Below are 462157 nucleotides of genomic sequence, written 5' to 3' on the forward strand. Positions count from 1 at the left end.
AGGAATGATGTAATTCCTTGCTACTCAAAATTTGGTCCACAGATAGCAGCATCGGCGTCACCTTAAAGTTGATTAGGAATCAGATTCTCAGGTGCCATCCTGGGCCCACTGAATCACAAAGTGCAGATTTAAAATATCCCCAGGTAATTTGAATATACCTTAAAATTCAAGAGACACTGCCGTAGAACAATGATTCATAACCTTGGCTGCACATTACAATGACTTGAAGAACTTAAAAAAATACTGCGGCTTAAGCCTATCCTTGGACCAATTAGATCAGATTCTCCAGGGGTGGAGATCTGGCCATCATTGTTTTTTTAAAGCTCCTCAGAGGATTTTAATCAATAGGGAGAAAATCAATTTTAGAGACAGGAATGGCACCACAAATGACCAATATATCCCTGAGAAAATGTATCACCTAGGGATAAATGAGCATTATCTAATTGGTAATGCTATATGGAGAAATACATAGTCTTCAAAAGGAAAGGAATTTTTATAGAAGGAGGGGGTTCTAATTCTACACTTGATCTTAGCCAAAAGGCCGAGAAGCGATTCTAATTCTAATTAGAATTGTTAACCTTGCCCTAGGCTGTTTAGTGCTTTTCAGTTCTACCAAATGAACTCTGATTCCTAAAGTCTGTGAGTATGACTGATTTCAGGAATTCCGTAATTAACAATGGGGAACATCTAATCTGATTAAGCATCTGTGATTTAACATTTCTACCACTAGGGAGCAGTGTAACTCAGGAAAATTAATTTGACTGGTAAATTGTGTATATTGTATATGGAATGGGCAAAAGTAGGTTTACAGTTGTGAGTACACGAAACGGTTTGTTATTTATTAATTGTTGTATTTTTTATTTGTATTAAAACTGTAAATCTACTTTTCCCCACCCCTGTATAGAAAAGATTCACCTTCTCGTCAAGATGAAGATGATCTGCAAAGAATTCAGTTCGTGTTGTTGTTTTCAGTAGTGATCATCTATCTATATTGCTTTACTTAGTTTCCTTCACAAGTAACAACCTGACTCTGGAAATTAGTCATGAAACAGATGAGAGCAGGAGCCTACAATTTTTTTTTTTTTTAAATAAAGGACCAGATAGTAAATATTTTACTCTTTGTGGGCCATATGGTCAGTTTCTGTCTTCATTACTCGACACTGTGCCATTATAGCATGAAAACAGTGATACATAAATGAATAGACATGTCTGAATTCTAATTATACTTTACTTATAACGACGGGGTGGGAAAAGCAAAACAATTTTTATATTTCAAAAATATCTCAACTCAAACAACTTCTTAAAAAGCAAAACAAACAAACAAACAAACAGGTTTGCTGAACCCTGAACTAGAGGGGTAGTTTTTGAAAATGGGTAATTTTCAGGGAGCTTGTTGAATATTTAGAGTCTTGGACCACACATCAAATCTACTGAAGTAAAATATCTGTGGATGGGGCCCAGACATCTGCATTTTTAAAGTCCCCACATTGATTCTAAAGCAAATACTAATTTAGTAACCATTATGCCAAAATAAAATTAACTGCCCCTTTTAAGGAACTGCAAGGTCCTCCTTGGCCTATTATAATATTTTCAGTATATGAGTATCTATCCATGGTATCAAAGATGTAACTGTAAAGCTTAGGCTCAGATTGTCTCCATAGGTACCCTTCAAGCCCATCAATGAAGGCCTCATTCCTATGTAAATGTTTATGTAAAGCCACTGTTATGGGAGTTGTCTTGTACCACAGCGCATCCTAATCTGTCCTGACTAATACAGGGACATACTGAATTAGTTTGAACGGAGAAGGGGAGGAAATCAAAGAAAATGGTACAAAGAGAAGGAAGAGTTTAGAGAGATGGAGGAATGTTGTGCAGTATCTCCCCGAAATATCCCACATCTTCAATAAATGCACAACTTCACAAAATTTGCTGTGATTGGATTTTTAATTTCTTTTTCTTCTTTTTTCTTTTTGCAGATATTGGTGAAGGGGAGGAGTTTATGGCCGAGGCACTTGAGTACACAGGTGAAGAAACAGGCAACAAACACACAGGGATATAGAGAGGAAGGAAGTTGGGTAAGAATATTTTAAATATGAAGTATCCATTCCTCATGAAGTGTTCTTTAAAGATAGAGTTTCCTTGGTATGTTTCACCTTGAGTCCAGTAAATGTATATATATTTAGAAAGCCATGCTTTATTTGTTTGTTTGTTTACTTATTTATTATATTTCTTTATTGATTTCAGAGAGGAAGGGAGAAGGAGAGAGAGATAGAAGCATCAATGATGAGAGAGAATCATTAAACGGCTGCCTCCTGCACACCCCCTACTGGGGGTCGAGCTCGCAACCCAGGCATGTGCCCTTGGCCGCAATCGAACCTGGGACCCTTCAGTCTGCAGGCCAGTCCGCAGGCCAACGCTCTATCCACTGAGCCAAGCCAGCTAGGGCAGAAAGCCATGCTTTAAAAAGAGCTGCAATGGGTTTGGGTAAGAATGTGATAGCATATACAGTATATTTACTTGTGGTCCTAAAGCATACTGCATATTTTGGACGTTTGTTTAACAAATAAGGCAGTTTTAATTTTCTGGGGCAGAGGCAGCCTCTGGAAAGCAAGAAGCCATTTATTTCCTGCTTGCTGAGGAATGTCCTTTTGTTTCTCAAGTCCAGAGCTCTTCTCTTCCCTCCACTGACATTCATTTGTGAAGTTGACTGTGACCTTAATTCTTCTGTGGAACCACCCATTCCAAGTCTGGTAGCCAGTGTCCACTTCAGGGTGTCAATAGTGACTGTCACTTCTTACCCACATGGTAGGAAGCCGGCAAGGAGCCAGATTGAATCAACTCCCACGGAGGAGAAACGAAGTCTTCTTCACTATTGTACACATGTGAGAAAGGATGTGCTTTTCTGACCTAAGTCAAACACTGAGGAAAAAATTAGCTGAGATCTGTAGTTAAGGAAAAAAACAAACCTACGTCTCTTCACAAATGATATATGGATAAATGGCAGGTTTTAACTTTCAGAGTTTAAAACATAGAAGAGTTTTTCTTTTAGATAAAATGTGTTCATGGTTATAAAATTTTACTAATTTTTATTATAACACTAATAGTTTTTATATACAAGTTATAGTCTCAATCCGTAAGTGAGTTGTATTCCATTGACTAAATTAATAATCTGATATTTAGATTTGAAGCATACTTTCTCAAGAAACAATGTTAGGCAAGGTGGTTATTGTTTCAGTTCAGCACACAGAGTACTATTTATGCTAAGTGCAGAATAAAACCAATTTAAACCCCATTTTAATATGTATTCTATGGAACCATGCATTTAGCATATTCACTCAGATTATTTAGGAATGCATTCATCCTTGGGTTGTGAAATCTTAGATATTACTTCTGCTCATGTTTATGACCGGCTAGACACCATGAAGGGGATATCTATAGCCCGGCCAGTGTGGCTCAGTGATTGAGCATCATATGAACCAGGAGGTCACGGTTTGATTCCTGGTCAGGGCACATGCCCGGGTTGTGGGGTCAACCCCCTAGTGGGGGGTGTGCAGGAGGCAGCAATCAATGATTCTTTCTCATCATTGATGTTTTTATCGTTCTCTCCCTCTCCCTTCCTCTCTGAAATAAATAAAAATGCATTTTTTTAAAAAGAGGATAATCTACAGACGGAAATAAATAGAACAGAAATAAATGAAATGGAGACTAGGAAAACAATAGAAAAGATAAAGCTAAGGCGTTTTGTTTTTTTTTGTTTTTTTGTAAGATAAAAAAAATCAACAGACCTTTAGCTAGAAAAAAACAAGACTCAAAGTAAACAGGGAGCCCTAGTCGGTTTGGCTCAGTGGATAGAGTGTCTGGCTGGGAACCAAAGGGACCCAGGTTCGATCTTGGTCAAGGGCACCTACCTTGGTAGCAGGCTCCTCGGGCCCTGGCCCTGGTCAGAGGCAACCAATTGATGTGTTTCTCTCACATTGATGTTTCTCTCTGTCTTTCCCTCTCTTTTCCACTCTCCCTAAAAATCAATGGAAAAATATCCTTGGGTGAGGATTAGCAAAAACAACAACAAAAAGAAAACGGGAAAAGCTCTTTGGCATTGGTTTGGCAGTGATTTTTTTTTTTGGATATGACAGCAAAAGTATAAGCAACAAAAGTAAAAATAAACAAGTGGGGTTATATCTAATTAAAAAGCTTCAGTATAGCAAAAACAACCAACTAACAAACAAACAACAAAATAATCAACAAAATGAAAAAGACTGGGAAAAAATATTTGCAAAGCTTATATCAAATAAGGGCTTAGTAATATCCAAAATATATAAGAAACTTGTATAACTTAATAGCAAAAAAACAAATAACCAATTAAAAATGGGCACAGAACTTGAATAGACATTTTCCCAAAGAAGACCTACAAATGGCCAACAGGTACATGACACGGTATTCAACATCACTAATTACCAGGGAAATACATATCAAAACCACAATGAGATATCACCTCACACCTTTTAGAATGGCTCTTATCAAAAAGAAAAAAAGATAATAGCTGTTGGTGACAGTGTAGAGAAAAGGGAAATCTTTGGTGGGAATGTAAATTTGTACAATTGTTATTGATTTTTTTTTTTAAGAGAAAAGAAGGGAGAGGAAGAGAGAAAAACATCAGTTGCCTCTCATACCTGCCCCAACCGGGATTGAACCTGCAACCTGAGTTTGTGCCTGGACTGCGAATCAAATCAGTGACCAGTTAAATGATTCTCAAACAACTGAACCACACCAACTGTTCTTTTTCTTAATGTTGTCTTTTGATGAGCACAAGTTTTATAAAATTTATGAAATTTAATTTTCTTCTATGATTACCACTCCCTACATTCTGCCTAAGAAATCTTTGTCCATTCTCAGGTTATAAAAACAATCTCCTATGTTTTCTGTGAAAGGCTTTATGGTTTTATGTTTATATCTATGATCTATCAAATAATAACACACTTGAGGTCTCACTGTATATACAGCTTTGTAACTTGCTCCCCTCTCTATTTTACCAACCTTTTCATATGTCACTGAAAATATTTCATGAATAATAGTAGGGGCTGTATAACTTTCTATGCTATGGATGTGCCATAATTTATTTAACTATTTTTTAATTTTTAACAGTTAGGTTGTTCTCTCTTTTTAAAAAATATTTGTTATTGATTTTTAAGAGAGAGGAGAAGGGAGAGGGAGAAAGAGAGAAAAACATCGATGTGAGAGTGAAACATCACTTGGCTGCCTCCTGCACGTCCCCCACCAGGGATAGTGCCCACAACCCAGGCATGTGCCTTGACCCGAATCAAACCGGCAACCTTTAGATGCATGGGGGCGATACCCAACCTACTGAGCTATACAGCCAGGGCTCTCATTTATTCTATGTAAATAATATTTGCAGTAAAAAAAACTTTTTTTTTTTTTGCATAAACATGTGCATTTTAGATTATTTCTTTTGGTGCATTCCTGGAAGGGGAATTACTGGGCTCAACAGTATGGAACTTCTTTAAGGCTCTGAATATACAGTATATTCCTAAATTGCTTTCTAGAAGAGAATGTGACAACGTAAATTCTCCCTCTAATGGTTTAGCTATCTTATCATATTATCCTTTCTAAACACTTTTTTTCATTTGACATGTTAAAGAAGATATTTATCTTGCAGTGTCAATTTGTATTTTTTATTATTAATGAGTTTGAAGTTTTAAAATAGTTTTATTAAATTTGTTTTTCTCATTATTGAATAGTCAGTTGATGTACTCTGCTCACTTGTTCATGACTTATCTATAGGGGTCCTACCTTCATTTCATATTAGTTTGGTCCAGAAATATGTATATTAAAGATAGTACTCTTTTATTTTATACTCATAAAATTCTCAGTGTTTGCTTGTGATTTTTGCTTATGATTTTTAAAATAAATTTTAGAGAGAGGAAGGGGAGAGAGAGAAAAATACTTGTTGTTCCACTTATTTATGTGTTTACTGGTTGGTTCTGGTATGTGCCCTGATGAGGGAATTGAGCCTGAAACCTTGGCATATCAGGATGACAGTTTAGCCAACTGAGCTACCTGGCCAGGGCTGCTTATGATTTTTGATGCTGTTAGTAGTTCTAGTAAAAATTTTTGTCAGTGCTATAAAGATGTTTATAAATATACCAATTATGAAATTTTAGAGGCAGGGAGAAATAGTAGTGGTGAGCTAAGCATAATGGCTTTCTCTGGGATGGTACAGTAGGGATTTTCATCTTTGACCTGCTCAGAGGTACTATGTATTCCTAAGTAGGTTCTATGTTATCCTCTGTCTGTTTCCCTATGAGTAAGATACAGCTAACCCTGCATACCTGTGGATAAATATTAAAAGTGTATGTGACTCCTGGATGTGCTTATAAGCTATTTTAGCTTACATATCGTGTGCTAGGTACAGACCTTCTTTTCCTTATTTCCATAGATTTGTAGAAGATAAAAAATGTAATAAATGTAATGATGCATGCATCATTTTACTTTAATGATAAAAGTAAATTTATTATATTTAAGATAATTCCCTAAAAAAAAAGGTAGGTCATTGGAAGCAGATTCAATTGCCATTGTATGTAATGCCCGAGGAAAACTGAGGAAGAAAGAGAACTCTTAATTAATGAAGAGGATGCATTCTAAAGATACCTTTTACTATCAGACACAGCTATGCTTTCTGAAACCTGGCCATAGAAAGCTACTCCTGTTGGTAGTGAATACCAGAATTAACTAATATCCCTTATGGGCTCAAACCATCATGCTTATATCAAATTGCCTCCTTTAGATTATGAAACTGTAGACTCATAGAGTTGTCGGCCTGGAAGATTGGAAGACTATCTGGTCTAGTTTTATTGTTGTGAAAACAGAGACCCAAAGAATTTCATTATTTTCTCAAAAACTAACATTTCCTAAAAACTAATGCTGAGGTCCCAGACCAGACCTGAAATCTCTTACCTTCTACTCTGGAGTTTTTTTCATAACCCTACATTGAGTAAAGGAAATTAGTAAGTATATTTTAAAAAGCTTAGGTACCTCAAAATTAAAACGAGGCATTTGTACTTTTTTTAAGCATAAAATGCATTAGTCCAAGAGCAATGTTCAAAAGCAATGACTTTATTGTGTTTCTAATACACAAGGAAGAAACCACCAACTCTAGTGGAACATTGTGTGTTTAAAAGAGGTGTAAATTATGATGCTCAGAGTTTGTCATTTGCTTATATGAGGATCCTGCTTTGCAAGGCTTTCTACCAGATGTCAGAAAGCAACATTTTTGGAGATATTTTCCATTTGCTACTTAAGAAAAAATATATACATCTGAAAACCTCTTTTAAAGTTACTTCAAAGGAAAACTATCTGTTGCAAGACTCTTCAGCTTATTTGTGAAAAATGAATTATCATAGAACAAGGTAAACAAAGCCATAAAAAGCATTGCTCAGAACTGTCAGGGATGCATACATCTTTTAAATCAGAAGGGAAGCTCACTGCTGCATTTTAACCCAGTGCTTTGTTATGGCAAACTAAGTCAGTCATTGAAATGCTGAATTTAAAAAACACACCATTTTAGAGTTACAGGGATAAACATACTATGTTCACTCATGGTAACTACTGTGGAGTGTGACAAATGGGACCATGCCGCTGAACTTTGTGGAATAAACTCATTTCTGCAGGCTGTGTAGGAAGCTTGTTATTACCTAGATTTATTTTAAGTTAGATGGACTGTTATTTGGTCAAAATATAGTTCTAGTAATTATCATTAAAAAATGACCCAACTAAATGCTATTTATTGTTACTTCCTCTGAAAACATATTTTATCCATAGCTAAGTGTCCATATAGACATGTTGGAAGATAAAGGAATCTGAAGCTTTTTGAGAATCTTTCTGAAAATTATTCAGGAAGTAAAATATTAAATACAGCATTTTAAAATTATAGTCAATATATTTAACTCAGCGAGCCTAGCTTAGCTAAGTTGCCCATTTATTCTCCATCACATTCTCCTACAAAATGTTAAAATACTCTAATTACTTTCTCACAGAATAAACCATAGTGCCATACTGGCAATTGCCATTTATATTTTATTGAATTAAGTGTCTATTGTTTGATTTTTGAAAACTTGGACCAATAAGTATTTGTGCAGTTATTGTAAGTGAGTTGGTGTAGGCTTTTTACTATGGACCCATTTCAGAGGTGAATAAACTCAGCTGTGGAGGGAGAGTATCTATGAGTTCTTTAGGAAGTTGAAAGGGCCAATGGCAGAGTGCTCAACATTTAGAATTCATCTTCTGGCACCTGGTCCAGAGCTCCCTCTGTGACCTCATGCTAAGAATGAGTTACATCTGTAGAGGCAAAGGTAAAACTTGGTGATTTCATTTTGTCACATTTTTTCTTAATAAAAGTAGAAATAGAGATGTTAAATAACTAAATTTACGAAACAGTTCTTTTTTTGGGAGTTAAGTCAGCAGGAAACTATTATACTTTCCCCTTTCTAGGTCAAGGGATAAATATTCCAAGAGTGCTCAGGGGATTCTGAAGTATATATCACAGCTCCCAAAAAAGAATTATAAAATCAGAAATATGATTGCTTAACTAATGATGAGAGTGAAGAAATGCAGAGTCTATTCTAAAATTCTAGTGCATAAGCCAGTCTAGCTCTGACATTAACTTGACATGTGTGTCAGTTTAGTAGAGAGGATGCCACGGAATTATTTTTTGGCAACATGCTGTATGACGCTTAGAGAAAAGAATGATGTTGACTGTGTCAAGAGGAGCGTCAAGGGTCTTGCTGGCACGGAGCAGTAGAGTGGAATGAGGACACACATGTTCTACAGGGATAAAGATGATCCCTGATGAATATTGAAACCATGTGACCTCTCCATGGTAAATACTTTGCAAATTTTGCCCCTGAATGGGCTATTTGTTAAATCAGGAAAGACAAAACTTCCACACATGAGACTGTTTAAGAATTAAACTAAAACTCCAGTGAGACATAGAAACGCAAACAGGATGACAGCGATCATTCAGAGTGGTGACCATCGCCCAATTTCCTGATGATTATGTCTATTTTATGTTGAACTTTAGATTGTGCCTCTTGAAACTCAGCAACCAGGAAAGACCACTCTACTGGAACCAACTCATTATTTCCAGAACATTAATCAGAGACTAAGTCAACATTTATTCCCAGCAAACTATTAATTGATATTTCCTACAGGGTTATTTTGAATTGTAATTATATGAGTGAGAGAAATGGAACTCTTTATTTGGGATGGAAAGGATGATGTATTAATCAGCATCTTGTTTGTTCTGTAGTGGTTTCCTTCTGCCAGTAGTTTAGGTCACCTTGAATATGTGGGCATGGGAAAGCCAAACCCTCAGCAACTCTTCTAAAATCAATCAACAATGAACAATTTAGTTTGTTCATGTATTAATTGTTCCATTTCAGACTAATGTTTTATTTAACCAAGGTTATTACTCTTAATGGATATGACCTTGAGCAATTTGTTTAACGCTTCTAAGCTTCAGTAGTTTATCAGAATTATAAAAAGCATGATAAATGGGAACAGAAATATGTAATCTGCTTCACCAAGTTGTAGTGGGTGGAAGGAGATAATATTCATGAAGTACTCATCACAAGGCTGGCACATAGAAACTCAATGAATGAGTTATGTTAGTCTTACTAATGACATATTAAAACTGTGAGGATGTATATATTTGTATGTATGTGTTTTGCATATAAAAGCATGTTTATTTAATTTTCAATAGGTTTAGTGTTTTAAAAGAAAACCTTCTGAAATTTCCAAAAACATGTAAGAGCAGATTTCATTCAACAAACACTGGCGTTAGAACCAAAGTAGTATGAAAGTATATTATAAATATTTATTGTGGATTATTTGAAAATAATATATGAGGACTTTGATAGAAAAATAGAGGGTCTTGGTCTGAAACATGTGATTAGAGTGAATTAAAGCAACCAGAACATATGATTCGTCACTTGTTCTATCTTTTATGAGTTGCTAATATGGAAACCTTTGAAAGACGGTTTCTTCTCCATCAGGAAATACATGTAGATATTACATTTGATTAAAGATTCTTTTTCTAAAAATGATTCTTCTAGATTATATTATTCAAAGGTCTTTTAAAATACCTTTTCTCTTTCAATTCTAGCCTACAGCAATAAACATTATTATGAGATTATTTCCCCATTGTCCTAGATTTCACAATTTTTATATTCAACACATTTAAAACATGACCTGCCATTAAAATTGCTCTTACATTAATGGTAAAAAATTTTTTATTTCATCAATGAGACCTAAAGATTCTGGATTGATGGTGCCCTAAGCCCTGTCTTTTAATTGAATTATAACCAGGGACCTCACCCTGCACCAGTCAAATCTTAGGCCATTCACCAAGGAGTTTCTGGGCTAGGGGAACACTTTGTGACAAAGTGTACAATTATTCCTGGTCACACATAAAGGAGACCAGAAAGAGAAAGACAGACACAGAGATGGTCTCCGAGTCTTTCTGGCTCCCATCTCTGTGCCATTCATTCATTTAGCTTTCAACAATGCTTGGATTGCCGAAACCGGTTTGGCTCAGTGGGTAGAGCGTCGGCCTGTGGACTGAAAGGTCCCAGGTTCGATTCCGGTCAAGGGCACGTACCTTGGTTGCGGGCACATCCCCAGTGGGGGGTGTGCAAGAGGCAGCTGATCGATGTTTCTCTCTCATCGATGTTTCTAACTCTCTATCCCTCTCTCTTCCTCTCTGTAAAAAAATCAATAAAATATATTAAAAAACAAAAGAAAACAAAAAACAACAACACAATGCTTGGATTGTTTGCTATTTTCTTAGAGGTCGAGGTCCAGTGGCAAGAACAAAAAAATAGACCCTTACCTTGTACTCATGGAACTTAGAGGATCTAGGGAGAATACTAATAGTATTAAAAACAGTTTGTGTGAATGAATGTAAAATTGTAGCTGTGAGAAGAGCTCTGTGGGAGAGATTCCCAGCATAAGAAGAACCCAGAAAAGGGAGACTCAACCTGTCCAGGGAGGTCAGGAAAGGCTTTCCTGGGGAGGAGTTTGAACTCAAGTCTGAAAGGATGAATTAGAATTCCTAGATGTAAAGGACCTTTGGCAAGATGGAATTTAGTTAGTGCAAAGGGCTTGAAAGAAGGATAGAAAGGCCAGAACAGATTGCTGCTGGACAGTGTGGAGCTGGAAGAGGCTAGAGAGGTGGGCAGGAGCCAGAGCATTCTAGGCTTTGTGGACTGTGTTAAGGAGTTCCCTCCGTTGTTCCCAAAGCAGTGAGAAGTCTTTGAAGGGTTTTGACCAGTGGTATGACATCATCAGATTTGCATTTTGGAAAGATGCCCAAACAGGCTGCAGGCAGAGAACGTATGATAGGGAACAAACGTGGTTCAAGGGATATTCCTTAGGAGACTACTTCTAAATCCACACAATGATAGAGGCTTGAACTAGTATTGTGGTGGAGATAGAGAGAAATGGTCAGATTTGAGAAGAATTGGATACGGAGGATGGGGAAAAGAGGAGCAGGGATGAGACCTAGCTTTCTGAGCTAAAAGACAAGAAGAATGGGCGTGCCATTTGCTGAATTAGGGAGCAATAAAAGTTGACAGACCTGGTTTTCAGGAACCAATCATGAGGTTTTGTTTCTAATATGTAGAGTTTGAAGTTTATTTGAGAGCCCTTAGAGTAGCTATGAAGTAAGCTTTTGGGTATTGGAGTAGATCTAGATCTTTACCCCACTGGGCTACCACTGTGTCTGGCCTATGGGATATATATTTTTCAATTCCCCTAACAACCTTTTAATAGGAACCTACCTTGGATTTAGATGTTGGAGCTGAATTCTTTGGCCCTGGCCTGCTCTAAATTTCCTGCTTGAAGTTCCACTGTTCCTCTGTGTTCTGTTGTAACAGGACTGCCCACTCCTCCCCACTCAGAGCTGCCTTGAACTTCAGCTGGGTGTTGTAGTGTCTCCTTTATTCTTCCTTGGGCTACAGGTGGAGGTGACTCTTGAAAGCCCTGTCCTCACTTCTGTCCATTTCTTTCCATCTATCAAGCCTGTCTGAACCTTAGCTACCAGCAGGCTGTTAGGTCTGGCTCTATGTATCTTTTCACCTGTGGGTGTGAGCCTAATCACTTGAGGGGACTTTAATGGTGACCCCCCTATCCCAAGGACCTTATCAGTTTCCTGTTGGTTCTTAGCTGCCTCCAGCATAGACTTCCTTGTGTCATTCTATTTGAGCTGGAGCTACTTATTAAACCTTATAGTAAATTCCTGTTTCTTTCTTTCTATTTTTTAAAAATTGATTTCAAAAAGGAAGGGAAGGAGGAGAGATATACAAACATCAATGATGAGATAGAATCATTACTTGGCTGCCTCCTACACTCCTCACACTGGGGATCAAGCCTGCAACCTGGGCATATGCCCTGACCAGGAATTGAACCATGACCCCCTGGTTCATAAGTTTGTGCTGGGCCAGGCAATTCCTGTTTCTTGTCAGGAATTTCTATAGTTCTCTGCATAGGAGTAGAACTGAGAACACTGATAGGGCTTGAGTTTACTTATATCCCGAGTCCTGTTTGATGTCTTGTCCCTTGGGTAACTATTTCAAAGTGAATTGCTAGAATCCTGTTTAATAACTTCAATTTTAGAACAGAAAAACACTCGACAAATACAGTAATAATTGCAGATCATTCCTTCCCAAAAGAGCAGGCTCACTTTCAATACATAAATGTCGATTTTCAACCATTGATTGATTTTTCATGTACTGATTCATTTATTTGACACATATCCCCGGCCCTTTACTCATGAACTGAATTTGAGGGAAGAATTCCTTCTACTTGTTTCACTTAGGAATTGACCAGGGAAATTTCTGCTGTCCAGTTAACACAGGGAAAAATAAGAGGGTCAGAGGCTCCTGGCAGCAACAAAGTTAATTTTGACCTGATTTTTTAAAAAACGTAATTCTCAAAAAAAAGGGAGGTGGGCTTATCTGCTTGCTAGAAACACTTTACTGGTTTATTTCTCAACATCCCACTCCTGGTACATCAAAAATGCTGACCGAAATGTTTAAAACCCTTAAGCTTCATTCACAATTCTGTGTGAATCTACTTTGTCATAAGATTTTTATTTTTGCCTACTTTAAATTTAGGCTGTAGAGATAAATTAGCTCATTGTGTCATCTTTTAATGATCATAAATATAAGTGTCTAGGACATATGCTTTAATTTACTTGCATTTAATCTCAAATGTAGCTGTAGTAATAGAATGGGATATTTCTCAGTGTTTCCTAACTATCACCCTGTGAATTATATAATAAACAAGGGGCACGATTTTGTTTGATAGATGGGGAAACTAAGTCACAAAGCAGTGAAATGTCTATCAAAGGTCATCTACTGTCTGTGGCTACAGACACTACTAACTTCTCTGGTAGGAAATAAAATGGTGCAAATGGATACAGCTACCTCCAATCAACCTCCATGAGATGAGCTCTTCTGTGATGATTCTATTATACATTTTCCTCATTTGGAGTTTCTTCACACACTGAAAATCATGGTCATTCTCTTACTGTTTATTTTTGTTCAAATTTTGCTTATAACTGTTTAAATTTATTGTCATCTCTGTGTGGTTTTGATTATAGATTGTGGCTGCTAAAGAGTAAATCTCACAACTTTATTTAGTTTATCTCTTTAGTGCGTAGGGTACACAGATAAGCATATATAGGGGTCAGTGGATGTTTAGCCGATTTGCCATCTCATATTGTTTTGAGTGAAAAGTTCCTAAGGAAACTCCGCTGATTGGTGGTCAGTGAAGTAACCCAAGGCCAGAGAAGTTTCCTGCCTGAGTCGTACACCCCACCATTTCTGTGGGCAGATATTATGAAGAGAGAAAAAAAATAGCTTAGGCTGAGCATTTGAAAAACTTGTCATGTAAAGATTTAGCCTGTGTGTCAGAACTTAATGCTGGTATTATGACTTCAAACTCCACACTTTGTCTCTCTGTTTACTTACTCCTTATAAAACATAGCATTTTAGATATTGGGTCAAATTCCCTCCAGCTATGGAAATGAATAGTGTGTATAGAAACATTTTCTAACATTAAAATCAAGAAACAGGGAGGCAAATACTTCTTATCCAACTAAAATGTTCTTATAGTAATTCATGAACTTAAAAGGCAATTGGATGTTGATATATTCTAATAGTGGTAACTGAAAAATCCCCACACAGTTCAAAACTTTGATTTAAAAAAATTCTTGCCATTTTGGAAATTTTCTATTTTTATTTCTGCATGTATTTCCGTTTATGTCCCAGTTTCTGCGCAGCCAGTTGTTGAAATATTAGTCCTAAGTCAAAGTCAAATATCTCACACAAAGAATAACATTTCTCTAAAGTGCAATACTTCTGTGCAACTCGAGTGTGCATTTCATGAGCAGAACTCATTTGATTTGATTCTATCATATTCACAAAACACGGGCTCAGTCTGAAGTGATAGCGATAATGCTGTCTAACAAGTATGATCCACTTCTTTAGATATCCCCTCGTTTGGCCCTCATCATGGCTCTATTAGTTGGGTAGAAGAGTCATTATGATTATTAACATGCCTATTGGAAACTGATAATCTCAAAGTTGTGGTCAAGCACATTACTGTCCAAGGCATAAGATGATATGTAGTGTGGGTGTGGGTGTGTGTTGGGGGGCATTTCATTAAGTGCTTATTATGTATTAGAATGACCAACAGGCATTAATTTTTTATATTAGATTATATAAGATGAAGGTTAAGAACATGGGTTTTATCACTTACTAATTCTATGATGTTTGGCAAATATAAACTTTCTCAGTATCATCATCTTAAAAATGGAGAAAATAATTCACTTACTAGAAAATTAAATAAGTTAAGGGATATAAAGTTCTTAGCACAGGATCTGCAACATACTAATCATTCAACAAATAAAACTTTTAGTATTAATCCAGCTAAATCTCATCACACACACATACACACATATATATATACATAGATCACCAACCCTATGAGCAGAGCAACATTTATGTATTCTTTTTTTTTAATGATCACTCCTTGGATGATCTCATCTAGTTTTATGATTCTGAATACTATTTATTCATTGACGACTTCCAAATGTATATCTTCAATCTATACCTCTTCCCTGAACTTGTATATTCAACTGTCCACTTGACATCTCCTTCGGGATGTCTCCTAGCATCTAAAATGTAAAGTGCCCCCGAAATGAGCTCATCCAACACCTCCTGCAACTTTCCCTACCACCTCGGTTTGGGGAAAAGAAATGGAAGAGGTTAGAATTATTAAAACTTGGAAACGCAGAGGCTGGCCCTGGGAGCTGGGACCCAGACCTCTGAGGAGGTGGCCCAGGTTGCCTGGTGCAGGTGTCTCTGAAGCTAGTTTCACAAACATCAGAGAAACTCTGGCTATGGGAAGAACCTGCTCATGTTGGAGTGAAGAGGCATTTCTGGGGTGATGCTGAGAGGAACAGGATACAAACAGGAAAAAGCATGCCCTTTCTCCCTCCAGCACCCTTGCAGTCTCCCTGTAGTACCCCAGATCGGCATTGCCTAACAATGAGCAGCTGGAAAAACCAAAATGTAATTTGCAGAGTCCAAGCTCCAGAACCATAAAGCAGGATGTGTGTAAGGGAGATGTATGTAAAGAAGCTGGTGGGAGTGGGGGGCAGTTTGAAGTTAAGATTGGGCCTCAAACTATTTTGCATTTAAATCTTGGCTTTGCCACTCATTCGTTCTGTGACCTTGGGCAAGTTAGTTAAGCTCTGTGAGCTCCACCTTATAAGCTTGTGGTAGTAAGCCTTCAATAAATGGACTTAGATTTCAATCCTGGGAAGAAAGAAATTAAGGAGCCATCCTATCATCCAATTCTTTCTTGTTACCAGGAGGACACCCTGGAAGACAGAGAAAGCAAGTGGTCCAATATAATCCTATCTAATAAAGAGGGAATATGCTAATTGACTGTCACAAAGATGGCAGTGCTCACAGCAATAAAGAGAAAATATGCTAATTGACTGCCACACCCTCAAAGATGGTGGTGCCTACAGCCACAAGAAGGCGGCGCCCAGTCCCCTCAGTCCCACTGGGGCGCCTACCTCCAGAGTCCCCTAGTCCCTTCAGCCCCCCAGCTGCCCAGGGCTGGCCCAAGGTGCAGGCAAGCCTTGGATGGTGGCTGTCCAGCCACCCTAGGGCTGCCCAAGGCTCAGGTAACCAGGGCCGACTGAGGCAGAGCTTCTGGCAGTGGCAGGAGAAGAGGTGTGAATGGGGCATAGTCTTCCCCTGATCACTGGGTCACCTCCTGCCCCTGAGGGCTCCCGGACTGTGAGAGGGGGCAGGCTGGGCTGAGGGACCCCCCCTCCAGTGCATGAATTTTCATGCACCGGTCCTCTAGTCTCCTTATAAACATGCTGATAATTTGGCCTCTTGGTAAATAAACTGATGATATTGACTAGATGGAGAGTCCTCACCTATGGACATTTGGCAAGAATGACCCTGAATTAGGATTGCTTATGGAATACTAATTTAGAGTCTGTGGATTTATGAAGCATGGCTCCCTGGAAGATCTCATTTAAGTCTTATAATGATTTGGATATAAAATGAAGATGATTCATAACCTGAAGTCTTCCTGCTGTGAAATAACTCACAGATCTCTTTGGAGACCTCATCATTGCTCTGGTCCTACCTTTGCCACAAATGGACTATGTAACCTTGGTTAGAACCCTTAACTTTTCTGAACCTCAGTTTTCTCAACTGTACAATGGGGGGGGGCAGGGAGGGGAGCACACTGCCTCCTTCATGAAGATGCCATGAAATCAAATGAAAATGTAGGAAAATGCTAAATAACTATAAAAACACAGTCATATTTCTACTAGAGGTGTTATCCTTTATGTGTCTACAAATACACATTCAAATATAATGCCTTTGATTTAAAGAAGCAACACTTTCCATCTCTTCCAGTGCTTTTACTAATACTTTCTTAAATATATAGTAAGAAAGTCCGATTTATCTTACTTTTACTAATACTTACAGATCCCCAATGCATCTCTGTTTTCTAAAAATGTATTTTACTGAGATATATTTTATGTAAAGTGAAACACAGAACTTAGGTACACAGTTCATTCAATTTTGACAAATGCATATATCTGTGTAACCTATCCTTCAATCAAGATATAGAACATTTCCAACACCCAGAAAGATCCCATGTGCCCCCTCTAGTCCATACACCCTTCAGAAACAACCATTGTTCTGATTTCTATTGCTGTATGTTAGTTTTGCCTGTTCTAGAACTTCATGCTTTCTTGTGTTTAGCTTACATTTTCATGAACATAGAGTTTTTATAAATTTCTGCTTCTTAAAGCTCCCCCTCCCTCCCTCAAATGTTAACAATTATACAAAGAGCAGTCTGTAAAGATACAATTTTGTTTAGTCTGATGTGCTAGATTACAATTAACTAGCAGTAATCAACAACTATTTATGGACTCACATTTTAAAGATTTTGTTTTACTATAACAGGCAGTTAAATAGAACACAAATTCTTGCTAGCTCTTAACGTCTCAAAATACCATTTGGCCCAGATTTCTAAAATACCCTCATCTATCCACAGTCCATTCTGTAATGAAAACCATGTCCTCTGTGCCTGTGCTATTAGGAAAGGAAATTTACATTCCTGATTTGATTAAAGAAAAATTAGTCATGGAGACTTTCACAGTGAATATCTTTTGGTCCACCTGAAGCCCGAGCAGATAAAACAGCTGTGGATAATTGCACAGACATTCAGCATGGTCTGGACGGCCCAGTTTATGATTGTGATTGGCCCCATCATTGTTGTCTTTTAGAATTTTGCTTCTTAGGTTGTTTATTTTCATGGGAATAACTTTGCAAAGGTTCTCAAAGCACCGTTTGTGTGTGCGTGTCTGTGTGTATGTATGTAAAACTTAAAAAGCCAGTGAGCTTCAGATGACATACAGGGTTTTTTTGTGTTTTTTTTTTGCACACCCTTCATGTTCACTTTTAGAATGCACACTGAATGAATTCAGGATTAAAGAAAGAATTGAGAAATGTTTTCTCAATCTGTGGATGTCCTGTTTATGCCCAATTCAAAGCATGCCATTAATTTGCAATGGTCATTTCCAGTATAATAATAAAAAAAAGAGCCAGTTTCTAGCATTTATCTCTATAAATGCTTTTTTTTTTAGGAGTCTGGTTTGAAGAAAAGTAACATTGAATTATGTGTTGGCCAGTCTACACTGCATCCAATATATTGCTTGAGTATTGAAATAAAGAATGAGGTACAGGCACTTCATTCCAGACTATCATAGTCATGGAGGCATTAGTGTAGTATTTCACTGATGGTCATTTGAATGCCTAGAGAAGAAATGGAGCAGGGGAGAAAGTTCTGACATGCTTTTATTTTTTTGTAACAGATATATTGAGATATAATTCACATACCATGCAGCTCGCCCATTTAAAAGTGTACAATTCAGTAGTTTGTAGTATATTCACAGAGCTGTGCAGCCATCACTACAATCAATTTCAGAATATTTCTCAAAAGAAACCTTCTATCCTTTAACAGTCCCTCCTGCCCTCATTTTCCCTTGGCCTTTCCAGCCCTAGATGGCCATGAATCTACCTTCTATATCTATCGATTTTTATGTATTTGCCTATTCTGGAAACTTCACATTAATTGGATCATTCAATATGTTGTCTTTTATGACTGTTTTCTTTCAATTAATATTTTTATGTTCACCCATATTTTGACAGGTTGTTTACTTTATTTCTTTTTTTTTACTTTATTTCTTTTTATATGGGGAGAATATTTTATTGTATGGATATACCACATTTTATTTATCCAGTTGTCATTGATGGATGCTTGGATTGTTTCCACTTTTTGGCTATTGGGAATGATGCTGCTATGAACATTTGTGTACAACTTTTTGCATAGACATATGTTTTTAATTCTCTTGGCATTTATACCTAGGAGTAGAATTGCTGGGTCAAATGGGAAATCTAAGTTTAACTTTTTGAGGAGCTGCTAAACTATTTTCCAAAGCAGCTGCATCGTTTTACATTCCCACCAGCACTGTATCAATGTTCCAATTTCTCTTCTTCCGAGCCAACAGTTGCTATCATCAGTCATTTTTATTATAGGCATTCTAATGTGCGTGTAAGGTGATATCTCATTGTGATTTTGAGTTGCATTTTCCTGTTGGCTGATTATGTTGAGCATCTTTTTCATGTGCTTATTGGCCATGTGTATATCTTCTTTAGAGAGATGTATATTCACTTTTTAATTGGGTTGTATTCTTATTATTGAGTTGTAAGAGTTTTGATATGCTTTTGAGTAACAGCATGAAATGGGAAAAAATGGTAAAATTTGTATCTCCAAAATATTAATAATATAGATATTGAATGAGATGCTTAGGAATCACATAACTTAAGAGCTGGAAGGCACCATAAAGAAGCCCAAGGTAAAGCCCTTCTTGTATAGATGAAGAAACAAATTCTTGTAGAGATTAAATGATTTCCTAAGAAGCAACAGGCAGGAGGTTAAAGAGCAGGAACTTAAATCCAAGTGTTTTCATGCAGAATTTGCTACTCTAGTTGATGCACTTCATTTCTTGGAAAAAAGATCTGTGCTGCCAAGAATTCTTAGATCTTTGTTTGCCTCTTGTTCTTTAAAGATGAGCTCAATATTGCTATTTATTGCTGTGGATTATATCAGATTTCTCTTTAGGGCATGACTAATGGATAATGAGTTAGAGTAATGACTCTCCGACTTGAGCATGCATCAGAATTGCCCAGAGATCTTGTGAAAACACAATTGTGTCCAACATAATATGTAATGTCATGTAAATATGTATTTTAAATCATGGTACATGATGCACCAGGGCCATTGACAAAGGTTAAATAATGTATACCATTTATTATTTGACCATAAATACACATTTATTAACTAGAAATTTAAAAATATAGTTTAATGTGTAACCTTACATCCATGGGCCCCACCCCCAGAGTTTCTGACTTAGGAGGAGGGACCCAATACTTTGCATTTCTAACAAGTTCCCAGGTGCTGTTGATACTTACTGGTCCAGGGACCACACTGTGAGAATCACTACCCCAGAGGAAAGAAAGCATTTCAATGCCTAGGGTGAGGATAATGTGGTAGAGGGCAGGCCTAAATTATAATGTAATGCCATATACAAATGGAAAATCTTTCCAGATGTCCTTAATTTTAATCCTTTTCAGCATACCCTTTGAAATACACGACTTGCTTTTCTTATGCTGGCTAGAAAAGGAGATAGTAGCAAAAGGGCCAGTCCTTTTTGTTTCCCGAAACATAAATGGCGGAATTTATACCATCCAAGCATTAGACATAAATTATATATTACATATTATATTTATGTATGAAAACACTTGACAAGGATATTTGGCTTCACTTTTTTTAAAAATAATAAATCTTTATTGTTCAGATTATTACAGGTGTTCCTCTTTTTTTCCCCCCATAGCTCCCCTCCACCTGATTCCCCACCCCACCCCACCCCATACCCTAACCCCCCCCCCCGCCACTGTCTTCATCCATAGGTGTAAGATTTTTGTCCAATCTCTTCCTGCACCCCTCAGTCTCCCTTCCCCCTGAGAATTGTCAGTCCACTCCCTTTCTATGTCCCTGATTCTATTATATTCAACAGTCCATTCTGCTCTTCAGATTTTTTATTCACTTGTTTTTTAGATTCACTTGTTGGTAGGAATGTATTTAATGTCCTTTTGTTGTTCATAATTTTTAGCTTTACCTTTTTCTTCTTTTTCCTCTTCTTAAAGAATACCCTTCAGCATTTCATGTAATCCTGGTTTGGTGGTGATGAACTCCTTTAGCTTTTTCTTGTCTGTGAAGCTCTTTATCTGGCCTTCAATTCTGAATGATAGCTTTGCTGGGTAGAGTAATCTTGGTTGTAGGTTCTTGCTGTTCATCACTTTGAATATTTCTTGCCACTCCCTTCTGGCCTGCATAGTTTCTGTTGAGAAATCAGCTGACAGTCGTATGGGTACTCCCTTGTAGGTAACTAACTGTTTTTCTCTTGCTACTTTCAAGATTCTCTCTTTGTATTTTGCCCTTGGCATTTTAATTATGATGTGTCTTGGTGTGGTCCTCTTTGGATTCCTTTTGTTTGGGGTTCTGTGTGCTTCCTGAACTTGTAAATTTATTTATTTCACCAGGTAGGGAAAGTTTTCTGTCATTATTTCTTCCAATAGGCCTTCAATATCCTGCTCTATCTCTTCTTCTGGCACCCCAAAAATCTGGATGTTGGTACACTTAAAGCCGTCCCAGAGGCTCCTTACACTATCCTCATACTTTTGGATTCTTCTTTCTTTCTGCCTCTCTGGTTGGGTGTTTTTTGCTTCCTCATATTCCAGATCTTTGGTTTGACTCTTGGGGTACGTTGATCTACAGTTGAGTTTCTGTATATTCTTTATTTCAGATAGTGTATGCTTAATTTCTGACTGGTCCTTTTCCATTTTTTTGGCATTCTCATTAAGGTCCTTGAAGGTCTCTTCAAGTTTCTCAGCGGTTTTTAGAAGATTCTTGAGTAACCTTATAAATGTGGTTCTGAACACTGTGTCGTCCAGTAGTTTACTTTGCTCCATCTCTTCCATTTGTGACATGCTTCTGTGTCTCCGCATTTTGGCTGCCTCCCTGTGGTGATGGAGTGGCTTTGTGTGGTAGGTGAACTATAGGGGCCAGTAGCTCAGATTCCCCAATCGCCCGAGGAGGTCGCTCTTGGTACACCCTTTTGTGGGCTGAGTGCAAAGTCTTGGTGTAGTTAAGCCTTGATTGCTGTTGGTACACTGGGAGGATTTGACCTCTAGGCCAATTGGCTGTGAGGACCCGCTATGTGTATAATGGAAGAACTGCTGCGCTGGAGACACACTTATGGCATAGGCCTGTTTCAGAGGGGCTTTGGTGCTCATTGAGACCGCCTCCCGAATGTGTCACTTATGGATGTGAGGAGTTGAAATCTGGTGTCTCACACTGACCACTAGGTACACTGGCTCTGGATCTCCAATGGGGTGCAGGTCAGCTACTGTCTGAGGCCGCCCTGCAGGAGCTACCACGAGAACCACATTCCTCCTTCCTGCTTGGAGCTTGGAGGCTTTGGAGCTGTCTTCACTGGGTTGCGAGCTTACTATGTTAAACTGCAATAGAGAAGGCCATTCATATGCAAAAGCCACTGCGTGGAGCTTGGGTATGTTTGTAGATTGTGCGGGGCGGAGTCTCAGGGCGTCACTAGGCTAGGGCGTGGCAAACAGCGATGGCTGGCAGTGAGCCCTCTCTGCCTCTCCGACTGCGTCCCCTTGTCTCGCACCCCAGCACAGCGAACAATTATTCTTGCACGCAGCTCTGCAAGCAAGCCACCCTCACTTTCCGACCCGATGGCAGTTGTCTGAAACTGGATTTCAGAGAGATTGGGAGCTTGTCTCTCTTTGGGTTGAAGAAAGCAACGCCCGCCGCCAGCTCATATCGCGCGCGCACACCCCCGTACCTCAGTTTTTCAGCGGCTTTGCCCTGAATGCTCCCCCTTCTTTCTGTCTAGTTGTAGAGCTTCCACTCAGCCAGCTTTCCCGTGGTTCTGGGTGATAGACATTTTGTCTTTTAGTTGTAGTTTTGAAATTGTTGTGCACGGCAGTAGTTTAGATGTTTACCTATGCTGCCATCTTGGATCTCCAAAATCTTGGCTTCACTTTTTACATAGAATGGTTGCTTGTTCTAAAACAAAGTAGCCAGAAGATATCATTTTGATGCAGCTGGAAAGCTGATCAAATTTCTCTGAAGAGCTAAGTCATGGCCTGGGTGCTCATGGTACTTAACACCAATCCTTGCATACTATAAGTGCTCTGTAAATATTTGTTCAATGGATGAATGCCTTATCTGCCATGGGTTTTATTTTGGCTCAGTCATTAAAACCTTCAAGTTGAAGAACAAGACTGATGAATTTTAGCTATATTTTTCAGACTTCCATATCATTAAGTCTTTCTGAATTTTTATCTTTTTCTAATGGAGCTTCTGAACCAATATCTGTACTTAACCATTAGGCTTTGGGTGTTCAAATATATTTAAAAATGAATAGCACACATCTGACACAAATTATGCTACTCAACTATTTTTGAATTCTAAAAGAATTCTAAGATGAAGCATTTGGAAGTTATCTAGTGAATCAGCCTAGATAGAGTATGTTTTAAGTATTTAGCTTACTTATTTATTGTTTTGGTTGAATTTAGTTTAAGAAGCAAGGAAATTTTGTGGATAACCTTAGAAATGGTGTTAATCATAAAAAACACAAAATATCCAAGGTTGTGTTATCTTCATAAAACTTGGAAAATTCTCATGATGTAAGACACCATGGTCTTATTTCCAGAAACAGAATGCAAGTTATGTTCTTTTTACCATTTTTCTAAAAATTAGTAACCAACTGGCTGATTGCCTGTTGGGAAAGCACATAGAAGCATGACCAAAGTTTATAAAATTAAGTAAGGATAGTTTGAATTGGTCTTATTCATCAAATCTTGTCTATTAGAACTGGGAGCTTCTTTGAAGATTGAAACTAGAAGAATTAAGTTAATAAAAAATAGGAATTGTTTTACTTTCCATAGAAAGTCAACAAAAAAAAAATCAATATTCCAAAAAGAAGTGAAGACTGAAAACATAAATTGGTTGAAGTTGATTTAAATCATTCCTTCACAGTAGACTCAGATTAGGGGAGTTTTGTGGGTGTTTGGGTACATCCTCACCTCATAATTTTAAGTTATAAAGAAGAACTCTGCCTTCCCACAAAGTTCCCCTCAGGGCCTCTCTCTGCCAGAGTCTCAGATGGACTGGCTGGCACAGCGTGGCATTCCTTAGATTCTCGTGCTGGTGCTAGCACAGCATACCACGCTGTGAGCAGCTCTGCTGCCAACAGCATCAGTGAGAAAGAAGCAGACCATATGCTAAGACGTGACCTCTGTAAGTGTCCTTAAATTCACAGTGATGAACAAGCAGGTGCTTAATAGCCATATTTTAAAATTATGTCACAATTTGGGTTTTGGAAGAGCATCAATTCCTCCTGTATTCACAAGCAGAAGAATTGCAGATTGCCCTTGAGTTGGTTGCTCTTGAAAGTTTTCTTATGTGAGGACCCTCAGAATGAAAGAGTGGGGACTCACTTGCTCTGAGTTCTAGTTCTGGGGCATCAGAGACATACAGGGAGGAACTGAGTAGTTAGTGGCATCAAGGCAAATGCTGGAGGGGCAGTCTTCTCTCAGACAGAAGTGCTGGTACAGCCCATTGTTCCTTTTCTTGGCCCTTCCCCCACAGAGCTGGTAGGGTGACGCATTATCCGAGTCTCCATCAATCTGGCTAACACGGTTTTGCTCCACACCAGTGACTTCCTGAGACTCCGCCCCCTTCAACTTCTGGGTCCACCCAAGCCATTTTCAGTGGCTTTTCCATACAAATAGCCAGTCTTGGCTCATGCTATGGACTTTCCTAAAATCTCTCAAACAAGCAGCATCTGGCTTTGGTGTGTACCATACCACTTGCTAAGTGGCTCCAGGCTTGGTACTAGTGACAACCAACCTTTGCTTGCAGCTTGGCCTCTCCTGGATACCTCCCAACCCAGCACAATTAGCAGTCATCTGCAGATCACTTCGTAGCTCATGACAGGTGGCCACAGGTAGGGTACAGGTGGTGGCTAACCTTGGCCTACATCTTCTGGGAGGCTCCTGAGCATCCAGTGGACAGCTTCAGACCACAATGAAGCACCACCCAACCTCCTCCAAAAGGGACACTCTCAAAGGGCTGACTCAGAGGGCACCAGAGCCCCACTGAAGTAAATCCTGCTCTGTGGAGTTGGCCCCTATATAGCTAGTCCTCCACAGTGATTGCAGCCGGTTCTCTCAGCCAATTGCCCTGGGGGCAACGCCCTTCCACTGAGGTGTCAACAGTAATCAAGGCTCAATTGCAACAGGAGGGTGTGCAGCCAACATAGGAGGCACACCCAGGATTCTAACCCATCTCTCCTCCTTACTCCCACTGCTTTTTTGTTTTCTTAGCTAGCCTTTCCCAATGTTGTGTAATATTTCAACTCAACCTGAGAAATGTATTGAACAGTTACTGTGCACGCTGGACTGTGCTGGTCCCTGGGAATAAACACATAACTAAAATTTAATCCTTGCACTTAAGGAGCTCACAGTTTAGTGGTTTGAGAGATTATAAATCACCAATTATAATTCAGGGTAATAAGTGCTTCAGGGATGAGTAGTGGATGCTGAGATAGAAGAAAGAGGCCAGGTCAATATGCCTAGAGGAAGACTTAAAAGAGTTGTCATTCCAGCCAGGTAAAGAATTGAATGAAGATGTTCCAGAAAAGAAAAGAGCAGTAGGTTTCATGTAGGGCCTGAGAATTTGCATTTCTAACAAGTTTCCAGCTGTTGATCTAGGGGCACAACTATGAGAACTACTACTATATATATACTAACCTCTTTTTACTCACTATCAGAGATGCTGTATAGAGTCTCCTCTCCTTTCTTTATTAGACTGTTAATTCTTGTAGGTCTCCTTCTCCTTTGTATTCTCAGAGTTTAGCAGTGTGTCTGCCCAAATAGATGTTTCACGAATGTCTGTTGATCCCTGTGTAGTTCTGCCTCTCTTCTATCCCCTAAAAGTGAAGGACCTATCGCCTTTCAGCAAAAATGTCTATTGCACAAAGCATTCTTTAAGATGAGGAATTGTTTACAACCCCTGAAAATTTCACTGAGATATGAGCATGGGCACTATTTCCAATGAATTGTGTATAATCCACTTTTTTTAAAAATATGTGTGGAAAGCTAAGCTAATTATCTTTTGATTCTTGGCAACTTCTCAATAAGAGATCTATCAAGTGTAATACTATCACAAGACATTTGGTGACATAAAGGAGAAATTATACAAGAAGAATAAACATTTCCCCCCACTGGCGTCAGAAAAAGGGGTGAGGAGACGAAAACCACATTGGTAATTAAAAATGCTCTTTTTTTATGAGAGCATCCAGGAACAAGGACGTTAGTTTATACCAGTTCACACTGGGTTCCCAGAGACGATGTAATTCTGTTTTAATGCAGCCTTTCTCTGACAGCTCAAAGCTTGGCTTCATCCCAGAGCCATTTTCTAGCCTGATGTGACTCCCCAGTTGAGCTCTAAAGAGAAGAGGCTCCCAATGTAAGTTTTTAATCTTTCATAATGATTTTAGAATTCTTGTGTTAAGGGGTCTAGAGACCTTCATATACCAGATTCTTCAAATAATGTTCCTTCTAGTTAGTTGGTCTAAAGAACATAGCCTGACATTAGAATATGAATATGTTATCCTATAAAATCATAAAGTATGATTACAAATTTCTTTTGTTATTCTAAATTGGATGCAATCCAGAGTGATTTATCTTTAAAATAAGGACACATGTATATAAGGCACTCATTTTATGTTAAGACAGCCAGGGGAGAGAGGTTTAATTTCAGCATTGACTTTCCTTTAAATAGGATCTATATGTACATCTTGGAGGCATTCAGAACTTGTACTTGTACAGAGGTGGCAAATACATGACTGACCAGACTGCACCCACTTGCCTTTGCCCCACTGAGCCCAAACTCATCTTCAGAATCCTTCTCAACACATTAGGTTATATGGGTAGAAACCTGGAATCTGGAGTCAGGATGGAGCTGAGTTTGAATATAAGATTCTGTCCTTACTAGAGATGGCCTCGGATAAGGTACTAAGCCTTAGTGTTAGCAAACAAGGGTAATACAGTAGTCCCGCACTTGACATCATAGTTAATAGGTTCTGCTATGTTAAGTGGAACAATGTATAACTAAACCAATTTTACCACAGGCTAATTGATGTGAACAAGAGTTACATTCTAAGGTATCTCATCAACATGATAACAAAACGACATGGAAGGGAACAGTATTGCTGGAGGAACTGCTGTAATAATAGTACTTACCTCACAGAGCCCCAATGAACGTAAGAACGTGTTCACCTTCCTTAGCGCAGAGTATGGCACAAAGATTCCCATAATGTTAGCTATTCTTCTTCTAACTATTATTATCGATAGCTATTGAGAATAGGCAAAGGATGAAATTATTTGAGTACCACCCTTCTTCCATGGGGCTTAGATCATGTCTGGATAGGGTCCTTATTTGTTAGGTTTTGAAGTTGCTTAACTAATCAGGTTCTGTCCCTTCTGGCATGGCAACACATTTGAGTGAGCACACCATCACCTACCCAATTGGACGACAACCTTCTGACTCCAAGCCCCGCTTTCCTGGCAACCTCTAATCTTCTCCAAACCACATGCTCCAAGGATGGTGGTTCAGATATAGGAGAAGCTGCTGTTACTGTTGTTTGCCATATCCTCTCAACCTTAGGGTTCAGCTTAGGACTTATTACCTGCTCCCATCTCTCACTAGGGTTTAAAGATAACAAACCCAGGAGCTGCTATTCCATTTAATTTACCAAGCATGCCTTAAATCCATCTGTTTCCATATCCATGTTGCCACTCCTCTAATTCAGCATACCATTATCTCTTGCCCACTCTTCTGAAATAGCCTCTACATGGCTCTCTCCTTCCAATTTTTGACTCCCTCCCAACCAGTCTCCATCTTGACCAGTTTGATACCGTAAAAATGCAATCCTTACCTTGATCCCTGCTTCAGATTCTTCCTAGGCTCTTGTAATAAAATGTAAAATCAAGAACCTGGCCTGTGTGGGTAGTATGAATTTGCCTCTGCCTATTTATTCATCCCCATCTCATATCCTTTTCCTCCTCTCCCTACATCACAGCTCTACTGGCATCTCTCAGACACTCAATTGAGGTAACCTCTTTCCTTTCTCAGAGCTTTTACACATCCTGTTCCTTTTGCCTGGAATGCTATCCCCCCAAATCTTAATCTCCTTGACTCTGATGCGCTCTTTAGGTTTCAGTTCAACTATTCCTTCCTCTGAAGCCTTCATTCAGTCCCACTTCCTAATATGAGTCATATCTCCACTTGTTATTTTCCCCAGACTATTTCTATTTTTCCTCCATAGAGCTCAGCATAATTTGCAATTCTACTTACAACTCTACATTTACTTGTTTCATATTTTTCTACCTTTATATACCATGTGATGCTCATGTTTTTAATCACTTTCCTAGCTTTAGAAAAACCTTAAGGAGGTTCTGTTTAGCTTCACAGGTATAAGAGTAGGAACTTCCTCTCCCTTACCATCATACCACCATGGAAGATTGTGAGGGCCCCACCTTCCTTTGGGAGGTGCTCACTGTGTCCTGGTATTTTGCAGTGGGGTGTTTGTCCTTATGAGCAAGTTGGATAAGAAGTAAACTTAAGTCCAGGAACAGAAAATTGCTACAGAATATTTTTCAGAGTAGTTTAACATTTCTGTAACAAACTGCAATATTTTAGTGGCTTGACATAATAAAAATTAACTTCTGTTCACAAATGCTAAAGTTTCTGGTCAGAGCGGGACCAGAAACTCAGGGACTTCCAAGCAGGGACTCAGGGATCCAGGCTCCTTCCATCTTTTGGCTCTGCCATTCCCTAGGTCAGTGATGGCGAACCTATGACATGCGTGTCAGCACTGACACGTGTAGCCATTTCTGATGACATGCGGCTGCATGCCGAGGATGAAACATTTGCTGCTCCTGAGGATGAAACATTTGCAACTAGAGTCTTGGAGTTAGTTTTTTCCTCAAAGTGACACACTACCCGAGTTATGCTCAGTTTTTTGGCGAAGTTTGACACACCAAGCTCAAAAGGTTGCCCATCACTGCCCTAGGTCCTTAGAGCCTGTCATTTGTATCTGGCAGAATAGGAAAGAGGAAGGAGTGTGGAGGATTGCATTGGAAGTATTTATGGACAGGGTAGGAAGTGGTGCTTATCACTTCCTCCCACAATTGCACTGGTTCATATCATGGCTCTATTTCTAACTGCAAGGGAGTCTGGGAAATAGAATCTAACTGTGTGCCCAGGAAGAAGAGGCAAGCATGGAATGTGGATGCCTGGGGAAAGGAAGGTTGGTATAGGCCCAGGTGTGGGTGATAGGTTTTGCTGGCAGATACACCCTTGGCTATCATCTGGTCCTGGCTACACACACAGTCTCTTCACTAGGGTCTTTGGTAGAGATTCAACTTGAACTCATTCATGGCCCCTTCACGTCTGGTGGCTCTCTCCTCTCCCCAGTCAGCTGTATGCGAATCCCTTTCTCTCTGTCTCTCTTCCGTCTTTCAGCTTAGAGGAATCTTTCTGATCTATCAGAGTGTGTGGGGTGAAGCCCTGTTTGTGCTAGCATTTTGCCTATGTCTATTGTAGTTTCTATTGCTCTACAACAGGAAGTTTGCCTTTTTCCTCTGCTTTCTGTTTATTCTGTCCCCCGAGGCACTAAACACAGCCTAGCTATTTGAGTGGGAGCAGGGAAAGAAAAAAGTGAACAATTGGGAGAAATAGCACTAGTTAATATTCCAAAAACATAATATAAGCTCAATGAGGGCAGAGACCATGTCTGTATGTTCACCACAGTATCTCCAGAATCTAGCAAATGGACTCAGTAAATATTTATTGAATAAATAAATGCGCGAATAAGTACATGAATGTTGTAAGAAGCAGCTTAATGTTTTTCATCCTGATTTTTTACACCCGGGTTCTCTTTCTCAGGGGAGTGTGAGCAGTGTTCTCTGGCAGGGAGACCAGAGAGAGCTGTGGTTCTGGTGCCCAGGACTTTGCAGGTTTGACATATTGTTATATACTTTTACACACACACACACACACACACACACACACACACACACGGAGAGAAAAATACTTCAAGAAAACAGGACAGGGAAAAATCATAAAGGGAAGAGAAATAAAAGCACGCAGTGCCTGGCACATAGGAGCCCTTTAAATGTTTGTTGAATGAGAGAAAAGAAGAATTGCCCAGTTTTCACCATTCAGGGACTGAAATGGGCAATTCATAAACATGCATTGAATTCCACTATTTTTTTTGGGGGGGGGATTTATTAAAGAGAGCTATGTTGTGGCCTCATCATAATGTCACTCTTGTCCTTAAGTAATAGGCTAGGTTTGTTTTTCTAGATGGTCCCTCTGATTCCCAAGGACTGTGTGAGTTCTGTGGAACGCTGGGGAGAGTTAATTCTCAAGACAGGGAGAGGCAGAGCAGGAGACACTGAGCTGGTTCCCATCCAACATTGAGAAGGCTTAAGATGGGTTCTTTATCACTGGTTCCTCTGCTGAGTTTAATTGGGAGGGGGCAGGATTTAATGATGAGCTTGTATTTTATTTTTGTTTTGGTAGTCTTTCCTCAACATTCGTGGTAGACACCAGAGGTTGGCACTCCCAATTCTCATATCGAACCTCCTTCTTCCTGGCCAATGTCTTTTCTTCAGGCTGAAAAACAAAACTGCATCTCTTATAGCCAAAGGAGGCCATTTGACACAATTCTGGACAAAGAGACATGTTACCCTTCCCCCATTTCTGCTTTTTCCCCCCTATCATTTTGTGACCAGGAGGGAGAGGTAAGAGACCTACAGAGATGTTGGCCCTGACTTTGTTGAGCTGCTGAACCAAAGCGAGCAGACACCTGTCTCCAGGCTTTCTCTTATGTGGGGAAAATAACCTCTTAGTTTAAGGCACTGAAATGAAGGATTCTGTCACTTGCAGCCCAAAGTATTCCTTACAGGCAGATTGTCTTTTTATTTTTTTCCAGATAAAAGTAAATGAACCAGCTATATTTAATGAATATGAAAAAAAGTCCACAAAATATTCAAATAATATTTTAAAATATGGAGTGGCAGAGTAGGCAAAACAATTTCAAAAAAAGAGTAAAGTTGGAGGATTCACACTGCCTGATTTTGAGACTTATTGTAAAACTAAGTCTTTATAAAGTCTTTATAAATCAAGATAGTGTGTTGCTGGCATAAGGATAGACACAGAGATCAATGGAACACAATTCGGAGTTCAGAAAAGATGGGGTTGCCAAATATTCATCACCGTGGTTTATTTCCACACAGAGGAAATATCCAACAACCCAAATTACCTCTTCTACTTAGAGATTCAAGTCAGCCCAATCCCAGTGACTTAGCCTGAGATTAATTGTAATAATAACAAATATGTTTAACAGTAACTTCTACTTTAGCCTTTCCTTGGCGAGGCTGCACTTCTCCAATTTCAGGTTTTCTTGCTATCGCCCTCTGATTTCTCTGGAGTTTTAGGAAAACGTTCCCTTCAGGTGAGCCAGTCCCTGCCCTGTTAGTTCTCGACACCACCTACTAGTAAGCCACCTCTAGTCTGGAGCAGGTACAAGAATTGTTTTTTTTCCAGAATCCCACTTTTCCTGCCTTTGCTAATGTTCCCTCCAACCACATCATCCATCCTCTTCCCTCTACAGTTTCATTCTTTCTCTACAGTGTGAATCAGATTGTGTCATCCCTTGTTTAAAACCTCCGATGTTCCTTTTCATGGGATTTGTTTCTTCAACACAGCAGAGGCCTCGGGGTCTTTGTTCTTGTTGGTCATCTGTCAGGAGCACTCTATCCCCACATCTTGGCATGCTCAACCCTGTCTGGAGCTTCTGGTCTCTAGCCAAATGTCTTCCCCTCACACAGGCCTTCCTGACCAATCTACCTCTTCACCCTGCATCACTTCACCCAGTTTTTAAATTTTCTTCAGGGCTTTATCAGTCTCCAATGATCTTATTCATTATTTTGTTTACTTTCTTATCTTCTATTTTCCTTTGCCTCAACTCCACGAGAGCAAGGACTTGACATCATAGTTGATAGGTTCTGCTATGTTAAGTGGAACGATGTATAATTAAACCAATTTTACCATAGGCTAATTGACATGAACAAGAGTTACATTCTAAGGTATCTCATCAACATGAGATGACATTTGCCTTTGGCCTATAAGAAAATTAGTTAACCTGAGGGGGTAGGTCCACAAGTAGGGTGGCCAAGTTTCCCCAGTCCAGGTAATTTCCATGTCATTAGTAACACTCTTAAAAGTGTGCTCTTTGGAGCGAGAATACCTTTCTCTGGGTCCTTGCTTAGGTTCCAACTGCTAAGAATTACGTTTCGGTGGTCAATGCTCTTCCTAACCATGCCTTCCTGACGTAATGATGGCCTCAACCTCTATATAGATTTGATGTAGAGCAGGGAATGGATGTGGTGTAAACAAACAATCTGTGGCTGATGGCCACTTCAGGTAACACAAAATTATTTCTCTGCTATAAAGGTATGCTTGGCTATTTTTGGTAATTGCAGATTATTCCAGCAAAGGGATGACTGATAATTTAACGAATCCCTTATTAACAAGCATTTCAGTTGTTTCCATTTTCCTCCCTGTTAGCTATGTTGTGAGAATGAGCATTATTGTATATTTATTTTTGTGTACATGTTCAAATTTTCACCGGGATAAATTTCTATAAGTAAAATTTCTGGCTTGAACTGTATGTACATTTACAATGCTAATGATTATTGTGAAAGACAATTTTAAGCAGGAAATTAATATGGCAGTTATCTGCCACTAAAGCAAGCATGTGTTTCAGTTTCAATATCAGGCTAACACACTTTTATCTTATACATACATACAAATGTGCCCTCTATAGGAATAATTTTTAAATATTCAAACTATATAATTAACTTCTGCATTCCGAGCTTTCATTTAATGATCTCTAATGAATGCATATGGGGAGAATTCATGGATCGTTAGTAAGTAATGTGCCTTCTGTGTTGATTTTAGGCTATTTAATGGGCATAGATGGATCCCTAGTTTATACATTTTATTAGACAAGAGTCCCACTGTCTGCCAGCTTAAGGATATAGCTATGTGTTAAACTCGGAATTAAAGTCGGTCTTTGGGTTTCATTTAGAATCATACATCAAACCCACAGTATATTAGAGCTGCGAGGAATCTTAGAGCTCTGTACTGAGTGCCCCAATTTATAATTTGGGATGTGAAGAAGGCACCACTCGGATGGGTCCCAAAGTGGGACATGTGAGCCCTGTCATGCCCAGTAAACAGGAAAGAGTGCCCTTCCCTGGGAGCCCCTTTTCCTGATATGCCTGGGCCCATCCTGGTCACTTCCATTTCCACTTCTGGAGTCCCCACTCAGAGGGGCTCTCTCAAGACCAGGGAACTATGTCACCCCACAGAGGCTGGTGGCTCCAGAAGAAGCTGCTAGAGTAGACCCTTGCTAGGGCCACTGCTCTTATTCAGTGGGCCAGAGAGGAGATCCCCGCCCTCAGGGGTAAGTTCAGCTAAGGGTGGCCTCCATGCAAACCTGACGTGAACTCCCATCATTATAGCTCCTCATATTCATTCACACAGCCACTTCTCCAGGACTCAGACCCACATGCCTGGGTTGTGGGCTTGATCCCCAGTGTGGGGAGTGCAGGAGGCAGCCGATCAATGATTCTTTCTCATCATTGATGTTTCTCTCTCTCTCTCACTTCCTTTCTCTCTGAAACCAATAAAAATATATTTAAAAGTAAAATCAGCTGCTGTTTTGGAAAACCCACTTCCTATTCCCCTTCATTAGGATGGAATGTGCTGCATCTCTGTGACCCAGTGATAAGATTCCATTTTTTATGGAAGAGTAATTTTTTGTGGCAGCCCAACATTTGGTTCATGTTTCCGGACTCTGCATTGGGTCATATCTTTTTGAGGTGTTTCTGGTTTTATTTCATCCTAAACATTTGTCACTTGATAGACAGCTTAGGGGAGCAACTGGAAAGCAATTATAGAGGTAAGAAACCCACATGGAAAGCATCTAAATCCACTGTGTCTTGGTTCTTGAGCTCCAGGGCTGGAATTCTTACCTGTGGTCTAGGCAGCGGTCACCAACTGGTGGTCTGTAGGTCCAAAAGGTTGGTGACCGCTGGTTTAAGGAAACCTTTGGAGCAGTGGTCGCCAACTGGTGGTCAATGGACCACTAGTGGTCTGTGAGGTTCGAAAGGTTGGCGACCGCTGGTTTAGAGTATGGGTGTGGGTCATTTTTCAGGCTGATGCTAGCTTTGGGTGGGATGTGCAGGTTGAGAACAGACAGGCCATGGCATGGGGGAAAGGAAGAGTAATAGGCATGTTCACACTTAGAAGTCCTTTTCCTGAGGAATTCTATTAAGAAAGCCCAGAGTTCTGGTATGTGTTGGCTGAATTCGAGTCGTTGACCTGCCTAATATTGGGTCAGTCTGCCAATCAGCATGTCATCAGAACGCCTTCTACAAAGACAGCCTCCAAAACACTCTGAAAAAGGCCTTTTAAGGAATCATCTTTCCATATTGCTTTATCTTTGATAGTTAACATGCAACAAAGACTGAATTCTCTAGGTTTGTACCCATAAATTTTGCTAAAATGTTGAAATCCCACTCTCTGTTATCCACATTGGCTCCTATGTCTCTGGGGAGATTCTTGGCCCTGGCAGCACATTGAATCATCTGGGGAAATTTTAGAAATCCCAGTGCTCTGGCCACACCCCAGAGAAATTAAATCAGAACCACTGTGGGTAGGACCTGGGCATCAGTACTTTTTATTTATTTATTTTTAAATATGTTTTTATTGATTTTTTTAGAGAGAGAAAAAGGGAGAGGGATAGAGATAGAAACATCGATGAGAGAGGAACATCATTGATTGGCTGCCTCCTGCACGCCCCCTACTGGGGATGGAGTCTGCAACCCAGGCATGTATTCTGATTGAGAATCAAACCGATGACCTCCTGGTTCCTGGGTCAACACTCAAATGTTGAGCCACACCGGCGGGCAGCATCAGTACTTTTTAAAACTCTCAGATGATTCTGGTGTGCTGTTTAGGTTAAGAACCACCCTAAAAATTGCTACCTGCAGGCAATAACTTAACTGAATGCTGAACTCTGAGCTTTGTGAGGGCAGAAACTGTTAATATACAATATCATAGTCATTTCAGGTGCACAACCCAGTGATTAGACCTTATATAACTTACTAAGTGATCACCTCAATAAGTCTAGTAACTACCTGGCACTATACATAGTTATTGCACTATTATTGATTATATTTCCTATGCTGTACTTTATATCCCTGTGACAGTTTTGTAACTACCATTTTTGTACCTCTCAATCCCTTCACTTTTTTCACCAGTCCCCCAAACCTCCACCTCTCTGGCAACCATCAGTCTGTTCTCTGTATCTATGACTCTGTTTCTGTTTTATTTCTTTGTTTATATTGTCTTTTAGATTCCACATATAAGTGAAATCATGTGGCCATTGTCTTTCTCTGACTGACTTATTTTACTTAAAATAATACCCTCTAGGTCTTTCTATGCTATCACAAATGATAAGATTTTATTTTTTATGACAGAGTAATATTCCATTGTATATATGTACTACAACTTTTTGTTGTTGTTAATCTTCCCCTAAGTATATTTTCCCATTGGTTTTTAGAGAGAATGGAAAGGAGGGAGGGAGAGAGACACATTGATTGGTTGCCTCCCTCAAGTGCCCCAACCGGGGCTGGGGTATACAACTTGCAACCCAGGTATGTGCTCTTGACTGGGAATCAAACCTATGACCCTTTGGTGTGTGGATTGATACTCTAAGCACTGAACAACACTGCCCAGAGCTGTACCATATCTTATTTTTTTATGCACTGGACTATACATGGGTTTATGGGTTACTTCTAAATCTTGGCTATCTATATACACTGAATGGCCAGATTATTATGACCACCCCATCAGTACTTCGTTGGGCCACCTTTTGCCTTCAATACTGTGGCAATTCTTCTTGGCATTCACCCCACGAGATGTTGAAAGTTGATGCGAGGAATCTGACATCATGCCTGATGAATAGCACTGTCCAGTTCTGTGAGATTTGATGGTTGTGGAACCAGCTGCCTGATGGCTCTTTTAACTTCGTCCCACAAATGCTCAATTGGATTGAGATCTGGTGATTGAGGGGGCCACCTAAGCAAGGTAAAGTCTCCCTCATGTTCTTGAAACCACTCCTGCACAATACGAGCACCATGGCATGGCACATTGTCTTGTTGGAAGAAGCCATTTCCATTGGGATATGCCATCAATATGATAGGATGAACTTGATCAGCAACGATACTTAGGTATGTTGTACTATTCAGATGTTGTTCCACACGAATTAAAGGGCCCAAATCATGCCAGGAAAACATGCCCCAAACTATAACATTGCCCCCACCAGCTTAAAGGGTTGTATTCATGCATGTGGGTTGCATGCTTTCATGCTCTTTCTGCGAAATTCTCACTCTGCCATCTGCATGATGCAACTGGAAACGTGATTCATCAGACCACATGACTTTTTTCCAGTGCTTGACTGTCCAATGCTTCTGTTCCTGTGCGAATTGGAGACGTTTTATCTTGGTAACTGCAGACAGCAAAGGTGTCCAAACAGGCCTTCGGCTTCTATATCCCATACAATGCAGTGTACGGCTAATTTGCCTACAAACATCAGGTGGTCATAATAATCTGGCCACTCAGTGTATATAAAAGCCTAAGTGACTGGTTGACCATTCGACCGGTTGCTATGACATGCACTGGCCACCAGGGGGCAGACACTCAACACAGGAGCTGCCCCCGGTGGTCAGTGTGCTCCCATAGCGGGAGCACCACTCAGCTGACGGACAGGCACCAGAATCAGGGCTCATGGCTGGCAAGCGTAGCTGCAGTGGTGCTAGCCTCTCCCGATTGAGACTAACTGTGCTTGAGCCTGCGGCAGGTGCAGTGGGGCCAGGATGAGCGGGAGTGGCAGGCAGGAGCGGCAGGTGGTGTTAGACTCCTGGATTCAGTCCGATCCCCGCAGGCCATACGGAGGGACCCCACCGGTGCATGAACCCATGCACTGGGCCTCTAGTCCATAATAACAAAAGTGTAATATGCTAATTAGACCGGAGAGCCAAACGACCTTCCAGATGTCATTCTGGATGTCCTTCATGATGAAGCCGTGGTGGTGGGGGTGAGGCAGAGGTGGTTAGGGGCGATCAGGCAGGCAGGCGAGCAGTTAGGGGCGATTAGGCAGGCAGACAAAGGAGTTAGTGGTGAATATTCAGGCAGGCTAGTGCTTAGGGGTGATCAGGCAGGCAGGCAGTTAGGGGTGATCAGGCAGGCAGGCGAGTGGTTAGGGGCAATGAGGCAGGCAGGCAAGTGGTTAGGGGTGATGAGGCAGGCAGAGTGGTTAGGGGCGATCAGGCAGGCAGGCAGGCGAGTGGTTAGGAGCCAGCGGTCCCAGATTGCAAGAGGGTGCAGGCCGGGCTAAGGGACCCCCCAACCCCTGTGCATGAATTTTGTGCACTGGGCCTCTAGTTTTTAATAATATTGCAATGAACATAGGGGTGCATATATTCTTTCAAATTAGTGTTTTGGGTTTCTTCAGATGTATACCCAGAAGTGGAATCACTTCTGGGCAATAAGGCAGTTCTGTTTTTAATTATTTGTCTAAAAAAAATACTGTTTTCCATATTGGCTGCACCAATCTGCATTCCCACCAACAGTGCACTACTGTTGCCTTTTCTCCACATTCTCACCAGAACTTGTTTGTTCATTTATTGAAGGTAGCCATTCTGACAGGTGTGAGGTAATACCTCATTGTGGTTTTAGTTCTTTCCATATGTCTATTGGCCATCTCTATGTCCTTTTTGGAGAAGTGTCTATTCAGGTCCTTTGCCCATTTTTAAATTGGGTTGATTTTGTGTGCTGAGTTGTATGAATTCTTTATAAATTTTGGATATTAACCCCTTATCAGATATACCACTGGTGAATATGTTCTCCCGTTCAGTGGGTTGTCTTTTCATTTTGTTTCTGGTTTCCTTCGCTGTGCAGATACTTTTTGGTTTGATGTAGTCTCATTTGTTTATTTTTTTCTTTTGTTTCCCCTGCCAGAGGAGATATATCAGAAAAAAATATTACTAAGAGAAAGGTTTGAGATTTTACTGCCTATATTTTCTTCCAGGGGTTTTATGGTTTCGAGTCTTATGTTTAAGTCTCCTGAATTCTTAAGTTACAAGATCATGGAAGGTTTTTGGTCCTGGGGGAGAGACCTGGCTGGCCAGGGCTGTGGGGGCCACTTGGGGGGTGGTGGTCAGCACAATGGCTATTTACCAACTGGAATGAAAGCATTTTAATATTTTAACAACAGGTCCTGCTGTACTTGTGTATAAGTAGGCCACAATAGTTTAGGTTTTGGCCCTTTCACTGTTTCCAGGGATTTCCTACTCTCAAAGGCTGTTTGTGGTCTGGTGCTGTCCTCTCTCTGACTTCATCTCCTATTGCTCCCAGTCCCTTCTCCCTGCACTCCAGCCACACTAGCCTTCTCTGTGTTTCTTGAACACTGTCAAGCTCCTTTTGCTTTAGGGTCTTTGCACTTGCTGTTCAGTCTGCTGGAACTTTCCTTTGAAGGATGGGCTGCAAAGTCATGATGCAAAGGGCGTGGATACAAAGAGGTTGATGACAGCAGCCAGCTTGGCAAATCTACCATGTGGACCCTTTAGGTAACTATTCAGCCTCTTAGATAAAATGCTCAGCACTTCAAATTTCTTTCTCCTCCCCGGCCTTCCTTCCCTTCCTCTCTCCTTAACAACATTCTATGTTGACTGCCAGAATCTGAATATTAAATATTTTCTTTGTTTCTGTAATCTCCTAATGGTCTTTCATCCACTTTCTACTCCATACTTCCTGTCCACCCCCTTCCTCAGATTAATGCTTTATACTAGCTATGGAGATGCTTCATATGAAAAAACAAAGGAGAAGTACACATTTATGTGGTTTAAGATATTATCCTAGTTACACTTATAATAGTTACTCATAATAGGTTCAGGCAAGGGGCTGAGTACTATATACACATTGTCCCATGTAATCTTCACAAGAGCTCACCTTACTCATGAGAAAACTAAGACCTTAAGTGACTGATGAAACTGCTTCAGAAAAATTTTTGAATTAAATAGTAGAGCGGGATTTGAACTCAGGGCTGCCTGATTCCATGGCCCATGCTCCTAACCCATACTCTCTCTGTGCCTCTCTGTAAGATCATCATCAATGAAGTCCCCTGTACAAAGCTTTAAAATCCCTTCATGCTGCCTGTTGTTTGCAGCTCGCTTACTGTCCCAAGTATACACTAGCTGCAAACTGCAGGGCTAAAACTTAAAAGAAGGCAACAAAAAGAAGCATGACACAGAGAGTGATTGTCATGGCAAACAAATAACAGAATACTAACAGGAAAGTCTCCATGCAGAAGGCTTTTTCTAAGCCAGGGAAGTGGCAGTGATATTTCATCATGAAGCACAATCTAGCAGGAATGGACCACCAGGCTGAATTATGTTTGAATTTCTTCATGTTGGGCCCATAAGCATTGGTACATATTATATGCATGATTATTTTCCTTTGGGTTAAAGCACGTCATTGATGCAATAAATTTCTCTTGGTGCGTAGTATCCCAATAGGCTCCTTAAAAACGTGTGGCTTCCTAGTCCTAAATTCAATATGGCTGGGGAAAAAATATTTCTTTATGGCTTCTATCATTTCTACTTCATCCTAAATTATTCATAATTTCAATTTATTCCTAAGAAGTTACTATTTGACTTTATAATTATTCAAGGAGGAAGGAGTGAGTGAAAAAAATTTCAGCACTTGTATTCTTTTTTCTTGCACCATGGTGTTAAAAAATAATGACAAAATGTGGCCCATAGACCAGCAGCATGCACATTACCTGAGAAACTTGTTTGAAATGCAAATTCTTGGGCTTACCCCAGACCATATGTGGTCTCCTAGAAGCTGTATGGTTTCAACTTTTGCATTTAAGTTTATAATTCATTTTTCCATATACGGTTATACCAGCACCATTTATGTAAAAGACTTTTCTTCCTCCAATTGAATTGCCTTAGTTTTTTTTGTCCAAAATCAGTTGACTATAAATGTGTGGTCTATTTCTGGACTCTTTAATCTGTTCACTAGTTTATTTATCTTTAAAAAATCTCACACTGTCGTGATTACTATACATTTGTAATGTCTTGAAATCAGGTAGGACGAGTCTCCAGCATTGTTTTTCTTTCTCCATTTATTTAGATCTTTAATTTCTCTCAGCATTGTTTTTTGGTTTTTGATGTATGGGACTTGCATATATTTTGCTAAATTTATTCCTACACTTTATATAGATGTCTTAGGAATATATATATGTAATGCTCCTGCTAACAGTATTTTAATTTTTAAAAATTATGGTAATTATATATATATCACACAGTTTTATCGTTTAAACCACTTTTAATTGTGCAGTTCAGTGGTATTAGTACATTCTCACATTCTCACTGTTGTGCAACCATCACTACCATCCATCTCCAGAACTCCTTTTATCTTGCCAAAGTAAAACTTGGTACTCATTAAGCAACAACTTCCCAGTTCTCTTCCCTCAGTTCCTGGCAATAATTCTACTTTCTGTCTCTATGAATTTGACTACTCTAGGTACCTCATATAAGTAGAATCATACAGTATTTGTCCTTTTATGATTGGCTAATTTCACTTCTCATGTCTTTAAGGTTTATCTATGTTGTAACATGTATCAGAATTTCATTCCTTTTTAAGGCTGAGTAACATCCTATTGTATGTATATACTATATTTTGTTATCTATTCACCCATCCTATCTAATAAAAGAGTAATATGCAAATTGACTGTCACTCCAAGACAAAAGATGGCTGCCCCCATGTGGTCAAAGATGGCTGCCCCCATGTGGACAAAAGATGGCCACCACAAGATGGCCTGCAGGGGAGGGCAGTTGTGGGCAGTTAGGGGTGACCAGGCCAGCAGAGGAGGGCAGTTGGGGGTGACCAGGCCGGCAGAGGAGGGCAGTTGGGGGAGACCAGGCCAGCAAGGGAGGGCAGTTGGGGGGGACCCAAGCCTGCAGGGGAGGGCAGTTAGGGGTGACCAGGCCGGCTGGGGAGGGCAATTAGGGGCAATCTGGCTGGCCGGGGAACAGTTAGGCGTTGATCAGGCTAGGAGGGGAGTGGTTAGGGGGTGATCAGGCTGGCAGGCAGAAGCAGTTAGGGGCAATCAGGCAGAGGCAGGCAAGCAGTTGGGAGCCAGCAGTCCTGGATTGTGAGAGGGATGTCCGACCGCCCATTTAGGCCCGATCCCACCAGGATTGGGCCTAAACGGGTGGTTGGACATCCCTCAAGGGGTCCCAGATTTGAGAGGGTGCAGGCTGGGCTGAAGGGCACCCCCAAATATTGTGCACCGGGCCTCTAGTCAATAGATACTTGAGTTGCTTCCACATTTTTGTCTATTGTGAATAATGCTGCTATTAACATGGGTATGCAAGTATTTGTTTGAATTCTTGCTTTCAATACTTTTGAGTATATATTTTAAGTGGTATTTTAAGACTATTTTCTAAATGTTGCCAAAATTTAGAAATACAATCCATTTTTGTATATTGATCTTGTATCCCATGACTTTACTAAATTTATTAGTTCTACCACTTCAGTAGATTCTTGAAAATATTGTATGCATATAATCTTGTTGACAGTGAGTAAAGACAGTTTTACTTCTTTCTCCCAGACTTGATGCCTTTTATTTGTTTTTCTTGCTTTAAAGCATGACTGGGACCTTAAGCACAATGTCCAGTGTAAGTGGTAAGAGCAGACATCCTTGTCTTGCTCCCAATCTCGGGGTGAAGTGTTCAGTATTCCTACATTAGGGAAAACATTAGTTGCATGTCTTTTGCTGATGCCTTTTCTCAGATGGAGGAAACTTCTTTCTATTCCTACTTCTATAAGAGTTGTGTGTTTTTTTAAATTAGTTTCATTGAGATAGAGTGATATACAAAAAACTGCACATGTTTAATGTATATAATTTGATGAGTTTAAATGTATGCATATACCTGTGAAACCACAATCAAGGTAATAAACATATCCCCACTTTCAAAAGTTATTCTCTATCATGCAGGTGCATTGAATTTTGTCAAAGCCTTTTCTGTGTCTATTAAAAAATCACCAGCAAAGGGCAATGAATTTTATATATCAATAATCATTCAATTTCTTAGGTAAGGTGAATGACCCAACTTCTGTATGCATTTTGTTGCCTTAACAAAAGTAAGATTTTATAAACTAATAAAGAAGAAAAAAATGGTTTCTGGGGTGGCATCCAAAAATGATGTCATTATAAGCCCTCTCAGCTCAGTTTTGGCATTTTGTGAAGCTTCTATTACAAGTAAATTAATAGAATTACTTGTACATTTGACATCTTGTTTCACCTATCCATCTTGCTCATGGCAGTCCAACCTGTCCCCTTCAAATACAGATCTGACCAAGCTACAGCTTTGTTGAAAAAATCTGCTGGCTGCTTATCACTGCAAAACACAGTATCCGATGTCTTTCTGGATTTGGCTCCATGTTGTCTTTTTAGGAGTATCTTTCAGCGCACCCCTTTCTGCTGTTGTCACACAACATTTTCCCTTCCTCTGACATGCTGAGCATTCCTGTGTCTGTTATTGCTGATAATGCCTTTGCCCCGCTGTGTACTCCACAATCTACTCATCTTTCAAGACCAGCTCAGAGCCACCCCTTCCATGATGCCATCCATAATATTTCTAGTTGCAGTTGATCTCTATGCTCTCAGTTCATACTGCATCTATAATGCTTTCTTATAGGATATTTATTGACAGATATGTTTGGATTATGTTTTTCTCGCCTATGAATCCCCACATTGCCTCACATAGGGATGGCAGGTAGACAACAGAGAAGCCACAAGTCCCTGTTTGTGAGCCTGTGGAAGTATCACTAAATGATTACAGCATGATTTCCCACAAAGCCTAGATGTACTTCAGGACACCTCGGGACATTATTAATTTATTATTAACTGCTCTAGGCAGTTATTATTAGTGGATTAAACGAAATCTGCATTCCATCTCTAGCTATATTTCTGACCTTGTACATAACAAAAGCTTAGTGCTTTTGTTAGTTGAAATGAATTTCATTGCCACAGACTCCACAGGTGATTCCCCCAAGAGCTAGATTTATTTGAAAGAGGGCAGAAGGCTAGAGGATTATAGTAAATTATTATGCTATAGCATTATAGCATGTGGAGGAGCTGACCACACAGAAGAAATTTGTTAGTAAGAGTGACAAGCTCTTGCAGAAGAGAGGCCAGGCTGTCAGGCCTATTTTATTTTCTTCTCAAGGAGCCCACCAAGAGATGTTGTTATTTTTTGGTTTAGAATCCAAGAATCCGATAAAGGTCTACATCAACTGTGTGTTAGGCCATGCCCTGGGAATCTCATGGGCCAAGGGGAGGAATGAGAGTGTTTCCAAATGTCACAATCCATTTCATTACCATGGGGCAAACTTTTATTAGACAAAGCTGTAAGTTCCCCCTGGGAACAGCAGGTGTCAACAACAAATAGAATTCTTTAAACCAGCGGTCGCCAACCGGTGGTCCACAGACCACTGGTGGTCCATGAGGTCCAAAAGGTTAGTGACCACTACTTTAAACCACACAGACATGTCTGACTAACCTTCAGAAGTCAGTCTGGGAAATGACAATCATCAGGGGTTTCTTTGAAGATAAGGTCAATTTCAAATGTTTGTCTCTTTCTAAGGATATACTGTCCAATTCAATGGCCATTAGTCACATTTCGGTTATTTAAATTAATTAAACTTAAGTAAGATTAAAACTTTAGTTCCTCATTAACATTAGCCACATTAAACTTTTTTTTATTGATTTCAGAGAGGAAGGGAGAGGGAGAGAGAGATAGAAACATCAATGATGATAGAGAATTATTGATTGGCTGCCTGCTGCATTCCCCCTACTGGGGATTGAGCACACAACCCAAGCATGTGCCCTTGACCGGCATTGAACCCGGAACCCTTCAGTCAGCAGGCCGACGCTCTATCCACTGAACCAACCCAGCTAGGGCAACATTAGCCACATTTTAAGTGCTCACCTAGCCACATGTAGCTAGAGCTACCACACTGGACAGAGTGTGGTTAGTGGCTACCACACTGGACAGATCAGAGATAGAACATTTCTATCATTGCAGAAAGTCCTAGTAGACAGCACTGTTGCAAGGCCTTCTGTACAAGACCTCAACTCCTTTGCACTGTAGTTTAGATTTTTGCAGAAGTTTTGGCTTGCCTGTACCAAAAATTCTTTGGTATTAACATTATTTATATCATGCAACTTTTTAAATTTTTTCTTTATTGATTAAGGTATTACATATGTGTCCTTATCCCCCTATTGCCCCCCCACCACCACCACTCCCCACTCCTGCTCATGCCCTCACCCCCCTGGTGTCTGTGTCCATTAGCTAGGCTTATATGCATGCATACAAGTCCTTTGGTTGTTCTCTCCCCTTTACCCCCACCCTCCCCTACTTTCCCTCTGAGATTTGATGGTCTGATCGATGCTTCTCTGTCTCTGGATCTGTTTTTGTTTATCAGTTTATATTGTTCATTATATTCCACAACTGAGTGAGATCATGTGATAGTTATCTTTCTCTGACTGACTTATTTCGCTTAGCATGTAACTTTTTTTATTGGTGTTTCTTTCACCCAAATAAATGCTTTTCTCTTCCAAGGCCTTTCTGTTCAATGTCTCATTTGAGAAAAATATCAAGGAAATATTCATTCCCCATAGTTAGAGACCTGTGTGGTAAGCAAGATTCTATTATTTATTTTTCATGGTTCCTTTAAAGTGGCTAATATCTTCCCCAATCCTTATGATTTCCTTTGTGCAACCCTCGACTGCTAAGTCGGCTATGTCCTGCATGGTTGTTCAAATTTAAATTACCTACCATTTTGCCTTACTAAGGAAGATGTAGTGAATTCAATCACTAAAGGAAGGGACTATTGGGAAATAAGGCTTCTATCTATTCTGTGACATTTGTATTCTTGACTCTTCTCCCACATTAAATAAAAGCTATTGTATATAGGGAGATGCATTAAAAATAGACCACACAATATAAGGTGGCTAAAGCTTCCATACTAGTTTTAGATGGGGTTTATTTGAAATGACTTCAATCTTGGTTATGGTGGCTATTCAATACAATGTTCATTCAGTGTTACAATTCAAAGTCATATATTTACTTCATTTATTCCTATGAAGATAAGATTAAATGTTTTTTTAAACATTTTAAGTAAGGTGAAATAAAATGGATTGTGGCATAGAAGACAAAATCTAATCTTTATTTCTATCCCTACAGTTCCACAGATTATCATCATTCTTTGTAATTTCCTGCTAAGTCACCTCTTTGAATAAGGTCTGGATTGGCTACTTAGTATTCATATATTCTCTTTATCCACCTTAGTATATATATTTGGGGGAAAATGAACAAAAATTTCCTTTTCCCAGCTTCATTACTGTCATGACAAACCCTCTTCAAAGTCAAATGCTGTGGGGGTAGTTCATGACATAACTGTTCTGAATCCCAGCTCCCCTGTTCCTGGCTGTGTGGACCACAGAAGTTACTTAATATTGTGTACTTCAGCTTCTTCATCTTGAAGATGAGTTTGAGTTTCGAATCTACATTATTAGATTTTCCTGAGGCTTAATAAAAGCCCTTAAAACAGTGTCATTATTTTTCACTTGGGTTTCAAACCTAAAAATCATTTTCCTATGATTTTAATTTTTAAAATTGAAATGCAATTACTATGGTCTGGATGATTGTGTCCTCCTAAAATTCATATGTTGAAATTCTAATGCCCAGTGGGATGGTATTAGGAGGTGGGGCCTTTGGGAGGTGATTAGGTCATGAATGAGACTAATGTCCTTGTAAAGGAGATCCCAGAGAGAACTCCCTTGTCCCTTCCATTTTATGTTTATTTACCCCTTTATAATTTACAGAACATTGCTTCCATATGTTAGCTCATTTAATCTTTATTGCATCTCTTAAAAAAATAGCTGATATTATATTTATTTTACAGATAAGGAAACCAAAACTCAATGTGGGGTTAAGTAACTTGTCCAGAATCATTCCAATAGTTAGTAGACTTTAAAACCAGATGGCTAGCACTTCAGCTTATACTTTTCATGGAGCAATGCTGCGTCCCTAGGGACAGAGACCAGACTAACCTAAGACCTTCATTACTCTGCACCCAGGAGCTGGCCAGGCTAGTGTGTGCATTCTGCAAAGCTCTCCACAGGTCTTTTGCCTTCAGCACAGGTGGTGCTTGGCTGTGAATTGATGATAGTCCAATGATGCCTTTGTTTGTTCATTCATTCATCAGCAGGTGTATGCTATTCTGGCCATTTGTGTGACTATGTGCCAGAAGCTATTCTGGCCACTGGAAATTCAGCAATATGCAAAACAGACCAAAGAAAATTCCTTACATTCTAAAAGGGGATAGATGGACTATAAGTGAATAACAGACATGCCTGTTTACTTATTTAATTGTGGAAAGTAAAGAGTTCTTTGAAGAAAAATAAAACAGGGGATAGGAACCAGGGTATGGGACTTGTTGTTCTAAACAGGGTGGTGAGAGAAGGCCTTGCTGATTGAAGGAGGTGGGGAATAAGCCACACAGATAAGGGGTAAGGTGGAGGGTAGAAGGTGTTTCTGGCAAAGAGAAGAGCAAGTCCAAATGTGTGAAGGCAGGAGTCTGCTTGGCATCTTTTCTGAACAGCCAAGAAGCCAGTGAGCCCAGAGCAGAGTGAGCCAAATAATAGAGGAGAAATAGGGAGCTACTCATGGCAGGCCTTTTTTTTTGCCATCTTAAGGATTTGGGTTTTTACTACAAGTGAGCTACAAAGCCATTAAAGGATTTGGGGCAGAGGAAGCACTTGATTTGACTTATATTTCTAAAGGATCTTTCTGGCATTTGGGGTAAGAGCAGCCCACAGGAAGGTAAGGGTGGGAGCAGAGAGACTAGTTAGGAGGCCATTACAACAATCTAGATAAGAGATGAGGTAGTGGTGGAAGTCATGAGAAATGGTTAGATTCTGGATATGATTTGAGGCTACAGCCAATAGCATTTGCTGATGGATGGGCTGTGTTTTGTGAAAGCGAGGTCAAGGTGATGTTAGGGTTTTTTGTCCTGAGGCAGTGGAAGGAGAGAAATTCTATCACTTGAATGGAGAAGGCAGGAAGAGGAACAGGTTTGGGAAGGAACATCAGGATTCCGTTTTGGAGAAGTTAAGTTTGAAATGCCTGTTAGACATCAAGTAGTGTTGGATAGCAGATGGATATATGAGTCTAGAGTTTAGAGACAAGGTCTGGGCTAAAAATACATATTTGGAAGTTCTCAGAAAAGATGGGAGATTCAAAGCTAGAAGCTGGATAAGTACGTCAAGGGTGTGGGAGCATAGATAGAAAAGTGGGAACTAGACTTATCGGTGGATCCTTTGTAAATTACATAAAAGTCAAAACACTATACTGTATACCTGAAACTACTATAAAATAATATTGAATGTCAACTGTAATTGAAAAAAAGAGAAGTTCAGTTAGAGTCTCTTTGGAACTAACGAAAATGTGAGTTAAAATGAAAACTGTCTTTCAATTACAGAAAGGTTATTGGAGAGGTTTCATCTCTTATTACTATTTAATATTTTTATGACATTTCTCTCTCACTTATTCCTCACCTACTCTTTCTTACTAAAGAGATTCTTACTAATTTTATCTTTGGGATGAAAACCAGCCCTGCAGACCATTTATTCTGGATCCTTCTCAGATTAATGTGCCCTGATGTTACTACCAGTCTCTTTTTGAAACTGCTCTTTTCAACTCTTTAGAAAATAAGAGGAAGCTAAGTAGGCACACACACACACACACACACACACACACACACACACACACACACAAAGAAACTTACCTTGTGTGGGCTCAATGACCTTATCAATGTGAGGTACAGAGTTTTAGTTCAACAGTTCCATTTTCCTATAAAAAGTAAAGACAAGAAACATTCCAACTGTTTTGTTTTAATCTGTGAGCTTGATAACTGCCTTCATTTTACAGAGAAGCAAAATCCTCTTTTGTTGAAATGTGGACAGGCAGAAATAATCCTCCTACTACTCTAGATGTTATAATATAACCTTTAGGTTGTTTGAAAAAGTCGCTCTGAGAGTAATCTAAAGGTGAAATGAGAAAGGAAATACTGGAAAGATTCTGTTCCAGTTACTATGGCTGCTATTAACAAATTATCCCACAAGTTAGTGGAATGAAACAGACATAATTGTAGGGTAATTTATTATACTCTCAAATTCTATGGGCAATGCATTTGGACAGGACACAGCAGGGATTGCCTGTCCTGCCCCACAAGGTTGGGGACATCAAATAGAAGATGTGAAGCTGGGAGGAGGAATCATCTGAAGGCTCATGCACTCAACTAGCAGTTGCTACTAGGTGCCACTTGGGGCCACAGTTCCTTTCCACATGGGCTCCTCCATGCAGTCTCTCTGCATGGACTAGTTTGGGCTTATTTGCAGCATCGTGGCTGAGTTCCAATGGTGAGTGTCCTGAAAGAGAGAACCAGGGGGACACTATCTCCTTTGCCTGATAACCTCAGAATTCTTTGGTAGGGGCAGTCTTGAGCTCACCCAGGTTCAGTGGAAAGAATATAGGTCCTGCCTCTGAGGGTGGGGAATGTCAATCATGTTGTAAGAGAAGCATATGGGATAAGATACATACAGTGGGGTGTATCCATCTTTGGGATGATACAATCTGCCAAAGATTTAGTGACTATCAGGAGCATAAGCTATTAGATTCAAAGAATTTTTGACTTGAGAAGTAGAGCAGAGGTAAACACCTCTGAGAAGAGATTGAAGATTGAGGTAAGAGCTTTCATTGCTAATTTTAGGAATGTTTTGTTCCATTTTTTTCTTCCTGTTTTGCAGACTGTGAAAATGTTGCTTCAGGAGGAGGTCTGTCTATATCTGTGTCTCAGGTTCACATTCTCATGAGGATAATATTTGTACAGTTTGCTGGATGACAAGGCTCTCAGAAGGACATGGGAACTGACCTATGGTGGAGATACAAACAATTACTGAAGGCTCTTGGGAGTTTGCAGGGATCACTCATGAGAGATAAGAGAAAAGCTTTCCTATGAAGCTGTTTCCCTGACAAGAGAACAGTGAATTCCCTAACATACCCTGTGCTTAATTTCCATCTTTTCCCTTCCAGACATGTGCAAAGAGAATCAGGCAAGTCATACCTATTACCTGTGGTTTAGATCTAGGGGGAAAGTTCTTCCTAACCACATTCAAAGTCAGTACCATAGACTCACTTTTAGAAGAGATTGGTGGCTAGGTCCAGGTTAGAGGATAGATTAAAAGACTCACAAGCTCTAGATAAAGTATGAGAGGGAAATGACTAAAACCCTTGGTGTTAGGAAGGCTCAGAGTAAAGTGAATGCAAATATGCAAATCAAATTTGGGGAGTTTTGGGGGATTATTGAAAATTCCCAAAACAGTGCATGTGCTATGGGGGCTAACATCAGGGTGATATTTTCGGGCTTTGCCCATATACAGTCCAATCAAAGGAAGTTCTAGCCTCCATATCAGCTCTCCTGAACAAGGAGACACAAATCAGGAAGAAAACTATTAAAAAATTTCAAAACTACCTAGGTCATAAAATATTAGAATTGATCTAAAATCTTAATGCAGTTTAAATGGACCAGATTTTTGCAATTTTCAAAGTATCGGACAGCTGAGGCTGCACTTTATTGAGTGGCTCTATTTTAACCAGCCTTTGCCTATTGGGACCTTAAAATGTTGGACTATCAAGTTTTTTACAAATGTTGGCATTTGGCTGCTATGGTGGGCACTGTGAGAGCAATGAGGGCAGGTTGGCTTGGTAAAGGCTGGGAAGTGTGTAGCCCTCAAGGGAAAATGAAGGAACCAAGAATAGAGAAGTTAGTTTCCCTAGGAATAGTAATTTCACAGAGGCACAGTGGAAAGGATTTGGAAAGGAGGAAGTAGTAGGAGATTGGGTTAGGCCGTTAGGGATGAAGAAGCCCAGACCAGTTTTGAGATAAGTTTGAGAAAGAAAAGATGACCTGCCCGACCGGTGTTGCTCAGTGGTTGAGTGTCAACCTATGAACCAGGAGGTCATGGTTCAATTCCCTGTCAGGACACATGCCTAGGTTTCAGGCTCGATCCCCGTGGTGTGGGGCGTGCTGGAAGCAGCCGATCAATGATTCTCTTTCATCATTGATGTTTCTATCTCTCTCTTCCTCTCCCTTTCTCTCTGACATCAATAAAAATATACTTTTTTAAAAAAAGAAAAGATGACCTGGATGGGTGGGGTATTTACATTTTGGGTTCTGGTAGATTTTAGGTAATTCAAACATTCAAAGAGAATTGTAATAATTTATGTAGTAAAATAAGTCTCTGCCTTATGTGCTAGAAACTTAATGCTAACTCTGTCCTGTTTGTCTCCCTTCCTGGTCCATTGGAGGTTACTCTTGTCCATGGTATCTTGTCCATGTTACATGGTTTAGATAGGGCCATGTAACTGTCCTGGGCTGTGGGCAGAAGTGACATGAGAACAATAGTATTTAATTACTGCTGTGAAACCCTCCAATTCCCATGTGTTCCATCAGAACCTGAAATGTTGCAGGGATTGAGCTTTCACTAATCTGGGTTCTGGAGTGAGGGCAACATGGACTAGAGACTAATTGCACTCATAGCCCCAGGAATGTAAAATGGACATGTCACATGAGCAAGGAATAAATGTGTTAAACTATTGAGATTTGGGAGCTATTACCTCAGCATAACCTAATCTCTCCGGAATGACAACTTGGTTGTGCAAATTCATTAACTTCTTTCACTTTGCTGTCAAGACCACATCTTGCTGAAGGCTGACAAGGGGACTTAAATGTGCCAATTAATGATTATAGTCTCATTTAAATATATATCCTATATAATAAAAGCCTAATATGCAAATCGACCAAATGGCAGAATGACCGGTGGAACGACTGGTCACTATGACATGCACTGACCACCAGGGGGCAGACACTCATTGCAGGCGCTTCCCCCAGCCCACAGGCCCCAGGTCTGCCAAGGCGAGTGCCAGTGGGGGCCCCTCAATTGCCCCGCTGGTCACCCTGCAGAGGGAGGTGACTGGTGGTGGCAGGGCAATCAGATGGCAGGGCTGGCCGTGAGCGGGCCGGCACCACCCCCTAATCGCCCCACTGGTCGCCTCCTGCAGAGGGAGGTGACCGGAGGCGGTGGTGGTGGGTGGGGCCAGCCAGTGGGCGGTACCAGGCCAGCCAAGGCGGGTGCAGTGGGGGCCCCCCTGATCACCCCACCAGTCACCCCACAGGTAGGCCCTGATCACCAGCCAGGCCTAGGGACCCTACCTATGCACGGATTTTGTGCACCGGGCCTCTAGTATATATATTTGTGTGTTTTTCTCCAGCCAACATGGTATCTAAGTATAGAGGGCAGCCCATTTGTCCTTGTGGCAGAGGATAGGACAAGGATTGATCCTCTTCCTGGTCCTGGACACCCTGCTGACTTATTGCAGAAATTTATGGCTAAGACTTCTGCTGATTCAATCCTACCTATGTTTTCTAGGCCCCACAGGTCCTCACATCTCAGGTCTTGGCTAAGTCCCATTCAGTAGCCTTGCTTGGGGTGTCCATCCCTGGCCCAGCCTCCACTTCAGGCAGTCCTCGGGTTACGTCAGACTCGATTTATGTCGTTTCATGGTTAGGTCGCCATCTCCCATTTATTTATAAAAAAAGTTCCGTCATTTTGACGTATGTACATATGTGCTTTATGTTTTTTATTATTTATTAACCACAAGTAAAGATCAGGAATTGTTACCTTTCTTTTAAGTTTTTTTTACTGTTTCACTTCATTACTGCTGTGTGTGAGCTCCATGTGAGTGACGTAGGTGCTTATGAAGGTGGGTTCCGACTTAGGCGAAAATCGCGTTACCTCTCGCCATAGGAACGGATCTCCGAAGTAACCCAAGGACCTACTGTATAGAGTTACCTTTCCATGGCAGCACCATGCAAGCTTGACAGTCTTTATCTTCAGCTACTTTTTTTCATCTACCCGCCCCCCTTGACCTATAGGCCTGTCTGAATCATTGCTTATTGCTTCCTCTCCATCTGCCTTAGATTCCTATCCTTTTACTGTCTGCTCCCACTGCCTGAGCTAAGGATCAGAAAGATAGGAGTGCTGGGCCCATATGGGGCCAGACAAACTTCCTCCTACACTCTCCCTCCCCCCAGTGTTTTCTTTCCCTTTCAGATAGGGAATGACCTGCCCTTTCTGTATGGTGGAAACTTCCTCTATGTCACTTCCTCTCTTGTTCATCTGCAGACATCTTTGTCTTCCTTCTTGCCCTCGTGGCTTGGCCTTCGTGGTGAATAAAATTTGTGGGAGAATAAAACAAAAACTCAGGTTCACATTTTCTAAGATATTACATTAGCATTTATAAAATACGTTCTCCCTGTATTCTGCTGACTCACATGATATTATTATTTGCTGATTCACTTGGTTGAGAGTCCAGCAGCCTCCAGTGTATGGTGAGCCCTTTGAGGGGTGTGGACAGCCCTTGTGTCTACCCTTGTGGTTCAGGTTGGTGGATTGACCCAGGAAGCTTCTTACACTCTGGGGAACACTATATATAAAATATTTTCCTGCAGCAAAATAAACTCAGAGTTCAACCTCCAATTTCCATGGAAACCCTAGGGGAAATACAATCCTTCCTTTTTATATCTGCCAGCTGCCTTGTTTTCCTAAACACCGTGGCCTCATTTCCTTTATGGTTTTCTCACAGTCATGGTTTATTTCAAGACTGACAAGGATCAAATGATTAAATGCAAAGACTTTACTTTTTAAATTTTTATTTCCCCCCCCAGATCTTTAGATTGCACATCGATTGAGGCCTTGGGGGAATTTTGTCTTATTAAGAGAAATCCTCATTTTTGTACAGAGTATCTTGTCTAAATTTGCACCTCTCCTATGAGATGGCCACATAAATATGATGTCCATAGATCATTTTTAAGCTACACTCCAGGGAGTCTTGATGCTTTTAAACCTTGAGAATGGTTTGACATGGAGACTCCTAGTTGCTCTTTTGAAAAATAATGATTACTCAAGAGCTTCTTAATACTTTTTAAAATTTGCTGCTGAATATTTTTAGCTGTGCATGATCTTGTTTTTGTTGAGCTCATGATACTCTGTCTTTTATCTCCCCACCAAACAATCAAGCCATCCTTTAGGAATATGCCATCTGTCTTTCTGACTCTCAGCTGCTGAAAGTGTGCTAGACAGAGCTGTTACACTTCTTTTTGGTGGCAGGGACAAACAGAGGAAACTCTCCTCCCCTTTTCAGTTAACATGATGATGGGAGCATGTTCATGAGCAGATGCATTTTTGACCAAAAAATAAATAAAAATTCATTCCTAAAAGTTTCTTTGAATGTGAATCTCCTTAATTCAAATCCTATGACCTTATTTATTTGATTGGACAGCTTTTGTGTATTACTTAGAATATTTATCAGGTCACCCTCTTACTTGAGCTACTTCTGTGGAAGCCAGTTCCTGGCAGATTTTAATCTGCTTCATCCAGGGTCAATTAGACTGAAACTTGCTATGGGCTCATACCATGTCTGTACCTCTAATTTCTTACCCTATGGCTTCTCTGATATCACATCATGGGATACTGCTTTGTACTCACAGATATGCACCTCAGAAATTTACTAGAGTTATCCTTGACCATTGGGGTAGAGGAGCAGATGGATAAATGTTCTTCTTTTGTCCACAGGTTGGACACTTCTGAGATACAATACAGAAAGCTCCTTGAAAGGTCCTGGTAGATCAAGCTTTGGAGAAGGGGATCCCTAAAATTTTGCCACCTAAAAGAGATGCTGATATTGGGGTTCCAGTCACTTGAGAACATGCTTTAAATGATTTTATCCTACCATACCATATGGTTCTATCTTTTTGCCAGGACAGGCAAAAATTAGAGAAAATCTGGAATCAACCCTTTTCTTGTAGTTGCATTATGTGGGTAATTAGTCATCATGGAATTCCTTCAATCTTCTGTTCAACTGTGATAATTTTATTGCCTTTGATGACTCATAAGCAATTAGCATTACAAATATGTTCCCTTTTGAAATCTTTCAGTAATATAGCAGTTGGATAAATAATTTTAGAAGTTGATTGTATTAAAAAGGACTATTTTGGCTGCAAATGACAGTGAAGTTACAGTATTTGAAGCAAGGATGCTGTGTGTCACAGATCTCAAGGGCAGGACTGCTTTAACGTATGAGACCTGGTTGATTTCCCTGATCTATAATAACATTCTCTCCTACTCTGTATTGTTTTGCCAGAGTTACCATAACCACAGACTGCTGGGGCTTAAACAATAGAACTCTAAGATCCAGGTGTCAGCTGGTTTGCTTTCTCCTGAGGCCTCTCTCCTAGCCTTGCAGACAGCCACCTTCATGTCCCTTTGTTCTCACATGGTTGTCCCTCTGTGTGTCCCTGGTTTCTCCCTATGTGTCCGAACCTCTTCTTCTTATAAACTGGTCTGATTGGTTTAGGACTCATATTAATGGCCTCATTTTAACTTAATCACCTCTTTAACCCTTTGCACTCGCTTGCTTTTTTCTCGATTCCTTTATTCTAATGCTAACCGTGTCGAGTCACACTCGACATCCAAGTGCAAAAGGTTAATGGCCCTATCCAGCTAAATAAAGTCACATTTTGAGTTATTGGAGGTTAGGACTTCAACATGTGAGTGTTGGAGGTGACTCAGTTTAACCCAGACATACCATATTCTTCAACTATTTATCCTTCAAGTCCAGTTTCCTGGGAAGCTTTCCCTGGATCCTCTAGTTACTAACTCCTTGAAGCCCACAGCACTTGGTACTCACCTCAGTTATCACACTAACTGTACAGCATTGTAATAATTGATGTCCTAGGTTCACAAACTTTTTCTTGAAGGATCAGGTATAAATATTTTAGGCTTTCCAGTTCAGTCTCTGTCACAACTACTCAACCTTGTATAGTGGTAAAGGAAGGTCCTAGCTCTTGTGCGCAGGTGCCAGTCTATGGGGCCATCATAAGCCCTCAGTATGAGAATTTTTCTTTCAATTTTAATTTGAGTTTAAAGATACTAAACTATAAGAAAACATATTCTTTTTCTATGTGTTGATTCATTTCTCATAACAATCTAATGCAGCTTGCAGAGTATTAGCACAAATACATTTTACCCCAGGTGCCATTGGCCTCCTATGTTACAGTCTAAGCAACTTCCCTAGCTATGGCATTTCCTTGGAAGCAAGTTCTTAATTTTATTTTGAAAACCAAACGTTTACTTTATTCATTGTTTTAGCAGATTCCTAATTTAAAAAATAAACAATTGGACAGAAAATATTTTCAGTGGGGGAGCAATTGGCATTTTGCTCAACCCACAGTTACAGGACAAGTCTTCCATGTGCAAGAGTGTCCTGCACATTGCAGATGCTTACAGTCTCTGGCCTCTGACCAGGAGCACCTCCTAGTCTTCATGGCAACACCAAATGTCCCTAAATATTTCCAAACAATCTGAGTTTTGAATACTTTGCCTAATCTTCAATGTCTCTTCCAATTCTAGAATTCTATGACTCTTGTAATTTTTTGACAGTTAAATACATGGCAAGTGCCTCTTTATCTGAAATCCAAGCTAATCAGAAAGCTCAGATAACCAGTTTTTGTTTTGTATGGGTTCAGGGAGAGGACGTTGTGTATTCTTACTTTATTTTTACATTTTGATGGGTAAATAACTTGTGTTAATTCTTTAATGTTGCATGCAAGACACGTCATTGGGTTACCTCAGATTCGACCCAATCTCTGACCCTTACACAACTTCCAAAATGATAGCCACTAGCCCCATGTAGCTATTTAAGTTTAAATTAAGTAAAATTAAATGTTTGGTATCTCAGTTGAGGTAACCACATTTTGCTACCCATGTGGCTACACTGTGGCTAATGGCTACCATTTTATTTATTTATTAAATATATTTTATTGACTTTTTACAGAGAAGAAGGGAGAGGTAAGGAGAGTTAGAAACATCGATCAGCTGCCTCCTGCACACCCCCCACTGGGGATGTGCCCTCAACGAAGGTACATGCCCTTGATCGGAATCGAACCTGGAACCCTTCACTCCGCAGGCCGACGCTCTATCCACCAAGCCAAACCGGTGAGGGCTTGGCTACCATTTTAGATAGCAAAGATATAGGACACTTTGTCAACGCAGAAGGTTCTAACAGAAGTTCTTACCATCCTAGGCTAAGCAGTTATAATCTGTCATGCAACACTTTATTTTATTCAGCTAATTTTTAAAACTGAGAATGTTATTGTATTCTAATTTATTTAGCAATTCTGACATGAAAACCTTTTCCCCATCCATTTAGGAATGCTGAAAGTTTATTACAATCAGTAAAATGTACATTTGGCAATTAAATATTTAAATTTTTTTATGTGAAGGATCAGAATCTAGAAGAACTGGCAGCTCAGATTTTTTATGTATGGAGGCCTAGTAAGACATACTTCTCTGTTTCCAGGAGCTTTGCAAGTGTAGGCATTTTCACAGCCATCTATCTCTTCCTTCTTATATACATGTGGGGGTCATTAGAAACAAAAATAGTCACTCTGATTTGGCACAAGTCTTTTGCTTGTGTGAGTTCACCTGCTTAAGAAGGCTTGCTTGCTGCCTTGATGTCAGGATTAAAGAGTTTATGTCTGAAGGGTCTCTCTCACTTGTTTGTTCCTTCCTGGAACATCACAGGCCTGCATCCTGTCCCAGAAGGCAGGGCTAGGCTTGAAACTGCAGAGTAGATGAGGCAAGTGTGAGATCACAGGTAGGTTGATGAGTCCCTCATGACCACATGTGCTATGTTTTAATTAGTGGAGCTTTTCTTATCTTCTTGACTGTATTTTAATTGCCCACGGGGCAGCCTCACTTCCTAGATGAAGGCTCACAGAGTCCCTCAAAGACCAAAGAATGATTCACTGCTGCTTATCCAAAGGTTCCAGATGGTTTTCTGCTTCTGCAGCTTTAACTCAACTCATAGTTATAGGTTAGAGACCTACGGTGAGAGGCTGATCTGATTGTCAGGCCCTTTTACCAGCTTCTGTTAGAATCCAGTCCTCTTCAGATAGCCCTTTACATGGGTAAATAATCTCTTGTATTTCTGCAATAATCACAGCTGCCGCTGATGGAATGCTTACATTGTACCAGGCAGTGGGCTGAGATTTTTACATATAGATTTCACTTATTTTTCCCAACTGGATGAAGAGCATTCTGTTATTAGCCCTGGTCTCAGAGGTGTTAAGTAACCCACTGAAGGTCACACAGCTAAGAAGGTGTAGGGCTGAGATTTGACCCCGAGCAGTCTGACTTCAGAGTATATGTGTGTACACACACACACACACACACACACACACACACACACAATTCTATTAGATGCTTGACTATTTTTCTACTCCATCTTCTTCCTAATCCTTGAGGTATAAAAGGGCCCCAAATAAAGCCAAAGAAACAGACAGAGACCTCAACACCAGAGAAGTTAAATTTCAAAGCTCCTAAACAAAAGGAACTTGTCCTCAGACAAGACCATGGCCATAACATACGAGGACAGCTCCACATAGAGAATGAGTACAACTGGGAAAAGGAGAGGACACAGAGGCACAGTTTCTGAGCATAAGCAAGAATTTGCTATATGACAGACTCCTGCCAATGAGACTACTCTCTTGTTCAAGAGTAGTGCAGACTCCGGTAACTCAGAAATGGGATAGTTATTCTGAAGTACATTTGGGACAGAGATGGATGAGGACTTTCATGCAAATCCATCCAGTGGGTTTGGTCTTCTAAAGCCAGAAGGTGGAGAGGGACTGGGATCTGAGGCAGGTCAAGATGTTTCAGGAATCCAACCTTTTGACTCCACTATCAGTACCAGTTCCTCTAGTCTAGTGCATCCACTCCATCAAGGATGCCACACACATCTGCCTCACACCACCCATTGCCTTATTCTTTCCCTATTTCCAATTCCAGTAATGAGAGAGGGAATCTGATTGGCAGAGCAAATATCCATCATCTCTTTGGGCAGAACCCCAGACCAAAAGGACTTGGGATAGGCAGGTGATTGGCTATCTTTGTGGTCAGGTGCCCATCCAGGCCCAATCAGCTGGACTGGAAAGGTGGGTGGGGCAAAATAAATGGGAACTCTTGGTCATCTGGACAAAACCTTTTTTTTTTTCTCTCTCTTTTTTTTTTCTTTCCAATTTTTTTATTAAGGTATTATATGTGTACATATCTTACCATTGCCCCCCCACCCCACTCCCATATATGCCCTCACCCCCCAGAGTTTTGCGTCCATTGGTTATGCTTATATGCATGCATACAAGTCCTTTGATTGATCTCTTATCTCCCCCACCTCTCCCAAACCTTCCCCCTGCAATTTGACAGTCTGTTTGATGCTTTACTGTCTCTGTATCTATCTTTTTGTTCAATTTTATAATGTTCTTTATTATCCATAAATGAGTGAGATCATGTGGTATTTTTCTTTCATTGACTGACTTATTTCACTTAACATAATGTTCTCCAATTCCATCCAGGTTGCTGCAAATGATGAGAATTCCTTCTTTTTTATGGCAGCATAGTATTCCATTGTGTAGATGTACCACAGTTTTCTGATCCAGTCATCTGCCGACGGGCACCTAGGCTGTTTCCAAATCTTAGCTATGGTGAATTGTGCTGCTATGAACATAGGGGTGCATATATCCTTTCTAATTGGTGTTTCTAGTTTCTTCGGATATATTCCCAGGAGTGGGATTACTTGGTCAAATGGGAGTTCCATTTTCAGTTTTTTGAGGAAACTCCATACTGTTCTCCACAGTGGCTGCACCAATCTGCATTCCCACCAGCAGTGCACGAGGGTTTCTTTTTCTCCGCATCCTCGCCAACACTTGTCGTTTGTTGATTTGTTGATGATAGCCATTCTGACAGGTGTGAGATGGTACCGCATTGTTGTTTTGTTTTGCATCTCTCGGATAATTAGTGACGTTGAGCATGTTTTCATGTGTCTCTTGGCCTTCCTTCTGTCTTCTTTTGAAAAGATTCTATTTAGGTCTGTTGCCCATTTTTTTATTGGATCATTTATCTTCCTTTTATTAAGTTGCATAAGCTGCCTGTAGATGTTGGAGATTAAACCTTTATCAGTGATGCCATTTGCAAATATGTTCTCCCATGCAGTGGGCCTTCTTGTTGTTTTGTTGATGGTTTCTTTTGCTGTGAAAAAGCTTTTTATTTTTATGTAGTCCCATTTGTTAATTTTCTCTTTAGCTTCCATTGCCCTAGGAGCAGTGTCAGTGAAGAATTTCTTTTGGCATATGTCTGAGATTTTGCTGCCTGTGGATTGCTCTAGTATTTTTATGGTTTCCCATCTTATGTTTAAGTCCTGTATCCATTTTGAGTTTATTTTTGTGTATGGCGTAAGTTGGTGATCAAGCTTCATTTTTTTGCATGTATCTGTCCAATTTTCCCAACACCATTTATTGAAGAGACTGTCTTTATTCCATTGTATGTTCATGCCTCCTTTGTCAAATATTAATTGAGCATAGTGGTTTGGGTCGATATCTGGATTCTCTATTCTGTTCCATTGATCTATATGTCTGTTCTTGTGCCAGTACCAGGCTGTTTTGAGAACAGTGGCTTTGTAATACAGCTTGAAATCTGGTATTGAGATCCCTCCTACTTTATTCTTCTTTCTCAGGATTGCTGTGGCTATTCGGGGTCTTTTTTTATTCCAGATGAATTTTTGGAGAGTTCTTTCAAGGTCTGTGAAATATGCCGTTGGTATTTTAATGGGGAGTGCATTGAATCTATAGATTGCTTTGGGTAGTATGGACATTTTAATGATGTTGATTCTACCAATCCATGAACATGGTATGTTCTTCCATCTGTTTACGTCTTCCTCTATCTCTTTTTTCAGTGTCCTGTAGTTTTCCGTGTATAGGTCTTTTACCTCTTTAGTTAAGTTTATTCCTAGATATCTTAATTTTTTTGGCGCGATGGTAAATGGGATTGCCTTTTTAGTCTCTCTGTGGGTAAGTTCATTATTGGTGTATAGAAAGGCCATAGATTTCTTGGCGTTAATTTTGTATCCTGCTACATTGCCGAATTCCTTTATTAAGTCTATTAGTTTTTTGACGGAGTCTTTTGGATTTTTTATGTACAATATCATGTCGTCTGCAAATAAAGACAGCTTTACTTGTTCTTTTCCAATTTGGATGCCTTTTATTTCTTCTTCTTGTCTAATTGCAATGGCTAATACTTCCAGTACTATGTCAAACAGGAGTGGTGAGAGTGGGCATCCCTGTCTTGTTCCTGTTCTTAGGGGAAATGTTTTTAGTTTTTGTCCATTGAGTATGATGTTTGCTGTGGGTTTATCATATATAGCTTGTATTATGTTGAGGTATGAGCCTTTTATTCCCATCTTGTTGAGAGTTTTTATCAAGAAAGGGTGTTGGATTTTGTCAAATGCTTTTTCTGCATCAATTGATATGACTATGTGATTTTTATCTTTCAATTTGTTTATGTGATGTATCACGTTTATTGATTTGCGGATATTGTACCATCCTTGCATTCCTGGGATAAATCCTACTTGGTCATGGTGTATGATCTTTCTGATGTACTGCTGGAGCCGATTTGCTAGAATTTTGTTGAGGATTTTGGCATCTATGTTCATGAGGGATATTGGTCTGTAATTCTCTTTCATTGTGTTGTCTTTATCTGGTTTTGGTATTAGGGTGATGCTGGCTTCATAGAAGGAGCTTGGAAGTGTTCCTTCCACTTGAATTTTTTGGAATAGTCTGAGGAGGATAGGTTTTAGTTCTTCCTTGAATGTTTGGTAAAACTCTCCTGTGAAGCCATCAGGCCCCGGGCTTTTGTTTGCCGGAAGCTTTTTGATGACTGCTTCAATTTCGTCCATAGTTATTGGCCTATTGAGCTGTTTAGATTCTTCTTGATTGATTTTTGGAAGGTTATATTTTTCTAGGAATATGTCCATTTCCTCCAGGTTGTCCAGTTTGTTGGAATAGAGTTGTTCGTAATATTTTGTAACAATCCTTTGTATCTCAGCAGGGTCTGTTGTTATTTCACCTCTTTCATTTCTGATTTTGTTTATTTGGGTCCTCTCTCTTTGCTTCTTGGTGAGCCTGGCTAGAGGTCCATCAATCTTGTTTATCCTTTCAAAGAACCAGCTCTTGGTTTTGTTGATCTTATGTATTGTTTCTTTGGTCTCTATGTCATTTATCTCCGCTCTGATCTTTGTTATTTCCTTCCTTCTGGTTACACTGGGCTTTTCTTGCTGCTCTTTTTCTAGCTCTTTGAGTTGTAGGGTTAAGTAATTTATTACCATTGTTTCTTGTTTTTTGCAATAGGCTTGTAGAGCTATGAACTTCCCTCTCAAGACTGCTTTCGCTGTGTCCCATAGATTTTGGATTGTTGTGTTTTCATTGTCATTTGTTGCCATGATGTTTTTTATTTCTTCCTTGATCTCTCTGGTGACCCAGTCCTTGTTTAATAGCATGCTGTTTAGTCTCCATGTGTTTGATTTCTTTGGATTGTATTTATTGTAGTTGATTTCCAGTTTTATGCCACTGTGATCTGAGAAGATGCTTGATATAATTTCTATCTTCTTGAATTTGAAGAGACTTTGCCTGTGACCCAGCATATGGTCTATCTTTGAAAATGACCCATGTGCACTTGAGAAGAATGTATATTCTGTGGCTTTGGGGTGAAATGTTCTGAAGATGTCAATTAATTCCATCTGGTCTAGTGAGTCATTTAAGATTGCTGTTTCTTTGCTGATTTTTTGTTTAGAGGATTTGTCCAGTGGTGATAGTGGGGTATTAAAGTCTCCTACTATGATTGTATTGCTATTAATCTCTCCCTTGATATCCTCCAGGAGTTTTTTTATGTATTTGGGTGCTCCTATATTGGGAGCGTATATGTTTACCAGAATTATTTCTTCTTGTTGGATTTCTCCCTTTAGTATTATGAAGTGGCCTTCCTTATCTCTTGTTATGGCATTTACTTTGAGGTCTATTTTGTCAGATATAAGTATTGCTACCCCAGCTTTTTTTTCATTTCCATTTGCCTGAAAGATATTTTTCCATCCCTTCACTTTCAATCTGTGTGAGTCTCTTGTTCTGAGGTGGGTCTCTTGTAGACAGCATATACATGGGTCATGTTTTTTTATCCATTCAGCTACTCGATGTCTTTTGATTGGAGCATTTAGTCCGTTTACATTTAAAGTTATTACTGAAAGGTATTTGTTTGCAGTCATATCTATTTTTGTGTCTGTATTCCTTCTTACCTGTTTATTTCTTCTTTTTACAGTATTCCCTTTAGCAATTCTTGCATTGCTGGTTTGGTGGTGATAAACTCCCTGAGGCTTTTTTTGTCTGCAAAGCTCCTGATTTCCCCTTCAATTTTGATTGATAGTCTTGCTGGATATAGTATTCTTGGATTCAGTCCTTTGCTTTGCAACACTTTGTATACCTCCTTCCATTCACTTCTAGCTTGTTGTGTTTCTGATGAGTAATCATTTGACAATCTGATGGTTGTTCCTTTGTAGGTAACTCTCTGTCTCTCTCTTGCCGCCTTTAGGATTCTCTCTTTATCATTTATATTTGCCATTGAAATTATGACATGTCTTGGTGTGGGTCTTTTGGGGTTGATCCTGCTTGGGACTCTCCGTACTTGCGTAACTTTTATCTTTCCCATATCCGGGAAGTTTTCTGTCATTATTTCTTCGAATAGATTTTCTAATCCCTGCTGCTCTTCTTGTCCTTCTGGCAGCCCTATTATACGCATGTTACTTCGTTTCATGTTGTTCCGAAGCTCCCTTAGGCTTTCCTCCTGCTTTTTAATTTTTTTCTCCAATTGCTGTTCAGATTGAGCTTGTTTCTGTACCTGATCTTCTAACTCACTAATTCGGTCCTCTGCTTCTTGTAGTCTACTGTTGAAACTTTCCATGGTGTTTTTGATTGTAGCTATATCACTTTTCATTTCTTCCTGATTCTTGCATAAGTTGTTGATTTTCTCATCCATCCGATGTATAAATTCCACGACCATTACTCTGAACTCCTTTTCGGTCATGTTGCAAGCTTCAGTTTCACTAATTTCCTTTCTTGGCGACTCCACATTTTCTTTCCTCTGTGAGTTATTTCGTTTCCCCATTCTGGCTATTACCGGAAAGCTCAAGCTTCCGTTTGCGTGGACCTGGGCCGTGTGCTGTGGGAACTTCGCTCCACCCAAGTTTCACTGAAGTGCTCTGACACTAGGACGTGTGGCTGCCTTTGGTTGGTGGGAACCAGACTTGCCCAGGGTCAGTGTCCCCAGTGTTCGTGTGGTCTCGTGTACACACTTGGAATCAGGGGCCCTGTCTGCACCACACTGTTGGTATGCGCCGAAAATGAGATCCTTAGGATGTGCCAGGAGTCAGAGTTTCCCTGTGTCTGCACCAAGACTCGAGTGTCAAAGTCTCTGTTGCCTTGTGTGGTTTCTCGTTGAGAATCAGGGTCCCTGTGTGTGCATGCACCAACAATTGGGGTCGCTGGCTCTTAGTTTGAATGCGCTGTGAATCAGGGATCCCAGGCAGCTGTTTCCGGTGTGCCAAATTCCCTGAAGTGGGGCTGCGTCCTGTGTGTGCTCTCTCTACTGAGCCAAACCGGCTAGAGCGCACATTCTTAAAATCCTGAAGGTGAGCTGGCTCAGTGAACTCTCCCAAAGTCCCGGAAGGGGGGCGGAGTCTGTCCTGCGCACCAACTTCCCCAAAGGGAAGCCCTTCTGTGCACGCTCTAAGATTCCCAGAAGGGGGAGCTGTGACCCGCAAGCCAAATTCCCCGAAGGGGAGCCCTCTGTGCGCACTGACAGATTTCCCCGACGGGGAGCTGCTTCTGTCCCGCGCGCCAAATTCCCTAGGGGGGAGCGTGTCCCTGAGCAAAGCTCGGCAGCTTGTCGAGGGGCGGGTCTATCAGTTACTATGGCGCTCTCCACGCGCCTGTGAGCGCTCAGCAGCTTGGGGGAGGGGCGGGTCTATCAGTTACTATGGCGCTCTCCGCGCGCCTGCTGGGAGTGGGGTAGGCTCTTTGACTCACGGAATTCTGCTGAGAAGTCTGGATTCTTGTTGTCTGTTGGTCTGAAGCTGTGATAGCAGTTCTCTGTGCCCAGTGGTTGCAGGGTCCTGGTTTGTGTCAGAAGCCAGGATCCGCGTCTCAGGCAGCTCTGTTTCCCAAGATGGCGTGGTCTCCGCGTCCGCACCAGCCGCTGAGAAGTGTCCGCTTTGTGCGCGGGGCTGCGCCGTCTAGGACTGCCCAGTTAGGGAGCCCCTTGGGAGCCGTGCAGAATCTAACTGACCCTAGCTCATACACACACACATACCACACACGTCTACACTCTCCTCTATGGGTTCCTCACTCACACTCTCTCCCTACCTTCCTGCCGGTCGCCATCTTTTCCACTGATGGTATCTCTGGACAAAACCTTCTGCAGAGTTGTTTCCCTCAGAAGCAGCTGGGGTTTGGAGGCACGGACATTAGTGTATATTTTACAGAGAAAAAATAATGCACTTGTGTATAAATAGATGAAAATTTACTCCTGTCTATTGGGTGTGTATATTTCAGGAGGTGATATATCAGTTTTCTCCAGGTTACCTAATTCCACAGCTACCCAATCCAAAGTGTTCATTCACTCACCACGTTCTCTTGCTAATTAGATTTAAGTAAAATTTCTATGCTATTTTTTTCAACTGGAAACATCTAAAATTCTAAATTACCCCCAAATAGGACACCCATTTCTGAAGGCCCCATTCGGGATTTTTATTGAGACTCTGACAGCTTGAATTCTATTCTTTATTTTCTTCTCCACCGCATAATCATTTTCACATAAATTCTTTTTTTATTAAAATATATTTTATTGATTTTTTACAGAGAGGAAGAGAGAGGGATAGAGAGTTAGAAACATCGATGAGAGAGAAACATCGATCAGCTGCCTCCTGCACACCCCCCACTGGGGATGTGCCCGCAACCAAGGTACATGCCCTTGACCGGAATCGAACCTGGGACCTTTCAGTCTGCAGGCCGACGCTCTATCCACTGAGCCAAACCGGTTTCGGCTATTTTCACATAAATTCTTGTGAGTTACTAATGTTTATTGATGGCATTTATTTACCCTACCTAGTGGTTCTCATCTTTGGCTACACAGTGGATCACTTGTGGAACTTCAAAACAATACTTCAGCCTGTGGCATACCTCTGAAAATTATGATTTAATTGTTTTGTGAAGGCCTAGAAATTTGTAAAAAGCTCCCCAGGTGATGTTAATGTATTTCCAGGGTCCATAACCACAGTATGTGGTTAGTATAGCAGTATCCATAGCATCAAGAAACTTAATAGAAATTCAAACTTTTGGGCCTTACCCAGATCTGCTGATTTAGAAACTGGGGCGGGGAGGGAAGGGTGGGTTGGCATTCAGCAATCGGAGTTTGAACAAGCCTTCCAGGTTTCAGAACCATTGGTCTACAGGGAGCTGTTTAATTTATTGTAACTCTTCATAGTACCGTATCTCATGCCTTTGAACTAAGCTCTCTGGAGGTGGCCTTTTGAATTACATTTGCTACACATCCTAAGAGATGTGTTGGGCTGTCTTATGGCTTGGCAGAAGGTTAATCATTTTGATTATTTTGGCATCTTCAGCTCATTAATTTATGATTATTAATGACCAAAATAAAATACCTCAGTTAGTCCTCTCAATGGGCTCCCGTTATTAATTCTTTTTTAACGTGATTGTTTTCTTGATTATTTCAGACAGTCATTCTTCTCCCCACACCTGTTCCATGACATGATAAATTAACCAGGTATTAAAGTGGCTGTTCTATCTTCAGCTGCCATGATAAGATTTTCCAGTTTTGTTTTGTTTGGGGCGCGGGGGGGAGACCCAACACTTATTTACCAAGATTTTTGATGCTAAATAATTTTAACAAACAAATAGCATATAATATGTTGTTGTTTTTCTAAATATTTATACGAAGGTAGAGTTTTTGTTTCAAAGAAAACTTTTCCAGTTTATTTTTGTCATCCTTAGATTTCTCATATATAGGTAAAGATTCTAACACAGTTATCTATAAACTAGAGGCCCAGTGCACAAATTTGTGCACGAGTGGGGTCCCTCTGGGTGGCCTGCAAGGATCGGGCTGAAACCCACAGTCCAACGCCACCTGGAGCTCCTACCTGTTGCTCCCGCTCATCCTGGCCCCACTGTGCCTGCCACGGGCTCATGCCCAATCAGTCCCAATTGGGAGAGGCTCACGCTGCTGCAGCAGTGCTCGCCAGCCATGAGCCCTGTGTCTGGCACCCTCCCAAAGGGAGTGGCCTGCAGGATCTGGCTGAAACCAGCTCTCTGAGATCCCCTGAGGGGTCCTAGATTGTAAGAGGGCACAGGCCAGGCTGAGGGACCCCACCAGTGCACTATCGGGCTGGGGAAGGACCGCAGGAGGGCTCCAGGGCATGTCTGGCCCATCTTGCTCAGTCCTAATCGGCCAGACCCCAGCAGCAAGCTAACCTATTGGTCGGAGCATCTGCTCCTGGTGGTCAGTACACGTCATAGTGAGTGGTTGAGCACCTTTAGCATATCATTAGCATATTACACTTTAATTGGTTGTTCTGCCGTTCAGTCTATTTGCATATTACCCTTTTATTATATAGGATATAGAAACCACTACCTTCCTATTTCTCTTTTTGAGGTCTTTGTCCACTGTCATTTCCCTTTTTACTTTTGTATCCTGGAGGGATAAAAGAACACTTTCAAAATAATTGCAACTTGTATTCAAAATTTTAATGCAGAACACAACTCTGGGTATTTCTCAAGACATATGATTCTGGCTTCAGGCTTTTTCAAGATGCCAAAATAACAACATCTTGAATATTCATAACAACAATATGAACATTTTGGTACTTAAAGATTGTAAGATACACTGGACACCAGAATACTAAAAACAGGTTTGCAATCAATTCTCATATGTCATTTCCTTAAAAAATTCTCTTTCCTCACTCCTCAAAATAGATTAAATCTCAGTGTTACAATCCAGAGATCTGAAAACTGTGACCCTTGGACCAAATCCAGCCAGCTTCCTGTTTTTGTAAATAAAGTTTTATTGGAATGCGACCACAATGTTCATTTACATATTGCTGTTTCTGCAGTACAATGTCAGATCAGGGTTGAGTAGTTGCAACAGAGACTGTACAGTCCACAAGCCTAAAGTATTTACTCTTTGATTTTGTACTGGAGAAGTTTGCCAATCATTAGCTCCATCTACCTTTTCTTCAAAACCCTAATATAAATTGTAATGATATATCATGTGAATATTTTATTGATGTTACCTCTTACATTGCTTTCTAAGCTCCATGATGGCAAAAATCATGTTGATTATATTCACTATTACATTCCTAGAACCTAGACTAGTATTGACACATAACAGTTGCTTAATAAATGCTCATCAATTAAATAAGTAGATAATAATTTGGGAGCAAATACTGTTATCTGGAGTAAATCTGCATTTCTGTTTAAACTTGTGAGATATAATGGTGTAGCCTACATGGGATATAACATACAAAGTGCTAGATCATGAAATGTGATGAATAAATGATAAGTCTTATTAAGTAAGATCCTCCAAATCTTTATCCTAAAAAACCCTGTGGAGCCTTTGTTACCAGAGAATAGCCTTATAAATGCCCCAAAATATTAGGAAATGCATTCATTCTAGGACACACTTTTATTTTAAAAAGTATTAAGTGGCTGCTCCATGCTTGGCAAAGCCACTTTTCTTATTTCACGGCTTCTGGGTTTTACCACTCTGTCTATTTTTTATAAGCCCTTACCAGTGATCTGTCTTGTAAAAAGAGGACCAGTGGAGCAGTGAGCAGCCTTACCAAGGGTCGTGTCAGTTCTTCATTTGTCTGACTGCTGACCGGGGCTGTGCATTGGAATTGCCTGGAGAAATATTTGAAGATACTGATGTCAGGGATCCCTTCCCAGAGGTTCTGGTTTCATCCATCCAGGGTGGTGCCTTTAAAGCTTTCCAGGAGATTCTAATGTGCAGCCAGGAGTGAGACTGTCAGTTTCATCAGTTACAAGCTATTCAATGAATGTTTGTTCTGTGAGACTGAATACACAAATAGATAATGGCCAAGCCATATATAACAAAAGAACTCTGACCCACAACCTCTGCAGTAACTGACTGAGGATCAGGACTCAGTCAGTAATTGTCAGCTTCCCTATTTTTTTTATCCCCTCCACCTCCCATCCCGGGACCAACTACAGAAAGTCAAACATACTCCCAAACAAATCAGATAGGATGCACTGCTTCTAGTTAGCACACCTCCAGTGTCTCATGCTAACAACCTCCAAACAGGGCATACCTGAAGTCTTCCCTTTTTTTACTGTAAAGCTTTCCTAGTCCACTGCTTGCCTTTGAGTTTCTGCCAAATGCAAGTGATGGTGGCCGATTCCCTTCCTATGCCAGACTCTGAACAAATAGCCTCTCCTTGTTCTCATGTGGGTAGTCTTCATTTACTTCCACAGTGCTGTTGTTCTTGACTTGTAACTAATATATAAACAACATACTTTGCCTTCTTTTATAACTAGGAGAATAGCAGAATCCCACTGGGATTAGCCCAGGTGAAAACCGGAATGAATATAAAACTCAGACAACCCAAGGGCAGGGGCCAGTTGGGTGGCAAGAACTCAGGAATGGAAGGCTGTTGGGAACCAGGAAATTTTCCCACTGTGTCTCTTGCCTCCATTTTGCTCGGTGCATCTGCTTAATTCTTTCTTCTTGGTCCAAACCACCTGTCTCTGTTTTCCAGTCCACATGGCAGAATAACCACTGCCAACAACTCCCAGGTTTGCATCTCCTCAATTAAAGACAGAAGAGCTAGACCAGCTGGAATCTCTCATTCCACTTCCACATCTCCAGGGGAGGATCTCCCTGGCCCAAGTTGGGGAAGTTCTTTTACTGCTGCCCCACATGGATTTCTGGGAGGTGGTCCTTCCCACAGGAAATGGGGAGTGTGGCTGAGGAACACAGCTTAGCAATAAAACCTTAATAATTTTTTTTTTAAAAAGCAGTTTCGCCGAAACCGGTTTGGCTCAGTGGATAGAGCGTCGGTCTGCGGACTGAAAGGTCCCAGGTTCGATTCCGGTCAAGGGCATATACATTGGTTGCGGGCACATCCCTGGTAGGGGATGTGCAAGAGGCAGCTGGTCGATGTTTCTCTCTCATCGATGTTTCTAGCTCTCTGTCCCTCTCCTTTCCTCTCTGTAAAAAGTCAATAAAATATATATTTTTTAAAAAAGCAGTTTCATTTAAATTCTAAACTTCACTGAAACCTGTGTTCAACTCCCTGGTGGTTTTGGTCTTCTTTGGTAAGGCTGACTTTGCATAACTTGCACCTGCAGCTCCATTCTCAGGCATCCTGCGGTCATTTGAACATTTTAAGGAAAATTGTCCTTGAGACCATGGTGTCTCAGGGACCCTTATGGGTGCCTCTCTACTTTAAAAGCTTATGTGTCCACAGAAGTGTTCCAGCTATGCCCATGTCCGCACCATCTCCATCTCCCAGTGTCCTTTGGAAGTATATTTTACCAATTACTTGATGAGGGGTATTCATGCCCAAACAACTGCTGTGACCCATGCTGTCCTTTTGGGGGGCGGTTTATGTCCTTGGATTTTCTTGCCCAGGAGACCTGGATTTGAGACAACTGGTTGGGGCACCCCCAACTTTCCACTCATCCACAAAGATGCTGTTCTCCCTCATTTGCCCCTCCATCCATGAACCCTCAGGGATGCAGCATCAGCAGGAAGGTACAAGGAATGGAGTAAGAGAGACTTTCTTGAAGTGGAATGAGCTCAGCGCCATCTCCTTCTAATCAACTTAGGCACTAAATTCTGGGCAACACAAGGAGGCAATTAAGCATAAGTGTATGTCATTTGCTTTGTAGGTGAATGTAAATTGCAGAGACTGGAGTTTTTGATACACTGTTCAAGTCAAAACTAGGGCAAACTGTGCTTCTCCCATCAAATCACATAACCAGTTCAGAGGAGCCCATAGGGCTAAGTCCAGAATTGATACTTTCAAAGGAAGCTGGGAGAAAATGCTGCTTCAGATGTTCCAGCCACTATAACCGTGGAGCTCTGCACGGAGTCTTGATATCAAAGATTTATTGAAGACCTGACACATTTGCCATTATGCAAATGACCTATTCTTTCTTTTTTCAACTGTAAAGTTCAATTAACGGTTTATTATGTGAAGGCAAACAGGAGCCTACTCCTTAAACTTCAGGCTTCAAACAAGAGACAGTGTTGTCAGTCTGCTTTCACTTCTTATCGCTAAGCAGAGAAAACAAGAACAAAGACATCCAGGGGTTCTGCATTGGTTATGTAATTGCGGAGTTCACAGTCTCTGCCCTTTTCAAGGTCTTGGACTATCTGATTTGACATTTCCAGACCAGATATTTGAGAAAAGCTTGTGGAAGATAATATCTCCCTTTCATTTTCTCCCCCCTCCTGAAATATTTTATGTGTTTGCAGTGCATCTGACTCTGGGAAGGATTCATTAGGCCCTTAGAGCCCGAGGGCATTGTGACCCAGCTGGGAGGGATTGAGCTTCCATTCCTCTGCTTACACATGTAGGCTGTAGCAACATATGTTTTTGAGCCTTGATTTCATCATCAGTCAAATGGGAATAATGTGGAAAGCAATCAATGCATGCTCTGTCTACCTCATAGGGAATCAAATAATAATCAAAAGAGATTCTGTTGTGGAAGTGCTAAAATCAATTCTTGAACACCTACTGTATGTCATGTACTCTACCAGGGCCTGGGGATGCAATGACAGAGCAGGGATAGGCATAATTTCTTCCCATATGGGTTTATTTGAGTCTACTGGGGAAATCAGATACTAAGTTTTGTTTTTGTTTTGTTGTTTCTGCTTTCTTTGTTGTTGTTGTTAATCCTCACCCAAGGATATATTTCCATTAATTTTTTAGGGAGAGTGGAAAAATGAGGGAAAGACAGAGAGAAACATCGATGTGAGAGAAATACATCAATTGGTTGCCTTCTGCATGAGCCCTGACCAGAGCCCAGGCCGGGGAGGAGCCTGCAACCAAGGTACGTGCCCTTGACCAGAATCCAACCCAGGACCCTTTGGTCCGCAGGCCAACGCTCTATCCACTGAGCCAAACCGGCTATGGTGATACTAAATTTTAAGTCACATAAGCAAATGTAAACTTTCACTGTGATAAAAGTCCCAAGGCAGAGGTCCATGGTATTATGCAAGCCTTTATTCCGGAGATCTGATCTAGGTTGGAGGTCAGAGAAGCCTTCCCTGCTGAAGTGATAATAGAGCTATAATCTGAAGGGAAGATAGGAGATAACTAGGGGAAAAGACAGAGACCATCCCAGACAGTGAGAACAGCATGTACAAAGGCACCATAAAGGAGAAATACAGTGTATACAAGGGTATGAAAGATTATGTGGAAAGACCACTGGCACCTTGCCCTGCTACCTTAAGGATACACAGTGCATACACAGTCAGAGGGGAAAATAAAAGCAACTTTCCATCAGGGGATGACCACAGAAATTTAAAAAATCAGAAACATACTGTTGAAAATCCTACTTTTCAAAATAAATAAAACTTGGTGCCTCTTCCTGTGCTTTTATAACTATGGTGTCTTCAGATATATAATGATCCTTGCAGATATGGTCATCAGGTGAAGAACTCTTTTTGAGCAATGAAAATAATAATCAAGGTGATTATAGCTTCATAGTATTTTTCTTTAAATACCCACGTGATCCTTTATCCAGGTGTCCCATTCTTCTGAAGGTTGGACTGTCTTACAAACATTGCAAGGAACATTGCTTTTTCAAAAAATTTGTCTTTATTGTTGAAAGTTCTACAGATGTACCTTTTCTTTCCCCATTAACCCCTGCCTTGAGTCACTTGTCCATTGAGACTGGTCTTTTCTTGCTCTTGCGTGTTCCTATAGGATGGGAGTTGTACCCATGGCCAGCAATGCCTCCTAGTTCTCTCTGAGACCAACCTCTGTGGAAGGATGGCCTGATTTCATATCTTCTGTTATTGTTATTGAGTTCCTTCTGGAGAGGAAATATGTGTTGCTCTCTGATCAGCTGTCCAGCCATAGTCCAGCTGCCTACATTGACAAATTTTGCTTACTTTTTGTCCATTCCCATATCTCTTGAGACTGTATTTCACTTGCCTGCCTGGAGCATTCTCTCCTACCTACCACCACTATCTCTTGTATCTTGTCTAGTATGCAAGTGCCTGCAGCTCCTGGCAGGTGTCACCTGTTCCCATCACTCAGCCATCCCCTGGTCTGATCAGGTATGTTCTATCGCAAACTTCCCGAGCCCTGGAGGGCTCTCTTCCTGATATACTCAGAAGCCATTTCTGTCATCATTGACAGAGTTGGTCAGATGCTAATGAACAGTGACAATAGTTTCTTCTGCAGGCTAGTAAGCTTCACCTGTGACTGAAATGTCAAGCAGAAGCTGAGCTGAAAGAGGAACAAGAAAATTCTCCTCTGCTCTTTGTTGCCCTCTAGGATTAAATGAAGAGTCCAAGGCTTTTTGAAATCCCTGTGCAAAGACATTTCAACCTCACTGTTTATAAAATCATAGAAAGTAAAATTCTTTTCAATCTTACTAAACTTACTGAGAACTAGGAATGGTGGAAATTTTTAGTAAATTATAGATTTACATGACCAGACAAAAATGAAACCTACCCAAATGCCCATCTTCAATAGAATGGTAATTCAACTGTGGCATATTTATATAACAGAATACTATAGCAATGAGAATGAAAGACCTACAACCACATGGATGAGTTTTAAAACAGAATTCTGGGTTAAAGAAGTTGTTGCATTCATACCGGATGATTCTTTTTATTTTAAGTTTAAAAACAACAGTCCCAGTATTTCCATTTTGTACTGGTTCCCACAGATTATGTAGCCAGTCCTGAGTATAAATATTGTTTTGTGCAATATAGGCAGTGTGAAGGTCAAGCACTTATAATCAAAATTTATTTTAAATAAATTAGGTAATTTGATATTTAAAGGTAAATCCTCTGCAACAACAAATCATGTCTATACAAAGAATAATTTTCTAATTTATATTTTTACTGCTAAATTTCTGTACCACCAGTTGACTTAAAAAAAGAAACCAAATGGAAAGTGAAATAATAAATACGAATCTTGGCATAGTCTTATTTAAAAGCTGGAAAGAAACCTTAAATTTAATCTTGATTCACCAGTTTTATTTTTGCAAATGGAGAAAAATTAGGTCTAAGTGATTTGCGCCCTGGTGGATGTGGTTCACTTGGTTGGGCATCAGCCAGTGCACTGAAAGGTTGTGGGTTCGATTATCAATCAGGTCAGGGCACATGTCCCAGTGTTGGACTCAATCCCTGGAAAGGATCATGCAGGTGGCAGCTGATCCATGTTATGCTCTCACATCAATGTTTCTCTCTCTCCCGCTCCTTTCTTCTCTCTCTAAAAATCAATACATAAACTATTCTTTTAAAAAAAGAATGGAGTGATTTGCAAAGAAATTGAGTCAACTGTGTAAATAGAAGTCAGTGAAAATTGATCAGCATAGTGCAATATTTGAAGACTCAGTGATATTTGGAAATTTCTGGCAAGGATTCTGGAGCACTTCTTTTTCCATGCCAGAAAAAGCCTCTTAGCCAGGCCAAAATAATAAACTTTGTTTTATACAGAATAATTTTCTGGAGAGAAAGTATACAGGCAAATTGATTACACTTTGCATGAAATAATTATCTTAATGTAGCATCTGCCATATGCAATTTTCATTTGGAAACAGAAATGGCTGTCAGAATGGCTCTGCCACAAATAGTTGGTTAGCATCAACTTGACCCAACTCAGTGTCTGCCATATACAGATACCAGTGCCCAACAAAGACCATGGCATCTAAGACACTGGGCTTGCACTTCAACCTACCTCCATTTGGCTTTACTGAACAGATTTAGGTAGCTGGGTCATGGCTGTGTTCTGCTTTAGATCAATGACATTTCTGGACCCAGAGAAAATATGGATGAATTAAAATTTTTAAGTAGCTCAGATGGGCCAAAGTGTTCTGCTGGGTGACAGGGATGGAACACTCCTCTGTTCCCAGGAAGTCCACAGCCTGGTTAGGGAAGCAGGCAGTTACAACTCCAGGTAGTGAGTGAAATAGTGCAATAGTATAAAGGGTAGTGGGGATAGTGGAGTTACTTGGTACAGCCTCGCAGGAGAGTGTAGAGCAATTACATGCTTCCTGAGTCTTAAAGCAGCAGTCGCCAACCTTTCGGACCTCACACACCACCAGTGGTCCACAGACCACCGGTTGGCGACCGCTGCTCCAAAGGTTTCCTTAAACCAGCGGTTGCCAACCTTTCGGACTTCATGGACCACCAGTGGTCTGCGGACCACCGGTTGGTGACTGCTGTCTTAAAGGATGAGTGGAAGTTAGCCCAGGAGGGGGATGACATGGCACATAGGGCATAGAACTACAGGGGAGAATGTGAGCAAAGCCAGTGAATGGTTGTGAACAGGGAAATGAGTGGTGACTCAGAAAGATTACTATGGCAGCAGCATGGACAATGGATCGTGGATGTTGCAGGGCCAAATGACGGCAGGACATGGTCTAGGTAAGAAAGATGAGAGTCTAAGCTATGAGTGTCCCTTACCCCTTTTCAGAGAAGGTGTCTGAAAAAAGGAAAGGTGACATTATTAGACCTGATCATCTATGAGTGTGGAGGTTAAGAAAAAAGACAAAGGTTTGGTTTTATAGCCACAGTGATACAGGCACAATGGTGCCATCAGCTGACACAGGCTTTGCAGGAGAAGTTGATTTGAGTGGAAGAATGATGAATTCTTAGAGATGCTGAATTAGAGGTGCCTGCAGAACATCTAGATCAAGCATGTCAAACTCGCAGCCCACAGGCTGCATGCAGCCCACACAAATATTTCTGCAGCCCAGCCAATATAACGGTATGTAAGAAACATTTTAATAAAAATGTCATAACTTAATTTTTACAATATCCTGTTATATATAATTATTAATACTGAACTACAACATTCGCTAATGACTGATTGCTATAATCATGCTGCATTCATTTCCCTTACGCGCCTTACTCACAGGCGCACTGTTTCTCTCCACTAATACTAGCAGCGAATATTTTCGTAGCCGATTGCCACGTCATTAGTCTTGGACTAATTTGTGTGCGCAACAGGAAATATTTTGCTTCCGGAGAACAAGAAAACTAGGTTTATTTGCATTACACTTATTAACTTGTGCAGTTATTCAGTGTCTAGTAAATTAATGTTCAAGAAAAAATATTGATTTTTATTAAAATGTTCTATTTTATGTTATCGATTACTCATTTATTTCAGCCCTTTGTATTCAGCATGTCTCTATCGAAATAAACCTATGTTTCTATGAAAATTGAAGCTTTTGGTTTTTTATGGCCCACATAAACTTAAACCTTGTTTATTTGGCCCATGTTAGCCTTTGAGTTTGACATGCTTGATTTACTGAATGGCCTCAAGCCCTCTGGAAGCTCCAGGAACCAATCCTGGACTTGAAACCAGACTTCCCAATATCAGAGACAGGAAAAGAAGTAATTTACATTCTGCTTCATGGGCCAACCAAAGGCCTAGGCCCAGAATCTTGCCTTATTGGTACACAGTCTTCTTTTTGCCGTAACCAAGTTCTTTGAATTTCTGCCTGGAGGGACCTGCTGGCAGAACTCACACCTGAAGGAGGTGAAATGGCTCTCCCTCCCGAGTAAACAGTAAGTCCTGATTTGTTTTGGACCACATTCTTTGTTTCTTACTATCCAACAAGCACCTATTTTTTATTTAAAATATGCAGCCTGTCTGTATATTTGCAGCAGAATTGGGATGGGGTTGGTTTACACATCTGCTAAGTCTGCCACCAAGTCCAGAAGTTCAGCTACATTCTGGAGCATTTACAATGTTGGCTCACATTGTATTAAGTCCACAAAGGCCCTCAAGGTCAAGGAACTATGGACAAAAGTAACCAAACAAGGAGGGAATGACAAAAGTGTCTTTCTCCTGCTGTGGAAGGGCTCTCAGCTGCTGCGGCCAAGGGTATGGCTTGCTCTGCAACCCAAAGTTGCCGAGGCACAAGGGCCACTTTCTGTGTGGTCAGGAATCTGCGTTCTCACCAGCAGCAGCCATATGGGTTAGGGAACATTCGTCAGTTAGAGAACTCGCTGATCTAGAAAGAGATACTTTTCAAAGGACAGCCCAAAATATTTTTGTAAACTTATAAAAAACTGTGGTGGCTGTCTTCATGTGCCAGCTGCTGACAAGCATTTTTATTTAAAGATAAACCAGGTGGAAAAACAGTAGAGCATCTCAAGGAGCATTGCAGTGCATGAGGGTTGCTGTTCCAGGGGTCACTTGAAAGAAAAGTCACCTTCAGAGAAACTAACAAAGTCAGCATGGAATGTGAGCACTTCAAGCTGAATTCTGACTTGAGGTTTCTCTTAAGGTGACTTACAGCATGTGTTTTGGGGCTCAGATGTTGATTGGATCTGTACACTCTGGGTAATCTTGACACCTCTGTGTCTCAATTGCCACATCTGTAAAATGGAGGAGAAAATTGTACCTACCTATAGAGCAATATGGGATTAAGGTGATTTAATGCAGGGAAGGGATTCAAAACAGTAACTGACATAACAGATATGACATAAACTTAGCTATTATTATAATATACTAGTAGTCCTGTGCACGAATCCGTGTGCCAGTAACTCACCAGTAGCTTGCTGCCGCCCTCATGTAGCTCTCTGCCCCATCCTCCTGTAGTTCCCTCCACCCCCTTTGCCCCCCCAACCCTCATAGCTTGCTGCCCTGCCCCCTCCTGTAGCTCTCTGCTGCCCGCTTATAGCTCGCTGCCTCACCCTCCTGCTGAGCCATGATCCAATCATTACGCTTCATGGCATAACGACCATTTGCATATTACATCTTTATTATATAGGAGGATAATAGGATGTTACAATCTCAGAAGTCTGTTTAGCTGAGGCCACTGAGCTGAAAACAGTAGGTGTCAGATACTCCCTCTGTCCAGTGTGAGTCACTAAACCAGCTAGACCTTGTGTGGAGATCATCTATGTTACAAAGGGAGTGGCTAGAGTCTGGTTCTACCAGAGTCAGGGAGGTTGAAGATTACATGGAAGAGAATAATTATTCCTTTAGAGAGAGTTGTTGGAGAACTGTGGAGTTGCCACTTTCCAGGGAATAGAAGTACTTCTCTATCACTTTAAGCTGAGTGTGGAGAATGTGTCAAGCAAACCACCCAGAGAGCTCGGCCTGCATCTCCTAGAATTTAGGGATATGAAGAAAGGTCCCTGACACACATCTTGGAAAATCTACAGGGGATAAGTTATAGCTAAAGAGGCCAGAGCAGAAAAATAGAGAGAGGCATAGGGAGGGAGAGGACCTGCAAAGATATGGATGGACCCTTTGGAAGGGATCTGCTACAAGTTGTCTTGAGAAGGATACTTCCCAAGGGAGTATCTTTCCTGGGGTGTGGTGACCTGGGCAGAAAGGCTGCTACATGTAGAGACTGAGGGTGGTTGGGAAGTCAAAAATGGCCAGCAGGAAGGAGCATCATCACACCAGAAAATTGCAGTGGAAGGCAAGAGAGAGAAGGAGAGAGGAAGAAAGGAGAGAGAGAGAGAGAGAGAAAGAGAGAGAGAGAGAGAGAGAGAGAGAGAGAATAAGTGTGTGTGTGTGTGTGTGTGTGTGTGTGTGTGTGTGTGTCTGTCTGTCTGTGTATGTGTTGGAAGGGGTGAAGGGATGGAGTGTCTTGGGGAACTCAAAAAAATGTCCTAGAGGAAAATGAACTAGCATTTGGACATATATCTCACCAGGGGGCAGCCAACCCTACCCCGTCTTCCTTCCACATTGCAGGATTTCAAGCTTGTTAGACCTCATTTCAAATTAGATGAGAGTTTAAAGTTAGCAAAGTGGGTTTGCAGAAGCAGACATGAAAGATACTAGTTTTCAGTCCTAGCACCTTAACGAATTCAATGGTTTTAGATCCCTTTTCCTAGAAGCAGAGCATGAGACAGGTATTCAGATCCCGGAATTTATTGAGAGAGTGCTCTCAGGAGAAACCTATAGGGGATGGAGTGAATAAAGATAAGACAGGAGAAGAAATTAAGCAAAGATGTGGTCTCAGGTAAAGTCAACCTTGGTGTAGTCCATATGATCAGTGGATCATCACTAACACCACAAAGATGTCCTATCTTGAACGAAAGGGACTGGCATTAGTCAATTGTGGGAGATTGGAGAGGTAACCTCCTGGATGAATTGGCTCCTGTCAGCCAAGGGCAATTCTTCCGAGAAGAGGGCAAGCTTTGAACTAAACAGCCAACACTTGGACTAGCTGAGAGGTGGGTGTTCCAGTCCATTAAAAGGGAACTAGGTGAGCACAACAGTGACTATCATACCTCACTCCAGCACCTATTCCAGGTAGTCTTTTCTTTCCAGGAACTCTAGCAGTCGCCTCCTTAAAATGTTATGTGCTGTTGACATCTACATTAGAGTCTTAGTCTTGAAAAATGTTCTGTCTATGAAATATGCATTGAGGCAAAGCAAGTTTCTCTATCCAATTTGTGCTACTAGATTGAGCCTGAAATATAGCACCCTTCTGTTTGGAATTCATGTTTTCATTTCAATAATAACAATGCAACGTAGCATACACATATGTTTTTCTCTGTCCAAGAATAAGAAACTATGTAAACTAAGGCCTCGTGCACCCCTAACATTTGTGGGAGTCAATGCAAGAGCACAAATGGAGTTCTACATACACCTATATGGTATCAATCAAGCTAACAAACTGTAAAATAAAATTAGTTGTATTGATATTGTTTGTTTCACTACCTTGGTATTTCCTAGGGAATGATGATATATACAAAAGAGGAACTTGGAGGACTGACCAGGTATTTGAGATTAGGAATTTTTTTAAATAAAAACTGTGGCTAAAGAGCCCTTTAATGGGTGTACATAAGCAAACTAAAATGTAATGAGACCATTTACTAGTATTTGCTTGATTGTGTGAGCACACAAAAATGTACACATTTTGAAATAGTCACAGTGGAAGGAGATCTGCTTAAGCCAATGATGCTGTCTGTCACTTTTCAAAAATGCCTAAGACGCTTCTCTTTCAGAATTGTCCACGAAGCTGGATTATAAGCTTCCTGTGAAACCAAACTCATCCGTCAAACTGAGACTTGGTTTGAGACCCAGACAGCATTTCCCAGCTTGATCGCCCAACCTACTCTCTGAAGGTCTCAGAACTGTTTCTAAAACTCACGTCCCCCCTCTGAGGATACGTGCTGTCAGAGTTATCTCTCTAAAACACATCTCAGATCATGTGCTTCACTGGCTCTCAACTGCATAGAGAATTAAGCCCCAACTTCTCAGTCAGATTTGCAAAACTTTCGGTAAAATGAAACCCCCACCTAGCCTTCCAGTTCTGTCATCCCAGAGCACACAGTACCTTTTCTACTTACCAACGATGAGAACCATTTACTGAGGCCCTATTATGTGCCCCTTACTGTGCTAAGAGCTTTACATAACCTATGATTTTGTAAGGCAAATGTTATCAGTATAGTGTAGAAAACAATATAACAGTTGATCACTAACACTTTCTATAATCCTTTCAATGTGCTAAGCCACTGTGCTGAGCCATCTATGTAATTTTAAATTTTCTAATTGCCACATTAAAAAAATAAACAGGTGAAATTGGTTTTAATAAAATGTCTTATCAGTGAGTATGTAGTCAATATAAAAACTTATTAATCATATATTTCACATTCTATTTGTGTATGTATTAAGTCTTCAAAATCCACTGTGTATTTTACACCTACACCACATAACATCTCAATTTGGATACTAAATTTTCATTGGAAATAGTTTATCTGAATTTAGATTGCATAAAAAGCACAGTGGGGAAAAATAGATGTACATATATACCCAAGTTGTTCCAAACACACTTGGAAGATTTCCAATACCTAAATCAAGTACCAAGAAAAGTCTTTCTTTTCCTATGCTCATCCATATTGACAAAGCTGCTGCAATTAAATTTTTTAATTTCAATCAATTAAAATTGAATAAAATGAAAAAAATTAGTTTCTCAGTTGCACTAGCCACATACCATGTGCTTAATGGCCACATGTGGTTAGTGGCTCCCATGGTGGAACTCTGAGCACTTCACTACTATCAGTACAAACACAGGAGGTAGGTGTTGTAATTATCTTCATTTTACAGAGAGGTAGTAACTTGCACTAGTGCATATAGCTAATAAGCTGAAGCTCAGAATGGTCGATTTGCCCAATGTGACTTAGCTAATAAAGGTTGGAGTCAGGATTTGAATTTAGGATTATTTATAGCCAAAGCCTAAGTTTTTATCCACTATGCTAATCTGCTTTATACACTTAGGTGCTCATGCTTCTAAAATCCTCACTTTCTTGTTTGTGGACTTTTTTTTTTTTTAAATCAGACTGTTCCCTCTGTCTGAAATGTATGGCAAGGTTCATTTTGAGAGTCATTCATTCTGTCATATAGTCATTCAGTCAATCACTTTTTCTACAACTATTGCCAGTCACATTTCAAATATCTGTCATGTAGGATAAAGTAGTGATGAAGACAGATGTAACCTGTGCCCTCACAGAGTGTATAATCTAGAACAACATTTCTCAAATATCATTCTCAGGATCCTGCAACACTCTAAAACTTATTGAGGACCCCAGAAGGCTTTTGATTGTATGGGTTATAGCTGTCAATATTTATCTATATATATAAAAGCCTAAGCAACCATTATGACCAGTCCTCCCAATGACTGGTCGACCAGTCACTATGCCGCGCACTGACCATCTGGGGACAGACGCTCAATGCAGGAGCTGTCCCCTGGTGGTTAGTGCGCTCCCACATCCAACCTCCTGCTGCCGGCCCACCTCCTGCAGTCCGCCCCCCTGTTCCCCTCACTCCCCCCCCCCCCCCCGCCCACAGGGACTGGGTGAGACAGCCCCAATTAGCCCTGATCGCTGGCCAGGCCAAGGGACCCCACCCATGCACGAATTCATGCACCAGGTCTCTAGTTGTGTTATAAATTAAAACTAAGACAATTTAAAAATACTTATTTAAAAATAACAATGAACCTATTATATGTGAGCATAAATAATGAAAAGCTATGAAAAGAGACCTATATTTTTCAAAACAAAAAAATTAACGAGTGCCATTGTTTTATAATTTTGCTAATATCTTTAATATGTGACTTGATAAAAGATAGCAGGATTCTCATCTCTGTTTCTGTCTTTAATCTGTTGGAGTATGTTGTTCTGGTTGATGTATATAAGGAAAATCTGGCCTCAGATATGTAAATGGAAAACAAGAGTATTTTAAATGTCTTTTCAGATAATTGTGGAAATTCCTCTTTGCTACTATACCAAAAATCAACAAGTGGTCATTTCTTAATGTTAGCTACAATGTAGAATCTGAAACCATACCAATGGTAAATATTTAAAATAAATTTTTCATTAAAATTTGTTAGTCCATCTTGCATTTTCAATGGGTCATACATGTGATTTTGTAACAATATGCATTGTTCATTTGGAAACATTGATTCACTGAGTTATACCACTTTTTCCAATATTGCTACATTTCATTATATAATAAGCAAAAATCATACTCATTAATGTTAGTATTATTTAATGTTAGCACTCATTAATGTGATCACATCAGAAATGTCTTTAATGTTGGAAAGCTGTCAGGTTTGAGGTGACAAATATAATGTTTCCAAAATTCTAATTTTTATTGGAATTCTTGAATTTTACCATTGGCAACATGTACTGTGAGTTGTTTTAACTTGGTTCTTTTTGAGAAAATGTCTGCCAAACACTCAGGTCTAAATAACCATAGTTTAACTGCCTGTTGTTCTTTCAAATAAGAATGATGCTTCATGACAAAAACATCTGGCTCAGCTTACAATCCAGGCACACAAGTGCTTTTCCTTGAGATGGCTCTTGGACTTGAGCGTACAACAGAAGTGCTTGACACATACTTCCCATTTGCCATGCAGAATATTAAACAGACATATTCAAGGGTTGCAATATAATAAAATTAATCATATTTTACTGCTTAATCAAGGACATTCTTAAGTATAAGTAGCTTGTTTTTTTTTGTGTGTGTGTGTGTGTGAATGGATGGGTGAAGAATACAATGACTAATGGGTACAGTTCGTTGCCACTGACTTGATTTACCCTAAGGCACCAGCAGCTTTGCCCACCATTGCTTTTGTGCCATCCCTGCAAATGTCAATACAGTGAAAAAGGTAAACAACATCTTCATATTATCATGAAAATCACTTTGACCTTGTGCACTTGGTGAAATGGCCTCAGGATCCCAGGGCTCTGAGGACTACACTTTGAAGACCAATGTTGTAGAACGAAAGATATTTACACAAGTACCTGTGTAAGCTGGCCAATTCCAAGGGGTCAAGGAGGACCTCATGGATCTGTAAGATTAGACTAGTGACCCAGGTGAATGAAGGGCAGGTAAAGGGAGAGAGTGTCAGGCAGAGGCAATTAAGAAATGACCTCTTGTTGATTTTTGGTATACTAGTATTGGCAAAGAGGCAGGCTGAAGGAACTACAGAAAGTTCATTTGGCTGGAACCCGAAAGATCACAGGGAGAGGAGTTAAATGAGGAGGCCAGAGAGATGGGTAGAAGAAGTCTGTGACTGGCCTGGCAAATGCCTTGAGGGCATCGTATCGCCTCTGCTTATTCCTGAAGATACTTAACCTGAATCTAATCTTGAGGAGACAACCAGACAAATCCTATTTAAGTACATTCTGCCAAACAATCTGCTTGGACTTTTACAAAATTCAAGGTATTGAAAGAATAAGGGTAGGGAATTGTTCTAAGTGAAAGGAGACTAAAGAGATATGACAATTAAAAGCATTACACAATCCTTTATTTATTTTGAGAGAGAGAGAGAGGAGCATCGATTTGTTGTTCTACTTATTTATGCATTCATTCATTGTTTCTTGTATGGTCTCTGATTGGAGATTGAACCCACAATCTTGTTGTATCACGACGACATTCTAACCAACTGAGTTGCTGGCCAGGACCTATATAATCCTTGTTTCAATCTTGGATAAAAGAATCAACAATAACTATAAAGGACATTATTGAGACATTTACAAAAATTTGAATGCAGACTGTGTAGATAATATTGTATCAAGGTTAAAAAAATTTTAATGTGACCCTTGTATTGTGGTTATGTAGGAAATTGTCTTTGTTCTAAGGGTATTTAGGGATGAAGTATGATGTCTTTGACTAATTTAATTATCAGATGATTCATCAAAAACTATTTGTATGTATATAGAAAAAGAGAGAGAGATATGAGCAATGCAGCAGAATGTTAACCGTTGAGTCCAGGTGCAGGGTATATAGGCATTCATTTTACCATTCTTGCAAGTTTTTAGTAGGTTTGAAGAATTTTCAAATTAAAATGTTGGAATATACAGAGTTAAGGCTTTATCCTAGAATCAATGGGATCCATGGAAAGATGTTAGACAAGGGAGTAAATTAATTAGGATTCTTGGGTTGCAATGGATCAAAACACGATTTGAACAGGAAATGTATTGGCTCATATGATCAAATATGATGAATGTTGCTGGTCTCCAAATTTCAGAATCCAGATCTCCTCAGGCCCTACCACTCCACTTCCAAACCTTTGTCTCCCTCTTGTTTCTCTGGAAAGCTTGGCCTCATTCCTTCCAACTGCAGAAAGGGTTCCTCTGCCAGGGGGCACGGCCTTAGGCAAGTGTGGGTTTATTATCTTACTGCCACGGAATCCCCTCCCCCCACCTGTGTGTGGTTGACTAATCCCCAGGAAAGCATCCTGATGGGTCCTATGGGAACCAAAGGATCGCCTCTTTGACCAATCACTGAAACCAGTGATGTGAATGATGATGTGAATGATGATGATTGGTTCCCCCTGATCCTGCATTTGCCCCTATGAGTCAACTTCTCTTAGAAGCAGATGCCAAGACAGGATTAGATTTCCAAGAGATTTATTGAGGAAAATGCAAGTAAACACTAAACTGGAAGAGAGTAGGAGTAGTCTGTGATGCAGACCCGATGCCTATGAAAGGAGAGAAGGAAAGATGGGTAAGTAGGAAGGGCCTTTGGACACAGCACAGTTCTAAGAAAGTATCCACCAAGCTAAGAGAACATTCCCAAGAAAAGAATTATCCACTGGGAAAGTGCTACAGCGTGCAGGGATGTCCCAGCCCTAGAAGCCCATCATGCTCACTCATTGGCTGGGAGTAACCTAGGGGAAGCATGGTCTTGATATGAACACCAAGGTGGGTCCCAAGGTGCAGTAGCTGGAGCCTGGTCAGTCACTTATGCCCCCACCACCTGAGCAGGTTCTTTAGAAGGTGGTCTGCACTGTAAACCTCGTGGTTGCCACTTCCTGTTTGTCAGAAAGCAAATGGGGAGAATGGAGGGAGAGGTCCTGGGCAGAAAAAGGATAAATGCAGCCGCTGTTACACTATATTTCTCCAAGAGAGAAAGAACCCTACTTTTCTTTGATTTTTATCACTCAGTTCTTTGAATCTTTACATTCTTACACAGCAGTGGATGTGTAATAATTAGATTCTGGAGATGATTACAAAGAAAGAGGTATAAAACAGATTTTATGCATAACAGTGTGATCTGACTCAGTGCAGCTGGAGTGATTCCTTTGAGGATAAAAACATGCATTTGATGTGTCAAGTCTGGTGTGTTAAAAAAAATTGGTTCCTTATTACTCTAACTTCCTGAGTTTTCTAATTAAACTTAAGGATGCCTGTGAAGGTTCTTGTTTCTTATGTAATAGTTGTATGAGGTAGTGGCAGAACTAGAAACAGAAACTAGGTGTCCTCCGTGTTCAACGCTTGTTCCTGGCTTCAGTCACATCACACAGATAACCAGGGCTGGGACACAAAGGCTGGATTGTCACCCAAAGATGGGTTAGGTGTTGAGATGAAAGACCCACGTTTGGTTCAGAATAGAAAACTATTAAAATGAAATGGGATGTTAGAGTAGCAATGGAAGAAACTATGGCATTCCTCAAAAAATTAAACATAGAACTACTTCATGATCCATCAATTCCACTTCTAGATACAAACCCAAAAGAACTGAAAGTAGAGACTCACAGATATCTGTGCACCCTGATCATAGCAGCATTATCCACAATAACCAAAAGGTGGAAACAGTCCAATGTTCATTGACTAATGAATGGATAAAGAAAATGTGGCATATACACTCAATGGGATATTATTAAGCCTTAAAAAGGAAGGAAATTCTGGCAGATGCTACCACACTTCACGAACCATAAAGACATTCTGCCAAATGAAATAAGCCAGTCACTAAAGAACATATATTGTATGATTCCATTTATACAAAGTACCTAGCGGAGTCATATTCACAGAGACAGAAGCAGAATTCTAGTAGCCAAGAGCTATTAGGGGATAATTTTTTTTAAAGGGAACTACTTTGGAAAGCTATCTGGCAGTATCAACTAAAGAGAAATTAAAGTATATTGTGGAACCCAGCAATTCCACTCATTGTTATATGCCAAAGGTAACCAAGTGCATGTGTCCACTAAAAGGCAGGTGTATGAATGTTTATTTATAGCAGCATTAACTACATGTGGCCACAAACATTCAAATGTTCACCTGTTGGAGGATGGGTTTATACATTGTGGTGTAATCATATAACAAAATACTATACAGCAAAGGAAATGAACAAACTACTACTACACACAGTGTGAATGAATCTCACAAGCATGAAGTTGAGTGATTCCATTATAAAATTTTACAGTATAAAGGAGAAACTAATCTCCATAGTTAAAAGTCAGAATAATGGTTCCTTTATTCTGGAGAGGGAGGACTGACTGGAGGGAGCAGGTGGTGACTGCTGGGGTGCTGTTAGTGACCTATTTTTTTTTAATCTGGATCATAGTTGCGTGGGTGTGTTCACTTTGTGAAATGTCATTCAACTTCGCATGTATCATTTAGACACTTTTCTGCATGTACATCTCAATTTTTAAATGTATTAAAATAATAAATAGGAGTAATTAGGATTCTAGAGTCACCGTAGAGTTTGAAATTAGTCTTTACATAATTAATATTCAGAATTGATATGGTGGATAGTTTAGGGCCCAGCTGTGGGAAGTTGGAGACCTTGCCTGCATTCAGCAGGTATCAGTTGTGTGATACGTAGGAGTTAGTGGCAGACCATTAGCACTTTAAAAATATGCTTCAGGTTTTAAAAACCCTTTCATGTACATATACTGACATGTGCTCTTCCCAACAACCCTGAGAGTTCCTAAAGTAAAGAAGTCATCTATTATCTTAGCATGTTAATTTGCCACCATAGCCCCTTCCAGGTGAGAAAACCAACACTCCGAAAATCCAGGGATTTCTGAAGGCGTCTCAGCTAGTTAGTGATGGATTCAGAAGTGAAACCCTGGTAGGCTGGCCCCAAAGCTTGTGTTAGCTCCTCCTCCCACTCTGCCTCCACGTATCTTTTAGTATCTGGCTGCTTCCTCTCATTTACATGATATTGTGCCTAAGTAGTGTGGTTCTGGTTATATAATCTATACTAGAGGCCCAGTGCATGATTGAATCATGCATGTGTAGGGTCCCCTACACGCTTTCCCTTTCGATCACGGGGAGCTGGGTGCCTGTCCGCTGGTGCACCAGTCGCCAGAGGCTTCTGAAAGGCCTGGTACCTGAGCGGAAAGGCATCCAGCTCCCACGCTTTTGCTTTCGATCGCTGGTGCACCAGGCCTTTCAGAAGCCTCTGGCGTGGCGGAGGCTTCTGAAAGGCCTGCTGCCTGAGCGGACAGGCACCCAGCTCCCACGCTTTCCTTTCGATCGCTGGTGCACCAGGCCTTTCAGAAGCCTCCAGCATGGTGGAGGCTTCTGAAAGGCCTGCTGCCTGAGTGGACAGGCACCCAGCTCCCATGCTTTTGCTTTCGATCGCTGGTGCACCAGGCCTTTCAGAAGCCTCCGGCGTGGCGGAGGCTTCTGAAAGGCCTGCTGCCTGAGTGGACAGGCACCCAGCTCCCACACTTTTGCTTTCGATTGCGGGGGAGCTGAGTGCCTGCTGCCTGAGCGGACAAGCACTCAGCTCCCCCGCTTTTGATGGTCCACGCGGCGGGACGTCAGCTTGCTGCCCCAGAGGCCCCTTCTGTGCCGCAGCACAGCCATGGTGCAGACGCTGAGCTCGTGCTGCTGCTGGCGACGCAGCTCAGCGTCCCGCTGGCCCAATCAGCTACCCCGGCCACCCTGAGTCCCGCCCCCCCGCGCCTCCTGGCCAATCATGGGCATAGCGAAGGTACGGTCAATTTGCATATTTGTCTATTATTAGGTAGGATATTGCTATTGTAGAGAAAGAATTTTATAATTTTTCTTGGTGCTTACTCTGTTTACCAATTAGATTTAAGTTTTTATTGTTTTAATTTTTAATTCAGTGCTTTATTAGAATTTTAATACATTAAAGAGTTCTTTTTACTTAGGCTTTTGCATTATAAAAGAGGTATAGAGATATTAAAGGAAATTGAGAAATTAAAAGTCATCTATTATCTCACCATCTTAATCTAATTACTATTTAAAATATAGTATACCTTCTAGATCTACCCTCCTGTGTTTATTTTTCCCACCTTTTTTACTTAACAGTACATATCCTAGAGTCTTTCAAGCTTGATTTTTATAAATAGCTATTTTGTATAAAGAGAGTAAAACATTATTATTTAAAAATTGCAAACTGAAGAAATCTGAAGGAAAAAAAGGAAAATTATCTTAATTGTGCAACTGAGTAAGAACCAGTACTAATAGCTTATTATGTTTATTTCTAGTGCTTTTCAACTATGAATACATAGTATTTATTTAGAAATTGGAATCACACTATATATCTAAATTGTATCTTGCTTTATTTTTCACTTAAGTTCTTCCAGGCTACCTATATTCTTTGAAACCATAATTTCAATGGCCACACCACAGCTATTGGATATTTATATTTAAAAGAAAATTTTCCTACACAACTTTTTAATTCTTAACAATCTAGTGTATCCTATATAATAAAAGGCTAATATGCAAATCGACCAAACGGCAGAATGACCAGTTGCTATGATGTGCACTAACCACCAGGGGGCAGACTCTCAATGCAGGAGCTGCCCCCTGGTGGTCAGTGCATTCCCACAGGGCTCACCGCTGGTGAGTGGAGCGGCAGTGGTGGGAGCCTCTCCCACCTCCCTGGCAGTCGGACATCCCCAGAGAGGCTCCTGGACTTAAAGAGGGCACAGGCTGGGCTGAGGGACCCCCCGAGTGCACTAATTTCATGCACCAGGCCTCTAGTATACTCATATAAACATAGTTTTAAACACAATTTCAAAGCTTGTAAGCTTCTTAAGGGCAGGATGCATGTGGAATAAAGTACAGAGTCTAGCCTTGAATCAAAATGACAACTCACCAAAGTGTTGCCTAAAGTGGGGAATGGCCCAGTGAAAGTTTTGGGTTGTGGGTATCTATTATTTATGGGTCAAACAAAATGTGGAAAATGGTATCTTAATATTTACTTATAAAGATAAAAAAAATCCTCACATAGGCAAATAGTTTTTGGCTAATGATAGCAAATAATAATATATATTTGAAAATACCATAAATATCTTCAGTTTTATATATATGCACCCACTGGCCTACTTGCCAGAAATTTATCCACCACCGTGTCATTGTGGCATTCCCGTGATGCCCCCTCCTCTGTGTCGGAGGACCTGGCATAGTTCCTGGGTAGCCACAGGCAACAGCAGAATTCTCCTAGCTCCCGGCCTCACCCCTCCACTGTAACCATTTTCCCCAAGGTTCTGGGTCAAGGCCAAAGAGATTAGGAATTCCCTATCTTTCCCATTCCAGACTGTCAAGTCTCCTCCTGTAAGCTTTCCTTTATCCCAGGACTAGTGACAGGAGAAACAACTATTCTCTTTAGGGAAAAACCCTTAAAACCTCTCACTCAGGGGAAATTTTGTTCTCTTGGCCCCCAGAAAATGAGAGAAAATTCATTTATTTTGGCCTGTCTCCCATTGTCTGATCCATTCTTTCTTATCCAGGATTTTTAGAGTGACAGATGCCCCATAAGTATGAAAGGGTCAACGTGATCTGACCTAAAATTAAAAAAGCACACACATGTGTTGGAACAAGGGCCACAGTAGGTGCTACAGTCAGCTTCAGGCTGCTCATTTGGGAATGCAGAAGAATAGAGGGAGACAAAAGTTGTAAAATTGGATAACTGCACGGTGTACAAATGACAACCTTCTTGCAAATCTCCACTCCTTTAAATTCATCAGAATGAGGAACTTGAAAGCAAAGATTCAGTTCAAATGGCTAGCTGTAAGTACTGTTATTTTTCCAAACAGGTATGTTTGAGAAATGATTGAGAGGATTTGGGTTTAGCTGCATGGCTATTTATTATTGTTCTGAATGATGCAACATGAAGACCCTGGGCGGTGTGTTGTGCATTCAGTCCCACATTGAGCAAATTATGGATGTTCTATATGTTGTGAGTATAGTAGTTAAATGTGTCCTGATCTAAAACTGCATTTTGTCAATGGCACCAGTGGAAATAAACAAAATTCATTTTAAACTCAAATATCATCTTTGGCATTGTTAGTATAAATGAGGTTGTTAGAATTGGATACCCCTGAGGTTGTGCCTTTCTGTAAAAGTCACCCAGCATCTGATGCCTTCGGAGATTATTCTACACTTGCCACGTTTACCTGGGAGTAAAGAAAAGAAACTTTAATTATGGGAATAAACCCTATTGGGAATGGAGAGAACTCTGTGTGCTTTCAGCTACCCATGGTATTTTTATTTCTGCCCCCATTTCTCCCTCCTCTCCTCACTCTCAATATTTATAAAACCCTGGGATCCGGATCCATTATTTCATGGGTGCAGACTAGAACTACATGCTCTGTGAATATCTACCCAGCAGGGGAGGAAGGAGAGCTGGAGGAAGATACCAGGAATGTTAATGAACATTTTGATGGAGGTAAAATAAGCATGTTCCACAGAAATTAACATGTGATACAAAGGAGAAGCCTATTCAATGATGTTTAAAAGTCATAGAGCCTAATTTAATTTAAAAGGTATTAGGATCATTGCTCAGATAGCCACATGCCTGTATTATAGATATCTTCAAATGAAAAAGGATAAGTGGTTAGCTTTCTTTCTGGGTCAAGTATAATTTCTGATGAAACTCTCCAACAAGGTCTGATCAGAAAAGAAGCACAGTAAATTTGGTGTTTGGCTGCATTCAAAATCTGATTTTAAGATTCATTTATACTTAGAGATGTTGTGTTGTTATTTCTCTTTCCTTTTTTTAAAAAAATATGTTTTTTATTGAGTTCACAAAGGAAGGGAGAGGGAGATAGAAACATCAATGATGAGAGAGAATCATTGATTGGCTGGCTCTTGCTCGCCCCACACTGGGGGGTTGAGCCCGCAACCCAGGCATGGGCCTTGACTGGGAATTGAACCATGACCTCCCGGTTCATAAGTCGACACTCAACCACTGAGTCATGCCGACCGGGTTCTCTATTCTGATTTCAAACACAGTAACAACTGTGAACTAAAACTAATGGTAGAAGTAACAATGAAGTTATAAAAATAAAGTGTCCCTCTTAAGGACCAAGGAAATCCCCAAATATTTGAATAGAATATAAATTATTTCAGAGTAATAGAGCCAATATAATCTCTTTTTAATAACTAAATCAGTTGCCAAAATTCTCAGATGAAAGCTTTCTTGAGATAGAGGCCTAAGCCTTTGAAATATCTGTTCTCATTATTTATCTATTAGAAGCCTAGTCACCTGTTTCTATGTCTTGTAAATGTCCTTCCCCATCATCCAAGTAAAGGCACAGTCATAGTTGATTAGACGGGGCATCTTATCCAAACAGGAACTTGGAACTAAGACGGAGCAAGCAAGATTAAGGATGCTAAAACTAGTAACATGTCAACTCAGAAGCCATTAGCAGTGGTTATTAAGTCATGTGGACTACCAAACAGAAAAACATGGAAACAGAATGGGAGAAAATCTGGGGGCTTCACCAGAACATTCTAGAATAGTCTTGGGTTCCAGTGTGTCCCTGAAATCAGCTACATTTTTGCCTTTGGGTTCCATGATGACCACTGCAATCTTTATAATGCACCCCCTTTTCAGCATTCAGGAGGTTTCTGTTACTTCCAACCAGGAAAAGCCCTAGACAATACTTTTGGAAACTGCCTTTTATAATAGTTTATTTAAAGCTAAAACCATTCCTATTTTAAATGCTAAGTTCAGACAAGCCTGATATGAGCAGTACTATTAATTTTGATGTTTTAAAAAGATGATAGAAAAATTTTAAAAAACCATTTTGTTATTTATGTTCCTCCTCAAAAAAATAAAACAACAAGCTGGTTGAAAATAGAGAAGAAAAATTTATGCCTTTCTTTAGAGAATCATTCATGATGTAATGACACATACTTTTAGGGAAAATTTTACCTTTATACATCTTTCCTAACATCCTCAAGCAACCTGGCCAGTTTCTACTTGTGTAGCAAAGCGTATTGTTTATGACTCTATCATAAATGTATCACAATATGCATAGCTGTTAGTTATTATTCTCTGAAATTTATTGCAGCTTTACTGTGTGCCAGACATTGGGAATATAAGTTTCAATTGCCTGCACGCTCAGTCCACAAAGGAAGACAAACAGACATAACACCATGTCGAGGGGGACTGTCTTTGTTGCTCAATGTGCCTACATATTCTAGTGAGGGACAAGGACACCTCCACAGGAATTGCTAAGAGATAGCAAAGTCAAGCCTGTGACTCCTAGCCCTTCATCTAAATTCAGCCTATTAAAGAGAAGCCTAGATAGTTAAGAAAAAAATGTTTTCTTTGAAGGTAATTCATAGGAATGGAGAGCTTAGCCTTACGGTGATTCCACTTCATTCCCCATTAGGGAGAAGAGGGAGAGAACTACTGTCTCCCTAGAAGACATGTTGGAGCTGCAGGGCACCTGGACTTCAACGAATATAGAGACTGCTCTGGGTCTCGTTGAGAGGCTGCTGGAGGAAATAGCAAAGTCCTTGCAAAGGAAATGGTTGTAAAAGGAATGGCCCACACTTCCAGAGTTTGCGAGAGCAGGGGAGGGGGGTTACAGAAGAATACAGCAGGCTGTGTAGAAAGATAGCCAAGCTGGAATCATTGTGCAAGCATCCAGTTTAAGAGGGCTGACCCCCAGGCTGAGGGAACCCTGAGGTGTTCTGCTGACAGGCAGAAGCTGAAGAGTGAACAGGTTTACAGATCAGTCTAGTCAGTGAGATCATCCCCACGAAGTTCACTTAAGAATCTAGCAATGTGCCCAGGGGAGAGCCAGCCTTTGGGTGTGGGCATTCAACAGCCGAAGGAGAGCTGCAAACAGTACTCGTTAAGTAAATAGATCTTTTTCCCCTTCCCTCTCATCACTCTCCCTGACCTTAGCCTTGGAGGTACCACAAGCAGAAACCGAGAATTGGATGTCAGATGGAAATATTGATACTGAATCGGACTGCATTTCTTAATATCTGAAAGTAAGACCATTCTATAATACCGGAAGATATTTTAGAACAATGAGAAATGCCCCTGATGTTACCAGAAAGAAGGGAGACCTGCCAGTGTTTGACAGCATGGGTGGGAGAAAACAAAGCCAAATTCAAATTATTAAATAGACCAGTGAAACAAGTACACAGATAATTATAAAAGAAAGGCGTAAGTATTGATATACAGATGAGTATTGGCTGACATGAAGAAAGCATGGGGCACTTGAATTCTCAAGTGAGCAGGGAATGCTTCCCAGAATCAGTGTGTTCAAATAGCAGTAGGAGTTGTCCAGGTAAAAGGAGTGACAATTAGAGAGGAAAGGCTGCTGGGCAAAAAAGTGGGGGCAGTGCAAATTTCTAGAGGCAGGAGAAACAATGGCCAGTCTGGAAAATCACTGTCAAGTATGTTTTAAATTTAGGTTCTGATCAAGGGGCAGTGCCAAGTAATGAAATATATAGTAGTAACGAATTTGAATGTAATCTTGGAGTCTATAGGAATCCATTAAACAGCGTTTTTAAATCAGAGAAGTAGTATTGTGAAAGACAGTCTAGGTGCTATGTTCCAAGACACCTGGAGTTGGGCAGACCTGTTAAAGTGCTGTCACAATAATCAAGGTGAGGGATGCAGGTCCTTCCAACTAGAATTAAGATAATGGTGAGAAGGTGGCAGATATGAGAGCTCTTCAGGAAGTATCATCTAAAAAAGACTTGGTGGTGGACTGAATGAAGTGGTAAGTCAAAGAAAGAATTAAGGATGTATGCTTACATGTTTCCAGCATGGACAACCAGATTCATTTAATCATTTAGCATTTTTTTCAGCACTTTCCAAAGGCCAAGAACTCTTAGGAGTGTTGGATATATATTTTGTAGTAACTGGCAAGATTATTGGATTGGATGGGAAACTAAAGAGTGAGTGTACACAGCTCTTCTTAAAATAATTTGATGGTCTGGGGTGTGGGCAGGGGGTGGGGTGGAGAGGATAGTAAGTAGAAAGAGGTGAAAGTTTGGAACAGGCTTTAGTTTTTATAAGATAAAAGAAGATGGTCAAACTAGTGAGATCTGGCCTGAAGAAGGGTGTGTCTGTTATAGTAAGATGAAATTTATGAGGAGTTAATCATGCCACTTTAAAAAATTTAGGGCCATTGTGTATTTTGAATATTCTGGCTATTTCTATCTAAGGGTCTAGAGTTTTCTGAAATACTAGCATTGTCTCTTGTTCAGATTCAAGTTGGCTCTATTAAATTTACTTTGAAATTACTTCCTTCTGTGTAAATAAAACAAAATGGCATAAAGGGAGGGCTGTATGAACTGAAAACATGCACATGCACGTGTACACACACACACACACACACACACACACAGAGTCTATGTGCTATAGCCTGAGGCAGACCTGGACACCTGATCACAGAGGAAGTTTGTCATGAGTATCCCGTTTGCTTCAACTTGGGGAAATTTCTCAAGGAGTTACAGATTGATTTGTTGTCTTGATTAGCTGGAATGCTCACAAGTGCATATATTGGGTATTTGAAAAGAAGACATTATACCGTCTAGCTGAAAAAGAAAAGAGAAGGATCATCACTGTACAAGAAAAGTAAATCAGTGTAGGAAATACATTTGGAGCAGCAGCTTCAACACATGATTGCACAAAATGGCAGGTGGCAAAAGTGAGCCACAAATGCCCAGACCAATTTTGTTTCTATTATTCTGTGTAGACCGACTGAATGGGGTCCAACCTGAGAACTCTGGCTATCCAGGCATCATAATAGGACTGGGTCAAAACATTTTCCATCAGATCTCTGCAAATTCCCAGAATTGAATATACCCAAGAAAATATAAGCTTTATGTCCTTATGTGTACATATACCCATACCCACAATCTATTAGTCAAATAGGTGTTCTATAGACTTTTATGGGGTGCTTATGTGGTGGTGTGTGAATAAAAATTAAATATGCATGTGTTTTTATTATATGGGCCCTAAACTTGACTAAATAATCAAGCCTTCACTGATTGAGCCATGATGTTGTCCTTCTGTTGTTCTGCTCTGTGATGCTTAGATTTTGGATTGCCAACCAGTGAGAGGCAATTTTCAATATAGAAAATGTTTACTTCTAGATACAGTGGTGTTGTCAGGAGGGAGATAATTGCAGAAAAAAATAAAATGAAAGACAATGGGACTTGAGGCTTAGGATGTGATTGGCTGAGAGGAAAAGGCATCTAGAGGCAGATTGAACAGTGGATAAATGTTCACGGGTGATGGCAGGCATAGATAAATAACATCAGAAATACATCTTGGACATTACCTTGTGAAAGACTGAATTGGGATAGAATACATATTAATTCGATACTTAACTTTAAGTGCTCTATATTTTTCTCCTAGGGCATACATATATGTATGTACTATAGCTTGTAATTTGATTTCTGAGAGTAACTGAGATACAGTCCCCCCTTTCCCTTTGCAATTCATGAATAGCATGGACTGTGAATCATGTCTGGGGCTCTTAGAATGGCTTCACCAAGTAATGATGTGTCAACTTCAACTTGGGTTTTTATGGTAGATTTTATGGATAAGAAAATAATAACTGTGTTTATTGAACTGACAGTGACTAGAATGATCATTGACTGTGTATCTTGAAACAGAAACACTGCCATCACTTTAACATGTGTAATTTGTCCATGATTCTTTTGTCTTGATACGATAAAGATTATTTGTCTTTATAATGTATTCAGGTTCTGGTGAATCCAAAGGGTGTGATGCAGCATCCCGCCTGAGTACAGTCTCAGTCTAGGGCCACTGGACATAAGGCCAAAGTAGGATTTACCACAGAATCCAGTCTGTTCTTGAATGTTTTCTTAAAGCCATATATAAGAAGAGTAGAAAGGATATAGAGAAAGGGGGAAGGAAGAAACTGATATTTAATGTTTGGTCAGTGCAACCAAAGCTGTCCTTAAAGTCAGTGTAGTGACATCCACCACACTGGGTAGATTGCCACGAGTAAGAGAAAAACAAGAGATTGTCTCTGTGTGTCTAGAAGGGTTGGAAACACCCAAAATACCAATCACAGTTATCCAGCAGTCGGCTCAAGGTGCTAAGAGTTCAAAGTGATTGGATATTTCCAAGCAGAAATTACTTCCATTTTATACCCTGCACATAAATGAGATGGGGTGAACAGAAAGAGCTTTTAGAAAAGGAGAGTGAGAAGCCAGCATTGTCAGGACACATGGAAGCACCATCCAACAAGAAGTAGACCTGCCAGATCACAAAGGCCTTGTTGAAGAGAGGAGCAGAGCTCTTGGCTAAGTGTCCCTGAGCTGTGCTGCTTCCAGAGCAAGAGTATGCTCACAATGAGTCTGCTAAACACACAGCTGTGCCACCCTGCTCCTTCAGGTCTATCTACCTCCACTGCAGAGAGCTGCCAGCCCAAAGTCTCGCCTCTCTAGGGGCAGCCCATACTCAGTGACCAAGTGAGGCAGGAATGCAAAGGCCTGCGTTTCTCGACCCAACACTAGATAACTCTGATGGGTAGGACTTACTCCAAGATCTCTGCTGGGTGGGCCACAGCTTTGCTAGGTCTGCCTCATAGTTCACTTTCTGCTTTTACCCCATCCTGCTTTCTCCCTCTTCCTTTCAGAGATTTGATCTCAAACAAATACAGTCACCTCAACCTGTCTCAGCATTTGCTTTCTGAGAACCCAACCTGCAACAGCAACCGTGTCTCAAATTGCTTACTGGAGAGACACCACTCAGGATGTGTCAACACACAAAGCACATGTTATTTGGAACATAATAATATCTCTCAGATAATAACTTCAGTCTGAGTTCATGCTCACAAGTAAATCTTCTACTACTTGATGTCCATGTGGTTTGCCTAAAAAGAAAGAATGTGCTGGTCAGGCCATCTTGTAAGCATCTTGTTCTCCTGACAGTTGTATTTTTCATTATAAATGAGTTAAATTAGCCTTTTGAGAGACTCAATCTCTGCAAACATTAATAAGATGAGTCTGTTCCTGGGACATGGACTCATTCTTAGAGCGCCCATAAAATCAGTGTCCTGAGCCTGTAAGGTCTGGGACCAATATCTGACCATGGCAAGATCAGTGTTGCAGTACCGGACATCTGTTATTTTGTCTGTCCAGCATCCCATCCTCTGAGGAACAATTCTGCTTTCTGTTCTTCAGGAATTTTGGGGTCTCTCAATCATGACAACCATCACCACCACCACCACCACCGCCGCCACCACCACCACCACCACCATCACCACAGCTAGGCCTGTGCCCCAAGCTGGACCGAAGTTCCCTCTTCTGGTCCAGTTTTAAACATTTTTTCCCTAAAAAATACTGTAAACAAATGAACTTGAGGTTTTGACAATTGGCTCTTCATTCTCATTCCCTAGAACTCAATGAGGTTTTCTACCTTATTCATATGGCACATGTATGTTCAGTTTAGCATGTATGTTAGATTTGTCAGCTAGATTTATCTGTCCAGTGGAGATACACGTGGGCAGAAGGTAGTTGGAGCTGAGTCATATGATGGCAGCACTCAAGAGATTGTCCTTGAAACTGCATTTTCTAAAATGGTCCTAGCCCCTGCACTCCCAAGCCTTGTTTGCTATCTCTTTCCTCAATGTGTAAATGACTCCAGCACTCTTGATATTAAAACGCCTTTTACCTTCTCAAGTGAGTCAATGTATTAGTCAGGTCTAACTGGCAAAACTGAAGCTACTGAAGTGTTTTGGACCAGATGCAAGGGATTGTTAAAAGGTGAAAGACCTCTGAAGCCAACCTGAACCTGGGAAACAGCCCAGAGTTTAGCTATAGCAGGAGGCCACTCTCACTCTTAGGCTGGACAGGGGAGGTGGTTTATCAGAGCCCAGGGGCCAGAGCTACCTGGAAGAAGATGGAACCTCAGTAGACCTGTCCAGCATGAAGGAGAGCAATGAAGGAGACCCAGCTGTGTTGGTGCAGCTGCTAGAGAGAGCAGAAGGGGAGATATACCCTGGCTTCTCCCTTCTTGCTGCCCTCCAAGCCCCCACCAGTGCCTCTTGTTAGCCAGAGCCTATTGCCTGGGAGCCTGGGAAGTGAAATGTGCCAGGTCAGCGCCGCTGCCATACAGAGCCCAGGACCAGCACTGCCAGGCCACGTTTCAGTCACTTCCCATGAAAAACCTCAAAAATGATACAGCCATTTGGGGGATTTTCAGGGGCAGGCAGCCTGTATTCTTTAGATGATTGTTTCTACCGTGAATTGTGCATATTATTGGAATGGTAATTATATGAACCAAGCACTGTTTACATTTATTCTTATAGGGCAGATCTAAATACCCAATATACATCCACTTAACCCCAGGGAATTGACATTAAGAGGCACTGATTGGAAATCACATCCATTCAGGACTCTTCATTTACCACCCAATAAAAGGTGAATTTAACCCCTTTCTCATAATAATGCCAAACTGAACATACATGTGCCATATGAATAAGTTAGAAAACCTTGTTGCGTTCTGGGGAATGAGAATGAAGAGCCAATTGTCAAAACCTCAGGGACTCCATTTGTCTACAGTATTTTTAGGGAAAAGCATTTAAAGCTGGAAATTTACTGAATAAACAACAATTTGCTAATAGTATGTTTTTAAAATTGTAAATTACTCTGCACAAATCCACCCAGAAAATGAATTAGAGTCCTATTTTCATTGTTGTTGTTTTACTTCTAATGCATGTTTCCTTTGTGTTTTCATGAATAGAGGCTGTCTCACTGTGTTGTGTGTTTACTTATTTTTATAAATATCCAGCAGAAAAATTATACATTTTATGTAAAAAAATGTAGCAGGTGTTCCAAAGGAAGTTGCTTGTGATGTTGTCTCCCTGGCACGGTGGCAAAATAACTATGCAATATTAAAGATGGCTAAGGCTATAGATTTTCAATTCCATTCTTACTTATGGAAAATTACAAAGGAAAACAGATACTTTAAAAAGAAAAACAAGCCCACTCACCACTTTTGATTTGTGGCTAAAACAATTAGAGTAAATCATTTAGCAGTAACAGGAATTTAAAATGTGCTCTAAGGGAAACTGGGTTCAAATGTCAACTTTCTTTGATTCAAAACTGTCAAAACTGTTAAAGTGCAAATAACTTAAGAGTACTATGGCATAACACCCAGACTATACTGAGAACTAAATAAACATGACTTGTTACTGATAATGTATAAGAAGTGATAAGATATAGCTCAGATGCAATGATAAAAATGATCTATCTAATAGCCAAGCACTTGTCAAGTCTCTGCTTGTGTCAAGTTTGCTATTATTCCATTGGCCAAAGCAGGTCACACAGCTTAGTCATTGTGCATGAAGGCTTTGCATGGAGAGGAATTAGTTATGTTCACTTTGACAAAAACAAACAAACAAACAAACAAAAAAAAACCACAAAAAACCCTCCCTTAAATATATTATTATTGTTTTGTGTTTTTAATTTACATATTTGGAAGCATAAATCAATTTCTTCTTGCTGTGTTCTTTTGTCACTCAAAACTCTTTTCATGCTTTCACCATATTGATTCATTGAACCAGAAAATTCTTTTTTTTGTGTGTGAGAGGCTAACCAGTGCATTGTCGTATATTTAGTAGCATCCTGGCCTCTACTCAGTAGATGCCAGTAACAAGCCTCCAGTAGTGACAACCCAAAATGCCTCCAGACATGGCCCAGGTTTACCAGGGGGACAAAACTGCCCTTGTTGAGAACCACTATAATCTAATGGTGTAGTGGTTCTCAACTTCTAATATATCTAGAAGTTGAAATTCCCAGGTCATTGGGTAGGTACATCTTCCAATTTACTAAATACTATGGACTAATGTTTGTGTTCCCCCCAAATTCAGGTGTTGAGACCTAATCCCCAATGTGATGGTATTTGGAGGTTTGGCCCTTGGGATATAATTAGATCATGAGGATAGAGCCCTCAAGAATGAGATTAGTGCCCTTAGGAAAAAGACTTCAAAGAGCTTCCTCACCCCTTTTGTCATGTGAGGACACAGCAAGAAGACAGCTATCTATGATTCAGGGGCAATTGCCAGACACTGAATCTGTCAGCACCTTGATCTTGGACTTCCCAGCCTCCAGAACTACGAGAAATAAATGTTTGTTGTTTAAGCCATCTAGTCTATGGGCTTTTTTGTTATAGCAGCCAAGCGGACTATGACACTAGATCTTACTAAATTGCTTTCCAAAGGGCTATGATAATTCACACTCCCAGAATCAGTGTGTGAGAGTTCATTTCTGGCCACTACTTGATTATACCAGATTTGCAAACTTTTATAAATCTGATGGGCATTAAATTGCTTCTTATTGTTTTGTTTTGCATTCCCTGATTTCATAATGAATTCAAGCATCTTTATTTATGGGCAATTCAAGTTTCTCTCACTGTGAATTGCCTTTTTAATTTTTCTTACCCTTTCCCACTTTTCAGTTACATTATTTTTATTTTATTAGCTTACAATTCTTGATATATTTTGTGTGAAAATAGTTTTTTAATTATGTGCATTGCAGATGTCTTCTCTCTGTCTATGGTTTAACAGTCAAATTGATCAATGTATCTACTCTCCTCCTGAACACTTTAGAACATCTTAATTCTAATCAGTAATGTCACTGAGGTCCTGTATTTTAGTTGAATTTTTATTTTAACCACCATTATTGTTTATTACTTTACCAGTCAACACTTACTTATTTTGACTCAGATGTCTACCAGTGTCTTTGCTCTCCATCTTTTCTAGCATTCTACTTCTCCCTTTTTTATATTCTTTAAAAGAACTTTTAGCAAGGACTTTTCACCTTTAGTATTAAGGGCTAGTTTACTTGAGTTCAGAATTCTGGGTTAACAGTAAATTTCCCTCTTCTATGAGAAATCTGTTGTTAGTCTGCCTATTCCTTTGTATGTAATTTCTCTTCTCTTGGTGATTATTTTTAAGAATTGCTTTGTCTTTGATATTCTACATTTTTATTATGATGCATCTAGGTGGCATTTATAAATATTTAAACTTAGCTTTGTTCAGGTATAGTATGCTTCCTTATTCTGAGAACTTGAGTCTTTTTCAGTTGTAATTTTTATAGTTCTTTAATACTTTTTTTAAATTAGGAGATCTCCAAAAGTACCTATGAAGGGATATCTGGCAAAGACTAGATTATAGCATCACATGACTTGGAGACTTGAGCTGTGATTTGTGCACTTACAGCCCAGTGAAGAATCAGGAAAGGAGAACCACCTTTCTGACTAATGCTGACTCACAAAGCCAGATATGAATGAGGCCAAAATCTGGAGAAAAACACCAGGGCCAAGGGCATTAATTTCAATAGAGAGAGGGGGAGGGAGAGAGAGAGAGAGAGAGAGAGAGAGAGAGAGAGAGAGAGAGAGAGAGAATGCATGAGTATGCATATTTGTGCATGAATGTGCACATATGTGCATGTGTGTGCATATGTGTGTGTGTGTCTATTTGTCTATCTGTCTGGTTTTGGAAGACACAGTCAACACTCTCAAAATAGCAGGCAAAAGAAATAAGATAAGGTTTATACATATCTGTTAGATTTGGCAACTAGATTTATCTACTCCTGCATGAATGGTTGGACGAGATAGCTAAGATCATCTCCCCTGAAATTATTTGATTCTAAAGCTTCCATGGATCACTGTCTTTTTGATTCATGTCGTAGAGCTCTTCTCTCTTTTATACTGCGCTGTGCCTTAGGGGAAGAACGAATTTTATTGTCTATGTTCTAGAAACAGTGTAACCTACTTGCTTTTATCAGATTGATATTCTTGATCCTAATTCAGATACCATGTTAGTATATGTGTTCCTATACTTCCTTCCCATCAGCCCTTGCAAAGTGACTGAATACATAAATAAATTGATTATTCCCAAATTGAACCTAAGTTTTGCATATTTGTGGTAGTGCTTTTGGACAAGGCATCTGAGATGTCAGCTCTTTATCCACAGACCCACTCAATAGCAATAACTAACCCTGATCTAGCACTGCAGGAGCTGGTGACTGCTCTAAGTCTTTACAAATATTAGGCAGTTTAATCCTCACGGCACACCTTGAGAAGGATACTGTTATTACCCCCATTTTACAAATGAGAAAACTGAAGAGCCAGAGATTAATTTACATAACCAAAGTTTAAGCATTTCAAATGTTAATGTTATTGCAGGCTGGGCTATCCAGAAAGCAAATCTAAAGATGGAGTTTAGTGTGCAGGGATTATAATAAGAAATATTCTCAGGACAAATACCTGTACAAGGGAAGAGAAGAAAGTGGCAGAAAAGGAACTTGAACAGGATGCAGTCTTAGAAACAGTGTTCGTCAACACACCATCTGAAGCTGCAGAGTGGTTCCAAGTAGGATGAACAGGCCAAGACTTCCACATTGACCAGTCATCAGATAAAGGCTGCCTTTAGGAAATGGGGCATGACCTTGGTGCAGCAGCTCTGTCTAGCCAAAAACATTTTCCAGGGAAGGACAGCATCCTCAGCCACTGGGAAATAAAGTGTCTCAGTCCTGAAGGGGGAACTGAGTAGTAGGGCATCCATATCCATTACATACGTGCCTATGAATCATTCAAGGATCCTAAAAAGCAGATTCTGACTCAGTAGATCTGGGCTGGGGCTGAGTGTAGGCATTTCTAACAAGCTCCCAAGTGATGCCAAGGCTGCTGGTTTGTGACAGCAAGATCCTGGCCACGCCACTTCAATACTGCAAAGTTATAAATAGAACCTGGGCTGTCTGGTTATGAGTCTGTGGTCTTACCCTCTGTTGTGCTACTACTTAAAGAAATTCTTGAAGGTCAATGGGGGAAAAAAAGGAGATATATGTACTAATATATGTAATATTTTAAACAATAAAAAATAAATAAAAAAAAGAAATTCTTGGCCATGGCTGGGTAGCTCAGTTGGTTAGGGTATCAACCTGTATACCAAGGTTGTGGGTTCGATCCCCAGTCAGGGCACATACAACAATCAACCAATGAATGCATAATTAGTAGAACAACAAAAATGGAAGTTTTTCTCTCTCTCTTTCTCTTTCCCTCTCTCTAAAATCATACAATAAAAATAAATGAAATTTTCTACTAAGATTTTAATTCTAAAGAACTAACTTGATAAATTGGGCCAGACTGACCAGCTTTAAAGCATTTGCAGGTCTCCTGGCTTACCAGAGACACAAGAGTGTCTTTAGTGGACGTGCTATCCCAAGCACTGGATTATTGCTGCAGTTTATCATTGCTGGCTTTCATAGTGATGCTTTAGTCCAGGAAATTCTTTTCAGCTAGCCTGACAGTTTCCCCTACCCCCACCCCACCAACCTTTAATCAAGTAGATCAAATATGAGAGTGACTCTAACTAGTTAGTATTCATAATTTGTAGTACACATTGCCTATTCTTATTTTTATCAGAAAATTACCATTTTTCTATCTAAAGAGTTTATTATATTCTTGGGTATTGAGTTTGTTATGTCTTAAAGCCAATTCGATTCCCCAAAGGAGCCTATCTTTAATTTTGTAATAAAAACCAGTAAGACACTTGTGAAAATGTGAGCTGTTTAAATCCCATGCTTGTAACATCATTGTACTATATTATCAATCAATAGGTACTTTGTGGAAAACATTTAAATCTGCCATTTGTCACTGGACCAGTAGTGTCAGCAATAAACTTCATTTTCTCTCAAACACCGCCCCCTCCACCCCCTGCCCAGAAACCAGTAGAGAATTGGATTTGACGTCCAGGTTCATTTATGCTCAGTTTTTTAGAAGCATCTCTATTTTATAAAATCAAACCTATACTAAGAATTTTCTGTGTTATAATATCCTGTTAATTGCATGATGATACTTTTCTCACTATGTACTCTCCACAAGCACAGAGAGAAGAAGATAAAATACTATGCAACTTTATAATATCCACACAAAGGACAAATCTGAGGATCAGTAACATATGTGTGTCCACTCTTACCTTGCTTTAAATTCCCATAAAATAATTTAACTACATTACACTTTATTATTTTTAAAAGAACTATGTGATAAGATTACACACACAAACACACACCTATATAGAGACTGGGTAGCAGAGACATGGAAAAGAAAAGTGACCTGCTTGAAGATATTTATTGGCTTGTAGGAAACAAGCTTGCACTGGGCAACATTCTGGTTACACACATATTAGGCACACATTTATGGACTCAAAATATTTAAAACATTCCTTTGAAGGAACTCTTACTCAAACAGTTGTGTCAGAAGCAAATTCCTAACTGCAGAGGATTGAATTAGAATAATCTCAAAGTTCCTTTCAAAGCCTTTTTCTAGGTCTAAACTCTAAAAGCTACAAATTGCCTGGGCAGCCTTGGCAGTAAAGAAACCACCACCATTGAATTTCATTTCAAGCAATATCTGGAAGAGCAGTCAGCAGCAGGAGGCATCTTTCAGGAGGAAAAAAGACATCTTTATTCTTTAAATAGAGTAGAAAATGACTCCCATCGGATGGTTGAAAGCAGCTTTCCCAGTGAGGCAGAGCTGTAGTTTGCAGGGCTCACTCCTCTGCCTGCTGCGTGGAGAAAAGGTCGGGGAAGATAAGCGCTGTGAAAAGGAGAGCAGATTCTGTGTTTTGTGCTGGGCTTTTCTTCTTTTTGCTAGTTGATATTGGGAAGATAGCTGTCAGATCAGTAACCACCAGTTGAGAAGAAAAGACTAGACCCTCATTTTCAAAACCGTACAAAAAGAATAGTGAACTCATAGCCAATAGCTAAGAAAGAAGTTAGACAGTTCCAGTGGCATACTATCCAAAATCTTGCAGTATCCATTCCAGACCTAGATATAATTGAGTATATTCTAGTCAGTTAAAAATAAGAAAGAAAGAAAAAGAAAAGTATATGTAGTAAGATCTAAAGACAAACGCAAAGTTGGATTAAGCTTTAATTTACATATTAAGACTTGCTGTAACAAGAGCTATATAGGTTTTTAAAATATGTTTTTCAGCTAACATTTATTGAGTGTCCTCTATTAAGCACTGGCATACAAAATCTCTGTACAAATATTTAAATATTTTACTTAAATACAGTGTTTTTCAAGCAGCTTTGTTCATTTGTTCTAACAATTACACAGGGTGGGACATCGTCACTTTCCAGCTTGGTGTCCTAATGCAAACTGACAGTCAATCTGATGCCTCTTAGTTCAAATTCAAGTGATATATTCTAGCCAAACCCCACCTGAGTTTCTGATTTAGTAGGTCTGAGGCAGGCCCTGAGAATTTACATTTCTGACAGTTTACCAGGTATGCCGCTGCTGCTCCAGGGACCACACTTTGAGAACCACTGCTCACTGCAGATGCCCATTAGCTCTCATGCTAATCGGGGATCAGGATTAAGAACCCACACATTTCTGTCTGATTATGATGTAGACTCCTGTTTCTAAAGAACTGGAATTTCCCTCTTCTTCTCTATCATGCAGATGTCAAGGACAATATATAAGTAGTTTGCCTGATCGAGTTGCTGCATAGCCAGGCTGTGTGACCATTTCACAACAACCAGAAAGAGTTGCCATAGTGATTCTGTCTTACTCAAGAGATATATTTGTACAGGACTTGCGATTAGAATTGAAGTGGAATCGATCCAAAATGAATAATCACAATGGTTTCTTCTGATCTGGTTTCATTGATGAGGGCTATGAACCAGACACAGTGATCAGCACCAAAGATAGAGAAACGTCACTTCCTGGTTTTCTCCATCCCATCAGCATGTTTGTTCCTTCGTGGTCCTCACTGAATTTTGTAATCATTTAATTTTTTGTTTGCTTATTTATTTTCTGGCTCTGCTACTTGATTTTAAGCTCCACAAAGGCTTGGATCAACTGTGCCTTATTTATAAGTTTTTAATATTTTAAAATAAATTTAGTTATAATTTTTTCCCCAGCCTTACTATGATTGAATAAATGAATCCTACATAATAAAATGGTAATATGCAAATTGACCGTACCTCCGCCATGCCCGCGATTGCGCCAGGAGGCACAGGGGGGCGGGACTTGGGGTGGCCGGGATAGCCGATTGGGCCGGTGGGAGGAGCGGGGGGCGGGGACTTGCGATCGGCCGCCGCACTGCTGAGCAGGGACCAAATGGGGCTGGCAGGACACTGAGCTCGTGTCACCAGCGGCGGCGCGAGCTCAGTGTCTGTGCCATGGCTGTGCTGCGGCCCAGCGGGCCGTGCGGCGGGAGTTAAAGGGCCCCCAGCGCCGCGCACACGCGCCCCCGCCCCGGCCAGCCGTGCAGCGGGAGTGAACGGGCCTTTGGGGCCCAGAGCTCAGCATCCGCGTGGCAGGGGAGGAACCAGAAAAATGGATCTTTCCAGTTCCTGATGCTGACAGCCCTATGGGTGCCGGGGTCCTCCACCTGCAGCCCCCAGTCGCAGCCCATCAGCCCCAGTCATAGACTAGAAGCCCCCTGCCAGCAGTCCAGACGGGACCAGTGTGGCGCCGCGGTGGTGGGTGTCAGCGGGCATGCTACAGACATCAAATCACTGCCACCGAGGCCATCCCCCACACACACTCGCAAGTAGTATGGTCCAAGGGGGTGACTCCTAAGGCAAGGCTCCCATGGCAGCTGATGCTCACCGTGCCAGATGAGGAAGCCAGACCTGAAAGCCCAAGCCCCCAAGTACCCGAACTGCAGGGCGTCGTGGGCCAGGGCCCTGAGGAGGCCCCAGGACAAGCATCTTCCCAGAGGCTGTGCAGAAGGAGGGGAGGAACCTCTGGCTAGAGGCCGGGGTGAGGGATGCTGGTGTCTTTGCAGGCCAAGACAGGGCTGAGGGCCACCCCCCCCTGCACCCCTGTGTACGAATTTCGTGCACTGGGCCTCTAGTGTATTATAAGAAAGATACATCCTTGTCTTCAAAGAGCTTATAGTCTGATAGATATGTAATTGCATCACAATGTAATAAGTAGTTTAATAGCTGAATATTGAAAGAGCCATGGGATACAGGAGAAGGAGGAAGTAATTCTGCTTCAAGAAGGTCAGAGACAGTTTCACTGAGAAGAGGATATCTGAGATGAGGGATTGCAGGATAAGTAGGAGTTTAGAAAGTAGACAGAGGTGTTGTGGACTGACATTCAAGAGGAGATGTATGTGAAAGCATTGCTCTAGGATAGAACATGGCCTGTGGGAGTAGTTGACATGATTGGAGCACAAAGGATGGTAGAAGGGGTGCCCTGACATGAGTCTAGAAAAGCATCCTGGGACCAGGGTGTGAAGGGTCTTGGATGACGTGCCATGGGTTTGAACCTTACCCCACACATAGATGGCGAACCACTTAGAGGCATGAGAATGATGTCATTAGATTGTAGGAAGATGTCCTTGGTGGTTAGTAGGAGTGGAGAGGAATGTAATCATCCAGGTAAGAAGTGATGAGATTCTGAACCAAACCATAACCCCAGGAGTCAGAAGAAGAGGACAGATTTGGAAGGCCTTTAGAAAGTAAAATCAGAGATCTGGTAATAAATAAGAAGTATGATGGATTTGTGTGAGGGTGGAATGAAGATTTATTTTATATAGCACTTATTATGTGCCACATAAGTATTGGTTAAATTCTGTTCTCAGTACTTTATAGGCATTAATTCATTTAACCTTAGCAACCTGTGTGGTAGGTACTATTACCAGCACAATTTTACAGATGGGGAAATCTAAGTACAAAGATGTTCAGTAACTTGCTCAATGTCACCCAGTTATGAAGTGGTAGAACCATGATTTGAACCAAGAGACTCTGGCTACAGGTCCATGCTCCTAAACACTAAAATGAGCAAACTCACAAGGACAAGGAATCTAAGAACAATGGAGGTGCATAAAAGGGGTAGGTTCAGTTCCTGATGATTTTGTTCATCCTTTGTCTTTGAAACACCGACAAAATACTCTCCCGTTTCCAATATTAATGAATTCAGTGACTTTTTGAATGGAATCAAATGGGGCTGAAAAGAGAGACCATTAGTTCTGAACAGAAGCCAAAGGATAGAGTTAGAGCTTGGTGGCTCCATGAGAGGTGGTGGTCGAGTTCCACAGAAAAACCCTGAGTCTGAGGAAAGACACAGTTGTACTTGTGATGGATGGGGCCTCTGATAACGACTAAAACCTGTAAAGATCATCTTCTTTGCGTGCCAGGAATCTATTAAACATATACAGTGAGTTGTTTTTTGGTAGTTCTTAGAAAAAAAAACTTTTCTTATATAAAATGCAATGCAGTTTATGTACTTTGATGAATCTAGAAGTTAAGTAATAATGTCCATGTTAAAATGGACATGGAGCCAACTTTCACATTTACATGCTCTTGGAAGAAAAAAAATACAACTTTCTAGGTAATAGCCCCCAAGTGACTTTTCCAGTCTTTCATCCACACATTCCCCTTCAATCTTGGCCCAAATTCTCAAAACCAGGACCAGGGAATGTGGTCCTGGCCCTGTGGGTCAGACGCAAAGTTACCAGGAAGTACAATAGTTAGGGGAGATGGTTCTGAGACCCATTTGGGTGCTGGCAAGCAAGTAATCACTGAGTCTTTGTTGTGTCCCTTCAGTGTCCAGTCCCACTGATAGAATGTGAATCTTGGTGCATTCTTGGTTCTGTAATGCTGGCAGAGTTTTTAAATAAGTCTGTGAATAGAAATTATGTATTAGCACTTCCAGGAACTACTAATAGAATCACTGCTTATGTCGGGTAATTTGAAATGGAAATCTCTAATTCTCTTATACTGATAAAAATGCATTAGTTAAACATTAGAGTTTCATAATGAGAGTAAAACAAAATTTGGCAACGTATCGTTGATATGCAATTGAGCACCAATTACAATGTTCCCTCTATAGTGTGATGCCATTTTAGGCTCAATCATGTTGGAGGGGGATGACTGACTTTGTAAAACCTAAATTTACTGATATCATTGACAAGGGATTACAAAATTATTGCACCCACATTTTTCTAATGCTTGTTACTTTTTATTGCAATGTAATTGAGAAATGACTACTTTTTTCCATGTAAAATTTGTTGGTTTTGTTGTTGTTGTTGTTGTTAATCCTCACCCAAGGATATTTTTTCATTGATTTTTGGAAAGGTGGAAGGGAATGGGGAGAGAAGGAGAGAGAAATATGGATGTGAGAAAGACACATCAATTGGTTGTCTCCTGCATGTGCCTGGACCAGACCAGGGATTGAACTTGCAACCGAGTTATGTGCCCTTGACTGGAATAAACCTGAGACCCTCCAGTCCATGGGTGATGCTCTATCCACTGAGCCAAACCGGCTAGGGCTAAAATTTGTTTTGCATTGTTGTAAGGGAGGGCTATTGCCTTATTATCACTTATATGTCTATGTGGATGTCAAGAGTAATACATGATGTTAAGAAAGGAAAAATGAATATTAATTTTTAAAGTTATATAAGTATATAATATAAAATTGACCATCTTAATAGTTTTTAAGCATACATTTCAGTAGTATTAAGTGCACTTGCATTATTGTGCAACCATCATCACCATCCATCTTCAGAACTTCAATATTCTAATAAATAACCATGTCACATATAGTTATCCATTCATTTATATTAAAAGGGTCCTTGGTGGCCCTAGCTGGTTTGGCTCAATGGATAGAGCATCGGCCTGCAGACTGAAGGGTCCCGAGTTCGATTCTGGTCAAGGGCACATGCCTGGGTTGTGGGCTTGATCCCCAGTAGGGGGCATGCGGGAGGCAACCAATCAATGATTCTCTCTCATCATTGATGTTTCTATCTCTCTCTCCCTCTCCCTTCCTCTCTGAAATCAATAAAAATATATTATTTTTTTAAAAAAGGTCCTTGGGGGAGAATGTAAGTCATTCACTAGCCTCCCTATATTAGAAAGCCTCACCATCCCTATTTTGGCATTCTAGCACAGAATAGGCAGGTTGTAAATTTGAATGAATGAAGAAATGAATAAATCTCACCAGCATTTTCATCCCTTCTCTACTGAGAAAGAGTGGATGGTGCCTATAGTGCATTTCATTTGGTCCTAATGATGGGCTTCTTAGTCTTTAGAACTCACAGTGTTCCGGTTTAACCATCAGCTATAGGTGGCAAGGTTTATTGGACTTAGTCACCTACAAATGACGTTCAACTTCGGGTCTCCTGTTAACAGTGAGTCTTCAGTATTTGTTTACATACTCCCCTTGGTCCGTGGCTCATAGGAATAGAAATACAAAAAATATGAACTTACTGTATTTTCTCTCTGTCTGCCTAGGGTTTTGCTATTTTTAGTTAGACCTGGACCAACATCATTTGTCAGTAACTCTGGGTTTTGAAATTGGCCTTCTGTATTCCCTAGGACAGTACCTCAGCCTACCCACTTCTAGATGAGTGAAGACATGAGAACTTAATGAGAATAATCATCATCATCCCATATATTGACCACACTGTATGCCAGGCTCTGTAATATGTGTCTTCCATGTGTCATTTGAAATTCCCCAGATCACCCTCTAAAATAATGGTGAGAGCCCTGGTCTGTGTTACTTGGTTGGTTGAGTGTCGTCTCACGCACTGTAAGGTTGCTAATTCAATTCCTGGTCAGGGCATGTATCCAGGTTCCAGGTTTGATTCCGGTTGGGGTGCATACAGAAGGCAACTGATAGATGTTTCTCTCTCACATTGATGTTTCTCTCTCTCTCTTCCTCTCCCTTCCACTTTCTCTACAAAAAAAAACCCAAAAACATTTAAAAATTTTGAAAAATAAAATGAGGGTGCAGTTTCTATTTACAATAGTTATGTGTCTGCCTGTGCTACAGATGCCATCTCACTTAACCCGTAAAGCCAGTTTGTTCTATGCCTCATTTCACTAATGAAGAGACTGAGGTTGAGAGAGGTTAGAGATCTTTGCTGGTTACTTAACTATAAGTGATAAGGCTGGGATTCAAATCCAGGTCTGTCGGACTCCGAAGTCTACATTATTTCTCTCAACTCTTTTTAGATTTCCCCTTTGAGTCATCTGAATTTAATTCCTGCTTATACAGCTGTTCTTTTGCAGGTTTCTCTTTTTTTGTTTTTATACATCTTGGCTCTTTCTTACCATCCATTAGTCATGAAGATGGTGAATCAGATATTCAGAGTTCTGGGTCTTTCGGGGAGGATTGGACAGATAATTTGCTTCTGAGAGAAACAGTCTTGTCAAAGCATGTGGCTATTTAAAAAAAAACCCTCCACACTCTGTAATTATAAAAGGCCTTACATCAAGACCAGGTATTGGCCAAATGGACTTGAACATATAAATCAACCTTCATTAACACCACTTGAGAAGAGACAGTGAAGGCTGGCAGCAGGGAAAATTAATCCCTCAAACTCTCCCTGAAGTACTCTTGCATCGTAAATGAACATAAGGAGTCCAGGCACGACATAGCTGTGGTTGTTTTCTTTCATTAAAAAATCAATAATTGATTTTTAGTAACTGGTTTTTGCAAGTCTCTATATTTGAGATTTCAATAGACGTTACCAAAATAATTCCATAGTCCTATCTTTTTCTTGTTTTACCCCCTCATTACAAAAGTATCTACTTTCATTCTAGAAAAAATTGTAAAACATAAAAGAGTAAAAGAAGAAAATGAAAAAATACTCCTTTGTTGACCTCCTTTCTTGATGTCACAGGAGAAAAGACCTTTCTTCGCCATTCATTATAGAATGCCCTGCGCCTTGGCTTTCTCCCTCTGGTTTAAGTATAGAGATCCAAAAAATCAAGCCAAGAACGGACTTAGGTCATATAAAAGATTGAATATACTTTGTTAATATACTTATGTTAGGAAAGCTAAGACCTCTTGATCATTTGCATCTAGTTTCTAGTTTGTGATTTTTTCTCTATATATATCTTAAGGATAATTAGGCACAGAAAAAAATTAGTAAGCTTCTTGTTGAAATTCTATTTGTATTCATCCTTGAAAGTTGATTTTGAAATTACATGGAACTGGAATGTGTCCATTATGGCTCATTTGAAAAAATACACATTTTTTTTCCTTCCTGGTAGAATTGAGCTACTTCTATGGCATGTTTTCACTAAATTACGGGGTTGAAAACACTGCATCTTTGGGACAAGGAGGTGGCATACAAGAAAGTGCCTGGCAGTCTTGCACACGATAGGTGCTTGGTGCACATCAATGATGTACATATCACATTCAAGCATTACTTATGCTGCTGGTGATTTTTCTCTTGTGCTGTTGGGGCTGAAAAGACTTTAGTAGGAATCACAATTCATCACCCTCCCTCTGTCCATTGCATGATCTTTAAATTTGTGCTGCTTTGCAGGGCTCCTAAGGGCAGAAAGCACATGACTTTTTAACAGTAGATCAAGAGGGATGATTTAATAAGGCAAGAACTGTTAAGCTGTAAGGTTTGTGCAAGAAGTAAATTCACAAGAATAATTTTCAGTGTTTTCGCTCATGTGGTTCTGTCTGCCTGAATGCCGTTTATGAATTTTCAGGTGTCTCCAACTGGCTATTCTATAGCACTGTAATCCCAACAGGTAAAAAAAATAAAATAAAATGATTTCTGTTCATTGTTCTATCCCCAGAGCTTAAAACAGGGCCTGACATGGTGGTCACACAATAATTTAACCTACACCTCTCTCCATTTTCTTAATGGATTCATATGTAGTATAAACATTCATATTTAGAATAAATATGCTACTACCCAACAATTTCTGCTTATAGTTTTTAAAAAAATGAGATTTGATGTTCTCAATTCTAAGAATATAAATTAAGAGATTTTAAATATATATGTATAATTTGAATATAAATTAAGAAAATTTAAAAACATTTCTCACTTTACAAAAAATTCTTTAATCAAAAATCCATTATGCTTTCATGATTAATTAATTTTGGAGAGGAGGGTAACAGAGACACTTTAAGGGTCAACTGAAAATTAGTGAAAATTAATATAAAATATTGCTAAGTGATGACAATGAGAAGAAATTGCTTTTATTACTTTTTTTTTAATATACACAACTTTTTGGGAAAACATCTGTTCTGTAGAAAGGAAAACCTGTGCTGCCTGGATGTTTATAAATCTTGTTTTTAACTAACAGTCAATACTATTATTCTGGTTGAAATGCAGCCTCCTCACGGTAGACGTTGTAGCAACATGGTTTCCAAGGACAGACAGGGTATTTAAATGCTTCCACTCATATCCCACATTGTCATAGCTTGTCTCTTGCTTGGTTTTGCTTGACCTCTAAGATTAAGCGACCTTGTCTTCCTCTCATGCTCTGTCCAAGGTGAGCCAGTTCATGGGTCCCATGATCTTCAGAAGGGCGTTCCCCTTTGTCATTCATTTCACATGGTTGTCTTGCAACCTCACTTCTCTTATGGGCTCAAGATTAGTTAGAATTTTGTAGCTTTTCTCATTGTTAAGGAGGGAGTGACATTTTCTGGCAGCTTTCTCTACCCTCAGAGAAGGTGGCCCCTGGCAATACATTTTATATCACAACCAGTGCCTTATTCAATACATGAAACTAAAACAAGTTTCCAAAAACAATACTTATTCTGATTTTTTTTCTTTATTGATTAAGGTATTACATATGTGTCCTTATCTCCCCATTGCCCCCCAGCCGCCCAATCATGCCCTCACCCTCACCCCCTGTTGTCTGCGTCCATTGGTTATGCTTATATGCATGCATACAGTCCTTTGGTTGATCTCTCCCTCTTACCCCCACCCTCCCCTACCTTCCCTCTGAGGTTTGAACATTTGATTGATGCTTCTCTGTTTCTGGATCTGTTTCCTTTTATTTTTTTATAATATTCTATTATATTTCATTTTAAGAAATGATGGTGGTGAGTCACTAAATTGATCTCACCATCCACTAATTGGGTCAGGAAGTACAGTTTTAAAAACACTAATCTGATGTGGGAGGCAGATGCATAAATGTATCATTACAATATAATGTGTTCATTTCTATAACACTACCTATATATGACACATGTTATATAAATAGTATTTTTATTTGAAAGCAATAGAACCCAACTCTGAGTAACTTAAGCAATAAAATAATGCAATAGGGTATAACTTAACTAAGATTCAACAGAAAGTTTAAAGGACCAGCTTCAAAGATGTGGAGGATCCATTAGATGCATAGTGGCTGAGGGTATTCCTAAGACCACACCATCATAGGAAAATGCTGGTTGGGACACTGTCATTGGCAAAATTGCCAATCCAATTGTTGGACTTTCACCATTACAAATGAGTTCTCAACAGTCCCTACATCTTTGTGTCAAGCTATAAAGAGTTCAAGTCCTCTAGACTCAGAAGGCTGAGTTTGGTCTTTACCTGCTCCCTAAACTTCTAGGGGTGGATAGGTGGAATACCTAATCCCATGGGTTTCCATGCAGGGATAATTTTCCTCAAAATGAAAAGGTTGCCAAAAATGTTCACTACACTATAATCACTTCATATTCTTTTTAAGAAAATTCCTTGATCTCCATTGCTTTAATTACCACTTACATATGTTTGACTCCTGAATTAATATCGTAGCCCAAAGTTTTCCTCTGAGCTCCAAGCCTGGAATATACAACTGCTCAACTTGCATTTCCATTTGGACGTCTCAGAAGCTCCTCTAATTGAGTACCTCATTATGTCCATGGATGACCTCATGATGCCCCCCACAAAATTCCCATGTCCATATCCCAGTGACTAGCACTTCCATCTACCTATTCACAAGAGCCAGGAATCTTAGAGTCGTTCTTGAAACTATTTCTTCTTCCACAACATATCTAACTTATCAAATCTATGGATTTCTATTTCTTGAGTATCTCTGGAATCTACGTGCCTTTCTCCATTTTCACCATCACCTTTCTCAAACCCACCTACTAGACTCTATCAGCCTTAACACATCCACTGACACCTGTTCTAGTCTTTCTCTTCAATGTTATCCACATAAATCTTCTTAAAAGACAAAGATGACCATGTCATTCTCATTGCTTAAATCATTTAGTGTCATCTAAGAACTCCTGACTGGAATCATAGAAACTTTTTCTATTTAGAGATTTCAGTATAGATTCTATTATATATTTTCAAAGCAGAGGAGTACAAGAGGAAAAAAACACATCATCTAGGATCTGACATGCCTTTGAACAAAGAGTTGATTGCAGTTTAAGGATGCTTTTTCAGTGGCTTTTGTGGAGGATAGAATGGGAGACTCTCCCAGAACACAGACAGATCAGTGGTCACCAATGCATTTAACACCCTCAGGGAATTACAATGACTTCACTCATGATAAAACTTTTTCCGTAAGTATGGACTTAATATTTTCATTCTCAGAGCAGTCTAGACTTATTTATAAGTTCCATGAAGTCAGGGACAGTCTGTTTCATTCCTGCAGTTGGTAGGAATTCAATAAGGGAGGAAAGGCATTCTGAGTAGAAGTAGGTAATTTGGCAGTGTAGATGCATGCTTCATAGAACTCTCCAATCACAAAACCCTTCAGAAGTATCTTGTGGTGGTTTGGTACTTTGTCAGCCTAACTAAGCTGGAATTTCATTTCCCTAAATTCCCTTTCCTATACGGCTCTGGGTTAGGGTTGGCCACAAGAGAAATGTGCATAAGATTTCTGCTGCCTCACCTTGTTGGAAGGGTTCACAGCCAGCTCTGCAGCTCCTCCGGCTCCACCAGGTCCCCTCCCTCAGCTTCTCCAAGTCCTGAGCCAGGTGCATGCACAGCAACATAGCAGAGGGTGCCAGCATTTCCTGAAGTTCACTGTCATCAGGGGTGGAGGATGTAAGAGACAGATGTGGATTCCAGCTTGTCCTTCTCCCCTGCTTCTCTCCACTTTTTCTTCCCTGCTATTGGCCCCACTGATCTGCAGATGTTTCAGGCCCACCAAAACCTGCAAAGGCAGAAGCCTTTGAAAGATTTCTTACCAAATTCCACGATTGTGTACGTCCAAATTCCTATAATGAATCCCATACCCCACATCATGAAGAGTGGTTCTGCTTCCCTGATTGAACCCGCACTGATGCATTTTCTACATAACATTGTTCAAGGATTCTTTAAAAGGACTCATTTTAATGGACAATCCTACCCAGGGGCAAACTGCTAATTCACTGCCCTCGAGAGAGGTTTGTTCCAGAGGTGAGGTCACATAGAAAGCAGTACAGAACAGCTTTAGTTGAGAGCGCAGCCTCAAATGTCAAGAAGATCCGGGTTGAAATCCAACTACTTCCTGGCACACTTGGGCCTGTTCCTCAACTTCCCCAGGCTTAGTTCTCTCATTTGTAAAGTAGACACAATAGCACATATCTTACAAGGTTGTTTATAAGATATTAAGTGAACTCAAGGTACATTAACCACTTATAAGGGGCACAAAGTACTAGGTGTACCAGTTAATGCGAATTTTTTCCAATAGATGGAGTTACACATGTTGATATATATGCGATTTGATATGTATGCTATTTGTTGTATTGACAACAAGCTTCAAAACTTCATATGTCACATTTTCTGAAGGTGTTAACATCATAGATATTTTTACGCTTAAAAATGTCAAATTTCATGCCAAAAAAAGAGCATTTGTGGGAAGTTTTAATTCATTACTTTATTTTGAAGAAAAAGTTATATAGTTCGGGAAGCTTATGGTGAACATGCTCCATCTCAAGATATTTGTGAACGCTGGATTAAATGCTTTAAAAGTGATGATTTCGATGTGAAAGACAAAGTATGACCAGGTCAACTGAAAAAGTTTGAAGACCAACAATTACAAGCATTATTGGATGAAGATGCATGTCAAACTTAAAAACAACTTAGAGAAAGATTAAACGTTGCTCAACAAACAATTTCTGATCGTTTACAAGCAATGGGAAAAATTTTAATGGGAGGAAAATGGGTGCCACATCAACTAAATGAAAGACAAATGGAAAACCGAAAAGTCATCAGTAAAATGTTGCTTCAACGGCACGAAAGAAAGTCTTTTTTGTATTGAATTGTGCCTGGCGATGAAAAGTGGATTTATTTTGAGAATCTCAAATGCACAAAATCATGGGTTGATCCAGGTCAACCATCAACATCGACTGCAAGGCCAAATCTCTTCAGAAAGAAGACAATGCTCAGCATTTGGTGGGATCAGGAAGGTGTGGTGTATTATGAGCTTCTAAAACCAGGTGAAACCGTTAATACTGATCGCTACCGACAACAAATAATCAATTTGAACCACGCTTTGATCATAAAACCACCAGAACGGGCCAGAAGACACGGCAAAGTAATTTTGCTTCATGATAACGCACCATTACACACTTCAAAACCAGTTAAAGACGCGTTAATAGATCTTGCCTGGGAAGTATTAACCCACCTGCAATATTCACCAGACCTTGCTCCTTCAGATTACCATGTGTTCCGATTGATGGCACACGCACTTTCTGAGCAGCACTTCAAAACGTACGAAGAAGTGGAAAATTGGGTCTCTGAATGGTCTGCCTCAAAACAAGAAAAGTTCTATTGGGACGGTATCCACAAATTACTTGAAAGATGGGGGAAATATGTAGCTGGACATTACTTCGAATAAAGCACTTTTGATGTCTCTTGAAATTATCGTGTTTTCTTTGATTACAAAATCTGCCATTATTAACCAGTACACCTAGGAAATAAATTATAACTATTAAAGCAGAAACACATCAATGTAGTCATTTTTCCATCTGGGAATAAAGTGATATATTTTGTTGGGTAGTAAATGAGAAACATTAGCCAAGTCTTCCATAATATGTCTCTTTAAAAAAATTCCTTAAAGTATCATAAGAACCAAGTAACTTTTTTTTTCAGGCTTATCACTTAAGAACATCTCTACATTTAAGAAACCATATGGAGAGGGAGATGAGGAGACTGTGCAGAGCAGAGGAGGTAAGGAGCTAAAGAGATTGTTTTCAATGGGCAAAAATATGGTTGATGAAATGGCACCCAAATTCATAGTCGTGTATAGTTGCCATCACCCATACAAGTTCTTATCCGGTCACATGCCAGATGAGGCTGAGCAATCAGACTTCATGAAAGATGAATGCCTTTGAGTTATTTGATTTGTTGAGCTCAGTGGGGAAAATTTTCTTCATGCTTGCATGTTTCATTTGTTTGGTTGGTTGTTTACTTGTGCCATGTTGTTTGTTTGTTTGTTTGTTTGTTTTGGCTCTTGTCCTGTAGGATGCTGTCTGTCCTGATCCTAGCTGCTAATTGGTTATTAAAGGTATACAGAGTAGGAGGTCTCTCCATGTGGGACTCACCAACCTAACCCTCAGAGTTCTCATTAGTGTCAGGAGAAAGCTGCTCCATGACAATGCATTGCCCTGACATTTGGTTGAAGGACATTTGTGGTTCTGTAGAACACTCAACAGTGCTATTGTGCTGCATAGAGATGAAGCTGAGTGTGTGTGTGTGTGTGTGTGTGTGTGTGTGTGTGTGTGTGTGTGTTTTGTGTGTGTGTTTGTTTTTTTTTTCAGAAACAGGGTGAAGAGGGAATTTTAGGCGAAGTTTAGGCTTAGGTACAAATAAATTAAAAAGTAACCATAAAGGAAGAGAGGATGGAATCCTAATCAGTGACTATGCAGGACTCAACCTCTTTAATTATATCTCAATGTGACTGGTTCTCTAGAAGAAAATCATATTTAATAGTTTAAATATCATGAAATTTTGTCAAATACTTGTGCATTTTATGTATGAAGAAAATCATTTTCAATAGTATATTTTAATGATAGAATTAAATTGTTCTGACTCTAAAATTCAATAGCCTTAGGTTATCATAAGGAAATGATAAAATATTCATTTCCTTGTAATTATTCTGAGTTAGAGATAAAATGAGAAAAAGGCCTGTAGCTTTGAAGTACTGGTTTGAGAAGGATTCTTTCCATGAAAGTAGGGAAGTAAATGGCACTGTGTTTAATAAAGACCAGAAGGTCATAAAACATGGCTACTTCGCTAATCTGCTGTCCAAGTTTCAATTTATCTGCAAGCAAATATCACCAATTTGTGCCCACACTGTTTAATCACATGTTTTATTATCATCTCATGTTTATTTAAATTTTACATAGCCTGCAGTTCAAAGGCAGAAATTCTTTGGAGCCTAACATTTCCTCCCACTCCCTGCAAAAAAATTATGGGGAATTTGAGATGATGGCTCAGTTGGTAACATCCACTGTAGTGGTAAAATTCTTTATGTTTCTGAGTCATGAACCCCTTTGAGAATTTGATAAAAGATTTGGATCTCTTCTCTAGAGAAAAAAACCTCCACACATTTGCTGACTCACTCTAAATTTGCATAGAATACCCAGGGGTTCATGGACTCCTCAGAGCACGGCTTTAGATTCCAGCATGAGAGCTACTGATTCAAAAAAGTGGATGATTATATACACATTGGAATGGATACAAGGAGTTGAGTAGAGAGTCAAGATGAGGGAGAAATCAAATGACTTAATGACTTTTCTAGATTTAAGTATTCACAGGTTGATTTTAAAATGATTTTCAGGATACTAAACATATCCATATCCCAATATACTTTTTTTCAATTTTTTTTATTGATTAAGGTATTACATATGTGTCCATATTCCTCTATTGCCGCCCCCCCCCCCAGCATATCTCTGAAGGGAAAATTGGTGATATGTATCAATAGCCCTAACAAGGTTCATAGATTTTGACACAGTCATTCCAATTTCAGTAATCTATCCTAAGAAAATATTCAGAGATGTAGACAAAGATCTCTATGTCCAAGGAAGTTTATCACAGTGTTATTTACTAGAGGCCCGGTGCACAAAATTCATGCATGGGTAGGGTCCCTAGGCCTGGCTGGTGATCAGGGCCGATTGGGGCCTTCCAACTGCCGGCCAGGGCCTTCCTTCGTTCCGTGCCACCCCCTGGTGATCAGCACACGTCATAGCGAGTGATTGAACTCCCGGTATCCTGGTCGAACTCCTGAGGGGACACTTTGCATATTAACCTTTTATATATATAGATGATAACAAGAATTTGGAAACAAATTAGATGTTTAATAAATGGGCAGTCTGACATCCCTCTCACAATCCGGGACTGCTTGCTCCCAACCGCTCGTATGCCTGCCTGCCTGATTGCCCCTAACCTCTTCTGCCTGCCAGCCTGATCACCCCCTAACCACTCCCCTGCTAGCCTGATCAACGCTTAACTGCTCACCTGCCGGCCCAATCGCCCCCAACTTCCCTCCCCTGCCGGCCCAATCGCCCCCAACTTCCCTCCCCTGCCGGCCTGGTCACCCCTAACTCCCCTCCCATGCAGGCCTGGTCACCCCCAACTGTCCTCCCCCACAGGCCTGGTCCCCCCTAACTGCCCTCGCCAGCTGGCCTGGTCGCCCCCAACTGCCCTCCCCTGCTGGCCTGGTCACCCCCAACTGCCCTCCCCTGCTGGCCTGTTTTCCCCCAACTGCCCTCCCCTGCTGGCCATCTTGTGACCACATGGTGGTGGCCATCTTTGTGCAAGGGCGTGATGGTCAATTTGCATATTACCTCTTTATTATAGAGGATTTATTTATTTATTTATTTATTTATTTATTTATTTATTTATTTATCTATTGCCTGTGTTTCCTATCTAGAATATCTGTTTTGCTCACTGTTGAATCCTCAGTGCATAGAATAATGTCTGGCACATAGTGTCATTACAATAAAACACTATAAGCAAAGTCAACTAATAAATAATAGATGTGGAACAAATATTTGCAACAAGAGAATAGACAAAGGGTTGATATTTCTAATGCAGAAGAGTGAAAATCTAATAAGAAGGTACATGAAACTCATAGTAAAATAGGAGGCTCCATTATCTAAGGAATATATGAAAATATTCTCAAGCTAATACATAGTGTTACCACTTCAGACTGGCAGAAATTTAAAAGATTGGCAACCTCTATTGCCAATAGGAAAGCGGGGGCAAGAGTGCTACCGTACATAGCTGGCGAGAAGATGAATTGTCTTAGCTAGTGTTGGAATGCATCCTGATACTATCAGTTAAAATTTTAAATGCATATATGATTTGACCCACAAATGCTCCTCCTGGGCATCTGTTCCATGGAAATGAAAGCATAAATATATAGCATGTATACAAGAATGTTTATTGCAGCATTATTTTAGAGACAAACAATAGGAACTCTTGCCCATCAAAAGGACAATGATTGAATAAATCATGACACATTACAGTGTAAAATGTTATGTAGCCATTAGAAAATAATTATTGTTGAGAAAATGCAAGCTTCAAATATATGTGTTCCATTTTGCAAAGTAATGACAAAACCTCTCTATATGTATGTGTGTGTATATGTACATTATGAATATGTATGTACACTATGTGCAGTCATTTATTTATGAATACATGAGCACAAAGAATAATATAAAAGCATATACAGTAGGCTGTGTCTATGGGGAGATACTGTAGATTGAGAGAGGAGTACAGATATATGGGAGAGGAAAAGCTAAACCAACATAAAAACTGCATTTAAAATAGTATGTATGATTTGCTCACACATATTGAATTTATGTAAAATTACATGTGACTGTTTACATTTATAAATATTGTAAGAGAAAAAAAATAACAAAAGAACAAGGGAAATGAGTTTTTCTGAGGCCATGGCCATTTCCGTGCAGCCTGCATGTCGTGGTGTGGCCAGGAACGACACTGTAATATGACATTGGAAATGGAAAATGAGGCAGGACTGTCATGTCCAATATGAGGAGAGATGGAGAAGGATGCCCCATCAGATAAATCAAAATGAGTTAAGTAAGCCCAAAGAACCTGCTCCTGCAGCCCATAAAAACAGTCAGAAGGCAATTACTAGTAGAAAACAAAGAAATAATAAGAAACCACCACTATGAAGCACATTTGTTAGAGGCCTGATTCAAGACTAGTTAAACTCCATGGCAGACAGAGGCTATAAAGAGAAGCATAAGACCTGAAAGCATAAGATTTCAAAGTTACATTCAGGCACTGAAGTCCACTACTGTAGAATGCAATGAGGATGATCTAACATTCAGGATTCCAAACAACCATAGAATTTTGGAGCTGGATGAGCCTTGGAGGATTGTCTACTAGTGAGTCCAATGGATTTTTTTATTTACATTTTTTATTGTGATAAAAGTGTATGTAACATAAAATTTATCATTTTAACTATTTTTAAGCATACAATTCAGTGGAATGAAGTATATTCACATTGTTGTGCCAAACGTTTTTTTAAGGGGCCCATTGGGGGAAACTCATGAAGGTAGACAGGACCTCTCTGTATTGTCTTTTCAATTTCCTTTGAATTTATAATTTCAAAATATTTAAAGGCTTTTTAAAAAGGGGGTACCTGTGTGTGCTTTGGGAAGTTCCCTGCAGGTACAGGAGAGGCAGCATGAGCAAACTTTCAGGTGTGGCCTCTTTACCCACCTTCACTCAGAGAAGCCTCACTTTATCCCTTCACCTGTGCTTCTTTAGGCGATTTCTGAAATTTCAGGTAAGAAACAGTTCCACCATAAAAAAAAAAATAGGTTTGAAAACTACTGACTCTACTCCTTTATTTTACTGATGGAAAGAGATGAATTTAATTTTCCAAGATTGCTAAGCTAATAATTGGCAGGGTGAGGTGACAAATTCAGGTCTGTAGACTCCCAGTCTGGTCCTCCCTGCACAATAACTATTGCCTTCATTGAAATAGAAAGATTTTTGTTCCTGTTACTGGCTCTGCCATCAGTTCCTGTAACCTAAAATGAGCATCTTTAGATAGCAGCACAGGTCATTTGTGCATTATAGACAGGGAGGAAACTGTAGATGGGAACAAATCTAGAGACTCATGAACCTAGGATTTCGAATTCCAACGTCTCCAAGTTTGTAACCTTGATCAGGTACGTGTGTATGCATATGCCTTTGTCTTCTGAAAGGATGTACAATGAAAGATCACATAACTGCCCTGGGTCTCAGAAATATTTAAGAGAAAAATATATGCATGCTTCTCAATTCTTTTAGCAAATATTTAATGAGTATCTGTTAAGTGCCAGGAATTTTGATAGACACTGAGGATACAATGGTAAACAAAGTAAGACATGGCCTTTGCTCTCAGGAGCTCACTGCCTGGGAAGTTGAAATACATAATTATTATTTTTAAAATATATCTCTATTGATTTCAGAGAGGAAGGGAGAGGGAGAAGGAGATAGAAACATCAATGATGAGAGAGAATCATTGATCGGCTGCCTCTTGCACGCCCCCTACTGGGCAATTGAACCCAAAACCCAGGCATGTGCCCTTGATCGGAACTGAACCCCGGGACCCTTCAGTCCACAGGCCAACACTCTATCCACTGAGCCAAACCAGCTAGGGCGAAATACATAGTTATTAATCTTATATTCAAACTAATGAGTAGATATTTCAGCTGATCAGAGGGGATAAAGTGTTGCAACCTAGTACAATGAGGTTATAGAACAGAAAATGACCTAAAAACAGTCAGAGCAAGCTTCCCTAAAAAAATCATGCTTGAGCTGATCCATAGGACAAGTAAGAGTTAACTGGATGTGTTTGTGGAAGGATATTTATTAAAAAATTATAGTTTGATTGTTCTGGAGGGGGGCTTTACTGAAAAGATAACTTTTGTAGAGAAGGCATTATTGTTTAGGTTCTTGATAAACTTCCTTCTTACTGTCATGCTCCCTATCACTCAGCCATCCAGACATCACCAGTCAATTATAGCACTCTTTTCTGGTAAATCCTGATACACCTTCTCAATAGAGGTTCCAGGCAGCCCTTTCCAATCACATTGCACTCAAAATGAAATGTATTTGCCGTCTTGGGTACAGTAAAAAAAGATCTCTGGCTTCAAATTTAGAAGGTCTGAGTTGTAGCTGCATGGCTATAAGTAATGATATAAGGGAACTGGCCAACTTTGGGGAAGTTCACTTCAGTCCTTGTGATGATTAATTTTATGTGTCAACTTGACTGGGCTAAGCAATGCCTCGCTGGCTGGTAAAATATTTTTGGGTGTGTATGTAAGGGTGACTCCTGAATAGATTAGTATTTGAGCCTGTAGACTAAATAAGGAAGATAACCTTCACCAATATGGGTGGGCATCATCCAACTTACCTAAAGCCCCAATGGAACAAAAAGGTAAAGGAAGGGCGAATTCACTCGCTCAGCTTGAGCTCAGACATCCATCTCCCCTTGCCCTTGAATATCAGCATTCCTGGTTCTTGGATTCAGACTGGGACTTATACCACCAGCCCCCTAATTCTTACATGTTTGAACCCAAATTGAATTATATCACCAGCTTTCTTGGTTCTCTAGTTTGCAGACAGCAGATTGTAGGACTTCTTGACTTCCATGATTATGTGAGCCAATTCCTGTATATCCTATGTATTTTATTGGTTCTATTTCTTTGAAGAACCTTGATTAATACAGTCCCAAAAGAAGACAACAAATCCTGCTACCCCATCCTATAAATCACATGAGAGAGTCTATGGGATGAGGCCTCTATGTGTTCCAGCCCTCAATTTATGGAAAGGAGAGTTAGCCCAGAAAATATGTCCTTGGGCAGTATCAGAATTTGTGAATTTGCCTAGGGGTTACAAAAGTATTTTGCTGAGACTTGCAAAATTAAAACTAAGAAGAATGTGAGTACTAAAGGCATATAATTTCAAGCCAGAAGGGCTGCTATTAAAACTTTACAGAGATGTTGCATGCACGTAACTTCAAATTTGTGGCACTCCTGTCTCTTCAGGGCACAGAGCCATGGTCATGTTCTCCAAACAGTAAAGAACTAATTACACCACAAATTATGGTTGATGTGGAACATGGCTACTTTCTAGAACTTCTGTTCATTTTGAGCTTAAAGATGCATATAAAGCCTTAGCTGGTTTGGCTCAGTGGATAGAGCATTGGCCTGTGGACCAAAGGGTCCCAGGTTTGATTCTGGTCAAGGGCACATGCCCCGGTTGTGGGCTTGATCTCCAGTAGAGAGCGTGCAGGAGGCAGCTGATCAATGATTCTCTCTCATCATTGATGTTTCTATTTCTCTCCCTCTCCCGCTTTCCTCTCTAAAATCAACTAAAACATATTGTTTTTAAAGAATGCATATTAATACCATTTTTATGGTTTTTCTCTTAACCTCTACTTTCTATAAGAACCTGTGATTGCTGGCTGAAGTTTTGCCAATCACAATACCCTAGCAGCTGGCAAAGGATTACTGAATTTCAAAAGATATTTTTCTTTGTAAAATTTTTTTTTATCTCAACACATGCTAATACCTTTCACACTGACTTATGTTGTGCCATTGAAAAAGATGTTCTGCATATTCAATGCTCTGTGCAGAGCCACTGGGGTATCCTATCACCTTAATACCTTTGTTGCCATCAGTGGCATCCTCCGAAGATGGACCATAGGCTCTAGAGTGAACTTGTTCTCACAATGTCTAATCAAAGAGACAGACACTTGATTCAGGATGTAATTTTCATGCTTTTTACTTCTCTCATTTTATGATGGATAGTTAGCATTATGCTAATAATAATGATTATCTTTAGCATTTGATTACATATCTTACCCAGCGACACTTTCTTTGACTGCAGTTTTTCATATCCGTGCCAAATTGCATGGGAGTTACAGAGATTTCAATGTAATAAGTGGAAAGGATGCTAATCTTAATTCCACTATATAAGTGTGTTGGCAAATGAGTCAAAATGACACAAGTAACTCTGGGTGTCGGCAGAGTTCCATTTACTTCGAAGAAAAACGAGGGCTGGGTCTTCTGCTTAACTATTGTCATTTTCTCTATCTTCCTCTCCTCCCTCCAGCTCTCAGTGTGAGAGGGGTTTAGAGGGGCTGGATGGCAAACATTACATGGTGGTGCTCATCAGTGTTTAGGATGTGAACAGAACATCCCTTTGGGTATGTATATGGAGAGTGCCAAGTCACAGAGGCTTAGAAAGCTGTGTTTTCATATTGTGTGTGTGTGTGTGTGTGTGTGTGTGTGTGTGTGTGTGTGTGTGTGTGTCCGGTATGAGGTGTTCTATGATCTGAGCGCTCCTGCTCCATCTGTCAGGTATTTGTCACTTTGTTGTAACTTCCCTACAGAGTTTTCTTTTTTGTTCATTGCTGCTCCCTTCTTGACTGACAGTCAAATCTTAGGAAAGGCAAAACATGCATTCCCAGGGTGTTCTCAGCTCCCTGTAATAAAGTGCTGAAATGCAAGTCTTAATGCAATTGAAACCCCAGACAGCCATGGACCTGTGAGGGGCAGTCCTCCTGAGTCCGCTGGAGTCTTTATATAAACTGTCCCACTTCCCTTGCAGTTCTAGTTGGGACTCAGGAGGACTTCTCTGAGTGAGGTGAAATAGTACATATAACATACTAAGCACAGTACGTAGCACACCACACGTGGCCAATAAATAGTAGCCATTATGACTTATATTGTTGTAGTTGTTGCAGATGTTGTTGGTTGCCTACCCCAAATCCATTGCTTCCTTCAATCTTCCTGGCAGTTCCCTCATTGTATTCCCCTCCCACTTCACTACACCAATGATAGATTTAGGTGGGCAGCTGACCCAGCTCTGACCAATAGCACATGGAGGAAGTTCTACTGAGGGCCACAGAAAAGATTTGGTGGAAAGATTTGCATGAAAGGAGCATGTTTCTTTGGTTCGATGTTATGGTGTTTGGATGTGACAATTGGGACATGTCAGGGGAAACAGTGATAAGTACTGTCCCCTTCCCCTTTACTTTTCCATACAGCTGGAGGAGTAGGTGGGAATGGACCTGTCTCTGTGGGACAGCTATGACTATCTATCTTTCTTGCATGTTGAAGAGGGATCATCCGTAAATAGACAACGGTATGCAGCCAGCCAGAAAGTATTAAGGTCCCAGGATTTAATTTTAAGTTGGGAGAAAGTAAGATGTCCCTCTTCAGCCTGGCGCCTCAGTCAAGTGGTCCAAATAGCTCCTAGCAGGACTCCACTCTGGGTCATGGGCTCACTAACAAACCAAGTAGAACTATGATTCTTTTTAAAAAACATTTTCTTATTGAATTTATTGAGATGATGTTGGTTAATAAGATTATATAGGTTTCAGGTGTACAATTCCATAATATATCATCTGTACATTATATTATTGTATTGTGTGTTTACCACCCCAAGTCAAGTCTCCTTCCTTCACCATTTCTCCCCATTTTACCCTCTCCTACTTCCACATACCCTCTATTCCCTCTGGTAATCACCATACTATTATTGTCTGTGTCTATGAGCTTTGTTGTTCTTTTTTCTTAATCCAAACTTTGATTCTTAATAGCTCTTCCTCAGATGTGTAGCTCTCTGAACAAAGGTGTTTCAGGACCTTGGCCGTAACACCAACAAAATAACATCAACTCCCCTGTCTACTCCCTATCAGACTCGACATAATCTGTTTATTCAATCTTATTAGGGAGATGAGGTATGACATACAGATGTGGAGAATCCATGTAACTGAAGCTGAACCCTCTGTTCAAGCCTTTAATTTTAATACATTTTTTTTGTAGAAATACTAAAAAAAATAATTTTTATTATTTTACATTCTCTCAAGGGCTAAATGTATTTCAAACTGTTCCCTATGACCTTTAGGACCCAGCTCTGATTTCCATGTGTGGCTGTCTGCAGCCTCTCCTGCTTTCATACTCTGAGCTCACTGAGCATGCTCATGATGGGAAAAGTATTGGGCCAGGACTCAGGGTGCATCTTGTTTATAAATATTAGATCCTCTTGCTGGGGGGGATGATGGGCTTGTCAGAAGGCAGGAGCTGGATGAAAGGGAAGTGGGGTCATTAGAATCTCCCTGAGGTGGGGATTTCAGAGAACCAGGAGGAGAACGTCCGTGGATGGAGGCACCCAAGGAAAGCCCTGGGAGGGCTGAGTGGGACCGGGCTGTGTGACCCTCTGAGATCAGGTTGCTGGGGATGGAGAGTCAAAAGACAAGTGGTAGAAGGTGCCAGGTTCTTTCTGATGTTTCTTCTCCTTGTGTCCCCTTTCTTCCATCCTCCTTCCTAGAACCTTCTAACAAATGAACTTTGAACCTCTTCCCAGTCTTGGGACCCCGTTTCTGCCCCCATCTCCAGCCTGCCCCCACATTCTTGACACTCGCTCCCTCTTCCTCATCTCTTATCTGAGTCCTCCTTCTGCAGAGCTGGGTGGGAAGATCTGGGTCTGAGCCTGCCAGGCATAAGGCTGCTGAAAGCCGCTTGGTTATATATAGGATAAATACTTCAATATTTCACAAAATAGAGTGGCTGCTTTATAAACTTTAAAGAAGAGGAAGCTAAGTCTATAAGGAATAGGAAAATTTTGTTTCTACTGTGGATTGACATAGGAATCTCTCCATTCTAGTAATTAAAAATAGTTTTTAAAACTGCATGTCACTACACCATTAGTACTTTGTAAAATCAATTGTTAAGCAACCAGACATTTTAGAATAGAATAGAATAGAATAGAATAGAATAGAATAGAATAGAATAGAATAGAATAGAATAGAATGTATCAGGTGTGTCACACATAGTAATAAAAAGTATTGTTGAAGGAAAAATGTAATTCAGTTAAATATATACAAAGGTATGAGTACTAGTATAGGAACAAAAATGCAAGGTTGAATGTGTTTTTTACGTAGATGGTGAGCAAAACATTTGAGAACTGCTGAATTCTAATAATTACACCTGAAAGTCAACTTGGAACCAGATATGGGCCTCCCTCCCCTTGGTCCTGGGAAGGTATCTGAAGTGTCCACATAAATGTTCCCTCTTGATAGAATGTATTGCTGCACGGAGGCCAAGGTTAGTCTTTGGGATCACGAATGGAATCCTCTACCTCCCTCAGTGAAATACTCACCTATGAGTTTGGATATTTCTACAAGTCAATTTGGGACTGGACAGAGGCCTCTCTCCCGTGGGTAAATGGAGTAATTGCAGAAATAGCCAACCTTCCTTTAGGTGGATCCTCCTGCACCATCTTCCACTTCTGTAAATGAGGCTGTGGGTGTGGCTTTACCTGGCCTTAGGTGGGTCATATGCTCTCCATCTGTCTCTAATCTAGACTGTGTTCCAGTTTCATTCAAAGATAATGGTCTCAAGAAGACTTCTCTTATGTATGCTCATGGATGGTGTGGTTAAATTTGGTGGGAAAAATCCCCGAACATCTGGAGATATATATCTAGAAGTTCTGTCACCTCATAGCCAGTTTTTAAATTTTATTTTATATTTTATTGATTTTTTTTACAGGGAAGAAGGGAGAGGGATAGAGAGTTAGAAACATCAATGAGAGAGAAACATCAATCAGCTGCCTCCTGCACACTCCCTACTGGGTATGTGCCCACAACCAAGGTACATGCCCTTGACCGGAATCGAACCTGGGACCCTTCAGTCTGCAGGCCGACGCTCTAGCCACTGTGCCAAACCGGTTAGGGCTCATGGCTCGTTTTTACCCATCTCTTCAACCACCAGTCCTACACTTTCTTTTGCCCCTTCATCCTTCTCTGTCTTCATAGCCAGGCTGAAAATATATACTTACTGAGAACCTAGATATAACTTCTAAACTTTGATATATATCATGCCTCCTAGGCTGCTGATTTCCCATCCCAAGACCAACAAAGTCCATTGCCAAGACCTTGATGGCATTGAGCCTCTAAAGATGACGTACCCCTGCTATTCCAGGAAGTGGGAAGGATTCTTCACTGGGCTCCATACGGTGATCATTTAGAATATTTTATTTGCTCCAAAATCCAATATAAATTTTACTTTGATTATAAGCTTATCGATTTTCAGAACTTTGCTGTTCAAGCTGCTCTGGTATTAAACCTTTTGGAGCCAAACCATTGAATTCTGAGATATGTATTGAGAATAGATTTATGTTTGCCATTAATAAAGACCCACTTTTTAAGCTGTAGCCTTCTTTAGCTTTTGACATGAGAGTCAAAAATTCCTGCTTACTTTAGTTTTTGTTAATGTGTCTCAATAGAAAAAATGACCAGTGAAATGGAAGCTGACAAGCTCAGATCCATATGAGACCAAACCATACATTGATCCAGATTAGCAGGGAAAAATTCAGGACACCACTAGCAGTATGAGTGTTAGGTTAATTGCTGTAAGTGGTAAGATCTATTTTCTAGGCAGCACCTACATAGGCCAAGATATATTTTAGGTGCTGGATAACTGAGAGTTTTGGTATTTTATTTCCTTTTGTTATTCTCATCACCCCTGACCAGGCATACTTCAGAATAATGGTTTTTGTTATAAGAGGGAATTACGTGCATGGATGGTTCAGTACAAAAATCTAACCCATTTAAGAAATAAATACCTCAATCTGTGCTTACTCCTCTTCAGTCATCAATGCCATTACTTAAAAATGTACAGTGCATATTATCCAATAAGAAGGAATGGTTTTAAAACAGGACTCAGATAGTTAACTGCTCCCAACTCCCCCTCCACCCTCAAAGTCCTATGGGACTCCTGATTCTCTGGGGAACATTCAGCAAATTTACTGTTTCAGAGCCAGGCTTGTATCTCAGTGAACTGATTGTATTTCGGCAGTTTCCCCTGTAGGCAAGTCTCCTCACAATCTTTTCAATAGAACATACCAGCAATAGTCTTATTTATTTCTCTCTTTCTCACATATTCAGACTTCTACATTCACAACTTCTGGTTCCTCACCTCCTGTGTTGGGGCACAGGCTAAGTAAGCTGCAGTGGCGAAGAACTCGGAGCTATGTGTCTTAGATTCAATCCCGGTTTATATGAGTTAGGACTTCTTTCTCATCATGTAACATTCGAGAGGTAGATAGTCCAGCCTTGCTGGGCAGCTGTGGTCCACTCAGGAATGCAGGTTCCTTTTATCATATGGCTCCACCAGGCTCTATCTAGAATGTTGTCTTCAACTGAGTGATGAGGACAAGGTTGACTCCACGGATCTGAACAACGCGGGGAATGGAGTGGCCGTTAGCTGAAATAGGAAGACGACAGGAGGAAAGATGTAGGGAGCAGAGATGAGGAGCTCACTGATAGTCATGATAAGTTCATACATTAAATTGGGAATATAAGTAGGTAGTTGGATAAACAGATCGGGAGTCCAGAGGAGAGGGCCAGGCTGTAGAAGTGATTGGAGGAGTCAGCTGTCATGGACCTTGATGAAATCAGCAAGGGAATAGTGTCTATTAAAAAAGAGAAAAGGATTAAAGACTGAGCCCTGGGTCACTAAAATGAGTGGAGGTTGGGAATGTGAAAAAGAATCAGCCAATGAATGAAAAGCAACAACTAGTAAGATAGTGGCATCCTTGAAGCCAAGAGAATACTTGTCAAGGAGAAGGGAGTGATCAACTTGTCAAACGCTACTTGCGAGTTAAGTAAGGTGAGAACTGATTGAATTTAGCTTCAAGAGGCACGCACAGATCTGCAGAGCAGAGGTGAAACTAAGCGATAAGAAGGGCTCCTGTTTTATTGATTCATTTATTTTTTCATTCATCACTTCAGGAAATATTGACTACATACAATGCATCCTACATTCATGACATATGCCTTTAGGAAGATAATCGAAAAAGACTGTTCCTGCATTGAGCTGTGTGTTTTAGATCAATCCTGTAAATAGTGCTGTTTCTCTCCAGAGAGCCCCTATACTCTCTCCTTCAGAATCAGTTCACTTCATTTACTGTATACACCAGCTGCTTTGGTGACCAAAAATGGCCACCCCATAAGAAGAAGACCCTAAAGATAAACTATAGGATAAAACAATCAGACAAGACACAAACCAGCAAAGAACTCTGACTGAGGGTTGAGTAGGGAAGATGCACAAAACTCTGGGAAGAGCTGGGCTGCCATGAAAGTCCTCTCCAGTTTCACGGGTCAGAGACTGCCAAGAGGATTTCATTGCAATGAGTGTACACAGGCGGTCCATGCTGATGATTCATTTTAATGAAGTGGAACAATGGCATAAATTAGCCAAATCAGCTCTGAAATCACTACATGCTTATGTTTGTATTAAAATGAGCTCGCTTATCTGAACACACATCAGCACGGAGGGTGGGCCTGCAGCCAGGAGGATGTCAGGGAGATGGTAACAAGGCAGGACATGAACGTCCACCAGAGAAAACTCACAAGGCAGAAGATAAAGAAGTGGGTGTAATCATCCAACTGGTATTAGACAGGCTGCTCTGAGGCAAACAGGTTCCCACCAACAAGGGGCCAAAGCCTCTGGTTCTGGCGAAATCTCAGGCATGAGCTGTGTGACCTCCAGTACCAGGGTTCCCTTTCTGGACCTTCTACAGCAAAATGAGGGAGTTGGACAAGGTGACTTTTGAGGTCTTTTCCACCTCTTATGTTTCAAAACTAAAGTCTCCCAAATGTGCAAGAAGGTTCACTTTGTTGATAATTAGTAAGTGCTTTTTTCACCCCACTGTTAGTTTTGACCCAGATGTGGGCTTTACTAAAAGTGTCAATGATTTTATTCTTGTAAGATGCCACATGCACACAACAACCTTTGGGGCCTAATAATGTGTGGTTATTTCCTGCCTCTAACCCACACACTCAGGATTTGTCCCCTATATGCCTGGCCAGGGCAAGTCAGTGGGGTGGCTGTTGGTAGGAATTGAACATTCTGTACTCTAACCCTCCCCTCCCCTCCCTTTTGCTCCCCTCCTCTTCCCTCCCTCTACAATGGTCTGTTTTCTTAGCCAGGCTTTCCCCCATGTAGCATTAAAGATGGCTCCAGGCTGACACTGAACTCACAGCTAGTGACTCCTGCAAAAAGTACCCCACGGGAATTCCTTTTATTTTATAGCATATACAACAGCTCCTGAAAAATATATATAAATTTGACTCATTGGGAACCTGCCAACCCCTTGGACTAATCAGTGTGTTTAAAGGGTGAGGTAGTCTGACTGGTCACATGCGAATTCCTGACATAGGGAAGGTGGAACCATGTTATTGACAGTTCCATCTGGTAGCAAAGGGTATTTTCCCAAAGGAAAAGTATACAGAAGGGAAGGATTCTAGGCTGGCAAAGCAAAGGATGACTACTAAAATACCCCTTCTATTTAACATATGTTCAGCTTTTTGTTGATTTAGAAGAGCTCTTTATATATTAAGAATATTAACCTTCCATTTGTACTATACAAATTGTATATGTTATTTCAGTTTGTCTTTTCACTTTTTAATGGTATATTACTTCCTCTTAAAGTAATTTAAAATTTTTATGTAAGCCCCTAGAGTTCGGTGAGCTTCCTTAGAGCTACTACTTAAGGAGTGCCTCCCCAGGTCTCAGGGCTATCCAACACCTCACCCCACAGACCTGAACAGCTAAATGTGCTAAAGCTTTAGTTCCCTACCTTCCTCAATGATTTCAGGCATCAATTAATTTCCCCATCTGTAAAGTAGGTATTGTAAGGGTATACAGTTATATAACAGGATGTCCTTATTTTTTGGATATGCATACTAAACTATCAGGAAACCTATGGCTTATTTAAATCCATGGTTTGTTACTGGTTCCTCCAAAAAATTAAAGAATGAGAATTAAGTAGGGTTTAATAATGTAAAACATTAACAATGTTGAGTCTGGGTGGTGGGTAAGTGTATGATCATTATACTAATATTTCTACTCTTCCTTATTTGAAGTTTTTCCTAATTAAATAGTTTAAAAAGGAAGTGAAAAGAGAATCACTGGACAGTTGTGGAGCATCTGAGTTCCTTACTGTACCTGTCTCCCCCTCTCTCAATGGCCAGGTGGGGGTTTGGGTTCCAATGCAACCCTATGGAGTGCACGCTGCAGGAACTGCCCCTGGCAGAGCTGTTGCTGCTGAAGGTGGATTTTGGGGGTCTTGATACTGTGGAGGGGCTGTGAGCCTCCATGGAGCCTTGTTTCAGGCTAATCCCCAGCAAGCTGTGCAAGGCAGGGGCCACGCTGCCTAAAGACCTGCCTGAACTTCCACTTCTACAGCTTCTTGTGGCTCAAGTCTCATATTTGTTCAGAAAATTTAGGTTGAATAAGAGCCAGCTTTTTATGAAAAGGGAGGAAAAACACTTGCCCCAGAGCTTGCTAACATTGATTCAGAAAAAGATGTGAATTCCTCGACAGGCTTAGCCCTGTTGAAAAGGAATATGAAAAACTGGAGTCACCTTTGAGGAATACTAGCTTAGAGAAGAAGTAATCAGAAATGGGAGGAAACTGAAAAGTTTAAGGATGAAATCAGTTCCTGAGAATAAGACTTGAATGGAGAAAGCTTTCTGCACAGAACAAGAGTAGTTGGCGGCTGAAATGATAACAATGATCCACTCACTGGAAAAAGAATTGAGTCATCACATCAAAGCAGCTTTTCCAACAGAATGTCAGGCCAACAGCCAGTCTCCATGTGGTCCCTCCGAACACGTGGACCTTCATGTTGAAAACAGAGCTCTCCTCTCCTCCACTTGGGTCTCACCTGGGCTACATTCACCCATGTCTTCCTCCTATCTGAATTCTTTTTGTTGTTGTTAATCCTCACTCAAGGATATTTTTTCCATTGATTTTTAGAGAGAGTGGAAGGAAGGGAGGGAGGGAGTGAAGGGTGAAAGAGAGAGAGAAACATCGATGTGAGAGAGACACATCAATTGGTTGCCTCTTGCACGCACCCTGACTGGGCCCAGGATCAAACCTGCAACTCAAGTACGTGTCCTCTTGACCAAGAATTGAACCCGCAACCCCTTGGTGCATGGACTGATGCTCTAACTGCTTAGCTTCACTGGCCAGGGCTGAATTTATTTTTGCCAGTGGATCCAAGGGGACAATTTCTGCAAGTGGTTCTTTTTCTCTTCCTCTGTCTCCCTCTCCTCTTCTAGATTCCCCACTATTGCCACCCTTGCATCCTGAAAATAGAAGTGAATTAACAAACAAACAAAATATTCCATAACTATTCTGAGAACTTCCAGACCATATTGAAAAACTTGGGACCTCCTTTTATCTCTTTTTGAAATAAAAAAAAAAAGCTTTGGAATGATTTCTCTTTCATTATTGGTTGAAAAAATTAATGCTACTTAAGAGACTATATACTTGTGCTCAAATTGAGTTTGAGGGGATTTGGTTCTCAATGTTTTGGAAATAATATTTATAGAACAACTTATGAGTAATATTTTCATTTATTTTATAGTTAGTATAAATACTATATTTTAATTTCCATTATTATAATCTCAACAATAATAGGAATAATATGTGTGTGATTCAGTTATAGTTATTTTAAACTGCAGAAAAAACTTTTTGTTTGCATAGGGATGTACTTACTGTAGTTATAAAGCAAATGTAAAAGTTAATTTTTATCTAACATCTGCACTCTCTTGTTCTTTGCAGCATGATTCACAATAGCCAATATATGGTTACAACCTAAACGTCATCAATGGATGAATAGATAAGGAAAATGTGACTTATACAGAATGGATAACAACATGTGTTATGTACAAACAATGGAATATTATTCAGCTTCCTCCACAGAAGAAAATCTGCCATTTGCAACAACATGGATGAACCTGGAAAACGGTATGTTTAATGAAATAAGCCAGTCACAGAAGGACAAATACCACATTATTCCATTTCTCTGAGGTATCTAAAATAGTCAAACTCATTGAAACAGAAAGTAGGAAGATAGTTGCCAGGCACTGGGGGCAGGGTGAAACGGGGCATTGCTATCGTGCAGGTAGATGGATATGTTCCACAGGTCTGCTGTATAACACTGTCATATGTTCAAAGTCAGATAAAAATGGAAATCCTGAGCCCTTTTTTGCTCTGGTATTATTTTCATTTAGGCCAGAAGCTTCACGTCGTCTGCCTCCTTTCCAGAAAAGTAAATCTGCCCGGGGGGGATGCACTCTGAGGGGTGGAGATTCCCCACACAGCTCCGAACTCCAGCACACACTTAAGACATTTTTAAATTTCCTCAGGTGAGACAGGAAATGAATGGGGGCTAGTAACCGTTGCTGATATTCAAGTGCTGTTCTTTGCGAGACTTGCATTTAGCATCTGTCATCGAAGGGCCTTAAAACTCCTTCCAGCCAGCAGTCTGCTGGGTTATGGTCCATGAAAGCTTTGACCTGGCTGAGGAGGAATGACGCAGAGGCACATGTGGGTCAGCAATCTGGGGCTTTACAGAGGCTCACGTCACATGCATCTGACACTATTTTTAGGAATTTCAGCCTTCACACCATTGTTCCACATATGATAGCCATCTCTGTGTCTGCGCATATTCCTCTGATGTGAATGACAAGTCTAAAATTAAATCCATTTTCTTTTGGATTTACTGTTCTTCTGATGCCACCACCGCTGCTGCTGCTGCAAAACAAACAAACAAAAATATGTTACACAGATTTATTTTTAATAATTTCCTTAAGAGAGAGGTCAAAGGAGCTTTTCTGAGCTATTCCTTGAGAGCTGATTCTGGGGGTAATTTATCTGTCTCAGGTGATGCCAGCAACGTAGATGCTGCTCTGTCACATTTTGTGGAATGAATGGTTGTCCCCATTCCAGAGTATCTGTAATGGGAACAGATCCCCATCTGTCAAAAGTGATTGGATGCCATTCAGCAGAAAGACAATTTGATTCAAGCCCTTTTTTTCTCTCTCTATACTAACCAGCACCTCCCTCTAATTCTGAGAAATGTCATGGTGTATGGAGAGATCATGAACTTTTTAGTCAGCAAATTGCAATTTGAATCTTGAAATTGCCACCCATTATCTGTGGCCACTTAGGAGAACCCACTCAATTTTTCTGAACTTCCCTGTTGCATCATAAAATAGGGTTGCTGGGAGAATGAAGTGAGAGAATGTACATTGTGTAGATGGTAGGGACTTGGTCAAGTATGTTCTCTCCCTACTCGTTAGCCCAAAATTTAAGAAGTGCTGAGTGACAATGTCAATGTAAGTGGTGGAACAACAAAACCCAGCTGATAACTTGCACATTAATTCACTGAATCATTCATTCAGTTAGTACACATTGATTGAGTGTTTTCTTAGTACTGTCCTGAGAGCTGGGAAATAGACATGGGCAGGACTTGGATCCTGATACCCCATTCCCAGCCCCTGCCCTGGAGAAAGCAAAGGGCAGATGCTGCTCAGCCGTCAGGCTCAGAGGTGTAAGTGCTGAGCAAATTCAAAGTCAAAATAGCACTGATGTCCCGAGGCCATTTGAGCTGGTCAGCATCCTCAGAGCCAGCCCTGCCCAGGCCCCGCAGTCTCCTGGTGACGACATAGGACCATTTTTTTGCTGACGGACAGACATAGGGTTCCTAAGATGAAAGCGACTTAAAGCTGCCCTGGCTTACTGAGTGGAGTGTGGAAAAGACTGATACTTCCTTCTCTTTTCAAAAGTTTTTGAGGGCAGATGAGATGACCTCAGACTAAAGCCAGAAGACCTGCTGGGTCTACATGAAATACGTGTGTCTTCTTTGGCAGGCTGGGACTCAGTGGAGAGAGGTGTGTGTGCGGCGTGTGCCTTCACCTGTGACAGAGCAAATGTGTACTTTGGAGTGTACTCACAGAAAAAGCAAGAATGCCCTCTTACTCTGGATGCTGCCATTTATACATTCTGTAGGCTGTCTGGTTTTAGAATCGTAATTTTTATTTCAGACCAATTAAAATGTAAGTAGAAGAAAATAATATCATGAGTTGGTTTATAAAGGAAAAGCTTACCGAGTAAGGAGAGCAGTAGTTTCTGAATGCTTCCTTATCTCTTCATCCCTTCTCTTCATTATTTACCTTGATCCTCCATGCGCCTGTACGAGGTTGATATGACAATCTTTGTTTTGCATAGAGGTAAACTTGGATTTGAGAGGCAAATAATTTGCCCAAGGTTACACAGCTGGTAAATGGCAAAGCCAGGTCTGTCTGACTCTGAAGCTCACAAGCTCCACGGTGCTTTCTGCATGGCACCAGCTCTGTATAATATAAGTAAAATGTGTGCGATATGATTTATAATATGAGCATGTGCAAAGTGCCACAGGAACCCCACCCTTGGAACAAACCCTTCTCCTAGGGAGGCCATAAAATGTTTCACAAGACAGCCGTCTCATTTTAGAGGCAAAAGTAATGCAGTGAAACTCAGAGAGGCGGTGACTTGCCTGAGGTGGCAAAGTGGCAGCAGTAAAACAGAACCAAAGGCTTAAACAGTGCTTTTCCTATACATAAGAACATGCTGTCTTATGATGCCCAAAGTGTTGGGGCTTCACAGCAGCTAAAAAGAATTTTTAGGCCAACCAGAAAGTAGAAGACCGAAGTTTAATGGTGCTGGGAGGAAATTGGTCCCCACGCCATTTGGTTTAGCCAAGACTGGTTGCTCCCAAGTGGTAGTTTCTCTCTGCCTTCCAGCAGGTGTCAAGGTGGAAGCTGAATATGGCTGTGAGTGGAACATAGTCTGACAGACAATCTTGAGTCCACACATGAAGTCCCTTTCTCCTCAATCAGTGTGAATCCTTGGTCCCACCCAGTTACTGACCCAAGTGCTGGGTATGTGGAGAATAAATCATGCCAATCTTGAGACATGTCTAGCTTGTATCATTGAGCCTGTGGAAGCTTACCCTTGTATGAAGGCATTTGTGGGTGTGTTGTGTTTTTTTTTTTTTTTGCTTGTTTGAGGAGATATTAATAAAAATAAAGCCAGCAAAAGCAACATGATTGTAATTAATGCTAATAAAGGGAAGAACCAGATTGCTGAGTGCATCTGTTCAATCTGGCTTTTTGAGCAGTTGGCAGGGATTTCATTTTTGGTAAATGGGAGATAGTGCATCAGGGCTATTACCCATTTCTAATACCATTACACTCGGATAATGATGGCACAGTTTCTGTTTCCAGACTTGGGCAGCTGCCCAGTAGGTTTTGTGTAAAAATGGGATCAAGTGTAATCTGCGTGAGAAAATTGTTCTTGATGTTCTGTACCGCCAGTACCCCTACTTGGAGCCTGTGTTTTGGTTATCTACGGTCATGTGACAAGCTTGCTGAACTTAGGTACTGAAACACAGTTTGCTCTCTTCATGGGATTTTGGGGTCAGGAAATCAGAAGGGCACAGTGGAAATGCTTGTCTCTTCTCCATGATGTTTAGGTCTTTGTTTTTGTCTTCTCCTGACATTTAATTCTTTGTTCATCACATCATTCTCCATTGAATCTAGGGGACATCTAAGGGTAGCATGCCATTCTCTGGGAATTGGGAGGAGGCATCGGGAAGAGAGAGGAAGGAAGCCATGGAATCAGTGTAAACCTGAGCAAAATAAAATAAACACTACAGTGAATTGTTTCATGAAAGGAACAATATTGGCCATCAATTTCTAACATTTGGTGGAATTGTAGGTGGGGGTGTTGACTAATGGCTGGGAGAGAGGCTTCTAGGCCACTACAAATGCTACTCACTGATCTCAGTTGTGTGTCCTGTGAAATTCCATCTGCCTCTCAGTGATGATTTGTCTTTTTATTTATTTATTATTTTTTTCTCACTTGTGATTTGTACACTTCTCTAATGTTATGCTTTAATCTAAAAGTTCACCCCAAAATTTCAACCTAGAGTGTGTGTGAGTGTGTGTGGTCTTTCTGTAAATAATTATTAAGGAGAATTTAGACATTTTATCTGTCTAATAATCTAGATAAAAATGAGAGAAAAAATAATGATTCCAGTGGTAGGAATTGGCAGGGGGGGAGGGGATTGTTAGTTTTATGCCAGGGGAAAAAATTATGATGATGAACCTCAAAGTGGTTGAAATTTGATGCAGGGGAACTTTTAAGTATGGATTCTTTTCCTCTCAATTTTCCTCGGCCTCTCTGCGCCCTCTATCTCTTCAGAGGACTGAAGGTGGGATGCTTCTGGAATTCCCGGTAAACTACTGGGCTCACTCTTGTTCTAATCTCCCATCAACTCCGGGAGGTGCTTTCACATAGTCTATTTCTGTGACTCTTTTGATGTGTCAAAAACCTTCAAGACTCTGAAAGGCCATTTGAAAAGTAAGAGAGGAAGACGTACAAATGGCCCAGGAGAGAGGCCACATTCCTTTCAGAAGTCCCACAAGAAGAAAATTACAGCTAGTCTTTTGAAACGCTTGTCCAGGCAGGGTTTGGTGACTAAGAGTGGGGTATTTGAAGAAGATGACTTGATTTCCCACTGTGAGGCACTCTGAAAAAAATAAATAAAAACAAATATTTTGAGCTCAGGTCTGACATTCTACACTTCATCTATTATCTCTGGTCAAGTGAAAGCCCTTTTACAACGTTCCCAAGTATAGGAGCTAATTGCAGTAGTTCCCCCACACCTTTTTTTTTTTATGATTGAAACTTAAACAGCACAGTGTGTTTGATATACTGATAATCAAATAGTAGTTGGTCTGCTTTATAAATCTATTCTTTCATACTCAAAGTCATTCATGTTATTCAGTAAGATGCCTCACCCTAATTCTCACAGCTCATCTTTGATACTTTTGTCTTTAAGATTTTTATTGCCTAGATATTGTATTAATTACTTATTGCTATGCAACAGCTCCCACCCACCCCCCCCCCAATTATTTATTTTGCTCACAAATCTGAAATTTGGGCAGAGGTTGGCAGGTATAGCTCATCAGCTGGAGCAACTTGACTGGAGGCTGGATCATATACTTTCAAGATGGCCCACTCCGATGACAGGCAAGTTGATGCTGACATTTTTATGATCTAGCATTGGAAGTCATAGTGTCACTTCTGTCATACTCTATTGGTTGAGGTAGCCAAAAGAATAGATCTACCCAGATTCAAGAAGAAGAGACTTACATTCTATCTCTTGATGAAGGAATGACAAGGTTCTAAAAGAGCCTTGAGAAATGGGAGATATCATTCTGGCCATCTTTGGAAAATACAATGTGCCACATACCATATGATGAAATACTGACTATCCCAGAGGATTGACAAGATGCTCATCAAACAAGAGTGCATCTTTCCACATACTTTCATGAGAGAATTCCCATGCCAACTACTAGAAGGAGGAAGCATCAAAGGACTACTTATGATCTCTCACTCTTTTGAGGATACCTCATCCTTTCCTCTCCAAGGAACAAAGTATGGCTAATTTCCAGCCATTGCATTGAAACTCAGACCTGGCTGAGTTTTCCTCCCATGAAAGGAAGGCTGAGGCAAATACGTACAATAGGTCATTGGAGCTTGTGCTTCTTGTCTTCACATTGAAAGAAAACTGAGTGAAGCCTGTATTAGTAGGCTATCTTTCAAATTCCCTGTCTATCTAGATTGTAACAGGGAAGGGAGAGAGAAGGATTTACCATATTTTTTTTTCATACAACCTTATGAGTATTAAGGCAGATATTATTCAGTGCTTCTTGAATCCTTGCTATTATTTAACAATCGATTAAGAACCCAGGCCACATAGAGGGTGTAATTAGCATCCTTAAACTTCCAAAATGTATATAACTAAAGTTCAAGCTATGGCTCAAAATTACTCACTCACTTAAAGGCGATAGAATGTGGAATAGACTTCAAAGCAAGGATTGTACTGTTGAGCGTGTGTTGAAGAGCAGGAGGAGGTCATGTTAGAAAAAAAGATTACAGATTTTATCTGGAGATTTTTAGGAAATTGATCAGTTTGAGCCTTTCTCCTAGCCCCATCCCATCTATTGGCAAGGAGGTCCGAGACACCTTCAGACTGCTGTCACCCTTTCCCAGGAGCCCCACAGGTTTCCTGAGCTAGATGTCCACAGTGCTAGCCCCATTGTTGGCTACATGACTCTCCTACTCCACAATCTAAGATTGAAGATCCCAGGAATTCAGCCTACCTTTCTGCTCCCTTTTATTTGGGACATTTGGGCATCAAAGTTGTTTCCAACTTCTCCCACTGAGGCTGTGGCTCTTGGAGGATGCCTGTTTTATACCCACTTGGCATTCACCCATCTATTCAGTCAGTCATCACTATGTATTATATGCCAACTGCACCAGGCATTGTGCATGATGCTGGGTATAGGATTGTGATAAATCAGACCTAGTCCTTGGCTTCATAAAATTTAAAAATATAATAGAGGAAGAAGACAATAAACCATAAATAATATATAGACCCCCAAAAAACTGAATAATATATAATTCAAATTGTGTTAAGTTCTCTGAAAGACTAAACAGGGTGCAGAGAGACAGGGTCAAGGTGAGGCATCAACTTAAATAAGCCCAGCATCTTGTCTTATTCCTAAGTTTTTTGGTGGAGCTACATTCCTATTTTGTCTGTGCCCTATACTGAATAATAACAGCAACAGTAGAACCACTAATAATAATAATCCTTAATACTTATATAGCACTGACTATGGCCCAGGCACTTTTGTAAATAATTTTCATATGCTAACTCATTTAACATGGCATTGGTTAATGGCCTAGATAGCACCAGAATTTAAGGTCTGCTGTCGCCTGTATGTTATGGTCTTGTTCTTCTCCTCCCATCACAAACACACACAGACCCCCACCCTCCTCTCCAGCAGCTTCTTCCTGCAGCCTGAGAGGAGTCTGAATGAAGAATGAAGCAGTATATCCATTTGGTCTGTAGTTGTGATGGCCTCTTTTTGGGGCACTGCTTCCACCCTGGTATGTGTCCTGCACAATTCCGCCACTCCCTGTTTCTTTCTCCTTGCGCGGTGTTCCCAGAGAAGTGCACAGACGCAGCACTGATCCACCTCTCAAGGAGCCAATGTCATCAGTATGTAGCTGGAAAGGAAGATAATCATTGCAAAGACATGGAACATGAAGTTGGAACATTTGGGTATCAAAATTTGGAAATCTCACAGGAGAGATCAACTTGGGCATACTAGTTTTCTAACACATTTTTAGAAGATGAATTATTTTTAAATAAAATATTATTTGGAAACTAAAGGCCTGGTGCACGAAATTCATGCATGGGGGGGCGTCCCCCTCAGCCCAGCCTGCACCCTCTCCAATCTGGTACACCTCGGGGGATGTCCGACTGCTGGTTTAGGCCCGATCCCTGAGATCAGGCCTAAACTGGCAGTTGGACATCCCTCTCACAATACTGGACCGCTGGCTCCTAATCACTCATCTGCCTGCCTGCCTGGTCGCCCCTAACTGTCCCCCCTGCTGACCTGGTCACCCCTAACTGCCCCCTGCTGCCAGCCTGGTTGCCCCCAACTGCAGCCCCCTGCTGGCCTGGTCACCCCCAACTTCCTCCCCCCCGCCCCCCCGCTGGCCTAGTCGCCCCTCACTGCCCCCCCTGCCAGCCTAATCACCCCCATCTGCCCCCCCTGCCAGCCTGGTCACCCCCAACTGCACCCTCCACCAACCTGGTCACCCCTAACTATCCCCCCCACCAGCCTGGTTGCCTCTTACTGCCCCCCCTGCTGGCCTGGCCACCCCTCATAGCCTCCCCCCACTGGCCTGGTCACCCCACATAGCCTGCTGTTCAGTCATTTGGTCGTCCCTCACTAACCCCCCTGCCGGCCTGGTCGTAAGCAGTCATCTTGTGAGGGCATGATGGTCAAGTTGCATATTACCTCTTTATTATATAGGATTCCAATACATAAGACAGGTAGAGTGTGAGTGTGGAGACCCATGGTCCAGCTCTACCTTTCTCATCCTTAGATCATCCAAGTCAGCTACAGGGAACTCAGTGGCTGTGTAGAACTGAATTTTCAAACACTGCACTTGGCAATAAAGAGCAATTATAAGTAATTGAGTAGAGGATTGACATTTTTTTTAAAGTGTATTTTAGGAAATTAGTTTGGCAGTAATATACAGAGATAATTGAATGGGGAAAAATGAAGTTGAAGCGACTCCAACAGACTGTTGCTAATCTACTGATTTGAGGTGATAATATTAATACCTTGTATGATCTGATAATTAGAAATCTATCATGTACATTACCTATTCTCCCCTACATCACTGCCATGTGTTATGTAAGAGGAATGTCACTATCTCCACTTTATATTTTAAGAAGATTCATTCATGAGGACCATATGAAAATATATAACTGAGAACTATAGTTTGAGAACCCTAATAGTTCTCAGTTTGTAAGACAAGTTCCTTCTCATACTTCCACGGTAATAGCTCTCAGGTGTGGACCTGAAAGAATGGAACACAGGACAGACCTATTTCAATAGAAAAAGGAGAATAGTTGATCCAAAGCATTATTTCCCAAGATGTGTTCTTGGGGTGTTTATAGATATAATCATGGGTGTTATTTAGAGAAACTGAATCTTCTTCAAACGAGGTTGCAAAACACTGGATCCAATTTATGTTTTTTAACCATAGTGTTGATCAGAGATTTAATAAGCAAATGTGCATTAGCTCTAAGTGGGGCATAGAACATAAAGAATCACCCACATTTTCCACAGTTTTTGTTTGTTTGTTTGTTTGTTTTTTGACATGGGACTGTCTTTAGGGATATCTCACAGAGTTTTGTAAGGTTCTAGGAAATGAATTTTGGGAAACAGTGGTCTAGACCAGGGTTTACAAACCTTTTTTAAATGACTTGATACTAAATATTTTAGGCTTTGCAGGCCATATGGTCTCTGTCTCAAATACTCAACTCTGCCATTGTAGCAGGGAAGTAGCCATCAACAGTGGGCAAACAAGTAGCTGTGTTCCATTAGGGATACTGAAATTTGCATTTCACATAACTTTCATGTGTCATAAAATATTATTTTTCTTTGGAATGTTTTCAACTGTTTAAAAGAGTAAACTCTATTCTTAGCTCTTGGGCTATATAAAAGAGCCAGCAGGCTGGATTCTAGGACTTTGGGCACAACACAGGAAGGACTGGATGCAGGGTGGGAGGATGTATGCAAAGATAGGTATGAGGTCGAAGGTATATGTGGTTTGGGCAGGTGTGGGGATGGTGATGAAGGCTGGCCTTCTTGCCCTCAGAATGCTGCCTAGTGCTTGACACTGTTGTAAAGGGTAACTCTGTGAGAACTCCAGCTCATCTCAGCTCCTTGTTTAGCCTGGGCGATTTACCTGTGGCAGCAACATTTAGGGTAAATTCAACACTCTCAGTCAAAATCAATGACCAAAACAACAGTAGCAAGGTGGCTCATTGACTCTTGTCTGAAAAAAAATTTGTTGGCCATTGTTTGCCATCTAGCTCCTTGGTGAAACCTAATGTTATTTTCAAATCCCCTTCTTAACAGCAGGCCAAAAATTGTATTTTGGCCCTCACTTAAGGATCTTGGTGTTATCACTCTATTATATAACACCCATTTATCTCAAGGCAGTGTGTGAAATGAAGTGAGTCATTTGTTAGTCATACTTTCTAGTCCTTCCAACCTAATAGTTGCAAAAACCTGGACATACACAATGAATTTTCAATTGAAACAACAACTTTTACTCTCTCATTTTTCTCACCTCGGCCTCATTTGCCAAAGTACAGGCTGAAAAGGATTGAGGACAGAAAAGGCAGAGAGAAACATTTTGCCACCCTACCTCTCCCAAACTTGCTTCTATTCAAAAGGCAAACAGTTTAAACAGTATTCTCCCCAAAAGATCAGTAGGCATTTGTCCTTTAAAAATATTTTTTCTTATTACAAAACTAGAGGCCCAGTGCATGAAATTTGTGCATGGGTAGGATCCCTAGTTGCTGCCCGCTGCTGGCCAGGGCCTCCCTTTGCACCTGCCTTGGCCTGGCACCGCCCACTCACCTGCTTCACCATCCCGCTGTGGTCCTGCTCTCATTGGGGCCCATTGGGGCCGGCAGCGCCTCCACTGCTGCCGGCTGCCAGTGCCATGTCGCTGATGCCCGCCAAGTTCCGCGCCTCCCCCTGGTGGTCAGCGCATGTCTAACTCCCAGTTGGTCGAACTCCCACCCATAGGGAGAATTTGCATATTAGCCTTTTATTATATAGGGTAAATAAATGTTCATGTCAAAGACTTTCAAAGGAACAGAGAAGGAGAGAGATTGAGAAGAAAATCCACTTTAACCCACCACCCAGCTATAACAGCAGCTGGTTTGTTATTCTTTTTTTTTTTTTTTTTTTTCAATTTTTTTATTAAGGTATTATATGTGTACATATCTTACCATTGCCCTCCCCAAACCCCCCTCCCATATATGCCCCCACCCCCCAGAGTTTTGCATCCATTGGTTATGCTTATATGCATGCATACAAGTCCTTTGATTGATCTCTTATCTCCCCCACCTCTCCCTAACCTTCCCCTTGTAATTTGACAGTCTGTTTGATGCTTTACTGTCTCTGTATCTATCTTTTTGTTCAAGATTATAATGTTCTTTATTATCCATAAATGAGTGAGATCATGTGGTATTTTTCTTTCATTGACTGACTTATTTCACTTAACATAATGTTCTCCAATTCCTCCCAGGTTGCTGCAAATGATGAGAATTCCTTCTTTTTTATGGCAGCATAGTATTCCATTGTGTAGATGTACCACAGTTTTCTGATCCAGTCATCTGCTGACGGGCACCTAGGCTGTTTCCAAATCTTAGCTATGGTGAATTGTGCTGCTATGAACATAGGGGTGCATATATCCTTTCTAATTGGTGTTTCTAGTTTCTTCGGATATATTCCCAGGAGTGGGATTACTGGGTCAAATGGGAGTTCCATTTTCAGTTTTTTGAGGAAACTCCATACTGTTCTCCACAGTGGCTGCACCAGTCTGCAATCCCACCAGCAGTGCACGAGGGTTCCTTTTTCTCCGCATCCTCGCCAACACTTGTCGTTTGTTGATTTGTTGATGATAGCCATTCTGACAGGTGTGAGATGGTACCGCATTGTTGTTTTGATTTGCATCTCTCGGATAATTAGTGACATTGAGCATGTTTTCATGTGTCTCTTGGCCTTCCTTCTGTCTTCTTTGGAAAAGATTCTATTTAGGTCTGTTGCCCATTTTTTTATTGGATCATTTATCTTCCTTTTATTAAGTTGTATAAGCTGCCTGTAGATGTTGGAGATTAAACCTTTATCAGTGATGCCATTTGCAAATATGTTCTCCCATGCAGTGGGCCTTCTTGTTGTTTTGTTGATGGTTTCTTTTGCTGTGAAAAAGCTTTTTATTTTGATGTAGTCCCATTTGTTAATTTTCTCTTTAGCTTCCATTGCCCTAGGGGCAGTGTCAGTGAAGAATTTCTTTTGGCATATGTCTGACATTTTGCTGCCTGTGGATTGCTCTAGTATTTTTATGGTTTCCCGTCTTATGTTTAAGTCCTGTATCCATTTTGAGTTTATTTTTGTGTATGGCGTAAGTTGGTGATCAAGCTTCATTTTTTTGCATGTATCTGTCCAATTTTCCCAACACCATTTATTGAAGAGACTGTCTTTATTCCATTGTATGTTCATGCCTCCTTTGTCAAATATTAATTGAGCATAGTGGTTTGGGTCAATATCTGGATTCTCTATTCTGTTCCATTGATCTATATGTCTGTTCTTGTGCCAGTACCAGGCTGTTTTGAGAACAGTGGCTTTGTAATACAGCTTGAAATCTGGTATTGAGATCCCTCCTACTTTATTCTTCTTTCTCAGGATTGCTGTGGCTATTCGGGGTCTTTTTTTATTCCAGATGAATTTTTGGAGAGTTCTTTCAAGGTCTGTGAAATATGCCGTTGGTATTTTAATGGGGAGTGCATTGAATCTATAGATTGCTTTGGGTAGTATGGACATTTTAATGATGTTGATTCTACCAATCCATGAACATGGTATGTTCTTCCATCTGTTTACGTCTTCCTCTATCTCTTTTTTCAGTGTCCTGTAGTTTTCTGTGTATAGGTCTTTTACCTCCTTAGTTAAGTTTATTCCTAGGTATCTTAATTTTTTTGGTGCGATGGTAAATGGGATTGCCTTTTTAGTCTCTCTGTCTGTAAGTTCACTATTGGTGTATAGAAAGGCCATAGATTTCTTGGCGTTAATTTTGTATCCTGCTACATTGCCGAATTCATTTATTAAGTCTATTAGTTTTTTGACGGAGTCTTTCGGATTTTTTATGTACAATATCATGTCGTCTGCAAATAAAGACAGCTTTACTTGTTCTTTTCCAATTTGGATGCCTTTTATTTCTTCTTCTTGTCTAATTGCAATGGCTAATACTTCCAGTACTATGTCAAACAGGAGTGGTGAGAGTGGGCATCCCTGTCTTGTTCCTGTTCTTAGGGGAAATGTTTTTAGTTTTTGTCCATTGAGTATGATGTTTGCTGTGGGTTTATCATATATAGCTTTTATTATGTTGAGGTATGAGCCATCTATTCCCACCTTGTTGAGAGTTTTTATCAAGAAAGGGTGTTGGATTTTGTCAAATGCTTTTTCTGCATCAATTGATATGACTATGTGATTTTTATCTTTCAATTTGTTTATGTGATGTATCACGTTTATTGATTTGCGGATATTGTACCATCCTTGCATTCCTGGGATAAATCCTACTTGGTCATGGTGTATGATCTTTCTGATGTACTGCTGGAGCCGATTTGCTAGAATTTTGTTGAGGATTTTGGCATCTATGTTCATGAGGGATATTGGTCTGTAATTCTCTTTCATTGTGTTGTCTTTATCTGGTTTTGGTATTAGGGTGATGCTGGCTTCATAGAAGGAGCTTGGAAGTGTTCCTTCCACTTGAATTTTTTGGAATAGTCTGAGGAGGATAGGTTTTAGTTCTTCCTTGAATGTTTGGTAAAACTCTCCTGTGAAGCCATCAGGCCCCGGGGCTTTTGTTTGCCGGAAGCTTTTTGATGACTGCTTCAATTTCGTCCATAGTTATTGGCCTATTGAGCTGTTTAGATTCTTCTTGATTGATTTTTGGAAGGTTGTATTTGTCTAGGAATATGTCCATTTCCTCCAGGTTGTCCCGTTTGTTGGAATAGAGTTGTTCGTAGTATTTTGTAACAATCCTTTGTATCTCAGCGGGGTCTGTTGTTATTTCACCTCTTTCATTTCTGATTTTGTTTATTTGGGTCCTCTCTCTTTGCTTCTTGGTGAGCCTGGCTAGAGGCCCATCAATCTTGTTTATCCTTTCAAAGAACCAGCTCTTGGTTTTGTTGATCTTATGTATTGTTTCTTTGGTCTCTATGTCATTTATCTCCGCTCTGATCTTTGTTATTTCCTTCCTTCTGGTTACACTGGGCTTTTCTTGCTGCTCTTTTTCTAGCTCTTTGAGTTGTAGGGTTAAGTAATTTATTACCATTGTTTCTTGTTTTTTGCAATAGGCCTGTAGAGCTATGAACTTCCCTCTCAAGACTGCTTTCGCTGTGTCCCATAGATTTTGGATTGTTGTGTTTTCATTGTCATTTGTTGCCATGATGTTTTTTATTTCTTCCTTGATCTCTCTGGTGACCCAGTCCTTGTTTAATAGCATGCTGTTTAGTCTCCATGTGTTTGATTTCTTTGGATTGTATTTATTGTAGTTGATTTCCAGTTTTATGCCACTGTGATCTGAGAAGATGCTTGATATAATTTCTATCTTCTTGAATTTGAAGAGACTTTGCCTGTGACCCAGCATATGGTCTATCTTTGAAAATGACCCATGTGCACTTGAGAAGAATGTATATTCTGTGGCTTTGGGGTGAAATGTTCTGAAGATGTCAATTAATTCCATCTGGTCTAGTGAGTCATTTAGGATTGCTGTTTCTTTGCTGATTTTTTGTTTAGAGGATTTGTCCAGTGGTGATAGTGGGGTATTAAAGTCTCCTACTATGATTGTGTTGCTATTAATCTCTCCCTTGATATCCTCCAGGAGTTTTTTTATGTATTTGGGTGCTCCTATATTGGGAGCGTATATGTTTACCAGAATTATTTCTTCTTGTTGGATTTCTCCCTTTAGTATTATGAAGTGGCCTTCCTTATCTCTTGTTATGGCATTTACTTTGAGGTCTATTTTGTCAGATATAAGTATTGCTACCCCAGCTTTTTTTTCATTTCCATTTGCCTGAAAGATATTTTTCCATCCCTTCACTTTCAATCTGTGTGAGTCTCTTGTTCTGAGGTGGGTCTCTTGTAGACAGCATATATATGGGTCGTGTTTTTTTATCCATTCAGCTACTCGATGTCTTTTGATTGGAGCATTTAGTCCGTTTACATTTAAAGTTATTACTGAAAGGTATTTGTTTGCAGTCATATCTATTTTTGTGTCTGTATTCCTTCTTACCTGTTTATTTCTTCTTTTTACAGTATTCCCTTTAGCAATTCTTGCATTGCTGGTTTGGTGGTGATAAACTCCCTGAGGCTTTTTTTGTCTGCAAAGCTCCTGATTTCCCCTTCAATTTTGATTGATAGTCTTGCTGGATATAGTATTCTTGGATTCAGTCCTTTGCTTTGCAACACTTTGTATACCTCCTTCCATTCACTTCTAGCTTGTTGTGTTTCTGATGAGTAATCATTTGACAATCTGATGGGTGTTCCTTTGTAGGTAACTCTCTGTCTCTCTCTTGCCGCCTTTAGGATTCTCTCTTTATCATTTATATTTGCCATTGAAATTATGACATGTCTTGGTGTGGGTCTTTTGGGGTTGATCCTGCTTGTGACTCTCTTTACTTGCGTAACTTTTATCTTTCCCATATCCGGGAAGTTTTCTGTCATTATTTCTTCAAATAGATTTTCTAATCCCTGCTGCTCTTCTTGTCCTTCTGGCAGCCCTATTATACGCATGTTACTTCGTTTCATGTTGTCCCGAAGCTCCCTTAGGCTTTCCTCCTGCTTTTTAATTTTTTTCTCCAATTGCTGTTCAGCTTGAGCTTGTTTCTGTACCTGATCTTCTAACTCACTAATTCGGTCCTCTGCTTCTTGTAGTCTACTGTTGAAACTTTCCATGGTGTTTTTGATTGTAGCTATATCACTTTTCATTTCTTCCTGATTCTTGCATAAGTTGTTGATTTTCTCATCCATCCGATGTATAAATTCCATGACCATTACTCTGAATTCCTTTTCGGTCATGTTGCAAGCTTCATTTTCACTAATTTCCTTTCTTGGCGACTCCACATTTTCTTTCCTCTGTGAGTTATTTCGTTTCCCCATTCTGGCTATTACCAGAAAGCTCAAGCTTCTGTTTGCGTGGACCTGGGCCGTGTGCTGTGGGGACTTCGCTCCGCCCTAGTTTCACTGAAGTGCTCTGACACTAGGACGTGTGGCTATCTTTGGTTGGTGGGAACCAGACTTGCCCAGGATCAGTGTCCCCAGTGTTCTGTGTGGTCTCGTGTGCACATTTAGAATCAGGGGCCCTGTCTGCACCACACTGTTGGTATGTGCCGAGAATGAGATCCTTAGCATGTGCCAGGAGTCAGAGTTTCCCTGTGTCTGCACCAAGACTCGAGTGTCAAAGTCTCTGTTGCCTTGTGCGGTTTCTCGTTGAGAATCAGGGTCCCTGTGTGTGCACGCACCAACAATTGGGGTCGCTGACTCTTAGTGTGAATGCGCTGTGAGTCAGGGATCCCAGGCAGCTGTGTCCGGCGTGCCAAATTCCCTGAAGTGGAGCTGCGTCCTGTGTGTGCTCTCTCTGCTGAGCCAAACCGGCTAGAGCGCACTTTCTTAAAAACCTGAAGGTGAGCCGGCTCAGTGCACTCTCCCAAAGTCCCAGAAGGGGGGCGGAGTCCGTCCTGCGCGCCAAATTCCCCAAAGGGAAGCCCCTCTGTGCAGGCTCTTAAGAATCTCCGAAGGGGGAGCTGTGACCCGCGAGCCAAATTCCCCCAAATTCCCCGAAGGGGAGCCCTCTGTGCGCACTGACAGATTTCCCCGACGGGGAGCTGCTTCTGTCCCGTGCGCGAGCGCGCGCCAAGTTCCCTAAGAGGGAGCGCGTCCCTGCGCAAAGCTCGGCAGCTTGGGCCGGGGGCGGGTCTATCAGTTACTATGGCGCTGTCTGTGCGTGCTCCTGTGAGCAGCTAGGGCGAAGGGCGCGTCTATCAGTTACTATGGCGCTTTCCGCGCGCTGTGGGCGCTCAGAAGCTTGGGGGAGGGGCAGGTCTATCAGTTACTATGGCGCTATCAGCGCCTGCGAGGAGGGGGATAGGCTCTTTGACTCACGGAAATCTGCCGGGAAGTCTGGATTCTTGTTGTTTGTTTGTCTGAAGCTGTGATAGCAGTTCTCTGTCCCCGGTGGCTGCAGGGTCCTGGTTTGTGTCAGAAGCCAGGATCTGAGTCTCAGGCAGCTCTGTTTCTCAAGATGGCGTGGTCTCTGCGTCCGCACCAGCCGCCGAGAAGTGTCCGCTTTGTGCGCGGGGCTCCGCCGTCTAGGGCTGCCCTGTTCGGGAGCCCCTTGGAAGACCTGCAGAATCTAACTGACCCTATCTCATACACACACACACACCACACACATCTACACTCTCCTCTATGGGTTCCTCACTCACACTCTCTCTCTCCCTACCTTCCTGCCGGTCGCCATCTTTTTTTCTCCCTGGTTTGTTATTCTTTATCTTCAAAGGTTTTTGAAGAACATTTAATAAAAATGAGACTATTCTGTACATACTGCTTCAAAATAGAATTTTTTTTCACTAAATGAAGCAATTTTCCAATGATGGGTTATAAGCATCTTGGCCTAAGTTGGTACTTCTCAAAGTTTCTTCCACAGAGTACTATTTCCTTGGGCAATCAATATATAATTAGAAAATGGAAGGGAGGTTATGGTCAAGTGCATTTGGGAAATGGGAAATGCTAAGTTAAATACAGTGAAACGGGCTTCTTTACCTCAGGGCTTCCAAGTATCTTTAATATGTTGGTGAGTGTTATAAATAAATTCTCAGAATGAGGACTAGAGTGTGTAGTGTTTCCCAACTCATTGAACCACGAAACTCTTTTCCCCTCTAAGAGTCTCATAAAACTCTTTTCTGCTGCATTCTGGGAAATGCTGGCCAAAATCATTAGGAGCTAAAATAAAACCATCTCATTTCTCATGGATATTTAAAGCATAATTTTCCCATTTCTAAAGAACTTTATAAAGTTCGTTGCAAATAACTTACTTGGAAAAAATCTAACTGAACTTCCTTGTAGTAACTCTTCATATTGTTTTGCCTTTCTCAGTATAATCCAACAGATAACATTTAACTTTAAAGTAAACCAGTGGTAATATATTATGGGTTGAGAATAGATGGTCTACTGGGAAAAATAACAATGTGAATATTTATTAAAGTTATTTTGTTTTGCTTTATTTTTTACAGACTTTTTAAGAACAATTGTAGATTGACAGCAAAATTGAGAGGAAGAGATTTCCCATATACTCCCTGCCCCCACACCTGCCCAGCCTCCCCCTTGTCAACATTCCCCACCAGAATGGTACATTTGGTACAACTGATGGACCTACATTGATACATTTTAATCACCAAAGTAAGGTTTTAAGATATTTCAACAAAGCTTGCTTAACATTTTAGTTCTTTTCAGCAAAAAGGTCTATTCTGTGTAGCACTGATAGGCACAGAAGTCCACGGTCAGAATATTCTATCCCAGTGGTTTTCAACCTTTTCCATCTCATGGCACACACAAACTAATTACTAAAATTCTGCAGTACACCAAAAAAAAAATTGCCGATCTGACAAAAAAAATAGATATAATATTTATTCATTCACATCAGATGGCTATTGCAGTGTTATCTGTTGTCATTTTTTATTTGACAATCTAAGGGAAAGGAGGTCAGTGCCCCTGACTAAATAGTCAGGTATTGCATATTTTAAAAACCCTTAAGGCACACCCGTTGAAAATTGCTGTTCTCTCCATGTGATGAATTCTATTCTCAAACTTACCATTGACTCATCGCTGGCACGGAGTGACCCATGTGCAACAGAGTTTTATTTTCATATTGTATGAAACTGCCTCCAAGTCCTAGCTCAATAGGTATAAACTTGGCATTATATTCATATAGTGTCATGAGGTCTTTGGGGAAAAGGGTAGACAGGCCCAACTTCAGAAGGCTGGCCGTGGTCAGTCCTTTTCTGAGACACTTCTTCCAAGTCAAAGGTAGTCAGAGCTCATTAGCAAAGGGGAGAGAATCTGACCCTAAGAGAGCCCATCTTCGGGAGACAGTAATCCTCTGAAGCAATCAGATTTGGAGACATGGACTGTAATTCAGAGAGTCCGTGAGTTGATTATAAGAATGGACTCACAGAGCAAAATGTGGTAGAACAGGTAGCAGAGTCACGCAAACAGGTGCACACACCAAGATAAAAATATAGGAACTCATGTTTGGAGCCTCTCTGAGGCCTAAGTGACCTCCAGGGCTCCAATCCATGAATGAGTCCCCATGGCCAGGTCACCAGGAGGCTTGGCTGTGCAGTTTTTCCTGAGTGAGGCCGGCCACAGGGGTGAGGTTCTTGTTTTGCTAATTTCCTCAGGTATTTTCCCAATGAATTCACCTTGAGTGATAATGAGTAAGGCTGTTCCTTACCATAAAAAGAGCCCAGTTCACAGAGCTGGAAAACACAGCTGGAAAAATGGTGACTGCTCTTCCGTTTCCTGCTGCCTTAATAAGACACCTGTTCCAATTGCTCAGAGCTTCTGATCTCCCCATCTTATCAGCTGGAGCACCTGAGGCATTATTCTAGCGCTTCAGATCTTTAGCCCACGAGTTGCAGTGGGTGGATGGGCTTCAGCATATCTGTGAATTATCTGACAGTATATGTCATATTTTTTGCCATTCACAACTTTCTGTAGACCCTCCAAGGTGTCTATTACTCAAAAATAGATGTAGATAGAAAGGAAAATCCAGGCCTGTTTGTTTTTGATCCCTGAGCTTTTTCTATAGATCAAACAGCTTGACTCTGTATATGAAGGTATTGAGAATTCTTATAATTTCTCTGAATCCATTCTGCATAATTAACTTTTCTTTTCCTTGGATCTCTGCCAGCTTGACATTGCTACTTTTATCTTGAAAAGAAAAAAACACACACAGTAAAGTGTCTTCGTCTGATGCATACATAATAGCACTGAAAAAAAATGTATAGGGAGTCAAATGTCATTTTAAGTTGTAAAGTGACATCTTTTCTTGGCCTCATCGTGTCTCATGCTCAACCTTTCACGTTGAAAGTACATCCGAATAGAAATCCGTCTGCATCTTTGTGCTTGTTCTGCCTCCTCCCCTCTTGTTCAGATGGAAACTCTCTTGTTTTCTCTCTCACCCATCAAATATAATTCCAAATTGCAGAGGACCTAGGGAGAAAAGGAGAGAGCCAGTGAAGTCAGTTTTTAAAATGGAAATCCTTCAAAACGCTCCAAACACAAGGGCTGAAAAATAAAAACGTTTCTCATGAATGTGTTAAATCTACCCATAAACATAGACATTTTTTAATTGAAATTAATTTCTTTGGTCTTGAAACAATAATTCCATATTCTGAGATAGCAAAGCACACTAAGTAGGTTATGACCTCAATTTAATGAAGAGAAAAGTGAAACATGGAATCAGTGTTGCCCATGGATACTCAGTAGAGGGCAGCCCTGCTAGGGTCTGGGACTCAGAGTGTCGCTCTCTCAGGCCTCTGGTTAGATCACTGACCCATGCACTCTTCAGGCGTGGTGTCCCTTAGAAGAAGGTCAGTAATGGAGGAAGTGATTTGACATGGATGGTCAATTAAAAGGCAAAGGGCACACGGGAGCGTTCATGGTCGCACAGGCTGGTCCCTGTTGTGAGGTCTAGAAAATGTAAATCCTTGGGCAGCTTTCAAGTGATAGCTTCCAAACATTACTTTTCTTCCTCCCCCTAATTTAGATAAAAGACTGTGATAGTTTTCATTTTTTAAACGATTTCCATGTTATAATGCCATTAACTTTTGTTTGACAAATGTAATCACTTTGTTTAGTGAACAGGACTAACTAGATATTTTCAGGGAGAATTTTTTTTTTAAATCCTCACCGGAGGATATTTTTTCCCTGTTGATTTTTAGAGAGAGTAGAAGAAAGGGAGAGAGAGAGAGAGAGAGAGAGAGAGAGAGAGGGAGAGAGAGAGAGAGAAACATCACGATGTGAGAGAGACACATTGATTGGTTGTCTCCTGCACATGCCCTGACCGGGGCCAGGGATCTAGCCTACAGCCAAGGTACGTGCCCTTGATTGGAACTGAACCCAGGATCCTTCAGTCTGCAGGCCGATGCTCTAACCATTGAGCAAAACTGGCTAGGGCTCAAGGAGAATTTTTAAAGTGGGTAACGGTTCCCCTGGCTGGTGTGATTCAGTTGGTTGAGTGTTGCCCCAGGCACCAAGATATTACTGGTTCCAGGTTAGGGTACTTGCCTGGGTTTCAGGCTTGGTCCCCAGTAGGGGGTGTGCAAGAGGCAGCCAATCTATGTTTCTCTCTAATGGATGTTTCTATCTCTCTCTCCCTCTTCCTTCCTCTCTCTCTAAAATCAATAAAAACTGTTCTTTTAAAAGTGGGTAATGGTTCAACTTTAAAACACACACCATAGATATACAATAGTAGGATTTGCTGCTAAATTCTCTTGACATGTTCAGGGCAAAAATTATCTTGTCAACGATCCCAAAATATATTATTCCCATTTTTCATCCTTAAACAAAAATTTTTATATATAACAAGCATACCTAAAATATCGTTGTGTGGTATTCCATTATGAGATTATACCACAATTTATTTATCCATTTTCCTGCGAATGGACATTGGGCTCTTTCCACAAAGGCTATTACAGTACAAAGAATGCTGCTGTGAATATTCTTAGATGTCTTTTGGTGCCACCTAAGCAAACATTTCTGTAGGGTATGTACCTGGAAATGGAATGGCTGAGTCATTAAGGTATATGTATCTTCAGCCTTATTAAACACTGCCAGACTTTTTCCAAGGAGGTTACACTATGCTTGGGCTTTTCTATTTTTAATTATTATAATGGTGTGCCCAAGTCACGAGGTTAGGTCTGCACCTGGTCTTCCTGGCAAGGATAGGTGGGTAAATTGGTATGGGGATCATTCTGTTTGCCAACTCCTGTTTTCCTTGATTAAATGTCCTCCTGTGATACACCTCTTCAGACATTATTTTTCTTGTCTTGGCCCTGACAGTACAGTCATTTTTAATAAACCTTTGACCTTTATCAATATAACTATATGCAAGTTGGGATTAGGGGGCCTAGAAGAAAGCCAGTATCAGGGAAGTGATTTGCATAGGACATACTTTCCCTTGGGCTTAAAGTATCTATATTAAAACTTCTGTGATGTGTAGTACAATCTGTTTTTTTTTTAAATTCTTTTTTTAAGGCTATCTAAGTGATGCCAATGTAACAGAATGACTTAACACAGTTAAATGCCAAACTGGGATTTAAAATACCGATGTTTTCTTCTTTAAAGTTAAATCCCTCTAGGATATTATGAGGATGCAAGCATCTTTGAGGCAGTCTGTCACCTTGTGGCTCCAGAAATTGAAAGCTCATCATGTTCATGGATCGGCACTATTTCTACTTATTAATATTTTTAGTGTCTGCCCATAAATCAGGCACAAAGTGAAGGGCTTTTAAAAATAGCCTACAACATCTATTCAGACTTGATCCACTCTGCTAAAAGGAATTGTTGAAATCAGCAGGTCCCTCCTTTTCCTTCCCCCTTTCTGGCCTTTCCCTGGATATGGGATACACCTGGGTTTGTTCCAGGCCCATCAAGGACTCCAAAGATTTACCATTACTGGCCTTTGCTTCTGCAAAACTCTTATGATAATCATCATCTTATTCTTTCATCCAAGAAGAGGCTGCAATAATTCAGTGAGGAGGTAGAATGTGGCTTGTGGCTAAGTTTGGGTCCAGTTACCTAAGCACTGGGCAATAAAGAGATCTCACATTAAGGGAAGTAAAACATTTGCATGCTCAAGGTGAAGTCAAGATTGTCTGGTCAGTGACCATTGTGGCAGTGGCATAGTATTAAGGGTTTGGGGGAATACACAGGCATCCATTTATTTTGCAAGTTTGTCCTTTTACAATGTAGCAGGATACAAAATTAACGCCAAGAAGTCTATGGCCTTTCTATACACCAATAGTGAACTTACAGACAGAGAGACTAAAAAGGCAATCCCATTTACCATCGCACCAAAAGAATTAAGATACCTAGGAATAAACTTAACTAAGGAGGTAAAAGACCTATACACGGAAAACTACAGGACACTGAAAAAAGAGATAGAGGAAGACGTAAACAAATGGAAGAACATGCCATGTTCATGGATTGGTAGAATCAACATCATTAAAATGTCCATACTACCCAAAGCAATCTATAGATTCAATGCACTCCCCATTAAAATACCAACGGCATATTTCACAGACCTTGAAAGAACTCTCCAAAAATTCATCTGGAATAAAAAAAGACCCCGAATAGCCACAGCAATCCTGAGAAAGAAGAATAAAGTAGGAGGGATCTCAATACCAGATTTCAAGCTGTATTACAAAGCCACTATTCTCAAAACAGCCTGGTACTGGCACAAGAACAGACATGTAGATCAATGGAACAGAATAGAGAATCCAGATATCGACCCAAACCACTATGCTCAATTAATATTTGACAAAGGAGGCATGAACATACAATGGAATAAAAACAGTCTCTTCAATAAATGGTGTTGGGAAAATTGGACAGATACATGCGAAAAAATGAAGCTAGATCACCAACTTACGCCATACACAAAAATAAACTCAAAATGGATACAGGACTTAAACATAAGACGGGAAACCATAAAAATACTAGAGGGATCCACAGGCAGCAAAATCTCAGACATATGCCAAAAGAACTTCTTCACCGATACTGCCCCTAGGGCAATGGAAGCTAAAGAGAAAATAAACAAATGGGACTGCATCAAAATAAAAAGCTTTTTTACAGCAAAAGAAACTATCAACAAAACAACAAGAAAGCCCACTGCATGGGAGAACATATTTGCAAATGGCATCACTGATAAAGGTTTAATCTCCAACATCTACAGGCAGCTTATACAACTTAATAAAAGGAAGATAAATGATCCAATAAAAAAATGGGCAACGGACCTAAATAGAATCTTTTCCAAAGAAGACAGAAGGAAGGCCAAGAGACACATGAAAACATGCTCAACGTCACTAATTATCCGAGAGATGCAAATCAAAACAACAATGCGGTACCATCTCACACCTGTCAGAATGGCTATCATCAACAAATCAACAAACGACAAGTGTTGGCGAGGATGCGGAGAAAAAGGAACCCTCGTGCACTGCTGGTGGGAATGCAGACTGGTGCAGCCACTGTGGAGAACAATATGGAGTTTCCTCAAAAAACTGAAAATGGAACTCCCATTTGACCCAGTAATCCCACTCCTAGGAATATATCCTAAGAAACTGGGAACACCAATAAGAAAGGATATATGCACCCCTAAGTTCATAGCAGCACAATTTACAATAGCTAAGATCTGGAAACAGCCTAGGTGCCCATCAGCAGATGACTGGATCAGAAAACTATGGTACATCTACACAATGGAATATTATGCTGCCATAAAAAGAAGGAATTCTTACCATTTGCAGCAACCTGGATGGAATTGGAGAACATTATGTTGAGTGAAATAAGCCAGTCAATGAAAGAAAAATACCACATGATCTCACTCATTTATGGATAATAAAGAACATTATAAACTTGAACAAAAAGATAGATACAGAGGCAGTAAAGCATCAAACAGTCTGTCAAATTACAGCAGGAAGGTTAGGGAGAGGTGGGGAAGATAAGAGATCAATCAAAGGATTTGTATTCATGCATATAAACATAACCAATGGACGCAAAACTCTGGGGGGTGAGGGCATGTATGGGAGTAGGGTGGGGGGGCAATGGTAAGATATGTACACATATAATACCTTAATAAAAAAATTGGAAAAAAAAAGTTTGTCCTTTTATACTTATACCAGAGGCCTGGTGTATGAAAATTTGTGCACTCGGGGGTGGGGCATCCCTCTGGCAGCCTGGGAGCCCTCAGGGGATGTCCACCTGCCGGCTTAGGCCTGCTCCCTGGAGGATCGGGCCTAAGCTGGCAGTCAGACATCCATCTGGCAGCCCAGGAGCCCTCGGGGGATGTCCACCTGTCGGCCATCAGTCAGACATCCTTAGTGCTGCCACGGAGGCAGGAGAGGCTCCTGCCACCGCCACTGCACTCACAGCTGTCAGCCTGGCTTGTGGCTGAGTGGAGCTCCCCCTGTGGGACCACACTGACAACCAGGGAGCAGCTCCTGCATTGAGCATCTGCCCCCTGGTGGTCAGTGCGTGTCATAGCAACCAGTCATTCCCAGTCCGCTGTTAGGGTCAATTTGTATATTACCCTTTTATTATATAGGACTAGTGCTCCGGTGCACAAAATTCATGCACATTAAAAGGGAATTAATTAGAGGTAATATTTTAATATTGCTATTTGCTCTTTCTCTATAATAGAAGTGTCACAGGTGAAAGAAATTAGTAAAATGTATATGAAAATCTTCCTCCTGTCAGAGTCTGGGGCGTGCCACGGGACCCAGAGTCAAGTCCCCGCCCACCACCCGCGTGTGCCTCAAAATCACACAAGACCCAGACCCGACCAGCCCCACCCCCATCAAGCCCCGCCGAGTGGGGGGCACAGCCTCAGGTCCCCTGGCCTGGCACCAGGTGGGGGGCGCAGCCTCAGGTTCCCCACCCCGGCCCGGCACCACACAGCCTCAGGTCCCTACTGATCACTCGTTACGGGAACCCCGCCTCTGCTGTGGGCACAGCTATCTTGTGACAGCGTGAGGGCTAATTTGCATATTACCTCTTTATTATATAGGATAATAAAGTAAATGATACAGTCTCTGGCCTTGGGGAGACTGAAATATAATTCAGGAGATTATACATACATGTGGAAATAACTAAAGAGCAAGTGCTAGGACACACAGCACAGGATAACAGGACGTTAGGTATTCAGCGGAGGACTAAGTCCACAAATTCAGGGCCTGAAGTGAGGACCGGAAGAGGGTTTGAAGGAACTTGCACAGGCAAAGAAAGAGCAGGGTTGGGAAAAGCACCCATGAGATGTGATGACAGCACATGGGAGGGCAGAGAAGCTGGGCTGATACAGCCCCATCGTTGGCTACATAGTGTGTGGAAGTGGCAAGGACAGGCCTCTGAGTATCCTTAACCATGACAGAATAATGATGGGAATGACTTCTAGAAAGATGAGCCCATCAGGATTTATATCAGGGGATGGACAGGCAAGGGAAATATTCTGTCCTCATTTGAAGAAAACTACTTACGGACTTACATTGCCACATGCAGTTGAGCAGATGGTGCATCATGATACAAATGGCACCCAGTAGAGTCGTGCGTGTACAACCTGAAAGATGTTTTGTTTAGGGATGAAGAGGACTTGGGGACATCTCATCTGCCATGGGAAATCATAGTATTCGAGTTTTATAAAATGCTCCCCAAATCAACTAAACAATATATGTGCATAAGAACTTCAACTACATATACACTAATGCTAACATCTTGTCTGTTTTATTTCCACACTAACACTTGTACAAGACTGTTAATAAAACATTACTCATAATAGCCCAATATTGGACACAACCCAAAAGCCCATCATCAGATGAATGGATCACAAACTAGATGGCGTACATCCATATAATGGAATAGTATGCTGCAATAGAAAGGAGTGAATGACTGATACATGCAGCAACCTGGGCATATTTCCCAGACATTATGCTGAGCAAAAGAAGAGCCACACTAAATGAGTCCACACTATATGATCACGTTCATATAAAAGTAAAATGCATGCTTGTCAATAAACATGGAAAGCAGGTCAGAAATTACCTGGAGGCCAAGGATAGAAGGAGGGACTGCAAAAATGATGGAAAAGTTCTTTATAGTGATTGTGGTGGTTTCAGGAGTCTGTCTGTTAAAAACTCATTGAATTATATACTTTAAATGTGTAGTTTACTGTACATAAATCATAGCACAATTCCATTAAAGAGAGAAGCTAAAACTCCAACTATTTTTTTAAATTATATTATTAGAATTGGGTTATTAATTAGTGGTGACTTCTTAGTTTTAAATTCTTCAATATATTTTAAAAGATTTCAGTGTTCTAATTCCTGCCCATTAGCAACTTTTGCTTGAAAATGTAATCTAATTTCTTTAGAGAACACGAAAAAAAAAAAGATATTAGCATGAATCAGGAAATCAAAAGCCATTGAATTATAAGAATTCAAAAATTGTTTTCCCACTCACATTACCTTATTTTGTATTTTAAAATGCAAATACATTCAGACATCTTACAAGAAGTTATTGTTATTTTTTATCTGATTTTTTAAAAATATATTTTTATTGATTTTTTACAGAGAGAAAGGGAGAGAGAGAGAGTTAAAAACATCGATGAGAGAGAAACATCGATCAGCTGCTTCCTGCACACCCCCTACTGGGGATGTGCTCGCAACCAAGGTACATGCCCTTGACCGGAATCGAACCTGGGACCCTTCAGTCCGCAGGTCGATTCTCTATCCACTGAGCCAAACCAGCTAGGGCAACTTTATCTGATCTTTTCTTGAAATAATAGAAAATTCAAAATAAATCAGTACACTGGATCATTTCCCCAGCGAGTTTTTCTCCTATGTGGTGTTTGCTGAGTTGGCAGAAAATCTATCATGGTTTAGCTCCAGCAAATGAAATGACAGCATGTGACACACTTGTCACAGGAACCAGGGAAGCTGCAGAATGACAGGAAAACTTTAAAGGGCCTCCTTCGCGTGGGGTTGTGATGGCTTTCCTTCTCTATGCTAATCTTCTTTTTTTTCTCCACTGGAGGATGAGCTAATTACAGCCATAGCTCAACAGGAAGGGGCTTTTACACCTTTGATCATAAAGATATTAATCACCATTCTGCCAGTGATTCTCTGTGGTTTGGTCCTATCAATTATTAATTTCTAGAGCATGAATTTGTCATTTCTTACTGGAATACTGGCTGCACAGATGGGAATAGATGACGATAGTAGCTGAGCAAGGGGGCTATCACTTCACCATTATGAATGCATCAGACCCTTGTTTGGAAAAAAAAAATCGCAGCTTACAAAATGTTTCACTTTTATTCATTCAGCTGGTACCATCCGAGACTTGAGCCTTAACCCTTCCCAATATACTATTTGTAGCGTCCATTATAGTGCATTTAGAGCAGTGGTTCTCCACCTAGCCTGCGCTTATAAAATCACCTGAGGAGCCTTTGAAAGATGTCAAGGCTGGGTCCTACCCCCAGAGATTCTGACTTAATTGGTCTGGGGTTAGGTCCAGGCAAAAATATTTTTAGAAAACACATCTCAAATGTGCAGCAAGATGGAGCACTACTGATTTAGAAGCAGGACAGTGGTGTTTAAGTGCTCTAAATAAATGCAATGCATAGAATTCCTTAATAGTCCACATTCATTCAAAAAGACTTTGAGATGGGTTCTAAAATATATACAGCCAAAGATTTTTTTTTAAACTCTGAAACTTTAATTAAATAAATGGAAATGAAAACAAGAGTGAGGCACCATTCTCCCCCACGGACAAAAATTTAGAAGATTGGTGATATCTAGTGGTGATGAGAGTATGTGGAAAGGGTAATGCTGCTACGGCAGAGGCAGAAGTGAAAATCGGTGCCATTTTCATGGAGGGCAATTTAGCAACATCAGTATCTTCAAGTCTTATATCAACCAGCCTGGCAATTTATTTGCAAAATTTTACCAAGATATACATTTAGAAATATTCATCACAAAATTTTTTGTAATTCTGAAAAGAAAAAAAATGGAGAAAAACAAAGGGTGCATCCTTCAGGGGACCATTAAGTGAATGTGGCTACATTAGTAAGATGGAATAATGTGGACATATTTAAAAGAAGTGTTCCCTCTGTATATGCTGATAGCAAAAGATCGCCAAGATATATTATTTGGTACCCAAAAAAAGGTGCAAAAAATTATATAAGGTATGATCTCTTTTGTGTACATTTAAATACTATAGACCCAGCAATCCCACTTCTGGGTATCTATCTGAAGAAATCAAAAACACTAATTTAAAAAGACATATGCACCCCTATTTTTATTGCAGCATTATTTACAATGCCGAAGCCATGAAAATAAACGTAATCCTATGTAATAAATAGCTAATATGCTAATTAGACCGAAGATCTGAATGACCATCCGGATGAAGCCAGGGCTGCAAGGACTGGCTGAGGCTGCGCGGGGCTGCGAGGGCCGAGCCCCTTGCATGAATTTTGTGCATCAGGCCTCTAGTTTAAAATAAATGCTTACAGATGCATGCGTTTTTCCTAAAAGGAAATGTTGTTATCTTTGGGAAAATGAACTTTAGGAGAAGTGGGAAACTTTTGGGTTTTTTTGTACCTTTTATCACAGGTCGATTTATTACATATATTGAGGTAATAACTTCATACATGTGCATATATTATATACAGTGAGTTATCTGGGTGGTGGGATAATATTTCATTTTTTTCTTTACTGTATACTTTTTAAAGTGAGGAATAAGGGTTTTGAAAAAGTAGAAAAATTAGATGATGGCATGAGTAATTTGGAATACAAATTACATGTCTTACAGTCTACAAGACTGCCGATATTGGGACACACATTTGGCCTAATCTTGCTAACAGCCAAAATATAAGGGAAACACCATCAAATAAATTATGACTCATGATGTCTGTAAGAATAAAAATGCATCTATATGGGAAGTCCAGCAAATAATAAGACTTGAGTGCAATTTTTAGATGGATCTTCAAAAAGATAATATTCTGTGTGATACAGGGAGAAACACCTCAACAGGTTGGAACCTTTGATCCATTTTACAGAAGAGAAAACTATCATAGAGGCTCAGTTAGTGGCCCTTTCTGCTGAGATAGTGTGCTTAGCTGCAACCAACGATCCCTCTTCAGCTACCGTTGCTACTGCTCACAGACATGTAGACGCATCGCTGTGGTGCCATCATAGCACTGCCCCCAAAAGCCAGATGCCTCCACTGCGGTCCTCCCCAGAAAATGGATCTCCTTTGTTCTGTTATAAACCAGTCTCCTGCGTGGCATCTTATTGGTGGATCTGAGGTCATGTGACTACTGCAGCTGCAAAGAAACTTGGGAAAACAGGACAAGTCTTGTAATTTGGTATGTTGCCTCCAATGCGGGCAGGATATTCACAAGATGCCAGTTGGATAGAAAAAGGACAAACGCCCACCAAGATTCCAAAGCAGATCCAGGATAAGGGTCCAACACCGCTCAGTAGCTATGTTTCTATTGTGCATTATACCTCTTGCTTTGGTACCAGAAAGTTATACTTAGGTTCTTTCTCAACTCTAATATCTTTACTAGTTCCAACACAGACCATACAAACAGGTAAACTAATATGAGCTAAATATAACCCTCTTCCTATATCCCCAGAAGCTGATAGGCCTTGAAACAAAAACTGAAATTAAAATTCAATGCATGATAAAACCTGGAAACAGCCCAATTACCTTTCAACTGGGGAATGGATAAATGAACTATATGGTACAATATAGAGTGGTATTCAGAAATGAGCTACTGATACATGCATCAACATAGAAGAACCTCGGAAACATTATGCTAAGTAAAATAAGCCAGACTCAAAAGGCTGCCTATTGTATGACTCCATTTATATGACACTAGAGGCCCGTTGCACGAAGATTCATGCAATAGGCCTTACTTCCTCTGGCTGCCGGCACTGATTTTTCTCCGGCACCCGGGACCCAGGTCTTCGCTCCGGCCGCAGCAGAGATGCCAAGCTTCTTCAGTCTTCAGTCTTCAGTCGTCTTCAGTCTTCAGTCTTCAGTCTTCAGTCTTCAGTCTTCAGTCTTTGCTCAGGTCGGAGCCTTCAGTCTTCGCTCCGTGCCTGCATATGCAAATTAACCCATCATCTTTATTGGGCTAATTTGCATATTCACTCCTGATTGGCTTGTGGGCATCGCGGAGGTATGGTACATTTGCATATTTCTCTTTTATTAGTGTAGATTCTTGCAGAGGAAAACCTAGAAGGACAGAAAACAGATTGGTAGTTGTGGGTCCTGACCATGGGGGAAGGACTTGATGACAGAGGGACATGGGAGAATTTGTGGGGTGACAGAATTGTTCTATATCTTGATTGTTGTGGAAGTAGCATCACTGTAAACACTTCTCAATACTCTCAGGACTGTACACCAAAAAGGGTAAATTTTACTGCATGTAAATTATACCTTAATTTTTTTAAATGGGGGAAAAATCAATAAACAATACCTGTATTCACCTTTTCAACAAATATTTACTAATTACCTACTATATTCCAGACACTTTTAACTGACCATATATTTACTCAAACTAAGCCCAGTATATATAATGCATTGGAAATCATCTAAATTACTCTACCAATTCCTTAAACTTGATTTACAGCCAAGACAATGCTTGAAGGACGTTGGCAGTGATGGGAAATGATGGCAAGTAGTTTCTTTAATCCACAACTGATAAAAGTCTGGTGTGAAGACATATTGCAGCCAATGGATCTTACACCTTCTGAGCACCAATATAGAAAATCATTTTTAGGTGATAATTGGCTGTGTGAAAGTCACGTTTTGGTGTGAGGAGGCCTAGAATTTTTTGGTGGAAAGAACTGGAGAAGGGGAATGGTGAGGAAGGTTAGGGCAGCCTGAAGTACTGAGGTGGAGAATGCAGACCACTGGCCCAGGAGGACTGGGGATCTCATTAGCCCTGTGCCTAACTCGGTCAAGGTCGCTTTGCCTTTTTGGACTCAGTTTCCTTGCCCATAAAATGAATGACTTGGAAGAGTGGGTAAAGCACTGACTACACAATGCAGAGCTCTCCTACTGATCACCTGTGTGACCTTGGACAAGTCAGCTGGCCTTCCTGGGCTTTGGTTTTTACTATTATCAAATGAGAGGTTTAATGGTTGCACAGCAGTGTTATTACCACTGGCTATAACACTTAAAAACAGTTATAATGGTAACTTGTATGTTATATACATTTTACTACAATAAAAAATATTTTTAATTAAAAAAGAGATTTAGACACAATTATCTTTTAGGTAATGTAGTTTCCTCTTTCCTCTTACTCTTGGGATAAAGTCCAAATTCCTTAACAAAGCCACCCATAGGGTGTACAGACCCTGGGCAAATATTTTTTGTGGGTCCCCTGTCTATAGAAACACCAAAATCAGCTTGTGAGCACCATGCTGGCAGCCTAATCTCATGTGATCCCCCCACAAAAAAAATACTGCAGCTGCCAGCAGGAGTGATCTTCTCGTCAGACTGTCAGTTTGGAACCAGGGCCTGGCTCTAAGGCCCCAACACAACCCAACAGTATGAATCCTGGAGCATCTGGTTGACTCCACACATGGGATAGAAGATTAAGAGCATCCTGAAGAGAGAAACAGAGAGTCTGGGCAGGCTCCCATCTGGGCCCTGGGTGCCCCATCCAAATGGTACTGTCATACCCAACTGTTCCAAACATCAGAGGGGGACTTAGAAAATTTCAAAAAAAAAAAAAAGAGTCCTTCAAAGTATGGGCCCCTTGAGGCCTGAGCCCAGTCTGGGGGCAGGGGTGTGGGGATAGGGCTGGGGGTATTGGGGGTGTTTAGGAAACTTGTCCATGCCTAAGGGTGGTACTTCTTAATTTGGTTTACTCTGTCTAATTTGTCCTAAATGTGCCAAGATGTCTCTCACCCTTGGACTGTGGCACCTACATGTAGTTTTTCTACTCAGACATGGCTTTCTCCTCTGGCCCCAACACTCATTATTCCATTGACTTAACTAATTCTTATTCATCTGGGATGTCTTCGAAAACACTTTCTCCTAGAAGTCTCTTTTGGGTCATGACCCTGATAAACTGTTTTAAAGATGAATCTTAGATCTTAGAATCTGACTTCTTTCCTAGGAGAAGAATACAGATTCTAAATATACTTCTTTCTAGAGGCTTAGGAGGAAAGGAATCATTCTGCATTGACTTCTCAGGGGAGAAGCCTGCAACCGGAAGAGGGAAGGTTGATGTTATTCCCCACCCATGATATCTTAGCTTGTTCCTTGTGGTATTATCCAGCTCTGGGTCAATCATTAATTCATTCATCCATCCTTCATTCAATAATTCAACAAACATTTATGGCTTCCTACTGTATTCATGGCACTAAACTAGATCAGAGGTAGGGGGGGGTCAAGTAAGATGTGGTTCCTTTAAAATGCTTATAGTATATTGGACATAACCCACTTAGGAATATAGTTAATGGTGCTGTGCCAGGGACCCTTGAGAATCCTGCAAGTGTGTCTGGGGGTTTTCCTGACAGTTTGCCAAGGTAGAGTGAGTGTGTCATTTATGAACACACGAATTCAGAACACCGTTGTCAGGAGAGCACAATGCTTCAATAGTTAGACCATGCCATTGTCCTAGGAACAGAAAGGGAGAATGAAGCATGGGGTATGCTGCTTTCTTACATCAGGTTCCAAGATTGCTTCTATGCTTGCTACTTTGTGGCATTTCCTATAAGAGAACAGAAGACCAAATGAGAAGCAAAAGGTTATATAATAGGAGGTCTTCACTGCCAAGCAGCATCCATGGACACAACACTTAAGGGAGGAAATAATGACAAGATCATGTCGACAGGACTTGACCACAGACACACCTCTTAATCTGTCCCCTCCAAAGACACGGAGTTGAGAAGGGAGTGTGGTGGCCTCTAATATCTATTCTACCCTTTGAAATAGCTCAACAGTTAAAAGGAGAGAAACCTCACCCACCAAGGTGCTGAGAAAACAGTGTGGGTGATTTCTGAGAGGCTTTGCTGAAACAACTGACGAATGCCCGACTCTGTAGTTGATTTTGGACTGATAAAGAAGAGGAAGATTCTCCTCATATTTGTGCCAAATTTCCCTAGGAGTTCTAAAGCATTTGTTCCATGACTGATTTTTCTAACTGTGTCTTCATATAAATTAACCAAGAAAGATTCCTAGGCTGCCTGGTGTGTTCTCAGTGCCCTCTGTCTGGGAAGGAACTATTTTGAGTTTGTAACTTCTTTTAAAATGGGATGAAAGCTATGGGCCTCCTCCCAGGAAAATGCACATATGTCCATATACACAAAATTTCCCATACAATTTCAGTGGATTCAGAGACCCACTTGAAACTTATCCACATACCCTAGGGGGTGGGTCTGTGCTCTAGGATATATTAAAAATGTAATTGTTGCTGAAAAATAGTTTTAGCCACATTGATTGATGAGTCTCTGGAAATATTGGACAGTGGTGCTCAGGCTAGAGGTTTGTGGGATAGTTCCAAGGGAAGGGTGAAGTCAGTAACTATAGAAATGGGCAGGATCTAACTCTGTGCCAGTGATGCTAGTTCTTCTAGTTAGGGTGGCTGGATAAAATACATGATACCAAGTTCAATTTGAATTTCAGATCCACAAATATATTTTTAAGATCAGTATGTCCCATTAAATATTTGAGATATAGTCTTAGTCTGTTTGGGCTGCTCTAGCAGAATATCATAGAGTAGGTGGCTTAAACAACAGAAAATTTTCAGAGTTCTGGAGGCTGCAAAGTCCAAGATCAAGACACTGGTGGGTGCAGTGTCTGGTGAGGGCCCACTTCTTGGTTCATGGATGGACATCCTTTCACTGTAACCCCACATGGCAAAAGAGGCAAAGGAGCTCTCTGGGGTCCGTGTCAAAAGGGCACTAACTCCATTTATGAGGGCTTCACCCTCATGCCCTAATCACCTCCAAAGTCCCCACCTCCTAATACCATCACATGGGTCCTTAGGATTTAACATATACTTTTAGGTGGACACAAACATTCAGTACATTGCTAATCTTCTAAGAATTATTCATTGTTTATCTGAAATTCAAATTTAACTAGATGTCCTCTATTTTGATTTGCTAAATCTGGCAACCCTACTCTTGGTCAAGTCTTCTTTGGTAGGATTCCCCATCTCAGATTTATTATACATCTATTCTCTGTGCTCCTCTTGACAGTGGTCAGTCTTCTCCCTTATCTCTAGGTGTCCTTAGTTGATCCAGCACAAACCAGAACCTAATGATGATTATCATCACTCTCTCTCTCTCCACAGCACAGTAGTAGTGAAACTGTGTGTCTGTGTATGTGCATGTGTGGGGGAGAGAAAGAGCAAGAGAGAGAAGTGATGATTCATTCAGAAAGAAGTTTAAGAATTACTATTTTGAGCTACACATGACTATTGGAAAATGAAATCTAACCTCCAGTGACTGCAGAGGAGGTAGTAGTATAACTAGTACACAATTAAGATAGACAAGTAACTTCTTATAACCAGATAGGACAAAATCCTTGAGGTTTATAGTCACTAACTCTTTGCCAATGAGAGTTAATTCTTCTTGAAAATCAGATGACTGGGGAGAACTGCTAGTTGCTAATGCCAATATCCATTCTCTTCTTTAAAAAAAAAAATCCTAACCTCTGAGTTGGGTCAAGGCAGCAATGAGTCTGGTTAAAGCACACATTTTCAAGCATCTTTTGCAGCTATCGTAGCCACACGACAAGCCGTGGCCTATGAGACCTAATGGAAGATTGTGGGACATTTCTGGGAAATAGTTGCTTTCCTGATATAAGTGCTACCTTTTCCTCCACGTTGCTTCCTTCTTGTTCATGTCCAGAGTGCGGATATAAAGCTGGGGGTGGAACAGTCATCTTGACATCATAAGGCAAGCATGAAAGCCACGTTGCTTAGATCAGAAAGGAAAAAGGAGTCTGGGACATTGACCATCGTGGTGTGCCTGTGCTATACCTGCCTAAATCAGCTTCAGGACTGACGTCTTTCATCCCCACTGCTGAGACTGTAGATAGCTGATACTCAATGATCAGCCCTCACTGGGAATTGTCCTCAGCTGAAGACAGACACCCCCACCCCAGGTCACACCTTCATGGTGGGCAGCCTGCATTCAATGTCTGGCTGACGAGAGGGTATAAAGAAAGGCCTGCTTTCTTGCCCCAACACAGAACTTTGAGGGCCCAGCTTCAGAGCATCCCATGTGATTGGATAAGGCCTTATGGTGACTGCACCACAGCCCAACTTCTTCCTGTTACCAAATCCCGCGGCCTTTCCTTATCCCACAGGTGCTGATCCCAAGAGCACTCCTCAGTAAAGTTCCTGCATGTGGTCTCCATCGCAGTTCGCTTTCCAGAAGAAAACGCGACTTGCAACAATGATCTTACACAGCTACTACACCAGCCTACCTCTGGACTTCTTGTTACATGAAAGGACATTTTAAAGCCATAGCATCTTGAACTGTGGGTTTACAAGTCTGAATGAAGGATTGACTCACAAGACTTAGTGTGGGTTGCTGCAGGCAAATGTCATATAAGCGAAACTTCTGGATTGACAAGGAAAAAAATAGTTCTCATCTGATTCCTGCTTTGGAATATAAGGATGAGGAAGAGCCATTCCCTAAAGCTGCAGGAAAAGGCAAGGCCTTGACATTTCTCACTGGAAGCGTAGTGAAGGATGAACTTCAGAGACTTGGCTAGATTGAAATATAAATAGTGGCTCCATGAAAGCTGGCAGCTTTCAATGAAAATAGATGACAGTGTAGGAAGAGTCAGTCAGCGTGGCCCAGAGTAAACAATTCCAGCACTGAGGATTTAATGCTCAAAGGTGGATTTGTGTTGCTATTGACAAACTCCAAATTCCTTAGACATCATTAGCTCTAGAAAATCTTGATAACTAGAGATGTTAAATCAAGAACACTTCATCATAGCCCGGCCGGTGTGGTTCAGTGGTTGAACTTCGACCTATGAACCAAGAGGTCACAGTTCAATTCCCGGTCAGGGCACATGCCCAGGTTGTGGGCTCCATCCCCAATGTGGGGCATGCAGGAAGCAGCTGATCCATGATTCTATCTCATGTTTCTATCTCTCTCTCCCTCTCCCTTCCTCTTTGAAATAAAAAAAAAGAACACTTCATCATAGGTAAAAACACCCCCCCCCCACAAAGTTAAAAAGCAAACAAAACAAAACCTAGAAATGAATAAAAAGTAAAATGGTGGCAAATGATTTCATTTTCTTCCCAGTGGATGAAATATGATCAATCCTAAAGGCTTAATTAATCCTCACCCATGGCCATTGCATCATTACTGGAAGATGATTGCCTTCCCTTTCTGAGTTTTAAAATTAGTACAATTGACTCTTCAAATAAGACAGCCATTGACATGAAAATGAGAAATGTGTACTTGGTTCATTCAGCTTTTGACTGCAAGGATATTTCCTAAAGTAATTTAAGTCTAATGATTTTTAACACATTTACTTGTCTTGAGACTGAGGCAATGACAGGAGAAGTATATCTGTCATATTATAAAAGCCTTAGCAAAAGCAGGGACTCAAGTTGTAATTTGTGCACCTGGAATTCCCAGCATCTTTTTCCCCCATTTGTCTGTTTTACACAGACCTTTACTATATTTAAAATGACCACATTTGGCACAATTATTGCAATGTAGTTCTATAATAAAACAGTATAAGTCACATTATACTCAGGCTAATGGATTGATCTAGAGACTTCCAAGGATCATTCAAGAGCAGGGTGAAAGGATGTTGCTGAGAAGGTGAATGTTTGTGGAATTCTCTTAGATCTAGTGTTGCAAAACATGGGACATCTTTCCTCTTTAGCAGTCCATTGCTAATATACTAGGAATTATTAGTATGTTACTAATTCCTAGTATATTAGGTTTTATTCATGGCAGCAATGCACCCTACTAGAAAACTACACTTCCCAGCTTTCCTTGCACCTAGCAGTGATCACATGACACAGTTAAGAGGAGTTTGGGAGATTTTAGGATGGGGAATTGATCCTTTTAAACAAGGGATCCGTATATCTGTAGCCCATATCTTATCTGATTTGCAGATAGGATTTGCTTGGCTCAAGGATATTTCTTTGAAATGAAACTGGATCTTAAGAAATAATGAGATGTGATCCATCTTGCATTCTCACATTGCACTAATAGGTTACAACTCAGTAATAAAACTTCTTCCTATTGTCTTATCCTTTGCTGTACTCTTTTCTTCTCCTGTCTCACCCTGCAAGCCTTTGTTTTATATAGTTTGCTTAAACCATAGCTGTGTTTTTCTCACCCATTTTCCCCTTCTGTGTCTTATGCCATGTTTTATCTGCCTGTGCCTTAGCCTTGGGTGACAGATGTGTCCCAAAACTCAGTTATCAGGAATGCCTAAACTGCTATGCCCAGGGAGGGATTTATCAAAGCTGGAGCATGTGTGAGTAAATGAATGGGATTATTATTTACTCATTGCAATATTTTTAGTTATTGGTCCTGAGCTTGGACCGAAAACCATATTTCTTTTATTTTTTAAAAATTTTATTTTTAATTACAGTTGCATACATTATATTAGTTATATATATATATATATATACATTATACAACATAGTGATTAGACATTTATGTACCTTATGAAGTGACCACCCAGAATAAGTATAGTTCCCATCTGGCACCACATATAGTTATTATAATATTATTGTCTATATTCCCTATGCCGTACTTTACTAGTACATCCCTGTGACTATTTTTATAACTGGCAATTTGTACTTCTTAATCCTTCACCTTTATCAGCAGGCCATATTTCAAGGTGAAGTGAACCACATGAAATTTAAAGGTTTCATATTGCTCATCTGATCTGAAGGGTTAGCACTGCATTACAAGGCAAAACTCAATGAGTATTTATCATATTCTCTTACCAAAGGCAGCCTCAGGGGACATGTGATAAGGAACTAAATGGTCCTACCTTTTCTGCGAACCACAAAAAGCTAATAATATATGGTTTTATAATTCATCTACTTGACAAAATATATTTTGCCTATATTTATTTTCCTTACATCATTCTCAGGGGTTATGAGTACCACAAATTACACCCACTGAATGAAGTAGTACTTTCTTCCTAAACCTTTCTAAACTCAGGTTTCAAAGAACCCTCTGCATTGCAGGATTTCAGAATAGGGTGATCAATCTACCTGTACTGCTGTGTTGTTAGAGGTTTTTATTGTCCCATTTCTTAGCTTTCGCCAATCTAAAATATAAGAAAAAACATATCTCCCACTTTCTTTTCTTTGGCATTATAACACAGCCTTCTGGCAGTGGAATCAGCCTACCTGTGCTTCCTCGTACTGTTTCCAGGGCCGTGGTAGCTTTCTTGAATTTCAGTAACTAGAGGTACACAAAGTTTTATTAAAAAGAAATTATATATATATGTGTGTATATATATATACATATACATATATATATGTATATGTATATGTGTATATATATGTACATATATATATATATATATATATATATATATATATATATATATATGGCTGATCATTTTCGCGATAGTGCCACACTGGATTGACATCCTGGAATGATGTTACTCCTTTGGTCATAATCATAGAAAGCAATAGATTTTGAGTGTTTATTGATTACTTTTTCTTATATTTTTTTTGAGTTTGTCATTTAATGGCTCAGTATAGTGATTCTAAAGTGTGGTCTTTGGGCAAAAGCATCAATGTCACTTAAGACCTTGTTAAAAATATATATGCTCAGCCCTCTCCCAGACCTACTGAATCAGACTCTAGGGGTAAGGCCCAACAATTTTGTTTTGACAGGTCCTCCAGGTGTTTCTGATACATTCAAGCCTGAAACCCATTGACATAGTGTTTTGTAAGCAAATGAGATATAATGATAGGAAAATTCATAGGAAAGGTTATTTCTTCTTAGAATTAGAAAAACTGAACTGTAAAGGATTCGAATATCAACAATACTTTTTTGCTCGTTAGGATTTGGACAACACAAAGAAGGTGTCGATGTTCATATGTGAAGTACTATCTAGGTTTGATGATCTTACTAAAATTAGCAAGGGGAAAGGGAGAAATGTGAGAATGGAGAAAATAATTTAATCTGAGAGGAATTTAAATATTTATACATGCACCCATTAGAGCGAGAACACAGAGCCGAGAAAGGAAAAGAAACATAAAGGAATATTAATGATAGACCCTACTAGTGGGTAGTGACAATTTTCCAGTTCAGAGTGGACTCAGCAGAGATGCCCACAGAGGGAGGATTCTGAGAATAAGAGCTTCCCTTCATTTAACAAATGGTCATTGAGTACCTACTCTACACCAGGTATTGTGTTAGGTGCCATTGTTCTTGTCTGATGAAGGACACGATAGAAATGGCCCTTCCCCTCACGGCACTTAGTCCAGTGAGGGTAATGAATCATTGAACAGCCCATTGTAATACAGTGTGATAAAAGACTTGTTAGGGACTGTGCTAGGTGGTGGTGGGAGCTCAGAGGAGAGGTGCTAAACCCAGGTGTGGGACATGGAAGCATCGGTAATGGCCACTATGATGTTTAGAACAGAGACGTTTGCAGGAGTAAACTGAAGGAAACTAGTAAAGTACGTCTCTGAAACTCATCTCTAATGGTCTCTCTGAGGTGGGAAGCATTAGTCTCAATGTGGGGTTTTAATAGGAAATGTGTGTATGAGGACTTGTGACAGAAGGGAGAGATCTTGGATTATGGAAATCAACATCCTTGGCAGAAGCACAGCACCGGGTCCAGAGCGCTCTCTGAAACCATTTGTAACCACAGGCAATTGTAACATTGGGGAGAGGGCTCAAGTCAAGAGAAAACGAATCTTTTTTTAAATGTTTGAAAACAGAAGAATTGACTACTCTCCCTAGTGGGGACTAGTGGCGGATATGGCTTTAGCTATTCCGAGATCCTCTCAGGAGCAATTATAGCTATAAGAGCTCTTCAGCATAAATAGCTGTATGACTATATGAGGGCCATGTTTTTGGGTCCCTTGTTCGTAGGAACTTTTGTCAGAGAACTATTGCTGATATAGCAGGAGATGGCTGATGGAATTCCAGTGGGAACCCAGTACAAAAAAAAAAAAAAAAAAGAAAGAAAGAAAAAGAAAAGAGGGAACAGAGTCTGGGATTTATTTTATTTCAATATTTAATTCTATTTATTTACTGAAAAAAATCAATTTTAAAGGAAGTAGCATTTATTGAATGCTTATTATATTCCAGGCTTTCAGTTTGTCTTGAACCTGTAACTTTAAATGCAATTGGCCAATACATTCACAAGTGGTCATTAGTGTCAAGAGAGATAAGAAACAATAGAAATAATATGGACACATACCAGTATAATTCTTATCAGGTCTAGTACAATAGCCATTTCAGTTAGTTAAGTCAAGGCAAAGACATGGAGCCTATAATAGAGTTTTAAAAGTGTTGACTGTTGACTGTTTAAACAAAAATAATCTTTGGGATTATCTTTTTTTCAAATCTCTTTTGAATCCCTTTACATGAAAGAGTGACAGGTGCACATTTGTATATACAAGTCACCCATCTCAGTCAGCAGATTCTCCATCTCTCAGTCCTGATGGTTTTTCCACATTGATTATTTTTTCTAATCCTCACCCGAGGATATTTTTTTCCATCCATTGATTTTCAGAGAGAGAGTGGAAGGGAGGGAGGGAGAGAGAAGAGAGAGGGAGAGAGAGAGGGAAAGAGAGAGAGAGAGAGAGAGAGAGAGAGAGAGAGAGAGAGAGAGGAACATCGATGTGAGACATATGATTGGTTGCCTCCCACACACGCCAGAAGCGGGGTGGGAGAGAACCCTCAACCCAGGTATGTGCCCTTGACTGGAAATCGAACTTGGAGACCCTTTGGTGCAAAGCTGATGCTCTAACCACTTAGTAACACCAGCCAGGGCTCCACATTGATTTTGTTCATCTTTCCAAAGTATCCTGAGTACATGGTCACTGTTACAATCAAGTAATTATAACTAGTCCATCTTTGTGGATATCATAGGAAAGGAAGTCTCAGTATTATTCTTTCAGTATCTTGATTTTTGGCAAGTAATTCAGCCTGTGAAATATGCCCCTTTCCATTCCTGAGTAAATCCCACCAAGATCAAAGGATTCCACTTCTTCTTTGAGTGACTTTCTCCCTTTGACATGTTAAAATAATCTCCTTCCATGGGTTTCAGAGACACTGGCAATATGCTCTTCAAAGTGTTTTTGTTATAGTTGTTATTCTCCTCATGTATAATTAATCAGGTTTCTTAATTTTCTTCACGTGAACTCCCTTACCAATTTTGGGGGAAATGCCCTCTTTTTTTCTCTGACAGTTTACATGACTCTAGCATTGTCTTTCTAGCTCCTACCTCTAATGCTTGTTATTTTCATTCTTTGGTATATGTTTTTTAATGGAAAGCCAACAACAGCGAAATGGTGTACATAGACTTTTTTTTTTGTGGGTTATTGAATTTTTTAAGTCCTTCCTTTCAGTTGTCTTCTAAATGGAGCCTATGGTTATCATATTTCCCTTTTTAAAAATCTAATGTGTATGGGGTGGGTTTCTTGATTTTCCCCTCTCCCACCAGGATGTAGAATATAATTATGTTATTAATTTTTACTTAGTGGCTCACCCACAGCAATCTCTTGGGTCCATTTCTGAACCTGTTTAGGATGAAAGTTCTCTCTATTGCCCTTCTGTGTGGGATTTAGAAAGCCATCCTCAATTTATTAACATCCAGCCCAAGGCTCCCACCCCCACCTGACAGCTCTCATCCTGATTGAGCAATTGCTTACTAGTACTTTGTGCTTTGATCATAAAAGCCTTCCATTATTATTATGTGGACAAGTGTTGTCAGCTTTCCATTTAACATTTAACATTTCTGTCTCATCATTTCACGTGGGAATATTTATAATATACATTTTTCTATATGGAGGAGTTTTAACATGAATTGTTTTTATAATTGAAAAGTTTTTAAGTAAGAAGCCATCACACAGACGTATTCTGTGAAGTTTATTCAACAAATACTTTTTTATGTACCAGTTCTACACACTGGGGGTAAGCATGAACTAGAATCAAAGTTCATGGACTTAAATTCTAGTGAGGGGTGGGGTGGGGAGACAACAAAGAAATAATTTTTTGTATGTTGATAAGAGCGAAGGAAAAATCATGTAGGGTGATAGAGCAGCCCTTCTTTACCAGTTCTACCAGAGAATTACGCTCCAATGCCCTACAGCACTCTTTTTATACAGTGAATTAACTTCTCTTCAATGCAGCTAGAATGATATCAGCTGTGTACCATCCTTGAGCAATGGGAGAAAACAGCCATGGATATCATTTTCTGTAGTAGGCCTTAATACTCTTATGGACCCCAGGTTGAAAAGTCTGGGTTAGAGAGGAACAGTATAGGAGGGAGTACAACTTTGGATCATTTGACCTGGGAAGTTCTTTTTGACAGTAAGTCCTTTGAGCACAGACCTGAATTCAGTGAGGTCGGGAGGGCCCTGCAGATGCAAGGTAGGGGTGGGTTTGGAAGTGGGGCAGAGTATGTCAGCCAGAGGCAAGAGTGGGCTTGGTATATTTGAGGAACAGTTAAGAAGGCCAGCGTGTCTGGAGCTGAGTTATCCAGGGACAGAGAGCTGGGGATAAGATCGGAGAAGTGGCTCCTAAGGGGTAGAGATGACAATGACGTGGTGAGACATGCCAGAGATGTTTCTTTGTGCTTTCTTATGGTGGTGTGGGCCCTCTTGTAATATAACACTTTTTACTTTGAATTGATGGCTTACTCAACTTAAAATGAGCTAAAAGACAGGACTCCTGTAGTGTTTTTATTGAATGAATGAGGCCTCATTCCTCACCTTATCTCTGCTCCAAACTACTTGTGTTGTCTTCTAAAAGTTACCTGCACCAGAGTTGCACCACATGAAATTCCCAGTTCTGTTATCTTTTTCTTATATCAGTTTAGAACTTCCAAACATTTTATATAGTAAGAATTTTGCTCATTTACATTTATGTTTTCTAGTATACCCATACAATATGTTGTTCCATTCCATAAACTATTCTCTCTCCTTTGTAGCTAAGCTTGCTAAGTGTGATATCTTCATCTAAAAAAATCAAATTGTTCAAGGGGTACCTGGAAACTTTGACTATAATAATAATGGTTTATTTCTTAAGTCAGGGGAGGTATAGAGGGGCATATAATATTGTTATATACACATGTTTAAAGTCTGAAATATATTATAAAATATAAAAGAATATGTTCTTTATAGACAATACTAGTGGCCCAGTGCACAGATTTGTGCACATTGAAAGGAAATTAATTAGAAAAAAAATACTTTAATATCACTATTTGCCCTTTATAATAGAAGTGTTAATCAAATTCACATCGACAATGACAGATCGATAAACACATGCAATTGGCGCAAGCAAGAGCTTTATATGTATCGCGCGTGCATGAGTCATTTTAGCTTTTTATATATATATAGAATAAACTTGCTTAATTAGACCTGCTTTTTGATTTAGCAAAACTTTTTCCAGCCAAGTGAAGCACCCCAACTTCTCTTTCAGGTAACTGTCAGCAACACAGCAGTAAATATCAACACGAAGCAGATTATTATTATAGATCACTCAGGGAGAACAAAGAGTAAAATATTTAACTGCAGCAGTGTTTGACTATATTTTGTGCAGTGAGAAAACCTGAAGTCATTTTCAAGTTCCACCATTTCTTATTTCTTTTCAGTCGGGTTAAGTTTCTAAGCTTTCTAAATCTCTGTTTTCCGGCGAATGTAAAGAAAACTGGATTCCACCAAGTCTCCTATCTACCTACTCCAGGATTTCTGTGAGGATCAAATGAGATGAGGCATGGGAAAACGCTTCACAGACATTTGGTTAAAGTGTAAAGGTTTCCACCTGGCTATAAAGTAAGTCGTGTTCCTGGGCTGAAGAAACTCCAAGGAGGCTAGTCGCTAGGTTAGAGGAAGCTGGGCGTTGCTACATGATGTCATTACCTGGCACCCACAGCCACCATTTCAGGGCTGGGCTGGGCTGTGGGCCGCATTTTGTGCCATGGGGGTCTCGGCAGTGTTGGCTGTGTTTTGGTGGGCTGTTGCTCCAGGGTGGTGGCGGGGCCTGTGTCCCACTTGGGGGAAGCGGAGTGTTACTTTGTCAGCACCAGGTCCACACTGCCGTTTCTCTGTAAATGGCCAGTACACATCACAGCAGCTCCTGTGTTGAGCATCTGCCCCCTGGTGGTCAGTGCACGTCATAGCAACCGGTTGGACAGGTGGAGGGACACTTAGCATATTAGCCTTTTATATATATAGATAAAGAATGTAAGGATTAAAAACATATCTTTAAAATGTCAAATGTGTTGGGATAAATCTGTACACAGATATACTAAATGGAAAAGAAGGTACCAGTTATTAAAACACAGGTACATAGATTTAAAATGTTATCCTGGCTGGATTTATATGTCAGATGAAGACTAGAATCTTGGATAATCTGTGAGTCTTTATGAATAAAATAAATTAAATTTAGGGAAGCTATTTATTGCTAGAGAGATAAAAACATAATTAGCAATTATAAAGCAGTCTATGAGGGTTCTGATTCTAATGGAGCAATGGGTGAATTTCTGGAGACTCAGCAGTATATATCTTCTCTCTCTTTTCAAATATACCTAATCTTGTCAAGCAATTTCTAGGGAGTAATGGGGCGGGGGGTGGGGGGGGAGGGGGGCGAGGAGGAGGCGGGGGAGAGGGACTGCTTAAGCTAAGTCATGATTTTCATCAGACATTAACATATCCATTTCCTGAGATAGGATAGCCAGGTTATGTATGAGGCAAACAGACTAAGAAACAAAATGATGGCCTGGATGTTTTTTTTAAACTCCTCAAGCAAAAATCTCTTTGTTTCCTGTTGCCTCTTTTTGTAATGATGACACTCACAAAGAGAAACATAAGTGCTTTTTCTTTTTTTCCTCATTGAAAATTTAAATTGCTTGCCCTGGCTGGTGTGGCTAAGTTGGTTGAGTGTCATTCATGTACCAGAAGGTCACCGGTTTGATTCCCAGTCAGGGTACATGTCCAGATGTGTACCAGAGACAACTGATCAATGTTTCTCTCTCACATTAATGTTTCTCTCTAAAATCAATAAAACATATTTTTAAAATGTTAATTGCTCCTGCTACTTATTTTACCCAGTAGATAAAGCTACAAGTTTACAAGGTGAGAAAAATGTATCCCTCATTTCAATGCTAGTTTTTGAGCCAGAGGAAAGCTAGTTTTTAGGCTCACACATAGGGCTTCCATATTTTGGATGTGGCAAATAAAGTTACTTTCTAGAAAGACGGCTATTGTTGGCAGAGAGGTCAGAGGGGACCTCACTAATTCAGTGAAAAACTAGGCCATACTCCATTACAGCAATTATCACTAAATAGAAAAATTTTGAGCAAAAACAGTTTTCCAAGATCCAGGCATTGATCACTTTCTTTCACAAAATAACAAAATTTGGTAAAACCCCAATAAAGAGAATTGAGACTTTCTTCAACTTCTTTAAAATAGACTCCCTTTATTTAGCTAGCATAATAAGCTGAACGAATAGCACAGCTATTTTACTTGAGATTTTGCCTACCGTATCCAGATGTTCTGTATCACGAGGTACAACTTGGACTCAACTTTAACCAGTATTGGCTTTGAACTTTTTTCAGGAGAGGTTAGAGGAGGTTTGGGAGGGGGTGGGGAGAAGAGGGCATCTGGGAATCTGCATTTTAACAAGTACTCCAGGTGATTCTGTTACACAGTTTGGGAAGTAGAGAATAACTCTACAATCTCAAATAGAAATTGGCTTTTAGTTAAGAAAGGTTTTAAAACAAGTGACGCTATAACCAGAGAGTTGATCAGTTTGGTATGGTTAACAAAAGGTAACAGGTGATCAGTTTGGTATGGTTAACAAAAGGTAACAGGTTCTTTTTGAAATATTTATTTAATCAACTAGAATTAAACCTGGCTTTTCAATTTGTTCCACTGAATAGTCTTTGGAGTATTTATTACCTCTGCATTATTTTTGGCCTTTAAAAAATATATATATTCTCACAAGTTATGTGGACACTTTCCTCTGTTTTCAGAGTCTTCATGGCATTAGTGATTTGTGCTGTGGAAGTGATTTTCCCTTGTTAAAGAATGAGCCCATGTATCCAGCAGCTTATGCAGGTGTTCTCAAGCGTGGCTGTCTACAAATCACCTGTGGAACGTTTTAAACCGATAGTTGCCCAGGCTCCACGGTTCACCCTAATTGGAATCTCCTGGCACAGGGCCCCCAAATCTCTTTCCTTAAAAGCTTGACTAGTCCGGCTGGGGAACCACCGGTTTAATGACAGCAAAAGAAGCTTTCTTTGAGACTTTCTAACATATTTTTCTTGACTAGACATTTCTTTTTTGTTGTTGTTGTTTTGTTAATCTTCACCCAAGAATTTTTCCCCATTGATTTTTAGAGGGAAAGGGAAGAAGGGGCAGAGAGAGAGAGAGAGAGAGAGAGAAAGCCATGTGAGAGAGACACATTGATCAGCTGCCCCTCCCACTCCGCACATGCCAGGACTGGGGCTGAGGATCCAACTTGCAACCCAGGTACAGGTCCTTGACCGGGAATTGAACCCACAACCCTTTGGTGTATGCGGGCCAATGCTCTAACCATTGAGGCACGCAGGCCAGGGCTAGAAATTTCTTTACTCCTGTTATAGCCAGAACCATTGGGATGCCACATTCAAGGTGTTCCCCGAAGCTCTGATTTTTGTGCTTTGCCACCTCTGATAGAGATGTGGTGAACAATGTCTCCATTGCTGAGTGGGCTTTACTTCCGGGGCTGGTAAGGCAGAGAGACCCAAGACACGCTGAAAGGGTGACGTTTTCTCCAAGTGGCAGTTTGATCACCTTTATAAATAGTGTGAGAAAACGGCTAGCAGCAGTGTCCTACCACCTGGTCTGAAGAGGTTTTGGAGAATTTAGCACTTAGACCTTTGAGCCACTGTGGCACACTATTGGGGGGCAATAAAGAGCTTGACTATGCTGGACAACAAAGTTTCTAGCTGGCCAGTCTGAAATAGTTTAGGTCAAGTGTGAGAGATGGCAGAGACACTGGGCTTCCTGACTTCCAGACTCTGGAATTACTAACGAGGATATCTGGGCAAGTCTTAAGATCCCTAAAATAGATTAATTTACAACTTCTCTGGCTTATGCCTGAATCGTCCTAGATGCTGAGAGCATTCGCTTTTTGCATGTGTTTCCTATATGCTTCTTTCTGAGTTTGCCAGTGTAGTTCTACAACAGACTGTAAGTTTCCAGAAACCACTTCTGTTGCTTCTCTCTGGCCAAGAGTATATATAGCACAGTGGCACTCAGATGCACATGCTCCATGCTTTGGGGTGACCTCGTGTTCTCTAGGAGGAGCATGCAGTCCCCGCTTCTAGTTTCCACACTCCAAGCCCCATAGACTAAAGGTGGGTAGGTGTGGAAATTAAACACACCTTCCCTCGGCTGATGCCCAAACTATGAGCGTCACCAAAGCACCCCATGTTTAGTTAGTCACTGGAATGCAGTCCATCACACAAGGAAGGAAGAAAAAAAAATCTGGAAACTTTGAGATAACAGGGAGCAGGGGCTATCACCATCATTTTCTGGCAGGTGCCCTTAAAATCTTGCTGTTCAAAAGGTGGTCCTCAGACCAGGAGCATCATCTAACTGTGAGCAAGTCCCATCCCAGACTTACTGGATCAGAATCCTCCTTGGAACAAGATATCCAGGTAAGTCCCGTTCACATCTAGAATTTGACATATCAGTTGATCTAGTAATTGATCCATCCGGCGCCACTCAGCCCCCCCAAAACAGAGACTCAACCCTTTGTGCCTGCCTCGCACCGGCTCCACTGGGTAGCAACCCAACCTCCAGGGACATCGGAGAGGCTGCTGCCGAGGACATTTGGTGATTGGCTGCACCGACCACGTGACCGGCGCTGGGCCTCCCGCGCTACCGGATTGGCTCTTGCAGACGCTGACGGACAGGGCTGGTCTCCGGGGCGCGCGCGGGGGCGTGAAGGCGCGAGAACGCGAGTGCGCGTGCGCGTGCGGCGGGCTTTCTCCAGAGCCGTCGGAGGAGCTGGAGCGCTTGTCCCGAGGTGAGCGCTGCCGCGGGGCGGCCCCCAGCCTGTTCGAGGCCGGATGCTGGCGAGCGGGACGGGTAGGGCTGGGCTGGCGGGGGGGCGATCTGGGGTCCGCCCGCCCGAGGAGCACCGCTAGGGGAAGATGCAGACCCCGGCTCAGCCACCACCTCCCCCCCTCGGTGCCTCGGTTTCCCTTTTCCTACCCTCTAATGCACCTCCCCATTCTGCTCTCCGCGGGGACTGGTCCGCCGTGGGTAGCTGCCCACCTGGCAGTCTCTCCTCCGCCTTTGTTCCCCGCCCGGAGGGATGCTGGTATCGGCTCCCTCCCCAGGTACAGGGTGAAGGTGTTGGGGCGGGAGCGTCCCGGGCGCGGGACCAGGGATGGGGCCGGGAGCAGATGGCTTTCCTGCAGTGGGACCTGCCACACGTGCGAGCGGAGAGACAGAGAGAGAGAAAAAAAAAAACACACACACACACAAAAAAACACGTAGTGTCACTTTGGCCAAGCCGCGGGACTCGAACTAATCCGGCGGCGAGCGAAGCCGAATCCCTAACGCAGCTGTGCGGGCGAACTGGGGGCAGGACCGGTGCTCCGAGCCCGGGCTGCCGCTCCAAAGGCTTCTCTGGACCTGCACGCGAGCTCTCACCCCGGAGTTGCAGGGAAACCGAAGGCTTGAAACCTGCCGGAGGAATCCAGATATTCGCTAAGAGGAGGAAAAAAGAAAAAAAAAATTTAAGCAGTTGGGTACTACTGATAGAGCAAGTGTATATGAGAGGCTACAAAAAGGAATTACAGTTACAGTGGCACTGATGATTGGGGAATTGTATGGAGGGAAATGCCTGCAGTGAACTGCAGACCAGCCCGTCACATGGAGATTCTTCAAGAAGACAGGGGTTTGCGGGGGCGGGGGGAGGGGGGTGAGTTCGGGCAAGGGGTGGTAATCTCTGTAAACTGAGGTTTTTCTGGGGCTGGCCAAGCGAGTAATTATTTTCAGTGTTAATGGCCTGTAGGGAGAAGGGAAGGCAGGGTCTAAATGACACGTATTCAGACCTCCTTCATTCTTTGAAAAGTGCGTGTTTAAAGACCATTTGGGTGCCAAAAGCGGTGTGCGTGCTGTGGGGTGGGGATGTCTTTCTAAAAGTCATACTTTCAAAAGGGAGGGTGTGTGCAAGGCATCCCCTTGCCTCACTCGCCTCTTTTCCCCCAGATCTGCAGTAGCAAGGGCATGCTGTGCGTCTTACAGTGGAATATAAAGAGTTCATTCCCTTTTCTACTGGTTAACTAATGTGTTAATTTAGTCGATGTACCTAGTAGTCTATTCGGTAAGAAATGGTTCAACTAACTGTCATTCGGAAGATTTTCCTGTGTTCTAGAGTTTCACTGTAATCCACTTAGAACTTAGTCTGGTATAGATGGACAAGAATCTTTTTACCTGATTTCTCCAAGACACCCCTATACTGTTTCAAAGCCCTTTTATTACTTACTCTTACCTTCCCTGCACAAAGTTTGGTGTTTTTAGGAAACAATGCGATTTTTCATACATCTAAGACACTCATGCCGGTGAAATGTCTACACATGCTGAGAAATTAATTTACTTGGCAAGTTAACACAAATTGAAGAGGGAATAGTTAAATCTGTTAGGGGGGCGGGAATCAGACCTAGCATTTATCAGTTACAGCAAATCAACTTTTGGTGATTTTTTCTGAGGTGAATGAAAGTAGGAGAAGTTGCTGCAAAGCTTGTCGGGAATATAACAAATAACCCTAGTGAAGTATATATTGATAGATTGGAGCATAAAGCAAATTAATGGAGATGCTTTAAAAATTTGTCAGTGATTTGTTTTTTAGCTGGTAGGTGATGGAGGGGGGAGGAAGGAATTCTGAATGTGGGGTAGGTGATATAGCTTGAAAGGTATGCTTCCATGTTTTTCTTAAATGTCATCTTTGTTCATATAAACTACACAGAGGGCATGCAGTATTTATGTTTAGCCTGTGGAAGGGAGGCAGGGGTTTGGAAAAGGTTGAGGAACACTTATTAGGTTACCCAGGGGAAAACCGGGAGATTGGCAGGCTTAGTTCATTCTGAAGGAAGCAACGCGCCTCGGTGACCTACAGGACAAGGTTTTAGTCTCTGATTCAATAAAAGCCCACTAGTGTTGCTTTCAAAAGCAGCAACAAGATCATTTCCTCTCCGTCGTTTCTGTCCCCTGGGTCAGGGACGGGGAGGATGGAGAGTGAATGAGAGAGATTAGAGCCCGACCTGCATGCCTAAGCAGTAGTGTCCTTTGAGCAGGATCTGTGTCACATTGTGTGACTATAAGAGCCTTCACGTTGAGAAGCGTCTGAGCGCCTTCCCTGGGACACATGCTGTAAGATAGAGCTGAAGAACACTGCCACAGGTGGGGCCTGGGTGAGATCATCTGATAGTGAGCACTGGGGGCAAAGGAGAGCCGGGAAATGTTTAATTCAGTGAGGCTCTGCTGCTTGCCTTTGGAGCAAGGAGGCATTTCCAGGCAGAGCTGCCTCATTTATTGGCCAGCCCGGCTGGGCTTTCGATGGCTTCCAGAAGACCTGCCTTTCACGAACGAGTCTCCTGCGGAGGTTCTGTGGCTCAGGTCATAAGCATCAGTTATGCTTGTAATGTGCTCTGGAAAAGAAAGGCTCACAAAGACAAGAATCTAGGCTGCCATTCTTTCAGGTCCTTGGCTCCTGTCACCCAAGGGCTTCCAGAAAACAAGTTGTGCCGTCCCTACCAGCAGGTGGCACTGCTGCCTCCGGGAATTCCTGGAGGAGATGAAATACGGAGCTGGCAAACCAGCAGTGTGTAGCCTCCAGTCTAGAAGGTTTTGAAGGGCTGTGTCAGCTCTTAGTCAAAGAGAATCTTAAAAAAAAAAAAGTTCTGAAATTTCGAACTATTTATATAAGGTAGGAATAATGTCTGTTGTGGGGAATTGAGGGGTGGGTGTGATTACTTTGCTGGTTGTATGTGTGTGTCCTCGGAGAGAAGGCAAAGGGTAAACTGACGAGCATTCAATGTAGTACCGGTTTTAAAAGCATGTGGCAGATATCTCTGTGGTTAATTGAATGAGGTTGAAATCATAATTAGATCAGAATTTCCAACAATTTCATAGTTAGTAATTCTTCACATGTAAAACTAGTCAACACTCTTGGACTGTGGTGAGGGAATTAGTAAAAATAATGCTGGTTAAGTAGTTACTATTCTTCGTGGCTGTCCACAGAAGGTAGGTCAAAATTATTCGGACTCCGTTTCTTCTTAAAATACTTGTTAGGAATTTTTAAGTTTTAGATATTCTTAACTAATGTTGTCCTTTCAAGATTGTATTAACAATCCAAATCTTGAACTTTGGTTTTATTGACCTCATTAGCCAGAGTTCATTCACCCATTCCCCTCTTTTGAAAAAGTTATTCTTTATTCTTCGTAATTGATTGTTCTTTGAAATGGACTTTGCGGCCATGGTACTTGAGGGAGGTGCGTGAGGTTGCCAGTGATGTTACAGTGTATACGAGAGCCTCAGCTTTGACCCCGTCCGAGCGATAGGGCACTGCTGCTGAGTATCATCACCCCAGTCACCTGCTCCCTCGTGCAGTTCTCCCATAGCTCAGCTTATTTGAGGTTTATTTCTGTCTCTCTTCAAGTGAACTGATGAGCTGGTTTGTACTACCAACGCCTAATCCTAAAATGCTGCCCGGGCTAAATGGCAGTAGTCACAACAGTCTGTTCGCATTGCCTCATTATGTGACCTCAAGTCAATCTTCTTGCCTCTCTGAACCTCAGTTTTCTCACCTGCTCACTGGGATTGGTGAAGTGCCACATGGCTCTTAAAATTTCTTCCAAGTCTAAAATTCTATGGCGAGGTGATTCTCATAAGGTATTTCTGAAGCCTCTGAAAAATTCTCATCTAGAATGTATTTTCGTACTGTGAACATAGGACAAAAAAAGAAATCTCACTAATATTTCTCCTCAGAGAAATTATTGTGCATTGTCTTAGAGCCTTAATAATTCAGAGTTTTAAGAAGTCCTAGAGATGGTTTAACTCCACCTTCTCATTTTTTAGACAGGGACTTTCAACTCAGAGCTGAGTGACTTGACCAAGCTAATAGAGCTAGTTAATGGCAGAGAACTAGTTAGAGAATTAGGACCAAGCAAGGATTCGCCTGTCTTCCCTTCTCCAATGCTGCCTTTCTTCACCTGCCATCAGTACACAGAATATACTGTGTGTACAGGGCTGGAGGCAAAAAAAAAAAATCCTGAGTAAATACTTAGTGTAGGATTTTAAAGCCACAGCACAAATAGTGTTGAGTTTGGGTAGAAATTCAAGGTCAGTCTTCTCTGTGCAGCTCATTCTTTTCTTCACTGACTGATCCTGAGCAGGATTCTTTACTATGCATCTTCGGGTTTTTTAAACTTCTCTGCATAAAATTTCCTATAAGAAAAAACTTTCATCATCCTGGAAGAGTTATTCCCTGATCAGATGTTCTTATGTGGGGTCCTTGGACCTCTGAAGGCTGTGTGGATAGAAGAGTATTTCCGTATAATTGACTTCCTTTGTAATCATACATATTTTCTCCATACATTTAACACATCGTTTTGAGGAGGTCCTTAGGCTTCCACAGGTTGCCAAAGGGGACTGTGGCACAAAAAAATGAGGTAAAAATTCTACGGTAGACTCTGGAAAATTGCCAGGATGGGAGAATTTTTGAGGTGCTGAAGAAATTAAGGTGGAAGAGGGTTTGGGGTTGGCGTCCAGAAGTAAGCTGTCAAACTTCTTAGAACATTTTACCTTTATTAAAATGTTTAAAATTGCTCACTAAATGAGGATGCTAGCAATAGCACTTCACCCATCTTAAATTGATAATGGATATGTAAGTATTGATTTCCATTTATCATCCCTTGCTCAATAACTAATTCCTCCTCATTTCCCAAAATACTTTCAAATTCACATTGCTTTATTAGAGATGACATGCCTGCTAAGAGCCTCCCTTCTCCCCCAATCTGGTTTGATTTCCAGGTAAATCAATGCCTTTCTGACTTATGACTTAAGAGTTTCTGAGTCCTCTCTTTCACTTCTGAGGCCCTAATATTTCACTTTCTAGGACTCACCATGATCTCAGAGATGCAAAATGATTTACATGCCAGGGATAAAACATCTCGGGGTTCCTTTATTTACCCCTAGGGTTGGCCACAGAAACCACTGCTCCTGCTTGACTAATTATTTTATTTCCCTTTCCATTTGATCCCCAGGTTCTCTCTTTTTCGAATTGTTCCCAAATAGGAGTGACTCAGAATTTGTATATGTTGAAAATAAAAATTGTTGTTTTTTCCCGAAGGTATACAGAAGTCAATTTTTGTTCAAGTCACCTTTTGGACAAGTGAGGCATAACTTTGGATATCACTACATTTTGAAGATCACTTTCCTGAACATCTCTTGATGTCTGTCCTGTGACAGGTTGCTGACATTTGGTACCATGGTGACCCAAGTTGGTGAATGCTACCTTCTGGTACCGTTTTGGATATGGGCCAGAGTAGTATTTGTTCTTGATTTAGAAGAAGAATAAAAATTACCCTTTTTTCTTCAGAAGATTGTTGCCAGTTGAGTTTATATAATCACAGAAAGATGTCAAGTTTATGAATTCTGGTCCCAGTTCACTGAGTTATTGTGAGATTTGGGAGGCATCATTGACTTCTCTGAGTTTGCTTCCTTGTCTGGAAAAATATAAGAAAAGAGCAGTGACCACTGAAATTCTTTGAAGTTCTAAATCCTGTGACTGTGAAATTCTCCTTGGAACCTAGACTAAACATGTCTTAAACATGCTGGCTGGTTGGGAATTCATTTATAATCACAGCCGGTGCCAGGATAATCATTCTTTATATCTGAAAATCACTTTGTGGTTTAGAAAAATGTTCTCTAGTTCTTCCTCTCTTTTCTACTTAAAGTGTGGTCCGAGAGCAGCACTGGTATCTGGGAGCTTGTTAGAAATGCAGAATCTCAGGCTTCACCCAGGACCTACTGAATCGGAATCTGCATTTTATCCAAAGGCCAGGTGCTCTGCCTGCTTATTGTAGTCTGAAGGGTGCTAGGTCTCATTTTTGAGTCTCATACTGACCCCTTGGGAAGCAGGGGATTTTACAGATAAGGAAATCAGGAAACAAAGACTCTTTTGTTAAATAACCAGTCAGGGCTACCGTGCTAGTGTCTCACCCAGAACTCTGTACTTTAAACCTGAGGTCACAGGCTGGAGTGGAAAGGACCCTAGGGCAAACTTGGAAATCATGTTTTAACGATGGGTGGACTTTTGTCAGCCTGGGTGCCTAGATCACTGAACAGGGAGGCTCACTCCATTGACTGGCCTGTTTACCTGTCCAGTATGTAAAGAAGAACTAAGAATAAAGTTTTTTGTTTTTTTTTAAATTTGAGCCATTGCATGTTTTGGAGTCTATGTTAAGCACTCAGCCTACTTTAACAAATTCACTTGAGCAGTGGCTTGGGACCTGAAGTTATTGGTCTTTTGGTCTAATGCATTCATTCATTTTTGTCGTTGGCAGTTGGTGATTAATCAGTTGCAGTCCAACATGCAGAAGTGAGTGGTGAAAAGCAGCAGAACTGATGGGTCATGAGGATGTAAGTGTGTTTGAAGGCTCTCACACCCTCTACTCCAGGGTAAGTCAAAGGCATTCTCTGCCACTGTTTCTCTGGTTTTACTGTCTCAACAGTTAGTTGGAGTCAGTGCAGTGGGGTGTCCTGCTGTGGAAGGTTCTCAAAACCTTTATTGATTCAATTCATGGACACAGTGAAAAATCAACAATTATGAAGATAAAACCAGGATCAGGGTGATTGGATGGGATCTGTGCATAGAAATATCTCAACACACAAATTTTAGTGAGTTTGTATGGGCTGGGATGTACATGTGTGGGGAGGTGTGTTGGGCCCTTCCTGAGAAGGAAACTAGGCCTGACTGTCTTTCGTTGTCTCATAGTGTTAACTCTGCTGGCGCGCGTTCTCCTCTCTCAGCATCCTCCTTCATGGATCACTTTGCTTGATTTTTCCTTCATCAATCACTTTTTCCAGGAGGAAAGACAGCTTACCAGAGAGTTGATGATTCCAAGTTTGGTAGATAATGGCAATAGCCAAGCACGTGGTTCTGTCCATTCTATTATATCTTACCCAGTGTTACTGGAAGTCACATGTCCATTCATTCCTCTTCTATTTGCAGTCCCTAGGGCAATGGATGTGGGCATTGGGAGCCCTATAACTAAAGCTAGATTGGGGGTTTCATTTGTGCTGAAGATTTTCAGAGTCTAGGTGGAAGTCCGGGATGGAGAGGTGGAAAGATATCACATCCTTTCTGAGCTCTCTACCTTCTGGTGCTTAAATTAAAACTAGAATCCTTAAAGAGAAAAGTATAATTAATACAAATCTAAGCAGATGTAAGGATGGTTGGGAAGGAGGGACAGGGGTTAAATAGAAATACTCAGTTGAAAAACTGGATGGAGGGTTATTTAAGCAGCTTAGTTCAATACCGTGGAGCCCTTGTCAGATAATGTCCCATTACCCAGACTCAGACAGAGGGCTGCCAGAAAGGCTCTTGTCCATTGGTGCCTCGCGTGGCTCAGTAATGAGTACAATTTACTGAACAAAATAGACAATTAGGGGCGGTAGCTCTCTGGAGATTCCCATAAGCATACCGTTACTGCTCTGGAGTGATGCACGTGCTCAAAGATAAGCAAAGCAGAGAAAAGGCAGCTGCAGAATCCGTCAGCAACTGAAGAATCTAGGTGAGCAGCCAGATACAGACTATAGCTCAGGGCCTGGAGGTTGCTAAGGAAAGGACCTGGTCTTTTCTAGGTTTTCTCCTGAACGGAAAGGAGCTGGACTTTGCTATCTTTCCTCATTTCCTCTGTGGCTCCCATGTGCAGTCATTCCTCAGTATCTGGAGGGGATTGTTCCAGGACCCCCTCAGATATCCAAATCTATGAATGCTCAAGTCCCTTATATAGGTAGCATAGTATTTGCATATGACCTATATTTGCATATAGGCTACAGCAAGATATGTCTAGCACTTTATTCCTGTGGAATCAAAGTAGTGCTCAGTGCATGGCAAATTTAAGTTTGTTTGTTTTTTATATTTGTGGAAATTTTTAAATCTGAATATTTTCAATCCATGGTTGATTGGATATGGAACCCATGGATATGGAGAGCTGACTGTATCTTCTATTTTAAAAGTAACTAAAAAATATAGCATTCCAAAATAGCACTTAACTGGCCTGTTTCTGGGTAAATACTGTACAAGGATCAAATTGTAGATGGAGCCATTCATTAACTATTGATTTGTGGGCCAAAGAAAATACCACTGTTAGAGATGCCAGAGAGTCAGGTGTTCCCATTCTCAGCACTGTTGACATTCTGAGCTAGGCAGTGTGTTGTGGGGGGCTGTCCTGTGCATTGTAACATGTTTAGCAGCATCCGTGGCCTCTACCCACTAGATGCCAGTAGTGCCTCCTGCACAATCATGACAATCACAAATGTCCTCAGATGTTGCCAAAAGTCCCTTGAGGGGAAAAAATGGCCCCGGTTGAGAACCACTGCTGCAATAACCCAGCAATTTAATCTTGCTCTACGTTTCCCTGGGACTGTATTTTGATCATTTAGCCTCATTTTTCTACAGCTTCCCTTACCTGTAAAATAGACACAGTATTAAAACTCAATAGCCAAAGAAAGTGATATGCAAAGATCACTGTGTGACTACTTGGGAGCTCTATAAATACATAGAAATAATACCTGACTCCCCAAATTTCCAGGACCCAAGGATCCCTCTTATTCCTTGTGGAGGCAGCATGGAGTCTGAAGAAGGCCAAAGGTTTAGTGCCTTGGGAGAGGATGCACAGTCCTGGATTCTGATTTTTATTTGAAGGCTTCATGTCCTAGTTTATTACAACAATATTTTCTGATGGAAGGTTTTCTTTTGGAAAGTTATAAATGGGAGAGTGGAGGAGGCAGAAAGAAGGCTATTCAGAAGATCAGTCAAGGAAATTACTTTTGATAGGTGGTCTTTTAGTGTTTAAGAGATTCATATATAATTAGACCAAAGGCCATAAAGAAGTAACCCCCAAAAGAAAAAGATCCTCCCGAATGATTACTGATCCTAGAATAGGTTTTGCAGGTAATATAATAAAGACCAGAGAATGTGTGGAGAAATCTGTTTTTATTCTAGAACTTCTTTACATTTGTTTCTTCTCTTCTTTGGAAATATGGAAAGGGGTATCTTCAACATGTGCCCTTTCAATGATAAATAACATGCTTTAATGTGACATGTGTTCTTTTGATACTCTTATATTACTCAGTGTTGGGATGGTGAAAGAGGGCATAACCCTGATCGAGACCTGAAGCATCATGTTAATGTAATAGACTCAGTTGGACTCTAAAACAGGGCCAGTGCAGGGATTAGATGTAAGCTGTCCTGGAGGGTTTCTGAGCCTTTCTGAGTTTCTGGTCCCTATAATTACTAGACACACTCACAAAATTTACAACAAATGCTCTCTGTGGTGGATCTACTATGTGGAGTCTTGTTTATTTACAATCTGTCATACATTTAGTGTCATAGGTTTTAAGCAAACCTTGTAAGAATGTTTGAGAAGGATTCCGTGTACCTTGGACAAAGAGGCACTTCAGTATAGCAGAAGGGTGACAAGGGAAGGAAGCTTCATTTTGATAGAGGTAGGCTGGTGTTTGAATGTTAACGTTTTTATCCTAGTGCTACTCAGAGTGTGGCCCTGGACCATCAGAATCACCTGGGTACATGTTTGAAATGTTTAGACCTACTGAATCAGAATCTGGGAGCGAGCCTAATAATCAGTGTTTTAACCCTTTGTGCGCCATAAGCATCTATAGACGCAAGGATGGTTTTCGTTTTGGAAGGCCTGGCAGTTAACAAGACCCCCAGGTTATTCTGATGGGTACATAAAGTTGAGAAGCACTGCTCTTGTGGTTTCTGATGTTTGTGATGGGGAGGGTACTGAGAAAGTACTTTTCTGGGCAGTCAGACGATATGTACCTTTTTTTTTTTTTTTTATGATAGCCTCTTAGATCATTTTCCCAAACCATGGTCTAAGCCTTTTCCTGCATTGTCCAAGACAGGAGTCACTAACCACGTGGATCTGTTTTTATTTAAATTAATTAATATTAAATAAAATTAGAAATTCAGTTCTTCATGTGCACTATCCACTTTTCAGGTGCTCCATAGCCACATGTGGTTAGTGGTACCACATGGGACAGCAGAGACACAGAGCATGTCCATATTCAGAGGAAGATCTGTTGGACAGCATAGCGTTAGTCTGTAAGGACCTTATTTCATGGAATCCCGCATCTGTGGTGATAGTGTGCTCTTGTTATAACAAGACCTCAACTCATTTTAAACAGAATTGCGTTTTGGACAGCTCCATCCTGGGGAGCCTTTCCGTCTGTATGTCTTGCTGAACCTTTTACCTTGCTCTGCGGCATCTGTTCGTTACGGAAAGTGCCATGAGCCTGTCTCTCTGACATAATCGAGTGTGGTGCTTCTAAAACATTTGCCCTTTAATCCAAGGCTGCTGAGCTGTCTCTTTCCATTTGGTCTCTCCATGCCCTGACCCTTGGTGGTGAAGCTTGTTTGTGCAGTATGTCTCTCCCGATACTGCCTAGAGCTTAGCAAAGAGTCTGGGAGGTGGCAAGAGAATTTTCACTCCCCCTTCTTCCAAGTCCCAGCATGCTCAAAACAGTGTTTCATAAGAGGGTATTAATTCAGCAGAATAATCTCTGAAGAATTATCCCCTAAGGAATTAGTCTCTAAAGCAAATTTTCCATATTACAGCACAGATTTAGTAATTAAGCCCTTGAGCAACATGGAACAATTTTTAGTTGATATTATCTATTATTATTATTACCAATATTAGTTGCTCAGAAACTGTCATAATTAGAACAGATGAAAAGATGTGGAAATAAAGACAATTTTTAAAAGATGTAATTTAAATCTGAGTCCAAGATTGTTTTGTGTAGTAGAGGGAATGAGAATAAGGAGTTTGTGTGCCATGAGTATTATCACTGGAGGTGAGGGGCCGGAATTGGATGGGGGCTGAGACTAATCTTTGGATAACCTTTACTTGATGACCTCACTTCTGTTGGGGTGCATTGCCTGTCCTCTTACTGCCCTCCTCTCTTCAGTTTTCCTTTCTTTCCTGCTTTTGTCTTCCCCAAATGAGGGGGCTCAGTGTTTCTCAGGGGAGGTGCTATTAGCATTTTGATAGAATGGTTCATCATTTGATAGACTGACTCATCATTGTGTGGAACTTTCCTGTCCATTCTAGTGTGCTTAGCATCCCTAGTCGCTAAATGCCCATATTACTCTAACTGAGTCATGAGTCAACCAACTTGTCTCCCCTCCCCCATATTTCCAAATACCTCCTATTGAGAATCACTGGCTGCTAGAAAAATGAGTGGTGTCTTTTTTGGGGAGGGAGAAGTAATTAGAATTGGAGAAGGTTCAGGTGTTTCAAGGGGCTGCCTCATTAATTTCTGATATGACCTGACCTTTTCCAAAGCTGGAAGCCAATTTTATTCTATAGGGACCAGAATAATCAGGTTTCTCCAATGCAAATATTGGCTCCTGAGCCTTGAAATCAACCCAGAAGCCACAGGGGAATCTGTCAGCGACACAGAGGGTAGAAAAACTACTAACGCTCCCATAGGATGCTGGGTTTTCTTGGGTCTCCATGGATAAATCTTTTGCATCTACTCAAAGTAAATTGTGGTCCGCCTGTGGCAGTGATCTACTGAGAGAAAAAATGCAACAGGGCAATTTAAAGACAATCCAAGAGAGATAGGGCTTGCCAGCCATTTCTTTTCTTTCTCTGTGATTGCAAATGTTGGCCAATTAGCCCCTAAATGTATGAAGTTATGTATAGGCTATATGATGGGAGATCTAAGATTGTTTAACTAGTAAAGAGAAGAGGAACACTTTCTGACATTATGTTCTAGGGGCCATAGAAATGCCTTTTATCACAAGAACAGAAACTCATTCAAGTTACCTTAAGCAAGGATGCATGAGAAAATAAAACCAAATGTCAGACATGTGGCAAGTTGGGAAGAATCCCAGGGGCATTTTCAGAGCATTTTCTGGCCAGACCCCATGGAGATGGAACTAACTCAGGAAGACTGTTGCTGCTCCGTTGTAACTCGGATGTGTCTGCACCAACAGTGGTTGGTCAATCCGTGTTCTACTTCTCAACCATTCACATGACTCAGCATTTCCACTTTGGCTCCTTTCCTCATGTCCCCTTCCTGCTTCCACTTCTTGTCCCTACAGCCTGACTGATGATCTGTGTACGAACCAAGAAGAAGAGGAATACAGTAGCTCTATACTAAGTATCATCCCTACTGGTCTCATATCAGGCAATCTTAGGGGTGCTGATGCCCCTTTGTGGTCCAAACAGCTATACCCTAGGGTTGCTTGCTTTAGTAAGGACTGCCATCCTGGCAGTTTCTCTAGAAGGGAGCAATGGTGGGGTAGACTGATGGGACATGAGACCTCTGTAGTGTAAGGACCCTGACTTCTTAACCCCTGGGATCAACATAAACAGTATTTGTTGGTCATGTGTATCATAAAGAATTGGAGGATTATTTGCAAAGCCTACATGTTCGGTAGCAATTGTGAAAAAGCCTGCATCTATTCTTTGAAAATCCTGGCTGCATCCCAGTGCAGAGTGGTAGGGAAATTGCTGGGCTAGATGATTGGGAAATGCGAAGTTGTATTTTTTTCTATAGCTGTCTTATATTTTGTGTCTGTCAAATGCGATTCTCTCCGCCACCCATGTATCCCACGGGAATAATGGCTTAGGTGGCTGTCTAAATGTTGAAAGACGTTTTGACATCTCCGACAGGTGTTATTCAACAGCTGGGTTTATAAGAGTCCAGTTCTGACAAAGGAAAATAACTTGGCTTATTACTCCAAAATAAATTCCACATAGATGTTGTCATTTGAGGGATTACTGTCTTATAAAATAGACTTAAAGATGTTTTGTGGTATAGTGTGTTTTGTACATTTACCCCTGATCTTGGAGAGTTTGTTTCATTTGAACCAATGATTGTGGCTTTATAAGCAAATGCATTCTCATATTGCAGAAGGCTCTGTCCTTATTTACGAGTCTGTGTCAGGGTGAGAATGATGGTCCCGCTCCAGGGACCCGCACAGCTGTGAATGGTATGATCTGTGGCAGCACAGACAGCCCATCTGTTCACCAAGTTCATTTAAGGCTCTCATATTTATCAAGTAAATGGTGCCACATACAGAGAATCAGTATTTCCTTAGCGAGATGCAGCTTTTGTTGAAAGAGGCAGAAGAGGCATGGATTTGTGTTTCTCCTGAACAGGAAGATTTGTATGTATATAGAGAACCACATATTGCCAGATTAAAATCTTCAATTTTAATTTTAAAGAAGGACTTATCTTACAGTATAAACTGAAGCTAAAATAACTCAAATTTGTACATATGGATTTTTTTTTTTACAAAAATAAAGTGATTTGTTCCCATAGAACCAGGAATTAATTTGCAGTGCCTTCATGAAGATTCTGTAGCAACAGTAAAGACCATTGCTCTCTCCAGGGTATAAAGAGATTCTAGGAGATGGCTGAGAGCCCAGGGTCCTGAATCCTGGGATTGTGTCCTGTCACAGGCCGCTCCCTGTTAGGTTCCTGGGGAATAAATGTGCAGGGGGGCAGAGGGGAGCAGGGGACAAGGATTATGGATGCAGATGCTTGAGGGCAGGGCTGAAGCCTCCAACCATGGTGAACTGCTCTGTCCCTCCCCTGAGCCACAGGGAAGGGGTGATCAGTCCTTCCCAGCCCTTTCCGTCCCAAGCCCATCATTGAATCTTGACCTTCACCTTTCCAAGAAATGAAGCTGTGGCTGATGTCATATCCTCAAATGTGACCATTCCTTAACACAGCCCCTTAAAGGAGGCTTCATGGACAAGGAGGAGGGCAGCCAGGCATCTGCTTCCCTTTGCTGGTAAAAGTTGTCTCTTGTCTGTTGGAAAGAACGTGTATTGGATCACTTCTGAATTTATAAGTTGTCATTGACATTAGTAAAATATTTCCCAAGCATTGAACAATAGGGCATTATTTAGAGACCCCCAACATAGAAAATAATACTTTTACTTTGAGAGACCAAAATCCTATGTTAGAACAGTACTTGACTTTAACTTTTTGTTCCTTCTGGTGTTTTTCCAAATGCCTTTCCATATTTCCCCTCTGTCTATTAACTCTGTTAGCTTGCTTAGATCCTTTGCCCCCTTTCTTACATCTTTGCCTTATTTCCAAACTTCTGTCCTTCCCAGCTGACTGCAGGACAAGGTGCTCCTTAACTAGGCATAAAGGCTGTCTACAGTCTGACTCCAACTTCCTTTCTGGCGTTCTGTGCACGAGATCATCCCGACTCAAACTGGTCCTTGGTGCCATTCTCTCCTCTCTGCATAGAATGCCCCTTTCTCTCTTTTCAGTGACCATTTGCTTTGGTAGCATTGATAGATCGTTGGCCTACCAGCAACGTCTGCCTTCGTCCTATCTCTGTCAATATTTAGAAATGTGACTTTGAGTAAATATTTAATTTCTCTAAGCCTCAATGGGATTCATAATACCCACTTATGAACATGACACTGGGGTGCTTTCCAGCCCATGTCCACTTTTCTGCCTGTCCAGCACAGAGCTCTGCGTGCAGGCTCATCACACATTCTTGCTGATGCAGTGGTCGAACATCAGAATTGCAGAGCTGGTCTGCATCACAGTTCTTGATTCACCATCCTCTGCCTGCTGCTTCGTATCTTCTCTAACCATATCTTTCTTTGATAAAACCCTAATACCACTAATCTTATCAGTAAACACCTGTGATTGTGAAACTCATATTCATGGACACTCATGGTATCCTGGTATATCTGCCCACCGCAGACACTGACAGCAATTTCAAGGTCACCCTATACAACCCTGAGCACCAATTCATTCTCTTGGCATTTTTTTTTCTCTCATGTAAAGTGAGGTTTATCTTGGCAATTGAATGCTATGATTATAGCTGTCATTATAAGGTATACCTCTCTATAACAAAGTTTTCCAAGGCCCAACAAGCAGGCTTTTTTATTCCAAACATGATTTAATAAAATGCAGTGTGGCATTAACAGCATTTCTTAGACAAACCCTTTTGAGTCAGACTCTGCCCCATATTGATTCGCAATTATAATGTGTTTAGCATGAATGAACCTGCCAGTGTTCTCAAACAATGGGATGCTCTCCTAGCAGCTCTGCCCCTCTCTGGCCATGTAGCTGAGAGGGTATCTGTGCTTCTTGTGTTCATTCTGTTTAAATCATGGTTTTCTGCCCCTTCCTCAGATGATTTAAGCCATATGTTAGTCTATAAATTTTGGTTTCTTAAAACTTAACCCCTCCTGCCCCTTCTCACTCTTTCTGCCTTTTCTCCATTTTCTTTATTGTCTCATGCACAAAATATGGCTTTAAATTTTTTTTCTACTCAAGGAAAGAATAACTTAAAATGCTTGTATTTCTTTACTAGTTTGATGTTTGTTTTGTTTTTTAGTTTTTAACATGGGTGTAATTTCCTATTATGTGTGGTTCTCAATGAATTAATTTTGTCTCTCTTTTTGCTCATGAATTTATTGGTCAGAGACATAAGTACAACTGTTTGGATTCTTTCTGCATTTTGTGGTTATTCATGTATATTGCTAATTGTACCCTTACCAGTTGTCCAAATTTTGTGGTTCCTCTCTTTTTACCTGTGGCTTTAGAGGGAAATATATACAAAGACATGAGATTATTTGTGGTACAAAAAGATCTATCACAGCATTTTGTTCTTCCCAGATTCCTCTTTTGGAGAAGAGTTAAGATAGATTTATATTTTTCTTTGCTCATAATCAGAAAGATTATCTAGTACAACTTCTTTGGATGGAGAGATGTTATGGTAGGCAGCAGGAACCTCTCCGCCTTTCCCTCTGTGAGCTCTGATGGAGGGAGTGCCGTGTCTGAGTGTGTTTTCAGTTGGACAAAGGGAGGGCCGTGATGGTGAACTGTGATACCCACGGTGCACTGAGTTGCTTGTTAGTCCTTCTGAAGAGGAAACACCAGTGCCTCAGCCATATCTCCTTTCTCACAGAGTTACTCAGAGTTGGAAAAAGCAAGAAATACAGCCCCTGGTCAAGTTGGATTAAAAAAAAACCTGTTAATTTTGAGGTATATTTTTAATTTTTGTTTGTTTGTTTTACTATAGTCACCAGGAAAATAAAAAGAATGGAAGGAGAGATGTATAGCATCTCATATATGTGGTTGCTTTGTTGACTTCAATTAGGTAGGATATCCTACTGCATCTTCATCTATAAAACCTAAGTGACCATTATGGTGGAACGACCAGAACGACTAATCACTATGACATGCACTGACCACCAGGGGGCAGACACTCAACACAGCAGCTGCACCTAGTGGTCAGTATGCTCCCACAGGGGAAGCGCCGCTCAGCCAGAAGCCGGGCTCATGGCTGGCGAGTGCAGCAGTGGTGGCAGGAGCCTCTCCTGCCTCCGCAGCAGCACTAAGGAGCAGTGAGCAGGGGGGCAGTAAGGAGCGAGGGGTCCCGGACTGCAAGGGGGATGTCCGACTCCCAGCTTAGGACATTCCCCAAAGGCTCCCGGACTGTGAGAGGGCACAGGCTGAGCTGAGGGGACTCCCGACCCCCAGCATGAGTTTCGTCCACAGGGCCTCTAGTTTTCAAATAATCCTTCATTTCCTGCCCTGGAAGCTCTCCCCTGTTTCTTCAGAATTTAGGAAGAGAAGCTGTGGGGATTGGGCCCTGCCTGGGAAGGATTGGCAGCCCCTCTGCGGGTTTGCTCCTGGGGAAGGAAAAAGGACTCACATCTGCCTTCTTCAAACCTCACCTGCTCAGCCCTCAGAATCCTGCTGCAGCCAGATGTGCTCTCTCTGCCACATCTTGTCTGTCTGGGGTTCCCTTCCTGTCTTTGTTAGGCTAAAGGGCAGGGCGCCACGTGTGGCTCCTCTCTCATGCCTGCTAGCCCTCTTCACCAGAGTGGAAAAGGTGGGAGAGCAATGCTCCTGAGGGGTGAGAGGGGCAACAAGAAGAGGCCCAGAGGTGCCAAGAGCAAAGCCCTAGTTCACAGTTCTGCTGCAGGCCTCCCTGCTTACCTAGCTTTGCTTCTTTGGGTGTATAGTTTGAGGCCACATTTGGGACTAGGAGACTTTGTTACTATTGGAATTTTCCCCCTCAATTACTTATTTCTCTCCATAATTAGACAGTGAGGCCTCTAGGAGGGTGGGCCATGCCATGAACTTCTCTTGCACTCTTTGCATTGCTTGTACTGTGGGAGGCCCATGGTAGGAGCTCAGAATATGAAGTCTTCATTGCATCAATGGTTTCTCTTTGTGGTCTGTCTTACTCATTCCCCTTACCTTCACTTGCTTACCATTCTTGTATTTTTATTCAGTAACCACTTGCTTGCTTCTCCCAGAGTAGCGTGTATTTTTCTGGATGGGTGCAAATTCTTCATGCCTCCAAAGCAGTCTGCAGTGGGATTGATTTGGCCATATCTGACTTTATCTGTTGAGCTGAATCTTTCCTCTGCAGTTAACACTGGGAAGAGCCCACAGTCTCAGGAGCATGAGTTCCACTTTTGAGCTTTCCCTTCACTACCAGGACATGGAAGGGACTTAGGTTCTTTAACATCAGATCTCACTTACATTGGCTGTGTGGCTGCAGAGGAGTCAGTACGCCTCTCTGTGTAGTATTCTCTCAGAAATGAGAGTCTTTCAAGTCCTCTTACTTGGATTGCTCACTCTGTTACTTAGGTTCTCCATCACACTGGTGAAGTCATTGCTTTCATTAAAGTTGTCCTAGTTGTTTAATGCAATTTTTTCCCTAGCCAGACCCATTTCTTTGAAGGGCAGGGACAAGACCTAATTCTCATGTATCCTTGGCCACCCTTTTTCTCCCTGTAGACCGTGCATGTGACGCCATTCAATTTAGGTGATCCATAAATGTTTTAACCTAATTAAACCCCAGCATTTATAGAATTCAATAGGAAGAAATGATCTTAATACATTAGCATCTAAGCACACCCTGAAGTTCATCTGGTTTATCATATTTAAAAATAAATAAATTCCTTGATTCAATTATTTCATCATTCATCATCCCTCTCTCACACTGTTTTGTGCCAGGCACTGTGTAAGGAGCAGGGGAGCTGAGGTGAATCTACACATGGAGCTTATTATCAAATGGAGAGGATAGACATTGAACAAGTAATTAAAATCTTACGAGAGCCATAAGTACCTAAAGCTACAGACACCCATCATGGGGAACTGCCATAGTGTCCAAGGAGGCGCTTGTGATGTTTAAGCTGAGGATTATCAACCAGAGAAGGGAAGTGACTTGCCCAAGGCCAGTCAGTAGCTCATGTGTAGCTTGGCCTGTAATCCAAATTTCTACCTTGCCCTGGGTTCATTCCTCCAGATTTCATGAGAAAACTGTAAAAATACTCGTTGTTAAGAATACTTTGATCTTCTGCATTTCATTGGGTCATATGGTTTAGCTATTGAATAGGTTACATTTTTATAATATACTTTCTACTTATATTTTTATAATGAGAAAATCTGATGTATGTTTTCCTTCCGTGTTACTTATGAAGCAGTATACAATGTTTTAGTACCTCACCTCTGATTCCCTTTCTGTTTGCTTCTCTCAATTCTGTGTTAGTTCATGTTCTTCATAAGTTTTAAGTTTTATTTAAATTCCTCCTAGTTCATTAGGGTTTTATTTAAAACTCTGTCCTATAGGAAGGTAAAAATTAAAGATTCAGGGTTTATAGAAATTAAGAATGGCCAAAAGATAAATGATAAGGAAGTAAGAACTTTATTAAAAAATTTTTAATTTCAGAATAAACTTAAGAGAGTCTCTGAGATGAGCCTCAAGGGTAGAGAATGAAAAGGAATCTTTTTGCTATTTTTTTCTAATTCCTCAAACCTCTTTACATACGTGGGTTCAGCCAGAGATGCCAACTGGCAGAAAGTGAAGAGAACTCCCCTTCACATGTTTACTCACAAATGATTCATACAATCTGCATGGGAAGAGGAGCAAGGCAGTGGGGATGGAGTCTTCAAGAAGGGAGATACTAGAAGGAGCCATCTTAGCCTGTCGGCACAGAGGGTATTCTGCATCATGCTTGTATTGATAGGGAAACACTTTTTCATTCTACATTAGTTTGCGGAGGAACAAATATAGAAAATAGTTTCACATTTGTACAATGAGCATGTCTCATTCTTTAAAATCATAACTATTGAAAACATGCTTGGCTCTACTGATCAAGTATTTGTAGCATCAGCTAAACAAGGCAGCACATTAAATGGGTGGAAAGGACTGGACATTGTTTTTGTATAACTTCTATTAAAATTCAACTGTATATACACTATGACACAAGGTGATAGGACTACAGAGGAGTGTTTTTGGTTCCTAGGAGCTTAAAAGTTTAGAATAATTTCAAGGCAATGTGATATCAAGTAGGCGTACAGTTCTGTGGCGTGGTCTATGTATTTGCCCAGGGGAGCTTTTATGCTGACTTGTGTATTCAAATGTATTGTTTTATCTTGAGTGTTTACCCAAATATGAAAGGAAAATCAATGAGTGCTTCGGATTGAAGGGAGTTATCTTGGCACAATTTTATGGACTTCCAGAACCATTTAACTGAGTGTTGCTACCATTTGGGGGACTTATTTTTAAAAGGAACTAGCAATCTATTTCATTGGCAAATTCATTAGGTATCCTAGGTATCCTAAACACCTGCAATTTAAATCTGGTAGCTTGAACAGTGCTGGAAAGTCAGAGAATGCAAATTCCAGAAGAAAAGGTCATAATTAGCTTTAAAAATAAAATGAGTGCTTAGTCACTCCTTAATCTAGTTTTTCTTTTTCTGATGTGACTGTTTTCCTCTAGCATCATCATATTATTTTTTTGACATTGGAAAATCATAACCCGAATCACACAAAAATAGCTATCAAACATTTTAGAGTTTTTGAGAATTTTATTCTCCATTAACATCTCACTACTCAAAATAGTCTTAATTTTCCATAGGTTTAGAGCAGGGGTCCTCAAACTACGGCCCGCGGGCCACATGCAGCCCGCTGAGGACATTTATCCGGCCTGCCGGGTGTTTTTGTTGCCGCTGCCTGTCCTGCTTAGCAGCCGACTTAGTAGTGTGATAGGAATTTGTTCAAAGATTTTTTTTTAAACTATAGTCCGGCCCTCCAACGGTCTGAGGGACAGTGAACTGGCCCCCTGTTTAAAAAGTTTGAGGACCCCTGGTTTAGAGAATCAAAACATCAGTCTGCAGCTAAAGGACATTCCTTCAGGCCAGAAGGGTAGGAGCCTGTGGGCATAAAGAATCTCAGGGTAGATTTAAAGGATGTTGGTAAGTGAGCTTAAATCTTTAATGTAATGATGTCATCCATTCTCTTTAGTTTTGTAAGAATTTGTGCTAAGAGGAGTATTTTGTTTTGTTTTTTAAAAATATATATTTTTATTGATTTCAGAGAGGAAGGGAGAGGGAGAGAGAGAAACATCAATGATGAGAGAGAATCTTTGACTGGCTGCCTCCTGCACGCCCCCTACTTGGGATCGAGCCCGCAACCTGGGCATATGAACCCGGGACCCTTCAGTCCACAGGCCATTGCTCTATCCACTGAGCAAAACTGGCTAGGGCTAAGGGGAGTATTTAGAAACGTATTCTAACTCAGGACATACAGTATATACCACCTTAGAATTTGAAGTAAATCTCATATAAAATTTATTTCCACAGAATTGTTTGTTTCGGTCTAATATTTGGTGACATTATTCAATGTCAGTTCATTTTTACAAAGATTTACCAAGTCCCTTTGGGTTCAAGAGACAATGGAAGGAGAAAGATTGGAGACAACATTATTGAGGACTTATGCCATTGCATAGAGAATGCTAAGGACTCACTGGAAGTCACATATTTAGAATGAGAGCATTCAGTGTGTCTTTCCTCTCTGGGCCCGAATATGAATGAGTTCAGTGATAAGTTAGCCAGGTTGGGGTTTTGTCAGGTGAGCAGGTCCACGTGAGAGTGGGAAGGGAGTGGTTATGACAGTTGAACGTGGAATTTAAGTTGGTTAAGAAGGAGGTGAGGCCAGACAATGAGGAGGCTGAGAAAAAGTGAAAAGTGGTGGGATCAATGACTGGCAGGTCTCACTGGGGTCACTGAAGTTGCTCTCATTGAAGATGGTGAGTAACATGGAGGGACTTTAGTTAAGAACTGGTGTGTGACCTTGGAATTAGGATGGAAGACAAGGACTGAGAAGCCAGAATATGGGGAGGATCATCTGTATATGCACTGTGAATACTGGATTCACCTAGAATGACGGCCACAATAGTGATGGAGGATGACAGGGAGCCAGAAGCCCACATCTTCCCAGAATGAGGGGGATTGGGTGATACAGTTTGATTTTGTGTGATTCTAAGCTCAGAATTTTACACAAGAGGAAAGGAGGGACAATGGACTGGATGTGAGAAAAAGAAGCAATAAGGACACTCACCCCACCTGTGAACTCTATGGTTCAAGGAATGTGGGGGAAAAACAGCCACCTCATGAGAGGCCTGAGGGGATGAGAGGTGGTATCTTAGAGAACAACCAGGGTAAGTTAGAGAAGGAATATGGAGAGAGCAATCAGACATAAGGTCAAGGATATAGGGGATCCTGCTTATGGCTGCCTGTGAGTTCCAGGGAGCACAGAAAAAGGGCTTCAGGCTCCAGGAAGGGGTGGGAGATAGGGTCAAGAAAAGGAATGAAAGAAGCCATATGGCTATAAAAGTAGGAATGAGAAAGACCTGGGCTTCTCATTGTGTGGGTTGTTAACAGGAATGAAAGCTGTGACAAAATTCATCCTGCTTTTCCCAAGGCTATGAGTATGGGAAGTGGGATGGGAGGCAGGCATGGTGGACATTGCAGCACCCAAGGTTCTGGGTCTCCAAACCGACTTGTGTTTGGCAGGTAGTCTGAGTGCATAGGGCTCCCATTTAACTGCAGCTAGAGGAGGGGCTGTCTTCACTCCAAGCACTTGGAGCTCATCCTTACCCAGCCTAGGGAAGTGTAAAGAGCAGTAGAGGGTCATGGGAGGCTTCCCACTTTGTTCATCTTTGTGAATCATTTCACATTTCACCATATACACGGCATACTCTTGGATTGTGCCGTATTTCTGCTGATTTCTTTGCGCCTGATAAAGCGCCCTCCTTCATTTCTTCTTTCCTGCCTCTTTACCCACCTGAAGTACTTGTGTCTGGACAGACGGAAGCTGCAGCCTGTGCCAGTCTGAGGGCAGAGTAACTGTGATGTGTCCTATAGGGCTCTGCAGGAAGGCATTTGGTCGAAAGCCAGGGGTCACTTCTACCAACCTACAGGCATTCATTCATTTCTATCTTCTCAGCAATGCAAAGGAAACTAAATATGTGAACTGACCTTTAAGTGATCTATTTTGGGGAAATTAATTTGTGTTTAGTTCTGTGAGCACTGGATGTAAAATTCAAACTGAATTCCTTGATAAGTCTGTGCTGTTTCCCGTGGACAGATGCTAGTGTCTTTATTCTCTGTCACAGTCTGTTGAGCCCTAAACACACTTGTATAAAGAGGCCCAGGAAAGATTTGTCAGAAGGACCTAATTTTAATTCTGATTCCTTTTTCTGGAATCCTGCTACCTTTACAGAACTGACATTTCATGGAACATTTGAATTGTTTTAACATTTCACTCTTAAAGGCCTACTTTGTGTGTAAGGGAACTTCTCTGATATGAATCATAATTTTCAAAACAAAGGAAGGGAACAGATGTGAACATAAAGGTCAGAGAAGGAAACCCGTTTTTCTTGTGGAAAATTATAGCATGTGGTAGAGGTTTCAGGGATGGACTGAAACAGGAATTTTAAAGGAACCCCTTCCTTCCTTACAGAGAAACCCTTCCTTACAGATCACTTACACACTGTGTAAATAACAAGCAGGCAAAGTTGATTCACTGGGCTTTCCCTCTAACTTTGCATAGACACCTCCCCACATCTGAAGTGTAGTCATGATCACAGGACAGTCCCTGCAGGATCCACAAGTCCTGAGACAGCAGAGGTAAGCCAGACCCCTGCCGGGCTGCACACTTTCGGAAGGCAGGACCAGGCCTTTGATGTCCTACTCCGTGGCTTTGGGGAAATGATCTCACCCTGGGGACATCCTAGGTGCCAAAGCCACAGTAGCATGATCTTTGAAAGAAATGTATTCAGTGTATATATACTGACAAATTAAATGGTGGTCAGTGTATTTTCTTTCAGTACTGCGGATTCTTCTCTAATTCTGTGGGTGGTAGCAGCCCAAATGCTTGGGTGTGTTTAAGGCTATGACCAAGTACACACGTATACAGTAACACACACACACACACACACACACACACACACACACACACACAAGTATTTTCTGTAATGGGTAAATACTTGGGTTGGGTATACAGAGAGACACCCTTTTAGCTAACATAATTTTCAATTAGTCAGAATGTTCCATTTCCCAGCTGTGGTACCTGCAGTAAGTTTACTGTAGATGAGGTTGTATTTTGCTAGTTTTTAATTTTTTAAATTTTTTTTTTTGCCTCATAGATGAAACAGCCGTGTTTAGAAAAGCCATGTCTAAGGAAATCAAAATCAGATAGCTCAGGAAAGCGAAGTGGCATCTCCTGCTGGCTTAAGCCTAAGCTCTCCACCTCTGACGTGGTTTTGACATTTGTAAACCCTAGTTAGTACAGAAGACAACCAATTGTTCCATAAACAGGTCACTTTTTTCTGGGAAAAAAAAAGAAAGGACCTCAACATAGGGTGCCTATTCCTTAATTAAGATCTTCATGATACAGTTAATTGATAGCTCCTCAATTTTATTGCTAGCAAGTTGTTTTATTCATAACTGGACCAGTTTTAAAATGAGAGGGTTTTTTGTCCATATGGCTTTCATGTGGTTATGAGTATTTATACTAGGAGTACAAATAGTACAAAGAGTATAGCACTCTAGGAATAAAAATGTAATTTTAAAATGAAAATTGCAGTACCAGCAAGTGTCTTTTTTTCTGCATAGTTCAGCTGCTTTCAAGGCTTAAAGTGGGTGGGATCACACTCTGAATTTTTCAGTGTAACTGTGGGGTTATTAATGCTAGGCAATTTTGGTTCTATAAACAAGGAAATAGACTGTTCTTGAGGTTTTCTGTAATGGGTAATATATTCTCTGTGTTAAGTGTACTGATTCAAAACAACCATCATAGCTTTGAAAAGCTGCTCATTTTTGCTTCATTAGCGTCGTTTCTGTTTTTACTGTGATTCCAATTCTTCACATGTACTTATCCTCCAATTACCACGCTATGTTTGGCAGGCCAAGCATGACATTCCTCACTATATTCTCACTGATTTACTTATCTTTTCTGTGAAATAAGGACTTTCCTGGAGCTTGAAATTTAATTGGTATTGTGTGTTTCCATCTAGTACAAGCCCCTTTAATGTGTTGTGTGCCTGATCACAGGATGATACCTTCAGTCCATTCTGTGCTTCCATATTATTTCCAATGGGTATCTCATTGATTGTGCGTTAGAAATAAGATGAGCCCCCAAATTCAGGGGTCCTGGTAGAACACAAAGCATACTCGGGAGCCAGGCAGCAGGCAGATACCTTCATTTCTGCAGAAGGGTGCACATGCACGTGGTCTGGGAGCACACGCACACTGAGCGCCAGTCCGCTCGGCTTTCTAATCCTGATGCATGTGACCTGTCCCTTACTCTTGATTGGCGCTCAGGCTCACAGTCTTTCACGATTGGCTAATTTAAAGGAAGGGGGTTGACCTTTGCCGTTTCAAGATGGCAGCCCCCGGGGGAGCTGCAAGTCATGCAGCCAACATGGCGGCTGCCTAAACTGTTCTTTGACAGAAAAGATTACTTGTTTATTCTCTCATTGTATACCACATCTTGTTCTTGAAATGACTTAGAATGGTATACAAAGATAGAACAAATTCAATTTTAAGAGTGAAAATGAAAGAAAAAAAGGTAAGATAATAAAAATAGAACCTGGAATGAAGCTAAGAAAATTGGAGGTTATAGGCACTGATAGTCTTGCTTTTGAGCAGACACTTACAGGGCTTTGAGCTTTATAGCAGCCCTTTTGAGGGATCTCTGCTCCATGACACAGTGTCCTTAGTTTAAGAACAAACCATTTACTTTACCCCTTCTGGAGTTTGATCAGTGAAGAACAGACGAAGGAAGCCTGTTAGAGAACCACAACATTATAAACATTTGGGGCACCTGTTATCTGTCAAGATAAAACTGTGGTCCTTACCCTCCAGAAGTCTTTTATTATAATTACTAGTGACCCGGTGCACGAAATTTATGCACATTAAAAGGGGATTAATTAGAGGAAATAATTTAATATTGCTATTTTCCCTTTCTCTATAATAGAAGTGTCAGAGATGAAAGAAAATTAGTAAAATGTATATGAAAACCTTCTTCCTGTCAGAGTCTGAGGCTCACCATGGGACCCAGAGTCAAGTCCTTGCCCACCTACATGCGCCTCAAAATCACGTGAGACCCAGACCCAGCTGCCCCCACCCCCCAATTGGGCTAGATCCAGACCCGGCCAGTCCCACCCTTGTCAAGCCCTGCCGGGCAGGGGTCGTAGCCTCAGGTCCCCTGGCCTGGTGCCAGGATGGGGGGCATGTCCTGAGGTCCCCCAGCCCAGACTGGGGCGGGGGACATGTCTTGAGGTCCTCCATCAAGTCCCACCAGGTGGGGGGCATGGCCTGAGATCCCCCGTCAAGCCCTGTAAGGCGGAGAGGGGGGGTGCAGCCTCAGGTCCCCCGGCCCAGTACCGGCAGGGGGCACAGCCTCAGGTCCCCCATCAAGCTCCACTGGGTGGGGGCGGGCCTGAGTTCCCCTGACCCAGCACTTGGGGTGCACCTTGAGGTCCCCCATCAAGCCCTGCCAGGTGGGGGATGCAGCCTGAGGTCCCCTGTCAAACCCCATGGGGGTGGAGGAGGGTGTAGCCTCAGGTCCCTGCTGATTGCTCGTTAAGGTTCCTTATGGGAACTTGGCCTCAGCTGTGGGTGCAGCCATCTTTGTGATGGAGTGATGGTCAATTAGCATATTCCCTCTTTATTAGATAGGATTTGGCTGGTAAAACACATAAGACAATTGATAGTTCTAACTGCCTGGTCTGCTGTACAAAGAAGACATGCCTTAGACCTGTGGTCAGTAAACTGCGGCTCTTTGGCCCCTTGAGTGTGGCTCTTCCACAAAATACCATGGCCTGGGCGAGTCTATTTTGAAGAAGTGGCATTAGAAGAAGTTTAAGTTTAAAAAATTTGGCTCTCAAAAGAAATTTCAATTGTTGTACTGTTGATATTTGGCTCTGTTGACTAATGAGTTTGCCGACCACTGCCTTAGACCAAGTATGTCAAACTTGTGGGCTGCATGCAGCCCACAACAAATATTTTTGCGGCCCAGTGAATATAACAGTATGTAAGAAACGTTAATAAAAACGTCATAACTTGCCCTGACCGGTTTGGCTCAGTAGATAGAGCATCGGCCTGTGGACTCAAGGGTCCCAGGTTTGATTCTGGTCAAGGGCATGTACCTTGGTTGCGGGCACATCCCCAGTATGGGGTGTGCAAGAGGCAGCTGATCGATGTTTCTCTATCATCGATGTTTCTAACTCTCTATCCCTCTCCCTTCCTCTCTGTAAAAAATCAATAAAATATATTTTTAAAAAAACAAAAAAAGTCATAACTTAATTTTTACAATACCCTGTTATACATAATTATTAATACTGAACTACAACATTCGCTAATGACTGATTACTATAATCGTGCTCATACATTTTCATTACGCACCTTACCCGCAGGCGCGCCGTTTCTCTCCACTCATACTAGCAGCGAATATTTTAGCAGCCGATTGCCACGTCATTAGTCTTGGACTGACTTGTTTGGTGTGTGCCACAGGAAATATTTTGCTTTCGGAGAACAAGAAAAATGGGTTTATTTGAGTTAATGCTTATTAGTTTGTGCAGTTATTCAGTGTCTGGTAAGTTAATGTTCAAGAAAAAATATTAATTTTTATTAAAATGTTCTATTATTTTATGTTAACGATGACTCATTTATTTCAGCCCTTTGTATCCAGCATGTCTCTGTTGAAATAAACTTACTTTCTATGAAAATTGAAGCTTTTGTTTTTTTGCGGCCCATGCAAACTTACTAGTAAACCTTGTGGTCCATGTTAGCTTTTGAGTTTACATGCTTGCCCTAGAGGTTCTGAAAGGGAGAAAGCATTGTGTCGTCAGGAAAGGCTTCTTGGGGCAGATTCAATATGGACCTGGAAGGGTGAGTGGAAGTTAAGTAGCAGAGAACAGGGAAGGCATTCCAAGCCGAACAAAATGGTGGAGGCCTCCAGTTGGATAGAACGGAGGAGGGCTGGGAGGTGCGTTTAGAGGGAGGGAAGGCTGTCGCAGATTTATGAGAGACCTCAGATGACCTCCCTTCCCTACAGATGGCACATGCTTCACATCTCCATGAGCTGCAGCCAGTGGCTCTAGGTTAGAAGACGTCACGAGGACATTGAATGTTTATATAAGCTAGGTAAAGCTGAGTGGCTTCTGGTTGGTCACTGCCATTTCGTATCAAAGGAAACAGCCTGACATCCAAAACATGCCGTGAAAAATGGTTTAAATCTCCCCTGAAGTCTCTTAAACAAGAACCAGAGGGAATCCTCACCACCGTGCACAGCAGCACCACTTACCCAGTCCTCCCTGTCTGCCTGTCTTCCTCTGGCTCACATGTCACGTCTAGCCAACTGCTCCCTTGCCTTCCCTCTCATGATTCAGGCTTGCTTGTCCTCTCTCTCTGCCCATCTTCTTACCTGGAGCTCCTCTTTCCTCCCAAGAGTTACCTTCTCTCCTTTCTAATATAAATTTCTAATGTGAATTGTTAAAGAAGTTCAGTTCTGGATACATTGTCCTTTGTGAAGGCCTGGGCCCTCACCCTCCTTTCAGGAGCAGACAATTCAGAAACTCAGCAGTGGAGTGCTGAGTTAGCAAGACAACAAATGCTTGTGCGTTGCTTCCTCTTTTTTTTTTTTTTCTCCAAGAAGCAATGAGCAATTTTATTAAAATCTATCCAAATGTTGATTTTTCATTAGGTAAATATAGTGCTGCTATAGTCCTATATAATAAAAGCCTAATATGCAAATTGAACAAACGGTAGAATGACCGGTGGAATGACCGGTGGCTGTGATGTGTACTGATCACCAGGGGGCAGACGCTCAATGCAAGAGCTGCCCTCAGCCCGCAGGCCCCAGGCCAGCCAAGGCAGATGCCAGCAGGGGGCCCCTGACTGCCCCACCGGTCACCCAGTAGAGGGAGGCAACCAGCAGTGGCAGCGGGGGGCCAGGGCTGGCTGGCGAGCAAGCTGGTGCCACCCCTGACCGCCCTGCCAGTCACTTCCCTCTGTAGGAGGTGACCTGTGGCAGCAGCAGGGGCGGGGCAGGGCTAACGAGCGGGCAGTGCCAGGCTGGCCAAGGCAGGTGCCAGCGGTGGGGGGGGGGCCCTGATTGCCCCACCGGTCGCCCCACAGATCGGCCTTGATCGCCAGCCAGGCCTAGGGACCCTACCTGTGCACGAATTTCGTGTACCAGGCCTCTAGTAGTTTAATAAACAGGCAACAACTATTGCTGGAATATTTTTCTAACATACATGTCATTGTCAAAGTTTAAGAATAGGTTTCATAGCCATAAAAAAATGCTAATTTTGAATCTACTCTTTTACTGTGAAGGATTTAGTTACTTTCTTACAGGAATGTGTCACATGTGGCTAGTGCTACCAGTTAGCCATGAAAATATTTAAAGTTTTTTTTTTTTTCTCTGGCTTTTTTCAAGATTTTCTCTTTGTCTTTGATTTTCTGCTGTTTAAATATGATTTGCTTAGATATAGTTTTGGGGCATTTATCCTGCTACCAATCTGTACTTCTCAATCCCTTCACCTTTTTATCTACCCGCCAACCCCCCTCTCCTCTGGCAACCATCCTTCTGTTCTCTCTATCTGCGAGTCTGTCTCTGTTTTGTGTGTTTGTTTATATTGTTCTTTAGATTCCCCACTTATTCTGTATTGCCAGACACATACTTTCTAAACATATCAGATTGCTAGGTGGATCTTGATGACATTTAGAAACGATCCCAGGAAATGGCACCTAGTGATACACAAAAATAAGGCCAATGGGGTAAAATGATTACTGAGGTCAGATCATTAAAATTAAGACATATTTATTTGAATTTCACACTGCTAAAATATGTCAAGAAAATCTATTAAAACCTCAGAATTAGAGAATGGGTTTAGTTAAGAGAATTCTGTTTACTTCAGAATTAAGTAAACAGTTCAGTTTCAAACCTTAATCAAAATTAACCTTAAAGGATTAAAGATCTCACAAGACCGAAGGATTGTAATTCTCCAAATCAATGGCCATGTCAAATATAGAAAGGGAGAAGACAAAATATACACACCAAAGGATACCCCATCAAAGGTGTTTGCTCTTGCTTTTTATTACCAAATACCTGATGTATATTTTATTTCTTTTTTATATGCTTACTTTAAAAAATAATAGCCTTATTAAGATATAATTCACATATCAAATGATTCATTCTTTTTAAATATGCAATTCAGTAATTTTAAGTATGTGCAAGAATTGTACAACCATCACCTCTATATAATTTCGGCACGTTTTTATCATCCCTGAAAGAAATCTCATTAGCAATCAACTGTACTCTCCTCCCCCACCAGTCCCTGCCAACCACTAAGTTCTTTCTTTTTCTATGGATTTGCCTGTTCTGGACATTCACATAAATGGATTTACTAAATATATGGCCTTTCACGTCTGGCTTTGTTTACTTAACATAACGTTTTAAAGGTTCACTCATGTTGTAGCATGTTTGGGACTTCACTCCTTTTTATGGTCCTATATTCCGCTGTTTGGATGTACCACATTTTGTTATCCATCATCAGTGGATGGACATTGGGGTTGTTCTCACTTTTTTTGGATTTTATGAATAATGTTATTATGAACATTTATGTACAAGATCTTGTGTGGATACATGTTTTTATTTATCTTGAGTGTATGCCTAGAAGTGGAATTGCTGGGTTATATGGTAACTGTGCGTTTAATAATTTGAGGGATGGTCAGACTATTTTCCACAGTGGCCATACAATTGTACATTCCCACCAGCAGTGTGTGGAGATTGCAGTTTTCCCACATCATTGCCAACACTTGTTATTATTAGACTTTTTTATTCTAGCCATCCTAGTGGGTTTGGTTTTTATTTGCATTTCCTTAATGATTAATAATGTTGCTTTATGTTGTTCTTGTCACACATAGACACATAAGTTCAGAACTTTGAGAGCATAGCAGAAGCAGCAATTAATTTTGACTGGGCTATCAGGAAGGTTTAAAAGGTGAGAGAGATGATTTTGAATTGTGATGCCATTGGACAGTATTAGTGCTTCGCCCATCCTCACTCCTTACCGTCTCATTGCACAGCGAACACTCATCCTGAGTGCTGTTCAGAATTAAGTTTGAGAGTTCATAAACAAATCACCCTCAGCCCTCTCCTCTGGGAGCTCACATATCAACAGCCGAAATCAAATCACCCTTATAAAATGGCACATGAACGACGAGTCAAGACAGAGTGTGTATGTTTCCTCTTGCCTTTAGTTCTGTCTCATGTTTTCTATTACTTTTCATTTACTATGTCACGCATCACTTGATTAGCTGTTACCTCTCTAGATGATGTGGAAGGATCTAGAACTTTGCTGTCCAACATGGTAACCATTAGCTACAGGTGCCTATTTAAATCAAATCAAATAAATTCAGTTCTTCAGCTGCATTAGTCACATTTCAAGTGCTCAGTAGCCACATGTGGCTGGTGTCTACCATGTCAGGAGTATTTCATCTTTTTAAAAAGTTCTGTTGGACAGTCCCCGGGATCCAGGATTGTGCTGCTCTAGAGGAAAACTAACATTGGTTAAACATGTGCTGTGTTTCAGGTGCATATTCATTCTTAATCCTCTCAAAATTCTTTATAATAAAAATCAAGTCTTTAATATTATCAGTGAGTGTGCTGCATTTCTTAGACATTAATTAATTCCAAGTTATGTAATTAGAGGGTGGCAGAGTTGTCTTTTCAAGTTCTGTGTACCTGTCTTCCAAAGTTGTGGGAGTATATAAAAATATAGATGTTTATTTCCTTTTATCCCCACACCTTATTCTGATTCCCTCCCCCCTCCCACAAAGAATCATTTTAATTTGTTTAGTGTGTGTGTGTGTGTGTGTGTGTGTGTGTATATATATATATATATATATATATATATATATATATATATAATTTTATTGATTTTTACAGAGAGGAAGGGAGAGGGATTGAGAGTTAGAAACATCGATGAGAGAGAAACATCGATCAGCTGCCTCCTGCACACCTCCCACTGGGGATGTGCCCACAACTAAGGTACATGCCCTTGACTGGAATCGAACCTGGGACCTTTCAGTCCGCAGGCCGACGCTCTATCCACTGCGCCCAACCGGTTAGGGCTAATGTATATTTTTTTATTTAAGTGTATTATAAAATTCAGATTGTTTTGTATTCACGTATTATAACAAAACTTGTTTAATGTCTTTTTCTTTCGCGCTACGAAGCACTGCATTTTTAGGATCTGTTCATGTTGCTCTATGTGCAGCTAACCTGCTGCTGCTTTTTGCTGTGCTTCTCCATGGAACATCTGCCACATTTACCTCCCCACCAACAATACAAAAGCCTCTTTTGTGTGTATGAACATTCCTTTGGGGTGTATATGCCCACAGGAGTAGAATTGCTGAGTCATGTTTAGTTTTACTAAGTATCGTTTGATTGTTCTCCAGAATGGCTATATCAGACTATCCTATCCCTCCACCATCACTTTTTAGGGTTCATGTTTCCCTAAGTTCCACCAGTGCTTGGCATTATCCCACTTTCTAATTTTTGTCAGGCTAGTATGTATAAAGTGAAATCTCATTTTGTTTTACATTTCTTTATTGAATAGCAGTCTTAACCCTCAAAGAGTCTACCTCATCACAATTCTGTTGTCATCCTTCCCTTCATCACCCCTCCCCCCCTTATCCCCCATAGTTTTAACTTCTCCTCTGCCTGCAATGCTCTCTCCCCTATACCTTATTCTTTGTGAGGTGGTGGAAAAGACAGAACATTATTTAGTGTACCCTGTATTTGTTGCTGTGGGAAACAAGGAGATTTCTACTGCTTTGTACCAGCTGTGAGTCACAGAGGAAGTAACAGATGGTTTGAAGGGGAGAACAAAGGCACAAAGCCACATGGGAATCATGCTCCTTTAAAAACCAGTATTCATGGGGAAGCAAGTAAAGGAGGCTGAAAGAGTGAGGAAGCATGAGACAGGTTGCTAGAAAAGGGGTCCGGTGGCATCTGGAGACCCAAGGTCTACAGGAAGGAAGAGATGACCCAGAAAGCAATGTGGCTCTGGGTGATGTGGGGCTAAAGAAAGAGGGATACTCATTGAGATTTGTGGAGGAAAGCAAGCAGAGAGAAGATTAAAGACTCTAGATTTTTTTCATGCATGTACTTTTTAATACAATGTATGCAATACAATACGTGTATTTTTTTATACATGTACTTGACCTTGTGGTGTGTAAAATGTATTCTATAAAATGAAGCCAAAAGTCATAGTATCAGTTCCCAGACGACTTAGGGTCTATCAAACAAGCCTTTAGTTTATTTCATTGGGGAAGATACTGATAGACACTTTTACAACATGTACTAAAGTTGTGGTAATACTCGAATTCAGTGATTTGCAACTTCTGTCCCGCCCACTGAGCAGAGGACTCTGAAACACTCTGATCAGTAACAGTGACTAATGGGCGTTAGATGAGTTCTCAAAGTGGTGGAGGATGGGATGGAGGAGGAGAAGAGGAGGTTGAGTTGATCACATTTCCAAAAGAATGAGAAAAGAGGTCAGAGATGGTGAAATATAAGAAACCAGTCAAAGAGAGAAGCAGCAGCTGTCTGCTTCCTTATTTTAGAGATTCCATTGCAATATCAATACTTCACTGTCACATTTTTGTTTGTTTTTTTGCCCTCCCCATGATATGCGGATTTTAATGATACCTGATCCACTTTATCTTTCAGTCTGGGTCCTCTGGAAACAGCTGCTTTCTGAATCACTACCCCCTGGTTTCTGAGATCAGCAATGGCATTTGCTTGGACTAACGGGCCAGGGAAGAAGGAAAACACCAGGGGGATATGTTAGGCCCTTGGTCGGCAAACTGCGGCTCGCGAGCCACATGCGGCTCTTTGGCCCCTTGAGTGTGGCTCTTCCACAAAATACCACGGCCTGGGCGAGTCTATTTTGAAGAAGTGGCATTAGAAGAAGTTTAAGTTTAAAAAATTTGGCTCTCAAAAGAAATTTCAATCGTTGTACTGTTGATATTTGGCTCTGTTGACTAATGAGTTTGAGGACCACTGTTAGGCGAAATGCAGTGACTTGACAAGGGGGTGAGGAGCAGTTCATTAGGCATTTAGCATATTTCTCTAGGAGACAGCTCTGGTTTTGGCTAGCATCCTCTATCTTGCACCTTCTACACCTGGGATTCCCAATCTTTTGAGTCTAGAAATCTCAGTCATTTAAGAGCTACATTGAGAAGCAACAGTGAAGGTTAAGATGGACAGCAGATTAAAATCAGTGAAGGGACAGAAGTAATTCCTGTGGATAGGAAGCAGAGGGAAGGATTAGGTAAGTCACTGATAGAATTGTAAAAGCTAAAAGGAAAAAGGACTTTTTCAGAAAGGCAGGAAGTGGTGCTAATAGTAACAATGATCCCTTTGCTGTGTTTATTATTTTATACTTTGGCATTCTTTTCACACTTTGAGGAGTGAAGGGTGTGACTGCTATCATTATGCAGAGGGCCAGGCTGAGTTATTGGTAGGGGGAGGGATTGCCTCAAGGTCTCCCAGAAGCTGACACTGGACCTAGGGTTCTGAGTAGTTTATTGCTTATTTCTGCAACAAATGCTGGAGATTGAGGGGGGAGTGCCTGGAATAAGCAGTGGACTGTAAACAGAACACAAAAGGGGAGGAGGTAAAAGGAACAGAAAAGTTGCAGAAGCAGGAGTGTACAATAAAAATTAAACTACTCTACCCTTCAAGTTTATGTCCTGTAACCTTCCACTTTAATTTGTTCCCTCGGATTTTTTTCTAGAATAAGAATGTCAGAGCTGATTACCTTTTTGGTATTCTACTCCATCTTCATTTGAAGGCCAAAAGACAGTTTCCAGGTGGAAATTTAGGGGTCCTTGGCCGGGGGTGGAACCTAAATTGCCCAATCCTTGCAAAGGAGAAGGGCTTGGCCTCTTTCCACTACATCACCTTTCCAGGGCTACCTGGCATCTAGCTCAAGTCAGAAATAGAGATCCGGATCTAGGGAGAAGCTGATGGAAGAAATAGAAATCATGGCCAAGGCCAATAAATCAGAGTCAGGTTACCACACCAAAGAAGGGAATGGCAGCATTCTGAGATGGGAGGGCTGGGGGCATGCCTTGGTCCTGCATATCAGATGGTCCTGCCCATAGAGGTACTGACCCGCAGCACAGACCAGGGCAAGCAGGATTGGCAACTAGTGTTTTATAAATAAAAAAATTAAAAAAGAATAAGTTCTTCGACTTTATTTTTGCATAGAGAAAAACTGCCTATTTAAGTGTGCTTTGTGTTTCTCATATTCTTTACCCCCCCTTGTTCATTATAGTGATTGCGGTTGTGTTTAGAGACCAGCCAGCCACACGAGGGAGGGCTGCTGCCCGGAGGAGGTGCTGGGCAGCAGGGAGTGCGGCAGGGTGCACAGGCCACAGGGTGCCCCAAGGGCACAGCACAGGAGTGCTCCAATGAGATGGCTGGCCCGGAAGCTCGCCACTCTGTTCTCCCAGTTCCTCCTTGGAGGGAAGGATGGGTCTTGTGAAATTTTGAAGAAAAATGATGTTTGAGTCACATTTCCTCTCTGAGGACAAACGTTTTCTAAATGATAAGGCCGAAATAAAAATACTTCAAACCTCCCTCCTCCTCCCCACCAAGTCCCCACACTTCCAGTCTTCCTGTGACCAGGTGGATTCCTGCTTCAAGCCATCTTCCCTTGCCTGCACCTTAGAGTACAGGAGAGATGGTCTATTCAGAGAAGGCCTTGGATCCTTGTCTTCTCTGTAAGGATAGAACCTGACCAGGTTCCTGAGCTCTTGATCCCAGACTGCTTCTGTCCTGAAGATGCAGGTGGTATGCGTCCTCCCAGGGCAGCCCTGGGGACATCCAGAGGAATTACCCCGGAGGCTGCCAGCTTTCTTTTGTGTGTCTTTTAATCTAAGACTTTTACACAAGCTAAAATTAGCCTTGAGGTAAAAGAGCTCCTAATCTGAAACATCAAGCGGAAATGGGCACAGCAGTTTCACCCGCTGACCTTGGCTAAAAAGGATGGTGCTCATGTGTGTCCATATCTCGGGCCACGCACAGATGTGCCCGCAGTCACTTCTTGTGGATGGCAGGGCACATACCCCCTTCTCAACCCTTTGGGACATTCACTCACTCAATATCACCCAGGGATAGCTCCAACCTTCCTCCCAGCTCTTAAGTATAAAACAAGACAGGTTACCCCCAAATAGGCCAATGTCTGAACCCCTTGTGGAAATGGAGTGATGCTCTGCAAAACTTCTCTGAATTGCTGAGCTCAGGGTCTAAGATTAGATTGATCATGGGTTGGAGCCGCAGTTAGAAGACTGTCACCCTCTGAGGAGCCATGGAATTACTAGTGATATTTTCCATTTTTAAGTGTTGATAGTGACTCCATAATTGAAGTGAATAATTATCTGAAATATAAATACAACTTAGCAGGAAGTAATTAGAAATTAGAAATATATTCAACTAGAGGAGTTTTAAGATTGGCATTTATTTAGTCAGAATCATTGCTCTAAATAAGACTATATTATTCATTCACCAAGTGTGAAATGTCTCCCCTCTCTCTCTCTCTCTCTACACACACACACACACACACACACACACACACACACACAGCGCGTGCACGCATTTTATTTTCTCACCTGGATCTTGTAGGAAAAAACAGGAAGGAACTGATAGTTTTCAAAGACTCCAAACGGTATTCATTTATCCAAGGAATAGATATTTAAATTTTATTTTGTGTGTGGCTCTCTTCAAAACTATGAGGGGCCAGGCCAGCGGAGATGCTTAAGAAATGGTTCTTGCCTTTCAGAACTTCTCAGTTAATTTGGGAAGAGAAGACAAACTTGAAAGATGTTATGAAAATATTTGAGTTATGTAATGGTCAAAGACAACCAGCAGTACCAGTGACATGTCATTAGAGCCTAGAAGTGACACAGAGCTGCGACTTAAAAGGGGAAAGAGATCCTTGGTAGGTACATTTTACCCAGTCATTCCTTTCCTCCCGGATTTGTTTCCCATGTGTAAAGGAGCCTTTACGCTTGGTCTGCTGCCCACTCCCAGTCACATTCATCCATTGTTGTAGATTAAGTAAGTAGGAATAAGCATCTGAAGGTGATTTCAGATTCTTTGGTTTGTAATTAATTTCCAGGGGCTTCTAAATAACTGATTTATGCAGATTGTGGTACTAAAACTAAGAAACTCTTTTGCATCTTTGTCTTACCTTCTTCAGGCCTCCAAGGACATTGGTGGGTCACCTTGGTACTTGACAGTAACTTCAGGGAAGCAAGGCTTTATTTAATACTTGCTTCTTTCTCAAAGCCCAACCCAAACACTTTTGACCTATAATCCTTCCCAAAGCTCTAGTCAAAATAAGGTCTTATGTATCTTCCTGTAGCTCTTTGTTCATATCTCTTATGACCACATATTTGGTTATTCATATGTACATCTGTCTCCTCATTGGATTTTAAGTTCCTTAGGGACAGATTCCATATAGTGATTTTTTTTTTTACACTTTGAAGCTAGAAATAGTAGACACTCAGTGCTATATGGTAGCTCAGAAAGGTCTATACAGAGAAAATCCAGTACAGTTCAGTATTGTCATTGACAGCAAAGCACTGTCATCTCTATACATGTAGATATTTTCTCAAATTTTGTAAAAATACTAACACCTAATGCTTATGAGGATGTATGTTTTTTACCCAGGCAGACTTCAAGTGAGGTTTCATCATACATGAAATAACTCACCATGTTCCTCTTTAGCTCCGTAAAGTTTCTCTGGGTTCCTTAATCTGGGAGGCAGAGTGGTCTGGTGAAAGGGGCCTGGGTGACTTGGGTGGCTTCTCTGCTTCGCCCTGCACCCATTTCCTCAGCTGTAAAGTGGCGATGGTGGCAGTTCTCTGGCATATGGTTGGCACAAGCGGTTAGGCTTTGTCACTGCTCATGCCTTCATCCATCCCCTCATCATTTCTCACCTGGATGTTTCACTGGAAGATGATGGTGCTGGTCTATCAGTCCGTTCTCCACACTGGTATATCTATGGGGCATAGATATATCATCACTTTCCTATAGCTCAGTACTTCTTTACCACCTCCAGAATAAAAGTCAAATTTCTTAGCATCATACTGGAGGCTCTGACTCCTGTTTCATGCTTCAGCACTGTATCTTTCCGCTTTCATGTTGGTCAAGTCCTCCAGAAGCCAATACCAACATGGAATACATTATAGTGTTGATGGAAAACAATCCTCATGTAAGTGGACCTGTGCAGTTCAAGGGTCAGCTGTACCTCTTACCAGTTTTACACTGTGAAAAGTGAGGCAGAGAGAGGTTAAATAATTGGATCAAGGTCGGAGAGCCAGTGGTGCTGGGATTTGAACCCATGCACTCCAGCCCTGGGCTCGTGCTCTCAACCACCAGGCTGTTTTGCCTCTCACAGGCTTTTCCTGGGAAGGCCTTCTAATGCCTTGCTCGACCCCTCAGCCCGGCGGCTGTTTCCTCTGAGAGGCCTTCATACCCTGGATGTGCCTCTGTGATGGCACATGTGAGGGTGCTGGAGCCTCTCACACGTGTGGAGAGCTCAGTGAGTCTGTTGAATGACTGGATCTAGACAGAGGAGAGAGTCGTTGATGTGTGCCACATGGGCTGTTAAGCTGGAACAGGCCCGTAGGTGAGTAATTTTGTTCTTTTTTAGGTGTTTCCCCCCTTATCCAACCTTCAGAGGTTATTTACCTTCTCCTCCTGGCTTGAAAAGAGCCCTGCTGTTCCCCAGACCTATGCAACTATGAGACAGGACTGATAAGGAACGTCTTTGAAAGAAGTGTATTCCATAGTTCTTTGTTTTCTTTGTTTCGTTTAATTCTCCTTGTCACATTCTTCGGCCAATTTGTATTTCTTTTCAATGTCCCTGAAGTAATGTTTTATTTTTAGATAGCTGTAACCCACAGGGCACTTCAAAGTCAGTATTTCTGGGTTTGTTATAAAGAAATATGTAATTTTTAAAAATTACACATCTGCAGTTTGCCAAAGGACTTTCAAAGGGATAGGACAGTAGGGCTTTTTTTCACCTTGACTCTATTGCTTTTCCTTCTCTCCTTCCATAGGGGCTATTCCTGAGGTAATGTTAAAGGGGGCGTATAGTAATTCCTTCTGAAAACTTCCCATTCCTTTTGTGTTCATGGTAAGACCTTCCTAGATAAATAAAATGGAAGATGGAAGATGAAGCTCTTGGCCTGGTCATAGGGAGCAGAGAAAGGGCATCCAGGGGGTTACTCTTCAGCCAGGAAGCTTCCGGTCAACTGCGCAGTGCATTCCCCAGTATCATGGAGGATACGAGTTTATTTTCAACCATTAGATTTAAAAAATTTCACAGATTAAAACATTTCGTAGGGATTTTCATCTGATAAAAACTAAAGAGAACAGTATCATGAACCACAAGAACGCCTCATCATTCGTCTACATTCTACCAACCTTCTAACCAGACTTGCCTATGCGAGTCATGAATGCTAGGCTCTCTGGTCAACTGGTTTTTCTTCCAATGCTTGGTTTCCCTTTGGTTAGACTCCTTTTACTCTCACTGAAAAAAAATCAGTCTGTTAGACGTATTCCAGCCACTCTTCCCATTCCTCCCCACTCCAGAGAGGAATGGCCTTACATCATGATTTGGCTCAGGAAGCTGTGAGGTTATCTCATCCTAAAACGGTATAGACACCAGGAGCTATCAAAAGACACAGTGTCATAGGAAAACAAGGGCGGCAGATGGTGGCAATTCCTGCCAGAATGATGAAGGCATCAGAGCTGGTCTTTGAAGCATTATTAGCTTTTGGAGAAGCTTTTGGATGGATGACGGAAGAAACAATAATTGCAATTTTTATTACTATGACAACAATAGCTAACATTTTCGGCATGCTTACTACGTGCCAGGCCCTGTTCCAAGTACTTTTACATATATTATTTCATTACTTCTCATAGCAACTAAGTTAGGTACAGGAACTACTAAATCCATTTTACCCATGAGAAGCCTGAGGCCCAGGGGAGTTTATTCACCCAAGGACACACAGCACAGGGAGATAGACATTCAGGCACTCAGGGGATCATAGAGTGGGAGTGAAGGTCATGGAGACCAACTCCTTTGTTAAGGAAGCCATCGAGCCAGGGGTAAAGGGGCTTTTCCAGGATTCATAGCTAGTGGGTGGCAGGGCTGAGACCTGTTCCACAGCCTTGACGTGAGCTGTTCTATCAGCAGCTGTCTCCATTGCCAGGGCATTTCAGGAGGCCTCATGATATCAGTTCTCTACCTTTCAGCTTTTGTTATGATTGACATTTCTCTTACTATTGCTTCCTTCCAGAAATATAGCTTGCTTTTTTTTTGGTAACTGAAATTACTAAACTTTGCAAACATTTAGAGAATACAACTGCTCAAGACATGCAAAGTCAATGTAGACTTGAGGGAAGAGTCTCCTGCCTCCTTATGTGAAACTCTAAATACAAATGGTTTTCATTCCTTTGTTGCATTTCCTCTACCTTATGGCTTCAAAAAGTGATTGATGCCTGAAGGATAATTCCTTTCTCTACCACCAAAGGCATTGCTCACTGTGGCGCTTATTCACTTTATTTTATGGGTTTAATGGAAAAGGCTACACAAAGCAAAGTTTCACAATGAAAGGAAACTGAAACCCATCACTGCTTCTCAGATCAGAGGCTGCGGTAGAAGGTGGGAATATGATTGAGTTTTAAGGCTTTCCCTATTCACTTTTTATTTTTTAATGTATGTTAACTGTATACTCATGAGTTTTTATATATTTTCTATTTTACAATCCATTACAGTAATTACTGTTTGACCAAGTTTGGCCACTGAAAACCTCTTTAATCTGGTTCCTGTGTCTTTTTGCCACAACTCTATTAATCTTTGAGTCTTTTCTTGTGATAATACAATGTCCCAATAAGAAGTTATGTTATATGTTATATTTTGCTAGATTTTGGGGGGTAAAATTTTAACTTTGTTGTGGAAGAACAGGAGTGGTTTAGATTATGTGGATTTTAGAACTCCTTGAAAGATTTTGATGGCCATTAGTTAGATCAATGTGCCGTTTGTGATAAAAAATAAAAGTATTTCAGCCTTCATGAGCAATATCTTTAGAGTGAACCCTTATTTTGGAAATGGAATTTATAAGTTTTCTAAATCAAGGGTTTCCATTTTTTACTAATTTTATGTTTTCTTTTTTTTTTAATTCTTCCATTCATTTATTTTTTAAAATATATTTTTATTAATTTCAGAGAGAAAGGGAGAGGGAGAGAGAGACAGAAACATCAATGATGAGAGAGAATCATTGATTGGCTGCCTCCTGCACACACACACACACACACACACACACACACACACACACACACTCCCTTGGGGATTGAGCCCACAACCCAGGCGTGCCTGGGATCTAACCCTGGCCCCTTCAATCCACAGTCTGACGCTCTATCCACTGAGCAAGACCAGCTAGGGCCCATTCATTTCTCTCTTTGCTGAGCCACATTTTTAAAAGAGAGAAAGAAGAAAGAATAGAAAGAACACACTGATAATTGCTTTCTAAGGCAATGTCACATGAAAAGAAATAGAAAGGATTCTTGGATAGTGATCCTGTCCAGAGAGTGGTGAAAAGCATGGCGTGCCCAAATGCTTGCTGCCCTCCGTGCCCTTCTCTGTTCCCTGTGTCTGAGGTTCTCCCTGTTCCCCTGAGCCCCTCTGCCCTCTCCAGCATTGGCTAGAATTAAAAGCATCTTTCTTCAGAGCCAGATATGCTGATGTCATATTTTCTCTCTTCCTATTTAATCTCTGGAGCATTTGAGTTTTCTTTTTCCATCTGTAAAGTGAAGCCAAACCATCCTTTAAAGTTGGCGGTGAGGATTAAATAATAAATTTTACACCGTATAACTCCAGGACCTGAGCACAGCAAAGGTTCAGTAGTTATTGAATTCCTTCTACTTTGTATCATGTTTACTTAATACCTGCAGGATATGTATCTGCCTCATTTCTCTAACAGTCTTATTGTTACATATAATACAACTACAAAAACTGCATAAATAATTACAGTTTAATGAACTGTTGTAGGATGAGCATTCTTTTAAACATGTGAAACAGGTCTCATCTTCCTCCTTTGGGCGAGGTACTGTCTTGTACTGACGGCCAGAGGTCAGACATGGGAAGGAGAGATAGCATTTCCTTTAGGTAAATTAAGTTAGCCCAAATCCAGTGAAGACCTTGTTAGCAAAAGGGAGAGCTCTTTGACCAGGACTATAGGGTTTCAGCATTGCTGTGGATTAGCCACGCAATCCCACGTCCCACGTCCACCGCTATGGAAAGACTGGCCTGCTTTGCATTTTTTAAATCACAAAACGACTGGGGAAAAAGCAGATACTGAGAAATCCTTCTACTCACCCCAGAAATCTTAAACTCCCACTTGTAAAAGTAAATTCAGAATGTCAGGAATCCCTGAGGAGAAACATTGAACTTGAGGACCTTGTTTCTGCTCAACTTTCACTCAGTGCCAGTCAGCAACAGTAGCCTACCCTCATACCTGATTCACCCTGTCCTCCTCTTCTCTGGGCTCCTCCCTCTTTATAGTCTTAGGCTGTAACTCTGCTGTTTATCTCCTTGACCTGCTCCCAGATGAGGAAAGCTTCTGTCAGTAAGACTGGTTGTGCCAGGCCATTCTGTGCACCCCCTTGCACTCTCCTTGGACTCTTGGCATTGTGGTTAGCTTGCGTTGGCCTTGTCTCTCTAACAAGACAGCGGATATCTTGAGAGTAAGGACCATGGCCAGGTTTCTTGACATCTGAGCACTTAGTGTTGACATCCATCTACCATGTGTGGTGGTGGTCAGAGAAGAGCCTTGGGTTTGCCATTTGTTTTTCCTAGCCTTCATTTAGCAGCTGAGGTCATTGCTAATTGTGTCATTAGAGTCAAGGTCCAACTATCTGATGCCTTTGAGAGCTACAGTCACGTGCCATTTAACAATGGGAATATGTCCTGAGAACGCTGTTAGGTGATTTCATCCTTGTGCTTACACAAACCTACATGGTATAGCCTACTACACACCTAGGCCATATGGTATAGCCTATTGCTCTTACGCTACAAACCTGTACTGCATGTTACTGTATAAAACAACATGAGGTTAAGTCAAGCACAAGATACAATGATGCAATCACAAGATGTGTTGAACACCAGATGTATAAGGCTGTTGCTGGGCATAACATGGCATATTGTTTTACAGCAAACTTTTTTTTTTTAATAGCAAAGCTTGAGCTACTGTGTGTTTCCCTCTTAATTGATTCCAATTCATTTTTATGAATCCATGTTAGCAGTTAATCACACGAAGAAATTTTGCATGATTCATGGTGCCAAGTGGTACATTTACACTTTGTTTGAATATTTGCATTGGAATAAATATTGACATTAACTGTTTCTTTAAAGGACATTTCTGATTGATAATAGACATTTTAATAGGAGCTTACCAGATTGATATCAAGAATCATGAAGCGACGGTATTTAATGACAGCCCTTGACGTTGCTATAGGATCAGTGAGGGAAGCTTACTCTGACATGAAGACTGGCTGTGCTGTGGCCACAAATGCCATGTGCAGCCATCTAATGTGTACAGCCCTGGTCACCATCGTAATGATGTCAGTTGTCTAGTCAATTTGCCAGTTTATTTTCAATACCTTTTTTATAATTTTAAATTATTATATTTTGAATCTTTATTTTAAAAAATTTGTGATTTTTTTTTTATTTTTATTTTTTGCCCTGACTGGTTTGGCTCAGTGGACAGAGCGTCGGCCTGTGGACTGAAGGGTCCCAGGTTCGATTCCAATCCAGGGCATGTGCCTTGGTTGCAGGCACATCCCCAGTAGGGGGTGTGCAGGAGGCAGCTCATCAATGTTTCTCTCTCATTGACGTTTCTAACTCTCTATCCCTCTCCCTTCCTCTCTGTAAAAAAAAAGTAATAAAATATATTTTTAAAAGATTTGTTTTTCTTTTAAAGAAAAATGCATATGAGTGTTATATTTTTGCTGTAATCCATTGTGGGTAGCTTTCTTTTGTTCACATTAATCTGAATGTGCTTCATGTACATCTATGGCACTCTACGGTCAAGTAAGTTAGGTGACACTAATGTAGATTGTCACTTCATATGTATAATGACTGAGTAGGCAGTGAACTTGACAAGTAAGGAGAGGAGAGAAGAGGTTCAGGAGCTGCAGGGAGGCTGGCTTAATGAATATCTAATTTCACTAATCCTGGATTTGTACCAGACGGTGTGGTTCAGAGGTGCAAGCTAGCTCTCATTTCCTAGCTCTTAGGAAAAAATGCTAATGTCCTGGTTGGAAATCTTATTCATTCATAAGTTGACCTGCTGAAAATAGGTCTGACTAAGTTGACTAGACGGAAAACAGGTTTGTTGGCTGTCTGTATTCCAGCATTTGGTAAACATCCCAAGTTCAATCAAATGTCAGATTAGCATGTGTTCAATATGTAGAATTCTTGAACCCAACTACACAAAAATGAAAAGCTCAACTAATGGAATTGAAAGGCAAGTTCATACTCTGCCAACTTTATAGGTGAGCATAAGCACAGATTAAAATGAGACCAGCAAAGATGAAAAACATGGGTAGGGCTCAAAGAAGATCTTACAGGCATGTTAGTAAAACTCTAGAGAACTTGGGGCAAGGGTCTAATTACAAAAGGAAACATTTTTTAACTCAGAGAGATAATTGCTTTTAGAGCATGTAGATTTTCACCCTGGAATCTGTAGTCGTTTCCAAGGAAAAAATAAAACAAAATTAAAAACTTCCCTAAAGTCCTTCATATAAAACACCTGGAGCCAGGCAAAAGGTTGTCAGTGAGCATTTCTGAACTCTCTAGCATCTCAAGGCAGTGATGTAATCCTCATTGCTTGATAAATATAACAATTTTTCAGGATAATGTTTTCCCCTAACTTAATTTAAAAAGGAAATATCACATAGTACTGTTTTGTTGGGGTCCAGTACATAGGGATTTGAGGTCCATGTATCATTGAAGCCTTTCCATCTCAGCTGTGGGCAGAATGACTTTGGGACAAAGCCATCAGTATGCATCAATAAGTCATTTCCTACCCATTATAAAGCTGTTTTATACTTTACCAGATAAGCTTGAGAAGTTAAAGTACTACCATTTTCATATTGATTCTGTAAGAAATTCCAAAGTTTCATTGTAAGGATGAGACAAGGTGCCCTGGCCAGTGTGCTCAGTTGGTTGGAGTGTTGTCCTGTATAACAAAAGGTTGTGAGTTTGATTCCTTCCCTCCCTCCCTCCTTCTCTCTCCCACCTTTTCCTCTCTCCCTCTCCCTCTCCCTTTCTGTCTCTCTAAAATCAATTTTAAAAAGTTTAAATAGATCTTAAAAAACATCATGGTATCATAAGAACATGAATGTGCCATGATTGTTTTGAGTCTCTCTGAAAATATGCATTACTTGGTACCACCTTCTATTGCTCAGTTCCAACTGGTCTGTTCCTGTCTAATGGAATGCTGAGTCTATAAAATCTATGTAGGTGACTTCCACAGTACCTTCAGTTTCAAAATTGCAAGGCATGTGTTGGGAGGAAACTGCAGCCTTTTCCTTTGGTACCAAACTGAGGCTCTCCTCTCTGATAACTGTTGAAATGGTAGGGAGGGTGGTCAGGAGGAAACAGTCCATCATTTCTAATTCTGTAGTACTCACTGAAGCTATATTTTTATTACAATACATCCATTCCTAGAAGCATCAAATATTTAAAAGTGAAAGGGGGGATTACCCAGAAAGAAGCAGCACAAAGCTGTGTAAGTATCTAACAAAGTTCACTTAGACATATCTGAAAAATTTACTCTGTCATATCAGTAGGCCCAGGAGGAAAAAAGATAATCTCACTTTTAATATTTGATATTTGTAGTCAAAGATTTGAAAGGTTAGAATGGAGTTTCACTTGGGGTGGCGAGCTAGGACTGTCACTGTATTTTGGTGAGGGACTAAAATCTTCCCCTGCTTGGCCAGGAAAACAGCAAGAAAGCTTGCTCCTCAACCCTGGGTGGGCAAAGTTTGGAGGCAGGAGACCTGAGACTGGTTCTCCATCTTTATTATGTGTATTAGCTTGCCTTGGCCAAGTCACTTTACTTCTGTGCAAATAGAGTCAGCTCAGATGTCGAAGACACTTGCCAACATTCTCTAATTCCGTGATTGGTAAACATTGTTTCTGCTCAACTCTGCTCCAAGTGGCCTGGAATTATGTGAAATTAATATGACTTACTGGGTGGAGGAAACTTAATTCTGATAGAGGCAGAAATTTCCCAGAACAGATGGATAGAAGGCCCAATGCAACTTGCTTCAGAAGTTTTTGTCTTTTCTGGCATTTCCTGTTTACTGAAATATGAGGGTGATAGAGATGCTGTCAATTCATTGAAAACTCAAGTGTGGATGGTTGTGACTCCGTTTATGCTGGTTACTTTTTATGCTGCCGAGAAGTCAATTCTTGGCCATCCATGAACCTGTCATTTGCATTTATAACAAGAGTGCTAACAGTGAGGGGAGCTGATGTGTGAAGCAGGCGCCTGAGTATCTAAGAAGGTCTTAGAAGCTTGAGTTGTATCATAGACCAGCTATTGTGCAGATGGCAAATATTGTAGCCCAGGTTTTCAGTTCAGTCCTTGTTTCCAGCAGAAACTTCTCTCATGATGTGAAAATACTCAGGTCTGTGTTTCTTAACCCTCATAACCCATGCCCCTCCTCATTAACCCTCAGAATCAATCATTCTCTCTTCCTCCTCCCACCTTTTGCATACACACACACACACACACACACACACACACACACACACTCTCTCTCTCTCTCTCTCTCTCTCTCTCTCTCTCCCTCTCTCACACACACACACACACACACACTCACACACGTACTGCTGGCCAAGTTGATAACCCTTGGTACAAATAGAAATAATACTATAGATTCATTCATTTCAGAGCAACTCAGTTATAGTTTTAGATCAACTGCTTATTAGCTCTGTGACCTTGGATAATTTATCAAACCCCTCTGTAAAAGGAGGGCTTTGGCTGGAGAACCTCCACAAGACCCACACAATTGTACTTTCAGAAGAGTAAGGCCTGAGACATAAATAAATGCAGGGCTGGCCCCAGGCACGTTGGTAAAACAAGACATGCTGTGTGTTTCCGGAATTCCCTCCCCCCTTTCTATACACCTCATCATTTACTTCCCTTCCTTCCACTCTCCCAAGCAGCTGGCACTCAGTACACTCCTGCTGCCTCCTGCTGGCTGGTCCCTTTCAGCAATAGGTTGGCAGTTTCATGCCATTTTCTCCGCCATCTCTCCCACATGGCATGTTCATGTGCCAGTCGTCCTTCACCACTCAGGTGAAATGCCTTCTCTTTGAAGCTATATTGATCCCCTCATGTAGCATTAATCTCTCCTATCTACTAACTTCCATAGTACATATCTCATTTTTTAAATTCACGGTATTTATTGCTGCTTTGTAGATACAAATATTATTTTTCTTCTACTGGATTGTAGTCCCTTGAGGGCACAATTTCTCTTCCAATTCCTGGTATAGCTGTTGAATGAATGAATGAATGAATGAATGAACTAATGAGAGAGAATGTTAATGAGTGAATTAATTCATCACTGCATCCCCATTTGGTACTATACTGTTCAATAGTAGACCCTCAGCAAATGTTGATAAATGAATAATTCTGATTTTCCCATCATTCCTTTAGGCCCTTTATAGATAATTTCTGATTAATTAATGAAGAGGTTTTTAATAACTGATAGACTGATATGTTGCTGCTCAGAAAGGAATTTATGTTTTAATAGTAGACTCTTTAATGGTGTACATTTCAGATAATGAACTAGAAGTGGTTTATGGGATGTATGAGCTCATGTAGTCAGGGGCAGGAGGTGGTTCCATCTACTCTGCAGGTGACTGTCTCTCAACCTCTGTATTTGTATGTATTGCACTTTTAATTTATTATGCAAACAGAAATTCTCCATAGAACACTTAATTGTGGCAAAGCTGACAGCTGCTATTTTGTTCCCTTATAAATATTCCTCTCTTTTTTTTTTTTGAGAATTGACATTTTTCAAAATGTGGCAAACATCTTAATTTGTACATGAGAAAAGGAAGTGTTCAAATGGGTATGCATTTCAAGTTATTGCAGGTTATTTGTGAGAGAATTTCTATAGATAAAACATGTTTTAAGTTTAACCAACAACAGCCTGTCAGTGTACTTAGAATCATGACAAAAAATTTTCTCTCTGGTCATGTTGTCTGTGACAAACTACTATGTTTGGGGAAGATGTCAATACAGCATAAATCCATGGCATTTGGTTTTCTTCTAAAGATTAAAGCTGTTTTTCTTGGGATAAATGCAGCAGCAAAACACAAACCAATTGATTTAAAAAATAAAAAAGCACTTCTGTCATACTCCAATAATTTTCAGGACACATCAACCAACAGTAGTTTTGTCATTCCCATTTCATTTAAGAATTGCTTCTCTGCACTGTTGCCTTAAGTATGCCTGTAAAAGCTTTTTCTCTGTTAAGCCAGTTGACTGACTACAGCCTGGTTGAGAGAATCTAGTTGATTGGTCCATTTATCAAGTGCAGCTTATTGGGCACACCCTTCATCCAATGAGGAGAGGAGTTGGTTGGCTTGATTGGTTCAGCCAGGAACAGGCTTATCCAATAGGCACTGCACTAGCAAGCTCTCCACATCAGCTACATCTATGTTTAACTCCTTAGAAATAAGAGGACTATGTATTCTTGTGTAAGGCTTAATTTTATGAGCACTTGTGTTCTGGTGTTTCACAAAAGCTCTTCAATGTGTTCCCTTATGAAAGGGTCATCCATGATGTTGCTGTGATTTGTTTTCAGAATCTTTTCAAATTCAGTGATGCAATTATTCTGATAGGCACTTACTAAATTCGTCATTTTGAGAATTTCTGGATCAGTTTTGTATGGTTTGGCCTACTGTGAGTCAAATTGATTTATTCCCCATTTCATTAGCATATTTCCTAGAACCAAATATTTTAAGCAAGTGGTTCATCTTGGACTTCCTGATTCATCATAATCCTTGAAGGCTTCAAAAAACACACCACACAGTGTGTGCCTTTCAAATTCACCTTCCCTCAAGTCCATATTGCCACCACGTTCTCTAATGACTCTTGTGATCAGTGGGTAAGGGACGGCAGACTGGATGTGAAGTGACTGTTCATAGAGGGCTTTAAGTTTTTTATTATTTTTCTGTGCATGTACATTTGAATTTCCAAAGCACATATTTCTAATAACTGTGCACCCTTCTTCAGGTCATCTTCTCCATCACAAGTGTGGCAGGATTGATATAACTGGCATAAAATTTTTGAAGCTTTCCATATTTCTTCTGTTCTAAATACAATTTTCCAAGCTTTGTGTTTGTTTTAAATCACAGTCCATCATTCTTAGCTTCTTTTAAAGCTTCCAGTGTTGTTTCATAGAATCCCTGTACTAAATCCATCTGTTTAGAAGTAGAAATATAATAAAAAAATAGAATTAATGGATTTTTCAGAATAATTTCTTGTGACTACACTTCGAATATCTATAATAATAAAAGCGTAATATGCTAATTTGACCAGACAGCGGAACTACCTTCCGGACGAAGCCACAGTGGCAGGGGGCCGAGGCAGAGGCAGTTAGGGGTGATCAGGCAGGCAGGTTAGCAGTTAGGGGCAATCAGGCAGGCTGGCAGAGTGGTTAGGGGTAATCAGGCAGACAGGCAGAGTAGTTAGGGGTGATCAGGCAGGCAGGCAGAGTGGTTAGTGGTGATCAGGCAGGCAGGCAGGCGAGTGGTTAGGAGCCAGTGGTACTGGGTGCAGGCCAGGCTGAGGGACCACCCCTCTCCCCCCCCATGTAGGAATTTCATGCACCAGGCCTCTAGTAGGTCAATAGTTGTTTATATCTGTTCATCATTTCTGGAAAGTTTGTCAACTTGAAATTAATCTTAACCATTTGTTTCAGTTCTTTAAATCCCATTCCCCCTTTTCACCTTCACGTTCCAAAACCTTCTGGAAACTGCTTAATGCTGTTTGTGGGTTATTTTCTTTGAACACTTTGGATTTACAGTACTGATTTTTCAAATCCACATTTGGCTCGGAGTTATTGTCTTCAGAGTATTCCAGGTCATAGTCCTCCTCCTTATCACACATGAAATCATCTTCTATGTCAGACATCTTGGCCAGGAAGCGGGCAGGGGGAATATTCTTTTTATTCATCTGCAGTGTTTCTGCTTTTGCCATCTTGGCTGTCAATCTGAAAGCTACCATACACTGAAGGAAGACTGTCTGAGGTTATCCCAAAGGAGATGTAGTCTTATTAACCTTTCCCACAGTATCTTCATGGAGTACACAAAGCCATGTTCACTTACCTTTACTGTGAAGGATGCAGCAGGTGGCATCTTTCAATGCTACTAGGAGATGAGGGAGGCTCTTAGAATGACTCCACTAGTGAACAGCACAGACTTATCTCTTTAGATGATATCTAAATGGCCTCACCTCATCCAAACATACAATTTTGATGGCTGTGCCTCAGGCACCACCATGCTCCATGTCTTATAACATGTCAAAACAGATGATAGTTGGTAAAGAGCAGTGCAAATTCTCAAGGCCTGCTTATTTTGTGACCATTTGTTCTTCTTTAATTCAGTCACTACAGTTTTCTGTGGATTGTATTTCTCAGATTCTAGAAGATCAAGTGTGTGTAAATATCTTGGTGTGTAGGAGAGACCACGAGTGAACTGACACCTAGTAAATGACTAGTGATGAGAGAAAGGAGGTTTGCAAATATGACAGCTATGAAACCAGGGAAAAATTCTACTTACCTTGTGCAATTGGCCCAGGAAGAAACATCTATGTGTCTCAGTGGAGAAGATGCCATTTGTCTGTGTTTGTACTGCAGGTACCTTCCCCTTCCTTTCTCCATCAGTTCAGCTGCGTGTTAGAAACATGGTATATAACTGGGGGTAAAAATTAAAGCTTTGTTTAATTGGCTATTCCAAACAATGTTGTTGAAGTTATGGAGGGGCCATGACCATGGGTCATTGTGGGAGCAAGACACAGCCTTTGATCTGTCTCCAGAAGGCAGTGTGTTTAGAAAAGCAATCACTCTAGGTTAATAGCTCTGCATCTGTAGTGTTTGGTATTTAAAGAATCAATTTAAACGTCTTTTACTCAAAGAAAAGCCTTGACAGTGTTCCGTGGTTAATGCATTCCAAATATACTTGAGATTTAAGGAGTAGACAAAAAATAAAAGAAGCTGATTTCTCATAGGTTAGACTGCTGATGGTGAAAACATAACCACTTTGTAAATTTTGTAATGTTCTTCCTGTGGTGATTCCAGAATGGTTCTGAGCTATAAGTATAGGTACAAAGGAGTTGTTGATAATAACCCAACCTGGGTGCTTTTACCAGGCCTATGAGTTGATTTTCAGTTGCAGACTCTCCGCATATTTGTAATCCTCCCACCTCTCAATCTATCAATTTTGAAAAAGTTAGAAAAATAACATTGGTGGTCTTTTAAAAGATAAAATTAGAAAACACTGTATACTTAATAGAGTTTTTTAACCTATGAAGTGGCATGATATCTTCATCATAAGAGCCAAATGTGCCACAGTCTATGAAGCCACTTTGTAAATTATAAACAGCCTTATAAATGTATTATAAAATTCTAATTACAAAATAAAAATATCTTTTCATGTCCAGTTCTCATCACTTTGCCTTTCTGTCTACCTAGTAATCATATATGCATACAGGTGGCACTGAGGTTGCTTTCAAATGATCTATTGCTTTATTAATATCTATCATACATATTATTACCTATTTTGTTATTCTATTGTTATCTGGATGTTAGACCTCTATGTGGAATTCATCTGTAGTTTGGCATCATTGACGTTATTATCTAGAAAGACAGACATGTGGTTTACTGTTACTTTTTAGGACCCTCTCCATTAGTGAAGGGAGCTATGCCATCATATCCATTACTGAGTACCAATGCTCCAGTTAGCTCCTCCATGACTTTATAAATAACTAGCAGTGGGATGCCAAATGTAGGGACACTTGCTTTAGGTTTCCTACTTCAATCTTCTGGTTTCAGTTTGATTCAATCTATGGGAGACCAAGTAAGTGGGGGGACAGAGAAGGGCTGTTTTGTGAGGATGGGTTGAAAACACACACACGCACGCACGCACGCACGCACAAGAATTCTTCAGCCTGAATAGATATTTACCAATAGGATACATGCTCTAAATTATGCATGTCAAACTCACGGCCCATGGGCCACATGCCTCGTTTATTTGGCCCATGTTAGCCTTTGAGTTTGACATGCTTGCTCTAAATCAATAAAATAGTGAAAAGTTAGTATTTGTTCAGTACCCCTGAAAGAGTAAATAAACATTAGGACTTAAATTCCACTTTCAAAGCTGAAACCTGGACATAATTTTTTTCTTAACACTCTTCTGATTAGAAAAGTGATATCTTAATTTTAGAAAATCCAGAAAATGTAGTTGAGCACTGTAAAGAAAATTAAAAAAACAACAAAAACAAAACACATGCTGTTGTAGTAGTTGAGCATCGAACTATGAACCAGGAGGTCACGGTTCGATTCCAGATCAGGGCACATGGCTGGGTTGAGGGCTTGATCCAGGAGGCAGCCGATGAATGATTCTCTTTCATCTCTCTCTCCCTCTCCTTTGCTCTCTGAAACCAATAAAAATGCATTTTAAAAACACACCCTATAATCCTACATCATAGATATCATTGTTAATCAATGGTTATGATTATGGTTAAATTAATCACTGAGAATAGTCTTTCAGCTTTATGTGTGCTTATATCTAGACATCTATACCCAGTTGTGTGTATAATTTTTTATTTTCAAAATGGAAATATTGTTTTTATTACCTCAATTAAAAACATTTCTTCATTGTCATATGCACATATGTGAAATATCCATTATTTGGATAGACCATCATTTATCTGTTCCCTATTTTTGGACATTTAAGTTGTCTCTAGTGTTTGCTCTCAGATGTAGTGAGTAATGAAAAGAGCCTTGTATGTAACAGATTGGGTGAAAATTGCTAGTTATTTTATTATTATGGACACTGCCTAAAAATGGAGTAGCTGGGTCAGAGGTACTTATCATTCTAAGGATTTTTGAAACATACTGCCAGATTGTCCTCCAGAAAAGTGCATTAAGAGCTCCCATTGTCATTCCATTGTCTTATCAGCAACCTAGTACTGTTTACTGTAGGCACTGACTCAACATTATGCTTCCCTCACTCTTCCAGCCTTAGTTAAAGCCTCATCATTTCTTTATTGGTTTACATAAACAGTTTCTAGTCTTGACTCTCTCCAAACATTCGCTACGTTTCTCAGACAAGAATTATACAACACGAGTGTCTCCTCTGTGGTCTTTATAGGAACCCACATATCTTACCATGTATGCAGAACTTGGGAGAAATTGAGCATTCCTAACCTCTCCACCCTCATCTATAGACATTTGCCCACTTATAATCTGGACTTCAGTCCTCTTAAGTTATGGTAGAAACCATCTGATCTGAGGCATGATTTTTTAAACTTAAAACATTGGTTAAAGTAGGAAGACATAACATAATATATCTTTAAAAATTTTATTTTAACTTAAGACATATATCTGGACATTTGTTTAGCAGTCTCTTAATGTAGGGCCAAGACCTTTCCCTGAGTGTGGTCCCCTTTGTCAGAGTCCTTCACCATTTTTCTTATGTGACCACACCCAATCCTCAGCCCTGTCTCTAACTCTGTGCTCTTAGACAAGTCAGGTCCTCATTTTTCTCAACTATAAAATGGAGAAAGTCCTAATTCTTAAATGATCTATAAAAAAAACATTTAGAGCTGGCTGGCACATAGTATGCCTTCAATATGTGATTGCAGTTGCTATTGCAATTATTGTGAAACTAAAGTCTTCATAAAAGTGATCCTATAAATAGTATAATCATAGAAGGATTCATAAAAATTCTTTTTTTTAATAGTATCATCTCTGCTGCATACTCATTGCAAAGAATTCAAAGAGGAAGTGGTAGGTGGGTAGCTTTTGAATTCCGGAATCTACCATTTGCCAGCTATAACAGTCTGGACTATTTTCTTAACATCTCTTAGCCTTGATTTCTCTATCTGTAAATTGGAAATAATGACAATACAAAATTCAGAGGGTTACTATAAGTATTATAGGATGCATATAAAGTATGGCTCCTGGGAGATAATAACTGCTCAGTAAATGTTATCTATGTTTGGTAGTTATAATTCACAGACTTGGCATGCAAAATAGAGCTTTATTTGTCTATAACTTTTCTCTCCTCTCCTTTTCTCCATTGGCAGAAGACGGAATCTTGCCTATTTGTGATAAATTCAGGCACATCCAGGCTTTTTTCCTCAGCCTATAGTTTGAGTAAATACTCTGTTGAGTTGGGATTCTTTCCTTATCCCTTCTGCTTTCTTTCTCCCGTAGGGTGAGGTTCAGGGGACTAGGTGCTATTCTGATGTCTGTGACTGTTTCACTCAGGTGGAGGGTTCCTGGTCTGCTGAGTGCACAACTGAAAACTATCATTCCCTTCTGCCTCCTGAGCTCCAGATCCTGCAAGTGCCTCTGGTTCCCTGGAGCCTGGTCCACCTGCTTCCTCTCTGATAAGTTGGGGGAAATTCTTGGTGTTCTCTGGCACCTCACTGGAAAGTCCAGAACCTGTGGGGTGGCCTCCATCCACTCCCGTGCTCACTCTGTGCTGCCATGGGTCTCCTATCTCTCTCGACCTGCTGGATGCTGAGCTTCCTTCCGAGCTTCTGAATTTACCTGGAGACTCTGTTGACTTATCCCCATTCACCTGGACTTGGCTGAGAGTACAGATCAGAAGAGAAGAGCTCTACTTCCTTCTCACAAACCCACAACAGCATTTAACTCTTATTCTTTGTGTTAGTTTTCTGTTGTTGCATTAACAAGTCACTCTACATTAGCAGCTCAAGCACCACAAGTTTATTATCTCATAGTTCAGAAGTCGGATTGGCTTGGCTGACTCCTGACTGTGTCACAAGGCTGAAATTAAGGTCCACTTCAAGCTTATCAGGTTATTGGCAGAATCCAGTTTCTTGTCTTTGTAGGCTTGAGATCCTTATTTTCTTGCTGGTTGTCATCCTGGGGGGGTGGGGGAGGAGGGCTTGTTCTCAGCTTCTAGAGACCACCCACGTTTCTTGGCTCTTGGATCCCTTCTTCCACCTTCAGAGCCAGCAATGGTAGGTTGAATCCTCTTTACATTTTTAATCTCTTTGACCCCCCTTCTGTCTCAACCTCCCTGCCTCCCCTTTTCCTTGCATCTCTCTGACTCTCCTGCTTTTCAGGTTCATGTGATTACATTAGGCTCACCCAGATCATCTCTGTCTTAAGGTTGGCGAATAAATAACTAATTCCATCTGCAATGTCCCTTTATCTCAGGTCCTAGATTAGTGATGTTTGAACACCCAGGGAACAGGAAACTTGGGGGGGCAGGGGAGTAGTAACATCTTTAGAATTCTGGCTGTAGCATTCTTACCCCAACCTCCCTTGACTTTCTCTCTTGTGCAAGTGGAAGGATCAACTGGATAGGAATGTGTTCCTCAAAAACCATGGATTATCCTAGGACTCAGGTTTTGATACCCAAGAAATATTCAAAAGTGCCAAACTAATTTTTCTACCATGGGCCTCAAGATGCTCTGGACATCTAGAACTAAAGTCAACCTTTTTCTCTGTTATATCATGTGTACCCATGGACAATGTGTACATAAAGCCCTCCTGGTCTCTGTGGATGGTTGTTAAAGGGGAAAGGACTTTCTGAAGGCATGCTAGTTCAGTTAATTAAACATTTATTGACTGTTCTGCAGAAAATGTCATGGGAAATTCTGACCTGAAGGAATTTATAACCCAGTAAGGGTGAATTTCACTTACAGTAAATGCACAATGTGAAAAGACTGTAGTAATACACACAGTGCTGTCAGAACCCAGAGGAGGAGGCTGGGACCTCCAGCTGAAAGAGGTGAAGGTCTAAAAAAAAAATGGCATACAGGCAGTCCTTGAAGAAATGTGGTGGTTAAGAAATAATTTTACGCCCTAGCTGGTTTGGCTCAGTGGATAGAACGGCAGCCTGCGGACTAAAAGGTCCCAGGTTCAATTCCAGCCAAGGGCACATGCCTGAGTTGCAAGCTTGATCCCCCCCAGTAGGGGGTGTGCAGGAGGCAGCCAATCAATGATTCTCTCTCATCATTGATGTTTCTATCTCTATATCCCTCTCCCTCCCTCTCTGAAATCAATAAAAAGAAAGAATTTTACATATTTGCAATCTCCAGAGTACTTTTCTATATGTACTGGATTTCTTTAGTGCCCACAGTTCCTTTTTGCAGCAGGGATTATAACATTTGTGTTACGGATATGGGAGCTAAGGCCGAGAGACTTGCTCTTATCAGATTGCAGTGTTTGACTGCGATTGAACCAGTTTCACCAACTCTAGATGGTGTGCTTTTTTACTTTACCACATTAAGACAAGCAGAAGGAAGAGAGCAAACCATGTGGAGAGAACTGCATAAGCAATGTCAGTGATGTGGGCTAGTATAGTGTGTATAAAAGCTAGCCTCCAGTACCCTCCTGTGATCCCCACCTACTGGGATTCACACCTTGTGGAATTCCCCAATTGGATAGGGCTGGCCTGTGTAGCAACATGATATTACAGAAATCATGACATGTGATTCCGCGACTAGCTCAAAGCAGACATTGTGGCTTGCAGTTGGCATTCCTCTCTCTTGCTCTGAGGGGAAGCAGCTGCCATGTCCTAAGAAACGAGCATCTCTTTGGGGTGGTCCGTGTTGCAAGCCCACGTGAACCTGTCTTGGCAGCAGATCCTGCTGTCCCACCCCCAGTCAAGCCTTCAGATGACTGCAGCCTTGGATAGCATCACGACTGGAACCCCAAAGGAGTCTCTGAGCTAGCATCATCCGTGTAAGCTGCTCTCAGATTCCTGACCCACAGAAACTGTGAGATTTTTATTGTTGTTTTTAGCCGCTAAATTTTAGGCTAACTTATTTCTCAGTAATAGGTAACTAATGCAGCTTGGGTTTTAAAAGAGTGAGTAATTAATCTTATTTAAATGGTGTTGAACAGATTGTAAAAAAAAAATTGCCCTGGAATCTAAGTACCTAATTTTTTATTCTGTAAGCATGAGGGAGACACTGAAGGGCTTTGAGCAGCAGAGTGCTTGGAAAAATAGACTGTTGTTGGAGAGTCTCTTGCATATGGAGTATTTACAAATTAACTGAATTCCATGCCATTTGGACCTGCAAAGCAGTCACTAAGAGATTAAATGCCCTCCAAATACATCTGTCTCATCTTATTTTGAGTCTGAAAATCTTAAGATCTGTGTCTGACTCTTTTTGCAATCCTAGGAATTGTATTTTTATATTTCTAATTAGTATAGCACCTCATACTTCCAGCATTCCTACAGGGCTAGCATGAACTCTTGAAAGACAAAATGGCTTGTCCAAAGTGTGTGCTATAGGCAGATCAGTAGGTTACCACCAGAAGCAAGTGTATGTGGTGCCAAACACAAGCATAGGGAAAAGTGTGTAGGGGGAAAACCCTTCTCTGAAGCTTCTATTCTCTGGCCTTTTGGTGGAGTCAAATTATGAACGGGATTAAATTGCCAGCAAAACCTTGACATCAAATCATAGCAACTGTGAAAGAGTGATTGCTTGTGATTCACCAGGATACGTAGGAAGAATCAGGTGTCACATCCTGCATCTTTGAGAGCTTACAGGCTTGGAAGCCCTCTACATTAACTCTGTCAGTGAATAGCCATGACCTCCAAGCTACAGCTTCTTGGGAGAGGGACGTTGGTGGAGTGAATGCTTTACTTTTAAGTGAAGTGAAATCCAGGTGTAGAAGATGTGGCCTGACGTGACCCCATATCTTAGGATTTTGCTTGAACACTGTAAGGGCTAATAGGTCTCCTATGGAGAACTTGTCTCTGAAGATGACCTATCTGTAACATGGGTGCAGGTGCATGCAGGTGATTTCAGAGACGTTATCCATGGTTGATTCTACTTGACGCTCAGAGGCCAAATGATACAGTGGAAAGAGCAGCAGGCTGGAGGGTTAGGAGATGGAAGTGCTAGTTCTCACTGTGCTGCTCACTAGTGTGATCTTGGGCAAATGTTGAATCTCCCTGGGTCTCAATTTCCTTGCCCATAAAATGAGGGAGGTTTGGATTAGATGATTCCCAAGGTTCCTTCTAACTACAACATCCCATGACTTGTGATTCCTCGTATGGAATCTCTCCATCAAAATTGAGTTACCATGTATCTCTGGGGAGAGTTTAGACTGATAAGGTGACTCTATTTCTAAAGGGAATAAGACAAATATTATACCCAAAAATGTTGCTTGGAAACTTTATACAGTTATTAGACCAGTGCTTATCCATTTGCTTAGTTTTCTGTGTAACATGAGTATTCCTTTGTAATTATAAGAATTATTTCATTTCTAAAATTCATAAAGGTTATGGTGGGAAGAATTAGAAAGGCTGCCTACCATTGCATGCATTAATAATGCATGAGTAAGCAAGTGAGTCTGTGCCATAGATACTGTTCAGTGTGTTTTATATTCTGTTTAATAATTGCAGATTTAATCAAGTAGTATGATTTACAGCATCTTTTTAATACCTTGCAGGAGGTACAGCTCCTGCCTACTAATCAGACTGATCTTAGTTTGGGTGCAGCATTAGTATTTAACTAGAGGCCCGGTGCACGAAATTCGTGCACGGGGGGGGGGGGGTGTCCCTCAGCCCAGCCTGAACCCTCTCCAATCTGGGACCCCTCGAGGGATGTCCGACCGCCCGGTGGGATCGGGCCTAAACAGGCAGTCGGACATCCCTCTCACAATCCAGGACTGCTGGCTCCCAATCGCTTGCCTGCCTGCCTGCCTGTCTGATTGCCCCTAACCGCTTCTGCCTGCCAGCCTAATCACCCTTTAACCACTCCCCTTCCAGCCTGATTGGCGCCTAACTGCTCCTCTGCTGGCCCGATTGCCCCTAACTGCCCTCCCCGGCCTGGTCGCCCCTAACTGTCCTCCCCTGCAGGCCTGGTCCCTCCCAACTGCCCTCCCCTGCCGGCTATCTTGTGGCGGCCATCTTGTGTCCACATGGGGGCGGCCTCTTTGGCCACATGGGGGCAGGCATCTTGTGTGTTGGAGTGACAGTCAATTTGCATATTACTCTCTTATTAGATAGGATAGGACCGTGGTCAGCAAACTGCGGCTTGCAAGCTACATGCAGCTCTTTGGCCCCTTGAGTGTGGCTCTCCCACAAAATACCACGGCCTGGGTGAGTCTATTTTGAAGAAGTGGCGTTAGAAGTTTAAGTTTAAAAAATTGGGCTCTCAAAAGAAATTTCAATCGTTGTACTGTTGATATTTGGCTCTGTTGACTAATGAGTTTGCTGACCACAGGGATAGGACACTTGGGAATTGTGATGTGTAGCTATTATATTTGCTATTATATATATATTTTTTTAGGATTGGTATGTGGAGGCAGGGACCCTGACAGAACCCCACAGGATAACTGAAATCCACTAATTAATCACAAATCCTATATTTTAGCTTACACTGTGATTGCAACTCTTCTTCACCAAGCCTGACTATTTTGCCTACTTTTTTCCCCCCTTTTCTGCTCATGCATTCCTTGGAGGATTGGTGAAAATGCAATCAGATGAGCAAGGAGAGAAATGGAAAAAAAAAAAAGGAAATTAAGGGGGCAAGATGTTGCAAGAGCTACATACAATCAAACTCTGGTGACTCTGCAGTTGACTTGAGTGTGGTGAGCAACTCGCCCAGTTGAGCATGCAGTCACAGCTAAAGACACTGAGCAGACAGGATGACAAGTAGAAATAAGTAGATGGTGCTGTGTATGTGAAAGGAAGTATTTCTATATCAGTCCTTCCACTGTGGATCCTATTTACACACTCCAATAAGTTGTTTTTCTTTTTTTTCTAAGCTCCTTGCATTCTAAGGGGATTACATCCTCCATTGATTTCTGTCCGCAAACCCTCCAGTGCCATTTGATCAGCATGTTTGTGACATTTGATCAGCATGTTTGTGACATTTCGGGCCGGATCAGGATTTGATCAAACTCTAATGGTCTGAGGAAGTGGTGAGCATTGATGGGTGACCAGCAGTCTGCTCTCACAGAACCAGAGGGTAGTGTGTATCCCTTGCTAAGTTATAGAGCAGGGGCAGAGGGATGCTAGGATTCTATCAGACCTTTTCCAAACTAACTTGAAACAAATGCAAACTCTTAAACCTACTGAAGCAAAACTCTGTCTCCTAAGGCTGTGGTTCTTAAACTTGAGTGTGCGTCAGAATCTTGGGGGAGGGGGGGGTGTTAAAATCCAGTTGTTGTGCCCCACCCTCAGAGTTTTTGATTCAGTAAGTATGAGATAAAGCCCAATCATTTGTGTTTCTAACAAGTTCCCAGGCAATGTGGATGCCACTGGTCCAGGCACAACATTTCCCGAACCACTGTCCAACCTGGAGCCATCTAAAATCAGACTCGAGTTCCTCTTTTCTTAATCCTGTCACGCCTTTGAGCCAGCTTGGCTCTGATCACTGCTCCTTGGGTCTATGTGTGCTTATATATCCTGCCTTTCAAATCCATAGTGTCCCAGACACCGGAGACTGTGTCTGAACTCTGGGATACCCAAACAATCTGAATTCCTGAACTCAGGATAAAACCAGAGATTTAGAGCAGAATTAGGATATCCTATGACCTTAGGAACACTGACATTTAATCTGGAAAATAACACTTGTATGTGGGGAGAATTCTCTCTTTTATCTATGAGGAATTTAAACTCAAATTTTAAATTACATGCTTAAGAAGTAAATGACAGCTGGTATCTCAACCCAAGGCTCTGGCTTCAGTGCTTGATTTTCTTTCAGGAAATCTCTTTCTCCAGGTTCCATTTTGAGAGTTTTCACTACCCTCTTCCCTTGTTTTTATGTAGCCAAGATTATAAGACTCTCTTTAATTAGGGTTTGAATTATGACTTACATATACATATGTGTGGATTCATTTAAATATGAACATATATACACACAAATGCTCCTTTGTTTTATTTTTATTATTTTGCATATATTTTTATCATTCTGTATAATATACTAGTACATCTTTGTAAGTTGCCCTAAAGCAGTTTAAGAACAAGGCAAAGAATACATAATACCCCCAGGTATAGTAAACGTGCACACACATTAGTCACCCACACACGGCCTGGCCTTTTCTCCACACCTCACACTAAGTCTAAGAAAATGTGTGTCTTTGGAAGCCATAGATTTACATTAGGTTCCTGCCATGCCGTTGACTGCCATTGGTAAATAAAGTGGAAACTGCCCTTGCTGCCCTGCCCTCCTCCCCTTGTCCCCAGTACCTCTCCATAAAGGAGACTGGGGCGTCCTTTAGTTCTGGTGGGAGACAGCTGGCAGGTCTGCATTGACATATTCACTCTATTAGGAAATAGGAACAGCCCTGAGGGCTTTGAGAGTGTGTCTGCACTGAGTTTACCTACTTTGCCCACATTAACAGCAGTGTAGTGGGGTTGTTTTTTCCCCTTTACTAAAGAAAAGAATTCTTTGTCCACTGGGGGGAGGGCGGGCAAAAAAACAAAGATGCTAGCATCTGCTGTTGAAGGCTATAGTGACACATGGAGCTGGATTGCAGAAGGAGTGGTGATAAGAAGCGGCGGGGGTGGGGGGAAGTAATCATAGGTACCCTCAGGAACAAAATGACTCTAGAGTCATGTGCACGTATGTGCATACCCTTTGGCTCAGCTGTGTGAAGTTTTCTGCAGTCACCTAGTGTTTTTCGTGGATGAAATTGCTCATAAGCCCATATAAAATTTGCACTTTGCTCAAATTGTTTCCTAATATATTGATTGTATGAAACAAATTTGTCTTTTCAAAATAAGCATTGTAGCATCACCAACTTTACAAGTCAGTTCTCAGAGGATCCCACCTTCCCTTGTATTTATAACATTTGATTGCCATATGTGAGATGAGGGGGCATATGAGGATGGCTCTTTTTTTAAAATCTTCACCGAAAGATATGTTTATTGATTTTTAGAGACGGGGGAGAGAGAAAGACACATCTATGTGAGAAACATTGATTGGTTGCCTCCTGTACGCACCCTGAGTAGGGATTGAACCTGCAACCTAGGTATGTGCCATGACTGGGAATCTAACCCACAGCCTTTTGGTGTACAGGACACTGAACCAAACAAATGAGCCACCTGGCCAGGGTCAGGATGGCTCTTTTACATATATTTATTTCCCATATTTTGTAATATTTCAGATAATGTTTATAAACATAAAGTAATGAGTAAAAATTTCCCATGTATCAAGATGGCCTTGTCAGGATGGCATGTTCTCACCCCATCGCACCGCACCCCTACCTTTGAGCCAAGCCAAGTGGGTTGAGTCACAGATGACTGGATGCTGCTCATCTTCACCCTGATTATTTTCCTTGACACTAGTCCTAGGAGGGACTTGGAGTAGCTCTGTGTAGTTTGGTGAGGTATATGCATATACTCATTTGTTGTGGATATCAGGGAAGTTCCCAGGGTCTCCTTGGTTGATTTTAGGATATGGCTGTGTGTACTTGACACTTCTCAGCAAATCCTGCATGCAGAATATTTGTGATGGTTAATTTTGGGGTATTTTACCCTTTTTAGGCCCACCTTGGAAAAGAGGAGAAAATCTACATGGAGAAAGTAGCTCTACATCTTTGAGCCTGTATTTGCAGGCGAGCCATGGCTGGGAAAAGCATAGTTAAAATTATGTCCTTGGAAGGAGCAACTGGTTATTTTCTACAGGTTGAATCCCTGTCTTCCAATTAGACATGGCAGCTGGATTCTCATGTGTGCATTGAATTACAGAGAGATGAACATTGCATCACTAATATAATTGCTCGGGTAGGTAGTATGCATATAAACATGTAGGAATTTTTAAATATAGATAGAGGAATAAATTATACAGCCCTGGGATTTGGGGCTGGAAGGAAATATGGAGAAAGAGGATATTTGTTCCATGCCTCACCTTATAACAAACTAGCGGCCTGATGCACAAAATTCGTGCAAGAGGCTCGGTCCCCGCCGCAGTGGTGACTGCCTCTGCCTCGGCTCCCGCTGCCACAGCTTCGTCCGGAAGGTCGTCTGGAAGATCGTCTGGTCTAATTAGTATATTACACTTTTATTATTATAGATATGGAATCAAGCCTACAGAAGCAGCACTAGCTGGACAGCCTGGCTACTTATAACAGAACCAGATGTAAACACCAGGGCTCCAGGCTGTTCTCTTCCCACCATAGTACTGCTTTTTGTAATTCAGGGAGTTCTGACCACTTAGGAATCCAGGCAGCCCTCATTTTGTTGCTGTTGCTCCCTGAACCTCTGGCGTTTGCCACACCTGCTTGATTTGATCCCCCTGGCTGCCACTTCCATTTTGTTTTATTTTTAAAGCTGAGAAAAATGAGGGTGACTTGTATACAGGCCATGGTTACCCCTAGTTAACTTATTTCTGTAGTGACATTCTTTTTTACTTCCATGGATGAATATGTGAATAAGAATAATTCTGGTATAAACAAAAGTGCTGGCTTGCTTCATATGGAGGGAGGCCCATTCCCAGTGAAGTTTTCAGACGTGTTACTGGAGATGCGAGGACCTGGGGGAACACACCTCAAAAAATGTTAGGGGAAAAATGAAAAACTCCTCAAGGTATTTTTTTTAAAACAAATGGGGAAAAAATGTCTTACGGAAAATGTTTAGAGTGAAATACAGTATATAAGATATAAAGTATTCACATGCTGCCATGTGGCCTTTGACTCTTCAAAATGATTTCTAAAAACCATGTGATTGGAGGGTGTTAGTGTGAAATACTGTTTACAGTGTCAATTTAGTACAATCTATATCCCAAAGACAAGTGGAATCCTATATAATAAAAAGCTAATATGCAAATAGACAGAATGGCGGAACAACTGGAACAACCAAACAACCGGTCACTATGATGTGCGCTGACCACCAGGGGGGGTGTGCAGAACATGGCAGGTGTTGGCCACGGTGAGATGGTGGAGCAGGTGAGTGGGGGCACCAGACCAAGGTGGGGCACTGGTCACTGTCATCAGGGCGAGCCTCTGGTGGTTACTGGAAGTTCTTTGCTCCCGCGTGCTGCGGTCCTGCCCAGCACTCACACCTGCTGCTGGTGTCTGCCCCACTTGCACCCACTACCAGTGCTGGCCCCACTCACACCCGCAGCCAGCACTGGAGCCGCTGTTCGCACCCGGCACTGGTCCCGATCACTCGGTGCCATCAACGAGTGCAAGCGGCAGCTGCTGGCCCTGATCGCCCCTGAGGGCTTCTCCACCTCCCCCTGCTCCTGAGGGGCAATCGGGGCAGCAGCTGCCACTTGCACCCGCTGATGGTGCCAGCCCCGCTCACACCCGATGCTGGCACCGACCTCAATCGCTCTGCATCATCAGTGGGTGCGCGCGGGGCCAGCGCCGTCAGCGCATGGGATTGATGGCAGCGGGAGTGGGGCTGCCGGCAGACGGGGACCAGGGGCCGTGGCGGGAGGAGCTGGGCGAGGGCACAGAGGATGGGCCGAGACCTGCCCTTGTGCCTACCGCAGCTTCACAGCCCACAGTTCCTTTCAAGGTGCATGAATTTGTGCACTGGGCCCCTAGTAATAATAATAATAACAACAACAATAGCAGCAGCAGCAACAGCAGCTAACACTCTGTGCACTTATGAGGTGCCAGGAACTATTCTGCATGGCTTGTAAGGAATCATTCATTTAATACTCAGTACAACCCTATGAGGAAAATGCCATTATTATTACTTCATTTGGTGGGGGGAACCTGAGGTTCAAAGAGGTGGCTTTACTTGCCCAAATACCACCCATTTAATAAGTTGAGGAGCTGGGATGCAAATCGAGAGCTGACTGCTTTCTAGCTTACTCTCCTGGTAGAAATGAAGGGAAAAGCTAGACACACCTGCCTCAGTCATGCCTCTCTCTTGAGGGAGCTCACAGCATCCCTCCAAGCAGTTTTGTTATCCAGTAAAGGGGAATAAAAATAATACATGATTTTCTTTCTCACAGATTTGTTGTTATAATCTAAGAAGACAGGGAAGGGAAGTAGTGTTCAATGCACTATCTATGATGAGCCAGGGATTATAGCAGATATATTTCACATAGCATCACTAGTTTTTGCTGTCCCTGCTCTTAAAATTATTTGAGAATTATTGTGTAATTCTCAAAATCACTGTTGCCACAGAGCCACTGCCATTTTCAGAAGATGGGTTAACTGCCATCTGTTCTCATGTGTGGGTTATTCTTGTTTTCTCTATTGCTTGACTTGTTCAACTGATTTCAGTGCAGGGGGTGGGAGATTATTTTTAAGTAATACATGTTATTTGTAGAAAATTTGGGTAAAGGGTTTGAAAAGGTAGTTTACGAGGTGGAAACTCAAAAGGCCATCAAGCATTGGAAAAGATACTCCAAGTCACTAGTAATAAGAGAAATGAAATAATGATATATTATGTATAGCATTTTAGAGAACTCAGTTACATCAAGTGTTTCAGGGACTGTGAGGACTGTCATGCGTTGCAAATAGAAGCAAAACTGACCTACCATTTTGAAGGGGCATTTGGCACATTAGTTCAAATTAGGGTACTCATACACCCAGGACCCAGCTGTACATTCTTGGCGTTGTATAGGATATATAAAACAAATATCCGTAAGACATTTTCCCCCCAATTGTTTTATATATCCTATATAATAAAAGCCTAATGTGCTAAGTGTTCAGTCGTCTGGTGGGCTGTTCATCCAACCAAAGTGTAATATGCTAATGATATGCTAAGGTCGCTCAACCGCTTGCTATGACGTGCACTGACCACCATGGGGCAGACACTCCAACCGGTAGGTTAGCTTGCTGCTGGGGTCCGACCGATCGGGACTGAATGAGACAGGCCAGACATGCCTTGGAGCCCTCCTGCGGTCCCTCCTGGGCTGGTCAACCTCCCGTGTCCCTCCCCGGCCCCAACCATGAACTAGTGGGGTCCCTCAGCCTGGCCTGCACCCTCTTGCAATCCAGGACCCCTTGGGGGGATGTCGGAGAGCCGGTTTCGACCCAACGGCAGAACAACCGGTTGCTATGATGTGCACTGACCACCAGGAGGCAGACGCTCAATGCAGGAGCTGCCCCCTGGTGGTCAGTGCGCTACCACAGGGGGAGGCCGCTCAACCAGAAGCCAAACTTACAGCTGGTGAGCTTAGCGGTGGTGGCTGGAGCCTCTCCCACCTCCTTGGCAGTGCTGAGGATGTCGGGAGCAGGCCTAAGCCGTCAGTCAGACATCCCCCCGAGAGCTCCCAGACTGCGAGAGGGCACAGGCTTGGCTGAGGGACCCCCCGAGTGTACGAATTTCGTGCACTGGGCCTCTAGTATTCATATATATGTATATATATACACACATGTTTCCATAAATACATATGTTTGTATGTATGTATGTACTACTACTACTAATAGTAATAATAAAAATAGCAACAGCAGCGGCAACAGCTAACACTCACTGGGTACTTACCAGATGCCAGGCACTATTCTGTATTGCTTATAGGGAATCATTTATTTATTCCTCAGTACATTAATATTATTAATATAAAACACACCATAATAGTACATAAGTGGATATTCACACAGGATTATTGCAGTGATAAGAGGGAGTTTCACAGGCTGGTAGATTACTCTAAGAATGGATCAGAGCATTGGGTATTGGTCCCAAATGGAACAAGTGAAGTTGGAACTTGGTCTCTTATACCAGGGAACCATCCCATGTGAGGGAGTGAATGGCTTTTAATAGGCCAGAGCTGAGCAGTTTCTGATGATTATTCAAAAACAAGTAAATCAGTGAATGATAGAGTTCTGAACCTTTATCCCTTGTTTTGTATCTGGACTGTGAACAATCTTTAAGAAAGAGTGCATTCCTTTCTGCCAGAGACAAAAAAAGAGCTTCCCGATGGAAGACAGCAAGTCTATCTAGGCCTCTTACAAAAGCCAAACTTCCCAAGGGAAACGCAGGTCTCAAATCGTTGCACTTGGAGCTGAAAATGACAGCATGCTATTGGCTGTTGTTACCATGGTAATCATTGCTGACCTCACAGGTCCTCCCTAATGATTTTCTCAACCTGTTCACTTGTACTGCATAGGCTGTGTGTGTGTGTGTGTGTGTGTGTGTGTGTGTGTGTGTGTGTGTGCAGATCTGTTTGTTTGCTTGGGGCTGGCTAAGTTGTCATGTTTTACTCTGAATCCAGAGTCAGAAGGCACCAATGCCTTGAAGACTGGTGGGGTTGGATTGGGTCCACTGGGTTTGGAAAAAAATCAAAGGCATGAGGAATTCTACAAATCTCTGCAGCTCTCAAAATGTAGCCCTTGAAACCCCTGTTGCTGGCTACTTTGTCTCTTCAGCAGCTCCAGCTGCTCTTTAGAGTAATCAGCCAGTGAGTGATGTTTGCAACTCTCCAACCCACCAAACCCCACCAGCTGGTCAGGAGGGGGTAGCTATTTTAAACTACCCTTCTTTAGGGTTTATTATTAAGCTTTTCTGGAGGAGGGAGCAGCATGGACTTGACTCACCAGGTTGTCTGGTCTCTGGGCGTTGGTTGATCAGTGGTTCTCACACTCAGCTGAATATAAGCCCCTGTTTGGGATTCTGATACCTGTTGTCCAGGTGTGGGAATCACTCAATGGTATAATTTCAAAACTGTCTTAAGACTTTCCAATCCTGAGATTTCCCCAAACCTAAACTGATATTAAAATTTTATCAGATTTTTGCTATGTCTCTAATGAAAACAGTCTCCCCTACATTAATGTATTACTTATGGTCATAGAATGTCATGAGCCTTTACATGGGATTATTCTTCCCAAAAAGAAGGTAAAGAGAACATCTAAAGTTTTGGAGTTAATTTAGGTAAGCATTTATATTAAGTTTTGTGTTTGCAAAATACTTTTTAGTTGCCTCTCATTTATCCTTATAAGTCTAGCCACTCCTTCTCCCAATGCGCACCTCAAATTTGCTGAGAAATAAGAATTCAGACCAATAGGTGATCTTCCTTGGGCATTGCGCCCAAACCATGTTTTTCACTAGTAGAAGAGCTGATACAGATAAGAGGTATTTTACATCTGAAAAGCAGCTCTTCCAGAACCCACTATGTTCCTTGTGAAATTATAGTGAGACTCCTCCATCCAGGGGCCTGCTTCCCACGGATACAATGGACCGGATGCCAGGGGTTGTCAACTCACCTTAGGGGTGTTTAAAAAGCCTTGTTATGTACTGAGGCAGTACGGTGTGAGGACATCTCCACGGACCACGAGTGGGAGGATTGGACTCAGTGCTGGCTCTATCATTTCCTAACAGTGGCCTTGATCATGCCCGTAACCTTTCGGGTAAAATGAAGACACCTGCCGTCCCGTCTCACAGGTGGCTGTATTAAAGGGTAGCATTGATCATTCTTTGCAGCTTCTGAAGGCTTTGGAAATGTGCTAGCTTTATTCACTAAAGTCTGGAGATCCTTCATAGGCTGGAAAAATTGTGTGCATGTGTGTTTTTCCTGAGTCTAGGTGGTCAGGTGTTTCTTTCTCAGACTTCTCAGTCTGAACAAGCTGTCAGTGTGTATCCCAGAATACCAGATAAGAGGAAAAAGAAAAAATAACATAGAAAAGGAAGGCGGGGGAAAGGCAGGTACTCCGCTCCACCTACTCTCCTGCTCCATTCAGCACACTGACTTCATTCAGCAGTTCTTTCCTGCTTTGTATGCAGGGACAGAGCCTCCTGTGATAATGCGCATGAGCAGTGGAGTAAGTATAACTTAAAATAAATTCAGATGTAGTTGGCTGCAGCTGTCTGACAGAGCCCTGGATTTCTCTTCAGCAATGCCATCCATTAGTACCCCATTAATTTATGGTCCTTAATAATTTCTTCAGGGTAAACCTGAAGTTTACTTAGTTTTATCTATGAAGAAAGGACCCACAGAGCAGATGAATAGTGTAAATATGTTTGCTAGGAAACATATCAACCTGCTTGGCATGCATCTATTTGCATCCTAACTACATACCGATTATGAGTGATTCTAGTCATTAAGTAGTCCTACAGGGATTTCCACTTGGTAATATTTTATTATTATTTAATTTGAATTACTTTAACAAAATTCCACTTCTTAAAAGCGTGTCCATAATTCAATATGTGACACATCTCTTCCTTCCATCAGTATGAATTTGTTGTAAGGTATTATTGTAATTAATTACATACCTTACATCCCTTGGATACCATCTGGTATTGTTATATCCTTTGAACAAGACTTTTTAAAAATATATGTATTTTTATTGATTTCAGAGAGGAAGGGAGAGGGGGAGAGAGAGATAGAAACATCAATGATGAGAGAGAATCATTGATTGGCTGCCTCCTACATGTTCCACCCTGTGGATCGAGCCCACAACCTGGGTTTGTGCCCTGACCGGAACTCGAACCGTGGCTTCATGGTTCATGGGGTGACGCTCAATCACTGAGCCACACCAGCTGGGCATGACTTTTAATTTTCCCTTGGTTTCTTAAGATTAAAAATATCTTGATACTTAAATGGTATCTCTAAGATTCAGATGCAGAGAAGATGTGCCTGTAAGAAGCCAACTAGGGAAGTAGGTAATTCATTATCTTCTCTATGACTAGATTCCAGTCCAAGGCAGAGGCCAACTTCTTCCCCTGAAACAGTGATGGCGAACCTATGACACGCGTGTCAGCACTGACACGCGTAGCCATTTCTGATGACACGCAGCCGCTGAGGTGGCCGCATGCCGAGGATGAAACATTTGCTGCTCCTGAGGTTGAAACATTTGCGAAATAATGTTTTTTCCTCAAAGTGACACACTACCCGAGTTATGCTCAGTTTTTTGGCCAAGTTTGACACACCAAGCTTAAAAGGTTGCCCATCACTGCCCTAAAAACTTGCTTATATTTCTAAAATTGCACCAACAAACCTTTATTCATAAAACTTCTGCACTGTGCTTGACCTATAGTGAACATTGATTATATAGTGAACTTAATGAATGTAGGTATGGGAGTACACACACCTTTGGGATTTTCCCTTGTCTTCCATATATACTGTCTTTTAATATGGAGAAGTCTGTATTATGATAGGAACTCTGCAAGAGGATTGTGTTGAAAGCACTACCTATGTTCATCCCATCCATCTACCTGCCCATCTTTCAAATATTTTGGGGAAACCTATTCCAGACATAGAGAAGAGACAGACCGAGTCCTTGCCACTATGCATGTCCTATTTAGTGTACAGCCACTCAACTTTTAGTAGCGCGATTGGTACAGCCGTTTGCCTCTCACTATACTCAGAGTAGCTAAGTGTTTGGTCTAAGCCCTATCCCAGGCATACTCCTGTGGTTATTACTTTGTGCCTGATTGGGCCACTAGTTACAACAAGGCAGGTGCTGTGGGCATAGCTGATCCCTGCTTTATGTTCCTGTCTTTGGTTTTTCACTTTATGCTACAATTGTGCAACAACGGGGGACTCTCCATTAATAGGGATCCACAGTTAACAGTAAATAAAGTAGCTTTGTACTAAACGTAATAGCTAATATTTTTGAGCATTTGCTCTGTTCATGCCAGACACTCTTCTAAGAACATTTCATATATTCTCTTATTTAATCCTTACAGTATCCATGGAGTGAGTGTTATTATTATTTCCATTTTACAGATAAGGAAACTGAGTCACACAGGAATACATTTGCATAAGATAAGTTCACAAAAGCAACCTCTTACTCTTCTTAACAGTAAGGCCATTTGGCATCCCATTTTTTTTCAAGTTGTTTCCATATATTATTTTACTAAATCTGACACAGCCATGTCCATTTGTTTACATGGGAGAAGTGAGGCAAATGAGAGTGAGTCTTTGCTTTCGATGGCTCCGCAGGTTAAGGGCTATACAGTCCTTGAACCCAGGCTTCTAAATGCTGGCCCATGACTCTTCCTCCAGAAACATACTGCCTTCTTCCTGCTCATCTGACTAGATCTCTGCTGAAGACTGAGCTGCTCAGTCAGTCTGAGAGACTTGGAATGTGGTGACTTTCAGCAGTTATTGGAAGAACATTAGAAATGTACAGGTTTCATATTCCATTTAGTCTGAGATGTAGAGTATTCTCAGTAAGCACCAACTCTTAACTTTTTCTTTCTGCTCCTTTGTTGGATTAATATCTGGAATCTGCCCTTAACGGCTCTAGAGTGAAAAGCCAGTTCTTTGAACAAAGAATAGGTACTAATTGCAAAATAAATCACATGGTTTTCTATAACTAAACGGGAAAAGCTCCCATAAATTTATGTGTCATTTTGATTCATTCTTTCTCCCTTTACAGTACATTTTCAAGGTCTCAGAGACGCTCCTGTCTGTGAAGGTGCTCATAGAATCATCTTGTTTTACATACAATGAAAATGGAGAGAGCACTTCTTTTGACAGGAAATTTCACTTCTTGTTACTGAAAACCGTGACAACAGTCATTACGTCTGGCTTTTGGAGGTTTCCTGGAGTTAGGGGAACAATAGACAGTTAAAATGGCAATGTCAAGAGAATTCTGGGGTTTTATAATGAATAACATGGGAAATTTTTTTTCTTTAGTTTGTAACAAAAAACTAAGAATATTTGAGAGGCCAAAAATAATGAGGCAATGAACTTTAATGCTTTTAAAAATGGAGGGTTCTTTCTAATCTTTGGAAGTTGAAAAAATTTAATTTTATGCCATAGTTCCCATTTTCTTGTTACTGAATTAAAAAGGACTAAGGGAAATTTCTCTTCAGCTGCCCCTGCCTGCATGTCAAGTAATGTACCCCAAGAGACACATTCACCGTTTTCTGTATTTTTAGTTGATTAAATATCATTTCCAGTTCTTGGATCCAGTTTATTGTTTTAATTATTTTATGTGTATGGGGCTTCTGAGGCTTGTGATTTCTAGTTTAGCAGCAATAGTTATTTCTCTGCTTCCTCCACCTCCCAAACCCCCCCCCCCAAAAAAAAAAAAAACTCAAGCATTAGGAAGAGGTGTTTATTTTCTGTATATTGAAAAGTGTGTTTTCACATTTTTAATCTTAATTTATAGGCTCGAATATTATTTCTTAATTTCTAATAAAATTTTGATATCTTTACCGTGTCCAGCCTATTAAAAGTACAAGCTTTATAAAGAATGGGTGTGGCTTGATTATGTTGTCAGCTGATTTTAGGAGCTAGCATTCGCTGTTGGTCTCTGTTCTGAAGGGGCACGAGGCAAGCATGGAATCCTATCAGAAGAAAAGCCCCAGGGCTGAAAAAACTCAGTTTATTCATTGGTCAAGCCCCTCCACCTCTGTGGATTTTCAGACAAAGTGTTTCATTTTAGGGCACCCAAATTATATTATAGATATTATGAGTATTTATTTAGAAATTTTTAAGGAGGTAAAAATGTGGATAGCAGCATCATTCATTCAGGACCATGTTGGTTCTTGATACAAAAATTACCTAAATGAGTAGGACTGTAAGTTAACATATCTGGTTCCTAGCCTGTTCAATAAATCAGTAAATCAATAGGAGGATCCTAAATACACAGCATAATGGATGGGTAAACCTGATTTTCTGAATGAAGGTAGATATACTGATAATTGGACTCTTATAGGTGAGGATGAATGAGATATGAGGTTCTCTAGGAATTGTAATTTTCCTTGAGTTAACCCAGAATGAGTACCTTAGAGCTGTCCACCCTTGGGTCATTGTCTTGAACCAGGGATATATATATATTTTTTACCTTGGGCAAGAAGAGGCTTCAGTTTGCCCAATAGCTGTGCATGCTACATGCCAGTGTCCTGGGAGGCTGACTTGGCAGCTGCCCTTTTCACAGCCAGCCAGCTCCTGGGTGTGCTTTAAAAGATAAAGCGAAAAAAGCTTAGCCCCTTTAGAGGGGCTGGAACAGGTAGTCGTTGCTAGGCAAGTTAAAGTAATTCAGTGTCCTTGCCAGACTGTCTGCCGTGCAAACAGGGAACTTTCAGGGAAGGGGCGTGAGATGGTGGTGAATGTTGGTTGCCATAGAAATGTCTCCCTGATTGGAACAAGACCACAGAGTGGAGAAAGAAAAACGGCTGCATCTGTGGTTCTTTCTGCTTGGCAAAGGGAGCCCAGAATGGGCGGTGGAGCAGAGGTAAGCCATGGGGAGGAAGAATCGAATCCCAAGGTTCTCTCTAGCTTGTGAATTCTCTGAAGGGAGGAAGGGACTCAGCAGATGAGATCCTGGATGCCCTTGAAACTAACTGTTTCTGAAGCTAAAACGGAAGAAAGACTAGGTTAACTCAGGAAAGTTACCTGATGAACTCTCATGCTATTCAGAAGACCTAGGATTTGTTGGAGAAATTACAATCCAGAGTTAAGTCAGGGAGAATTCCAATTAGACTCTGAAATAAACCCAAATTGAAATTAGATGGAGATTTAAAACAGTGACATTTAGTGGGAAAAGATTCTTAATTTGAAGGTGAGCATTTTTTAATGTAAATATGTGCTAAATTATGGCTATTTTAATTCATAAAACAAAGATAGTGATTAAAGATTTGTTAATGGATTATACTGCTGCATTATCGAGTTCTGTTTTTATAAGGAAAAGAAAACACAGTTGACCAACTGCGTGCTGCCAGTATCAAACCTTGGAGACCCTCTGAGCTGGGCTTACTGCCCCATTAATAAGCACCTTACACGTCTGGTGGCAGCTTGCAGAAGGACAGCTCAGGGCCCAAGCAGAAATAAGCAGCTGTTAGCAAATGTTAAACCTTGGGTGTGCTGTTGAACTTCTCTATGATTAATCGATTCCAAGCTCCTAAGATGGAGGTGATAGCTAACTCTTGCCTCTCTGGGATGGTGTGACCATGGATGCTGCCCTCACTATATATAATTCCTGGGGTGGTATCAAATCCCAAGGTACCTGTGATGACAATGACAGGCTTAGTTTGTCTTCCAGTAGTGATGTAGGTCAAAGGTTTCTGCTTGTCAAGTTACAATCTGAAGAGGAACTTTCTTTAGCTGATAGAGTTTTACTTGTACATGTGAAGTATATATAACTTTATTATCATTTGCCATAAATTCGATACAGGTCAAAGTTTATTTCCAGTTGTTTCTTCTTTAGAGCATATACGTATATTTATATTTACTTATATTTGGACTACAGGTAACTGCTTCTTTACTTTACATGTGGTTTCTTTTTATGGTTCATGTAAAAGAAGACTACCAGAATGTGATATTTATTCTCAAATATTCGAATTCTAGTGACACATTAATACAAAGGATGCCACAGGACCCAGATTAGGGGTCACTGTGTTCTATTTCAGGGCTCACTCTCATGGTCAGTTTCTTTGGTCTAGAACTTCAGTATCATTTTTACTTTAGAACTGATGTTGGGTTGTTGACACAATGAACAGATCTGAGGCAAATTTGTCAACCAAATGCCAAATTTTAATTTATTAGAAGAGTGTAATTAGAAAGACTGTTTGGACTCTTCAGATGGTATACTTTCCCTAGTTTGATTTTGACAGAGAAGCCAAAATATATACTACCTATAATGTTCTTTTTAAAAAAAGTGATATTCTTATCTAGATTTCTAGAATCTATAGTAGTGCTGTTCATTGAAAATGTTGTGTGAACCTAAAAGATGAGCCTTGAATGTAATTTTAAATTTTGTAGTAGCCACTTAAAAAAGTAAAAGGAAATAGGGGAAATTAATTTTAATATATTTTATTTAACCCAATATCTAAAAAATTATCATTTTAACAGTAATATAACTACTTATTGAGATTTTGCATTCTTTTTCCTATTAAGATTTGAAATCCAGTGTAACTTTTACATTTATGGCGCATCTCAGTTTGGGCACTAAGTTTTCACAAAAAAACACATAATCTGTATTTAGATTAAAATTTACAGTTGAAAAAATTGATTTATATACCTGAGTTGTTCCAAACATGCATATCCGTTTTTCAATAACTGAATCAGTGTCTATTTCTAAATTTAAATTTAACTGTAACTAAAGTTAAATAAAAGTTAAAATAAGATAAGACTCAGTTCCTCAGTCATACTAGCCATGTTTCAAACACTCAGGAACCACATCGGCTAGTAGTGGCTTCCATATTGGGCAGCATAGAGAGGCCTGCTTTTCTCTGGCTTCTTTCCTTCACTTCCACAAACCTTAGATTGGGAGAGCTTCCTGCTAAATCTAAGGGGGAGACGATCTCGCTTTATAAGCCTGGAATTATAAGTTTACACTCTTAAGAGGAAATTTCCATTCGAGCTGTGTTAGAGCCTGCCTGGAAAGGAGTTATCTATCTGGTTGACGGTACTGTCTCCACCCTTGCTCCCAACCACACCCCCTCATTGTCTTCCCAGCAGATAGAAACAGGCCTACACTGACATTTGCCTCCCTGGGCTCCTCCAGTCCCTGCTCCAGGCTGGTTCATTTCCATTACATCAGTGCATTTCCTGGCTGTAGGGCCCCTTTTATCTTTCTCATTGTTTCATTTTCCACATTGGCTCTAACTTCGGTTTTACCACAGTGAGGGATTCAAATGTCCACATTCCACTTTAGTTCTCAATTAAGGTCATCTTATCAAGTTCCATGTGGTTGATTTATGTTAATTTGAATAACAAAATTTTCCTCCTTTGCCCCTTGACTCCAGATTTGTAGAGCTGGCAGGTCTAGGAAACCTCACTCTCCCCTTTGCCCGTGGAAGTTTCTTTTTTGTGGGTAAATCAGGGTTCTTAAATATAGTCATGTGTGGTTAGGACTGTTAACCTTAAAGAACCTCTCTTTATCTAGAATAGAAGGAATTAAGAAATACTTGGGTAGGTAGGCACATGGGTAAAGAATCCTCTTAGCCTTGCCAGAATGTTTTTTGCCCTGCACCTTGCTTTGGTCTGAAACTTGTTTGGTGCATAGTATAATAGAGACTCCATCACCAGGAGATTATAAGACAGAAGTTCATCAGTTCCAGTTGGGTAGCTGCCACTTTTGAGGTTCATCACCAATGAGAGTGTTGAAATTTACTCTTCATGTTGGAACAGATGAAGTGAAAAAAAGAACTTTTCCAGGCCTAGAGAATGGTATGTTATCCAAGACAGTAACAAGTCCTCCTTTGGGGGGGGGGGGGGGGAAAGCTAGTTTGGAAATTAGGAAACATTCCACCTGTTGAATCATTTTAAGGGAATCTGGTTAAGAATACATATTGTGCCCCTTCCCTCATTGCCATGAGAATCAGGTCATTTTGAATAGGGCTCTGTGGAATGAGTATCTGTGACAGGTGGAAAACCCTGGATGCCAATTCCTGTTCTATCAGTTGTGAGGACTGTGACATCAGAAAGCCATCAAATTGCTCTGGGCCTCACGTCCTACCTATCAAGTGAGAGTGCTACACCAGGTGGTCTCGAAGCCCCTCTCAGTCATCATATGTTTTGGTCATCTAGTCTGATCCCACGGCTTCTCAGATGAAGAATTCAGAGCCTGCAAAGTCACTTCCTGAGATCACGTAGCAAGCAGGAGGCGGGTCTCTGGTTCTCACAGTCATGTGCTTTGTCCACCCCAAGGAGCGTCATCATGCACTTAGAGGCTGAGCTTGAACCAAATGAAGATATCCAGAACAAGGGCTGGTAATTTTTCCCTCCATAACATTCTTCATTTTTGTCTGTTCCAATTTGGCGTTGCTGGCCAGGACCTCTAAAAACTCTGAGTTACCTGTTTTTTGCCTCCTTCATATAACTGGTCAGTAATTCAGCTCAGACAGCTCTATGGCATAAAATCCCCAATGACATCTAAATGGAGAGGGATATATGTATATATTAGAGGCCCAGGGCGCGAAATCATGTGAGACCCAGTGTCCTGCTGTGCTGTGGGACCCAGAGTCCCTCCCGCCACCGCCTCGGGAACCAGAGTCCCTCCCGCCGCTGCCACGGGACCCATCAGTGTACTTCCTGGTGACCAGTTGTTTGATCGTTCCAGCGTTCTGGCTACTGGCTTTTTATTATATACTAGAGGCCCGGTGCATGAAATTCGTGTCCCCCAGCCTGCCCTGTGCCCTCTCACAGTACGGGAGCCCTGTGATGGATCGCCCCAAAGAGGTAGACCAGAGCCTGGGGTCCCACCTCCGCGGCAGGCGCGCAGGTGTGCGGAGCCATTTTGTGACAACATGAGGGCATCACATGTGAGGGTGTGACGACTATTTAGCCTTTTATTAGTAAGGATATCACCAATGACAGTGTTGAAATATATATATCCTACCTAATAAAAGAGTAATATGCTAATTGACCATACCTTCGCTATGCCCACAGCCAATCAGGGTGCTATGCAAATTAACCCAGCAAAGATGGCGGCCCCCACACGCTGCCCCGCCCCCAATCGCGCGAGTCCCGCCCCCCGCGCCTCTCGCCGGCCGGATCGGCCGCTGCTGAGGGGGGACCGATCGGGCCAGCGGGTGGTGCGGGCGGCGGGACTCGCGAATCCTGCCACCCGCGCCTCCCACCGCTCCGATCAGCGGGTGGCCAGAGCCAAGGCCTGGGTCCCCGGTGCCGGAGGAAAACTGGTGCCAGCAGCCAGGTGAAGGAAGGTCTATTGCACGAATCTTCGTGCAACGGGCCTCTAGTATATATATATATATTACATATGGGTATATATGGCAATTCTTTGCTGCTGAAAGTGCATGATAACAAAGGAAAAAGTAGAATATAGAATTAAATTTGTTCAAATATTTACCATTTAAACAAAAAACAAAGCAAAGAGAACCGAGGGTCCCTGTGGGCTCTTATTGAAGCTTCCAGTGTTGGAGGCCCACTTCCACGTGTTGGAGCAGCACTACAGGAAGCTGAGCCTGACTGTCTCTGCAGGGCCTCTTTCAGCCGGGCAAACCCAGCGGCCCTTCATAATCCTTTCGCCTGTCATTCAACTAAAAAAATCACAACACAGAGGTGCCAAGGAAAGGAAACATATATATACTTATTTATTTCTATAACCACTGTGCGAGGTAGATAGGTATTCTTTCCATCTTGCAGATCAATAAAAGTGCTCAGCAAAGTTATGTAGCTTGCCTTGAGTCACATAGTAAGTGAGCAGGGATTTTATTTGGCTTTAAAATATGATTACTGTCTATTAATATCCAATAGCAGATGGACATATGTAAACCTCAGTGATTTCATTTTGGTTCCACTGAATTTGAGGAGGACACCTGATATCACACATAAAATAAAGGTAGATGCAATAATGGAGTAAATTTTATTTATAAGCAGAGGTTGTTAATCTGTATCTCTGGGGTCCTTTGAAGATATTAAAAGCAAAACCGTAAAGTATTTTTGGCAAATAATATGTTTATAAACATACCCAGTAATCAGCATCATTGATAGTGGCAAAAGGTGTAAAGAATCTTAAATCAAATTTAACCTTCAGGAGTAGTACTTGCTGCCTTTTGGGTGACATAGAGTATCATCATCTTGTTTTTTTAAGAAACGATGTTTTTTGGTTTGGTGGTTCTCAGTCTTTTATTTTTGGGGTATAGGAGAGGATGACATTTGCATTTAATGTCCTTCTCATAGATATGACAACTGTTCCAGACACCTACTGCTGCACAAGAAACTTAGTGTCTTACAGTAATAACCATATTTGTTTTGCTCACAATTCTGTAATTTGGGCAGGACTCAATGGTGACAGTTCATCTCTGTTCTACTCAGCATCAGCTTGGTTGGCTTGGAGGCTGGGGGCTGTAACCTGAAGCTCGCTCACCCACACATCTGGAGCCTGACTAAACAGCTGGGCTCCTCAGGCATCTGGTTTCTTTGTGGTCTCTCCAGCATGACAACTTCAGGGTAGCCAGACTTCTATGCTCCTCTGTGCTCTCAAAGCACATGACGCAAGAGAGAGAAAGTCAGGCAGGAATCTTATCTTTTCTGTCCCACCCTAGGAAATTACATAGCATCCCTACACCACATTCTGTTTATTGAAGCAGTTACAAAGGCCACTTTGGTTCAATAGCAGTGGAAATAGATTCCATCTCTTGATAGGGAAGTGGAAAGTTTCTGGAAGAGCATGTGGGCTGGAAATATTGCACTGACCACTTTTGGGACATACAATCTGCTTCACAGATGAGTCAGACTACGGATTCTGGTACTCACGCCAGATGTATCTCTGGGCACTTCTCTTTCACACAAGGAAACATATTGGCATGCAAATGAGATGTAATTTATTTCCTTATAATTTAACCCACCATAATTTACACCTTTCAAAAAAGTAAATTATCTGCAAATTTTTGGCCATCTACCATTAGAAACAAATCATTTGTGAAACACTAGTGGATTAGTCCAATGAGGGAGATAGTTGAGACTCTCCCTAAATTTCCCACCATTGTTGAGCTGAAGCCTGTTTAATGTTCCTGAATTGTCCTCTTACCGCTGCTTTTCTACCTTATGTGCAGAGGTAAACAGCTGAATATTTATGTAAACAGATATGCATAGAAACCTTTCCATTTGAAACTAAAAGTGAAGATAATTGCACTTAAAATTGAATGTTTCCTAAAGGGGTTTGTTCTAGCATTTTACAGCAGCTGCCGCCTCCTCTTTTGAAAATGAAATTATTATTCAAGACAGATCTCTCAAAGTTTACAAAATTAGTATCTTCTCTCAAGCTCTGCGTGTAAAATGTGGGAATCCTGTGGCATGGTACACAAAAGACCTATGTACTTAAAAAAACTGTAAAACATTTCATTCATATAAAAGAATATAAAACCCAAAGTACAGTTGAAAGCATTAAAAACATTAATATTCATGTACATACCATCCAAGTTAAGAAGTTACCATCGCCTTCACTATCCCTAGAGGTCAAATACTACCATCTATACAGTAAAATCCTTCATTTGTTTGGATCTTCCATATAATTTTTTTCATTTCAATTAAAAATACTTTACATAAAGGACTTGTACATTTTTGTTAGATTTTTCCTGGGTACTTTATATTTGTATTGCTGTTGTTAATGATGTCATTCTGGTTGTTGCTGAATATAACATTCAGTCAATTTCTGCATATTGGTTTTGTGAAAATCAGATTTACTAAATCTTACGAATGATAATTTATTTTTTCATTCTTTTGGGATTTCAACATAAACATCATAACATTTTTTAGCTTCCTGTCTAATTTTCAAATCTTTTGTTTATTTTTCTTATCTTTTTGCCGTCTTCAATAGGGATGATAATAACTGGCACCTGGCCTTTGTTTCTGATTTTTAAAAGAATTTTTTTATTATTTTCATTATGAAGTTTTTAATATTTATTATGGGTTTTGATTGTGGGTGTTGTTTTTTGGTATGTATCCTTTATCAGATTAAGGAATTGTTTTCTGTTCTTAGTTTGATGAGTTTTAAAAATTGTGAATGAATATTGAATTTTATTCATTTTTCTGTAGCTAATGATTTGATCATATGCTTTTTCTCCTTTACATTGTCATTGGGATGGATGACATTAACCAGGTTTCTAATAATTAATCAGCTTTGCATTCCTGTGATAAACCCAATTTGGTCATCATCAGTTTTGTTTACTAGTAATTTTTTTTTTTTTACAACTTTTCACCTTGGTGAAATTGAGCTATAGTGCTTTTTTCTCATTCTATTTCTATCATAGTTTAGAATCAAGATTATGAGTTGGGGAATGTTCCCTCTTTTCCTATCCTCTGGAAGATTGGAAGAGTAAGATTGGAGTTATTGTTTTATGAATGTCTCATAGAACTTAATCTGGTAAAGAAGCTGTCTGAGCCTAGTGGTTTCTTTGCTGGAAGATTTTTAATTACCAGTTCAATTTATTCAAAGGTTATATAGAATTATTCAAGTTTTCTACTTTTTAAGCCCTGTTTGGCAAGTTGTATTTTTCAATAGATTTGTCTACTTAACCTAAGTTTTCAAGTGTATTGGGTTAAAGTTATTTAGAATATCTTTCTGTTTATTAGTTATAGCATTTATGGTTATCTTTTTCTTTTCAGCACTAGGATTATTTATGTATTCCTTCTGGGTGTTTTTCCCCTCCTTGATTAATCATGCCAGAGGCTTCTCTGTTTTCTTAGTTTTTACCTAAACCCAATATTTGAATTTGTTGATAGTTACTGTACTTCTTGTATTTTTCATTAATTTCTTATTATACTTATTTTCTTCTTTACCTTCTTAAGCTGGATGCCTCCCACATTAATTTTGAGCTTTACTTCTTTTCTAATATAAGGTTATAAACTCCCCTGTAAGTATTGATTTGTCTCCATTCCTTAAGTTTTGATATGACAGCTTACAAAGAATTTTTTAGTTTCCACTTTAATTTCTTTGGTTGTGAGTTGTTTAGAAATAATGTTTTTGAGGAATTTTCTAGTTATTTTTTAAATATATTTCTAATATTTAATTGCATTAGAGTAAAAAAATCTTGAAATTTATTGAAGCTATCATTATAACTTAGTCAATTTTTAGAATTGTTGAATATATCACTAATTATTGCACTCAACATTCTCTATATGTTCTATATTATTAAAAAGCTTCTACTTATGCTGTTTAAATCTTCTCTTTCCTTACTGATTTTTTATCTGCTAAAGCTGTCAATTACTAGCAGAGTTATATTACAATTTCTCCCTGTTAATGGGTTTATCCATTTCTTCTATTACCAAATCAATATTTGCTTTGCATATTTTGAAGTAATATTAATAGGTACATACAGATTATAATTCTTGCATGTGTGTCTTGTTCCAAGTTTTAGATGTATCTTTTACAAGCAAAACATATGGCTAGTTTTTTGCTTATTCATTCGAAAAATATTTACCTTTAATTGGAAAATTGAGTCCATTTGCATTTATTACAATTAATGATATATTTACTTTTATTTCTATCACTGTTTTATGTATTTTTATTTATGAATGTTTTCTCTTTTACCCCCCTCTCATCTTGCCTTCTTTTGAATTGATAATTCTTTTTTTCATCCCAATTTCATCCCAAGTTACATAAGCTTTATGTCTACTCCCTTAGTAGCTGTTCTTGCTGTTTTAACAGGCATACTTCAAAGAGTTTCTATTTAATGAGTATATTACCACTCATGCTCCAAAATTTAAAGACTTTTATCAACTTCTCTATTTTTCCTCCACAAATTACACATTTTCCTTTTAGTTTTAAATAATGTTTGCTTAGTTTCATCCATCTATTTACCAATATTTTCCCTCGTTACTTTCTTCCATTTCAGGGTTTCCAATTATTTTCCTTCTTTCTGAAGTATATCCTTCAGAATTTCTTTGAATGAGTCTTTTTAATAGCAAACTTTATACTCCATATCAGTGATAGAGATGACTAAGATAGATACCCTCCATATATGGATACCCTCCATATAATTGCAGTGTAAAATAAGTACGGAATCAGAGATCAGGACAAAGTGCTGAGAGCACAGAGAGGAAAGGCTCAGTGTAGGGAGCGTGGAGGGGCATCTCGGGAGGGGCTGTAAGTGTGTGAGATGGGAAGTTATGGAGGGCATGGGTGTGTTCGTGGAACATTCATCAGCTTGGCGGGCTGGAGTTGGTGCCAGATGGAGAGGTTAGCTAAGCTGCTAGCTAGTGGGTTGTGAAGAGTCTTAGATGCCAAACTGAAGGCAATGGAGAGTTGGGGGAGGTTTAAAACAGTGGAATGACATGGATTAGATGCATATTTAGGAGTGAAGTACGTGACTGCAAGGAGGGCCGTGAGTTGTAATAGTCACCCGGGAGGACTGTGTGACTAAATCAAGGCACAGCAAAGGTAAGGAAGAGATGAGATGAAATTTTAAAAGATATAGACAAGGTAAAATCTTAATAGCAGATTTAAAGCAGAGCGGATTGGCGAATGTACTCCAAGGACTCTAATTTATAGGTCTGGCATATTGAGAGCAGAAGAGGGGTGGTGTGCGTGTTTGGGGTTGGGGGGAAGGTGCCATTGGGGAAAGAGAATGAGTTCAGTTTGTTACATAAACCCTTGGGCGAATTTTTTAGGACAAATAGTGGGTTGGTTTTAGAAGAATCAATATTTAAGGTATTAGGAATATGTGTGTGCTGAGAACTCAACAACATTTTCTGATCATATCTGGCTGTCTTGTTTTTCCTTCTTTTGCTTTCTGAGTTAAAATATAGATCTCTGCTTTAGGAATCCAAGGGTCTGATTTCACCAATAACTAAAGTATTAATTAACAGTTGGATTTCAATTACATTTTAGGTCAGTAATTTGAAATGTAGAACCGTCTTCACTGCTCTTTGTAAAATTGTTACTACTGCGCCACGATTGCTCTTGGCTGGTGGGACCTCTTGTTTTGGGTCTATTTTGATCTTGTTTCGGGTCTGTTCACAGGCTCGCAGATGTGACACGGTGTCTAAGAGCATCTGGTAAGACAGGAGAGAAAGAAGACAGAAGCAGAGCAAGGGAGGAGAGGAGGGGGGAAATCCTCCACTTAATTAAAAAAGTATTTGCAGGGCTTATGCTTCCTACCTGCTGTTTTAGCTAGGAAGATCAGGTTCTCCCCTGGAGGTTGCCGCCTGGCCTCCAAACCCAGGTCAGGGCTCTCTTTTTCATGTGAGTCATCCTGGTGATTCAAAGACGTGTCACTCATGTAGTAATTGCAGCGGGCACTGCTGAGAGGAGCTTCTCCCTGCCAGGGCGTGAAGTGGCTCTGACAGCAGGTGTGGTATGTCAGCCTGAAACCCGAGCAGCTCTCATCTTCTGCCAGGGGCCATCACGGCGTACGCTAGACTCGGGCATGCAGAGGGCCCCATCACATCCAGGCAATTCTTGACAGAGGAAGGAATTGGCCAGGGAGTTTTGGGGGAAACATTTATGCACTATGTTTTCTTTGGGGAGTTGTCCTCTATCTGGCAGACTCATGATCTAAAACAATCCTTGCCTTTCTGTGTTGTTGTTAGTGGCTGACCCAGGGGATCCTGCTGTGTGGGTCAGCTGCTATTAAAATATCTTATCTTTTAGAAGTGATTCAGTAGGAAAAGTACCAAGTAAAAGTCAGTAATTTCATCCTGGCCCCAAAAAAATTATAAGAAGAAACTTTGAGTTGTTACATTTCAGAATGAGTCCTATAATTTTTGTTGTTGCCTGAAATACAATCATGACAAGAAAATGCATTGCTGTATCTGCAAAGATAGGTTTGTCACTCTGAGCACCTACCTCTGGGTGGCTTTGATAAGGCAGAAAATGAGGGGTGGCTAGTGACACATATGAGAGTATCTGAACAGGGTTGGGAGTTTTATACCTACGTTATCTCATTTAGTCAATTGTGCCAATATGGAAATTCCGAGAAGCTCAGAGAGCTGTCTGTGGTTATTGAGCAGGTACATGGTGGCCACAGTTTAAATCCAGGTATAGTTGGTGGCAAAATTCATACCACACTGTCTCCAGGCATATTTTTGTATTTTTTTCTCAATTAACAGAACAGATGTGGTTTCTATGAATTAGTCTCAACCCAGCGTTTTCCCTTGATAGAGACACCACCCTTCCATGCCTGCCCCAGGTTCCAGCCTTCTATCCCCAAATGCAGTCTTCAAGTAACAAACAAAAATTTTAAATAAATGAAACCTGAAGAAGGGGCTCACTCCAATGTGCAGCAGCCAGTCCTACTCCATTCCTTGCTTTGTCCTCTTTCCTGAATGCTGGTTAGGCTGTACGTCAGTGATGTTTTTTAAGCTATTAAAATTTCTGCTGTTCTTCTCACAAAGACAGATTATACAAGATTCTGCGCAGCAAATATGTCAGCTGTATAAATAGAGGGATTTGTCCCTTATTTTTTCCTAGCGATTTAAAATCGACTAAATGCCAAGGATGAGCCAAATGTCAAGCCATCAAGGAAGGCAGGAACATATGAAGGTTGTCTTGGGAGCAGGTTTCCTTGGTACCAACCTGAAGTAGCTTTTGCATTGTACTAATCTTAGAGAAAACAGCCTTCAATTCACATGGAATATTCTGTTGCCTTCAAGAGTAGTTATAATTACTTGCTTGAACAAGCAGAATTTATAACAATGGGGCTTGAAGACATGCATGGGTAGCCTTTTATTATGGAAAGAAGCTGTGTTGTAAAGGTGAAAATGTTAATACTTAATAGTTTTTAATAGCAATTGGAACTGGAGCATATATCTATGTCATGGTCATTTTCCCTGGGAATTATAGATACCCAATCAAAAGACTAGAGTATTTTTAGCATAAGTTGTCACCCACAAAGCACATAAAGTGAAGAGCTAGAACCAGAAGTTAGAAGTTATGAAAAAACGAAACAGAAGGTAAGAGGATCACTTAAAAGCAATGACTGTAACATAGCTGTCATTCTTGGGACAGGTGTGATCCCCTCTCCAGTGTAGTATATCACCTATTTGAGAACCCATAAGGAGTGACTTCCTGAAGAGCCCTTATTATTTTCCCGTCCTTCAACAAAATTCCCAGGAGGGAAGAGGAAAATAGAGGGAAGGGGGAGAATAAATGTGGGACCAAGATTGAGGAAGATCTTTTTGTACATTTGGTATAGGTAGTCCAAACTTTCCTGACCAGTTTTTGTTAATTCTTATGCCACCTTGTTGCAGGTCAATGAATTTTTGCAAAGCCCTGAGACCCATTTGTACTAACTTCTAATGGTTTTCTACTAACTTTTTAGAAATGTATGTTCTTAAATTACTCAGGGGCTTTGATTTCCCACCTGTGTAATAAAAGAGGCAGTGTAGGCTGTCTGTTATGTTGTATGATCTGTGACTACAGCAGGTAGGTATAAATGCATTTTATTATCATTTTATGTGCTAGACACACAATGACTCAGGGAGAATCAGCCAAGGACAGTAGCAAGTAGCTCATTAGAGCTCTGTCTGATCTCTGCTGAGCATGCACAGCCTTCAGAAATAAGGGGGATCTTAGCCAGATTCTCTAGTTGTTTCCTTCCCTGATCTCCCTATTAAATTTCTGGCTGGTCTGCCTTTTTGTGCTTGTCTCAACGAGTATCAACATGTCAGGCTACCCACGATGTTAGCCTTTCCTGATGGTTTGCCACTGAGATTACTATTGTTTCTTGCAGTGCTCAGGCAGGAATTTTTCCATGCTCTGCTCCAAATACAGTCAGCCCCCTGCAGCAGGGAAGCAGAACTGCCAGTTCTCACATCCCTCCCCATCTGCTGAGGCTGGGGTAGAATTTCCAGGTGATGGAGCTGAGGTGAAAGGGGCTCAGGGATGGGGGCAACTCTGGCTAAAATGTCACAGACTCCCACTGTTCTTATTGAGATCCAGTAGGTTTTCTTGAATAAACCCTCAATTTGTTATATGCCTTCGGTCAATATCCAGAATCTTCAGATGTCTTTTCATTTTTTTTTTCTTTATTGAGATATAACATTGTAGTAATTGCAGGTGTTCAACATAAAGATTTGATATAAATATATATCATGAAATGATCACAACAAATTTAGATAGAATCTATCACCACACATAGTTACAATTTTTTTCTTGAAATAAGAACTTTTAATAATTTTCTTTGTTATTTTCAAATATACAATACAGTTCCATTGATCTTGTGTCTGTTAACTATAGTTGTTATGCTGTGCATTATATCCCCAGGATGACTTATGTTATAACTGGAAGTTTGTACCTTTTTAAATTTTGTCCATCACCCACCACCACCACCAGCCTCATCACCGCCTGCCCCTGGTAACCACAAATCTGTTCTCTGTATCTATGAGTTTGGTGTGTGTGTGTGTGTGTGTGTGTGTGTGTTTAGATTTGTCTTTCTCCGTTTGACTTATTTCACTTAGCATACTGCCCTCAAGGTCCATCCCTGTTGTGACAATTAGCAAGATTTCCTTCTTTTTTATGGCTGAGTTATATTTATACACACCACATTTTCTTTATCCATTCATTCATTCATTGGTGTATGCTTAGATTGTTTCCAGGTCTTGGCTATTTATAAGTAGTGCTGCAGTGAACATGGGGGTGCAGATATGTTTTCAAGATAGTAATTTCATTTTCTTTGGATAAACACCCAGAAGTGGAATTGTTCTATTGTATGGTTGTTCTATTTTTAATTTTTTGAGGAAGCTCCATACTCTTTTTCCATAATGGCTGCACCAATTTACATTCCCACCATCAGTGCATGAGTGTTCCCTTTTCTCCACATTCTTGCCAACATTTGTTATTTCTTGTCCTTTTTATATAATAGCCATTCTGACAAGTGTGAGCTGATATTCATTGTGGTTTTGATTTCCATTTTCCTGATCAGTAGTAATGTTGAGCATCTTTCATGTACCTGTGGCCATTTCTATGTCTTTTTTGAAAAATTTATATTCAGATCTTTTGCCCCTTTTAAAATAAGATTATTTGGTGTGGGGTTTTTTTTTGTTTTTTGTTTTTTTGCTATTCAGTTGTGAGTTCTTTATATATTCTGTACATTAACCCCTAATTAGATAAATTATATCTAATATTTTTTTTTCCATTCTCTAGGTTACCTTTTCATTTTGCTGATCCTTTGCTGTGCAGACGCCTTTTGGTTTGATGTAGTCCCACTTTTGCTTTTGTTGTCTTTGCTTTTGCTATTAAATTTAAAAAATCATTGCCAAGACTGATGTCTAGGAACTTACCCACCTATGTTTTCTTCTAGGAGTTTTATGGTTTCAGGTTTTACATTTAAATCTTTAGGCCATTTTGAGTTGATTTTTATGATGATATAAGATGGTGATCCAGTTTCATTCTTTTGCATGTGGCTGTGTAGTTTTCCCAGCACCATTTATCCAAGAGTCTGTTCGTCACTGTTTATTTTTGGCTTCTTTGTCAGAATTAATTGACCATATAGGCATGGGTTTATTTCTGGGCTCTCTATTCTGTTCCATTGATCTTTGTGTCTGTTTCTAGGCCAATGCCATATTGTTTTGATTACTACAGCTTTGTAATATAGTTTAAAATTAGGAAGTGTTATGCCTCCAGCTTTGTTGTTCTTTCCCAAAATTGCTTTGACCAATAAGAGTCTTTTGGTGTTTCATTCCAATTTTAAGATTATTCTATTTCTGTGAAAAATGCCATTGGAATTTTTATAGGGGTTGCGTTGTTCCTGTAGATTGTTTTGGGTAGTATGGACATTTTAACAATATTCTTTCAATACATGAATATGGACTGTCTTTTCATTTATTTGTGTCTTCAATGTCATAGTTTTTGATATAAAGGTCAATTACCTTAATAAATTTATTCTTAGTTCATTTTTGATGCAAAGTAAATGGGATTAATTTCTCTTTCTGATAGTTATTAGTATACTAGAGGCCCAGTGCATGAGATTCGTACACTCAGAGGGCAGGGGTCCCTCAGTCCGGCCTGCATCCTCTGGTAGTCCAGGAGCCCTCGGGGGATGTACGACTGACAGCTGTCATAGGGAGCAGGCCTAAGCTGTCAGTTGGACATCCTTAGCGCTGCTATGGAGGTGGGAGAGGCTCCTGCCACCACACAGGCTTCTGGCTGAGCAGCACTCCTCCTGTGGGACCACACTGACCACCAGGAGGCAGCTCCTGCATTAAGCGTCTGCCCCCTGGTGGTCAGTGCGCATCATAGCGACCAGACATTCCACCGTTTGGTCGATTTGCATATTAGCCTTTTATTATATAGGATAGAAACACAACTGATATTTTAGTATTGATTTTTGTATCCTATAACTTTACTGAATTTGTTTATTAGCTCCCACAGTTTTTTGTTTGAGACTTTAGGGATTTCTGTATGTAATATATTATCTGCAAATAGAGATGGTTTTACTTTTTTCTTTCTTATTTGAATGTCTTTATTTCTTTTTCTTGCCTGTTTGCTCTGACTAGGACTTCCAATATTATGTTGAATAAAAGTGGCAAGAGTGGACATCCTTGTGTTGTTCCTGATCTTACAAGGAAAAGCTTTCAACTTTTCACCTTTGAGTATTTTGTTAGCTGTGGGCTTGTTGTATAGTGCCTTTGTTATGTTAAGTTAGTCTCCCTCTATACCCACTTTGTTAAGAGTTTTTTTTATCATGAATGGATATTGAATTCATCAAATGCTTTTTCTGCAGCTATTGAGGTGATCATACAATTTTTATTCATTTGTTAATGTAGTGTATCACATTGATTGATTGTGGATATTGAGTTATCCTTCTATCCCTGGAATAAATGCCACTTGAACATGGTTTATGATCCATTAAATGTGTTGTTGAATTTGGTTTGCTAATATTTGGTGAGGAGTTTTTAATCTATATTCATCAGAAATATAGGCCTGTAATTTTCTTTTCTTATAGGGTCCTTGTCTGGCTTGGCATCAGGGTAATGCTGGCCTCATAAAATGAATTTGGATTTGTTTCCTCCTCTTTCATTTTTTGGAATAGTTTGAGGATTGGTATTAATAGTTAATACCAATTAATTAATCTTCTTTAAATGTTTGGTAGAATTCACCAGAAAATCCATCTGGTTTGTTGTGATACTTGCATTATTGCAGTGGTCTGGAACTGAAACCACAATATCTCTGAGGTATGCCTGAATCATTTTCCAATAAAATGACCCAGTATCCCTTGGAGAAATGGCTGAGTCTAGGGCTGGGAAAGGAAAATACCCAATGAGCCTAGAGAATCTTTTAGTGCCAGAAAGTAATGAACTGCTCAAGGAAAAAAAAAAAGAAAACATGTTAAAAAGACACAGAAGCTAATCTACAAAAACCTTCAGTGGCCAAAGCTGGAGCAATTTTAGCAACAAAATAAATCAGTATAGTATTATCCAAAAAAATATCAATGATACCATATTGGTGATTACCAGAGGGAAAGGGGGGGTGATGGGAGGTAGAAGAGGGTAAAGGGGGAATAAATGGTGATGGAAGGAGACTTGGGGTAGTAAACACACAATACTTGGGGTAGTAAACACACAGATGATGTATTTTAGAATTGTCACTTGAAACCTATGTAATTTTATTAACCAATGTCACCCCTAATAAAGTCAATAAAAGTATTAAAAATGATATCATACTAATATAAATAAATGGTCACAAGGAATAAATATTTCTTACAAAAAATTCCAATTATTAAATATAGAAGAGACAAGGGAAATAGAAAATCATCATTAGAAGACCACAGTAAATTGTTGTAGGCAAGATTCATCAATGAATTCTAAAATCAGGGCAAAACTTTGAGAAGTGGTATGTTGGCATAGATTCAAAATATTTCTCCCAAAATAGTTATTACTATGATAACTGTTGACAAATTCTTTGAGACTTCTTCCTCTAGTTAGTGAAGCTTAATTCCTCTCCCCTTGAATGTAGGTTGGATTTAGTGACTCACTTCAAATGAATAGAGAATGGAAAGGCAACATTAGTAAATTTACAGTGGTGAAACCTTACAGACACCACCTTAACCAAGTGATCCAGGTGAATATCACCAGTAAAAAGCCATGCTGACCTCATGTACACCCTGATACAGTGTGATGAGAAGAATACTTCACCTCTGTGGTCTTCTTTCCTAAAATTCACAACTCCAAATCAAGGGGCGTTCTACAAAATGTCTGACCAGTATTCTTCAAAAGTATCAAGGTCATAAAAGAGTGAGACAAGGAAACACCAAGAAACTGTAAAATGATAGATGGAGACAACTAAATGCAACGTGGGATCCTGGACTTGAGCCAGGAACAGAAAAAGGATGTAGGAGAGGAAAACTTATCCTTTACTGTCTTAAGATCTCTGGCTGGGCTTAAGAATTACACTGACATAAGACTATTAACAAAAGAAAAGCATTTGAGTTTTATTGAATTTCTGGGGATATTTTGGGTGCCTTCATAAGAGAGAGAAGACCTGAAGAAGTGACCAGAGCCAAAAGCATTTAGACTTCTTAGACAAAGAACTGATAGATTTGTGAAGAAATGACAAGACAGAGGGCTTTGGGCTGGGGGCAATAAATTGTGGGGGAGTAACTAGGAGACATATGGGGTGGGAGAGAAACTCGTAGAAGATAAGGCTTATTTTAGGAAGTTGTTTGTACAGACCCATTTAAGCATCGATTCCCAGTCTCCAGTGATAAAGATGTTCTCTTCCTGGTACAGGGAGGACACCTTCTCCTGGGAGATTTTATGGCCTGTTTTTAGGTGGAAAAGGGGAAGTCAGCCTTTCCTGCATCTGCTGTTTCCCAAGTGCCCTCAGCTCAACATAATCCATAGGCCAAAGTAGCATATTTTGGGGTGGCATGTTCTGAACTCCTTCAGGAACATTTGTGGGGGAAATGAGGAAATTCAAATGAAGTTGTAGTTTAGATAATATCATCCCAATGTTAATTTCTTAGTTTATAATTACACCATGGTTATATAAAATGTTAGCATTGGGGAAGCTGGGTGAAGAGTATACAAGATCTCCATACTGTCTTTGCAACGCTTTTGTAAATCTAAAATTATCTCAAAACTAGGGGCCAGGGCATGAATTCGTTCACCTTGAAAGGAACTGTGGGCCATGAGGCTGCAGTGGGCACAGGGGTGGGTCTTGGCCCATCCTCTGCGCTCCTGCCCAGCCCTCCCACAGCGGCCCCTGGTCCCCTGTCTGCAGGCAGCCCCACGCCCGCTGCCGCCACTCCCACACACTGACGGTGCTGGCCCCGCTCGCACCCGCTGATGGTGCAGAGTGAGTGGGGCCAACTCCGGCAGCGGGTGTGAGAGGCGGCTGCTGGCCCCCATCCCCCTCAGGAGCAGGGCAAGGTGGAGAAGCCCTGAGGGGCAATCGGGGCCGGCAGCCACCTCTCACACCCGCTGACAGCACCAAGAGATCGGGGCTGGTGCCAGGAGCCGGCAGTGGGTGTGAGTGCGGTGCATGGGAGCAAAGAGTTTTCAGTAACCACCAGAGGCTTGCCCCAATGACAGCGACCAGCACCCAGCCTTGGTCTGGCGCCCCCGCTCACCTGCTCCACCATGTTCCGTGCTCTGCCGCCTGCTGCCGACACCAGCCATGTTCCACACATGCCCCCTTGTGGTCAGTGCATATCATAGTGACTGGTTGTTTGGTTGTTCCGCTGTTCGATCTACTTGCATATTAGGGTTTTATGTATATAGATAATTTTAACAGCTTTTCTCCTGCATTTTTCTTGCTTTACATTTTTCAGTACTTGCATTTACAGATTTCACAAGGCCACAATGCACCTACTTATAATCTTAGTTAGGAATTATGGTTTTTCAAATATATATGCTGCCCCAGTTATTATGTAAGCATTACAAAAAAAATTAACTTTTTTTGTAACCTCCTTGGTTCCATATATAATTCTCTTAAAATGTATTCCTTTTTAATGAAAAGATAAGCTAATAGAAATTGATTGAGAAAATGAAAATTATTGAAATATACCTGGTAAATATTCAGTACATGCAGGTTTGTTAGGTTTTTCTTAAGATATTTTTCAACTGTATCTTCCTTTGAGGGTGAGCTAGGCTCTTTAGTAAATGATTTTTAAGGCAATACAGCACCATTTTCTCAACTATGCTCATATGGTAAACTGTAGAACAATGCCCTCAAGGACTGGATTTTAGAAAGATATGTGCCATAGTTTATATGTATTACTACAGATAAAAATAAGATTGAACATTTGCCTATGTTTTCTAATTTTAAAAATATTTAGGGTTTTTAAGTTAGCAGAAGCCATTACATGGCTGCTTGAATTCCCAGCCAACTGCTTCCCAGGTTATAAAGCTCAACCTCCTATGCTGTAATTAAATTGTGATGGTAGGACGTACATTACCTGAAAAGTTTATGGTTACTACTTTAGTTTTCAGGGAATCCTTAAAAGCAGAATTAAAGTCTGTATAATAGCTGTTTTTCTAGACACAGTTGGGAAATGTGTAGGATAACTTTGGAGCCAGAGAGCCCATTTTTGTTGAGGTTGTGATATTATTGTCTTTTTGTTTCTTGGGATATTTTTTTAAATTATCCTCAATGAGGATACTGTTTAAATCATTATGATTATGCCTTTATTTAGATGATGCTAAGACTAGAAAAAGCCCTGAGGTTTCATTTAAAAGTCTTCTATGCACTCGGAATATAAGTCTACATTATGAACAGGGTTCCATTATAGTATTTCTTATATTACATTCCTGATGGAGATCAGGAGAGCTCCTTAGCTTTCAAATATACTGGTAAGTTAAAAAAAAATCATTTTACCCAGCATATATGATAAGAGAAGAAAAATGTCTAAATCAAATTAGATTTCACTCTCCGATATTGCTACAGAGAGGAATGACCAACAGGAACATGGGTTTTAGGCCTTTCTTAGTCTTCAGCACCCAAAGGCCCTCAGGAAAAATAGTTCACCTTTCTTAATCTTGGTTTCTTTACCCGAAAAGTGAGAGGAGTTAGAATATATGACCTTTAAAGTACCTTCTAGATCAAGAACATGATCAACTGTTAGCTTAGCTTTTTTATTTTAACAAAGTTGTTATTTTATACAAAAAAAGAGTCACTCCGTGGCTATGAAATGTCTGTAATAGTTTTTAAAGTGGGATGGGGTCGAGTGGTATTATCTATGAGAAGAGGTGGTCTGATGGCACAGACTGTCATCACTCCAACCGGTACTGAGATGGCAGGAGGCCACAGTCCAGGAACATTCCCACCTTCCTCTCTAAAGCTTTAATGCCTCCCCTGTATTCCTACAATAAAGCCAAACACCTTCACTTGGCTTTTACAGCCTTTCATAATCTGGCCCCGGTTTGCCTCTTTAGACCTCATTATTCCAAACCAACTGTATCAACAGCGAATTTCTCTCCATTTCCTTCACTTGCCGTGTCCTTTCTCTTCCTGGTCTGTGTACCTGATACTCCTTCTTCCCAGAATGCTTTTCTACTGCTTCTTTACCTCTTCTATTTCATTGCCATTTTCCCCAAGATAGTCTTTCTTGAATCCCCTGTGGATCTAGGTAAGGGTACCTTGCTAGATGCTCCTTTAGCATTGATCCTCCTCTAGCATTAGCACTTGACATGCTGCATTGCACGTGGCTGCTAATTTTCTGTCGCCCTCTTGGGACTATAAGCCTGAGGGCAATGGACACTTTTATTTTGCTCACATCCCTAGTACCTAAGACAGTTCCTGGCACCTAGATGCTCAGTAAACACTGGTTGAATGAATGAATGATGAATTGAATGAATGAATTGAGTAATATTAAAGCTGAACTAGGTTACTGAGGAGACTTTCCAAAAACCACTACATAGATGTTCAGTGGGAAAACCACCATGGAAATCAAATTATAATCCACCTTTGAAGCATAAATGTGCTTTGTAGGATCATTTTATCACTTATATTCCAAGAAGAGTCTAATAGAAACTTGGCGGGAGGAAGGATCATTGCCATTAAACCCAGGATTTTAATCAGTGGAAATAAATATTAGCAACAAAGAACCTATTGTACTGCAGTAAAATTAGTCATAATTTGACTAATTTAATGAAGTTAGTTGAGTGACAGATCTTTCTTTTGTATTTATGTTTGAATAGCAATAGAGCAACATAGCAGTTCCTAAATATTTTTTAATTGCAGACTGTCATTAAATGTTGTTAACCAAAGCAGTCTCTGATTTCTCAACTTTGTCAGTTGAGTAATTCCAAGATGCCATTAGAGCATTCATTTTAATTAGAGTCTCAAGTTACAGTTCAGATACAAGAGACTGAAGAAGGTACTTAGCTTACTTGGCCATTCACAGAGCCTTGGTTGAAGGACAGCATTGATTGCTAAGGAACAGCAGTATGATATTCTCATGCAAGCAATTGGTTTGCTGGGAATTCACATTACTCTTCAATCAGATTCTCTCCCCAGAAGGAGCCAGTCCCTCTTTTTTGTTTCCCAATGTAATGACAACATACTGACTTTAGTTTACTTCATCTACTTTGGTTCAGAGTTATCTCAAGCGAACCTTCTTAGGGGCAGAAGAGAAGCTAGGATGGCACACCAGCTTTGATCTTGGAAAGAAAGAATAAAAAGAGGACATCCACCTTTGCAGTTGTTTTGGAAATTGCCACCACCTATTTGGGCAATGCCTTTGTCACACCGTTCCTCTATATCTCCCCTCAGTTACAAGGGTCATGATTTCTATTTCACAGACAAAGAATTGTAATAGCTTACTTGGGAGGAATGAGAATTTTCTTTTTTAGGGGCTGGAAACTTGCAGGAATTTCCAGACTCTCATTACCTAGGAAAACACTTTGAAGCTGTTTTCTGAAATGCCCTTCTCTCAACCTTTAAAAGAGTACCACTTCGAATTATTTCACTATAAAGTGCATGGGGAACACAGCAAGCATTTCCGTTAGCTCTTAAAATTCGTGCAGTGTAGCAGTGAAGGGTAACTTAATTAAAAAACAACTGACAGTGCCATTAAGCTGGTGAGCAAACTAGAACTAATTTCACATGAGTCCTACCTCCAGGCTGCAGAGAACTTCGATTTAATATTTGGTCTTGTTACCTTTTGTACCCAGGACAGAATTTAACAGTGATGAGGGTTTATAGTGTTGTTTGTACTTAAGTAATAGGTGGAATTTCAGAAGAAATTAAAACTAACCAAAGTTTGATTCATGCGGGATCAAGTAAACAACTTCTTCACTGTGTCAAGCACCATTCCAAACAAGATGTTCAACTAGACATAAAATTACAGTCAGGCGATCCAGATTCTACCATGACTCCATCATAAACTATGTGATCCCAGGTCATGCTCTTCCGTTTCTCTGGAGCAGGTGGATCCCAAAGTCCCTTCTAGTCCTACATTTCATTATATGTTAATATCTGAGCTCAACTGGCTCAAGTAGAAGCATTTGGCAAAATTCACAGGAAAGCAATAACATTAAGTGATTGCCCACCGTGTTTTAAGCATGTTCTAAGTGGGGTTTTTTTCATTATCTCATTTAATCCCCACAACAACCCGATATAGTAAGTACCATTATTATGTATATTATTTAACTTTTACAAATGAAGAAATTGAAGAAAGTTAAGTAGCATGTCCTCGGTGAGTTCAGTCTGTGGTTATATTCAGGCAAATTAGACAAGCTATTAGAGAACTGCTTCCGCCACTGTCACCTCTACTTTTTATTCAGACTCGGGTGCTAAACAAGCACTTGCTTTTTGAGTCTTATAATCTTGCCCTTTTGCCGGAGCACTGCATTCATTCCAGTGTTTTCAGAGGGAACTCTGCCTCTGGCGGTCTATGGAAATGACAATATCATGGCAAAATGGCTTTTAGTGACTTCACAAAGAGAGGAACTTTCAGTGTTGAAACAAAGGCAAATGGAAGTCTGAACCAATGTGTGGAGGCTATTGGAAGATTGATGCATTGCCATTGGTGTGTGGTGTGATTTGATTTGACGAAAAAGGGGAGCACGGGCATGTCAAGCCTCACACCTGTGAAACATTGCATCTCCAAACGGAGCAGCCTTCAGTTCTCCTTAACAATAAAGTAGTTGATTTAATTTATCTACTTGGCTTCTCTCTCCTGAGATGTTCAAAGCACAGCCTTGGCGTTCAAAAATAGTGATTTCTAAAACGTTATTACAACAAAATAATACCTGAGTCTTATTTAAGGCAAAGTAAACTCTTACTCGGATTTTAAGTCCTTACTCTACTGGACATACTTTTCCACTTGGTGAAAGAAAATTGGACCCATATTAGACCATGTGACTGTGAGCCTGTGCTAGAGACCCATGCAAATAATGGCATTTGAATAAAAGTAAAACTTCAGGATGGCAAGTCCTCTTGGATGGTGCCTAAGAAAGAACTGGTTGATGTTGAACTTACTTTCTTTTCATTAAGGAATGCAGGTGTATGTGAGTCAGGTGAATGAGGCCCCCTCTTTGTTCTAGGATGAACGATTAGCCCATCCCTGGGCAGTGGGAGTCTGCTGGAAGGGTGGACAGTGCCAGCGCTAGAGGCAGTGACATGGACCTTTAGAATGTGTAGTCTCTTTAGACTGAGCAGATGAATCCATCTTTGGGGAGCAAATCCTACAATGCCATATGCCAGATACTGGCACTTTCAAACGAGCTTTTTCCTTTAATCCTCTTAACACTTCCTTTATAGATTACAACAGGAAAAGAACAGAGGTGAGTTCCGCCCTCCACATTTATCTCTGTTGAACTTCATATATCTTAGAGATTGGTTAGATGTGAAGTAGGTTGGCCTAAGGAAGCAATCTTTTTAGTTCTTTGTTTAACATCAAAAGGTGCCACATTTTTCATACATAACTTGAAAAATGCTGAAGAGTCGATAGGAGAGAAATTGCCAATAATTCAACCATGCATGGGTGAACCAGTGCTGATGCTTAAGCAAGCCATCCTCTTCCTAAGCCTAAGCGTGTCCTGGAAGGAAATGTGAGAGCACTGTCCCTCTTCCAGCAGTACTTGGAGAACTGAGTTCTCTAGAACGAGGGGCAGGAAAATTAACTCAGTAAATAGGCAGTCGTGAGAGAGGCTATCAGAGTCTGGTGTCCCTGGTTACTGTCTGCTGTTGACCTTTCTGCCAGCTCATAATATCAGCCAGCTACTAATCAAGGCTGGTGAAAAGTTGGCTAACACGCAGAGTAGAGCTCAGCCTGTAGGTGTATTTATCAGGCTGTGAACATGGCCAGCCTCACCAGTACAGGGAGAGTGTTGTGGTCATACTGTATCTGGTGGAGTAAGTGATGAGTCACCTGGAAAAGCAAAGCAACAATGCAGGCTTCTAGTGCACTGCTGGTGGGATGCAGACTGGTGCAGCCTCTATGGAAAACAGTATGGAGTTCCCTCAAAAAATTAAAAATGGAATTTCCATTTGACCCAGCAATCCTACTTCTGGAAATATATCCTAAAAACCCCAAAACAGCAATCAGAAAGAATAAATGTACCCCTATGTTCATAGCAGCATAATTTACAATAGCTAAGATTTGGAAACAGCCCAAATGCCCATGAGTGGAACATTTACACTATGGAATACTATGCAGCTGTAAAAAAGAGGGCTCTCTTACCCTATGGGTCAGTAGGGATGAACTTGAAAAATATTATGCTAAGTGAAAGAACTATTTTTTGTCAATCTGAGAAAGACAAATATCACATGATCTCACTTATTTGTGGAATCTACTGAACAAAATGAATTTACCAACAAAATAAGACCCAAAGCATAGAGGCATGGAACATAGAAGAGATAAACCAAAGAACTTATATACTGACCTTGAGAGTGGGTGGGGGCTGGGAGGAAGGTGATAAAGGCGGGGGGAGGGATGGGCGATATCTGTAATACTATCAACAATAAAAAATAAAATAAATAATAAATAAATAAATAAATCATCAAGATACAAAAAAAAGATGCAGACTTGCCATACACAAAGGCAGGACATTCATTTCTCCCAGATTGCATTCATCTCCTCCCCAGATCATCACTGTGACACCCCGTTGTTCCTGATAGATTGTCTTCTGTGATTTTCTCGATCTAAACCAGGTGGTAAGGTGTTCTGCATGTCACTTACTGTACCAGCTGACAATGATGAGTTTTCTTAATTAAGTTAGATAAATCCCCACAGCCCATTTCCTGGAATTTAGATATTCTAGAGCATTTATACACCTGTGCAATTCTCTCAGTTCTCCTCGGCTGCATTTATCCATGCTCTAAATAACTGTCTTATTTTCCTCCAACTGCTCAAGGGGACCCACCCCTTTGACTACTTAATCTTTGAGGGTCCTTGTACCTTCCTTAGTATAATTCTTCCCAAGAGTAGAACCATAGGTTTACATTCAGTTTTAAGAAACCCACAATGATAATGATGAACACCTACATAGCTCTAACTCTGGGCCAGACACAATTCCACATGTTCTTGTTAACATTCTCAACGGCCCTATGAGTGGGTGCTATCTCTATTCCCATTTTAAAGATGAGGGAACTGAGTCACAGAGAGTTTAAATAATTTACCCAAAATCAAAAAGCTAAAATTGGCACAGCTGGGGTTCAGACTTAGGCAGTATGTCTCTAGGGCCTCTTTCCTTTAACTACTACTCTGGACCCTTTCATTCTGCTTCCACGTATCCCTTTCTTCTGAATTCATCCTCAATCCGTGTGAGGCCTCTTTCTGTTCTATTTAATTTAAGAGGATCCAATGAAGACACAGAGAGAATGCAATGGTTTTGCTCCTGATATCACTGCAAGTAAGAATACATGTTGAGAAGCCTGGGGAGGGCCAGGAATGAAGCAGGAAATTCCTGATTCACAGTCACCTGCTTTGTTGGTAGCTGCCCAGGACAGCAGTGATCTCCTAGGGTACTCTTATGAGCAGGGCTGGCTGCTCCCTGGCCATCCTGAGGCCGAAGGCACCCTCCCCGGCAGGTGGGCTTGCCTTAGGGCCCACTTCACCAAGGGTGGGTCACTCGGCTTCAGGTTCAAGTCCTCAACCTCATGAGGATCTAACACGCAGGTTAGGAGTTCCCAGCACTCCCTGGTGAAGGAGAAGCTGGTTCTGGAAGTGGAGCTGGTGTGAGAAGAAGAACTGGCCCCATTCAGTGGACTCATATGAAACAGCTACGTTTGCATGGTTAGTGGGTCTGGGCACGAAACTGTGTAAGCGTGTGTGATTCTAGTTCTGAAACCATAGCCAACACCTGAGAGTTGGACTTGGGTTCAGAACAATATTCCATTTTTATTCTAGATTGTTTCTATATCTTAGCAAACAAGAAAGCATTTTTGCTAAGTGGTTTAGTATCTTTTCATTTCCATTATTTAAATCCCTGGTACTTGTAGGGCAAGAGGGTGTAGGTACTGACCAACTTGCAGTGCATGTGGACTTGCAGGTTCCATCCCTGGCCCTGGTTGGGGCACATTTGGGAGGCAACCAATCGATATGTCTCTCTCACGTCAATGTCTCTCTCTCTCTCCCCCCCAACTTCCTCTCCCCCTCCCTGCCTTCCTTCCACTCTCTCTAAAATCAATGAAAAAAATATCCTCGGGTGAGGATTAACAGAAAAATAATCTATATATATAAAAGCCTAAGTGACTGAATGACCAGTTGACTGGTCGCTGTGATGCACACTGACCACCAGGGGGCAGACATTCAACACAAGAGCTGCGGCCTGGTGGTCAGTGCGTTCCCACAGCCAACCTCCCACAGTCCCTCCCTCGGGCCAGCTGGCCCCAATCGGCCCCGATCACCAGCCAGGCCGAGGGACCCCCACCTGTGCACAAATTCATGCACCGGGCCTCTAGTAATAAAATAAAATCCTCCAGTGACTTCTCGATTTTCACACACTGAATAAAATGCAGGCTTCTCCCCCATACCTGCTTAGCCCTGCATGGTCTTGTCCTGGCCTCTGCTTGGTGTCATTTTGTGCAGTTTTGCTGTTCTGATTGAACCACACTGACCTTTTTCCTTTTTGAGCACTCAGAGTGTCTGCTGCCATTGACACTTGCATACAAGCTTTTTCTGCTTCCCAAAATGCTCGTCCACTGATCTTCACTTGACTGGCTCCTTCTCATCGTCAGATCCCAAAGTCACATCCGCAGGGAGGCATTCTTTCATTGCCCGGGCTAAAGTGGCCACTGTATGTCTCTCGTTCATTTATTTGTTCATTATCTCTCTGCTCTCAGCTTCGTGAAGACACAGACCATTTATGTCCTGTTCTTGGTTGTTTCTTCAGTGCCTAAATAGTGCCTAGAACATAATAGGTGTTCAGTTAATATTTCTTGAATAAATGAATGACACATGGTAAGTGCTCAATAAATGTTAGCTGTTAATTAATTTTAATATAAGAGAAAAACAAGAAGGTGAAACCTTAATATAACAGGAATTCCATTTGATCCCTATACTGTGACATATTCAGAGAAATAGCTGTCCAGCAGAAAAATAAGACTGAAAATAACTAAAATCTTTATTCCCTCAAAATAATGCCTAAGGTGGAGGGTGTATTTTTCACCTATAACAGAATTTGTTAAAATCTTGTCTTGCCATCTTTCTCTCTCTCACAATAGCCAGCACGCATGGCAGCCAGTCCACCAATTTCATCTTCCTGCCTCCCTGCCAACTCCCATCCTAAGAACTCTCCTCCAATACCTGAGGCCTGCTGGGCTCCTCCAGGTGTTGGACCCATTTTCTTAATCAGCGTAACAAAGGTCGGGAGCCAAGCACGCACACTTAGAACCTGGGGTGGGGGTGAGATTGGGGATACTCTTAGGTTAACAGCTTTGTACCTACTACATATACAGCAAAAAAAGGGAAACTGGGTGACCATTTTAGTGAATTCTAAGCAGAATGGTATTTCAGAAAGGCTGAACTTACTAGCTCTACTTGGGAACTTTTTATTAGAAACCATACACACAAAAGTAAATCTCTTCGTTGTTGGTTTCCTGCTACAGAGCCGTGACCCAGAACAGGAGGAAATGTCCACCATCATGGAGTTCCTCCTCGCTTAGAACCATATGGACTCTGATAAGATGTAGTTTTAACTGGCTTTGTTATTTTGTTTTTAACTAGTGTGGGTTAGAGGCCAAACCTAGAAGGGAGCTGTTCGAGGCAGAGAAAAGAATGAGAAACCAGACAACCTGACGCTGTAAGGAGACCAACGTGAAGAATGACCTCACTACACAGCCATAACAATGACCCTGATCCCTAAGGTGGGAGTCAGGTCCCGTTTTGTCCCTGATTTTTTTCTCCACTAGTTGGTCTGGCTTATAAAGCCATCTATGCTCTCCTCCATTAGGCTCCGTACGTCTATCACGTGTTGGCAAGACAGACCCTGAGGACACTGGATGTGTCTGGGGGTGCAGGGCAGCGCTCTGCAGCGTGGCCTGTCTGCCAGAGCAGCTCTCCTGAGCCCTTGGCTTCCTTAACACGCGGCTCCAACCACCTGACCTCAGCTGACTCATCAGGTTATAAGAGGAGTTGGGAATAGAGATTGTTTCCCTGGGGGGAATCCCGGCTGTATAATAGCTATCATTTGTATGCAGTTAGATGATTTGCACAGCTCAGAGCTCCCAGCTGCATTCCATCTATTTCTGGAAGCGTCTGAAACAGTTTGCTGGGAATGCAGTTACCAAAAGGTGATGTGAGCATTTCAGTAACATCTGGGGCTGGGGTTTTCTCCCACCCCATCTAGATTTTGGTTGGAACTGTGCATTCAGGGAACCTAGGTATAACGGCCACTGCCCATTTACTGATCACGTGCCCGTGGATTCTCCCGTTTCTGCCTTCCACAGAATTGAGCCTCTCAGCTGCCATTCCCCAGAGAGTGCCAAGGAAAGGGGTTATGCATGAACAGTCAAGAGAGAAAGAGACTCAGAAGGCAGAGGTCGGGAACCCTTTTTCCGAAATGGGCTGCTGGCTGCTTGCCTTGCTTTCCTTTTCCCCCCACCCATCCTCTTAGGATACGTTGACCTGTAATGTGGCCCTTACCTTCTCCATCCAGTGGGGGAGAGGCAGGACAGCATGGAAGGCAGCAGGCAGGAGAGTGTGGGAACCACATGTGATTCCCTAGGTTGGCATGTGTTTCCCAGCCCAGCTTTTACCGATAATGGGTAAATTGCCCCCCAAATTCCTCATACACTCCAGGAGTCAAGGATGTGGGATAAGGAGAACAGAGAATTACACATAGTGATGGGTGTCGTGGGTGACCGGGAGGGGTGAGGGAAGGAAAGGCTATTCTGTTTGCCCTAGCCAGACCATCAGGGTCTCTGTCCTGGGGACAGACACTGCCACCTCCTGTGATCTCCCCCAAAATTTTCCCCCAAAACCAGAAAAATCTGATTAAAAGGAATGGCAGCTGCAGACTTGAAAGCTGTAGAGAGGGAGGATATTCCAGACCTTTGCCTCCCTGAGAGGTGGGAGGGGTGATGTTCAGTGCCCGGATCTGTGAGTCTTTGGAGAATTTTGCCATCAACTCTCACCTCTCTCCTCCCTGTGAGTCAGATTAGCCTGGCCACCTGGTCTGCAAAGCTCGGGTTGCTAAAGGCCCTACTCTGTTCCACACCCAGGATTTTTTCTCTGACCGCTGTGTGTTTGTCAAAGTTCCTGATTTTCAATATCCTCATTATTCCAGGTTAGGATCTTGCCTGTTTCTAGTTACTCTTACCTAGGTTTCATCTTGTAACTTCCAATCAGAGATGCAGTTTATCTGTTCATAGTGCTCTTTTTCCTCTCCTTGCATTAGACTTCGTCTTTTAAATCAGATTGATTTATAGAGAAGATATTGCAGCCATCTTTATGTGTCTGCTTTTGCAAGAACTCTATTTTCTACTGTGTGGCAAGAACAATTTTATTAATCTCTGCAGACAATACCAAATGTCAAGTCACAGCAAGGACAGTGGGAGCCAGGGTTTCTCCCTGACTTGACCTAGCACCTGAAGTTCTTTTGGCTCCTCTAAAGGCTAGTTTTGCAGGTCATGGACCACACCAATGATTTAACACAGCCCTTAGCCCAGCCAGACTCATGAGTCACGTATGGAAAGCCTAACACCTTGAACAACTGGATGAATCCCTAAGAGAAACAGTGCAGACCCATTGGTGAGAATGAATGAAAAGCTTTGTCTTGGAGCTTAAGAGGCCAGCAGGAGGCAGCGGAAGGAACACTGAACTTGTAGTGAGAGCCCTGGGTTTGGGAGCATCCTCACTCTGCCAACTTCTTGGCCACATGATGTGGTTAAGACCTTTTCCTGATATTGTTCAGGTGCCAGTGACTGCTCTGAACCAGCACTATGCTTGGCATTGCTGATACAGTCGCAAATGGTGGTTTTGCAGGTGTATGTGACAGCCCTGGCTATGTTAGGGGGTTTTTGTGAGAGTCCCTTCTTTTGTTAACTTTAAGAGTTATTTGCACAAGTATTAGTTGCAACGAAAATAAAGTTAGTAACAAATATGTTTTAAAGTCCACATGGGAGAACATTAATGTACCCAACCAGGGTGCCATGTTGAAGAAAAGAACACAGAGCAGTGTGGTAGGGAGCACACATTAACCTGTGGAAAAGATTTTTTTATGTATTTATATCCATGTAATAGCAAAGCGTACAGGCACTACTGCCACTGATACTAGAGATACAAGGTGTGTATTAAGAATAAATTTTGTGACACTCCACTTGATTCTCTTAAAAGCCACTTTGTCTGTGTTCTCATTAAGCCCCTGGGGGGACTACAGGCTTATAAAGTCTCGGTTCACATAGCATATTTCCATATCAGTCCTACAGGGGTCAGAAGCAGCGGAACAGAGTGGTTTGAAGGGATGGGTTGAGATCTGTCTTTAGGTCACCCTTTCATAGAGACGAAGAGGCTTTATGCAGGTTTATTTGCTCATTTGGAACTTGAAAGATAGCCCTTGGGAGTCCTCCTGAGAGGAGAAATACCAAAGGGGAATTAGACCAGGGCAGACTTAGACGCAGTACACATTGGATGATTCAGAGCAACTGAGAAGAACATTTAAAAATCATTAGCTATAGAGAGAGTTTACAAATCAATAAAAAGACAATGTCCATTAAAAGCTCTTTATGTCATATTGATAAGTGAAAAAATAAAAAGACTATAGTTCGTCTAGTACGTATAATCTTCCTTTTGGGAAAAAGAAGCATTTGTGAGTGTATGTATAGAATGTTAATTGTGGTTATCATTGGATGATATCATTCTGGGCTTATCTTTTTACCCAGAAAAATAATGATTATAAACAAAACCCTAAAATATCTATGCAGGGAAGGTTCTGTGTGCTGCTCACTATTTTTACCCCAATGTCTGGACTGTACGTCAGAATCTCCCAAGAGAATTTATGAGTTATACAGTTTTCTGAGCCTCGCCCCTGGAGATGCTGACTCAGCTGAACTGGTAGGAGACGAGGCTACCAAGGACGGTGGAAGCAGATTCTGACGAAGTCATACTAAAGAGTGTAATCAAAACCATCATTTCCTATATAAACTCCAGGTTCCTTGTATCATGGGGCAAAAATCTGTACTCCAGTTGAAAATTATCCCTCCAAACCTTCCTCCGGGCTCGGCTCAAGTAGTTGCTCTATCTGGGAAGGGTGTATTTAGTTCAGTTTCCCCTAGATGCCTCAGGGGCTCCTGGGACTTGGAAAAGGCAATTATCTATCAAATGCCAGATGGCTGCGTGTATTAGCCCTGATGAGTAAAAACACAGGGATGAGAACAAAAGCTGTGATTAGCTGGCTGAATAACAACAGGCCATCTCAGCACAGATGTACTGGAAACAGGAGTGGGATACTGGTGGTTGTATTTTCTTGGGTTCATTAACAATGCATTCATTATTTCTGAGGAGACATGGACAGAGGGCTAACATACACCACAGCATTCTCATTTTTATTAAAAATAATTCTTAAAATTTCATGGGAAGAGATGTCAATGCTGTTTTCCATCCACTTGTAAAGACTGGTAATATGTGTTTCCTGTTTTTTTAAGAATTTCAAACTAATTTTAAACTCCGTTTATGACTGCTATGAAAAACTAATATTCACACTGCCCACCTGTGAATATTAGGGCTATGTGATATAAAAAAGAAAAAGAAGCGAAGGCCCCCCAAATGTTTTAGGCCACCATTCCATTATTGCTTAGTTAAAGCAGACAAACTGAAAGTTTCTAAAAGGCTGCCTGTTGAAACCCTGCCATAGACTCCAGGATATCCTGGCTGTCAGTTAACTAAGGTATAAAGTGGGCGAGGAGAGATCGCAGATAAGTTAAAGCATGATAAAACCAAAACTAGTCAAAATGTGGTACCAAAATTTTAACTGTAAACATACTTAGTTCAAAATGTATCCAATATTCAGGAACACATTAAGATTTTAAAACATCATCCAAAAGCATAAATAATTTAGCTATTGATGGTGTGCAAGCAACTAAACATCATTTTACTTCCTCAATAAGAAAATGGTAAAAATATTAAAATCATAGGGTTTTAAAAGATTGTCTTTTAAAATATACTACTGGTTTGGGGGTTTTATGTTTGTTTTTATGGAAAGATGAGATCCCCAAGATATGATAAGGGATAATACCTATCTACTAAAATATATTTCCAATAATAAACATTCAAAGATATAGATATTCATGCTGAATTGTGGTGATTTTATTTTTTTGACAAATGCATTGTCTGTGCATACCTTTTAGGCATGGTTAGGTTAATCTTCAGGCTAATTTATCCACTTCAGATAATCAACAGGTAAACCTGGCTCATGTCCCTAACATTTAGGTAAGTGATAAAGATTAGGCAACTAAAAGAAGTGGTGTTATTAGCAAGTTGCAGCTCTGTGAGGTGAGTTGGTCACCAATTAATATTTTTTTCATTATTTCACTCCTTTGTGAGCCTAAGGTTCTGACTTTCTCCCTTCTTGGGCATCTAGGTAATTCACCACCAGATAGTAGGCAATGGTGATAGCTGGCTTTCCATTAATCTGTGCCTTCACTTATAATCTGTACACACTTACTAGGTACATGAAGGAAGTTAGCAAAGCTTTGAACAGATACATGTGATGTGCTTTTAGAGAGTAACAATTTTATTTGAGGATGTTGGGGGGGGGAAATAATGTAAACCCTTATTAATGGTCAATTTAAAAATTATTTTTATATTTAAGTGTTATGTTTCATGAAATATAAAGCTAAGTGTGCATGGTGTTTAAAGACAAAACTAGAGATTTCGAGGAAATTTCTTGCATAAAGAGGCCACTTTCCATTATACCCAGAAAGTGGGATTGGGGTCGGGTAGGGGTAGTATACTCACTCTAATTTTCTATTAGATGTTCTGTGATGAGATTGATAAGCAATGCATGGGGACACAAGAAAAATAGCATGGAATTCAATTAAGTAGATGCACTTTTAGTGATAGTTATGAAGGAACTCCATTCAATTATACTTTTTCTGAAAAAGCCTTAAGTGAGCCAAGCATAATTATTAAACTAATTATCCTGTTTTTGAGGACTCAATGTGAGAATAGTGTAAAGAAAATCAAATGGCTAGATACTCACAATTTCCTGATAGAGAACCATTAGTTTTCTCACTTACCTAGTTTAGTGTCTCATTTACCACTTGGGTGTCAAAAGTTTCCATGACTGAGGCAAACTTGGAATCTTCTGCTAAAGGTGCTCTACAGACTTTGATGATAATGATGATGATGTTGATGATGACGATGATAACATAGTGTTTACTGTATGCCAGGCAGTGCTCTAAGTGCTTGCATTTAACCCTCACAACAATCCTGTATGATGTAATTATCCCCATTTTCCCATTTTACAGATGAGGAAACTGAGGCACAGAGAGTTCAGTAATTTTCCAAGAGCGTGTGGCTTAGAAATGGCAGTACCAAGATTGGACCCTGGGCCATCTGGTTCCAGAGTCCTGCTTTTACACCTTACTTTTTCCAGCTTCTCGTCATAAAAATTATTAAACATTTGCTGTTTACAGGGTTAGAATTCATGAAGTTGTTGGCAGTAATATTGCAGAACTGCTTGGATCACATGAATGGCATTAACAAACGAGGATCTGATAGAATTAGACAACCAGCTACTGTAGGTACTTCCAAAGAGAATTATTTGGTGAACAAAGAAAATAAAATGAAGCCCTGAAATAGAATATTTTATAATTACTTTCATTTTAATTGTGCTATGAATGTCCTGTGTGAAATAAAGCATGTTGTATGGTACTATTGGGCAGTTCTTTCCCCAAAAAAACAATGCACTCAAAAAAAAAAAAAAACATTAAATTTATTCTTTATTCCGAGGCATTTACTTGGCATAGTTGGCAAGATTCCATAGATTCTGAAAACAATTTTCCAATTGTTTTCTGATAAAGACAATCTGTATTAGATAAAGTGCATGCTTGCAAGTTATCTTCAGTTTAGTATTGACACAGGATACTAGGCAACCGTAGGACGTTGATGGTGCCAAGGGTCAGTAAAGGCTTAGAGAAGTTTCATCTGCAATCAGTTATTCTATCCCAGAAAAGAGCCCGAGTGCCTTACCTGTGCCTCTTCACTCCATATTTCTTTATCATAAGCAGAGAGAGAACCCTTCTCTTAGTAACATTGGGGCTACATTGTTCCTTATGGCTGCTCTGAACTTGGAAAAGATGTGTGTTTAATTTCACTCTAGTTGACAGCTTCCTTCCTTAGTTCTGTGCCCGGGCAAAATATTGTTGCCAAATAACTAATACTTAGGGTCACTTCTCCATCACTAAAATTGCCCCTCCCACAGCCTGGTCTCCGAGATTATCCTCTTATGAAGAGACCCCGTTGCAAATTTAAGTGTAGCATTTAATTCATGCACACTTAAACGGAACATATGAAGATTTTCAAGGAGTGATTTTGCTCCAAGAATATTAAGCTTTCAGCAGACTAAATTCAGAAGCACAAATTTCAGTCCAACAGTGGAGGGGGAGATTATTCATTATCACCATACTAATCTTGTACATTGATAACTGGAATAGAGATTAACTGGCTAGCCAACTCAAAGCAGTTTTGAGTCCACTCTTGAGAAGGTCTGCTATCAAGTAGTTTGACAGTGATCAAAATTAAACTTCAGTTTTTATACTTCAGGTCCTGAAAATTTGGAGATGATTGATATTGAGACAGAATCTAAATATTCACAAGTACTTTTGCGCAGAGCATTGAGTCAAAGTTAGTTTTAGCCACAGTGAACCTTTGGCAACAGTCTTTACTTCAGATCCCCCGATCTTCCCAACCTAGTATTTCACCTAGTAGATCTCACTCTGGTCTTGACAACCTCACCTGGCTTATTCTGCCACCGGCCTGCCATTTATTTGTCAGATGCGTCCAGGCCCAGTCCTTTCTGCATGTACTTGACTGCTGCCTTTTCCTTTCAGTCTCAATGGAAGCAGAGTCCTTTCTTCCTATGGGTAGATTGAGTAATCAGGCTGCATAGAGGCTGGGGAAGATTAACTCTTTCTTCAGGACTAATAGTCCTGGAAATATAAAAGATTAAATTTTGCTTTTATCTAGGAAAAAGCATAGGTTTAATTTCTTCCCTGTGAGCTTAACACGTTAAGCGCCATGTCAGTTGCCGGTGACTGACAGTATACTTTCCATTGGACCAGTCACTGGTGCCGCCAGCATATCGCGGGCTAAACGGAAAGGAAGACAAAACAGGCTTGGCGCTTAACGTGTTAATTAAAAGTGAATGGGACGGTGGGGGTAAAGGGGAGAGATCAACCAAAGGACTTGTGTGCAAGCATATGCGCCTAACCAGCGATTGGGGACAACAGGGTGGTGGGGGCATGTGTGGGGAGGGGTGTGGGTTGGGAATGGGGGGATGAGGACAAATATGTGATACCTTAATCAATAAAGAAATTTAAAAAAAAAGAATATTCCCTCAGTAAACATAAATAAATAAATAAATAAATAAATAAATAAATAAATAAATAAATAAAAAAGTGAATGGGCTCTTTAAAAAGACCTGTTTGGGATGACCCTTTGAAGGAAACTGCCTGAGATTCCAATATGGCTTTATCCCTAGACACATTTATGCATTAGCAGACCTTGAGAGGGGAACCCTAGGAATCCCAGGGTCATCCAGTGGTGGCATGCTGTAGTCATGTTGTGGTTTTTATGTCTGCATGTTTGAGAATTCATGGTAAGGCCTTTTCTTTCCATGTTTAAATAGTCTTGTAGCCTTATACACAAGGCCCTATGCTTTTATTTGCCTGTCTGTGCTGGAGAAACTGCCTCAGCCAGCAAACCGCATTCTTCCCTGTGCCAGGAGCAGAGAGCCCAGCTGAAGTGTGCTGAATACACCTGTCCTCTCAGTGATGCCTTCTGGAGTCCAGGGAAGATATGTGTCACAGCACCCAGACAGCGTATGTCTTCATTAGATGGCTTTTCTGTAGAGATGCCCCTAATTCAGTTTTGTCCTCTCTGGCACTGGCATCCTCACTGTACTGCCTAGTCCAGACATCTATATATAGCAACAGCAGGTGTTAATCTTTGGCTGGAGGTAGGGGATCCTTTATAATACTAGTTGGTAATGTTTGACCACTCACTCTGGAATGATAAATAAGTAAATATATTAAATAAAAACAGCCCTAGCCAGTTTGGCTCAGTGGATAGAGCGTTGGCCTGAGGACTGAAGGGTCACAGGTTTGATTCTGGTCAAGGGCACATGCCCAGATTGCATGCTCGATCCCAGTAGGGGCATGCACGAGGCAGCCAATCAATGATTCTCTCTCATTGTTGATGTTTTTATCTCCCTCTCTCTCTCCCTCTCTAAAATCAATAAAAAAAATACATAAAATAAATGTATGTTTTCAAAGATATGAAGCCAATACATCTTTTCCTCCTCCCCTTAAAGTCTTGTCTCATTGCAGCACCTCATTGTTAAGGCACAGTGGACTTGTGGCTGCAGTGTACGAGACTGGCAAGATGGTGGGCTTGAAAGGGGGCATTGAGGATCAAGAAGCCCTGTTAAATTCCTTTATCCTCCTGAGGTATAGAGAAGGCTGCCTGCAGGGCCGAGCTCACAGATTCTTCTGCAGGATGAAGAAGATGGAAAGGAGGTAAAAGAAGGTCTGCCTCTGTCCTGGGTAAAGATGGGAAGGAGGAGAATGGAAAGAAGGAGGGAGACAGAGTGGGCACAAGAGGGGCATCTCCAGAGTGCTCTCTGAGCTTTGGTGTTGGGAGACTGAGGAATTGTGGGAAGCGCCGTGGGCACAGGATTCTCTCCCTGTGCTCCGTTGGGACTAGGAATGGGGAGAGGCCCTTCAGGTCAGTACGGAGCAGCTCAGTGACCACACAGCAAGGATGCTAAGGTGAGAAGCAAAAGCACCAAAACAGACGTTGGGGATGACCATTGGGCTGGGGCCTGAGTGCTGTTGGGGCACACTCTGGGGTCTTCAGCCAGAGCTGAGGGTGCACTGAACAGCAAAGGGAGTTGGACAGACCTACCTGGGAGCATTGTTGGAGATGAAAGAAGGGGCCAGGCTGGTACTTTACCATCAGAGGCCAGAAAAGCCCAGGTGACAGGAAACAAGAGGCATTAATGCAGACCAGTGGGTGCCAGGCAGTGCATAGGAAAGGGCTGGCGCAATGCCCAGTGACTGCCGCCACCCCCACCAGACACTAGGAGGGCCAGGAAGAGGGGGAAGCGGTCAGGAAATCTGAATATTGTCTAAGGGACTGTTTAAATGACTGGATTGAACATGTAAATTTAAGCTGGATTGGACATTTAGTTACACTAAAAGGTATTAGATCAGATGTGATCAGCACTGATTTTTTTTTCAAAGTAGTTAAAAATAGAATCATAAATAGTTATTTATGAACATATCTTAAACATTTGGTTTTAATTTAATGTAAATGTACATTCATACAGCAGTCTTTTAATGCAGAGCCAAGACCTTCGCTTTGCATATGGGTCTTCCAATTAGAGTTCTTCTTATTTCTGGCATAAATCTCCTCCATAATGCTTCATCTTCAGTTTCCAGTGGTATTTTCATTACCAGATCAATAACTCTTTACGACACTTGCAAAGAAATTTGAACGTAGAATCTTAGATTTTTTACAGTTTTTTTAAAAAATGTCCTACAGTTGCCATGACATGTAATTGAAAGCATTGTTAAAGGAAGCTTGCCTTAATTAAGTCTATTCAAAGCTTTTGATTTAGTTTTCATATAGACAACTCTCTCTTCACATTAACTTTCTTCTCATTTTGCACTACAGTATATTTAACTAGAAGCCCGATGCACGAAGATTCGTGCAAGAATGGGCCTTCCTTTTTCTGGCTGCCGGTACAGGCCTCACTCTGGCCCTGGAGCTGCCTCTTTCCGCTCCGGCCCCGCCTTCCCATGCTGCCCAGAGGCTCTAATCGGCGGGGGCGGTGCGGAATGCCTGCGTCATCGCCATGGCGACGACGCAAGTGTCCCACCCGGCCTCTTGGTGCCTGCGTATGCAAATTAACCTGCCATCTTTGTTGAATTAATTTGCATACTTGCTCCTGATTGGCTGGTGGATATCGCGAAGGTACGGTCAATTTGCATCTTTCTCTTTTATTAGTGTAGATTACATTACATAGCTGAAATAACGCATAGATTTGGGGACACAACTGACTCTTGAAAGCAGACGACATAGAGACACCTCAGAGGGAAACCCGTTACCTACGAGTTATGAGTGTTCCGAGGGAATTGGTCAGCATGAAGTGGAGAAGGAACGGAGGCTGCTGTTGGTTGGTTACATGGCGATTGGTTAAGAGTGTGACTAGTGTAACGTTTTCTCTCCAACAGCAGATGAGGGCTCACAAGGAAGGCCAGCTCAGTTACATTTTTTAAATTGCATTTTCCCCTGCACTTCTAAGTTGCACGCACTGTGGGTTAAACTTTGAAACCCTACTACATACACCCTGCAATAAATTAATTAAACTGTAAATGTTTATCGCTAATTTGTAAAAGGATATTCAGTGGAACACTGATGTTTCTGCTGAAGCTTTTTCATGAGCTTTCTGATTGTATGGGGTAAACCAGTAGGGGTTTTCTTCTTATCGATAGTTTATCCTAATTTCTGCTTACACGCCTCCTCAGAGGTCTTTTAAAATTTGATCTTCATGCTAAATGTGTAAGGAAATTTGCTTCCCGCCCCCAATTCTCCAGAATCACAGCTGCCTGCTCTACCACTGAACCCAGGCCTGGCCTGGCTTTGTTGCTCTGGCTCTGTCTATATTTCTCTAATCTGCGTCCTCTCTCAATGCAATGAATGGCCTCTTTGCTTTGACTATAGACTAAATAGGAGGCTATGTTTTATGCTACTTTTGTTGGAAAAGTAACTTTCTAACTGGAGGTCTAAGCTCCAAACAGTTGTTTCTCCATTGAATGGATGTATATAACTATCATATTTCCCTCTACCCTTTACCCTACCTGCACTTCTGCCACTTTCCACAGGTGTCCCTGATTAACTGTACCATGCCCAGTGCCATACCAGCTTCTCCTGTTTCATGCTCAGGCACTATTTACTTATGCAGTAGCCTAATCCCAGCTACCTATGGCCCCCTGAACCTGCAGTAGAGTCAGTTGAAGGGAGAATTGGTAAACTCTTCCTTGACATTCCATCCCTATGTGTGTATGTTCCCCTTCTTATCTGAGAGCCAGAGGGCCTACCGGTTAACTCCTTACCATGGGTCAGGGGACAGAACTTTGATGAGTTCTCATTGAGTTCTCCAGCTATGGGAAAACTCTCACCCAATAAAGAGCGCATCTCCACTGCTTTTGGCAAATGAATTGTGAACCATTCCAATCTGCCATGGTTCTTGTTCCGGCATTAAGAAGGGTTCAGCAATCTGGAGAAAGGCTGTATGTAACTGAAGTAAGAATCCAGAGATGAAAGATAATTTTGAAAGGCATTGGGGGTCAGAGGAGCTTTAGCTAAAGGAGCTAAGTTCTCCTTGTCTCAGGACCCCTTGCTTTTTATTAACACAAATTGTCCTAAGGCAAGGTGGAGATAACACTTCAAAGGGCAGGGTTTCATCTAAGGAGTCCATTGTCAGATTGGGGAATAGCCTACGGCTGTTCAGGTGTTTGGCCAGTAGGAGGCAATAACATGTAGATTAAGATGCCCTGAGCTGTTTGGCAGTAAACAATCATCCTATTCAGGTTTGGGGGAAATGCCTTTAGCCATTCCCAACAGGTGACAACATATGTGACTCAGCCCTTGTTGAGTCCCCAAATTCCATCAACCTTTTGATGAAACTCTTGCAATTATGACATGCTGGAACTGGCTTCCGGCACCAATCTGTCAGAGGATGTAGTGTCTAAAACAGTGTTGACAGCTTTCTCAGGCTGGAGGATCAAGAGGAATAACTCACTTTTTTTGTTGTTTTATTTGGGTGTCATTTTCTCTAGAGCCAACACTGATCACTTTATTAGGAACTGTTAAGGGTTTCAACTGTTAGTTACTGTTTGTGATCCATTTGGGGCACATTTCTAAATCATACTTCCAAATCATTGGAGGTAGGAGTTGGTTAACTTCCCTCACATCACTTGAACTGATACTGCTGTTCTGTACCTACTATAAACATAGCTCATAATTTATTTTTTACTGTCCCAGCTCTGAACCACACCTGCAAAGCCATGGCATGTAAAGGTATAGTAACAACCAATGTGCTAGGGTCCATTTTTACTACTTAAAAAAGGTGTAGGCATCAAAGTTCAGTTTAAAACTTAGTCTGCCCTATTTGTAACTAGATACAGAAATATTAGTTGAGAACATGTTGTGTCAAATCTGTGGGAATTGTGTCCTCCATTGATTTGTGCTATTATCCCTGGAAAGAGCACATAAGGAAATAAGTCTTCCCAATCCAAATTTCCTTTTGATAAAACCTTGGCAGAAGCTTCTCTAATCCTAAGTTTCAAGTCTTTAAGAATAATTTTGCTGGGTGATGCATGCTTTGATATAATGTTTTAAATAACATCATATTACTTCAATACGTCTGAGGATTTAACATGCGAATTACGGTATCATTTCCCCTCTCTCTCCATGTGGTGTGTGTGTGTGTGTGTGTGTGTGTGTGTGTGTGTGTGTGTGTGTGTAGAGAGAGAGAGATCATATCAAATCAGTTGTCCATGTCAGAGTACCAGACCTTGGGCAAGTCAGTTAACCTCTCTGGGCTATCTTCTCAAATTGTAATGTAAAGGGATAGCACTAAGTTTAGAAGCTTTTCATAGTTATACATTCTTTTATTCTAATGGGAGTTTTGTTTTTTTTTACATTATAGTAGACACACATTATATGAGTTTCAGGTGAACTACACAGTGATTCAACATTTATATACCTTACAAAGTGGTCACCACAATAAGTCTCGTAACCATCTTGACACCATACATATTTATTACAGTATTATTGACTATATTCTCTATGCTGTACATTACATCCCATGGCTCACTTATTTTATAATTTTATAATTGTACCTCTTAATCTTCTTTACTTTTTGAGATCATGTGCTTATATGTGCCCTGTACATGCAGACAAATTGACAAACGTGTATCTCTGAGAGCCTGGGATAATGTAAGTCACGTATGTACAAGGACTGTTCTCTTAGTGTTTGTTTCATAATTTAAAATATGGAAACTGAGAGGGTGGGTTAAAAGAAGATTAAAATATTTTTTGACTAAATATGGGATCCACACACCTAAACCCAGCTTGCAATGTATTCCTTACTGACCCAGCTAAATCCAGTCCTCACCATCACCCCACCAGTACAACTCTGAGTTGGCAGTTATCTAATAGCATGGTGGTGCACAGAGCTACTGCAGGTTAAGAGGTGGAGGAGGAATTCTGGGCCGAGTCTCCCAAGATAAGTAGTAGGATTGAAAGGGAACTAACAGGACAGCAAGTTTCCCAGCAGTTTCCTATCCACATTCAGGGCAGTGTCCTGCCAGCTCCCTTTAAGTTTTTTGTACATTAGGGCACCAGCTCTGGAGAAAGAAAAACACAGGAACAAATAATCATGCACTTTTAAAAAATACACCTCTTGTGCCACTTCTTTCTCGGAGCCAGTACAGGCCGTTGTTGAAACGTAGTTCTCTGTTTCTAACCTGCTAAGGTGAGAACCAGAGCTAGTCTTTGCCTCCTTTCTCGATTCTCATACCCCATTAAGATTGAAGCTAATTTGTCACATTGACAATGAGGAATGTAATCATTCAAAGCTGAATTAAAAAGGGAATTTATACAGAACAAAACCAATAAGCCAGGCAGCCTTGACATTTAATTTTCTTGGAAACCTTTCCCATTGAACCAGGAAAGTCTGCGCACCACACATTTGCAAAATGAAAAGTGGTGTGGTCGGAGGATAATCTCTGTATAAACGATGGGTGAATAATTTGAAAGAGATTGGCTGTTACAGATGGTCCCTTCTCCTTCCCATGTCCTTCCCCCCACCACCCAACACACACACACTCTGCAATGGCATTTGTGTGTTCCAGCTTTTAAAGGCACTTCTATTTATTTCATTCCCCTTTTCAGAAGTACAGAAGGTTTGAGGAATGAATGAGGAGAATTTCTATTTGTTTTTGGCTATTAATTCCATGTTTGCACTAACTATTAAGAATATTGTTGTTTCTTGGCCTTTAAGCTCACAGGCTCAATAAACAGTATCTGTCCATCTACCAATAGTTGCCTCAAAATCCCAATTTAAGACTAAGAGGCCCAGTGCACAAATTCGTGCATGGGTGGGATCCCTCGGGTTGGCCTGCAGGATTGGGCCCCAACTCGGGGCCCATCGGAGCTGGCAGCACCTCCACTGCTGCGCGCTGCCAGCGCCACATTGCCTGCCATGTTCCCCTGGTGGTCAGTGCATGTCATAGCAGTCGAACTCCTGAGGGGACAATTTGAATATTAGGCTTTTATTATATAGGATTAGTTCAAGACACTGGTTCTTTAGTCTTTAAGGTGAGCTGAGCATATAGAAGAATGATATTTCAGGATCCATTTAGCTTTCTTGCTTTAGTCAAGATAGGTAATGCTAGTAACAACAAAAAGTCAAAATCTCAGTGGTTTGACATAAATTTATTGATTACTCACATCCTGATTCAATGTAGATTGGTGGGAGGTGAGATGGGAGAAGGTCCTGTTCCATATGGTCACTTAGGGACCTAGAATTTCTCTATAATTTGAGTCTGCTATCTTCTCAGATTCACCCCTCCACTGGCTTCTCTGTATCTTACAGGAAGGGGTGAAGGGATGTGAGAAAGAGAGCAGAGGATCCTACAGGATAGAGATGGGTAGGTCTGTATCCAGGCTATTGACCAGAACTCAGTCACATGGCCACACCTAACTTCAGGGGAACCTTGGAAATGTAATTCAGCTCTGTGACCTGCAGAAGGGAGAAACGAGTTTGGTGAATCCATTGTTTTGACTCTGCCTTGGTTTCCTTTCCTCTTGCTACCCACCCATATCTGTCTGTGCACACAGTCCTAGTCCTAGGGTAGTCTTCCTGTGATGGTACCAAGGCATTTAATTTGACTTCTCTAGTGGTTAGGCATATATGCTTTGGCTCCCTCTTTATTCCATTTGCTTTTCTCTGGAAGGAGATGTCCTTTACCCATAGAGGAGGACGTTTCTACTGTCAGGGGTAAACGTGTATAAATACAGACCCTGCTTGAATCACCATATCGTCAAAGTGGAATTCCATAGGGAGTGGATGCTGACTATTCAAAAAATACACATTGGAAGTAAGAGGGGAGCTCATTTATTTATCTATTATATTGGGAAAAGCTTTAAATGATCGTTTCCTCTCTACCACGCTGCTTCTCCATAGGGAAGAAGAGAAAATTACAGGGCTTCAAGAGACCAAATGATCAAAAGGAAAACAAAGCCAGAGAGATTTCAGCCAAAATGATAAAGGACTAAAATGTCACCAAGACATCTAGTAACAGAAGATTACTTGGCACAATTTGAGATACAGTGTTCTAGAGAGTTTTATTTATGCTCTCTAACCTTATTCCAAAATTCAGGATCTAAGGAATTCTCAACTCAAGTTGGTTCTTAATTAAGAAGGAATTCTAACATATGAAGGACTTCTTAGATGGGGCCAAAAGAGAGAAACACAAGGAACTGATATGAATCAGGGATTGGCATGCATACTTCAACTTTAGTGAGTCCTTCAGCAAAGCATGGTGAAGGCATAGATTGGCATTTTATTGGGCATGCTAATATTTCACAGGGGAAATTTCTATCCACAGACATTTAGGGCCCATCAAATATGGTCCTCTTTGCTTTTTCTTGGAATTCTATCTTCAGGAAGGCTGTGGAAAATGAAGTACTGCTTTCTTATTGATTATAATACTGGCTTCAGCTACCAGCAAGAGAGGCCAGCATTGCAAGAAAAATCCCATCTCCATGGCAACAATGATCTCAACTTTTAACTTGATATCGCATGACAAATTATTTTTTCTCTAGCTTGAAAAATTGCAGATTTGTGAGTGTGGGTGTGCCCTTTAGCTCATCTGGGCCAGAGGGCTAATATCCAGGTTGAAGGCCATCAGGACTTTTAATATGTCAACCCTGATTTTATTTACATCAGGGCAAGAAGTGACACTTAAACCGTGTAAGACATAATTTTCTTACCCAGGAACAATGATCTTTTTTTTTAAATTACAGAGGTACCTCCTGAGTAGAAGAATAGGAAATTTAATTTGTTTAACATCCCAGAATATTGCAAGACGCCCCCCCCCCCCGAAATGGAGCTAATCCAGTTAATCTGTTAGACATTACCTTTTTTCCCTAAATTCTCCTTCTGCTGTCATTAAGCTCCTTAAAACAGTGTAGCCAGTCCTGTAAGGGACACCTGACCTCATGGTCTAGAAAACTGAGCTTCTCTAGAAGCTGTGCTGTGTAGAAATGTCCTGCCATCTGTTTTAAAACCTTAAGGTGGCAGCAAGTCTGATCAGCCAGATATCTGCAATAAAGAAGCAAGGACGAGTCTGGGGATGGGAGATTTGACATTTACTGATCACCTGTGCTGTGCGGGCACTGTGTTGGCTGCTTGAAATACTCAGAGACCATAAAGAAAATCCCACTGTGTGGGAGAACATATTTGCCAATAATATATCTGATAAGGGGTTTATATCCAAAATATATAAAGAGGAGACATAGTAATGAACTGAGAAGAATATGGAGTGAGGATAAATGAACCAGGCAAGGGGGATGATGCCACAGAAGCTTAGAGTCTGTTTTATATCTACAGGTAGAATCGAGGCCTCCATGCACAATGATGCAGTCCATTGTGACAAAGTTCACATAGACTTGAAAACATATCCATAGGTTTACTTCTACTCTGTGTCATATGGCGAGATAGTGAAATACTTTTTGCTACATATCGTTTGAATTGTGTATTCCTAACCAGGGCAATTTTGCCCCAAAGAAATGGAAATTGGTTCTTGGGAAGGAAGAAAGGTAAAGCAGCTTGAGTCTTAAACATTGCAATAGTTTGTGGCCCTCCAAAACTCAATCCTTTCTAACAAAGTCTTATTCGTCAGTATTTAATTTCTCTTACTGTGTTTTCTTCGGTATCATACAGGCAGCATTGACATTGAGTTCATGGAAGATACACAAAATATATGCAGTACTACAAAACTATGACAAATTGGTGAGATTGTAATTGGAGGACTTTCTGTCAATCAGCTCCTCAATCTCAGAATAATAACTTGAGAGGTAGTTGGTGTGTGCCTATTGGATGCTTTGTGGATGTTGCTTGTGGCTGATTGTCAGTGCTTTTGTGATTTGGGCCTTCAGAATGAAATAAAATTAGTTTACAGTTTACTATTCTATACGTTATTCATCATTAATTTTATAAATAAAAGAAAAATATCGACATTATATAGCAGATAGCTAAGTTAAAAATCATTTACTCCCATCAGGCAAAGTTAAAAATTGAGTTTACTAAAAATAATATGTAATAAATTAGTTTTCTCAAATGATTTGTTTTTTAAAGAAATCGTTTTGAATGATTTTTGAAAATTGATTACATTGCTATTATATTATTATATATTATTAATTTGCATATTTTGTTTCATACATTTTTGCTTATATAAATTATGTTAGAATCAGAAAATACATTCATATAATTAAGTTAAATGTTAATAACTTTTAATTTAACTTTCAACTTAAAATGTTTATTTAGTCATCTTTAAGCCTTCATTAAATAAAAATAGTAAGCTTTGTACTATCTCTGTTTTTGTATAAAACAGATATATATGGGACAACATTTCTGCCTTTTCAGAATCACATTTTCATTTAGAAGGCCTCATCCAAATGTCAGTGTGTATCAAGAGCTTGAGGATGGACAGCACTGGAACACCGGTGGCTAATTGTTTTCTAAGATCCTGGCTCTTCCCCAGTTTGTCTTTTTTGAAGTACTGCTCCGTTTTCTTCAACTCTTAGACTTCTGAATTTTAGACTTCTGATTTGGGTTGATTTGCAAGGCACAAATGGCTTACATGTTTGGTTTACCTTTAAGCATTGGCTGTCATTGTAAAGTCTTTTAGGTTCTGGGTGAGAGGTTTATTTGAAAGTAGTTGTTCTAGGATTTAATCATTCAAGTCAACTCTGGCTGCCTGTGTTTAAAATTTTAATTCTGTGAAAGGTCTAGTTCTTACTGATTGTGTATAACCACAGCATAAACAAGATACGCACTGCAATTATTTTGTTGGTTTCCCTGTCACATAGCCCATTTTTTAATACACCCTCCACATATGGGGTTACACATACAGCATTAATATTACTAGTCTAAAAAGCTGAATAATGGAACTGTGTTGTATTTCTAAATTAACCATTAAAATTCAGATATACCTTACTAAGCTCTCAATAATAGCTGGGAATGCTAACACCAACAATCTGTTTGCACTAATGAACTCTAAACATTTTCCCTACTGGGAATCAATGAATTATAGTAAGTTGGAAGAGACCTTGGTTATGGGTCTTTCTGCCCCAGCTCCCTCTTTCCTCATTTATTGGTCCTTTGAAGATGAAAATGACTTATCCAAGATAACATTTGTAAAATCCTGCCATAACATATTAAATGGATTCGGAAATTCACTTGTATGAAGCAGTGAATTTTGGCACCCTGGAGGACTTACTAAAGTACAGATTGTTAGGCCCCACCCCCAGAGATTCTGATTCACTGAGTCTAGGGTGGAGTCTGGTAATTTGATTCTCTAACAAGTTCCTGGGTGCTTGGTGGTCTGAGGACCACATGTGGAGAACCACTGATGTAAACCATGTAGTTACATTATTGTGATGTCATTGACATGACGAGAGTGAGCCTACGTAGCTAGCTAGCCTAGAGATCAGAGGATCCAACTGTACGATCCAGATCTATCAAGTACAAACTTGGGTTAGGCACCACCTACTGGTGGTTGTCTAATGCTGTGTAAACATCAGGGCATGACTTTGGGTCTGGTAGCTGTCGGTGACTTCAAGAACAGTGACATTCCAGCTATCTCATGATTAGTAGGCATTTATTTTGTTGTTCTGATTTGGAAAGATTGAACCATGGGAACCCAGCCTCCATCTCTCTGCTTCCCAACTACTGCCGGCTGCTTCCCTATCAGCCTTGTCCTCAGGATCCTGCATATATCCTTCCCTTCCCCAGAAGATGAGAACATTGGCCCAACCTTGTTTGAGATGCTGGAGAGCCAGTCACATTATATCCAAAATTGCATTGGTTAGGTCCGTGGTCGGCAAACTGCGGCTTGCGAGCCACATGCGGCTCTTTGGCCCCTTGAGTGTGGCTCTTCCACATAATACCACGTGTGGGCATGCACGTACAGTGCAATTGAAACTTCGTGGCCCATGCACAGAAGTTGGTTTTTGGCTCTCAAAAGAAATTTCAATCATTGTACTGTTAATATTTGGCTCTGTTGACTAATGAGTTTGCCAACCACTGGGTTAGGGGGTTTAAAGCAGCTAATGGTAGATCTTCTGTTGTTTAATGTACTTCTCCTGAAACTCCTGCCTCGCTGTCTTCATTCAGCACCATTGCACCTTCCTACCTTTACCCTTTTCTTCTCAAAATCCTTCTTAACCTTGAGCGTTTAGCTGAGATTCTATCTCCTTCAAAAACCTTGCACTACTACTATCCAGGAAACAAAGTTTTTTCTTCCTCTACTCAATGTCATTTCATGCTCAAACAGCCCAGCCTGTGTGGTTCAGTGGTTTGATCATCAACCTGTGAACCAGGAGGTCACAGTTTGATTTCAGTTAGGGCACATGCTTATGTTGCCCAGTAGGGGGCTTGCATGAGGCAGCCAATCAGTGATTCTCTCTCATTGATGTTTCTATCTCTCCTTCTCCCTTCCTCTCTGGAATCCATAAAAAAAAATTTATTTAAAAACACACACACAAAAACAACCTTGCAGTATAGGTGTGATGCCTGTTATACAGGTAGGGTACTGACTCAAGAAGGGTAATATATTCTCTGATTTGTTATAATTTGCTATAATGTAATAATGTGTCTAATACAGCTGGTAAGGACAAAACTGGCTAATGAGTGGTGTTTTTTTTTATATATTTTATTGATTTTTTACAGAGAGGAAGAGAGAGGGATAGAGAGTTAGAAACATAGATCAGCTGCCTCTTGCACACCCCCTACTGGGGATGTGCCTGCAACCAAGGTACATGCCCTTGACCAGAATCGAACCTGGGACCCTTGAGTCCGCAGGCCAACGCTCTATCCACTGAGCCAATCCGATTTCGGCTAATGAGTGGTTTTGACATGATGTTCTCTCCCTCTGCTGAATTGCATACTCCTTGAGGGTAAGGATCATGTCCCATTTGCTTATATTCCCAGCCCCTGCGACTGACACTCAATTCTTTCCAAAGAAATAAAAGTCCAGGCTCCCTGCTCCTTGTGCTCCATCTTCCTGCCCTGCTTCTCTCTGAGCTGTTGGTTGTGGTCCCCAATGGGAAAAGGGACCCCTTCTCTTTGGCCTCGCCCCCTGCTACCACTGAGAATTTGCAGCCTTGGCTGCTCACGGTGTTCCCCTCTGAATGCAGTCTTCAGGACAAGGGACGTCACTCTGCCTTGGGAAAGAGCGATTTAGAGGTGGAAGTGCTTTCAGCTTTATGCCAGGTTCCTAGTCTGCACGTGGCTTCCACACACCCCTAACTTCACTGAACCTCAGTCTCCTCCCTCTCAATCAGTGTCTTCTTGATCTTGGACATCCCTCTGAAGCAAGTGGCAGGGGCAAGTGAGAGGTTTACCAAAGAGAAATTGGATAAAAGATCACAAAGAGCCCATGTTACATGAGAGGCTATGGATCTAAATATTTAAGAAATTTTGAATCACTCATTTTCTGTTTCGAATATAACTTGCAAATGTGGTTTCATTTACCATCCCACTTCCTCTGTCCCTCTTAAAACTGCCAGTTTCAGGAATGAGAACCAGAGGGACTGGCTTCACTGTGAATCTTGTTCTCTCTTAGGCCGGGGCAAGGATCCCCTGAGAGTGTCCCCCGGTCCCTCGGGGAGTCTGTTCTAGTATATTCCTTCAGGGTTCTAATGTGCAGTCAGAGTTAAGAACTGCTAGATTAGGTTCTTGGTTTCCATCCTGGCTTATCATGAGAGCCATCTTGGGTGCCTTTTGAAAACGCCCCATCTAAGAATGTGGGTATTAGGATTCCTAAGAACAAGACCTAGAAGTCTATTTTAAAAATAGGTTCTGACCATCAGCTGGTTTGGGGAGCACCAGTCTTGGTATTTCTTCTAACCCTTCCAGTCATCAGAGCAAAGTAGAAAGAGTTAAATTAATTATTTAAGGTCCCCACAGGTGAGGTCAAATGGCCTTCATCTATATTCTGCATCTATTTCATATTGACCCACCCTACTCTTGCCCACATATTTTTTTATTTCATTGTAATTTTTATTCAAGCTGTACATTGAACAGATTTTACCTGTCCCATGGAATCGCTTGACATAAATTACATTCATGATTTGAAAGATTAAATCGGAACCACAGATTAAATCTGTCTTCATACAGCTCAAGAATTATCTAAACCCTTATGTGGATTGGAAGGGAAAGAGGAAAAGAGAGTCTGAGGTCAAAAAATAAAATTTAGCAGTACTTTGATATTGTGAATAATTTCACATACTGAAATATATTGCATGTTCAAAGCATGTGTGTGGGTTCAAATGTTATTTCTACATGTAAAACATTCTGATAAGAGTTTTGCCTACATCCAATGGCCTTGCCTCCCCTTCCATTGTAAAAGCTTGGCACATTTTTCAGAAGAAATGTGTGCTGCCCAAAGGAAATACACATATTTTTAGATCCCCAAATTCAATTTCTGACGATGTTTTTCAGGCACTGCAAAAGAAAAGAAAAATGAGTTTGCTGTGGACAAGAAATAATCTTTTTCATAAGCAGTGCAGTGAAAATGATAGAACATGCTCCTTTAGTATTTGGCATTGCTACAGTATCATTTCATTCCCTGACCTCAATGCTCCATCTTTAATAGCAAAACCATAACAGGGGAAGTGTGGTATGTATTCTTCATCTTGCACTAGAACCTTTCTGTCTCCTGAAATGAGATAAATGGTCTTAATACACCGTTATGCCAGAACAAGGAGATCTGTATCGTTCTAATAATCCTCAAGCTCCCCATCCTCGTTTTACCCCTTTGCTGACTTCTGTGACTGTGGAAAGCATAACACCCTCCCCCAACAAATGCAAATAAACTCCAGCCGGTCCAGAGGAATAACGAGGCAATTACTTCTCAGTCCTCTAAGCACAATCCACATGACAGTCATACCTCAGAGATATTGCGGATTCCGTTCCAGACCACCGCAATGAAGTGAGTATGGCAATAAAGTGAATCATAATCTTTTTGCTGGTGGGGGGAGGGAGTCTTGTCTTCCATTTGTAAAATACATTTGTGAAGCAAAGTGCAATAAGATTAGATCTGCCTATAATTGATTCCCTTTTGTAGGCTTCTCCTTAGCATGAGATGAACAATTTTTATAATTCAGTATATCAGTGGATTTGACAACTTAACCACCAATATTTTATTTTTCAAAGAAGTAAATATTAAGGGGCAGAGAGGAGAGGCATTCTACTGAAGGCTCAATTGGTTGAGTGTGAACCTATGGACCAGGAGGTCACGGTTTGATTCCTAGACAGGGCACATGCCTGGGTTGCGGGCTTGATCTCCGGTAGGGGGCATGCAGGAGGCAGCTGATCAATGATTCTCTCTCATCATTGATGTTCCTATCTCTCCCTCTCCCTTTCTCTCTTAAATCAATAAAAAAAATTAATTAATTAATTAATTTAAAAAACAGGGATGGGTAATGTCTGGCCCGGGGGCCATATAAGGCTCACAAAATCATTTGGTCTGGCCCTACCCAGGCATTAGGGATGAATTAATTAAATGTTTGACCAAATATAGCAGGCTGATTTTTAAGTTGATAATTTTGTATGGCCCGCAAATCATGTTGTAAAGGTTCCCCACCCCTGCTTTAAAAGTTTACTGAGTGAGAGCCGGGAGCCCAGGCTGCTGGAGGACTGGCCAAAGGAAGCCCGGGTAGAGGGTGGATCTGACCTGCTTCCTCTATCAGTGTTTCTCTCCATAGACGGACACTCTACTCTGTTTGCAAGAAAAGTGCTCATGCAGGTTCTGCACCAGGAAAGCCTTATACACCAGAAATTGCGCAGCCCTATTTCTTTTGGCTTGTAGTCTTGGCCTACATGAACTCATTACTAGTATTTTAAAATAGGAAGAGTCTATGTTTGGCTTCTCTGGAAAATTTAGAGAAAACATTTTTAGAGGACTTTGAGTTTCTTTAAGAAAAACAAAACAAATACCCATTTTGCTGCTGACAGTTGGCTGGAGCAAAAAAAAACCACTATTCCCTTATTCTTTCTTGTTCACCATCGTCCCAGGACTCCCAGACCTAAGACAGTGGCAGTCACTGTAATTGTGCTCACACTGTTGATCACCAGTTCAAAGGAAAGTGAAATATATCTTGCACAAAAGTGAGAAAATTTGGAAGATAGGCTAGAAGAGCCATAAGTTTCAAGAAAAAAAATGAGAGAGAACATCTATTTCTGTATGGAACTGAAGGATATTCCTTTGTTTACAAGGCAAAGCATCTGTATCAAAAGAGTTTGACTAAACACTCCATTACAACCCAAACCCAGCCCTGTGGGCACGTGCATCTCTTTGTGACTTAGGGAATAAGTGAGCCTGAGAAACCTTCACATTTGCCTTCGGGAAGTGAACCAACACTCCTGATGCTCAAGCCCTGGGCGGACCTGCTGAATATCAGTGTGTTCCTTCTGTTCTCCCAGTTCTCTTTATCCACAAATGACCAAAAATAGTATATTTGTACACCATTAGCTCAGGAGGAAGGGAGAGACACATACAATGTGCCAGGCACACAGTAGGTGCTTTACTGTATTTAATTCTCTCAGCAATTCTGTGATTTAGGTAGGTATCAGCTCCATTTACAAATGAGAAAGCTGAGACTCAGAGAAGTTAAGTAACTCACCTAAGATCACATAGCAAAGCTACTTAGTGGCAAGCCTACCTGATTCTTTCCCCTACAGCGTGATGCTCCTGCTACTTACTAAAATGCTTTCCCTGAATTACCACTTAACACAATGACCTTCGCTTGCATTGTGGGTTGATAAGGAACAACCATATGATAAGAATATTCTGTTTCTACTCTATACAACTGCTATTAAGGATGCTAATGCTTATCAAAAGATGATCTGTCTAATGATCTTTTCTCAGATTGAGGGCAGAAAAGTTTTGTTTTTCTAAACAAAATAAAAAGATCTACTTCTGTGTATGCAGCCGGAAAAAAATAAATGATGCTAGCTATTCTTTTTGCCTTTATTTTCAGGACGCTCTAAGGGAAATGTACTATCCCATTACATCTGATAGTAAAATTAATCCCCCCTTTCCTCCACATAACTTTGAGTCTCTCTTTCTGATGTCATTAAAGTACTTTGACATGTTAATAATTCCATTGTATAGGGTGCAAGCTTACTCAGATCCTTTTTAAGGAAGATGAAGGTATCCGATATAATAAAAGGGTAATATGTAAATTGACTGAACGGCGGAATGACCAGAATGCCCGTGGCCCCTCGTCCCAGCTGGCCCACCCCTGATGGCCCCCATTGGGTAGGCTGGCTGGACCCCTCCAGTTCACGAATTCGTGCACCAGGCCTCTAGTAAATTATAAATAAGAACCTTAAAGTTCAATGTATACCCTTAAGAGTAATTTCTAAATCAAATTTAAATATGTCATCATCTTGCCTTCTGCTATTGGGAAAGGGTTGCTGACTCGTGCTGAGCGTTTTCTGTGTTGCATGCATTGTCTCAGGCTTGCAGCAAGTATATCTAGTGTTCTTCTACTCTTTTTACAAATAAGGAACCCACAGATCAGAGAAGTCAAGCAACAAGGTCTTGCAGTTTGATCTTGAGCAAAGACCTTGACTTCTTAGTTTCTCTACTCGCGCCTGTAAAATGGAGGCATATACTCCTTTCCAGATTTTTTTGCAGGCCTGTGATGTTGGCTAATATGTCAATTCTCCTGCTCCTCTCCCCCCTCATTTTCTTGGTGGGCAACTCTAAGGTATATTGGCCATCAGGTTAATCAGATCTTCCTTTGTCCTAGGGAGATGATAGCCATTGTTCTGTTTTGTTCAAGCTCTACTGTTGGCCTGGATTGTTGGTCATATTTTTGTCAGCAGATCAATACATAACCTTGTTTCATATGTTTCTGTTTAAAGATACATTATTTAAAATATATTTTGATTTAGTAACTTTGAACTCCAGGCCAACAGCATTATAACATGCCTGAACAAAGGTTATCTAAGATATGCATTTTGGCTAAGGCCCATCACCGTCTTCTGACACTTATGAACACTAAACAGCACTTCAGCACTGTGCTTGGGGGCCATTTCAAAAAGCACAAAAATGCTGAAAACATGGCACTCAAGAGCCTGGAGAAAGGATACTTGTTCACAGTATAAAATCTGAAACAAGAAGATAACATTGCCTTGTTTGACCTCAACTGGGAACATGGCACGTTGGACAACTCAAATTTTTCTCCACTCTGCATATGTCTGCAAATGATTGCTAAAGGACCAGGAGTATTGATTTGAGGGTTACAGAAAATTAGGGATATTAACTCTTCGCTTGTTATACGTTGAACATTTTTCTACTTTTTTTATTTGTATTTTTACTTAATTGTATTTTTTACTTCTGTAACATTTTATGTAATAGAGTTTATCATTTTCCTTATTGCTTCAAACTTTGATTCCAAGTTAGCAAAGGTTCTCTATTCCCAAGTAATAGAAGAATTTACCCATACGTTTTTCTTTACTGTTTTTTCATTTAAATGTCTGGCCCATTTGGAACTTATGTTGGTGCCTGGTATTTGGAATGAGCACAATTATCTTTTTTTCACATTACTCTGCCATTCTCTCAACAACATGTATTTAAAGGTTTATCTTTTGCCCACTGATTTGATATGCTGCCTTTATCATATCCTAAATTTCCATATAAAATTGGGTCTATTCATGTGTCAGCATCAAATTGTTTTAATTATAGAGGTTTTAGAGTATGTTATGTCTGGTAGGACTGGCAGCTCTTTCCTCCCCTCACCCCACCTTGTTGCGAGGTTTTTTGGTTTTGTTTTCCAGGATTTTTCTAGCTATTCTTTCATACTTTTTCTCGATAAACGTCATTTTAAGTCAATTTGTAAGTCAAATATCAGACTTTTCTTTTGGCTTTCTACTGCTTTTTTCTTGCTAAATGGACGTTTTTAATTGAACATTTTCAGTGGCCTACAAAAGATAAATTTTCTCCCTAGCCAATGGAATGGATATAATGTCCCACTGAAGCCAATGGGAGAGGCAGCCTTCTATTAGGCTCACGCTCTTTAGGGAGGGAGGGGTTCAGGTTACTTGCACCCCCTTGTTTCTCCTGAGCTAAAAATCAGCGAGTTCCCCACCTATGCTACTGTCTTTGCGTGTTTAGTCAGATGTTTTCATCACCTTCCTCTTTCTTTTTGCTTTTATTCAGCCTTTTGGCTGTAAAACTCAGTACTTTCTTAAGATTTCATTCCAGAAATTAGTTGTCATCCTCGAAGCTCCTAAATTATTCCCTGAGGCACTCGATACAATTAATGTTTTCAACTACACAGTTAAAAAGAGGCTTTTGATGGGATCTCATTGTGGCTCTCATCCATCCAAGGCAGCACAATTGACCCAAGAGAATCAGCCGAGAAACCATCATTATAACAGTAAGTGAGTTCAGTTAGGTCATAAAATGAATATATAAAAACTCAGTCATTTTCATGTAGAGGCAATTAGGAAATATAATGGAACACAAATACCATTACAGAGGCAAAATGAATAAATATAAAATGCCTAGGAATTAACTCAACAAGACCATAGAGCTTAAATGAAGGAAAAACACTGCAAAACTCCACAGAAAGGCCTAAATAAACATAGTTTTGAATGTATCCAAGGCCATGTGGTGCTTATAGTTGGGCTAGCCCTATGTAATCCAGATGATCCCAAGTGTCCCAGATATATGGGCTCAGTCTTCTCTTGACATGTGAATAAAATGGCTCTAGACCACACCTTGTAGAAAGTCTAACAGTTTCTCGAAAATCTCTTAAGAATTTCCAGAGATGATCGAGGGGCATATGTTCTCCTTGATCAATACAAACTAAACTATTTCTCTGCTCTCCTGTTACTTGGTCATTCATTTATTCATTTATTTAATCACTGTATGTTTATGAGTACTTAGCATGTCCTAAGCCCTCCGTATATGTCTACTAACCACTGCTTGGATGCCAGTGGCTCCTACCTCTGTTCCTGGTCACCCTTGTTTTGGGCCATGGTGTCTTTTCTTTCATGCCCAGCTGAACACCACCAATACAAGGCTATTTTATATAAGACATTTGCTGAAGTTTTAAGGGTGCTAATGGTGAATAAGCATTGTGGGGGAGAAGGAAGACAGAGTACATAAATACAAAAAGTATTAAAAAAAAGATGCAAGGAAAAATTAAGTATTACACGTCTTAAAATTTGTGGGTCATTTCCTGTGGAGAAATTCTCACTTTATTCTTTATTCTTAGCTCCCACCTGCTGCTGTTTTCTAGAATTGCCTTTTTTCTGCCTCTTAACATCTTTTGTCATCTCAGCCTCTCTGATTTCTGAATCACTTAACCCCTCCTTCATAGCCTTTGGGAACTCAAACCTCCTGTTATTTTATAATGGAGAGGAGCTTAACTATCTCTTTCTCTCCTCTTACTCATCCAGATGACACCAGGGGCTCTGAGAACTTCAATTTTCCTAAGCAAAGAAGTCATTGAACTATACCACCTCCCCCTCCAAAATAATAGCACTTCTCATCTCTAAGAAGAATTCTGGTCTCTGGAGCAACAGTCTAAAATATCATTTCTTTTTCTCCTTACCACACTCCGATTTTGAAGAGATCAGGTCTCTCTTAAAGTAATAAAGCAAGTAGAAGATAATTCCAACTACAATCCTAATGATTCTTTTTCTTGAATGTAGTAAAATGATTTAGAAATTAATTTGGGGGGATAAATAAGCTCAAAGAACTAGGAAAATCTTAAAAAGAAGAGTAAAAATGAAGGACTAATTCTACCAAGAGTAATTTAAACACTTATTGTTAGGGTGGAAGAATGAGCAAACAAAGAATTAAAACTTGATACAAAGTCCAGAAACAGATCTAAAAGAAGTAAAAACAATACCGGAAGAAAGTACAGTCAACTATTTATGTAATCCTGGACTAAAACTTTCTAACCATAGTAGTGTGGTTATGTGTGTATGTGATTCTTACAATAAATAAATAAGGAAAAAATAGCATGCTTTATAATGTGAATGAACCCTGAAAACATTATGCTAAGTGAAAGAGCCAGACACAAAAGGCCATGTATTGTTTGATTCAATTTATGTGAAATGTACAGAATAGGCAAAGCCATAGTAGATTAGTGGTTGACAGGGATTGGGGTCAGGAGATTATGGGAAATGCCTGCTAATGAACATGCGAGTTTCTTTTTAGAGTGATAAAAAATTTCTGGAATTAGGTACTGGTGATAGTTGCTTGACTTTTGAATACACTGACAACTACTGAATTGTATACTTTAAAGAAGAAACAATATCTCAATTCAAAATCTTGAAGATAAATCAATTCTACTTGGGGTACCATGAACATAAAATCCCAGCATGCCAGTAGAGAATGGTTAAAGACTGTGTTAAAGAAGAAAGTATTTAATGACACTGTTAAAGTTAGTAAGGCAGACTTTATTCTGGATCATTGAAATAGGTTTAGGGACCACTGCAATGGGATTTTACAGTGGGGATGAGAGATTGGGCTCAAACCCTAATACATTGTGGGCAAGTGAGAATTTAGAAAGGAACAGGGGTCAGGATTGTTGGATAGAAAATACTAAGATAAAACATCAAGGCGTTCTGGCTAAACTGACCTGTCAGGATTCTTGCTGAAGACAAGCCAGGGTGATCATCCCCTGCGGGTAGTAGAGGATGAGGGACCTGATCATATATTGAGGGTGATTAGATATTGATTGGGGGGGGGGGGGGCTCTGGTTAAACTGACTTAGCAGGGTTCTTGCTTAGCAGGGTTCTTGCTAAAACTAGGTTTGACAAGAAAGTGCAGGGAAGGGCCTATGAAGAAGTTTCAGGAGGAGCCTGACTAAAGCATCTTTGTCAAATGTGAATTAAAATAATTTTTAAAGACAAATGACTACTCCTATATAATAAAAGGCTAAAATGCAAATCGACCTAACAGCGAAAGGACCAGGCGCTATGATGCGCACTTACCACCAGGGGGCAGATGCTCAATGCAGGAACTGCCCCCTGATGATCAGTGTACTCCACAGGGCGAGCACCGCTCAGCCGGAAGCCAGGCTCACAGCTGGTGAGCATAGCGGCAGTGGCGGGAGCCTCTCCCACATCCCACCTCCACAGTAGCACTAAGGATGTCTGACTGACAGCTCCCAGACTGCGAGAGGGTGCAAACCGGGCTGAGGGACCCCCCCCACCCGAAGTGCATGAATTTCATGCACCAGGCCTCTAATCTACACTAATAAAAGAAAAACATGCAAATTGACCATACCTCTGCCACACCCACAAGCCACGCCCACCAGCCAATCAGGCGCACGTATGCAAATTAACCCAACCAAGATGGCTGCAGCCACAGAGCGAGCAGGAGGCTTGGGTTTCCCCAGCAATGGAGGAAGCCAAGTTTCCTGCCCGCTCTGGCCGGCCCTGGCCTCCGCTCAAGGCTACAAAGTTTCAATTATAGGAGATAAATAAATCCCAACAAAAATGGCTGTGGCCATGGAGTGAGCAGGAGGCTTGGGTTTCTCCCACGATGGAGGAAGCCAAGCTTCCTGGCCTGCCCTGGCCTCTGCTCAAGGCTACAAAGTTTCAATTATAGAAGATAAATAAATCCCAGATACCAGGGCCTCCGCTTGGGTCGCCGGGGGCATGGCTGGCCTGCAAACCACCACAGGCCCCTCGCCCAGGCCGCCCCACGCCTCAAGGGAACCCCCACCCTGATCCGGGACACCCTTCTGGGAAAACCAACTGGCCTCCACCTGTGTACCAGGCCTCTATCCTATCTAATAAAAGAGTAATATGCAAATTGACCATCACTCCAACACACAAGATGGCTGCCCCTATGTGGTCAAAGATGGCTGCCCCTATGTGGACACAAGATGGCTGCCACAAGATGGCTAGCAGGGGAGGGCAGTTGGGAGGGACCAGGTCTGCAAGGGAGAGCAGTTTGGGGCGATCAAGCCTGCAGGGGAGGGCAGTTGGGAGGGACCAGGCCTGCAAGGGAGGGCAGTTTGGGGCGATCAAGCCTGCAGGGGATGGCAGTTAGGGGTGACCAGGCAAGCTGGGGAGGGCAGTTAGGGGCAAACAGGCTGGCAGGGGAACAGTTAGGCATCAATCAGGCTGGCAGGGGAGTGGTTAGGGGGTGATCAGGCTGGCAGGCAGAAGCGGTTAGGGGCAATCAGGAAGGCAGGCAGGCGAGCAGTTGGGATTCAGCAGTCCTGGATTGTGAGAGGGATGTCCAACTGCCCATTTACGCCCGATCCTACCGAGATCGGGCCTAAATGGGCAGTTGGACATCCCTTGAGGGGTCCCAGATTGGAGAGGGTGCAGGCTGGGCTGAGGGACACACTGGGCTGAGGGACACACAAATTTCGTGCACCAGGCCTCTAGTAAATACATAAAATGCAAACTAAAGCAATGCGACAGAACATTTGCCTATTTCCTTGGCAAAGATGGAGAAAAGTTATAAACTTTTCTCATTGGGTAGGTTGTAGTCTAATGGATATTCTCAGATACTGATATTGATGAAGGTCAATTTGGCAACATATTTCAAAAGCTATAAGTTGTGTCCTTGTGATTCCATTTCTAGGAATTTACTTAAAGTAATGCTGTGTGCCATTTAAAATAAAGTAGTAAAGTAATAGTTACGGGAGATAAATTTGGCATGTACAGTATAATACGTAAATGGAACTGGCCAATAGAAGGGCACAGGAAAGGCTGGAGAGACAGATCATTTGTATGTTCTTGTATCTTCTTACTTATATTTTCTGTTTAGCTATATTTTCCAAATATTCTGTATTAGAGGTATCTTTTGTAACAGAAAATAACAGAAAAGTTGTTTAATATACAATTTCAACCCAAAGATTTTTGGGTTGTTTGTTTGGTGAGCACCATAGTAGAAATGAGATTAGAAATTTCTTGTTTCTCCCAGCCTGTGTGGCTCAATGGTTGAGCGCCAACCTATGAACAAGGAGGTCACCATTCAATTCCAGGTCGGGGCACATGCCCCGGTTACAGTTGTGCGCTCAATCCCCAGTAGGGGGTGTGCAGGAAGCAGCAATCACTAATTCTCTCAACATTGATGTTTCTATCCCTCTCTACCTCTCATTTCCTCTCTGAAATCAATAAAAATATTTTTTTAAAGAGATTTCTTGTTTCTCTTGTTTCAGGAGATTCAGGGGAGATTAATTGGAAGCCTCGAAAGCTCCAAAATCTGATTCTTACTCTCTAGTTACCCATATAATTTTCCTTCAATGGTGTGCATAGTTTTAGGATTTGACCAGTTGGCTAACTGGGAGTTTTATAACATACACTGTTGTCAATAAACTATGGTGTATCCAGTCCGAGAATGTGTCCTCTTCAGAGGCAGGTGTTTTAGCCTTTACAACTAGGATCATGTTAAGTGGAGTTCTTTCCGCTTATTGACTTGATGTAACAGTTGTCTTCTCCCAATTTCCCAGACAGAATCATGAATAAACTGGAGGACAAGAAGGACCAGATGATACCATGAAGAGAAGTTTACAGGCCCTCTATTGCCAACTGTTAAGTAAGTTGATGTCGCCTTTCTTCTCTCCTAGAATATACCAATGTTATTTATTGTTTGTCCAGTGCCAGAAACTTATATACTTTCTGGAGGAAGACCAGGGTTTGGTCAATGAGAGAGGACAGTGAATTTTCCCTCTGCTTCATCTAAGTTACTCTATTGCCTTGGGTATCCATTGTAATGTAGATTCTGTTCCAATAATTCTAAATTAACATGTTCAGCATAGTTAATTCAAGAATGAGTGTCAAAAACACTATTGCTCCTGTTTTTGTGGCAGAATAAAGGGTGTTCCAGTGTGACCCTCTGTAAGTTTCCCATGGAGAGGGAATGGTAGGCTGTGTTTTATGGACTTTGTTACTTGGAACCCATTACCATTCAGTATCTGCACAGCCTTTGGCTTGGAATGTTTTGCATAGTTATGCATGTTCTTAAATAATGAGTGTTGAAAATGTAATTTCTTTAAGTTTGGTGACAGAGTGAAAAGTATTCAATTATGACTTTCTGCATGTTGCTCATGTGTTTTGTGGGTTGTGCTACAAAGTGCCAGGTGCTACTTAGTGCCTATATAGCCTTTGAGACTGGAATTGTTAACGAATGAACGTAAAAACCAATACCAGTTGGTGGGTTTGAGGTTCAGACTGACCCACTCCGGGTCAGACAAAAGCCATTGAGTTGGGAAAAGCTGGAATTCATTGTGTTTGTCTGGTTCTTGCCGAGGTAAATAGAGGGCCTATCTTTCTTGAGCTGAGTGGCTCCTTATTAACTTTTTGCCAAGAAAATAGCATGAAAAGAGATTGAGATGCAAATCACCAGTCGGCCCTTAGAATTTAGCAATTCAGGTTATATTGCACCCCAGTTCAAAGCACTTTATCTACAGACAGCATTCTGGATGGTATTTTAATCAACTCATTTCTGCTGCTGAATTATAATCCCTGAAACACAGATCACGTCAACCCGTTTTCAGCCTGGTGGAATGTCGCCAAGAGTTATAGGGACTCTTATGTCCTTTCTCCATGTATTCCATAGGACTGTGGGTTTATTGTTGCTTCTCTTTATTTTTAATGGTAAGCTTTCTTGTTAAAGGAAAGGCTTTACAGATTGAAGACGCAATGTCATCAAGGAATGATTAATTCTGCCTTGCTGGGAGAGAGGACATCTGAAGGGTAAATAAGATTACACACACACACACACACACACACACACACACACACACACCCTCAAGAAGGGGAGACAGGCTTTGCAGGCAGAAGAACCAGGAAATGAAAAAGAGCATAGTCAATTTGGGAGGCAGCAAAATGTTTTTCACCTATGCTGATTATATGCCCCAAAGTTTGCATAATATTATAAGGTCCAATATTGTTTGAAAGGCATCAGGTGAGTATTCTGTGGTTCAGAGTCAAGTCTTAGGCTATCACAAGGCCCTTTCAAAGTGGAGCATATGCAAAACCTGGAGGGGTTTTCTCAAAGATTATTTGGATCACTTCATAAATCTACTCTGCCTTAACACTTTCCTTGCGAACTCGCCTAGCAATGCAAGCAGCCCAGAGTAGGCAGTTTCCTACTGGTTAGGAGGAAGGTAGATAGTGGCCTTCGATAAACTGCTCTGATTACTAGGTAGCTGGTTGTGGGCTAGAGCCCAGCTTTGTACAGAGCTGGGAGGGTGGAACACTCAGGCATTAGATTCAATTAGTATGACTTCAGAGCATGATTTTCAGAAACTCATTGAGATGAAGGACTGTTAATTGTAGCATTTTTTTTCTCATGAGAAGAATTGGATATTTAGAAAAATATCTGCCATGCATGCACACACATACACACATAATAGCTCCATATATCATTGGTCAACCAATTAATAAGTTATGCCTAGATTAACAATGTCCACAAACAAAATGTTTTTCAGTGTCTAAAATAGACTTGAGAACTACAGAACCAACATAAATTTAATATGTGAGTTAATATAACTCAGCAAACTGATGTTTTTAATTTTGAGTGTGTGTGTGGTGGGGGGGGGGGGACCTGATAAAGAGAGTGTTCTGATTATCTTTTGTTGCATAACAAACCACCTCAAAACTTTGTAGCTTAAAGCAATAACAGTCATTTATTTTGCTCACGAATGTGCAATTTGGGCAGGGGTTGGCAGAGACTCCAGTGTCTGGGATCTGGGCTGGAATAACTCCAGCAGCTGGAGACTGGAACAGCTGGGACTGGCCCGACATTTATTTTTACCCTGAGGCCTTTTCAAATGACACAGTGGGGCTTCCTCACAGCACAGTGGCCTCAGGGTGTACAGACTTCCTACATGGCAGCTCACGGCTATGAGGCCAGGGCAAAACCTGCAAGGCTTCTTATGAATTAGGCTTAGAAATCCCAAGACAGGGCTTCAGCCACATTGTGTTGGCCAAGGAAGTCACTAAGACCAACCCTGATTCAAGGGTGAGGGATTGGACTCCACCTCTCAACGGGGAAATTAGTAAGGATTTGTAGTCACCGTTAGTTTACCGTAGAGAGTGTCTTTAAAAACAAACAAACAAGCAGTTACTTACTAGTGGACATGAGCCAGTTCATGAGTCATAATTGCCAGAGAATCAGCGCCCTCTTGAGTACCTGCTGTGTTCACAGACATCTGCTGATCAGTTTCCCTGCATCCTCTCTTTTATTTTAAAGGTACCTGTTTTAATATGAAGAAGTGTTACCATTGAGTAGGTTAAGGACTGGTTCATGTGACCCAGTAGTGAGTGATGGAGCTGGAATTCACACACAGGTCTTTCTGACCTCCTTGTTCATGCCTGTCTTTTCTTCCTGCCTGGCACCTCATCTCTCACCACTTCTCTCCTTTATGCCCCTACCCCCTACCACACCCCACTTTACCCAGTGGATGCCCACAGTGTGCTCCAGCCACCACAACAGGCATTTCATCCCCCACGAAATATTTAGCTCTGGGTCTGCATGTACTTGTTTCCCTGTCTTCCAGCTGCTTGGGTTTAGGGACTCCATTTCATTCATTCCCCTATCTCTAGCCTAATCTAGACCTTGAACTATAGTGGGATTCAATATGTTTAATGTAATTACCATATTTCATCAAATCTACAATTTCATTCATTGTAAGATATACTGTTATTTATGAACCACTGAAAAAGAAAAAAAATGCTGCTTGAACTATAAAACTATCACATACCATCAATTACATCTTACAATGTGGAGACACATATATGGATAAAATAGAGAATTACTAGGATGGATTATGGCTAACTGGGTTACATAGTCCCTGAGCTCCTGCCACAAAATTCTGCTTTAGGGCCAAGTTTCAGCAAACCCATCTGTATTCCCAGCTCCCACCCCAGGAAGGCCGTGTTACAAGAGAGCTTCCCGTTGGAAGCTGGAGAGAGATCCGAGTAGCTGGGCTGACACTAACTAAAGTGGGCTCATGTAGTCTGTCGTCACGGTTGGTTTCTCCCGATAAGTGAGAGGACATTTTCCCTGAGGTTAAGGAGGAAGAGTTGTTATAAATCGTAACTGACATAGTAGTTAGGTCTAAACAAATTGTTGACTTCAGAAATGTAGGTTCTTGCCCTCGCTGGTTTGGCTCAATGGGTAGAGCATTTGTCCACAGACAGTCAAGGGCACGTACCTCGGTGCCAGTCAGGGTGCTTTGCAGGAGGCAACCAATTGATGTGTGTCTCTCAACCAGGTTTATCTCTGTGTGTCTCTCCCCCGCTTCCACTCTCTCTGAATATCCATGGAGAAAATATCCTCCAGTAAGGATTAACAAAACTAAACAAAACAAAAAGAAATGTGGGTTCTTTTAGATGTTACAGGCAATCATAAAGATACTGCCTTGTGTGTGTATATGAAATGAGCGCTCTTCACCTTCTCCTCCTCTGGCATGAAGGTGTCTTCCCTTCCCTTGTACACTGCCGGGTCCTAACCTCCATGGAGGAGACCGTGTGGCAGCCACAGTTAAGGGCTTGGATTCTGGATTGAGATTGCATGAGTTCATATCCTGGCTGACTGCTAATTCTTTCCAAATGATTTTCACCCTTTTCCATACAAAGCATACCAATGGAGGGGGCCTCCCCTGTTAAGCAGCTGTTGGACTGCCTATGCACCACCCCTTGCAAATCCATCGCTCCTGATGCTACTCACAGCGCTGCTCTTGAGAAAATAAAGGAGCTTTCTGCTCCATTTAGTAGCAGAGAGCAGTTCATCCGCCTGCAGTTCTCTCTTGGAACCACCAATGGCTATAATAATGGTAATGACACGTTGGTCTTCTGTCAGATTATGGAAATGGAAGCATCCATTTTATCAATAGTGCAATTTAGTTTTTTAGACTGGATTACACTGATTGGCTTTCATCAGTGTTTCTCAAACCTGCCTGTACACCAGAATCCTCTGGGAGCTTTCAGCAAATCCCCTTGCCTGGCCAGACCCCAACCCAGATCAGTTAAATCAGAATCTTGAGGGGAGGTGGAGAGTGTGGGGCCTGGGCATCAGATGATTCTAATGTGCAACCAGTGTTGAGAATCACTGGCTTAGAGCAGTGGTTTAAAGCTTCATCATCCCACAGAATCACCTGGGAGGCTTGTTTAAGTACAGATTGCTGGGCCCTGCCCCAGAGTTTCCAATTCAGTAGATATGGGATGGGGCAGTCATTTGCCTTTCTGAGTTTCCACTGATACTGAGGCTTTAGCCCAGGAACCACACTTTGAGAATCGCTGTCTTGGACTTACGAAGGACTACTCTGTGTCAGGAGATGCTCTCAGCATCCCTGAATCCCTTGAGTGCCTGGTGATGAAGTGGATCTTGGAACAAAACCAGGTTGACTTAGGAAGTTAGAGGATGGATGTCAGGCAGGAAACCTACAGAATCACATTGTTTTAGGTTAGAAACTATTGGAACTTGAAGTTTCATGTTACTGGAACGTAGTTTTTACTCTGTTTTAAGGATGAGAAGAGTGCTAGGCATGGACTAGCTAGGGTTATAAAGCAAAGGGAAAACAGAGTGTGGCCCTTGGCTAGTCACTGCAGTGGGCCCCCTTTAGGTTTTGATTTTATATGACTTTCTTTCTCACTTTATGCTGGATAATTCTTTTGCAAATCAAGAATTTGTGGCTGGATTTTTTGTTCATTATGGAAAGATTTGCAAATGTTCTCTAGGGAGAACTGGTCTCTGGTTCTGAAGGATAAGTCATTCACACAGAAAAATTGAGGAAGTGACACTTTGAAATGTGACATTAACCCAGGAAGTTTAGGCGTGTTGATTTAATGTCTTTTACATTTTAAGTTGTAATTTTTTAATTTGTATGAGTCAACAACTCTTATGCAGATTAAACAAACCTTAATAAGACATTCTTATTGAAGCAATGCCAGTGAAGACTGAAGAATAAAATATTTTAAAGAAACTCAGTTTTATGACTTCCGGGTACATTTGGAGGGTAGTCATGCTCACACTTAGGAGAGCTGTTGACTAATGCAAATTTAAATGTTAACTCCTAATGAGTAACTTCCAATGTCTATAGGAATATACTTTTGCTAAGACATGTGGTGTTTGGATTTAAAGGATGCACTTTGAGATCTCACTTCTTCTCTTAATAGTTATGTGACTGTACAGAGTCCTTGACCTCCCAGAACTGCTTCATCTTCCTTAACTCCAGTGCACAGATGATGAGTATAAACATCTACCTTGAGGATTGTTGAGAATTAAGTCAGAAGGGTATGAAAACATTTTATAAGTTGTAAAATGCCTTCCAATCATGGTTGTTGTTTCACTACTGTCCTCAGTTAACATTTCTTTTGTTGTTCTATTAGCAAATCCTGCTTAAAAGTTTAAAAAAAGGAAATGTGAAAGACAGTCTAGCATGTCCTCACCCAGGTTTCAGTTCCCTGGAGCCCCCATTAATGCACTTAAACCTCATCCCATGGGGACTGATCTAACATGGAGATTTCTAGCTTATTAGGATCTGGTAAAACTCTGAAGATTGTTCTGAATAAGAGAAGTTTGAGCTGAGTTTTTTAAATGAAGAAAAGGGATTTTTTTTCCAGAAACTTCATGTTGGCTTTATAATAAGACTTCTCTGAGAGTTTTCTGAAACACTTAATCATTGCCGTTACAAATGCGATGGATACTGGAGATTCTTCAGGCCAGAATCCAAGAAGAACCCAAGAGCTCCCAGCCTTCACACAGAGACTAGGGTACAAACATGATTAATCGTGTGGTTGTCAGACAGTGACCTGCTGCCTGTACGGCACTGTGGAAAATTCTGGGGATACAAAGAGATGGAAAGCATAATCTCTGCTTTCTAGAAGCTTCTAGTATAATCAAGAAGACAGGTACAGAAGATGAAAAGAAGATAGTGTGTTACAGGCTATAGTAAGAAGCAACAGGTCAAGCCAGGTTCTTGAATCCAACGTCACTAGTAATAATGATGACTTTTGATCCAACTTCTGATTCTTCTATGTACATTTTAATTGGTCCCAAAGTCGGAGAGAGGTCGTGATTAGTCCCCGTAACCAGCACTACAACCAAAGGAGACTGGTGAAAATGAGCCTTTGTACTTCATAAAGTGTTTTCACATCTCAAATGCGATTTAGTCATCCCGACAACCCTGTCGACAGGCGTAATTTTATAACCATGTTACCATTAAGGAAATGGAAACCCAGGGAAGACAAATCCTACAAGGAACTTGGATCCAGGTCTTTTGACTCCAAGTCTAATGTCCTTTCCAGAGTCCCACCACCCCCATATTTTACCTGAGTCACAGTCCTTGTGACCTACTAGCTAGGCTGGTTGTGCCATCCGATTGTGTGTTTCTTCTTGTAGTTTTTCACCTTCAGTCAGTGAACTTGTCCAGCCTTGCTCTTGCAATATGTCTCATCTGGTTTTAGCAGCTCTGGTGGTTGGTATTTTTGTCCTCCCTGCCCCCACCCCTATGTCTGTTTAAAGAAATAAAACCAGTAGCAGGATAAAGAGAGGGTTTGCCCAGCCGGTGTGGCTCAATAGTTGAGCACCAACCTATGAACCAGGAGATCACGGTTCTTCCCAGTCAGGGCATATGCCGAGGTTGCAGGCTCGATCCCCATTGTGGGGCATGAAGGAGGCAGCCAATCAATGATTCTCATCATTGATGTTTCTATCTCTGTCCCTCTTCTTTCCTCTGAAATCAATAAAAATAATTTTTTTTTTTAAAGAGAGGGTTTTTCTCCCAAGTCAGATATAGGCTGTGGAATATTTGTGAAAAGAAATGTTACAACCCATTAAGGCGATGGGCCATTCCTTTCATAAGCCGACGAATCTGTAGTTCATTTAGCCTCATTATTTTTGAGTTAGTAAGCTCTGGTTGTGCCATCCTTATGGCTATATTTTTAGAAGTCTTAGATTATTATAGCAACTGTGAAAAAGGATGGGAAAAGAAATCTGGCTCCCAGTATACATCCCGCTTGTTTCTTGAATTAAATTTGTCTTTATCTAGCCCTCAAAAAATTCTGCGCCCACCCCTCTGCAGATTGAAGGCTGCTACCCTTGGGTGGCTGCTAACCAGGCCACCAGATGATAAGAGAGGTTCCAGGGCCCTGGCGGCCCTCCTCCGCGTCCAGTTGTTTATTCTGGGTACCAGCTGGATGTGGGAGGGTAGAGGTGGAAAAGGCCAGATAGGAAACATGGATAACAGTGACATCTCCTTCACACTGCCAAGTGAAACATGAACAATTTGTGTCAAGTCTGATATCCTAGTCACGGCACTTAAACCTCGTTCCAGCCAATGTGACAGGAGGCAGAGACAGTCATGGGCCAGCCTGCATCGGAGGAATTCGGGAGGTAAATAAATACGTCAAACAATGGGGCAGCATCAGAGCAGCGAAGGGCAGGAAGTGTTGGCCCTTGAACGGTTTCTCTCACACTCGGTTAATTATAGAAAAGCTTTGAAGGAGTTGGAGTGGGAAATGAGAGTAGGGAATACTCTGAGTATGAAGGACGGAAACTGATGCTTTACTGCCACCTCCTGGGTCCTACAGCAGCCAGCTGTCCCCCTCATGCCTTGCTGTGTCCTCCCCGACCCCGCCTTGGACCTCTGCCTAGATTTCTCCCCCTGGCACTCGTTTCCTGTGGGCATGAGAGCCCTGCCAGAAATCCACCTCAGGATTGCCTACTGCACACCCGTCAGCACTAGGGAACTGGATTCTGTTTTCTGTAAGTCCTCAGCACTGAGGGCCTGCCCTTGACAGGCTGGTCACCCAGAGCTGTGACAGGGAAGCTGACCTGGTCTGGAGCCGTTGGGTATTTCCCAAGCTGCACAAATGAGCTCTCATTACCTGTCCCGGTGAAGGCCAGGTGGCTTTATACACCCCATTGGACTTCCTAGGTTGTCAGCAGCAGTGCTGTTTGCAGCTGGCTCCTTTTCTCCAGCTCCTGCTCCTGCCCCATCTTGGTTTTCTTTCACATCCTCACTGGTTCATTGCTCAGGGGCTACTATGCCTTACTGCCAAGCTCATTCAACATAGATCATTTCCTTCTACAGTTACAGTATTTCAAGAAAAAAAAATGCAAGTTATGGTCATGGGACCAATGAAAATATCTGTTGCTTCCTAATTTCTAATGTCAAATCTGGATGATATGACCCAGTGAGAGAGCCCAGAAGAGAGGTGATAAAAATATGTTGAAAAAGCTTAGGGTCTCAGAGTAGCACAGAATTAAGAAATGCAGATAAAGGAGTATAAGGAATTAGAACAAGGATCCTAGTGGCTGTACCAATTTGCATTATCACCAACAGTGCCCAAGGGTTCTCTTTTCTCCACACCCTTGCCAACACTTATTTCTTATCTTTTTTATGATAGCCATTCTGAGATGATATCTCATTGGGGTTTTGATTTGGGTTTCCTTGATGATTAGTGATGTTGAGTACCTGTTCTTGTACCTGTTGGTCATTTGTATGTCATCTTTGGAAAACTATTCAGTTTCTCTGTCTGGGTTTTTTTCTCTCAGTTTTATTGAGATATGATTGACATAAAGGACTGCATAAGTTTAAGGTGTAGAGCATAATTACTAGTGATTGACTTACAAATATTGCAAAATGAGTATTACCACGTAAGATTAGTAATATTCATCTTCTCATATAGATAACAAAAAAAAAAAGAAAGAAAAAGCGTGGGGTTTTTTTGTGAGGAGAACTTTTCAGCTATACAACTCTTAATAGTTTTCAAATATACCATACAGCAGTGATAACTATAGTCATCATGTTGTACATTACATCCTCCAATACTTATTTATAACAGGACATTTTTACCCTTTCACCACCTTCATCCAGTTCCCCTACAACACACCCACCACTGCTACCCCCTACCTCTGATAGCCACAATCTGATCTCTTTCTATGAGTGTAGTGTGTTGGGTGTGGTTTTGTGTTTTTGCTTTTTGGATTTTTTTAGATTCCTCATGTAAGTGAGATCTGTCTGACTTATTGCACTTAGTATAACGCCCCTGAGGTCTATCCATGCTGTCTGTTGCAAATGGCAGAATTTCCTTCTTTCTGTGGCTGACTAGTATTCCATTGTGCATATACCTGGTATGCACCACATATTCTTTATTTATCTTCTGTAGGACACTTGGGTTATTTCTATGTCTTTGATATTGTAAATAAAGCTGCAGTGAACATGAAGGTACAAATATCTTTCAAGTTTGTGTTTTTGTTTTCTTTGCAGGTTTACCCAAAAGTGGAATTGTTGGATCATACAGTAGTTCTATTTTTAAATTTTTTAGAAAACTCCATACTGTTTTCCATAATGGCTGTATCAATTTACATTCCCACCAATAATTCGCAAGGGTTCCCTTTTCTCCACATCCTCTACAGCATTTATCTCTTGTCTTTTTTATGATAGTCATTCTATCAGGCATGAAGTGGCATCTCATTATGTGTTTGCTTTGCTTTTTCCTAATGATTAGTGATGTTGAGCAACTTTTCATATACCTGTTGACCTATATGTCTTCTTTGGGAAAATGTGTATTCACTTCCTTTGCCCAATTTTTATTTTGTTATTGAATTGTCTGATTTTCCTAAATACATTGGATAATAACCCTTTATCAGATATATGATTTGCAAATACTTTCTCTCATTTTATAGGTTGCCCTTTCTTTTTTTTTTCTTTTATGGTTTCCTTTGCTGTGTAGAAGCTTTTAATTTGATGTAGTCTCACTTGTTTATCTTGGCTTTTGTTGCCTTTCCTTTTGGTGTCAAATCCAAAAATAAAAATAAAAATAAAAAAGATCAACAAGATTGAGCCTTTTCCCTATGTTTTCATCTAAGATTTTTTTTGGCTTTGTTTCAGGTGTTATGTTCAAGTCTTTAATTCATTTTGAATTTACTTTTGTGTATGGTAAAATAAGGGTTATATGTATTTTTAAATATATATTTTTAAACTTCAGAAAGTATGCTTTCTTGGAGTGTTGGTAGAGTAACATTCAATAATCTAGAAATGTACTACTCTGTCTTAGTTCTAGATAGGACTATGCTAGATTATAGATTTCTAATATATTACAAGGGTGAACAAAACTAGGCTTGTTATTTAATCACTAAATAATAATACAAGAATTAAACTCTGTATTTCCTAAAGTAAACCTACTTTTTGTCCACCCTGTGTATTCTTCATATTAGCAAGGCTGCTTGTGCAGTTGGCAAAGACAGCATCAATAGTTAATCAACAGGATTTTGAAGGATATTTGAAAACCATCAAGTGCCAAACAATGGGATTTTCAGACCCAATGCTTTGGGGGACTTTTACTCTATAATAGAAATTATACTAAATAGCAAGCATAATGATTTAAAACATTATGACCTCTAACTGTAGATGTAGGGACACCTTTTAAAATTCTCAATTCTCTAATTTGTTCCTATTTTTCTTCCTCTTTCCTCTCTCATCTCACAAAGCAGAATTCTTTGGCATTGATCCACTTGTCTAAAATCATATACAGTGCGGGGCAGAAGTGGGATTACAGTTGTGAGTATGAGAAATGCAGACTTTATTCTTGTATTATTTTTTAATCGTTATATTATTTCATATGAACCACAGTAAACCTACTTTGCCCCATCCTATATCATATCACTGAAACAAGAATCCCTTTGTTTGTCTCACTTCATTTGATGTCTAGTCTTTGATTTGTATAGTCCTGCTGGCATGTCTGATGGGTTAGTGAGCTTCCTAGGATCTCAGTCAGTCCATAGCCAGCCATTCTGTAACCCAAACGGGCACTGAATAAGATTAATAGGCAAATATATGCACTAGTTTTATTTATTCAACAAATATTTGAGTGTCTATTATTCCATTCCACACACTGTGCTAGATCTTGATGTAACCCTTAAAAAGCAAACAAATAAAATCTTAAAAAATCTGAAACTCCCTGAGAAAGATATCTAAAAATTATCTTTTTCTAAGGCAGAGTTTCATGGACATTTATTAAGCACTTAATTTGAATGCACTACAGAGGATATAATGTATAAAGATCACATTTCTTCTCTAAAAGAATTTCATACAACCAACTAACTGATAGTTATTATTTCATCAATATATGCAATCTGCTATAACAAACAACCCCAAGATCACAATGAGTTAACATAAAAGTGAAACTAGACCCCCAACTTACACCATACACAAGAATAAGTTCAAAATGAATAAAAAACTTAAATGTAAATCACGAAACTATGAAAATCCTAGAAGAAAATATAAGCAGTGTAAAATTGCAGACATCTCTGGTAGCAATATTTTTGCTGATATATCTCCTAGGACAAGGGAAACAAAGGGAAAAAATAAACAAATGGGGCTATATAAAACTAAAAATCTTCTGTACAGCCAAAGAAACTATCAACAAAATGAAAGGGGAGCCCACTGTATAGGAGAACATATTCGTCAATTATACATCTGATAAGGGGTTAATTTCCAAAATATATAAAGAACTCATACAACTCAACACCAGGAAGACAGACAATCCAATTTTTTAAATAGGCTAAGGACCTGAATAGACACTTCTCCAAAGAGTACATACAGATGGCCAATATACATACTAAAAAAAATGCTCAACAGCAGAGAGATGCACATTAAAACCGCAATGAGATATCACCTCACACCTGCCAGAATGGCTACCATCAATAAATCAACAAACAACAAGTACTGGCAAGGATGTGGAGAAAAATGGAACCCTAGTTCACTGTTGGTGGAAAATAGTTTTTAAAATAGAACTTCCATTTGACCCAGTAATCCCACTTCTGTGAATATATCCTAAGAATCCTGAAATACCAATCATAAAGAATATATGCACCCCTAGGTTCATAGCAGTATTATTTGTAATAGCCAAGATCTGGAAACAGCCCAAGTGCCCATCACTAGTAGATGAGTGGATTTAAAAAAAGCTGTGGTATATTTACACAATAGAATACTACTCAGCCATAAAAAAAGGAACGTTTACCTTTTGGGGCATCATGGATGAGCCTGGAGATTATTATGCTATGTGAAATAAGCTAGTCAGAGAAATACAGGTACCATATGATCTCACTTATATGTGGAATCTAATGAACAAAATAGATGATGAATAAAATAGAACCAGAGGCATGGATAAATGGAATAGACTGACAGCTGTCAGAGGGGAGGAGTGAGGGAGGGATTGGTTGAAAGAAGGTGAAGAGATTCGCTAAAGAACACATATGCATAATCCATAGACACTGACAGCAGTATGGTGATGCCAGGGTGCTAGGTGGAAATGGGCAAAGTAGGGGGAAATGGGGACATCTGTAATAGTATCAGCAATCAAAATAAATATTTTAAAAAGAAAGGTTTATTTTTCATTCACCCAAAATTTCCAAGCAAATGTTTCTGGTTGGGTGGCTTTCTTCTAAGGTCTGACCAGAAACCCAGGGTTCTCCCATCTTATGATCCCACTATCTTCAGTGCTGGCCTCCAAGACTGTCACAGAAGGGAGATAAATATTGGATTTATTCTCCTCTGCCTGGAAGTAATACGCATAAATTTCTGCTTCCATCCCATTAGCTAGAACTAGTCATATGGCTCCATCTGGATGCAAGGGGACTGGGAAGTATTCTCCATGGCTGGGCAGCCACTTCCCAGGAACAAATACGCACTAGGGGAGGGAAACCTGAATCTTGGATAGTCATCTAGTCATCCTTGTGTTCTTGGCTGCAAGCATAAAACTCTAGACAGAAGGGTAACTCATGAAACAAGACAGCCTGCCAAGCAATCAATTCTTCAGAGTAAAATAAAGGCAATAGGAATGCTTCTTAGAAATGACTAGTTCTAACTACTGCTGCTATGGGACTCCTACAGCATTGTGCTCACTAATGGTTTTCTATTACGGAGTTCTGTTATCATCGCTGCCATTATCACCACATCTGTTGACATGAGTACCCTTGAAATAAATGAGTGACCAGAACCACATTCATTTCAAGTTTTGATAGACTCATGGGAATAAATATTGCTGTTCACAGATTAAGAAGGATGAAAGGAAAGTAAAACATGATTCATTTCAACTCCTTGCTATGGTAGTATTAAAAGAGCTGAAACTGTCTGGGTATGTGAGATGAATGGAAACAGGACCATCATCTGAGGTTATTCAAGTTTTGAGCTACACGACTGTACACATTGTAGGCTGTGTTAATAGGTTCCTCCTTGAGTTATGTGGCTATTCTGTAGAGGACTGAATGGAAATTTTAGCAAGGGAATGGTTAGGAAGACAGTAGTGTTTTAAACAGTATTTATGATACTATCAGAAAACTCTAAAAGGAAAGTTATTTCCTGGGTCCCAGGGATAATATAACTTTTCTTTTAGATTTTTCTGATATAAGTTCCCACCAAGTTTTTCTTTACACAGTATTTAAGGAAGTATTTCCTAAGCAGATATTTCATGTTTCTATGAAGAAATGCAGAGTACAATCAAGAGGAAGAAAGTTGAGAGTATAATGAGAAACAAAAGATGAAAGGGTTGGGGGCTATGACATTTTGAGAACTAAATGAGCAGATGGGGAGATCTCTCTGGACCTCTGATCATGTATCTGTACGATGGGAGGCTCAGACTAGGAGGTCTCTGACATCCATTATTCAGTGTTCAGAGAAACAATATCAAGCAGCCCACGTTGCAATAGTTGCTGTTTTACCCAAGACATATCATGTCAGACAGAAGAGTAGTTCTGTGGCAGAAACATTTGAGAGTCAAAAAAGTTGGGTTCTAATACTGCTCTTGCTGTCAATTGATTTCATCTTTCTGAGCCTCAGTTTACCCATTTCTAAGGAGTCTCTGTTTATCTACCTATAAAAAGGACATTAAAAAAAGAACATCAGGTGGTTTATAAGGCTGTTCCTACTCTTAATATCCTTTGATTCTACACTTTTAAAACAGGTGAATGTTCTTGCTCTAAAACAAAGAAGAGGCCCCTGATTGTCACTAGATCCCCATACCCGAGGCAGGCAGCCTGGGACAAGCTCACCAAAGAAGCAGCACAAGCCAGGGCAGTATGTGGTCTTTCCAGTTAGTGCATCCAGTTATCAATGCTTGTTAAACGTATATTAAACTCTTTAACTTTTTAGCTATAATCAGATTTGCACAGAAAACTGAAGCATATGCCACCCTTCTGATAGGCGTTTTGAATTCTAAATCTATCCATAGGAAGATTTCATTTCACCAGGTTTCACTGTCTACCAAGCCTCCCTTGGTTGGCTGATAGCCATCTTCAAAATGTGTTTTGTATACTTGAAATTTTCTAAAAGAATAGGTCTGAAATATTCTCACCACCAGAAAAAGGTGACTCTGTGAGGTACTGGATAGGTCAATTAGCTTGATTGTGGTCATCATTTCACAGCACGGTATATATGTATATTAAAATTTATCATGGTATACATCTTAAATATATAACGTTTTTGTCAGTTATACTTCAGTAAAGCTGGGGGGAGAACAAAAAGAAAAAAATGTATTCTGAGCATTTTCTGTGCGTACTGGACTGTTGGAGTCATGTGTGATGCCAGCATATCTCATCTTGTTGCTCTTAGCTTTACTGCACTTCACAGGTGTTGCGTTTTTTCAAACAAAAGGCAAGACCCTTCATCAACAGAAAGATTATGACTTGAGTTATTGGAATAGTCACTTCATTACAGTGTTCTGAAACCGAACCTGCAATATCTCTGACATTTGCCCGAATTAAAGAAAATAAAGGAAAAGATAATAGGCCTGATCTCACAGAATTTCTGGTTAATTCCAGTAGGTGTGGGAAGTAGGTAATTGGAAGGGTCTTGTAAACTTGGATGCCGCACTATTTGGGATCCTAAACATGTCACGTAAAGAAACACAAGTCATATTCCTATAAAGGAACAAACAGAAGACATTCATTAAATATTTGTAGGTTGAATGAATGTGCCTAAGAAAAATCCACCTGCAAAAAGGCGGCCAATGAATAAACTTATCAGTCATTGTTATGGCTGTTAGTGGAGAAAAAATAGTAAAATATTATGTAGAAGTAAGAAAGTAAAAAATTTAAAAGTGTGATTGAGACATAGAAGATAGTATGAGAAGGCCTAACATAGGTGTAGTTGGGGATTCAAGGAGAGAATAGAGATAATGAGATAGAAGAAATATTTGAAAACATAATAGCTCAGAATATTTCCTAGGATTTACGAAAAATTAATACTCAGATTCTAGGAGTACTGCGAGTCTGAAGAAAAATATAAAAAGAACTCCACACGTGCATATAGAAACAGTGAGATGGCCGATAAAGAGATGATCTTAAAAGCAGCCAGAAGAAAAGGTTAGTTATTAAGGAACAATATGTAAAGCGACAGTTGATTTCTCAACAGCCACTATGGCATCCAGGAGATAGTTCAATAATATCTTTAAAATGCTCATAGTTGATAACTGTAAACTTAGAATTATGGACCCAATGAAACTATCTTTAAAGCATGAGAGAAAAATAAAGACATTTTTGTATTTTTTAATCAAGCATTTTTACAGGTAGACCCTCATTTTACAGAACTTCTAAAAGACATGCTTCAGGGAAAAAATAAAAATTTTTCTCAGAAGGAAGGTCTTGCCGAAACTGGTTTGGCTCAGTGGATAGAGCGTCGGTCTGTGGACTGGAGGGTCCCAGGTTCAATTCCGGTCAAAGGCATGTGCATTGGTTGCGGGCACATCACCCGGTGGGGTGTGTGCAAGAGGCAGCTGGTCGATGTCTCTCTCTCATCGATGTTTCTAACTCTCTATCCCACTCCCTTCCTCTCTGTGAAAAATCAATAAAAAATATATTTAAAAAAAAAGAAGGAAGGTCTTAAATGTAAGAAAAAACAAACATCAAAGACATTGGGCAAATGATTTTCTGTATTAAACAATATAATGTCTAATTTGTAGGGTTAAATAAAAAAACAATAAACATACTGGGCAAGAATAGCATTTGAGTTGGGAGGGTTGAACAGAATCAAATTATTCCTTATAGTGTGAGAGGAAGGAAAATATATCAATTAACTTAGATGTCAAGTTAAGTAGGCATGGCAAAATTTCAAGTGAATCATTAAAAGAATAGAAATAACTTCCAAGTAAGTAGAGCACAAAAGCTATTGGAATAAGAAAAGGGGGGGAAAGCAATCCAAAAGAGGCCACTACAGAGGGGGAAATGGGCATGGAAAAAGTTGGGTAAATAGGACAAGGTAGACATAAATATAAATGTCAGTAAACACAATAAATGTCAATGGACTAACCTAACCAGTTAAATGCTTCACAACTCACTTTAAAAGATTACTATAATCTTAATGCAAACGCCAGAAAAGGATAATATGAGAAAGGAAAATTACTGGGTCAATCTTACCCACAAACATAACTATAAAATCATGGCTTTGTGGGGGGTGATGCCCATCATGAAAGCTACAAAGGACACACTGCTCGCACCTGTCACACCTGCAAGGACATCATGCCTTCTTCTGGTTTATTTCTCGGGTAAATGTTGGCAGGAGATCTTTATTGATATCAACCCATTTGCAGCTGTCTCTCAATATTCATGACCTGAGGCTGCTACACAGCGCCTGTGTTATATAACAGCACCTCTGTTATGACCCAAGATGTCACAGCCTGGTGAGTAATGAGGTGCTTGTGGGAGTTATTGAAGGATTAACTGTAGACTCTTAACCAATCCAAGAGTTGCAGGAGATGAGGTGACATCATAAAGAATTTATCAAAGTGATCCGTCTCTGCCCCTGTGGACAGATTACATTCTCGTTCTGTCCCTGAAAGTTTATAACCAGTCACTGAAGTAGTTACAAATGTATTCTTCATAATCCTTAGAAAACCAGTACATTTTTGCATGGTTTAAGTATTGATCTTATCAAGAAATTTGCAATAGTTGGACCTGACCTCATAATCTCACTGCCCCTTAAAACTTAACACCCTTCCCTCCAGAACAAAACCGAAAGCTGTATTCTGTTATTTCCTTTAACTGCATCAGCTCTACCTGTCCTCTATTCAGTGGTGTCTTACAGCTTGAGCTGGCAAATTTAAGTTCAAAAGCTTAGATTTGCCTCTCCTCCTTCCCCTCTCTGTGTGAGCTGTTACTGAGTAAAGAGCACAGGAAGTAGCTAAGTGCTATGACCATAAAAGGGTGAGTTAGAGCTACCTAGGAAGGTCACACTCTTGTGTCCCTGTGGGAATCTTCACAAACAGCCCACCTAAAAGTTACGTTTTGAGACGGAGATCGCTGTGGGTACCAAGTCAGCTAATGTCAGTAAGAGACACAGCAGCCCTTTGATTTCTGCGTTGTCCGTGGTCTTTCTGTAGCAGGGACAATTTAGACCTTTTCCTTAATGCTGGCATCTCCACTCTTCGGATCTGTGAATCAGTGAGAGCTTCATGCTCTAACTTACCTCTTCTGCCTACTCACTCCTGAGACTTCCTAGTGTACAATGGCAGAGAAATTACTCTTTCCCTGGAGGATTATAAAGGGAGCCCAGAGCACTCTGTTTTCCCATCTCACAAGGTCCAAGCTGCATTAATTTATCATTGAATATTTCCATTTTAAGAAGCTGATAATTCCAATTAATGTTGATGGAGGTTTGAAGCCCAAATATTTTAATGAAGTCATAAATCAAGAAGCCCTCACAGTTTTCTTCAAATGTCCTCATGCAAAATTGTCTTGCAGGATAGGTTTCCTATGGTGCTGTAGCGCCTGCTGCAGGCAGGCAGGAGCACTCCCAGCGTGGGTTTTAGTAAGCTCCACAGTGCACAAGCGGAGTGGAGAAACTTGACTTTGTGGTTCAGGTGTCAAGACACTGCATGCCCTCTTCTCCTCCCATCTCAGACTCTAGCTTCAGCTTTGGCCATGCCTGGCCTTAAATTTGCACACATCAGAGGGCCTGTATCACTAACGGATGCCTTTGTTTCATTAGTCTCTCCCTGCCCTTTGTACTTGCAGTAACCAGTTCACCATTCAGATCAGGTCCCAGGTTAATGCCCTGCCTCCACTTACCATAGCCTCATGTACTCATCATTGGAATTCCACAGCTGTTACCTTTATGTGTTGAAATGAAAAAGTGTCTTTTCTGTGGACTAAACTCCCTACGGTATATTTTCAAATGTCTTAAAATATTTACGTACCTATAATCTCAGACTTAATGCAGTTTTCCTGGACTCAATGGATCTCAGTTTCAGCGTATCTGTATCTATTCTATATATTGTCATGTATTATTTAAATGCACTTATTATAAAATGGGACAAGGACAAGCTTTGCAGATTGCCAAAGAGGTTGCCCTCTGGGCAGATTTTTCTGTGAACTGCATCACTCATGATCTCCTCCTCCTTCCCACTTTCATTTACAGAGCATTCTGGTACCAGGCGTTACTATAGTAACGTGGAAATATTGTTCAAACAAAAATGGAAGAGAGCACTGAGCTTTCATCTTCACTGCATTAGGTTTCTGTGATCTCATCAACCAGGATAGAGGGTCTGGAGAAAACAGGGAGCTCCATCCCGAAAGTTATTGACCGTTATGAGAGATGAGAGCGTTGTAATACTTGGGGATACTGAGAACTCAGTTCATCAGATATTTAGAAAGAACCCACTGTGTGTCATGCCCCATTGGCTGCTGGGGATACCAGGAGGGGAAGATATGGTTGCTGCCTTCAAAGAATTGCAGTCTAATAATCAAACTCATTTCACACAAAAGGGCTATTTTGCAAAATTCTTGACATAAATCCCAAATAGAATCCCTTTACTACCAGGCATCCTATTTTTTCCAAGTCTCTTGAGAATGGGCTGTTGGCTTATGACTATAAAACAAATGTTTGTCCTGAATGCCCTGCCAATGGGATGAAATGAGAGCCTCCATCTGAAATACCTAAATAGACTTCCATGTTTTGGGAAGTTCTCTACTGTTACAGATCATAGGTGATGGTTGATAAAACTTTGCCAACCTATTACTTTGTTCCCTTACAAAGATCCTGACCTGTTGACAATACCCCAGGTGAGATGGGGAGCACAGGTGTTACAAAAATCCCAGACAGTGGTGAAGTGGAAATATATTTTACTGGAGAAAAATAATCAAAATACAATGGTAGTAAATTACAGGGAATGAATTGGAGTGACAAGTGAGAAATTAGTTGAATTCCATTTTCTGCATAAGCAAGTAAGTAGCAAGAGACATTTATGTCACCTGAAGCTAAGTTATTGCTTGAATGTGTGCTCCTTCTGAAAGCCCTATCAGTTTTTCTGGTGTGCTACATATGGTGCTGTTTACTACATTGTTGTCTGTCCTAATTATGGGTAAAGTAAATCATTTCAGTGCTTGGAGAATCTAACTTACAAGTGTACTAGTGAAATTTCTTCATGGGTCTAAAGTGTCCTGGTTCATAAATGAGCTCACAATTATCCTGAGTTATTAAAAGGTTAACAATAAAGAGTATTTGCTGATAATAACAGATAGCTGATTTATTGGTTTAAATGAGTAGCTTATAATCTTGTGTTTTCCTCTCTCAAAGGATTTCTGTGTAATAGTTTCTTACACTTACATTAAAAAATGACTCAATTCTACGTATTATTTTTGTGGTGAATAAGAAAAAGCCAAACAAAAATAAGATGCTATAAATTCTTAAAATTTGACCTCACCCCAATCCCTGATGATTGCATCTTTGTTGTTTGACTTATTGGGAGGATGGAACGAAGCTCTGGGTGTTACCACTTAGAGATTCTAATTATACTAAGAAGTCAGATTCACTGGCTTGAGTTTAAATTCTCACCATGAATTCCAGCCTCTGGAAGGATGGACTTTTAAACTGTCAAGTGGCCCAAAGAGTGAGAAGGATAATCCCAAAGCTGAAATGAAAGCTCGCAGGCAGCACTGGGCGAAGCAGAAAAGTCAGTCTGTCCTGCTGTCCTTCTCCAGAACACATGACCGCTGCTAGAGGGTGAGGGGCGGGCGCTCTACAAACATCATGGCCAGTTAAGAAATAATTGTTTTCTTCCTCTCAAGCCTGACACAAACTACTTCAGAGCAGTTACTTGATGTGTCCATGGAGTAGTCAGTGTCTTATTCTACAAAGAGGAAAATCATGTGAGCTATGAAGTACTGGGGGTCTCAAGGTGAGAATTCTTAGAGTTTAGATAAGTAGATAACAGTATTGATGCACCCAAAGAAAGTTATTTTTTAGGTTGGTCTCCCAGTTGGTAATAGGTCACTGCAGCCATTCACATTCTCTTGTCCAAATGGCTCATGAGCAAGACCCTCATTTGTCACTGCTTGTCTATGGTTAGAGATTCATTTTATGAACTTGAAATTGTGACTTTCTCAGCAGGAAGCCAGCTAGTTTGGGATTGAATTTATGTCCACAGATGACAACATCATTTTCTACCAAAGATAACACCATTTCCTCTGCAACTTGCCATTACATTCTGTTTCTTTCTGCTTCGGGTACAAATTTATCACAAAAAGAAGCATCCATGTTCTAAGCACATGCCCTGGCTTTTGAAACTTGGAGGAAAAGATAAGATCATGAAATGCAAAATGCCACAAACAGAAGTGGACTTGATGGTTATCTGTAAAACAGGCAATGGAGAAATTACCTACCCTAGAGAACCGGTTGCTGAGGGGACTAAAAGGTAACGCAGGTGTGCCAGTCAGGAAAACAGAGCAGATATTTCAAGCAGCAAGCAATTGCATGTAAGGAAGTAAGTACTTACAGAACCATTGGAAAGGCTGGGACAGTAGAAGTCAGGGACTGTAAGGTCCAAGGACACAGCACAGTTGCAGCATCCAGAGGTCAGGAACTGTTCCTGCCCGACCCCGGGGGCCACCAGGGCAACCACCACAGAGCTCTCTAAGCACCAGCAAAGCAGTGGCCAGGATTCTGAAACACCGAATACAGCCGCCTCGCTGCTCCTTCTGAACAAGAGCTGACTGCAGCGGCTGTGGAAGCAGGACAGGGGCCTCTGATTCGTGTCTGCCTTTCAGATGCCCACAGCAGGCAGCACACACCCAGGGCACTGCTGCACACGGGAGGCTAGGAACCAGGATTTTAATTCCCAACCTCTTCAGCTGGGAGGGTGGGATAGAGGCTGGAAAAATCAAGTCACATTATTTCCCACAGCAGGAAAGTACTTAACACGGTGCCTGCTAAAGTCTAGTTATTTTCTTGCCTTTGATATTTGTATGTGAGGTAGTACTTTTAACCCTGGTGTCCCAGCCCTCATTGCCAAGGGCTCTTTTGACAAGTTGATTTTTAATGGCACCCAGAGACCCAAAATGACGGAGGGGTTGCTCTCCCCGAGGCTTCAAGTTGGCACTAGCTTGGGGAGACCCTGTTGATTTGGCCTAGAGTGCTGCTGAAGCTCTCGCGGCACGGGTCATGACGGGGTTGCCCTTGGAACACACAGCTTTACTTGGGGGTTCTCCTTCCCAGCTGGGGAAGTCAGGATCTGCAGTTAGCAGTTCCAGGAGAGGCAGTTTGTCCATACCCTGTGGAATTGTGTTGTGCAGTATGATAGCCACATGTAACCAGTACCAGTGGCCATGTGAATTGAACAGCACAGATATACTAGTAAAACATTTTCATCATTGCAACAAGTTCTGTTAGAGCACGGTTAAATCATCCCTTCACGTGTGAATCAGAACTTGTAGGCCCATCTCTAAACTCTGTGCAACCTTTGCAAGTTTGCTGGAGTATTAATGACATCGAGCTTTATTCGAGGGCCCCCAGTCCTCTTCCAGTCTACACCTATAGTCCTAGGGCTTTTCCGTGACCTCCAAAGCTGCCCTTTGTGGTTGGCAAGAAAAGCCAGGAGTATGATGGTGACTGTTGGATACCTCTCTGACCTGTTGACCATTAACCAGAGGTTGGATATCCTTGGATGGAGTCCTTTGGGGGACACCCACTAGGAATCGTCACATCCAGGTAGGCAAGGCAGGATCCTTTGATTGTGTGTTCCTTTTTTTTTTTTTTTTAGCTTATTCCCTTCAGACAGCTGCTGCTTCTTGCCTTTAACAGTCTGTGTGTCTGTGGTTTGATGTTCTACCTTGAAGCTTTGAAATAATTCACTTAAAAGTTGCCCTTGAGCTTCCAACATGCTGGAGACAAAGCTACAAGGCAGCACTCCTTTGCAGATAAAATATACCTGTCCTTGGCATCCCTTGCTGAGGCTACAGTGCTGTGATTCCGAGCCCTGCGTGGGGGGAGCCTTTGTGAACCAGTGTTTCTAGCACTCATCCACGCCCACAAGCTTCTGTCTCCACCTTCTGTCCTTGGCAAGCACAGCTGCAATGGGAGAATATCCCAGGTTTGGGCTGCCAAGTAAGGAGGTGGAGTGGAGAGATGTCTACTGTTGGTTGAGCTTCTGCAAAAAGCCTGAATGAGACCATTGAAAATGAATGGACTATTCATACTATTTTCTCTTCCAGTTTCTATAATTCTTTTATATCAAGACAGATGACAAGGAAGGTACATACTTTATTATTTGCCTCCCCATAGAAATGCCTTCACCAACCTAGAATTTAACATACTTTTGGCATTCCTCGAAAGTGGCTATATATAAAAGTTTCCTGTAATTTTTGTTTTTTAAAAAAGTACCAAAGACATCATTGATTGTGTTGTTTAATGCCTCTTACATAAAGCCTTGTGAGAAAAATTCCCCTTATAATTTAATACTAGGGCAAAAGTTGTCACTGACTAACATGCTACCTCTTTCAAATGTTGAAAGTTGTATAATTCACTCAAATCTCCTTGATCCTTGCCTCCAAGGAAGCTCTTAAAAAAATGTTTTTGTAACATGCAGTAGTTTCCCTAACCTGGGTTTTTTGGTATAATATCCACCACACAGTATTATCATCACTTGTTCTTATTATTTTACTTTACTATACTTAAGAGTTTTAGTTTTTTATTGTAGTTGTTTTGTTTTAGTAATTATGTGTTCTTGGGGGGAAAACCCTATTCTTCTTGGACATAAATATCAATAAATTAATGGCTATCAACTAGGATAAGAATAGTCACCTATGGAGACTTTTTAAATATGCATGTCTGGAATTCACCTCACATCTAGTGAATCAGAACTGGACTATGTATACATTTTCTTAAATCTCCACAAGTGATTCTGATGTGTTCTCCTAAATAAAACCACTGAAATGACTCAGTGAATGAGTGGTATGATTTAAAACAAAACTGGACATTAAGCAGGCAATGGATTGAGTCATAGCTGTGTCATGTGAGACACTAGGTTAAGCATGTAGTGGCAAGTACTTAAAGAACTTCCAATGTAAAGGGATATAGTTGCTGCGAAGTAATGATTCCATGGAATTTTCCTTTATTCATTTGTTCATTCCAACACATGTGAGTGCCTACCATGTGCCAGGTACTATAGCTGGCACTGAGGATACCAAGATGGTACTGTCCCTGCCTCTATGGAGCTCACAGTCAACTGGGACTGTCAGGCATATAGATAATGACTAGACACTGTGATAAATATGGGGATAGAACATGCACAGGTCATTATGGCAGCCCACAGAACAGGCATCTGGCCAAATCTTGAGGGAAATCAATAAAAGCTTGCTGGAGGGAACATCTGGAGATCTGGGTTTCAAAGGATGAATAGGAGTTACCTATTGAGAGGTAGTCTCAGAAGAGGGGCCAGCACGGTGTGGGAAACTGCATACTGTGTACAGAAGTCATCTATTTCTGTACAACAAATAACCCCAAATTAGTGGCTTAAAATAATAAATACTTATTATCTCACAGTTTCTATGGGTGAGAGATTTTGGAGTGGCTTAGCTGAAGGGTTTTAGCTCAAGGTCTCTCATTAGGTTGCAGCCATCTGAAGGTTGACTGGGGCTGGAGGATCTGCTTCTGAAATGTTTCACTCACGTGGCTGTTGGCAGGAGACTTCAGTTCCTACCACGTGGGTTTCTTGATAGGCCTGCCATGAGTCCTCATGAAATGACAGCTGCCTTCTCCCAGATTGATCCAAGAGAGGGCAAGGCTAACTCCAAAATATATTTTATGACATAATGTTAGAACTCCCACAAAATTCTAGTGGTTGCACAAGTCAGCCCTGTGCAGTGTGAGAGGGGATTACACAGAGCTGTGAATCCCGGATCATTGAGATCTTGAAAGCTGGCTACCACACAAGGACATCAGCTTATGATAGGGAGTAATGGAGGAAGCTGGTAAGGTACAGGGCCAAATCATGAAGTGGCCCAAAGACCATCAGTAACGATGAGACTTCCTCTATAGGCAACACGGAGCCCCTGAAGAAATGATAAGAAGAAAGCTGATATCAGAATTACATGTTAGGAAGGACTCTTGGACAGAATGAAGAAAGGGCCAGTGAGCTGGCCCAAAATTCCAACGAGATGATGTGGGCCCAGGTCAGGGCAGTTGTGGTATGGAAATGTTGACCTTTGCTACTCACAGTGTCTATGGGCAGGTAGCACTGGCACCACCTAAAAGCTCGCAGCAGTGCAGGCTTCACCTTACACATACTGAATAGAATTAATTCACATGGACCTAAATGTTTGAGAAATACTGTTGTAGAAGATGCAGTAGCAATAATTAGGAATTGCATGTTGGGGGTTGGGGAACAGGAGAGAAGACTGACTCCCAAGTCAAAGCTGGAAAGCAGATTGTACCAGTAAACATTTTTGCCTCAATCCACAGAAGGAGTCCGGAGTGCTATGGGTATTCACAGTGTCACTAATGTGATATAATCTAATAACAAGAAGGCTTTCTCTTTTATTATAAACTGTAATCATGTAAATGGTGCCAGCAGAGGAAACTTACTGAATTCTTCCTGTTGTAAAGCTTTGAATTATTTTCCAACCAGTTTATTTGTTTCATCTCAGAGTCTGAAGAGCAGATAACCTACGTTTTGAGAAAAGAGGCCACAAAAAAACAGAATAATGTGATAAACAGGGATTTGGAAAGCTACGAGATAATGTACATTCTGGAAAATGTCCCGATTTCCAGATGACCTTTCCAAGCATTGTCTTTCTGGGATCAGATGTGGGAGCCAGCTGACTCCTGGGCCTTGCACAGTGAACGTCTGCCAGGAAATCCATTATTGCATTATGGTCAAGGGGAGCCACCACCATGGTCTCTGCACTTAAATACAAGTGCACTGTGTGACGCTCTCCTGGTCTGCAGGATGGCAAGTGCCAACTGCCATCATGTGCCATGTGTCAACCTTTGCTTTTCCTCCCTTTTTCTACCCAACTGTTTGTAATTAGGAAAATTACGTAAATCCGTTCATTCTGGATCTTAGAACTCATATAAATATGTTAGCCAGTACTGGGAGGAGTGGGGGAAGAAGGGATGGTGGGAAACCTCCAAAAGCTTATAAACAAGCACCGGTACAGTGAGAATACTTGATTCATGGAGGAGGGTGAGTTTCTTCTTGCAACACATTCAACTGCTTTGTTGGCTAATGATTTAATACCTAGCAGAGCCTTAGTCTCATTGTTCAGACATGAACTGTTGTCCTTGCTAATGAGGAGATAGTTGAGGTAAATCCTTCAAAGAGCACTGAGGTTACAGGCTCCAGGGCAGTGGTCGGCAAACTCATTAGTCAACAGAGCCAAATATCAACAGTACAAGGATTGAAATTTCTTTTGAGAGCCAAATTTTTTAAACTTAAACTTCTTCTAATGCCACTTCTTCAAAAATAGACTCACCCAGGCCGTGGTATTTTGTGGAAGAGCCACACTCAAGGGGCCAAAGAGCCGCATGTGGCTCGAGAGCCGCAGTTTGCCAACCACGGCTCCAGGGGATGGTAGAGATTAAATGGCTGCACCGGGATGCGATGCAGGATGTGTCCACATAGAAGAGGAGCCAAAGAACCTGGTGCTTTCAGCTTGGCTCCTCAGCTTTACTTCCTTCTGCGTTCAGGCCCCTGAGTGTGGTTTCCAGTGGGTCATTGATCACTTACCGAGTCATTTTCAGTTCACTTCTCACAGTGATTTGAAGTTATTTGTTGCCTTTACAGTGATTAGGCAGGTCAATGAGCAGTAAACCTACTGATAATTACAGAGCCTTGATCGTAGATCTCTAAGCTGCTTGCACCTGTAAACTGCTGCCCTGGGATTGCCAAGGGTCCCTCAGTGTGAGGAGGAAGAGAAGTTCTCAACAGTGCCACACCCCTCCTGAGCTTCAGGGATTTTCCTGTCACTGTGCCCACCAAAACGCCTCAGTGAGTGTTGAAAATAAGATCCACCTTCTCTTCATGGAGATTAATTGGAAATAATTCCTTACACAATCTTAAGTCTCTAGAGAAAAACTTAGATGGTCTTTCTGCCCTTTAGATACTAATCACAAGAGAGAGGGAAGCAGGACTTAACAGAATGGTTCCGTTGGCCTCACAGGACCGTCTAGCAAGTGTGTGAGTGCAGGAAGTGTCTCATTTGCAGGGAGAGAGTGATTAACTCACCAGGGGCTCCTCCGACTCTCCTGGGAGTGAACAGAGACAAAGCTTGAAGCTAAATTTACAGAAATCACAAGCAGCCTCACCTAGAAGCAAGTGGAGCTTGTTTTTAGCTCTTCATTCCTCTCTAGCCCATGGGCCAGTCTCGTTCCTGCCTTCTTGCAAATGGGATCTGAATCCCTCCTGCATGCCAGGCTGTATGCTAGGCATGCGCTAGGTCTGAAATGAGTCCTACACTGCCTCTGTCTTTGAAGACCCCAGATGCTTGCTAAAGATTTAAGTAGGTAAGCAAATAATCAACAGTTAGTGGCAAAATTAATGCATCATAAAAATACATTGACATTAGGTTAGAGCAGGGCTCCGAGAGGAGTTTCCATCTGAGTTTAGTGCCTCACAGTTTCTCTTAAGGCCATCAGATTCCCAGATTTTCATCAATAAGGCCAACCAGGATATTCCCTCCCCCAGAACTTCTTATTTCTTTATTTTAATTCTGATTTGTGTGCTCAGACACTTAGGGCATTGAAGAAGTGTGCTGGGCCTCAGACTGTAAGAACACCAGACATGTTTTAATATCTGAAAGGAGACTTGTAGGAACTTCCCAAGGTGCAGGAAATCCCATAGACGTTCCTCTCATTACCGCATAGAATAATCCAACTTTAGACCTGAACTGATCTTCCAGATCAACTCATCCTATTTCTGGCGGATAGGCAGCAAAGCTAGGGAGGCTAAAGGACTTACCCAAGCCACATAGCTAACTACAAGCAGAACCGAGTCTCGGACCTGGTCACAGGCGAATAGGAACAAGCTTTACACTCAGAGAGGGGGTGCTGTGTATGAGAAACACAGAGCTGGGAGGAACCCTAGAGGTCATCTCATCCACCTCCCTCATCTTCCTGATAAAGATGGAGAAGCCAGAAAAGGTGAACTTCATCTTTTCAACCACCAGAGTCACTGCTCTTCAGGGGTGGGGGGGGTTGGAATTGTCTTTGATCATTTTTTATTGTCACATGACAAGGGAATAATACTGCTAATATCGGTTTCATTGGTGCCAAGTTAGTGCTTGATTTAATGGGCCGGTGCAAAGGATGCGAAACATATTGGATGAGGGAAACAGTCCTACCCAATGAGGACTCAGCCAGCCTCAGGTGGCAGCAGCACATTGAGAATCATAGGGTTAATGTGACTTTGCTAAAAGCAAAAGAACCCACCAGGAGCGACGAGGGGACTAGGTTCTGGAGTAGTTTACAAAGCAGTAGTTCATCATTGTGTGTATTTGGAGGTGGGTTACAAACCCCTCTGAAAATTTATTTAAAACCTTTTTTTCCTGGAATCCTTCATGTGCACTCAAATTTTGCACTTAACTTTAATGGGCTTTGAGCCCCTTTAAGTCTATCCATGACCCCCAAGTTAATATCTCTGGTCTAGAAAGACATAAAGGTAGAAGAAATTAAATGTGTCTATTTCCTTGTGGCTAAAAGAGTGTCTGCCTAATGAAATGAATAATAAATGTGTCTTTTATCCAGACAGTCTTTTGTTCATTCATTAGAAGCTATGAACTTTATCCATCACTTAAGAAGTATAGCTAATAATTCCTAATGAAAGCCAAGTGAACACTGAATCTGCTTCCAGCACCTTCCTTCCCCTTCTTGCTCCCAAATTAAGTGCTGGGAGCAGGAGAGAGGTGAGAGTGGGCACTTGCTTCAAAGGATCTTTTACCCTGAGCGGTGGAGAGTGTCTTCTGAAATAGGGTGTGTCCAGGCTGAGTGTTAGGAGGACTGCGGGGTTTAATTACTAGTTAAGCTATAAATCAAATGTTGTATTTTTTTTACATTTTTAAGTGGGCAATTTCTGGCTCATTATATCAGTTACATGGTGAAATGCTCCATTTCAGGATGCTTGCAAATGGAAACATTTGCAACAGGTAGTGAATTATCAAGTCTCTGGTGCTATTTTGTAGTGAATTATCAAGTCTCTGGTGCTATTTTGGGGAGGAGAGATGGGGAAGGGTGAGGGCAGAGGAGAAGGGAGGGATGAGGAGAGGAGAAGAAAGATGGGTAGTTCACTACCACTCGGTGACAAAGGACTTAGGGTCAGGCGTAAAAGTAGGGCCAAGCAGACTTTTTGAATAGTTAGTCTTCAAAAGCTCTCCCCAAGTCTCATTTATCCCTGACAGAACCCTCTGGGCATATTTTCTTGTCTATTTTACTAATGAAGAAACTTCATCTCAGAAAGATTAAGTAACTTGTTCACAGTCAAGTCAAAATTCAGACCAACCCTGCGTGACCCCCTCAGTCACGGTCGTTCGTCCCACCCCAGTGCCTCCCCAGCACCTAGCTAGTTTAGGTAAATGAGGGAACGCAGTTGATGATGCTCTCAAACAGCCAAAATTATCGACGCAGCAGGCGCCTCCATAGCTTCAAATTACAGCAGCCTCTCCAGCAGAGGACCTTCTCCGCGGCTCCGGGTCCTTCCGGGATGCTGAGGGCTGCTGACTTTCATTTAGCGTTTTTGATGGTCGTGCTTTCATCAAGGCCAAACAGAATCGTGTCAGGACCTCATCTCACAGGCTTCTTTCCCTCCTCTTGACTTTGGACCTTTCCGTGGAGACTAATGGGGAGACCGAGCCTGTTCAGTGTAGTTGCATGTGGCTAATGGCTATTATATTGGCAAATGCAGTTTTCTAAAGTCTTTTCTGGCTATAACTTTTTAAATCTCCCACAGTTCTGTATTTGAAACTCTTGAGGTCCGGTGCAGAACTCAGAATTTTTCACTTTTTAATAAATAGAATGTTTTTCATATATTATGTAATACTCCCAGGGGGTCTGGAGCAGCACTCATGAACAAATAGATATCCATACAGCAAAAATTGTGACACTGCACACTGAGATAAAGACAATAAATAGCATCACATAGGTTGAATGTTGCTACCACCTCGCCTTTCCGTTTTCCTGGGTTTTTTCCTTTTGACATTTCAGATAAAGGATTGTGGATCTGTACCATGAAAATGGCGTATGCTTAGGTTCAGTATTTACTTAGTTGTTTTGTTTATCAGACATCAGCCCAGCTTTAGTGTGGCCATGCAGCCATGGACTTGGCTTAATGGTTGAGTCTTCTCCCTTACATTGAATCTCAGTAGTGACAGCTATCTCCAGCAAGTTCAAAAGGTGGTCCATGGGGCCTAGGATTGCCAGACAAAAGAGGGATGCTTCAGTTAAATCTGAATTTCAGATAAACAATAAACAATTTTTGTTAGTGTAAGTGTATCTCACACATATTTGAATTTCGGGTAAAGTTTACCTGAAATTCGGGTTTACCTGGGCATGCAGTACTCTTATGCACTAACTCTGGCAGGTTACAGGCTGCTTCGGCAAGTCAGCGGCCCCTGCTTCTTGTGGGCCGGCTAAGACAGTGCGAGAGAAGACTTTCTTCCTCAACATGTCACATTTGCTCAGACAAAACACACAGAGCAGCCTGGATGGTTAAGGAGACTAGAAATCAGGTGTTTAATTCCAAATCCAAATCAAGAATGACTAGAAACTTAGTTCCAAGTGTAGTGTTTGCCATCCTCATGGCCTAGGTCAGTGGTCGGCAAACTGCAGCCTCAGTTTGCCACTCTGTTGACTAATGAGTTTGCCGACCACTGCCTTAGGGAAAAACACTTAAAAAACATTTTAATAATGTACTAATGTCTTTAACCTGAAGTCAAAACTTCTGGGTAAGGGTAATGCCTTACGCAGTGGTCGGCAAACTCATTAGTCAACAGAGTGGCAAACCGCGGCTCACGAGCCGCAGTTTGCTGACCACTGGCCTAGGTCATTGCAGGGGCGACAAAGGCTAATCAGACAGACACTCTTTATTGGCTGTCTTAAAGCCCATAGGAACCTTGTCAGCTCATCAGCCAGACACTACTCATGCAGCCCCTGATTTGTGGGCTTCTTCATTTCCACCAAGGATTCCAGAAAGAAGACCAAGGAGGGTGAATTAGGAATAATCTCTGGGTTTTTTTTGGGGGGGTGTTTTGGTTTTTTTAAATGAGGCATGGGCAGTGGCAGGTGTTTGTTGAGAGCATTACTTTCTCTCTAAATGACTCAGAAACTAAGGTGCCAAGAGGAAGTGCTGCTTTAAGAACCACCCTCGCCCAGATGCAAGGACGTGGAGGCTGGAACCTGCGTCGAAGGTGTGCTTCCACGCCTGGCTCCTGTAAACAGCATCGCCCCCAGCACTCCCCGCCCAGCTGGGGGCTTCCTCTCTCAGAGAGTCAGCAGAAACAGGTGGCAGATGTGACAGACTAGGGAGAGGACAGCATGGCATCCCCTCATTCAGTGGGGTACATGCAGGATCCCTGGAACTTGAGTGACATCCTTTCCAGTGACTTGTGAATGTGCTGGGGCAACGGCCGTGGCCTGACAGGAGCAGTTCCAGGTTGAAGGAGACTCGGGGGACATGACGAGTAAGTGCACTGCATGATCTTAGATGGAACCGTGGGTGAGAAAGAGAAAAAAAAAAGAGTTGCTAGGAAGGACATTGTTGAGAAAGCTGGTGAAATTTGAATAGAAGTCATTTTTAGACAGTAATTCTGTCATTGTTGTAACCTGATCATTATTGTACTGTGGATATGTAAGAGTGCCTTTATTTCCTCAGTCTTTAAGAATAAAGGTTATTTTTATGGTTTCAAGTCATTCAGAAAAAAGTAAAACTCCTCTCTCACATGTATACAGAAATGTGGCAAAAGGTAACTATTGGTAAATCTGTGCAAAGGGTACAGAAGTTCATTGTACTATTCTTATAACTTTTCAGTGAGAATTTTTTTTAATAAAAAGAAAGAAAATTTGGCAGCCTAACACAATCTAAAACCAGATGTTCCAAAGGAGTAACCATGGGAGAGGGTCCCTGACTCCCTAAATCAGAAGCTATAGGTCTGTCTGACCTTTAACTTCACTTGCAATGTCAGGGATAGTGTGGTATAGTGGTAAGAGCCCACAAATCTAACACACTCAGCACAGGTGTTCAGTAGGGCCCTGCCGTTCCCTAGCTGTTTAACCTTGCTGAGCCTCAGTTTCCTACCCTGTACAATGGGGGTACGGTAACTTACCTCACCACTTTGCTGTTAGGATTGGAGGTGATGTTTGCAAAGCCCTTGGCTGAGTATCTGGCATGTAATAGATACACCCCCAAAATTAAATATATTTTTGTTTCCACAGAAAGACCATGGCTTGCTAGCTGCACAGCCTTTCATGTTAGTCAGGAACAGAAAGCAGCAGTCTGTCCCCAGGTCTGTGGGCCCGGGACTCAGGCTCTGGCCCACTTGAAACCCTCTAATTGAAAAGCCCAATGGAGAGCCTATTCATGTAACGGCTCTGAGCCGTGTTTCCTAGCAGGCATAATCACTTCGGACACAACCACTGCACGCCCTTTTTAGAAAGCCTTTGAAAATCTCTTCTTCCCCAGCTGCCGCTCAGCGTGAGAAGCAAGATCAGGTTATCAGCGCAAAGGTTTGAAAAGGATGAAATTAACTCTGGACTTTAACCTTGAGACAAATGACCTCACAAGACATGGGAGGTAAAGTAAAAAGAAAAGATGTCTGGGGCTGTGAGTGAATGGCATAGACACCAAACTAGGAATCAGAGGCCTGGGATTAGGATGCGGGCTCTGTCATTCACGGGCTGGCGGTTCGAAGGCAAGGCACTCAGCCTATGGCTTCACTGGTGCGGTGAGGATGCTAATGCTCCATTTGTTTGGTGAATTAATCAAGTGAGACAGAGTATGTGAAGGCTCTTGGTAAACTGTAAAGGGCTATAGAACAGAAAGCCTTGCTCAACGTATGGTCAGCATCCAGGTCATGGGAGAGGGAAATGCGGTCTCTCAGGTCCACCCCAGGCCCAATGAATCAGAATCGACATTTTAGCAACCTTCCCCCAGGGCATGCATCTGCACTGGAAAGTTTGAGAAGCTGAAGTAAAACACCACCCTTGAGCTGATTCTTAAGGTGGTACATTTAAAAATGCCTATTGGGGCTTGCTTAAATGTAGACCTTCTGAATGGCCTGATGATTGCTGGAACCACGGGAGCCACCTGGATGTTCAGTGTTTTGCCTATCCTATATAATAAAAGCCTAATATGCTACTAGTAAGTGTCCAACCACTCGACAGTTTGACCAGTCACTATGACATGCACTGACCACCAGGGGACAGATGCTCCGACCAGTAGGTTAGCTTGCTGCTGGGGTCTGGCCGATCAGGACTGGGTGAGATGGGCCAGACACCCCCTGGAGCCCTCCCGGGACCCCTCCCTAGCCCAGATCGTGCACTAGTGGGGTCCCTCAACCTGGCCTGCACCCTCTCGCAATCCAGGACCCCTTGGGGGATGTCGGAGAGTCAGTTTCAGCCCAATCCCCACAGGCCAGGCTGCGGGACCCCACCGGTGCACGATTCATGCACCAGGTCTCTAGTTTAGACTATAAAGTTGTCTTTCAAGGGTCGGGCAAACCAGCATAGTCTCTAATGAACAGTAAAACACACCGGGCATTCTAACACAGCTTTTGCCTCAGCACATGTCCAAGTTCATGGAGTGAGTCCTCTGTACCACCCCCACCATCACCTTATGAGTCAGCTCTGAGTTTTGGGACACCTATTCCTCCCAAGTCCTGCCCTTGGCCTGGATACCACCATGTCCATCATGAGACCATCCTTAGCTAGGGAACAAATGTAGGACTTAACCCAAGGTCAGCTACAAGTGGAAATTAGGACTGTTTTGTCCAGTCTCCCTTCGTTGCTAGAGGTAGAAGGTGGTGATTACCCCCAGTGACCTCTACTCACCATTATGGTGGATTAAAGGAAAGTCCCAGAGGCAAATCCACAATTCTTTTCACTTGCTTTACAAGGGTTGGCCAACTCGGAGCCCTCAAGGACAGGAACTCGAGCCTTTATCATGGTTCTCGGCACTTCGCTTAGTTAGTGGGTGTGGTAAATGGCTGTCCAATAAAGGGCTTTGATGAGGACTTCAGCACAATGTTCTATAGATATTAGATGCTCAATAAATAGCCATTGGTTGATTGATAAGGTCAGGGCAACTATTCTGGTATGCACCTATAGGCTCAGAGTCCAGAACCTGTGAGCTCTTCAAGGGCTTATGAAAATGTTCCAGATATGATGATCAACAACAAAATTAATAACTCCAAAATACAGAAAGAAGACTGCAAAGTGAATATTAAAATATGTAACTAGCTGATTGTAATATAATATGTCTTAGAGTTCTGTATAAACTATTTTATACTAGAGGCCCAGTGCACAAATTCGTGCACAGGTAGGGTCAGGCCGGCCCGCGCTGATCAGGGGTGGGGAGGCGATGGGGGCGAGCTGGTGGGGGGGGGCCCGCAGGCAGTTGGCCAACCAGCCCCGCCCCCTGGTCAAACTCCCAGTTGAATTCCTGGTCGAGGGGACAGTTTTCATATTAGCCTTTTATTATATAGGATTGTGGGATGTGAGACTATCTTAAGATGTTAAATGTAGCATGGATAGAGCCTCTAAAAATTAGTGTCTAGGGCCTAGGAAGGACTAGTCATAGCAGTCCCGCACCCTACCCCTGCTGCTTTCTGAGGGGACTGAGGCCAACTCACAGGTAAGATCCTAAGAGTAGCAAAGAAATGGCTCAGCAAAATCAGGGAAGCCAAGATGTTTGAAAATTACAGGGTTTTCACCCTGTCCCTGGGTAAAGTTCCTGGTATATTTTTGTACAATCTTTTGTAAGGAGAAAATTTTCTGCTGCTTGTCTTACTATCCTAGTATTGACTAATGGCATGCCCTACATTTTATGGATTTCTGTTTATTTCCTTAATCACAGGCTGTTGAAGTTGGAGTGGGCTGAGTATAGGAAGGAAGTGGGAATCACATTTTCATCAGTCTTTCCCATTGCCCTATTCCCCTCAAGAAAATAATTCTGTTCTAAATTTTCATTCAGTTAATCATCTGGGTAATGTACAGAACCAAATGGGAAACATCCCTTTCCTCAGAGAGGCCCAATTTAATAAACATTCCTGCACACAAGGAGTAAAGGGACCTATGTCAATTCACTTTTGTCCCCCCCCCCCCCCTAAAAAAAATCTTAGTGGCTTAAAACAACCATTTTTTATTTAGCTTACAATTCTGCAGGTCAGCTATGTGGACTGGACTCAGCTAGTGGTTCTTCTAGTGTTAGCTGGACTCTCATGCCTTTATGCTTAATTGGAGGCCTAGCTGATCTGGGATGGCCTCACTTGGCACTTCTCTTCCCAGCTTCCTGTGGTCTCCCATGCTCTAGCCGGCTGGCTCAGGCTTGTTCATGGAGGCTGAGCAGATGTCCAAAAAAACCAGCAGAAAACACAAGACCTCTTGAAGTCCACCCTCAGCTTGTGCACTGTTACTTCCATCTCATTCTGTTGGCCAAAGCAAGTCCCACAGCAGCCCAGGGGTGGGGAAACAACATCACCTCTTGATGGGAAAAGCTTCCAAGTCACATGCAAGGGGCATAAATACTGTGAAGGAAAGAACTGCCCCCATTTCGCCACCTACCAGAAATAGAACCCTGAGTGAACTCGGTAACTAAGGTTTAAACTGCCAGGGCAAAAGGGGAGAAGATGCAGGGCAGGAGTCACACATATTTAATGCCGTCATACCGAGGGGGTCAGGGGAGGAATGAGAGCCAGAGCCTGATCATTCCACTGGAGCAGGCGTCCTCAAACTACGGCCTGCGGGCCACATGCAGGTGTTTTTGCCGTTTTGTTTTTTTGCTTGAAAATAAGATATGTGCAGTGTGCATAGGAATTTGTTCATAGTTTTTTTTTAAACTATAGTCCGGCCCTCCAACGGTCTGAGGGACAGTGAACTGGCCCCCTGTTTAAAAAGTTTGAGGACCCCTGCACTGGAGTTTGCAAAATTAGTGGTGATGGGACCATGAATGACCAGGTTGGGAAAGGTGTATGGGGTGTCATTTCTCCAGACAGTTATGCTTCAGGCTACACAGAGGCACAGCATCCAGTAAAAATTAACCTTGCAGTAGACACCACAGACAGCTGGGAACAACCACGGCCGCCTGGTGTCTTTTCTCTGTGCACTGTCACCAAGAACAGAGAGGTCTAAACAAAAGGGGGAAAGTCACGTGGCTAAGATAGTGGCAAGCAGAGGTGGCCCTGGCCGTGCTTCTGTTCACGGGTGGTGATGGAGAGGGATGCTCTGGTGCAGGGTGTCTCTGCTCCTGGTCCTGGCTCTGCCGCTAACCAGTTCTGTAACATTGCCCGAGTCACCTACACTCTCTAGGCTTCGGTTACCTTCTGTACCAGACATGAAAGTGGGTTTAATCATCTCCATGGTTCCTTCCAATAGCAGTATTCCGTTTATTGGGCTGAATACCTTAACACATAATTGTTTATCCTAAAAAAAAAAAAAATACAAGGGAAAAGTGTATTTTAGACTATTTTAATTCTGGGCTCTAGTGGAGTTTTCCTGCACATAGGCCGCTCTGTCAAATCCAATTTCTTTGAATTAAAAAAAGTAATTACGCAAATAAGAATCAGAAAGGGCTCTGCACAGAATGAGAAGGCTCTTTCTTTCCCGGTTTTCCCAGTGGCATTTTAGGTGACACAGGCCTCCCTGTTGGAGTCCAGAGATTCCAAATTCTGTCCTCCCCACCCTCACGGCACATCTGCACTTCTTAACAGCCATCTTGTTACATCTGTGCATAATCCCTTCGTATCTGACATGCTTAGAAAACGTCATTTGGCTTGGCATTTTAATTCCCTAAGGAATTGGATCACCAAGAAATCTTCAGAGGGTCCCAAGGAAGGCTCGCCTGTGCCTGGCACAGGTTAAGCAACATACCTTTGCTCCGCAGTTGTGCGTTTCCATTGGCCCATTGTAGTTTCATTTCTCTCTCTCTCTGCTGGATGTGAAGTTAAGAATATGTTTACTGTCCCCATCTCCATTCAGCCTTTTGATAAATTGTGAGGTTCATTGCAGCATTGTTTATGACTAGAGACCCAGTGCACAAAATTTGTGTACTCGGGAGAGTCCCTCAGCCCAGTCTGTGCCCTTTTGCAGGCTGGGAGCCCTCGGGGGATGTCCAAATGCCATGGAGGCAGGATAGGCTCCTGCCATTGCCGATGCGCTCACCAGCAGTGAGCCCAGCTTCTGGCTGAGTGGCACTCCCCCTGTGGGAGCACACTGACCACCAGGGAACAGCTCCTGCATTGAACATCTGCCCCCTGGTGGTCAGTGCACATCATAGCAACCCGTCATTCTGCCGTTTGGTCGATTTGCATATTGGCCTTTTATTATATAAGATAGTGAAAAGTGGAATGAACCTAAGTGCCCAGGGGAAGGAACAGTTTAATAACATAGGGCCATGCAAGGGAATACTCATGCAGCAGTTAAAAGGAGCAAGGTTCATTAACTTGGAATATTTTCCAAAAGGTATTGACAAGTGAAAAAGCCAGAACAATGTGTCTAGTAAGGTATTATTTATGGAAAGGTTAACTTATATGATGTAGTTCAGGGTAGGTGTACATGCGTGTAACAAGTCGAGATCGCTCAGGAAGGACACACAAACAGGGAACAGTGGCTTTCTCGCAGCAGCAGAATAGATGAGGGTCGGGAGAGTAATGAGAATATTTGCCTTATCTGCATTACTTATATTTTTAATAAGTATGTAACCATATGTGTGCAATTTTTAAAAATTTAAGCAAGACTTTTATAAAGAGTTCAGTGGTAATGGTTTATATTCACCTCTGGGTGTCAGAAAATAAACAAAATGTAGAGAAAAATTGCTTGCTCTTTCTCAGATTAATAACCCAGCTCCCTGGGCATGGAGGTGTTACCATCTTTCTGACGCACTAGCGTGAGGGAAATGAGAAACCAGTATATTCTAACCTGGACAAGAGCCATCAGAAAATGTCTGCATTTCAGGTTGTAATTACTCTGTCATGTCACTTTTGTCCTCAGAGCTAATTCCAAGAAGTGACAGCTTTTCTTAAATACTGTGCAATTTAATTACAATTAACTCCTTACTATTTAATTACAGGTGAGTACTATTTCTTCAGAATCTGGGCAGCCAGGAAGCTTATATAATAAACAGCTTTCCTCTCTACCCTGCTTTTTGAAAATGAGACAGATAAGAGGCTGAGTTCAGGGAACTCATCCAAAAACACCTTTCAGGTTCTATGATAGGGTCAGTCCAGGTGACTTAATTCTTTACACCTCCAGCAATTACAGCATTGCTGATAACTGATATTTATGACTGGCAATGAGATACTGCAAGTTCCTCATGCAACATTGGAAATTTCAAAGAAAATTAAAATGGTGGTGGTATCTCGTGTTGCTTTCTGTGATTTTGAAAATTATAATCCATATGCCATGTCTTTGGTGCCTCTCAGGTGCCCAGAATAGTGCCTCGTGGCTGCCATTCTGCACAGCACGATTCTAGAGCACCTGACAGGCAGTCTTCCGGGCCAGGGGGCTGTTGAGGGTTGCATCGTCCTCCAGGGTCAGAGGAGGAACTCGCTTGCCCTCAGCCATCCATGTCTTTCTCATCCTCCCAGCGGGTCTCCTGTGTTCGTCCTCAGCTCCCAGGCAGCAAAGAGGCAGCACCGAGTCCCTGCAGAGCATCCCAGCTCTGTCACCCAGTTCCTCTGGCAGCAGCAGCAGCCTCTATTCCCAGACTGGATTCGTGCTCCACTCACAGAGTTAGCCCTTTCCTCCACCCTCCCACCTCCGGTGGCTCTCCTGGTTCCCAGCACTTCCCAGGGTCCTGTTAGTGTCAGCACAGAAGGACCGTCCTGGGGGGCCACATGGCTTAGGCCTCCGCCTCGGGGTCCTTTTCCTCCCTCTCTCGGGAAACCGGTTTCTAAGCATTAGCAGCAGATCGCCTTGGTCCTTCAGTCCACCCTGAACTGGCTGCCTTCACTGGGCATGACTGACGTTCCGCCTTCACCTTCTTACAGGGCAGGTGTTGCTGCCTTCAGCTCCAACCGCCTGGAGGGTCACGGCTTCCGTAGCTACTGAGAGCAGCGACTGGCTGGATGAACTGAGTTGACTTTTTCTCAAAAAAATAAAGTGGTTTTTGTCTCTCAGACCATCCTAGATGAATGCCACGTGGTGTCCTCTCCAAAAGCAGTTCTAATCGTAGCGCACAGACTCTGTCACTAGTAACGGAGAGAGCTTCTCTTAGCAGGACACGGACCGAATATGAGATGGATTGGATGTTCTTCACGTAGACTCTGTTCTCTGCTTCCCTGACCCGGTGTTTTTCTTAGATTCTTGCCTAGTTGACCCCCTCACTGAGTAGTCTCTCTTTTTCTAGTCCCAGCATCGATTCCTGTGCTCCTCTGCATGTAGAAGTAGGCACGGAGGCCGGACAAACAGGAGACTGAGCACACGGAGTGCCGCCTCACTGCCGCTGGAGTTGAGAGTATAGCTGCCGAGATGGTACATGGTTTCTTAATGCACCTGCTCTACACAGTTTTATGTGGGGAGGTTCAGGAGCTAATGAGCATGTCACTGATAAAGAGTATGGATTAAAATTCCCCCAAAATCTTATTTATAAAGCCTTTTTTAGAAAGAGATCAAGCCTGAGTATGTCTATGGGCATGAGTGACTCAGTCAATGATTCCATTAACCTAGTAAGAACTGTTTCAACAAAGCACCACAAGTATTCAAGTCTATAATCCAAGTTCTCACATGCATTTACTCCCTGAACAAGCTACTGACAAATGTGATTTTACTGAGTCCCTGCCTCCTACGTTGCATGGAGGTTAATAGAGTTACTTCTCGCACGTCCCTCTGTCTGGCAGAATGTTTTATTTGCTGCTTTGTATGAGATTGCTGGTCGTCTTTGGGTGGAGCTAGGTTGACTTTATGACGTGTCATTGATAGCAGATTACAATACAATGAATGGTGTGCGAGTATGCTGGTAAGATTTCAGAACTTCCCAGTCTAAAATATGCTCTTTGCCTAAAAGAAATAGATGCTAGCTGTAGGTGGTTTAATTGTAAATTTTGTCTTTGAGCTAAATGAAACGCCAAGAATTTTAGGGCTTCTCTCAGATCAGTAAACGAGACAGACTGTAAATCAAAAGATCAATAATGTGTTCAACTTTGTTGAACACGGATAATCACTTAGATTCCATAGCAAACATTCAGGAGAGCTGAGCGGAGACTTGCTGTTGTGGCATAAACATCAGCGGAGTGCTTGATGTTCCTGTCATCCTCCCTCACTCCCTGGGGAGCCTCAGGCCGGGCTCAGGGTGATAGACCAGGAGACCCTGAGAGGGAGCAATTTAAGTTACGGTCTAATCAAGCCCCAGAAGGGAAGGGAGAATTATGTGAAGTCCTCCGTGGAAAATAGCCATTGTTTCTTGCCCTCATAATCATCTGTATGCCTCATGCCTGAACAGCTGGATAAATCAACAGCTGTGCCCTCCCCATCAAACGTGTGTGCAGGGCAGCTACATGGATGTTGGACCTCTCTCCCTAACCTGATTTTCCTAGTTCTTCCAAAAGTGTGCTGTAACAGATCCGCAGCATTCTCATCCAATTCCCTCAGCAAAACTCCACCGCAGCCTGTGTGCCCTCCAAGGTGGCTCACAGAAGCTCCCTGTGACCGCAGGTGTTCCTTTATGTGGGGGCTTATCCCTGGAGGGGAGCCCTGAGTGCTCACTATAGGAGAGCTACTGGCGCCTGACCTTTCGGGGTGCTCAGCACTCTGCTAAATGCTCTCCATATATTAACCCATTCAATTCTCATGAAAACAAAACTACGAGGTGCTGAAATATTTACAGACAAACTCTGGGGTTTATGTCCCAGTTAGGGGAACAGAGAATACGGGGTGTGGCGGGGTATGGTTGACCATAATTGAATGGTTCTTGGGGCCTTATGATGGGATAATAGGTTCATTGTTTTATTCTGTGTACTTTTACATAGGTTTAAAATTTCTCCATAATAGAAACAAAACTATGAGGTAGCCCTGGCCAGGTAGCTCAGTGGGTTAGAGTGTCGTCCTGATACACCAAGGTTGCAGGTTCCATCCCCGGCCAGGGCACATACAAGAAGCAACCAATGAATGAATAAATAAGTGGAGCAACAAATTGATCTCTCTCTCTCTCTCTCTCTCTCTCTCTCTCTCTCTCTCTCTCCTCTCTCTCCTCTCTCTCCTCTCCTCTCTCTCCTCTCTCTCCTCTCTCTCTCCTCTCTCCTCTCTCCTCTCTCCTCTCTCCTCTCTCCTCTCTCCTCTCTCCTCTCTCCTCTCTCCTCTCTCCTCTCTCCTCTCTCCTCTCTCCCTCCCCTTCTCCCTCTCCCTCACCCTCACCCTCACCCTCTCCCTCCCTCTCCCTCTCCCTCTTTCTCTCCCTCTCACTCTCCTTCTCCCTCCACCTCCCCCTCCTTCTCTCCTTCTCCCTCTCTCCCCCCTCTCTAAAATCAATAAACATTTTTTTTATCCTAGGAGGTAGACACTGTTACTTTGTCTTTCTTGTAGATGGGAAACCTTGCCCTGGTTCACACAGCCCCAGGGGTATGCATCTAGCTGCTGTACCTGTGGTTCTGGGTGCAGCAGTGAGCAGCACTGGATGCTGCAGGATATTTTACATTGTGGATGGAGGGAAGCATAACAATGCTCTGTCCAAGACCATCTGAACTACTAGCTCAGAGTGACTATTTCCCCTTAGATTGAACTACATTCCTATGATTATAACATATCTTTGGTGAAGCTGGCTTTTCAGCACTTGAGATAAAAAGCAAGTACGTTACCATGTGAAAATCAATGTAGGTGGAACAAAAACTAAGGGTATTTGTGTCCAGTATGATTCTGAGGTTTGAAATGTCTTACAGTCCCTAATATGTGCACACATCCCATTAGAAAATAAATAATCATGGATTATAGAATAAAATTAAAATATTTTTCTCTCGTGTATATGTATTTCTTTTAAAATGGCCACCAAGTGGTTAGGACATAAATGCATCTTAAGTTGTCTGGGCCTAAATAAGTGCCCTGCGAACCAAAGTTTTGGGAGTCACTGCACTATACGATGCTGCTAACGGAGCATTTAAATGTTGGTCCCCTGTGCCAGCTCAGCCTCATCACTAAAAGCAAGACAGGTTCATTCACGTATCCATTCAGCCAGTACTGAAGAAACACCTACTGTTCGCCAGGTGCTGTGCTAGACCCAGAGATACAGCAGTGAGCAAGACACAAAATCCCTGCCCTGATGGGGCTGAAATGCCGCTGGGGAAACCGAGAAGAATCGGAATTAACAAAAAATATGCATTACCTTAGATTGTGATAAGTACTAGAAGGGCGCAGAAGCAGTACAGTGGTGGGGCAGGGAGGTGGTAGGATGTTAGACAAGGTGGCCAGGACGGCCTCATCACAAGGTGGCAGTTTGGTAAAGACCTGAAAGAGGTAAGAGAGAACTATCAGCCTCTTAGTTATCCCTTAGTGAAAAATAATAATAATGCAGAAACAGAGCCCTGGAGTTAAGTTGCACAGCAAATAGAAAATTAATGGCAACTGGCCTACATCAGATAAATTAATGGAAAAGCAAGAGAAAAACAGTGTATAACTTTTCTGTGGATTACCTGACTTTGCTGTTTTCAGTGGAACCCGAACTTGGAGGGTGAGGGGACAAAGGATATAAGTATTCACGCCTGCCCAACCAGTGTAACTCAATAGCTGAGCATCAACCTATGAACCAGGAGGTCATGTTTCAATTTCTGGTCAGGGCATGTGCTCAGGTTGCAGGCTTGATCCCCAGGGAGGAGAGGGGGTGCAGGAGGCAGCCGATCAATGATCCTCTCTCATCATTGATGTTTCTCTCTCTCTCTCTCTTCCTCTCTCTTTCTCGCTGAAATTAAAAAAAAAAATCACACCAGCTCAGTACCCTACCTCCCTTACAATGGGAAATGCAGAAGGGCCTGGGGATTTTATACAAATAAGTCATGTTATCATGATTTGAGATGCTAAATGGCACTAGCTAAAATGCTTAGAGGTTTTAATGGAATCTACACTATACTAACACCAGCTGCTCATATAATAACAACAATATTTTGCTTTTGTATGGAGATGTTTTATGAAGATGGAAGTGGAGGGCCATGCGGGGATTTATTTTTTACTTGAACGATGAGTAACATACAGAAGTCAGTACCGAAAATGTTAATAGCAATTAGAACCATCAGTCAAACAAGCAGTGGGTTGTTTTCCTTATGGTACCCTTTAAGAGCCTTGTAAATGGAAATATCAGAATTTTTTAAAAGTTTAAATCACTACTGCTGAATTTTTTATGGGACCTTCATGGAGCTGTGGAATTTCCCTGAGCCTCACTCAAGAGAAAATGAAAGCCTCCTCCATCATAAGCCCGCCGGATGTCCCACCTCCTTCAGCTGGCTGTTGTCTTGCTCTGTGTCCCTGACGAAGCCGTCAAACTCGAGGGCAGGCTCCTGAGGGGTCTGGAGTCGTGTCGGCACCTTTGCTTTCCATCTTGGCCTTCCTCAGCTCCAACTCTCAGCAAGTTCCAGACCCACATTACCACTCTACCACCTTCTCCCCTTCCCAGAAGGCTTGGAGTTAATCCCACTGCAGATCATCGTATGTTAAAAGCGTTTCACAAAGTATGATCTGTAGCAGCTCCTTCCCAATCCTGACTGCACAGCGAGTCCCGCCCCCAGGAGCTTGACAGCAACAGAAATCTGTGTTGGGTGCATTTGGGATGAGGCCCAGGAATGTGTGTGTTTAACAGGTGCCTCAGATGATTCTGTTAGAAAGCAATTTGTGGGCATCTTGAAGGGCAAGTAGTTTACAGACTGGCCAAGGGAAGAAGAGAATTTCTGTACGCATGGATATAACACTCCATGTGTATATGTGGGTGACGGAGGGTGTGTAGCACGTTCAATGAAGTGCAGGTTTTCCAGCCGTGCTCCAAAAAAGTGCTCGAGTGGGAAAGAAGCTATTTTATACATATCAGGGTTCTTAATAAGGATTCTTCTAATAAAGGTTTCTTGGCTAAGCTCCTTTCAGGTTCTGCTGCTTCCACCTCACCGGGTGGTGTGTTCCTTGCCCAGTCCTCATCAGGCCCAGCGCCAGCGTGGGGGTTGATCGCAAGCTTTCCTTTGATCTCACCAAGGCGACCTGTCGCTTTGGCACAGATTGGCAACATAGCTGGAACTTGGTCCCGGTCTGCTGATGCAATGTGTCAGGCAGGAGCCACCCAGCCCCAGTGCTCTGTGGTTGGCAGGGAGTTTGCGTGGTTTTGAGCCTGCCCACAGTGAAACCTGGGGACAGTTTGCATCAAGTTTTTTCAGGCATCTATCCCATTACTCTCCAGCACCAAGGTCCTCTCCTCTTCTGCTCAGAGGGACAGATGCCCTAGCCATAACTCCCCTGTTGGAGAAATCCGAATGTATTATCAACCTGATCAAACAAAGCTCTGTGGAGAGCTCTGGGCTTGAGCGGTCTTGGCTCCCAGTTCTGTTTCATATGCTACGTGCTTGTTTAACTTAAGCCAAATCACCTGGCCACGTGGGACATTCTCCTCATCTCAGTTTCCCTTTCTATATACTGGCAAAGCAGCATGCTTCACTCTCTGCAGCCAGGAATGATGGGTGAGATCTATGTGAGTGAACTTTGAGAAAGGAGATGTCTACTACAAATGTGGTACTATAGCTTAAGGACCATAAGGAGCAGAACCTTGTGTAATTTAACCTTGTAAGACAAGTTGCTTTTTCTGAGACACAAGAATCTGTTTACCAGCAGGCCTTTCAGGAAATGTTAACTCTCATTGAAAGCGTTTATATCTAGACCGCCCGCCATTCATCAAAGGATCTGGCCCCCAGCTTTCTTCCACACCAGATCCAGAGAGGGAGTCAGTCGTGCCTGCCTTTGAATGCCCATTGACGTTAGCACTTCTTTCCATGACAACCTTTATCCCATTCCTCAAAGGCAGAAACCTTCTTTGTATCTGTCCCCAAGCCTAACACAGGACCTGGCACATAGTAAGCCTTTAACCATGTTGGCTATTAAAGAATGAATTTGGACACTGTCCAGCATTAGATTTGATGCACTTTGGGCCAAAGTTTAACACAATACACACTCCTGAATTGGAATGGATCATAAGGATTCATCTTGCCAACTTCCTGCCCTTCTCCAGAGCCAACTTTTAAGCACCTAACAAATTAGGACTCTAATTTTAGCTCCTTCCTGAGAAGGACGTTGAGTGGCTTTGCTGGCTAACTCATCCAGCATGAGCATCCTTTGTGCAGCCGAAGTCCATTTCCTCTTTCTCCGCTTAAATGCAATGGGAGTAGAACAGGCCCACATCTTAGGTATAAAAGGATTTTTTTTTTTTTACATAATTGAAGTGTCTTCTTATAGAGTCTGATATAGTTTAGGTTGGAAGCAGGGACAGTCATCTCAATTAGAGTACAACAGAAGAGCTAAGAAACTGTCAACTTGAATTTTAGAATGACTTCCAATGGCAGCTGGGAAAAGAAATCAGCTCCCGCACGCTGAAGGCGGTTGCTTCAGATTGGAGCACTGCCATCCTTTTGCCAAAGATAGACCAGACTGGTACACAAAAGATCTTGGATTTGTTATGTCTGAATATTAATTTTCTTCTCTGTGCCATGTCTGATGTGATTCGAGTGAATTTAATTAACTGGTAGTGCTTTTTTGGATAATAAGCATTTGTATTTCTCCTCTTTATAAAAATACAGGACATCATCAGGCAAAAGGAAACTGACAGTATTAAGCATAAGGAAGAAAATGTTATTGTCCAGTAAAAATCTTCCAACGCTAGAACTGTTCTGAGCTGATAGAAACATGGCTCCTGAATTCTTTGAACCTCTCAGAAAAATGTGGTAATAAAATGGGAGCCACCATTTTTCTGTTATTTGTTTTGTTTTTACCAAAAAAGAAAAAAATTTACTTTAGAGTTGAGAAGCCAAATAAAACTATAAAACCACAGAAATGCACAGCACTGTGTCACAGAGCCATCGCCCATGATGACTCATCACAGGATGTTTTCTCTGTTTCCTTCCAATGTGATTATTTCTGGACAATTTAATTTAAATACTGGGATAAGGGTTATTTCTGAAGATTTGCCTCCTGTGATAATTCTCTGCAAAAAGATAGAACCAATTTATTTCCCGAGTACCAATATTGAGATGTATTTTTATTGGTTTGCTTGATTATTTTTTAAACTTCTATCACTACTGATGGAAACTAATAAAAACTAAATGTACATCAACTTTTATTATATGGCTACTCCTGAGATGGCGAAGTCTAGGAAATGGTAGGCCAGCCCATTCCCTTTAATGATGTTGTCTGATTCCCAATTGGGGTAACTTCAGATTTATGAGATTTCAAGCATCCATATGTCCTTACTATTTCCTGAGGAATTGTTTTTAAAGAAGTAAACGTATGTGTCATTTCAATCCAATGAATAATATACACTCCTTTCCTGAAATCAAATTTCACTGATGCTAAGAGTGTTACTGTGGGCAAAATGGATTTGTAGTTTTTCAAGTTAATTAAAGGCTGTGTTTTCATCTACTTCCCACTATGAACTTTTGTAATAATAAACCATGCGGGAAATTATTAATTTAGATAAAACTTGTAGTGCTAAGGTTACATATTATTAACATATAGGTCATAAGCACTTTTCTCGTGTTTGTTTCATAAAAAAGGACAAGGCTGGAGGTGGGTGTAAGTTATCCAAAAGTTTTGACACCGAAAATAGGCACAGTTTGCCCTGAACCCTGAGAATCACAGCTTTCAAGATCTAGAAAGAGGCTTTGGGAGCAACTGCTCTAGAGAAGGGATGGAGACGTGGGCAGGGCAGAGCCTGCTGGCCTTTGTCTAGTCATGTGACCTGGGGCCCTTTGGCCCAGTTTCCTTATCTGTACACGGAAATGGTGATAACACATATGCCACCTGGCAAGTTGTGAGCATGAGATAAAATCTGAAAGCATTATGTGAGCTATCATATCAAGGCCACTGTCAGGGTCAGTGGCTATTATATTTTATCGAGAAAACCCCTCACTTTTTCGATGAAGAGCAGAAGTGTCCAGTGACTTGCTCAAGAGCATTTTTTGGCAAAACCAAGCCTGGAATTTAGATTGTCCAAGTATCCGGTCCAAGCTCTCCCTGTCTCTGAGGGACACCAAGAGCCAGGAGGGAGACAATGAGCCCAAGGCTAGGGCCACCACTGGCTGCTGAGAATTTGGCTGTGCTCCTTTGCCTCAGTGGCTGCAGAGGCATAAGCAGTTACAGGCCAGAGGTGACGCTGTTGAATAAGCAACACCAGCACTGCCGTGGGGCCCTTTGAAGAAAACAGAGCCACGTGGTGTGGGTACACAGTTCACCAGGCCCCCTGAATGAAAGCAACCCTCTTCTAGCCAACCAAGCAGAATAGAGCTGACAGTAGGAGAACAATCTCTCTTTCTAAAATGAAAGACGAGACAGAGCGTTTTAAGATAGAGAAGGGCTCTGGTCCAAACTCGCCCTTGTCTTCAAAATCCCCCCTTATCTTATCTTCATTCCTGCTGCTCCTAACATGTCTAACGTCCAAGTGTGTGTCTGCCCTTCACACTCTAGCTCAGACATTAACAAACGTTCCTTTTTTTTTCTTAGTCATGTTTGCTTGCAAACGAATTTTACTAAATATTGAAGGCAGGCAAAAAAAAAAAACTGAACCCAGTAACAAAAAAAAAATTTAAAGCATCAAATCAGGGAAGTTGGGATTTAAATCTCAGAGTATCTAGTAGCCGTTACATCATTAAAACAGGAATTGCACATGCACACAGGAGGCAAGGAAGGTACCTAGAGCTCTCATGGGGATTTGCACTTACAGCGTGCGTGAAGTTTCTGCCTGTATTTCCAGAACTCAAAATATCCAGTAGCCAAGCTACCCAGGAAGTATCCTGTAAGTATTAAGCTATTAATACCAGGTTGCTAGGCTGCCAACACACACACACACACACACACACACACACACACACACACACACACTAATAAAAAGCAATAATCTAGCCTTGCATTTGTTCAGCTCTCTGTCCCCTTCCTTGTGGTGAGGTGGACAGGTTGGAGGAGGGACCTGCCTGAGCCAAGGCCACCCAAGTGGCAAGAGCCAGTGGAGCAGGACAGGGGCTCTTGGGGGCTCTTGGTGGGCAGAGGGGCCGAGGGCCAGCACAGAAAGATCAGGGAAACATGGGAGGGGATGTGTCAGAATGACTGCTAGAAACAAGGTTAGGATGAAAGTACATCCAACTGATCCAAAGGCATCGAATCTCAGCAGCTTTCTCATTAAGTGAGGGGAACAATGATGGACCCCTGGTGATTTCAGCCGTCCCCACTCTCTCGAGGAGCCTAGTCTTTAGCTCTCCAGTTGAGACAATACAACAAGGCCCAGGTCTGAGCTGAAACCCTCAGATTCTCTTGGTCTCTGAAGGAGGTCAGAACACTATCAGGCTAACAGTTGCTTTTTCTTAAGTGCATGCAAATACACTAATAATGCTCATTAGGCCCACAGCTCACTCGAATTTAATTGAGAGTGTTTCATTTGTGTGCCCGCGTAGCTGCCAGGACAGATGTGTGCATGGCTCAGGCATACTTCTCTCTGCCTGAGACAGATGTCAGGGGACTGGGCCATGCTGGAAAAACGCCAGGGTTTATTAGTGACAATAGATTGTCAGCCTCCCTCCCCCCAGTTGGAATTTTCATTTCTGTAGTTAAAATACCATTTCCAGCTCAGAAAAAGAGAGAAAGGGTGAAGGCGGAGGAAAAGTAGAAAGTGACCACGCAGTAGAGGAAAGAGGGAAAGCTTTGGGTCCCTTGTTTCTATTGCTAAAATGACCTAGGTTACTTATGATTCCCCACAGGACTGGGAATCACCTGGGGATGAGGAAAGATGAAAAAAGCAGAATCCTGGGGCTGTGGGAAGGTGACATCTATAATACTTTCAACAATAAAGATAAATTAAAAGGAAATTGGAAAAAAGCAGAATCCTGGGCCCCACCCCAAAGCTACTACGTCTTAAGGCCCAGGGACCTATATATATTCTTAAACTCCCCAGGAGTAGGCTGTAAGAGCCACTGGTTGGGGCCATCTCTAAGGTTTTATTTCTAGACTCAAGAATCTTTGCTAATGAGATGGGAGGGGGAAAGAGGGCTTGGGGTGAAGACAGAGGGCAGGACTGTGGTAACCATGTCCCTTTATCCTGGGAAGAAGCTGCCCTCCTGGGAGAGGGGATGAGAAGGGAGGATGCTTGGTGTCGGTGTTTATTCCTTTTGTCAGTTATTTCCCTGATGTGGACAAGTGCCTGGCAAATGAGGGTATTCTATTCCTACCTCATGAGTCTCAAATGCTTTGATTGTTTTCATGTTTTTGTCCATCTAACCTGCCAAGATGCTCTGCGCTCCTGCCCTCTCCTGATGGACCACACCACGGGCAGATCAGAGAGGGGGGAGGAAGGAAGTGCCAAGCCGCTGAGTTTAGTCCCTCTTCCTGGCCCCTGGCTGCTGAGACCTCTCTTTTCCCATTTATCTCCCACTTTGGGGATATTCTTACGAATAGGTTTCTATTCACTCTGTGCAGAGCAGACAGTTCTCCCAGGTCTGCCCGAAGAACCAGGTGATCCATTCCAACCAGAGGCCCAGGAGGAATTTTACTCCCACCCCTCTCACCGCCCCTCACCAAACCTTATCAAAACTTTTCTTAAAACTTACAAAAGCTAGCCTGGCTGCAATGGCTCAGGTGGTTGAATGTCATCCTGTGCACCAAAAGGTTGCCAGTTAGATTCCCAGTCAGGGCTCATATCTGGGTTTCACGTTTGATCCCCAGTTGGGGCATGTATGGAAGACAGCCAATGGATTTCTCTCTCTCTCTCTCTCTCTCTCTCTCTCTCTCTCTCTCTCTCTCTCTCTCTCTCTTCCTCCCTTTCTCCCTCCCTCTCTTCCCTCTCCCCCTCTTTTCCTCTCTCTAAGCATGTCCTCAGGTGAGGACTTAAAAAAAAAAGACAACCCATTCATTTATTTTTGCCTTTACTTTCCTTGCCAAAATAAAAAGCTGATACACAGCAAAAGAAACTGACAACAAAATAAAGAGGCAACCAACCAAATGGGAGATGATATTTGCAAACAGTAGCTCTGACAAAGGTTTAATTTTCAAAATATATAAAGAATTCATAAAACTCAACACCAAATAAACAACCCAGTCAAAGAATGGGAAGAGGACATGAACAGACACCTCTCCCAAGAAGACATACAAACAGCCAATAGATATATGAAAAGATGTTCAACCTCACTAGCAATTAGTGAACTGCAAATCAAAACTTCAATGAGATACCACCTCACACCTGTTAGAATGACTATTATCTACAAGACAAGTAATAACAAGTGTTGGAGAAGTAGTGAAGAAAAGGGAACCCTTGTTCACTGCTGGTGGGAATGTAGACTGGTACAACCACTATGGAAAACAGTCTGGTGATTCCTAGAAAAAAAAGTAAGAATAGAACTATCATACGACCCAGCAATCCCTCTCCTGGGTATATATCTGAAACGCTCAAAAACATGTATTTGCAAAGATATATTCATTGTAGCATTATTCACAGTGGCCAAGACATGGAAACAACTAAAGTGTCCTGTGATAGAGGACTGGATAAAGAAGATGTGGTACATATACACAATGGAATACTACTCAGCCATAAGAAAGGATGAAATACTGCCATTTGCAACAACATGGATGGACCTTGAGAACATTATGCTAAGTGAAATAAGTCGGTCAGAAAAAGCTAAGAACCGTATGATTTCACTCATGTGTGGGATATAAAACTGAAACTCATGAACACAAACAGCAGTGTGGTGGTTGCCGGAGGGAAGGGGATGGGCTGGGGGTGAAGGGGGTCCTAATATATGGTGATAGGAAAAGATTTGACTTTGGGTGGTGGGTGCACAGTGCAATGTACAGATCTTGTAGCATAGAAACCCACATCTGAAACCTGTATGATCATATTAACCAATGCCACCCCAATAAATTTAAATTTTTTAAAAATAGAAGAAACTTACAAAAGCTATACAAAATTACTGGAATGCAAAAGATCCCCGCATTCCCAAAACAACTGTTTTCATTTTATGTAGGCCCTGGATAAATTTTCATATTCATATTTTACATTGACGATTTCGGTCAAGGGCATGTACCTTGGTTGCAGGCACATCCCCAGTAGGGGGTATGCAGGAGGCAACTGATTGATGTTTCTAACTCTCCCTCTCCCTTCCTCTCTGTAAAAAAATCAATAAAATATATCTTAAAAACAAATATATTTTACATTGAGTACTAAATTATTTTCATGGGACCTTTTCTATGATAAGCATTTTCCTCACTGCTGTGTAGCCTCATTAGTGATCTTTGTCAAAACTGCAAAATTCTCCATCTAGAACAGATACCACTTTGTTTATCAAATGCCTTACATAGTGCTTCTCACACTCTAGGTACATAAATATTACAACATATATAACTCACTTCATCCTCATAATATTTATAAATATTAACTCATTTCACACTCCTCACAGGGGCTAGGCGCAGGTTATTGGAGGCCCAGAGAGGTTAGGTAACCTGCCCAAGATCACACAGTGAGTGAGCGGCAGAGACAGGCATACACTCTTCTGTGCTCATAACCACTGTGCAATGCTGACATTTTATTTAACTACCTTTCTACTGCTTAACACCTAGGCTGCACATGGTGTTTTAGAATTATAAATAACCGCACAGAACTTCCTGTTACTCGTGGCTTTTTCCTTCTTTCAGTTTATTTGTTTAGGGTAGGTTTCCAGGAGAGCTGCCTGCCCCATGCTATTGGGGAAATCTGAACTGAGGGGAGGAAGGACACTCTCCTGTGAGGTTGTTAGTGCTTGGTCATGGCCAGTGTAATCTGGGAACAATGAAGGGAATTATAAAGCTCGCAGCTAGTGAAGGGGAAGGCTTCGGTATTGGATGATGCCTTGCAGCCTGCTGTTGCTCAGCGCCTCCTGAATGACCTGAGAGCCATACAGCCACTCTTTAAACAAGAGAAACAAATTGTCTTTATTTATGTTGTGGGGATAGTAGGGGGTAAAAACAGAATAACTTAGTGGCAGGTAGATTAACCAACCAATTGGTGGGTTTAGCCCTTCTCCTTTAATCTGGATGTTTTGACGTAGACAGAAGTTGATTTGGAGGTAAAACCCAATGCTCCAGAATTTCTGTTACAGGTGGAGATGGGGTCAGCAATCTTTTTGGAATGGGTGTTAAGGGGACTTGTCTTGGAGCTGCATTTGCATAGCAACCACGGATTTTTCCTTCTGCCGTACATTTGTTTAGAGGATGACTTGGAACTCATAGAAATTGTGCCCCCTCCACTGCTTGCCCCACCACTGGGTCAGTCAAGTCATGCGTAAGGTTTTTGGATGACATTGGACCAAAACCATCAGAAAGCTTAGTGGATCATAGGGCTTTTTTTTTTCTTTTTTTCTCTCATTTACGGTACATGTTCTTCTTTGCCTACAGTGGTATCACAAATAGCAAAAATTGAATATAGTTCCCATTCCTCCAGGCCAACATACATCTCCTGGACCATCCCAATATTAGCAATCATACATCTGCTCCCCATTCTCCCCAAATATAAATGTAATTATCACGTATTATTGGCACTTTTTTTTTAAACGGTCTTCCTGTCACATAGAAGTGATCAATCTGAAAACCAGATCTGAAAAAGGTGGAATGTCAGAGTGAGAAGAAAATAGGAAGAGCTGATTTTCCCCAAGTTTCCAGGAAATTGTAATGGGCCAATGAGGCCTTAGTGGAGTGTGTTAATGGCATGGTTAGCATCCATAGGCACCTCACAGGCCTGTACCTTCCCTTGCTCCATAGCTCACTGTATCGTTTATCAAGTCACTGAAAGCTTCAGAAGTGTTTGTTCCAAAGATAGGGAATGTTCTTTTGTGGGGGGAGAGAAGGAGGAAGTTGGTCCTCACCACATTTTAGGATCATAAAATAAACACCTAAGTAAATAAGACCTGAAAGAGAGTGATTAAGGTCCAGGGCTGTATGCAGCACACCTGATGGTGTTGCCTGGCAACCTACAACCAGCCCTGGAGCAACAGAGTACATACCAGCAAAGGGAAATTGGGGATGTGTTTAGAAGAGCAATTTACCACCTCTACTGTTTGATGACTATGAATACAACTGGATAAGGGACTCTATATTAAATTATACCCAGAATTTGCCCAGCCGGTGTGGTTCAGTGGTTGAGCATCAACCTATTAACCAGGAGGTCATGGTTCAATTCCAGTTAGGGCATATGCCTGGGTTTCGGGCTCAATCTTCTGTAGGGGGTGTGCAGGAGGCAGACAATCAATGATTCTCTCTCATCACTGATGTTTCTATCTCTCCCTCTCCCTTCCTCTCTCTGAAACCAATAAAAACATTTAATATATATAAATGTCAAACCAAATTCTGGATATATATCATGTAAATGACTGCCATGAAAGAAGACAATTATACTCACAGACCTATAGAAACGGGGCATGGCATGCCACACATGGGCAGTCAGGAGCAAGGAGAAGCATAAGTGAGAATCTTTATAGGGTTTTCATGGGGAAGGATAGGTAAGCAGGGTAGACAGGCTTAGGATTGGCTAGTTTAGATCATTTTACCGGGCTCTGGCCTGTAAGAGTGGTTCCTAGTTGCCTAGACCTGCCTCTGGGGAGATTAGAGCAGAGGGCCAGCGTCCTCTACTACGAGGGCCTGATAAACAGAAGTGAATGGGAGTGTGGCTCAGCCTCTCCAAGGCAGACGCCAGGCAAGTGTACTATCTCTAAGAATTCGCTGACCCTGGGAAGGGAAGCTCTTCCTCAGTTCTAAAGGCCCCAGATGCCAGAGCGTACGAAAACAGAAAATGAGAAAATGTAGTTTATACAGACCCTGACACACACACACACACACAAGCAGAGAGTCTGCTGTCTGTTGTGATGTGAGAGGCATCAGTATTTCAGGGACTGGTTTTACAGAGCATGTCAGGAACCTTAAAGAGCAACACTAGAAAGATTTCCCATTGCCTGTCCCTTTAATGCCTAAGGACACAGTGAGCAAGCCTTCAGTCAGTTCTCACGCCAAGCAAGGTGCCTCAAGAACAGCCGTCCTTCTTTCAGGATCTGCGCGTGGGACCCAAAGAACACGGAAGCACTTTCTGCAGTAGCAGCGTGTGGTCCACGAGACACAGGCTGGAAAGGGTAGCTCCAGCAGTGCAGGACTCTTGTCCGATTGTTTCGATTGTCCCACAGAAAAGAGGAAAATGCATTTCCCCAGCTCACCCTGCAGGTTGAACCAGAGTTCAGGCCTGGGCTGTGTCGTTTGCTATCACGCACAGAGAGCATTGCTAAAAGGCAATATCTGGGAAGACCGCATTAAGCTTTGGTGAATTAGCTTCAGGAATGAGAATAAACATTTACAGAGTCTTTTGTGTTTGTCAAATGGTTTACAAGCACTGGCTGGCTCACTTGTTAATAATTACTTTGGGGGATTCTTAACAATGCATATTTAGGAGATAAAAGTGATTATTTGGATGGGATTTGAGGAAAAGACAAGTAATAGGAAAGCATTTAGCACAGTCGTGTTCAGCTCTGTAGTCTCTGCAAGCCTGTACTGACTAACCATCATTTTCACTGCATTTGGTTCCACGTTCCTCATATTCAAAGCACAAATACATACACATTTAGCAAAACCATGTTTTAAGCTTGACATTACTCACTCTTCCTCCTTGTCCTTTTGTGTCCTGATTTGCACATAATGTGGCCGCAACTCAGGAAGCACTCTGTGAGTGCAGCCACCCACCCACCCCCCCACTCCCCGCCCGAGGGGCAGGAGGCCCAGCTCCCTGTCCTGCTGCTGCTGCCATGGATGGCCCAGGACCCGTCCTGCGTCTCCAGCCGCAGTGCTCCTGGTGTGGAAGGCTGCAGGAGGAAGGTGCAGAGGAAGCATGGGACCCGTAAGGTCCTACCTCTCACATCCAATGAACCCACAGACTTGCCCCCCTGTCTGGAGCTAGATTGTGTTATCTCACTAAAAACAGACTGACACGTCACTGTGGGACCACAAAAGCATGTGCGCACACACACACACACACACACACACACACACACCAGACTTTACATATCAGGGACTTAGACCCTTGGTGGACATGAGGCATATTCCAAAGCCACGAATTCAAAATATAAGATTTCATACATCTTCTGAATCTTTTATTCTAATCCACATTTATTATTAGAAACAGATGTTTAGAGCCAACAGTGGTAGAAAATATCTCAAGAATAATTACTTTATTTAAGGTTGTCATTTTGAATGCACGGTTATGTTTTCATGCTAACCATCATTTTGGGGGCACGTACATACTACATACTCTGCCTGTCTTACATCGGCCACGTCAGTCACAGTTCGCACAGGGAGCAATGCCACTCACAGGGAGCAAGTGGGCAAGTCTCGGACCTTTCAAAGGAAATGTTTTATATTGGTGATTAATCTCATGGACAGTGAACTTTACCAAGACTTGCCAAAAACAACTCTCTGGCGCCTTCCTAAACATTTTACTATATATATATAGAAAATTGTGTAATAAGTTGCTGAATCTGTATACTTCTGAAAATAACTCCCTAATGTCCCTCTCCTAAAGTCAGGAAACTAAAGCACTGAAGGAATCTGGTCATTGTTCATTCATTCATTATGCAACCTTAGTGAGACATGAAAGCCTGCCTGAGTCATTACAAAACCACATACACCCTTAAAGTGAATGCTGTTAATTTACTAACCCAAGGTTGATTTAGGAAGATCAAGTCACATGTGACTATGTGACAGGTCACTTGGAAAAGCTTGACTGCTGTCATAATGAGATTTCAAGGAAATCCAATTTTAATTGATTACCTATTGTCGTTGTGGGGTTTTTTTAATCAATTAGAAAAACAAATGGTTATATGGTAATGTGGTTGCTGTGTCCTTTCTGCCTAAGCAGAAAACAAGCATCTTTCCATGAATGCCGTTTTGGACTTTACAACTATTCCCGCTCGGGGCTTTACTTTTCCCGTGTCTTGCTACGTGAGCCAGCATAGCCACGTAGCAGCTGTTACTCCCAAGGCGTCTCATGATATGAGAGCCAACTTCATCAAGCCCTGCTAACAGGGCTCTGGCATCCTACCAACCTCTGAGCCTACACCTGCAAAATGGGAGTAATGATCCACTCCATTGCTGTCATGATGATTAAGAAGGAAGTCTAAGAAAAGGAACCACCATAATGCCCAGTCCATACTGCCTGGCTCAGGTCTTTACCTTTCCTACATGTGCCACAAAGCAGGTGTGGTCATCTCATTCCAATAGAGGGCTTGATATCCTGACTTGGCCATAATCATACAAGAATGGTCTGACAGAGTAGAAATCATAAATATTACATTTTCCTTCTGAACTTGGCTAGACTAATTTGTTAAACAGCTTTATTGAAGTATAAATTACAAAGCTCACCCATTGCAGGTATGTAGTTCTGTGATTTTCCTAAGTGCATGGATTTGTGCAACCATCACCCAGTTCAGTCACAGAGCATTTCTATCATCTCAAAAAGCTGCCTCGTGCCCATTTACAGCTGCTCGCCTTCCCCTTCACCCCAAGGCAAACACTGATCTGCTTTCCTTCTCTATAAATTTGCCCTTCCTAGACATTCATATGAATGGGATGTAAAATATATACAGTCTTTGTAGCTGGATTCTTCACTGTGCATACTGGTTTTGAGGCTTGTTCATGTTGTAGTGTTGCATTAGGGTTCTCCAGAGAAACAGAACCAATCGATATGGTAAATATGATACAGAAAGAGATTGATTATGAGGGATTGGCTCATGTGATTCCAGAAGTCCTGCCAGTGCCATCTGCACACTGGAGGCCCAGGAAGGCCCGTGGGGTAGTCCCAGCCCAAGTCGGGGGGGAGAGAGCTTTCTAGGATTTAGATAGGAATTGTGTCAAATTTGTAAGTTCCTTTTGGGAGAATTGACCTCTCAACATAATTGAGTGACTTTTAAAACAGCTTTTTATTGTAAATAATTTTGAACTTATAGAAAAGTTGTAAGAATAGTGCAAAGAGCATACATATATTCGTTATTCATATTCACTGAATGTTACCATTTTTCCCATTAGCTTTATTATTCTCTCTGTGTGTATGTATGGAATTATCTCTAAACTAGAGGCCCAATGCACGAAACTCGTGCAAGAGTAGGTCTTCCTTCCCCTGGCTACCAGTACCTGCTTCCCTCTGGCACCCAAGACCTGGGCTTCCCTCCAGCCGCTGGCAGGCACCCAGGACCTGGGCTTCCCTCGCAGCCCCGGCTTCATCCGGAAGGACATCCGGTCTAATTAGCATATTATGCTTTTATTATTATAGACTACTTGAAAAGAAATTGCATATATCATACCCATTACCCTCAATTCTTCCCTGTGCATTTCCTGGGAATGACATTCTCTTCATAAACACCGCGCAGTTGGCCACTTCACCAGATTTAACATTGTTACAGCCCTTTCATCTGACCACCAGCCATCCCATTCTCAGTTCACCAGCTGGTATAAGCTTCACAGCATCCTTTCCCCTGAACAGGATCCAAGATTCCAGCTGTCGTGTCTCTCTAGTCCGGGGCACTTCCCCAGCCTCCCTGTGCCTTTTAGAGCAGACACAGTTTGGAAAACACATTTTCAAAAACCGTCAGAAGATTTCAGAAAACACTTATGTTTTCAGTTTGAGACATAGTTTAAAAATTATTTTAAAATTCACTTTAAGATAAACATTCTTCCCTTTTTCTTTGTCTGATGTTTCCTCCTGATTCTGTTCACGTCACACTTTCTGAATCGGAATGCCCCTTAGGAGATGGCATGTCCTTCTCCAGGCCACACCTCGGGAGGCCCACGATGTCCGATGTCCATCTGCCCTTTTTGGTATCAGTTTTCCTCACCCAGTCCAGGTGGTGTTTGGTTTCTCCACTATGTGACTACCACTTCCCCCTACATGTACTGGGTCCTCCGACTTGCTTTTGGAACCAGCACTTTAGATTTTTCGCCGTGTCCCGGGCAGGGTGAGGAACCTCGCCAGGACTTGCAACACTACAAGTAATTGCTACTTGCCAGGAAGGGAGCGTTCATAATGGCATTAAAAACTGAAGACCTTTTTAATGTGTATTTAGGCTTTCCCCTAATGCATGGATGATTAAAATTAGAGAAAGCTGCTACCAACTGGATGACAGTTCCCTTATCCCCTGTAATCTAATACAAGATTAACTCCTTTCCACTGTTCTATTAATATCCCCAGTCAAACACTTCCCTGATTTGATCCCTGCCATGCTTGTTCATGAATAAATGGATGGAGCTATGTTCCTACAGGGTTTATTTTTTTTTTCCTATTCCATCAAATCAAGATAAAAGAACAGCTTAAAAGAAATGGCTCAGACTTCATTGGAAAGAGTAATACTTGGGGGGGGGGGCGCGGGGAGGGGAATATGTTTTTAATAGCTTGGGAAAATTAAAAGGATGATGACAAATCCAAAGCATGTGCCACCTCTCATCAGTATCTCGGGACCCAGTTATTGGAGAGGGTGACAGCTGAGTTATTAAATTATGTAGATGCTAATTGAAGGCACAGCCAAGCAGGAGGATCTGTTGCCTTCAGAAGCACTTTCTGGTTATTAGCTGTGATGTCAGTGACGGAGCGCAGCTTCCAGACCCATTGCCAGGCACGCTTCGGGAAGGAATGCTTGGGTGTCTGGTCTTCACGGTAGCCCTCATTTCTCAAAGTCACTTTTGTGTCTGAGATGTAAATGTTTCCCATTGTATGTTACACCCAAGGCCCCCAGAGAGCTGTGACCTGCACGCTGAGGCCATTTCCCATCTGGCCCCACAGAGGTCTAGGGCTGTGGGGGTCTGCTGGCGCTTTATACGTGGGATCTCTCCTTGGGAATAATGGCTGGATTAGAATTTGTCCTGGTAAAGGACTGTGGGGCAAGAGCAGGCGGCATCAGTTTAAGATTTGGAATGGCTCAGTCCTTAGAAATGGCCCAAAGGGTCATTACTCTTGATACAGCTCTCTGAGAGAAATAGCTATGACAATAGCAGTCTGGATTTGCAGAGCCCTTTGCCCTTTCAAAGCACTCTTGGAAATATCTCTTTTGAGGCAATATAGCCACAATGCATTGGCTTAAATCTCGGCATCATCGTCTCCTTAACGCTGTGTAACCTTGCCATGTCTCAGCTTCACCATCTACAAGATGGAGATAATAGTGGTTCCCTGCACTTAAGTTGTTGTAGGAATTAAATGAGATAATATTGGTTGAGTGCCTAGAACAGTGCCTGGGCACAGTACTGTCATCATCCTACTATCCTACCGAAGAAGGTAAAGGTGTTTACTAATACCCTGTTTTGATGGATGAAGAAGTAGAAGCCAGCAGTTCAGTGATTTGCCTGTGACCACACAGTAACTGATGGGGACCTAGGATAGAAGGAAGCCATTCTGAGCTTTTGAGTCCTGCTTTAGGTCCCTATTGAGGGTCCCTCCTCCCTCCAGTCGTTTGAGCATTTCATCACGTTAAATGGTTTTGAAGCACAGAAAGCCTTGAGCACCTCACCTGGACATATGGAGCAAGGCCTGGACCAGACTGTGTCCCCACAGAAAAGCTCAGCTCCTTACCCCAGCCCCCAACCCCACCAGAGCGTGGACCTGTGGTAGCTGCCAGACACAGAGTCAGTGGGGAGCCAGTCAAATGAGGACAGGCACAGCCTAACGCACTGCTCGCCACGCCCAGGCTCCAGCTTCCCCAGCAGGAAAGCTCGCTGATGGCTGGTTCCACCAAGCCCAGCAGCCACGGTGGCGGCAGCAGATGTAAAGACTTAGCTCTCGTTCCGAAATAAAGACCAAGGAAGCATCTGAGAGATGGGTTTTATAACTTCAAATCTTTGGGGAATGAAATTTAAATTTGACCCAACTTTGACAGTAGACACCACAGAAGAATTTGTTTTCAAAATCACTTTCATTTTTATATTACACGTTAGCATGAAAAGAGAAAAGACAGATACATAATTGAGTGCACACCCAAATATCACCCAGTTATAAAGAGAGAGAACAGCACACACACGCACAGTGCCACTCAGCTAGCACACATTCTCAGAGGGGACCTCCCAACGACTAAGATCCCAGGGACAACTTAACGCCCTGCAGCCTGGCCTGAAACACACACAATGACAAAAAGAAACAGGTCTAGCCCTGGCCAGTTTGGCTCAGTGGATAGAGCGTCGGCCTGTGGACTGAAGAGTCCCGGGTCGATTCTGGTCAAGGGCACGTGCCTGGGTTGTAGGCTCAATCCCCAGTGGGGGGCATGTAGGAGGCAGCTGATCAATGATTCTCTCTCATCATTGATGTTTCTATCTCTCTCCCTCTCTCTTCCTCTCTGAAATTAATAAAAATATAATTTTTAAAAAAGAAAGAAATGGGACTAATAAAAAGAGAGACATTGCTTCCAATGATCAGCTGTTCGGGAGTCCCTGTTCCATTAGGTATTTCATTAATCATGCATAACAGGGAAATAAAAGGAAATACACATGTGAGGGAGGGAGAGAAAATGGGTTAAGAAATATATATATATATATATATATATATATATATATATATATATATATATATACACACACACACACACACACGCACACACACACGTACGCTCCTCACTATCTTTTAAAAACAAAAAGACTGGAAGAAATGGGGCTGAGTGCTTCCCTTGGGTGATGAAATTGTGGGTGTTGTGTTCCGGTTGGTTCCTCTTTCTATAGGTCTCCTCCATATTTATAAGGATGTATTTTACATGGGAATTGAGGGAAGCACATTTTTAAAATCGGTAGCCACCAGGCCCCAGCTATAACGGTATACACTGCAGAGACCACATCTTTGGCATCATAGCTTAGGGAGCTGTGTGGCACTAGGTTTGTTTCCGTCCTGGTGAGAGAGTGCAGAGCTATCGATTGCAGGTCAGTGTGCCTGGTAATTAACTAAAGAGGTCTGGACTTTAGAACCTGAGGGCCTGTCCATGAACGTTGGGAGAGGGGACATAAAAACATGTGTGAACATCTTGGTGCATACAAAGAAGTAATCAAACCATATACCTTCCCAGTGCCTCTGAAAAGTGTTGAGAATGAGCCAAGTATCAGATTCCTCCTCTTACTCACACAGGGCCCAGCTGGCCAGATCCCCGCCAAGATGAAGTGGGAGTCCTTGGTGGGCGTACTTGGCCCTCAATTTACAGTATGTATGACTGAGGGCCAGCCAAAAAAACAGGGTCTTGCAGAGATGCCAAATCACAAGCCAGAAGACCATCCAAGTGAGTTGGCATAAACAGAGCAGGGAAAGCTGGATTCTGAGCCAGGGGACAGGGCCCCCAGAGATCAAGTTACCTAGGGGAGCAAGTCCCCTGTGGGGATCTGCCCCTGGAGTGTGGCCAGACTGGGGTGGTTTGTCGGAGTGAGGATTGATTCAAATGTGAACTGGAGCTGTTCTTGGGAGGGATTGAAATCAGCATTACAATCCTGGATTGGCACTCTCTGTGTTTCCACAGCCCTGTTACTACTGCCCATCGAAACCCGACAATAGAGAAATTGAAAGGGATTTGTATCCCCCAGGAATACAAGAATTGCTGGTAGCGTATTACTGTGATGGTTTTATTTAAATGTATACCATTCTCTTGATACACAATGCTTGAAAAGCTCTCAGTAAAAATACTGAGCTTTTACCACCTCTGCCAAGGAAGCAATAAACGTCACCTGTAAGGGAGGAAATGGAAGGTTGTTGCCTAATGTTGAAGACCTTGGCAGATATGAATAATAGGATTTTCATAAGAAATGAGATTCTCCAAATTGTGGATAATGGGTTGACAGATTTCCCAGATGGCTTAACGAATCACAGATTGGAAACAGAGCATAAATTAAAGGCAGGAACGTAAACACCAAACCAAAATTTGAAAATAAGCAGAATAGAAATTCTAAGATCATTAAAAATTAGTAATTGCTTGTAACCTTTAATGTCATCTTGGCTAGAGGTTATTTGGTATGGATGCCCAAAAAACAACGGAAAAGGCTTTTCTTGGCCTAGTTCACTTCAGCAGATATGAATGGAGAGCTGCCTTCCGGGTGCCACATCTTTCTAGGAGTTGGGAATGCAGAAGCAAACAAAAGGACGAGGTGCCTGCCCTCGTGGAGCGCACATTTTAGTGGAGAAAGACTAATAACCAGGGATCCATAAGCAGTGTGTTTGGTCTGGCAGCAGGGGACATGCAGTGAAGAAATCTAAAGCTGAAAAGGAGATAGATGTGTTGAAGGACGGTGCTTCGACTCGGAAAGGGGAGAAAGGCAGCCAGTGGCCCTAATTTCAGAAGAGAAATGGTTTCCGGAGCCGGAGACAGGAACCTCCGGCAAGTCGTTTCACTGTCTGGTAGACATTCCTTATCTATCCATCAAGCAACGTGGTCAACTGAGGGATCTTAGTCACAAGCAAGCTCCCACAGCCCTGGTCGGCAGTGGTGCTTTGATACATGACACAAGGGAAATTAAGAAACAGATTGGATTTCAAACGTAGGAAGTAATTCACCAAGGAGTGCTCTCCTGTGGCAGTAAAACGAAACCACGGGTTGCCCACGGGAAGGCTGCTGCTTGGGGATGGATGCTCCCAGGAGGGGCCTCGCTGGCGCTTTCACTTGAGAGGGGCTCCAGGCCAGGGATCCCTTCTGAGAGGGAGGAGCCGAGCAAGGCCCAGTGCTGTGGGTGTGTTTGCGGTGGAGGTCGCAATGATCCCAAAGCCTGTCAGGATGCACAAAGGGCAAGAGAGGGGCCAAGAACGTTTCTAAAAGAAGAGCAGCCCCATTCGGTGAAGGGAGAAGGGAAGGGAGGGCAGGAGATAGGGGGTGGGCATCACAGGTGTAGAGAGGGGACTACGTGTATAAACTAATTTTTTCCAAGTGCTTATTGGTTGTCCCAATACGATTTGTTGAAAAACCCCAGGTGGAGGTTTGGGGGAGTGAGTGAAAAGGTGCAGGGATTCAGAAGTACAGATGGGTGGTTACAGAATAGTCATGTAAAGGACAGCATAGGAAATGTAGTCAGTAATATTTCCATAACTATGTACGGTGCCAGTTGGGTACTGGAAATATCAGGGGGAAGACTTTCTAAAGTATATGAGTGCCTACCCACTAAGCTGTACACCTGAAATTAATACAAAATAATATTGACTGTAAACTAATTGGGGGGATTGGGGATTTTTTTCATCAAAGAGAAAAATCCCTCTTTTTCTTTTCTTCCTAATACTACCTCTATCGTAGACTATTTTTTCTTCTTTCGGGGGTTTTCTGTTTAGTTCCATTAATCAGTCCCTGATCTCATGTCAGTGTCTGGAGTGGGCATCCAGAGTGCCAGCAGTCCACGGGGGATTCGGAACCGCATTGCGAACTTCAGTTAGATGTGCGCTTTCCCAAGCGGAGCTCGTTATCATCCTGCATCTTGGACCCTGATATCAGGAAGTCAGAGGGAACTGTTTCGGGCGGTGCTGTGCACCTCGGAGGAGATTAATCATTTGTGCCTGAGTGTAAGGTCAGGCCATGACCTCCTGGCCACAAGGAAATCAGGGGATGTTGGGAAAACGCGAAGCCTGTCATCTGTAATTAAGTCTGGTAGAGAGCAATGGAAGGCCCTGTAATTTTATCGGGTTTTCCATTCTCCACAATTAACACCACCGCGTGCGCTCTCCCTGACCTGCTCCCTGTGGGCGTGCCCAGCCGGGCTCAGCAGGTGTCTGTCACCCTGTGAGAAGCAGCGGGACTCTGTTTCTACCCATGTGGGGCGAGAACAATATTATCGGACACTTCCAGGCAGATAGCAGAGGTGGGTTTTTCCCAGCCTCGTCCTCCCCTCTCTCATCTCCTGCCGTCAGGCCATCGGAAGCTGCAGACAGAGCCAGTGCACCCCCAGAGAGCAGGAGAAGGAGGGAAGCAGTGCGTTTCTGACTGTGAGTGTCTGGGCTCATGGCAGGGTCCACGTAATGTAGGACTGGGCCCTGGACAACACCTTCCCAACCTTCTGTGCCGCAGGTTCCCCAAATAACAGGGCGGAGGAGGAAGGAACAAAGGAGGAAGACGGTGAGAGGTAGTTGTTCACTGCTCCCTTTGTATCTCACTGTGTGAACCCGATGCCTCTGTTTTAACCTTATCACATTGCGGTGGTGTTTATTGATTTGTCTGCATGCCCAGCCCCGCCCCCCAGGAGCTGCCTAAGAGTGTCAGGACTGTTCAATGGTTTTCATGATCTAGTGTGACCTAGTAGTGAGTGGTGAATAAGTGTTTGAGAAGTGATTAAGTGAGTGAATTTCAGACTGTTTGTGACAGCGCTAGTATTTGTGTTGTCACCCCCTCCCCCCATTGCTACATTCAGTTTCGCCACGTTGGGGGTCGGTGGGTGCAAGGGGGAAGGCAAGTGTCTGCTTTTTAAAAAGAAACAAACAGTAGCACCCCCACTATTGCCTGATGCCCTGGCACATTTTCCAGGTCTGTGTCACTAAAGTCAGAGAAGGAATCTTGGAAATGAGGTTGGGGCTCTTTGCTGAGAAAGATCAATCCCGTGCTCTCAGCAGGTGACACATTGCAGCATGAGGTCATTGCTGCCTAGAGCCCCCGAGACAGCCAGGCTGTGACTGGCAGAAGAGTTTCCAGGCTGTGACTGGCAGAAGAGCGTTGCTGGGTCTCTGCTCTGCAGACAGGATCTCCAGGCCTCGCAGAAAAGCCCCAGAGAAAACAGGACGAAGATCCCGGAAGTGGCAAAAGCCCCATTTCCAGTTGCTCCTTCCCCTCTCGGGTTCACCTCTGAGCAGCTTTGCTAATCACATAGGGACGTCTTTGGGGAGAGATTTTACTTACCCTTTCCTTTGTTTGCTTAGCCTCATCTTTATTTATTGTTTTCTTTTAAGGCAAACAAAAAGTTCAAATAGCTCTTATCGCAGCTCGCAGGCACGCAAACTGAAGGCCCTCTGTTCAGCCTTCACCCAAAACTGCCTCCCTCCACTGGCGGCATCAGCCCAGAGCCACCCTGGGAGGGGATGTTTAATTGCTAATTAAAGGTTTCCAGGCAGTGAGAGGATCCCCTGGGAAAGGCTTATGGGACAGTGTGTGCTTACTTCCTCTCCACATAGAGAAGATGAACTTGATAGAGGGCCGATGCCACACAGGTTCTCTGTGGAGCCAGATTTTCATCCCTCATCCTTTGCATCTGGCGGTGTTGCTTAGGAAAAGAAACTATCACAATAATGTAAGGAGGAAAGAAGCATTAAAAATACCCCCAGCTGTTTATCTACTCTAAAGTGTGCTGGGTACACACAGTTTTCTTCACGAAGACACCTTTTTTAAAGATAAGTAAGTTGCCTTTAGGTAAGAAGTGTTCTCTTGGCCAGAGTCCATTCCCATGTGGGACCTGCGGGGCAGTGGCCTCTGTGTGTGTGAGACTGTGTTGCTATGGAAGCAGCTTCGGCCAGGGGAGACCCGGGGCAGGCAGAGAGGGGGGAAGAAGTTAAAGTATCAGGAAACGTTAAGCAGGGGAAACAATATTTGTGTGTGTGTGTGTGTGTGTGTGTGTGTGTGTGTGTGTGTGACAGAGACACAGAGACAGAGATGAAGAGAGAATGTGTTTTATTTGATATGTGGGTTCTAGTTAGTTTTCTTGGAAAAATCCTTTTCTAGAATGACGTAGGAGAAAATCTTGGACAATAAAACCATCTGGTTTTATAGGAAAGTGTCTGATCAGATAGAGTATAACTTGTGTTTTATTTTTATTTTATTTTGTTGTTCCTGCTACTGGAGGTAGAATATTTGCTTTGTTTTGTTGCTTTTGCTAAAATAAAATACTGCGTCTTCCTACTGTATCCACCCCTTGCTAGAGAATGGAGCTTGCTTTGTTGCCTCATTTGATTCTAACTCCTGCTTCCTACGCTGACCAGGTCGCACCTGTGTTTTCATCTTGCTTTGTTTTAAGTTTAAGGGTTTTATTATCAAAGTCTTGGAAAAGCAGTTTCAGAAACTGTACCAACATGGCCAGACTGCAGCCTACTTTTGTTTTTACTGCACAAAACGCCTGTAACTAAAAAAACAGTTGCCTAACTACTTTGCTTTAACATGGAGTCACTGTGGACATGAGATTGCTACCGCAGAAACAGTAGTAACACCAATTTACTGGTTTTATACGACTTGAGAGCAAATAAAAACTTGAGAGTACATTACCAAGTACATTTGGTAATTTTATTTTAAAAGCATAGGAAGGTCAACTTAAAATGCACTACCTCCTTTTTCCAACACTTAAACAAATTGATGAAAGGGGAAAGTTGAAAATCAGGACAAGATATAACTTTCTTTTACAGATGGACCCAGGGATGAGCGGATAGCTTTCACTGATGTGGGTGTGGAATAAATTATTTCAGGGGGAAAATTCCCAAACACATTATGAAAAAGTATACAACTCTAATTCAAAATATGCTATTTACTCGCTGCCAAAGATAGTTTCATTGGAAATTTTGTTTCTGTAATTAAATCCTAGTTAGCCATCAGAAAAGGTTAGTGCATATATATATAAAAAACCTTTCAAAGTTAAACAAAAAGAACAAAAATCCAGCCACAGGCCTAGAGGAGAATCTATCTCAAATGCTTATTTCCAGGTATAACTATAAGAATGTTAATTTGTCAGGTCAGCAAACAAGGCCATAAGCAGACGCATCATGTTGGAGGATTTGAGTGTAGCTACTGGTCTTGTTTCACCCCGTCTGAAATCGGAGGCCTCTAATAAAGAAACGGGAACCATGAAGAGAGTATGGGAAGCACAGTCCGTAATTCCTGCTGCCATCAACCAGGTAGGAAAGAAGAAAAATGCCGGCACTCAAGATCGAAACCACCTTCTAGGAGGGGGACTCCCTCATCTTCTTGGCACAGGCAGTCACAAAACAGATGGAGATCACACTCTAAGATTAGGTGGCCATCCAAAAGTCCAAGACGGAGATCTCATTCCAGAAAGAAAGCTAGAAGGCCAAGGAGCACATCAAAACCCAGAGACAAAAAGAAAGAAGACAACTAAAGAAACATTCCAAACCACCACCAGGAAGTTACAGCGCAGCCAAACAGTCCAGAAGTGCAAGCCGAGAGAGCCGCCGCCGAGAAGCAGGAGAGGCACACGATCTCCTACAAGCCCAGGTCTCCGAAAAGAAAATCTTCTCGCTCACCATCCCCTAGGAGCATAAAAAGGAGGAGAAACATAGACAGAGAAGAAGCAGAGAGGAATGAGAATGATCAACAAGCAAGGAGAAGAAAAGGAAAGATTAGGCAAAGGATCGGGAAAGAAAATCAGAGAGTGATTATGATATAAAAGTTACACGGGATTACGATAAAGAGGAGCAGGGCTATAACAGCAAGCAAGACAAGAAAGAAGAGAAATCAGCAGAAGCAGGGCCCTACAACAAAAGAATGTTCTGCGGAAAAGGGAACTGGCGCTTCACTAAGAGAATCCAAAGTGAAAGGGTACGATTATCATGAAGTAGCCATGGGTGAGTGACTGAATATCGCCTCCATGGGAACCCAGCTGTACTCACACACAGTGTCATGCCTGTGTGTGATCTTAATGCTGTATTTGTCCATTGCAATGGACAAATGGTTTTAAAGCTCCTGATATTGATAGTATTCACATCCAAAAGCTTTTAGAAAGTTGTCCTTGGGTAACCAACTCCTGACACGGCAAAGCCTGAGGGAGTAACCGAGCAGTTTTACGATTCCGGTGCTGCTTCATAACAGAGTGAGAAGCTGCGGGCACCTGCACCAGGCGTAGAGTCTTTGTGTGGTATGATCGCCTTCGTAAGTTAAGTAAGTTTGCTTATAGTGTTTCTAGAACTTGATTCATTGCTGTAATAGAGCCTTGTAGGGAATGCACTGATTGCATGTTAATTGTGGCACCTGTTTTTTTAATGAGTTCACGTCTATTAAAACTAACGAATAATAGCTTTATAACAAAACCTATCAGGTTGGAGGAAGAAAAAGATCACTAAAAAGTATGATATTTGGGATTCACTTCAAAATAGACATTCGAGGTGGGAAATAGACATCAGACAAGGGGGATTATGAGGGATCCCTAAAATATATAGTTATTATCATATAATATCTGACATTTACCTCAGAGCAATGGAGGAGAAGAGGGAAGGAGGTGGGAGTTTAGATGAGACAGTATTGCCAGGAGTTGATAATTGTTGGCACATGGGCCTTCATAGTATTAGTCTGCCTACTTTTATGTGTGTTTATACAGGTCTGTAATAAAAAGGCAAAAGAAACAGTTGTACACATGTCCCTTAGCCCTTAGATATGGAAGAAAACACAGTAGATCTCAAGGAAATCAGGCCGCGGCTACTAAGATATTCTGCTAAAAGGGAGATACTGACATTCAGTGTGGTGGTTGCTTTATATGAGGATGCTCACTGTCATCAGATGTCATCATTGGTAATGAAAACAGTGCTGGACTAAAGAAACCCCTGCTTATGGATCTGATCCGGACTTCATAGGTCTCTTCCACTGCCGATTACTTTGTGGGGATATTTACCATCCTAATGGACTATTCCTCTGAGGAAACATTCGAAGGCAGAGAAACTAGACAGATGACTCTATTCCCTAAAACCATCAACACAACATCCAGTGCAGACGGCAGTGTGGATTAAAGAGCCCAAGTAGTGCCTTTCTTTGTCTGCCAGAGCCCTCTGGGGATCAGAAGGCGTGTGGAACTGCCCTTAGCTGCTTTGTCAGTTCCATTTATAGACTGTAGGCTGCATAGCCATGCGGCCCCCCGAGGAATTGTATTGATTATCACTCCTTTCTCTTCTGGTTTCCCCCTGTGTTCCATGATGCACATACTTCCCTGGCCACAAGCCTAATTAACTCCCAAGAATCAGAGGAAACAATCTTATTAATATTCCTCAGGGGAATTCTAGTGAAGGAGGATGGGTAGTCTCAGGAACCAAGAGATCCGACCAGAAGTCAATTTGTGTCGAAAATATGTGCTGAAACTTTGAATTCGAACTGTTGCCTGGGGCTTTGAATCATGCTCTGCCTGGAGGAGTCGGGACCCTTAGAGGGGGGCAAGGTCTCCAATTTGCCACTGGGGTAGCCACTCCTTGTATTGAGCAGGGCACTGCGTGAGAGCCAAATGGCTTCTCCACTGCGTCATCTCATCTCTTGGAGCTTGGCGGAAGCTGCAGGTTTCACCGAGGCTAGAGATGCCACTGGGAGTGCTGCTGTTGAAGAGGGATACTGACTACCTGGAAAGTCACTGTATGACTCTTGCTCTAGTCGTGACAAAAAAAAATTGACAAGAGAGAACTTCTTGGAATCGAGGCACCAAATGTGAATTGGCACATTCATTCCCACCAGCTCTGGGGGATGGTTAACATGCTCACCAAACAGGAAGAGCTGGATGCGTGGAAATATGTGGCGGGAGATACTCACAGTGAAGCACAGAGACGAGAGATCCCCGTCTCAACCTGGGCTGTCTCCAGAGGAGAGGGAAGGAAGTGGTGTTAGAACACGATCTTTCTGATGCTACAATGATCAGCCTTCTTGGGAAATGCTTGTAGCCCCAAGTTAAACTTAGAGCCAGGTTTTGGCATATCCCGAGGCTGTCTAAAAGAAAAAAATAACCTGTACACCGTAAAGCCCTTTTATATTAGCCATTGGTCGCACAGTCACTTAGATTGAGTCTTCTTCCTATCCTGGAAGCTGATTAGTCATGCTGCACAGCGTGCTCCTGTAACCAAGGAAGCATTAGGGAAGTGGTGACCATTAGTGTCACTGTTGTTAACTGTTTCTGGCAGATAAATTGAGAGAGAGAGAAGAAAGCGTGCCTCCTGCAGTGCTCCAAGTATAGGACCGCTCCCAAGTGTCCTAGAATCATGCCCCCTCCTCAGTCCCTGACACTAATCCATCAAGACCCCATCCAGGCAAGATTTGAATGACTGCATATGCCAAGATGGTAAGGCCCCAGGGAGCTCTGCTTGGGGGCAATACCTCTCCTTGCAGGGGAGCTTCCCTTCTTGGGGAGCCCGTGGCTTTTTTGCCTCTTATTCTGTGATGGAAGTTCTGGGCCTGTACTATCCAGCATGGTAGCCAAGAGCCCCGTGTGGCTATTAAGTCTTAATTATTTTTTATCACACACGGACACTTTCTTAATATCCTCTACAAGCGCCAGTAGCATCCATCTTTTTTAACAGAAACCTCAGGTCATTTGAGAGGCCAAACAGATCCAGGGAAATAAGATGAAAATTAAACACTTAAATTAATCAAAAGGCACTATACCACCACCTAGAACCTTCCACCACGGTGGCAGTGGGCTAAGATTAAGCTACGGCAAAATAACCTCATGCAACTGTTAAAGAATACACAGCAAAAGGTGAGGTTTGCTTTCCAGAAGACTATGGGACAATGAGCATTTTTGCCTGAGGAGGTAATTAGCCAGGAAAAGGTCAAGATGGTTGAAGAGCAAACCAAATGGAAAAGGAACAGGTACAAAAGAGACTAAGGGACAGTCTCCTAGCAGAGGGTGAGGGTCAGGCTCTTTCCTCCCGAGAAGTATCCGAAGTATCCGCTGCACTGTGTGCTACCTTCCCGCAGGCCCCCACCTGGGAGCTGCCTGCCTCCCAGGGGATCAGCAAGCAGAGCTGGATTCTGGGCTTCCTAGGGCTCTTGTAATTTAGTATAGACCTGCGAGAACTTGTCACATGTTACGGGGGTGGAGGGACTGGGTTAGCTTTATTTGTTTTATTTTATTTTTATTTTTTGGTTGGCTCTGTTGCTAGTAGTTCTGAACCTACGAATCCCAGAAGCATTCACGTGAAAAGTAGTCTGAGCTTCCCTAACCCCATTCAAACGCCCACACACAACACCCTTCAGAGTCTGAAATCTGGCAGAAGCTGAGCTCTATTTAAAGCTGCAAGGCCCACAAAATTAAAGAAGCTGAAATGAGACAATGCAGGTAAGAAACCCGAGCAGTTAGTCTCCATCTGTCTTTCCCTAATTTTGGAGAAACATTGATATACCTGGCATGGGCTGTAGAAAGCTACTGGAGCAAGCTGGGACTTCTGCTGACTTTTTCATCCAACACAAAAGGAAAACAAGGAGAGGGGTTCGCTTTATTTTTTGAAAGCCTCAGAAGGTGTTCTGTTATAAAGGCACATGGCTGAACAGGTAGGAAACAGATTCCCCGTTGTGAATTCTCCTGATGGCTTCTGCCAGGATTATGGAGATGTCGAGCACCTGTATTTTGGGACAGTGCCTCATGTTATCCTCCTGAGGGATGGTATTGGTGACCACTACTGCTTCGAAGCAGGCGTTGTTAATGCGAAAAATGGCCGGGCCAGAAAAGATCCCGTGAGTCAAGATAGCATAAACTCTGGTGGCTCCAGCTGCAAGGAGTTTTTCCGCTGCATGGCAGATTGTGCCACAAGTATCAGCCATGTCATCCACTAGAATGGCCACCCGGTCCTTCACGTCCCCGACCAGCACCATGCGGTCCACTTCGTTGGCCTTCTTCCGTTCTTTGTGAATCAAGGCAAAGTCAACATTCAACTGGTCTGCGATGGAGGTAACTCGCTTAGCTCCCCCCGCATCGGGCGAGACAATCGTGCAGTCCCTCCACTCAGAGATATTCTCCCGTATCCACTTCAGGACAGCTGGTTCTGCGTACAGATTGTCCACGGGGATATCGAAAAAGCCCTGGATTTGAGAAGCATGAAGGTCCATGGTGATAATATGATCTGCACCTGCTACGGAGAGCATATTTGCCACAAGCTTGGCTGAGATGGGAGCCCGGCTCTTATCCTTCTTATCCTGCCGGGCGTAAGGGAAGCATGGGATGACCGCAGTGACCCGGCTGGCGGAAGCGATCTTACAGGCGTTAATCATGATCAGAAGCTCCATCAGGTTGTCGTTAATTTCACCACAGCCGCTCTGAAGGATGTAGACATCCTCTCCCCGGACACTTTCGCCAATTTCAACACAGGTCTCCTGGTTGCTGAATTTCGTGGTCAGCACCTTGGCTAGCTCCAGGCCCAGGCGGTCAGCAATTTTCTGGGACAAGTCCAGGTTGGAGCTGCCGCTGAAGATTTTGATGTTCGGCATCTTGGCCCACTACCCCAGGCGCCGTTTGCTGGCGATCACTGCTGCGGCGGGACCCGAACCGAAGTCAGCCCAGAGACAGTACTATAAGCTTCGTGTTGCCCCTCCACCATCTTAAGTCTTAATGTTAATTCATTAAAAGTTCAGCACACCAGTGATACTAGCTACATTTCAAGTACATAATAAGCGTGTGGGGCTAGTGGCTCCCATAGTGGCAGCACAGATATAGAACATTTTCATTATTGCAGAGAGTTCTGTAGATGGCACTACTCTGTTCCGAAGGCGGAATTCAGCTCACCTTCTATGACTAGATAAATTTATATTGGAAAAGCAGCCACACCCACCCTTTTATCTACTACCTATGGCTACTTCCACACTGGGCAGGGTTGAATAGTTTGCAACAGAGACCATTTAGCCCATAAAATTCAAAGAATTTGCTATCTGGACCTTTACAGAAAATATGTGCCAACCCTGCTCTCTGCCCTTCCCCCAGAAAAAATGTACATGGCTACATATAAAATTTTACACGCGATTTTAGGAAATATATGAACCCCCTTACTTCCATCCATATTAACCAAGCTCAGGTGGCAAGTTTCTAGGCTAGTTACATTTTTCCAGAATCTTCCAACCCCAGTTTCAGGCTACTGAAACCACAAATGCTAGAATTTTGTGATTTCAAAAGATTAAAAACATCTTTATAAAGTAATACCACTACAGAGTTCACAGTAATGCTCGGTGTGCATTTTCATACAACATCCCTAATATCCTCTGAGTCTAACTGACAAGCCCACCTCATTTAAGAATCAGACCATTGCCTCTACTTAATATAAACCCTCTTCTACTTTTAACTCTTCCTCTAAGTGTCTGGATTCAATGACTCTTCGTTAGACTCACTACTCAAACCATCTGTTATCTATAGAGAGTTGTCAAAATGTTAAATATTTCCCATCTTTTCCAATTCTTGAAGTCTTCATCAGTAAAACACCTGCATTTAGCCTTTTTCTTCCACTAGCTGTTCTGCTCATGCTCAAATACCTGCACATCCTGCTTCCAGGGACACACTTAGTGAGCTGCTGCCTGAAGATCCTACAGAACATCTTTGCAGTTTTTATTGAGTTACATATTGGTTAGAAGCAAATTTGTCCACATACATGTCCATGTGCACACACCTGCACACACTCACACAGTCTAGAGAGCATAGGTCCCTGATTATTATAATTATAGCCAAGAGGACAGAATGTCATCTGAAGTCCTGGGATGGGGGCACACCAGGGGCAAGAGGTGATAATTGATAGAGCGTGTCTCAGAATGGGCTCTCTTCAGCCCCTGGAGTCCCTAGCATAACACACTGGTCTTTCCAGATCCAAAAAGCTCAAGCCTTACTCTATCACCTTTTTACACTGACAATCTATATCACCATCCAGAAAGAACATAATCTAACAGTCTTTGTGCTTCTATAGAAATGTTAGACCCTCCTGTAGTTTTTTTTTTTACAAATTCAGCATCAGTAAGATATGAACATCTTCATTTATTCAACCTGTCATTCTTTTTTTGTTTTTAATTTATCAAGTACCTGCTATTTCCAAGAACAGTTCTAGATGTTGGAGATATGCCAGTGGGGGTGGGAAGAAATGTGTTGCCTTGGTAATGCTTACATTCCACTCGAGAATACTGAAAATAAAATTAGTAAAAATAGACATGTAATATGAACTGAGATAGTGTTAAATGTTATAGGGGGGGTGGAATAAGTAGGTCAGGGGATAAAGGGTGATAGGGGTGCACTTTCATATGTGGATGGTCGCGAAGGGTTCAGATGACACTGTGACAGAAACCAGCATTGAGTGCAGGAGGAGACAACAAGGCCAAGACCCTGAGCAGCATGGAGGTCAGTGTGGCTGGAGCAGGGAAAGGGAGGGACAGGAAAGAAAGATGTCAGAGGAAAAGTTGATGGCCATTAAGACTTGGACTCTTGCTCTAAAGGGTTTTGAGCAGAGAAATAACGTTATCATGTTTAATACCATCTTGCTTTGAATGATATTTTGCCCCCTACTTTTAAGCCTTCTGGGAAATATCATTATCTCTCAGTCCACCCAGACTGATTTAATTTTCCTTTTATGTGGGTCACCCAGGCACCGAGTTAGGTCTAAGGACCTCAAGCCCTAATTCACTTCCCCTCGGCCCACCCTTCTCCCCTCCTCTCAGTCCACCTTTTACTCTAGCTGTGGCTGCAGGAATCAGACACGTGGAGAAGTAACCAGACAGCACCTGCCTCAGCCGACTCCACATCTTCTTGGTTCTGCCCCGACTTCCCTGCCACGGCCATGTGGGATGACTGTGGGGACCACGCGGCCCTCGGTTGTGTGCACACTCCTGACATGTGAGCACGTTAACATCCTTTCACTAATGAGGGACAGAGCCAGTGGACAGATTCTTCCTTTGTCCCTTCAAAGGACAGGGAGGGACATTCCACACAGCTTCTCCGAGGGTCCCCAGCAAGATTGAACCCCAACTGTCCTTAGTGGCGATCAACTCAACAACACAATCTTTGGTGTTCTTTCTCTCCTTTGCTTTTCACTCTTTTCAGTCAGTCCCCTGCACCTGTTCCCTGAAATCACTCTGCACGGTGAACTTCAGTTAAGCCATGTCTTAGACTTCTTTTTGGGGGGAAACTAGGGTAAAACAGCACTTTTCCCTTCACCTTCCTTTACTCTGCTCCTGCCTCTTCATTCAAATGCTCTTAGAGTCAGAGAGACCTTTAGAGAATATTCTTCTCAACACCTTTTGGTTACAGATAAGGAAACAGAGGTCCAAAGAAGTTAATGTGCCTCTGCTATAATTGGTCTTTCTTGTGGAAAGATAAGAGCCAGTGGAAAAACCAAAAACATGTAAGGGCCAACAGAGCTTGGCAGACAGTTCTAAGGTCAAGAATAAGACTTTTTTTAAGAGAGAGAAACAAGAACTAGCCTTTGCCATGGCATAAAAGGAATCAGTGCCTGGGAGCTGAAACGGAGAAGTAAATGTACAATTGTTTTGTAAATAAATAATATGTTTAAGGATGTTCAAAGTTCTGGGTCAATTCTATCTTTCTAGAGAGTTTAGTTTCTTAGCAAGGCAATCCCTGTATTCTCAATGAGCATACTAGTTATGTCCTGACGAGATTCCATGCTGCTGCTTTGGGTGAGTCAAGAGCATTCTGAAACAGGTACGGCAGGCTGGGGATCAGGAGGTTGGACTTCTAATTATACGTGGGCCATTAATTAACTCTGTGAACTTGAGCAAGTCATTTTCTCTCTCTGAGCTGTGACTCAGTTCCTCCTTTACAAAATGACTATTAGTCTTAGAATGTTAATTTCTGGAGTGGCTTTGGAGCTCACCCTCATTGTGTAGGTCCAAAGAAGAGAAGTAAGTTTCTGAAAGTCACTGAGTGAGAATCGGGTCTGGCAGTGTCACCCTGACCTTCCTGGCCCTCATCTGTGGATGAGTTTTGAAATCTTCCCATGAAAACAAGTAATCCCAGGATGGAACTATAAGAGAGTATTTTGGCCCTGAAGGATCCCATAATCAAACTGAGGAGACATTTGGCACACATAAATAGTTATTATAAGACATCAAGTGAGATCCAATAAGCAGAACCACTTTCACTTTTTTGGTCAGTCTGAGAAGCAAGTTGTCAGGAAAATCAGTGAAATTTGCACACAGCTTTGAAAAAAAATGGGTGGGTGGAAAAGCTCACTATGGATATAACCAGAGCAAAGCCATGGACATGGGATCAGCCAGGAGGACACTGACTGGATCTGTCCAGCAGGAGTGGGTGGGTGAATAGGGCTGATGAGTCATGGTCCTGGGGGAGAAGGAATTCTTTTTGTGTTTTTTTTAAATATATTTTTATTGATTTCAGAAAGGACGGGAGAGGGAGAGATAGAAACACCAATGATAAAAGAGAATCATTGATCAGCTGCCTTCTGCACACCCCACACTGGGGATCGAGCCCGCAATTCAGGCATGTGCCCTGACCGGGAAATGAACCGTGACCTCCTGATCGATGCTCAACCACTGAGCCACACCAGCCAAGCAGAAGGGATTCTTGGGGTCCTTCTTTCCTGGGGATAATTGGAAGCTAAATATAGTGAGGGCCTCTGAACTTATTATTTCAGGCTGTAACAGAGGAAAATAGAAAGTGGAAACTATGACCAGTTCTTTTATGGTAATTAAATAGAGTTAAATCTGCTAATTTATGATTTGTCCTCAAGCAGTTTTTTATTTTTAAATGACATTTCAAGTATAACCAATACACAGTGTCCCTGGCACTAGGGCTAGTTTTAAAATTCAATTAGTACAGCGATTTTCAACCTTTTGCATCTCAGCACACATAAACTAATTACTGAAATTCTGCAGCACACTAAAAAATACATTTTTGCCAACCTGACAAAAAATTAGTTATGATTTTGATTGACTTGAAACTATTAATAATAATTACCTATCCTTTTTTTACCAAAGTGACTTGTAAAAATCAGATGCCTATACTTGTATATAAGGATTTCTGGTACCAAGAATTAACCAATCAGGTGCAACTTTATTATGAGATGTGAGCAATAAGATGGAACTCTTATTATATGACTTATATATTTATGGTTCAAGACAGGACATTCACATCAGGACAGCTATTGTTGTGTTGGCTATTGTCATTTATTTTATTTGACAGTCTAAGGGAAGAGAGGTCAGTGTCCCAGAATAAATAGTCAGGTACTGCATGTTTTAAAAATTCTTGTGACACACCTGTGTGTCACAGCACACTGAAAATTGCTGAATCGGTTGAATAATTAAGAACAGTAGACTTTTTTATGGTAATTGTTTGAAACAGATTGTTTAAGTACAGTTGTTTAGAAGCTGAAATATATGTGGCTCACCCATCTTGATAAATTTCCCGTTTTCAGTGGGATTGGTGGAAAGATGAGGGAGATATTCAAAGTTTTGTTTTGGGCACGGATAATTAGAGAAATATAGCCATGGCAGAACATAGCAGTACATATAGTTTAAAAACAAAGGAGCAAGTACTGAAATACTAAAACAAACAAAATAGAAATCGTAAAATAGGATGAGAGACATAAGATCTAACAACATTTATGTCAATAAATGGCAATAGATTAAAGTCCATTACTAGATGGCAGAGACTTTCGTCTAAAACAAAATACAGCTATATGCTCTATTCACCTAAAGCACAGTGTCACAAAAGATTTACAAATAAAAGCATAGAAAAATTGGACAAAAATAAAACAGAATATATTTTTAAATTATAAAAACAAATAAAAGAGGCAAAATAACATAGGAATGGCAATATTAATACTGGTTAGAATAAAACTCAAGGGAGGAAAGTTTGGGCTAAAGAGGATTGTTTTATAAAAGGTGTGATCTACAATGAATGTAGAATGTACTACAACATAGCATAGAAATAGAGAGCAAAAGCTATTAGAAGACAAAGAAAAGCTAGAAAGAAACACAACTGTAGAAAAAGCAGTATACCATATTTAGTCATCAGTAAATCACGGAGTTAGAAATAAACAGGATTTAAATATGCTTAATAAGGTTAATTTGATAGTTTATATGTCAAACTTTGTGCCCTACGAATGATACACTCTTATTTTAAAATATCCATGGATTATTTATTTTTAAGAAATTAATCTATACTGGACCAAAAATTTTTAAACCTCAATAAAGTTAAAAAAAAAAGTGAGTTTTTGGTACAATAAAAGCTAGGGTTAGAAATAAAAAATAAGGCCTGGCCAGTGTTGCTAAGTGGTTAGAGCATTGACCTCTACATGGAAGGGTGGCAGGTTTGATTCCTAGTCAAGGGCACGTACCTGGGTTACAGGTTCAATTCTGGGCCCCAGTCAGGGCATATGTGGAAGGCAGCCAATTATGTGTGTCTCTCACATAGATGTTTCTCTCTCCTCTTTCTCTCCTCCTCTACTTTGTCTAAAAATCGTGAGGGGGAGGGGAAGTATCTAAGGGTGAGGATAAGATAGATAGATAAAAATAAAATCTTAAGTATTAGGTATTAGAGACAATGAAAAGTTGGAATACAGTTTGCATAGAAAATAACAGCAGTGCAAAAATTACATGTCAACGCTTGAGGATGAAAGGTGATTAATATTTTATAGAAATGGCCAAAGCACATGTAAAGGTTGAAGGAAGGTAGATTGGTAATAAATTCTGAATGCAAAAGCAAAGGGGGAAAAAACCCTAAAGGCTCAATTCAGACAACAAATTCATACCCTTGAGAGCTTTCATCATTTAATGAGAAAGAATGAAGATAAGTGACCTATGAATTCAGCTCAAAAAAATCAAAAGGGCAAAATATACTTAAAGCATGAAAAGGAAAATAAAAAATAAAAGGGGAGTATAGCTGGGAAGTCAAAAAACAATCACACATGAATATATTCAGGCGTTACATTGTTGAAAAATAGGTAAGTGTGCCTTTGACGAGTCTGTTTAAAAAGGGCACACCCACCCACGCCAACCCCCATGGAGTTGGGATATGGAGAGCAATCTGATGATTATCTGGGCTTCAGAGTGAGGAGAGCCTGTTCTTTGTCAGGATTTCTGAAGTGGAAACATATACATTGCTCGTCTTAGTTCTTCCAAAATGAAGGTGAAAGATCCAAGCCTACCGGAGCAGTGACACAGCACAATCTGGTGCAACCTCAGATGTCAGAACCGTCCTGTCCACCAGGGAACGGGAAGCCAGGGAGACCCACAAGGATTGCCGCGTCTGTGTCTGCTTTGCGCCGTCTGCTCGTCGCTGACTCCATCAGTTAGTGTTAGGGCCTTAATCTAACGTGAGGTGGGCGTGTGGGGTCCGCCCCAACTCCGTCTCCTTCGGGCTTCTAGGTTGACAGAGAAGTACTAGGTGTGCGATTTGAATTGGGAGAAAGGTGGTACATTGGGAGGAAGTAATCACTTCTTCCCCGTAGGGAGGCAGCCGAGGAGCCAGCAGAGGAGCTCGCGGGCGTCTCAGTTGCTGTGTTCAGGCTCCTCCTTTCAGAACCAGAATGGTGCTGTGCCCTGCCTATTGCGCAGGGTAATCATGCAGCCCTTTTCCCTACTTTCCTTCACAGGCACCAGGCAGGCACGTGCCCGCTCCCAGATTTTGTTTCTGACATTCTGGAGAAGCATTGATTTGCCCGTGCCCTTTAAGGTTGCTTAGCAATGAGACCCCAGGAGGCAGGGTGAGCAGCATGGGATTTCACAGGTGGCTCTTGCTGCTCCCTGTTGCGTTTGCTTCCGCCCTCTGCTTCAGCTCATTTTCATCGTCTTATTCCTCCATGGAGTATTGATCGGAGTTTTTATGCTACAAGACTCATGTCTGTGTCCGTCCTGTCGTAAACCACCTGGAAGCCTTTTTAAGAGCATGAAAGGCATACTCAGAAACACATCACATCCATTTGGACGCCCATGTATGTGTGCCAATGAGGCTCTGAGCTGGGGATGCATCTGGAGATTCAGACTCATCGAAGCCACCCAGAAATCCCGTCAGGCCTCTCACAGACACCTGCCAGGCTGGAGGGGCACAGAAGGAAGAGCCGGCATCCAGAGCATCACTGCACTCAGCCCTCTCTCCGGGGGAGTTTTGGCGGGAAGCTTGTTTACTACAATACAAGGAGTTGTACCGAACACAAGTATTAAGGTTTTGATATTGGATTCTAGCAGCACATCTGAAGGTGGAAGGAACAGGGGCTTGGGGTCAGTCAGACCTGGGTCCAAACCTCAGACAGGAGAGTCAAAAGTTCCCTCACCGAGAGAGGTGGCCCACAGTGCGGCGTGGTGCCTCCCCTGCCACTCCACACGCACCCACACCTCACTAGCTCCCTGCACCCCCACCCTGCCAAACAGGCGCCGGCGAGCCCAGCTCAGAGCTGCGACAGGCGCCAAGCAGCCTAGTAACTGCAGCAGTCGTCGGTCGGATCTTTAAATGTCATATAGACATTTTTACACGGATATAAATTTCTAATTTTGCTTTCTTTCCTTTACACATTCCTTTGGCATATGTGCTAAGCACATGTTTAAAAAAACTAACTATAGTTCATTTCTGATTTTTCTACTTTAAAATGATCAGCACCTTACATCCTCATGCATAATTCATGGTGTAAACCAGAAGTTCCTTTTTGAGCTCCCAGCAGGGGGGGCAAGTGTGAAGGTACAGTTTGTGGGCCATTCATTCCAAGTTAAGACCCGCAGGAACTCCACTGTTCGACCCGTTCCCGTCCAGGGCACAGACCTTCGGCTGGAAGTGTCTCTGTCACTGCACAGCGTTTGGAAATGGCTGCACAGAAGAAAAATGCTCCCATGTCCTGCGCTTCGAGGCTGTTGGTTTTTCCTTTGCTTCCTAGAGTCTGGAAGCAGGACTTTGTTTAAGCACACCTCTTCCTCTAGGTCCATGGTCGGCAAACTGCGGCTCGTGAGCCACATGCGGCTCTTTGGCCCCTTGAGTGTGGCTCTTCCACAAAATACCACGGCCTGGGCAAGTCTATTTTGAAGAAGTGGCGTTAGAAGAAGTTTAAGTTTAAAAATTTGGCTCTCAAAAGAAATTTCAATCGTTGTACTGTTGATATTGGCTCTGTTGACTAATGAGTTTGCCGACCACTGCTCTAGGTGATGCTGTTGGGAAAACTTCTGTTCATGTTTGCATCTCTGAACTCAGGGTGCATCTTATGGTCTCTGTCAGCAGATAGCACTCATGACATAGTTCCCATTGTCCAGGCACGGGCGAATGTGGGCCGTGGTGGTTCATCTCATAATCTCCCTTTTGTGGCAAATGCGTCATTGGTATTATGCCTATTTGACTGCTGTTTAAAATGTCTTCACAAAGATTCACTGTGACTCATCATTGAAGCAAAAAGTTGTTGTGGATGTAGAGGGCATCGAAGTGGAGCAACAGGATAGAATCTTGGTATTTGTGGAACAAACGTTCATCCTTGTAAAATGGTCTCCATTCCACTGGCCGAACAACCACCAAGTTCTCAATGGCACTAAAGGGAAGAAGACACGCACAGAGCCGCTGACAGTGGGATGTGTTTTGTTGCTGAGATGCTTTGCAAAAGGGATGGCAGTTGCACACGGTGTGATGTAAATGAAGATACTCGATTTTAAAAAGTGTCTAGATAAGTCACCAATTATAGAATAAAAATTGAAAATGTAAGAAAGCATTGTCATACTTTAATGGGCAGTATTTACTCTGTCCTATTAGTGCATAAAACAATAGTATGTTGCTTCGTATAGTTAATGAAATATGGTACTTAAAACAAAAAAGCTAGAATTTCCTTAGATAACCATTATATCTATTGCCTTGTTAGCATGAGAAAACATGCTCATTCACTTTCAGAATCACAAGTCTGCCCACCAGCTGATGCATCCTCAGATGGGTTTGCCACGAACAACGAAGATTTCCTGACATCCTAGAAGGAGGACACTGTGAAGGCATCTTGGGGATTCTATGGTCTTACAGATGGAGATACTGAATGAAGCCCAGAATCCAGAGGCATTCATCCCGTCACTGAACATTTATTTAATCAGATGGGCCATGAGCAGGTGGATGCTTTGGGCACTGAGCGGAGAAGGGGGAAGGAGAAGAGAAGAGGATAGGGAGGACATTTCAGATCGGTCAGCTGCTCAGTCAGCCTTTAGCCGTGCTGATTTCCCTCCAGGACACCTTCCCCACAATTCCCTTTCACCCTTCCCTTCTCCCCACTCCCCCCTCCTTCCTTTGCTCTGGGCCACTCCTCTCCTCCATGCCCATCGTCTTCCAGGTGGCTGGTTGGTTTGGATGGGAAGGCAATGGGCATGTAGGGAGGAAGTAGCACAAACGGAAGGCCTTGAAAAAACACTTGGAACTGTAATTGATCAGGAATTAGCAAGCCACAATCTGCCGCCTCTTTTTGTAAATAAAGCTTTATTAAAACAGCCACACCTGTTCATTGACATCTTGTCTACATCTGCTTTCACACTACAGTGGCGGAATTGAGTAATTGTGACCGAGACCATGTCCACAAAGCCGAAAATGCTTGCCCTCTGGCCCTTTACAGAAAAAGTTTGTGGGCTCCTGGTCTAGCTAAGTGCTTCCCCAAGAGAATTCTGTAGAATTCTAGTTGTACAAAATGTTAGATGGGTGTTACTGCAAAGAAAAGAATTCTCAGTTCAAATAATTTTGGAAACCCTGCTTTTTTAATTATGGAACCTCTTATAGCCTTGGATGAGCTAACGTGCATTGCGAATTTCTGAGAGGTAGCTGACGTGTGCAGCATCTTCCCAAGTTTATTCGGGGACCCTTTTCCCACGGAGCACTTGGTGGGTATAGAGTTCTTCAAGAACACACTATGGGAAATGGTTCTTCAACAGGATCCAAGATGTATTATTAAGTAAACCCAGGAGTGCCCAGGACACACTCATCTGTATAAAAAGTGGGAGGGGAAATGTAGTGAAGTGTTTGCTTGTGAATGTTTCAGTTATCTCTTGGAAGGTCCATAAAGAACTGCTAACACCACTTACCTTCCGGTGAGGTGAAGCTGGGAGGGAGACTTTCCCTGTATATATTTTCTGCATTTTGACTTTTGGATTGTGCCAATATACTCTATTACCTGAACAATCAGTGAATCAATCTGTCAATCAACATAATTAAATTTGAAAACAAATTTTAAATGGTAAACCCCTTTGGGAAACAGTTTTGGCAATTCTTAACAAACTTAAGTATACAGTGACCATATGTCCCAGCAGTTCTACTCCTAGGTATTTACTCAAGAGAATTGAAAACATATGTCCACATAGAGACTTGTAAACAAATGTTTATAGCAGCTTTATTCATAACAGCCCTTCTCTGGAAATAACCCGCATGTTTAACATCAGATGAATGAGTATATCAATTAGAGCATATCCGTTTAACGGAATACTACTCAGCAATAAAAAAGGACAAACCACTGAGACATGCAGCAAATGGACAAATTCCACCGCTGTTTGGATAAATTTCACAGATGTCATGCTAAGTGAAAGCCGGACACAAAACATTGTATCTAAATCCACCGACAGTGGTGGTAATCAGATCATTTTTTTTGCCTAAAGTGGGTGTCAGGGAGATTTGACTGCAGAGGGCCAAGAGGGAACTTACTAGGGAGATGGAAATGTTCCATATCTTGATTATGGTGGTGGCTGCACAGTTGTGTACACTTGCCGAAACTCAGCAATCTGTACACTTTAAATGTGTGGGTTTTAAACATATAAATCATACGTCAATAGAGTTAACTCTAAAAAGAAAGAAATGTCTCCCTCAAAAGGAAGCAGTGAAGGAGGAAGGGTGTTCCATAAACACCCATAGAAGATGGGTTTCATCAGTCCTCTAGTGTTGTTATAAACAGGCTAAGTCTCTGCCGACAGTGTGGGAGCCCCAGAGAAATGGAGAGAAATGAGGAGACCCTGCCTGCATCTGTTCTTTGTTTATCCCAGCCAGCTGGGGTTCTGGGCTGGAAACCAGTATGTGCCTTGGGTACCGGAGCTGTTGGCAGCTGTGGCTGGAGTAAGGGAAAAAGAACAGCTAAGCATATCTCAGTGGCAAGGAACTACCCCGCTCCTGCCCCGCCCCCCGCCTAGCAGGTAGGGGCAGCTGCCTTTCTCCTTCGAAGGAGGGTATCTACAAAGACAGCATCCCAGTTGGGCTGTGGGGATTAGAACTCGGCCTGGGGATTAGAACCCTTTAGGGATGTGCTTCAGTCCTGATCCTGATTATTGTCTTGGGTTCAGTTCAGAGGCAGAGTTTGAACTGAGTGTGGACCGGAGCCAGGCCAGCGTGGAACGGCCCTCAGGAGCCTGACTCTGCTTGTCTGCTCTAAGCCCTGCTGAAGCTAGGAGTCCTTTGATCAGGTGGTGAGCTTACTGGGAGCAGAGGTAATCAAGAATTGCCACTAACGGGTTTTTGCAGCAGGCAATGTCCATAGCTGGGAGAAGAAAAGGAGAGGCAGAGAAGGATAGTAAAGAAAAACAGAAATATATTTACATCTGCATCTTGGCTCCACCTTGAATAAACCCAGTAACCTCTCTGAACCTCCGTTTTGGGGAACAAGACCCACCTCACAAGTTTTTATGATTGATCAATTCATAGGAGTAAAATACCTGCAAACAAAATTGATGCTTCATAAATGTGTGTTAATATGCACATTAGTGTTTCCCACCCATGGATAAACGTACTTTTCAGAATTTTATCTGCCAATCTGCATTTTAGTACCTGCGTTAGGGAAAGAGGTAATAGCAGCCATCTCTGTGGCTGAGGTCATGATGGTAGTTTATCTGGAAGCACAATGCCACACTCCGCTTAGCCCTCAATAAATATGTGCTGAATGTGTGAATGAAGAAGTGAACAAATGGTGGGATGATGGAAGAGAACTCAGGTTTCTCCTCTTCCAGGAAGCATTCCTGGGTTCCTCCAGCTTTCATGGGCCCCCTGTCAAATGGCTGCATATAAAATCTGCTCCATTCAGCATAGTCCTGGATGATAGCCCACCTTCCCTCGTGCCCTCCATGTTCTTTGTGTCTGTTCTTGTCTCCTCGGCTTGACTTGGGCGAGATTTTATTAGTGTTTCCTCCAGAAAGCTACCTCCATGTTATTCAGGCATCTAAATCCATATATTTATACCCCAAAGGAGAATAATAAAGAGGTGGGGGTGGGTACCCTTATAATCACATAGGACATGGACTAAGATTTCTCCTTTTCTACCTCATGGGGTCTTGTGAAGATGAAGATGAAATGTAAGAATCCTTAGCTGAGTGCCTGGCACACGGTAGGTCCCCATCAGTGCAAATTTAGAATTAGTCGTCGTGTCAGCATCAGCACTGGGAGAAGTCGGGATGAGGGGGAGGAAAGCCTTAGTCCCCAAGCACACAGCCTGGGAGGCTGCTTTCCAAATTCAATTGTGAAATCTAATTCGTGCTCAAAACCTAAATTATAGGAGTACGGGCATCCTGCCTTGAAATGGGGAATCAGGCATTTCACAAGGATGCACAGCTGTGTCGCCTGAGCTGCTTTGTTCCAGGCAGACAGTGGCCCTTTGGCAGCCGACAGGGCAGTGCCAGACAGCCTGCAGCCAGCCGCCCACCGGGCCTGCGAGAATACCAAGCAGCCCTGCAGGGCGCTCCGGGAGAATATGACAGGGCTTGGGGGCAGGCGAGCTGTGTGCCAGAGAGAGCAGACAGCCTTCTCTGCCGTCAGCCTCCACTTGGGCCTCTGCCTGCCCACCCTCCTCTCAGACACGGCCTCCAGCCCTGCCAGCCTCCTCCCCCTCCTCAGCAAGCTCTTTAGTGAGGAGGAGGAGGAGGACGGGAGCTAAGAAATGTCCCTCAGACTGTCAGCAAGCCGCAGAGGGTGTCAGGTGAACAGCCCCAGTGCCCTGTGTCGTCGGTGACCCTCGGCACCAACAGGCCAGGGCCTGTGTCTTTTCCTCCTGCTCCTGCCTCTGGGGGATTGGAAGGAGGGGTAGACAGTGTCATCCTTATTATGCCGCCGGGGAAAGCAAAGCTGAACTGATTTGCCTGAGGTCCCACAGCTCGCCTGGTGTGCGTGAGGAGCGCACTGGACCAGACCCCTTGGGCGGGTCTGCAGGCTCTGCGCAGAGGCGTTGTTATTGGGTTTGTAGGAGACACCATGGGCTTCTCTAAGGCCTTCCAGGCCCTTGATGGGGCTGCCTCCCAGCAGTGTCCTCCTGTCTGTCCTTCCCCATGGCTCTCGTCAGAACCTTCCAGAGCACGTCCCCTGCACCAGGAAGCCAATGCTGGGTGGGGCTAGTCCCTACAACCCAAGTCCTGGCAAACCCTCTCACCCAGCCCTTTAGAACTTGGGAAGGAAACGAAGGCCAGTTTGCTTACGTCGCAGGAGTGGAACCTTCCGCGTGGGCGCGGCGTGGGCTAGGGTCTTGGGAGGGCTGTGCAGGAAGTGGGTCCACCTCAGCCTTCTCCTGTCTCTGTCCGCCAGACGGGCTGGACGTTTGAACCGGTTGTTAATCACCGAAACAAGCAAAGTATAAATGGGACAAATACACACATGCACACACACACACCCAAACTGTCACATCACCGGACGCACATTACTTACTGCTTTCTGTTGTTGACATTGTCTACAAAGAAATAAGCATCTATAATTTTGTAAGCATTCGGCTGCCAATAACTCAAGTGCGTGGAATTACTTAATTAAGAATTCTTTTATTCTCACGGTTTTCAGAAAACTGTGCTCCTAATGCGAGTCAGACAGTGAGCCCAGTTCTGGGGCTCTCCGTGCTCAGGAGCCTCCCAGCCCCAGGGAGTCCCCTAAATGCAGCAGAAACTAAAACCACAGTTACCTCCTGATGCCTACCTGGCACTGTGTGGGGCCTCTCGCCCCTCGGTCTCATATCCCCACCCCTGACAGTGGCCTAAAGTCAGGCGTTATCATCCTTACTATGCCGCCGGGGAAAGCAAAGCTGAACTGATTTGCCTGAGGTCCCATAGCTCGCCTGATTGATCCTACATCCCACTGACCCCAGGCCCATGCCTTCCAGCCTCACCACTGAGGGCTCTATGGGGAGATGGGCCACAACATGGATGGGCACAGCGTGCCCAGGGAGCACTGGGCAGGGAGCCCAGTTTCTGTCCAGAAGAGGCGAGGGACCCTGACCTTGTCACGACACAGTGACAGTTCAAGTTGGGTTCCTAGCAGGAAAGGGGTGTGGGCAGGAGTGCTCAGTGAGGATGGATGTGTCCGTGCCAACACCTCGTCTGGCTTCCATGTGTGAGGGACAGGGCAGCGCGGCCCTGGGTGAAGATACAGACGCTCTGATTTCCATGCAGCCGCTTCCCTGGTTGAGAAGGTCATAACTGTTTATATCACGTGGGTAGCCCTTACCCTGACCCCTCCGTTGGAATGTGAACAGGTTAAAGAACTGTGTGTTCAGGTTGTTAAGACTCCCTGACCATTTCACCTCCAAGCTCCACGCTTTGACTCTGCGAATATTAAAAAAGGTGAGACTCAGGTGGAATATAGATCGAGGCAGCCACGCTCATGGAATTTTCCTCCTCTTTCTCTAAGTAGGATCCAAAGTGGGCCTGTGGGTGCAGATGTCACCCAGGGAGCTGGCAAAGCTGCCTGCAAACCTCCCTTCAGCTAAGTCCCCTTCCAGGACCTCCCCCTGGATGTCCTCACCCTGTCCCTGCTGTCTCACCTCTGTGGAACAATTCTTTCCATTTTTTTTAACTTTGGCATAATGTGAAGCTTGCAGAAAAGTTGCAAAGGTAGCCCTAACCGGTTTGGCTCAGTGGATAGAGCGTCGGCCCTCAGACTGAAAGGTCCCAGGTTCGATTCCGGTCAAGGGCATGTACCTTGGTTGCGGGCACATCCCCAGTAGGAGGTGTGCAGGAGGCAGCTGATTGATGGTTCTCTCTTATCGATGTTTCTAACTCTCTATCCCTCTCCCTTCCTCTCTGTAAAAAAACAATAAAATATATTTTTTTAAATAAGAGAAAAAAATAAAAGTTGCAAAGGTAAATCAGAGAGTTTCTATATATCCTGTACCCAGTGTCCTCTGCTGCTCGCATCTCACGTTGCTATGGCGCATTTGTCACAACTAAGGAACGAAACTGATACATTATTACTTAACTGAAGTCCATTCTTTATTCACATTGTCTTCATTTTTCCCTCATGTCCTTTTTTTGTGCCAGGACTCCATCCAGGAGACCCCATTACATTGAGTCGTTATGTCTCCTTAGGTACCTTGTGGCTCTGACAGTTTCTCGGCCTTTCCTTGTTTTGATGACCTTGACAACTGTGAGGAGTACTGGTCAAATATTTTCTAGAATGTTCCTTAATTGGGCTAAGTGTTTTCCTTATGATTAGACCAGGGCTGTGGGTTTGATGACGGGAAACTGCCAAGGTTAATGCCACTTTCCTATCAAGGGTACTCGCCGTGACTTGATTGCTGTCAGCGTTGACCTTGACCACCTTGCTGAGGTAGTGTTTGTTGGGTTTTGTGCTGTAAAGCACGGAACATTTTTACGAGCCTTTTCCTTTCATTTGGGAGAACACAGGGCAGTCTGGACTGGTGCATTTGTGTTCTTGCCCGTGATGTCAGCGAGATGTTCCCTGAATGCTAAAGGATCCTGTTCTTTTATTAGAAGCCGAGTTGACCTTTTCAGGCATCTCATTCTGACGCCCATGCTCATTGTTTGGGGGAAGTCTTTGAAAGAACATCTTTGTTGTGTGAGTTTGTGCCACTGTCATAGTTGATTTTCTTCCCTTGTAAATTGGCAGCTCCATGAAGGAAATGGCCATGTCTTCAATGTGTGGGCTCCACATGCTCTATACATAGACTGCATACATACACCTATTAAAGTCATGTCTTCAACATGCGAGCTCCATGCACCAGCCTCTAGCCTCCTCCCAGCCCACAAAGTGCACACACACCAGAAGCTTCATGGCGCTCCTAGGACACATTTGCTCCTTTCTTCCTTGGAAGCTGTAGACAGAGCAATCGTGATGCTGTAGAAAGAGCCCAGAATCGGGTGTTTCCCTTTCCTGAGTCTGGGCAGGAGCAGAGGCCAGTAGGGGGTCCAAATCCAAATTAGCCTGTTGAGCACCGGCACTAGAGACTGGTGTCGAACCCCAGAGTGGCCACTGGACAAGCAGCAACTTCCCTTCTACACAGAGGGTGTTCCCGTCACTGTTGCTGCCTAGCAAACCCAAACCTTCGTGGCCTAACAATACTCATCATTCATTGTGCTCATAAATCTGTCCTTTGGGCAGGGAGCCCTTGCCTCTGCTCCACCGAGACCCACTGGGGGAACTTGACCGGGGCTGGAAGACCCACTTTCAAAGTGGCTCATCCCGTGGCCGGCAGTCAATGCTGGCTGTCCCCTGGAAGTCCAGCTGGGACTGAAGGCCAGGGGCCTCCGTTCCTTCTACCCGGCCCCTTCATGGGCTCCTCACAGTGTGGCGCTGGCCTCTGAGAGCAAGCACCAAGAATGGGGACCGGGCAGGAGCCGTCACTTTTATGCCTGGCCTCAGCAGTCACGTAGCATCTCCGCAGCCATCATCACCACCCGCCCAGGTCCCAGGGGAGGGAACGCAGACCCACCGCTCACTGGGAGCTGTGTTTCTAATTGGGATCATCACAGCTGTTATGTCATTGCCTGTCTGCATAAAGCGCTCCCCTGCTCACGTGGGACATTGCTTTGGATCAAAAATCTCTGTCCCTAGGGTCTCAAGCATCCAGGGTCAGAGAAACTGGGTTTTAAATTCTAGCACTGCTACCTGGTGGCTGCTTTGACTGTAGACAAATGACTTAACCCTGTGTTAGCATGGATGTGATGGGAAGTCTTGGGCAGCAAACATCGTTTTTGCCTATTTCCTGCTCTCAGGAGAGGGCCTGTGGGGTGTGTGTGTGTGTGTGTGTGTGTGTGTGTGTGTGTGTGTGTTCACGCGTGCATGTATGTGTCTTTGTTAGGGAGCTGTGATCTGTCAGCCCCAGAGCTGCAGCACAAGGTAAATTCACACTTGCCAGAGGTCATGGGTGTGTCTGGGGCACATGGGCCCCATCTCACATGGATTTCTTGCTTGCAGCGCTTTGAGATTGTACTCTGGGAAACACAGTCATAGACCTCATCCATTCAACTGTTGAGTCGGTGATCTCCAGACATTTCTGGAACCAGGTGATGACCTCAGGTAGCTGTAAGCACCAATCAGAACCTGACCTTTAGCCCTGTGACCAACAAGACTTGATGGAAGGGAACATTTGGGATGTGGCTGCCTGGAGAGAGGGCAGCAGCAAAGATTTGTGCCCAAAACTCCTCGCTTTCCTAAAGAAGCCAGGGTCACAGGCATGAGGACCGCTTACGAGCAGTCACCCACCTTACCCTGCAGTAATGAGTTATCTGTATTCCTGGGTAAGAGAAACTGCTCCGAGGAATGAATTTATGTTTGGTCTTTAAAATGAAAGGGGACATTGAGGTTCAGAGCCCCTGGAATACTGGGGTCACAGTGATGGAAGGAGAGCACTGTAAGTGCGGGGTGTTAGTGGGATTGGGAGGCAGTGAGCTGGCCCAGGTCCCTCGCAGCCCTAACCCCGTATAGCTGGCCTGGGCCAGGGCAAGTTGTTTCGTTGTGTCGGGCTTCCTTCTTCTCATCCATAAGGTGAGAGAGTTAGATATCAGAGAGTCCTAATTAAAAGTCCCTTCCAGTCATAAGACGATCCTCTTGAAATTAGAAAAGCTCGTTTCCCGGCAAGATTGTACATTACTGCCCTGTAGGAAGCGGGCTCCCTGAGGGTCAGACTCGGTGTGCTGTGGATACTCCTTTCTTGTGTTGTTGAAATATCAGATGCAGAAGCTGAATTTCCAAGTGTCTGCTTATCTATGGCTGCCAACAAACCACCCCAAAACAGTGGCTGAAAGGAGTAAGTTATTTTATTCACAAATGTTAGGGTTGACTGGGCCCAGCTGGGGGCTCCCACTTGGGGCGTGTTGTGCGGTTGCCATCCAGCAGTGCTGGGCCGGGGTCATACTCGGCTCTTCATTCTGATGTCTGAGGCCTGGCTGGGGCTGGAGCAGCTGAGCCCCCTCTCACTCTCCACGTGGTCTCTCCACTCCCTCCACACGACAGCCTCTACATGGGGCTGAGGCCCCCAAGAGAAACCTGCAGAAGCTGTGTGACCCATTCTACTCTGGCCTCCGACATCACGTGGCGTCACTTCTGCTCCGTTTTGCTCATTGAGGGGGTCACACTGGTCCACAGAGGTTCAACGGGAGGGAGGCAGACCCCACCTCCTGGTGAGAGGCGTATCAAGAACTTGCAAATGCCACACATCGGGGAGGGCCAAGCTGCCTGCTGCTTACCAATGGGGGTGGCTTAGAAGGCCTCTCAGACACCTTCAATGGTGCCGTGGGGGTTAGAGGCAATGGAGAAATCGCTGGCAGTAGAAACCTAGTCTAATGGGGAGAAATGTTCTACTTAGAAGAACATGTTTTAAATTACAAGGAAAATGAGCTAGAACTCTGTTTCTATGTGTAAGGGAAAATGTATCCATGTGTCTTGTATGTATGAGTAAGCAATTTTAGGAGAAAAATTTTACCTAAGTTAATTAATTAAGCAGTGGGATACCAGGCTCCAGGAAGAGGAGAAAATCAGAGCAGGGATTTCCAGCCCTCTTCCTGTACTACTCCAAGTCCCCTCCTCCCACCCCTGTTAGTTTCGAAATAAAGTTAATTGGCTAGATTGTTCAAAGAACACCCAGTGTGTCCTACAGAGTCCTGAAATGGAGAAAGAAGAACACGGGTAAGAGGAAAGAAGAGTCAAAAGACCGATGATAGAAAATCAGTTCCCAAAAGATGTGGGTCATTGCATTTGATTGTACCTAGCAGCCCGCGGGGTGGGCATTGAGAGAAAGTTGAGACTATAGACCCTAGAGCCAGGCAGCCAGGTTCAACTCTCAGCCCACCATGCCCCAGCTGAGTGAGAGTGGGCTGGTCCTGCACTTCTCTGTGCTTTTCCTCGGGCACAACAGGGAGCTAATAGCACCTGCCTCATCGGGTTGTTGTGAGGACTGTGTCAGGACAGGCCTAGCCCTGCGAGCAACACGTGATGTGTAGGAAGCACTCAGTTCATTTTGGCCATGGCTCTCTTCAGTTCCCTCCTTGCCTTTGCCAGATGCAAATGTCATGCCCAATATGGACAGTGGGCACCCGACCAAACAAACAGAAGGAGCAGGGCCTTTTCTTCCCCCTGGGTCCTGGGATCATGGATGCATTGGAATTCTAGGTAGGAGGAGGCCTGCGTGGACATCTGGGCTCCCATCAATCTGTGGGTTTCCACCCCGCACACACTCGTCCTTATCCCGACATGCTTTAAAAATCGGTTCCACATTTAAAGCACGTCAAGCTAGATTTTAGTTTTAGTCTCTCTTATATATTTGTAATTTGAACCTCAGAGGCCATTATGCAAAACAATGCAAATGATATGCAAAGAGGCCTGGAGCCCCAATTGTGGGGAGTAGAGTGAGCAGGCCAGCACAAAGGGCCTTGGGTGAAGATTAGCATCTGCTGAGAGGAAGGCCTTGCACAGCTATTGTGACAGTATGCTGCCCTTTGCCTTCAGTGGTTAACCTTTCGTGCCCAGGAGGAGAGGTAAACTTGGATCTGATTTCCATGCTGAAGGTGACAGTGGAGGCTGAAGGTGTTTGGGCACTGTGACATTGTAGTAGTTTTTATGATGCAAATGGAAAGTTGCTTTGAAATAATAGCTAAGATCCAGACTCTGGCCCCCACCAGTTGTGTGTTCTTGGACAAGTCACTTCCCTCCCCCCCTCTGGGAAATGAGGGCATTGCATCAAGTTACTTCCCGGGCCCCTTGCACTGTGACAGCTACATGTCTCCCTCTGGGTGAAAACCCTTTGCAGCCAGGATGGCGTATCCACTCATTGTACCAGAGGTTTACTCTGCATCCAAAGAAGAAATGGCTAAGAGGTCACGGAGCAGTCCTTCTAGAGAAAACTGATGTTAGGGTGTGCAGAGGCCAACAGATTTTCTTTTTTTTTTTTAATTTCTTTATTGATTAAGGTATCACATATTTGTCCTCATCCCCCCATTCCCATCCCAAACCCCTCCCCACGCATGCCCCCACCCCCCTGTTGTCCGTGACCACTGGTTAGGCTTATATGCGTGCACACAAGTCCTTTGGTTGATCTCTCCCCCTTACCCCCACCCTCCCCTACCTTCCCTCTGAGGTTTGACCAACAGATTTTCTTACATTGTGAGACTGACACAAGCAGGGTTTCAGTCATGTTTCCAGCTGGGAGGATTTTAGCCCCTGGAACATTCCTGGTGGGAAAGTCTGGGAAATTTCTTTCCTGAGTGCTATAAAGACCAGGATGCATTCACCCCTCTGCCTCCATAGCACTGCAAAAGTTCTGGAGGCCAGAGTGGTCCCCCCGAGGCCTATCACTGGAATCGGCTGGGGGCTCTCTGAAAGCTTGGCAATGCCCTTTCCGCTGCCACAGACCATTGTGTCCTTGGCCTCCACCCCTGGAATCTTCTGAGCCCTTCAGTTTAACTCCAGCTGTTATGGCAGCCAGCAGGTGGGCCCAGGTGGGACTAGACAGCCCCTCTCTGACTCAGCCCATGGGCGGTGCAGGAGCAAGGAAGTGCAGTGGAACAAGCCCCCGTGGAGCCACGTGGGCCAGTGAGGATGGGAGCTGCAGGGTGTGCTTTTCTTACCGGGATGATTCGAGGGGCGTCTATTCAGCTCCTCCCAGGTCCCAGCGAATGTGAGTTCCCCTCTCTAATCAATCAGCTCATACCTTGCCCTCGGATTGATTTTCCCCATTTCACTCACCTCAGATCAGACCCCATGGCTGATCACTTCCCCAAATGAACTACCTGCACACAAGCCCCTGCCTCCACCTCTCTCTTTTTTTGGGGGGGTGGGGGTGGGGGGGGAGGGCAGGTCTCTAATGTAAGACACTTACTTGGGCTGCCATAACCAAGTACCACTGACTGGGGGCTTGAGCAACAGAAATGTGCTTTCTCACAGTTCTGGAGCTGAAGGCCAAGGTCAAGATGCTGACAGTATTGGATTCTAATAAGACCTCCTTCCCTGGCTTGCCGAGGCTGCCCTCTCACTGCGTCCCCTCGCGGCCTTTCCTCTGCACAGGCATTCGAGCATCCCTGATGCTGCTCTCTGTGTCCTCATCTCCTCTTGTCAGGACACCAGTCAGACTGGATTAGAGCCCACTCCATGGCTTCATTGTATCCCAGTCACCTCTCTAAAGTCTCCATCTCCAAACACTCACACTCTGAGGTACTGGGAGTTAGGGCTTCAGCATGGGGACTTAGAGGTGCACAATTCAGTTCATAACAACACTTATATTGAAACAAGGCCCTCAGGAGCCAAGCAGGGGCTTATAATGGAACTAGAGGCCTGGTGCACTAAAATCGTGCACAGGTAGGGTCCCTAGACCTGACTGGCGATCAGGGCCAATCTGAGAGGTGACCAGTGGGGCGATCGGGGCCAGGCCCCTGCTGGCACCCACCTTGGTCGGCCTGGCACCGCCCACTCGCTGGCCCCACCCTCCACTGCTGCTGCCAGTGGCCTCCCTCTGCAGGGCGACTGGCGGGGCAATCAGGGAGGGCCCCCTGCTGACACCTCCCTTGGCTGATCTGTGGGCTGGGGGCAGCTCCTGCGTTGAACATCTTCCCCCTGGTGGTCAGCACGCATCATAGCAACCAGTTGTTCCGTTTGGTCGATTTGCATATTAGGCTTTTATTATATAGGATGTCCCTCAGAACATCAGAGGCCTCGATACCGGTTCTTAGACCACCCCTGTGGTTTAAGCTGCAGAGGGGAGGCGGACTGAGCCTGAACTGGTCGGAGCACAGCAGTACGTTCCTCTGTGAATGCAGCTCCCGTCCCCTTCTTCCTCCTCCTGTGCCATTGGTGCTGTTTAACCAGGAAAAGCATGCATGTGGGATCCAGCCCCGTTTCAAATACTTCTGATACTGTGGGACCTCGAACGTGTTACTTAATCTCCCTGAGTCTCAATGTTCTACCCCAGCGAGTGTTTGAGGACTGAATCACGCATGAAAGACAGGGGTGGGGTAGCTGCTTGGTAACTAGTTTTCAGGACTGACTTGAACAAGCAGCTCACACTGCTGACGTCTGGGCTACGTCACGAATGAACGTTTGGAAAAAATAGGTTGTTTAGGGCAGATTGTTCCTAGAGATCATGGGTGCTATAGTCTCTATTGGAGCCGCAATCCTCAGCCTCCCCTAGCCCCTCACTGAGAAGTGAAGTGCAGGGTGAGGAGGACACTGGTCCCCACCAAGACTCCACGCCCCACCTAAGTTGGAGGTGGCCCCAGGGTGGTCCAGGCCTCGATCCAAGGCCTGCCAGGAAGTGATCTCCCCTCTCTGCTCCCCGGAAGCTCACCAGGCCCCTGCCTTCCCTGTCAGCAGCTCTGCTGACTGTCCCAGGAGCTGGCCATCAGCCCTGCTGGAATGTGGTGGGGGAGGGGGACCTGAGAGAGTGGCCAGATGGAAATGGTTTGTGCTCCGCCATTGCCGGGCAGCCAGCAGGGCTGAAGGAGGGGGCGAGAGAGGGACCCAGGGGCTCGTGGGAACAAGCAGGAGTCACAGGTCGGGATCAGGATCGGAGGCCACTCCTGGGCGGGGCAGGCCGGCTGTGGCCAGGCCGTGTTTAGAAGGGTGGCTGGTGTTCCGGTCTAGCATCTGAATAGATCGTCTGTCTCCCACGTATGTGAGTATCATTTTTAAAGATGGGCACATGCCGTTGTGATTAATAAAATCCACACACATTTCAACTTGTTTTTAAATTAATGTTTTTCTCCTTGTACATTTTCTCAATGAACTAGTGTGTACATTTTACACACCGACCAGTGGGCAAAGCCCATGACTTTTTTAATGCTCTAAAGCAGCAGTCGCCAACCATTCGGACCTCACGGACCATCAGTGGTCCGCAGACCACCGGTTGGCGACCGCTGCTCTAAAGGGCTCCTCTACTCAGAAAGCCTGGCCGCCCCCAGTGACTTCCCACCGAGTTCAGCCGCGTGAGCGCCACAGGGAGCGCAGGGGGCACCAACCACACCGTAAAGCCAGCGGCCTTCCTGGGCCGCCCCTCCTGGGGGAGCCTGGGCCCACCATCCTGCTGACAAAGCCGCCTGCAGCCACCCCAGCCCAGCCCCCCACCCGGGGGGCCACACGCAGGCCCCCCAGACCGCCCAGCTCTGCCCGCAGGGGGGCTGGCAGTTCACCCTCGCCGGCACCCGTCCTGGCCGCCCCCTCTGGACCCCTGACCCCCTGCCTGTCACCCTGCAGTGGCACCGAGACGTCCCTGCGTGTTGTGGGATTGCTTCTGGGTTTGCGGGAGCTCCTCGGGGACAGAGGCTGCCCGGTTCCCTCGGGCCCTCCAGGGTCCGGAGTGGGCACCCCTCCTGGCCGGGCTGTGCAGGGGCCTGAGGAGCAGGGTCGTAAGTGGAGGGCTGAGGCAAGACGAGGGAGCTGGTCAGCTCGGCCCACCTAGGCCGTCCTCCCTGGACCCAGCGCGGCTCCCGCGGAGCGGGCCGTGGCCTCCTGGCTGCAGAGGCCGCGGGCGCTCACTGTTCGAGAAGCTGCCTGGGCGGCGGGCTGGTGGCGTGTCAGAGGCTCTGGGGAAGGAAGGCCCGGCCATCAGCTGGCTCTGTCCCTGGGCTGGGGCTCCTGCTGGCAGTGCCTGGTGGCACCTCCCTAACAGACCGGCCCCATGCGGTCAGGGCGGCAGCCGGACCTCGGGGATGCCGGGTGCTTCCCCTGAGTTCCGGGGTCACAGGTTCTCGGCCTCTCCCGGCATCTCACCTCTGCCCTCTGTCTCCCTCAAGGCTTCCTCCTGACCTTGGCGCTGACCGAAGCTCTGGCGTTTGCTGCCCAGGAACCATCTCCCAGGGAATCTCTTCAGGTCCTGCCTCCCGGCACCATGGTGACCCCACCGCTCAGCTCCACCAGTCGCTCCGCCCTGGTGGCCACCCCCTCCAGGGTGACCTTGAGCCCCCGTCCCGATGGGCCCTTCTCACAGGCCGAAGCCGCCGTGGCAGCAGCAACAGCCTATCCAGAGGGACACCCTCCTGCAAACACCGCCTCCACCATGATGGCCACAGCCACCGCCCGCCATGCTGACGGCCCCCGGAGCACAGGGCCCCTTCCTGCCGCCGTGGCCACCGCCACCTCCCGCCCAGAGGGCCGCCCCCCGGGGGAGGCTGGGCCCACCATCCTGCTGACAAAGCCGCCTGCAGCCACCAGCCGCCCCAGCCCAGCCCCCACCCGGGGAGCCACACGCAGGCCCCCCAGACCGCCCGGCTCTGCCCGCAGGGGGGCTGGCGGTTCACCCCGCCCCGTCCTGCCCGCCCTCGGGGGCCCCTCGGGAAGGAAGGAAGGCCCGCGGGGCAGGAACCAGAGCTCCGCGCACCCGGGGCAGGAGCAGCCCCCGGCGAGAGCCTTTCCGGTCTTCAGAGGCAACGCCACAGGGTCCGCGGAGCCCGAGCCCCCCACCCGCCCCCCCTGGAATGACTCCTCCTCGCCACAGACCCAGACGGTGGCCGCAGCCACGGCGCCCAGCAGGACCACACGGGCGCCGGGCACCACCCCGTCGGGGCGCACGGAAGCCACGTCGGGCCTCAGAGCAGACCAGGGGGGTGGTCCTGCCCTCACCAGCCCGGGAGGGCAGCCGGACGCCGCCACAGCCTCGGGCGCCCCCGCCAGCCCACAGCCTGCCCCAGTGCCTTCTCTGCGCCCTCGCGGCGACCCCCACGACAGCCCCAGCCGCAGTGACTCCTGGCTCACTGTCACCCCTGGGACCGGCAGGCCTCTGTCCGCCAGCTCGGGGGGCTCCAGGGCCACCCCGGGGCCCACCCAGGCTGCCTTCGATGCCAGCGTCTCAGCCCCTCCCCAGGGGCTTCCTCAGGGAACATCCTCAGCGACACCCTCCGCCCCGCAGGCCCCAGCTCAGCCCCCCGGGGCCTCAGAACGCACTGTCTCCCCAGCCGAGGAGGAGGCCGTGGCCGCCCCCAGCATGACCGCCCGGCTGCCCCGTCCTCTGTCCACAGCGGCGTCCACGGCCACAGGGAACTTCCTCAACCGCCTGGTCCCCGCGGGGACCTGGAAGCCGGGCCCGGCCGGGAACATCTCCCACGTGGCCGAAGGGGACGCGCCCCAGCACAGAGCCACCATCTGCCTGAGCAAGATGGACATTGCCTGGGTGGTCCTGGCCATCAGCGTGCCCATCTCCTCCTGCTGTGAGTGCCTGGCCCTCCCCCCACCCCCTCCTCCTCTCCCTCCTCCACACCAGCTTGCCCGTCCCCAGAACCCCCTGGCCCAGGTTGGACGGTCCCCACCAGGTGGGCGGCAGAGCTGTTCAGAATCCCAGGAAACAGGTGGCATGACAGGGATCGTGGTTCTCCCTGCCCCCGGTCCTCGGCTCTGCCAGCCACAGCTCGATGCCCGCTGGTCCTACAGGCACCGCTCCCAGGAGCGGGGAGGACCCCGCAGGGAGTCCAGTGCACCCTGCACGTTGCAGGAAGAAACGCCGAGCCGGGAGGCGATGTGGCTCACTCGAGGCCCCAGGGTTAGTGAGAGGCAGGCGGGGAGAGGGCCCACAGCGCCTGTCTTCCAGTCCAGTGCCCCTGCCATGGCACCACCCGGCCCTCCAGGGTCACCTGTGACTGCCTGTAGTGACGTGGCAGCGAGGAGCCTGGGTGAGACTGGGCACTTGGCAAATTCCAGCAGAGCCCTCACCCCCTCTCGGACATCCCTTCCACATTCCTTCCTGTCTGCCCTCTCCTCCCGCATCTCTTCCCCTCCTCTGTCTCTCTTCCCCCACCAGAGGAGGGCAGAGCAGCGGAGGTCTTGCAGGAAGTTGTCAGCCCTGGCAAACACAGTGCCTGTGGCCAACGGAGGCCACAGTCACCTGCGAGCTGCGCCATTCGCTCCCCCCCGTTCTGTGTGTTCACGGTGGTGTGAGCTGGATGCCGCGTGGACCTCACCCCTGTCCTCGGCTTCCACGGGCGTTGGTGGGGAAGGGCTCTCCCCAGGTGACCGGCACTTCCTTGCTGCTGCTTTCCGCCCCCCTCCCCCACCCCGGTGTCTCCATAGAGAACCTGATGCCATCACTCAGGACCGAGGGCTTCCTGTATGTCTTCGCCAGGGGCTTGATCCGAGATTCTTAGTCTCTCTGATAACCTCACAAGAATGCTCACTGACCTCAGCCCCACCCCACCCACCCCACACAGCTACCATCCGGCCTCCCTCTGAACCCCCCGGGCGAGGAACCCCTGTGTGCTCACTCGTGGGACAGCCGTTCTCCCTCGGGTTGTTCCCCTGCTCTCTTGGGGGCCAGAATTTGCCTCCTTGTAATTTTCACTCCATTTCCTAAGCCATGCCCTCGGAAACCACACAGAACCAGTCAGTCTGCCAGCCCCACAACATTGGAAATGGCTCTCAAGGCCAGTCTTCTCTTTTCCCAAGCCGCTCGCCCTGTTCCTGCAGGTCCCTCCATGGGCGGCATGGCCCCGGCCCGGCCCCCATCACGGCCCCTCCAGTGGCCTCCGGCCTGTCCCAGCCCCCAGAAGGGAGAGGACAGCGTCCCACGTGCCCAGCCACACAGAGGGCCGCGGTGGTCCTTTGTTCAGGCAGCGCATCCTGGCATCGGCGTTGTGGGTTGTGCTGACCGTCACGTCTCAGCCTGGGCTCACCCGCTCTAGAGGAGCCCGGCCCAGAACCTTCACACAGAGGAGGCCGTAGGCAGGTCGTCTGGCCATCAGGGCAGGAGTGTGTGCCTCTAACACGGCATGGTTTCTGCTTGGCACTGCGCTGCAGCCAGATCTGTTTAGCCTGGATTCTGGATCCTCTCCAGGAGCTGCCGCTCCGGCTCTCTGTCTCCTCCCCGTTGGAAAGCAGAGCAGACTTCCCCGTCAGGGTGAGCCGCCTGTCTGCTCAGGGACCCAGGTCACAGAAAATGAACATGTTTGCAGGTTGCAGGTTTTATTGTTTCATTAGGCAGCTTTATCATCGCTCATGGAAACACACGTGTGTTCTTTTCTTTTTTCCTTAATCCTCACCCGAGGATATGTTTATTGATTTGAAAGAGAGAGAGAGAAACATCAGTGCGAGAGACGTTGATGTGAGAGAGAAATATCAATCGATTGCCTCCCGTACATGCCCAACCAGGGATCGAACCCACAACCAAGGCATGTGCTCTGACTGGGAACTGAAGCCACAACCCTTTTGGTGCACGGGACGACGTTCCAACGAACCGAGCCACACCAGCCAGGGCCACATGTATTCTTAAAACTGATGGTCCGCTTCTAAAACGGAAGAATGAGCCCTGGCCGGTTGGCTCAGGGGATAGAGGGTCAGCCTGCAGATGGAAGGGTCCCAGGTTCGACTCCGGTCAAGGGCGTGTACCTCAGTTGCAGGCTCCTCCCTGGCCTTGGTTGGGGTGTGTTCAGGAGGCAACCAATTGATGTGTTTTTCTCACATTGATATTTCTCTCTGTCTTTCCCTGTCTCTTCCTCTATCTCTAAAAACAATGGAAAAATATCCTCGGTGAGGATTTAAAGAAAACACACACACACACAAAGAATGACAATGAGAAACTATTGCACTATTAGCCAATAAATAATTAATCATGGTCATAGTAGGAAGTAACCACCTTGGAGACAGCTTTCTGATTTTCCATCCCTCACATGTGCCCAGAGGCTCTGGTTTACAAAGCGAGTTCCCGTTATTTTTAACCATTCCAGCCTTAAGACAGACTCGCCAGAGGAATAAAATAAAGACAGAAACAAACACGCTGGGCGAGGAACACCCCTACGGGTGGGGAGTACGTCACCAGGTGAAGACTTCCCCGGGGCCCCAATCGCACGTGAGTCCGCCCAGATCTGGTGGTGGAGTCTGTCTGTCTGATGGGACACGCTATCTCCCGAGGGCCCCTTGTGTGCCAGGCACTGGGCCAAGCCCTGGGCAGTCAGCGATGTGTGCTGTGCTCCCCCGTCCGGAGCCCTCTCCCCGCCGGCTTCCTCTTTGCCTGGGCTGGACAGCAGGAGGAGATCTAGCCTTTGCCCCTCCAGGCCACACCTGGGCTTTGCCACGCTAGTCCTCTTGCTGTGTATGCGTGTGAGAGCAGAGCAGATCTTACCGCAAAGCCAGGAACCCCGGGAGCTGCCTAAGCCGTGCATAAGCACGTCGGCCACGGCACACGCAAGGACACCGCCTGGCACAGCACCTGCAGAACACTTCTGGCACAGCCTTCAGGCGCTGGGGCTAGGACAGGTACTTGGTCACGGATGATACGCACCTGTGTTCAAGGCGGACCCTGTAGCCCCGTGGACCTCTGACCCCACTTCCTTAGGCATCTGTCCTGCATTTCCACTCCCCTGAGCTCACTCACCAAGGCTCCTGCCTCGGCCTTGGCGGCCCTGGCTGCCTCCACACACAGCTGCTGTCCTCAGTCATGGCCCCGACTTCTCAGGGTCATCGTTCACCTGGGAAGGCCCAGGGGAGAGGAGCATTAAGAGAGAATACTTGTTCCTGCAGGACGCTGTGCTCTTTCAAAGCCTAGGTGCGTGCGGATGCAGACTGTTTTCATGGCTGCACCCCAGGCCGAGGGCTCTGTCTCGGACCTTCCCAACGCCGGCATTTATCCGAAAGCCCACTCGGCAGCCTCTCAAGAAGGGCCCCCTACGTGGCCATTTGACGGGTACCTCAGGCAGTGTGGGTGGTAGGCAGGACCAGGCATAGATTCTCTCACATCTGGCTTTTCAGTCCGGCCCTGGCCCTGCTTTTCTCCACCCTCCAGAAGCCAGACTCCAGATGGCGGGGACCCCTGAGCAGATGGGTGGGTGACTCCCCTGCTCTGGCAGAATCAGGGGGCAGTCTCAGCAAATCTCAGGCCTGCCCAACAGGGATGTCACCAGTTCCCTGCCCGCCCAGGTCGGAGCCCCACCATCAGCCAAAGGACAGGTGAGCCAGCCAGAGACGGCCACACAGGGTTTCGGAGGGCTGAGGAGTGGGGTGGATGGATCCAGGCCTCCCTGGGCTGGGGCAGGGAGCCATGCGGCTCCTGAGCTGGTCTCTGCTGCCACCATCAGGGCGCACAGTCCACCACCTCCCGCCGGAGGCTCTGGGCCTGGTGCTGCATGGACCCTCCCTCGCCTGTCAGCCCTCTGGGTTCTGTGTCTCTACCAGGCTTCCTGGCCTGCACATGCCACATCCAGTCCTGAGAATGTGGAAGGTGAAAAGCAGCTGCGCATGCTTTCATCACCAGCCCCGGTGTGCGGCCGTGGGTGCCTTGCCCCAGAGCGTCCGCTCCCTCCCACCGTAGGGTCCGTCACCGGAGCATCCGTGCAGGGTTCACCGACCACATTGGTGTGCACAACGTGGCTCGTGGCTGTCTTAGTTGTTCTGAGAATGGTAGTCAAGTCCGAATGTGTGTGTACCTTTTGCCACAGAAGATCAGGGCGAGAAGGAAGTGTGACCTGGGAGGCTTCTGAGGTGAACAGGGAGGGAGCAGCCTTTGGCAAGGCAGGGGTGTCCAGGGGTGTCCTCAGCTGACCGGCGTCATGCCCAGGCTCTCAGCGCTGCTCCGTGCTGCTCAACCAGCGCCCCCTGGTGGGGACCTCCTGGGCTTCCTCGGGCATATTCCCTCGGGCCAGGGTGGGGAGTCAGGCAGTAAGTCCCCAGCCTGGCTCCCCCAGGTCCATGGCCTCGTCCAGTCTGGCCGCCTTCCACACGCTGAGGCCTCCCCTGGACCTCCCCCCTCAGCCTCCAGTGGGGAACGACTGCCCACAGCCTGGCTCATCGCACTCCTGATCTCCCCTTCCCTCCAGGGCCCGGTTAGTCATGTGCACAGTGAAGGGGTCAGCCTGTCAGCGCTCCCTGCTCTCTCATTTCCTAACTTTAATCTGCATGGACCGCTAGTGAGGAAGCCTGGGTTGGGAAGACTTGGCTTGGGGACCAAACACACCTGGACATCATCCCAGCTCCCCACTCGCAGCCGGTGAACAAGTTACTTAACCCTTGGTCCAGTGCCTTCTCCCCTGAAACACAGGGCCGGTGTTCCCTGTTAGTCCGGGGCCTTCGGGAGGCCGACACCAAAACGGGGTTAGGCCTCAAGAGGTGAAATATAAAGGGGCGGGGCTGGAGCGCAGGGAGAGCCTCGGGCTGCCTGCGGAAGCAGCGTGAGAGCCCAGCTGGCGTGGCTCAGTGGTTGAGTGTCGGCCCATGAACCAGGAGGCCACGGTTCAATTCCAGGGCAGGGCACATGCCCAGGTTGCGGCTCGATCCCAAGTAGGGGGTTTGCAGGAGGCAGCCGGTCAATGTTTCTATCTCTCTATTTCTCTCCTTTCCTCTCTCTAAAATGAATTTTTAAAATATTTAAAGAAGAGGGAGGGAGGGCTGGAGGAGGAGTCTTGGGCAGTAATGCAGTTTGAAGGACCAGTGGAGTCCTCAGGCCACGGGGCGTCCCTGTCCTGCCAGAGCAGGCCTGCCCCGGTGCCCGCCGCCGTCCGTCGTGGCTGGGAGCAGCCGGGGAGCACGGCCTCGGCACCGACGCAGTGACGGGTCCCGGGGCAGCAGCTGGGCCACCCCCCGAGCTGAGCTCCCTCAGCAGGGGATCTGAGCGCAGCATTTTCGTGGCTGCCGCACCCACTCCAAAGAGACGACGCCTCTAAGGCCCATCGCAGGGCCTGCGTGGAGAAGGTGCTCCGTGCGTGGCAGTGGTCGTGTGGCAGGTACGGTTCATCCTGCTGTCGGGATTTGCTGTGCCTTCTCCATCAGGCCTGGGAGCACGTTTAGCAGGTGTTCGGGAAGGTTGAGTCCTCAGGGAACCAGCAGGAGTTCGTTTTCATTTCCTGTCACACAGTGAGCCTGTCCCTGGAATCGTGCCTCCCCCTCAACCCCCTCAACACAGGGCCCAGGGCTCCTTCCTGCCACACGTCTGACAGGTCCGGGATGATGCCCACGGCGCTCCCAGGAGGCCCAGAGCACTTGCTGAGTGCGCCTCCACTTTAGAACGCGAGGACGTAGAGATCGTGGCGTCCTGGGGAGTCTTCCCAGCTGTTGCCTTTGGAGTGGAGCAGTTGGAGCTTCTAACTGAACCGGAAGGGGGTGGCTGGCACCTGTGTTTGCACAGGGCTGTGTATGTACAAAGCGCCTCGTGTGCTAAGGTGCGTCCCCTCCAGGGTCCAGGGCAAGATGGAGCAGCAGGCATCAACCCGAGGGTCACAGAGACCTGGGTTCAAGTCCCAGGAATAAGCTGGGTGAGCAGGGCCCATTGTGTTAACACCCAGGAGCTTCCGGCTCCTCTCCTGGACCTGGGGGGGGGAGTAACAGCTTCCTCAGCAGCCGCTTTGTGGGTTAAATTGGGCAGTAAGGCACCCAGGTCAGCGCTGGGGATACGTCAGAGACGCCTCACGTCTGAGCTGTACTTTTCTTTCCTGGATGGAAGGCCAGTCGCTGAAAGAACGAGAGTTCTAAGCCGCAGGTGGAGCCTTGGCCTTGAGCCGCCCATGGCCTTGAGTCACGCAGCCCAGATTTCATCCTAGGTCTCTGTCGTGGAGGAAGCCGGGAGAACGAGGAGACTCTGTGACTTACGCACCTGTTGCATGTCAGGCAGCACGCTAGGCATTTGTATTCATGGTCTCTAACTTTCCTTACAGTCCTGTGAGGCCCCGGTAATCAGCTTGGTGAAGTGACTCACCTAGTCTAACCCCTGGCAGAGCCAGGCTTGAACGCAGGTCTCTGGACTCCAAGCCCACACTCTGTCTGTCGCCAGGCCGGCTCCCATTGTGGCAGGGAAATGCGCCTGAGCAGCCCTGGGAGCCGCTGAGAGAGATGCAGTCAGGACGGGAGCACTGAAAACACATGAAGGAGAGAGAGGTGGGAACAGAACCCCCTGCTCCAGCCCTCAGGCCGCCCCCCCAGGGCCACCCTTCCCACAGGACTCAGGGCGGGAGGGGTCAGGGGACCGAATTCTGCAGCCTGTGCCGGCCCAGGTTCACAGCCTGGCTCCACGGCAGCCTCGCCCCTCCCTACCCTCTCTGTGGCTGCTGCCAGCTTGACTCCCCCAGGCTATTGCACACCCAGTCCCAGGGGCAGGTGGGAAGCAGGGACAGGGAAGAGCAGAGACAGCAGAAACAGGGAGAGGGGACCTGGGGACTTGCCCCGGGCCTGCCACTCACACCTGTGACCTGCGGCCGGCCAGCCAGGTGCTCTGGCCATGGCTTTCTCATCTGTGGAGTAAGGCGGTGCCCTAAGTTAGCAGCTTTTCAGGCTGCGTTCTACAGCTTCCCCCAGCCCCATTCCCTTCAACCAGTTGAAGAAAGGACTCTTCAGAAGGAAGGGCGGGAAGGAGGAGGAAACGCACAAGTTTTAAAAAGTCCATACCAGCCAGGCTAAAATTTCTTATAGCTCAGACATTTCCTTCATATTTTAAAACCTTTTAAGGGGACCCAGAAGGATGGTGATTAAAAGAATTAAAGTCTTCCTGATCAAAGCAGGTTGGATGGCATGGAAACTTGCCTGATCTCTGGAGGTCTCCTCAGGTTGAGACGGCAGCTGGGATGAGAGCTACAGAATTCCTGCATCCAGGAGAATTCCTCCCACAGAGGGCTGGGCGTGGGCCCTGAGGTCGCAGCTGTGTGGGTGCCAGCTTCTGCAGCTGCCCCACACCCTGGCGCACACAGGCTCCCTGGTGCTGGCCAGTTGGCTGCTGTGGACAGAGATGGTCCTCTGCTGCCCCCTGGTGGCCATTGTCACCGTGGGTCCAGCCTCTGGGACAGCTCAGCTTAGGGTGGTTGGCACCTCCCCAGCACAGGTGGTTGGCACCTCCAGGATGTTGGGTGCATCCTGCCCACCCCTGGCCTGGAGCTTCAGCCACCTTACAGGCCCTGGTGATGGCAAACCTGGGCAGGAGATGCCCGGTCTTCACTTACGGGCTTCTCCCCAAGAGGGATCCTGTCACCCTTGGCATTGCATCACCTGTTCCATGTGGGAGCCTAGACAGCCATCCCAGCTCTCCCACCACAGAAGCCTCCCTGTGGCCCCAGTCACTCTGTCACCTGGTTCATCAGCAACATCCAAACGTATTCCTCCCTCCCTGGGGCCCCCGCGTCTCAGAGGTTGGACAGACAGGTTGCACGTCAGGCTGTGGCACGTAGAGCCCCACCAGGCCCGAACGTGCTGCCTCAGCCTTCAGAGTGTCTGTGAGGCAGGATCACGGACAGTGAGCAGCAGGCATTGGAGTCCGGGTGTCAGGGTTCGCTCTCGGCCGCCTGTGGGGATCCAGGGCTCATCTGGCTCTGCCCCGCTCTCTGCCCCCCGCCCCTCATCAGTCCAGCAGAGCCACTCAGAACACACGTGCCTTCTCTGCAGCCACGCTCTCCTCCCACCGAATGAGCGGGGCCTTTTCTTGGAGCAGACTCCAGGAGTGGCGCTGTAGTGCCCACAGATAACTGAAGTTACAGCCCAGCCTCCTGCCCACGGCCTGTGGGCACAGCCCTAAACACCGCTCTGACATCTCCTGCCTCTCCTCCACACTCACCCCACTCCAGCCATGCCAGTCTTTTCTCACACATCAAGCTTGTCCCTACCTCAGGCCCTTTGCACATGCTGTTTTCGCTACCTGGAACACATTGCCTCCCTTCCCCCGCATTCTCTTTATAGCTCTCGTTCACCTCCTAGGGAAGCCTTCCGTGATGACTGAAGCACTCTCTCCCCCAGCTCACCTCCATTCTCTCTCCCTTCGCCCTGTTTTATTTTTCTGAACAGTTGTCACTATCTATATTTACCTTATTCATTCATTGTTTTATGTATATATTGTCTGGACCCTCCATACACCCCTAGAAGGGAAGCTTACGAAAGCAGGGATCCTTGTCCTTCCTCCCCAGCACCTGGCACAAGGCACTGAGCACACGTAGGTATTTGTTGAATGAGCACAGGAGTGAATTAATGGGGTCGGTGGCGGGCTGGGTGGCCATCACCGCGCTCCTGGGGACTGGCCTCGGTCACTCGGGAATGCTGCTCCGCGCTGGTCCCCCTCCCCCTCTAACGCGGACTCTCTCCACAGCTGTCTTGCTGACCGTGTGCTGCCTGCGGAGGAAGAAGAAGGCGGCCAACCCGGAGAACAACCTGAGCTACTGGAACAACGCCATCACCATGGACTACTTCAACAAGCACGCCGTGGAGCTGCCGAGGGAGATCCAGTCCCTCGAAACCTCTGAGGTACGGAGCCCCGACCCAGGGGTGCCCCTGGAGGTGCTGGCCCCACAGCCCCGAGAGCCGCAGGCTCCAGAGAGAGCTGTGGAGGGAGCATCTGCGTTTCCAGGCGCCTTGCTCCTCGGGGCATGGTCCCCGGCGGCAGCAGCACAGGAGGCTCCAGCCCCGCCCAGCCTGGGATCAGGGTCTGCCCTTCAGCGAGAACCCCAGGTGCCTCGTACACATGGTAAAGCTTTGGAGTCACTGTCCCTGGGAACAAGCCAACAAATATTCGCAGAGGACCCGTGTTCCTGTCCGGGGGCTGTGGAGATGAGAGCTTGCTCTCAAGGGGCCCAGATTCCAACGTGCTTGGGGTCTGAGCCTCATGCATCCTTCCAAAACAAAGCAGACTAGGGGAGATGCAAGAGGCGTTACAGCGAGCTGTGGGCACCCGAGGAAGTCTGCACAGGGGACTTAGCAGGTGTCCCAGCAAGGGACTTAGCCGAGGCAGGTGGCGAGGGTGTGGGGTGTGGCTGAGGGGCATTTGCCCAACACGGACCTGGCTGGCCGGCGAGAGAGCTGGGCTTGGGACCCAGGTCTCTGGCTTGGGCGCTGTGCCCTTTCCACTCTGCAGGGAAGGTGGGTAGAGGCCAGGGTGCAGCAGGATTGGCAGGTGGATGGGCATGGTCTTGAATGGGCCTGAAGGGACTTTAGTCGTGGGCAGCAGAGGGTCACTGAAAGTTCTGAGTTTTGTGTGACCTGGTTTTAGGACGAGGCAGAGGCTGGCCCCGCTTTGAGTGTGGGCTGCAAACCCCTGAGCTCTAAATTCCTCCTATTCTCTCTGCAAAATTGGCCCATGAAAACCGAAGGGGAAAGGCAGTGCTTGTGCGCGTACTACGGGAAGGCCAGGCGTCTCCCCGGCCCCGAGCGCAGGCCACCGTGGGCACAGCCAGAGGCCCTGACGCGGAGGCTGCCGATCGACACAAGCTCGGGGTTGCGCACGAAGCTCAGTTTGGGTTCAGAGTGAATTTTATCGGCTTCCCTCCCGGGAGGTCTACTCCCCTCTTTGTGCTTCGTGCGGGGGTGGGGAACGTCCGGCCCACAGGCCCTACAAGACCCTGGAAATCATTTGCCCAGGCGTTAGGGGTGAGTTAATCAAATGTTTGACTAAATATTGCAGGCTGGGTTTTTTTTTCCAATATATTTTATTGATTTTTTACAGAGAGGAAGGGAGAGGGGTAGAAAGTTAGAAACATCGATCAGCTGCCTCCTGCACACCCCCCACTGGGGATGTGCCTGCAACCAAGGTACATGCCCTTGACCGGAATCGAACCTGGGACCCTTCAGTCCGCAGGCCGACGCTCTACCCACTGAGCCAAACCGGTCAGGGCCAGGCTGATTTTTACGTTGATAATTTTGTAGGACCCGCAAATGATGTTTGGATGTAGGATCCAAATGGCCCATGGCAGAAAAAAAGGTTCCCCACCCTGAGCTAGAGCGATGCCACCATTTGTCCCGCCTCCCTGGGCACGCGTGTGCACCGCAGACCACCCACAGTGATCATGGGTCACAGGGTGTGCTCACTGCCTCCGAGCTGCCCGCTTTGGAGGCCGCCAGGAGCGTTGCCCAAGCACATTCGCGGGTGCCGGCCCCCTTAGGGTGGACGAAAGCCGCCGAACACACGTCCCGGCCATGCGAGCACGTGATGCCCAGAAGGTGCTGGGGAACTTTTCCAAGCTTGCGTTCCTCTTCCCTCCTTCCCACCTCCTCCCTTCTCTTCTTTCTTACCTTAGCCGCTTCCTACATACCTTTCTCCTTTTCACGCAGAGAAAAGTCTCTGGTTCCCCTGGGCGGGCACCTGCTTTGTGAGACTGTAAAAGGACAAGCCGGGTCCAGCCCCACAGTCCCTCCGCAGCTCAGCCCGAGAGCCCCGGAGAAGGCTCTGCCCACTGACATGCCCCATCGTCCTTACTGAGAGGGCTGGCGTGTGTCACCTTCAGGTGGGCACTCAGCCAGTTCCCGGCGCTCAGGGAAATTCCCGTCATCAGAGAAGACATTTCACCAACAAATGGCCTCTCGCTCCCTTCATCTCTTTATTCTCCATAAAGCAGCACATATTGCTCAAAATTACATGTTTTACTTAAAAAGAAACTTCAGAGAATTCACTGTGGCCTCCGAGAGAGAAGACATGCAAGGAGGTCTGTCTTAGACCAGTCAGCCCCGAGCCTGCGGCTCAGCCTCTGCCCTGGAACCGCCCGCAGGGCCTGAGGCTCCACCTGTTTAGAACTGGAACAAGCGAAGCCTTTTCCCCTGAACCAGTTCCCCAGGCTGAGTCAGTACAGCCGTCCCGTGGCCCACGGGTGCGTGCAACCCTGGGTGGTGGGGCCACAGCCCTTCAGACGCCCAAGCCCTGGAGGGCCTGTTCCCACTCCTGGGCTGTGGAGACAGACTGAGTTGTCCACTTCCACCTACAGTGCATCCCACAGAGATCCAGACCCTCCGCACATCCAGTTCTGCAAGAAGTGGGGCCAGGATTCTGACCTGGCTCTGGGAGGACTCAGGAGGGGGGCAGTTAGCCCGTGGAGGCTCTGACATGGGGGAGGCAGGACAGGAAAGAGGTGGACTAGTGTGGGGTGTGTCAGGGAGGAAAAGCAGCAAGGTCTCCCAGAGGTCTGTGAGGGAGAGGCAGGAAGAAGAGTCTGTGGCCCCAGTGGACCACAGTTTGCCATATGGTGTGTGTGTGGAGCATGGTGAGCTCGCTCAGACTTCGACGAGGAGAGCAATCCCATCTCAGAAAGCTGAGGTGGGGGTGACTCCAGAAGCAGGAAATGTTTTTTGAAGCCGCTGTAAAACCCGAAAGAGCAGGGAGGGCTCTGCACCTCGGCACTGGCAGGGAAACGGATGAAAAATGTTTATCCGCAATCGGTGGGTCCGTTTCTGTAAGAAGGGCCACCCGGTGAGCCCTCCCAGCTCACGCCATCTCCTCCCTGTCTCCCCAGGACCAGCTCTCAGAGCCGCGCTCCCCAGCCAACGGCGACTACAGAGACACGGGGATGGTCCTCGTCAACCCCTTCTGCCAAGAAACGCTGTTTGTGGGGAGCGATCAGGTATCCGAGATCTGACCGCAGCGCCCTCGCTTTGCCATGCCCTACCTTTGGGCTCTAAATCATAAATATACAAATATATATTATAAATATAACCTTTGTGTAACCCTGACTGAAGGAGAAACATTTTCAGCTTTTTCTTTCCTAAGAATTGTCAACACCTTTTTTATAAGTGTGGTTTAAAAAACAACTTTACAGAACGACCCGTGGCTTTATAAAATAAAGGTATTTCTAAGCAAAGCAGTTGCACCGATTGCTTCTCTTCATAACTGTCCTTGAGCCCTCGCGGGTCCCAGCAGCCCGGGCAGTGAGGGAATGTCACGTGCGTGGCCCCCGAGGATTCTCAGAGCTCAGGTCCGCTTGAGTCCATGTGTCCCCGGCCGCCCCTACACCAGCGCAGGCACCTGGGGGAGAGGACAGCAGAGTCATCCCTGAAGCAGGAAGCAGACGGGCACCCGCCGCCGAGGAGCCCCTGGCGCCTCACACAGGCACCACTGACTGAGGGTAACCCCTCTGAGCAGGCCGGGGACCCCCGAAGTTCACCGGGCATCCTGAGGCCACGGCCCCCTGACACCACACAACGGGACCCTGCCTTTCCCTGGTGAAGAGAGGCACCCGCCCGCCTCCCGGCAGCACCCACGTCTGCGGCCCACACTGTGCCTTCCTCCGGAGAGGGTGCCGATGCGGACCCGCCCGAGCTGGAGGCTGCTGGCCCTTCCTCCAGCATCACATGGCCAAGGGGGCTCAGCTTCTAGGGGTTCAGCTTCGTTTCTCAGAAGGCCACCGGAGAGCGCCCCTGAGGAGGCGCTGACGTGAGAAGCCTTGACGCTGTAACTTCTCAATCGTCCTGCGGTCTTACGGGAACGAAATGGCCAAAGCCATCGCTTGGGAGAGGGACCATCCCATCCTCCTCGGCACTGACACCCGATTGGCTGTCAGCACATGGACTCGCCACCCGGCTCTCATTTCCATTTCCCCTCCTCCCCTCCCCCCCGCACTGCTCCCTCCCTCCGTGGGCAGCCTCCCCGACCCACACTGTGGGTGGCAGACCCTCGGAGACACGCGGGCTTCTGCATTCTCTCCCTCTTAGGTAGGGGCTGGGCCGGGAGATTAATGCTGGGACACTTCCTTTCTCTAAAAGAAAAATAGTTTGATAGTATATATTTTGAATATAGATGTTCTTATAGTCAGACTGGGGATCGAACTTCAATGTTGGCTCATATGTCTGTGTTGTTGCTGTGGTCTTCGTATCATGACTCTTTTCTTTCTTCATCCTCCTTTGAGAAAGATGGCCTTCAGAAACGTGTGTTCTCCGTGTCGTATGGACGTACCGGACATGAGTTCAGTGGTTGTCTCTCTGTAAAGACGCTTCATCCCACACAGACGCAGGTTAAATGTTGCCCCGAGATTCCTCCCCAGTGTGCTGCTGTCTGCCATGTTATCCTGATCGTGGGATTTCTGTTAGCGACTGCATTTACTCTATCAATGTGTGTGTGTATATAGAAAGATACCTGTTTGTAAACTTTATATATAATATATGTAATCGGAGATGCATATGTTATATATACATATGTGGATGTATGACTTATTTTTCCTTATCAACAGAATTCAGCTACCATGTATATATAAATAAACTTATTTTATTAGCCAGAGGATTCAGTTGCTAATACATTTTGTATCCTTTTCATTTTAAAATAGCTTTTAAGTCTTCATTTAGTACCCACACCACCTAATATCCCGCTCTATTTTTCATCTACTTGAACCATAAATTGGTTTTTGTGAGAATGATGAGCTAATAGGACTAGCCGTTTATTATTTGATAAGACACATCCTTTAAAACATGTTTGTGATTTCTCCAAAAGAGAATCATCCCTCCTCAGGACTGGGAGGCACCAGTGTGAATGAGGGCACATCCCCTCCTCCACCACTCCTCCCCGGGACTCGGGGCTTCGTTGTCAGTATCAGAGGAAGCTGAAGTTAACCTGACCGTGAGGGTTACGATTCTGTAGAGGGTAATCGTACCCATGCAACCTCTGGTTTGAGCCCTTCCTTTAGCCTTGAGCGATACATCCTGGAATTCACAAGAATGCAGCTCCTCGCAGCCCAGTCAGCGCCCCCTGTGTGAGGATGTTGCCATCGCAGTCTCGTGGCCCCCGTGGGCAGCCTTCAGGGTGCATTAGCGAGGCAGAGCCCAGGCCAGGGCCTGGGAAGGAAGGTCCAGAGAGGTGAAGCAATGTGGCCAAGCCCACACAGCGGGTGAGCTTCTGTTCTCTCAGGAAGAAGGAAACCAGGGAGGGACTTGAAGCTGCTGCCAGGATGAGGGGGGATGAAGGAAGCAACAGGCTTCGTTTGTTTCTCTCGAGCCCCCGGGGCTGCCTCCGCCCTGACTGGTTCACAGCTGCTTCCCTCCTGTGTCACCTGGCTGGGCCTTGGGCACAGTCACACAGTTGCACACCACCACCTGTAAGGATGTAGAAAGCCCTGAAATTGGCCCTGGGAATACCTGCATTGTTTAAACCCTGGGTCAGCCACTTGTGATCTGAGCCTCAGTTGACTCATCTGTGAAATGGGGCTGCTTGATGCCTGCCTTGCCCTCACTTAGTGAAATGCACACAACCCCAGATGAGCCACCCCCACAGCTTGCAGGGACCCAGCCCCCGCCACCACCAGCAGGAAAGCCTGGGAGGTGGGGCACATGACCCTGCAGAGAATGTGCGAGGGCCTCTGCACACGGCCCTGGACGGCCGGCTCTCTTTCAGCTCCGGGAGCGATGGAAACTCACGGAAAACAGCAGACAAAGCAGCCCTGGGGACAGGGAGCTTCCAGAGAGGCCCATGACCCGGCCGCAGGGCCGCCGGGGCTGCACACCAAAAGCCGCTGGACTCTAAGCCCGGCGGGCACAGAGAGGCAGAAGGGCGATGAGCTCAAAGCGAGTGGTGGTGGATGCGCCCACCCGTGCCAGCGTGCCCGTCCAGAGGCACGGGGCGTCCTTCAGGGGGACACGGTCATCGTCCTCTTCCCTGGACAGCCCCCCGGCCTCCAGGACCAGTGCCATGGGTGGCCTCATCCGGGCACCCAGGGTCTACGTAGGGATGGCCTCCCATGGGTACACAGGTGGCCTGGGTGCCCGCGTGACCCGCCGAGCCCTGGGCATCAGCAGTGTCTTTCTGCAGGGGCTGCGGAGCTCAGGCCTGGCCACAGCGCCGGCTCCCGGCCTGGGGAGGGACCCCGATGCCGCTGAAGACCTGGGGGGCTGCCTGGTGGGATACATGGCCCAGGTGCATGCCCTCGAGCAGGTCAGCCAGGAGCTGGAGGCCCAGCTGCGGAGGCACCTGGAGAGCAAGGCCGGGCGTGGGGAGCACTGGGGCGCCCTCAGGGCCTCCTGGGCCAGCAGCTGCCAGCAGGTGAGTGCCGGGCTGTGCGGAGGGCGGGACGGGAGGCTGACAGCTGAGGCAGGGGGCAGGGCGCGGGGGGCAGGGGAGTGAGTGGTCGGAGGCCAGAGACACTGACCATAACCCCTCCTACTTTCATGCTAAAAACACTAGAGGGTGAGAACAGCAGTGACGATGACCACTGACGGAGGCGCACGAGGGCCGGGCCCACGAGCGTCCCTCTCCATCACTGTCTCCCCGGGCGTGCACAGCAGTGCTGTGCTGTGGCTCATTCACTGATCCCATTGTTCAGAGGAGGAAACGGAGGCACAAAGGGAAGTTCTTTGGCCAAGACCTTGCAGCGAGTAGGGGGTGGAGCTGAGAATTGGACCTGGAATTTTCTGGCTCCAAAGCTTGCATTTGTGCCATTACCTCGGGCTGCCCATAACCTTTGTGTTAAGAAAGGGTTTTTACAGCCATGGTCACACGGAGTAGCATCAAATGGATGTAGCATTAAGAACAATGAGTGAGTGAAGGTGTGTTCTGGGCCCTTGTCCAATAGAAATAGGAGCCGCGTGGCGTGGATAATTTACAAGTTCCTATTGCGCACAGTAAAAAAAAAAAGGCAAAAAGAAGCCGGTGAAGTTAGTTAATATTGGTAGTATGTCTTACTTAACTGAAGGTATTTTAAATGTGATTTCAGCATGTGTTCAATGTGAGACAGTAAGGGGTCATTTGCCTTCAAATAGGACTTTCAGCAGCGATGGCAGTGGCCTTTATGCACACTCCCTCCTGGTGGCCCCTGGCCACGTGTGGCTAATGCGACTGGGGAACGGATGTTTTTATTTCATTGCATTTTGTGACTTTGCATGGCCGCCTGTGGTGGCGGCTGTCTGATGGGCAGGGCAGGACGCGAGGCTTCCTCCGTCCTCGCTGCTTAGTCAGGACCGGCGCTCGGTGCTCTCTGCAGAGCTCGCAGCTCGTCCACCACACCCGGCCTGCAGCCCGGGCTCTCACACTGGGACTGCAGCCAGCACCACACATCTCATCTGGCTCTTCGTGGTGGCTGCCTTCACCCTCCCCCACCCCCTCCCCCCGCCCTCCCAGTGCCGGCCTTGGGATCCCTCTGCGCTCACTCAGCCTCTCACCCAGCCAGGAGCCGCCAGCTCACACCCCGTGCGCCCTGGGGCCCAGCACGCAGCCCCCAAGACAAGGTCACAAGCCTTCCTTTGTGTGTGGCCGGGTGATGCTGAGCAGACACCCTCAGGGGTTCCCCCTGTGCCCCGCCTGCCTCGCATCTCATCACAGGATGCTTCCCCACGTCAGTCAGGGCCAGCTGACAGCACAGGACCCATGGCACACACTGTCCTCGCTGCTGGGCCCGGGCTGCTGTTCATTCGCATCCAGCTGGGCTGAGGGAGAGCCGCCTAGGGCCGCCTGGGCCTTAAAGCTGCTGCGTCTAAGGCAGCCCTCCCTCCGAGATTCCCTGCAGCAGCCCTGCTTCCAATCCTTGTGCCGGGTAAACCCCCGAGCGTCCCCGGCTGTGCCCGGATTTCTGCAGGGCAATTTCTTGCACTCTGATGCCACACAGACGCTTCATGAGCCTCTTGCCCATTGACCCAGCTGCCCACAGGGTGGCACCGAGGCTCAGTACTCTGGGGGTGAACTCCCCTCCGTGGGTGGGAGCGGCCAGTCTGCAGGAACGGCGATGCCTGGCCACTTCCCCACCCTCGGCCAGGAGGTGGCATGTCGGTCCAGCGGCTGACGGACCAGGCAGTGCCCCGAATGGTGGGGCAGGACCCCCCAGGTGCCGACGAGGGTTGCATTCGCCCCTTGAGTATCCCTGTGCCTGAGGGAGTACGCGATTAAATAGCAGAATTACCGTGAGAAAAACCATAGAACATAGGACAAAGCTTTCCCTTTTAAGAGTCTTAAAGGCATCTTTCTTTTCTCTCTGTTTTTTTAACAAGGAGCTCCACCTTTTTTTATTTTTCACAATAAACTGAGTAAACTGAGGCCCAGATCACAAGACAAAGCTGCCCTGGGGACAGGGAGCTTCCTGAGAGGCCCATGACCCGGCCACAGGGACTGTTGCCAGTCTTGGCGAGGGTTAATGTACATCAAGTCCCTTTTCCATGCCAAACCTCTCTCCCCTGCTCCTCCGCTGTGTGAGCGCCTCTCGGCCACTTCTCCAGCTAAGCAGTGACGATAGACAGGAAATGCCCAGGTGGTGGCCACGGAGGCCACGGAGGACCCGGCGCCCGGCCATCGCCGGGGCGGAAGGTGGCCCTTCCCCTCCCCAGCTCTGCCGAGGGCTCCTGGCTTTTCCTGCCCAGTGAGTGGTGCTGATGATAAAGTCTGGCGACATCCATCAGGCCCTTTCATCAAATAGGCCGAACACAAGACTGAAAGCAGGCAGCGTCCCTGCCTCGGAGCTGCGGATGGGCGGACGGGGGCAGAGGAGGGGCACCCCAGAGGCCGCCCAGCTCAGGCTGAGAGCCAGGCCGGGAGGCGCTGCCCGGGGAAGGAAGGAGCCCTGGAGGCTTGGGTTTCCACGGACATGAGTGGGCTCCCTGGGCGGCCACGGCAGCCAACACCTCCGCAGCAAAGGCTGTCAGCTGGAGAAAGGAGAAGGCAACATGACGGAGAGGCCAGAGGATTCGAATGCTAAATGGGCCTGCTGCTCACAGCCCGTTTCTGTCCCTGGCAGAGAGAGAGCCCACACCCTGGGGTCTGCCTGTTGGGGAAACTTCTGGACACTGAGGCAACTAGACCACCAGGGCCAGGGTTCTCTCCGGACCGAACCTGGGGTCCCAGCAGGGTTTTTTATTTTTGTTTTTAAAGAAATAAGAACTAATCCTTCCCCCGCTGAATAAAAACACAGGCAGCAGGGTCATTGTTTACATTTCACCACCCATGTCCCCGAAAAGGGGAGAGGGGGGCACCACGAGCCCTTTTAGAATCTGCAAAAGCCTGAACACAGGGACCCAAGACTAAACCACTCCTGTTTTTGTGTGTGTGTTTTTGTTTTGTTTTGTTTTGTTTTTATAAATATATATTTTATTGATTTCAGAGAGGAAAGGAGAGGGAGAGAGAGATAGAAACATTAATGATGAGAAGGAATCATTGGTGGGCTGCCTCCTGCACGCCCCCTACTGGGGATCAAGCCCACAGCCTAGGCATGTGCCCTGACCAGGAATTGAACTGTGACCTCCTGGTTCATAGGTCGATGCTCAACCACTGAGCCACGCCGGCCCAGCCCATTTCTGTTTTTTAATAAATGCAATTCATGTGATCAGAGCAGTCAAGTAAGGGAGTTACTCAGTTAGCTGAGCTATAAGGGACACTAAAGTATCCTTAGAAATGTAACTATGCAGAGAAAACTATGTCAGGAGAATTCCTCTTGGGTGGAGTGATAATAAGACTGGAAGAAATATTTTGGTGGAGCAGGGAGGGGAGGGGCAGGAGGCTGCTCCCAAGGGCCTGGTTGAGTAATAAAGGTGGCCACTAAGTGCTTTCCAAGGAGGGGTGGCTCTTGATTCCTGGGGCCTCTTGTTTTGCGATACGTAGGGGTCTAGGAGGGAGCGGAATTGCTAAAGAAAATAGGGCAGACTGAGCCCTGTCACTAGGGGCCCCTTCCTGTGCTCTTCCCAAACACGCTCAGCCACCCTTACGTCTCTTAAAGGGTGAGATCCTTGTTGAAGAATGGGAGGCAGGGGAGTGAGTCCAGATGATGAAAATTGGGCTCTCCTGTTGCTTCTTCTATGCTGAGCCCTTCCTTGTTTCACTGTCCCCAGCCTTAATACACGTACCCTCAAAGTAAAAACGAGTTAGCATCCACCCTCCCACGGGAGCTGGGCGACAGGGGCGCTGTCTCCACAGACGTTTGCATCGCAGGCGTGGCTCCGGGTTGAGGAAGCGTTCTGGGTTACAGGGACTTGTATCTCACGGGCAGAGGAGGGATTTGTAATTCCACGTTTCCTTCAGTAATTGCCTAAGAAAAGGGACATCAGGCTCCCCTTGTCAGGTTTGGACTGGAATAAACTGTACCTTCTTTGGCAGCTTGAGTTTTCTTGGTCGGGCAGGCCTTGTAAGGGGCTGGGGTCATCCCAGGGACATGGTGTGGGACGGGGTAGAAGCCAGGCCAGAGTTTACTCAGGCCCCCTCGTGTCGGGGGCTGAATGGCATTGTTTATTTTTTTTCCTCTTTATTGTTGAAAGTATTACAGATGCCCCCTTTTTCAATCCCCCATTGGCCCCCTCCACCACGCCCCACCCCCAGGCCTTCACCGGACTATTGTCTGTGTCCGTGGGTTATGCGAATATGAATGGCATTGTTGATGCTAAGTGTTTTGGGGTTCTCACCACGGAATGCCAAGCTATCCGAGGTCAGTGCATGCCCCTCCCCTCTCCCAGCAAGTCCCAGCGCTCCAAAGGCAGCCAGACAGACGGACAAATGCAGACAGAGCCTGGCGAGCTGCGGCTTCAAACTGGAACCCTGGACTTAGGGGCAGAGAGCATCTGTAAAATCGTACTCCTTGAATATTTCAGAAGTGGAACAGTGGGAACAAGCCAGAGGTCCGGTAGCTAAACGACACAGCAGACTCCCCGCTTCTGTAAGAAAAGAACAAGGAGGCTGAGAACCAGTATATATATATATTTATTGGTTTCAGAGAGAGGAAGGGAGAGAGAGAGAGAGGAACATCAATGATGAGTAGGAGGTCTCCTGCATGCCCCCTACCGGGGATCGCACCCTCAACCCTGGCATGTGCCCTGCCCTGGAATTGAAAGGCCGACCTCTTGATTCATAGGTCTGTGCTCAACCACTGAGCCACGCTGGCTGGGCAGCACGAATATATATTTTTGAGTAAAATGGCAGCTGCAGAAACATGCTCTGCTACTCTTCGTGTTAAAGAGGAGGAGGGCAGGCGACTCTCTGCAGCAGGTCGAGGGGCGGTCAGCTTGCTGCTAGTGAGAGGCTGGTGGCTGGGGGCGGGCAGGAGCAGGCTCGCTTGGGGCTGTATACTTTTGTGGCACTGTTAACATGTTTTATCTTTAAATAATAATTTTTAAAAAAAAGAGAAGTAGTAAGTAAAATTCCTGCCAGCAACTTGTGACACGGGAGGTCAGGGCTGGGGTTCCAGCCAGGCCCAGGGCGGGCGCAGCCCCGCAGCCTCACAGAGGCACCAACGCTGATGATCCACACAGAAGAGAACAGGGGAGACCTACCGGGCGACACCCCCCCAGAGCGAACTTAGAACTGAGCCCTGGCAGCTGCGCCAGCGTGGAGGGCTGGGCCCAGCGTGGTGGCCGCTGGCGGGGGGGGCGCGGGGAATTATTGAAAGAACCGCTGACCCAGGCAGAACGGCAGCCGCCGCGCTCCCCAGAGTCTGTGCGAGCCACCGAAGTGGAGGACTCAATTTAGGAAAATGAAACAGTTTATCGTGCGCCGGCTGGGGAAGTGCAGACAGACTCATTCATCTGGTTGTAAACGAGCCCGTGGCCTGACTGTGGCAAAAGCATTCATTATTCAGCAGAAAGGACAAGGGATTTCAGCTGTGTCGGCAGTGCAAAAGGGTGCGGGTGGAAGGAGGCGATGGGGGGCGGGGGGAACGGGGGAGGGACTCCACCCCAAAGCTGACCTGCTGTTGGAGAACAACTGCTCGTTTGTATGTATTTACTTCAAGGGCCAGAGAGTAAGCATCGAAGTAAGTCTTAGGGGAAATGCGGCAACACGGAGAAAGAAAGTTAGACTCAGGACCAAGTTATTCAGGCGGCAAGTACCTGCCTGACTCCCAACTGCCCACACCTGCCAGCCCAGCCCAGCGCTGGCCCCTCCCCCACTCGCCGGCCCCAGCCCCTCCTCCGCGGCTGCCCGGAGCTTGGGGCATCATCCCAGCCTTGAACTGTGGCATCTCCATTCCCACCCCCAGGTAAGAGCCCACTCCTCCGGCTGCTCCCAGCCAGCTCGGAGCAGGAAGGTTATCTTGGAAATGAATTTATTATAACTTATTAGAGCCTGGTGTGTTGAGCCGCCTAATGTAGGTGAAAGCAGCTTTCTCGCCGCTGTTGGGAGGAGTAAATGAGACAGAAAGTGCAGCTCCTGGGGCCCCCAGGGCGGCGTCTGCACCCCCAGGCCAGCCCCGCCCGGCGCTGACCCCAGTGGGCAGCCCAGGGCAGGCTCCTGAGTGACGAGGTTGTTGGCCCAGATCTCAGCCACCCCCTGGAGGGGCACAAAGGCCCTGGGGTTCTCCGGGTTCCCCTCCAATGTCCCCGAGCAAGAACCTGTCCTTTGATGATCAGACTCTAGACACAGCCACCCACGCTTTCACTGTGGCCTGCAGGTCTCAGAGGTTGACCTGTCCCTGGGAAGGTGGGAATCTGCTGCTGTAACAGAGTCAGGCCCAGTGGCTCCAACAACAGAAACTTATCTTCTCACAGCCCTGGAGGCCGGGGGTGGAGACCGAGATGCCGGAGGGCTGTTTCTTCGGAGGCCTATCTTTGGGCTTAGATGGCTGCCTTCTCCCTGTGACTTCACATTCCTTCCCCTTTGACATCTGGGTCCACATTTCCTCCTCCTCTTATACTAATAAAAACCCCTTGTGGCATCATTTTTACTGAGTTACCTCTGTAAGGGCCCTGTCTCCAAACACAGTCACATCCGGTGGTGCTGGGGTTAGGACTTCAACATAGGGATCTGGGGGGACACCGTTCAGCCCATCACACCCATTTTATAGACAAAGAAACCGACGCCCGCAGGGATCAAGTTCCTCGCTGAGCTGGTGTCCCAGCCAGGACCCATTCAGCATACTGTCTACCCCGAAACAGTCATGAAAGCCTCCTGCCGTCCTCGTTGTAAGACCCGTATCAGTGCTGTCTCCAGCCCCCGCCCCAAAGGGTGGGTGGGTTTGCGTAGACGTCGAGTGCCCACCGTGTGGCAGAGTTAGCATCTCAGCAGAGGCCGTCTCTGTGAGCAGCTGAAACCGCGACGTGCCTCCTTTGTCTCCCCTTCTCCGCCTCGGTTCACGCGGAGGAAGCTGCCGCGAGCAGTGATGGATCCTCGCCTTGCCGCTGTCACGGGCACGGACTGCACACAGGAGGCTGGGCGGCCTCCAGCTTGTCAGCCCGCTCAGAGCTGGGCCTGAACGTTCCACAGCTTGGCAGCCCCCCGGGGATTTCGATTTTTCTTTCTCAGTGAATTTAATGCTCAGAAAAAATGTGCTGAGCAGTTGGCCCTTGAGGCAGAATGTCTTTATCTGAGCAGCGTGGAGCAGCACACCTGGCGTGCTCCCCTCCATCGCGGGAGGTGGGCACCCACGTGGTGGGACGGGCCTCCTCCTACAGCCCACCCCTGCGTCAGGCCTTGTCTCAGGCCCCTGCAGGGTGACCTGACCCCTCCCACCGTCACCTAGTTCCACTGCTACCCGGAGATCTGAGAGTCCATGGTGGGAGGTGAGAGGCATGCACAGGGTGAGGGGTCCCCAATGCCACCTCCAGGGTCCTGGGTCAGCGGAGGAGGCCTGCACCTGTTAAAGCCAGGCAGAGCCCAGCCACTGTGGCTCAGTGGTTGGGCATTGAGCCATAAACCAGGAGGTCATGGTTCAATTCCCGGTAGGACTTCAGGCTCTCTCATCATTGATGTTTCTCTCTCTTTCTCCCTCTCCCTTCCTCTCAAAAAAAAAAAAAAAAAAAAAAAAAAAAAAAAAAAAAAAAAGCCAGGCAGACGATCGATGGGCAGACAAAGTCAGGCTTAAACATTTGCTGCAGCGAGGGAGAAGCAGGCTCGGAGGCCGGGGCCAGACATCTCAGGAAGAGGGAGTGAGGAGGGCTTGTTAGGAGGTCTGGCTTGTGCTGGGTGGTGTGGGGGGAGTTTAAGAGCAAGGTCCTGTTCTGTATTTGAAGCTGTGAAGAATCTGGGGCAGTTTAATGATGGGGCATCTCACAGATTTTACCAGGAGGCGGGGGGAATGGAGCCGGCCCCGGCTGCCACTGTAAACAGCTGTCCCTCGTCACGTGTGCTGACGGGACGAGGAATGCTGATTTTTGTGGCTGCAGAGTGTCCTTGCCTGAGACTCTGTTAGATGTGACCGCAGTGTGGCCTTGTCTCTGTCTCGTCCACGAGGATCCCAGAGTGACCGTGTCTGGCTGTGGCTGACGCTCTGGGAAGGCTCCGTGCAGGTGCAGCTCTGTGGCCGGCCTGCTTCTGCCGCTGCGCTGTCAGGGCCTGATTCTACTTCCTGGGCCTCCTCCTGCCCCGCGGTGGGAGGGGGGACTCTGGACACCGCTGGCTGGTGTGCGAGGCTCCCCCCTCTCTCCGCCCCCTGCAGCCATGCAGGCCTGGAGGCCAGGACCGAGGCGGAGTTTCTTTAGGGGGTTAGGGCCCACCCTGTGCCCCAGAAATGCTGAGCAGGTGTGTCCCTGGGCCGCACTCCTGCCTGTCTGCATGTGGGGGTCTCTCACTCCTGCCTGTCTGCCTGTGGGGGTCTCTCACTCCTGCCTGTCTGCCTGTGGGGGTCTCTCACTCCTGCCTGTCTGCCTGTGGGGGTCTCTCACTCCTGCCTGTCTGCCTGTGGGGGTCTCTCACTCCTGCCCGTCGGCCCCTGGAGGTCTCTCTCGGCCATCATGCGCCTGAGCTGTGAGGGAGCAGGTGGTGGCTCAGACAGCCTTCATCTACTGTATCCCGGATGAAGTCCAGGCCCAGCTTCATCAGAACCAGAAGTGAGGCCCGGCCGGTCACTGGCCCCTAAGCGTGAGTTTCCTTGTCTCTAAGTTGAGCGTAAATGATCCCTCCCTGGCAGGACTGCTGTGAGGCTCTGAGCGAGTGCAGGTGAGCTGGGTGAGCGGCAGGAAGGCAGGACCCAGGCACTCTGCTTCCTTCCTCCCTGCTCTTTCTCTGGCCCCTGCACAGTGCCTGGCACACAGCAGGTGCACAATAAACATTGGTTACATCAGCGGATGGAAGTGCCCAGCAAAGCTGTCAATCAACAAGCGAGAGCTCTTTTTTTCCCGCGCCTCCCCCCCCCCCACCCACCCATATTTGCTCTGGCACCACCTTTATTTTTTTTAAATATATTTTTATTGATTTCCGAGAGGAAGGGAGAGGGAGATAGAAAAACATCAGTGATGAAAGAGAATCATTGATTGGCTGCCTCCTGCATGCTCCCTACTGGGGACTGAACCTGCAACCCATGCATGTATGTGCCCTTGACCGGAATCGAACCTGGGACCCTTCAGTCCCCACAGGCCGACGCTCTATCCACTGAGCCAAAACAGCTAGGGCGCACTACCTCTCTTAAGCTCCTAGGGCTGCTGTACCAAAATACCACAGAGTATCTCAAAACAGCGGCAATCTATTCTCTCCCCATCAGGAGGCCGGAAGTTGGAGATCTGGGTGTGAACAGAGCTGGCTGCTCTGAGGGCTCTCAGGGAAAATTCGTTTCACCCCCCCTCCCCCGACACACTGTTCTTCCTCTGGGGGTGGCCGGCCACCCTGTCATTCCCTGGCTTGTAGCTACCTTACTCCGGTCTCTGCCTTTTTTTCTCCCCGTGTATCTGCGTCTGAACTTCCCTCTTCAAAGGCCCACCCTCATGACCTCATCCTCGCTCGACTGTCTCTACAAAGACCTGCTTTCCAAATCAGGTCACACCCACAGGTGTGCGCTGGGGGGTCAGGACGTCGGCCTATGTTTTGGGTGGCACACAACTCAACCCATAGCGGTAGCTACTGTTTTTTCCACATTGTCATCCTGATTTCCAGCATTCTGCCCTGTTTCCTCAAACCTCATTCTAAGAGGTCGCAGACAGACCAGAATCTCTGCACCTGGTCACATCACCCGCGCTTCCTTTTGCGCTTGACATGAGATCCCAAATCCCATCAAACCACATGGAGCTTGTGGTTCTCAAAGGACCGTCACGGGGCGGAGAGCCCAGGAGAGCACTGTCCACAGAAACACAGTCGGCGTCCCCGAGGGGCTGGGTGACCGTGGACAAGTCACCGCCCCCCCCCCCCCCCCCCCCCCCGCTTCAGCTTCAGTTTCCTCCGTGTTAGAGGAAGGGACTGGGCCATCCTGACCTCTCCCTGCGGAGCACAGGGAACAGGCCAGATTCCGTCCTCACTCCACGAGCAGGTGGTCACGTCACCGCTCTCTTCACAGCCGAGACCAGCGGCAGCTGCCGGGCCTTCACTCTGACTCCCTCAGGCTCCTGACCTGTCAAATGAGAGGGGGCGACTCTGATCTCCAAGCCTCCCGTAGACCTTCCCGTCCCTGCTCCTCATTATGGGGGAGCAGTGGGTGGAGCCTAAGGAGGAGCCCTCCAGGGAGCCCGTCCCTAGTCCTCTGTGTCTCAGCTGGTTGGCCGGCTGCCACCTCCTTCATTTCCGAGGGTCAGGTGCGGGCCCGTGCCCCACGCTTGATGAAGCAGCAGTTTATTAACCACCACCCCCCCACCCCACACACACCTGACAGAATAGATCCCAGGTCTTGCCAAATGGCAGTGAAGGGAGAAATTGGCAAGACAGAGGGTTTACTGAGAGGAGCACAGCCCACACCTGATCTAAGTTCACAAAAACCCAGGTGCAATTAAGCCCACAAACAGCTGGGATTGCCACCTGGCATAGCCCCCAGCCTCCTGCCCGACCTGAAGTTGGCACCTAGGGTGAGCCTGCCCTGCGGTCTCCACACAGCAGTCATCTGGGCCTAAGCGTTACAGTGAGAATCCCAGGAGCAGGGGTGTAGTCTGTCCTTCCTGAATCTAACACCCAGCACAGTGCCAGGCACAGGGAGAGGGAGGGAGGGACGGAGGGAGGGAAGGAGGGGGAGTATATCACAGGGATTAATGGTACATGCTATAGAGGCCAAAATAACTGAATTCAAATTCCGGCTTTGCCATTGACCAACCTTGTACTCTAAAACAAATTCCTTAACCTCTCTGAATGTCAATGTTCTCATCTGTGAAATAATATTATTTACTGCACAGGATTGCCAATGTAATTGGGGATTAAATCGAATAATTCGCCTAGGGCACATAGCATAGTGTCTGCCCTTGGTGAGCACTCAAACGGTGGCAGCAATTTCTGTCATCGTTTGCAGTAGTGGATGATAACGACTTCGATGGCATGGCCCTCCCGCTACCATCTGCCCAGCCAACTCCAGGGAGAAGGAATTAGCACCTGCACAGGGGCAATGAGGGATGGACCCTGGGCATCTCAGAAGCATCCCACTTTGTGGTAGAAATCCAAGAGTGGCCTCCAAGCCAAACCAGAATGGCAGGCGGGGGGGGGGATGCCCTTGGAAATGGGAGAGTCCCCGGCCTCCAATCCAGGTCTCTTAGCACGTGGCGCCACCTTCTGGCTGCTCTGGGAACTAATACTGCCAGTCACCCAGCTGCAAATGTTATTTGTGTCAAGTACTGAGTGCCTATAATTATCCTTTCACTGCGAAGTCACCCGACCCCGAGGGGCCAGCCACACAATTCATGCCGCCCTGCAGGGACTGTTCGCGTCAGAATTTCCACGACAGTGCCCAATGTCCTGAGGGTTATAAATCAACCAGAAAACTTCACTCTGCCCAGGGACTTTGCATATATTAGCCAGCAAGCCTGTTCTTATTCTCTCCTGCTTTCTTTTGGGCTGGGAGAAACCAGCCTCCTCCTTTTCTCTCTCAGTTGCATCTTCTGTGGCTTTGGGTTTTAGGTCAGAGCTTGAGGGTGGAGTCAGGGGTCCTGGGTCTCCCTCCCCCGCCTCCACCCCCCAAATCTCAACTCACCAGACACCTTGACCAGCTCCCTAATCTCCTGTCTGCCATCATGACCCCGGCCCATTTGAAACTTAGAGGAGAATAAGAAGAGTGGGAAAAGGCTTCGTCCGAGGCAGAGATTAGGCTGCCTCCTCGGTCTGTGGTGTAATTAGTGTCACGTGTAAGGCGGCTGTTGGCATGCACTGGCCCCACCTCCTTCCTCACCCAAAGTCTCGACAGTTAATCTCATCCACAAACACCCTCATTTGTTAATCTCATCCACAAACACCCTCATTTGTTAATCGCATCCACAAACACCCTCACAGAAACATCTAAAATAACATTTGACCCAATATCTGGGCCCCATGGCCCAACTAAGTTGACATATAAAGTTAACCATCACATACTGTTTCCTTCTGTGACTTGCTGTCTCCACTCCTCACGTTGGTTTTGAGATGTGCCCGGGTTGATAGCCGTAGCATCCCGTTGTGTGTATACCACAGGTTATGTGTTTTTCTATTGGTGGATGTAGGTGGCTTCCAAACTCCTCCATCACAAACAGGAGGGGGCATAGACCTGCTTGTACACACCCAGGAGGGTTTCTCTAGGTCCGAGGCAGGCCACATCCAACCAGCCACCTGCTTTTGTCCGTAAAGGTTGATTGGCATACAGCCACACCCATCCACGTACTAATCGCCCACGGCCGCATCCTTCCTACAGGGGCTTGGCTATGCAGGTGCAACCACAACTGTGGGCCCATGAAGCCTCAAATATTTCCTAGCTGGCCCTTTTAGAACAAGTTCCGGCCAGCACCTAGGAGTAGAATGAGCTGGGTCCGTCCCCCGCTTTTATATGGCATTGCCAAATCACCCCCCAAGTGGCTGCACAATTTCACCCTCCCAGAAACGGCGTGCGAGGGCTCCACTCCCCTCACACCCTCACCTCCCAAAGCGTTGCCCCCCTGATGCCTGTGAATTGGCTTCTCGATGCTATTTCACATGTTTGGCTCTTTGAACGTATATCACTTATTCATTGAACAAACATCTACTCAGCGGTTACTACGTGCCTGGCACTATCAGGATACAGCGGCCCCGTTTCACAAGAGAAGACACAGCTCCGTCATGTTAGGAGCTGTGCATGTGAACTCAAGCATGTGGGGAGGCGAGATGTTTGCCCGTGGGGTTTGCAGCCGTGTCCTGGGGAAGATCATTAACTCGCTGATGCTGTTGTGCAGGCCTGCGGATGCTCTGTGGGGAAATACAACAAGGATTTGGCTACCTGCCCACAGCTTCTGACAGGCAGGGGCACCGCCGTCGTAATTCTTAGCAGAAAGAATCTGTCTTTCACACAGGCATCAGAAGAGTCATTTAGTAATTAAACTGGGTTTTTTGTCTTCCCTTTGACCTTAGAAAATAAAACATCTGTGATTATAAGAGAGAGTGAGAGAAAGAAAAACTGTCCATAACTGATGCAGTGAGAAATAGAGCTTTCTATTGAAAGTCGCCCAGATGGCCTGGCCAGCATGGCTCAGTGGTAGAGCATCGACCTATGAACCAGGAGGTCAGGGTTTGATTCCCGGTCAAGGGCACATGCCTGGGTTGCAGGCTCCATCCCCAGTAGGGGCCGTGCAGGAGGCAGCCCATCAGTGATTCTCTCTCATCATTGATGTTTCTATCTCTCTCTCCCTCTCCCTTCCTCTCTGAAATCAATAAAAATATATTTTAAAAAAAAGAAAGTCGCCCAGACAGCTGATGAAGGGAGGAAAAGGGAGGGGGCGTGGGAGGGAGCTCAGTCTTCGTTTGTTGGCCAGAAGGTCAGTACCCGACGCCTGTGACTAATACCTCAAGCAATCAAGAGACTTGTAGAAATATGGAGCAAGCTCTGCACAGATGAAAAGTCGAATGTGCTGGGGATTAGGAGTCAGGGGGAGGCGGGTGTGGGCAGGGAAATGCTTCTCTTTACCAGCTGTTTTTGTCAGTATTGTTGAATTTTTTTAACCAAATGGTATGTGTTGCTTTGATAATTCTTAGTTAAAATGCAAGAAGTAATGGAGCCTGGGCTAGTGACAGTTAGATGAAGCGGTATGGGCGGAGTCACCTCAGAGATGGGAGCAGAGGCTGGTGCCAGGCATGGAGCTGGGTGCTGAGGAGGCAGAAATGAGAGGTGGTGCCCGTCCTGGGGACACATAGGTCCGTGGTGGGGAAAGACTGAAAGAGATAAAAAAAATTCCAGGGTGGGTGGGAAGTGATCAACCAAAGAACTCGTAAGCAGATATGCATACCCCATGGGCATAGACAATAGGGTCGTGAAGGCCTGGGTGGGAGGTGGAGACAGGCTAGAAGGGGTCAGTGGGGGAAGAAAGGGGACATGTGTAATACTTCCAACAATAAAGGTTTAAAAAGAAGGAGAAGAAATCCCAGCATGACCACCGCAGGGAGAGAAAGACACCCACGGGGGATAGGGGGAGTATAGAGGATACCCAGCGCAGCCTGAGCGGGTTTTGAAGGGTGGACAGGAGTTTCTCTGGCCAAGAAGGGAAACACAGAGGCTTGGGTGGCATGGTTAGGTCATGGCATGCAGAGGCAGCAGCCTGAGTCCAGGTCTGGAAGCTGGAAAGGCCTTGGGAAAACAATCCAGTTCATAGCAGGGGAGTGAAGGAGAAATAAAGCTAGACTGACGAGCAAGGGCCCAGTGCAAGTTCAAATGTGTGTCTTAGTAGCCAGCAGAAAGGAGAATGAGAGGTTGGAAAGCAGCTGCTCCCAATCTGTGTGTGTGTGAGAGAGAGAGAGAAAGAGAGAGAGAGAGAGAGAGAGAGAGAGAGAGAGAGAGAGAGAGAGAGAGAGAGAGAGGTCACAGAGGGAGATAACTCATATTTCATTAGGGCCTCTGAAGAAAATTGAACCCTGACAGGCTGGCTCACAACAGCAAAGCCCTCTGACACACACCCAGGACTACCTACTAATATAGAGTGATGGGTACGCCTGCCTCGGCCCAGCACTGGCACCTGCTGTCCACAGCAAGCCCTCCGATTGCAAGGCAGCCCAGCACCAGCACTGGGAGGGGTGGCGTGGCTTCCCCGGAAGGTCCTTGTCTTGACAGAAGGCAACCTCTAGGGACCAGGTGCTCTTGATTGTCCAAGAATGGGGGGTCACAGCACGCACCGGCTCTGGCCTCCCACCCCACGCGCACCCGGCCCTTCCAGGAAGGCGTTCTCTCTTCAGCCATAGTAGGTCTGATGGGAGGTCAAGGCAGGTTTGCAGGACACTCAGAAGTGTTCATTGTCCTGGCTTTAGCCCTCCGGTGTCCCCGACTCTCCCTGGACTCCCAGGGCTGGGGCTGTGCTGGGGGTGAGCTGTCCCTGAGACACTCCTCTCACCTGCTCCACTACTGTGGCAGGTCCCCGCTCCACTGGCAAATGCACTGACTCGCTGCTCGGGCTTCGCACTCTCCATCCCCAGGTAACAGCGATGAGGTTCAGCCAGAAAAGAGAGGAGTAGGGCTCACACCAAGGCTGGATCGTGTGCAGGAGAGGAGTGAGCACAGCGATGTGGGGAATCGATCGATCGTGTTCTGACTCGGGAGATGAGGGAGCGGAGGTGCTGAAGGTGACCTCGGACAGGAGCCTGCTGTTTCCTTGGTTCTCCAGGAAGAGGCGGCACTGTTGCTGGGCCCGTTCATTCACCTGATCCCTACCGAGCCCAGGATGAGACCACCAGCAGGACAGAGGGCAGTGCCTGACCTCAAGAAGCTTATATTCTGGTGGCAAATACCAATAAATAGAAACTGATCATAATCACAAACCATGATAAGTGTTTACAGAAAGCTCACAAGGCAGGGAGGGGCAGAGTAAGGGAGCTCCTACCTCAGGTGAGGTCATCAGGATGGGGGAGGGAAGGGGAGGTCCGGGCTGAGGGGTGAGCACACGCCAGGGCCTTGAGGCAGGAGGGAGACTGGCATGGCCCAGGAGGAGCAGAGGCCCGCATGGCCGGAGCCTGGTGAGCACTGGGAAGATTGACAAGCATGCAGGGCCTTGAAGCCACGGTCAGAGCTGGGGTTTTAGTCTAAGTACTAGAGGCCCGGTGCATGAAAATTCATTCACTCTGGGAGGCGGGGCAGGGGGGGTCCCTTCCCTCAGCCCAGCCTGCACCCACTCGCAGTCCAGGACACCTCGGGGGATGTCCACCTGCCAGCTTAGGCCCGCTCCCAAGAGCTCCCGACTGCCAGAGGGATGTCTGACTGCCAGCTTAGGCACAACCCCCCGGGGAGCAGGCCTAAGCCGGCAGTCAGACATCCTTAGTGCTACTGAGGAGGCAGGAGAGGCTCCGGCCACCACCACTGCTGTGCTCGCAGTAGTCAACCTGGCTGTGGCTGAGCAGAGCTCCCCCTGTGGGAGCGCACTGACCACCAGGGGGCAGCTCCTGCGTTGAGTGTCTGCTCCCTGGTGGTCAGTGCCTGTCATAGTGACTGGTCTTTCCGCCATTGGGGTCAATTTGCATATTACCCTTTTATTATATAGGATAAGAAACACCTCTAAAAAGTTTAGATTTAATTTAATCAGAGTGGCAATGATCTGATTTGAAGAGAGAGAGAGAAGCCGGATGAAGAAATGGGTGGAGGAGAGAAGAACAGAGCAGAGGTTAGGACACAGCGTGGTATCAGCGAGCAGGATGGTGCCATGCACCAGGGTGGTGTCCGTGGAGCTGGGGAGAAGTCGAAGGATCTGAGATACACTGTGGGGCAGAACTGACTAGACCTGGTGTGGGATTTGATACGGGTGATAAGAGAAAGTGAGATGCCAAGACTCCCCGGTTTCTGGGTAAACGGTGCTATGTACTGTCATGGAAGAGATGCAGGGGGAGGGAGAGAAAAGATTTGAAGGCAAAAATCTAAAATTCCATTTGGGGTCCTTCTGAGAAACATCTGAGAAGAGCTGTCAAGGAGAGTGTGAGGGAGCCTGGGGAGAAGGAAGTTCTGTGCTGGAGATACATGTGCAGGTGTCATCAGCACCTGCATTTGAATCCACGTGGACAGATCGAATCACTTAGGGCCAGAAAGAACAAGTCCCAAGACCCATCTTGAGAAACTCCAGCATGTAGAGGCCAGAGAAGGGAGAAAGAATTAATGAAGGACGCCCAGCCGGTGTGACTCAGTGGTTGAGTGTCGACCTATGAACCAGGAGGTCACAGTTGGGTTCCCGGTCAGGGCACATACCCGGGTTGTGGGCTCGATCCCCAGTGGGGGGCGTGCAGGAGGCAGCCGATCAATGATTCTCTCTCATCATTGATGTTTCTGTCTCTCTTTCCCTCTTCTTTCCTCTCTGAAATAAATAAAAACATATTTAAAAAAAAAAAAAAAAGACTTAAGGAAGGAGAAGGTCCATGAAAATGGCCAACGGGGCGGGAGGAAGAGCAGGAGAAAGGTGTCATGAGAGCCGGGGCGGGGAAGTGACATCTGTGAGAAAGGCCGCTGGGCGGTCACCATGAGCTCGGAGAAGCCCCTGCTCAGCTTGGTCCCACATGGTCCTCACCATCGGTGGGGAGACGCACGGCCTCTGGGGTACGAGGGGCAGGTGATGACTTCTTGTTTAGTTATTGCTAGAAGCAAGTCATGCTGAGCGTGTGTCCTAAACGTGAAAGTCGCTCGGATGCGAGAAGGGTTTCCAGGGACTCCTGCATCATGCCCCCGCGCCAGCCCAGCCTAATTTCCCAGGAGCCCCGTCTTGTCCGCCTCCTCCCCACGCCCGCAGCTCTCGCTGCTGGGATGCCAATATCTTTAACTCCAACTAAAGCATTCTCGTACCCGGGGGCCCAACGGGTGACACTTCTTAAAATGCTGCTCGTCCTTGTCCTCTTCTGACACCGTGATGGTCAAATCTCTCAGCCGCCACCTCCAGCTCCTTTTATTTTAGTAACTGCATCCAGGTGAGGACGGCAGTGCGAAGGGCTACAATCCTCATCCTCCTACTGCCGGCGACTTTTCAAAATGACTGTGGACAGGAAGAACCGAACGCAGAACAAAGTCAAGCCGCCAGATAGAAATCTTCATTCAACCGCCGGTGCCGCCGGTGCGTGCCAGGCTGCACGCACCCATCAGGCCGGCGGACAATCGTGGGACAACTGCTCTGTATGAAGACAAATAACAATAATAACAACGGCTGCCATTCACGGGCTGCTCACTGCGCGCCAGGCAGGCAGCCAAGTGCTGTTCAGGCCGTGGCTCGTTTGATTCTCCCAAGTACCAGGAGGTGGGACGTATCATCATCCTCGTTTCATGGACGAAGAAAGCAAGTCTTAGAGTTCCCCAAGGGACTGGCCCAAGTGGTGAGAGGAAGAGCTGGGCTCGAGAATAAGAGAAGACTGCCGTTGTCTACCGAGTGTGCAAGGTGGGGCCTGTGCCGTGGGGCCGGGGGCTCAGATGCAGGAATGGCCCAAGGAGGGAGGAAGAGTCAGCACCAGGCACCTCGCAGCTCAGGCTAGAAACCTAGGGCCGTTCTCGGCTCCTTTGCTCACTCTCCCCACAACTGCTACCTCACCAAACACTGTCCCATCCCCAACATGCGTCTTAAACTTGTCGGCTTCTCTTCACCCTCCCTACAAGCACCCTGGCCAACGCCGCCAGCATCTCCCGGGCAGCCCCCTAGCTGGGCTCTGAGCATCGCCTCCTGCCTCTCACAATCCCCCCCCTTCCCGCTGGAGTCAGGGGTCTCGCCTGCTCAGAACCTTTTCGTGGCTTCCGAGTAAATCCCGCCTCCTTTCCATGGTTCCCAAGGCCTTCCCGCCGTGGCCTGGCCTCCGCTCCGCGGCCTGGCCTTCCTCCCTTTCTAACCACCTCTCTCATGAGAGCTGCTGATGCCCCTCCAAGCAGCACAGGGCCCGGCTCACAGCAAACAGTCATGGGCTGAAGAAATGAAGGCGAGAATGAGTGGGTGGATGAATCAAAAAGCTTCCCCGAGGCCAGCCAGTGTGGCTCAGTGGTTGAGCACCAACCTATGAACCAGGAAGTCACAGTTCGTTTCCCAGTCAGGGCATATGCCCAGGTTGTGGGCTCAAACCCCAGTGTGGGGTGTGCAGGAGGCAGCTAATCAATGATTCTCTCTCATCATTGATGTTTCTATCTCCCTCTCCGTCCATTCCTCTCTGACATCAATAAAAATATTTTTTTAAATAAAAGCTCTCCAGAGGCAGCCATGTTTGAGATGAGCTTTAAAGTGGGGTGAGTTTCTCAGGTGGAAGGACAAGAGGTGTGAGGTGGTAAAACCAGGTGTTTAGATACAGGCAGCCACACAGACGAGGACCTGGAGGACTTCCCGGAGCAGCCTGGGAGGTAACATGAGCAGGCCTGGAGGCCGGTCGGTGCAAAGTAGGGGTTCTCCGAGTCTAGTGCACCTTGTAAGCCCCTCGAAACCTTGTTCAAGCAGGTTGTTGGGCCCCACTTCCAGGAGGTTAGTGTCTGAGAAGTTGCACTTCTGACAAGTTTTGAGGTGGTGCTGCTGCTGGTCCGGGGACCACACTTTGAGAACCAGAGGTGCAAGGCCTGCTGAGGAGGCCTCCGCGTGGAGGGGCAGGGAAGACGGCGCCAGGGAGGTGAGCAGCTGGAGCTGACAGAGGCCAGTGGTCAGCCTGCCCTGTTCCCTTCCCACACCATCCCTCTCAGAACAAATGGGAGCCTACCATGACCTCTGACCCCCATTCTCCTGGTCCTCAACAGTTCTCGGCTGCATTTATGCTTTGAAGGAGTCTCCTGTTTCTCACTCCAGTGAGACTTTGATGACTCTTAAAATACTGCTGAGTAGCTCAATTGGTTGGAGCATCATCCAGATACACCAAGGTTGCTGGGGGGTCAGGGCACATAGAAGAATCAACCAATGAATGCATGAGTAAGTGGAACAGCAAATCGATCTCTCTCTCTCTCTCTCTCAAACAAATAAATAAAAAAAATAAAAATGCTGCTGAGGAGATAGGCCCAAGACGACCTAATCTCACACTGCAATTCGCACTATTGCTGCTGTGGCAAAGTGTCTGGTTTTAACAGGAGACCTGGCATTACGTCATGTCGCCTTGAGGGTAGGATTTCTGGCTCTATATTGGGCAGAAGGAGGGGGAGGAGGAGGAGAGAGCCTCCTCTGCTAGCCTTCCCAGACCCCATGTGCAGGCTGCCAGCCTGGCCCTGTGCTGTGGTTTGGTTTGGTTTGGTTTGATTTGGTCAGCATTTTCATACCCATCAGGGAAGATATGTCTTTATCTTCATGATGTAGCCCAGATAGGAACCTGTAGTCCTGGCTGCTCTATGTCATAGGAGGAAGACAGAAAACAGTCCTCCACAGCAGTCTCTCTTGATTCTGATGTGCCTTTCAGTTTCCAAAGCTGACGACAAATATGCACACTATCAAGTCACATTGACCTGGTTCGGCATTCTGCCCCTGCCACGCTCAGCCACGTGATTTGGGGCAACTTACTTAAGCTCTCGGAGCCTCAGCATCCTTATCTATAAGATGGGTGTGCTGAAAATCCACATCAGAGGGATGCCAGGGCGTTTAGCAAAGTCATGAATGTTAAGTATTTAATAGAATGTGGGGCTCAGTCAGTGAGTGTTTCACAATCAGCAATCCAGGCATAGAACAGGTTTGCCAATTGCCCTGGTGTAAATATTCCCACCACGGCTGATATCAAGCTAACAACATGCTGTCACTGAATGAAGGGTTGAGCACACCCTTATATATGCAGAGAGGACAGTAACACACAGTAAAATAACTAGGAAGCGGTGAGTTTTCATGACCTTTGCATTTTGCGTATTTATCACCTGTGTTTTTGAAATAATGTACTTAGTTGTAAGTTCACATAATTAAAATTTTCATGACGGCTGTGTTTAACAACCAGCTCACAAAACTCCTGGGATATTTACTATCTGCTCTCACAAGCCGGTCCCAGCCAGTTCCACCAGGCCATGGGCCAGGCACTTTCCTTTCCTCTTCCTTTCCTATCCTCAGCCCCAGCGAGGATTTCATGAAGCTTTCCCAGGTAGAAACAAAGATGCTCCCTGTTCCACTGCAGGCTCCAAGCTTTGCTCTTGGCCTTGGCCCCATCCCAGTCCTCGGCCCATGCTCAGCCTCAGCCAAGGCCCAGCCCTCACCACGCTGCCTGCCTGGCCCTTCCCAGCGCTGGGATGGCCGGGCCTCTGCTAAGACCAGAGAGGACGTAGCCCCTGCTGGGCTGGGCGCCTGCGGGAGAGCCATGAAGGGCCCTCTGTGGCGGCAGGGTGGGCTGCGGGTCATTTCAGGATCCTGCCCGCGAAAGAGATGGAGAAGCCCCGCCAGCCGGCTGCACTTCGGCAAGTGAGAGCCTATAATTAGCCTCCACTTGAGGCTTGAATAAGCCCCTGGTTGGTACTAACCAACAGTAAAGCAGGAAGGCTGTGAACAAGCCAACCATGGAGTGATCTTTTTGCTCCAAAAGTCCAACTCTAAAGCTCTTTAAAAACGTCCAGATCCTGCCCTGGCCGCGTGGCTCAGCTGGTTGGAGTGGTGTCCTGAACATCAACTGGTTGAGGGTTTGATTCCCGATTGGGGCACATGCAGGCGGCAACCAATTGATGTTTCTCCACCACATCGATGTTTCTCTCTCTCTCCCTTCCTTTTTTACTAACGTTGCTGTGACCTTGCCTCCTCTGCTGTGTGCCTGTGCCAGGTGGGCGAGGCTGTCTTGGAAAACGCCCGGCTCGTGCTGCAGACAGAGAACATCCAGGCGGGTGCGGATGCCTTCAAAGACAGGTAATGTTTTGCCGCAGAGGGGAGTTCTGCCCCCCTCTGCGCCCCCCCCCCCCCATGCCTCCAGACTCTTGGGGACTCGGGTAATGCTGTCTGGAGTCTGCAGCATTCTCCTCCAGCCACATGGAAGGCTGAGGTGGGGAAACGGTCCCAGGGAGAATCCAGAGCCAAGATGGTCAGGCCCAAACCCTCCTAGTAGACACAAACGTGGCCCCAAGGGCTCAGAGAGTTTGCTGAGTGGATCATATCCTGGAGGGACCAGGCTCCTGGAGAGGTGAGCAAAGCAGGGCTCCGGAGGCCCAAGGGGGACTCTTCCAACTTGGATCAGCAGGGACCAAGCCCAGTCATATGGGTGGGTTTCATTTCGCTGGAAGGACAGGGCTTGTTCCCAAAAGGAGGAAATGTTGATAGAACACAATCCTTCACCCTGGCAGGTTTGGCTCGATGAATAGAGCATCGGCCTGCGGACTGAAGGATCCCAGTAAAGGGCATGTGACTTGGTTGCAGGCTCAATCCTGGCCCTGGTTGGGAGGCAACCAACTGGTGTGTCTCTCTCACATCAATGTTTCTCTCTTTATCTCCCCTCCCCCCCCCCCTCCGCCCCCTTCCATTCTCTAAAACTCAATGGGAAAATATCCTCGGGTGATGATTAACAAAAACAAAAAACAAAAGAAGAATACAATCCTCATAAAGAATACACTTGGATAGAAAAGTTAATCCTACATATAAAACACTAGAAAAATGCTTAGAAACTGTCTCCCAAGTGCAGATTCAAAGATGCAGGTCTGCCCTGAGGGAGGTCTCTGGTGGCCACAGGGCTCCGTCCTGCATTCGCTCATTTACTTCTTTTAACTGCAAGGTGCATGAAAGCAGTGTGGCCAAATGGCAGAAGATACAAACCAGGAGGGGGGTGAAGAGTAGAGTGACAGAATCGGGATTCAAGAAGATCCCAACACATTGGAACAATGACCTAAGGCCACTGAAAGAGGATAAATATGAGCTCCTACTTTGGGGCTCAAATACCAGGTGCCCCAGGGAGGACTGGGAAGTTGGGCTTAAAGCAGCTCTTGAGAAAAATGCTTGGGGGAGATCCAATATTAGTCAGCAGCAAATACAGCTGGTCAAGATCAAATAAACAAACGTACAAACAAAAACCCACAAAGCAAATCTGAAGGTCCATGCTGAAGAGCATTAAAGGGATTGAACAAAGGGACAGACAGTCCCACGGGACTCTGAACTAATCTGGCAATATCTGCAGTTTTGCGTTCTGTATCACATTTTAAGAAGGGGATAAGACCAATGAGAGCATTTATAATCATTCCACAAATATATCTGGAGCCTGGAGCTGGGTGCTGAGGATACAAAGAGGGAAAGGTCATAGTCCCTGTCCTCGCTGATGAGGGATGTGGAAACCAATTTCTGTCAAGAATGGAGGAAGGGTCCTAACCGGTTTCGCTCAGTGGACAGAGCGTCGGCCTGCGGACTCAAGGGTCCCAGGTTCAATTCTGACCAAGGGCATGTACCTTGGTTACGGGCACATCCCCAGTAGGGGGTGTGCAGGAGGCAGCTCATCGATGTTCCTCTCTCATCAATGATTCTAACTCTCTATTCCTCTCCCTTCCCCTCTGTAAAAAATCAATAAAATATATTTTTTTAAAAAATGGAGGAAGGAACTGGGAAGGTATAACCTGAGGAACAAAAGGCTTGGAGAGGTGGGCGGTGGGGAGGGGAAATGAGAGAGTAACATAAGAGACAGCCTCTAAATATGTGTGGGACTGCCAGAAGGAAGGATTAGACTGACTTTGGGTGTTCCAAAGGGTGGAACCCGGTACTTTGCAGATTCATATAAGAATGGAGATTTAAGCTCTTGGGGGGAAAAAATTTATAATAAGTAGAGCTGTCCAAAAATGGAAGGGTGGCCTCGAGTGGAGATGAGTTGCCTGTCACTGGAAGTATTCAAGCAGAGGCTACGTGATCACTTATCACGAATGCTATCAAGGGACTGTCACTGGGTAGGAGTTTGAATAGTTGAATGCTAAAGTCCCTTTAAAATTCTAAGACACTAAGACGCTTTCTGGAATGAGGAGTGTGAGATTTCTCCTTTCCATGAGTGGGTTAAGGTAAGCTGTGAAAGTGGGCTGAGTGGCACAGCTGGGGAGAAGGCCAGGGAAGGAAAGGAGTGACACGGGGAGACATTGGCAAAGACGCTGGGTAGCTTTTAGAAAGAAGGCCCCGTGTAAACCAGAGATGGAAAGAGCTCAGAGTGGGCGGTTTCAGATGCATGAGAGTGCGTGTGCACGTGTGTGAGCGCGTGTGTTATTGAGTAAGTTGTGAGTTTGCCAACTCTGGATATTTCACGTCTAAATCCAGCTTTCCCATTTCGTACCCTTCCCACTCAGCAGTAACGGAAGGAGCTGAGCAGCAGCACCTCTTTAGGTAAAATACAAACAGTCACCTCTGAGGCCCAGACCTGGCCCTGGTCCCTCACCTACACAGGCCACGTGGCCCCTGGAGGCTTTGAGTTGGCAGCCATGGTCCTGAAACTCCACGTGGGCTCTTTGGAGATAGAAACCACATTCTTCATTTTGGGGGCATTGATACATAGCTCGGTACTTGGCAGATTCTCGGTAACAGTTGCTAAAGGATCCTCAGGTGGAAAGGGTGACAAATCAGAATAATGATGACCGGGCCTGACCCCTGAACTCCTGAAGCTCACCCTAGAGGTCCATGCTTCCAGTGCCCCTTGAGGCTGGCCCTGCGTTAAGCCAGGTTATCAGAAGTTGACAAGAGTTACTCTCATTTTAACAAATCAACATGCAACAATGGCATTCACCATGTCCTTGAAGCTGCTAGAAAAGCGATATCTAACACTCATTGTAAACTAGCAGACAATTGGCCTGTTGGTGATATTCATAATCTGACTAGTGGCCCGGTGCAGGGATTGTGCACATTGAAAGGAAATTAATTAGAAGAAATATTTTAATATTGCTATTCGTCCTTTCTCTATAATAGAAGTGTCAACCAAATTCACAATCAACAATGACAGATCGAAACACACACGTGCGACTGGCATCAGCAAGAGCTTTATATGTATCACACGTGCGTGAGTAAACTTAGCCTTTTATATATAGAACTAGAGGCCTGGTGCACAAAATTCATGCACTCGGGGGATCCTTCAGCCTGGCCTGCACCCTCTCATAGTCTGGGACCCCCAGGGGATGTCTGACTGATGGTTAGCACTGCCACAGAGGCAGGAGAGGTTCCCACCACCTCTGCTGCACTCGCCAGCTGTGAGCCCGGCTTCTGGCTGAGCGGTGCTCCCCCTGTGGGAGTGCACTGACCATCAGGGGGCAGCTCCTTCACTGAGTGGTCTAACCCCCTGGTGGTCAGTGTGTGTCATAGCAACCAGTTGTTCCGCCATTTGGTCAATTTGCATATTAGCCTTTTCTTATATAGGATAAATTTGCTTAATTAGACCTGCTTTCTGATTTGGCTAAACTTTTTTCAGCCCAATGAAAGACTCCAACTTGTCTTTCAAGTAATTGTCAGTAGCACAGCAGTAAATATCAACACGAAGCAGATTATTATTGTAAATCACACAGGAAGAACAAAGGGTAAAATATTTAACTGTAGCAGTGTTTGACTATATTCTACGCAGTAAGAAAACCTGAAGTCATTTTCTTTTTTTTTTTTTTCCAATTTTTTTATTAAGGTATTATATGTGTACATATCTTACCATTGCCCTCCCCACACCCCACTCCCATATATGCCCCCACCCCCCAGAGTTTTGCATCCATTGGTTATGCTTATATGCATGCATACAAGTCCTTTGATTGATCTCTTATCTCTCCCACCTCTCCCTAACCTTCCCATTGTAATTTGACAGTCTGTTTGATGCTTTACTGTCTCTGTATCTATCTTTTTGTTCAAGTTTATACTGTTCTTTATTATCCATAAATGAGTGAGATCATGTGGTATTTTTCTTTCATTGACTGACTTATTTCACTTAACATAATGTTCTCCAATTCCTCCCAGGTTGCTGCAAATGATGAGAATTCCTTCTTTTTTATGGCAGCATAGTATTCCATTGTGTAGATGTACCACAGTTTTCTGATCCAGTCATCTGCTGACGGGCACCTAGGCTGTTTCCAAATCTTAGCTATGGTGAATTGTGTTGCTATGAACATAGGGGTGCATATATCCTTTCTAATTGGTGTTTCTAGTTTCTTCGGATATATTCCCAGGAGTGGGATTACTGGGTCAAATGGGAGTTCCATTTTCAGTTTTTTGAGGAAATTCCATACTGTTCTCCACAGTGGCTGCACCAGTCTGCAATCCCACCAGCAGTGCACGAGGGTTCCTTTTTCTCCGCATCCTCGCCAACACTTGTCGTTTGTTGATTTGTTGATGATAGCCATTCTGACAGGTGTGAGATGGTACCGCATTGTTGTTTTGATTTGCATCTCTCGGATAATTAGTGACGTTGAGCATGTTTTCATGTGTCTCTTGGCCTTCCTTCTGTCTTCTTTTGAAAAGATTCTATTTAGGTCTGTTGCCCATTTTTTTATTGGATCATTTATCTTCCTTTTATTAAGTTGTATAAGCTGCCTGTAGATGTTGGAGATTAAACCTTTATCAGTGATGCCATTTGCAAATATGTTCTCCCATGCAGTGGGCCTTCTTGTTGTTTTGTTGATGGTTTCTTTTGCTGTGAAAAAGCTTTTTATTTTGATGTAGTCCCATTTGTTAATTTTCTCTTTAGCTTCCATTGCCCTAGGGGCAGTGTCAGTGAAGAATTTCTTTTGGCATATGTCTGAGATTTTGCTGCCTGTGGATTGCTCTAGTATTTTTATGGTTTCCTGTCTTATGTTTAAGTCCTGTATCCATTTTGAGTTTATTTTTGTGTATGGCGTAAGTTGGTGATCAAGCTTCATTTTTTTGCATGTATCTGTCCAATTTTCCCAACACCATTTATTGAAGAGACTGTCTTTATTCCATTGTATGTTCATGCCTCCTTTGTCAAATATTAATTGAGCATAGTGGTTTGGGTCAATATCTGGATTCTCTATTCTGTTCCATTGATCTATATGTCTGTTCTTGTGCCAGTACCAGGCTGTTTTGAGAACAGTGGCTTTGTAATACAGTTTGAAATCTGGTATTGAGATCCCTCCTACTTTATTCTTCTTTCTCAGGATTGCTGTGGCTATTCGGGGTCTTTTTTTATTCCAGATGAATTTTTGGAGAGTTCTTTCAAGGTCTGTGAAATATGCCGTTGGTATTTTAATGGGGAGTGCATTGAATCTATAGATTGCTTTGGGTAGTATGGACATTTTAATGATGTTGATTCTACCAATCCATGAACATGGTATGTTCTTCCATCTGTTTACGTCTTCCTCTATCTCTTTTTTCAGTGTCCTGTAGTTTTCCGTGTATAGGTCTTTTACCTCCTTAGTTAAGTTTATTCCTAGGTATCTTAATTTTTTTGGCGCGATGGTAAATGGGATTGCCTTTTTAGTCTCTCTGTCTGTAAGTTCACTATTGGTGTATAGAAAGGCCATAGATTTCTTGGCGTTAATTTTGTATCCTGCTACATTGCCGAATTCATTTATTAAGTCTATTAGTTTTTTGACGGAGTCTTTCGGATTTTTTATGTACAATATCATGTCGTCTGCAAATAAAGACAGCTTTACTTGTTCTTTTCCAATTTGGATGCCTTTTATTTCTTCTTCTTGTCTAATTGCAATGGCTAGTACTTCCAGTACTATGTCAAACAGGAGTGGTGAGAGTGGGCATCCCTGTCTTGTACCTGTTCTTAGGAGAAATGTTTTTAGTTTTTGTCCATTGAGTATGATGTTTGCTGTGGGTTTATCATATATAGCTTTTATTATGTTGAGGTATGAGCCATCTATTCCCACCTTGTTGAGAGTTTTTATCAAGAAAGGGTGTTGGATTTTGTCAAATGCTTTTTCTGCATCAATTGATATGACTATGTGATTTTTATCTTTCAATTTGTTTATGTGATGTATCACGTTTATTGATTTGCGGATATTGTACCATCCTTGCATTCCTGGGATAAATCCTACTTGGTCATGGTGTATGATCTTTCTGATGTACTGCTGGAGCCGATTTGCTAGAATTTTGTTGAGAATTTTGGCATCTATGTTCATGAGGGATATTGGTCTGTAATTCTCTTTCATTGTGTTGTCTTTATCTGGTTTTGGTATTAGGGTGATGCTGGCTTCATAGAAGGAGCTTGGAAGTGTTCCTTCCACTTGAATTTTTTGGAATAGTCTGAGGAGGATAGGTTTTAGTTCTTCCTTGAATGTTTGGTAAAACTCTCCTGTGAAGCCATCAGGCCCCGGGCTTTTGTTTGCCGGAAGCTTTTTGATGACTGCTTCAATTTCGTCCATAGTTATTGGCCTATTGAGCTGTTTAGATTCTTCTTGATTGATTTTTGGAAGGTTATATTTTTCTAGGAATATGTCCATTTCCTCCAGATTGTCCAGTTTGTTGGAATAGAGTTGTTCGTAGTATTTTGTAACAATCCTTTGTATCTCAGAGGGGTCTGTTGTTATTTCACCTCTTTCATTTCTGATTTTGTTTATTTGGGTCCTCTCTGCTTCTTGGTGAGCCTGGCTAGAGGTCCATCAATCTTGTTTATCCTTTCAAAGAACCAGCTCTTGGTTTTGTTGATCTTATGTATTGTTTCTTTGGTCTCTATGTCATTTATCTCTGCTCTGATCTTTGTTATTTCCTTCCTTCTGGTTACACTGGGCTTTTCTTGCTGCTCTTTTTCTAGCTCTTTGAGTTGTAGGGTTAAGTAATTTATTACCATTGTTTCTTGTTTTTTGCAATAGGCCTGTAGAGCTATGAACTTCCCTCTCAAGACTGCTTTCGCTGTGTCCCATAGATTTTGGATTGTTGTGTTTTCATTGTCATTTGTTGCCATGATGTTTTTTATTTCTTCCTTGATCTCTCTGGTGACCCAGTCCTTGTTTAATAGCATGCTGTTTAGTCTCCATGTGTTTGATTTCTTTGGATTGTATTTATTGTAGTTGATTTCCAGTTTTATGCCACTGTGATCTGAGAAGATGCTTGATATAATTTCTATCTTCTTGAATTTGAAGAGACTTTGCCTGTGACCCAGCATATGGTCTATCTTTGAAAATGACCCATGTGCACTTGAGAAGAATGTATATTCTGTGGCTTTGGGGTGAAATGTTCTGAAGATGTCAATTAATTCCATCTGGTCTAGTGAGTCATTTAGGATTGCTGTTTCTTTGCTGATTTTTTGTTTAGAGGATTTGTCCAGTGGTGATAGTGGGGTATTAAAGTCTCCTACTATGATTGTGTTGCTATTAATCTCTCCCTTGATATCCTCCAGGAGTTTTTTTATGTATTTGGGTGCTCCTATATTGGGAGCGTATATGTTTACCAGAATTATTTCTTCTTGTTGGATTTCTCCCTTTAGTATTATGAAGTGGCCTTCCTTATCTCTTGTTATGGCATTTACTTTGAGGTCTATTTTGTCAGATATAAGTATTGCTACCCCAGCTTTTTTTTCATTTCCATTTGCCTGAAAGATATTTTTCCATCCCTTCACTTTCAATCTGTGTGAGTCTCTTGTTCTGAGGTGGGTCTCTTGTAGACAGCATATATATGGGTCGTGTTTTTTTATCCATTCAGCTACTCGATGTCTTTTGATTGGAGCATTTAGTCCGTTTACATTTAAAGTTATTACTGAAAGGTATTTGTTTGCAGTCATATCTATTTTTGTGTCTGTATTCCTTCTTACCTGTTTATTTCTTCTTTTTACAGTATTCCCTTTAGCAATTCTTGCATTGCTGGTTTGGTGGTGATAAACTCCCTGAGGCTTTTTTTGTCTGCAAAGCTCCTGATTTCCCCTTCAATTTTGATTGATAGTCTTGCTGGATATAGTATTCTTGGATTCAGTCCTTTGCTTTGCAACACTTTGTATACCTCCTTCCATTCACTTCTAGCTTGTTGTGTTTCTGATGAGTAATCATTTGACAATCTGATGGGTGTTCCTTTGTAGGTAACTCTCTGTCTCTCTCTTGCCGCCTTTAGGATTCTCTCTTTATCATTTATATTTGCCATTGAAATTATGACATGTCTTGGCGTGGGTCTTTTGGGGTTGATCCTGCTTGGGACTCTCTTTACTTGCGTAACTTTTATCTTTCCCATATCCGGGAAGTTTTCTGTCATTATTTCTTCAAATAGATTTTCTAATCCCTGCTGCTCTTCTTGTCCTTCTGGCAGCCCTATTATACGCATGTTGCTTCGTTTCATGTTGTCCCAAAGCTCCCTTAGGCTTTCCTCCTGCTTTTTAATTTTTTTCTCCAATTGCTGTTCAGCTTGAGCTTGTTTCTGTACCTGATCTTCTAACTCACTAATTCGGTCCTCTGCTTCTTGTAGTCTACTGTTGAAACTTTCCATGGTGTTTTTGATTGTAGCTATATCACTTTTCATTTCTTCCTGATTCTTGCATAAGTTGTTGATTTTCTCGTCCATCCGATGTATAAATTCCATGACCATTACTCTGAACTCCTTTTCGGTCATGTTGCAAGCTTCATTTTCACTGATTTCCTTTCTTGGCGACTCCACATTTTCTTTCCTCTGTGAGTTATTTCGTTTCCCCATTCTGGCTATTACCAGAAAGCTCAAGCTTCTGTTTGCGTGGACCTGGGCCGTGTGCTGTGGGGACTTCACTCCACCCTAGTTTCACTGAAGTGCTCTGACACTAGGACGTGTGGCTGTCTTTGGTTGGTGGGAACCAGACTTGCCCAGGATCAGTGTCTCCAGTGTTCCGTGTGGTCTCGTGTGCACATTTAGAATCAGGGGCCCTGTCTGCACCACACTGTTGGTATGTGTCGAGAATGAGATCCTTAGCATGTGCCAGGAGTCAGAGTTTCCCTGTGTCTGCACCAAGACTCGAGTGTCAAAGTCTCTGTTGCCTTGTGCGGTTTCTCGTTGAGAATCAGGGTCCCTGTGTGTGCACGCACCAACAATTGGGGTCGCTGGCTCTTAGTGTGAATGCGCTGTGAGTCAGGGATCCCAGGCAGCTGTGTCCGGCGTGCCAAATTCCCTGAAGTGGAACTGCGTCCTGTGTGTGCTCTCTCTACTGAGCCAAACCGGCTAGAGCACACATTCTTAAAATCATAAAGGTGAGCCGGCTCAGTGCACTCTCCCAAAGTCCCGGAAGTGGGGCAGAGTCCGTCCTGCGGGCCAAATTCCCCAAAGGGAAGCCCCTCTGTGTAAGCTCTTAAGAATCCCCGAAGGGGGAGCTGTGACCCGCGAGCCAAATTCCCCCAAATTCCCCGAAGGGGAGCCCTCTGTGCGCACTGACAGATTTCCCCGACGGGGAGCTGCTTCTGTCAGGCGCGTGAGTGCGCGCCAAATTCCCTAAGAGGGAGCGCGTCCCTGCGCAAAGCTCGGCAGCCTGGGCCAGGGGCGGGTCTATCAGTTACTATGGCGCTGTCTGTGCGCGCGCCCGTGAGCAGCTTGGGCGAGGGGCGCGTCTATCAGTTACTATGGCGCTTTGCGCGCCCTGTGGGTGCTCAGCAGCTTGGGGGAGGGGCGGGTCTATCAGTTACTATGGCGCTATCAGCCGCCTGCGAGGAGGGGGGTAGGCTCTTTGACTCACGGAAATCTGCTGGGAAGTCTGGATTCTTGTTTGTTGGTCTGAAGCTGTAATAGCAGTTCTCTGTCCCCAGTGGCTGCAGGGTCCTGGTTTGTGTCAGAAGCCAGGATCCGAGTCTCAGGCAGCTCTGTTTCTCAAGATGGCGTGGTCTCTGCGTCCGCACCAGCCGCCGAGAAGTGTCCGCTTTGTGCGCGGGGCTCC

General features: G+C 43.1%; 3 protein-coding genes and 2 pseudogenes across 6 annotated transcripts in view; 3 read left to right on the forward strand and 2 right to left on the reverse strand.

Annotated features, from left to right (window-relative positions):
• Nucleotides 1-135244: 135244 nt before the first annotated feature.
• TMEM108 (transmembrane protein 108) lies at nt 135245-427524 on the forward strand. Of its 2 annotated transcripts, none has more exons than XM_079795721.1 (6): nt 135245-135368; nt 190223-190337; nt 317275-317360; nt 413958-415367; nt 424196-424350; nt 427323-427524. In XM_079795721.1, exons 3-6 carry the CDS (start codon nt 317321-317323, stop codon nt 427443-427445), a joined length of 1728 nt encoding a protein of 575 aa, XP_079651847.1. In that variant the 5' UTR covers nt 135245-135368; nt 190223-190337; nt 317275-317320; the 3' UTR covers nt 427446-427524. The 2 variants fall into 2 exon arrangements, with proteins under 2 accessions (XP_079651847.1, XP_079651846.1); XM_079795720.1 differs by lacking the exon at nt 135245-135368 and adding an exon at nt 183626-183672.
• On the reverse strand, nt 231907-233572 carry LOC307113084 (COP9 signalosome complex subunit 2-like; annotated as a pseudogene). The gene is made up of 2 exons: nt 233282-233572; nt 231907-232941 (listed from the first exon to the last, which is right to left on the reverse strand). The product of its transcript is annotated as a COP9 signalosome complex subunit 2-like (transcript).
• Nucleotides 384194-384939, forward strand: LOC307113391 (annotated as a pseudogene). The gene has a single exon. The product of its transcript is annotated as an uncharacterized misc_RNA (transcript).
• Nucleotides 388581-389537, reverse strand: LOC307113085 (ribose-phosphate pyrophosphokinase 1-like; the record flags this gene model as incomplete). The annotated part of the gene is made up of 1 exon (XM_079794359.1): nt 388581-389537. One exon carries the CDS (start codon nt 389535-389537, stop codon nt 388581-388583), a length of 957 nt encoding a protein of 318 aa, XP_079650485.1.
• A 2821-nt stretch (nt 427525-430345) lies between the features above and the next one.
• The window catches only part of BFSP2 (beaded filament structural protein 2), a gene marked incomplete at its 5' end in the record, with an annotated part of 49787 nt that continues 17975 nt past the window's right edge, over nt 430346-462157 (forward strand). The window contains 3 exons of the mRNA XM_079795055.1: nt 430346-430831; nt 452216-452298; nt 452363-452378. Of these exons, the coding sequence (XP_079651181.1) occupies nt 430346-430831; nt 452216-452298; nt 452363-452378 (585 nt within the window). The remainder of the gene's footprint in view (nt 430832-452215; nt 452299-452362; nt 452379-462157) is intronic.

The sequence above is a fragment of the Cnephaeus nilssonii genome (genome assembly GCF_951640355.1).
Source record: "Cnephaeus nilssonii genome assembly, chromosome: 17".
Classification (NCBI taxonomy): domain Eukaryota; kingdom Metazoa; phylum Chordata; class Mammalia; order Chiroptera; family Vespertilionidae; genus Cnephaeus; species Cnephaeus nilssonii.

Coding starts and splice junctions, on each gene's coding strand:
- TMEM108 (XM_079795721.1), top strand. CDS start 317,321: ATGAAGAGAAGTTTACAGGCCCTCTATTGCCAACTGTTAA. Junction 415,368..424,195: donor CGTGCCCATCTCCTCCTGCT/GTGAGTGCCTGG, acceptor CTCTCTCCACAG/CTGTCTTGCTGACCGTGTGC. Junction 424,351..427,322: donor AGTCCCTCGAAACCTCTGAG/GTACGGAGCCCC, acceptor CTGTCTCCCCAG/GACCAGCTCTCAGAGCCGCG.